General features: G+C 38.9%; 1 protein-coding gene, 2 long non-coding RNA genes and 1 pseudogene across 3 annotated transcripts; 2 read left to right on the top strand and 2 right to left on the bottom strand.

Moving 5' to 3' along the window:
- Window positions 1-190,534: 190,534 nt before the first annotated feature.
- CDH8 (cadherin 8) lies at window positions 190,535-502,623 on the top strand. The gene is made up of 12 exons (XM_006211078.4): window positions 190,535-191,285; window positions 206,496-206,946; window positions 299,396-299,690; window positions 338,271-338,390; window positions 362,857-363,024; window positions 366,521-366,708; window positions 369,862-370,115; window positions 390,203-390,339; window positions 437,580-437,701; window positions 450,337-450,454; window positions 498,929-499,180; window positions 500,593-502,623. The coding sequence occupies exons 2-12, from the start codon at window positions 206,695-206,697 to the stop codon at window positions 501,084-501,086; spliced, it is 2,400 nt and encodes a 799-aa protein (XP_006211140.1). The 5' UTR covers window positions 190,535-191,285; window positions 206,496-206,694; the 3' UTR covers window positions 501,087-502,623.
- On the bottom strand, window positions 199,940-200,677 carry LOC140698482 (uncharacterized). The gene is made up of 2 exons (XR_012076280.1): window positions 200,184-200,677; window positions 199,940-200,080 (listed from the first exon to the last, which is right to left on the bottom strand). It is a non-coding gene; the product is annotated as an uncharacterized lncRNA (long non-coding RNA).
- On the top strand, window positions 407,704-407,842 carry LOC116281973 (small nucleolar RNA SNORA18; annotated as a pseudogene).
- LOC140698141 (uncharacterized) lies at window positions 408,516-414,996 on the bottom strand. Its single transcript, XR_012075672.1, has 4 exons — window positions 414,937-414,996; window positions 414,428-414,522; window positions 413,340-413,593; window positions 408,516-408,698 (listed from the first exon to the last, which is right to left on the bottom strand). It is a non-coding gene; the product is annotated as an uncharacterized lncRNA (long non-coding RNA).
- Window positions 502,624-576,716: the final 74,093 nt, after the last annotated feature.

Below are 576,716 nucleotides of genomic sequence, written 5' to 3'. Positions count from 1 at the left end.
AAACAGACAAGCTGTTTTGCCATCTCCCTGTTTGTTAGACAGAATTTTCCCCCAAATTTCACCAAGTGAAATGATTGAAAGTTCTCAACACTGTAAATGGACTTCGTTACAATTTCTTCAAACTTCCTGGTCCAGGACTTTGTTACCTTTGCTGCCACTTTCTCCTCCCCCTGTCTTCCTCCCCCCACCCCTCCTCTCTCTTCTTCTTCTCCTCCTCCTTTTATTCCTTCTCCTCATCCTCCTCTCCCTCCTTCTCCTTCTCCTTCTTTCTCTTCTTCTTCTGATAGCCTACTCCCTCCAAGGGCAGCCACAATGCTAATTCATATGCTGAATGTTATTTCATCTCTGCTTCTTACCTCCTAAAGATTTATTTTGTTATTGAACTCAGATATGTATTCACATTTTTTATTCTTGCTATATATCATCCATCTAAGGATTTATTTCTGGAGGGATTTAGGTTAGCTTAGTCTGCCATATTCCTTCGCTATTCGTCATATTATTTTTCATTTAATCCTCTCTAAAAACTTATGAGATAGGTAAATTGTTCCCACTTGAATCCTGAGTTTTTCAATCTACAAATAAATGTGGTAATTTCTCTAAGTTTCACAACTAGAAAGTGGTGATTTTGAGATTGGGGCTCTAATTCACCAGAGCAGAGTGTTCAGGCTTTTACTCATGTGTCAACATGCCTCCCACTGGAATGGACCAGAATCTTAGGCATAGATAATTAGGTTATAAACCTGGTAATCTCTAAAGACCTTTCCAGGGTTATGTGATACAAATGAGGACACTGATACCTAGTAAGGAGAAATTCTCTGCCCCATGTCCAAAATCTATTAATTTTAGAACTCAGAATTGAATGGATTTCTTTTTACTTGAAGTGCTGTGATTTCCCCCTCTCCACTTCTTTGGTGCACGTGCACGCACACACATGCACGCACACATGCACACATCTTATTTGCAACTGACAATGTACGAAGTTTGCCCTGAAATACAACTTAGGTGCTAGAGATGAGTCTCATGAGAAGGATTGAAAGGCATCGTCACAACCACCCTAAGTGCACGTTTCTGCTCTCAGATGTCAACACTTGAAGCTTCCAACAGACAACAAAGGGGAAATTATAGGTGAGAGATGTCTCTTCTTGGAAAGAATGCATTCTGTGTCATTCCTGAAGTCCTTTAAAAATTCCTATGGGTGCAGTTGGAAATATCAGTAAAAGAGACTGGCAGCATAGAAATTGAAAATAATAGTGTATGCACAATGTACAACCTCAAAGTGTGTGGCTCATGCTTTTCTGAGAAAAACAAATGTATTTTTACATCCCTATGTGTGGGCCTGTTATTCATGGTGGACACAGAGACCCTTAGTAATAGTTTATGAACAAAGAGTGAACAGTGTCTAAACTAGAATGCTAAAGCTTTGGGAAAAATGCAGATAGAGTGTTTCTTAATAACACTTATATTGATAATGACTTTTATAAAAATCTCATTTATTTCATTAATATTTTACTGGAACAGAAATTTAAAAGTTATAACTATGTCACTTAATCTCTAAAATGATCCACTCACAGGGCAAAGCATAGATTTATATCTTTATTTGTCAGATGAGGGGACTGAAGTTTATAGAAGTTAGTGTAATCTCATATAGATCAGTGATCGAGCCCAGCCTGGAATCCAGGACTTTTAACTACCTTGTGCACAAACTAATTCCGAATTCATAGCTGCTGTGTTCCAACAGGCCCACAAGAACTGTCACCTGTATCTGCTAGACTACACATACACCATTCATTCATTCATTCATTCGGTATTTTCTTCACTCAACAAACGATTGTTGAATGCAGACAGTCAGTAAATATTTTGTAAATGATTGAATGGATAAATTCATTACATTCAAACCAAATTTTAATTTTTTTTTACATCTTTGGTGAATTGCTAATAGATTTGGTGGTCGTAAGTAAATTACATTTTATCTTCATTCACAAAATGAGGTTTTTAAAGAGATGGTTTCTAATACTGTGTACAGTTTTAACTTTTTCATCTCCCTATTGTCTTAGATTTCTATGCTTCAGCAATATTAGCTCTCTCATGTTCTCCATATGCAAAGCTCTATCTCATCACAGAGTTTCCTTTGCCTGAATGTCCTTCTGCCTTTTAGAACCCATTTTGATTAGCTTCTTTCTGTGGCTGTAACAAATTAGCACAAACCTGTTGACTTAGAACTACCGATATTTTTTATCTTACAGTTCTGGAGATCAGAAATCCTAAGAGTCAGTTTATTGGCAGGGCATTTCTTCTGGTGCCTGCAGAGAAGAGTCCCTTTCCTTGCTTTTTCCAGCTTCTAGAGTCTACCTGCAGTGCTTGGCTTCTGGTGCTCTTCCCTCGCCAGAGCCAGCGATGTCACCACTGAGCTTCCATCAGTCTTCACATCGCCTTGTCTGCCTCTGCTTCTGTCATCACATGGCCTTCTCTCTCTCTGCTTCCATGGTCACATTTTCTCTTCTGACTCCAGCCCTTCTGTCCCTTACGAGAACCCTTCTGACTACATTGGAACCACCCTGATAATCCAGGAATATCTCCCAGTCTCGAGATCTTTAACTTAATCCCATTGACAGAGTCTTCTTCCAGGAATTAATGTGGGATGACCTATGGGGCCATTATTGAGTGCACCACACTCATCCTTAACTACTTCCCTTCTTCATGTTCATTCCTGCTCAATTTGCACATCTCAGCCAAGGGGTCACACACATGAAGGTGCTTTCCCCTACTCCTGGTGTCAAAGAGATATTGTCATATGTTCTTACAAAACTACCTTTCTCTCATGTATAGCACTGCTTGGTTTTTTATACATTGATATGTGTAAATACTTGACCAAATGTCTTTCCCTCTTTGTAGTATAAGCTTCAGGGGATCAAGGAATGTATTTAGTTTTACTCACTGCAAATTCCATGCACAGTACCTGGAACATGATATGTACTCAGTAAATATTCCTTCTTTGAATGAGTGAGCCATGAACAACTGTGCTCTAACATTTAGGAGGGCCTTATTCCCACTCCCTTATCCCAGAAGTGAGAGGTCAGGTTTCAGTGGCACCAAAGAACCATCCATAAACCCTTATCAAATTGTATACAAGCACACCTTGCTTTATTGTGTCTCAAGATGCATTTTTTTTAATAAATTGAAGGTTTGTGACAACCTTGCATCAAGCAAGTCTGTTGGTGCAATTTTTCCAACAGCATTTGCTCATTTTGTGTCTCTGTGTCACATTTTGGTAATTCTCATAATATTTCAAATGTTTTCATTATTATATTTGTTATGGTGATCTGTGATCCGTGATCTTTGATGTTACTATTGCAAAAAGGTTACCACTCACTGAAGTCTTAGGTGATAGCATTTTTTTTAGCAATGGAGTATTTTTAAATTATGGTATGTACTTTTTTTAGACATAATGCACACTTAATAGGCTGTAGTATATTTTAAATATAACTTTTATAAGCACTGGGAAACCAAAAAAAATTTCATGTGACTCGCTTTATTACAATATTCACTTTACTGTGGTAATCTGGAACCAAACCCACGATATCTCCATGGGATGACTGTATAAGAGCTTACTTGGATCAGCTCGTTTTGTTAAGATATGTAGTTGTTCCACCCCACATTTGCATAAAATATATATTAACTAAGAACCCATTACGTTATTCTTTTAAAACTTCAACTTGCCCTCTATATAGACATGAATTAAGTGAGTTAAATGAAATAAATACAACCTCTAGCTACGGTTTGTAAGTCTACAACATTAAAAATGCACATTATTCTATCTTAGCTTTTAAAAAACATGTAGCTGCTTTTTACTTCTAGTTGCCCTTCTCTTTTTCCTTGTATGTGATGATGGCTGCAGCAAGTTGGGAAACAGATTCCTGTAAGCATTATGCATTATTTATTGTGAATTTACATACTGTTCTGTTTTAAGTGCTTTACAAGTGTCCTATAAATACAGGGAGTTATTTGACTGTCTAGGCAGAGAGGAAAAGCAAGTTTGGAAAAAGAATTTGCAGGAAGATACAGGCTCCATTTCTAAAATGCAATATTTCTTCCCTTGTTCTCTGATAATTACAAATTCTGTTATTTGTATGTTGATTTGAACATCCTAAATGTATGAAAATTATGCATTACACACCCATTTTATAAATATTCACGGTGTTTTGTGTCACTATTTGTTTATATTGAGCTATTTCATAAAAGATTGTAGATCGTCAACTCCCTCTCTAATCTATGTGTTTAATATTTGTGTTCATGTTAAATAATATAAGAAAATATTTTACATGGAAATTATCTTTCAAAAGTAGCCTACAGAAAGGCCAAAGTAGGTAAGCATTAAAATTCTTTTCATGTGGGATAAATGCATTAGAGTGAAATGATGTTGGATTTCCGAGGGCTTGAAATGCCACCCATAAAGTGATTGTCTATTTTCTAAAGAAAATAACGTTGTATTGAGCAGTCTCTAGATGGCAAAAGAAGAGTTGAGCTTTTGGAAAGAAAAACAGCATTGGCGGCTGAGAGGAAACATTGAATTAAAGAAAAGAGGTCATTACAAGCATCCAAGCTGGGCATAGTAAGACCTTGATCTAATTAGTGGCAGTAGGATGGAGAAGAGCAAATGTTTTGGGTGGAAAACATTTGATTTTAAGTAAAAGAAAACTTATTACCACTTCAAGTCAATGGAATCAAATTTTAAGAATTTATCAAGTTAGAATCAATTACCTGGAACAGTTGATTCTAAAGATGATGAAACTATATCTAGAAAATCAGTTTTTAGTATGAAGTCAAATTTTAAAAAGAATATTAATACATATAGAAAGTAAAATATTTCTGGTATTTGGCAGTGAAGACAATATCTTGCCACCTTATTCAAGGTAGAAAATGATACCTAGGTCCAAACCCTTCCCTTTTTTTGATGCCCTAAAAGTGACATTGTTCTATCCACGGCTGAACATAAATAAAAGCTAATTAGTGCCTGCTTCACGTAATGGGAAATGGCATTCTCTTCTCATTATGTCCCAAGAGATCTTCAGTTCTATGTCTAATTCTTTAAAGCAAACATTTTATGAAATGAACTTTAAAGTCTAAAGGAAAATTCAAATTTTACTCTCACAAATTCTTAAAAGGAAAAATAAAAGAATATTTCCCTATTCCTCCCATGTATCTTTAGATAACTAAAATTTATCACTTTAGAATGACTTTCTATGTGTCATGTTGGTTTTTAATTTCTTAATTCAAAAATCCCTTGATGGAATTGCTATGATGGTAGATGCCATAAAGATAGAAGAATAGTGACTGCAAATGTAATAAAGGACCACGTTTCCAAGTTCACATCATATATAGCATCAGTTGCAGAATTTTCCTAGCACGCCAAGATGGCCAGTAATGAAGGTGCAACGTGGGGTTATCTCCTGGGTCAATGAGAATGGGAAGAAAATCTTTCTCCAGACCCACTGCCATCTTTAGGATTCTCCAAGAGCTTGGGCAGTAAGAAGTTTTAGGCACTTAAAGGAACAATTTAATGTACTGGTTTTTCATTTGGTCAAAAAAACAAATAAAAAATGCACAATGGAGACCATCTTGAGCACACCCTGAAGAGGATAGAGGATATATTGTTTTCTTTTTCAGCAGGAAAAGCATCTCCCAGGTGGTCAAGAATTTCATAGGTGCAGACCGTATTAGTCTGGGAAGCAGACTTAGGATCACAACTATTAAGAATAGAGAAATGTCAACACGCATAGCAACAGCAGTAGCAAGAGGCATCAGTCATGACTGACTTGGCATATAAAGCAACAGTCAAGCCAGAGGAGAGCAGAATCTCACCCTTACTTCCAGAGATTAGAATAATAACACAGGAACCTAATGCTGCCAGTTTGTATATGACACGCTTGGAGCTTCCTGAAATCAGCTAGCAGCCATTTCAGGAGGCAGAGAGTTTCCACAATTTTGTGGGGTAACCAGAAATGAAAAGGACCTTATGATAAATTTTGTAAACCTATCAGATGCTCCGTTACTAAGGAAATGTAGCACCACATTTTTTCGATTTACCCCACTTCAGTCGTTTGCACACTGAAATGACTCAGAGAGGAGGCTGATAATAGGACTTTGCGGGGAGAACCATTCTCAAATAAAACAGCTCTCTTTGAGGGCATCATTTTTGCGTTTTATTCAACTCTGGAACTCAAGGCTTAGCTCAGACCCTGTCAAAAGCCAGACCCAGAAGTACGTACACTGGCCGTCTGAAAGTGATGTGTGCTAGAAGGACGGGAAGTAATCCCTCCCTCACCTTGGCTCCATGGCATTGTATCTGCAATTCTAAAAGGAGCCATTTAGGTTCCTTTCTAGAATCCAACCATCGTTTTATCCATCATTTTATCCCACCATTTTATCCTTAATCTGTTTGCCACAGAGTATGCACCTACGAAATTTGTTCACTAATCCATTCAGTGAATAAATAGTTGAATTAAGTGGTCTTGAATATTAAGTACATTTTTATCATAGAATGCTTAGCACTTAATCAAATAAATGTTGCTGGGAAATATAAATTTCTGTAAGGACATGGGCTGCAACAAACCACTTTGGTCCACCTTCATTATCTCATACAGTGGCCACCCAAATGATTGCTGGAGAGAATCGAACCCAGCTGAGTTGAGTGGAAGGGTTGGTAGACGGTAGGAATGATCTGAACTGCTGGTAGCAGTCTTGCTGGTGTGTATTACTGGTGTTGCTGGGTGTGTAAAATTTAGATAGCAATGGAAATAGTCTAGGAGGCCCTAAGGAGATGTGTGCTTTGGTTTAAAGCCCCCTGGGTTTCTAAGTGAATAGATCTGTTTGGGTAATTGTGAGAGAGGATTTTCTTGTAAACACTAGGGACTGTTCGGTTTAATTGTGTTGCATCTGGTGCTAATTCTTGTGTTTTTTTTCCCAAAATACTTTTCTCTTTTGTGTGCCTTGGGTATAAGACCACAGGATTCATTGTTGTTTTTCATCTTTCATCATGTAGGCTATGTTCCCTTTATAACTCCAATATCTATTTGTTTTCAACTACAATGATTTTAATAGGTTTTGATTATATGCTAGGTTTATTTAACCCTCATACTGAACTCCAGTGAGGTCAGAATCATTATAATTTCCATAATACGTAATTGTAAACTGAGACTTAGGTTAAGTGACTTGCCCAGTGTCATACAATTAGCCAATGATGATGTTAAGTCTTAAATTCCAAAGTCATATTCTTTATCTATTAAAACTAACTTTTCTCAGCCTTCATCACCTCTTTACCTGTTCGTTGTATTTGCCATATTTACTAACCATGTATTATATCATTTATCTAAATTATTTAATAGATTTGTTTTAAATTAAAGTTAATTGAATTATTTCCTTTTTATAAAGTTATTTCAATTTATATCTGTGTTACTAGTATGGACGTAAAACCAGTAGTATTTGCCAGAAACAGAAAGATACCCGAAATATTAACACAATAAAAGGAAAATAATGTGATTATACTCTAATGGGATATTGATGCCTATGGGAAGGTTCTGAACTTGACACCTGTTATCAAAGTATAAGCTTGTATAAATGTAGTTTAGAAAATGTTAGACACATGTTATCATCGTTGACATGATCTCCTAATCGAGAGTAAAATATAATTAAAATGGGAGTAATTAACTGTATGACTTAATATCACTTAATGCTACATTTATAAGCCAAAGGCTCTTTCATCTAAATCACGACCTCTGGCGGCACACTTTAGAAAACATGGGAGTTTTACATCTCACTTTCAAGTAAAGCTCCTTAGGGGAGCCAGGGATTGGTTGGTTCAGAGAGAGAATAGACAATGAAACCATCGCTTAGGGAAAAAAAAAATCACCAATTCTGCCATCCAAATTGCTGATGTTTTTGTACCAATTTCTGGACATAGCATCCAGTGAAACTAACAGCAAATGAAATAGGCAAGGCAATGTATGAACACTGATGCAGTTCAACCAGGTCGTGAAGAAGTTGCAAGAGTCATAATTTCTCGTCTACTCGCATTTCTTGTAAGTGTCAGATGTATTTTCCTTGGCAAGACTTACTTTTTTCTCTCTAGTAAGTTTGATTCCCTTGCATATTCCAACAGTCTGCGTTACAGCCTACAGTTTCAGTTGTTATCTGATAAATATGAAAATATTTTCTTAATTAGTTCAAAATAACATTTTACAGAGAAAGTTCCCCAAACCTACCAATGTTTTAATCCTCAAATTTTGATAGTCTTTGAGTAGACAGCTCTGGATTCATCATTTTTCTACCACCATTTTTATACCAACCCTACACATTTCTTCCATCGGAGACATTAAAACTGCAATCACCTGACTGTGTAGCTTTTGATTAATGCTTCTCTGCTAATAGATTGCAAACCCATACAAGCTGGACCAGGATTTTTAGTCTACTACTACTTCCCTAGTGCCAGGCACAGTGGCTGGTGCATAGTAGATGCTCATTGGGTGGTTAGTAGATGAAAATGAAATCACACATGGATGTATAAATGAATGGATGGGTGGATGCCTCTTTGGGGATCCATAGTTAGGGAGGAAAGAGCATTTTCCGGAAAACCATAACGGCTTTCCTATCTAACACATCAGACATTCAATAAAGCACAGTTAAAAGTGGCATATCTGGGGACAAGTGGGTGAGATACAGGCAACTGTGTTGAAGCTGCAGTTTCCTTTTGTACTGCTCTTGTAGGGTAGCACCTGTGAACTGTTCATGCTAATTAGCATCACCTGGAGGTGATTGCCTAAGGAGAGTCTATGAATTAAGATCTTGATTGGATGATTGTTCAAGATCTTTTTTCAAACATTTTCTTTTTCTTTTGTAAATAATCTGTGATTTTTTTTCATTCTCTCATTTGTGGAACTTAATGATCTGCTTGATGTATTTCCTTTGAATCCGCACTAAAGATGCTGTCAGTCAAAATCATTTGGCAAAACACGATGTTGGCCATGGGACAGCAAGAAAGGTTTCAAGGTGAAGGCAGTCATGGGGTCTCCAGACCCCAGTGCCTGTCATTACTGTGCCCTTCACCCTCTCTGCCACTCCTGCTCCACGCCCCTCCCCTTCCCAGTTTGCAGCTTGCTCACCGGCTTATCTCAGATACCCATGTGTTTTGGACATGAGGTGAGGAGGTGGAGGAGGGGGAATGGGAGTGTAACAGCAGTTTGGGAGTGCAGGGGAATTGCAAAGCAAGAAAATAGATGAGAGCAGCAGGAGGCAGTGGGAAGGCCTGCTGAGAGTGGAGACAGGCAGCATTTATATCCCAACCTTATGTCTCCCAGGCCAGTTTTGGCTCTGTGTTCTTCCTTACCGTGCTGGTGTTCCCTCTGTCTGGAATGTCCTTGTCGTTTGGAATACTCATACTGCCTTCCAGGGCCCAGCCGAAACATCACCTGAGAACCCCACATTAATCAGTCCTGCCCCTGTGTGCCATTTTGTTTTCACATCAATTTTAATATGTGTGTTTGCATGTCTCATTCCTAGTAGGTTGTGAGTACCTAAGAAGTAAGGGTTTTGGCTTATTCACATACATATTCTAGGAAAGTGCCTGAATTAAGATGGATGCTAAATAAATATATGTAGGAAGAAAGGGAAGGAGGGAGGGAGGGAGAAGATTATTTATTATGTATTAAAACAAAAAACAAAGAAGAAAAACACAAGCCGGGTACAACATTGGGCAGTAGAAACTAGCTGGGTTTTGGAGTCAGACAAAAGTCCCAAATCCTCTCTAATTACCTTAGGTTTTATGAAACTTATGTAAATATCTGAGTCTTACATAGTCCATGTATAAAGTACCTCATGTAATGTGTAGGGCATATTTAGGATTCATCACCTCCTATTTCTACCCTTTTTCTCACAAGCATACGGACGTGAAATAATATATAACCCATTGTTTATGACTCAGGTGATAGAAAGTATATTTTTCAAGGCTTTTGTCTTTTTTCCCCTAAATAACACCTGCCCTAAGTGGTTGCACAATTTGCCATTGAAATAAAAGCTATCCATACAAATAGGCATTCAAATTGGTAGTTTATCTTGAGGATTTTGCAAGTCCCTTCCGAATTCAGCTCAAGTTGGGAAGATAACACGGAGGTAGGTATCCTCTAAAATCTGAGATTTAGGTGAGGTTCTTCACCCAGTAGTCAACAGGTTCTGTATTCTTTGCCTAAAAATTCCCGAACCACCCAGTTTCTTCCACTGATACGGAGTACTGCTAACAATTCTCAGCTTCCTCATTGCCACTGAGCTTCAGAAATGGAAGAATGGAAACTGGTCCCAGTGCCAGCGTGAATGAGGAGTTTTCTCTGTGTAGTCTCTGACCTCCCCTTCTACTCTTAGGCTAGTGATCCATAATGCCATCCTGAGCCCCACTTTCACAATCACTGTAATTGGGATAAAAATAATACCCTTGCCTACTTATAATAAGAAATAAGTACTCAAAATGTAAGTCACAAGTCCTGGAACACAGTAGATACTCAGTAGATCAAGAGTTCTCTGATCTGACCTCTGATAACCTCTGCTCTGAGCCTTGCCCCCATCATGTGGTCATAATCCATCTCTTCCTGTCCTTCAGCCCTTTGGAAATCATCTTCCCATGCACATTTAAAGAGACTAGGTGATTTTTTTTGATAAATATTAGAAAGAAAACACACACTTATTCAGGGTAGGAAGAGTCTGAGAATGGTGATAATAAAGCTGCTTATTCCTGACTTCATAAAGAACCCCAAATAATTCCTGCTCTTAAGGCCACCTATGGGGCTGCTATGGAAAAATGCTGTTTTGTTTTGTTTTCAAAATCACATAAAGATCAAGATAACAAAAGAAAACAGCAGCGCTCCTAAAAGATGACAAGGATAATTCTGACAATAAAACAAGCGTTACTTGTTAAATATTACCTGTAAAATGGAATATCTCAGTCTCAAAGGGAAATAGCCTTTCCACCTATTATGTGTGTGAGACAGAGAAGAACTACAATTTATTGATGGAGCCCTATCCCAGGCATTCAGTTAAATGTTCTGATACACTAATTTATTTAATTCTTATGCAAACTTTGTAAGATATATATGATTATCCACACTTTAATAATTAAGAAACATAGATAAGTTAAATAATATGTTCAAATACAAAAGTAATAGGATGTGGTATCACCAATATGTGAACTCAATTTTTTGTTTCTTTATAGTGTACACTCTGACCAAATATGCAAAATGTTGGGCTGCAATAAGCTCCAAATATATCCACCTAATAGGTGAATAATTTGAATTTTTGAAGAAAATGTTTTACTAAACATGGAAAAAGACCAGTGCATTCTCAGATGAAATACCAGACAGTGGTCATTTCTTGAAAATCCTCTCTCTCTCCACCTGACAGACTATTTGCAAAGTGGAGAGCCCTTTTATATGAAACTTCCCAACTCCAACCCATCCCAGATTGACTTAATCTATCCCATCCTATATTCTCATAGTATATTTTACTCTTATAATATGTATTACCATCTAAATATTAATAATCTATCTATAAATGCTACTGTCAATTTCATTAAATTTTCAGCTCTTGGAGGGTTGATTTAGGATGAATTATATGAATCTGACATTTTTAGGTCAAAATTATAAAATAAAATTTCAATATTTCATATTTACTTATCCTACTTAATTTTATATCTATCACAGACTCTAGAATGGCATGCAGTTTTAAAAGATCTCTTTAATTAATGCATATTCTGTGTCAGGAAATCCACCTGACATTTTAAACAATATGCCATTTATCATGAATAAATAACCTGGTGTTTTATTGTAACAGTGTTATAGAAAATAACTGTGTAACTCACAATATTTAAGTAAAACATACAAACTTTTAGATACTTATTAAAAGTCTATCAGCTTTTGTCTTATTTTCAAATTTATTCTATTTCCACCATTGCAGCTTGCTAGAAATATCCTCGTTGAATGAAACCAAACATTATCAAGGTGAAGCAAAAGTGGAAATTATTTTGTGAATTTCAGAATGCCATTTTTACGCATTTCTGTTGAGATCTGAGTAACAAGTGTCGATTCATACAAAATGTAGTTTCCAATATCCGAGTATCAGATAAAACCTGTCATTGTTTCTTATCCTTTAAGATAGGAAATCTTGTTTTAACATTGCTTAATCTTAATTTTACTCATATAGGACCTCAACTGCATGTTAATACACGCCTGTTTGATCAAATTTTAATCAGAATGGGTAGCATAATTTTGCCTTCTGGTCCCACAATGAAATGTTGTTTATTATTCAAGGGACATGGCCATTGCCTCACACATCTATTGCAACTGTCGGAGCACATGTCCCAGAAGTCTGTTTCAAGGGTTAGAGGAAGGTTTCTGGTGAAAGAATGATCTAGATAAAGACATAACCTACTCTCCCTTCCCATTGCTGCACCACACACAAAATACGACCTTCTCAGCCGATCTTCCTGTCATTTCTTTTAAAATGTACATGCTGAATAGAAACAATTGAGAGAGTGGGAGAGGGAGAGAAGTAAGAGAGAGGATGACTTTTAAAGATGAGGAGTATTGGGACTGATAAACCATCCAGTTGCCTTTACACTCCACATCCCTCATCCTAACCTAATGGTGAGCGTTCAGACTACAAGACAGTAACCAGCTATGTAAAAATAATATATGACCAAAGAACTATCAAAATACATGAATACTAAAAATGTGCAGACTGAACATTTTCAGCTCTAATTATGCGGGTATACAAATCAGCAAAAGCAGTTATTTTGGGGATTGCATTTCATTGACTTCAGATTAGCAGAGATTTGAAAAGGCATTCATCAGCTGTGACATTGCGCCTGTCTTTTTCATCCCTGAAAGATCGTTCTGTGAGACACTGTTATGATTCAAATGTCATTCACACTGGTGTACCAGGAACAAAGCAGAATTTCCATTAGAAGAAGATCTAATTAAGAGAATAATATTTGCTTATTGTCAGTGCCTAATTAGTTTCCCCTGCATTCATGTTTATAAAGGTGGCTCTGTTATAATTACAGTTCAACAAGAAGCAGTTATGTAATGGGTCCCATTGTGAAAAAAAAAATATAGCTGAGACGCTTGAAGGTCTTCTCCATTCTTCCTTTACACTTACCAACACACACACAATAGAGATATCAAATGGTTATGTTTCACTCATTACTTTTTTATTCACAGTGTAAGACACACACTAATAAGTTCAGTGAAGGTAAAAAAAGTACTATTATTTTACTACTTAATGAATCCAACTTCTGCAGCATAAGTGTGTGAATTTGAGGGGTTATTAGAAGTTCACTGTATGTTTTCTTGCATTTTAAAAATGATACTTCTCTCTTGCTTCCTATCACATGTGTACTTTCTGCAAAAGGATAGTAGAAATATACTAAGATGAAATGACACAGATATGGTGGCAAATGCATCTGAAAAGGCCCCAATTATAATGATGCTTTGTGTTAATGGGGAAGCTAAATGGGGATCAAAGACAATCAAGTGATTTTATGTGCTTACATATCAAAAGATACATTTGATCATGCCAATTTACTACTAGTTGTCTTTAAGGAAATTTGTTAAATTCAATCAAGAACATACCAGACCCTCTACTATCTCTGACCCCTGCAAATTCTCAATTCCTCTCTCATGCATTTCTTTAATACCCTAACCTAAAACTGTTTTGGTGCTGTTACAGATAAGTCATAAAATTTCAATGGCTTAACAAAAAAGTTTTTTTTTCTATTCATAAAACTGTAGAATGAGGATATTCCTGATCACCAAATGATTTATCTCCACATGGTGATTCAGGACCCAGGCTGATTCTAGGCCCTAGGCTCTCAGATTTCTCTTCTAACCTAGATAGAAACAACGGATAAAAAAACCACACTTCTTAAAATTCTGGCCCAGAAGTGACATACATCACTTAAGCTCACTTTCCATGGGTAAGAATGAAGTCGCAAGACTTATGTCTAGGAACTATAGTTTGTTGCTGGGCAACCTCCTCCCAAAGACAATTTCAGATTATGAAAAAGGAAGCACAAATTCTATTGCAAAGCCAACTGTCTTTTCTACATCGTTCCGATGGAGCATGCTGCTTCATTACTCTTTGCCATTTCATTTGGTGAATTCTCACTCAACCTTCAAAGTATGTTCAAGCATAATTTCTCTTTACAGTCATCTATGATCTGCCCAGACAAGAAAAGAAATCGCCTCTTCCTTACAGCTATAGCATCTGTAAATATTTCTAGTAGAGTAGGTAAAATATTTGTGTATAACTATTTAATTTTCTGTCTCTTATGGTCATTTCTAGTATCATTTCTACTCACTTCCCACTTACTCTCCGTGAGTTGTTTCATCCTCCTTCATTGCTCTTCAATTATTATTTATGTTTTGATGAATTTTACATCTGTATTTCTAGCATAATGATTTCTCTAGATTGTAAGGCTCATAAAGCATGTTAGTCAGGGTTTCCAGAGAAACAGAATAGGAGAGAAACGTACATACAAAAATGAAACCTGAAGATGTGGGAGAGCTGCCTGCAGGTGATACTCTGAGAGCCAGAAAGCCAGTGTTCTGTATTCCAGTCTGGGTCTTAAGGCCTGAGAACCAGGAACATCAAGGAACATCAGAAGAAGACTGAAATCCCAGCTCTTGCAGACAGGCAGAGAACAAACGTAGCCTCCTCTACCTTTTTGTTCTATCAGGCCCTCAATTCACTGACTAATGTCCACCCACATTAGGGAGAAACATCTGCTTTACTCAGTCCACCAACTCAAGTGTCTTTTTCAGAAACGTTCTCATAGACATATCCCAGAATGATATTTAACCAGCTCTCCAGGCATCCCAGCCTTATCCACTTGGCCCAGTCAAGTGGATCTATGCAATTCACCATCACATCTAGCAATACCTACTCGGAGATATTTAATGTAAACACACTGTCATCGGTTGCTGCATTTCAAACCGTCCCACAAAGTTAGTAGCATGAAACAACTATTTTAAGGTGTTTATCATTTTAGAGTTCAGGAACCATCTGTGCTCCACAGGGAGTGGGGTCATTAATTAAGAGTGACTTACATTTCTAGAGTGGCTTGGTTTAATCTGGGTCTTTATGTTTGGGCCCTCCATTCTGACTGTCAGCTGGGTTACTTGATTCTTCCTGTTATTTTTGCTGTTTTTAGAATAGCCAAGTTGACTTCTTCACTTACATAGCCTGTAATACACTCACCAGGATGCCTGGAATACTCTCTCAACCACATGATTTGACTTTGTGGATCTTTTTCTGGAGATAGAAAGAAGTTTCATTTTATAGCCAAGTAAGTCCTTACTCCTTTATGAGTCTTCTAAATTATCCTCAAAACTCGATAGTTCCTTCTTTAGTTCAATTTTCTCCTGTCATATTTTAACATTGTAGGCTTGAAGAAGCTAATTGTCTTTGTGTGTGTGTGTGTGTGTGTGTGTGTGTGTATTTTGCCTACACATTTCCCAGTTAGACCCAGAAGTCAGTAAGGTGTCCTTTCTCTTTTCCACATGTCCTCATGCAGCAGTGTTGCCAAATATTGTGCCCCTACATAACAAATGTGTCCTTCTCTCTAGTCTCCAGTAACATTTCGCTCATGGTTTTCAGGACCTCCTCAACAGTCTTAAGGAACACCTACTAGCTTCCACCCACCACTTCAAAGTCAATGCCACATGCTTGAAATTTTTATTATGGTGGCGTATCACTTCCAGATAACACATTTTGTTATGGTTGGCTACTGCTGTGTTATAAAGTACCCCAAGATTTAGTGCATAATGCAACAGCAGTTTTGATATGCTGACCATTCTGTTGTAGTTGGAAATTTAGGTAAAGCACAATGGCAAAAGATTTCCTCTGCTTTGCCATTACTTGGACCCTCAGCAGGGGTAACTCAGTTAGCTGGAGATAGTTGAGACAACTTGATAAGAGCCCCAAGCCTTCAACCGTATGACTTCAGTTCACCCTTTGGTCTCAATTTATATTGTCTCTAACTAGGTAAAGATCCCCTCACACCTCACTGTACACTTGTTTTCCCCTAGTATCCTACTTCCTTTTTATAGCATTACTCATTTTACTGGAAAAAAATGCCTTTTGACTTGATTCCTTATCCTATGAAACTGAAATCTATGTGAAGAGAGAGATCACATCACTCTTACTCACCATTATGTGTCTCCCACTAATAGATTGCCTGTTACATGGCAGGTATTCACTAGACGTTTAATAAATTTGGAAGCCATCTATTGCTTTTTAGTTCCCACTGGCAAACAGAGAATGATCTCAGTGGCAGTTCATCTCAGTGACATAAATGTGTATTTGTCTAGATCTAAACATACAGAGAATTTATTGAAGATATATTGACTGGTTAGCCAGAGGGAAACTGAAGTCATAATTGAGAGTGAAAAGACAAAGGTTTTAACCATTGAGACAGTACTCAGAATATAATCTAAAAGCACTGTAAAACCAGAGAGAATAAACCATAATATCAAAAGGTGGGATGAAATTGACATTGCCCAAAAATGAAAACAGACAGAACACTGGAGCAAAAAGTTCAGTACTACGGCTTTAGATAGATTCACTGTGCCAGCTGTTTTTGCTTGGGGAGAGGACCTTCATAGATATGACAACTTAAAGGAGTCTTTTAGGCTATCCTAAATTAATTACAGACTCAGTGAGCAGCCTATCATTTCCAGTATCATCTCTATCACACAAATATCTCTATAAGTAAGAAACCAGGAAGGGATTCACTTGTCTTTGTGTGAGTTCACTAGAATTCTTCTGGGCTTTAAACTGGTAGTGTGATGTAGTTGGAAATGGACAGGAGTAAGTAAGTTGAAAAGAAGTCAAAGAAAGTGAGGAAGAATAATGGATAACAATATTTAGATAAAGTCTCAGTCATTGATGTTTTTCTAAAATTATTGAAAGGCAGTTATGTTATGTTTATTAATTCAGTAATAAATTTGAAGGAAAGGGCAACCTGATAATTATAGAGTTGGACATAGTTCTGGTGGACATAGGAAATTCCTTTCTCAGCTTAAATAAGAAGTAATCTGAAACCCGTATCTTAAATGGTTTCTCAGTGTTGGATTTTGTGTCTTTTGCTCAAGTATATTAACATACATTCTAATGAATCAGGTAACTTTAAACCTGAGTCCTTACATAGAAAGGCCTCCCTGATTCACCTTTGGCTTGTATGCTCAGTTGAAGACCTGTGTTGAGACTTCAGTCAGTGGCCAATCTCTATACCAAGACTGAGATGGACTTATTTCCCTAGGCATAGACTAAGTTCTTAAATCCACATATATTATTTTATGATTATGTTACATACCCAGAAATTACATTCTAATCGTCACTGTCCTAGCTCATCATTGTGTTGTGTGTGGTAAAAAAAAAAAAAGAAAGAAAAAGAAAGAAAGAATAAATGAAATAAAGGACTTACTGGAAACTGTAGGATAACAGAGTCTTCCTAAATCAGAATCTCTTCATAGTTCCTCCAAAAACTATACCAGTCAATAAGGAGAGCAAATAAAAATAACCCTTCACCTACACCTGCCATGTAACTATAACACAGAGAATTCTATAATCTTCAAGTTATAAGAAGTAAGGAAATGCACCAGCAGACCCAGCTCCAGAACACACACTGACACAGCGTGAGATGGAGACTGTAAAAATAGGAGAGAGCAGCCAGTATCTACCACGATCGAATGCAGGTTGAAAAAAAAAAAAAAACACCTCAAGAAACAACAGGCACACAGTAACAGTTCCACATTCATAGGGGAAATAATAAGAGCATATCTGAGATCTAGTGCTCATGGCACTGGAGGCTGAAATTGAAGGAGTGTAGCTAGAATGTGTGTGAGAACAGAAGAAAACAGTGTTCAGAAGACAGAGCTCTTTGGTAGGAAGAAGAAGGCTTGGAAGAGGGAGGCATATTTTCAGACTTGGTGGTGAGGAGAGAGAAAGAGAGAAAAAGCAGAAGTGCGGGAGAGAAGCATCACAAAATCAGAAGATACGGTGACCCCTCCTGCAAAGAGTATCATTTCTTACTCGTCTGTACTTCACTGTGCCAAAAGAAAGAGGCACTCTTACACTAAGGAACCTAGTAAGTCTTCCAAGCTCTTTACTATGTTAATATAAAATCACCTGTTACTATTTGTCCAGGACACTATAAAACATTTAAAATTTGACAAAAGTTTTCTATTCAGATATACTACATACATTTAGTATAAGAAGAAAATTAGATACTAGAAAATATTTCAGTTGATAAAAAATTTTCTTCCCCCAAATAATCAACCTCAAAGCAGAAGCAAATTATAATATGTCAACTTGAATGAAATATCTTTCAAAAAGTCCTTAAATTAGAAAGTGAAACACCTTGAGTCATAGATTTATAGATTCAGAAGAGAAATGTCCAAAAAAAGAGAAAGATGAAAAATTAAAAAAAATTTTGATCAAACTTAGGGAAAAAAATTAAGACAGTAGAAAAAAGAGGGAAAAATATAAAGAAGAATCACAGACAAGCCCATTTTCCAATAGAATCAATTGAAAATATCATAAAAGAAATGAGAGAGAGAGGTGAAATTAGCATGAAGCAATGAGACAGTTATGAATATAAAAGATTTCTGAGGATGATTCATTCTTGAAAAAGAGAAACAAAACTGTAGATGAGAACTATTTTAAATATTATTTTATAATAATTGAATATAATTTAAAATATCATTAAAATAGAATTCAAGAAAAATCAAGGGCTATAAAAGCAGATCTGAATATAAATTTTTTAAAATGTACTGTGTATGTGGAAAAACTGATCTGGAATTATCAACTCTGAGACATAATCTAGCAAAAATATTAGATTTAAGGAATTCTGAGTAGCTGAGATAATGTTGATCATAAAATATAACCTCATCCTAAAACCCCTCATTGTAAACTTTGCAAAGTATGACACCACAGTCTAACCCTTAATTGTAAAAGAAGAACAAAAAATGTGAAAATGGAAGATCTGGCAAGACACCAGCTTAACCATGTGATTTCATAAAACCAGTAATGAGAAAATTTGACAACATCATCTACGTCTTTGGCAGTAAGAGCTCTTGCCAAACTTTTGAGGTCTGTTATGAATGGCTTGTTTTACAAGTGATAAAACCAGCTCAGAAGTTTCAAGAACAAATAAAGCAAAAGTCTCATTTGAGATGTGGGAAACAAACTGGAGCCTCTCTCGTTACAAAGCTGTTACGCGATGGCCAGGCCAATCTGAAGGTTCTGTCGGGGCCTCCAGGAGGTCAGCCGTCTGCTGCTCATCCTCACACTGTCTCCCAGGGGCCGTAACTCACATACTTGAGGATCTTAGAGAACACAATTCCTAATTAGTCTAAATAGCATAAAATGCTGTCCAGGAAGAGGGGGTTTACAAGAAAATATGACATAGCTGGTAATTACTCCTAGTGGGTTGCCCTTGTCTCCCCTCTTAAATTCTGAGCTCCAAGAGGACAGAGGTACTGGCTTTCTTATCCACCCTTTACCATGACTGAGTAGAGTTCCTGTCACTGTTTGATTCAATCACTGGTAATATGAATTGAATTCTATTATAGATCCCTCACCCCCAAAAGAGTTAGGAGATACTAAGCACAGTGTATAGAAATAGGTAACCTATTTCTTCTCCCAGCAACTTTTTTTTTTTTACACTTTATCTTTTCCAAGTTACTTCAGTGTCAATTTTTCAGGCTTCTAGCTCAAAACAGAACTAATATATGAAGCCAGTTGGATCATGACAACCTCTATTCAACTTTTTTTTCTATAGTAACTGTAGATATTTACAATATAAATGTTTCAATTTTTATCCTTAACAAAATTTTGTTGAAGAGAAAATGTTCATTTTCCTATAGTATCTAACAATGCTGTGCATAACAGTATGCGCCCTTGAAATCTCTGGGTCTTACATGTAACTCCTATTTAAGGGTCTAAATCTTAATGATCAAATTATAGAGGTAGTTAGCTCTGATCTTAGAAGCCAGGAAAGGAAAACAGAGAAAAAAAAAAAGAGAACACATTGGAAGCCAATGTTCTACAGATGTTTTACATAGTCATAGCACCTCAGTGAAGTGGGTGCCCCAACTCTAAAATCCTAGATAAATCAACAGCCATTGTGAATGCTTTAGTCATTCACTCTTGATCACTTAAGAGTTACTGAAAAATTTAAGTTCTATTTCTGACACAGTCCTTCGTTTTTTATTTTTACCATCCCACATGTTGGTAAGACAGCTATTGTGAACTTGGGATCATCCTCTAGCTCTGATGGAGTGCTTTTTCTGTAGCCTGGCACTCACACAGTTATAACTACATTTTGAAATACATATGTGTGTGTGTGTGTGTTGCTATTTATTAATAAATGAAATGCCTGGGGCCCATAAACATTCTACTGCTCTTAAACCATAGGATTATGTACTGTGCTGGACGCTATTTCAAGTATTTTCTGCTGCAAAAAGTTCTAGGCCACATTCTGCAGCAGATGACCCTGCTTTCTCATCCTCAGCTGGGAGGACAACTGTGCTCTCTCAGTAATCACTCTCCTTCAAATTGTTGTAATCTCACATTTGCAACCGCATCTCTAAATGTCTGGGTCACATTGAGAAGTAGCTGATACAGATAAATTACGAGGATAACCTTTTGCTGAGGTTGTTAACATGATTGATAGGAGTCATTACATAAGTTAGAGATCATTATATTTTATTGGTAAAATGGGATTTTCCCAACAAGCCACACCAACGAGTCTCTAACTGAGAGGGAGAGAAGGTCTCCTTGGAGACAGTGGGTCATCCTGTGTCTGGACTTCTGAGAGCTTCAGTGTGTCGTCCGAAAGTGAAGGAATCATGGGCCGGAGCCAAGAGAGAAAGCTGTAGAGCTGTGTTCTCAGACTTGAGCATAATCAGAATCACCTGGAGGCTTCTTCAATCCGATTGCTGGGCCTGTTAGAACTTCTGCCTCAGCAGATCGGCTGTTGGGCCTGAGAATGTGCATTTCTTACAAATCCCCAGAGAATGCTGACACTGGTGCTTCTGGGATGACAGTTCACTACTCGAGAATAATGCTTGATGCCGTCTCTAGAGTCACACCACCTGGGACTAAGAACCTCTCTCTTTCCCTTAAGGCTTCACATAAGTTTACTGACCACTTTGAGCCCCAGTTTCTTCATCTGCTAACTACGAATAAAAATAGGACAAGCTACGGCAAGCACATAGCGCAACGCCTGACCCGTGTGAAGAGTTCAGCAAGCAGCAGTTATTCCTCTTACCTCCTCCAGCAAGCCTAGATGCCTCATGTTTCCCGCTCTCAGAAATGCGGTCAGATCCCTCTGAAAATCCGTACAGTCTCTCCCCGTGGCCTTGCCCGAAAGGATACCTGCAGGGAGCGCTTAGCAGTAAAATCACCAGAACTCTGAACCTTTATTTTCCAGTCTTAATTTCTGTGGTGGGGAAACTGAAGCCCAGAAAAGAAAGCTCACAGCATAACCACGTTGGTCCTCAGACGTTTCCCCCACACAGAGTTGCTTGCTTTGGTGGTCCAGTTGGACATGTGCGAATGTGACAGGTTGGTTATAGGTCCAGAAAAATGATTTATTTTCCTCTTGTGAAATTAATTTGATGAATCTTCTCTTTCCAACACTTTGGCTGCAGAGGAGAGCAGTACTTCAACTCGTACTATCTTGGTGGTCACAGAAGACAGCTTGTGGTCCTTTCTGCTTAAGGAACATACAACTTATCCTTAGGGAAGAGTAATAAATTCTGCAAATACAGTGAATCACTGCCAAAGTTAAGTGTTCACAGTTTTTCAAGTCATTTCATTGGGCCTTTCTAAGCTGGTGCATATAAACCTGATGCTTGCTTTTTAATCACTCCTTTGTTTCTGTGTGTAAGGTCTTCTCCTGCAAAGAGTATCCAACCTTCTACAGCCCTTTACAAAGCACCAGGTGAAAACTGTGAGAGAGAAACTCTGGGAAATTACAGGCTTTCCCTGAGATTGAAAACATTTTCTCTTTGTGGAAAAGGAAAACTATGTAATTAATCATTTCCAGTTTCACTTGGGCTGCCAGGAACATCAGAACCAAATTAGTATCTCAATTACAGCAGTTTCATAAGGCATTGTGATTTGTTTGTGTCTTATTCTATCATCTAACTTGACTTCTAATCTCTCTTCTAACTTGTCATTTTGCCAGGCTTCAGATTTTGCTTAAAACTTACAACACGCATTTCATATGAGCTTCCTACCCAAAATCTGTTGTGGAATCCAGTTAGCTTAGACTTAAAAAAAATTATTTTTCTGTTATATATGCAAAACTCAGTTAAAAATTCATAAAGAAATTGCCGAGTCAAGTTCTTAAGATTTCCTGAAGTTCAATTCCATTGGAAAACTTAAGGAAAGCTGAAGAGACTCAGTGTATAAAATCCACATACTCCAATGAGATGTTTATACAAGTTCCACAGAGGCTGGTTTCCTTAAAATTATGAATATTCAAGTGCTGGTCTGTGTGTGTGTGTGTGTGTGTGTGTGTGTGTGTGTGTGTGTGTTTCAGCTGTACAGGAGAGAGCTGAACTGCCAGGTGTCAGCAGAGCAGTTGATTAAAGCAACAAGCCGAAAAATGAAAATAACAGCCAAGCCTCTAATTAAAGAAGCTAAACTGGGCACAGAGGCAGCTCCTCTCCTGTGCTCTTCCCCGCTCTCCCCGTGGAACAGCACGCCAGTAGAGGGTCTTGAGTCAGCATAGGCCTGAGAGTTGTCTCCTTACTGAGAGAGACCCAGACAAAAAGCTTCAGTAGTTTTGTGGCCTCGGGCCAGGGAGAGGTGAAGGAAGAAGTTCTAAGACTGGAAAAATACTGAGTGCAAGTGGGGAGAAGGGTCTTCAAGTTTCCCCCATAAGGAAGCATCAGCAGAGGTGCCTGAATTATACCCCAGCCAAAGGCACCAGATAAAGAGACCTAGGAAAGAAGGCGCCTGGGCTAGGAATGCATGTATGTGTGAGGGCTTGGCTGACCTAAGGGTCTGAGTCCTTGACTCCAGCTCGTCTCAGAGACTGTAATGCACTGGCTCTGCACCAAGCGTGAATAGGAAGGGAAACCTTCTCCTATAAGAACTGGCAGGTAAACCTCTGTAATTGAGAATACATAAGTTCTCAACCAGGAGTTCTTTGTGTGTGTGCATGCACGCCAAAATATCTATAACATGTTTTACTTATAATAAAGGGAAATTTAGGAACAGACTGAGGAACCAAGAGTGTTTTCTGATTAAAAAAATAATTGAGACCAGTTTTAGAATTCTCTGAAAGATGATCTGAATTCATTAATTCATTTGTTCATCCTATGGGCATTTACTGAGTACCTGCCAAGTACTGGGTTAGTATCAAGCAGTGAGGATACCAAGAGGAAACAGATAAACTCCCATCCCTGAGAAGTTTGAAGTAATGGGAATTCACACTGGTTCTGAATTGCTGAAAGTGCCTCGGAAGTTGGCGTTAAAAGAAAACTCACAGATAATGGTCATATGTTAGAGATGTTCTCATGATGCACTTTGTACTGTATGTGTAGAAGGAGTCATGCGCTATCGTGGCAGGGATAGGGAGAGGTGCATGTTACTGGCTTTTTACTGTGTTAGTCTACTCAGACTACTGTAACAAAATACCGTAGACTGGGTGACTTAAACATCAGACATTTATTTCTCACCGTTCTGGAGGCTGAGAAGTTCAAGATCAAGGTGACAGCTAATTCAGATCCTAATGATGGCTCTCTTCCTGGCTTGTGGAAGACCATCTTCTTGCTTTGTCCTCAGACAGCATTTCCTTCGTGCTTGCACAGGGAGAGAGAACAAGAGATGAGACAGAGACAGAGAATCTCTTCCTCATTTTATATGGCTATTAATTCTATCATGAGGGCCCTACCTTTATGACCTAATCTAATCCTAATGACCTCCCAAAGCTCTGTCTCCAAATACCATCACATTGCTGGTTAGGGTTTCAACATGAATTCTAGGGAGCCAAAACAGTCAGCCCATAGTGTGTGTGTGTGTGTGTGTGTGTGTGTGTGTATGTAGATATATAATTATATAATTTTATAATTTTATTGTTTTATTATATATTTTATATAGCATTGTGTTCTTTTAGTCTTTGAGACTCCTATTACCTGAGAGGATTCTCTTTCTATAATCTACAGAGGAAGGAATACCCAAAATATATTGAATGCCTTTTCTGAGCTGAACACTTTACATTCATTATATTATGTAATCTCAATTTAATTATTATAAAGACCTTAGGAATTAATAACTGCTATTCTCATTTTATAGAAAAGGAAACTTGGACTTAGAGAGGCTAAGTTGTTCAGGTTTAGCCATACAGTAAAAGTGAGTGCGAGAATTTAAACACAAAATTCTGATGCCAAAAGTTCACTCCATTACTTTCCACTGTCATACTGATTAATACTTGATAAACTTTTGAGTGATGGCTGAAAGACTGCAGTGACTTCCTAGAGAAATACATCATTCAAATTTGGATAGAAATCTATTTCTCTGAAAATATAATTTGATTTCTTGGGTAGGTCAAGTATTGTGTGCCTAATTATTCATCCTTTCATCTCATTGAGCTTGCTTCTAGCTTTCATTTTTGAGAAGCAAACATCAGGAGATAAGCCTTGTTCTTTGTCCTGGGAAATCTTTGTCTTGTAGATAGTCCTGTGGCCCAGTAGTCTCCATGTGGGCAAGGCCAGTGTCCATCACATGCCCAGTAGGGCTTGATACCTCCCACCTCTTTAAACAGCTTCTGGCATGCATGTGTAAAGACAAGCAGTCATTGGCCTCTATTGAAGTTTCAGAAATTCCCCCACCATGAGAGTGTCCAATGCGGATAGATACTTCTCCATTGCCTTGCCAGTCTAAGGATGATTTGTCTTTCAACGTGCTTTTGACTGGTCTACGGTAGGAATGTTGTTTTCTCCATAATAATGCAGTGTCACCTTATCACGTGAAAAATAATAATGTTCATCTTATGCGTATGCATCAAAATGTGTATAACATGTTTTACTTATAATAAAGTGTCTTTTGTACCAGGCCAATATTACAAAATTATTTTCTTCATTGCCAGAATAAATGTTGTCATGCCAATGTTGTTCCTTAACATTACATTTTAGACCTAATATATAGAAGGAATGAGGAACAAGTTTTCAGATTCGGTGTCAAGGAGTGGGGAAAAGTAGAAGGCAAAATTTTAAGAAATAAATAATTTGGGTAAAGACACATGCCATGGCACTGCTATCATATGGGTAGAAAAATGTTAAAGCCAGCAGAGATGAGTACACACACACACACACACACACACACACACACACACACGCCTTTATGTTGCAGATAGAATGAGATCTGAGATACTAAGTGACTTATCTTTAGCAGCATTGTTACAAAGAAGCAGATTTGGTGACCTGGCTCCCAATCAATCTTCTTCCATGAACACTGAACTTCTTTATAATATCTAATGAGTCTCTTTCATTCCTCAATTGTCCTCCCCATATTGATGCCACACCCATTCATATTACATAAGTGGCTTTATATAACTTTAAGCAGTCCTTCCCATTCATATTCAGAGAAGATCAGAATAGATTCTGCCACTAGGTGTGTGTCTATACATATACACACTTACGCTAGTTGAATTTGTTTAGCGATTGGTGACTTGCTGATTGTGCTACTGATATAAAAGAGTTTTAAACTTTTTGATATGTACTATTTCACTCCTAGCTAGTGAGTGGGAGGTTTGGACTAAAGTTGAGGAACAAGCTCCTGGGGCAGATAAAACAGAAAATAAATTAGTAACAGATTTCCTTAGTTTTCGCCAGGCATTGAGTTGTTCCAGGAGAATATACTAAAAAGGGAACAAAATGAATACAAAAAGCTTCATTTGCCTTCACCATGATGAGGATATCAGCCTTGTGTGGAAACATTTGTGGTTTACATTAATATAACTCTTTTCCCTTGGAGCATCACAATATATTTTATAGATATATCGGGAAGAAAATATTACTAGCATTTTTTTTGATTGAAGAAAGCTGTGCCACATAATCTAGGGGAAGCTGTACACTTAATTTCTCAAAGTGGCATAGCCAGGTGAGACCAAGAGAATGTTGACTGCTCTGGGGATATTTTTTTGGCCATGCCACACGACCCAACATCTAGCCTCCCTCTTGTTTTAAAAGGAGAGTGTGATAACTATCTAGGTGAAATCTGCCTACGTGTGATATTTTAAACTCAAATTTCTTGTTCACTGGCTGTAGTTGATGTCCCTTATTTATGCCTGTCCGGGAACCTTGCCCACTTGTGAGAGCCACCCACACCCACTCTTGTAATCTGACTGATGAATCTGTCCGGCTGCAGAGATGGCCATGTGACTTAGGCCAGTATGATCAGAGCATTGCATTCCTTGTTTACAGTTATCACTTAAGGAATCATCCAGTCACAGCTAAGCAGAAGTCATTAAAGTTAACCCCAGGACTCTTTCTGGAGCTATAATGAAAAGTCAATTTTTTTCATGCCAAAGCTAGAAGGATCTAAGCACTGCTCTCAAGGGGGTGATGGTGAGGAATCATTTTGGTAAATTATTCTTAATTTCATGAGAATGAAGCCTGAAAAGAAGGAAGCATAGTGGTTGTGAAGGAAAGAGACATAAAAGGGTTTTGATGTAATGAATGATCCAAGCCTATTTCAACTTTAATAAATACATTTTGTAAGTGAAGAAAATAAATTTAATTGAAAATAGAAAGTAAAAATTTATCTTTCTGCTTCCCGTAATTGAAAAAATATTGACTAATATATAGCTATATTCCTTAAACAAGTTAATTAGAAAATTCTTCAGTGTCAGTTTTGCTTGGCATCACATTAAAAACTGAAATTAGTGTCCCATTGCAGTAAAAGTTGTTTCAAAAAGAAATGCTTTATTTATTCATTTGGCTAATGTTATTTGCCATTTAGTTCATTTTGGAAGACATAATTGTATGATATTCTTGCTTTTATATTTTCTTCTTTGTTCGTGAAACATTTTCTCTCAATTAATCAAACTGCAACATTATCAAAATTTTCACATACAGAATGGGAAATTTCCACACATCTCAATAACTATTTTGGACACTTGCAGTTAAACACATTAAGATGCTTATTAGTGGAGAGTTGTGGAAAGAGCCTCAATTAGTGAATTAGACTGTATTCATTACACTTCACCAAATGCTCATTAACAGATTGTTTGACATTTTTTTCCTGCCCATGCTAGGGGGAAAAAAAAAAAGGATGGGCGGGGGAGCTAGTTTGCCTTAGCAGCAATATGGAAATGCAATCACATGACAGTTTTTGGCTTACAGCTAGCTGCCTGGAGTAAAGAATGCTTATAGCCTTTATCAGTGAGACTGTATGGAGTGAGGGATTAGAAGGAAGGATTACTTCTTCTGTGCCACTAGAGACCATTTGGTGTATTTCTTTATAAAAAAAAAAGCCTTTTATTAAAAAAAAAAGTAAGTCTATACAAAGGCAGGTCCATTTCTGGGAAAAAAACAGAACTCATCTGACAGCTCATTTTGGCTGAAGTATATATACTCTGATGACCTTGCCAAATCTTTTTTAGAATGCACAACACTCTAGGATGCTTCCATCCAAATTTCCTTAGCTTTCTTCCTCACTTGATGACAGAATTTTATGGTAGTCTGATGGCTCTCGGAGCCTTACCAATCCCATTCTCATTTTGTCTCACGTAAGTCTGTCCTCTAAAATATTTGCACGTTTAATTACATCTTGGTGTCTGCTTCTTGGAAGATGTAGACTAACAATAAGTAAATTAGTTTATCATAGAAATACCCTAGAAAATCTCTGGAATAACAAACACATGTTACCTTTGAAAGTCTGAAGGCGGAAATGAAAGATGAGGCCAAAACAGGAGGGAAGTGTTACGGAGCTAATAGATCTCCATGTCCCCTCTGCTCACCCATACAGCCAAGCAGGCACATTGCCCCAACCCCAGCAAAAGGCCTGAAGCATACCTGGGTATCAAAGCATAGCTGAGGATGGGAGTAAATTGTTCTAGTAAAAAAAATAGGAAGATAAAGGGGAAGTCTACCTAATGACGAAAGAGATTCTCAAACCCCTTCTCCTACTAGACTTCCCAGTTGGAGGTTTCTTCTCTTGGGAAAATAACCTGTAAAAGAAAAATAACTGTAGATTCAGAGAATTCAAATTCCCACTCTTTGAAAGACCAGTTGCGTTCTTTAAACACCCTAATGCATGACAGCTTTACCCTGACCTCTGTAAAGCTCCATCTTTGTACCAACTTTCTAGTGCCTCACTTTCAAGAGAACTGAACTGCAAATCGTCATTGGACATTTGAGAAAAAACTTTAAGATTAAAGTCACCAATGTAAACGAAAAAAAAATTTTAAAAAAGAAATAAAGAGAAAATAGGAAACAGCATATGAAATTACATGGTGAAAGTAGAAAATATTGAGAAAATAGAAAAATGAGAATAAGAGAAAATCCTTTAAAAATCACAAACTGATAGCCTCAAAATGGGAAGAGTATTGGAAGATAAAAGTGAACCAGTGTTTCAGAAAGTAGAACAAAAAGAAGTAATGAATGTTGTAACATAAGATTTGCTGTATTTTCTATTCATTAAAATTCTCCAGCCAATAGGGATAACTATAAAACAGCAGATAAAACAGGTGAGTGACTTACTGGGGAAATAATAGAAAAATATTTACCATAACTGACTAACATGAGATTCAAGATAAAAGGAACTTATGAGTGCCAAAATAATTAAAAATAAAAAGAAAAGAAAAAAATTAATGTAACTAGTTCTGAGATCATTCCATAAAGAAACAGTTTACATGCAAACTTTGAAGTTTCAGTTAGTATCAGATTTGACAACTGCAATGGAATAATGCCTCCAAACTGATGTGTAAAAATGATGTCCAACTGAATCTCCGTATCCAACAAAATTAAATCTCTATTGTGATGTTAGTTTTCATATTTTAGAATTTTCCCCAGAAATTTTAGCATTTGTTGAAAATAAATACCAGAAAAGGGTATTTCTGTAAAAAAAAATCCATAAAAATATAAGAAATATTTGATATGACCTTATTAGGGATTATGTGAATTGAAATCAGCATTTAAAGTAGAATTTCTCAGGCCCGATGATTAAGCACATTCTATAACTTTGGGGACAGTGATGGCAATGAGGATGAGAAGAGTCACACAGGTTTCATCTTGCCCTTTCTGGGGCACTTGGGTTTGTGAATCTGCACTTGCTGGGAGGGAGGTCAAAAAGGACTCCAGTTAGAGCTGGACACTGAAAAGTCACAGATCACTTAGTTTTTGTTCTTTTAATTTTTTTTCTGTGTAATAACGCAAAACTCCTTCCAAGAATAAACAACAAAACAATATGTCCTTTTAGAAAGTTTAGCTTTGGATAAGAATTGTTCTGACTGTATAACTGTAAAGCACTTCAGTCATATCAAATAAATATATACATTTTATTAAATACTATAAATATTGAAGTGATGGCTTTGTTAATTTCTGTTAGTTAAGAATTACATTATTTTTGTTTGCTCATATTTATTATTATATAACTAAATGTTAGCATTTTTATGTGAGTATCATATTTAATGTCATAGAAATATAGAAATCCTATAGAAGAGATTCTAAAAAAAGAAAACACATAGACTATAACAATAATATACTGTAAAAGTAACAGTATAATGTGATATGTAAAATATACATAATTGTGTTAAATGTATAAAATATGCATAATTGGAACCCAATACAATTATAATTGCCTGATTATTATAATTAATTAACCTTTTAAGAATACAAAATAATGAGAATAATAAGTGAATTAATAGATCTATACAGAGATACCCAGTGTTAAATTTCACAGACAATCCTATGGTCTATTTTATGTAAACTTTCATATTTACCATTGTAACATAATGCACATAAAATTTGATATCCTGGTTATATGAGTGAAAAATATGAAAGTATCTTTATTAGGAATAATTTTTAATCATTTTAACTTCCACTAATAGTTATGTATCAGTCATTACTTAACAAAAGCCTCTGGATCTATTTCTGGTGAATGCCCATCCACACTTCCTTCTGTATCATACAGCCCCCCCCCTCCAGGGGGACCTATAATAAAAACCAGACTGGGGCAGGGGCACCTTCACTGGATGAAAAGAAGCATAAGGCACAGGCTGGTGTAAAACATTTGAACCCCAAATAAACTGGCCTGATCAGCTTGTTCCTCTCAGAAACTTGAATTAAGAGACATGGAAGGAAGTTGACAGCTGTAGAAACTGAATGTCAGCAGTCCTGTTGACGTGGGCAGGGTGCACATTACCGTCTACGGGCAAGGTGAATTTATGGAAATTCTAAGCAGAACAGCAGCAGCAGAGAAAGTATAGCGGCAGCTGTGGTAGCAACAACAGTCATAACAGCAGAGAACAGCAGAGATAACCGTACACTTATCTCCAAAAGTAGCCCTGCCAAGTTTCAACAAGATTCCAGTTCCGTGTTGCATCAGAGCCGTGGCTTTCAGGCTTCCGCGGTGCACAGACCCTCCCAGTGAAGTCTGCACGGCCATCCCTGGCAGCCTTATAGATAAGGAGGGACTCTAATTTGGGATCCCTGTGTCTCTTAAGTAAGTTTAACTGTCTTAATGTTTCTGGAAAAAAGAAAAGCCCTAAACAGAATGCTAGCTAGATGAACTTTATCAAGCTGTTTATCCTGCCGGCTCATCTCCAAGACAGGGATAGTAAAACCCACCTCACGTTCTTGTCCTAAGTTTGAATGTGATTAAGCGTATGAAATTATCTCTGTATGGAAAAAATGGTGATTCCTTTCCCTTCTCTGTACCACAGAATTTCTTTAGGATAGATTCTAATTTAGTTACTCCCTTATCTTAGAAGATTCTAAGAAGCAAAGTTGCAGAATTACTTTCCTAAAGCCCCACCTTAGTACTTTACGTATTAATTGGTGGCACATGCTGGCTAAATTGTACCATTTGATTTTTATTCCCCTCTCTTCCCCTCCACCAAAACATCCATTTTAAAAGATTCAACATCGCTCCCAACCACACCCTTCAAAGGAGAAGGGGAAATAAAAGAAGAAGAAAATTCTGTTACTAACAATTGTCACTTTCTCTCAAAGAAGTTATGAGTTTCCTCAAACTATAAACTCACAGGAGAGGCCATGATTCCAATATAATTTTCTCCATTGTTCTTGAGTTGGGCATCTAAACACTTTGATGTTTTTCTGTCTTTGCTGTGTGATTTGTTTTGTGTTGTTTTGAAGTTATTGCTCATAGAACCAAGAGGAGTGATGGGATCAGATCTGTTTCCCCAACAGCCATGTAATAACAGTACTGATGTACTGTTACTGTAGAGTGACCTGTAAGATTTAAGTACACATCATCTTTGTATTTTGAATTTTACTGTCATATAAATAAAGGCCGGTTGGAACAGTAGGGAAATCTAAGAATATAGTCTCATTACATGCTTGCTGTTTCAGATAATTAGAATAGCCATCACTGTTGTTGTTACTACTACTGTGTGTTTTGTTTTCCACATACTGAGACCTATCCTAGGACCCTTATGTATCTTGTCTCTAACACTTATAGCCATTACACAGGAATAAAATATCCATCCCCATTATAGAGATGAAGACATTAAGGCATAGAGAGGACAGGGAATTTTCAGTTAAGCCAGAATTTGAAAACTTGCTGTAGTTCTTTCAGTTCACATAAATATTAATTTACCCCCCCCACAAGTTGCAGACATTCTAGGGAATGAAAAAAAATTAAAATATTGTCTGGTTCTCATATTCTTATAATCTTAATGCAGGAAAGAGTCGTGTCCTTAACTGACTGAAGACTTTAACAATGCAAGGTATATGAGAAGGACTGATTGAATTTTCCTGGTGGAAAAAGAGAAGGCTTCATTATAACAGTGGTAATTAGAGTGTCGTTCAGAGGGAGAGGAGACTTTCATTGGACCAAGTTTGATTTCTGGGTGAGGAAACAGCATTAGCGAAGGTCTGTTATTATAAAATTGTAAGTATCAGGTAAAGTAGAACTTAAACTTTTCAAAAATGCAAACTGAAAGCAACGTTGCATAATGTAAGCAAAGTAGTATCAAGAAGACAGAACAAACAAATATTTATGATTCCAGCACGGAGCCTAGAAAGATATAAAGCAGAAACAAAACAGAACAGAAAACCCCTGCTGGAATGGAAGCAGACAAGTCCACCATCATAATGGGGGATTTGTGTATTCCTCTATCAGATATTGATCAAGTAGAGAATTACAAGGTTTCATATCTGGAGAAAAGTAGTAATAACTTATCCTTCCGTGGCTATGGTGTATAGAGCTTGGAATGGATGAAGCACAAAAGAAAACTAGATAAATAAGATTTGATACTATGCTAATATTCTAAACTTATTATTCACAGAACCAAAAGGAGTGATGTGATCCGATCTATTGTTTTTTTTAAATCACAGGGGTAATAAAAGGGGAAAAGTAACTATCAGATATAGTAAAACCAGAGACATATTAAAAAGAAAACAAATAAATGAGTCCAGTTGAAAAACGATGGGGGCTCAAATAGAGAAATGGAAATGGTGACTGAGAAAAGGCGATATATACAAGACATATGGTACACTAACAATGAAGCATCAGAAAAGGAAAGTAAAGAAACAATCCCTTTTAAAATTGCATCCAAAAAAATAAAATACTTAGGAATAGAACAAGACATATGGGTTTTATCAGTAGGATGTAGGGTGAGGAAAAAGAAAGTTAAATATTACTTTGCAATTCGAAGACTTAGGGCATAGAACAGTGTTTCCTAAACCTCACGAATGCTGAGAATCACCTGGAGCGAAAACTCAGTTTTCTGGGCCTCCAAACATAGACCTAGTGAATTGAGATTTTAGGGGAGTGCCAGGTAATCTGATTATTGAATAAGCACTTCAGGTGATTCCCTTCTATGGGTGAATTTGAGAGAAAATGACAAAAAGAAAGATGATGCCATGAGCGAGTGAGAAACCAGGAAGAACCTACCTGATACTGTTTTCGACAGGTTTACTTACGATGTCATTGAGGAATCTGTGGAGAGATGGCAGGGGTATACATGCAAAGGCGTGTTTTGAACCTGGGATGCTTGCTGTTCAGAGCTAGAAATGTGGGTTTGAAAGTTATCCTCATGGAGGTGAACATTGAGGTTGCACAGCTAGAGGTTTATAAAGAAAAGGAGGTACAGACCAATGTGTACGATTCTACAGCTAAATCTCAGGAAGAATATAGACATCAGAGAGAATTAAACTAGGATTATAGATGTGAGTGGAAGCCCAGCCATGCAATATTACAGAACAAAAAGATAAAAAGACTTTCAAAATAAGCATAGCAGTTACTGTTGTTACTGGTGGTAGCAGTTACCAAATTGAGGTGACTGAATTAGGCAATTAGGGTGTCTTTGGGGCTCTTAAATTGGCAGCATATGGGGAAATTTTTCACATTCTGAGTTCAGGAGGCTGTTTACAAGAAGTGGACATGGGAGAAGAGACAATTTTTTTTTAAATTGAAATACAGTCAGTTACAATGTGTCAATTTCTGGTGTACAACACAATGTCCCAGTCATGCATATACATACATTTATTTGTTTTCATGTTCTTTTTCATTAAAGGTTATTACTACATATTGAATATAGTTCCCTGTGCTATACAGAAGAAACTTGTTTTCTTAAATCGATTTTTATCTATAGTGGCTAACATTTGCAAATCTCAAACTCCCAAATTTATCCCTTCCCTCCCCTTTTCCCCCGGTAACCATAAGGCTGTTTACTATGTCTGCAAGTCTGTTTCTGTTTTGTAGATGAGTTCATAGTGTGTCCTTTTTTTCTTTTCTTTTCTTTTTTCTTTTTTTAGATTCCACATATGAGTGATATCATATGGTATTTTTCTTTCTTTTTCTGGCTTACTTCACTTAGAATGACGATCACTACTCATGAGATGGTTTTTCACACATCACATACCACTAATATCAAACAGAACTGATACCATTAAAACCTGTTCTTGAGGAAAAAAATACTATAGCAAACATTTATTGAGTGTTTACTATTAGACATTGAGTCAGTATTTTATATGAATTTTCTCATGTCATTTTCACAACTCTATCATTATCCCTGTTTTATAAATAAGGTAAGTAGGACTAAGAGAACTTAAATAACTTGCCCAAGGTAGGAAAGGTAGTATAGAGGCTGATACTCAACACCAGACAGTCCAACTCCAGATTCTGCCTTCTGTTCATTGGTATCTCCAAAATGGTCCAGCCCACATTACCTTTACTTTCTACCAAAAAAGAAATTTACTTGTTTGCCAGAATTTATCTTAACCAACAACTCCTCTATGAAACTGTCTTTAAGTGTCCAAGGAAAATGTCAACCCTCTTTTCTCTGTGTTCCATTTATGCCTGCTCATATCTATTATAATTACCACAGTTCCATTGCCTGAGTGCTTATCTACCCAATAGATCAGCATTAGCCAAAGTAGGTTTCATAGAGGTCTAGTTTCAAGGTATTTTTTAAGATAAAATAAAATTAAACTGCATAAAACAGAATAGAGTAAAACGAAAGATAAAATGGAATAAAACAAGAGTACAATGGAACAAAATACAACAAAACACAATATTTGCTTGAATGAATACCTAATAAGGGATATACTTTCCAGGACACAGATCATAATCATGAGCATTGAGGGTAACCACTTTTAATGAACTGATGGTCTAGTACACACATGCCAAATTGTTTACCCATCTCTTTAACTCAATACCTGCAAGGTCACGATGCTCTATTCCTCATTCAAGTATTCAAAACACCTTGCAATAAAGTTATGTTGATTGGAATTAATTCCCAGAGATTTGCAATTTTTAAAAATATCTTGAAGAACTCTTTTGTCTTCTCATCCTTACACCTGTGGATAAACTAGATTTTTGAGGAGAGGATTTCATTAACAGAAGTCCCATGGATCTGGAAATTCCACTTCAGAATAGCATTAATTAAATTTCCTTAATCCTACTGACGCTTTCAGCTGTGCAGCGCAGCTCTTTCACATGAAATCTGTAAGTGTGCTATTTAAATGTCATGTTTCTTTATTATTATTTACTTATGTGTATCTAATTTATTAGCTGGATGCATCTCTGTAGCCTTGGGGTATGAGTATCTTTAAGTTTAATTAAGAAACCCATTCTGAGTATTCTCACTCCCAATCAAACATAGGAAACAAAAACATAAACACAGATACAATGAGGTATCACCTCACACCAGTCAGAATGGCCGTCATTCAAAAATCCACAAATGACAAATGCTGGAGAGGCTGTGGAGAAAGGGGAACCCTCCTACACTGCTGGTGGGAATGCAGTTTGGTGCAGCCACTATGGAAAACAGTGTGGAGATTCCTCAAAAGACTAGGAATAGACTTACCATATGACCCAGGAATCCCACTCCTGGGCTTGTATCCAGAAGGAAATCTACTTCAGGATGACACCTGCACCCCAATGTTCATAGCAGCACTATTTACAATAGCCAAAACATGGAAACAGCCTAAATGTCCATCAACAGGTGACTGGATAAAGAAGAGGTGGTATATTTATACAATGGAATACTACTCAGCCATAAAAACCAACAACATAACGCCATTTGCAGCAACATGGATGCTCCTAGAGAATGTCATTCTAAGTGAAGTAAGCCAGAAAGAGAAAGAAAAATACCATATGAGATCGCTCCTATGTGGAATCTAAAAAACAAAAACAAAAACAAACAAACAAACAAAAACAAAGCATAAATACAGGACAGAAATAGACTCACGGACAGAGAATACAGACTTGTGGTTGCCAGGGGGGTGGAGGGTGGGAAGAGATAGACTGGGATTTCAAAATTGTAGAATAGATAAACAAGATTATACTGTATAGCACAGGGAAATATAGACAAAATGTTATGATAAATCACAGAGAAAAAAATGTGACAATGAGTGTGTATATGTCCATGAATGACTGAAAAATTGTGCTGAACACTGGAATTTGACACAACATTGTAAAATGATTATAAATCAATAAAAAATGTTAAAAAAATAAAAAAAACCATAAACACAGAAAAGACACAACACACAAAAGATGTGCACTCTCAGGAGATAATAGATCCAACCCAGCAATAAGTGTACAAATTCAAAGGAACTGGGAAAAGACACATGACAGGAGACATCTAATTAGAGACTAAAGCTTTTAAAGTTTAAATTTATTTTAAATTGTAAAGTAGAATCACATGGCAGATAAACTCCACTGTATAACACTATTTATGCATACGCATGCAGATTCTTCTGCAGGCCATATTGGAATCCCCACAGCAACAAAAACTTAACTCCCCTTCTCACACACCATGTGAGATATTTCCCTCTATAGGAATCAGCTCTGGCAGTAAACCAAATCCTCTTGTCCAAGCATTGGAAAGAAAAAAGTAATCCTAAAATTGAGCAGAACAGATGACTCTTCTTTCAAGTATGCTGAAACAAAATTAAATTAATAATGTAGTTGACCCAGGGACAGCACAGGTTTGAACTGCACTGGTTGCCCTATAACACACATTTTTTTCAGTGGTAAATACTACAGTCCTGCATGATCTGCGTTGGTTGAATCCTCATATGAGGAACCACAGATACAGAGGAACCGTGGATATGGAGCAAACTTGCATATGGTGGGTGGACTATAAGATACACACAGAGGGTCAGGGCCTCTAACTTCCAAGTTGTTCAAGGGTCAGCTCTATTAAGTGGTCATTGTCAAGCAAAGCAAGGCCCATTTCTTAATGCATATCCAGTTTGAGGTTTCATTTCATTAAAAGTAATAATAATAACCACATTATCATCAGCAGCATCACCACCATTATCATCACTGACTTCATTGATTTATATCACATGTTATGGTTTAAAAGATCTTGAATATTTATAATCCCACTTGGCAATAATATTAGGTTTATATATATTAAAATGTACTTTTTAAGTTGAGATGCAGGAACATGATATGTGTGCATAGTTTGAATTTATAAGCTACATTTAAATACGTAGGCTAATGTGAAGAGCACTTCAATTTTTTAAAAATTGTCTTTAACTCCTTTTTTTTGGTCTCTCATTAAATTGCATTATTCCTCACTGGAAAATATACTAAGTTTTACTTAAACAGCTTTAATAGAGAAGTAAGATGGGTACAGGTCTGATCTTGTAGTGGGCACAGTATTTTTTCCTAAATTCATCATCAATTCATGTTTGACTTTTAAATCCATCAATTCATGTTTCTGTTTTTGACTTCTTGCTAAACTCTGACCCATTAAGAGCCTCCACAGCTTTTTCTTTTTGGGGAAATGGAGATGAGACAGAATATATACCAACACATGTATTTTTACATTTTATTCATAGTCAGTCTTCAGTTTTCTTCCTATCAGGGGTGACAACAACAAAGTGCCAATAGACCAAAAAAAAAAAAAAAAGAGTATCTGTTTCATGTGTTTTCCGCCATGAGGCCATTTAAAGTGAGATTCTTTTTCTAAAAGATCAGCACTAAAAATCCTTCAGATGACAGACTGTGCCTACTTCCAGATCATGTGGCAGTAGAACACTATTACATAGCTCATCACACCCAGGATGAAGCGTCGACTGCGAAACATTATGATTTATGTGTATATTCAACATTTGTTTCTGGAGCCAAACCGACTCCTCTCTTAATTTGTTGCGACTAAAATGATCTCTACCTAATTCTCTGCACTTAGGAAGCCTTAATTCCATCTAATAATGCACTTATGCACAAAGCATTTGCCACACCTTGTTTTTCTGCAAAAATTCTCATCAGTGCCTTTAATTACCTAGTGATATCACTGTGTTGTGGTTGTGGACTTTTTACACGTTACTGTGTACAGCACGACTCATAAAGCCTAATGAGAAGAAGTTCATTAAATTAATCCCAATAATTAACAAACGTGCTGCCTGAGTTTCAGATGTCTAATTTGTGACACAGACTTGGCAGACGTTTTCAACTGTAGAAGCAGAATTGAATCCAAAAAGCCCATTTCAGAGAATTTGAAATTCATCTTTATTTGAATTTCTTCATCAAATACACAATCTGCGGGTGATACATGTTAAGGAAGAGACATCCGCAATGAAAATAAAAACAAAATAATATAAAATGTTGACCAAATGAGAGAAGGTTCATGATGGTGATTTTTTTCCCTCATGGCATGTTCCTAAAGAGGAAAGAGAATAAATTATTTTGTTTTTATATCTCAGTAATTACACTTTTATGTGAAAGGACTTAATGCTTTCTATTCCCAGCTACCACCTATTCCCTAAACTGTTGGTTCAAACACTGCTAAAATGCTCTATTTACCCAAGGCATTCATTGATAGGAGCACAGTATATACAAACAGGTCATTAGTAGACAATGACTTCATAAATTGACAGTCAAATTCATGCCCCCCGTGACCCTAAAGTTGTATGATGTGTAATATCCATCTCTCACCCAAATCTAAAACTCAAATAAAAGGGTAGAATAAAATTTAACCCTTTGCATGCTTCACTCTTGTGTCTTATTTTAGATCCCTGGGATGTAGAACAGGTTCTGGCATTTAGTAGGTGACCAGCCAAGATGGTTGAATAAATTACAAGGTAAACCAATAATATTTTTAAACGACTTTATTGTAACTACTCTGTTTTTAATAGGTGATTTTTTTTTCTTTACAAAAATATCTCAAATGTTTTACCGCTTCCTGGCAATATGCTATCTAAAGACTCACTAAGCTGAAAGTGAAAAGTATTCAGATCTCTCCTGCACGGTTTCTCCTTAAGAGCCCTCCTCTGAACCATTCCTCTTTGGGTCATAATTGAAATTGTGTTCATGGACAGTCCTCTGGAACCTATTCCTCTTCTTTTTGTTCCTTATTATTTTCCTTTTCACACCCAGCAGGGATGTATATCAGACTTGCTCACTTTAAGGAATGCTTCCTGGGGCTTTGACTCAGCAAAAAGCCCTGTGATACAAATAAATGAGAACTACCAAATGCTAAAGCAAAATAGAGACTTCCATGACAACGTCATATCTATTTAACCCCCCTTTAAAGATAAAGTTATTGCTTTTGTTTACTTATTTGTATCTGGAAATGTGGTTTTGCATGACTGTTAGGAATTTGAATTTCCCCCAGTGGTCTTTATCTTTGGGGACTGACCTTGTATAAAAATTAATATAGGTGTTTAAAATATAAGTTTTGCCATCAAACTGATTTAGGTTTGCATCTGGCTCCTACATGCAAGCTATGTGACTTTTATACAATTCCCTACATCTCAGATTGTGCAGCAATGAGGGTACTAAGGGTGCTTACCTCATGAAGTACTTTGAAAGTTATGATAATGAATTTCTTTAATTGAAGTATAGTTGATTTACAATGTTTCAGGTGTACAGCAAAGTGATTCAGTTATACATATATTTATTTATATGTAGACACAATTCTTTTTCAGATATTTTTCCATTATAGGTTATCACAAGATTTTGAATACATTTCCTTGTGGTATACAACAGGTCCTTGTTGTTTATCTATTTTATGTATAGTAGTGTGTCTCTTTTAATCCCAGATTTGCCCCCCTTTTCCCTTTTGTAACTGTAAGTTTGTTTTCTATGTCTGTGAGTCTGTTTCTGTTCTGTCAGTAAGTTCATGGATATGAAGTTATGATAATGAGTATTTACATGATTGTGCAAAATAAATTGTGGCCGTTTGTAACATGAAAGTGACTGTTAAACAGTGAATTCTGAGCTGTCTTAAAAGAATGAGCCTGAGAAACTCAAGTTGTGGAGGTAGTCTAACACTGTGAGTCACCTGTATCTGAAAAGGAAAGAGAAAGGGTATGTAGATGAACATGCACATCACGATGCCCACATCCTGGGTTTATGGTGAGCAGGAAATCCCCAACTGAACCTCACACTTGCAAAGCGTGAGTACTTTATTAAACACAATTTAGACAAAAAGTAGAAACATTTAAATATAAGGTTTGAGAAAACTGGTGAGAAAAAGAATTCATTCATGAAATGTAGCATCTGTGAAACAAGGAATATAGTGTACCTGCATGCAGCGTGGTCTTTGGAGCTCCTGCAACCTGGATTAATATTCCAGATTGGCACTTACAAGTCCATGGTCTTGGGAGAGCTATTTGACATCTCAGTGCCCTGGGTGTCACTTCCAGAGTATAGGGGTAGAATATGCCCATTCCACTGAAGTATCTGAAAGCAGCAAAAATGTCTTCAAATAGAAGGAAAACTTGTATTTGGTAAAAGAGATTCATAGTTTATTTCCAAATAAAAATGAAATCACAGCTAATTCCCAAAGTTTGAAAAAAGCTTTGTGAGCAAAGTGTTTCTAAATACCTTCCCTAACTTTATTCTCACAAAACTCTTTGAACTGGCATAGTGACTCTCCAGTGAGGAAAAGTTTGCCCCACTAGGGACATCTAACAACTTCTAGAGAGATTTTTGGCTGTCACACCACAGGGTATCCTAACATCTTGTGAGTAGAAGCCAGGGATGCTGCTAAATATCCTACAGTGAACAGGACAGCTCCCTGCAACAAAGAATTATCCAGTCCAAATGTCAATATTGCTGAGGTTAGAAGTATAGGACTCTTCTAAATAATGGTCCATTTTCAGTAAAAATAAGTTGACCTCTTTTATTGTTATCTTGTGTTGTTGGGCTGTTATCAACCTAGCAGTGAAACATAATAATACTTATTTCTTTGGGTCACCTGTCTGAACTAATTCCATCACTTATGTGGGTTATTTTTTCTGATGGACTACTACTTGTCCATGAAGAATAACTAGAAAGGTAGATGATCTAAATTTTCATCATCATAGAATATTCATAGTCAAGGGCTATAGGTTAGCATCCTTCAGAATATTAACTGTTAAAATAACTATTTTTGTACCTATTAAGTTTCAGAAACTATCCTCTTCATCTATTTAATCCCAGCATCAATGTTTAAGCAGATCATGGCCAGAAAAAAAAAAAGAGTGGTAGAGGGTTGGAAGATGAAAATTTCAAATGCTTTAATATGCAAAAGACTATTCTGTGAGTATTCTGGACAACCAGGCTACTATCTCCTGGAGTACTGCCTTGATGTGGGCATTTTTACCTCTTGTCTGGTCTGATGGGTATATCTTGTCCCTTTCTTTTGCTCTCAGTGTGTCATCTGTTTGAGTATGCCATCACTTCCCCAACATCTTTGTCAACTCTGTGTCCGTGAGGTGTTTTCTAACTTTGCCTGAAACTGAGGCTCACAGTTTACTTCCACCCTGCAGTGCTTGTCCACAGTAGGAATGTAACTGGAACTTGCTGGACCCAGGCTCCAGCCCCTGAGGCTGGGTTGTAACCTCTTTTTAATATCCTCCACCTCATGACACGCTGCTTGCTCTCTAGACTGAGTCTGTACACCAAATTGTAGCACAGATGGTTATCGTAAGACTCATACACCTTCATCCTTTTTCTGAATTTTATTCAGTTGGAGGAATGTTGGAACGTTATAGAATCATGACACACAGGTGATTCTGATTTGTGAGATGGCAGAGGGAAGTTATGAACTCTCTCAGGAGAGGCCGAGATGAAGAGGGTAAGAAGTGGCTCTCCGGGTGGGTCGTGGCAGAGGAAGTAGCACGTGTGCAAATGGACACAACTTAAAAAACAAAAAAGCACAAGCAGGTTGGCAAAATATTCAGTATGGTGAAAGGGCAACAGGTGTGTCATCCAGTCCAGAAAAAAACAAGACTGGAAATAAAGGAAGGAGAACCAGTTCTGAATGGCCCCAGGAACTGGGTTTCATTCTGAAGGGGCAATCATGGCAACAGGTTTTAAAGGAGAGTTTATGGCATGAGATAGCATTTTAGAAAAATCTGTGTGATATTTATTTGAAGTAGGATGGATAAAGGAGGGTAAAAATCGATGCCGAAAGACTAGTTAGTAAGAGAAAAACAAAAAGAAAAATGTGAAGTTTTAGTAGAGGGTTCATGGCAGGAAAAAAAATTTAAAATAAATAGGAGATACATTAATTTAAAATAAATAAATCATTGAATATTCCTACTTTCTTAGTGCATCTGAGGAGCTGAACTTGGCCTTAGATTTTTTTTTTAATTTTAGTAATATCTCTTGATGTTGTTATCAGATCTCTAACCACATTTCCCAAATATTCTGCCTTTGTTTTAAAACCATGAACAGACCTTACTCACAAAGATACCTGAGACTCACCAGGCCTACTCTTCACAGATGGTCAGTGATACTGGGGGTACCATAGAAAGGAGAAAATATGATGATGAATCTGTATTTTTGGCAAAGAAAGACAACATTGATTAAATTCTTGCAGTTAAACAGAATATTAACAAAGAGTCTATGGCTCGTTCGGAGAGGACAGAATTAATTCACTCAGGAGAGGGTAGCTATAGGCAAGATTCCATGGACAAAGAGAGAGACAAAACGCAGATTATGGTTTTAAAAAATTAACTAGCGAATGAGATGTTAACCTCCAACTGGGGAAGTAATTGTATTATAATGGTGATGGGAAAACTATCAACCAAAGAAATGAGCCTGAACCGAAACGTTTCTAAATGGCAAGTAACTTTGGTTACCGTTTTGGTTTGTGTGTGCTTCATTTTGTACATTGCTCTAAAAATCTCAGCAGAGACTAGCAATTCTGCAGGATTTTGGCTTTGACACCTCATAAAGCTTTGTCTCCAAACAACTCACTTACATAAGCTCAAACCAGGATTCCACCAGAAGCACAATTCCTGCCTTCCATGGAGGTTTCAGACCTGAGTACCCTGCTTGATGGATTCAAAGATCAACAGAGATAACTTTGAAAGAAATACCTTGTATGTTGTCTGGCACATTGCCAGTTTGTTCAAAGTCTGACTCTTTTCCGCCACTCTGAGCTAGTGCAAGATTACCTTCAGTAATGAATCCGAGCGGCATAGGGAAACCTTGGACACTAAGTCAGTTGAGGAAACTTGTGGGCTCTGAAGCTCAGTGACTCCACAGCAGTAGTGATAAGAAATAAGAAGAGACAGAACTCCATCTCACGGGTTTTTGTCATGACTAAGGTACAGGAAAAACTGAGTGGCAGGGCTGCCTGAAAAACATGCCTATGAGTAGGAAAGGTTCCCAGGTCTTGAGAGGCAGGGTGATATACTGAAACTGCAAATTACATTTTGAGTATAAATGTATTTATATGTTCTTTCTTAATACACAAAGACAGCTATGCCCTTGTGTCCTCTTGCCCAACAGGATTTGTGTTTCAGGATTTAAAGTAGAAGACACTTTCAAACAAGACTATATTTCTCACTTAAGGTTTTATTTTGAGAAAATTATGCTGCTGTATCTCATGTAAAGTAAAAGAGGTAACTTGTTTGGGGTTTTTTTTTTTTTACTTTATTTTTTAATTTTTAAATTTTCAAAAATTTTTGAGTATTTTTTATTATTTATTTTTTTAATAAAAGTATAGTTGACATGCAATATTATGTTAGTTTCAGGTGTACAACATAGTGATCTGACAATCAGATGCATTATAAAATGATCACCATTGCAAGTCCAGTAACCATCTGTCACCATACAAAACTACTGCAGTATCATTGACTATACTCCTGATGCTATGTGTTACATCCCCACAACCTATTTATTTTATAACTGTTTGTATCTCTTAATCCCCTTTATGTATAAATGGACTTTATCTTTTGAGTGGCTTTAGGTTCACAGCAAAATTGAATGTACAGTTTCCATTAGGTCCTGGCCCTACACAGGCATAGCCTCCTCAACTGCCAGCATCCTGTGTCATAACAGTACATTAGTTACAATCAATGAACCAACATGATATGTCATTATTGTTTTTTAAAAAAATTAGAATTTTTATTAACTATTTCCTTTGTATTAACTATAGCTCTATGAATTTTAACATATGCCCACGGATTCTTGTAATCACCATCGAAATCCAGATACAAGATAGTTCCCAAAGAACCCCTTATGCTACCCCTTTATAGCCACAGCCTCCCCTCATCCCCAGCCTCCCGACATCCACTGATTTGTTCTCTCCCACTATAGTTTTGTCTTTTCAAGAGTGTCACGTAAATGGAATCGTAACGTATGGAACCTTTTGAGACTGGCATCTTTCACTCATCATAATGCCTTTGAGATTCATAGAAGTTTTTGTGTTCCATTTTCATTTGTTCCATTTTATTGCAGAGTGGTATTCCGTTGTATATGCATGCATGCCACAGTTTATCTGTTCTTCCATCACAGAACATTTGAGTTGTTTCCAGATTTGGTCAAATGTGAATACAGCTACTATAAGCATGGGTTTACAAGTTTCTGTGTGAATATGTTTTTTCCTCTCTATGGTAAGTACTCTGGAGTAAATCTGCTAGGTCATACAGTAAGTGTATATTTAACTTTTTAAGAAACTGCTAACTATTTTTCACAGTGGCTATCCTATTTTGCATTCCTGACAGCCACAAATAAGAATTCCAGTTGCTCTACACCCTCACTAGGACTTAGTATTTTCAGATTTTTCTTGGTTTGCTTGTATATGTGCAGTCAAATTATAACAATTCTACCTAATAAAACTGAAAAATGAAAAATGAAAAAAGATGTGTTCCTTCCTGAGGTGTCTATTCAATTTTTTATCCATCTTTATTTTGTCTTCTTGGTGAATTGACGCATTTGTCCTTCTGTAATGTCCCTCTCTATCTCTCCAACCATTCTCTGACTTTTGATTGGAGTATTAGACCATTTGCATTTGATTATTAATATGTTTAGATTTAGGTTTACTGCTTTATTATTGTTTTTTATCTGTTACTACTGTTTTTCTTTTCTTGTCTTCTTCTAGGTTTCTCCTTGTTCATGATAGGGATAGTAGTTTGGGGTTCAGCAAACTGAGAGGACTCACGACCTCCCACTTACCTCTAGGAAAGTAAAGATTTTAGAGAGGAATGGTTTTGGGTGCATTTTGAGAGGCTGAATTTTAGGTCATTGGACTTACGAAATCCATGTGATACCTGTTATTTAAGGTAGCAAAATCTGAGGAAACCTCCACTGTCAGAAAATATGCTTTCTTATATTACGCGCATATATCAGTAGTGACTGGTGTGGACTAGGGACTGAGATATTTCCTGAATATTCTGTTTAAGACTTGCTGACCCTTCAAATGACCCAGGAAGACACACAATGACTGGGACTTAATTTTCTGCCAACCAGACACATTTCTGGCACAACTGAGTATAGGTTAAAATCCATATCCACTATCCTTGCCTGGTAAAAAGAAAAAATGGATATGACCAAAGCTTTTAATGAGAATTGTGTTGTTTTGTCTCTTATTTGCCTAGATATAGTCATTCAGACAATATATTATATCCTTGGAATGTGACTATTTGTTGAGGGATAGTATTGTTCTTTAAAAGTGGTAGACATGAATATGACATTTCTATGCTTTTATAGTATTTACCAACTGAGAAACATATTCATCCATTGTATTGTTTTATTATCACATGGAACAGGAAGTTCTGACCATCTAAAACGAGCTTAGGAAAAAGTGAAGTCATGGCTCACAGTCAGGGAAAACTTTAAGACTTGACTGTGTTTCATTTGACTGTCCTTTGTGATTGGGTTACTGCATTCTGTTGATTCTTTTTTTTTTCAGTTTTCAGTTTTATTAGGTAGAATTGTTACAATTTGACTGCACATATACAATATATTGCATATAAATACATATATACAGTATACTGAACACATTTTTTATTTTACATAAATGTACCAATCATTGTTTCTAAGACAAGTTTAGAGCTTTAGCTTTTAAGCTTACATAGTTATCAAAAGAATAAAACCAACCACAAAATAAGAATCAACAGAATGTGGTAATCCAATCATAAAGGACAGTCAAATGTGCTTACACATATTTAAGAAACTAATCTCCTGAGTTATAAATAATAAGTAGTTCATTTGTGTCTTTTTTTTTTTTTAGATTCCATGTATAAGTGGTATCATATGGCATTTTTCTTTCTCTTTCTGGCCACTTCACTTAGAATGACAATCCCTAGGTCCATCCATGTTGCTGCAAATGGCATTATTTTATTTTTTTTATGGCTGAATAGTATTTAATTGCGTATATATACCACATCTTCTTTATCCAGTCATCTGTTGATGGACATTTAGGTTGTTTCAATGTCTTGGCCGTTGTAAATAGTGCTACTGTGAACATTGGGGTGAGTGTGTCCTTCTAAATTTTATTTTTCTCTGGGTGTATGCCCAGGAGTGGGATTGCTATATCACAAGTCTATTTTTGGTTTTTTAAGGAACCTCCATACTGTCCTCCATAGTGGCTGCACCAATTTACACTCCCGCCAACAGTGTAGGAGGGTTCCCTTTTCTCCACACCCTCTCCAGCATCTATCATTTGTAGACATTTTAATGATGGCCATTCTGGCTGGTGTGAGGTGATACCTCATTGTAGTTTTGATCTGCATTTCTCAATTAGCGATGATGCTGAGGATTTTTTCATGTGCCTGTTGGCCGTTTGTATGTCTTCATTGGAGAAGTCTTCTGCCCATTTTGGATTGGGTTGCTTATTTTTTTGCTATTAAGGTGTATGGGCTGTTTCTATATTTTTGAAGTTAGTATTTTGTCAGTCGCATCATTTTCAAATATTTTATCCCATTCTGTACATTGTCTTTTTGTTTTGTTGATGGTATACTTAGCTGTGCAAAAGCTTTTGAGTTTAATTAGATCCCATTTGTTTATTTTTGTTTTTATTTCCATTACTCCAGGAGCTGGTTCAAAAAATATATTGCTGTGATTTATGTCGAAGAGTGTTCTGCCTATGTTTTCTTCTAGGACTTTTATAGTATCTGGTCTTACATTTAAGTCTTTAATCCATTTTGAGTTTATTTTTGTATATGGTGTTAGGGAATGTTATAATGATTCTTAAAAATAAAGAAAAAAGACTTGACTGTGCTTAACATACTAGTGCTTTAGGTGGAACTAACGAGGTCATAGCTCTTTGCTTCCCCATTTCTTGATGCTCTTTTTCTCTGTGGTGCCTCATTCTCAAACATGCTTCCCTCCCCTTGGGAAGAATTACAGTCGATGGCAGCTTTAGCATCACATGGTACTTGAAATGGTACCTAATAAAAAAAGAGAGCATTTCCCAAAAGATACTAAGAAGACTCAACTTAACCTGCATTAGCTCAGATCACTATCTCTGGAATTAGAGGAAAGTGAATGAAAAAGGCATGTTTCCCCAATGAAAGAAATGCTTGTCATCAGCTAGTAAAAACAAAATACTTCACAGCTTTATTCTAAAGATTTGAGGGCATCATGGCCATGGTCATGAATAATCCTATACACATTTCTAGGAGAAGTCCCACCTATATATAATAATATCACCAAAGAAAGGAGCTTAGATTATTTCCCAATAATGTGCCCAAATGATTACTACTTCCAGGGATTACAATTCTATTATTTTCTTCAATTTCATGATACGGCCAAAACTGTCCTTACCATGTAAGCTCTATGTTCTGTTCCAACATCCTAAACTATAAGATACATCTGCACTTAGTGATAATGATAAGCACCAGTAGTCATACTTCAAAGTTATTGCTTTGCCTTGTTTATCTGACATTTTTTAAAACAATCTGAACCAGAGAAATTTACTTAGGAACATGATTATACTGAAAATCAGATCAGAGCAGTAACACTGATTCACCAGGTGCTATAAATTACTCCCAGAAGAACTATCTTTCAAATGTGAGTTTGTATTACAAGGGGCAGTAGTGAATCATATGTGAATGGCAAAGGGAAGTGATTTTTTTTTAACATGTGAGGGGTGGACTGGATTAATGCATTGTACTATGTGAAGACCAGGGCCATTGCTTACCAGACTAATGGTATTGTCATGTGATGATCTTTATTTTGTATAGTTAATATATGAGCTTTTATATGGGGTGTGTAAAATATTCAGAAACTGAGCTTTTTTATATGATACTAATTGGATATGTAAAAAGACTAGCACTTATTTACACACATCCTATGGAACACGGGACAAGCACACACACACACACACACACACACACATGCAATTGTAACCAGAAGAGAGTGAGAATATAGGAGAAAAAAGGCATCCAATAAGTGAATTGTTTAAACTCTGTAAAAAGTCAAGGGGATAAAAGGAAACAAATGACCTTTCCTGTTATGAAATAGAGGCATAAAGGTAATTAATGGTCAGTTGTCAAATATTATCTTACTATCAACACAATATGTATAAAATACACTTATAAACTAAGAAATTAACCTCTGATCCCAAAAGTATGGCCAGTAGAGAAGCTGGAGGGAAGGCATAGATCAAAGTTGATGATAGTTGTCCATATGACAAGGAGTCATTTTTATTTGGCATTATTTTACGATTTTAAAGTTTAGCTTATAATATTTGACTCAAGCATTAAGCTGTGTATTCACTTTTGTTTATTTGTGAATATTTAAGCACCTCTTACCAGCCAGGAGCTGTACTCATGGTAGAAAACAAACAAAGACTCAACCAAAACAAGAGAGTCTTGCTCTCATGGGACTTACTACACAGTGCACACATTATCTCTGCAATTTTATTTTATTTTATTTTATTTTATTTTATTTTATTTTATTTTATTTTATTTGTTGAGAGGGTTAGGTTTTTATTTTTTTTTTATTTTAATGGAAGTGCTGGAAATTGAACCTAGGACCTTGTGCGTGCTAAGCATGTGCTCTGCCACTGACCTATACCCTCCCCACTGTCTCTGCAGTTTTGAAGAATACTGTGTGTTTTGTTTTTGTAGCAAAAGAAGATGAAGGTTTCAGAACCTATCCTTAATATGTGTTACTCATTCTATACCTGAAGCCAGTGGAACATGAAGTCTCCTAACTAGTCACTATTAATTATCTAATGTCAGTTAATGGGTTTTGATATATCATCCTGGGGAAGCATTCAAACGTCTCCCCAAAGCTTCTCATATGCCTTAAACCTCTGGTGAAAGGACGGCTGCATCATATTCTTGCTTGGTGCTCGTTCACTACTGACTGCATCTCTGTGCCCTGAGCATCCCAGCCTGCACACTGTTATTGCACTTGCTTTTTTCTATTGTATCGATGTTTGAATATATTTCTAAAGCTCTTGTGCTTTGTTAAATTCCACAAGGAAACAAGTTAGTTCTAACTTGAGTAGAAAGCCTTGATATATCTTTAAAATATATATCACTATAAATAGTAGTATATCTTTTCTCTCTCTTCTATTTATGTGTGTTTATGAAGAAAGAAAGAGACTTGTGTTTTCACCAGATGCTTTACGTGTAGCAGTTAATTTTCATCTACTTATATCCGCAAAGCCATTAAGTTTTGTACTGTTTCTTTGAGCATGAAATGGCATTCAAAATTTCGCCCAGGTCCACTTGGCTGGAGAGTCGTGGAGCGGGAATTGAACTGCAGCTCTGACTTAGCATGACGGTCTGTGATTTTCCTGCTGTACCACTCTGAGACATTTTGAATAAAGCAATTTAAGTGGAAAGATTTACCATAAGCCCTAGGAACTAGACACCCATATGACAAACATTATGTCCCAGAGTAGACCAATCCCTGCTCATGCTGCGCCTCTGTTGGTCGAGATTCTATTTTTTTTTTCTGCTGAGATATGACATAAGCATATGATATTTTCTCTTCTTCACCAATAACCTTAGACTGTTATGTTGAAGTGTGATATTTATGTAAGACAGTGTATCTGTCAGACATCTACAGATTGATAAATCTTCATAAACTTAACACACTTGTGTATCCAACACCCAGTCCAAGGAACAAAACATTACTAGTCCTCTGTAAAACTTCCCCAAGCTCTTGTCTGTCACTTTCGCCACCCCCCAGAGCAAGCATTTTCTGACTTCTGTCATGATACATTAGTTTTGCCAGCTTTGGTACTTCATGTAATTGGAATCATGTAGTGTCTGGCCTTTTTTGCTTATCATTATATTTCCAATAATTATTCATTCTGTCATGCAATTGTACAATATTTTTACTCGTTGTGTTGTATTCAATTAAACATATATATCAGTTTATTTATCTGGTATTAAAATGATGAACATTTTGATAATTTCCAACTTTTAGCTATTGTGAAAAGTTGTTAAAAGCATTCTAGAACATACTTTTAAATAAATATATCTTCACATTTTCACTGGGTGTACACCAAGGAGTGGAATTGCTATATCACAAAGTGAGCTATGTTAAATTTTAGTAGATACTGTAAATAACTTTCTTTGGAATTGATCTGTGTTGTGTAAAGACTGGACATATTTTCCAGTCCTTCCTGCTTTGAATGTTATGCCTTATTTTCCCTAACATACTGCCTTTTCAGTAGTATGCAATTCATTTCCTGCTTGGCCAAGTTCATAGTTTTAGTCTTTTAGAAAGATTTCATTCTCATTTCATCCCACACCGTTGAGTATCCTGCTGTACTGCTTTGGTTTTATGTGTGCATAAAGAATGTGTCCTCTCTCCCAACAATAGGATGTGTATGGAAGGCATTATATGGCTGAACAAGAAGAATATAACTACAAAAAAATTGTTTTTTGAATTACACTTGTTTGGTTTTAAAATAATATCCATTTATTTCCCAGAATACCTTGCACATTTATTCTTTGCTGGTAGGCAGCGACTAAGCCTCAGAGGGAGTACAGCTTGCTAGGTAAACTGCAAAATTGCATACTGGGTTGTGTCCCTACTGACTGGGAAAAACTGTGTAAATATCAGCTACTTGAGTCATCCTGCAGTTGAACTTGAAAAAGGTGCTTGAAAACATGCAGTGAGGGGCAGCTGGTTGAAAGTCACCTTTCATCGTATTCAAGGAAAGGCTATATCACGGCAGGCAGGTAAAAGCATTGCAGAGTAAATTTTAAACCAGTAAATTGCAAATATGTCATATATTGTACCTCACAGTCCTTCTAATCCCTGTTTCCTTCTACTCATATCCTAAGAAGTGAAAGCAAATACAATTATATAGCAATATTAATTATAAAGTAAGTAAACTTGGCCAATTAATACAAAGCTACACTTTATCTTATAAATAGACTAACGTTTCTTATTCAATTAAATGCATTTTTGAGGAAGTTGGAGACTAATGACATCTATTCTGTGCCCTCCCATAATTTATAATCTAGCTCTGGTAAGTCAAAATTCTAGTGTCTGTATAACAAGGACTGCTCAAATTAAAGGTGGGACAAAATAGATGATAGAGGTTAAAATAATGTGTTGTAAGTGAGACATTCTTTCCATATAATTTCCAAAACCTTTTATTTGAAAGAGCTAAAAAAAAAACTTTTGTGTTCAATAAACAGTGCCATTTCATTCGAGAGGCATTACATGGATACTTTGGGTTCTTATGTCAACTATTTGGGTTCTAAGTTCAGTTCCTTTCATTGATTCACCCCTCTAATCTCAGTTTCCTCATCTGTAAACTGGGGATATAATAACCTGTCTATTAGATGACTGTATTAAATAAGGTAATACATGTAGGCAGTTCAGCATTGTTGTCTTGTGTATACTATTACCAAAGCTATTAGCAACAAGAGCAATGATGATAATAATGACTGTCAAAGTATGGGGATATGCAGGTGAGGGCTTTTTTTTTCTTTTGAGAAGTGGGGCCCGGCACAGAGTAAGCGCTATAGAAGAGTGTGGCGTATTGTTTATAGTATTTGTTTTGATGTTTTGTCATCATTATTATTTCTGTTACAATTTTTGAAGCACAGAAATTACAGCTGGTAAAAGGAAGCTCTTTCTTAGGCTTTGGGGATTGTCTTCCTTTGTAGGAGGGAGCCAGGGAAACAGCATTCATAGCCTGAAGTTTTATACTATTCCTTCTTTCCGTAACTAGGACTCTGGCAATTAGGCCATTGGGATGACTTTGATCCGAGCTATATTCCTTTTTCTCACCGCTGTTGTCTAGAATACTCTTTAATCAAAGGGCCTCATAGTCAAATTATAATAATAATAGTGCAGAAGGGTTTGAGCCACTTCCATAAGCTGAATTTAATACAAGGTATTTTACATTAAATACTCCAGCTCTCAACATGAACTTCCAATATTGGCATTATCTTCAGTTCTCAGATAAGAAGTCTGAGGTTCACAAAGACTCGTCAGACACTTGAGATTAATCTGCATTGGTGCATACATTAATGATTTGTTTACTCAGTATTATTCCATTCTATGTACTGGAGTCAGTTTCTATATCCACCAGTTGACATTTGGGTTGATTCCAGCTTTTTGGCAATTATGAGTAATTGCTGTAAAAATTCAAATACAGGTTTTTGTGTGAACATGAGTTTTCATTTTTCTTGATTATGCATTTTAATAAGTGAAAGAAGCCAAACTCAAAAGGCTACATGTGATTTAATTTAAGTGACATTTTGGAAAAGGAAAATCTGCGGAGATGGATGGAAAGCAGATCGCTGGTTGCCGGGGTGCGGGAGCAGCACTGACTACGGAGGAGGAAGCACCGTATTTTGGGGTGGTGGGGCTTTCATACATCTTGACTGGATTGTGGTAGACGGTAAACCACGGTAGGTATTTCTCAGAACTCATAGATCTGAACACCCAAAAGAGTGAATTTTACTGTATATAAATCTAAAAATCATTGAATAAATAAATAAAAACCTTGCCAAAAGACACACCGATAGGAAATGGCAGAGGCAGAAAGCAAACTCAGGCTGATCTGCCACTGTAACCCATGCTCATTCTGCTGCTAATACAGTCCTGTCAAAGGTATGTTGCCTTATCAGGAACCATTAGCAAATGACTTATTACTAGAAGGTTTGTCTATACGTGTTATAACTTCTAAAAGGGAATATATTGTCTTATACATCATCAGGTAGAATTTGTCTTAATGAAAACACCGTATCCCTATTCCCATTGGATAAGTCCAGTTTAATGGGCATCTGCAGAGCTATGTGTTTTCAGTAGGGAATTGAATAGGTTAATGCTTTGGATTGGTTAGATTTTTTTTTTTTTTAGAATCAGAACTTTTTTAACATTTAAAAATATTAATCGAATCTATTCCAGTATTCCCATCTGTTCCCTAAATCAGAGTTGCTTTAAGATAGCAATCATGACTTTAATTCTATAATGTGTTTTTCTTCAGGAATACAGGTTGATGCATGTACCATCTCTTCTTCTCATCAATTAATCAGTCAGCATGCATGGGCACTTAAAATAATAGTGATGCGCAGTCCCATTAATACTCAAAAAGTTAATGGTCCTTCCATCAAGTGCTGTTTAATCAGGAAATTATTACCTCCTAAAATTGATAACTATTGTTATAATTCCTTAGAGACTTCCTGACATTATCAGGTTGAAATCCCTCTGTGATATTGAACAGCAATTTAGAAATCTAAATGATAAAAATATGGAATCATATTGTAGCAATATTTTCTATCAAAAATTATTTAGCAGATGAACATGCAGATTATTCCAGGCTCACATTGCTTACTTGGATATTTAGAACCACTTAGAAATTCAGTACTTACAAATTATCTATAAATACATTAAACTCTCAAAAGAACTTGCAATATTAATTGTTGACTGGGGATTTCATTGGGCAAACAAATTATTCAGACAGAATAATGTGTGTCCTTGTTTGCTGTATTTCCCCAGGAGGTAAAATAATAAATTCCAAACCTTTAAGTCACCAAATTTATTTATTTCCTATAATATGTACTTTTTTTTGCTTCTGTAGTGAACCCAAATGAACTCTGAAAAAGTAAAGTGCATTGCAATTCACTGTTTTAAACAAGAGAAAATTCTTTTCTAACTAGAGTTTTAATACTATGGTTCAAAGATATTGAAAGGGTCTTTTTAATCAATGACTTATGTATAGATGCCAAAGTATTGGAGCATGAACATGCCAGAATGAGTTTTAAAATGTGCTCATCTTTTGAAGACCTGCTGTAAAAAATATTATGACTTTGTAATCATTTATTTATTCTTTCTAAAGATGTTAACTGAGCATACTGTATGCAGGATACATTAAAGCGAGTCACGATTCACTGAGACAATACAGGATAGAAGATGCCAGAAGAGATCTCCAAATACCTGGGTCTCAAAGATAGTTAACGTCCAAATCAAGAGTAGAACACATTTTTTTCAGCCCTTTCCCAAGAATTTTCCCATAGTACCTTGCTGCCGCAAATGGATTAAATTACTTTCTTTCATTAAATGGCAGGTTTCGTTAGATTTACTGTATCTACTGATAATTTGTTAAGTACTGTATTTTCAAGCAGTTTTAAATATCCAAGCAGGCAGTATCAGGCTGGTCCATACTAGGGAACCGTTAAATCCAAGGGGAAGGGGTTGACTATTTTAAAGGAACACAATTTACAAAAGACCTCCTGAAGGACACTCCCATGCTGTCTGGCAGCTTAGGCAGTGTTGTGCTGTGGAAAGTGATAAGGCATTTGAATCAGAGAAATCCTGAATTTGAATCCAAGCAGTGGGATTTTATAGATCTGTGACTTGGAGCAAATTATTTAATGCATATGCTTCTGTTTTTTCATCTGTGAAATGGGATGGACACTGTAAAAGTTCAGAAAATGTTGGCTATTTTTACATATTAGCCACTATTAAAAGCACCTAATATGCAATTTCTTCATCTTCCTCTGAGGTAGAAGCTATTACTACTTTCTTGCCTTTCTGTTGCATTTTTCCTTTATTGACCTTGCTATCCTTTTTACCTCACGCATTTTTGTTGTCCTTGCTGTTGTCATTCTTCAAGCTGGGACTTAGTGACATCTCAAGATGATGTAAGTGATGGTGGTAAGACTGGAACCTGGCTAGACTGGAGCCGCAGTGTGTGCTGTAGACCACTGTCCTGCACTGCAGAGCAGAGAGTAAATGGGGTAATGGATGCGACCACCAAGTACCACTCTGGCATAGAGAGGACATGCACTCAGTTGTATGATACAGTTAACAATGAAGGTAATAAGCTGTGTGAGGGATGGATAAGAAAGTTTAAAAAAAAAAAGTTTTAGAAAGCGTCATTTTGGTGTAACACTGGCCTGAATGTTTAGGGCCACGATGGATCCCTCTTGTCGTCTATGTTAGTGGTTCTCAGCTGAGATCAATTTTGCCTTCCCTTTCCAGGGACATTCGGCAATGTCCAGAGATACTTTTGACTGTCGTAAAACCAAAGGGGGATGCTATTAATCTCTAATGGGCAGAGGCCCAGGATATTGTAAATCATCCTACAATGCATATGCATCAACCCTCGTGGCAAAAAAAGACTGCCCAGTCCGAAATATCAGTAGTGCCATTGTTGAGAAACTCTGATCTGTGTCATCTTACAATTTTAATTTGTCATACTAGGTTAGACGTTGACCCTGTTTAAGGGGATTTTAACAGTGTCTCAAAATTTTAACAATGCAGAAATCCATTAGGGTTTTTGATTTTAAAGATTTGAGTACATCCTAGAAATCTACATTTTCAACAACTCTCACCTTCAGGTAATTCTGATGTAGGTGGTTTTATAGGCCCTGTTGTAGACAGAAAACCTCCAGCTATAACTCTGCTTTATCTGATACTGTGGGTTAGAAAGTGCAGAGGTTCAAGTCAACTTCACAGTAGCTCTTGCCATGAACATTTACTCTGCCTATGTCTTATCACTCCTCTTATTCTCAGCTGGCTTCCACGTTAGACTAGCACCCTGTAGTTGAGGAGCAGAGACACATTATAGGCAAGAAAGTGTGAGCTACGGTCTGACAAGGAGGTGCTAATAACTCTGCTGAAACTCAGAATTATTCCCTTCTCCCTCTGCTCAATGGAGAGGGGCAGGAGTGGAAACAGGTGTTAAAAGAATTCAGTGTGAAGCCAGAGTCTGTAGGAAAGCCAAGACAATTTGTGCTTGGGAAAGAAGGGGCAGCAACTGGCACAGTGAAAAGAATATGGAGTTAGAATTATAAAGAGTTTTACGAAGTGGCAAGTTTAGAGAAGGATTCCAGTTCCATACCTTGAATAGCATTCGGCAGGTTTCTTAAGCTCCGTAAGGCAGTCGTCCTCTATGCTGGCTGTAAGTTGGAATCCCCTGGGAAGCTTTAAAATAAATACCAGTATCTGGGCCCCACCACAGACCCATTAAATCATAATCTCTGGGGATGGCTGCAGCATATCAATATACTTTTTAAGATCCCATATGGTAATTTTAATGTGCAGGCTGTGAGAACCACTGTTTTAAATGTTGTTTCTGTTCTTATGGGGAAACAGCTCAACACTTAGACAATGCATGTGCAGATTTCAGCATGAGACCTGGGGCGTGGAAGCTTACCAGATACGAGCTGTTGTCGCCATTAGTGTTGCTGCTGCTGTTAATGTTATTGTTATCCTAATGCTGTTTCTTGCCTTAACATCTCGAGTACCTTCTTCATGTCTGTTTCCTCATCTGTAAAATGAGAATGGTAAGAGTTACAACCTAAAGTTGCTATAAAAACATTGTGACACGTTATGACATTATGAGGGGTTTTTGATATACAATTCTCATCAATATTAGTTTTTTTCCTAGAAAACTCTGCATTAACTCTCATTAAAGGGGAATTTGAAAGTCTCCCTAATAAAGATGATATTCTGGTGCCAACTTCTCAATGACATTCTATTAAAGTAACAGGAACTATTTTATAAAATAAACTGCTACTATTATGATTACTATTATTATTATTATCTGTACAAGGAACTGTGTGTGTTTGTGTTTATCTTACTTATAATCCCAAACAATCTTATGAGATATTATGTTGCCATTTAATAGATGAAGAGAATTGTTCACACAATAAGTAGCAGGAGCAGAATTTAAACATGGGACCTTCATGCTAAATTGTTACCATCACCAGTATCTTAGTACTAAGGAGAATAATGGCTTATAAGACAGGGTTGGGCAGGCAACTAAATGCATTATCATCCTCCTTAAATGGCTTGGTTTAGAGGCAGGCAGTCCCACCGACTGAGATGGAGTTCTGGGGGTTTGACTGAAGCGTCCCTTCCTGGTGTCCGGGGTGCACATGGGCATCAGGAAATGGCTGGGAACAATGCACTGAGGTCTCAGAGAGCATAGGATCTAAACAAAAGCAGATCATCTGGAGAAATTCCCATGGCTTTGTGTAGGTCCATTTGGCAACCTTTTGTTGCTGACAGGGCTGCATATGCCAAATTGGACTAATGAAATAGGAAAAAAAACAGATGATAGAATTTAGCCAGCTTTATTTTTCTCAAACATGACATGTCTGCTTTTTGTATGTCATAGTCACTGGCATGGCCCTTGGTTAATGGATTATATCAGATTCAGAGAAATTCTGAGTCTTATCTAAGACCTTTCAGTGAGCTGGCACTCCAGAAACCCAGCGTGACCCTCTTTTCACTCTGACAAGTGAGGTCCCAGCTCTTTCAGTCTTATCCTTGCACTTAACTATAAAATGTTATTTTTGACAGCTGGACAATATGCTATGCATTATATCCATTACTAATACTAACTTTATTTTAACTTGATTGGGATGGGAGTGGGTATCCCTACTGCTCTTTTTAAAAGGAAATTGCAGTCTTGGCTGTCAAATATTCAGAGTATGGTCACCCAGATCCATAGAGATTTAAGAAAAATTGAGAATAGATAGCAGACTTCTAACACTGTAATATTGCTGGGGTCTAGAATATTACTATCATATATATAATACCTCTTTCATCAAAAAGTGCTTTGATCCTTGAAATTACTCTTGGAGACCATAATCCCCATTTTGCAGATGAAGAAAATTGAGGTTCCAAGAGGCTAAGTGACTTATTTGAGGTTATTGAACTTAATTACAGGAAAGATACAGTAGAAACAGTAGTGTTTACTTTGTGCCTGGGAGCTTATCATGAAATCATATCAGCAAGTGATAAATAGCAACCCTTTCTCTGTTACATAACAAGGTTTTGTGCATTATCTGATAAAATGCTAAGTACTGATAGCCAAATTTTTTTTCTATTTACCAGGAAGGCTAGGGAGGTTGCCTAGTTATATGTATATCAATTATTCATGAATTCTTGCTTTTCTTCAAAAGGAAGGATGGCACATTAACCAGAATAAATAACAGCATGGTACCCAAAGGTGAGAAAGAGATTTTAAGATATGATCGCTGCTATTTTGGAATTTTTCTGTCTGTTCCCGTGTTTTACCTGCCCTTCATTGGTGCACAGATGCTTGCATTTTTAATCTTCTATCTTTTGAAAATGTTAGAATGCGATAGCTATTTTTAAACTGCCATAAGCAGTCCTTTAAAAATATATATCAAATCTGATTCTTTCATCTCTCAGACTAGTCCCAAGAAGCAGTTACATGCTTAATGGTGTCGATTTGCAAGGATGATAAATGGGCCCATCTGTCCAGACCAATTGGTTCACAGAATTAAAGAGGGGAGCAGGAAAAATAGAGGGAACACAAGAGGCAATTGTTTCTGCTCTTCCAACTTGGCAGACATTTTCAAGGGGGGCCTTTAATACAGCACAGTCTGACCCCTATTGAGTGTAAGATGAATGTTCCATCGTTTGTGTGAGCACCACAGCGCCAACTCCAGCATCTGAGAGAGCTTTCAGAGTACTTTAGGTGTGTTATCTCTCTCAGCCCTCACAGTAAACTTCGAAGGCTGTTGGTGTTATTGTCCCCAGTTTACAAAGGCATTTTGTACTTGAAGTCCAGCGCAGTCGGTAGCCTCCACCATTTCTAATATAAGTGGACTTTGACCCTCAGCAGACATCAACGGCTTACATGCTTCCTGTTAGTATTTTCCACATATTTTATTTTACTTTTTGATCTTGTTCATAATTTTTTATTTCTCCCACATAGCTTCCTGAAGATACATGTCTTAGGTGTGTTGGAGGATCATACCTTGTTTCAAAGATATTTTGAAAAGACAGAAGCTTTTGAAGATGAGTCTTTTATGAGTCTGTCCACCATAAAATACTCATTGAATGTTCTTTACATGCTAATCACTAGGTTAAAGTGTGGTAAAAACTGACCAGATATAGTTTCCAATGCCCCACTTTTAGCAATCATCTGTGTGTAAAACATGGTAATTTAAGGAAGTCATTTATTTATTTAGTCCACAAACTTTTAATGAGCACTTCATAGGTGAAAGTTATAAGCCTAGGCTCATTGGTTATTCAGGGTAATCGGGTATATTTCCTTCCCCCTGAGGAGCTGGAAATAAATTTTATAGTGTGTGTGTTGAGATAGGGATTGAGATGTTCATAGGTGAAACATTACGTTGCGCTATTGTTTTTGGGTACTTGGACCCAATTCCTGCATGTGTGTGGGTGGAGCTTCCCCACACACCATCAAGCAGTTCTTACTCATCAACAAGGTGCCTGAGAATTGAACTCAATCTGATCCCTCCCCACTTTAAATGCCAGTCACAAGCTCAGGCTTTTACCTGTACTTCTGACCCACTGGCTATAAATCAGAGGTTTCCGCAGCTTCCTCCTCAGGTTCAAATGATGTGCTCCAGTGGCTAACAGAACTCAGAGGAACATTTTACTTACTGGATTACAGGTTTGTTATAAAAGGGTATAACCCAAGAACAGCCAGAAGGAAGACAAGTATAAGGCAAGGTGTGGGAAAAGGTCAGGAGCTTCCATGCCCTCTCCGGGTGCACCACTCTCCCCACATCTCCATGTGTTTATCCAATGCAGAAGCTTTCTGAATCCATCCTTTTGGATTTTTATGGAGGCTTCATTGCATAGGCATGATTGATTAAATCATTGGCCACTGATGATTGAACTCAAATTCAAGCCCCTCTCCCCTCCCCAGAGATTGGGGGATAGGACTGAAAGTTCCAACCCTCTAATCACACAGTTAGCTCCACTGGTGACCAGCCCCCATCCTTAGAAGCTTTCTGAAAGTCACCTCATTAACAAAACAAACTTATTCCAAGGGTTTTGAGACCTCTGTGCCAGAAACAAAGACAGAATATACACTTCTTGTTATAAATCACAACGTTACAACTATAATCACCTATTTCTTTAAAAAGTGGTGCAGAATTTTGGAAAGGGCATTTCAAGCAAATCAAACAGAGAGGAAAAGTAGAGGTACAAGGACACTGAGGGACACAGGAGGCCTTGGTGGGGGACAGTAATTTCTGAACTGAGTCTTGGAATTCAAGTGAAATGGATCTCAAAGTGTGGAACATGGACCAGCAGTGTCAGGATCAGCTGGGGACTCATTAGAAATTCTAAGTCTCAGCTTCCAACCCAGACCTATTGACTGAGAAACTTCTGGGGATGGGGACAGTAATCTGTGCACTAACATGTTCTCCAGAGGCTGACATAGGTTAAAGTTTGACAGTCACTGATACACTGTCAGGGGGTTGGTTACAGGAACCTCAGTGAATACCAAAATCCTAGGATGTTCAAGTTCCTTATATAACATATCGTAGTATTTGCATATAACATATGCACATCCTCCTGTATACTTTCTGTCACTTCTAGGTTACTTGTAATACCTAATACAATATGAATGCTATGTAAATTGTTGCCCGAGTGTGGCAAATTCAAGCTTTGCTTTTTGGAACTTTTTGGAACTTTTAAAAAAATAATTTCAATCCAAGTCTGGTTGAATCTGTAAATGGAGAACTCATGGATACAAAGGGTTGACTGTAGTGGTTGTCCCAAAGACGAGTTTAAAAGACTGTGAATTGTGTCTTCTCATGTTCTCATCTGCAAAGTAATGCCACCTCATTTGGCATTTGTGAGAATCCAAGTTGATACTGTAAACATAATTCCTTGATTCAGACCTCTCTAAATGACCAATTCCATATATGATATGATATATTTCATATATATCATATTATATATAGCATACATATTGTGTTTTATGATATAGAGAAATTCACCCAGGAAAGTGTAACTATAGATGAATGAGTATAAGTTCATATACATATGTAGATTACAAAATAATCGTTCAAATGAATATTGCTCCTTCAAAGAATAAACATAGATACATCTACTTTCCTATATAATTCTGTTGTCATATATATATATATATATATGTGTGTGTGTGTGTATGTGTGTGTGTATATATATGTATATGTCTAGATACCTAGACAACTGTTTGTGCAGGTAGAGATATTAAATAGGTAAAGAAAAGCACATATAATACAGTATTAAGAACTTTTGAATTTAGTTCATGGGCTATGGGAGTTTAATTTTCCATCCTTTATTTCTGTATAATTTTCATAGTAAAATTTTAGATAGAAAAGTACCTGTTGGTTTCCTCTTTGGATACTATCTCTAGTGCATATTTCTGTGATATAAAAATCAGATTCACTGCCTCAGTTTTCAAACTTCATTTTGTCATCAATACCAAAATGCTTTTGGCTATTTTCAAGTAGCAAAATATCCACACAAGTCAAACATTCCAACTATGAAGGACTTCCAAAGGATACCTTATGAACTGCTTAGAAAGTAGTGATTCTCAAACTTGACTTCACATTAAACCACCAATATCAAAATTTGCTGATGTTCAAATTCTACCCACAGAGACCTTAATGTATTCAGTCTGATGTGGAACCCAGGCATTGCTTCTTTTAACCTTCCCCAGTTATTCCAGAGTGTGCTCACTGTTGCAAAACGTTGCCCTAAACACTATCCAGTGGCCATTAAACTATGAAAAACAGGAAGACTCAAATACTAGATTCTTGAGGTAAATACTTCAAAGTGAGTGTTAGTGTAGGTGCTGCTTGGGAGTGGGGTAGGTGGCCAAGTGGAATGAGGGAGGGAGGGAATTTGTTCATTCAAGAAATATTGTTATTCACATTTAAAACAATGCCCACATAATGTTGTAGTTCCCCCTCTTCTGTATGAAACATTAAGTACAACAAAAAAAAATGGCTCTAAAGGAAATCACTATAGCATAAGCTTAAGAAAGCATTATCAGATCCTCTTCTTGGAATCAAGTTCACTAACTAGAGGAGCAAAGAAAAGTAATTGTTTAACACAGTGTCAATTTATTTATTTTTTTTATTTTACTTTTGGGGAAAACTCTATAGGTTGTGTTGCCTCTATATAATCAACTCTAAACATTTCTAGAGAAGGGGCTGCCCCTTCATTCAAATAGGGATGGACAATTCAATTCAATAAGTGAACAATTTTAATGCAATATACAAATATTTTAGTGGAAAGTTGTTAAGGATTGGTTAAGATTCAAGACCTAGTTTTATATGGAAATAGGTCTTTATGTTACCAAGAACTGATTGTTTTCTTTTTGTACTGTTTTCCTAATAGATGTGTGCTCAGTTAACGTTGTGTATTTTCTATATGTCAGGTTCTGTGGGGGCCATTAAGTCTGTGTTTATGAACTTATAGGAGATATTTTGTACCTTGTTATCTTGTTAATTTGGTTTTGAGCAACAGCAGAACAACTAGAGAAAAAACGTGTATAGGCTACACTCAACTTTATGACCTATGTTGTTGTTCTTAGCTATCCGTAGCAAAATTTTCTGAAATACATTTCTACAAATATTTCAAAGTTCAAAGTATATAAAACTATATATAAAGAAGGCCATAAATATATTCTGAAACTTACTCTTCAGAAATCTAAATGTTCTCAAATTCCACCAAATTTGGCTTTTTGATTAATCAAATAAATCCATATTTGAAATTATTTGTATATAATTAGAAATAAAAAGGGAGGATGGGAATGAGGGAGGGAGTAAACAAAGACAGGCAAAGAGTAGGCCAAGTGTGAAAGCAGCTTATGTGGGTCCCATGGACAACTAACCATATGTTTTGAAATGTCGATTGTAGCCAAGCATACTGTGATGGTTAATTTTATGTGTCAACATGAATGGAACATGAGATGCCCAGACATTTGGTCAAACATAATTCTGTGTGAGTCTATGAGGATGTTTCTGGATGAGGTTAACATTTGAATCAGTAGGCTGAGTAAAGCAGATTGCTTTTCCTAATGGTGGGCCCCATCCAATCAGTTGAAGGCCTGAATAGAACAAAAAGGTTGACCTTCCTGTGTATAAGACAGAACTCCTCCTGCCTGGTTGCCTTGAGCTTGGACATTTTTTTTTTCTCTTACTTCTGAACTTGAACTAAAACATTTCTCTCTTCTTGAATCTCAGCCTGTAGGCCTTTGAATTGAAATGACATCATTGGTTCTCCTGAGTCTCCAGCTTGCTGACTGAAGTACCTGGGATTTATCAGCCTCCTAAATCACATCAACCAATTCCTTTTAATAAATGTATTCCTTATAATAAATTAATTAATTACACACATACACAGATGTACACATATATCTGTATCTCTATATATAGATATAAATATATAAATATATGCATACACACACATATTTTTTCCTATTAGTCTGGTTTTCCTGGAGAATCTTTATATAAATACCTATTTAATTCTGTATTATATTATTAATTATAGTTGTATAATACATCAGCATTGACAACACAGACAGATGAAAATAAATGTGTGAACATCATGATTTTATAACCATTGCTCCACTTTAAAGACCAAAGAAAAGATGCTCACAATCTCAAGCTCTCTTTCCTTCTCCCTCACTTTCTCTCTCTCCTGTCTTTCACTCACACTTACACACTCTCACACCTTCTTTCATACACATACTCACACACACACTCACATACATCCCAACCCACTGCACACACACAAACATCAAAAAACATATATAATTTTAAAATATTTTATTTATTCTTTCATATACTAGTTTTGGCTAAATCCTCACCCTCATATGTATTTTTTTTAACATGGAAAGATTGTTCTTTCACAGTTTTGATTTAGAATTTTTTGAAGCAAGGATCTCATTTATTAGTTCTCCTGGTCCAAAAATATTAACAGTATGTACTTTTGGACACATATATGATTTTAATTAATTGCTTAACATATAAGTTGTTGCTAGTTGTACACATGCAATTTTCATTCTCCTTATGTTTTTTCTAATGTCGTTATTTCCCATGAATCAGAAGATCCTGAGCAATAATTCAGCTGAAACATATTAGTTTATTATGTACTAATAATAAAACATATTAGTACTTGTGCATATTTTACGGAAATTATTATCTTTCATTTAAAATTATTGAAAAGGTACAGCTTTAGGTAGTATTACACCAGCTACTCACACATTATGCTGAAGCATCACACTCTTACAAGTTTTGTTGACACTAAAGATACTCAGTCATGTTTAAACTACTTCCAGTAACATGAAAAAGTGTAAGAACCTTTAAAAAAGACTAAGGAGATCAATTCAGGAAATATGACCATAGGGAGCAATTCTGAGCAATGCTTTCAGCAATATGAGGAGAAGCATAATTTGGAAAATTAAGAGTAGAGGGGAGAGGAGAACGAGGTGTAGATGAAGGAAGGGCAAGCATCAAGGTTTCAAGATGCCTCAGAAAAGTTTCATCCGTTTATTCATTAATTCATTCAAGGCAATGGAGGACCAATGGATCACCAGACGTTAAACTAGATTGTCTGAAAAAGGTTGCCAATCATGAGCCTGATATCAGCCACAGGACACATTCTATTTGTAAATATTTACTGAGCACCTACTGTGTAGTAGGCACAAGAGGTAGACAATATCAAACCTGTACATATCTTCGCTTTGATTAAGTATGCTCTGGGCCACCCCAAATTTTAAAGATGTTTTCAAAATAACAATGTAACATAAAATTCTGAAATTAGCTATTTCCCAACCACAGGGAGGACTAGATATGTCAGAAATGATCCCAGAAAAGTATTGATTAACTACACTACTAATGATCTCAAGGAAGAAGATGGCTTAAATGGTTCAGTTACCTCAGGGATAGTTTATTTACTTTCCTTTTTTCTAACTTCTTTCCACTGTCTTGATGTTCTTGCCTCTGTAAAATATCTATTTTTAATCTCAGCATTCAGAAGGTAAAAGAGGCAATAAGAAATACGAGACTACATCTAGGGTAATTTTGTCTCTTGGAAGAATTTTAATACCAAACTTTCCATCTTGATTCACTAAGGAAATATTTAATTATAATAATAGCTAACACTTAATGTGTAGCTACTAAGTGTCACATGGTTTACATGCTATATTAGTTTTCTATTGCTGTGTAAAAAGTTTCCATAAACTTAGTGGCTTAAAGAACATGTATATCAGCTCATAGTTCTGTAGGTCAGAACTCTCTGCTTTTTAGGAGCTCATGTAAATAGATTAGACCCTTCCCCCAATAATCTTCCTGTTTTGAGAACAACTCATTAGTGATCTTAATGGCATCTGCAAAATCCCTTTGCCACTTAAGGTAACATAATCAACGGGGTAATAACAGAGGGTAAAAGCTGTACAGATAACTGCCTGTTTTACACATATTTTCACTCTAATTTTCATCACTACACTATTAAATTAGATAATGCTCTTCCCAGTTTTCCAAAAATTCAAGATCCAAGGTCACACAATTACAACGTGTTAGAGCGATGATTTGAACACAGATCTTTTGAACCCTAAAGTTGCTTTTTCCCCACAGTTGCACAATCAACAAAACCTTTATGAGCATCTAGTCTGTACTATAAACCAGGGCTAACGAGGTGAATAATGTTTTTGCTTGCTCTTCAAGAGCAAAAAATTTAACAGGTTCCTCTTTATCCCATCAACTAATAATTGAATAATCCCTAATGCTTACTATGTGCCTTTTAAGGAATTTTCATATGTTAATTCATTTAATCCTCACAATAACCTTAGGAGATCACTGCTATTGTAATCCCCAAGGTCATCCCACCTGTACCTGGCAAAGTTCAAATTCTTTCACAGGCACTTCAGCGCCAGAGTTCATGGTTTTAACCACAGCATGTATTGCCTTTAAACCATCCACATGTAAATTCTACATTTAGGTGTCAGATCAGAGAATGCCAACAGATGTTTCACACGCCATACTCAATTTTGTTCGCAATTCAAAAATCTGTTTTATGTTGTATTTCAATGTAAAAGTTCCTTATTCTCAATGTGGACTTAGATTTGAGAATCTCCTGTAACATCTGAAGCTCTGAGGACACTGAGGTCACTTTCGTTCACAGCAACAATCCATCTGAACTGAATAGTGTTCTCCCCACCTGCCCTTAGATAGAAATCCTAATAGTCCACAATCCCTGCCACTTTCTATTGTTTCCTATATATTAAAAAAAAAAAAGTCTGTAACCATTAAATACCCCACTAACATTGTTGTGTTTTTCTATAGTAGAGAATTTTTTTTTTTTCTGAGCTTATCAGAAGTGGGAAATCAGAAAGCAAACGTCAACTGTAGACATTAGGTCCTCCTTCCTTCATTTTGTCAATTTGCTGGTGGTCTTAGACATTTACATTGGTTGGTAACCTTTCACTTTACCTAAAGGCCATTGTTTAATTGGATTTAAGAGCTCTGTACTATCTTCAAGTCATAGAAAATACTGGAATGAATTCTGTAATTGTGGGGTTTGAGTGAGACAAAGGAGGTTTTTTTAGTCTTATATCTAACCACCAGGAGGAGGAAACACACTTTCCAAATGTAATTGTGTTGTTACAAATAAATTTAAACTTAACTTTACACTGTAAATGTTACATGTAAATAGACGAGTACTTACCTCATTTGAGTCTGTGACGGTATTTGTCGTTTGTCTCTGCACTGTTTCTCTTGTGAATTGTCAATCGCCCTACACATCTCCTTTATTTCTAACACTTACGTTTGATAATCTTTGCATTGCTTTCCAGAAAGCATTTTGCCCATGAAGTTTGAGCCACATTCAGGGAAAGCAGAGCTAGTAACCCAGTGGCAAAATCAGTAGGCTTTATGCCTAAGAAGCCCACGCGTTTGTGTTAGATAAATGTCTCCCCACCTGGCTTTTGTTCAGCCCATCCACCGATATAAAACCTCACAGCAGCCACATCTGTATTCAGCCACAACTCTTTGTGAAAGGGACAGCTTGAGAACCTATTAAAAATACATTGTTACTATGAGTATTTTGTTCCTCTTTGCTATATAATAAGCTGAAAACTACAGTAGGTGAGCAGTCTACGGGGAAGACTGCTGTTCCTTTTATTGACTTTATAGCCACACAAACTAATAGAAAATGCATTTTATATCACACAGGTGAACTCAATCATGCTGAACTCAACAGGACAGAATATTTTCCCTACATTTAAGTTGTAAATGGCAGGTTGGTTTACAATAAATATCTAGGACAATAAAATGTCACTTCTTTATAGAGTTGTACTATGAAAAATACCTATGTTATACATAATATTTAGAATTTGGACTATGAAGCTAATGCTCATTATAGAAGACTCAAGCATTCTTAAGAAATCAATATACAGAAAATTTGAATTTACTTTTTCATATGAACTTTGCAGAGGCAAAGGTATTTATATCATTACTATTTTTCAATAATTTTCACTTCTTATAAAGTTAAGATTTAAGGACTTACTAGTGTAAATTCATTCAATAATTTTCCTATTGAGGAAAGACATTTAAAGTCTCAGACATTTAAAGTTACTGTTGATTATCCCAGTATATTCCCTTTCTTCTATCTCTCTCTCCCATTCTCTCTCCTTTCCTCTCATTTTTCTACCTTTCATTTTATTCCTTTTGGAAAATACTCACTGTGATTTCTATAGTTCCCCAGGAAATTCCTAGTGTGCTACTTGATTTTGTTCTCTCAGTTGAAATTCTCGATACAGAGTTATTTATCCAGGCTGTTTTTATGTTGTTTTTGTATCTTATTAACAATGGTAGTATTGCCATTTGTAAATTGATCATTTAAACCATTTCAAAGGAAAAATGATCATTCCAAAGACACATCTTAAAATGAAGAAAACAACTGTGAACTGAAGTTTTCTTCTGAATTAAATTTCTATACATGTCTTTACATATGTCGTCCTCTTATTTACGGCTTTAATATTTACCTAAGTATTCATGTATATACTTTTCTTGCATCATAGTTTTAGAGTCTATATCAAATATTTAAAAAAAAATAAGATAGTTTAGCTAGGGTGATTACATAATTTATAGTCTAGAAATTTGGGAGTGAAAACAGACACTATCATTAATTGCACTAGGAAAATAGACATAAATCAGAAGAATCTCAGGCACACTACGAAGAATGCTTACCTTAACGCTTGCCTATAAATCCATATCATGGCCTTTGCTTTCTGATGTTTCTACCTTTCAATGTGAGAAAGCAAATAATTGAAAAAACAGAAAGTACCTTTTGGGATACCCATTTACCCATTTCATTTTCAAACAACACAGTCACCATATTTGTTCATGAAAAGGATGACTTTTAAGAAGGGGATGATTTACAAAGGTTTTGATTTGAGTACAGCAGCCATTGTCAACTTTATTATTGTCTAACATTTCAAGATAAGTTGGAGAGGAAAGGGGAGAAATTATAGCTAGAAAACAACAAAATGTGAATAACCTAATATCTACTATAATATTTATCCCATTTAAAAATATATCATTATATGTTCCTAGAAGTGAGTCAAACATAAAAGACATTATATAGTGGGTGTGTTACCAGGGTAAAGGAGATACTGTTAGGAACATTGGCATAGAATAGATAAAAATCTAAATTCAGTGGCTTATATCTGAAGTCCGTAATTCTCCAGCCCTATCTATGTTTCCAAATTGGTCTCTCATTTCTTCAAACATGAGGCCCAAATTATGTATACACTTGTCTGCTTCTCTTTTTAATACCTACTTCCCCTTTATGTTTTTGCCAAAACCCAAGTTTTGGATGACAATCACCTTCTCAGTGGAATTTTCCCCAGTTTCTTAAATCTTTTTACTGCATCCCTTGCCTCCCCCTCCTTGACACACATACGAACCATATTAGAGACCCAAGATCCATTGTTCAGACCCTACTGTAATTTCCAGGAGAGACAAGTGATGACACATTCACACAATAAAATCCTATAAAAAAAATTATTCTACTGTTGAAATTTAGGTTCTTTATGTTTGCTTATTTTTTACTTTTTTTTTTTACTTTTTTTAATTGAGTTATAGTCAGTTTACAATGTTGTGTCAATTTCCAGTGTAGAGCACAATTTTTCAGTTATACATGAACATACATGTATTCATCGTTACATTCTTTTTCACTGTGAGCTACCACAAGCCCTTGTATATATTTCCCTGTGCTATGCAGTGTAATCTTGTTTATCTATTCTACATATGCCTGTCAGTATCTACAAATTTCGAACTCCCAGTCTGTCCCTTCCCACTCCCCTCCCCTCTGGCAACCACAAGTTTGTATTCTATGTCTATGAGTCTGTTTCTGTTTTGTATTTATGTTCTTTTTTTTTTTAGATTCCACATATGAGCAATCTCATATGATATTATTCTTTCTCTTTCTGGCTTACTTCACTTAGAATGACATTGTCCAGGGACATCCATGTTGCTGCAAATGGCGTTATGTTGTCGTTTTTATGGCTGAATAGTATTCCATTATATAAATATACCACATCCAGTCATCTGTCAATGGACATTCAGGCTGTTTCCATGTCTTGGCTATTGTAAATAGTGCTGCTATGAACACTGGAGTGCAGGTGTCTTTTTGAAGTAGGGTTCCTTCTGGATATATCCCAGGAGTGGGATTCCTGGGTTATATGGTAAGTCTGTTCCTAGTCTTTTGAGGACTCTACATACTGTTTTCCACAGTGGCTACTATGTTTGTTTATACTACAAAACATTTCTTAATGAATAGAATGGAAATTCCTAGGTGATAACAAAGGGAAAACTATAAAATGTCTTTCTTTCATAAAAAAGTGAGATATTATCTATAGTTTAGGCAGAATTGCTTCAAAGTCCTGGCATTGGTTTATAGTCATATCATCCATTGATTTAAAGTGACCCTTTATGTCTTTTTTTGCTGTTAGCAATAAACATATTCTGATAGGGCCCTAGAACCAGATGCACAATTCCTAACGTTTTAGAGCTGGAATTAACACTTTGATTTCAAAGATGCTAACTTTCGTGAAACGGTGTTTTGGGGCTGCTGTTTCACGTTACTGTAATTAAGAAGATATGACCCCAGAAAAGATGAACTACAAAAGCTTCCCACACACCAACTCCATCTCCATAGATTTGTCATAATTTTTCTAATTGGGAAGAAAAAATTAAAAAATGGGTGACTACTACTATTATTGCTATGAATTATCGTTATATAAAAACTGATATTTTCCCAAACTTGTTAATTATATTTTTTATCTTTTTTAAGGATATGTTCATTGATACATTAAATAGTCATTAGTACTGTTAGCTTCATTCTAGAATTGTTACTTTTTCATACAGAAGTTCTCTACCTTATTCTTGGGGTCATGAATTTGATTCATTCATCAATTAGCCAGCTTAAATAGTCAATTATTTGCTGCTTTGTTAGTTTATTTTTTCTGAAAAGTACATATTGGTTGAGTTTTCTGAGTTATTGAATGGTTAGAAACAGTTTGTAATGCCATTGTATGTGAATGAAAACTTAGATTATGAAGAGAACTTAAAGTTTTTAATTTTTGCATGACACTAATCAAAAAAGTTACTCCTTTATACTATGGCAGATGAATATAATGCAGATGAAAAGTCTGAGGCAAGATTTTGTTTTCTTTTTTAACATGTAATATTTTCTGAAATAAGTTGGTGTCTGATTATTTCTTCTACCATGATTTGGAAATTTTCGTTAAGAGATATGCATTTGATTGTCTTGATTCAGCAGTGTTGCTGGACATCCTCTGTGATCTTTTAGTCTGTAGATTAAAGTTTTTCTGTAGCAAAAGAACAATATTCTATGTAATATTGACTGGCCATTAGCCACCCTTCCAATCAATGAGTTTTACTGAATAAATAAGATAAACTTAGAATTTTCTTTATATTTTTGTTTCATTTTCACTCAATCCGAGATATTTCCTCAAACTGTTTTCCATATTCTTATATCAATTATGTGCAGAATTTGTGCTATGTGTAAATATTATACATATAGTACATATGATAATCAATTCCTCAGTGCTTTTTAAATTCTGTACACCTCTCCTTCAGTTTTTTTCACCTCTAAGACCATATCATGCTGTATATTGTTCCTCAGTTCAATTAACCTGTTTCCTTTATATTTTATGGAATAAATAAAACAGATATAGCTTAAATACATTTCTGTTCCCTGCAGACTGTATTATGTCTATATTCTCCTTTCACATCTTGAGCTCCACACTCATATTTATACTAAAAATGTTTTTTCCCCTTCTTTACAAGGAAGTGAATCTTAGATCTTAGGTAATCTAGCTATTCGTGATTTAGAAGGGTTAAAAATAAAGAAATACAGTCTGTTTTTAATCATTCCATCTCCCTTATATGCTGCTGGAACATGTTGGAGGATACTCTTAATTCTCAGAATAAAGATCTTGGAGGAGGAAGATGCAATGGCTCTGAGAAACCTCACCTGGCTTATTTGCATTTGTTTTCTTTGTTTCTTTTTGTTTATCTGTTCATCATCATTAATATTATTATTATATTGTCTGTGAATGGTTGAACTGCAACCAGAAATAACTAACGTGCACCTAGAATGAATTGTAGTTATTGATATTCCTTCAAAAATATCTTTTTTATCTTCGGTGTTGCTGGTCTCCTTCCCCACCACAACACAGTGTTCCTGTGATTTCTTCGTGTCGGTGCCAAGTAATGTGGCCAATCATCTTTCCTAGTATTAGGATAGAACTGCTCTTTTGGGTAATTTTTACAACATTTAAATTTTAAAAATAGTTCTATAACTTCACAATGTTTCTTCTAAAACCATTGCTACCATGGCAACCATGTCAGCTTTAGTGGCAACCATGTCTCTTGGAAAAACCACTTTTCAGGAGCCTTCGTCACCAGTGGCCTTCTGTTCTAAGTGGCAATACACACCGCAGCGTTTCCTGGCATGGCTCACTCAGGCAGCCACTGCTCGGGTGTCTCATGTTCCCATAAGCCATCCAGAGCAGGTGACGCAGTGTCCTAGCTCATTATGATCACCTGAGATTCCAGTGATCCGTGATGACCAGAGGAAATTCAGATAAACTTTGTCAATGCTGAATCCTATCCCAGCCTCTGGTCCTCAGCCACCCACGGCTGGGTGCTCACAGGTTACGGAGACTTCCATTCACTTTCAGTTGTCCAGTATTCTCTTTTGAGGAGAGTAATTTCCAAGTTGGTTTATAACGGACTTGTTCAATCTGAATTCTGCTGAACCGCAAATAGAGGAATAACCCTTATGAGTTAGAATTAGTAACTAGAAAGGAGAGCAAATAAACCTTTAGTGATTTAGAGAAATTTTGTAATTTGCTACTGTGTTTGTGTGTATATGTGTGTCTGTGAATATTTGTATGTTCCTTCTGTTAGTTTGAAAATTTTCTCAGGCTACTGTATATTTCTCGAGGTATTCTATGCTGATTATATTTTCTTTGTTGTTCTGGCTTCCAGGAGATTAAAAGTCAAAATTGAATCTTACTATAATATATTGTGACATGTATTCTTGAAATTTGATATCCCTGGGGATTTGCATTTTGTTCTGATTTTTATATTCCCTGTTTATGACTTTTTAATTTACTCTATATGTATTTGAAATTGACTGTATATATTCTTAGATATCTTCAAATCACTTAGGAAAAGTGGGTCATAATTAAATAAATTAATATTACAAATAACTTGAAGCCTACCTTTATTAAAAGAATAATCAGTTCCTTTGATTCATAGATTGCCCCAAAAGAAGAGTCCTTAAGCATTTCTTTCAGTTTCAACGTAGATACCTATTAAACAAATCAGAAACCTGAAGCCCAAAGAAGAGAAATACTTCCTGCATGTCTCCTAACTTATAAATTGAAACACATCAAGTTTTGTCACTAATTATTGTTTTTATACCTGACATTAAAATTACCATAAGAATCACAAGAGCTGAATAAACTCTTGTGATAATAAAATAAATAAAATAGTAAATATTTTATATTAACAAATAGTATATATTACTGAAATATGTATGGTCATTAATAAGGGATCAATAAACTCATATATAAATCAAATGGGTCGCTATACAGATAAAAATTGATACCATAGCTAGTTATACCCTGATAATTTACAACCCATATTGTGGGTCATACATGTACAAAGTGTAAAATAGTGCATTAGTGAGACCACACTTTTGAGAATAATATGTCCTTCACACACACACACACACACACACACACACACACAGATAAATTCCAAGAGATTTTTTATCAATTATGTTGCTAATTCTTTAGGGTAGTATTAAAGAGAAAACAATTTAGTATGTTTTATTATTTAATTGTTTTTATGGTCTTCTTCCTTTCTAGAACATCCCCAGGGGTTGTCTTTCTTAGTTATTCCTGAATCACCAATGTTTGCATTTGGTAGTATTTCAGTAATTATTTGCACTCAGTTGATGTTAATCGATTGGAAATAAAGTGTATATTTGAGGACTCTGGCTGCATGTGCACTAGATTATCCTATTTTGCAATTTCAGGTTAGAGTTTATAATGAGCCTCATTTTGAAAGGGAACATTAGGTTTTGAATAAAAAAGTCATCTGTAATGTGTGTGGAGAGAGATAACTTATAGGGAAGTTGTGCACATCTCCGTATTTTTACAGTTTTTAAGAAAAGAGAAAAAAAAAAGAAGCAGGTGGGCTTAGTTATTTTATGTTTTATGTCATAAGCCATGCATTGGATTTACCCTGGAGCCATCAGTTTAAATTGATGAGTCCATATAACTACTGGTTTTGTATGTAGCAGGAGAAAACTCAATTTCCCTTCAATTGTGGCATCTTGTGCTGTAGTGGGTAATGTAAGGACCAGTCAAACACCGCTGACGACGGAAGATCATGAAAAGTACCAGCTTGGCTTTCTCAGGGAGCATGTGTGTATACGCATTCTTTTTATTCTTATATTCCGTTATGTCCTGATAGCTGAACTGAGACCATCAAAATAGAAAATGAGAGAAAAAAAATCTCAATTATAATGTTGGAACCAAATCTCTAGTCTCTTTTTGTTTTGAATCCCATTTAAAGCTGCCAAATACAAGTAATTATTTCACTGTCTCGATATTCCACAGTGATCTTTTTCTGTTATTATATCAGCCTTTTCTGTAATTTCCATTGCTGTGTATGTTTCCCTCGTGTTTTACAGCAATTTTTATCTGTTGGGTACCACAGATTTTATGATCAGAAAACACTGACAGTTACACTGAACATTTACTGAAATATCAGATTATATATGTTATTTCTCATTTTTTAAATTGTGTTTTATCTTTACTGATCTTTGTACTAAAATGTATCTTTCAATATAATCCCTCCTATTTTTATAGAGTTTTACAGATTGTAAAGCATTTTCTTATATGGCATCAAATTTAATTTTCAAAAACTGTGTGCTTAATTAATCAGTACTATTGTTAAATTAATGAGGTTCTAAGAACTCAGAGTATGACTTGATGAAAATTATTCAACCTATATAAGGCAAAACTGGGGCCAGCATCTTGTGTTTTTCAGTAATTAATAACATCCAATGTTTATGGAGTACTTAACAGTTTACAGAGTTCTTGGCAAAGGTCATTTCACTTAGTTAAAAAACTTCCCTCTGAGGAAGGAATTATTAGTATTCTAATTTTACAGTAACTGAGGCTCAAGTACGTTGCCTGTGATCACAGCTATAATAATTGAAGGTGCCAATGTTCAAACCCAAGCAACCTGTATTGAGGGCCCACTCTGCGTGAACACTGAACTGTCTTAATCTTGTGCACTTTTTACTATTCAATGGTTACTATTAGTTTAAATAAATAAATACATATACATGTGATGGGATTCCACTCTGATTATATCATCACTTAAACAGTAAACCAGTTCGTAAAGTGAAGTATAAATACAGGAAAGAGCAAAAATCTTTAATGTGTACCTTGGAGAATTTTCACAAAGGGAGAACAAGTATGTAAATAGCACCCTGATTAAAAAAAAAAAAATCAGACAATTATCATGCTCTACATCTCTCCCCGCCCCCAGTCATTACCAGCTTTCTTTAAGTACAGCTACCTTTCTGACTCAACACCATAGATAATTTTGGCTTGATGTTAAACTTGATATCCATGGACTTATAAATACATAATCTTTTGGCTTTGGCTTCTTCTCTTCAACTCTGTAGTAGAGATTCACTCATACTGTTGCAGAAAGCAAAGGTTTTTTCATTCTCTTTCTTGTATAGTATATCAGTATGTGAACGTTCTACAATTTATATGTGTTCTTTTGCTGATGGGCATTCAAGAAGGTTTCAATTTGCGGCTATTATAAATGGCATTGTTATATAAATTTTCTAATTTTGTTGCACATACGTGCATATTTATGTTGGTTATATTCCTAGGAGTGGAACAGCTGGGTCATAGAGGATTCATATGTTCAACCTGAGTGAATATTTGAAATAGTTTTCTGGAGTAGTTGTACCAATTTATACTCCTGCCTGTATTGTATGAGTTTTCTGCCTTTTCACAAGGTCACCAACACTTGATATTCTATAGGTATTTAAAATTTTTATTACTTTAGCCATTCTTGTTGGCATGTTGTGTTGTATCATTGATGTTAATGTTGAGATGTTTTCAAATATTTATAGTTTTTGGAAACTCTTTGTGGGAAATTGTTCACTGAAGTCATTTACCAAGTTTTTTTAAACTGAACTATCTCCTTTCTTTTATTGAAATGCAGTTGTTTATTATGGATATGAGAAGAATGTAAGGTGTGTGAGTGTGTATGTGTATCATACTCTTTGTGTTGTCTTTTTACACTCTTGTTGGTGTCTTTTTATGAAATGGTGCTCTTAATGTAAATATTGTACAATTTACCAGTCTTTGGGTTAGCTCTTCTCATGTCTTATTTAGGAAGTATTAGCCTACGTTGAGGTCATAAACATTACATTCTATATTTTTTCAAAAAGTTGTTCCTTTTTATTATATGTAGCTCTGCATCAGTTGGAATCACTTTCTGTTTATGGGGTGAAGTAACAATTAACCCTTTTAATATGTATATCCAGTCGGCAAGCACCATTTATTATGAAGTCTATTTTTTTCCTCACTGAATGGAAATGGTATGAATGTCATAAATCTGTTAATCATGTATTCTTGGGAGTTCTTCTGCTCTCTGTTGTGTAATATTGATCCATTTGCCTATTCTTCTGATAATACTATAGTGAATTAATTAAATCAGATTTATAGTAGGGTGGCTACCTGGGAATGTGAGGTCCCTGGCTTTATTCTTAGATATTCATTTGGATCCTTTACATATTCTCAGTTCCACCTAAACTTACGAACAACTTGTAATAAACCTGATCAGTTTTTAATAAAACTGTACTGAAAAAAAGAGATACTTTGGATCAATCCCACAATTTTGAGAGTTTCCATTTTTAATTTCCTCACACATTCCTTCCCTCAGAGTTCCTCACACTGACCCTTATTTTCTTAGAGTTCCTAACTCTTTTCTTCCTTCAGAGTTCCCACAAGATCCTCTCCTTTCTCTTCAGAGTTCCCTCACAATCTCTTTCCCTCAGTTTCCTCACATATTGTTTTTGTCAGAGTTCCTCATACCCACCTCCCTTCAGAGTTCTTCACAGCCTTTTTCACTACAAATTCTTCCTTAATCTCCTCATTCAGAGTTTCCTCACAGCCTAGAGAATATAAATCTCAAAATTTTAATCCCACTGTTTTAGATTTTCAATCCAGGAATGTGGTCTATCTGGTCTATCTTTTTATTATTTGGATATTCTTTTTTATCTCGGTTAAGCTCCAGAGTGTTAAGAATTTTGCATGTTACATTGCATTTGGCCCTACATATTTTTATTCTATTTTCAATGCTAAATTTTACATTTTACCTTATGCTTTTTCAATCTCTTAGAGGAGTATTAATTTTCATATCAAGCTTGCTTTCACTAACTTTTAAATTCTGGTAATTGCATAGATTTGGGGGAGAGGGGGTTCTTCATACTCAGTCAAGTCTTTGTGAATGATACGTTCATTTCTTCTTTTCTAATTCTTTTATTTTAAATTTTTTTCTCTTCTTAATTCATTCATTCATTTTTGCCTTCTTGCACTGACTACAAATTTGAAAAACTGTTTAAAGATTGTGGTAGCATCTTTTTCTAGTTAGCAAATTTGAGGCAGAGGAATTCTTTGAACATACTACTATTTACTATAAAAAGTGCTGTTAATTTTTTTTAATATTTTTATAGATAAAATATATTCATTGTATTCCTAGTTCCTGAAATTTCTTTTTTGTACAAGTGGTTGTTAAATTATATGAGGCATTTTTTTTTCTGTGTGTACTTGTATCATCATGTAATTTTTATCTTCTATCATATACTCTGAAGAAGTGTATTCCCTGATACTCAGATATCATACTACCCTTGTGTTCCTGAAATAATTCCCTTTGGTTATGATACACTATAATTTTACATGTCATTAGGTTTTCTCTGTTAATATTTGTGTTTAAATAATTAAACACAAGAAATATTGGCCTGTGATTTCCATTTCTTATAATGTTCTCTTTTTGGTAATAAACATACATTGCCCTCATATATCATGATGAGAAATGTTACCTGAGTTACTCTTCACTGAAAGTGTTTTGTAAGTTTTTTTTTGCTATTTTTTCTTAAATGTTTGGATGAATTAGCAGAATCATTTAGATAGTTTTATTTTTTAGAAAATATTTGACTTAGATTATATTTTTAAATGCCTAATATACAATATATTTATGAAACTTAATAGATTTTTATTTCTTCTCAGCTTTGGTAAGGTATGTCTTAAAAGAAATTTATCGGTTTCATCCAATGTAGAATAAACTATTAAATGTATTGTCAAATTTATTAGAAGTTTAAGTAAAATATCATCTTTTCAATATATGTATAATCTCTATTGATGTGTTTTATTTTGTTTCCAAAATTTATTTTATTGCTCCTTCCTATTGTATATGCATTTTCTATTCTATTGATTTCTACACTTTCTTTAAGTTTTTGAATCTTTGTCTTTTTTTTTCCCCCTAGTTTCTTGATATGGATGCTTAAATCAGTGATATCCAGCCCTCTTCTTTTTTAATATAGGCATCCAGGCTTCATATTTTCCTGTACGGTCTACTTGCATCACATAACTTTTAATATGCCATATTATATTATTGTTCAATTCAACATATATTCTAATTTCCTTTTTAGGTCAACTCCTTTGACCCTGGAGTTCCCTCAGATGCTTTTTATTCTTTTATTCTCTCCTTTCTTGCCCTCTGATTAATAAATGATCTTTTAATTAAACCATTTCCTTTTATTTTAGCCTTTTAGTTGAAGCATTTTACAATTTTTACATTGCTTTCGCTACGTGCACCTTGACTTATTCGAGACTAGTAAATATCAACACTTCTGTCATTTCCAATATAATGCTAAGGTTTTCTAACATTGTAACTCCACAGAAACCTTTCTTAGCTTTTTATGTTATTGATGTCATGCGATGAAGCCCTAAACTCCATAAAATTACCCTAATAATTGTCGTTATTATTTTTATATCCAATATTCCTGTAGGTTTTACTGCATATTTACTTCTGTCTCTCTCTACTCTTCCTGCATTTCCACACATTCACCGCTTCTGACTGGAGGACTCCCCAGAGTGTTTCTTTCAGTCTGTTTTCTGGCAACAAATTCTGTGCTTTTATGTTGAGAAAATATGTTAAGTTTGAATGACATTTTCTCTGTGTATACAAGTCTGGTTTGCCAGTTATTTTCCTTCAGCATTTAAAATACAGCCTCCCATTGAGTTGTGGCTTCCATCTCTTCTCCTTAGAAGTCAGACGTCAATCTTACCGCTGTATAGATTTCTCTTACCCCTTCCTGGACTGCTTTTAAGATTTCCTTTTTGTCTTTGGCACAGAGCAGTGCGACTGTGGTATAATGTTGAGTGGTTATTCTCACCTTTATCTTGATTAGATTCTCTGAGTTTTTTTAATCAGTAAGCTAATTAATTTTTAAGCTGTAAGCTAATCTCTTTTATCTGTTTTATAAAATATCTTGGCATTTACTTCCTTGAATAAAGTTCCTCTCTCATTTTTTCATCCTCTTTATGTGGGTATAGGCCTCCAATATGACAATATGTATAAGAACTTTTCACCATGTACCATGGCTACCTTACACATTTCTGGATTTTTTTTTTTCCTACTCTGCCATTTTTTTTTTCTCTTGGTGAGCTGTAGTCTGCATATATTCTACTGCTTTTCTTCTAGTTGATTAATTCTCTCTTCACGTAGAACCACTATGCTGTTTAATTGATATTTGTGGTGATGGTGGTAGTGGTTCTTAATATCAATTACCATTTGTTTTAGTTCTAGAAATTTAATTTGAGTCTTTGTTTTTTAAAGATAAAAAAACTCTGATTAATTTCTTCATTTTTATCCTTTCCTTTATATTCTATATATATATATATATGTGTGTGTGTGTGTGTGTGTGTATATGTGTGTATATATATATATATATATATATATTCTTATATTAATTAATCTTGCTTTAAAATTCTTATTAAAAATTCACTATCTGGATCACCCAATCCATGTATACTCACATAATTTCTTATCTTGATTCTGTTTTTTAAGCCTCATAAGTTTTGAGTTAATGTCACACATTATGTTTAAAATGTTGTAGAGGTTTTGAATGGTGTTGCCTTACTACAAGAGGATTTTATTGTCTTCTGACTATCCTCTGGCAAGTAGTTAAGAAGCAAATTGATGTAGTCTAAAGAGGGACTTCGCTGACTTAAGGCAGAATTTCAGGCCTGAAAACAGAGCACATCCATCAACCACTGGTTTGCTCTCATTCCTAGTATATTTATCTAGATCCCTCTTCATTGAAGATGCTAAACTCCAGTGACTGTCCCAGCATACTGATGCCAGGAATGTTCCACTATACACTTCAGCTGCTCTTGGCTTGGTTCCTTACATTTTGCTTAGTTCAGCTAAAGGACAAGCAAACATCTCCAGATTAAACCTGGGGCAGAATGAATGACAGAAATGTGACTGTCATCTCTGTGAGCCTCCCTTCTCTCTTAGATCTTCACCCCTCACATCTTGGGGGTAGCCAACATCTTCAGACAGTTTTTGGGTTTTTTGAACCTGGTCTGTTTTTTCACTGATAAACAGTGTGATCTGCCACCAGGTATTACAGAAGAACCAAATAAGAGAAGTCTATGGTATATACTTCATTGCAAATGCTGTGCAATTATTGTATTTTATGTCATATAATAAATGGGATATCTATTACAAATGCAGAAGTGACTATTGCATTGTCTACCAGTTTATGTTTATATTATTTTCAATACTAAAAGTAAATTTGATGCAAATTTTGGTGTTTTTTTTTTTTAATGTAAGAGCTTATGATCTGGGAACTATTGTTTGGGGGTGGGGGAGAAAGACCTATTAAGTTCCAAAAGAGGGCTAAATTGGGAACTTTTGAATGCTACTAACTTTGGTTATGTTCTAAAACACTGCCACTCTGTGGTCACTGGGAGACATAGCAGCATCGTCTAGATTTCTAGAGACAAAGATCCCCCAGCAAGTTACTTCTAAGTTCTCTTTCAGTGTTAACTCAGGAAGCTGAGATGTCCCGATTCAGTGAAACAGATACTCCATACCTCGCCTCATGCACCTCTTCCCCAGTCCAGTTTTCCAAGTCTAAAGTCTAACCATTGCTTTCTTCTCTTTGATGAAACTTGAGTCCATGGCAAAGGGCTAAGGTTCCCGAGTCACATGAGCTCCCATTGAGGCTCTGACACTTATGAGTGGCGTGGTCTTAGGTTCATTACTTATCTTTTCTCAGCATCAGTTTTGTCCTCTAAACAAAATATGAATTTTACCAGGCATACTCACTTGGTGAAAATTCATTGAGCTATATACACTTTTTCTGAATGTGTGTTATATTTTAGTAGAATTAATTTTTAAAAGAACTAAATATATATTTGCACCTCTAATAATAAAAAATACATCTTTTAAACAATTGGTCTTGACACTTAAATGCATAATGTCCCCTTTTCAATGAAGCCAATACTGATCTTTCTATTGGAAATCCTAATCTTCCCCCTCCACTTCCATCCACACATATCCACACTACTGTCTTCTTTACTCTGTTTTGATTTCTATTTTTTCTACAGCACTTTGATCATATAAATGGTCCATAATCAGCATGTTGCATATTTTCTCACTTCCTTTTATGAAATGTAGCTTCCCACAGGCAGAGATGTTTATTCGGTTGGTTTACAAGTGCCTAGAACAGTTCCTTGCATGTAACAGGTGCTCAGAGCATTTGCTGAATGCATGAACAGGAAGTAAGCATAGCTTTCGGGACATAACTATAGCTCACGTTTAAAGAACTTTTTTTTTTTATGATCAGGGCTTCTGTGGGAGACTTTTGTTCTCAAATCTTTAGTATGGCTTGTGGATGAGAAAGGGGCTGATAAGTAAGTGTTACACAGCTTCAGATATTGCCAGGAAAGGACAAATAAAACTACTGAGTTGTACACTTCAAAAGCGTCTGTTTTGTGGTTTATAAATTATATCTCAATAAAGCTGTTATTTTTTAAGTAAATGATTAGCTCTTCAGATGAAGAAAAATGTGTAGTTCCTAGTTCTGACACTAACTCATATTTTGATCTTGTACAGGACGTTTCTCTCTAGTTCTTAGTCTTCCATATACAAATTGAATACATCTGTTAGCTGAAATTCTGAAATCCACCACCCCCAGTTCTCATATCCTACCTTTAAAAAAAAATAGGCATGCTTTGTGGCATCGCATTGCTCTGCAGCCAGGAGCACCTCATTGGAAAGCATTGAGGTTAGAGGGTGAGCTCCTCTTCATCGATTTAAATGTCATACAGTCACACAAATATATGTATCCCCATGTGCGTGCAAATACCTACCCACCTAATTTTGTTGAACAGAAAACAAGACAGTGAGCATCATGTCTTGGTTTCCAAAAGACTTTCCCAGGAACTGTTTTTCCAGCCCCCGGAAAGTGGATCACAGATCCCAAAGGCACTGAGTCCTCTGCCTGTGTAGCAGAGTGTACCTTAGGGGCCATCTGGGATCTCAGCGCGTAACCAAATTAGCACGGTTTAATTTGAGTGAGTTAGAAAACTCTGTTATCGCAATGAGAAAATGTTCCTTTTCCCCAGTTAACAGGGCTTATTAGGAGAGTGGTGACTGCCGAAGCCCGTTGAACACCCATCCAGTATGGGCATATGAAGCATAGATCAAACAGGTCTCTTTGTAATTATGTTAATAGTTACTCTTTCTGTTTTCCCTCATTTTCATCTAAGCCCAACGCAAAACACATTTTCCGATTTTTTAGCAGAATGTCAAGTAATGGGCGCTATAAATGGATGTGAGGTATCAAGGCCACCATTTACCGGACTTGTGTTTTCTGCCCAGTGGCTGACCCCTCTTGCCACCTCCCCGAATGCCCTTCTGTGTGCCTCACCAGAGACACCACAGGTCATCTGCTGTATTGCTGTGGCCTTTCCTTTGCCACATGGCTGTGCTGCACCCAACGCATCATGGTAATACGCCCCTTTGATATACCGTCAGCGCAAAAACCTTTGCTAAATAGGAAAGTACAGCATGTATAATTTCTTCATTAAATCAATAGACAAGGTCACTCTGTGTTAAATGGAATAAGAAGTGCATTCCCACACGTTACGTACGTGGATGCACTGACATTTCGAAATCATCCAGAAGTCACTCCTTTAGCCATTCTGACCGAAGGAGTAAATGCATGCATTTTAAATTTTGCCCTCATATATATATTTAAGGACTCTGCATTCATTCAGGGTCCTTCAATCTGGGGATAAAGTGGTATCAAAAGAGGCACAGACCCTTGATTTTGCACACAAAGAGACAGCCCCTTCCTAATCCCTGATCTCACGGTGCTACTTATAAATAGAAAGCATTTAATAGACACAGTTACGTTCTCACCTCTTGCTAGGTAGTGCGCAAAGTGATATGCATGCTCTGACAAACCAGGAAGTCAATATTCTCCTTTTTTCTAATTTAAAAGTGAGATGACTGAGTCAGAGAGAGCAGGAAATTGATCTCAAGTCAGACTCACTTTTTAGGCCTCTCAGCATCTTACAATCTAAGATTCAACTTTGTGCCAGGCATGCGGTAGAGAGTCAATGAATTTTTTTTTCAATGAATATCTGTGTAACACTTTTACATAGGTTAATCATTTATTCAGAATGTTGACTTAAATAAATATCCGATGAAGTCTGAGGATGGGAAATTCTAATAGCTGAGGGGAAGATGAGCTTATAATGTAGGTTTGCAATTAGAAAACAAATCTTCCTGCCCAATGAGGACATGAATGAGCTGTCAGGCAACTGAAAGGAGGCACAGAAAACAAGTCTTGCACAGTCCCTTGGGGCCATTGCTGCATACAGTGAAGAGAGAGAGGCAGAGAAAGAAAGCGAGGCACATTGATTGATTCTTATCTGTACAATTCAGATCCAAATTCTCTCTCCTGAAATATCCAAAACTGGGGGAGAGGGAGGAAAGAAGTTCTGCTTTTACTTGCAGTATATAAAATGCATTTTCACATCTCCAGAAAATAGGATCCAAAAGGAGATTTAAAAAAAAAATTAAAGTTGGTGTTTCAATTTGAAAATCACGACGTTAAATGCCAAATCTATATGTATGAGTCTGACTTGATCTGAGGACTCCTCTCTCACCCCTTCCTCCATCCTGATCCTCACCAGGGGCCAACAGACGTCCTGAAGTCACCTTACTACTGAAGCAGCTTAAATGTGAGCAGCTGTCATGAGACTCTATTTTTATGATCAATTCAATAGTAGCCATCAGCCCTATCTTAAATCAAGCCGTCCATGCGACTCAAGTCTTCTTTTTCATTTGTTGTTAGCATATATTCCAATTACAGGAGGCATATGGTGTAAGAAGAAATTTAGGACCACAATTTGTCATTAAGTGTCATCTAATTACAAAGTAGCATCACTTGGCATGCCTCTTGAGAAGAGGAAATCTACATTTTTTGAAAACTAAATAGCCTAACATCTATTAGTACTTTTATCTTTTTAAAAAAAATCTGTATAAGGAGACTAAGCATGAGAGGTGAGAACTTTTGGATATCAAGATAGTTCCTACAGGGCAGGCGTTACTGCCTCGTACAGCCACTGTCACATGTGCACGCCACTAGTCCAGTGGTCACTGTTCCCTTTGTAATCTACAGAATTACATATTTATTACAACTGTCTTATGACAGATGATTGAAAATAATCTCGAGGGAGAGTATTTGTTGTTTTTTTGTTTTGTATTGTTTTGTTTTACAAATTCCCAGGAAGAAGGTTCGTTTACCACCAGAATTATTCTAAGCCATAATTTTCTTGCCAAAATGGAGTACCTGGATTATTTTTCTGCAATCCATATCACTCCTCTTGTAGAATTTCTCACACTTTGCTGTAATTATTTGCTTAAGGATGTATCTCTTGGGGGCCTGCTTATCATCAAAGACTACATCAGATTCATCTCTGAATCTCCAGTTCCTACCTCTGATGGATACTGTTAAATGTTGAGTGACTGGATAGGTGGTAATAAATTAATTCACCTTGAAATTTACTTGAAATAGGTAGAAAATCACCAAACAATTGCTTTACAAAGAGAAATGAGTTATAAGAAAATATAAATTAAAATAACAAAGTAAGCCTTTAATGGTTCACAACCCATATCTCAGCAAAACTCCTATCCTCTGACTAGGCAGCAATCAAGTATTTCTCTCATCAAAATTCTGTAGCTTAAGGATATGATGGCTTATCGCACACCAGCTTGAGATGACTCGTACCCTTCAAAATGTAGGTAGGAAGGGCAATGCTATGGTATTTATTTTAAATTATTTACACCTATTTTGGGAATAGATAAATTTAGATGGTTCAAAATCTGAAAGGTACCAAAAGACATACTGTAGAAGTCACCTGTCCACATCTGTGTCCCGCCATTCAATGCTTGTTCCATAAAAAGCAATGTTTCCAATGTATTTTGCATATTTATAGAGGTAGTCCATGCAAATAAACGCAACTGTGCTGCTAGAGCAAATAACAAAGTTAAAACAACACATATTTATCACCTTCTGATTCTGTAGGTGAAGAGTCTCGCCTGGGGCTTACTGCACTGACACAAAGTTGTCTGCAGGACGGTGTTCCTTTCTAGGGGATCGAGGGCAGTATTCATTTCATTGCCTCTTGCAACTATTAGAAGCCTCTCACATTCCTAGTCGTGGCTTCCTTCTGTCTTCAAAGCCAGCAGTGGTGGACTGGATTTTTCTCACGCTGCCACTTCTCTGGTTCTATGACTGTAGCCAAGAAAGTTTTTCCCTTTTAAATATTTATGTGACTAGATTGGGCACAAGTGTATAATCTAAGAAAATCTCTCCATCTCAAGGCCCTTAACTTACAACATCTAAAAGCTTGTTTTGCTGTATAAGGAAATATATGCTTAGGTTTCAAGAATTAGACTATGGACAACTTTGGGGGCTGTTATTCTGCTTACCACGTTTCATGAACGTACAAAGACCCACGCAGACACACACACACACACACATACAGAGTTTTGTTTTTATAATGAAATGGCACACTATAATGTTTTTCTGCACTTTTTTTTTCATCTAGTACTGGATATTTGGGATATTTTCCTGTATCATCATATAAAGAAATTTCTCATTCTTTTTCACAGCTGCATCGTTTTTTTTTTTAGTTTGTTTGTTTTACTGAAGGAATACATCATAGTTTAACTAGCCACATGTTTAATCTTTCTGTATTTGATGAAAGTTCATGTTTCTTTAAAGAGGCTTTCCTGGCTAGACAGGCACATTTGAGCCATGAATGTGCTGCCTACGACCATTTCAGTTATTAGAAATGTCATCCTGATAAGTGTCTAAATGAATTTATTAATTACCAATAATTTCTCTTAAACTCCTAATGCCCTATAATGTAGCCCTTTGAAAGGATACCACCCATCTTTTTCTATTTCTTTCAGATCTTCATTGCTTTGCATTGCTGGTCCCCTTTACCGCACGGTCTTACCAGGTTTAAGGAGGTGTGGCGGGAACTTTTTCCTTTCTCTTCCTGTCATTCCAATTCCATTGGCCCCATGACGCCTGTAAGGCTATTTGCTTGATCATTTTTCTCCTTTCTCACAGGCTGTCATGCAAGCGTAGTGTATTCAATATCACTTCCTGAAATACTGGGCATTGCTCAGCTACTTAATTTTAACTTTTTCTGGTGTGTTGGGATCAAGGCTGCTGATCAGTACCCACTAAAATAATATGATTGACTTCCTATCAATTAATATAATTTTTCTTTGTTAAAACTTTAAACTGTATTCAAACACAAAGCAAATTCATCCTGTTGTGTAAGAAAGCTTGGTCATCATTTGCTAAGTTCAGTTACCTGATAAAATATTATCATTTGGAATTCTTAGGCATTTTCCAAAAAATTTTTTTAAAGCTCCTTGATCTTTGGTAGATTTGACCTTTGATTATCATTTATGAGATTTATCTTTTCTGCTGCTGTTTTTTTTTCTTCTCAGTCATTTGTTCTTTACATAAGACTACTTAAAAAGAAGTTATATGTTGTTTGTCTCTTTTAATGATGAAATAAAAATTACACCCTCTCTGAGTAAACAATTATAATAGGAATGGGGGTGGAGAATAGAGGGAAAAGAGAGAGAGGCTGACAAGTTTCAGAAGAAAAAATAGGATATTCAATTATTTCAGAAGTCATTTGTAAATCACTTGTTTGATATGGGTAGGGTAAAGGGATACCAAAAAAAGTTTGTATTCATTTTCATACACGATTATACACTTATGTCCAAAGCATATCCAAAGTCTGTTTTCTTTTACTTGAAATTACATTTCAGAAACATGTTGTATATTGAACAAATACTGTGAATTAAAGAAGACACACGTTTGCTCTGAAGAAGAAAAATAGCATTCAACTTGAATATTAGCTGCTCTTTAGGACACTGAGGTGCAACTGGAATGAGGGAATTTGTCTAAAACCCAACAACTGAACAAACAGCTAGAGTACCTCTTTGCCATAGATGAAGGGCTCGTATTGTTTTCTCTTAGCCATGTTTGTTTTTAAACTGCATGAGGTCTGAATAGACCCAGTCTTCAAATCCAATACACATATTTCTATAAACATTGCTTCAGTTTGATCATATTTTGTTACCAGCAGGAAAAAAAGCTTCCATTTCCATGTGCAGCAAAACAGTACCACAGGGGATGGCAGAATACAATTAAGGATGCTAGTGTCAGTTAAAACCAAAAGCTGAGATGTCTGCCTCACCAGATAGCTGGACGGGGATTTACATTATGTGCAGGAAAATGCAGGCTTTCTGCTGGGACAGTATCCCTCCTCACGATTCTGCGTCCACGTCACCTTGCACTTTCATAAAGGCACCGTGGTGGGGGATGCAAGAGGGCATTTTTGAATAAGGAAATGACAACTTTCTGTCTTTGAAGTAATCAGCTCAGCTTGCAAATATTTTTGGAGTCTGGTTCAACTAAGTATGAAACAGCCCAAATTAAGGTGATGGTCTGTGGGTTGTGTGCAGTTGCTGCCTTCAGCATTTGAAAACCGTTTTCTGCTAAAAGTCTGACTACTTAGAATTCAAGCCCTATGCAACTAAGAAACTCCAAAAGAGGTAATGAACCATAAATTATTGCCGTTAGATATTTAATACTCAATCAGTATTTGCTCTCTCAAGCATATCCCACCGGCATTGCATTCATTCTGACAGTGTGGTACGGGTTCAATTACTTTGCTCATTTACAATAAAAGATTAATGAAAAGAGGTATATTTTAGTTCACAGAGATTAATTGCGTCCCTTACTTTCCCTACACTAGAAATATTCAACCCATAATCCTGACAGCTTTTGCATCAACAAGTACATGGAAAATTAATAGACTTTCTTGGGCTGGAAATCTCAGAGGGTTTTCAGATAGAAATACCTGAGGAAAACAAGATTGAAAGTTGGCTTTGGGCTGGAAATGAATTAATTTACCTGCTTCTTTAAATTTACTCTTATGACATTTTGAATTAGCCAATATAAAGATGTGTGTACTGTAAGTATTTTATATCTGCACATTTTCTGTCAAGTATTTGCAAAGCCGATTCCCTTTTGAGATCTAATTCTACCAAATAGAGCCAGGTATGTCTATGCTTCTTGGAAGATGTTCCAACATTTGGAGAGATGTTGATTGTTAACATTTCACAGTTTTTTTTTTTCCAGAGAAAATAGATGCCAAGTGTACTAGTACATTTATTTTGACTCATTTTTTGACATAAAGTTATTTACCACTGGGAAATCTAGGTTTAAAATTTCAAAGTGTCTTCCTAGTAAATAATTCTTAAGTTTCCACAAACTCTGTGAGTATGGTGGTGTATTTTCCAGTCCACTGAAGATAATGAACAAACATCTCTGTGGTGTATAGCTGCAATAGAAAAAACTTACTAAGCCTTATGTATTTTATACCAAGATTGTTTTCCAATCTTATGTAATCCTTAAAACAATTTGGCTATATTAATGACTCCATTACTCAAAGAAGAAACTGAGGCTCAAACAAGTGAAGTGACTTGTCTACAGTTGCACAATTAGCAAGTGGCTAAACCTGGAGTCAGGCCATTGTCTTTCTGTCTCCAAAGTCCATTACATGTTCTATAAACCAAATTAAAAAAAAAAAATAACTCTTTGTGGCCAGGAGTCAGCTCTTCTCTAAGCCTGCTTTTGTTTGTCTGTCGAATAGTGACCATAACATTTACCTGACACAGCATGTTTTGATGATGGAATAAGACAACCAATATGAATGAAAACCAGGAAAGCAGAACTACTCTATATGCAGATGGAAATAAAATATAGATGGATTGGGATTTAACTGTGCAAACCTGATCCTTCAATCCTGGTGAAATTAGTCCCCTTGGCATTGCCAGATGGAATGTGCCTGGTATTCTTCCCCTAGTCTGAACAGACAGTTTAAGGGCTTCCCTCTTCTTTGCAATACGGTTTCTTAATCCATTTCTGAATCAGAGCTATTCAGAAAACTTTCAGTTGCAGAAATATCTGTCCTGTGTTTTTTTGCAGATTGTTACCCTATTGTTCCAAGAGAGATGTACCCCGTCCTACATATACGTAAGTCGCTTTCTACAGAGAGAAGTTAGCCAGGTTTCTGCTCCCCAACCCCATGTACTTCCCAGAAGCCCTTTTCCCAAGCTTAGTGATGTCAACCCCTGAAAACTATAAACTTTTTAGTAAACATTCCAATTTTTCAGTGTTTTTTAAGGAGGAAATCAGTGGATCAGACAAATCGAGTACTTCTGAAAATATATATCCGTCATAAATGTCAAAGATGAGCAAGGCTGAATCAAATCAGAGTGAAATCCAACCTCTTTGTCATAAAGAAAATACTACTTTGTAGTACCAATCAACCCATTGTTTGTGATTTATTTCGCTGAATTTATTGTATTTCTTGGCAGTGGTTATATTGTGTCAAAAAGAACAGAGCTCATCGTTGTATTTCAATGAAGTAACATATTTTGTAGCAATTTGAAACTAGATTTATTTTGTGATTTCCTAGTGAGCTCATTGGGAAAGATACATTTCATTTTAAGAAGATAGTCTAGAAACAGTGACCACAGAACAGGTGTTTCAATGTTTGTTTTCATACTTAATGGGAGTTTCAGATGAGAAAGAACTGGTTGCTTTCCAATGGTTTTGTTGCTTGCTTTGCAAATGATGATTCTACTTTTATTCCACATAGAAGCGTTTGAAATTCCTTGCATGTTTTGCACCTGTGCAAATAATTTATCTTACTACAGACCTTGTATGTTGTCTTTCAGAACTTTCTATTTAACAGCTATTAGATATAGTAACCCACCTGTGTAACCTGAGCAAGTCTTTTAATCCCCTTAGGTCTTAATTTCTTCACTTATGACAATGGAATCTGGGGAGAGGATGAGCCAATAAACACTATACATCTGTTAGGATGTAGTCCCAAAGGCCAGGAGCTTCGTACTTGATAAAATACAGGCTGTGCCTCCAATAAGCTCACCATGCAGTGGGTCACCATGCAGGGGGAAACAGAGGCAAGCCAAGAAGCAAGCACTAGGGAGCCATCAGTACCACACTAGAGACACACGCAGGGTCTGTCAGAACAGGATGGGCGTGGCCAACATTAGGGGGGGTGACAGGTGTGAAAAGTCAGGAAATGCATCACCAGAAAAGGGAATACTTGAGCTACATCTTGATGAATGAGTAGCAAATTGTGGGCAGATGTGAGGAGATGGAAAGTCTAGAAAAGGAAAGAAAAAACAGTGAAGAAATGGGTTATTTAAAAAAAAAAAATCTGTGGAGAGCAGCTGTGTAGAAGTTAGAGACTCCAGCACAGGCCAAATCCTGTATTGCTGCGTAGGCTTACGGGGACTCCCGAGCTTTACCTCAAAAGTAACAGGAAACCATTGATGAATATTAAGCAGCATTAGATATCACAATTGAGTAAACTCTAAGGATTTCTTTGACCGCATGTCTATAAAATACCAAATAAAAATGAAAGACAGTTAAAAGCAAGAAAAAAGTAAGGTAAACATCCTTCAAATTTAAGGTTGCACTCTGTGTCAAACTTCGCTTTGATGTATGGTGACCGTAAACCTTCTGAAACCTGCATAATGAATTTTTATAGGTTTCACTTGTAACAAGTCTCTCAGCTGATGCTTGATGAAAACATTATAAATTATGTATATTTGGTCTGAGATCTTCTAAATCCTTGTGATAGTACACAAAGGATTATTTATTTATGTAATGTGTGTAGTTGTGTAAGTTGTGTCTTGTTATAATCACTAGACACTAAATTAGCTTAAGATAAGTGAACTAAAATTTCCCGGGTTATCTTGTAACTTCAAACCCTTGGGGAGTCTTCTTTTCTTCTTTTTGCCTTCAGAGGAGCATGACTTACCTTCTCCATTCTCAAAAACTTACTTGGCTTCAGGATCTGATTGGCTCCTTGGCCAGTAGAGAGTTGAACGTTTTCCTATTTACAGTAGTAATATCTCAAATTATATGTGTCATTTAGTACCATGAAATTACTGTTCCAACCGTTCTTTTGGCATTTCAACCCACTTTTGAATCCTCAAAATCTTTCCATTCTGATATTCAACATGTCTCTCCTTTACATATCCATGCTTGTCTTCCCTCTCTGATTCTCAGGAACGTCACCATGGTTTTTATTTACCTAATCTGGTACCTAATAGGAACAACTAAATACACATATCTGCACACAGTAGACATGACCTTTTCCCTTTAATTTCCAGGAGGAGTTTAAAATGAGATTTTGCTCTCCAGCCTTCATTCAGGGCACTCATTACAATTTACACAGTTACTTTCAGTTAAAAGGAAATGCAATCCCCTCTGCTTGTTAGAAATAGATTGGGCAAATTGATTTAAAAATGTATACAATTCCTATGGTAAACTAAATGGAGACCACAGGATACTGAGTATTAAGTGCTGACATCAAGAAATGCCAGTTATCTTAGGGGGAGGTTGTAAGGTCATGGAAAGAGCCTGGAAGATCAACCTTGATTCTTTCAATTCTAGTGACTGTGTGACCTTGGGAAATGCAAATAATGTTCTAACAGAAGTATTACTATCTATAAAATTTATAGATAAGTAAATGGAAATTTTGAGAGACTATTTTTTAAAGATTGGAATAATTTACAAAGCACCTGGAACCAAGTGCCTGACACGTACTAGATGCTTGATAATGGGAAGTAGTTATCACTAGTCTTCACTCATCAGTTAAGTACTGATAGACACTCTTACCTCTATAAAAAGAGCAAGGATATTTTTACCTGATCACATCCTCAATTTGGAAAGTAAAAAGCAGGTAGAAAATTGAGGATTAGAATAAGAGAAATTCTCTTTTTAAAATGTTTAATGGTTCTCTGGTTCATAAAAGGAAAAGAACAGTCCATCTAGACTTCCACTTGTTAAGCTCTTTTTAAAACTCTCTGAAATCTTACTATAAATAAGCAGGGAAAAAAGAAAACTCAAAAGTTTGATAACTTGAAAACATTGTCTGCCCACTCCAATGTTGCTCCCATGACAAGTTCAAATACGCTACTCAGTGCTTCCTAAGCTCAGCTCTGACATTTGTCTTTTAATCCTCCTCTGATTGTTCTTATGTGGTGTAACAGAGAGTCCAAGTCTGAGTTATGGTTAATAACAATATTTTAATGTCACTCAGCATTTTAGTATGCTATGGTCTCTAGAAGAAAATGAACCTTCATTATAATATAAATGTCGTTTATATACAGTCTCAACCAGATTCTTGACTACTATTTCAATACATGTATTTCAAGCATAATCAAATTCTGAGAAAATTGGTTGGTATAGTGAGAAGTGGCTGAGTTATCCATCCTGCTGAATTTTAATTCATTGTCCTAAATAAACCTGAAATTGGTGATATGATTAGAGTGTAAAGTCAACCGCTGAAATGAACATGTATAATTTGAAATTATTTCTATCACACTGTCTCCCTAAGTATGTTGGACAAAGCAGTTACCAAAGGATTTTACTTTTAGAAGCTTAGAAGTGTTCAAAGGACTATTCCATGCAGCTAATGTGAGTTTCCATGTCAGGGCATTGATCTGGTTATTCATTTTTATTGTAAAAGGAAATTAATAAGAATTTTTAAACAGAAAGAAAAATACCATATGATATCACTTATATGTGGAATCTTAAAAAAAAAATAAGACAAATGAAGTTATTTACAAAACAGAAACAGACTCACAGACATAGAAAACAAACTTATGGTTACCGGGGGGAAGCGGCTGGGAAGGAATAAATTGGGAGTTAGAGATTTGCAGATACTAACTAATATATATATAATAGATAAACAACAGGTTCATACTGTATAGCGCAGGGATCTATATTCAATATCTTGTAGTAACTTATGGTGAAAAAGAATATGAAAATGAATATATGTATGTTCACGTATGACTGAAGCATTATGCTGTGCACCAGAAATTGACACAGCATTGTAAATTGACTATATGTCAATAAAAATGTATATAAAAGGACCAAAAAATTAATATTATTTCATTGTTGGTATCAGTATGGCAATAATTTCTTGTGCTTAATTATACACAATATACTTGCAAATACATTTTACCATTATAGAAATCCATGGGGTAAACTAAGCAAACATGCTTATCTCCATTCTATAAACAAGGAAACAGGTACAGGGTATTGATGATTATCTAACTTCTCAAACGGGATTATTCAACTGGGTGAAGTATGCCCCCAGGGGGGAGCCAACACGAGCATTCTTGTAGGAAGCACTTGGACCAATCACTCTGATTTGCTGAGACATTACTTCAAAGAGTGATTATTTGCAAGTAAAATAGGGATAATAGGACCTGCCTTCAAGAGTAGTTATGAAGATTAAATGAGACTATTCAAACATAATTCTTAGCATAGAATCTGGCAAATAATAACAAACGTTTGAAGTGCTTCGCATGGACTGACTCGTTTAATACTCTGAAGTTCCTTGAATGAGACTAACACGAGAAACCCTGTATTTTACCATTACCAGACTGCCATCTATTACTTAAACAGCACTGGCCAAGTTACTTAACCACCCTCTGCCTTCCTTGTCTCATTTGTGAGATGTAGATAATACTACTATCCATCTCTGAAATGAAGTGCTGCTTGTGAAGAGTTTAGGAGCCTGCCTAGAAAACATGAGCACTCAATTAATTTTATCTATTATTTCTATTAGCTATTCACTTAACAATGTTAAAAAGAATTCATTTCACAAAAAAACAATTACCTATCCTCTTCCACAATCCTGTTTATGTATCACTTTCTCCTCATCGTAATAATTATATATGTATCTATATAATAGAGAATATTGTCCAAAAATGGAAAAACATGACCGCTTACTGAGTTCCCACTGTCTGATAGGCACTGGGTGTGTATTAACTGATGCGATATTCCACCACAATCATTGCAGTCAGTGTTACCATCTCTACTGACAAACATATCAGCTGGCTCTCAGGGAGGTGAGACATCTCGACCAAAATGCATCAAAAAACTGTCGTCCCATCAAGGTTTGGATTTATGATGTCAGAATACCTAGACCTTTTTCACTACACCTATAAAAATGAGATTTATCCACAATGGCAACTTGAGAGACATGTCTTTTCAAATCATCAAATTTGGTTCATGTTAGTGTGAAACCACTTTCTAATAGGAACAAGCAAGAGGTGCTGTGATCAGAATGTGTACACGTCTATTACGATCCGTCACCTGCTTCTCCTGGTGAAATCGTCTTGTTAAAGTAAGTCACAATTCTAAGTATGTCTGTCGCCACCAATGAAGGTAGGCAAAGAAATAACAAGCTATGGTGACCCAGGAGGAGATAAGAAACAAAAATACACTCGTAGAAAGATGGGGAACGTGTATCCATTCTTCTATTTTTGATATATCCATTTGGTTTAAAAAAATCGTTCCAACCAATAATTGTCAGGAAAAGGTATGCACTTTCCTCATACTAAAAATGTATTTGTGAATGGATGTTTTATTCACAAATACATTTTTATTAAGGAGAAGAATATTTCTAGTTTCTCTTCAGAGGTATAATTTAAGTACCCTAAAGTTAATTTGTGGCAAGTATCACTGAAGTGCAGGGGATCTTTAGATCTGTGCAACCGTGGTAACACCCCAGTTTTAGAGTAGTTCTGTCACCCCACGAGTTTCCCATGCCTCTTTTCTGTCTATAGCTATTACGTCACCCAGCCTCAGATAAACACTGATATACTTTCTGGACATTTTTATACATTGAATCATACAATGTGTATTATTTTATTGTTTAGCTTTTTCACTTAGCATGTTTTTGGACTTCTTCCCTGTTGTGGAATGTATCAGTAGTTTATTCATGTGGACCGCCAAGTTGTATTCCCTTGTGTGAATATACCACATGTCGTGTATCCAGTCTTTATTTAGGGGACATGTGGATTGTTTCCACTTTTTGGCTGCTATTAATGCTGCTGCTGCTATGCATTCTTGCATCAGGTCTTTGTGTGGACATATTTTTTATTTCTCTTGGTTATATCCTAAGGTTGAAATTGTTAAATCTTACAGTAAATTTATTTTTAACTTTTGGGGAAACTCCTAAACTATTTTTCAAAGAGGCTGCACCATATTACATTCTCGACAGCGATGCATGAAGGTTCTTGCGTCTCCACATCCTCACCAACACTTGCTATTGTTTGCATGTGTCTGTTGACGATTTTTACAACCATGCCAATGGAGATATTATAGATTAGTTGTGATGGTTTTGTCTGAATTTGGCATCAGAGTCATACTGGCGTCACAGAGTCAGTAGGGGAAATGTTATTTCCTAAAAGACTGAGTGAAGGGTTATTAGTATTTATTCTTTAAATGTTTGGAAGAACTTACCCCTGAAGCCATCTGGCCTGAGCTTTTCTCCGTGAGTAGATATTCCATTGCTGACTCAGTTTGTTATTTGCTTTAAGTCTATTCAGAAGTTGTAGAGTAGAAGTTTTTGAGTGAGGAGGCATGAGAAGTTGAAGAGGGGCTTTCAAAATCAGGGTGCAGGCATGTGACATGTTGAGAGGCAAGGAAGTGCTTTTCCTGGATTTAGTACTCCAGGTGGCTGGATAGCCCAGAAAAGGGAGAAAAAACTCAAAAGCTGTGAATATAGCACAGTCAGAATAAAATTAACCCCCTTTTTTTTCATATTTCCTAAGTTAAAGACATCAATAGAACATACTCAGTTATTTCAACTAGGCAAATGTGTCACCTATTTTTAAGAAAATTTATAAGTAGACAATAGTATCTGAAAATTCAAACACGGATTAAGACTAAATTAACGACTCACTATGCTTTTGATGATATTTTTGTAATGGGAATATTTAAAGCTGAAAAGATGAATGGTAACCCAAAACATTAATATTTTTAAAACTGCAGTAGGCAAAATAATGGCCCACAAAAGATGTCCATAATCCTAAAGACTGTAAAAATGTTACCTTATGTAGCAACATAAGGGGTTTACAGATGTGATTAAAGTTAAAAGCCTTGAGGTGGAAAGAATATTATGGTTTATACAAATGGGCACAATATAATCAAATAGATTTTTTCTTTTTTTAAAGAGATTAGATGCTTTGGGAGTCTGGGTCAGACTCTTAAGCCGTCAAGGTGACTCACAGCATAGATGTCAGCTTAGGTTTTGAACTTTATCTGCTTTGACTTTCAGGTCCTTTTCTTTTACTTTTTTTTTTTTTTGAGTTATAGTCATTTTACAATGTTATATCAAATGGATTTTTAAAATCAAAGACCTTTTCCAGCTTTGGTCAGAGGGAGTTGTGATACAGAAACAGTCAGTGATATGCAAATCTTCTGACCTTGAAGATGCACAAAGGGGACTGAGAGACAAGGAATGTGGGAAGCCTCTAGGAGGTGGAAAAACAAGCAAACAGATTCTTCCCTAGAACCTCCAGAAAGGAATACAGCCCCCTGCAAGTCACCTTGATTTTATCCCACCGAGATCTGTGTCAATTTTTTGACCTTCCAAACTGTAAGATAATACATTTGCATTGTTTTAAGTAACTAAGTTTGAGGTAATTTGTTACAGTGTGAATGGAAAACTAATACAGTAACTTTTCTAAAATGTATAAAAATTAGTGGAGATGCTTTTAGAGTTATTGCTGAAAGTGATGTCAAATACAGTTAAAACCTGTGCTTACTCAAAATACCAAACACCGTCAGCACAGTGTGTATGACTCAGTCACATGAAGTGAGGTCCCCATTGGCCAGCTTCTGCCAAGAAGTTCCAGCAGCAAAATTATGAGCACATACATTTCTTTGTATATATCCAGTCTCTTCTACTCTGAGCAACGTTTTAAATCACTCATCTCAAAGACTTTCCTTCCTAATACTTTGCTTTTCAGAAAAGACCCCTTTCTCCCTCCATCCCTAGCTTGAGTCCCAGAGTGGGTTGTTCGTCTCTGACCTGATTCTGAAAATGTCTTTTATGGGCAGGTGTTGGATATACATCCTCTCACTCCAGTATTTCTTAATTTTAACTATAAGCTGAAGCTTCTTTGGGAAAATTGTGAGATATTGCTAAATCCTTCCATTCTTTTCCTAATTTTAAATCTCTCTACTGATTTCTCACGCCCCCTTCTGGTCTTTTTTTTTTATATACAAAAAAACTTCATCTTGTTTTTTTTCTTTCATGCTCCACCTTGACCCTACTATAGTCAACCTTAGCCTTTAATCATTTACCTTTGCATCCCATCTGGTGAAATCACCCAAAATGCATACTTGTTTTCTAATTTTGCTGTATGTTTCTATTTTTTAAGATGAGAAATAGGATATACCATTCAAGCAGCCTACCAATTTATAGCTTATAACTCACATGTCAAATGAGAATCTGAAGACTTCCAAATATTTTCTGAATCCCCATCAAATACCAAACGCTTGGCATTGTTTTTGCCCTCACTTCCCCCACCTCATAGGCCCATGTCAGGTATTGTTATCAGATCAACAATACCTTGGTTCAGTTTCCTCAGACTATAATAACAATTGCTACAAATTGTGTAGCGGTAAACAATAGAAATGTATTCTATCACATAGTTCTGGAGACTAGAAGTCAGAAATCAAGGTGTCAGCAGGGCATACTTCCTCAGAAGGCTTTAGGCTTTAGCTTTTGTTTTGCCAACTCTTCTCAGTATTCTTTTGCTCAACAGCTCCAACACTCCAAACTCTGTAGTCATATGGCCTTCTTCCCTGTGTCTTCTCTGTGTCTTGAAGTCTCTCTCTTATAAGGACATTTATCATTGGATTTGTGGTCCACCTTCATCCAGTATCACCTCATCTTGACTTTTTCACACCTGCCAAGACTCTTCTTCCAAATAAGATCACATTCAGATAGGTACTGGGGATTAGGATTTTAATATCTCTTTTGAGGAGACACAATTTGACCTACAGTAGCCCTACAGAGAGCTTTAGAATACTCAGTAAACTATTCTAAACAGCCACTTGCAATCAGTAAGAGATGGAATAGAGAATCAAATGTATTTGGGAAGGTAACATTTGAGAAGTGTTTAAAGCATGGATTCTGAATGAGATAGCACTGTGGCCCCAATTTAAATACTTTCTTAGTGTTAAAAATATCTGACAGCTTAAGAAAGAGAAAACTGGTATGTTTTTAAACCTAAGTTAAAAATATGACATAAAACTGAATGACTACTTAGGGACAAAGTAGTACTTAAGTACAGTTGAGGTAACAGAAGCAGTGACTAATTCTGGAAGCTTTGCACAGCAAATAAAGATCACATTTCACATATAATAAGCAGTTAGGCCAAAGTTGAGCTCTTAATAAAATTTCTTTACATATAGGTTTTAAAATTGTGAATCCATACATTTGTTTCCATGTAGTACCGGCTGTGATATATTAGTAAATGAATAATGCTGATTTCATTTGCTGTTACATTAAATCAACTTGCCTTTGTCCTCCCAGGTTGTATTACTAGGTCCTGCCTTCGTAGTGCCCTGTGGGTAGCCCGAGAGCAGATAAGAGACAGAAAAGTTTGCAAATTCCCTGTTCTTCCCCAATTTTACATTACTTAAACAATTTCTTCAGAAACGAAAAAGTCGTTGATACTCATTTATTACTACCAAATAAAATGTGACGACACGCACAAGACACTTGATGCATAGAGGGGATCCTTCCTCTTTACCTTTCTTGCTCCAGTTTATACTTCCTTCCTGTACTACACGGCCAGCTTTGGACCTTAAAGGACGTCAGCATAAGGAATAGACATGTTATATTTAGATGTAGATTATTAAATGCATTAACCTGTTGACTTAAACTTCTGAGGTGGATCTGTCTTTTAAAGAGTCAGTGACACTTTTCCTCTGGGATGGAGATGGAGAGTTATTTTTATGTTTCTCTTTAACAGAAGCACACTATCTAAAAGCAGCTGAACAACTCTTATCACCTGTTCCAGGTATTTAAATTTATGTTGCTTATTTTTTTCCCATGCATAATGTATATTTATCCACCTCAGTTGAAAACAACATCAGAGGGAAGGAAAAAACACCAAACCAAATTAAACCAGCAGGATTAAGCCAAAATTTAGTTGCAGCCAGCTTGATCAGTGATGTTTTATTCATCAATCACCTGCACTTACATCAAATTGTTTACGCACAGATTTCAAGCATAAATAGCAAACGCACCATTTCATTTTACTTGTGTAATATCATGGATTAATGTGGTGCCCGTTAGTCTGTTAGATCCCCTCAGATGCTCAGGTGCTGCATAAAATGACTTCCCATTAGTTGTATTAAACTTATTTTTCAAATGGAATGAAAAGAATTTTCAGGTGTTTTAAGACATAATGAGACAGATTATTTAAATACTTAGGCCACTTTAGGAAAGTAAGTTAAGCATGACTGGAAGAGGTGTTAATGCATTTATGTCACAGAACAAATTACTGATGCAATTTGTGTATTTTTTTTCAAAGCTCATGTCTTTTATAACCCAGGTATTTTCCAGTCTTTCTCTAATGTTTATTATAGAGGCAATGGAAAGTTACAGGGAAAGCGGAAATTTAGTGAGAGGCCTGCTTCAGAAAGGTTGGTGTGGGAAGACCTCCATGAAGAGGGATAATTTAAGTAGAAATCTGCAAAGGAGTCAAGACCGCAAAAGTCATAGGGAGGAGCATTTCAAATAGAGCCAAAATCCAGCACGAATTCCCCGAGGTGGGGACAAGCTTGGCCTGTTCCCGGAAGAGGGAGCATGCTGGAGTACCCTTTAGGACATTCAGTTCTGCCATACTCCAAAACCGTGCTCTTTACACGACATCACACTGACTGAAAACCAAAAACCAAACCAAAACAAACATGGAGAAAGTCTAAGGGTGTTCTTTATCCTGAGCGATTCATTACTCTTTCCTTAAATTAAATCTCCACTGATTACAGACAGTCCATTTGATTACAGACTTACAATGGTTCGACTTGCGATTTTTCAACTTCACGATGATAGGAGAGTGATAACACGTTCAGCAGAAACTGTACTTCAAATTTTGAACTTCGACGTTTTCCGGGGTGAGCTCTCTGCAGTACAACACTCTCTCATAATGCCGGGCAGGGGCAGCGAGCCACAGCTCCCCGTCAGCCACGCGATCATGGGGTGAGCAGTAGGAACACTGACAGCTACCCTGTTCCCCAGAGACCACCACTCTGTGTTGCACTTTCTGTATAGTATTCAGTACACTATACTCAGCACTTCATTATAAACTAAACTTTGTGTTGGATGATTTTGCCAAATGCAGGCTAACGTAAGCGTTCTGAGCACGTTTAAGGTAGCCTAGGCTAAGAGATGGTGTTTGGTAGGTTAGGTGTATTGAAAGCATTTTCAACTGTTTCAGCATATGATGGGTTTATTGGAACGTAACTCCGTTATAAGTCGGGAAGATCTATATGCTTTCTTTTGTCCTGAGGCCCTCGCTCAACAAATGATAACTGTTTTCCAGCCTGACATGTGTGTTGCTAAAATATTTAAAGAAGTACCACACCCAATTTACAGGTTTTATGGAAATTTCATTTGCAAGAAAACAGATAGATAGATAGATGATAGACAGATAGATTTTTTTTTACCCTTTCCAGAAAATCCAGGAAATTTACACATGTTCTTGAGCACTTTTGAGCCACTTAAATTCACTGAGACTTCATATTATACATTTTTATGCAATATTCATTTCTTTATTACTGACTAATATCCATCATTGGTTCTGATAAATTGAGTCTATGAAACCTTTTTCCTTTTTATTACTATTATTTGCATATTCAATTATTTGATTCAAGAAAGGTACTATTCTTACCATTGTGTTTTATAAAAATATATAAAATTCAGTGAAATATACAAATAATAGCATAAGTCAAATTTGTTGTCAAAAAAACAGTAAAACTTTAGAAAATAAATGGTTGGAAGTTGCTTGATTATGAGATAACTTGACATATACAATGGATAGCTTATGTAAAAAGTCTAAAGACATAAAAAGCATTGAATGGTGACAAAACATTCAGAAGAGTGATTTTACAAAAGACCTCTGATTTTCCTTTTGTACTGTGTTTCTTATCACTCTAAATAATTTAAGCTATCTTTATAAGATGTATATGTCTCTTTATAAGCTTTCAAACTATGCTTGTTGGTTTAAAGAGAATTAAATAAAATAACAGAATTGTGCTACACTTTGAACCTACAGTATTAAGACTGCAGTAAATTCTAGTACAGAAAGGAGTCATAAATGAAACAAATGCTTTTTATGTTGAAAGTACACCAAACTAAAGAGAGAGAAGTAACTCTTGGATCAAAAGATCCATGCTATATTCCAGAACAAGGAGAATCCAGTGTCGCTCATGGTGTAGGTTTCATCTTTGCTCACCATACGTGATAGGTTTTGTTCCTATTCATGTAATTCTGAGATGGAAAAAAGAGCATCCCTGTTTCTTATGAATGCTCTTGCTCATTCCAGACATCAGTTTCTAACTTAGGAAACTGAGCAATGTAAGTGGGTGACCTCTGAGGTCCTTTCAATGTTGGCATCCGCTGATTCTATATCAAGACAGACTCTCGGAAAAACTGAGCCCAAAATGAAGACAGTGTTTTGCTATTAGCTATTAATAGTTTGTCTTTTTTTTCTTAAAATATAACCTTCAGAAGTGTGTCATAGTGCAAAATGGCTTGGAATAGGTGTTGGGACACAAAGGTTCTCATTCCAGCTCTGCCATCAGCAAGCTTGGTGTTGTGAGATATCTCACTTAATTCTGCCAATCTTCATTTGAAAACTGAAATGATTTCAAATTGTCTTTCTCATGATAAATTATAAATTTCAGTGAGAGATGAGTAAGTTGCTCTTAAAATGAATCTTAACAATAATTATAGCCAACACACAGTAAAAACATTCTCAGCAAACAAAAGGCTCTGTAAAGTCTTCAAATCTTGATTTGTTTTTTCCTTTTTGAAATCTGGAGTGAGTTATGATGGCCACTTGGCCTACTTGAAGCCCTTCAAATTGTCAGTTCTTCGCTCTTTCCAAAGCTCTGGAGATCTGTTTTCTCTGAAATGTTTGTTTCTCTCAATTTGTAGCTCTCTGTAGGGTCCCACACTCAGAGCATAAAATAAAAAATACAAAGAAAAGTGAATAATCTTACCCCAAATTTATTACAAATAACAATTTAGAAGACTCATTATCACAGTATGAGACATAAAAAAAGAAGGATCATGATCAAAGAATGTGAAAAATGTAGAAAATATGTGGGAATGTATCTGTCTTGCTATTTCAATAACATCTGAATGCATGATGTTGTGCTGTTCATGCGTGAATCAACAAATACATTTCTGTACTCATTTAAAAATGTGTTATTGAAATTAGACTATAGTTATAAATACTAATTAGAATTATTAGAAATGATGTGTGCTCAGCATCTTCTACCAATCTACTGAAAATGAAGGTGCTCAAATTGGTTGAAACTCATCAATTTTTGCTTCATACTTTTATCAGCGTTTTATAAGACAAAAGTATGGGAGGGGGCAGTCCCCAGGCTTCAAGAGACTATAAAATCTCATTGAAGTTGATTTCCTGCAAGCCAAATGAAAAGAGAAAAAAAGCCCCTTGGTACACACGCACTGCTGAGTTGGTCAAATTGAGCCAATTCTAATTTTTCAGGTTGTTGAACTCATCAGGGTGGACCTGAGCAGACAGATGAAGTACAGAGTGCACTCTGTGCTTTAGCTTCAGCAGAATCCAAGTCATTTCTCAGCCTGTACTTCCGAACTCCTGCGGCCTGGGCCCGAGTGCTCTTTGACACTCTTCAGTTAGTACTTGTGGTGCCTCACTCAGGCAGCCCTGCATCCTTGATAATATAATGTGAGACTCCAGCCCTCTCTAGCCCCGAGCTACAGAATCTCAGGCCAGAGCAAGGCTGACTTTTGATTGCTTCTTCTCCGAGGAAAACAGGAAGCTTTGTAGTTCAGTAACTCCGTGGAAGACTTCAGTCTGTTCCAGGGTGGAAGCAGCCACACGAGGAAGCTAGAGAGCTGGGGGAAGCAGGGAGGAGAGACTGAGGAGAGATCCACGTTGAAGACTCGGGAGACAGAGTGTTGCTGGGGAAGGTTCACCAGGTTATGCACGGGTTGTTCAGCCTTGGCACTACTGACATTTGGGGTCAGGTGATTCTCTTGTGTTGGTATGCAGTGTTGTTGTGGGTGTGTGTTCATACTGTGGGACATTTAGCAGCATCCCTGGCCTCTACCCACTAGGTGCCACTAGCACTCCTCCCAAGTTGCACAAATCAAAAAAAAAAAAAAAAGTTTCCAGGCATTGCCAAATGTCCCATGCTGTGGGGTGAGGGGGAGGCAGGGAGGGTGGCAAAACCTCTCCTGATTTAGAAGTCTCCTGGGGTTCATCGCCCACCTCCATGGTTTGGCTTACCTTCTTTCTACTTTACTTTTTAATAATCTTGTCTCTTCAGAAGGCTCCCCGTACTGTCTCTGAGATTTAGATACCCCTCTGCATGCTTTGTTTATACCCTATTCTCATTTCATTCAACAAAACTGCATTAGACACCTACTATGCACTGTGTATGTCCTAGAGATATGGTACTAAATAAAATTGACATGGTTCCTATCCTTGGGCAACTTTTCTGTTTGAAGAGGAAACAGACGATAAAGTGTGTAATCATCAAGGAGCAAGAAATGTGTGGCTGCTAGGAAGGAATTAAACAAAGCGATGTGAAGGGACTACTGCTTAGGAATTCAGGAAATAGTTTACCTTGAGTGGGCGTGGAAGCTGACAACTGAACAGAAACATGTGAAAGGAGGGAGTTCTAACAGCCGGGCGGAGGAAGCAGCCAGGGCGAGAGCCCTGATGAGGGAGCACGCTGGGCTTATTTAAAGAACTGCAGGAAGGCTGGTGGCTACAGTGTTGTGAGCCACGGGAAAGGCAGATATCTGAGATGAGCTGGAAGAGGTAGCTACAGGCCAGCTGATACGGAGCCTAGAAAACCATGATAAAGCCTTCTTTTATTTCAGTGCTCCATCATGGCTCTTAGTATATTGTCTCTACTTGTCCAGCAGCATAGGCTCTCCCCCTGTCATTCACGTGGCCTTAAGCAATTCATTCTGTTAAAAAGTAAAAAGCTGTAAGATGGGTAACCACATACACCTCAAATAGTGTTGTGAGGATCAAGTGAAGCGCTGTGATATTACTGGTTGGTTAATGACATTGTAGTCGCGGCATACGTGCATTCTGCCTCTGAATCCACTCAACAGTAGGCTTAGTTCCACTAGGAAATGGAGAGAAGACACTTGTACTCAGTGTTGAAGGCAGAGTGAGAGATTGTTGGTGCGAAACGCGGTGGGGAAAATAAGTCACGCCAGGAACTGGGAACGATATGTGCAAAGTGCAGTTATCAGCAATCCTGGAGTTAAGGGTGACAGTGAGCATTTGGGTGTGTATGGCTGGAGTTTAAGGTGCAGGGAGCAGGAGGAGAAAAACCTGGAGGAATAGATTCTTAACTTACTTGGATTATTCAGTCTTGCTAAAAGTACCTTTACTTCTTCAAACGTCAGTTTCCTCATGTATGAAAAGTAGCCATAACATTTCTTTCATAGCATTATTGTAAAAGATGCTTTTGCACAGAGTAAGTGTTTTTTTTAAAGTAAGTACGTAGCCAAACATCCGAAGAATGCTTATTAGGGCACCAGCACCCTTCTCAGCTCCTTTCCAGTTGTAAGTACTCCATTCTAAATCTTTCGCATTCTACATTTTGATGAATGACTTGAATGAGAACACAGATCAGATTTTTTAGATTACCAAAGTTAGAGTGGGTAGTTAATACACCACGTGACAAAAATCATATCTTGATAGGCTGAAGTGATTAAATTTAACACAGATAAATGTATAGTCCTTAACTCACATTCAGAAAAACTAATAAGTATTTGAGATGAGACAGATGTGGGTAAACAGCCATTCACATGAAAATCAAAGGGTGTTTCTGTGTGAATGCACACTCAATATGAGATAAGACTATGATATATTTTCCAAGAATGCAGATGCAGTGGTATTTTAGTGGCATTCATAGAGGTATGTGTCTGATTAAGAAAGTAATTATCTCACTTCAGTAAAACCAAAGAAACCGCACTGACGGAAAACGGTTGATGTGCATTGATTGTTGGCATGATTGCATCTTTGAAACTAATGACTAAAGTGGTCAGTATATTAATGCCACAAATCCATCTCGAGTCAGTGTCCATTTAGAACGAAAGGGATGAAAGATTCCCTGAAAGATGTGAACAGCAGTGCCTGAAAGGAAATGGAGCTCACAATATTGACCTTCGTCTTCTCTTCTGATTCCTGTAATTCCACTAGTGTTAAGGAGGCCAGTAGACCAGTTGGCAGATCTTTTCAAGGAAGTTGACCCTGAATAGTTTGCTTTTGACATATGGCCAATGGAAAAGTCAGACTGTAATTTATCTGGGGAGTCTGGTTGAAATGTGTAATGATGGACATGACATGTACTCAGCAAGAGGGGCACGAACCCATACAAGGGAATTGGAATGCCTACAAAGAGGACCCTTCAAGAAGAGGATGCAGAGAAAAGCACAGCCTTCATTCGAAATACACGATTCGTGAAATTCAAGAGACTGGAACGTGTTTTAAGGAAATCTGGGCTTGCTTTCAAAAACGGGATCCATTTATAGTCTGAAGGGAAAGCCACAGGAGGCTAAGGGATGCTGGCTGAGATGTTCTTTGAATTCCTTGATTTTTCCAAATTTGAAGCTCAAAGTCAAATTCAGGCCCTGCCAACTACTTGAACCATGACAAGAATTAAAAGATTTTTACAAGTCCTTGAAGAATGGAACTACGGCTTGGCGACTTTAATTCTCCAACATCAGTAATGGTGGCTGGGTTGGGTAATCCCTGCGATACTATCCGGTTTCACTCCCTGGTACTAGCTCTTCACGTGTTCCTTGTTTTGGAAAAGTATTACTCATAGAAGAAAAACGGTAAAGTGATTTATGTAAGATGATTCTCTTGAAGCCATAACAGTCATGACATGCTTTGCATTCTTGGGGTGGATTTGACCCTCTGCAGTCACGACATTTTGTAAGAGCACTGAAAACTCTTTTAAGAAGCAAGTGAACACAGGATTATGGACAGAGGATTCTATGGGAAGGTGGTCAGTACAGATTAAGGGCAGGTGCACCACTGGCAGTACCATATCTGGACTCAAGAGATAGACAGACAGACAGACAGACAGACAGATAGATGGATAGATAGGGAGAGTCATTCAGTCTTTTAAACCTTAGAGTGATTTTACCCAGCAGGCCCTCTTTACTGTGGAGTCCTCTCTGTCATCACTCATCATTCACTCTCAGCAAATTGGCTCTTGCTGTCCGTTTCAGAAAGACTGCTTCCAACTAAACTGGTCTTACAAAAAAAAATTACTTTCTCAGCTCTATTCACCATGCTAATCACCTTGCCACGTTTACTTTTACCCTCTTGTAACATTCCCTGTAATAACCTGTATAGTCTAAGTTATGCTCTAACAACCTCCAAATCTTATTTGCACAACACAGTAAAATGTCTGTCCCACTCACTCAGAATGTTCCATGAATTGCCAGCATGGGGCTGTGCTTAACACTGGTACCAAGGGCTCCTGGCTGACAGAGGCAATGCCTTGTTACAGTTGTACCGTCTGTGACTCTGGCCCCTTCTCAATAACTAAGGAAGGGGAAGAAAAAGAGTAGAGGCTTGTGCGAAGGCCGATCACAACCTCTCTCTAGAAGTGATATGAATCAATTACATTCACCTTTCGTGGCTTTAAATCCACCCACAGTCATGCTCTCGTGGAGCCATTGTTAAAAATCTCATCTGCGATGAACTGAGATGTGATCCCAGTGGCAAGGAAGTACGAGCAACAACAGTTACCCAGGCAATTGGAAAAGTCTGGGGGGAGTGATGGCGATAAGGACCTTAGGGCTGTTGTTCGGAAAGTGATGCTCTCGATAAGACAATGATAGGCTGAGGGTGAGTAATCGGCAATCGAAGACTAAGTGTGAAAGCCAGTGGATTAGGAAAATAACAGTTTTTCCCCTCCTGCGTCTCTCTCCCTTCCTCTTACACCACTACCACACTCACAACACTTCTGACAGCAGATGTGTGGAGGTTTTGCCCCACAACAAGCAACTCTTTGCTATTCCAGCAAGGTGTCCTACAATTTAATTCAATTCTGACACTAGGCAGTGTCAGAGATAATGTCAGATTCCCCAGGTTAAGGGCTCAGTCTTGTGAGACTGTCCCCTATTTCAGATGCCAAAAGCAAGTAGTTGGCCCCCAGGTTACCCACAATTTCTGTCCAGTTTGGCTACAGATAAGAGGTCCCCATGACCTCCCCCCACTTAGATGTGGCTATTTGCTGGAACAGCTCACAGAACTCAGGGAAACATTTAAGTTTGCCAGTTTATTAAAGGATATAATAAAGGATACAGGTGGACAGCCAGGTAAAGAAATACATAGGGTGAGGTTTGAAAGTGTCCTGACCATGTGACTGTGAGCTTCTGTCTTTGTGGAGTTGGAGTGTATTACCCTCCTGTACATGGATGTGTTCACAGACCTAGAAACTCTCCAAGAATGAAACAGAAATAATTACTGAAATACAGCTTGGAGATGGCCCCTGCGTGTGTGGGAAAACATCCATCAGGACACAGCACACACCGTGAATCAGTGGCCATTCTATTTTCCAGTACACCTGACAGATGCGAATAATGAGTGTGAGAAACATGGCTGAAAGTCATAGTAACCACACGTATCACCACTGCTAGTGATCCTTTTGGGGAGTTTGTTCTTCCAACATTGCAACTCTTAACTCTATAAGTTTAGAAGTCCTGATCCTTTGCCAGAGGACACAGACACAGTCTCACTCAACTTTCAACTATAGCTTGCCATCTGGTTACTTCAGGAAACATGTGCCAAGAAATCAGCAGTCATAAGAGGAGTCACCAGCCTGACTACAGTAATGGGCTCTGAGGATCAGGAGGAGACAGGGCTGTTATCAGACCATTGGGTAGAAAAGAATATGTCTGGTATCCAAGAGATCCACAGTCACATTTCTTGATACCCACTTGCCCAAATTTAACAGAAAATTGACAAACAAAGCAGCTGTGACCTGAGAAGGGCAGGATGACCAGCAGGTAAGACTCCCTCGATATGAGGATTTGGGTAACCTGACAATGCAAGCTACCTAAAACCAACTGAGGTGCTAGCCAAGACTGAGTGGAATCTAAAATGTGTAGTAGATGATGGGAGGAGATGATGGGTAGCCACTGTGGCCTCGGATTAGCAGGAAAGTAAACCAACCACAATCCTGGCAGAGCTGCTTCCAGAACTCATCATATGACAAAAGTAGATCTAACTGTGCAAGGTGTGCCAGCCAGGTGTGTCTCCACCCCCCACTCCCCACTTTCCGCTTTCAGGCCTGAGTCACTCAGTCTTGACGCTGCCGAGATTATCGGTAGCTGAAAGCTCTCAGGTGAATCATTCTCCAGGAGTTTCCGTCAAAAGAAGAGAGCTGGCTTACCCAAACACGTAACCTATTCCTGGGACATGCCACTTAGAGTCACTGGTCAAGGGGGAGGTGTCTCAAAAGAACAATTATGAAGACTCATCCACCTCCGGTGATACCCTTGGATTGTAATGACCGTGTTTGTAATTCAACGTTTCTCGTTGTTCACTCCTGCCTGTTTCACTCGCCCACGGATTTTGACCCAAAGCATATTCCCCAATATACTTCTTATACACAAATCTCCATCTCAGAGTCCACTGGAGGGAAAACCTGACTTAAGACACCTACATCTGCAGTAAAAGCCATGAAGAAGAGCAGGTTCTGTGAAAGTGTAGAATCTAAGACTAGGTTTAAATAGGAGGCTACAGAGACATCTGTGTGCAAGCGATGATTAGGCTCTTATCTGGAGGGTGTACATAAACGTGGCACCTGTTGAACAGGCTGTGGTGAAGGGCAGGGGAAAGAAGAGTGCTCCATCCAGAAGGAAGAGCGTGTGTAACAGCGTGAAAACACAGTGACAGGGGAAGCAGGACAGGAGGGGCTAAAAATCGGACCGGAGTAGCTGAACCACAGTAGGGAAACAAGGACTGGAGAGGCAGAGTCTCATCCAGATCATGTGACGATGTTGATTCTGACGTCAGTGAGGCAGCTGGTGACTTTTGTTGGTGCAGCTGTACAGATCGGAGGCAGAGGTGACAGATGGTCAGTCAGATCCCCATTGCGAACAGTCCTTTCCGCCTTCAGTACAGAAGCAAGAGAAGGTGCGTACTGAGAATGGGGAGACTGGGTACACAACTGTGGGGGTACAGTTGGGAATCTGAGGGGAAACGAGGAGGGGTCTCTAACCCCAAAGTAGTAGAAGACGCAAGCAGACAGAGTGGGAGAACACATCAAATTGGAGGTTGTCAGGCAGAGGAGAGAGAAAGGGATTTTGTATCAGAAAATGTGTGCAAGCCTCTGTCCAAGAGAGGCTGCCTTATCACCAGCCTTGTAACTTGATAGTTACGTATAGCTGGGGGCAGGAACCCCTGAGCTGGAGAGCTAAGAGGCCGTTTCCTGAATGAAGGTCCAGGGCAGAGGTTTAGGCTCTACACTGACAATAAAGTGGAACTGTTGCACAGTGTAAAGCAGCGGAGTGACATGGTCATAATTCCACTTTAGAAAGATCTCACTGACACAGTGGGAGAACTGAACCAGCACGGCAAGGTTCTAAAATAGGTAGGAGCAGTGGGTTACTTTTTTAGAGTTTCAAATCAAGGAAGATGATTCTGTCAGTAGTATATAAGGAAGATTTCTAGTGGAGCAGGATGTGGAGACTGGTGACCAGAGGCAGGGAAAGATAACACAAAGATATTTGTATAGGTCATCAAAAGATAAAGACTTCGACACCCACAATGGTAGAATGTCCGTGAAACCCTTGCCCCACTTGTGGATGAAATTTGCAGACTAAAACAAGTGTGTCACTAGGTGAACAACAGTGCTGGCTGGCCTGATACTCTGTTTGGCCACTGAAAGCCCCACATCCAGGGAAAACCCCCAGTCCCAGCAAATGGTTACTCTAAGAGGTGAATTGCAACTTGGATAAAGTTTCTTACGTCAGGCTGCAGGTAATGCACTTTCTGAGAAGATCCGCGTGCGGTGAATTTATTGGCAGGTTGTTTTGGGGATGAACAAAAGTGAGGGAGTGAAGGCAGCAGGAAGAGGGAATGTGACCTGGGACACAGTCCCAACACCGGCCTCAGCTGGTCCAGAAAAGAGCTCTGGAGCTGGGCTGGCCCTCAGGGATTGTCCCAGATTGAGGCACGCTGGCTGGGTGTTTGTACTGCTGTGCAGATCACTGTTTGGCTCTCAAGTTGTCCCCAGAGAGGAAGCATACATTTGGGCGTGGTCAAGGTTCATTCCCGGCCAGGGTCTCCGCTGTGAGCCATCAGCCGCCTGCACTCCAGTTCTGAGCGTCTCGGGGAATGAGTGCTTCGGCCCTTCACGGGGAACTGAGCCAAGTACAAGAGCCTCTATTAAAGTCTTTCTACAAATAATCCCTGGGAAGCTCCCTTCAGCCCTGCATGGGTTCCTGTTGCTGCTTGACTTTCTACGAGGGCTCACTGAGCGTGCAGCACGTCGGATTCCTCTCCCGTATTCCTTCGACTTTGTTTTGGAGGCTATAACTCAGCTGCTTATGCACATTTTAGTAAACACATTTCCAGCTCCTAGAAAGAGAAGCCCATGTTAGGTATTGAATGGGTGTGCTGTTCCCTTTTTTATCTTGACCTGGAAATTGAAGCCACCCCTTTATTCCCCTGTACTTTTCCTTCTGCCTCTCCCACTAAGGAAACTTTTGCCAACATCAAAAAGCAGTCGAACAGAAGAGAGCTGACTTACCCATAGATTTCTCATTGCTGTGATACATGTGACCTTTTCCTTTTGCCATCGCTTAATTCTGCCCCCCGGACTTGCCTCTACGGTGCAGAGAGAGAACCAGCTCTCTGCACTTCAAGAATGCCTTTCTTCTCAAACTATCACTTGAACAGACAGAATGATCCCTCACAACCCCCTTTCAGTTACCCAGTGGGCTTCCAAATACTAGAGAAGCACAAGACGTGCATTCCCAGGTTTCTGGCACCTCTATGACTAGAAGGAAAATGCAAATAATCAGTGATAATTAAAGACATCTGGGAAATGAGTTGAGGTGTATTATCACTGATTTTATAGTTTCATAAATATTTTATCTTTAGAGCCATTTTATTGAATGTTGATTAAAAGTCTCAGCTTTGGAATCAGATCGTTGTGACCTCCTATTTGACCTCCTCCAGCTCCCACCTGTGTTATTTTGAGCAGATTAGTTAAATACAGTGAAGCTTAATACAGCATTTGTATTTGTGCAAGGGGGCACATAACAGGTTGCACGTAGTATGCGTTCTGCCCAGCCCCGTCTTCTCTGACAGTGAACCCACCCCCTTCTGCAGGTGTTGACTGCTCCTAGCCCGTACCTGCACCTTTTGTTAAAGGCTTTCCCTTGACTGGTGAGGTTCACCTGAAGGGGCTGGGCAACTACTCACCCTCAGCTCAGGCAAGTAGTTGATTCCGAGGTGGGCCTATGTCCCAGCGCTGACCAGAGAATTATCAAAAGCATTCTACTGGGAAATTTTTCCTCATTAGGAAGACACAATCTTTTTCATCCTCTGTATGTTGCTGTGGTTCTGTGTACTTCATTAAACATCTGTAGTTAACAAACTATACTGAATATTAAACAAACATTGAAGTTGTCAGAGCAGACAGGGAAAAAAAACCTAAGATTTTTGATTACATAGGTGAGTCACTAAATCAAATGTTCTGGAGAATTTTATTTTCCACTAGAAAGAATGGAATTCCTAGTTTGTTTTATTTCCTGAGGGGGGTAATTTATTTATTTGTTTGTTTGTTTACTTTTAGAGGAGGTACTGGGGATTGAACCCAGGACCTTGTGCCTGCTGAGCATGCACTCTACTACTTGAGCCACACTCTCTCCATCCTCCATTTTGTTAGTTAACACATGTCATCATCGGTTACTGAGTTGATACAAGGTCCTCTTCCTTGCAAGCCAAAGTAGGCTAACAGATACACAAGAGGGGTGTGTGTGTGTGTGTGTGTGTGTGTGTGTGTGTGTGTGTGTGTGTGTGTGTGTATGCAAGACAGAGTCAGAGCAAGACAGAGAGAGAGGAGAGAATATATGTATCCTGGCATCCACTTTGACTCCCTAGTCTTGGTCCCTGAGGAAGTCCTACAATATTCCTCAAAACATTGCCCAGATTTCTTTTTCTTGAGCTAGATTGAATTGGGTTTCACTAAAGGGGACCTGAAAAACTAGTATTGATTAATTTCCATTCAAAGTGCTTGGAATAGCTGCAGTACAACAAGCACTCAATGACCATTACCTATCTATAGCATTCTTAGTTACTAAGATAATCATTATGTTCTTTCATCTTATCACTCCTTATGAAGCCAGAGTGGTGGTTCTTAAAGCTAGTTTCACATTAGTATCACCTATAAAACTTTAAAAAAATTAATGCAGCCCAAATCTTCTACTTCCACTGTAATGGGATCCCTGATTCAGGTCTTCAAGGTAAATAACAAGGACATAATACCTAACAAGGACATAATACATAAAACACTTTGTGTCAGTGTGATGAATATATGTTTGGTCCTGTGCTTGGTTCCTGGCACACAGCTCCTAAAACCTGTTATTTTAGGGAACCTCTAGTAGTTCCTTTAGATTGGATGCGCAAGGGAGACATTGTCAAAAGGTAAGGATAGAATCTGAGCTCTTTTTCCCTCAAAATAAACATCTAATTTCCTTTTGAATTAATGTTTCTTTAATGATCAAATATGTTTCCTTTTAATTTATTATCTGCCATCTCTTACCCACAATTACAAACAGGTCTCGTTGTCTTATTCATCAATTTGACATGTGGGAAACAATGTATTATAACTTTTCAGTGGATGGTGAATCCATCCTAGTTAGCACTGAAATGATTATTAATAAAAAAAATGCTGCCTGACGATTTTTATTTTATGAAATGCTGTGGGGAAGACATGGGCATAAATTAGAAATGGAATGAAGCAGAATATTTGGAATTTAGACAACTAACAGTTTCTAATATAGCAAACACTGCATGCTTTTCATAAAATAAAAATTCTGACATCTTTACCTTTCATGAGTTGGTTAAAAATGACACATGATAAATGATGAAATATTTTAAACCAGGATAAATATTCTGTTTCATTCCATTCCCAGTTTGCACCAATATCTCTCCCTTTGTATCTCTCAAAATGAAAATTCAAGTGTACCAACCTGTGGAGAAAATTTTATAACAGTACCGTTAAAAGGAAGGAAAGAAAGTATTAACCATTTAGATCCGTGACTTACGGGAGTACGCATGACCCTGAAAGAATTTGCTTTTAATTGTTTTTTAAGTCAAAATACTAGTATGCAAATGAAATTAATATTCAGAATAAAATCTTGCTTTGCCATGCTTGCAAAAACTCCTCATTCATAGGGATACCTTAAAAGTTTTATATTTGGAAATCTTAGAACATGTTATAATTGTAGGCTGCTGACATTTTTTTTTCTAATCAGATGATTTATATAATATGCCTTCAGGATAGTTAGCTGGGGGAGCAGGTCACTGCAGTGATGAAGAGCTTGGTTTCTGGTCTCCTTCATCTTCAAAGCCAATAATAATACGTCAGACCCTTCTCATGCCTTAGAGCTCTCTTATCTCCCTTTTAGTTGCATTTCTTCTGCCTTCCTCTTCTGCTTTTAAGGATTTAGGTGATTACATTGGTCTCATCCACATAATCCAGGATAATCTCCCTATTTTAAAGCTAGCTGGACTTCCGGGCAAGATGGCGGAGTAGAAGGACGCTTGTAAGTCACCCTCTCCCACAAATACACCAAGACCCACATCTACAGACCCACTCAGCCAACCAGAGCACCTGCGGAACTCCAACAGATCATCGCCCTCTTCAAAAGATAAAGACGCCAAAAATCTGGTAGGAGAAAAGGAAAAAAGAAAGAACAAAAGGCAAAGCAGCGCGGGACGGGTCCCGCGGGGAGGGAGCGGCAAAGGAGGACTGGCGCTTGCTCGCTGGGTCTCCCCTCTCCAACTGAGAGGCCAGCGGGACGGAGGGGGAGCCTCCGAGGCTCGGATCTGTACAGAGCAGCCCTTGTCTGACAGAACTAAGTTAAACGGGCACAGAGCGTCCCCCTGACACCCAACCTGAGACACGGGCCGGCAGCAGCGGGCAGGGCCAGGCTGCATAATCTGGGCGGAGGACGGGGGCTGCTGCACGGAGGAAACTCCGGGGGACTGCAAGGGGCTGGGCGCCGGGGCTGTGGGTGTACAGGACAGAACAACCTGGGCCCTCCATAAAACAGCAAGGTTGATGTGCTCTTGGGGGAAGGGTGCATACCCCCATCTCCGAAAACCCGGAGAAACTTTTCAGGGGAAGAGGGGCGGGGCCCAGGCACAGCCGCCATATTCTCCGGCGCTGAGCACCCAGGCGGGGGCAGAGGCGAAACCTGCGTCCGCACCGAAGGGCTTAGCAGCCTCAAGGGCCAGACTGAGACGGGCCTACAGCCCTGGGCAGATAGGATCCTTCCATTCTGGTCCCCCAGAGAACTTGCTCCACAAAGACAAACAAGCAGCTGGGTCTTGGCTCGGAGCAGGGACGAGGGTGCCCCTCGGTCTTCCCCGAGCCCACCCGCGGAGCGCGACCAGGGCGGAGCGCCGAACGGGGCGGAGCGCGACCAGGGCGGAGCACCAGCACAGAGCGCGCAGCCACACAGAGCAGCGGAGCTACCAGCGGCGCAGGCGCGGGGGGGGGGGGGGGGGGGTGGAGAGAGTGGTCCCCTGCCTGTCGGGCAGGAACACAACCCCTGACCGAGGTGCTGGGAGAGGGCACGACCCGCCCTCCTGCCTGGCCAGTCTGCAACATCTGACTGCAGCATCCGGAGGGGCAGTGACCCGCCCGCCCGCAGCAGAGGAGAGCTGCATGTGACCCCGTGTTAGGAGGAGGCGCGATCTGCTTGCCGACAGGTGCTGGGAGCAGCACAGAAGAGGGCGCCAACGGAGGGCCTCTGAAAACAAGCTGAGCTTCCAAAACAGGACGAAGACAGAAGGACATCACATTAAAAGCACACAGACTCCAGGAGAACACCGACAAACCCCCTTTTTTTTTTTTTCTTTTTTTTGGTTTTTGTTTTGCTTTGTTTTGGTTTTTTGTTTTCTGTTTTTGTTTTTGTTTTGTTTTGTTTTAATCTGTTTTTACCTGTTCTATTTTCAATTACTCTTTTAATTTTTACTTCTTAATTCATTTCTATTTCTCTTGGGTTTTGATGTCCTGTTATTGATTAGACACAGGCTTCAAACACATATATTCATCTCCCCACCCCCTTTTTTTTTTTAAGGGTTTTAAAAGGACGTCTCCACCCGATTAATACTCTGCTTCAACCTGCTCTTCTATTATTCATTATACATTGTTTTCAAACCCTCTTTCTCCCTTCTTTTAAAAATCTTTCTCTCTCTCTCTTATTCTTTTCTCTTTTTTCTTTTTTCTTTTTTTTTCCTAAGTTCTATTCCTAAATAGGCATTAGATAGATAAAATCCTTAAGATCCAAAATAGACAACTGATACTCCATAAACCACAGTGCCAGAGAGGTATGAGGAAGATGAAGAAGCAGAGAAACCTTTCCCAATTAAAAGAATAAGAGGAATCCCCTGAAAGAAAGCTCAATGAAATAGACATCGATAGCCTACTAGATCAAGATTTCAAAAAAGGAGTGATCAAATTGCTGAAGGAATTAAAAGAGATAATGCTTAGAGAAATAAAATATGTCAAAAATGAAATTGAAGCTACAAAGAAGAGCCAAGCAAAATGGGAAAACTCAATGACAGAGATGAGGAATGATCTAACAGCTGTGCAAAACCGACTAGTTAATGCAGAGGAACGAATTAGTGATCTAGAAGACAGGGCAACAGAAAGCACCCATTCAGAAGAACTACAAGATAAGCAAATAAAAAATAATGATAATAGCATAAGGGACCTATGGGATAATATAAAGCGTCCCAATCTTCGCATAATAGGGGTCCCAGAAGGGGAAGAAGGATCAAAGGGAATTGAAAAGGTTTTTGAAGAAATCATGACTGAAAACTTTCCAAACTTAAAGAAGGAATCAGATATCCAAGTACAGGAAGCTCAGAGGGTCCCAAACAGGAAGAACCCAAATAGACCCACACCAAGACATATCATAATCAAGATGGCCAGAGTCAAGGATAAAGAAATGATTCTAAAGGCAGCAAGAGAAAAGCAAAGAGTGAACTACAAGGGAACCCCCATAAGGCTCTCAGCTGATTTCTCTACACAAACACTACAGGCCAGAAGGGAGTGGCAAGATATATTCAAAGCCCTGAATGAAAAAAAGATGCAGCCTAGGATACTTTATCCAGCAAGGCTATCCTTTAGGATAGAAGGAGAAATAAAGAGTTTCACAGACAAAAAAAAGCTGCAGGAGTTTAGCAACACTAAACCCATGCTAAAAGAAATATTGAAAGGGCTATTCTAAATAGAAAAGCAGCAGGATGCTACAGAAATGAGAAACGTACAACTGGAAAGGTGATAACTCATGAATTACAAATAAAGAAAACATGAAATTATAAAAGAAGATGTACAAATCACTGAGAGTGGGAGAGGGAGGCAGGGAAATATAGAATTTTTTTCTTTCTTTTTTAAATTTTTTTAACAGTAGGATGGGTTTGAGATCATGTTATTATCAGTTTATTGAAAACGGGTATAGGTTAATAGATTTACAAAAAAGGGTAACCACAAGTCAAAAATTTACAAGGGAGTCACAAAAATTAAATAAAATCCATGATAATACAAAGGAAAATTACCAAACCACAAAAGGAAGAAGAAAGGAACAAAGAGGATATACCAATTCAACTGCAAAGATAAGTTCAAAATGGCAATAAACACACATCTATCATTAATTACTGTAAATGTTAATGGACTAAATGCTCCAGTCAAAAGACATAGAGTGGCAGACTGGATAATAAAGCAAGAACCTTCAATATGCTGCATACAAGAGACCCACTTTAGGGAGAAGGACACATATAGATTGAGAGTGAAAGGATGGAAAAGGATATTCCATGCAAATGGAAAAGCCAAAAAAGCAGGTGTTGCAGTACTGATTTCAGACAAAATAGACTTTAAAACAAAGGCCATAAAGAAAGATAAAGAAGGACATTTTATAATGATTAAAGGAGTGATACAAGATGAAGATATTACACTCGTTAATATATATGCACCCAATATAGGAGCACCTAAGTACATACAAGAATTACTAACAGAGATAAAGGGGGATATTGATGGGAATACAATCATAGTTGGAGATTTTAACACTGCATTAACATCACTAGACAGATCTTCCAGACAGAAAATAAAGAAGGCAACAGAGAAATTAAATACTACAATAGAAAAACTAGATTTGGTGGATATTTTCAGAGCTTTACACCCCCCAAAAATAGAATATACATTCTTTTCAAGTGCACATGGAACATTTTCCAGGATCGATCATGTACTTGGACACAAAAGAAACCTCAACAAATTTAAGAAGATAGAAATTATCTCAATCATCTTTACTGACCACAATGCCATGAAACTGGAAATCAATAACAGAGAAACAAAGGAGAAAAAAAGAAAAGCATGGAGATTAAACAATATGTTATTGAAAAAACAATGGATCAATGAGGAAATCAAAGCTGAAATTAAAAAATATCTTGAGACAAATGATAATGAAAGCACAACCACTCAAAACCTATGGGACACAGCAAAGGCAGTGCTAAGAGGGAAGTTTATAGCGATACAGGCCTTCCTCAAAAAAGAAGAACAATCTCAAATAAACAAGTTAACCCACCACCTAAATCAATTAGAAAAAGAAGAACAAAAAGCCCCAAAAAGCAGCAGAAGGAAGGAAATAATAAAGATCAGAGAGGAATTAAATACAATAGAGATTAACAAGACCATAGAAAAAATCAACCAAACCAAAAGCTGGTTTTTTGAAAAAGTAAATAAAATCGACAAACCTCTGGCCAAACTGACAAAGAAGAAAAAAGAGAGAGCACAAATTAGCAAAATAAGAAAGGAAAATGGAGAAATTACAACAAACAAAATAGAAATACAGAATATCATACGAGAATATTATGAAAAACTATATGGAACCAAACTGGATAACCTAGAGGAGATGGACAAGTTTCTGGAAACATGCTGTCCACCAAAACTGAATCAAGAAGAAACTGAACACTTGAACAATCCGATCACTAGAAAGGAAATAGAAATAGCAATTAAAAACCTCCCTACAAATAAAAGTCCAGGACCGGACGGCTTCACCCTGGAATTCTTCGAAACATACAAAGAACTCATACCAGTCCTTCTCAAACTCTTCCAGACGATTGAAAAGGAGGGAATACTCCCAAACTCATTCTATGAAGCCACCATGACCCTGATACCAAAACCAGGCAAAGACACTACAAAAAAAGAGAATTATAGGCCAGTATCACTGATGAACATAGACGCCAAAATCCTCACCAAAATTTTAGCAAATAGACTCCAACAACACATAAAAAAGATTATACATCATGACCAAGTGGGGTTCATCCCAGGGACACAAGGCTGGTTCAACATACGCAAATCAATCAATGTAATACATCACATCAACAAGAGAAAGGACAAAAACCACATGATCATCTCAATCGATGCAGAAAAAGCATTTGATAAAATTCAACACCCATTTATGATAAAAACTCTCGCCAAAGTGGGTATAGAGGGAACATATCTCAACATAATAAAAGCTATATATGACAAACCTATAGCCAGCATAGTTCTCAACGGTGAAAAACTCAAAAGCTTCCCACTAAAATCTGGGACAAGACAAGGATGCCCACTATCACCACTCCTATTCAATATAGTCCTGGAAGTCCTAGCCACAGCAATCAGGCAAGAGAAAGAAATAATAGGGATCCAAATTGGAAAAGAAGAGGTAAAAGTGTCGTTATATGCTGACGACATGTTATTATATATAGAAAACCCTAAAAGGTCCACAAAAAAGCTACTAGAGCTGATCGAAGAAGTCAGCAAGGTAGCAGGTTACAAAATTAATGTTCAAAAATCAGTTGCCTTTCTTTACACTAACGATAAATCAACAGAAAAAGAAAGTAAAGAAACAATCCCCTTTAAAATAGCACCCAAAGTAATAAAATATCTGGGAATAAATCTAACCAAGGAGGCGAAAGAATTATACACAGAAAACTATAAACCATTGATGAAGGAAATTAAAGAAGACTTTAAAAAATGGAAAGATATTCCATGCTCTTGGATTGGAAGAATCAATATTGTTAAAATGGTCACACTGCCCAAGGCAATCTACAGATTTAATGCAATCCCTATCCAATTACCCAGGACATATTTCACAGAACTAGAACAAATCATAATAAAATTTATATGGAACCATCAAAGACCTAGAATTGCTAAAGCATTACTGAAGAGAAAGAAAGAGGCTGGAGGAATAACTCTCCCAGACTTCAGACAATACTATAGAGCTACAGTCATCAAGACAGCATGGTATTGGTACCAAAACAGACATATAGACCAATGGAACAGAATAGAGAGCCCAGAAATGAACCCACAAACTTCTGGTCAACTCATCTTCGACAAAGGAGGCAAGAATATACAATGGAATAAAGACAGTCTCTTCAGTAAATGGTGTTGGGAAAACTGGACAGCAGCATGTAAAACAATGAAGCTAGAACACACCCTTACACCATATACAAAAATCAACTCAAAATGGATTAAAGACTTAAACATAAGACAAGATACAATAAACCTCCTAGAGGAAAACATAGGCAAAACATTATCTGACATACATTTCAAAAATTTTCTCCTAGAAGAAATAAAAGCAAGAATAAACAAATGGGACCTAATGAAACTTACAAGCTTCTGCAGAGCAAAGGAAACCAGAAATAAAACAAGAAGAAAACCTACGGAATGGGAGAAAATTTTTGCAAGTGAAACCGACAAAGGCTTGATCTCCAAAATATATAAGCAGCTCATATGACTCAATAAGAAAAAAATAAACAACCCAATCCAAAAATGGGCAGAAGACCTAAACAAGCAATTCTCCAAGGAAGACATACAAATGATCAAAAAACACATGAAAAAATGTTCAATATCACTAATTATCAGAGAAATGCAAATCAAAACTACAATGAGGTATCACCTCACACCAGTCAGAATGGCCGTCATTCAAAAATCCAAAAATGACAAATGCTGGAGAGGCTGTGGAGAAAGGGGAACCCTCCTACACTGCTGGTGGGAATGCAGTTTGGTGCAGCCACTATGGAAAACAGTGTGGCGATTCCTCAAAAGACTAGGAATAGACTTACCATGTGACCCAGGAATCCCACTCCTGGGCTTGTATCCAGAAGGAAATCTACTTCAGGATGACACCTGCACCCCAATGTTCATAGCAGCACTATTTACAATAGCCAAAACATGGAAACAACCTAAATGTCCATCAACAGGTGACTGGATAAAGAAGAGGTGGTATATTTATACAATGGAATACTACTCAGCCATAAAAACCGACAACATAATGCCATTTGCAGCAACATGGATGCTCCTAGAGAATGTCATTCTAAGTGAAGTAAGCCAGAAAGAGAAAGAAAAATACCATATGAGATCGCTCATATGTGGAATCTAAAAAACAAAAACAAACAAACAAACAAAAACAAAGCATAAATACAGGACAGAAATAGACTCATGGACAGAGAATACAGACTTGTGGTTACCGGGGGGGGGGGGGGCGGGGTAGAGGGTGGGAAGGGATAGACTGGGATTTCAAAATTGTAGAACAGATAAACAAGATTACACTGTATAGCACAGGGAAATATACACAAAATGTTATTATAAATCACAGAGAAAAAAATGTGACAATGAGTGTGTATATGTCCATGTATGACTGAAAAATTGTACTGAACACTGGAATTTGACACAACACTGTAAAATGATTATGAATCAATAAAAATGTAAAAAAAAAAAAGCTAGCTGACTAGTAACCTTAATTCTATCTACAATTAGTAACCTTAATTCTATTTACAAAGTCCCTTTACAGCAGTAGCAAGATGAGTGTTGAAGAATGTGTTTTTCAGAGTGAAGCACATGGAATCTTTAGATTCTCCTACCACACTGTCTCACAGGGTTCTTTTGGAAATTAAATGAAATACTACACATAAAATGTTTTGTGTAGTGCCTGACACATAGTAAAATCTCCATAAATCATAGCTGGTGTCACTGCTCATTAATCAGTAGCAAGTGTGATGTTTGGGTACATCTGCCTCATTCAGTCATTCCTATGAAGACTCAACAATGGGAATTCAAATTTTGAAGGCATGTGAGCAGATCAAAATTATTGGGATGATTAGAGTTGTTAATTCGTATCAAAAAAAATTGAGTAAAGCTCTTATTTTAGACTTTTAAGTTTAAATATGTCACTTAAAAAATGTTTCAATAAACAGGGAGAGCTGCAGACCTAGGCTGCATTTATCTGTCGCGTGACCCAACACGATTTACATCGCTCATCTCAGCCTTCAGAGTTTTCAGCTGTGAAATGGGCATAATAGTACCTTCTGACTTTAGAGGGAAAAAAAGGATAAGAAAAGTATTATGATATTTTCCAAATAATACGTGCTTAGTGAATGTGAGTTTCCTCTCACATTTCAGACACGGTTTTCTAAATCAAGGCAAAGAAGTGTTATTTTTGGTTGAGTCCGCTTTCATTTTCTTCGTCTGTAAAAGGTGATGATAATTCTTACCTCATAGGGGCACTGGTAAATTAAATTAGAAAACTCCATGATTTAGTGCTCAGTGACTTTCCCCTTTTAAAAAGTGAAGAATTTTAAAGCATTGCAAAAACCTTTTGAGTGACACATTTCCATCTCTCAGGTCACCTACTGTATAATACTAGTGTTCCAATTACTGTAATAAGAATGGTTGTAAAACACGATTCTGTTTGGAAAATGTGCAGCTAGCTAAATGCGTTTCCAGTAGCTGAGTCTTTACCACTGTGGATTCACCTCTGGTGCTTTTGTTGGCAGCCTTTAGTAAGCCTTTCTGAAAAGGCAGCGGCTTGCCCCTACTACTTATTAATATGTGTTATCTATATTTTAAAAGGAACACTCTCTATCTGTGTACTTTGTGATTGCTAACAATCTGGTAAGCAAGGTCATGAAAGATTAGCTGGGGTTTAAAGTAATTTGATGTTTGACAATGATAATGAAATGTGTACTGTATTGGAACTTTGCTTGTTAAAAAAGGATGGTTTTTAATCAGGAAAGATTCATTCAAAAAATAATTATGACACCAAACCCCAAAACAGCACATTGAAAGAGAAAAAAAAATGGTGACTTCATCTATTGAAACATTTTACAACTTTGGATAATATGTATGTTCTCTCAATGGGCCTAACCACCAACGTGTGTGTGTGTATAATGATATATGTAAATTATTAGTAAATGTATGTATACATTGTATACCTCTAAGGAATACCATATATACATACATGCATATGATTAGTAATGATATGTGTATAAATGATCTAGTATATGTAAGTTATATGAAGGAAATGACATACAAAATATAAATAGAATGTCATGATATGTGTAAATTATACGTAAGTTATATATAACACTTATGTGTGTGTGCTTAATAAATGGTTGCCATTACTATAAGATAATGACTTTTTTACATGTTATTTCTAAGACTGAAAGTTCCTTCAGGGAAGAGACTATAGGAAAAATGTGTGTGTATATAATATATAATCATATATATAGTCCCATATATAATCATATATACAATTATATGTATTATGTTATTATTAATATATGATTATTTCAATTCAGGGGGAAATGTTGAGCATCTTGACATGGCCAATAAACTGCTCTCAGATAGACAATAAGCTGCCCTTTAGGAAGGTAAGACAAAAGGGGCATAGAAACACATTTAGACTCTAACAAAACATGTGCTAGATAGTATAGTAGGTGCTTTCAAATGAAATTACATGTATCTCCTCACTTAATAACCCTGCCAAAACTATGGGATGAATACTATCTGTTTGATTATACTAGTAATTTCCATACTTTGTTTACTGGGTCAAAATGTATGAACATTTCTATGGTTCTTGCATGCAGTCATTTAATTTCAGTAACTCTCATAAAGAAAACACCGAAGAGGTATTTGTAGTGTGGGTTAGGTTATCCACTGCTCTTCATTTCAAACTTTTATTTCCTATGAAATCCTGTCGGGTAATATTGATTCACTTTTAGATAGCAGGCAGTCTTTTTCCAAAACATCTGATTTAAAAAAAAAAAAGGTACTAGTCATTCTGCTTTTACTAGTAGATGTCAAAGTAATTGGGTTTTATTGTACTTGAAGGTACCTGTGGGTGATGGTTAGGATAGTATACTTTACAGAGATTAGCAGGCCATAAGCTGGCTTCTGCCTGGGCCTTCGAACCAAGGGCATCCCTGTTTGATGTAACAGCCTGCTGTGTAGAAACTGTTTCCTGAGGTATTCTCACTTAACACATGGCATCCAAGAAATGTCTTTTTGAAAAACAGCACGGTTGTGTTTTTCTAAAATACCTCTGCCTGAAATCCCTCTCACAAGAGATGTGAATGTCAATAAATGAAAGTATCATAAGAAAAAAAAAAAGAGGTCTTATTTTAGAAAAAAAAATTCATGTATTCAAAAAGCACATCCTAAACCAGTGCTGATACCAGGGTTACAGGAATGAAGAGATGAAGCAAATGTGGTCCTTTCCCTCAAGGAACTTCAAGTCTTAGGAAAAAATAGCATGTAAATGAGCCCATATCTTCCAGTGTTTACATTTATCACAGTGATCTGTGGTGTTTGGTAATCACAATAAAAAGAGCAATCATTTATTAAGCACGTCATCTGTGCCACACACTGAATTCAGTATTTACAAATACAGTCTCATCAGATGCTCACAATAGCCTAATGTGGTAGGTGTACTATGATCATTCTCGTCTTCCTGAGGGTTATCTGGGATTCGAGAGTTTGACCTGCCTGCCTAAAATAATGAGGAGAAGTGGCTCTGTCAGAAGCTGAGCTGTCTGACTACAGTCAGGGTACCTCATCATGATGCTGTGTGGCTCACAGAAGGGTGGGATTATCTGTTTTATTTGGGTGGGCTGTGGAGGTTAGTGGTGATTGGCAGGGGATGACATTCAAGGATTCATAAAAGAGTAAGATATTACACAAGCTGATTAAATATATATGTTTGTGTGTTTTCCAAGAAGATCTGAACATGGGGAAATCCAGGGCAAGGATGCAGCATGTGCAGGTGGAGGTGCCTGAGGAATCATGGCTGGAAGAAGATAGACAATCCACATGGCTGGAAGTGAGCTGCAAAAGGAGTAAGTGGCTTATATGATTCTGGAAAGGTAGTGACGTGACATACTAAAGCTTTTAGAGTGTAAGTTGTTGTTGGGCTCCACGGAAAAGGTTCGAGCAAAAGAGTTATATGGCTGACTTAGGTTTCAGGAAGATACCTCGTCAGAGGGCTGGTGGGATTAGAGGGACAAAAATCTGAAAATGGCTATCCCAAGAAAAAGGCTATTGAAAATGTCCAGGAGAGACATGATGGACTAAGGCAGTGGTGACGGGGCGGAACGGTCAGGCGAGATGGCGGAATACTTGATTGGATGCGGGTTGCTGAGGAGGACGGAGGATTGAGGAGGGGACTGGATGAGAGAGGGGCTCCAGTGCTGGTGCAGCGTCACTGGAAAGCAGGGAGAAGAAGAAGAAGGGTGGGGCCCTTTTGCCTTCATCTGACATTTTGTTGTATCAAATTATGGGGTTACTTGGCCAGGATGAAAAAGAAAACCTTTTAACCCATTTTATTTCCAAAGTAACAGTGGCTGAAGTCAGCATAGTAGCTTAGCATCCCACACATTTTTGAACTATGACTGATGAAGCACGTTTTATCTAAGTCCTGTCTTCTGCTCAGTAGGTTGAAGAGCTACATCTAAATCTATAAGCTTGTCTACCACGTTGGATGCTCAGGGGAGACAGCAAACAACAGCAAGAGCAGATACCCTGGGAATACATTTTCGCCTTTCCCGAGCATTTGGACCTTACTGGCGAATGACTTTCCTTTCTCACTGTGACCTCTGTTGCTGAGAAAACTCCCTGTCCATTCCTCGTAGCCTTCTCTTAGCTGCTGTAATTCTGTTCCTTGCTCCTATCCATGGCGATTCACCTGATAGCATTCTCCCTGCCACCAAACACTTCTTACACAACAATTTTCTGAAGTTTATTAGGCATTAGTCTGTACACTGGCAGACATTCTATTTACTGGTTGACATATTAGCTACTTAAAATATTTATTACTTTTTTTCCATCTGAAAAACTTTTGCCGAGAAGCTTTGAGAGTAGAAAACACAGACTTTTTGAGGATTTGAAGATAAAGGTGAGGGATATGAGTTACTGAGAATCCACTGTAAGCCGGGTATGGGGATCTCCATAAGCATTTTCTCTCCTAACCCACACTGTGAGATTGGTATTAGTAGCCACGTTTCTAACAAGGAGGTTATAATATTTAATACCTGCTAAACTTGCCACTGCTCGCCAGGGTTGAATTCAGTCTTGTGAGGAGACAAAACTCTGCAGCCTTCAGTTGCTTCCCTCTGGGAAGATGCTTAACAATGCCTGGAAGTGTTTCTGCCCCCTGCTTTTAGTCACACTGCGGCATCTTCCAGATGTTACGTCTCAGCAGACTGAAGAGCTGCCTGAGATGCAATAGTCACTTCAGGGCAAACCCTACTTGTGTTGATCGCTTTATTAATACATTTTAAAGTGCTCATTTCTCTTGCCATGGAAAATATAAGGGTGTTCACACTGTCCATTTCCAATGGCTCCTCAGTGAAATTCCAAATGTTTGCAGAAGAGGTGTAAAGAGGACTTAGAAATGCTTGAAATCTTTTCCTCTCTCGTGTCTTAAGGGAGAATGACCCTTCCATCAGGTATCGACTACCTTTGTCCTTTTTGATTGTATAAAATTTGGATATCGATGTACACATGGAAGCAAGAAAGTTGAAATAAACAGAGCAACTCAAGTCATCCACATAATAAAATGATGAGCCAGAAAGGGAAGGGAGAGACAAGAACTCCGCGGGTTGGAGTTAGCCACATTTTAAGTGTTTGGCGTAAGGGAAGGGAAAGGTTTCAGTGTGAGGGAAGTACTGGGGGGAGATGGGAAAGGCAAATTTTCAGTAAGTTTTTAGAGTCAGAGATTACCGAGTGTCATTCAATTGTCTTATGTCTTATAACTATTTTCCATGCTGGATTAATATGTCTTGGATTGGCATCTATGGAGAGGTGTGTACATATTTAGGGGGTTGTAGTAACTATATTCGTACAAGATAGATCTAAAGGCAAAACTTGAATTTTAATTCGGGTTCTGCCCCGCTTTCTTTATGCGATATTAGAGAAGATACCTTAACCTCAGGGCCTTCATTTTCATCCACACAAAAAAGAGAGAAGAGTAGTGTCTTTCTTCTACATCCCGAAGGCCAGCGGGGTGAGAAATCCTGGCAAGGCGGGGCGGTGGGATGTTCATCAATTCAGCTAAGTAATGCAGGGATTTGCCAACCTTGTAAAGAATGCTTTTCTAAAAATGCAGCCAAAATTCAGAACTGCAAATTGTAAATATTAGACTTGCAAACTATTATGGTAATTCTATGTTCAGAGAACTCAAGAATGATCTTATATCACTGATTTTACCTTTTATTTCAGATGCAATTTTCAATAACATAATATGAGCTTTTCTTATAATTTTCTTAACTTCGTTCTTTCATTTCAAAATCAAACACGGATAGCTGGCCTAAGCTCAGCGATTGTCCAGCTAACCCTAGACATGCACTGCTTTTGATGCCAGTTTAATACTGCCGATCCTGTTTTTAATTTCATTACACTTTTGGACACTCCACTTTTTTGCTGTTAGAGGCACTTTTCACTGTCGTCCATGGTTTTTATAAATCAGACAGATTCAACAAACACTCAAGTAATTGCACAAACTGGTGTGCTACTGATGTGGAAGGTGACAGCAGGCAGACGTGCTATGTGGGAAGTGAAATACCAGTTCATCAGCTGATGAGCAAAAGCCAAAATCCGGAAGAGGAGTTCTGGATTGTGAAACACGCACATGGCAAGTGTTTTGAACATGAAGGCTATACAAATTAAAGATGAGACTGTATTCATGTGTGCAGAGAGAATCAAAATCCAGAGAAGAGATGAAGACCCTTCATGATGGTGTTTCTAACAGGAGAAGCAAGTAGGGTCAGGAAAGCTTTCCAGAACAAAGAGAATATACAGAATAACTTCAGAGTTTCAGAAGCTCAGAGTTGGAGCAGTTTCGACATGAGGGAGATGTGACAGAAAGCTTTGATACACATTTCAAGAAGTTTTGCTATGTATCTGGGTAAAATGTCATTTGAGAGAAACAAGGATATGTATGGGAATAATAGAAGCCCAGGTGTGACATGCAGAAAACTAAGACAGGAGACATTGCCCAGGGCCAGGCGAGGAGGGTCTCCTCGCCCGTGGGACAGTCTCCCTTCCCTTTTCATTCAGTTCCTTGTCGTCCCTAAGTTTCTTACAGGAACAAACTTTGAATTACTTTTCAATACGTGAATATTCTAGTATCTCTGGGATCAAAAAGCAATGAGTTGATTCTAAGAATCAACCAAAAAGGGAGGGGGAAAAAACACTCTTTATTCAAGCAGATTTTGGATAGTGCCCTTCATAATAGCTATAGACTCTCACCTTTGAACTTCAGACTTGCTCCCTCCCACCACCACTCCACCCCTGTCAGTTCTGGCTGACGGTTTGATGATTGGCTCAATCATTACAGAGGCTCACTTTTCCTCTTTCCCAAACTAGTGATGTGAAAAAGAAATTCTGAGTCTCAGGTTGCCTGTAAGAAAAAGTGATATAGCCAGTTTCAACCATTTTTTTTAAATCATGAGAATATCAGTGTCTTATTGTTACAGAGGGAATAAAAAAAAGAGGCACAAAAATGAAAATTCTTCTCTCTGTGTTCAATTTTGAGACAACTGAACATAGGCACAGTGGGAAATGTAATAAAAAATTATATAAACTCTTTGAGCCTCGAAAGATTAAATTTTTCAATAGATCATCATTTGAACATTGTCTATGAACTCCCTATTGTATTTTTTTTTCCAAATTGGAAGTGTATTGTTTTTCTGTTTGCATTTCTTTTTCATCTTTGGGTGGTGAGCCAAAGGGAAAGCTCATTGGAAGGAAAATCAGTAAAATTCAGTGATGATTTTGGACCATCCAAACGAATCCTGAGATTTTAAGCATACCACTCAAATTCTTTGATCATCAGTTTTCAGATTTATAATTTAAAAATTGAACAAAATAGTTGTATATCATTGAAAGTGGGAAGGTAATCTTACACACCTTTACTTAGTTAAATATAGAAATAAAAAGATGTTTATTCCTCTGCTAGTTTTATCCACTTGTAGTGAAATTCCCACATAGACCTCTCTGCAGTGTCTTGAGGAATCTCACCCTTCCCAGACCAAAGGTTTAGATTATTGTGGAATTTTCTCTGTCAGCTCACGGACAGGTAGTGTGTCCAAGCAGGCTGTGTTCACGAATCTGGCACAGGGAGGTGATTAGATACAGGGGGTCCAGTGTATGCTGCCCTAGCCTTTCTCTCTGGTACACAGTAAAGGTGCCTTTCTGCTTCTCCCCGCCTCAACCCAGGAGCTGAGGGCCTCTGTTCAATTATCTTGAGTCAACAATGCCGATGTGCATCTGTTAACTGTACTTATTTCTATCAGGACTTCGCCTGACTCCTTTCAACTCAAGGACAGCTACCCTGTCCCCTCCTCCCAGGAAGGGGCCTTTTGAGCAAGCCCACTAGTCATTGTCAACAGGAGAATCTATGAGATGGAATGAAACTTTGCTTGCCAAGTAAGCGCTTGGTGGAGGAGACAGGCATTCATTAAGGATGGTATGCGGTGGGTGAAGAGACTGGAGGGGGAATTCTCCTGTCTCAAGAAGGCCAGAGACTGGCAGTTATTTTGTCTTTATTAACCAAGCATTGCTGAGTGATACACATACAAGCAAATCATCTAGCTAAGGTCTGACATAGTAGGGCAGCAGCTACATCTTCCATTGTTTATGCCTTGCTAGGAGCTGGCTTCCACTGAAAAGCTGACTAATATTTGGTGTAAATAGCTCCATCTTTCTCACTTAGAATGGTTATGAAAGCTACTTTTGTAGACTATTTTGAAATTGCAAGATTGACTCAATGAGCATAAGCTCCCAGAAAAATCTATACAACTTTATGGCTCCCTAGAATGTTGTAATAGTCTGAGATCTTCAGAACAGAGAGCCAAGGTGTCTGAAGCATTAAAGTATCATCAGAGACAATGATCTCATTTGCTATTGTGGAGAATTAATACAAGTCTGAGATTCTGAGATCTAGCTCCTTCTTTTCACCATGATTTCTTGAAACCTCATAAACTCAAGGCAGCTTGTAAACAATTATTTTGGAGAATTCTGCTTTGACATGTTGAACAATATTACAGTTTCTGCTATAGAAGTGATCCTACGAAGCCCTAAAGACCACCTGATCCTCTTTAAACTCCGTCTATGAATTCAGTCATCGCTGTTAGGATCAAGGCAACTAACACATAGGCAGGGCTAAGATAAAACATGGGTACCTCCTAATAATTTTTTTCTGACAAATTGAGTTTTATTCCAGGAATAGAAAGATGACCCTTAGGAAACATGTTAATATAGTAATATATGTGACCGTTTTTTTTTCCTACTGAAAACTACACAATGTTGATGAAAGAAATCAAAGACCTTAATAAGTGAAGAGACAAACTGTGTTCATTGCTAAAAAGACACACATTGTAAAAATGTCATTCTTCCTAAATTTATATGCAGATATAACACAATCCATATAAAAATCCTAGCAATTTTTTGTGGATATAGACAAGATTTTTCTAAAATTTATGTGAGAAAGGCAAGAGATTTAGAAGAGCTAAGACAATTTTTAAAAGGAAGAACAAAGTAAAAGGACATCAGTCTACCCAGTTCCAAGAATTATTATATAGCTACATTAGTCAAGACTGTGGAAATGGTGCAGGAATTGATGGAGGATTAGACAAAGACATTAGTAGAACAGAATTTTAAAAACCCAGAAATAGAGACATACTCTTTTAATAATTTGGATTAAAAGAAAAATGCCCCTGAATCAGTCAGATGATGGTGAATTTTTGGAAGAAGAAAGTCTGGAACAGGACAGCCATATGCTTCTTATTTAAGCAGAGGAAGCCAGAGTCATAGAAATTGGAAAAGAGGATAGATCAGAGACAGTGGGGGATTAGGAGCAAGAGACAGAGAAAGGGGCAGAAGGAGGGAGGAAGAAAGGCAATGATTGACTTTGAGTTGCTGTACCTTTCAGCTGCTTCTGGAGATTCCTCATTCTTTCCAATTAACCCATTTTATCTTTGAGCTAATTAGAAAGGATGTCTCACTGTTGTTGCTGTTGTCCCAGGCCACCAGCAGCCACTTACAAAGACAGATATACAACTTAGAAATAATTCAGCAAACTAAACAGTTTAGGGATGACAGTGCCCTGAGGTTTCCTGAGAATTTCAGGTTTCCAGGGCAGGCCTTCATGCTTCAGTGCAGAGAGTGATAGCCACCTCCCAGGCACTCACAGGAGACGGAGGTACATGACTTTCAGATTTAGGATAAAATTTAGAATTCTGAGATGGCATATACGAGGCCATAAAAACCAGTGCCTTATGGACATCAGCAAAACGGGGAGCTTCGTGTGCATGAGTCTCACTGACGAGAACTGGACACCAGCTCTTAAGGCTAAATCATCCAGGACAAGTCACTTAGCCTCTTCAACCTTTAGTTAGTTAAATGGAGAGAATAAAGACAGCTATTCCAGAGGAGAGCTGTAATGATTAACTTACAGCATAGCTCTAAATGATACGCTGAATATTCAAAAGTGTTTTAGTGGTGTTAACGTGATTGTCTTTTAATTTTGTTATGTGTCATTTGCAAAGGTTTTAGAAAAGGTCTGTAGCTGAAGACATTAAAGTGCCATTTGTTAAAATTTTACAAATGTATAAGATTTTCTTTGTCACTTGAGACCTTTGAAGTCACACGAACTTGGGGGAGAAAAAAAAAAAGCCCAAGTTCAAGATTCCACACGTTCGTGTTTGAACTGTTTCAGTGATTTGTTCAATGCCAACTTTTCAAAATATGAATGTATTAATGTATAAAAAGAAAGTGATGATTCTGCCCTCAGAAGTGGATCACTGGGATGAACAGATAAAATGCACATTAAATGATTTACAAAGTTTTAAATGCTGTAATACATATGTATGATTATTATTCATAATTTTTGGTTCCCTAAGGTACTGGAAAGAGTTTGAAGTTCCATTCTGACAATCTGATACCTTTCTTCTACATTTGCTTGCAAAATATGATTTCTCAGCATTTGTTTAGTTTATGACATACAATCTGCAATAGCAGAAATAAGGACACAAATTAGTTATGTTTATTGAATAGCTGTTTGCTAATCAGACTAAGAAAACTTATGGGATTTAAGAGTTTGAGGTAAGCGACCAAAATGCACTGGCCCACTTTAAAGCATATAATTGTTTTAAAGGTAAAATAACTGGTAGGTATTCTGTTTAAACGTTAGACAGATAGATAAATGTAACTGATTGAGAAATAGTTAATTAAATTAAGCATCACCATTTGACTCATCTACCATGAGGCCCAAAATTGTGATGCAATTGAAATCGAGGTTTCCATTTGTTACAGTTCACTGCTGTGAGCATTCTTGCAATCCCTGCCAAACAAAATGAGATGAATAGAGGTTACATATTCAAGGTTCCTAGCTTTTATTCCTTAAAGCTCATCAATATGTAAAGCCCTGGGGAGTAGCTTTCTCAGTTTGTACACCAGGCCTTCGCTCATGCGAGGACCACAGGTCAGTGACTTATGTAAAAGATCCTTGCCGTCACTCTCCACCCTCCCCTCCCTTAAGAGAGGGTAACCTGAAAAAATGTTTAGGATATAAATGGGGGGGGAGAAATAGCAGGAGCAATAAGCAGTGCAAAAAGCTTAAAGTGTGGCAGAGAGAGAGATGTACATATAAACAGATGCATCTGATATGTCTAATATACTGGAATATAGGTTGGGGATATTTTATGTTGTAAATGAAATTCTACACCTTGGAAAACAGATAGCACCTTGGACTAAAACTGACATGGGGAGAGCGAACTTCGAAAAGATTTTATATAAAATTCTAAATTGCAATAATTTTCCAATCTCTTCTCACTGATTCAAGCCACTTCCCAAACATTTACTGAAATTGTTACCAACCCAAACTGGAGTCCACTTACCTGTGCACAGTAAAGCCAGTCTACGGACACTGGGTTGCGGTAAAGGGAAGTGCAGCGTTTATTAGAGGTGCCAAGCAAGGAATGCTGGGCAACCAGTGCCCAAAAAACCTGAAATCCGTGATGGATTTCAGGCGAGCATTTTTAAGGGCGAGTTGCGGGAGGGGAGTCACAGGGGCTGTGATCAGCTGGTGCACAGTTCTCTGACTGGTTGACAGTGAAATAACAGGGTGGTGTCACAGGGGTTAACATTATCAGTCCTCGCTCCAGTAGGTCTAGGGGGTAGTGCTCACGGTCATCACGTATTTAACTTCTTCCATTCGGTGGGGGTGTTAGCACCTGTAAAACAACTCAGGACATGTGCAGCAGATACTTTGTGTACTGAGGGAGGAACTAGAGATTCTGTGACTGCCCTATGGCTGATTCACTGTTTAAATTGTTACCAATTCTCCTGACCCAACTGCTATTTATTTCACTACACATTCACATCCTTTCAATCACTAATTCTTAAAACAGGCTTTTGTGTCTCAGGGGAGGCTGGGAGATTACAGCTTTTCTACAAACAAGAGACAGGCAGAGGACATGGGAGGGGATGTGGTCTGTCCTGGAAAGGCTTGATAGGGTCCTGCTTGGTCACATAATTAATCATCCAAGTCCTCATCTTGGATCATGTGTCAACTCCTCCAGTACCCCCCACCCTATCCTGATGCTCTTCACATCAATAGCCATTGCTGGTCTAGTTTGCTTCTATGTTTATAACATGTAGAGAGGGTGGCATCCTCAGACGTTAACTTACCCATGTGCCGATGTCCAGCGTTTATTAAAGGGTTTGGTATTTTATAGATGCTCAATAAAGACTGAAATAAGTGACCAGATCAACAAATTAATGGATGATACATAAATAGATGGGTTGATAAATGAGCATATGGATGGATAGATGGATGGATGGATAGACAGATGAATAAGCAAATGGTTGTCTGAGTTTTGATCAAACTGAACTATTCTATTGTCATAAAAATCAAAGCACAAAAGCATTAGAAATAAATACCAGCACTCTCATTTTATTAAAGGCTTCTTCATAATCTACTTTATTATTCTTCAAATTCAGGATATTAGGGCAAATCGTCTTTCTCCTTCAAATTATCAAAGAAGAAATTTGGGGGAAAACATTTTTTTTTAAGTCAAGAAATATTGAACAGCCTACAAAGCCCCTACACAAAGAAAGAAGAGATCAATTGATGCTATCATCAGTGCACTTAAACATAGCTTCTAAAAATGAGACACTGATGAAAAGGCATTTAAAAGCTGTTCCCTTTACACCATTCTAAAACAGTTGATGTTATTTCATTTTTTCTCCTCTGAGCTTTCAAAATACTCATGCTGAGATACTGAGATTGTATTCAGTTTGTGAAATTAGTGACATAAAGCTTCTCCAGCCACCCCTATTATCTAGCACAAAGACGCTAAAGCAGAATTGAAATCCTATTATATATATTGCATTAAATTGGCTCCCAGCGGGGCATCTTAATTAAGATGTGCTTATTACCTGGGTCCAGATTAAGTGGCATGGACTGTATCACAGTCTTTATAATCAGACAGAAAGCAGGGTTAGCCCAGGACCTGATTTGCTAATGAAGGCTAATGGCCCGTTGCCTTCATGGTACAGTTGTGGTGGGGGACTTTTTAATACCACACCAGTCATTGCTTTAATTTAACGCTAAGAATGCACATAACCCTATTGCCCTTTCTTAAGTAAATACTTGTCGGTTTTAGAGCATTATTCTCCTAATGAGAGATTTGCATCAGACCCTCACTTTATGCTGTGTGAGAATAATACGGTTCTTCTGTAGAACCTGGGGAAATTGGAATTTTTTTTTCTATTTTGATTCCTCTTCTCTCATTTCTATCATACACCGACTCAAACACCCATGACATCACATCTACCCTACCCAACATATACCCTCTTCGGGTAAGACTTCACCTCCTCTCTCAATCTTTCCAGAATCTCCAGAGCATCAAATCTATGATAAACCAAGAAGGTATTTATGATGTTCTGGCACAAGTCAGGGTTCATTCTCCAAGGTCCAAGGTGGCTAAGACATTTTTGTATGGCCTTTGTGATATCAGAGAAAGAGATTTCCATCCTGACCATCCATAGAACCATCTAGTTTTTGCATTGTCTCCTTGTTTTCTTTCACTTTACAAAAACAAACAAAAAAAGAGTCCTATCTTTTTATTTTGATATGTACCTGGATGCAAAGCAAGGGAGGAGCTATCCCAGTTGATTATAGAAAGCAGGAAAACCAGCTGATCAAAGTAGCAGAAGGCTTTCTCGTCCAGGTAGGCACACCCTGGTTCATCCTCATCAACCTGTGAGTAAAATCTTACTGAGTGCCCAGTTTTCCTCATTTCTGAGTTCCTAGGAAACCCACCTATGAATTAAATACTCAGCTGGGTAGCACAGATCCTATGAAACAGTCCATCAAACACCTTTAAAATCTGAATTGTTGGAAAAGCCAACGTTGTGACATAAATATTTGATGAAGGGGACTCAGTTATGGGGGCTGCAATAATTACACAAATTGTAATGGTAATCCTCACTGTCAGTGACACCTTTAGAGGAAACGGCATTAGATACCTCGCTCGGGGAGAATAATAATGATATTAACATGGTGCTGACACTTGGCAAGCCAGTGTCTCCCAAGCTGGGCTCACTTGGCAATCAGGACAGCAAGGAAGCTTAGCAAACACATATTTTTTTGGCTGTCGTTCAGTTACTGGAGTGGCAGAGAATATTTGGCGTTTAATGCTATGCAAAGTGTTGTTCCCGTTTGATTGTTGTATACTATATAAGCCTTGGAGCATGACGTGAAGTAATTTAACAACTGGAATAACAGGCATTTGGGACAAAACTAATTTCATAGGAAGGCTGATCACAGACACTCAACTTGTTCATAAAAATGTTACCTCGCCATATAATGCAAAGTTGAAGATCAAGCTACGGAGGGGAAAAAGAGCCAGATACGTCCCTTGAGCCTTCTGACACCAAGTCCGTTTTTCATAATGTTATCATAGCTCTAAACACCAAGATGTGCTTTGGTCTCTCCTTCTGTGTCTCTCTCCAGTTTCCGAGAAATGGGCAATCGAGTTAGTAAGTTTGTGTGGGTTTTGATGAGCCCTGCTACAGGCTCTAATATCATAGGGACAGCTCTTCACTTCTGTCTGGCCTCCTGTGAAAGGTGCCGAAAGACCTCGTCGGTGTATCAGACGTGATGCAAAGACACAGGAGAACACAAGGAACAAGGCAGAGTCTGAACCACTGCTGATGATTGACGAGTGTTTTCTTTTCCTGGATGACTTATACGGGGTGCATGTTCTGGAGTCAGTCTCCCTGTCATTCCCACATTGCTAAAGTCACCACACTTCAGTATCTCTTGGAGGAGAGGAGGCTTCATCTGATGGTCTCCCAGATTCACCCACTCTGCAGCTGCTCTTCAGCATCCTGCCTGCTGTCCACCAACTGTGATGCTTGTCACCGTCAGTGACTCTTCACCATGGATAGAACCGCAACGTTGATTCCTGCGTCTTCTGCCAAGAGTCCAGCAGAGGACTGAGTGTGAGAAAAAGCTACACTTTTCTCTACTGTCTTATCTTTCTTCTTCTTCTTCTTAAAAGCCCTGCCTGGCATTTTAGAATGCAGTGAATTCTTGACTATGAGACCTGCAAGTTCCAACTTCCAAAAAATATTCTCTGTGTACCCACGGCTCACTAGCCTCACTCACAACAACCTAATTCATGCCGCCATCATGTTTCACTGGATGATTGTGATTAGCTTCCTCTTGGACTTCCTGCTTCTCTGGTTGCCTCTCTACTCTTAATAATCCACCCAACAGCCAACACGATCTTTAAAAAAAAAAATCAAATATCTTCAAAACATTAGCCTATATAGAATAAAATAAATGCACATTTAAAATAAAACAAACCAATAATACATAATGTATAGCTGATAGAGGATGTTTCTGTCTCTCCCAATGCAATGTACAATGAAGAGAGAAAAACAAGGGTCTTGGTGTACTTTATTCATTTTTATGATCATGAGTAACTAGACCAGTTCCTAGCATATTGTAGAACTGAATTTATATCTGCTGAATTAATTAATTATGGGGCATTCAACATCTCTGTCTCTGTTCTTTGGCTTCATAGAAAGTCCCACATATTATCCTCAGGATTTGGTCTTGCCCCATATCTTTCATCGTAATGATGCTTCTCCCCAGTGTGAGGTGAATTCAGCCCCTAAAACAGAGCAAAATAAAAGCAAAAGGAAAGTAAAAACGTAAGAGGATCCCTCTTCTGGGCAATTCGCTCTGAGTTTTAGCAATGCATGCCCCTTAGAAAGCAGCACGTGGGTGTGAACACCCTAGATATCCAACTTTCCAATGGGCAGTTGAATTGCACACAAATACACTCATGCACACTCAGTCTCACATACGAATCATGTACCTGAAAAGAATACATTTTAACAATCTCAGTCTATTAAAAGAGAAGTGCCTAACTTCCCCAATCATTTGGGAAGCCACTTGTCTACAACAGTTACTGCTTTATGCTGCCTTCCTGTGCTTGCCTTGGGTCTGCAGAGAATCAGAAACACATGCAAAGCTGAGCACATGCAGCACTCTTTCATTGCTTTTCCCTTAGGTACAAAACGCTCTGACACTGTGGCTTGTAAGAACTCTGTTACTTATTTAACCAAGGGCCATCTTCTTTCACAAATTCAGTTAGGGAAAGAAGATATTTCTTTCAATGCCAATTAGAATATCAGTATCAATGTTCTACTGTCCATCTTGTCATGTTTTAAGAGAGGCACTGTGCTTAAATTATTGGAAAGAAATGGTTCTCTTGGGGGGCAGGAGTTATTAACTGCGTTTTGCTGAATTCTATATATCTTATGTTGTTTTGATCTCTCTCCTTGGGCCACACAGACCCAGGAAGAGGCTGCCCATCCAAGAGCTTGCTAATTCCTGGGGGAGGTGGAAGCTTGCCTGGAATATGCTTTGCATGTGCAGGATGCCCCCACTGGCCTTCTTATCTACCTCTCATACAGCAAGCCAACGCTTTCCCTGCTCCACATCACCCCGGGGCCAGGGACCAGACAACTATGTCCTAAAGCCCCCCGGAATTATTCAGACTGGCCAGTGCTGAACTGTTCACCCTGCCCTGTTCTGCCTTGCCTTTCCTGCAGAAAACCCAGTAAAGCTTCTGGCCTTGGCTTTCCCCTTGTTCCTGCTTCTGCCAAAACTGGTCAGTCATAAATTTTTCTTTCAAAGACATTGACCTCTCTGTGTTGGCACTCAGTCGCCTCCATACTTTAAAATCCCATGGGTGTAATTTTAATACAGGGGTCATTCTGGATTGTAGTGCCCAGTTCAGAGCACACTTGAAGGGGTTCTTTTTGAATTAGATCATATATATACAAGACTTGTCCATGACTTGACCAGGAAATTAAAACCGAGTTGCTCTGGTTGAAGTGACTTCTATGGGTTGTATGGTCCTTCTGCTGTGACCAGTGAGAAAAGCCACTTTTCAAGTGAGGAAATAAGCACGTGATATTCATGTGTAATTAATAAGACTGCTTCCCAGGAGTCTCTTTTTCCACATGCATCAAAGTCAATCTAGCCACTGTGCCTTTAACAGGTGCGTCAAGAGCAAATTCCTCGTCTCTGGATCATGAACTTCATTGCCTAGATCTGCTTTTTTTTTTTCTCTTAGTAGCACCTTTCTGTGGCCCATTAATTCCACTTTTGACACTTTAAAATAAGATAGGGAAAAAAATCAAGAACTTAGTTCTCCTGCCTAGTCATCGAGTCTTTCAGATGATTGATGGAAGGACAGAACTGTTCACATGTGCCTGGCAGAAATCAGGTTTGTGCTCCAAGAATCAGAAGATTGAAAGTCAGGAGGGGCCCTGTGATTCATGACAGAGGGTGGTAGGTGCTTGGATGTGAGATGAAAACGTGGGAATACATGGTGGCAGGGGCTGGGGGTGGAGGGGACTGTAAAAGCTTTAACGACCCACCACTTACAAAAATATTAAATACATTTTTAAAAGTCATCGTAAATAAAACTTACCCCTAATATTACAGGACTTCTGTCAATGAAAATATTATTCCTTGTTCATTCATAACTTAGGAAAAGAAGAATTTAATTAGACAGGAGGAGCCACGTCTGGACAGCACTAAGCATTTTCTTATATTGCTGATGCTCCCTATTAGCTTTTTAAAAGATGGCATGGCAATCTCGCTTGACAGATGGGCTAACAGAGATGAATGTGGCATTGCATTCCAGGTTTTGTTATGGTTGCTGTTTTGGACGAACACAAACTCAGTTCTGTGTGACTGATAGCCTAAACTTTTCGTGTTCAGTGATTCAGAGTGTTTCATAGGAAGATAGACTCAATTTTATTTAAAACTTTCAGGCAGTTTGTCTTACTCTTTTTATCCTGAATACGTGGTACAGAGATTTCAGGTGAAACATAGCCTTCTTGACAATGGACGAGACGAGGCAAAGTGAAGACTCAGCCAAGAAGACCTGAGAGAGGGTAGATTCCATAAGCCTGGGGCTGGAATCCCTGAGCAACTTGAATCCATCCCCTGGGAAGAGGCTGTGTGATGGAGAGAAGGTTTGTGGAGAATGGTCTCAGGAGGTCACACCTGTGAGAAAGTGATGGAGGCAGAATTGAGTGGCGAGAGAAGCTGACCAACAGCCAAGCTGCAAACTGAAGCCTTAGAAGATCCCCCAGGGAGCTCTGCATCTGGACTGGCCCTTTGGAGTTGTCCCACGTTGAGTCAAGGGGGCTGGGCCTGTGCACCTGTGAATCAGCCGAGCGTTACCTGTGACTGAGACAGGGCCACGTGAGAAACAACTGTGAGCTGTTGGCAGCCAATAGTGCCAGAGGACAGGCAATGAATGCTTCAGCCCTGAAGAGGGATCTGGGCAAAGCACCGTAGTATCTACCATACTCAGCCTGGATCTGGACATTTAAGGAGCAAAGGGAGTGGGGGAAATACATATGGAGAGATTAGTTTCAAATGTGTGCATGTAAACTTCTGAATGAGTGATGAAGCCTAGAGAGACCTCCAGCGGGGAGAGTGAAAAGCCAAGTTTTCAAAATAAGGGAGATGGTCCTGATGAGATCTGCATCAGGGTGAAGGGGGGTGATTTACAGAGGGTGAGAGGCTGATTGTAAGACTTCTAAGTAGAAATTTCCTGAAGTTGTTTTATTGGGCAAACAGGGGATGCTGGTTTAATGAAACAAAGCCAGGGTTAAAAAAAAAAAAAAAAGGATGTTTCATTCCTAAAGCAATGAAGCTTGATTTCATTAATGGTGACACCAAAAAGTTAAAGGATTTTTTCTTCTTCACAAATAAATATCCCCATCTTGAAATGGAAATGTTTAAAAGAGAAAAGTGGATGGAGATCAACTTTATCAAGGGAGCGCAAAACCTTCTAGGGCATGAAAGACGCACTTTCAGGGTTTACGTCAAGGTTCTTCCAGAGCAACACTGCTGCCGTTTGGGGCCAGACAGTTATTTCTTGGGGGACTTGTGCTGTGCACTGTAGGATGTTTAGCAGAATCCCTGGCTTCTACCTCATGGATGTCAGTAGCTCCTCCCCACAAGTCGTGGCAATCAGGAATGTCTCTAGACATTGTTGAATATCCATCTGGGGCAGTGTGCGTGTGGAGGAGGGAAATGTGGCAAAACTGCTTCAGTTGAGAACCACTGATCTAAATAATCCTCTTTCGTTTCGGTTAGAGTTACTGTCTATCCCAGTTTGCCCAGAGCTGAGGGGTTTCTCTGGAGGTGAGAATTTCAGTGTTAAAACTAGACAAGTCCCAGGCAGACAATTCAAGTGGGTCACACTATTTGGGCTCTGTTTCGAAGTGCAGTGTGTTGGACCAGAAGAAATACATTGTTATACCAATTTAAATGACATGCAGCAGAATTACCTAGCAAGAATTGTCTTTTGCACTTAAATGAGCTTCTAATTTCTTCAGGACAATGTTGGGGTGACACGTTTCGATTAACAAAAGTGAGTTCCATGTAATTTTACCTGATCTGGTAAAAGATAATTCACTAAAACTTGATCGTATGTAAAAATGAATAATATTTGTTTTATTGACAATGAAACTGAGTTCCAAGTAAAGTGTCATTATATTTAAAATGTCTTAAGAGAAAATGGTTTTTACAAAGAAGTTTTAACATTCAAAATCCAACTATTTAAGTAAAAATGCAGCCCAGTGATTTATAATTGAGTTTTCAGCAGAGGTTTCTCCAATAAATCACATTATTTATCCACTCCTTCATTTGCCCCAGTAAATTGAAGAAGTTGAAGAGAAAATGATTTACTCACAGGCACTCAACTAGCATTATGCTCTCAATATGTAAGCCTTCTTAATATGGTAATGCAAACTAATTGAAGATGTACTAATGAGAGTGAAACTGGTTAAATATTGTTCCTGTTGCTGAAAACATACTGTTTAATCATTAAACAAATACTTATTGAAATCCTATTGTTTGCTCGTTAAGTGTTGAGGAGAGAAAAAAATCAATAGTACTTTCCCCACAAGATCGCAAACTTGATGGGCACCAATAGATCGCCAATTGCTGTATATTGGGATATGAATAAAGGTGAATATTAATAACAATAACTCTGATTGACCACTGTGTGTCAGGCATTAAGTTCAGTACATTTGTGTATTTTTATTAATAATCACAGCAAGCTTATAAAGTAAGTATGAGTAACATTCAGATTTTGAATTTTCAGTTCTGTATATATACTGACCCTAAGATCTGGTATGCAGTTTGTCCAAGGTCACATGGTTTGCAAATGGTGGAGCCTTGAGTTGGACTCTAACTCTGAAAACTTTGCTTATAACTGCAACTTTGATCTTTGGCAAAATGCATTACCTCTATGATTATATTTCTTCATTAATTATAATCTGTTGATATTTTTAGTGGATAACTATGTAATTATTGTTCACTAATATTGTAACAGTGGGAATGAAGTATGTATATGTAACAATCTTACTTAGATTTTCCGAAATAGCCTTAATTTCAAGTACTTTGCATTGTTCTAAGACTGTATTTCTTTCTTTATGATACAAATAATATGGGCACTATGGGAAGCATTGTTATTACTATTTATTTGTTAATGAAAAGGATCAGAGAAATGACTTGCCCAGGGTCTTAGAGCTGGTGACTGGGAAAGCTGGAATTAGAACCAGTCCATCTGACTCCAAAGTCCGCTTTATTAAGTCCTCTGCCTCCTAAAGTTGTAAGATAAAAGGGGAAACAGAGTTTAAATAGAGAGATTTGAGCTCACATTTGCATGCAACGTTTCTTCTATGGTTTTATTACAAGCTAAAGATGTTTCTTATACGGTCAATGGAAATGATGTTGGGCAGGAAGCAAAGAAAATCTTCCATGGGCACTAAAATCCCTCTACTCTCTCATTCCTTAAGGGAAAGACATGTCCAGGGTCTAAAAGTATGAAAGCCTTTCCACGAGCTCCCTTCCTTCTTTGTTACTCTCACTACTGAATATCAAGACCCTGTATTTAAAACCCTACTTGTTGCTTGGATTTCGTGTTACATTTGAATGCAGATATTGTCTTGAATATCTTTGAAGGTGAGCAGAATTCTCTTTGGCTTCTCTCAACTCCTCAACTAGTTCTTCATAAAAGAGGGAGGGAAATGAATCCTCTTTTATGGTTCATGACTTTGTGGTTCACAAAACATCTCTTCAGAATAGATTATTGGATGTAGAGGCAAATGAGACACTTTATTGTGTTTAACCACCTTTTGACCCAGCAGCTCACTGCTGTATGGAGAGCAGAAATCCTGTTGTCAAACATTTGCTGGTTTTTCAAAATTTTATTTTGGCTATGGTACACTTTTAAAGTCAACTGATGTTAACAGTTAAATTTCTAGAAGGTGTAATTATAAGGTAAGAACACCTGTTGCTTAGAAAAGGCACTCGGATGAGAGCGGAAGTTTAACTTAATCACTGTGTCCTGAAGCCCAGCAAAGTGACTGTCGCATGGTGAGAGTTTGGCCAACATCAACTGTATTGAATTGAAATCCATTGCCTGTATCACAAGAGGATCAAATGAATTATATATATAACTACTGTATAACTACTTGTAGTTATCACTGCTATAGTTATAACTACTAGTAGTTAATAATGTAGTTGGAACTATATATGTCATTAAACTATGCGTAAGTGTATGGTTTATATATATATGTATATACCTACATGTAGTATAGCTGTAGATATGTGCATTTACATACGTAGGACAATGTTTATAATACTATAATGCAGCTCAGACACCCATCAGAGGAATTTCACATCTCTCTAGGAAGGCATGTCCCTTTTAATGGGTGGCAGTGATGTAGAACAGAACAGACAGAGACATGAGTTTCAGTCCAAGTTCTGACATTTACTAGGTAAGTGAACATGGTCAAGCTTTTTGCCCATCTGTGCTTCAGATTCCATGCTTGTAAAATTTACCAGCTGAAATTCTTTCCACCTCTGAGTCCTAGTATTATCTGGTCACAAGCTAATCCACACTCATTTCGATTTATAATGAGAAAACAATCAGAAGGTTTTTGATGTCGGAGCTTTCAAGAAAAAACTTTAAGCTCTTTGTTTTGAGCACGTTGTCGATGTTAAAAAAAAAAAAAAGTCACCTTCACATTTTCCCCAAATTCTCAGCACTATTCTGTAGTTGGCACCCGGTGTTCTGTTTAGTCAAGATGTTTTTGTTCAAATGCAAAGTACTAATTACTATTTGGGATCTTAAAAGATAAATATAAAAGCAGGGTTTTTTTATTTTAAAAATATTAGAAAAAGGAATATTGACATCTATACCTAAAAATATAGAAAGGAAAAGGATGGAAAGAAAACAACTTCTCATTATGCACATATCCCACTGGATTTTTTCCGCTCCTTCTCAGGCATCCCAGCCCTTCTGTCAACTTCCGTTGAAGTGGCTGTCCCTGTCAGTTGTCTGTCACTGCTTCATGTCATTCTCAAAAAGATGAGCAAACTTCCTGAGTGACATTGTAACTTCAATCAGTTTGCATTTCTGCCACAGTGGGAATTATTTCTGAAAACGTATGCATCCTTCCTAGGTGCTTTGAGGCCTTAATTGCCTAGAACGTCACTTGATCTGTAAACTTTCTGCAAGTGGTTCTGTCTGAAAGGAGGTCTGTGTGAGCTTAAGGAACATCTCCTTTCGTAAGACATTTTTAATAAGTTCTAAAATCGTGCCTGGCGCACATTGTTATGAGCTATTGAGACGACCTATCGCCGTGGTCTGTAGAATTACTTGTTAGCATTCCAGACGTGGCAGAGGCAGCACAGAACCCTGATGGTCACAACTCAGACTTTGAAGTCAAACTGCTTTCCAGTCTGGATTTTCCTTTGACCAAGCCTCTGACCTCAGGTGTTTTGCATCAACTCTGTCCTACCTGGGTTCACTTTGTAAAACTGCAGGTTGAAAGTGCCTAACTCAAAAGGTTACTGTGTTGATTAAGCACAATTGTGCTTCATGCTTGGAACATTGTGTGGCCACTTTCCTTCCTCTGAAGGCTGTCTCTGGGAGCAGTCTAAGGAGCTCAAAACATGAAACTCAGTCTAAGTCAGGGTGTGGTGATGGAAAATCCTGGCAGTTGCTACCAGGTCCTGATTTAAAAGATTCTGTTGTCTCTACATAATATGCACCCTTGCCAGACTACATACGCTGCTTTCTGTCTTTGTCTCTTTCTCTCTCCACCACTCCCTCCCTCCCTCCCTTCTCCTATTTCTTCCGTCCTGTCTTTCATGTACATGCTTCAGAAAATTGGTGCCAGGAAGGGGCATAAGGCAATGGGTGGATTGATGTTTACATTTTGCAGATGAAAAAATGGAGATGCAGAAAGATTCAGGAACTTACCCAAGTTCACCCAGCTAGAAAATGGCAGATCTGGGCGTGTCGGGTCTGTCTGGTCTTCCTCCTGCACCACGCTGCTCCGGTGCAGCGTGTCAGGGCCATCCTGTTAGTTTCTCTGATCGAATGGCACTAACCCTGCACTTTCTTCTCTCTCAGGGAAGGGCTGATTCCAGGCCTAATAGCTGCTATTAACATTCTCACGCTAGGTTCTTTTAAAATGTGGGAATAGCTTTCAGATTAATTTCTGTTGAAGCAAACTTAAACTAGCTTTTCTGTTGATGCTGTGAAGAGGAAAATAGTCTTGTCCAAGGTCGATAAAGAATTGGAAAGTGAGGTTAATAATAAAAGCAGAATTAGAAGCAGTTTCAGTGGCAATATGTCATGGGCAAGCCTATAAAATAAATAGCAATTATTACGTTGGAAAAATGAGTCTCTCGGAATGGGAGCTGTTTCTGACAACTCTATGTACCACTCTCTTCTGCCTTGCTCACTTTCTGTCTCTTATTGACTGAATCAATGCAGGGCACTCCCCACCCCAGTGCTTAAGATGAAAGCTGTTTTGTTCCATGAAAACTCAATACCTAGAGACAAAACCATGCCTTTCCAAAAAAGTACCCCCACACATACTGGGTTAATGTATTAGCAAATACTGTCTGTGTTACATTTCACTTGTGTTTGAAACAAAGATTACTTGCTTGTGCATAGTGTGTCTATAACGTATAACAATAAATCCTTAATAAATGGTATCAGATATCATGTACAGTGTAACACATGCTAAGTGCTTATTTTGCGTTATCTCTCTGAATCCTACAGCAGTCCAGTTTTAGTTATTATTATTGCCATTTACAGACCAGAAATAAGAGTTCAGAGAGGGGTAATGGCGTGTTCTGGTTTATGATGCTGTAAGTGGCAGAGATAGGATTTAAACTCAGTTTTGTTGGGATATCTGGTCTTAATCTTAAGTGTATATCACCTCTAAATTTATTATTTGGAATATCCACATATACATGATATGCTGGTCACTACCAGTGATAGAAAGTCACAATGAGTTTTTTTCTAAATCTTAAGGACATTACTTCTGAAATGTTAGTTAAGTTAGATAAGTAAAAACATCTCCGTGTAACTTGCGTTCATTCCTAAGTCATCTCCATCAGGCACAAAGCCTTCCCTGGGCGCCCTTTGTGACGGACCTGTTTGTTTGTTTCCGCGATTGCCTGCAGTGCCAGCTTCGTATCTGCAGGAGAACTTCAGTCCCCCACGTAGAGCAAGCTTCCTGCTGGGGAAAGGCCTCCACCTGAGCTCTTTCTCCACTGGATGCCTTAGCGTCCTCATTTCCACCACAGACACACCTCTGTGAGTATCGTCCATAAAAACAAAGGCAGTCATTGTAGTGAATAATGTGACTCCCGCAACGTCTCAAGGACAGAGGAGCTCTACCTCACCAGCCAAGACAAAATGGTCTTCCAGTGCTCAAACCCAAGCAGTTTGCTTTCAGTTAGCCCCAAATGTATTTGCTTCAGTGAATTCTCCCTACAGAACAGCTCTTCTCTGGCAGCTGGGTAAGAGGAGGGGCAGTGAAAGGAAAGGTTGGCCGCCTGGCACAGTAGTGGAGGCAGTAGGTTGGGATCATCATAGGCCCTGAGGCTACCCGGGACTATTTGGGAGTCACTGGAACCATCACACCTTGGACACAGTTACCTGGTGGGCCAAGAAGCATTTCAGGTAATGCTGAGGCTCATGAAATTGTAAGAACTAAGCTAAGCGCAGTGCTGCTTAAATATGGTTGCATTTGATTTAGCAGTAATGACAATTAAATGAAGATATCTGGGGATAGAGCCTAAGCATTTATTTGTTGTGTTGCTGTTTGTCTGAGACCTTCTAAACCTCTCTCAGCCACCACCCTCTCTTTTAAATACCTGGTATGTTTCAGACATGGAATAATTGTTTAGCACCCCTGTCACACCTTTATGACATAGACAGTCACCCTGTGTTGCAGATGAGGGAACTGAGGCACCAGTACATGAATTAACTTTCTCAAAGTCACTCACTGAGTAAATAACCAAGATCTGAACCCTGGCATCTCAGCCTCAGAGCCTGCATGCTGACCCGCCAGTTGGCATCAGTCTAGACGCACAGCAGTTCCCAAACACAGACCAGTTCTCTTCTTCTCTGCCGACACGTCAAGACACGTGTCTCTTCCTACTTTGTTACATGTTCTTTAGTAGAAAAACCTTGAGCTGATGGATTTTCTTTGTAGAAGCTAATGACTTTTCTCCCCCCCCCCCAAAAAAAGAGATGAGAAATTCTTTTAAGAGAGAAAGGAGGGAGCAGAAGGGGGAATGTGATTTCATGAAAGACCTTAGGGTTCCTGGATTTCAAATGTTAAGTGAAATTTTAAAAAACTCTGATAGTATTCTGCTCATTATGTACTACCCTACCCTGTAATCTTTTCCAGTTTTTTTTCCCTTTCCCACTAAACTATTTTTTAATGGAATATGACTATCATAATTTGCAGCTGAGAAACAGCTTTAGTATAAGCAGAAAACATTACTCTATTTGAAAATGACATTTCTTTTTTGGTAAAAAATTTTAACTAAGAAATTGGCAGCAGTGATAACATCACAGGGAACAGGATGATGTTTCTATCCTTGTCCTGCCGCAAACATATTTTACCAGTAGCTTACAGATGGCTGTTAGTACTCTTGTCACTGAAGGGTTAGGGCTGGGCTCAATAGAATTAGTCTGTGAGTCTGGTCTAAGAGAGCAGTGTAAGAAAGAGGCAGAAAAATACTTTATCCTAGAAAAAAGTGAAATTTATTCAGTGTTTGCAGTGTGTCATGGACTGTTCTCTGCACCTGGCACATAGACTCCAATCTGATCCCCCTGAAAAGCTAGGAGGAATAGCTATTGTTATTCCCATTCTAAAGAAAGTTAAATCACTTCCCCAAGGTCATTCAGGAAGTGACAGAGGTGGAAGTTAAACCAAGGAGTTTGCTTTCAGAAACCAGACTCTTATCCTCTGTATTGCATAGTCTTCTTAAATATTGTTTCTAGAAAACTCTGTGTTGCTCCTAATCTTCTCCTTCATTTTACTAACAACAGTTTTTGCACGTGTGTCCTGTGCGAGAGTCTGCTGAAGGTGCCGGGGATGCAGGGGGAATTCACGGTGATCCACAGCTTGGAGGGGCCCGCAACATTTCATTTAATATACTGAAATGTGTCCTCCTCGGCCACACTGCAAATAAACTGTAAGTTATAGATGATGCTCAGAACACATTTTTTCCCATGAATTCATGGACAGATGAATACATGAAGCCAACTTGGGAGTGATGGGCATATAAACATACTGCGAACACATATGCCACTGTTTTCAGCACAGGCTATTATTTGTCCCCCAAAATTTATTATTCTCATCTTTCTTAGTAAAGCAACTCCTGATAGGTACCCAGGCTAGTGGAAGCCAGGTCTTCAAGCACAGGCTATTATTTGTTCTCCCAAATGTATTCTTCTCCTCCTTAGTAAAGCAACCCTTGATACGTGCCAAGGCTAGTGGAAACCAAGAATTTACTTGCATTTCCTACTGCTCTGGGCAGTGAGGTGTGGCCATATAACAACTTTTAGTTAAATACAATAAATACAGTTTTACATGCCATTTCCAAGAACTGTCCTTATGGAAAGGAGACCTACTCTTCTTTATCTTTCCCATCTTACTGATTCCTGGAAGGCAGATATGATGCTGGAGCTTGAGGGGCCATATTGGAATATCAGGTGATACATTAAGAATTGCACAGCAGCAAACTATAAGGATGCAGATCCCAGTGGTCATGAAGCCCTCTGTTCTCCTTCACGTGAGATTATGTGAGAGAAATAAATTCCCATTTTGTTCAAGCCATGGTTATTTGCCTTTTCTGGCATAAGCATTTAGTCCTAACCTTAGTGATTCAGTGCTAAGATACAAATCTGCATAGAGTTACAGGAAGGCAGATTAGGGAGCATCTAACTTAAAACATGGCTGGGAATTAGGAAAGATTCCCAAGACGTGAGGGTAGAAACTTGAAGAATGAGTAAGAATTTACCAGCATCCAAGGTGAGGATATTCTTTCAGGAACCAAAATCATATTTCTAGGATTCAGTGGTTTTCTCTCTGTCTCTCAAAGCCACTTCTCAGTGGTGATTTTAGATGCATGATATCCATTAACAATTCATTCATTAAATATTTATTGAAAACCCATTGAAGCAGACATAGATGCTGTGCTCAGTAGAAGCTCATAGTCTTTCACAAACTGGGACCAGTCTACCTCTCTAGTCCCAGGACCTGCTACCAAGCCGACAAGCACTTCACAAGTATTTAATGTGTGAGGAGAGTGCCTTGTAATACACCATGCTTGTTTGGCCTCCATGCTGTAAGAGTTATCCAGAACCCTCTTTTCCAGTTGCAAATTCTGTCAAAACTCTTTGCCTCTTTTTCCTCTTCCCCTTATTCTTTCCTTCTCTTCTCTTCCCAGGCAAGTCAGGTCAGACTGAGAAAGATAGGTGTCTGTGGCATGTCCAAGGTAGCTGTGTGATCCAGAGCAGTTTGCCAGAGTCCAGGCAAGTGGAGAAAGGCATACAAAACTGAGCCAGGAGCTTCTGGTTATACCAGAAAGTAAAGAGGTAGCAACAGTGTTGGGCATTTCAAAAGAAGACAGAAGCATCATTGAAGGGACTGTCACTGAGTGACTAATCTATACTTGTATACAAATGAGTGACTATATTGAAAGTTTTGTGAGAGTTGAATTATATATATAGTAGTTCCCTGTAAGATTGATATTAATTGAAGTGAACACATGTGTTTCCTATTGCACACACATCTTAACTGCATCTGAGGACACTTTTAAAATAGCAGTGTATAGGAGGAAATACCTTGTTTATTTTCACTCAGGCAATCTTTCAGTGCATGTTAATTGACAAGTCTACAGATCTTTGTATCTTCTTTATGGGCATGAAAAAGACAGATATTTTACAAATCTGTCCTGTAATTTCCTGGCCCTATCGGGTGTTAGAAATCCACATATCACAAAACCCTGTGACAGAAGAAAGAGACATATAAGCCTAGAGACTAAGATTTCTGTCTGTTTTTCATCATCATGCTCATAAGCAGTGTAACAGGATGCTAACAGGGATTTCCTTGTCAGCTCAGAGTATCAGGTGAAGCCTAAACTTGAAAGAATTGAATAACAAGTACCCCGAATTATGAAAAGAATCATTAAACCATCAATGCAGGAACCCTAAGGAGTGACTTAGTCTGGTTCTTTGCTACCAGCTCAATGCCAGGCTCCAGGTTATAGGAAAGAAGAGCCCAGAGAACTAGTGGCATGCATCAGGAATGTCTTCCTTAGAGTACGGTGTTTTGTGTTTCTAGATATATCCAGTTAAGGCAAGAGAGGTGAACTTAAAGAGAGCAATTTCTGTTGGAGAGTGGAGTGGATGTCTGGACTAGAAACTAGAAACTAATCTGTGATATTGTGATTTATAATAAGAAATATATACGTTTGGTCTTTGTTCTGTTTCTGGCAGCAAGCTCCTAAAACCTGAGGACTTTCCAAAGAGAGGAGAGTAATGAATGTGTCTTTCTGTCATGTTAGTGAGCTGGCTTCTGAGAACCCACCTAAGGATGGGCGCTGGTTGTCAGGAGGACCAACTGGCTGATTAGAAGCTTGGGACTTTTAGTCCCACCCCGACCTCTATGGAGGAGAGAGGGCTAAAAGCTGAATCAGTTGCCCATGACCAGAGATTTAAGGAATCATGTCTATGTAATGAAGTCTCCATAAAAACGCAGAAGGATAGGGCTCAGAGAGCTTCTAGGTTGGTGAGCACATGCAGATGTGGGAGAGTGGTGCGCCTGGAGAGGGCATGGAAGCTCCTCGCCGTACCTCCCCCTATGCATCTCTTCCTTCTGGCTGCTTCTGAGTTATATCCTTCTATAATAAACCTGTGATCTAGTAAGTGAAATTTTTTTGAGTTCTATGAACCACCCTACCAAAGAAATTTAACCCAAAGAAAGTGGTTAGGAACTCTGATTTATAGCCAGTGAGTCAAAAGTACAGGTAACAACCTGGACTTGCTACCGGTAGCTTAAGTCCAAGGATGGAGTCATTGGAACCTCCAATTTATAGCTGTTCATTCAGAAGCACAAGTGATAACCTGGACTTAAATGATTGGCATCTGAAGTGGGGAGGAGGCAGCCTTGCAGGACTGAGCTCTCAAGCTGTGGAGCCTGATGCTGTCTCCAAGTAGGTAGTGTCAGAGTTGAATTGTAAGACACCCAATTGGTGTCCAGAAAATTGTCAGGTGTGTGTGGGGAATCCCCCTCACCCATGAAAAAATGAGAACTGAGCTTCAAGAACTCACGGGACCTTCCTGAACAGTTCTTGAAGGAGAAGGAGTTGTACCTCACTAACATTACAGAATGAGTCAAATAGGCACCACAGAAGGACTCCCCAGCTGGGGTTGAAAAGATTCCACCCAAGAGAACCACTGGAGCAGAAGCTGAAGGGCAGTTGCAAAAGGCCCACAGGAAAGGGCAGCACCAAGCTCAGGTGGTGATGAGAGACCCTAGAGGGAGGAGGGACTAACTTGGGGAGCTTCTGGAGGTACATTCAACAACCAAGAGAATGGTGGCCTCTACGCAGAATCATCTCCCCACACTTTTCCTTTCCATCCGTCCCCTTTGTCCTGACCCAGGAGGAGCCAGATAAGTCATTAAGTAGGAGAGGAGCAGAAAGAGGAGTAGAAGAACATTTCAGATATACCAACAAAAAATTGGCTTAAAGAATTATAGAAGAATGGCCACCATCAAAAAGTCTACAAACCATAAATCCTAGAGGGGGTGTGGAGAAAAGGGGACCCTCACACACTGTTGGTAAGAATGTAAACTGGTGCAGCCAGTGGAGAAAAGTATGGAGGTTCCTTAAAACACTAAAAATACAGTTCTCATAAGACCCAGCAATCCCACTTCTGGACATGTATCTGGAGAAAAGACACCTGCACCTCAGTGTTCATTGCAGCACTATTCACCATAGCCAAGTCATGGAAGCAACCGAAGTGTCCATCAACAGATGGACTGGATAAAGAAGATGTGACACTGTAATATTACTCAGCCATAAAAAAGAATGAAGTACTGTCACTTGCAGCAACATAGATGGACCTAGAGATTATCACATGAGGTGAAGTAAGTCAGAGAAAGACAAATATCTGTGATATCACTTACCTGTGGGATCTTAAAAAATGACATAAATGAGCTTATTTCCAAAACATAAACAGACTCACATACATAGAAAGCAAACTTACGATTATCAAAGGGGAGGGGGTAAGAGGGATAAATTAGGAGGGAGAGAAGGGAATGATAGAAACTGAGATGAGTTGGGGGAGCAAAAATACGTTCAACCGGTGAAAGACTGAAGTGTTTATATTTTACTGACTTGGCCCTGTAACTGTCTATGAATGAGACTGTGTTAACACCAAAAAGTGGCAGGAAAAACAATGGAAACTGCTTTATTCAGTGTCCATGATTGAGTGAGCTAGACAGAAGAGCTGGTTGGAAAAACTAAAGTGAAAAAGAATAAATCTGTTTCTGTCTTGTATCCACGCTCTGCCACTTACTCTTCTGATTTAGCTGTATTGTGTATTAGTTTGCTAGGGCTGCCATAGCAAGATAGCACAGGCTGGGTGACTTAAACAACAGAAATGTATTTGCTTGGAGGTGTGGGGGCTACAAGGCCAAATTCAAGGCCGGACCTCCTCTTAGGACCCTCCCTTTGCCTTGCAGGTGGCTTCTCAGTGTCCGCACATGGCCTTTGCCTTCTCAGTGTCCGCACATGACCTTTCCTCTGTGCACACGCACTCCGAGCGTCTCGTTGTGTGTCCAAGTTTCCTCTTCATATAAGGGCACCAGAGATGCTGGATTATGGTCCATTCTGAAGGCCCTTCGATTTTAACTTACTCCCCTCTTTAAAGGCTCTATATCCAAATACCGTCACATTCTGAAATTCTTAAGTTAGGACTTCAACACAGGAATTTTGTGTGGACACAATTCAGTCCTTCATATCCTATTATTAAGTCCTTTCTTCATACCATAGAGTTGGCTCAGTACTTTCCTAATAATAACAGAGTGCCTGAAGTGGGGAGGGTATAGCTCAGGTGGTAGAGCACATGCTTAGCAGGCATGAGGTCCTGGGTTCAATCCCTAGGACCTCCTCTAAGAGTGAGCAAATAAATAAACCTGAGTACCTACCCCCACCAAAAAATAAAGAAACAAAAAGACAGAGTGCCCGGCACCTATGATATTTTCAGTGAAATTTAGCCAAGTACTCTACATGCATTATGTCATTTAAATCCTACTTAAATCAACCATTACCCCTTTCTATAGAGCAGAAAACAGCCTCAAAGAAGTCAAGTAAATTTTCCAAGACCTCGCTGTTAAGAAACAATTCAGCTACAATTCTAGCAAAGATAGTCATGTAGAAGCCAGCTCTCCTACAATTTGTGGTCTCGTTCATCACTGCACGTCTGTGTAACTGCATGATAATTTATCTCTGTACCTGGCTATATAAATACTTCATTGATGAGAGGTTTCTAGTTAATGTCATGTGTTTGTAACTCTAGTCTTCTTGTATTTGATAAGAAAATGCACAGAAGTCCTTGAGAATAAATTGCATATAGTCATATGAATATAAAATTACAAATGCATATGTCTTTAAACATATGGTGATATAATATACTTATATGCATATATTTACACATAAGAGTTAGCTGTTTTGTAAAAATGACTGAATTCTTTTCTCTGTGTGAAACTTGTTCTTTTTGGTGAATCTTACTTGCTTTTTCGTTAAAGAAATTCAAGAACAACTGTAATTATTATTAAAAAAAAGACTTTCTAACATTTATTGAGGGTTTCTTATGTGTCAGGATCTTTAAACATTCATTTGGTTCCATCCTCCCTGAAAGCCTTAGGGGATCAGCACCTTACAGATAAGAAAGCGGATTCCTGGAGAAGTTAAGTCACAGGTGTCTGCATCAAGGGACTTTGTTATTTGCAGTCTCTCCCAGGAGACATGAAGTAGGGAGATTAAGGAAGTTGGTTCCTACCAGATGTTGACTGAAAAAAAAAATGCACAGCCTCAAAGTTGAGAGTTATGTTTTTATTCAGTGACCTTACTGAGAACTATAGTCTGGGACTCAGACTTTCAGATGGCTCTGAGGAACTGCTCCAAAGGGGGTGAGGGAGGAGCCAGGATGTATAGGAGGTTTTGCTCAAAACAAAACAAAACAAAACAACACATAGTCAACCATCAAACAATCACTGCTCATCACAAAAGTCAGACATCTCAAGTTAATGATTTTAGTGCTTTTTACCAAACTTTGTGGTACATATGCCTCAGCTAAGATGATGCTTATTGAAAAATATTTGTCCCTGAGCTCCCGTCTGAGAAATTCTGATTCAGTGTGCTTTGCCAGTGTCCAGGAATTGATGTACTTTGTGAATTTCCCACTAGAGTGGTTAGCCCCATTCTAGTTCCTATTGCCAATATACTACATTTTGAGATACATTTGTTGATATTAGTGGCTCTTCACCCTCTCTTCCTGTAAGAATCAACTGAGGAGTTTTGTTTTTGTTTTTCATTGTCATTGCTGTAACTCACACCCAGAGGTTCTCAGTTGATTGGTCTGGGGTGGGGCTTAGGAAGCTGACTATTTTAAAATTCCCCACGTGTTTCTAATGAGTATGGACAGAGGAGAAGCTGAGAATGATCTTTCAGATACAACATAATGGAGTCAGGAAGATCTCAAAAACAAAACTCATCCTCCCAAAGGCATCCCAGTTAAAATGCTGCCACTAGAGAATATTTCCTTCCGGGCAAGTGTTGTTTTCTCCACTAATGGTATAACACCTCCAGAATATATTGCTGTTTTTCTTAAAAATATCCGTTTAAAATTCTTATGATGCAAAAACATTACAGAAATAAAGATAGTTTTTACTAAAAGGGAATTTGCAGAAAAGAAGCTTCAGGAAAAGTGAAACTGTCCAGAGGAGATTAAAAAAAAAAGTCAAAGAAAAAGAGACACATTTGGAGGAGACCGTGGCTGTGACACTTGGAGGGCTCTTGTGTTGTGCCTGGTACTCTGCTAAACCATTAGTGTGCATCATATTATGTAACATATACAGTAACACTATGACAGGCACTCAGTTATTGAATACACTTTACTGCTAAGAAAACTTTGCAGTTCACAGAGAGTGTAACATAGGGACTAGAACTTAAGGCTTCTGGCACCAGGTCAACAGCCTTCCTATTAGAAGACACTATTATTGCACACTTTTCCCAGTAAATATGTGGGACTCTTCCATAGAAGGAAGAGAGCTGGGGTCAAGGATTCCAGGTATAATGAAGAAATTCTTAGGGATCAAAGTGAAAGAAAAGAACTGATGATGGAGATTTGAAGACCATGAACCAATCCCAAATGGCAAGTTCACATCCTCCACCCCCACCTCCTGGAAGAGCTAATCCCATTGGAATCCAGATTCCAGCAAAAAAAAAAAAAAAAAAAAAAAGCACAACATGAGAGTTGTAAGTTAAGTTTTATTTGGGGCAAAATGAGGAGTATTGCCCAGGACACAGCCTTTCAGATAGCTAATGAGGAACGGCTCCAGAGAGGTAGTGGGGAAGGTCAGTATATATGTGATTTTAGTGAAGAGAGTTACGTGCAATCAAGCACATGTTTTGGTGGAAGGTTGCTGCTAGTCACGAGGTGCAGATGTCTCCATTAATGATTTTAGTGCTTTTCTAGCTATGAGAAAGAATTTGGGCTCATAAAATCTTCTCCTGAACATATCTGACTATCTCAAGGTCTGTTCTGCCAGTTTTTCCCAGAGCACAGAGCGCCTCATTCCTGATCTCCACCCTGAGCTCCTTTCAGGGTGCGTTGAAGGTCAGCGACTGCAGGGGCTGCGACTTCATCCTTGTAGGGGCAGATGGCAAGTGATGATGTTTAGCTGGCTGTAGATTTCCTGACTCTTGATCTTCGCTCTAGACTCACCTGCTCACAAGTTGCTTTGTCACAGCTGAACGGTGTACCAAGCACTGTACTCAGTATTGAGAGCATGCAGTGCAGTCGTGACCATTATGTCATCTGCATAATCAAGAGAGACTGTCAAATACATCAAAGCGATGGACTATTTAGGTTAAGCGTCATGAGTAAAATGATTTTTGTGTTGGAGGGGTGACAAAACAGGGTGGAAGGAAAAATAATGAAAGAAGCTAAGAGTAAAATATGTGGATTTTCAGAAACACAAGAGAGCTATGTGGGGAAAAACCTGAAAAGCAAAAATAGGTCCTTGAAACGTTGTCGTTCCCACAGAGAACTCACCCTCCCCCACTCCCTGTTGACTTTGTCCTGAAAAGATAAGAGAGCCAATAGCTTCTTAAACCGTGTTGATGACAATCTAGTGAACCTTCACTTCTCCACGTACCCACTTAATCCTTCGAAAAATTCCCAGTGGGTCGGGGGTGCTTTGTACTCCACCTCTTTCCCTCTGAGTGCCATCATGATGAGCCAGTTTCTTTGAAAGTGTTTCCTAAAAAATATTACCTGCTGACTAATGAGGAGCTGTCCATCAATAGCAGAAATCCTGTGACAACCATTTACCATGTGTGCTTGTTTTTCTCTTCTGGTCTGAATGTTATTTTTTTGGGAGATAACAAAATGTATTGATAGAGACTTTTTTTTTCAGGTCAGTTGAGTAGATTTATGCTTTTATTTCAGGAAAAGTTTGTACTGGTTATTCCTATTGGGCAGGGCTATTGAAAGAGAGACAAGTAGAAATTCTCTGCTGTAATCCATCCCAAGGCCATGGGGCACAAAATCGTGAAGTATTTGCTGTTCAGCTGTGCAGGGTTCAGAAGAGCTACCCAGAAGTCATGCATCTGTTTATACGTCTTCTATTTCACTGTGTTTTCATTCTGATTGACTTTTTTTCCCTGAACTTCGTAACTTGGAGATAAAACATGCTTGGCACTGACCACTTGATTTTTTTAAAAATGCACTGAACACTTACTCTTAAGAGAAAATTGGATCTGTGATGCGACTATTTCTACTTAATGTTAGGTAGTCACAACTTGTTAAGACCTGCTTTCCTTAAGGCTCTGAAATTGCGCTTACAATGAAAATTCATTTTCAGTCTTTGCTGTATGTGTATAGCATTCTTCATATGTAAATTCCCTGCAATTTTCTTTTATGAGGCTAGTCCCTAATATAAAATCCTAATCCTATAATATGGTTTACTTGAATTTACAGCAATAAAAATTTATAAAAAAAATTAGCAGTAACTGAATGCTGTGTGTAGTCTAGTTAATAGTATCAACCAATGTCAACTTTCTGGCTTTGATATTAATAACTTATATCACTTGTGACCATTGAGGAAGGTGAAGGAAGGCCACATGGGACTTTGTGTACTACTATTTATGCAAATTTCTGTGAATTTATAGTAACTTTGTAATAAAAATGGAAAATAATTAACAATAAAAGGAAGAAACAGAGAGCACTGCAGAGTAAGAAATACAGGCTTTAGAACAAGACAGTTTGGGTTCCTGGCTCCATCATTTAAGAGCTGACTTTGGGAGAATTATTTGATCTCTCAAAGCCTCATTTTATTCATTTCTAAAGTGGTAGTAAGAGTCTGAGTTGTGTAAGAAAATTTTTCCAATGAATCCTGCCTGGAGAAATGACTAAAAATGTGGTGAACCATAAGTGACACAGATAAAACCAACAACTACAAAATCTGTGTTGAATTTCTTATATTTATATATTTATCTATACCATACACTGCACTTCAGACAAAAGATGGATTTTTAAGGTAACCTGACCTTTAAGTCCTCCCAAGCCTCTAAATTCCCTGCCCATTTATATTTCTGTCCAATGGCTTTGAGGTGATTGGAGGATAAATGACTAATACCAGGAGGAGGAATTTAATCTTTCTCAGCTCCCTCTTCCCCATCACAACACTTTCCTACTGATCACAGGGTCAAGACCTAGACATGTTGGCTGAATAGAGTACCACTCCAAGGCCCTTTAATATTGCAGAAAACAATCCTTGGAATGCTCTATTTTACAATTAAAGCAGCTAATCTGTTGCCATTAAATAAGCAATTGATTGGGTATCATCTTTTGAAATGAAAGCAAGCACTGTAACATCACCATTCTGAAGAATCAAGAGGTCAGAATTTTTTCCCCTGTAATGGCAGAACCTGGCACCATAAGACACCATTTGGAAAAGGACATTGAACCTTCCCAATTTTTTTTTCATTTGTTTCTTATCTAATATTGAGTATGCTAGTACATTCCTAACGAATAACATCATTATAGACAGATTTCTCTGGAAATTGCTTCTGAAGCTGTATTGCATGCTAACAAGGACTACCAGCTACAATAAACTCTCTGACATCTACCCTATAAATTACATTTTTTAAAAGGTCATGGACTCATGTAAACATGCATAGCGTATTTAATTTCCTTATTAAAGAAGCCATCCCTCCCAGAAGAATAAATCGCTGATCATCACAGTCATAATAGAATGTGGTTCCTCTGTGTGGAATTTCCACGTCATGGTTTTCATCTTATCAAATCCTCAGTGAAGTGTTCACCATCAACTCTGGACCAGTAGTTGAAAGTTGAAATTGATGTGGCTGTAAGATGCCTGTGTTCTTGTCAGTTACATGGAGATCAATTCTAAATGCATATCTTTGGCCTGATTTCCCTAAGTATTCTTCACACTCTGACAATCATCTCCAAAAGTTTTAACTGCAAGGATGTTAACTACAAGCTCCCATATGAACAGAAGAATGCTGATGGCACTTAATGGACAACCTGATGAACATTTATGATCTTATCAGAGAACTAGTAGAAAGGCTGAGACTTCTGGATATAAGACTCTCAGGCAGTCTTATACAGTGATAAAGGAAAAGTAAATCTTTTCTGGTAAGTAACACCTTTTACAATATAACAAAATCACATTTGCAAAATTGTGGATAACTTTGACTTATTTTGAATGAAACAGACCAAGGTACAGAGATGTTGAAACCTATGCAAAACCTAAATCTACACTTTCCCACCTTTTTTCCTGAGTGATCTCAAGTAAGTTAGCACCTAAGTCCATAATTTCTTCTGTGAAATGAGAAAAATTAAAAAAAAAAAAACTTTGGCAAATTGGTGTGGATGAAATGATGCCATGCTTCCACATTACTTATACGACAAGTTAAACTACAATACTTTTCCCCCCTAAATTATATTAAAGTTGGTTACCTGCCGAATTAGTAAGAATATGGTTTCAGTGTCCTACCTCTCCCATCCCATCTTTGTCCTTAGAGTCTAAGGATCACATGAGAAACCTAAGGGGCTTAAACATAACTCAGGCTTCTATCTAAAACCGTGTGGGTGGAGAGAGGGAGGTTTTGGGCCCACCAACAAGTTTCTGCTGATGTCCTTGCTCCTCCAGGCCACAAGGGGAGCTCTTGTATATGGTCTTTGATCTTTTATATGGTCTTCCACTAGTCAATCACTGTGGCTTGTCTAAGCTAGGTTGAAGTCTCTATAACCCAGATCCTGGGAAAATGTCTTAAAAGATGTGGGAATTTGTTCTACAGATAATTTTCTTTCATCAGTGCTTTGTTTAAATTAGCATGCCTCTCACTTTACACAGTTGTAACCTCCTTCAAGCCCTTCTCTCCCAGCCTAGTAGTTTTATGTCCAGACAAGCAAGGAAATCTGACCTGGGTGAACAGCATAATCAATATCCATATTTCTAGTTCCAAGGAGTTCTCCTCCAGACAGCAGCTTATATTTTACTTACTGTTTTTATCTCTGGAAACAAAAATATTTGCACTTCTTTCGGGGTCTGGAACTCAGAAACACAAAACCATACTTGAATTGTAACAATCACAACTGTGACTTAATTTAAGAGGGCAAGCTTAAGCATCTTCCTGAAAAATAGTTTTATTGTCTCTAAAGTGACCTCATTTTCAGTTAAAAGAATGTTTAAAATACCAACCACCACCATCTTGCCTTCCTTTCTCTTGGTGACTGATCATAAATTCATGGAAAACATCAGGAGGTGTGATGGATGATTTTCATGTGTCAGCTTGGCTCAATCACAGTGCCTAGATATATTGTCAAACATTATTCTGGATGTTTCTGCAAGGCTTCTTTTTGGATGAGGTTAACATTTACATCAGTGGACTTTGAGTAAAGCAGAGTGCTCTCCATAATGTGAGTGGGCCTCATCCAATCAGTTGAAGGCCTTAATAGAACAAAGACTGACCTCCCCTGAAAAAGAAGGAATTCTGCCAGCATACTGCCTTCAGACACAGACCACAATTCTTCCCTGAGTTTCCAGCTTGCCAGCCTCCCCTGCAGATTTTGATTCACGAAGCCTTCATAATTATGTGAGCTTATTCCTTAAAATCAATCAATCTCTCTTGGCAGATAGATAGATAGATAGATAGATAGATAGATAGATAGATAGATAGATAGATAGAGATACAGATCTGAATATATACTGCTGAGAACCTATCCAAACTGAACTGAAGTTCACAAAAGAAGCCCGTCTTCATGACTTTCTCCGTTCTTTCACAAATCCATTTTTCTTTTCTTTCGTGTCCCAGTTTAACCCAATCTTTGAGTCTAAAGTAAAGCACTTGTTGAGTGAAAATTAGGTCTCCCACCTCCTCAGGATTAAAGTAAATTGGTCTATTCTAATTGGCCCTGGTTCTATATTAAACAAAGAGTGACTAAAGTGACTATAGAGATCTAGGAAAATGGGCCTTTGACAGCATTACATTTTACATGAAAAATACAAAAAGCAGTGAGTTTACTGATTTTATTTCATAGTACATTTATTTGCAGACATCAGCTTCCTCTACTCCTATTGATGCAGATCATAGGTTAGCAAAGCTTTCCTTCAGAAAATAATTATGCCACATAAGAATTGAATGGGTAATGCTAAATTTGTATGATGCATCAGTAATTCAGTATTTTCCTTATTTTTATATTATTTTTAACACTAGATTATTTAAACTATTTTAACCATAGTTTAGGTGAACAGTAGTATTAAATTCTTGATTGTTTCCAAAGCTCCTATTTCATTATAAATACTTATTTCTTCACATTTGATTTTCACCTATTAGCTTTTGTTAGGACTAAAGTATTGGCTGAAACTTTCTGTAAGAAAATAAGAATCTTACAAGTGCTTCACGAGGCCATTCAATAGAGCATTTTATTTCTAAAATGACTTTTGTGCTGTGGAAATAACTAGGTATCAATGTTTATCTGTGGAGCAATTCGTATGCTGTTTCTCAAAGGAGGGCTGAGGATGGGAGAGACTGGTTTCTCAAGGCCAAAATACGTAAAGGATTAGATTGTGTATTTATTGTATTGAAAATTCAAGTGAGTAATTGCCTTTGTACACATGGAAAATATCCATGGGTTAAAATGTATCCATGGTTTAATGTACGACTGAAGGTGATGATTAAACCCTTTCTCATACATCAGTATGACATATAGCTTCTGGGATGGGCAAAGGTATCAACTCTTGTGTAAGACCCCTGACATTAGGGACTATGAAGTGAAACAGTTTTTTTCAGGTAGTCATTCCGTGTGTTCACAAATGTATTTTCTTTGTTTCCTTGGATAAAAATAATAATAAACAGCTAGAACTATTGGTATTATTGTCTTCATCATTTTGGCAGAAGACAGAAGTTAAGGCAGCCAAATTTCTTGAAACATATGTAACATTGTAATGTTCATTGAGTATTAATTGTGTATAATTGTGTGCTTTGTAGGATAGGTCTTCTCCAGTGATACTTGTTGATACTTTATCTGTATAAGAACTCTGCAAGAGATAGCACTTATTGAAAGGGACAACTTTCATAGAAGCATCATAATTGACCATCATTGAGTAACTAACTACTCTCTCCTTGGAAATGCTTTGCTTTATTTATTAAAAATTTATACCTGGCAGGTATAGAGCAATAGGATATTTTATAAATCAGTAAATCAAGGCCCAGAGAAATTTAAAAAAACATTATGCATTCACATTTTCATTTAAAGCTATTATTGAAATACTGTAATAGCTTTGTATGGGGACAGATGGTTACTAGACTTACTGTGGTGATCATTTCATAATGTACACATATGTCAAATCACTATGTAGTACGTCTGAAACTAACATAATATTGTCAATTAACTATACTTTCATTTTTTAATTTAACTGTAAAAATATTATTGAGTAACCAGTTTTGGGGGAGTCTGGTAGTACCAGGCTTTATTTTACAAAGATGGAACAGAAAGAAAAATGTGGAGACTTTGTGATATTTAGAGTCAAGTGAGGGAAACAGGGGTTGATCAAATGTCCCCATAATAAATGAAAATTGAAGAGTTGATAAACTTGCTCTAAAGGAAAGGAATGCCATTCTGTGAGTGCACATAGTAGTGAAACTTGGTCAATTCTCTCCAAAGTATTATCATTGACACGAGATGTAAAAAAATTCCAAACCAAGGCTGAGAGCCCAAAAAAGGTAGACTGGTTAGAGCAATGCCAAAAGTTTGCTATATGACATGAGGGAATTATCTTACGATTTTAGAAAACAAAATAAACAAATGAGAACCAACAACGGCGACAAATAGCAGACCTCTACAATTCACATCTGTTCTAATAGAGACTGCACATGTTTTAGACAGAGAAACCAAAATCCTGACATTGCAAAGGTTAAAGACCCAGATTCCTTTCTCAACATATGAAAGAATGGACAGAGTCCCCTCACCCCTCCTAGTTAAGACCCCTGAGCAGAGACAACTGCCATCAATTTCAACACTGCACTTTTTTCATTTTTACTCATGTATTCTTTTTTGGCCACTGAGAACCTTGTAGCCCATCTCATTCTTGGTAAGTAAATATCTGGCACTTCATCCCCAAGTCTGGAACAAAAGAGATGCTTGTTGACATTTTGATGCTGGTCAGTAGTTTTACAAAAGAAGTCAAGATGTCTCCTCAAAACACTCTTTGCCCTAAGTATCCCTTAGATGTAAATGCCAGTTGAATCATTTCATTCTTTCTAAGCAAAACTATTCAAAAGGTGCAGGCCATCAGAATGGATTACCTGAGACTTAGCTGTGAAAAGACAGCAGGAAATATAAGAGGTCAGAAAGAATAAAAGCAAGGTATTCACCATTGCCATAACCATCAACATGCCCCCCTGCACTAACCTTTCCTGAGGTTCTGACCCCACTCTGCCCAGAGAGAGTTCCTGTTAAATGAAAGATAGCTCTGATCCTGGTGTAGCAATAGAGATATGTCTCTGGGTAAGATCCAGGAGGTAGTGAAATAAGGAATCATAAATTCCACGGGTGCTTATGCCTGCTAACAGAGAAAAATACGGGGGCTTCTGAGTGTTGCTACTGTTTCCATCTGTTCTCTTTATGTGTAACTGATGTAAGAAATTAGTGACTGCCAGAAGTCACTAGGTTTGCAATTACAGTGTTTAATGATATTAGTATAAACTAGGAAAATGAGCTACCCTATTCTAGAATGGAAAGCACAAATGAAGGTGAAATCAACTTTTGAGATACTGTATCACTTATGACATCCTTTATCATTACCTAAAGCAAAGGAAGAGTCTCGCTTTACTGCAAAGCAGATGGAAAATCCCTAAGACCTGCTGATACAGGGTGAAGAAAACTTTCACCAAAAAAGCTTCTGAATTCTCATGACCAATCATAGGAGTGGCTTTATTTATCTCCCGTGGGTCAAATGGCTAAGTGTGATAGAGATTAAAAATCGCAAAGCTGGTCCTGTTACAGGTTAAACTTTGACCCCCTGGTGCTTGTTTTGTTCCAAAATGAGGTGCTGTAATACTCATCCTTGTTTTCAGTCTGACCCCGGTGGGTAGCACATTTTGAGTTCTGGCTTTCGCTGAGCACCCCCAACCAGCAGTTCAACCTTCACAGTAAGCAGTGCAACCCTGGGTAAGCCAATTCGGTAAAATAAGAGTCAGAAAAATCATCTGTGGAATGGGTTTATTAATTTCTTCCCTGAATAATACACAGAATTATGGTATCGTCAGAAGGCATGGAGACTGAGGATAGTCTTAATAAATCAAACACTTGCAAGTATGAACGGTCAAAAAACAAAGAGTGAGTCTCCTTAAGTACAAGTGCAATATAGAGTTCTCTTTACAGAATATCTGTTACTCAGCAATGGAAGAAAAAGAAAAACTCACAAGACAACCATTTTAAATAATTATTTTTGTCTGTGGGTGGCAGTAGATTTTAGTAGAAAATGGATGCATCACCAAGAAAGATGGGTATGGGTTGGAGTGCCCAATCCTAGCGGTATGACCTACATAAATTCCATACTTTCTCAAAGTCTAAAACTTTCCATTGTAAAACAGAAATAATTCCAACTATCTCATTATACCACAGTGAAAATTTATATGAATTAAAGAATGTGAAGGCTTGGCATGCAATAGGTGATTAATAAATACCAATCCATCTCTTTGAACCGTCCAAACCCTAAATATACTTCAAGTAGGACTTACCGTTTGTCAGGTCAATGGAAATATGATGAAAATTTTCTTATAAAAATTGTAGACAGATACAACTCGCGATATATTTCTGAAGGTTCACAGATGACTTGTAATCTATCAATAGATTCATGCATTATCCATGGATTCCCGCACGAAGAAGGTGAAAAGGAAGGAGAGTGTTCAGGGTATTCTGAAAATTCTTCAGACAATTTGAGCAGAAATTCATGAACTATCTTCTATTAAAATCCTCGGAGTCTTGTACAGCCACTGTCACTTCCTTTCTGAAATGAACTAGTGCAATGTAAGCTCGTAACAAAGAAACCAGATGTGCCAATTTGCAACAAAACATCTTGTTCTGCTGCACTTAGGTTAGTGTTATCAAAGTTATGATTATTGGCTTGCATTCTCAAATTTAACAAACCTCCTGCTTCTGAATGCACAAAGCATCTGGAAGTGGTAGAGAACTTTGGGACCACAAATTCAGACACTTGGGGAAATTATTACTCTTGAACTAATATGTGGTGTTTTGTCAGTTTCTTTAGACATACTCTCCTCTGAAGCCTCTAGACATGAAAAACACATTTTATTACATATTATTCCTTATCTGGGGCATGTAGTGATGTCAAAATCCCTTCAGTCAGTGTTTTCTTTTGAGTTATTGTGAAAACAACTATTGGGGGGAAATAAGCTCATCTTTATTTACAATCTAGTTTCACATTTATTATAATGTATGGTTAAATTATTAATAGCCACAATTAGTTTTTTTTTTGCAAAAAATACTAACTTGGGAATTTGCATGGGATTATGTATAACTATTCTTTTGAATAGAATGTTTGCAACTAAATATTTATCTGAAAGTATTAAAATGATTCTTTCAGAGTTTGTTTCTAACAAAGCCTTGGTACTCCTGAAAATCTCATGGACTTTGGCGTACAGGCACGCCTCGTTCATTGCTCTTCACTTTATTATGCTTCCTAGATAATTGTGGTATGTCTTTTTGTTCGTTTGTTTGTTTGTTGTCTGTTTGTTTTTACAAATTGAAGGTTTGCAGTAAACCTGTGTAGAGCAACTCTCCTGGCACCATTTTCCCAACAGTGTTTGCTCACTTCGTGTCCCTGTGTCCCATTTTCGTGATTCTCTCAATATTTGCAACTTTTCCATCATTACATTTCTTATGGTGATCTGTGATCAGTGATCTTTGGCGTTACTACTACAGCTTGCTGAAGGCTCAGAGCGATGATGGTTGGCATATTTTAGCAGTAAAGTGCTTTTTAACTAAGACGTGTACATAGACATGTACATTGCTTTTTTTTAGACATAATGTTTTTGCACATTTAGTAGACTACAGGATAATGGAAACACAACTTTTAGACGCACTGGGAAACCAAACAATTCGTGTGGCTTGCTTCACTGCAGTGATCTGGAACTGAACTTGCAATGTCTCTGACGTACTGTACATGTTTATACATGTCTTTAGTAAACGGTGAACAAAAAACCACCACAAGAAAAGTCCTTGGAAAAGAAAGGCATGATTAGTTTTAGGTTAGTTAAACTGGGGTTGTGCATATTAAGTGTAGGAAAGAGATATTTAATACAAATCAATATAATGAAACACTCTTTGTCATTACTTGGAAGCATAATATAAAAGTTGAAATAGTTTTGCTATCAGTGTCTCATTTATTTGGTCAGGTTGGTTACAGAAGCTAAGATGGGCATGGTTCTGTTGTATCATTAAGAGCTGGTAGCATACAGAGGTTAGTTGCGTATACAGTGGCGTTTGGAGCCCACAGTCACTTTGGCAAAGAGGTCTTTGGAGCACAGTGCTCCTACAGTGCTGAAGATGTCAGGCTGCAGAGGATCACGGAATGAAGAAAGCCAGTCCTCGTTGGAACACCCAGTTTTCCATTGAGAAATAAAACCTGTCACTACATCTCTTGTCGCCCTTGCTGGGTATGGCAGATTTTGTTCTGTGTTGAACTTTTAGATTACAGATTTAACTTAAATTGGTGTGTGTGGAGGGGGCTGCAGGACCATTTGTAGATGGGAGCTGAGCATTCCTTCTGAGGGCATGTGTATACTTTCCAGCAGGCATGGTAGCAGACAGCAGGTTTTAAAAGCAATACAAAAACCCAGCTGTGGTGTGCCACCCTCTCCTGCATCCCTGAAAGTGTTCTGGAGAATTTGATGCCTCAGAATATTTCAGATGTGGAATTGAAAAGACAAGGGCTCCGGTTGCTGTGTCCACCACCCCTTTTTTCCTGCAGCTTCCCTGCATTCTTCATCCGTTCACTTTTATGTCTGCCCATGATGTGTATATTGAACATCTATTATATGTCAGGCCCTTTGCTAAGAACCACAGATTCAGCGATAAATAAGAGAAAACTGCTGCCCATGAGAAATTTACAGGCTGGTACTTGAGGACTTGCAGACAGATTATCAGAGACCAGGACAGTAACAGCTCTGAAGGAGGTGGGGAAATTGCAATGTGAACTCAAGAAAGGGGCTGAATAACTCAGCCAGGGAGAGAATAGGGTTTTGGAAGGTTTCTCAGTGGAAGTGAATTTTTAAATGCCAGCTGTTCCCTGGAGACTCCCCTGGAAGAACCAGCTAACCATTTCTACTCTGGAAAAATTTATCTCCACTGTCTCTCCACCACCACTCTATAAGCAACTCTAATGGCACAATAAATACTCTAAGTGCCAAGTTGATGGTAGCCTCTCCAGTGACCAGAGCACAGCAAATAATATGGAACTTCCCAGGGAAATCAGGGGAGGTTAGGGAGAGCATCTTGGAAGAGGTTACACCTGAGTTAAACATTGAAGAATGGGAGTTGGCCAGACAAGGAGAAAGGGAGGTTCATTCCAGAAAGAGACTTGCGAGAACTAGGCACATTCATATCTCTTTGGTTCCAGAAAGTGTGGCCAAAGATCTGTTTCTCTATAGAGCAACATTGATTCTGATTTGGCAGGGTTTGCTAAGGTTCAAGACTGGGAAATGTCTCAAAGGAAATAGTAAAATATTTTGTGGTTTTGTTTGTTTGTTTTAAGAGATACAACAGGAAAAACTGAATTGGTTAAAGATGATGATACCTTCCTTGGGGAAAAGAGGAAGTAAGATAGGATTCCTGTGTGTACCACGAGGGCAAAATAAGTTTCTATAACTCACAGGGTTTTCAAGAGAAATGAATGAGATAAACTTCCCATCTTCATTCCTGATAACTAGCCAGCACTTAATAAAAATATTTCCTTCTCTCCTTCACTCCTCTCCCAAGCACCCTTTTTCAGGGAATAGGGTCTGAAGACCTTATTTATATGTCTGTAAATATCCTTAAAAAACATAGATACTCGGTCAGAAGAAAGATACTGAATGGAAATAAAAAAAAGATGTTGCTTGGCATAATATATTAGTGTCATTTTACTCATGGGCCTAAAATCTGACTTACAACAGGCAAGAAAACAAATAGATTTCTTCACTCTTGCTTAACTTTCATGTACATGATACATAAATAATGTAAAAAGGTGACTTCTGTGTTGGCTTCCTCTCTCTTTCATTCATTTCCCTGTACCTTTTCAGAATTCTAAGATCCCTGTCATTGCATTATGAAAAAACCACCACATTAATTGCATTTTCAAGTTAGGTAAAAGCTAATCTGTGATGCCAGCTAGAACGCACATGGTACTTACTGTAACAGGACACTATTCTAAGGTATGGATTTACTCTCCATTACAAGATGATGGGCTAAGTTCTGTATTATTCCCATCTTAAAGAGGATTCACAACAGATAAGCTGTGCAAGTCCATACATCAAGAAAGCATGCGGTCTGAACTTGAACCCGGGAAATGATGGGCTTCTAACCGCTGTTCTAAAGAAACACACGATAGAGGAATCAAGAGTGATTTTTTTTTTAAAGCCTCTCTTCTTCCCTCCAAACTCAGATGATCAAGGTTGGGTTTGATTAAAAGCTCTTTAACACTCCCCGGGTACACCCTATAGAAAAGAGCGCTGTGTGTGTGAGCATGCATGCACGTGTTCGTGTGTAAGTATGAAAAGATCCCTGCCTGTGCACCAGAGATGCAGGGCCACTGAAGGTAAAAACAAAGCCTGGCCAGCATTACATCCATTACCTTCTTTGATACCCACAGCACATCTACAATGTACATCTCATCGTTCCTACTCTGCCAGGAAAGAAATGCACTCAGAGTGGCTAGGTGACTTCTCCCAGGTGACAGGATTGTATGTGGCAGAGCCAGGATTTGAGTGCAAATGTCAACACAAAAGAAAAGTATCGTGAGAGCCTTTCACAGAAATCATTGCATTTGCTGGAAATGGGAATAGATTCAGGAAAGGCTTTCCCGAAAAAATTAAAAGCACTTCAACTGAAATCTGAAGAATGAGTAAAATTAACTCAGAATGGAGGGAGCAGTGCTCTAGGCAGAGAGAAGGATGTGAGCAAAACAGAGCCCGGCTTGCACGGGCAGCAGAGAGAAGGCCAGTCTTCTCCAGTGTAGAGAAGAAGCAGATATTCAGGATCCTGTAGGATGAAGACAAGGAGGCTAATCTGTATACTAGGGGGGAAGGGCAGCCAAAGCAAGGTTCTGCGGAGCACCTGAGGGGAGAGCGAGAAGGCTGGGAGGAACAGCTCTGCAATTAACACGAGGGGATTTGCATTTCTGGAAGTTGCCTGTATAGGTAGAAGGTAGAGTATCCAGCACAGCAGATTCACGTAGACCAGTTAGGGCGCTCTTGTAACAGTGCAGCCGGATAATGGATAGTCAGAACAGAGCAATGGCCGTGATGCAAATGGATATATCGGAAAATATGTAAAAATCAGCTGAATGTACTGAGAGATAAGTGGGTGGTTAGAGAGACTGGGAGGTCCAAGCTCGACTTCTGGCTTGGTGGACCTCCGCATCACTCACTAAGAAGAGAAGCTTGGGTGAGAACCCCCCACTTGGCAGGAAATGTGGAACGGGGGACTCCGCAAGGGTTCTGAGCCATATGCGTTTATTCATACCCAGACATTTTCATGCACTCACCGATGGGCATTCAAGGAGTGGAAAACATCACGAAAATCTGGTGACCTACGCCCACTGAAATCATACAGTGGAATCGAACAAAAGAGAAATGTTCGGCTTCTAGACTCCAATCAGCTGATTCACTAACTGCCCTGAAACTAAGGTTTAGATAAACACTATTTCTCTTAATTCCTCTATCCTCTAAGAGGTTAGAATTTCATTTTTTCCTCTCAAACTTTACTTGCTTTTCTTGAGGCAGAACACGTTAGAGATGCCACAACTAGACTCAGCACAAGAAATCATTTCTTCATCTTACAGATGAGAAAACTGAGGCTTAGGGAGCAGATAACACATACCCAAGGCCACGTAGCATCGTTCTGTGTTGTAATTCCACCTAACTGCCAGGGGTCACGCAACTCAATGACAGGATGTGTGGAGAATGTTCTTTATGTTTTCCTTTCATTCATTCCAGGGCCAAGGCACCGCTGTGGATCAAATACAGCACACTCAAACACTGACATGCACATGAGACACTTTTCTGAATGCCTTTTTGTTTCCTTACTGAGATTTTGGTAAATTCAGTAATGCCAGGGATGTGAGCCAATGCCAAGTCCAATATCCCATAACTTAACTTACACAAAAACATTATATTCTGTTCTCTAAACTATAATTTTTTAGACTTCTTCTGGTTCATTTTTATTATAAATTACAGCTATTGTATTTTGCTTAAAGTCAAGACTCACGACAAAAGAAAGATTTGCTTATTCATCTGTATGTTTGTGTGGTATGTGCCTGTATCTGTTTCACTTTAGGAAGCTGAAACATTTTTGCATGCTTGGGAATAGAAACTAGCATAGATCATGGATGCTGGATGATCTAGGAGTTGCCTCACACACAGAACTTGATATAGGTTGTCATCTTGCTTGCACACTAATCTTGAAGAATCTGTGAAATTAAAAAATAAAAACTATGCATCAGAAAAATGACACACTATGACACCATGCAGCTTTAGGGTTTCCCTCAAAGTGTTGGAAGGACAAAAACTTGGATTCTTAGATGAAAAGACCTACTCTACATCCTCGCAAAGAGAGTTTGGTATGTGGCCGGGCCCTGGGCCAGGCTCGGAATAACAGTCAGACTGCCTAGATTCTAACCCTGGTTATTTACGCCCAAGCTGTGCGGCTTAGCATAAAAATGCTTAACGCCCTTGAACTTAAGTTTCGTTATCCATAAAAGGGGAGAATAATAATTGTACCCACTTCGTAGTGGTATTGTGAGGATTAAATGAATAAGTGTAGTGAAGAGTTCAGTGTTGTTCTTGGCATAAATGTTAGCTATGCTGAGACTGATGATGGATATGTGTGATAAAAAGTTGGGAAATACTGGAAGGACTAGTAAATATGCCACAGATAGAGATAACTTGTGACCATGCTATTGGAAAATAAGATTTCTTCATATGTGTGGACCCAGGAAAACCAGGTTTGTAATGGTATCTTGAATAATACTTAGACCACTTATGCAAAGAATACACAGTTCCTGTTTGGGCAGACAATGTCTTCCGTATGTCTCTCCCTTTAGTTCTAGTGTACTATTCAATTGATTAGCCTCAGGAAAAAAATATAATGAAATACATGTGATTCATTCACATGAATGTATTATGTGTGTATGTATTTAAACCTTTTCATTTGGATCATGAACATTAGGGGATGTTCATTAACATTAGGAAAATTAGCATAAGAGGACTCGTTTTATACTGGGATCTACAAGACACTACTTGGAATTTTTAGGTAGCAGAATGGTCTGGTGGAAATAATGTGGGCTTTCTAACTGAAAAAGGGCCAAGCCAAATTCCAGGATTTGTTCTGCTTCCTGGTGCAAGTTATTTAACCCCTGTAACCTTCTGTTACCTCATCTTAAAAACTGGGGTCCTATAACCTCTTACAGTTTTTGAAATAGATGATAAATGTATAGCAAATGCCAGATATTCAGGAGGAGCTTAAACAGTGCTGATATCCAATTCATTGAAGTAAATACATAACATACGTGTTGCAAAAACCACTTGTCTTTTCAGTGAACTAATTAGCAGATCAATTTTAGAACGTACATAAAATGAAAGATCTCCAAACTGGGATTCAGGTGCCCTGGATTTTGGCTGTGAGCCTTCGTGGTTCCAAGCAACTCTCAACCTCGTTGTGTAGAAAGCACATGGCATGAAACTTCCGTGCCAAGGCCCAGCTAGAACCAATATTTTCAAACTCCCCACGTGACCCTAAGCAAGTCCTATGAACAACTCAGCTCTCCGCTTGCCTGTCTATAAAATAAATCAGTGACCTGAATTATCTTTAAGTGCCCTTCCAGCTCTGAAATGGTGTAATTACTGACAGTTAATGTTTTAAAATATTAAAAAATGGACCTCGCCTTACTTTTTCCCCATTGAACGTTGATTTTAAAATGGTATATCCTGAGGGCAGTTGGGAGGAAGTAAGAGGGAAGGCAGCGCCACTGGTTTCAGCTGGCACTTGAATCCCAAGTCAGAGGCAGATTTTCAGTTACGTTAACAGGCAAGGGCTTGTGGTAGTTGTGCATCTTTTTAGAGCAGATTTTTTTTTTTTCTGTCCTCAATGAAAAGAAACGTCTGTATGTCCAGTCAATGGCGGCCAGCCACTGTCAGGAGGTCTGTTCATGGCTCACTTAATACATGGCCCTTATACATTTTCAGCATCATGCATTTTAACTAGGAGCGCTTACAACTTGGGTGCCCTCTCTCCCTGCCACCTAGAAATGAATGTTAGCCTGGTTCAGAAGATAGTTGTCCTGGTTCAGAAGAACCAAACAGATCTCAGGAAATGGACTGATGTTCACAGAATGAGTTAAAAGCCCAGGGGATTACAGATGAACCATCCACGTTTCACGGAGCCACCCCCATGTCAGTGGCTCGTTTCCCGATGCAGTACCGATAAAAGCTTTCAGTGGAGCCGGGTAAGCGGCCTCCAAGGTGCCAGTTACACTGCGCATGTGTTATTTTACAGACATAGACATTCACATTTGGAGAAGTAAAGATATTTTACCTAAGAAATGCTGATTAAACCCCAAGTGCTCCTGTAACTTGGTTTGATGAAGTTTCCTCTCCAACGAAACTGCACTTGCTCTTTGGGTGGCCACATCATCTACATGAGGAGGAAAACCTCTCTGAACAAAAAGGGAAAAATTAAAGAATGGTGAAAAAAAAAAAGAACCCAAAGAAAACCAGTCTTGTCAACATAGGTGAAAAGAAAGAAGGAGGGAAGGAAGGAAATAAAGAAAGATGAAAAGAAGAACAAAAAGAAAGGAAGAATAGAAAACAGAAGCCTCCCAGCAAAAGTAAATTGCAAAAGAGCTGTGAGGCAAAAGGGAAGTCCCAGGGCTGGGGCTGTTGTGTGACGGCGCAGAAGAGGAAAGAGGAAACAAGGGAATTTGCTTGTGTGCAGCTAAAACTCTAACTGCTTCCCTTAAGGAGTATGTATTACTGTCTCTTTTGATCAGTAAGTCAATGTTTTAACTGTGTTATCACTGCCTTCCTTGTGGCTTTTAATAATTGTTCTTGAAATAGAAGTGTCTTTGCAGGCATACTGGGAGATGCTCTTCTCACTTGACTGACCATTTAATCCACCTTCAGCTGTCTGTCTGTCTGTCTGTAGGACAAGGTATTCATTCAGACCGAAAGCGAAGAAAGCTCAGAATGGTGCTGACATCTTGGAGCAAATTAACTTACATAATGGCCCTGTCAGTACACCCTCCCCTCAAATCCCGTGTTGTTGTTTTATACTAAACTTGATCAGTCTCTCATTGGGTTTGTGTTCTTTCTCAAGCACCTGTCGATTATTCCAGCTTTCCTGACCTCCTACTAAATGCTAAGCAAAGATGAATGCCATGAGAGAGCTAAGAAACATCTCCACCACCCACAAGACGCATACAAATCTTATGGACTGGATGTTTGTGTCCCACCAATATTCATATGTTGAAGCTCTGATTCCCAGAGTGATGGTGTTTGGAGATGGGACCTTTGGGAGAGTAGGGATGAGGTGTGAGGATGGTGCCCTTCATGATGAGATTGTCCTTATACCAAGAGGAAGAGACATGAGAGCTAGCCCTCTCTTTTTCTCTCTCCCTCCCTGCCCTCCCTATCTCTCCCTGTCCACATGCCTGCATCCAGAAAAGGCCACGTGAGCGCACAGTGAGGTAGGGGCCATCTGCAAGCCGAGAAAGAGCTCCCACCAAGAACTGAAACTTCCAGCGCCTTGATCTTGGGCTTCGCATCCTCTCGAACTATGATAAATAAATATCTACTTTTTAAGCCCACCCAGCTCATGATATTTTGCTACAGTGGCTCAAGCTAGGACAACAAGTGACATTAGGCAAAAAGGTAGCAGTGAATACAATAGCCAGGGAGCCAGGCTGCAAACAGTAAAGATTTTCCAAGTGCCGTAGACCTGTGCTGCTTTAGGACAGAGGCGGTGATTCCCCTTGAGTTGGAGAAATCAAAGATCTCCATAGAGGAAGTGATCTGGCAGCAACTGGAAAGATAAACCTGACGAAACAGGCCATCTCCAGCCGAAGGAAGCACGTAAGCTTATTTGGCAAAGGGATGTAATCGAATTGCCCAATACTGAATGCTTTTTCATGTCTGGCTTAAGTGCAGTCCTGAGATAAATCTTAAAAATGAGTCCATGCTCAGCCGTGATCAATTCAATGTGTCCGCCACGGTTACAGGATTGAAGAGGGATCTTTGTTAACTGCCATATTTGAAGAATTCAGAGAATCTAGTGAGCGTAGGCACTAATTTGGAGTCGGGTAGAGAGTAGTTTTACACAGAGGGTAGAAGAGATTGGTTAGTGAAGGGAATTGGGGGCAGATGTGAAAGGCGGTGGATGTTAGGGTGAGGAAGTCACCTGCTGTGAGAAAACTGTACACTTTTATATTTGATACTCACTATAGTACGTGTGAAAATCTAGAGGAACAAACTTCATCTGACGTAAGCTCATAGCGATTCCATCCATACAGTTTAGACACTGCCAGTCATTTGTCATTTCCCAAATATTAACAGTTCTTCAGTATGTTTTGTTTTCTCTACTGCAGTTGTTGTGGGGTGTAGCCCGCACTTAGTTAAATAATGTGTGCCTGATTTCCCAGAGTTTTTAGTAGCTGTGATAGCACAGACACCAGATATCTCTGAGATGTTGCAATGTGCTCTAAGTACAATAGTCACAGTCAAGAGATGGTGGAGGGGTAGAGATAGCAAAGGCTTTGTACAAGAGCTGCTTTGTCATCTAGCTGGATCCTGGAGATCAGGCAAGATTTCTGTGTGTATAAACTGCAAGGAAGAGGGAAGAGGAAATTCTAGGTGAAAGAAGTGAGCGATTATTTGGAGAAAGGAAAGACAACGGTGCCACTGTGTGCCTGCCTGACACTGTTCAGTCACATGTTATGGCTGAATTGTCCATGGAACCCACGGATGCCTCTGAGCCCATCCCTGTGGTGCATTTGGCAACCTGTTATAAGTACCTGCTATTTGCTAAGCACTGAAGTAGGACCCATTAAAACATAGTGAAAATAATCATTTATAGAATTCAGAGCATCTGTCCTGGAGCCTTTAGCTCCGAAAAAGAAGCTAATTATAAGTAGGCAGAGAGGTAGCAAGTCCAAAATGTACAGTCAAATAAAGAGCATATTTTCACAATGTTTCACCTGCTTCAGGACCTCCAGTTTTCTTCCCTGGACCATTATGGTGTAACAGAGGCTAAGGGTAGGCTCTCTGAAGCCACACTAGCTGTGTGGTCATGGGCAAGTTACTTCCCTTCTCTGTTCCTCACACTTCTGATCCATGAACTAGGAATAACAAGATTATCTAGATCATAGGGGGTTGGTTTATTTGTTAAGTCTTATTTAATTTAACTATAGTTGATTTACAATATTGTGTTGGTTTCAGGTGTACAGCTTCAGATTCTCTTCCATTAGAGGTCATTACAAGATACTGAATTTCGTTCCTTGTGCTATACAATAAATCCTTGTTGTTTATCTATTTTATATATAGTGGTGTGTATTCGCTAATCCCATACTCCTAATTTATCCCTCCCTCCCTCTTTCCCCTTTGATAACCATAAGTTTGTTTTCTTTTGTGAGTTTGTTTCTGTTCTGTAAATAGATTCATTATTTTTTAGATTCCACATATACATGATATCATACAATATTTGTCTTTTTCGTCTCATTTGCTTCACTTAGTCTGATAATCTCTGTTGGACCTCGAGGAGTTAAAAGCATTTAGAAGAGTGCTATTTTTTTGCTGTTGTTTAATATTGCAATTCCTTCTTTTTTTTTAATTGAAGTACAGTTAGTTACAATGTGTCCATTTCTGGCATACAGCACAATGTCCCAGTCATGCATATATATACATATATTTATTTTCATGTTCTTTTTCATGCAATTACTTCTTAACTGGTATTCCTGCCTCCCATTGCCTGCTATCCAGTCTATATCCACTCAACTTCCAGGGCTCTGTTCACACAGGGCTGTCATAGAAGTGACTTACCTACACCCACCAGGTATTTTTCAGCATGAGATAGACTTGGCAGATTCATGTCCGAGTTTCTCAGTCTAATAGATAAGGCCCTGTGAACTGGTCAATTTAGCTTTCTAGGCTCAGGACTCACCACTCTCCCCTTATATTCTCCCAGGTAGTCCGCACTCCAGCCACGCCTGACTGCTCATCAGCGAGGTTAAGCGACTCCCAAGGTCAGAAGGTTAGAAGGACATTCAGAGAGGTTAAGTGACATTTCCAAGGATGCTCTCTGACTCCTAAGCCCTCACTCTTTCCATCAATCCATTCTGCCACAGCTCTTGAGAGCTGTCATTGTACCAAGCGCCTGTTCTCACATTGTCTCTGCCACTTGACTGAGCTGTTGAGGACGTCTTGTCTCATTCGTCTCCGAATGATCTGCACCTGGTACTACGTAGGGTAACAACATGAGAATTATTTCACGCTTGATGAAACAGGGTAGTCATGCACGCACTTGTTCCTACATTAATAAGACTCCGACTTCTAGTGGGTTAATCAAACTAAGTACTGTCCATGCTGAGCACTCACATAATGCCTTAGCTCTTAATGAGAAACTCCCACAGTGGAATTTTTAAAGGAAATGGCAGGTCAGACGAGGATGTCTGCTGATCAGGGAGATTCTAGCCCCCACACATAGAGCGTGGACTCTCTAGAAAATGACAGATAACATGTGAGAGTCAAACTTTCGGCAAAATAGGAGCAGTTCTATTGCTTTGTTTCTTGCTTTTGGTCTCATATATTAGCATAAAAGACCATAACACTGTGTGATGCGACTATACGCGTATGCAGGTAACAGTTTTGTCACGGATATTTCGTATTATTAGCTTTTTACTGCAACCCAATGAGAAAGATTTCTCATTATTTGGGAGTTATTTTTCCCAAATTACTGATAAGGAGCCCGAGGTTCAGGGAGGTGGAAAAGGCGTGGTGCAGGGGTTAAGTGCAGAAGAAGAAAAAAAGAGGCGAAAGCTCCGTATGGATACCAAAGTGACCCTGACAGAAGACCACTAGAATAGATTAGCATTCCCATCTTGACTGACTCAGGCTGCAGGGACAAATTCACAGGGCAGGTAGAAAAGAGAATGGAGAGGATCATGTTACAACTTATCAAGTATCGGCTACCAAAACCTCATTTTTAAAAGGACAAACACATCAAAACAACAACAGAGCAATCCAGGCATGCCTGAGAGTTACTGTGAATTCGGTTCCAGACCACCCCGATAGAGTGAACATCACAATAAAACAAGCCGCACAAATTTTTCTTTTATTTCCCCGTCTGTATAAAAGTTATATGTACACCATACTGTAGTCTGTTAGGTGTGTGATCGCATTATGTTTAAATAAAAATACAATGTACATACTTTAATTTAAAAATACTTTATTGCCCAAAAGAAACAATACAGAGTGGATACAAACCTTCAATTTTTAAAAAACACAGTATCTGCAAAGCACAGAAAGCCAAGTACCATAAAACGAGGTGTGCCTGTCTCTGTTTCACTTTTTAAAAGTCCTGCACCTACCTCGTAATAAGACCTAGAATATGTCCAAGATTTTCTGACTCCAAACTTGGGAAATCCCAAAATGATTTTTAGGTTGTACACCTCGCAGTCTGGCCCTGAAAAGACCTCGTGTGTGTGTGGCTTAAATATCTTGCTAGGTATTCCCCAAACTCCAAGGACTTGGCCACACTCTGCAAACCCGGGAATCAAAGGGGACCAGACAGTGTTTAGCATTTGTTTTATTTTCTAGTTTTCCAATCCTTCTCTCCTTTTGTCTCTCCACTTTGCTTTGTAAAAAATAAATTTTTTGCCTTCCTCACATAGTAGAGTGCTAGTCAGTAGTTCAAACAAAAGGAAAACATAAATGGTATTTCAGTACTAAGTCCTGGGGGACCTGAGTGATTTATAGTCTCTTTCTTCAGCAATATTTGCTATAAAGCTACAGAAGGTAATATTTAGAGGAAGTGGATATTTTGCCACAATTTCACCTCTTAATCCTTAGAGCATTTCCTTGATATCTATCAGCAGTTCATAAAGACTTTAAGACTTTATGAGCAATATGTTGACTTCCCTTTACAATGGCAAGGAAAAAAAAATAAAAATGAACTCTCACTGAAGAGGTCGGTAGTGTCTCCCCAAATGAAATTGGGTGATAAACCATATAAAATAGGCACCAAAAAATGGAAGTAGGCTTTAGTTTGTTCTCACACACTCTGCTCCAAATCTGTATGCTGGGAAGATTGATTTGATTTGTTTAGTTGAGTCTTTCTTGAAGAAAAGTGCAATTTCCGTCAACTCGTGTCAAGGATGTTAACTGAAGACGATGATTTTTGTTTGGAAATGTTAGCAGGGAGGCAGGGAGAGATATAATAGTATAATACTGCTTGTAGCTGAAGACTGAAACCATTTCTGCACAGGCCACTGGAACAGGTTATATCATTTCAGTTCTTTGTAACTCCAGAGCTGACATTTATATTTTTAAGAGGTGATTTGATAGGAAATCAAAGTAGAGACATCTGGAACATTTGATATTGAATAAAAAACGTTAAGCTCAGGAACAGTACTTTAGATGTATACACTTCCACGTTTAAGGGGACTTGATGATAGTACTTTGAAAGGATGCTGATTTAATACATACTTTTTCACCCCAAGCTGCAGCCATTTATGTAGTTCTGTGTTGGGTTTTGTTTTTTTTTTTAATGTCTCTGCACCATCTGTGTGGTATTATTTTTTAATCAACTCACTTCTTAAACAATGTAAACATTTGCTTTAAAAGGGAATTTTACATCCACACCTAAAAATAAGGGAATTCTTTTCACTTGCTGTAAATACACGGTAAACTTAGAAATAAAATGAATGAATGCAAAACAATGTTCTTAGATTCTAACAAGGCACTTGGAGCCTGCTTAAGGCTCTGAGCCTGAGGCCAGCATTCTGCTTGTTAGAGAGATCGTCACTGGCAGGGAACTGAAATGTTCTCTTCTGACAACAATCAGAGGAGTGAAAGAGAATTGGAAAGCAAGTAGCTTTGCCACCGTGTGATTCAGTGGTGTTTATCCTTCGTGTCTGTGTTTCCCATCACAAGATCACCGCAGAGATGCACCACCTGCGGTCTGACAAGTGCAGGGGTCTCCTAACAGGCATGAGCCGGACAGCCAAAGGTGGGACGCCTTTCGGAGTCTCACATCCTTTAACTGAAGAATGCATCTCTGCGTCACCCGCACCTCTGAACGGTTTTACGTTCTGTAAAACCACCAGTGCCTACTGGTTGCTCAGTTAATTCTAGTTACCATTAACCCTCAATGATTGTTGTCCTTTCATTCTATCTAGTGTACAAACATTGAAGGCTCCGTCTATTCCAAATCCCTGTCCTCACTCTTCACAAATCCTTCCTTCATACAGAAATCTTCTTTAACCTGTGTAGTTCACCCCTCATTTTTGCTAGAACACTCTCAGGCTTTCTGAGGAAATCACATCCAATATTCTGACAGATTCCATAAGTGTATCTGCCTGTTCTATTGAAAGCTACCCTGGCAAAATAAATAGATACATGAAAAAATTACTAATGACACAATAAAATACAGATTAACCACATCTGGGTAGGGGAAAGTGGAAAGGTTTTGAAAGCAGTAAGATTCTGTTCATAAATGAGAATTTGAAATCATATCATTTGAGTGTAAGATCATGGGGAGAAAATAAGTTCCTCTTCTTATGGCAAAAACAACTTTAAAGTCCCATTAGGTTCTTTAAAAGGCTTCTTGAACATCAAATATCTTTTCCAAACACTTCATTGATTTAAGTGTAAATTAATCAGAAATGCATGGATTCCATCTCCCTTAGAATACACATGGATTTGTACATCCAGATGCAAAATGCCTTTCCTGTTTTCCATCACTTCAGAATTTGAAAGGGTACTTGAGACTGACTCAGAAGTGCTATGCCTTGCCCTTGATTCTTCCAAAGCATGAGACGCGGTGACGTTTCTTTGGTCCTCTCTGTGAATACTAAAGGAACATTTTTTCCTAGAATTCCTAATGGAGAAGATGTCATTAATAAGCCGTAGGACCTTGGTAGTCTCTCTGTTGTAGCATGGAGCAGCAGAAAAAGCCAAATGTGTTCATAGAGCTCAGGCTGGTTTCCCGGATTCAGCTCTGACTAGATGTTTCCGGTTTCCTCATCTGAAAAATGGGGGTTCTGGACGGGACTAATTCATCTTGCTGCTTGCTGTGGGGTAGATATGAGATGATAAATCAACAAAAATTTATGAAGCATCACTTCTGTGCTACTGGGGATTCAAAGATAAATGAACAGAGTACTTCCCTCTGGTCTTCAAGGAAATGCCTAGCTCTGGAGGAAGAAAGCACTCTGGGAGTCTATTTTAGAGCTCTGTCCTTGAGATGGGGTGACGTGGTGTGTGTGTGTGTGTGTGTGTGTGTGTGTGAGAGAGAGAGAGAGAGAGAGAGAGAGAGAGAGTGTCCAAAGACTACAGAGTCAGTGCGCTCTGCCTGAGGGGTCCTTTTCTCCCTGAATGGGAACTCGCTTTGTAGACACTCAGGTACTAAATTATGAAGCACTAAGGAGCAGATGGATTCTTATTGATACTTGGTGTCATTATAATTATTGTTACTACTAGTATTAACTACTACTATTATGCAAATCACCATTTGGGATCTGAATTGTTTTCTAATGTTCATTCTTAATTGTGTCAGTTCGATGAATTTTTAATTTTTTTTTTCAATTGTTCAGCCTTTTAATCTGTCTTCAGTGTTCTATTTCTGCCCTAGGAGATTGAGCTTCCTGGTTTTGTTTCTTTTCACTTTGTTTTGCGATCCTCTTTCTCCCCGTCTCTTTTTCAGGGAAAGCTGTTATCCTCATCGAGCTCCCCACACCAATCTGTTGGACCATCTGATTTTTCTAAGCCCAAATCTGGGACTATTTCTAGCCAACTGTTGACAAAAATCTCGTAGTTATCTTTGCAGTCATATTCATTTATTATCTTAAATAATACAATTGCTGAATGTTGCCTGTGCATCAGGCCTTGGGCTAGGTTGAGGATACACAGAGATGGATAATATAATCTCTGCTTTCAAGGAGCTCAGAATCAGTGTAGTGAGGGCGCCAGGCAAACACACATGAAATGACAGGACGGTCTGCTCAGCCTCATGCTGCAAACGTGTGCAAGGAGCAGCAGAGGTATGTCAGTGGGGACTTCAGTGAAGGCCTGAGTATGAGTGATACCTGTGATCCATCTTGAAAGGTAAGATGGCCATTATTCACGGAGAGGTATCCTGAGAGAGGAAGAATGTCATTTCTCTCTGCTCGGGATCAGTTCAGCAAGCTGGTGCTCATTGCATCCTCAGAGTACAGAGCCAAGCTCAGTGGCATTTCCAAGAAGTGTCTCCAAGGGGCTTAAGCTCCTCTATAATTACCAGCAGCACCATAACAATGCATCTCCAAATAGACATACAATATGTATATACTCAAGAAAGCCAGGATTCTTGCTGTGCAAATTCAGGTTCTAGGCAAGTCCCCAGAGAAGCCAGACTCTCTTATTCAGTTGCAACCCAATTCAGTCCCATTTCTGTCCAGATTTCTTCCTGACACCTTCCCATTTTTAAGGTTGGTCAAGCTCTTGTCTCCAAGGTCCATGGCGTGCAGATAAGTGGATAAATGAAAAACCCCATGCAGAGTTCATCAATAGGAAAATGACCATGGAGCTGACCCGCTGTAGGGTCATGGAGGGTGCTTCTCCTCTGAAGCCATCAACTAACCAAGGATTCCCCTACCCAGTGCTCCCAGCATTAGTATGGAGCCTAGTGGTCAGTCCTTTTACCTGTCTGTAAATTCTAGCACCCTCTGATTGAAAACTGACACCAGCGCCCTTTTCACCACTGAAGGAAGAGAGCTTGTCTTCCATTAGGACTTTGACCCTAACGTTTTCCTTTCTCTTGCTTATGCCTTAAGATCCTATTATTCCTCTTTCAGGTCATTAAATGCAAAATATACATCCATATTTTTTTCACCCAATCCTGAGACTGAAGCAGGCCTCCTTCTCACCTTAGCTGCTAACTAATAAGACATTAGTCTCTTATTAATGAAGGTGGGTTGGGGAGAGGGACAAAATAAGAAAAAAACACAATTTTAATTCTCAAGAAGAAATGCATTTGTGTGTGCAGGGTATAAACTTTAGAAAATGATGCTTTGGAGAAAAATGAAGGCTTGTTTGCCTGGAGCTCAGATGTTTTGGAAAACAGTGGATGATACCATTTAAAGGGCTGATTGGGGTCTGAATCAATGCCCTGGGTAGCCGGGAGACAGATTTACACGATGAAGAGGACTAGCCTAGCTGTAGGGATCTCGGAGAACTCTGTTTCCTGGTCATCTGCTTTTTGTAGGTAGGTATCAATGGGCTCACTTGAGAGGAAACTAGCATGTACGCCAAAAACTAGACATTTTTTTTCCTTTCATTTTATCCTTTAATGCAACAGCCCTGTGAGCTAAACATTCCATAAAGCATACAGTACCTGATACACAAAGGCAATGAATGAGACTTGGAGAGGTTATCAAGCTGGTTAACCAGTTAGCCGTCTAATTTACAAGCCAGTACTGTGACTGTTGACTACTGACCGGATCCTCATGACTGCAGAGACATCTGTATGTCTTGCAGGAGTCCCATCTCCTACCCCCACCCCACCGCCCCTAAGTAAGGGGGTCCACATTTTCAAAGGACCAAGAGAAGTTTAGTTTGGCTGAGTGCACACAGGACACATAGAGTGTGCTGTGAAACGATGGTCGAAGATGGTAGCAGAAGCCTAATTGGGATTTAGAGAAAGAAAATACATTTCCCTTGACAGTCTCTTCATCTGAAAAGTTAGGAGGTTATGGTAAAGAATAAATGAGATAACATGTGCCAGCCAGTCCCTAGAGTGCCTAGCGAGACACCGATAATACCAGGTGTGAGTGCTTCTGTCATTCATCGTCACTTTTTATTCCAGAAAAATGATGATATGCCTTATGTAATGGGGGAGGGGGAAGGGAGCAACCTAGTGAAAAATAAACTGTTCTCTGCTCAGGCACAATGAGATCATTTGGCAGAAGAAAGCCAGAATATCCTTATGCCAAAAAAAAAAAAAAGAAAGAAAGAAAGAAAGAAAAAATTCAGCAGGCTCCATGCATTGGTTTTTCTCTGCTTTCAGAGCAGAAGTCAGTCTTACATAGCTTTGTTTGAAATGGGTGGCTTCTGTTTGGGCTTTGGACTGGAAGGTATCAGAGAAAGTTTTAGGGTGCATCAGAATACATGAGAGCACAATCATTTTTTTTTCCCTTGTGCTGTTATCTTCCTCTGATTCCCCAATAACTCTCACTCCAAAAGTCTGCAGCACACAAGATCTGCTTTGAAGGAGCCTCTGGGGCTACATTAGTGAGCCAAACTCCAGGGTACTGAAATAATTCAACCAAGACAAGACATATTATTAGGCTGAGCGGATGCTGGGTGAAGGGAGTAAATGTAATCTCACCAGAAAATGTAAGTAGACTTTTTCTAGACCATGTTATTTGAGTCTAAACTATGTTTTTCGTTTTATTTGTTTGTTTTCCCCAGACTTCTGATTTCATATTCTGAAGCCCAATCAGGTTTTTAGCTTAATGACTCCTCCCACCTCCTGCACCCCGGCCATATTTTCAGGAACAAGTGACAACCTGATATATTCTTTAAAGACCAATGACCTGGGATCTGGGTCTTGGTTATTTTTCCAAGAGCTGGTTAAAGAGCTGGTTATTTTAGTCTCAGGAGTCAAAAACCTTACCCATTTTTTTCCCCATAAAATGAAGAGGTTGAACGAGACAATCTCTAAGGGCCCCTATTGGTTCTAAAAGCTTGTAACTGTATAAAACCGAGAAGAGAATATACCTTCTCACCTCACAAGGTTATTGCAAGGATCAAGTAAGAGAGCCGATACGCTTGGAAGTACACAAAGGGCTGCACAGAGCTAAGTGGTCATAGCGGAAGCACGCCTTGGCCTTGCACGCCGGTACTGAGAAGCTCAGGAGACCTTGGACTCCATGTGGCTTCATTATTCTCAAATGGCCTCCGGAATGGTGTTGGCTATGCTGAATCAGAGTCACCTGGTTTGCTTTCTAAAGGTATACATTCTCCTTGGAGAGTTGGATTTAGCAGGTTAACTGTGGAACCTGGGATCTGTATTTCCAAAATCACCAAAATCAGTTAAGGATCCTGGTTCTGTTTGGGAACACATACTGCTTAGTTCATCTTGCTTGCAGTGTGTGAGTCCCTTCTATAGATAGGGAGGTGACACATTGTTCTAAAAGTAGGTTATAACAAACAGTTACTTACTAGTATTTCAATATGGAAAGGTAGTGCTCGATTATATTTAACGTTGGAGACCCTGGGTTCGAATTGCACTTTTAAACTTACTAACTGTGTAGCCTTGAGCAGATCACCTTCTCTGAGCCTCAGCTTTCTTATGCTTTAAAGGGCACCAACAATATCCTTTCCACTCACAGTGCCTTAATAATTAAAGAGATACTGTATGTAAAAAAAAAAACCCAAAAAACAAAACACAAGCTAATGGAATGTGTTAAAATGTTAGCTCACCTCCCTCTTTACCTACCCTGTAAATATCATAGCTATAGGGATATTGGTAAAACACAATGCTCATAATAATCATACTATTAGTAAATAAATCTCTTGAGTTGCATAACAGGTGTTTAGACATCCTACCATCTGAACAGATGCCAGTACACAAGTTTGTTTACATGTGTCTGCTGCTTTCTTGGAGACTAAGTGTTTACTGGGTGGTGTTTGGGTGAGTAAACCTACCTTCTGTTATTGTTAGCTCTTTTTAAAAATTTAGGGAGAGATGCCCAAATGTATACCATGTAGGAATTTCACCTTACTATTTAGCTCTGTTTATTCACAGTGTTTGCAAAAGCTACATTTTTCTTCTCCAAATATTCTTCCCCATATCCTACCATTCTAAGTCTCTTGAGCAAAGCCACTATTTACAATAGAGTTGTTTTAACGACATGTTTATGAAAATACAGATCCCCGATCACAGTTTCCCTCCGGACTACCAAAGAGAATTTGAAACCCTGTTAGTAGATACAAGATGAAAGGCGGGTTCAACTGTATATCAAATTGTATCTGAGGAATTGAAATTGTTTTATAAACCTCAATTAGGCCTCATACCACCCCCCTGAAGCAGGAAAGAAGTATTATGCACTTTTATGGAGACACAAACTGAAAACCCATGGAGAGGTTAATCAATTTGCATCAAATGTCTTAAAGCTGGGCTGCAGTGAGTTAGGAACAAAATGGAATTTCTTCCTAGGGAGCAACTTACCTTCTTTTATTTGCCTGATTACTAGAGTGTATGAAACTTCTGGAAAATTATGATGAATGTTCAAAAGAAACCCCTGAGAAAGGATTAGCATTTGTTTCCCAGTTTAGTAAATGAGTGATTTGTTTTTCATGCAAAAGCAAAGCACCTCTTTTGTTTTGCCAAACACTTCTGTGGAAATGACCCCTTTGAGGAAGGAGAGAAAGCAAAGCAAAGCAATTCAGGAATTAGGACAGCGATTGGTAGAGGATTTCTTTTGCTTTCTTCTCTCCACCTCCTTCTACATAGCAACCTATGCAGATACCGCACGCTAGAGGGCGCTTGAGGTGGAAGAAAAAAAGCCTCCACTTGCCTTCCGACGGGACCAGTGCCCGTGCAGACAGGAGACGGCAATGCGCCCTGTTTTCCCGCGCGGCAGCGTAACTTTAATAAACGAACGAACAAACAAAAAAATCTTTAGACAGCGTTATGCAGCTTTAACTAAGAAAGAAATTGTGTTCATATTCTCAGCAATGTCTTTTTCTTTCAACTTAGAACATTGGTGGGATGCATATGTAGTAGTTTCCTGTCGAGTAACCGACGTGGTAACAACGATTCAAAATTATAAACTCCGTTCTAGGCATAATAAGAGACTCTGATGGTCCCCGCCTCCATCCCGTGTGCGTTTGTGTTCTTTTATACATTTGTAATGATACACAGTATAAGTGGGCAAATTTCAAAAGATGGTAATCTGCTAAACTAGACTTAAGATCAGTTCAGTTTAATTATTGTATTTTAATACTGAATGCAATTTGATATCCCAAGCTGGTAGTAGAGGGGAGAGTGGGGTGGGGGCCAGGAAGGTCCCCTCTGTTTCTCTTTTCTTTTTCCTCTTTTTTAAAGCACAATCTGAACTTTTTTTCCCTTCTTTTTTCCCCCTTCATGGCTACCGTGTTAAACAAGAGGGGTCTGGAATCCTATTCTCCTTCAGGAAAACCAAAAAACAAAACCCATAACCAAACAACAAATGAAAATATGTGTAGTCCACAAAACCTGGGCTGGCTTATTTGATAGCTTTGTACCAGTCCCCTTAAAGCTATCTGCTTCTCCCCTCCCCACCCCGCTCAGTTTCTGTTTAGAAGCTGAATTGGGGCTTATCTCTTTTCTAGCACCTGGGAAGATGAGAGATAATGCCATTTTGAAAACCTTCTCCAAAATGCTCTGAGCACAGATGTGGTTTTCAGAGAGTGTTTACACCTCCATTTACTGAAAATATAATGGCAGGCTCAAGATTAGTAATTGCAGTCAATATTAACAGATCCAGGTCTAATTTCAGGGACAGCTAAAACCAGCAGCCCAGAAATGTAGAGCATCACAACTTTGAACAGAGAGTTCAGTGATGATTTTATCCCAAGAATCCTTAACCACTTCTAAAGAAATCAGTCTAGTTTTTCAAATCCTGTAATAAATATTGGTGAAGTTAAGTGCATGATAAATTTAGTGTGCATACACTTATCTTTGTATTTTACTTTATTTTTAAAAGGTAGTATTCTGTTAGAATATTCCAGGACAAAAACAAGTGTTACTGCACCACTTTATTTTTAATTCTTCTCTTTGTTATCTATACATCACTGAAGAAAAGAGCAGCCTGAGGCAGTGGTTCTCAAACCTTTGCAAGCCACAAAAGCTCCTGGAGTGTTTGTTAAACCCCAGATTGCTGAGCCCCACCCAGATTCAGGGCAGGGGACTTTGCATTGCTAACAAATTCCCTGGGGGTGGGAAGGCAGTACCCAGTCCAGAGATCACAGTTTGAGAACTTCCTTCCATAATTGCTCCCATTAACTTCACTTGAGCACCATCATATCTTTTCATGAGTTTAGTGAAGAGGCTGGTTTGAAAAAAAAAAAAACTTCAGAAACACCTTTTCTAAATTTATTTAAACATGTACAAGCTTCTTAAAACAGCTTTCTTAATTTCTCCATCCTTATGACTTAGGCTTCAATATTGGAATTCAAAATAAAATTTTGAAGTCTCTTGCCTAATGCCACACTAATTATATATTTTATATAAAAATATAAAAAATATTTTATATAAATATATATACCCCCCTCAAAAAAAAAAAGACATAGTGGTTTTCAGATTGCTTTATTGGGATTCTATGAAATGTGGGGGAAGGTCTCTGAATCCCCAGAAAATAATACATACTAATTGGAGTTATATTTGTTTTTTTCCTTCTTCATGTTTCACATTCCTCAAGTTTTTATTTTAAATCTTATTTTGAAATGCCACTGGAAGGTACCACATTATAAAATCCTCTCATTCATGGAATCCGTACTACTCAGCCTTTCCTTTAGGAGGTGTTCTGTGAATGAAGTCATTAATTAGTTAATCTAAATGTAAAAGCAACCCAGTAAGTCTGAACGTTCTCAGCAATCCAATCATGGTAAACACATTTATTTTTCAGTTAGTGAATTTAGGTTTTTATTGTGTGCTGAAGAAAGAAGAGAAGCTTGGATTTTCATGCAGCAGGTAATAGCTGTATTCCATTCTGCCATCTCCTGCTCCAGCTGGAGAAGTTGGAGGCTTCCTAGCCCTCCCACCCCCTTTTGGGACCCTGCTTCCCATAAGCCGTCGGACTCCTCACCCTCTAAGTAACCAGTCGCTTGGTTTACTGTCTTCCTTAGTGAAAATTGGAACCAAAGTCCCAACCCTAGTGAACAAGACAAGTGTCTTTCACTATGTGGAGTCTCTCTCCACCTCATTCAACTGCAGAGACTCCTCTGCAAAACTGTCTGCCTGTCACCGAAATGCAGGCTGGAGACGTCCTGCCTCATCCCACTCTGGGCATCAGTCAGCCAAGGTTATTCTGAATGCAGTCCTCCCGCTCACCGTCCCCTGACCCCCACGCCGCCTCCAGCTGTTCTCCTGCCCTACCAGATACCTGCTCACCCGTCCTCCCCTGCAGTACTCCACAACACATGCAATCTTAGTAGCCATCCTAAAAAGCCTGTGTAACAGTCCTCTTCCTGCTGGAAGGCTGTAACCCTGGAGAGGATGTTGAAAGAAAACAGTATGTTGAGTTAGGCTCTCACCGTTGTGACATTACACTGCATCCTATTAAGAGTAGGTGGAATCGTTAAAGAGGCAAATGCCTTGTCTTTCAGCAACCCTGATTATTTTAGAAATATCCTTATAGGGCTTTTTAAACATTATCCTAATCCTCTTTCACACTGCTTAATCATCCAGGCCTCTCCTAAGAATTAGGAGAAAATTAGTATGAAATTCCTACTGCAGCATTTTGAGCAGAGATTAGCCATGCAGAGAGACAGGGCTACCTTGAATTCTGGTTGGCCGAAATTCAGCGAAGACAGTGTATGTAACTGCTCTGAGAATAAATGTGGGCGAGGTGAGTCAAAACAAACTTACTGTAACCCAAGGTAAGTAAAGCCATTGGATTCTGTCTCTCTTCAGTTTGTCATCAAAATAGTTTTATTTTTCCTTTAAGAAAATGTGATTTGAGGATTTTGTCTATCCCTACCATTCTGGCGCTTTCTTTTGAGGTGAGTTTGTTGCTTGTGACAATTCCCAGTCTTCAGTAACACATAACCTTTTCTTCAGTTCTCATAGATGTGACAAGGTACCCAAAGGAAAGGTTGGGAGGAGCATTTGCTCAAAGTGAAAATGAACGTCTGAAAATTAAGCATAGCCCAAGATGTGATCTATTTCTCAGTCCACTTGGGACTGCCTGGTCTAGCAGCAGTTATAATTTGATTGCGGTGTGACTGCTGTTCCTTTTTCCAAGACAGAATTAGCAAATTCCTGAATGCCCTGTAAGCAGACAAAGTCTGAGAACAGTTGCTTAGTGACTGCCTGGTGGGAAAACACCTACTCCTTCTCTTCACCTTGCCCTCTCTAAAATAATTCACTAAGTTTCTTGCCCACATATTAGCTAGAATGTGAAACAGACGGATATTAGACCTGTAGTCAATGTTCTTTCAGCATTTCACAATAGGATGCTAGATGCAGCAGACACAAAAAAGTCAAATTTGCATAAATACTATAAGCATATTGTGTCTGCCTTCTCATTCTGTTCACTCTGTCTCGTTAATCTGAGCCAGACAGTGCAAGCTCTGCGGACCTTGTCTGGTCCTCGCACCCGTTCTTGTGTGGGTTCTGTCCCCAGGTGGTAAAACCCTTCCTCGGAGTTCATCTTTAGTGCACAGAGAACGGACTAAATGCCTTGCAGAGGGGAGTTAAACAAAAAAAGTAAGGCTTAGCTCATAGTATTTTTCACTAATTTTATTTTAAAAATGATCATAGTGGCTGCGTATTTCTACGTGTTTGCCTCACTGATGGGAAGGAAAGAAATCTGGACCTCTTGATTCATGATTCCTCTTCTTGCGCTGGCTTCACCGCAGGGTGGGCGATTCTCAAGGTCTGAGTGGGGACTCTCAGAGGGCTTGAGGGGGCATCTTACAGTGAAGGCAGAAGAGCTGCAAGAATGGTGCCTGGGAGGAGATCTGGAGGCTAGGGCACGTTGAGAAGACCTAGCAGTCCCTCCCTTTATTTCCCAAACAAGTTCTACTCTTTTCACACCTACTTACTGCGCGCCCCTCGCGCCTGCCCCTCTGCGCTACCTCTTCCCATTTCTCTAACGGAGTAGAAGCCTGGGCTATGAGGAATGCACTCCACCCAGAGGATCACGACACATCGCCTCTAAACCATAGCTTCTGAGAAGTAGGCAGCGGTCTTACAAACACCCTACTCTGTCCGCAAGAGGTTCTCGGCATCACGAGGAGGTAAGCTGCCCACGCGCACCCCTTTGCCCTGTCGCGTCCTCTTCCTCCCCAGAAAAACAGCCGTGGATCACTAGGACGCTTTTCAAGATCACGCTAGCTCCAGAGCTCAGGGAAGACTCAGAGAGAAAGCACGCGGATACCTCCTCCGCATCCTTTAATCGTCTGCCAGCCCTCTTATTCGGGAGCCTGGCCTTCCGCTGGCTGCGCACGCTGCGCGGAAGGGCGCATCTTCACCGGTAGCTCCGGCGGCGGAGACGCGCGGGGCGTGCTCGGGAGCGAGGAGCGAAAAGTTGTGCGCCCACTTGGCAGGGGGAGAGAGCGAAGGAGCGAGCGCGCCGGAGCGCGGCGGGGAGACGGGGAGGGGGCGGGGAGGGGGCCCGCTTACATGAATTTCCAAGTGGCAGACCAGCCTCTGCGCTCTGCCCAATGAGATCCGTCAGGGGAGGCACCCGGCTCACTTTTCCACATCACTTCACAGTTACATTTGGCAGGCAAGCGGGCTCGCACGCTGGAGCGCTCAGCCCAGAACTAGTGGATCTATTTGGAATCTCCCTGCCTCCTCGAAGCTCATCCGCTGTCGCTGGTTTCTGCACAGACGGTCGCGTCCACCCAGCAAAGCTGCACTTTCGGCTGCAGACACCCAGATCCCGGCGCGCCTGCCCCGTGTCTCCGCACCAAGCCCCGCAGCTCTGAGAGGCATGAACGCGATCCGGAGGCGGCTGCCCAGCGCGCGGGGATCGCTTGGTACTTGCCGCTATCGGGAGTCGACCCCGAGCCCCTCCAGCCATTTGTGAACTAAGAGGCTTGAAATTCGCCAGCGCAGAGCCCCACAAGAGTAAGTGGTCCCCTTCCCGCACCCCCCTCCCCCGGTTTAATCTATGCGCCGAGGACTTAAAGGGGACCGTTTCTTTTAGGAATCCCCTTGCCCCTTCGGACTCCTTGCGTGCCTCCTTCCCTGCAGGGTTGAGCTGAGTCTTCTTTCCTGCAGTGCACAGCTCATGGGGACTCTTCAGGGTTTTACCTGACGATTTTGGCAACCTAATCTGACAGTAGATCCTGGGGAGTAGCAAGCAGGCTGTGCTCCTCCAGTTTTCCTGCCGGGCTCCCTCCTTGCGGTCGCCTGACGATTTCGCCGCCTCGCGACACAGGCAGGCGCCGCCGCAGCCGCGCGCCTTCACTGCGGGGTCTGTGCGGTGAATGGGAAGCACCCGCCGCTGGATGAGCCCCAGTTGAAAGGAGGCGTAGGGGGTTGAGGGTGCCCTCTGGCTGGTTTGCTGCACCACCCCACCCCCGAGGAGAGGGAGGGCGACCCTCGCGGTGGGGCTGCGGGCCACGACACAGCAGCGCAAGCCCCGGCGCGAGGCTTTCCCACAAGTGGCTGCTCCAGCCCGGGAGGCGCAGTGCCCACCGCAAACTTGCCGGGCTCCCCAGCCGCACCGCGGCTCTGCGGTCGCTAAGATGCTGCCCCGCATCCAGGCAGGACCCCCAGACAGGGTCGTCCCCGAACCAGCGAGACTGCACTCACAGAGGCCCCCCAAGCGGAGGCGGGGACTCCTCGTCTCTTAGCGCCCGCGGAGCCCCGAGCTGCGCTTTCTGACATCTCACTCCTCCCCATCCACGAACCCTTGGGGGGCGGGTCGCGCCCCTCGCAGGACCCGAGGAAAAGCGGGCTCTCGCCTGGGTTCTGCCAACGCGTAACAGGTTCATAAGGAATCTGCTCCCGTTCTCCCAGGCTCCAGCCAACCCTGGAGACGGAGAAAACCAGCCACCGCCAACGATGATGCCAACAGGTATCCGCAATTCCCTGTGCCTTTTCTTTCCCCAAGACCAAAGCCTTCCTCACCCAATCTGGCAAAATCCTCAAAGTTTCGTTATCGTGGACCCTTCCCCGCAGGCACAGAGCCAGCGGCACGTCCAGGACTAGCCAGTTTGCCTCCGCGAGCCGAGATAGCAGCTGTTTGCTTGGCTTGCTAAATGTACGAAATCAGACATTAATTGTTTATTGTTGTAAACGCACATTAGTCGGTGGTGGAAAATCAAGCTGGCAGCTGCTCACTTCAGCTCCAATTAAAGAATAGAGCTTATAACCAAGCAAGCGAGAAAAGATCCTTTCAACTTTACCACCCTTTCCTGAAGATTCCACAAGAGTTTCCTCTTTAAGAGGCATGATCCGATCATCCCTTAGCGCGCCGGAGCTGCTAATCAGATCAGCCGGCTGCTTTCTTTCGCCGGCTTCACTGTGTTTGTGGGCTGACAATGGGAACGGGGACGCTGGAGAAGGTATGCGAGCACTGCCCTCTGGAATGGGGTACCGCCGCGAAGCAGATGAGAGGGACTGGGGAGGGTTGGGGCCCTTCGGAAGCGCCTGCCCTCTTTACAGCACTCCTGACAGCCATCTCAATGGTTAACAACCCTCCCTAGGCTGTCACCCCAGGCTTCATTATGGGAGCTTTTCAACTGGAAAACTATGTGTGGGAGAGAGATATTTATGTAAGATTCAGGAGCAGGATTTTCCGTCCATTCAACCTGGCCGCTGTACCTCACTGCATGCAAAATGAGCCCTGTTGTTCATGGCAAGCACAGATGAAATTTCTGCCTGGCTTTTGCTTTTCATCAGCTGTGTCCAGCTTTGCAGGGGTTCTATCTGGAGAGAGGGAGAGAGAGAGAGTGTGTGTGTGTGTAAGAGAGAAAGAGAAGATTCTTTCACGGAGAGGCCTGATACCTTTGAAGGGTGTCCTCTGAGGGTTACAGTTTTTTTTTTTTTAATCCCTCAAAGAGAGTTCCTCATAATCATCATGTCCAGACATGTTTTTCCACTTCCCTGAGCTCTGTGGCTGAAAGAAATTCTAGGGCTATCCCTCTTATTAAATAATAATAGTAATAATAATATTCTGTAATTCTGCTTTAGCAGATTTGAAGCTCCCCATCACATAGTCATTTCATGCTGGAGCAGTCGCAGGATTTTAAATCACCTTCAATGTATATTTTTTCCTGGACTCTGAAGAGGGCTTGGAGTTGAGAAAATCTGTTCCGAAAACAGAGAGAAGAGCCTTCTCAGCAATTCTGTGGATTGCTTCATTCAGGGCTGTTCAGTGACAGTTCATCTTCCTCATTCTGTTCCCCAGGACACACAAAGGGGCATCAGGGTATCCCATGACCATTGCAAACAGACCAAATATTTTAAAGGGACTGCTAATGTTCTCTGAAATTTATGCTGCAATGCTGTCATTCAAACTTTTTAATCGTTCTCCCCTGCAACCTGGATCTTGTATTTCCAATTATTATTATTATTAAAAATCAATTATTCTGCCTTAGAAGCTATAGTCTCCTACAACTCTAAAGACTCCAGGAGGGTAAATATCTCTACTCAAGACTCAACATGTTTTAACTGCATTTTGGGTGTCCAGGATGCATTTCTTGAGCTTTTGAAGGTGTTACGAGTTTAGCTGAAGAACAATTTTATAGCAGCCCTCACTGGAATAGCAGCTCCATTTGCCTGCTATACATATACCAGCTCGAAAGGGAAGGAAGTCTTTAGCCTGTAAAATAACTTTATTTGGGTATTAAGTAGAACTCTGGTTAAGATAGTAGTCTTCTAAAGCAACCCCTTAGTTTAGTACGGAACACAGTGTAAGTAGCCAATGGCAGTACACTAAACAACCCATAAAACACGCGCAGCAGGATGTAATAGACCACTTGAGAAGGCATTTGTAAAGGCTGTTATATAAATATACTCATGATGCAACATTGCCTTGCAAACTCTGCACAGATTTAAGGTCTGATACTCCTGGTTAGCAGGGAGCACCCGATTGTTGGAGCAAAGCAAGGGAACTCCAAAGAATGAGGGTATAATGATCCTGTTCAAGAAACTGTGTACCGCATGGCTTTCCCTTCCAGGGTCCTTTCACTGTTTATTGGAAAGGAAACAGGAACAAGCACATACAGAAAGTTAGAATCCGCACATCATCAACTGTTCAGGAAACCTCATCATTAGAAGGAAATGAACGCTTCGAAGAAAAAATAATAATCCTCATCATTTTCTACTCAAGGTGGCACACCTTAACGACTTTATCAGCATTCCAGTCTGAGCAAATTTTCCATGTACTACCAAAAGCTTTTCATGGTCCAGATGACATTCAGTTTATATTTCCAACCATTCTTTTCTATCCCATCAGCAAAGTTTTAGACAAATCAGGGAACAAGCATAATCAGAAAGGCCGTTGTAGATGCAGTCTACGGCCCCAAGACTTCCTTTTGAAAACATTTGCTCAGTGATGCTGCTGATCCTGGTTTTGGTCATTTTATATTTCTTACAGTGTTATTCGGAGAAGCATGAAAAATGATGCAGTTTTCTCTCTGTTTTCAGCACGGTTGGCATGTACAGCTGAAATGGACTAACTTTGCTTTTTAGTTTAGGAAAAGGCTTCTAACTTTGGTGTGTTACACACCTACAGAGTGTAGAATTAAACCAAGGCTGATTCTTGTTGCTCTGTATTCTGTGTTGTACACGCACACACACACACACACACTGCTTACTTTTAGAAAACCTGAAAACGTGCCCAGATAACTAACTTACTTATTGGTTCAAGTAGGAGATTTTGGTCATATTCCCTTTGTCATTTCATCTGCCTTAGATTATTTCATTTGCACTCCTGGTTCCTTAGATTTGTATGTTGACTGGTCTTTTAAAGCAGATATATCTGTTTGTAGTGGGGGACAGTTTTTTTCCAGACTCTCATAAATGTGTATTTGTGAAATAGAATAATGTTTTGATGGTTGAAGGCCGTCAGCTGATGTCGTGGGGCTTCATTATCCAAAGAGCTGTTGGCCTGAGCTCGTTTCGTTCCCCTAGAAAGTTGTGATGATGTGATGTGTGCAATATATCTCTGCTGAACTGTTGGTTCTTGCCTCTGGAACCCGCTTCAGATAGAACCAGAAGGAGAAAATTAGTTGAACTTGGCAACTTCAAGAGGTCAGAAAAGAAATAATTTCAAGGGATGCCATTTAGTTGCTTCTCCCATATGTTGCCGTGAACTAAATCGCCGACGCATCTTCACGGCAAAGCACCGGGGCCAATGCTATTTCCTTTTGCTATCATGTCCCGAGTTTTTATTTCCTGAGTTTTAAATGTCATGTGCTATTCTGTATTACCAGTATCTACCTTCTTGCCTTTAGAAGTTGTTGTTGTTGTTGTTTTTTTAATAAAGGTCTATTAGTAAGTAGAAATAGATGTGATTTTCTGTATCTTTTTGGACATCCTAAAAGAATAACCTTTTTATTTAGGACCTTCACACAGTCTCCTTCCTCACCCTTCTTGCCAAAGACAACTGCAAATGCTAGAAGGGTGATGGCTGAGGGCTAAGCATAGAGTTAGTGTTCAGTAAGCATTGATTTAATGCATTAATGATTAGCAAACACTATGCCTTTTTTCCTTTTCCTGGGGGATTCTCAGTAAAGGAGAGGGAGGGGTGCAGTTATAACCAAAGTCCAATAGTGTGACAATCTACCTCAGTTTTCTCTACAGGAATTTCATAAATTGCCCCAAGTTTATTCTTAGACACAGCTTTTCTCTTTTTGAAAAAAAATCCATTTTATTTATGCTTCACAAAGCATATATTTCTCCCTCGAAATCATTTTTCAAATGATATGGGCATATAAAAATGACATAATTCAGCTTTGTAAAACTGAGAATGCCTCCAAGACTAAACTTGCATCAAAAAGGCTATTAAACTATATGTGATGCAAAGTTGTGTTTTACTGTTCTTTTTTTTTACTGTTTACTGCTCTAATTATGGAAGCATTGTATGGCCCTTTCCCTTGCAGGGGACGTATTAAGAAATACCTGAGGAAGAACTTACTTCTTCTTTCCTTCCTTTGCTCCCTCCCTCCCTCTCTTCTTTCTCTCTTTAACACATTTTGTATTTGGATGGAACAGTTCACGTCAACCTGATGTGAAGTGCAAGTCTAAGTCTTAGAAGACAACTGTTTACTCCTCTATACTGATTTTAATCAGCAGGATACCTGGCCCTCAATGCACACAGGAAAAAAAAACGTTCCATGGTAAGGTGCATTGTGGATATATTTACTGATATTTTAAGCGAATGGAATATACTCCACAGGAATATTAAATGGAATCTTAATTCTTCCTATGTATATCATTAAGTGAAAATGTTATTATGCTATATATATTCAATCCTATTAACAGTAAGAACCATATTTTCCATGCATTGTTTCTAGATGGATTAGTGCATAACACATGATTATTTGATTCCTGATGTGACACAAATAACATAAAATAAGTAGACGGGGGAGTGCTAGAGATGATCATAAGGGAATGCTTTTCCTTCTTATCTATGCAACCTCATCTCCAAAATCTGATGTAAAAATTAAGGTCACATTGCACGCTGTGTTTTACCCTATTGCTGTTTCAGCTTGGCAGACAGAATTTAACTTTTCTGTTGTCTAAGTATTTCTATCTTTAAAATGGTGGTCTCAGAAATATGAAAAAAAATGAATTCATACCTATTTCAACAAGGATAGTAAAACATACTTGTCTTTGAGTTTTACTAAAATGTAGTAGCTGAAGATAGTACACTTAGAATCTGAATAAGCAGTTTTATTTTCGTGGACCATACATTCCATGTGGTATCTCAGTATTGTTTTTGTCCAGTGAGTGCTTGCTGTCTGTCTACCTACCTGTCCATCATCTGTGTCCATACATAGTTCATGGCAACAGTGCCAGTGGGTGGTTTTTAAGCTATAAGGTCTTTGAAACATGAAATAATGACAGAAAGGTGTACTTACAAGGGTGGTTATTACACACTATAATCTAATTTGCAGCATCTTCATTTATTATGCTGGGACACTTGGCTGCATTTCAGTTTCAGTGTTCCCAACTCAGTAGCCCTGGTTGTGTGATATAACTGATTCTAACCATTTCCACATTTCTCAGACAAGAAGGGAGAGCTCCTAATTTCTAACCGTCATCAGTAGTGCTAAAATTCCTTGAAATACACAGAAAAAAGCTGTGAAATATTTTGGGAAGCAGACACTACCTAAACCCAATCTCTAGTTAGCATTGTCTTCTCGAAACTCCTGTCTGAGAAGTGTTTAGATATCACTTTGTTCTCGTCTTTGAGTTAGTAGGGACTAAAGGAATTTTTCTTGTAGAAGAGAAGTCCTGGGTTTTTCAATGGGTAGTTAACAATTTGATTGTAAGTGAGTAGTTCTGGTGTAGATGTGTGCTGCTTCCACTTTGCTCTTTCAGGAGAAAATGGTGATGGACAATGCCATGTCTTCTGTGGAAAAGAGAGACATAGGTGACCCCAGGGTGGGGGGAGGTTAAAAATACTGCCCTTTAGAGGCCTCATAAAACTCTTTGAAGTCATTAATTGTATGTTAGCTGTGGGTAGGGAAAGCTATTTATGAAATGCTGTTCCATTTATGTCCAGCTTGGTTCATGCCATTTCAAAACAAAAGAAAACAAGAGTTGGAAGGTTATTTTATTCCTTACATATTTACGTAGAGCAATGGAATTTTCCCCACTGATGTAAGCAAGAAATTGAAGCAAAATAATTTTTTCAAAAAATCAGTCAAGATTCTTTGTTAAGCAGGTGAAACATTCAATAAAGAGTAACTATCATTGCTACACTGACAAAGAGTTTTACAAAGCTTATCTCATCTAATTTTTTTCACCATCCTCCATGTCACTTTCCTCATCTGCCACAATTGAGATGAATTTGCTCCAGTCACTTATTGTAGGAATGATAGAACTGTGATTCAGACGACTTCTGTCTGACTCCAGGGTCAATGCTCTTTCAACCCTTGTGCCCCCACAGTTTAGCTGTGTTACAAGATTGTTAAGAGTAAGATTGATTCCTAGTAGTTGCTCTGATTTAAAGGGTATTGGTTTGCAACCTTGGGATTTGGGGCCGTGAAATTCAAAGCCGGCGCTCGTACATAGAGGGCCAGGAGAGACTGACCAAGAAGTCAGACCACTCCAGACTGGGAGGAGTTTAATGAGCAAGGGAACTGACATAGGAGACTTGTCTTGGACAGCCACAAGATCTCTGCACCTGCCTGCCAGAATCTTTAAAAAGTTTATATAGAGGCCTTAATGGGGTTTAGGCACAGACACCGTCCGGATTGTCTCAGTAACACATTACTCTCTCAAGGCTACATCTTTGAACTGCTTCTCCTGCAGGACGAGTGGGTGCAACATGCATTCCCAGGACAGGGAGGGGTAAGGAGCCCCTGACTGCCGGGGCCCAGCTCATGGGTGAACCCATCTTCTCCATGACCTCCTCCAGCAAAGGGCCAGCACAAATTGTTTTCACTCATTAGTTCTTCGGCTATTAAATTTTGAGTGGTTGTTTTAAAGACAGCAAAGGATGTGGCTTTTAAATGGAGAAGGAGGGGTTTAGTTTACACTTGAGAAATGACTTCCTAATGCTGCTCTATCTAATCCGCAAGCGAAGGGTGGGGCTTAGAGTTACCTTTTAGGTGGTTTCAATACAGTTCTGCCTTAAGAAGATCGAACAGAATCGATTCACCTTCAGTAACCTTATAATTCTAAGAAAGTTTATTAAATAAAGCTCTGAGTCAGTAAACACTAGAAAAGGGACCTTGACCTTCCTGTGTTTGTCACATACTTAGACACCCCATTCTGAAATGTCTATAGCAGGAAAGCTTCTGTGTGAAGACAAAGTTCTGACTCCATCTTGGGGAAGGATGAGAAGGCATCTATCTATCTATCTATCCATCTATCTATCTACCTACCTAACAATCATGCATCTGTCTCTACTTGTGCCATGGTAACCAGTAATCATAGAACTTAAGGAAAACTAAAGATTACAGTAGAAAAATGCAGTATTTTTTTGTTTGTTTTTGTTTTTTTAAATGCAGTGTTTTTGTATTGACACATACATTAACAGCAAAAAGGATTTGGCAAGTTTTATTCTGGGTGGCAAAACGGTATGCTTTTGAGAGGCAGCTGGATAAGTTTATGACCTGATGCCCAAGAAAGATGTCCAGAAAGGTTATGGTTGAGGGGAGAGAAGAGTGTGTATGTGTGTGTGTGTATGTGTGTAAATTAAAAACAAAAATTAGACTTCCAGTCTGCCAAGGGAGCTTGGTCAGGGAGTTCTGAAGGCTTTAGGAAAGGTGATTCTCTTGAATATTTGTATTTGGACACAAGCAGATATTGTTTCTCTCTAGTCACCCAGGGCTTGGTGTGAATAGCACCAGGCCGCACGCTGAACCATATACCCTGTGTTCCTGAAATGCCACTTTGAATTCAATGTGCATTTACCTGTTTTGAAGCAGCCTGCTAATGGCTCTAAATTCAAGGTCAGAAACATTTTCAATAGAAACTCTCTAGTCCTGTGTGTCATTTTTGCTTCCATGAAATATTGCGGCCACTAAGCCCAGTGGATAATAAAAGCATAATTTCCTGTCAACCACAATAATCTGCAGGATTGAATTCTAAAGTGTCGGTAAAAGGCCGTTTTTATTTTAGACTTTAGAGTGTGGCTCATCGTTGGGAACTTCAATCTACGTTGTTTACCAAATCGATGGCGCAGTATGTTTTTGCATAATGACTTAACATGTCTGAGAGTTGGCTGAGTTCACCTTAAAAAAAAAGTTGGGGTCAGCAGAGTCAAGATCTGGGCTGTAATTAAAAGTATCTATAAAATGTAAGTGTGACGGCAAAGGTGCAGTGTCAGTATCTTACCTAAAACAAGATACCGTCTTATGGGGAATTCTGAAGCCTTCCTTATTTGTAAGAATTCCAGAGACTGTAAAATCTCTTCATCTCACTCTCCGGGTGTAAATCAATGCAGCAGCATTATAATAAAGTGAATTGCTTGGCCAGATATACATTCTGTGGTTAGAAAATCTAAAACTAAATTGATTTTTTTACCCAAGCTTTACAACTTCGCTCAGTTTCTTCTTCCTTGCATAGAGTTAAGCGATTTGTGTATGCAGCTCCTATTGCAATGTTTACTAATTCTGATAGCAGTGATGTCACATTCGGTAGTATCTCAGGAATTCCTACAAAGCTATTCTCTGACCATCAGCGAGGACAGCACTGGCTCTGCCTGTGGCCGAAGTGCAGCGTGTAAGTTGTGTCCTTCCAGTTGTCACAGCAGAATCCCATTTCCCTCCAAGTGACAGACTTTGCCGAAGTGAAGACCAGGTCTCACCACCCCCCATAGCGTGCATGGGAACACACCACCTGCTGGGGCCATTTTCCCAGTGTCGCTCATCAAGTAGGGATGGAGTGGCTTAAGCACATTATGACATCATAGAAGATCCTGTATGTTCATACACCCCAGTGCCAAGGTTCCCTAAGTCTGTGTGTACCGTGGTAGTAAGTAGTTTGTGGGCATGACGTTAAATGACACTGAGGAGACGGTGACTTTCTCACCACACCTTTGAATCTCTCAAGTCATTTGAGGGAGGAGGTCTTAGTTGGGAGGTGATTTTATTCTCTCGAATCCCAGGCTTCTCAAACTGAGTTCCTCTAATCAGTAACATCTGTAGCACAAGTGAGAGTGTTAGGTAGTTTAAATAGAAATGAGCACTGGGTAGGGGGAGAGAGAGGGGAAAAGAACAACCCAGAAAATGGTAGTGTGTCTGCATACAGGAAAAGGGACTCCAGAAATTTTTGCTTTTTCTACATGAGGGCCAGTAAAAGAAGCCAGTTAAGATCAAAGTGCTGCAGCTGCGCATGGGAGGGGGACCTGGTATACCCTGACCCGATGAACCTACCCAAAAGGGGATGGGCGTGCCAGAGCGCCGGGAATCCGAGCTGTCAATCAATCAATCACGAAACCAGGATATAAAAACCAGGACAAAGGAACGGCGCCATTTTTCCTCTCTTGGAGGATTGGCCCACTCCCAATTCTCAGGAGCGTACTATCTTTTACTTTTTTTTCTTCAGTAATAAAATTCTTTGAGTATATCATGCTTTCTCTCGTCAAAAATCTTTTTTTCGGGTGACTAAGAACCGAGGTAACTCTTATTTCCCTTTTCCCGGGAACAAGATTATTAGAAATGCAAAGTTGCAGGCTCCACCCTAGATTTACCGGATCAGAATCCGCATTTTAGAAAGACTTCCAGGTGATTTGTATGCATATGAATGTTTGAGAATTACCCACCTAGGGGTTTCCTGGAGGTGGCTCTTACTGGGCTTAACCAGAACTGAGTGTTAAATTTTCTTGAACTGCCAGAGCTGGTTAGTGGTCACACTGAGAGCATGAAACTGGTCACAGTGGAAGTATTTATATCATGGGAATCAGAAATCAGGGATTCTGTTTCTGGAGAGCTACTTGCTAAATATTTAACGGCACACCCTTGCCTCTAACTGGTGCTGGTCTTTCTTTCAGCCAAGAGAGAGATGACCTCAGGCTCTGACAGTATGTAGTTAAGTGAAAATTAAGTATGATTTAAAATACCAATCTCATTGCGCTTCAGTTTGCTTACCTTTAAAATGAGAATGATGGTAATAAAGTAATAATACTTACTGGGTTACTTTGAAGAGCAGATATGTATCTGAACATACAAGGTATGTCTATACATAATTGCATATGCTTTTTCTTGGTGATACTGTGTGTATGTCCTGGATGCCCTTCTTTGTGATTTAATACCCAAATACTTTCTAAGTGTTCACTATTAATCTTTTTTGTTTAATAACATTGGCTTTCCATTTTTAAATAAATATTTTAAAACTGAGCTTGTTTCAGTGAAATATAAAGTGATAGCACACATGATTCAAGGATTCGGCAACATTTGAGGAGGGGGTACATGGGTGTTTCTGGTCCAGAAGCTCTGTATGAGGGGTTACTGGGAATGAGAGCTCTGCCACCTAATTCAGGGCATCGGTCAATCACTCCATCCTTCTCCAAAAAATGAGGAGATGGACGGGAATAGCACTTACCCGTCTCCCACACCCTCTCCATGGGATGACACTTACTTTTATTCCTCAAAGCTTTGCAGAAATCAAGCATGCTCTTCTCTTCACAAAGGACTGGCAGAGAAGAGGACTCCCTATTTGACATGTACTCCGTAGAGACCATGATTAGGGTGAATTTGATGGGTAGGAAGACGGTACCATGGCCATGGACTGGGTGATGTAACAGGAAGTGATTTGAAAACTATGCTAGGTGCTGATTCATTCACAGATCCTGGTTAGATGGTAGTAGCTGGTTTGATTGACTTAAATGTCCTTTTTACAACCACCATCCCACCTCCTTTCTGGTCCCCAGTTGGGCAATTCCTTCTCAACATTTAGATGACACTTCCTCCGGGAAGCCTTCTTTAAGGTGGTGAAGATGAGGGACATACCATCACCCTAACCCCTCTCAGACTATATTCCACTAAACACTGTTAACTACCTATTTCTTAGTCTCACCCATTAGACTCTTGGCTTCCTGAAGATGATCTGTTTGCTTTTCTCTCCTTCGTGCCTGACCCACAGTGTACGCTCATCAAATATTCATATAATGAGAGAGGGCATTGTGACAAGAAAGAATTTTGATATTAGATTACCTAGATTCAAACAATGGTTTGCTCTTTACTGGAGGTGTTCTTCGGGCAAGTCATTTAATTATTCTGCACCTCTGTTTTACACAAAACAGTACAAGGCATGGTAAGCTTTTATCTAACTGTAAGATACTGTGTTAATGGATGCTTTGTGCATGTATTCCTTTATTAATCTGTTCATTCTAACTAGTGAAGCTATGTCACTGTATAAAATTGTTTCAAGGTCCATTATTACTTTTTAGCTGATTCTAGCAAGTTCAGGTAGGGTACCAACTGTGTCACGTTCCGTCCTGCATAGCTTGGTGGCGTTCTGTCCTCTTGGTGGCTTCCGTCAAGGAGGTATCTTAGAAAGTATCTTAGAAGTAACTCAGGATTAAACTTCCTTATCCCAGAATCATTAACAGCAGAGCAGATGCCAGAGAATACTTGCAGAATATTTGACACAGTTTAAAAATAACTGTACAGTCTTACCTTTCTTAATTGCTATGCCAAGACTATGTATTTTAAGCCTCACAATAAACCAGTTAAGTACTTATTATTATAGTAATTTTTCTTGTTAATTGACCCCCTCCCCCCTAGCTATGCAACTGGTAAGGGTAGTTCTTTAACTCGAATTCAAACCCCAGGCTGGCTGGCACTAGAGGAAGCTCTCATAACCACCTCATGGTTATGCTTCTGTAGCACTCAGGCCATTGGAGAGTGGCCGGCAGGGCTCTGGAGCATTCAGGTCTGGCCCATCCCGGAGCAGGGTATGTTTGGAGGCAAGAAGTCTCTTTTCCCTGAGAAGCATTTAGGCTGATGCTCCATGTTTAGAACGAGCATCGCCTTCTGTGTAACATGGCCCAGCCCTTCTATCAGCAGCATGACCGTCACCCTCCCACACTCCACCTGGGGGAAGATGTTTACTGCCGTTACCTGACTCTCCTACCTGGACTGCCCCTACTGCAGAGGTCACACAGCTTAACTCTTTGCTCATTCATCTGCCTCTGAAGGACAAGGGACCCTGTCAGTACCCGCCCCCTAGTCTGGCTCAGGAAAACCCCAGGCACCGCAGCTTAGTGGGCACTTCCCATGTAGTGGCTGCTTTACATGAGTCCAGTTTCTGAATCACCCTCCTGCCTGGAAAGTAGGGATTATCATTGCCATTTTGCAGAAGAGAAAAACGGAAGCTCAGAGAACTTCAGTGTTTCGTCCCTTGTTACAGAGAAAGCAAGTGCGGGGCGCTGGGATTCGAGCCCAGGCTTCTCTGCCTGTAGAACAGACGCTCTGCCCAATGGCAGAATCATCCCACAGCACTGTCCCCGCCGTGTGTCTGTGAGAGAGCATGGTGTGTGATGGGTGTGCTGGAATGCTGTTTCAGTATTTTAAGTGTGAATGCTCTTTAACTGGATTGGCAATTCAACAAGATATTAATTAGTTTGGGATTTCTTATCAAGACCTTTTGAAATGTGTTTTGTTTCAAGTGTAAAGCCTGCAAAGGTGTGCTCTCACGCTGGGATGAGAGAAGGCCTTACTGGAAATCTGCTTTAAAGGAAGGCCGATTTCCCTGCACGGGGCTGCAATTCTAGCGAAAGTCGAGGACATCGTTCTGGACTCTGTTTGCTCTGAATTGGTTCCCTGTTGAAAGCTTTTCTCCCCTTCAGTTTCCAAAACAGCTGCTGCTTGCAGTGTCTCCCCTGTGCACTCACCAGGGTGGGGCCTCTTTTGAGGTACAGAGAGAGTCCCAGTGATTGAGTGGAGCCCAGGCAAAGAGCGACAATGACAAGCAGGGCGACTCCACTGACCATCTTGTTAGATCAGCTCTGCCTGCCTTTGCAGCAGAATCTGGGTCTGCCCTTTTCAGCTGGCTTCACTAAGGCCACTCACTAGCCCCGCCAATGTTAATGGCTTTCCTGCTTTCCCATTCTGAGCCAGAATGGAACCAGGGACCCGCAGGGGAAAGGTTCCCTACCCCATTATGAATTCCCTGAGCCGAACTGTTCCCGATGGTGTCCTAAGGAATTATTTTCCCATTTAATCTAATTCAGCAAGGCTTTTCTCTGGGATCTGCAGTGAACATTATTTCTTTAAAAATAATTTTTCTGAGAGGGAAGAAACACGTTTTGCCACGCTGAAGGTAAGCAAAAAATGTATTTGACACCTCAGGTAATGGGGATTTTTTTTTTCTTTTTTGCCCATTCCTTTCTGAATCGCCTCAATTGAAAATTGCATTTTTACCATATTTCATTCCCAAAGGAGCTTTTCATAATTTAATTCTCCTGTTCAACTGTACATCTGGAATGGGAGCCTTGGCACTGTCCTGACTGTGACATACATGCTGGACATTACAGAATTTCTCTCTAGGAGCATTCTAATTTTATTCACTCATTATTAGCATCCCGGCAGAGAATTGCATTCTGCACCCTGAACTGGATGATCCTTTCTGATGGGTTGTGGCAGCTAAGACTGTAAAAAATGGGGGATATTTCCCTTCTCATTTGTAATTTTTTAAAAAAATTTACCCATTGAAAGCTAGTTTATTCACATAGTTCAGCCTAAAGTGAATTAGAACTTATCTTTAAAGTAGGGCATTGTGGGGAGAGAAGGAAGTAAGGAAGGAAGGAGTTTGTAATCTCTACAAGAGAACAAGAGGGCTCCACTGTCATACACTCAAACCTGCATTACAACCAAAAAGACTTAAGAAAAGCGAGAGTGGGAGGAATGGAGAGAGAGAAGGAAGGAAGGGAAGGAAGAAGGAAGGAAGAAAAAGAGGAAAGAAATTTCAGTTACTTGAAGCAGTTTTTTTTTTCTACTTAATTTTAACATTTTTATTGATTTATAATCATTTTACAATGATGTGGCAAATTCCAGTGTAGAGCACAATTTTTCAGTCATACATGAACATATATATATTCATTGTCACATTTTTTTCTCTGTGAGCTCCCATAAGATCTTGTGTATATCTCCCTGTGCTATACAGTATAATCCTGTTTATCTATTCTACAATTTTGAAATCCCGTCTATCCCTTCCCACCCTCCGCCCTAGATTTCTACTTTAAAACTCACTAATTCTCTCTTCCATGTTGTCTTTCTAATGCATTTTTCATCTTGTTCATTGAGTTCTTCTGACCCAGGATTTCTGTTTGGTTCTTTTTCAGAGTTTTAATCACTTTGGTAAAGTATTGCTTCTGTTCGTTAATTTTATTCATTGAACTGCCTTTCTGAGTTTTCTTGTAGTTTGGCTGAGTTTCTTCACGACAGCAATTTGGGATTCTCTATCAACTTGAAGCAGTTTTTGATAAGAAACATAAATAAAAAAATTAATATGCAAGTCTAAATAAAGCTTAAAGCATAAAAAGACCTATTAGCCTATTTGTTCTAATCCCTCAGATCCACTTTCTTAACTCAGGGCTTGGGAAAAATCCACTGTTGTTCACTTACATGCTTTTGACAAGCAGTACTTTTGTTTGGAAACCTGTTGCAGTGGACCTTTATCTTTCTTCCTCCTTGTGTTTTGCAGGAAATTTCAATGAGAAGGAAAGCCAATGGATCGTGGTCTTAGAAAAACTGCTTAGATGATGTCTGTTTCCTGTGCTATAAACACGTGGCAGAGCTGTAAGTAAATGCTCGGCACTGCATGATGAATTGGATGGCTGCAGACCGGAGGCAAAAAAAATAATTGTCTCATTTTCGTGGTGATTTGCTTAACTGGTGGGACCATGCCAGGACGGCTAGTGGACACGCTCTTGGATCTCTGGACTCCATTAATAATAATATGGATTAGTCTTCCCCCTTGCATTTACATGGCTCCGATGAATCCGTCTCCAGCTTTAATGAGTGGATCCCCTTTGGAACTAAGCAGGCTGAGTGAAGAACAGCGGATTTTGAACCGCTCCAAAAGAGGCTGGGTTTGGAATCAAATGTTTGTCCTGGAAGAGTTTTCTGGACCTGAACCGATCCTTGTTGGCCGGGTAAGCCTTGTTTTTAAGACCCCAGTTTCAGGGTCTGTGGCTGGTCTCTAGATCTTTACCATGAGGCTTGTCGCTGTTGCCACCTAACACTTAGCTGTATGCACTTTAGGCCAGATGGTTAGTTAGTTTACCTCTGGTTTCTTTCGGAATATGAATAATCCCACGGTAACGGTTTTAAGTGTAGACAAACTGTGCCTCTTGGGAAGGCTCATCCTCTCCCCGCCTCTCCCTCCTCATCATAGATATGATAACTCTTGTGTAATACTGCAAAAATAAGCTTTATCTTTCTTATTTCATACAAGAAATCTGCACACCAAACCTTTTCTGGTAGCTTAAAGCGCTTGCTCGGTTTGACTTTCTACCACCTTGATTCCTAAGATGTTATTTTGTTTCATTTTATTTTGAGGCCATGTATCTCCAGTTGCAGGTAGATTTTCGTCCTTTTTGTTTGTTTGTTTTTGTTGTTTGTTTGTTGTTTCAATCATTAACCTAGGAAGCAGAAAGGGAAATTCTTGGAGTGGATACTTAGCACTGCTTTGTACTGTTAATTCAGGAAACTCTGCAGTAGGAAACTAGTTCATTCATTGTCAGGTGGAATCATATGTATAGAATCAAAATTTTGGTTTAGTAAGGTGTGCGTGTGTGTGTGTGCACATGCATATATGTGTTAAACTGGATTTACATTTGTTTTGCTGTTGTTGGCAGGTGAGACAATATGTTCCTTGGGTAGATGCATGCTGCTTGCTTTTCAAAATCTCACTGAGGGTTATTGAAGACCATACATGTTTATTCCTCAGAATCGCTCATAAGCTTCTGTTACTTTTGATGCACACCATCATTGTAGGGAGAATTCCAATTATGAGGCTGCCAATGACTGATTTTCCTGATAAGTCAAATTCAGAAGTGAATCATGTCAATATAATTCATTTCCCAAATGCAGTGATTTTTTTTTTAAAGGAGAATTGAGTATTGATCTTCAAGACTTGAGTTAACACTTCGTGTTTCACTAGGAACTTCTGATTGCATTCCTGCTTCTACCTCATTGTCCTGCAAAGCAAATTGAGCCTCCCCAAGCAAGGGTTATGTTTTCTCATTTCATATAGTTCTACTTGGACAAGGGAAATCTGGATGAGGCGATATCATGAATCATTCAAAGAATATTTATTGAGCTATTTCTATGTGCCAAACACTTTTTCTGGCACATGGGGGCCTGTCAGTGAACAAAACAATGATCCGTGCCTTCAGGAAATTCACGTTCTGGCCAATATTGTTATGTGTTGAGCACTATTATAAAAGCTCTTTGTGGGCACAATTCTATTTGACTCTAACAATAGCTCCCTCCCGCTCTTGTGATATATATGTGTAGGAATATTCATACATATATACACATATACAAACAATATGTGTATAAAAGAGGTCTATACTCCTTTATTTGTCCAAGTCGAAAACTTCAAAAAAAAATCTCTGACAGATTTTTTGGTACGCTTGCTACAAACTCAGGCAGCAGAACTGACTGGGGGCTGTTTATAGTCATGATGCATCCCATTACTGTGACTGTTCACGTATTTCTCAGCAGAAATGTTAATGTGTTTGATTACAGGGTGCTGCCACCACTCTGCTGAGGGTTTCACTTCCTATAGTTTATCTACCTTCATGCATTTCTAAACGTGAGAACTTCTCAGTGCCAAAACACATCTGGCCTCTGGAGTTTGAATAGGAGCTTCTTGACCACATTATCTTTTTCTTTCTTTCTTTCTTTTTTTTTTTTTTCGGTACATGCAGAAATTGAGACTCAGATGGATTAATAAAGCAAACAAAGATCACAGAGCTAGAAAATGACCTGAATCTGAATCAGGTTAGGGATTCCCAAGGCCGTATTTTTACCCACCGTATCCTGTTACATCATAGTGACTAGCTACCATGTATTTAAACTATAATTTGCACTTAAGAATTATTGAATATAGAATGCAGAGTCCTTAAATTGTTACTTTCTGGATATTCAGAACTTCTTTAGCCAGCCCTGAGGCAAGGCGTTTTTATACCGTATGAAATTTGGGGCATACAATACGTGCATACATACATAATTGATGGATATTTTCTCTCTGTTTCTGTTAGTTAACTCTAAGGAGGCATATCGCACTGATGGTGTCTTGTGTAATATAAACAAACTTGCTATGCCCAGAAGAACTTTCCATTTTTATCTAAACAGAAAAAGTAATTAAATTGGGGTTTGTTTTAGGCTCAGAATCTAATGACTAATTTTACCTCCATTCTTTAAATGTAGCAACAGAGAGAGAGGCAAACCACGAGGCATTTATCATCCTTCTGCAACTTAGGAATACTTGAGAAATTCATGCTTTTGTGAATGACAGAAGTGTTGCTAGTGAACCTTCGGATTCTGAAATGGCCAAAATGCTCCTGATTCTTTATGACTGTTTTTCTGAATTAGCTGTTTCCCCTCTGTCTGCCATGGCCAATTCCCAAACGATCGTTAAATCTCAGTTAGGCTTATTTTCTGAAGGACTTTTTCCGCAAACATTTCCAATCATATATATTTACCTTTAAAGAAAATTGGTCCTGAATTATTACAGCTTAGCCTTTGAGGATCTTGGGTTGTAGCAAGCTCAGAATGCATTTCAGGTGACTGCTTCAGATTAGGAGTCAGACCGAGTGTGGGGATGACCCGTATCGGGGTGCCCACCGGTGCTTTACAGTGTTTTATCTCTGTGCACGCTCTTCCACATCTGACACTAAACCACTTCATCGCTGAGCTTCTCCCCAGGAACTGGCTGAGAAGCATTAGTTACTTATGAGCTTACCTGCTCTTTAAAAGGCCCTCCTGCGAGTCACCATGGTGGGAGCCTCGGGCCTGGCAGACCGAGTTCAAGCTCTGGGGCAGAGCCAGTTTTTGAGTGATGGGCTCTTCAGAGCTTCACATATACTCTTACATCCTCCATTGTCTGTTTTTACTATTTTTGGTAGGCAGCTGGATGCAGAGAAAGAACTAAGCCTCGAAAGATGGCCTCTGCAGTGGTTTGAATACTGGCTTTGCCACTTTCTGAATGTTAACCCTGGGAAAGTTACTAAAGCTCTTCAAGGGTTATCCAAGAAAGATAAATACAAGTAGATAAGAATAAATAAAATAATGTATCCATAGTGCCTGCACATGGCAATTGTAGCCATGATTGTATCCTTAACTCTGTGTATGTGCGCGTGCACGTGCAGTTGGAGTGATGGACAAATTGACAGTTACATAGGTGGGCGCAGAAATCTGGGAGCCTAAAAAAGGTCCTTTCAATCAGCCCAGGTTGCTTAGGATGGAGGTGATGTTTGACATTTCGGTGTGTCTTGCAGGGTACCTGTCACTTAGCCTGGTGGCGTGGGGTGGGATGGGATGGGATGTCAGGTGGCCCTGCTGGAAAGAAAGGCTTATGCCTTTGGGGATAGGGTGGGATGACTGAGGGCCCCCTCGATCAGAAGCAGCATAAGCCTGTGTATTTCCCATTGAATTCAAACAAAGTTGAAATTTGTGTTCTTAGCCTTCTCTGCCTCATTCTGTCTAAAATATAACTGCCCCCCTCTGAGACTTCATAGCCTTTGACTATGCTTTATTTCCCTCCTTCCTCATGATCTCTATCTCACATACTCCGTGCTGTATCTTGTTTATGATTTGTCTCCTACTAGAATGTAAGTTCTACAAAGAAAAGGATTTTGTCTCCTCTGTTCTTCACCGCATGATTCCTCAGGACCTAGAACACTGCCTGCACAGAGGAAGAGCTAGTAAATATTTTGCATGAATAAATGAATGACTAATTCACCTAAATAATGCAGGAATTTATAAAATAAAATAAACCCAATCAGCTTTAATACAAATGGCATTTTTCAGTCAAGGGGACAATACATGGTTGTCATGTTCTCCCTTTCTGTTGGTGTTTTAGAGACCAGCTGGGTAGTTTAAACAGTTTCTATATATTGATTTTAAAAGTCGTTTTTTTTTTTTTTGTGGTTTCAATAGTGACAATTTAATTTATTTTTATTTTTATTTTTATTTTTTATATGTACAGATATCCTTGACTCCATGTTTGCCTTAAGTTTTGTAGCATAAAAATTTCTGGTAGCTTATACATAAGCTTAGTGGGCTAACGTATTAAAAAGTGGTTTCTTAAAAAGTTAAAGAGAAGTAATAGACCTTCGTTCAACTGTAAATGCTTAAATAAATAAAGTCCCAGAGACTAGCTCCAGGAACTCATTCCCACTCCCGTCTCCTCCCTCCAATACCCCCTCCACCCCCCAATTCTGTAGATACTGAAATCACAAAAATCCAGGATGCTCAAGTACCTTATATAAAACGACACAGCATCTTAGGCCCACCTGTGGTGGGCGGGGCGGGGCGGAACCTCCCCTGTGCCTTTGCTTCTGCCAGATTGTGCTCCCTGCACTCGCCTCCGGAGCGTCTCCCACCGAGGTAGGCGTGGGCCGCACCCCTTGGCTCCCACCTCCCCGTTCCTCTAGGAGGTGTGAGCGCTGCCCCTCGGAGGTCTTCCGCTCCCCCCCCCCCGGGGCGCGGACGCTGCCTCCTCCGCCGCCGCGGGACGGGCAGCTCGCGTTTGGCCACGGGCCCTGGGCCCTCGGCCTGGGAGCAGGGGCGGCTGCCCCGCCGCAGCTGGGCCCCGAGGGCTCGCAGTGAGCGCTCAGTGACTGACCCGGCAAGTAAAACAGCAAACAAACAAGCAAGCAAACAAACAAACAAACGCGGAACCTCCCGCGGGAAGTGGAACCAGCTGGAGGAGGGCTGGCTGTACCTCACAATGTAAGTCCTTAACCAAAGAGATAACCAAACTCAAGTGCAAGTTATTAGGTGATACGGAGCTTTGTAATCCTTTCTCCTCTGAATTCAGTTTGTTTATTCAGGACCGACTCTGTGCCAAGCACTGCGCCCAGTCCTTGAGATACAAGGATGGATAAGTCACTGTCCGTCTTTCAAAGAGTTTTCAGTTTTTTGATGGAGATGACTCTCTTCTCATATTGTAGTTCAAGCATTCCCACTCCCACATCCTGGCTCTATTTCTTCCTTCCTTTTTTTTTTTTTTTAACTCTTTTTTAAAATTTTAATTTCTGTTTTTTAATTGAAGACTAGTCACTTACGATGTGTCGATTTCTGGTGTGCAGCATACTGTTTCAGTAACATATAGATACATATATTTATTTTCATATTCCTTTTCATTATAGGTTCCTACAAAATACTAAATATAGTTCCTTGTGCTATATAGAAGAATTTTTTTTATCTGTTTTATATAAAGTAGTTAATATTTGCAATTCTCAAACTTCCAGTTTATTCCTTCCCACTCCCTTTCCCCTGGTAACTCTAAGTTTGTTTACTATGTCTGTGAGTCTGTTTCTGTTTTGTAGTTCATTAGTGTCTTTTTTCTTTTTCTTTTTTTTCTTTCTTTTTTAAAGATTCCACATATGAGTGATATCACATGTTATTTTTCTTTCTCTTTCTGGCTTGCTTCACTTAGAAAGACTATCTCTGGGTCCATCCGTGTTGTTGCAAATGGTATTATTTATTATTTTATATGGCTGAATAGTATTCCGTTGTATAAATATACCACAACTTCTTTACAGTAATCTGTCAGTGGACATTTAGGTTGTTTTTGTGTCTTGGCTATTGTATATAGTGCTGCTATGAACATTGGGGTGCATGTATCTTTTCAAATTTGAGTTCCCTCTGGGTGCATACCCAGGAGTGGGATTTCTGGATCATATGGTTAGTCTGTTTTTAGTTTCCACTCAGTCTTCCATAAGGGCTGCACCAGACTGCATTCCCACCATGTAGGAGGGCTCCCTTTCTCCACAGCCTCTCCAGCATTTATTGTTTGTGGACTTTTTAATGATGGCCATTCTGACTGGTGTGAAGTGATACCTTTTTGTGGTCTCGACTTGGCAGTTCTCTGATAATTAGTGACATTGAGCATTTTTTCGTGTGCCTGTTGGCCACATGTCTTTGTTGGAGAATTGCTTCTTTAGGTCTTCTGCCCATTTTTGAATTGGGTTGTTTGTTGATGAAGGCTACAGAGTCCTGTCTGTGGAGGCTGTCCTCCTTTCCGGTGGCATGAAGCATTCCTGGGTGGGGATCCCATTATCTTCCAATGCATCTGCAAACTTTTGTTTGTGCTTCTGTTACAAACTGGACCAAAAAAGTCTTTCTGAAAAACACATACCAACCAACCAGACTCCTCTCCTGCCTCTAGTTCTCTGTGGAACAAAGTGGTTCCAAATCTGTTCATAAACACGTAAGTACTTAACATTCCACATTATCCAGGACCTCCAGTGTTGACTTTCTCTGCCAATTCGGGAAGAGAATAAGATGGTACATGGAACTTTCACTCTATATGTTTATTTGTTCTGGTCTTAGAAAGAGAAGGAAAACTCATGGTGGTCTTCATACATGAATCTAAAACTGAGACAGAAATCTTGTCCTTGGGATGAAATGTGCATGGACTCTCTAGGGTGGACTGCTTCATGCCATCATGAGAGCCCTTGGCTGGGAGTCAGGAGGGTGATTAGTTAAGTCACTCCATAAATATTTATTGAGCACCTACTACCTGCTAAATGTGGTTATCAATGGATCCTCAGCTCTGAGCAAACACAGATCCATGCCCTCTGTCATAATGGGCTAATAGGGGGAGACAGATGTTATAAAAATACTGACCAGAACACCTGTCATGTTAAAACTGAGATAAGCACTCTGAAGTGAAGGAATATGGTTCTTTGGAAACACCTACAGAGGAAGCTAGTCTCTGGCGGGATGATGTATCTTCTCTAAAGAAATCACTTTGTGAGCTGAGGTGCTGTACCACATGAACTAGCGCACAGGGATGGAAAGAGGCAGCATTCCCAGAAGAGGTCATAGCATTATGCACATGGCCATTTAAGAAGCTGAGAGAGGGTCAGGGTAATTGGAAGACAGAGAACTAGGGTTGGGATCTTCTGAATCAGGTAGAAGGATGGGCAAGGATCTCTTGGAGATTTGATTCCTTCTTTTTGCCTCTGCTATAAAGTAGCTGAAAGAGAAAGTTACACAGCCTCTCCGGGGTGCAGTTTCCTCACTTATAATTGTATAGTGGATTATGAAATTATATTTAAGATACAGATCCCTGTGGAACAGGAAAGGAAAGCAATATAAAAAAATGTGTGCAACATCTATCAATTTTTGGCCTGAGTTCCTTTAGCTCTTGTTCTGTGGTTCTGTGGTCCGCTGTTCCTCACACTGCTTTATTTTGGGAAAAAACGGTTTGCTTTCCAGGTGGTCAGAGATCTATACTAAATCCTCTTTCTTACATAAACTCCTCTGCTCTCTTTCCTCCCTTTTCCCCTCCTACCTGGGTTTCTGAGCAGTTCCTTATTTGGATATATCTCTCTCGATGGTGATGCCACATCTATTTATAATTCTCTCCCTCCAAGGCACTGACTCATTTTCTTTCTTTAAATTTGACCTTCTGACCTTCCCTCTTCCCTGTAACTTGGAAATGGTTTGGGTGGTGCTTAGTATGAAGGACACGGGATGCCAGATAATGACTCTGTATTGCAGTTTACGGTGTCAGCGGCTGGTGAGAAAATTGCACTTGACATGCCATTATTTTTGCTGGCCGTTTGCATGTTAAGAGCACTGGGCTACGCAGGCACAGCCAAATTGTATCTTCGGCCTTGCAAGAACAATTCACTGTCAATTTTCTGAGGCTTCTGCCTACTCAGACAGAGCCTATGCACCAATAATTCGGCAGGAATGCAAGTCAGCATCGCATGTCTCAATCTGGCTGAACAACAAGGGTTGCCTGCCTCTTGCCCAGTGTCCCAACTGTTAGAAATCTTTTGATGCTGACATAAAGAAATGGAGTAATATTAGCCATATAGGTCAGCAGAAGCTCTCAACATACACACACACGCACACACACTCACATGCGCACAGTCTATTAGCTGACTTTGTACATGAGTAAAATCCTGAGTCATCTCCTAATTCTTTCTGTTGGTGGCCCCAAGACTCTCACTCAGTTTCTTTCCACCTCTACTACGAAGGTAGCTGGAGGAAAAAGTCATACAGCCTCTCTTGGGCGCGGGCAAATTGTATCTCCGTTCCTTACCAAGAGGCCAGGTGAGAGTGTGGATAATCTATTTATCTCTTTAGATTCCTGGAAAAATTCCTGCAGACTTCTTACAAGAAAAGCCCTGTGCACTTTGTCAGTCCTTTGTAAGGGTCATCTCATCGAAGCAGGTACTTCTCCCACTCGAAGCAAAATGATAGTAGTCAAGTGTTTGTGGGTGAAAAGCCAGATTATGTAACCTACTTTATGAATAAAACAAACAAACAGAGAATTGATTCCTGTCACAAATACGAAGCCAAAGCTCAGAGGGAAGAATTAGGCAAACAGAGAGCCTGCACGACGAGGAAGGCTTTCCCTACTCACAGAGTAGTATGAATCATCAGAAAGTGATCAAGATTTAGAACATGGGAACATGATCACAACTGAATAAATGCCGGAAGCAAGATATAAAATGTGTATAGAATACAATGTAAAAATACATGTGTGATATGAACAGAGTACCTGGCACATACCTGTTAAGATACGTTTGTGTACATAAAAAAATACATGTAGTAAAACGTTAACAAAAGGATGACCAGCCTTATTCAGCAATTTCACATTCTGCTTTTACTCCCCCTCGTCCCGCACCCCCACCCACAGAGTCAATACTCTTGATTTTAAAAATTAATATAAGGAGGATCCTAATTATATATATAACCACTATATGGATTTTGATATAAAGATTTCCCCAATTGAAAACAACAGAAGTTATAAAAGCCCCAAATATATGATTCTATCTAATGAATAAATGATAACCATGTAACCTGCATTAAAAACAAAATAGTTAATTCCTGGCATTAATTCATACTAATAACTACCACAAATCAGAAAAGGGGAAAAATACCAATATATTCAAATTTTTTTCTAATACATGTGATTGGATTATTTTTTCCTGTTTTATAATTTTCTGCATTTAATTTTCTAGGCTATGCTTTTATTACATTATAAAACATAATAGAGTGAGAGAAAAATAAATGACAATGTTATATTCAATTTTTAAAAAAAACCAGGACCAGGTATTCCTAGCAAATTCTTGGGAATCATTCAATGTGAAACTCATTTAGTAAATAGAATCTTTTTTTTTTTTCAAACCACACCTGTGTTAAAGCTTTGGAAGACCCATCTCATCAGTCAGTAAATTAAAGTACCAGCATTATTTAATCATTTCTATGAAACTATGAAGAGAGGAAGAACAGCCATAGCCTTGCTGTACTGCTAAATGCGCGTTAAATGACTTTCACTGCCATGGAATAGACGACAGATTATCCAGAAAGGAAGATTTTGTATTTGGCCTTGAAATGGGAGACAACTATCTTTGGAGTCTTCAAGTAATGCAGTCAGCCTGCATGTTGCTTGCAACCATGCAATAAGTAAGAATAGCCTGCAGAAGTTTTTTAAGGTATGATGTTGTTTAAGATAGATGAAGGTGTTGCAGCATTTACAGGATGTCATTTGGCCTGGCCAGACATATTTTCTACGTAGCAGTTCCTTCAGTATTTCAGCATTTTTCATCTGTACATATTATTTCTGTGATAGTTAAATTCACCCCCCTAAACACACACACACACTCTCACCCCTTGGCATAATTTAGTTATGTGTATAGTCCTGTTCCTAACGAAGTCTTTAAATATTTTGATGTATAGTAAAAACAACGTTGTCAGTATTCAAAGATCTGAATATTTCACTAGAATGTGTGCATATTTTCTTATCAGCACCAGCTACCCCACCTCACATTTCAAAACTTGTTAGATGTTATATCTAAAAAGAGAAGTAAAATACACTTCATTCTTATTAATCAAAGCGGGATTCTGCAGACCACTGGCGGCAGCGTTACCTGAGAGCTAGTTAGAAACGCAGAATTTCATTCTTGCTGAATCAGAATCTGCATTTTCACAATACCCCCAGGCAATTCCTGTACACATTAAAGCATTAAAATAAAAACCCATGTTTTTAAAAAAAATCAGTCCATCCCAGGATTGTGCGAATCAGGCTTTTGGCTTTCTGTATCTAGTCTGAGTAACTTTTGAGTACCACTCAGTTAAACAAAAGGGTCCTGGGGCTGGTGTTTGGAAGAGCCTCAGGCAAGGTTTTTGGTGGAAGCTGCTGCTTATCTCATTTGACCTCCACGGGGCAGGTGCTGGACACAGGAGGCTGCCACACGAGTTTGCAGATTGGACCCCCTTGTACTGCAGGTGATGGCAGGGGGAGGCAGCTGTCTGTGGGCCCCCCAAGCTCGATTAGCTAACAGGAACTGCTTCCTGCTCAGATCCACAGACTGCTCTTTTTTTCCTGTATGTATTTACCACAACGTGGCAGATGTGCTCTGAAATCTGCAGAGCATCAAATGTCACTGGGCTTCCGCGGGAGACAATAGCGGAATCCAAATGAGCCTGGTCAGAAGGGCTGAGGAATATTGTGGGAACAGCGGGGAATAAAACACTGGATGCATATTTCTATTTCTCTCTAATCCTAAAAAAAATAACCCAACTGTGTTGCCTAGGTTTTTTTTTTTTTTTTTGCTATGAATATATATTGGAGACTGTGAACTTGGTGGCATTGGCCAGAGACATTAAAGTGGAGAAGAAAAGGAGGTTTAAAGTAACCAAAATAAACTGAGAATATCTATTAAATGTTTACTATATGGTAGACACTTTATAAAGCTTCCTTGTTCAATCCTCATGGTAATCCCTTGATGAAGGTACCAGCACCCCCATTGCCAGACCTGGAGACAGTCACTGAAGGGAAAAGTTACTTGCATTAGAGTTTCCAAGGTTAGACAAATAGTGAGTAAGTGATCAAGCCAGGAGTCAAACCTGGGTCTGGTGCTCTCAGAACTTGTTCCTGTCATCTTGGCAATGCATGATCACAGGTGAACCCATTGTGGGAGGAGGTCAGTGCTCTGGGCTGCCACCCCAATTTGCAGATGAGAAAAGTGAGGCTCACTGAAGTCAACCAAGGTGTGGTCTCATGACTAGATGTAAAAGTTTTAGTAAGATGTGAGTAAACATTTAGAGGTGTCTGTCTCATTGCAAAGCCACTACACCTTTTTCTTTGCATATATCTCTCTATGCTTTGCTAGTCAGAGACAGAGGTGGATATGAACCCCTTGAGAGAAGGAAAAATGTCCTTGAGGTTTATACATGTGGTAACTCTGTTTTATTTCCTTTACGGGGAGATGAAACTGCCACAGCCTGGGCCTGGGCAGGACTTGTACCGTGTACAAAGTGATTTGTGGGTTATTCTCCAAATGTCGCAGCTAGCCCCATATCTGTCTTTTTGTCTCTTATCATTTACAAATATACATTTAAGATGATGATGATGATAGAGTTAAGAGAAAAGTGATGAAGGAATAGTAGGCAGAGAGGAATATTTTATTGAGCATCTCAGGCATCTTGCTCTGTGCGTTAAATCTATTTGTAGATGTTACTGTCTCCATTTTGCAGGTAAGAAAATTGAGGCAGTGGGACTAAAGTGACTTCTCATTGGTTAGGTGACGACAGTGAAATGATTCTAGCTTTTTCCTGAGTTGGGCAGTGTTCTTAATGACTCCAGAGCTATTGCATTAAGTTCCGTGGAAGCTTTGGCCACAACTGGGCAATTTTGTGAGTTTCTTTTAAACTGAGAATGGCCAGAACAGTAGTATGAAGAGCAGAATGTTTGAATGGAATGGAAAAGAAAATCTTGTACACATAGACAGGAGCGAAAAGAAGACAAAAAGCTTGTACCCTGCAGTTTCTTGAACTAATTGTGTTAATGCTGAATAATTTAGTAACAACTCCCTGTACACTTGGAAACTGAGCTGGTGGACAATATTGCAGAGGCTCCAGAGGTGGGATCTGTAATTTACTTAGCTGTCTTCAGTGACTTCCCCGGTGCCTTTTGCAACGCCAAGAATCTTTTTTCCAAATGGATATGTGCTTCTCTGTTTCGTCTCTTCCTTGCCAGCTTTTATCATGGTGACCTTCCTCTGGACAGATCCGGTCACGTCCTTTGCTACTGGCGCACGCTGACCACTGAGAATAACCCCCTCATGCCTTGAGCAGATTCTATGAGGAAAAGTAATTTGGTGAAAGAGCAAACGTGGCTATTAAAAATGACCAAATCCTGTAACTCCTCGAAGCAAGCCAGGCTCCCTAGCCACTCAAAGGCTTTATTTAGAATGTGGCAGGTTTATTTATAGTAGAGTTTTCTTTGCTTTTATTTTTTATGTGCTTCTGGGAACCCAAAAGTATAAATGAATTTCTCATTGCAGTTTGCCTTTCGTCACACTTGTGTGTGTGTGCTTGCATGTTGTGAGTGTGTATGTGCGCGTGCGTGGGCCTGTGTTCTATTATTTTTCACTTCGAGCAGCGTTGCTCTGGCAGAGCTCATCCTCTGAATATGACCCTGACTTTGTAGGGACATTTGTAATCAGCCTTGGGAGGTGTTTTCAGGAATCATTAGACATTGTCGATGGTTGGTCCTATTGATCACAGCCACTGCTCCTCTCATCTTCTCTTCTGCTTTTCCTGCCATTAGACTCAGGCTGTAAAAGTCTCAGGTTTTTTTTATAGCTGAAACCAAATTCCACATCCAAACTAAACTATGAGGAATGCATTTCAATGTTCCCAGTTACTCCTCCATCCCACCTGGGAAGAAAGGTGCGAGTTGAAGCTGAAAGACCAAACAAGAAACGTGGAGACACAGCCAGCCCAACACACAAGTACCCAAACACAGAAGGAGGTGATGAGACAGGGTCAAAGAGACAGCAGGCCTAGGGCCAAGCAGCAGGTGGACAGCAGGACAGGAATCCTCAGGTACCGGAACTCGCGTTGCTATCACGACACAAGGGAGAAAACGTATAGAAAGTGAGTGGCTTTCACAGAAACGCAGAATTTAAGTAACAGAGAATCAGAAACAGAAAAAAAAGTGAAGTTGGGCGAAGGTGAGAAGTGAGACGGGGGGAAGTAGGGCAGGTGAGACAGAGGGAGAGAGAGCACACGTGTGGAGAGAAGCCACATGGGGAGGATTCGGGGTCCACTCAGTGACCTTCACCAGGCCCCAACTGGTTTCTTTTCGCCCCTGCGCAGATCGGCTTGTGCATACTTGTATGGCATTTCTGGTCACACAGGACTGTTTTTTGTTGTTGTTGTTATTTTGTTTTTTTTAAGACGTGATTTCGATTCTGACACGTGGCGTTTGCTGAGTAGCTGTGGCTGATGGGACTGGGCAGGAAGTCAGAACGAGCTGAGTGAACCAACGAACATCATGATCTTTCTTCTGAACTTCTCCAGAGACACAATTTTGGCTTTTAAAGGTATATACTCTCTAGCAATTGATGATAGAAACTAAATCACGGCCATTTAACCTCAAGTCAGTTATGGAGCGTAAGAATTCAATAATGAGTACCGGAGTGAAATCATCACATCATTCCTACTTGAAGATCAGGGCGCTAGTTTACAAAAGTAGTGGGAAAGGATTATGGATAAGCCTCTGGACCACTGATGTCTTCTAAAACTCTCTGAGAATATGGAATGGGCTTTTGAAACATTGAAATAAAAAAAAAACCCCAACATTTTATTAGAGTGTGTATTTCTAGTATAGAAACAATTTAACTTTTGCAGCTAATTTTGAATAATCTAAAATGGCCATAGAGGCTAAGGTGGTTTTGTACTTTTGCACTTTTACCAATGTATTTGAATAAATATATGTTTTAATGGCTTAAGAAAGGGTAGGCAAGTTGGCAGTTGAAAGATATGCATGGTAGGACCAGGGGGAAATAACACTTCCCAAGTGCCTAGTGCCTTCCAGGGTGTACAGAATCGTACACAGCTGTCATGTGAACCCTGTGAAACAGGGCTGTTACCATCACCACCTTCATGCCCGCTTAGTTGAAGAAGAAACAGGTTCGGAGATACTGGATGGCCAAAGAAAATGGGGAATGGGGAACAGAACGCAGAACCAGCTGGTTCAGAAACCTAGGCTTCTTTCTGCCTCCGTCGCGCTGCTCCCTCTCTGTCACTTTATTTGGTTCTTCCCTGTTTCCTTGCACATGGATATGTTCTTACGGAGTATGGGGAAAGTTCTGACCTCTACACAACACAATTTGTTCTTCTGAGTATTTCTCTTGATCATCCCAGTAACCCAACCTATTAGGGCAACTGGGATGGTGTTTCTAATGATCACACTGGCTGCGCAAGGTCCTTTGAGAGGTCTGTGCTGTGGTCATTCCTCTCCATAAGGACGTGTGTTGAGATGACCACTGCGGTTCCACATTGTGCCACAGAGCACATCTCTTAAGACTCAGACTCTTAAATCTTACAGCATGCCACGGCTGGGAGCTGGCAAAGGCCTGGATGAAGTTACCCTGTCAGTTCACCGTCCAGTCACGTGGCTCATGTGGTCTCTCTTAAATCCAAGGACTACAGTACTTCCCTGCATACAGTGCCAAATGCAGACTAAGAATTTGGATTCCTAATAGTCATCCTCCCAGGGGATGTTACTGAATGAGGCTTGCAGAGGAATGCTTAGCTTCACATTATTTAAGATTGGGTTCCTCAGTGCAGACTAGCACCCCAAGTTCTAGAGGATGCGTAGTCCAGGCTAGGAAGCCACAAATCCAAGAATGTTAGAGGATTCTTTTGTTAATGTTTGAGGAAGGCTGTTGCAGTCGAATCTTTAGGAATAGATTCACCAGGCCTGTCTCACTTGGCACTTCAAGCTTTAGGGTACAATTTCATCCCGTGACCTGGCAGAGAAGCTTTGTTAAATTTACAAGGAAAGTCAGTGTGCCTGGCAACTGTTCCCCAAGAGGCGGTAAGGAAGGAGAAGTCTGTGTCTGAAGTCTCCTCTCTCCTGAGAGATCTTTTGAGGTAGCTTAAGAAAGGATTCCCACTTTGGAATTGGACACTTCGGAGGGTTTTTGCAAATGCAAAATCCTCTGATTCTGCTACTCTCTAAGCACCACACGTTTCTGGCTTTTTCCTTTGAATTTAATAAAAGTGTCCGCACAAGGAAAACTTTTCTAACCCGTCAGGTCAGGTCAGAGGTTGAGTTAAGTTTTCATTCCGCCTCCCCTGAAAGCTAAACATTAATGTGGCTGGATGCAGAGTTTCATTTGAACCTTCTTCCTCCTAAAGGACTTGTGTTTTCTGTTTTACAGCTTATGATTGCAGGCATGTTGTTTTACCCAAACCAGCTTTTTAGGATTTGGATTTGCGGCTCTCGGAGGGAAACTACCTCGTATGAACATAGAGACGCATTTAACACAAAATTAGGAGCTGATGTTTAGTACACATTTCTGAAACCATTAAGAAATTTTCAACACAATTTCTGTCTTCTGTTGTTATAACCACAGTGGCTAGCCTATTTTTTCTCCTCTGTTTATCCCCTGAGATGAAGAGTTTGTACCGTTCACCTTACCCTTCTTCACCTCCATTGACCTCTGTTGGTCAAAACTACAGGCTCGTTTAAATGAGAACCATGGTAGCTCGGAGTCCTGTGGTAAGGAGTTCCTCTCTCATGTCAGACCAAGCTGAGTTTCACATCCTGTCTTGACAGCCACACAGCTTGGTGACCTTGTGTGTCCTTTGATCTTGTTAAGCTTCAGTTTCTTCATCTAGAAAATTAACTTGTAAGATTTCTTTTCCCTTAGGATTCCCCAGGCAGTGTGATAGCTTTATTCACTAGAGGAGACTAAATAGAATGGTATTTATGACTATTTTAAGCATCCACACCTTGACCTTTTTTTTTTGGTCATTAATTAAAGCCTTTTCTGATTGTCACTACCTAGAAGTTGTGAGGTCCCCACATTCCTTGGCCATACGTCCCTCATCCAGGCTTCTAGGGCCCTCTGAGCTCCAACATTCTGTTTCTCAGTAATTCTGGGTCATCTAAATGGATGTAACACCGAGCTTGAGGAAGGAATAAATCTCATGGAGTAGAAGGGGCAGTGCTTCTGTAACACGAGCGCTTTGTCTTCTGAAGGCAGAGATGAAAGTATATGCTTCACTGGAACTTCCAATGTTCAGGGAGAAGAAAAGTCAGAGCGAAATGATGGAGGTCCTTATGGATAGGCAGACATTTCCAATGCGTCAAGATGTTACAGAACAAACAAAATAATTACTTTGAAGATAAAGTGAGGATGGGCTTGGAGATGTTTACCGGCTTTCAACTTCCACCACTCAGGGACCCATCTAATTAGGGAGGGATGGGGAGCATGGTGGTGCTGAGTTCCGCCTTGCTGCAGACCCTTGGTGAATGCTGGTCAAGGGGACTGTTTTCTTTTGAGCTGTGTGGGAGTAAAAATGATTCCCTGAAAAAAAAAATACAGTCAGGCATTACAAAGTGTTCTTGGCATACAAGTATAGAATTGCCATCATCATAATGTGAACTATGATGAAATATCAAATCTATGGCACCTGGTACGGAGATTGCATAAAAAGAACAGCATTATTAGAACATACTTGATAAAAGCTATTACATTGCAATGACAGTGCTATTCAGTGGCTGTTTTTTTGCATGTGCAAATTTTCAAAAAAACCTTGATCTTCAAACTCTTGAACAGGCAAAAAACGTTCTATCATTTTAGTATCTGGAATTCATTAAAATAGAAGCTAACCTTCAGTGGTACATTTTACAAATACTGAAGAGAAGGAACCTTTCGATTCATGATTACTTAAGCCTTTCACACCCCTTCCACACAAGTGTACCAGCAAATCCCACACCTACACAAACAATTACACTAACTTTCTTAGTAGTGGATAATTATTATGCTAAACATTTCTGATAAATGTGTTTTTAGATAGAGTGATGGTTAAATCTATTATCTAAGGTGAGCTGTATTATCCCATAAATTCACCTCAGGTTTGGACTTTGTTTTTATAAAAATGAGGTGTTTTACAAGAAGTTCATCTCTAGACCAGACTGTCTAGGAATTACAATTTCCATTCTATACTGCTTTCTTAAGGAAAATAGGAAATCTCATTGCTGTTAATAATAATGCCAATGACTGACATCTTAGACACTTTCTGCTAGCACTGGCATAAACACTACGGCGTATCTCATTTAATACTCACCAAATCCATACGCGGTACCTACTGTAATACCTTTCAGTTTGTAGACATAATCAGATCTAATGAGGCTGTACAATTTGTGTAAGGTCAGCCAGCTGAAAGTTACTGAATCAAATCTTAAACAAAAATGTATTTGCCGTCCGATTTTGCCCTTTGAAACTTTTCTCATATATAACCTCCCATACAATAGTTGAAATTCTTCGGTAAATTGTTCACATTCTGTTATTTCATCAAACATACACACATGCTCAGGACCCACGAAATGAGTCAGTGACGTGGAACATGGTGGTGCTGAGTTACGCCTTGCTGCAGACCCTCAGGTGAACGCTGGTCAGGGGCACGACCTTTTGAGCTGTGTGGGAGTAAAAATGACTCCCTGTGACACATACACAAACACAGAATTTAGAAACTAATGTGGTGGTCCACAGATTTATTTACTTTTTATTTTCCAAATCAAATCAATTGATTAACGTGTTATTCTGAAGTACTGACAAGTTATTGGGCAAAAGTAGAGTAATGTATTTATTCAGTGGTATTTACTGTGCCAGAGCCCTTACTGAGGTGATTCAGACGGCGGCAGGGACTCTGGATTGTTGTCAAACCCAAATTTGTGTGCACGACGTGCAGTGAGGCCAGATACACCGTAATGTCAGAGTCTGGAGCAGAGAAGGTTTATTGCAAGGGTGCATGCAGCATGGAAAACACGTGGTCTGTGTTCAAGAGATCTGAACTCCCTAGTGGCAATCAGGCAAGGGTTTTTTAAAGACAGCGTTAGGGCAGAAGGTCATAGGATGACCACTTAGACGGTCCACGTGATCAGCTCATGGACCTTCTGATTGGTTGGTGGTGAGGTAACGGGGTGTGTTTCCTGAATCTCAGCCTTCTAGTTCCAACCAGTCTACTGCTTGTGGTCAGCATGTAGTGGCCACCCTCCATCTGGGTGAAGGTCTTAGTTTTTGTAGAGCAGCTCAAAGATGTGCATCAGATTGTTAGATGCATCCCTTCGGGGAACTAGATTTCCTATGACTCTGTTGTCCTAATCATTAATTGCTTGTGCCTGCTCTTTGGAACTTGGGGAAGGCCCGGGAAATGAAAGTCTTTTTTCTGCAAACAAGAAACGGGACATGGAAAGGCTTTTGTTCCCGGGACGGCCCAACAGGGTCCTGTGCGGTCTCAGGATGACATCAGCTTTCACTCTGAAGAAACGAGGTAGAAATATTCAACAGTGGGCTATACACACTTTAAAATAACTTAACTGATTTTTTTCCTATAATATCCACTCATCTTAGCAACAATGTTGTTACCAGCTCACATGCGTTATCCAGATTTCACATCACCCCTGGAAAAGAATGAACAATCAACCAGCTTGAAATGGAAGGATTTCTCTCCTCTTGACTCTGTAACAGAACACATAGCTTGAAGCTAGTGCAACTTTCTAGGCAGGAAGAGAGAGGATCACTATGTTAATCATTACTGCTGACAAGTTAAGCCTCCAGTCAAAAGCAGAATGTATAGTTTGTGTATTTACCTCAGGCTATTTGTCTCCATGGGGTAACTTTGAAAGGAAGTACTTACAGCAGGCTGATAGCCATATATATCCACACAAACACACACACACACACACACACACACAAAATTATGCTCATGTCGCAGTGGATTAACCGAATTCCACGGCTTAAATTATCCCCCTGGACTCTGATAATCCATCTCTCCATCCTAACCCAGAAATCCCAAGTAAATCAGATGAAGTGAAGATTCCATCCAAAATGAGTTGCTGTTTGATGAACTTTAACTGTACTTATTAAGCACAGGGTGGGAGGTGGGAAATGACCTGAATGCGTTTCTCTAGACCTTTCTCCACAGGGTTGGGAGTGTTTGTCAAAACGGCTGTTCCAGTCTAAGTCTCTGTTTCATCTGACTCTTTTTTTGTTTTTCAGTTTTAGAGCTGGATATATCATCCCCCTGCCCGTAAAATTTCTGTGTTTCTCCATTACCTGTGTAGCTGAGTCCTGAATCCCTCCCTAGTCTCAGTCATCAGCAGTTACCATTAAGTGACCTGAGGGGATCATTCAACCTTTACTATTGAAAACATTAAATGAGTTGGTAGGACGTAGGCAGCACTGCTGTATAATTATTAACTGTAACAAGAAGAATGAGAATAATTATTATTGTTCACCAACAAATAACTGTTACTACTTGTATCACTACCGCTGCTGCTAAGACCGCCAAGGAATTTGTGTCTACAGATACTAAGAAAAATAGTTAACTTTGATCGGCAACCTTGTGAGAAACAGAGGTCAGAGAAGTGAGAGAGGAGTTCAGTTAAGATGTCACCTAGAGGCTGTGTCTCTTCTCTGTACTGTGACGTCTGCTGTGACCTCCTTCCATTCAGTGTTTGGTGGATTGGGGTACACAGTACATGTTTGCTAATCGAGGTATCTTTCTACCATTTTCGTTGTAACTTTAAAACCATCTTACCCAAGTGGGTGCTCAATAAATACACTTTTTTTTCCTTCTCGCTTGCTCTCACGACATTTCGAAAACCAGTGTACTCTGAAGAAGTGTAGCATGTGCTCTCTTAAGCCATGTGTTTCCAAGCTGAGGAAGGAATTTATTTATAACTTTTTTTTCTGAAGGAACATCTCAGTCTTGTTCTTACAGTATCCCAGTGAGCACAATATGAGTATCTGAAATACATTCAGAGTTGAGTGTCTGTATATTACTTTTTCCAGGATTCTTTAAAATCATAATCACTACCTGGCACTTTACACACATTATCTCATTTAATTCTCGTAATAAACCTAAAAGTTGGGTCTTATTATCTCAGTTGCATAGTGAGAAACCAACGTACTTCAGGAGGAAAGGCAAGTTTTCTAATGGAGGGAAGACAGATCTACCCCTACTGAAAGTTGTCTATCCCTCCACTCCTCATGCTGCCTATTTTAGAAGTAGCCTGTAACTTCTGTGACTTCCATAATCCTTTTACTCAGAGTTTCTGCCTCCAGATCTCCATCACTCCAGTCTCCAGAAGATAAGATAAGCTGGTAAAACTGTAGTGGAGTTGTGTTTCAGACCACATATATGTGACCATGAGGAAGTGCGACCTCTCTGAGCTCTGTTTTTCAGCTGTAAAATATTTGGTCAGTGTATGTTTCCGATTAAATGAGAGAGCACGTGGGAAGTCCCTAACAGCATCAGTCATACGATAGGCTACTCTTTTTATTGTTCGTACTCTTCTGATTAGTGTTAACAATCAGATCATGTGGAAGCACCATGAATCATTAAGATTTTCATCCTTCTAAGGCGGTGTATTCATTCTGTTTGCTAATGAGACTCTTGTGCTTAACTAAACCTGTCTGCCCACTGTCTTAGTTTTAGCTTCCATGTAATATTTATCCCCCTTATTTCTTAGAAGTGAATTTCTCCCCCCTCCCCCGTTTATTGATTTCATTAAATCTCTTGGCACAACAAGTCATTAGAATAAAAGATCTGGTCTTAAGAGAAAACAGTCTTTGGAACCAGAAATGTAGTTTCATTCCTAAGATCAAATAGGTGCCTGAAGGAAGCAGAGACTTGAATGTCTTTTTCAGGTGACAGATACCTTCTTTATGGTGGCAACATTGTGACCCACCCCAGAATCTCTTGGATTCATGAGCCAAGATTGAGTATCTCAGGATTCTCAGTGATGGCAGATGATGGGCGTGATTCATTTATTTACAAAATAAGAACTTGAGTACAATTTAGAAGATGAAGCAAGAAAGGGCTGCACTGAAGTTCTTATCTGCTTCCTCTGTGTCTAGGCATGAGGGGGCCTGGTTGAAGACAACATGGTAGATTGGGAAGTCTTAAATTTTAGACAGTTCTGGGTTAAAATTCCGACTCTGCCATTGTGTTAGTCAGGGTTATCTGGGAAAACAGAGCCCATAGAATATATAGAGATATATGGAAAGAGATTCATTCTGAGGGATTAGCTCATGCATTTATAGAGGCTGAGAAGTCTCATGAGCTGCCAGCTACAAGGCTGGGGTCCAGGAAAGCCAGTGATGCAGTTCCAGAACTAGGGGAGTCACTGGTGTAAGTCTCAATCTGAGTCCGCAGGTCGGAGAACTAGGAATGCCAGTGCCCGAGGGCAGAAGATGGATGTCCCAGTTTCAACTCGGAGCAGTCGCAGCCTCCCTCCACCTTTGTGTTCTGTTCCAGCCCTCAGTGGATTGGATGATGCCACCCACGTTGGTCTTCTTTACTCAGGTTACTAATTCACATGCTAATCTCTTCCAGAAACATCCTCACAGGCACACCCAGAAACAATATTTTACCATCTATCTGGACGTCTCTTAGCCCAGTCGGATTAATGCATAAAATTAACTATCATAGCCACCATATGTACTTATGCAAATAACTAACCTGATCTCTTTGAACCTCAGTTTATTCACCTGTCAAATGAAGCAAGTATCTCGTAAAAATCTGATGAACAGCTTTAGTTATTATTCGCCGCAGCAGGCCACATTTTATTGTGGTTTAATTTCAACTTGATGGAAAAGTTGGAAGATTTATACAAGGATCTCCCTGTATTCACGAGTTGTTTATGTTTTAATCCATTTGTTTCATCATCTGCTATGTATCTACCTATGCATGTTATATTTTTCTTCTGAATCACTTGGGAGCAAGTTGGGGACATTTGTCCATGGCTTCAAGGTACTTCAGTGTATTTTCTAACCACAGGATAATTATCATAATCAATAAATGGGACAATACTGTTATGCTATGTGTGACTGTAAAATTTCGTCAGTTGTTTCAACAATGCTCTTTATAGATGTTTGTCTTCGTTGGTCCACGTCATGATGGCGTATACCTGCTTTTAGTTGTCATATCTTGCTAGTTTCCTTTGGTCTGAAACAAATTTTCAGTCTTTCTTGAAATTTATATTTTGCGAGATGAAAGGCCAGCTATTTTGTAGCATGTTCTTCAATTTGTGCATCTGATAGTCCCTTGTGATTATATACATGTTACGCATTGTTGGATGAAAAACTTGTAAAAGTGATGTGGCGTTCCCCTCAGTGCATTGTTTCATGAGATGTGTGATACTAATTTGTCTCAATATTGGTGATGCTAATTTTGCTGACCGTGTTAAGTGTCTGTTAAGTCTCTCCTCTGTAAAGCTAGTATTTTCCCTTTCATCATTAACAAGTAATTTGTGGGGAGATATTGTGTAAAAATTATATCCCTCATCAGACTTTGATCTAACAGTTTTAGCATCAGTTGGTGATTTTGCATGTCCGTTTTTCCTTCCATATTTATTAATTGGCATTCTTTTTTAAGGAAGTCCATGATCATTTGACAACTGTTCTCTGTTAGAAGGAAAACATAGTAGAAGCAAGAGAAAATATTGGGCTATAATGATCAGTGCACAGTCTGTAAGTGCCTAGAAAAATAACCAGTATATGGGAACCTGACCAGTCATTTTGACGTCATGTGCAACGCGGTACAGGTGCCGCCTCAAAGAAGTTTGCGTTATGTTCTCATTCCAAATAGGATGTCACAGTTTTAACTTCAGACAGTACACCATAATGCAGGATGTGGAGTAATGGGGGAATCCCTGGTAATCAGCAGTCAGCTCCAGGAAACTCTAGGCTGGGAGAGTTGTGTTTAATGTAAGAATTATGAACTGTTTTTAGAAAATCTAGATCCTGAGAACAGACACTAGAAAACCAGAGAGGGATTATTCTAAAAAAAAAAAAAAAACCTCTGTGGTCGTGAAATATTCTTTGAAGAGTATTAACCTCATTTATGGAAGAAAGCAAAGTTAGATAGATTAAGCTACCTAGCATTTCAAGATTGTTTAAACTGTAGACCCCATTAGGGATCTAAGAAACTACCTTGTTGCTGTTATGTAATGCAGTTTGTCTGTTGAAAATTCTTTCATAAATTAAATTACCACCGTGAGTTTCAGTTAAAAGTCTCCCTACTTGGCAGCCATCTTCATCTAGAGCTGTGTTTGTGGGAAGCTTTTGGACTTGAGAATGAAAGCTGATACAACTGTAGGGAATATTACATAACTTCATATATCCCCAAGGAAAGCCTGTTGTAGCTGAGCATTCTTAAATGTGCTATGTTACGTCCCCAAGGAATGCACTGATGCTCTTTTAAGAAAGGAAGATGCTAAGGCAAGCCTTTGCCTCACCTGGGTGCAGGTTGACAAGAGTCTTTAAGTGCATGCATCCTGTGACAGGGGCCAGACTCGCCCCGCTGTGTGGTGTTTGCCACTTCCCACCATGGCAGTGAGAGAGCAGTGTTGTTCAATTAGGAGACATGATTCTTCCATCGTGGGCTCACCCTCAGTCCCGATGCAGTTATTTTTATCTCTGCTTCTGGGGATTGGGGTGGGTGATCTGTCAGATCCCTTCTAGCTCAGATATTCTCAACTAAGAAACAGAGAACACGCTAGTGAACATTTCCACAGGCCTTGAGTTTTGATGAATTTATCTGCAAGGATGGATTAGGTTTATTTTTCCTTGTCTCCAGGGGAAAGAGACATATGTCTTTAAAGCTGCTAGCTGGACTGTCTTTTCAGCATGATTTAAGAACACAGGAAACTTTCACACAGGATTAGAATCAGTATGAGCCGTCTAAAGTTTCCGTAAATTCTTTTTGGAGGATAAGTTGATGAGACAATCAAGGGTGGATGGATTATATCTACTGAGTTGCACAGGTAAGATGAGAATTTGTGAGATTGAAGGCATCTTTTTTTCTCCATTTGGAAAATGCATCTGTTAATTTTGATTGAACAATAATGAGAAAACATATTATCAAATACAGCTATAGGCAGTCAAGTCTGCCTAGCAGAAGCTGTTCTGGTCCAGTTGATCTGAATGAAGAAGGAGACATGCAGAAGGTAACAGGAAAATCAGACGTGCCACCTCCCAGCACAAGCTCATCTTTGTCCTTGGAATCTGAGAATTAGACGATTTTTGTGGGAAAACAGGAATTGCTTCCAATAACCTCTAACATTATTTGTTTTGTCTAGTTTTCTTGTTCTGTGTTTCCTTTTTTATTATAGCTTTAGGTAGGTTCAATCCTGGGACATTATCTCATTCATAATCATCTATCAACCAGAAACGCTTCCTGTGTTTCACAGAGCAGAATGTTTTCTTTGTATGTATACCAGGCCTATTCCCTCTTTAATAAACCTTTACCCACAAGGGCCTTGGCGAGGAACAAAAGAGCCAGCATGATTTCATACAAGTAATCACCTTTGCTGAAACTTGGTTCATTTTTCTTAACCTCCCTGGGACCTTGAGTTAACTTTCAGTCAGGTCTGTTTGCTGAAAGTAAGCACTGTGGGACACAATTAGAACTTCAATAAGATCGTAGAAGGAACTAGAAATGGGGGTGGTGGTATCCTGCTGCTTTTCCCAGTGAGGGGTTCCAATATGGGGAGCAAAACTGACTGCAGGAGGATAGATGTTTGGAAAAAGGAGTTGAGAAACGTGCTCCACCACAGTGGTTCTGAAGGTTCCATGAGCATCAGAATCACAGAAAGGGCTCTTTAGAGCTGGATGGGGGGGCCCCACCCTGAAAGTTTCTGATTCAGCACCTCTGAGATGGGGGTACCAGTACTCTTAATACACCCCTAAAATGGATTCATTTCAGTAGCTTTTGTCTGTAGTGAAGAGAGTATTGGATTGGAGTCATAAAGCTTTTTACATTCAGTCAGTCATCTGATGAATTTTTCTTGGCCTGTAATAGGTAAATTATGTGCTATGCCCTGTCAGTATAGAGATTAATAAGTCACAGTCTTGTATTCCAGGAAATTAATAGTCAACTAGGGGAGGCACTCAAGGAAATCCACAGCCTCAATACAGTATAATAAAAATCTAGTGAATGTGAGTGTGGGTTTGCTATGGAGAAGTATAGGAGCCCTGCCTGGCTCAATTTGCACCTGGGGCCTTGAGTCAGGGCAAACTTCTTGGTAGTAGAAATTGAAAATGAGTTCTGAACACCATCTAGAATTTATTAGAGGGTTGATATTGCAAGCAGAAGGGATAAAGGTTAAAGACACAAAGGACTGAAATGACAGTGCAATTTTAAAACAGTAAACAGCTCAGTGGAAGTTGAACATGAGATACTACTGAGGAACTTGCCTCCTCCATAGCTTAATCACTATTCACTTCCCAGTTGTGAGTTTTGCCTGGTATTCTTAGGAGTTTGCATTTTATTATGTGTGTGATAAGGATGGTAGAGTCAGAAATGAAATTTTAAGCAGAGGAGTAATGAGATTAGATTTCCGTTATGAATGCCTGAATACTTTATGATACATACATCTATTCTGTGGAATACTATACAACTGCGAAAAGGATGAGGTAACACTATATTTGCTGTGGATTGGTCTCTAAAACAAGATGCAGAGTAGTGTTCATAAAATGCTTTCATTTGAGTACAAAGAAGGATGAAAAGGGTATCTGCATTAGCATATGCTTATGTCTGATTGGAATATTTCTTTGCATAGGAACACCGTACATGCACAAGCATGTGAAATATAACTTGATAGCAGTAGTTGCCTCTGGACCTAGGTGTTGGAGGACAGAGGTCAGTAATGGGAAGGATATTTTATGATTTGCATGCTGTTATGTACTATTTGACATGATTTTAACATGCACATATTTTATTTTTGTTATCACATTTACTACTACTCCAACCATTAACAAATCATTTTAGAGAAAAAAATATAACCATTATAAATATTTAAAAAAGAGATTTCAGGAGGAAAAGCTAAAGGGAGCAAGGTCAGTTGTCTCTTCTTTCAGTTACGTTTTGAGTAGTATTTGAAGTTAGAAATACAATGGTGACAGATTAGATGGAAAGGAGGACGTTGTTCTGAGAGAGTTACACATCCCGGGTGTTTTCTGAAGTCACTGTGTACATCCAAGAGTTTATCTTTGCATCCTGTGTATGTACATTAAAAACAAAACTCTGTCTTCTTTACCAGAAGGTAAACTAACTGAGGGCAGGGGGTCTATTTTTCTTGTTTACGTCGTCACCACTTCCTAGGTAAGGGCTCACTAAATATTATTAGATGAATAAATTACAGGGCTGTAATTTCTTGCCTCTGTTGAAGTTTTATTCATTGAATCACATATTAAAGCTATATATACTCACCTGAGTGTAGAGCCCAGAACGGAATATATTCTTTTCTATCGCAGAGGGGTATATTCCCTTACATTTTATTTCCTGTACAGATGACCACCACCCACCCCTCCCCCAACAAAAAGGCTTAGCACATACTCTGCTGGAAGCAGGTGGTTGCAGGGATATATTCAATATATTGACTGGCCAACAGTTTAGAAAAGCAAAGCATAGATACCCCAGTGTCTCTTAAGAGCAGCTTGCCTCTCCAAAGCAGTAGATGCATTTTGGGGTTGCCAGTTTCAGGAATCAGATTAGACAAGAGAGAGAAATCTTGGCTAACTCCCAGGTTTTCGGATTCAGCTATTAAAAGGGCTTGAACATCAGCCTCATCCCTAACTTGCGTTGTTGTGAGCAAGCCTCATTCTCTCAGAAATTCTCTCCTGCTCACCTGTAAAATAGATGACGGTGTAGTCTCCATCTGCTTCCAAATGTTAAGTGCCATGTGAAGTGAAATACAGGAAAGCATTTTGTAAGCGTCTCCAGTGCTGCAGAAACTTAAAGCCGTGTTATTGCCTGCCTACCTGGGATCTTTCCGCGTTTGCTTTCGGTGTTAAGAACAACTAGAAGGTTATGATCACTTAACAATCCTTCGCTTTTGGGTTTCTGCGGGGAGATGAGAGCAGAAGTTTACAAAAAGGAAAATCTATAGTACAGACGGCGTGCTCAAAAGTGCCTCACCCTCCGCCTGGCAGATGGTTGTACCTTAATAGATGTGTTCCTTTCCTTCCGCCCCTGCTTGCCTAAAATGACTTAGAGATGCTAACTCTGCTGGTTTGGAGAAGATTGGATTCCTGAATTTGCCAAGTTGGTTTAGGGTATGCACATATGATTCTTATCTGTGTATTGTTAGGGAAGACATATTGCTAGTGAAGTCACAGAGGCAAGGAGTCCCTTCCTCACTATTTTAAAGATGATTCTGTGCGCTTTTATACTTGACTCTGTTTTTCTTATCTGTGAAATGGGGGTACTTTTCACTTTATCAGGATGATAAGCAGATTTGAACTAAAGTGTGTGAACTACTTGTTAAAGTATCTAGCTAATAATAGGTAAGCTGTTAAACAGAATACACGGTATTAACTAACATAAACTGGGTTAGTAGCCCTTTCCCTAGTCTATCATAATAATAGTTAGCAATAACACCTGCTCTGCAACAACATGATGATTACTGCTATACTGTGCCAAACTCTGTGTTAACAGTCCATTTCTGTTTTCCTATCTCAAAAATGGGAAATCAACAGTACAGATGACTTAATCTTTTAATATAGAGATTATGTACCTGCTTATAGTCAAATATCCAGTAATTTGAGGTGTAGGGAGTGGACTTATTCTTGCCCATCGCTGGACCTTTGATTGACTTCTAACTACCATGTGATACTTGCTTTTTGAAAGGCACTAGAAGAAAAACGCAGAAGCCTGCATTACGGGTTCTCCCAAAGATAAAATTATATAATATCATAGGCCCCTAAGTTTAATGCGAACAGCAAAATCTCAACAGATGATGAGAAGGACTTAATTAATGTTTACAGAGTATGTTCTTGAAAAGGAATACAAAAGAAAGAATAGAAACAACCGCATGTTTTGCGTTTCCTGGGCTCTAATGCAGTTCAGTACAGTTTATTTATTTCATCACTTCCCTGATCAATCATAGGAGCCAAGGATGGCGGTCTGAACACACTGATTTGTAACTGTGGTGACTGGGGCTTTTGGCTACACAAGCACATTGCTGAAAAAGATGTTCCAGGAGATTAGAGATGGGGCTCTTGGAGCTGCCTTTTTCTTTGGATGTGTCTGTTGCTCTCCTAGGGTCAAGATGCTCTGCTTTCTTAAGGGATTGAGTTGAAGTTGCTGTGAATCTCAATCTGCCCACATCTTGGGAGTTTACCATTCCATCAAAGCTGGCTGCCCATACCCTTACGATCAACAATTTGCCACTAACCTGCCGCCCTGTGTGGGCAAGCCCTTTTCAGTCAGTCCTGGTATGGATCTATCTAGAATACCACTCTCTTTGTCTAGAAGTAATAATGCATCGATAGCATGTAGCCACCCTTGCCAAAAGAGTACGGACGTGTGAAATTACAGTTTGAGCATCCCTTTTAGTTTTCTTCTATCTGTTTTATCTTTCTCCATCTGACTTTAGGTGTTAGAACCTGTCTTTAAGCCAATTCACTTCGGAGGCTTTGCAGAAGTCTCCAGTTACTTTCAGGTCTGACAGAATCAAAGGAACTCTGTCTATGAGCCTAAATACAGACCAAAGGAAAATTGCTGGAATGTTTTTAGGAGCTGTGTCCAAGTCTGATCTGTACTCTGACTCTTTTATTCTTTTTCTTGCCAAAAAAGCCAATTCCTTTTGCAGTGAAATTATATCAACGCAGTGATCTCATGTGTGAATATTCCTGGCCTCAGCAGCGTTCTTTATGTTGCTACTCGGTCTAACATTGGGATTTCTGAATAACACTTCACGTTCGGAAGGGGTTTGAGCCACAGAGTTAAACATTGCCAACAAATATTTGGCTGGCAACATTTATTACTTATTTGGATTAATAACAGAACATCATCTAGAGAAATTCCCATCCAACTGTGTTACCACAAATGCAGTATGCATGTTCTCACCTGCTATTCGGTCTGTTTTGTTCATGTAATAGAGGAGGCTCTATCATCTGAACATGCTGAATTTTTTTTTTTTTTTGGTAGCTCAGGAGATGAGCTACAAATTCAGACCAGAGGAAATAGCTACATTGTCAGTAAGTGCTGTGTGCTATCAGGAGTAGTTTTATACTGTTATTACAAAAATATTTACAATTAAAATGCAGGGCTTGGTTTAAAGAGCCTCTGTTTAATCGAGGATAGAAAGCCATATTTTGTATATGCCACTAGGTGAATGCTGCCTTGCGTATCAATTCTGTCCCTGACTACGGCTCTGTTCTTTTAGTGTTTTCTCTCTTCAGGAGATAATTCTTTGTTGAACCACTGCTTACAATTTTAGGAAAGTTTAGTTAGTTTTTTTTTTTCTAGGGGAGAGGTGGTTTTGTTTAATGTAGCTTTTTAAAGTTTCCCTTTGCCTTTAAAAATAACTTCCTACGGGAAGTTTGGTGCAAATCTTACCTGGCAGAACGAGAAGCAGGTTAACAGCAGCGTCCTGAACCTGCTGAGTGTTGTGATGATGGGATGCTTTTGTTAACTGAATTGCCTTACCCTCTAAGCATTAACGTAGAGCTGACTAATCTCAGCCTGGGCTCTTAACGCTCTGAAGTTTGAGAAGCGTGGGCCACGTGCTAGTAATGTAAATTCAGGAAATTTACTAAGTTAGCTTTTCCCTACTTGGAGAGTTATGAAAATGGTATTTCATCCCTCATAAGGTTATTGAGAAAATTAAATGAGGCAATTCATACGAAGTGCCTGAAATGAGGTTATCACTTAGTAAATGCTAACCCATTAGTATTAACATTAATATCCAAGGAAAATCTATATAAGGATGAACAGTTTTCGAAGACCGAGTATCTTTGTCAGTCTAAAACTCCAGACTGTTGAGAATTTGAGTAATGGGAAGATTCATGTGTGTGACATCATATTGCAATGAAAGAAGCATGAGGCCACAAAATCAGCCTGATATATATTTGAATCTCAGCTCCATTACTTATTAGCTAAGCTTCAGTTTTCTCCCCTGCCAAATAGAGGTAATAATCCTTATCTCCAAGGGCTATTGTTAGGATTAAGTGATGCTATCTCCAAACCGTATTGACCCAGAGAGAAAACCCAATACATTTCAGCCCTTTACGCATTTTCCTTTAAACTCTTCATTATGAATTAGTACCAGAGAGTGAATTAATACAATAGAAACACTTTCTCCCTCCTGTGTAACATAGTTTAATTTAACTCCCCGGGAGTCAGAAGCAGGAGATATTTGTTTGAAAGCCCAATCTTGGGTCATCATTCCTCATTACTTTTCCATTATTCTTGTGAATGATAGGCAGGCCAGCCTACCTTAGATTTGTTTCTAAAGAATCCATAAAATAGGAGTTAGAAAAATCATATTAAGATGCCAAGACAAATTCCCAGTATTCCATATCCTGATGCCTCTTCTTGATGCATTTAATTATAAACGGCCTTCCTAGGCAAAAGCATCCAAGGTGTGCTTGAAAGCTCTTCCACAGCCAGTGGCCCATAGTGACCGAGTTTGCAGTCCTTCTGTTTTATCTGTTCTGACTCTCTAATCTACCTTCACACAGTCCTGGACTCCCTGCCTCCAGCCCACATAGATCCTTCACTTCTGCCCTATATAATCTAACCTGCAAACCATGTTACTATGTTGACTCACTTTGGACATACATCTCTAGTCTTTTCTCAGATTCAGTTCTCATAATTTCAGGGTTGGGTCAGACAGTAGTTTTATTAACCCCCTCTTAAAGAGTAAAGTTCAACAGAATAAGATTTAAGAATCTTACTGGCTCTATTTGGTAGTCACGAATTGGGAGCATCCACTCAACCAGTGGTTCAATTCAAGAGGGCTTCATAGTGACCAAAGTGAGCAACAACAAGGAAGTTATACTGGGCATCAACTGATTGATTAAAGCAGGGTTAATTCCCTTACATGGAGGAAAGGGAAGGCTTGGAGCCAGTCAGGTAGCTTGTACTGAGCTGGCAAGTGCTGATTGGTTGATTCAGGCCTTCTTTTTTCTGGAAAATAGAAATTTGGTCAAGTTTTTGTTTGCTGATGTGGGGTTTGGTGTCAGTAACTCCATCTTGGGCCTAATCTGGTTACTTTAACACCTCAAATAGCACGCACTCTTCCTTTCCATTATTACCTATAGGCATATAGTAGACCTTATTGCCTTTCACAGCTGTTGCAAGACAAATAGAGAGTGTGAGAAGGGAATGAGTGTCTTATCACCAGCCAGGTGCCAGCAGAGATCTCTCATCCTGCAAGTTATCCAGGGACTCAAATACCAAAAAGGTGGAAAGGAGTGAGAAAGTCCCATAGAGGGACAATGAGGTCCAACCTACTCTTGAGACTGTTGGCATATTTCTGCTCAGTACACTTTTATTTTTCAGCTGTTCATCCAGTGGGATGAGGATAGTTACGTCCATCAACAAAGACATGACATGTAGAAATTTTCGAAGAAATCTGAATGTAGTTGATTAAAAAAAAATTGAAAACCAGAAGACCTTTTTTGGGTTTATTGCTTCCATATTTTCTTCAAAGTGAATAAACCAACTTCCTTTGATGGTTCTGTGCTGAGGATCTAAAACAGCACCATCTCATAAAACTTTCTGTGATGATGGAAATGTACTACATCTGTGTTTTCCAGAATGGTCACACTGACCACTTGTGGTTATTGAACACTTGAAACGTAGATAGTGCACCTGAATAGCTGAATATTTAATTGTGTTTAATTTCAATTATCGTAAGTTTACTTGGCCACGTGTGTCTAGTGGCCCTAGTATTGGTCACTGGAGGTCTAGAATGTATCATGGCTTTGCCAGAAAGGGATTTCAGGCTTTTCATTCACAGGGGATAGAAGAGGGATCATTAAGAGCCTCCACATTTGGAAAGACAATCATTCTTGAAGAAAAACAAGATGTGGGTGGTTTCACTAACATATGTCAAGCCTCATTGGAAAAGGAATATACATTGTAGTACTGGCTTGGTGATAGCCAAGTAGACTGTAGCCTGGATTAAAGGACCCAGGAAGAGACTGTGCAAACACCAAAACTTGATATCCAGCAGAAACAGCATTACAAGTCAATGGTGAAAGATGGACTAGAGGATACATAGCTCAGGGACAATTAATTATCTATAAGAAAAAAATGGATTTCTATTTTATATCATTGCTATTAATTTTAGATGAGTGAAGGCCTTAAGTATGAAGGGTCCAAATTTTGGAAGGCATGTGGGAGAATATCTTTTATTTCCTTTTGGATGGGGAAACATTTATTAAGCAACAGACAAACAATGGAAACCTTAAAGAGAAAAATTAATCATTTTTACTGCATTAAAATTAAGAACTTTGGTTTAGACATCATAAAGCTGGAAAAAAGTGAATGGGAAAAAGAAAAGGTATTTGCCACTTATAACTGGCAAAATATTTTATCAGAATATATAAGTAAAAGTGAATAAAAGAAATAAAAATGAGTAAAATTATGCAAGAAAGAAACAGGTATTACTCTTAAACATATTTTAAAAATTACTCAGCTCACTAATGGTCATGCAAATTAAAAATTTGCAATTCAGTAGCATTGTGTACCGGACACAACACAGAAATTAAATGTTGAACAGTATCAAGTCATGAAGATGTAGAGCAAGGTGAATTCTCATAGCTGATGGGTATTGTATGAGCTTATAAAATTGTTTCATAAAACAAGGTGATACTATCTTGGAAGCTAGGAAAATTGAAACTATGGATTTATCTATTACCTAACAATTTTCCTCTGAGGTAGATGGCCTAGAAACTGTCTTAGAGATGGGTACTAGAGTTCAAGTGAAAGTCATAAATCAGCATTGTAATGTTAAACACGAGGTAAATAACCCAAATTTTCATCTAACGTAAAATGGATAGATTTGGAATTGTCTTAAGATAATTTGGTGGAAATGAATGAACTAAACCTGAGAGCAACACCATGGGTGAATTTCAAAAGCAGAGTTGAGCAGAAAGTAAGCCACAGAAATATATATGAGGCTGAACTCTAAAGAAAAAAAAAAAAGGCCAGTGAAATATGGAATTCAGACAACTGGGTACCTTTATTGGTGAGGGGGGATGCTGTCACATAGGGTCATATTTGAGACTTCACGTACATTAGGATGAGTGTTATTTTAGTATTATTCTTTAACCTTGCTTTTATAGTCATATATGTATTTTGCATGTAGATAATTTATTTCATGATAAAAGTGAATTTAAAAAAAAACAGGAAAAACTTCCATGGCAGCATATAAATTGCTTCATAAAAATGTACTTTACCAACTACAGAGACCCTCTGGGCTCACGCCTAAGCTAAGGGATAGGCTGGTTTAGTCTCCACCCCTATGCCCCCACTCTGGGCTCAGACTCAGGGTTCCTGGGGACTCAAATTTCCATCATAATAAATTGATCAATTCATGTACGTTACACAACTTTAGTACCACAGAAAGCTGAAATTGCTAGTGTTATATCTAGAAATAAGAATGGCTCGTGTCCATTGAGCGGTCACTATGGACATGGCACTTTTTAAATAGCTCAGCACACATTAATTTATTGAATCTTTACCACAATTCAAAGAAGAGAGCATTATTATTATTCATATCCTTACTGCTGGTAAGGAAGCTAAAACTAAGGAGGTCTAAACGACTTGCCCAGTTTCCCACAACGAGGGACTAGAGAAGACCCTTTCTCACACAGATCGTGGGACTTCAGAGGGAGTGCTTCAGCCACTACATTGTAAGGATTTGCTGTCACTAATCACAGCTTATGATTTTTATATAAGAACTGAATTTGACAATTTATTTGTTTGGTAAGTAGTATTAAGTGTTTATCACATACCAGTCATTATTCTAGCAGATGAGGGGCACAGTGACAAGAAATAAGCAAAAATAAGATAATACATGTTTTTCCTGAAAGCCAGCAGCATGGTCAGAGGAAAGGAGGGGCAGAAAGAGAGAGAGAGGTGGAGTGAAGGAGAGAAGAGGAAAACAAAAGGGATTATGAAGAAATTTTATGTTTTTGTTACCAACAGAGTCTTGTCAGTCCTATTAAGGTTGGCTTTTATTTTCTAGTTCCAGATTATTCCACAACCTGAGAGTCTTAATCTACCATATATGTTGCTTCTCAATTCCTGAGTCAGAATTCTTCATGCGGTCACTTCTGCCTGGAATAGTTCTCTCACTCCCCTTTCTGCTCCCAACACACCACAGCCACCACCACCCCAAACATCCTGTGGTTCAGCTCACTATTTATGTACTTCTGAAGATTTTCTTGACCCCCATTAATCTCTGAGAAGAGTAGATGAATTATTCTGTGTAGGTTTGCACAGCTAGATGGATACATAGGTAGGCAGACTGACTCCATGCATTATTCTACAGGCTCTTTCTCCGTATCCTCTAATCGATGATGAGTTTAGAAACCTCATGTCCAATGTTAGATTCCCACAGACCCCTGAAGTAGAAGCGGTGGATCTAAGAAATATGTCTTCTTGAGAAATTTAGGTTGAGGAAAGCAATAATGAATAAGTTTGTTAGAGTTATAAGAAAATGATGAAGCAGTTTAATAAGTATAAGCAGTATCATTGATAGTTATCGCATCTTAAAATAGTGGATAAGGTACTACTGGTTATCATTTGCATTCCTCAGACAATTTTTCCAGATTTCTTTATTTCACTGTTTAAATCCTTGTAAATCTGTTTGGTTCTGTCGCCCACTGGCATAAACCATAACAGCTAATACTTCCTTAGTGTGTTCCGTGTGCCAGACACACTACTAAATATTTGGGAAACACTCTCTTGTTTTATCTTTGGCATGGTGATATTGCCATCCCTCCTTACTGTGTAGATGAGGAGCTGAGCCACAGGAAGATGAAGTGACATGTTCAAGGTCACCCTGCTGGTTAACTGCAGAACTTGGTTTCAAAACCAGATCTAGCCTTTTTGTTCTTTGGAGCATTTTATGTCTGAGAGGAGAGTCCGTCTGCACTGTGTAACAGTTTTCTGGTATTGTGTTTTTAATAAAAACGCACGTGATCTTGGCAGTGTTCTGAGCTAGGAGTTTAGGGATTGGCCAACTCTTCTAGAAAGGGTTAGATGGTAAATATCATGGATGATGCAGGCTCTGTTGTAACTACTGAGCTCTGCCCCTGGAGCAGGAAGACCACCTTAGCTGTAAGGCACATAAATGAGAGTGTCTGTCCCAACAAATCTTTATTTACAAAAACAGGATTAGCCTGAGGGCTGTAGATTGTGGACTCTGGTTTTAAGGGCTTTATAATTACCACCATAATCCTTCAAAGAAACAAGCAAACAAATGAACCCCAAAAAAGAGGTATTACTATTACAATGGTAACAATTTAACATATCAAGAAACTGGGGTGAATACTGTTGAAATCAATTGCCCAGATTTACATGGTTGGTAAATAAGAAAAGAAGGGTGTGAGGTCTTTAGGGCTGTGTTCCTCACTATGTACATGTTATTCCTGCATCTGATGCAGTAGAAGTCCCATATTATAATCTCTGAATTGGTGACATTCCTGTTCTGCCTGCCGAAGGGTCCCAGGGCACATCCTTTGTTCTCTGTATGAAATCCCTGTGCCAGGGTACATGCTGTGAGCCCTTCTAAACATACATCCTTGCCCTCCTCCGGGCTTCCCTGGAGATCCATGTGCTTTCTCTCATGTTTCTATAAGGTTTCACTGTCTTATTACACAATCCTGAGTATTTTCTGCTTACCTTCTTAGTCTCCTCTTTCTACTTCTGTTCTTTAGTTTCTATGTTTGGATTGTCTCTAGATGGAGTGCATCAATTCTACACACACTCTAAGTAAAATCCTTATGTAAGGGCTTAAAAGGAGAAGAGGAGCATATTTCTGCATGCTAGAATTTCAGCAAGGGAAAAAATAGGGAAACGAGTATGTGTATGTATAAGCAAGACTGGGACATTGTGCTGTACACCAGAAATTGACACATTGTAATTGACTGTACTTCAGTTAAAAAAAAAAAAGAATTTCAACATGGGGGTTTACAAATTGGGTAAATTATTCTTTCTTGAGAGTGGAACCAAACAAGATTCATTGTGATTTCTCGAGGAGGTGCCACAGTATCTAGGATGAAATTGGTGCTTAAAGAATGTTTGTGGAATAAATTAGTAGCTGAATGGCACCTCTTATTTGATAGTCCTAAAGCATTTCTGAAATTATGGGAGGATTCACTGATTGGAAGGGTGACTAACGGTGAGTACCTGAAATTCAGCATGTAGATGCCCTTAAAAAAGTCCTTTCTTCAGTTTCCACATTCTGCTTATCAGAATGTTTTAAAAATTTTAACAGAGTTATTGAGGTATAATTGATATACAAAAACTGCACATATTTAATATTTATAATTTGATGCATTTGGACATATGGACATATGTATATGCCCATGAAACCATCACCATAATCAAGGTAATAAGCACCTCCATCACCTCCAAAAAAAGAACAGTGGCTGATACTACAGGAAACAAAACAAAACAAACAAACAAACAAAAATACTGAGGGTTAATTTAAATAAAAACAAAATTTAAAAACCCATAGTCATCCATATTCCCTGTCTTCTGTGTTTGGGTTGGCACAAAGGTGTGTTCCTTTGTGTCCATTCCAGCTGATTGATAGAGGCTGGTTGGAATGTTGTGTTCATAAAAATGCTTAGGCTAATCTTGGTCCAGTGAGAACAAGTGCCTTGATCGATCAGTGATGTTTGCCATGGGTGCATGATGGTAGAATTGAGGCACACATGCAAAGTATCTGCTGATGTTTATCTAGAACTTATGTTGCTCTGTAAATAAAGGTTATTTTACTAATTAATGAGAAGATCTTTAATTTAATGACAAAGGCTGTCTGGAACTTGGCCTTGCTAATGTTTCTCAAGTTCACTTTTCATTCTACTTACGTCCCTTTATCCATAAGGGGAGAGGGAACCCTTTTACCCCAATTTTAAATGTCCTATATAATATCTCATCTTTAATATCTGAAATGTGTGTTGTCAGTAGCTAAGATTTATTGCAGTGCCTACCTTACTGAAGACACTTTTACTTTGGGCTCATCTTTCCTGGCTCTGGCTCTGGGCTGGAATTCTTTATTTCTCTTTGCTTTTTTTTTTTTTTTTTTTTTTTTTTAGTCCAGAAGCAAATTGCTTTTCAAAAGTTTGAGGAGAAACTAGAGCAGTTTTGGATGGGTTAGAAATGGGGAAAATGGCTCATTTCATGAATAAATATTTGCCTGCGGTTCTCCACTTTGCAGGCTCAAACAGGGATTAAAAGGTAAAGATTAGCAGGAGGGAGGTGAGGAGGCTTTTAGGCAGAAAGCAGCATGGGTGTTACGGCTCCACACACAGAGAATGCAATTTTCCCTTTGTTATAAGTAGAATCAGCTAGAAGTAGCCCTTTGTAGCTGCCATTACAGTGGGTCAGTCCAGTGGAAAAACCACAGGCTTTGAGTCAAAAATATCTGAATTTGGATCATTTGCAGGAGGTGGGAGCTTGTGCAGGTGGCTTAAGGTTAAAGAATGTCAGTTTCCTCATCTGCGATATGAGGGACAGTACATGTAATCAACATACAGAGCCTGACATGTGGTAGGTGATCATCAGTACATCTTTGTTCTCTTTGGTTTACCATGAAGAAAAATTAGAAATTGATAGTGTATGACTAATTATAAGCCAATCAGAATTCTTCAACTTCCAAACGCTAGTTTGAAGCAAACGTCTTGGAGCATTTTATTTGTATAAACGTGTTTGCCATACCAAAGCGTTACACCACCAGTGCCACCAGCAGAAGGAGCGGTAGTGGCAACAGTGGCAGTCAGTGGGTGACTTCCCTCAGTGTCTGTCACCAGGGAGGCAGTTCTAGCCTTCTGACTAAATGGGCTGAGGAAAGCATGGATTGTACAGAGAGAAATACACACACACACACACACACACACACACACACACACACACACAGATGCACAGTGAGGACTTGTGCTGCAGAACTGCTGGGCCAACGTGCTCACTAAGATGCTGGCATACCTTCTGAAGTTGTATAAAGATTTTAATACAAGAGCAGAAGAAAATTTCAAAGCATCCAAAGATAGTAGGGCTTCCTTGCCAAAAGAGGAAAAAATTACAAATCTTTAGATTCTGGACTTAAACTGAATACGGATGGAGGGGGAAAAGGCTGTTTAATGCAGGGACACATTTTACATGATTCTGTGCTGTAATAACAATGAAACCACCACAAATGTAAGGATGAAAATAACAGACAACCATTAAAGCTAATAAGTGCTGAGTGCTTGCTGGTTCCGGCCATGTGACAAGCTCTTTAATAAGCCTGCAAGAATCTATGTATTGTGGTTATGAAGAAGAAAAACTTGAATTACTAAATACAATGTGTCCATGAACATACAGTTCAGACGTGGTGAATTCAGTATCGGAAGCTTAGAGTTCAGATGTCCTACATCAGTGTCAGGCAAGCAAGATCTTAAAGGTCGTTCTTCACTTCCACACCCTTAAGTACGTAAGAAGAAACTTTCCTGATCCATTCACTGCACCTCCCAGGGATTCTGGGGTATTTTTCCCCCAAGCTGTATTATTCAGTTTCAGACTTCAGAATGCTTCATAGGTATCCCATTTGCAGTGGTTTCCGGTACCCTTAACGTCAAACTCATCTTGTCCATAGGAAAGAATTTGTCATATTGACAGTTGAGTCATCATGTTTTTAAAGACACAGGTTTTGGAGAGGAGGCACTTTTCTATGAACATACTGTGAAGAAGTCTCTGAGGTAAATGGTCTTAGAGAAATACAGAATAGTAGTACCTCCATATTACGGTATTTTTTTTAACCAATGATTTTTAAGATTTGTCCTCCCCAACTTCCTGCCTCTTGCTTCCCTTTGTTACTTATACAGACATGGTTGCACATTTACTATACTCTAGACACTCCCTGGGGCTGGAGAATCACAGGCAAATACTGGTCTGTCTGCCGGTAAGAGCCGCCGTCCCAGCGTCTCTCAGAAGGTTAACTACTGTGTAAGTGGGAGAAGGTAGGGAAATCTCTGAGGAGAATTTAAGTGACTTATCTTAACTCCACAGCAGTGAGAGTTCACCCTTTTTTAAACAAGTATTGCCCAAATTCCATGGCTGTGTGCTCTTTTTTCACATTTCTGGCTTTTTATATCATGCAGTTTGAGCCCGTTGATTTCCTGTGCTATTAGGTATTCTGGAAACTGGCATTTATACTGGATGTCTGCATTCCAGACTAGTTTTCTCAAATGGATTAGTGTGCATTTTTTAGATGTGTTTGAATTGTTTGCTAAGTGAATCCCCCCGAAGATAAGAGCAAGTTACCACCAGCTTGAATAACAAGGGATTGTGCTTCAGAACCATTTAGCTGCTCACACTCTTCCCACTTTGGTTTGCAGTTAAGGTCTCTATCAGTGTCCACTGTGCCATAGTTATATGTGTGCAGTTGTGTTCTCAGTGGAACTCTCACCAAATGATGAACTCTCATTCCCAGTACTGTTTCTATCCTGGAATTTTGGTTGATAACAAAATAAAATCCTTTCTGTTGGCTTATGCAGAAATAATGGCAGAATATCAAGAAGACCACAAGTCAGTGAGAAATCCGTTGGACCCACCTCAGAGAGCACATTCAGCTCCTGAAAAGGAGATAGCTTGCTGACAGCCCTCGTGCTGCCCCCTCCAACGCTCATTCCTGGAAGTCGGAATCCCCGTTCAGATTCACAAGTGATGATGTATTTCCAAGATATCACGAGAAGAGTCTCAATATCATGTGTAGCCTGAGAGAGAGAGAGAAAGAGAGAGAGAGAAGGAAAGAGAGAGGGAAAGGAGAACACATGCACTACGCAATCAACCTGGGCTGTTCCCCACATGAGCTCTGCAGCGCTGAAATACAGCAGTGGCGCACAGAGGGCCTATTATGTATGCGAACTACAGAAATACTTGCAGAATGATTTTCATTCCTGCAGCCTTAGGAAGCAGCTCAGGAAAAGGAGCGCTTTTGTCAGGCACCGGAGTGGACTGGCTCTCCTGTCAGCCAGTGATGTTAATATTAGTTCTGACCTGCTTTCATCAAAAGAAACCTGCAGCCTTTTGAACCCAAATCTTTGGCCCTTTGTAGCCCCAGTAGTTCCTGTCCCGTTACCTTCATGCAGTCTTTGGGGCTGGCTAGGCACGTGGACTTGATGGGAGACGTTCTAATTTTTTCATTTCCTACCTTTGTGACCTTCAGGAAATCAGTCTTCAGAGCTTTATCATTTCTCCTTAAAAGCAGAAATAATACCCTTACAAAGGAAGCTTCATAAGTGCATGGCTAGATCTAACTTTTCTGTCAATGATGAACATTGTGTGAATGGATGAATAAATGAATGAATGAATGTTTAATCCACTCATTCATTCAGTTATTTATAATATCACTACGGAATGCATTAGACGTGTTTTTAAAACGTTAAAGCATCAAACAAATGACAAATACTGTTTCCATGGTGTTGGAGTCATGCTATTTGGTCATTTTCCTTATTTTTATCTCTCATTATTTTCACCATCAGTGCTCCTTACAAAGGACTGCCAGTCGCTATGCTTGGTCTGTTGCGTACACTGGCCCTGCTAAGGAAGAGGGTCGTTACTATCATTTGACAAACGGAAACACAAGAGCAGAGAGTTCACTTACCTAATTACTAGGCGGAGCTAGAATTTCAGCCCACTTTCTGTGTTCAGGGCCAATTTTTCCCCCTACTCCACCGTTCTATGTCTGACAACAAATGCCACAACAGTATGAATTTTCTACTTTGAATTTCCACCGTCAAAATGCTGAGCAGCCTTTTTTTTTTTTTTTTGGCAGGAGGTGCTCACATTTGTTTCTCTTTTCTTCCTCTTTTCTTTTTTTATGTCAGTGACATCTTCTGCCCAACCTCATAGACCATCACAGAGCCTTCATGATCTAAAGGGAGACAAAGAGATGTATGTCTTCTTCAGATTGTCTCCTGCTTCTCTGAGAGTAAAATGAAATTCTTTGTACCACACTTCAATATACTTGACATCTTTTATTATTTTCAGGTCGTACACATCTTTCTTCCTATAAAGAGAGTCATCCTACAAGCATTCATTCATTACTCTCAAGGTCATGTCAGAAAGAATCATAGACTTATTGTCAACACACTCAGTGTAAAAATACAAAACCTTTTTTCCCCTCTCAAACCTTCCATATGTTCTTATCAGGAAATCAATGTGTTGATGGGGCACTGAGAACTGGGAGACTTGGAGAAACTCAGTGTACTTTGCCATCTGCCCAAGCAGATGGAGTTCGGATTGAGCGCTCTCACTCTGATCTCAGATCTGCTGGGTATCATCATCCAGGATGTCATAACTCCTACAACTACTGCCCATGAGAAAGGTACCACTTAAGACACTGAAACAAAAAAAAATGTGCAGAGCACACGTTGCTGTGACATAGCTGCTATATTTTCTAAACTATTTAATGTATTATGTGCTTTGGAAGTTTGAAAAAAAACCTTGAGAATATCTAAAATTTTCTTTCTTTTGAGTCTGCTCTCAGACTTCTTAGAGGCTGTGATATCAACAGTAAGAGTTCCACGTAATGTTCTGAGTGGTTCGGAACTTTCAGAACTGGGTGTCTTGGATTTCATGGTACTTACTGCACCTTTTCCCACATTAGTTCTTGATTTATGTGAGCCAGGTGGACCCTGCGTTGCCAGGTGTAATAGAATGAAGCAGATGCTGTTCTGTGTGCGGACTCCTTACCTCTGACACAGGTTTAACTGTACCCCCATCCTCACACTAACACCAGCCTGGTTCAGAGATGGATGTCTGCATCCACTTAGTAAAGCATTCCATTATCAAATGGGTGTCTGTGGTAAACTGAATATATGCCTTCATCATTTTCCAAAACTCTCTTTTATTGAAAGTCAAATATGTTTTCTTATTTCAAGGAATGCATTTCTTTGTATGGTTCTGCTGTTCATAGCCTCTTAAATTATTATGTAGAAGTGTCACTTAGACTCATTACTAGATTCATTGGTCAAGTTACTCACTCTCTCTAAACCTCAGGCTGTTTAATTCAAAATAGGACTAATTATACCTACACTGTAAAACTCTTGTGACGGTTAATGCATGCAAATTGCTTACTGTATTTTCAGCCCTGGGTTAGTGACTCACAAATGATGAGTCTGAGAATTAGGCAAACCTGACAGATAAGACTAAAGGGAGTCATGGGAACTCATGTTTATTTCAAATATTTGAGATGAGGGCATTGGGATATGTGGGGTTTTTAATGCACTAACAAGAGGAAAAATTAAGTGTAGAATTATTGGGTATCAGTTTACAAATTATAAATCTGAGGGAAATTTAATCTATAACTGGAGACTGAGAAGTTGTGGGTCTTTTTTTTTCAGATCATCATTTAGGAATTTATGTCTCTGGGTTTATTTAGTTTTCATAACATCATTTTCATGAACTGCACTCTAGGTTTCTTAGCAACCTGTGAACGATTCCTCTGTATGTCTGTGCATGTGGCTTTATTGGACCATGGGCTCTGTGGTATGAAGGAGAGATTAAAAAACCTCCAGGGAATCACATACACATTATTCAGATCTCTAAATAATTATATAGTCACCTTTTTGGCTTAAGCTGGTGTGAGCGGGTTCTGAATCCATATCCACCTGTATTTGTACAGGCTCGTTCGATCTTAACTCTGTCTCTTTCTCCATGTCTCATTTCTGCCTTCCTGTCTGAGTGGAAATCCTTATGGAGACTGCTTCTGCTAAGCACCTGGGTAAGAGGGTTGTTGACACCTAGAGGCTTGACTCTTCCTTCAAGCTCAAAAGACAGGAGGAAGAGTGAGGTCCATGATCATCTAGCACTCTCATGTTACTCTTTGGAAAGGTTCTGGTTGGTCTTGATTGGGTGGTATTTCTGCTCACAGTTCGATCATCTTATCACGGAGAGGGATAGTCTGAACATTATAGGAGGCAGGCCCAATTTAAAAATGAAATTAAACACACACTCACACTCACACACATACACAAAGTGTTCTCAAAGACGTTTTTTCTCGTGGACAGAGTGGAGGAGGCCCATACGCTCTACCATGCAGTCCACCTTGGCCTTAATCTCTTCACCTTTTCACCAGCCCTCCCACTGCCTTCAGGAATAATACATGATGCTTATACTGTACCATCCAAAACCAAACCAACAACAAAAATAGAAGCTTCCTTCATAACGCTCCTCAGGGGGTTGAAAAACTTTTGTTCATTTCCTTCTTACTTTGATGAACTCCGTTCCTCTTGTTTCTTTCTTGGTTTTGGAGATTCCCCTTTTATCCAATTGTAGCTGCTTTGTTTCTCATTTTTCAGTGCCTTTGATAACCTCTTTTCAACTTCCACTTTGGAAAAGAGACATTCTCCAATATTTTCTGCTTGAATTTCTATTCTTATCCTTCCCTTGAGTTTGGATTTTGCTTAGATCATGATGACACACAAATAGGCATCTCTAAACCAGGTCTCTCTTTTAAGTTTCTAAACCACATGGCTAATGGCTCCACGTAGACATCCACGTCAGCACATTAAGCTCACATTATCTTGTCAATTAAAAGTGCATGGATTATGTAGCATCTTATGAACCTGGGTAGAAGTTCAGCATCCTACATTTAGTAAAGAGGTGACCTTGTAGGAAATAATGTACATTGTGTTGCATGTTTAATATGCAGATAATAATACATGCCTTTAAGAAATGTTTTGAAGATCAGAGATACTACATGTAAAATCGTGAGCAAATGGTCTGATCCATAGCATTAAAAAACGTTCTATTAACATTAGGCCTCGAACTAAAAGAATGGCTTTCTTATCCTTTTGGCACCCACATATCTGTCCTAGGGAAGCACCTTAATTTTCCAGTTGAATCAAATTCCTGTCTCTGGGTTAAAAAAAAAAAGTGTTGTCTAGAAATAGACCCATGCCTGATTCATGTTCTTCCAAGCTGGGAAGGTGCTTTCATATAGTAGATTTATATTCATGCCATTGCACTTAAAGAGACTGCAACATATAGTAATGGGATCAGAGATGACATTATATACATTTTTCCCCACGAGTTGTTCTGTACATAGTGAATCTATTAGGTGCTCAGTAAATCTTTTATTAATTAACAAGTGCATTGGGAAACAATTATATATATGTTATGTATTTTTTAATATGTATACATATAATCATAATTGAGTTAGTATCTGACGCTCACAGAATTACAGTCTCTTAGAGCTGGGAGAGACATCAGAGGTTATTCGGTACATTTGGCAGATAAACCCCTGTGGGACCTCTCTGCACTCTGGATATTCTCTGACGATTTCAAAATAAAATGTAGACCACATCTAAGAGACCCGCTAGATGTTAAGACAGACAATAGCCCCATTACCAGAAACATGCTATGATTGCATGAATCATTTAGCAGTGACTCAGGGCGGTAGGTGACGGAACAAAAGCACTCAAGTAGCGAGTATCAGACTCCGGATTCAAGCCTGTGCATCTGTGATTTTAATAAGGGGGCGCCTGGGCTGTGAAATCTCTTCTCCTGAGTCAGTTTGTTTTATCCTACCGTGTCCCACAGGTGGAAATCCATTTTAACATTTCAGGGCCTGTAGGGAAGATTCAGTCTACCCCCAAATCCGTTCAACGGTGGGTCTGCCCCTGGAGTTCACTTTTCGTAGTGATTTTCTCTGCATGTGCCCGGCCATGTTCCGTAAGTTCTGCGAACTCTTGTGTTAAACGCCAATCCTCACTTCATACCATTCACTCTGCCAAGAGGAAGTCTATGTATTTTGAGTCATTTGTGTCATTATTGCAACTTAAGGGCAAGAAATAAGGCTCTTAACACCTATCAACACAATCACCTCCGTTCCTCTTTTTCCTTAAGTATGTAACTGCCTGAGAAGGTTACTTCTGCTCCTTTTTGTGTGTATAAATCCAAACCCTACCTCAGTGTTTTTCAAGAATCTTGGACTCTCAACATCCTGCCGTGGTTCTTTGCCAAGAACAACAGTGTGTGGAGCAGGGCTTCACCTACTCACCCTTTTTTGGAGCAGTGGAGAGCTCGTTTTAGATGAGCAGCCTGCGCCCTGTCAGGCTTCCTGCCGCTTTCTCTAGTAGCTCTAGAGGAAATGAACTAAGGATAGCTGATGGTTGTGATGGGCAGACTCCCTCCTGCCGCTCAGAACTGGAATGTGAGTGAAAGCTGTGGGCGCCGGGGCCAGCCCTGACAGAAACAGGTTTTTAACAGCATGAATTTATGAATCCAGTCAATGCAAATGAGAGTTTATTATACTTGGAGTCTAAAAACGATGCCTCATTTATTAAATTAAGCTGCAGAAATTCTATTCAGATAATGTTAAATGAGAGTTTTTGCTCTCAAAGCTAAGCTTTTCTTTCAGTGATTTTGCTTCTTTGGTTGTGCTATTTTACACTCGACTTCAAATGGAAAGGAGAGGAAAGATTTACAGATGGAGGGTGCTGTGATTATAGCCAAATAAAACGGGGCTGGAATCGAAATTGTGCCCTCTACCTGCCCTAGGTCTCACCGCTTTTGAGATTACCTTTATCGTCTTTAAAATGGGCATAATTGCCTCAACTGAACATTGTAGTGAATGAGGTTTGGAAGGAAGACCATGACCTATGACTCAATGGTCCAGTATAAATAAAAAGAGGAAAGAAAACCTTCAGATACATCAAGATTTCACAGTAGTTTCTGGGCCACGTGCAACAAGTCCTATTCACTCCTAGGGTCTTGTCTTTTCTCTTCTCTTCTCTATTCTTTTTTCTTTTCTTTTCTTTTCTTTTCTTTTCTTTTCTTTTTTTCTATTCTTTTCTTTGATTTGTGTGTGTGTGTGTGTTTGTTTTTTTTGGAGCTGATCAGAGGAATCTGCCTCCAAGCAACCCTTATTCTAGTCAGAGAACCACTGGCCTTAAAGTCATGTGTGTATTTAAACCCAATTGTGATGTAAGTAATAGGAATATTTTGGCCCCAGCATGAGATTCTCACAAGGTTTCTAGTGATCAGTATTAACATGGGGGGAGGATTGTGGTGGCATTAAAGAGAGAAAACTGACACCTGTGCACTGTTTGAAGCCCCCATCTGTGGGATGTTGTGGCACGTCTGTCTTTGACTAACTGTATGACATGGACGAGTATTTCATGTTTTCCAAGACTTGACGTCCTCCTCTCTAAAGGGAAAATGCCCGGCTGTATTTGCATGATTGCTTTGGTTAGTAAATGAGATAATACACGTAGATCCCAGCACAGGGCTTTGAAAGTTGTGGTGTGTTTGGAGTGCCAGTCTTCTATCTGCGTCCTAAAGATCAATAGTTGCTCACTGTTTATTTCTGCATTTTGGAACATAATTGATGGACTTGGTGTGTAATGATTTGACTCGATGTATTCGTTAGTTTTCTTATTTAGACACATATTTTACGATGATGATAATTATATAGCTGAATGTTTAGTGTGTGTGTGTGTGTGTGTTTCTGAATGACCACCACACTCTATTTTTTTTTCTTTCATAACCAAATTATGTCAGTATACAAGTTGGTTTGCTCTTAAATTGCTACCACCTTGTGTCTGTGTGGAAGAAGCCTACGAAGTATGTAGACTGGAGAACTGCTTTATCCTCTTCTTTTCAAAGCCACAGTTTCAATGAAGAGGTTCAGCCTGATAAGGCCCTTTGTGATAAAACCAATGAACGTGCGTTTTAATTGATAATTCTTCCTGAATCTTGAAATTTTGGTTTTTCATTCCAAGAAGCCAATTGTACGAACCCTTTAATAGTGTCACATTTTTTGATCAAGGCAAGAGATGTTCCCACCACCATTAGCTGTTAGGATTCAGGTGGAAACAGAAGGATAATCCACACATATGCATCCTCCATACATGTTAGGCTAAAAAGCCACTGCAAATGAAAACAATTAACATACATTATGGGCCATTTCCTTGAAAAGCGCCTGCTTGCAAACAAGTGCCCCGAGGTGGAAATGTGCTCCCCAGCGTACACTAATGCCACCTCTACTCCTGTCAGCGTGTTGCGCCAGGAAAGCAGTCAGCTGCAAGACGGCCATCTATATAGAGTCCTTACTCTTGTTCTGTTGCTTTTCTTTTGCTTGGAGTTAAGTTTATTTGGTGGCAGGAGTCAGGAGTCCCTTCATGAGGCATCCACCTTATGTGGGCTCATTTTTGAACTCTTTTGTTTAGGTTTTTAAGAGCCAGGGCTTGTAGAAAATTGGGTAGCTAAGTACCATACCTAGGGTACTTGGCTGTTAAGAATTTTGGGTTGGAGACACTTACTAGACACGTGTGAAACCACCGTTGTGTGCCAGGCCTCGCGCCGGTGCTGGGGATTCCGCAGTTACCGTATTGAAGGGATTCTAGCCTTTAGGGAAAGATGGTTTGTTTTGGATCCTGCCTCCCCTAAGAGAATGTAAGCACATTAATAAATCAAGCATCAGAATGGGAAGTTGGCTGAGAATGAAACAAGCCGGGTCCTGACAGAAAATAGCAAATGGGTAGAGGGTGTCTAGTTTAGATGGTCTTAGGAAATGGTCTGAAATGAGCCACTTTTGATATTTAATTAGACTGTGATGCCCATTTGAGGGAATCTGAACATGTTGTTTATTACATTTTGAACACTCTTGCCCTAACCTCAACTCCAAAAACCGATTGGGGGTGGGGAGGTGGTTAGTGTTTTATGCATAAAGAACAGCATGCATCCAGGGCCTTGGGGCAGACAGATGTAGGAAAGAGCCAGATATATGCGAGGAACTAAAATACGACTGTGGTAGAGGCCAGGTGACGCAGGCCAAGAGGACTACTGTAGACCACTGTAAGGAATTTGGATTTTATTGCCACGTGCACAGGAAAGGTATTGGCGGATTTTAAGCAAAAAGGGATGCAAGTTACTTTACATATATTAAAAAAAAAATCCATCTTCTACTGAGCAGCAAAGTAGTATGGGAAGAGAAAGTTTACCAGTAAACCATCTGGAAGGTCAGTAGTTAACCTAGAAGAGAGTAAGGATGATAATTTATAGAGAAGGAAAGAGGCAGGTGGTAGATTCCCCGTAGAACTGGGGGCAGACTGAGGCCCTTGAAGAGGCAGTGATTTGCCCAAGGCCACAGACCCACTCAAGGGCTGAGCTAGAACTACAGCCGAGTCCGTTTTCCCCCCAAGCCTGTGCTCACATAAATAGGTGAGCTTTGAAGGACTTTCTAGAGAGAAATACCCAAGGGTTAAATTGTGTTGCCATTGGCTGCCTCTTGTCTCGTGGAGATAAGAAAGACAGAAAGGCTTTAAACAAGCCTTAAAGTGAGTTTCTAAGTATTCATTTACATTTGATTTCTTAGAAGATTCTCAATTAAAGAAAACAACAACAAAAAAATCAATTAACTTTTCTTGTATATTTGGTTCCTTGAATTTTCAGGAAGTCTGGGAGCTTGAGAAGGACTTTCGAAAGTGGGTAGTTGTTATTTCCCGAGTCACTCGCTCTTCCTGCGTCTTTCAGTCTATCACAATGGAGAAGGAAGTCTCAGCGTATTGTTCGTCTTTAGTTGAGTGTTAATAAGAGAGATTACCACCTCCCTGGGCCTGAGGGCCACCCCCCAACCTTTCTTAGAGGCTTTGGCGGGCTGCAGCATCTAGACGGGATTTAATCACATTGCTTCGTTTTCAATGAATTTATTTTCATGACTGCAGTTATTTATGGCATGTGTCATAGGTTTTCTGTTATAGTAGTGACATAAGTTTTCTTTTGAAATACGTTTGAGTAAAAAGTCAACTTAAAGGAAAAAGTAAAAGCGTTATAGATGGTATGAGTATGTACGTAACGAATAAAAAGCAGCATTTTATAGATAAACTAGTTTATGCTGTACAGCATAGGGAACCATATTCAATATCTTGCAGTAACCTACAGTGAAGAAGAATATGAGAACGCATGTATGTATGTTCCTGTGTGACTGAAGCCTTGTGCTGTACACCAGAAATTGATACAACATTGTAATCTGAACTTCAATAAAAATATATTTTAAAAAAAGCAGCATTCTAGATCCCTCCTGGCAGTCACCTCCCTGGTGGCCGCGCTGGCGCAGTAGGGACGTGGAGAGGTGTGCTTGGGGCCAGTTTCCTGTGTCTGCCCCCCCCCCCGCCCCAATTGCCCTCCTGCTCCCACTTTGATTTTCACTTGGGGAAGAATCAGTTTTCCACAGTAAGGTAGTGAGTATGAGATACAACACAGCCCCAATATTCAGAAACCAGCCTCATAATGAGAGTGAGGGTGGGGATGGGGAGAGAGAAAAGAGACAGAGGAATGTATTTTAAAAAATTTTGACACTTTTTAAGGTGAATTATGCTTTATATGTGTCATGAAATGGTATAAAGTCGTTAAATATACCAAGTTGATCTAGATACATTGTGGTAACTGATTTCTAAAATAGATTAAATGAAAGAAGGTCTAAAGATGTTGCAAATGTGTGCTTTATTTCTCCCATTTCTATGAAGAAAGTAAATGCTACATGCATGCTAACGTGGATGTAAATAGAAAACGTCTGGAAAAATGCACATGGGGAAGTCATCATTATTGCCTCAGGCAGGGTTGGGAGGTGGACGTGGAAAAAGGCTTACTTTTATTTCGCACAGTTGTTACCAGTGTTCCATTTTGTCGACTCATGCCATACGTTTCTCACAAAAACAGAAGGAATAGCACACATTTAGTGTTAGAAGAAAGGGGGTGAAGTACCAGTTTTAAATCAGGGCCCATTGAGTTCCACAGTATTAGAAGCAATGCTTTAGGACAGCAGCCCAAGACTGAACGGGCTTGTGGCAGACGTGCCCAGCACTGTCCTCAAACCGCAGAGCCACAGGGTTGCATGATGGTCACAGGAGCTGTGGAGGGGGTCACAGCCCTGGTGACATCCTCCTGCCTGCCCTTCCCCTACCCCACCTCCACTCCCCTGGAGACGCCCTTACTTAGTATTCGTAGTTTCCCCACTTGTAACAGCTTGCAAAAATGTTCACTGAGTTTCGCTCTTTGCTAGGCATTGTTCTGGGTACATAAGGATGCAGAAGTGAAGAAGACAGACGCACCAAACATTATTTTGGTGTGAAATAATCAGTTTACATTCGAAGGGAAAAGATCTAAACTTATTTAGTGCGATGTATCAGACAGGGTTAAAAGATTAAATAGTAATATAATTAGGGAATTCTCTTAGCCATCAGAGAGAGCTCTGACAATAGTTTTTAAAAAAATGTACTGCTCAGCTTGGCCACAGAATCCAGCCAGCCAGGACTGTGTTGGTGATGGATGATGAAGAAAGGAAAGACAAGATGGAAACAGGCAAGTGGACTGAATACAAAAGGGGGAACAGGTCTGAATTAGCAGAAATTCACCCCTTGTTTCTGTTGTTTTGCTGGGTTTCATTCAACATTAGAGTATTTTTCAGTACTAGGTTAAGGGTTCAGTATGCCATGTTGACTGTCCAGAAACATCTTCAATAAACGTGTATTTTTAATTGTTTTTTGCACTTTTTAATCGAAGTATAGTCAGTTTACAACATTGTGTCCATATGTAGTGTAGAGCATAATAGTTCAGTCATACATATATGTACGTATATTCGTTTTCATTGTAGGTTTCTACGAGATATTGAATATGGTTCCCTGTGCTGTACAGCGGGAGCTCGTTGCTTGTGATAAACATATATTGAGCGCTGCGCTGTCAGAGGCTCTGTGCTGAAGACAGAAAACACAGGTGGTGTGGCCGTTATGCCCTGAGAAGGCAGATTCTGGAGAGACGGGCTGCTTTCCTGGACATGAAACCTGTGGAGTCACACAGGTCTCTACTGCTCGGAAGGACCCCCAGGCCTGGATTAATTCCCTGCTCTCACTGTCTTGAAATTTCCTAGTTTTTGCATGTGACACCCAGTGAGAGAAAGGAACGTGCACACATGCACATAAGCGAACGAGATTTGTGTACAAGAGGAAGTATTTCATATTTTAGTACCTTTTCCCTGCATTCTCATTTCGTCCTGGGCATCACAAATTATGCAGCCGGCGTTGCAGCCAAACATGTGGGTTTTTAAGCCAGTAATCACAGTAGACCCTTGGCTTTGCCTAGGTGAGAAATACCTGTGGGCAGACGTAGAGTTAGAGGCACTGACGACTCACAGAGGTGGGAGATGGAGGAGGACAAAGAAGGATTTCAGGATCAAGTGAGAGTCCAGTTGGTCTTTGAAGGAAAATCAGGAGATGGACAAATAAGAGAAAGGACGTCAGGCAGAGCGAGCAAACCGCTTGTGTGAATGTGGGCCCTTATGAGGGGCTGCGCTTGGGGCGTTGTGGTTGTCACTGAGGCTTTCGTCTGGGGAATGGCCTGGGAGTTCTATCGACTGGAGACGGATCTGGAGAGAAACGTTCAGGCTCAGATCAGGGAGAGCCTTCCGTGTCACACTATTAGGTAGAGAAGCCAACTGTCTCTGAAACACCACTTTTAATAAATAGCCTCAGATGTGCAGGTAGCACTGAAGGTTTCAGAAGAGTGACAGTTGTTACTGTTGAAGACTATGGGGCACACCTTGTGCAGATCTTTTCACATGCGTCACCTCACTTCATACGGTTGTTTTGAAGATTCCTGTTAATTCCTGCCACAGACCATGGACGGAGATTGAGCCCATTGCTCTCCAAACGGGGCCTTAGAGAGGTAAAGTAGGACACTGAGATTCGTGTGAAGTATTTTGACTTAAGAGCCCAGGCTCTTGACTTGCACTCTTTGGGGCCTTCCCTGCGGAATGGTAGGTGAACGGCCGTGGTAGGAAAAGGCTTTGACAAACTGACAAGGCTTGACCTAAATTATAAGGATTGTAGAATTTTATTGTGTTGCTGTTATGGATGAATGTGACAATATTGCTTTCTTATATTGATGGAGCTCTGCTTTGTTTAGCTGTTTCCTCACATATCACCGCACTCATATAGATAGATTCAACTTCCGGATAGATCAGAGACCTCTCATAACTTCAGACCTGTGTACATGCTTTTTTCCTTTTGACTGGAGAGCAATTCCAAGCACTCCTTTATTTAGCTCAGTCTCTGGGGGCCCACCTAGGCGATCACCATCTTTCCTCTTGCAGACTGGCTTGGCTTCCCTTTCCCAAAGTTCCTTAATCCTCTGTGTTTCCTAATCTCTTAACCACGCATGTCATTCGCTCTGTGTACTTACCCTTATCTCCCACTAGCCGCTAGATTCTTGAGGACAGACACATGTTTTATTTCTGCATTTCTGCCCTATTTTATTCTGCATATACTTAGCCTCTAGAGCAATTTGAACATAGTTAATGCACAATTATGTTCTTACATGTGTTACCATCCATTATCCGAGTAGAATCCTACCTCTCTAGCGGAGTGCCTGACGTTAACAGAAAATTGTATTGAGTACCTGCCGTAAGGCAGACACTGTGCTGGGTCCTGGGGCGATAAAGGTGAAAGAAAAGGCATGATAAGGATGAGTGGGAAAGAGGAGAAGAAATGACTTTAAATACGGTGGTCAGCAGAGGTAGGGTTGTATGCAAGCTGTCACCTGAAGGGTGGGAAACCATCCATGTGAAGATTCACATGGAAAGTGTTTCATGCGTTGAGAACATACCATATGCAAAGGATCTGTGTTGCAAGAAAATGTGTCATGTGCAGAAAGCCTGTGTGGCTGGACCAGAGTAAATGAATGTGTGTGCCTGTGTGAGTGTTTCTCGTGTTTGTGTTCGTAAACCTATATATGGTTCTTCATACATTTGTCAGTTCTTTTATTTCCATCCTTAAATCCTACACTCTCCTTTTTTGTACCTGAGCTGAATGGCTACTTAAATAGTTTGAAGTCTCTTGAAGTCACATTAACTGGTGTTCTTTTTCACAGAAACGTTGAACCTGACAGATAGGGAGGGTTTCCGACGTGTTCTTTTGAAACTACACTTAGCTGCTGCTCCTGGCTCTTAAATCGACATTCTTTCTGGCTTCCTTGAAGGGAACAATCAGATAGACTGTAGGTGGTCTTGCTTAGACATTTGAAGCTTTATTCTTGGACAAATACTGCCAGGTTATGCTTTGATTCCTGAGAGCAGCTAGAACCTTTCATGGTGTGTGTGTGTGTGTGTGTGTGTGTGTGTGTGTATGTATCTGTATGTCTAAGGGGAAGAGAAAGGACTATTAACTTTGATCTCTTGAGTCTCTGATTGTGTAATTAAGAATCAATTGGCCAAAACCTAATTTTGAATATATAACCACTTCCACTAACTTGCTTCTGCTGAAATAATTTGCCAAGCATATTACATTAACACCTAATCTACTCTGAAAATCAGTTAGAAATACTCAATCACCCAGGTGCACCTAATGTTTTCAGTGGAGCGTCCACATTGTGTTAAGCACACGCATTGACTACTTCACACTTATTACCGTGATGACGGATCTAGAAACATGTACTGTGTTGACCACAAGGAGGATGAAAGTGGATTGGAGAGGCAATGCAGGTAATCATATAATGGTCAACTGGAAGGACCCTCCAAACCTCTCACAGGCTGGACCTTCTGCCTCAAGCATTTCAAGTTGGTCTCTGTGGGTGCAGGGTTGAAGGAAAGCAATACCAATGAAAACACCACTGAAATTGGAATAAATTGCATAGAATCGAGCATTTTACTTAGCATTTTATTCTTTTTTTTTTCCTGTTTTGTACTTGAGAAGTAAAATAACTTCTTGCCAAGGAACTACAAACTTGTTAAGCAGCATCATAAAAATACCGTTCAGGGACTTGGTATTTTTACTGTAAAAATAGATCCTGCTTTGTGCTTATGCAAAGTAGGCCTAATTTGCCTTCATAAAATAGAATCTGTATTATCTTGGGTCTGCTGTTTGGAAATTAGATAACATTAAAGAATATAATAAAACACAATGTAAATTTACCCTCTCCTTCCTTTTTCCAAGATGAATTTTATTGAAGTCTAGTGAATACTTGAGCCAATTCCAGATATTTTCTCTAAGTTTACTGTAAGATTTTACTGTGTGAGGTTTCGGCTTTTTCAAAGGCTATCTTGCCTGCTTTAAAAGAAAACAAACACTTCTGTTGTGCAATGACGACTTTCAAGAAATAGGATAAAATTAGATCTTTTGTTTTCTCTTTCAGTGTGTAGATATTTACAGTTAAAGGGCATGTGTGCATGTGTCTGTGAGTGTCTATGTGTGCACGTATACTTTTGGGGGCAGCTAATTTACAGAGTTGATACTGTTAGATTGTTAAACTGTTGTCCTGTTGTCATGGGTTCTTTCCCCTGGATGTTTCATAAGCTATTTCTTCTATCTTGAATTCCCCCCCATGCCACCCCAGCTCCACATTAACTCCTTATTTCATTTGAGAAGCCTTCCCTGACAGCCCTTTATGAAGCCAAATCTCTTAGTTCATTTTCACATGATATTCAATACTTATCTTTTATATACTACTTAGTGACACAGATACCAAAAATAACCACAAAACACAAACAAACCTGTCTATCCCCCAAGTCTGACTGTACATTGTTATTTTCTTGGTGTTCACCATTATAGTCTCATCACTTAACACAGTTAAGGAGCTCAGACTATATGTTTGAATTATTGAATGGAATTCTCTTGTATTCTCCAACTGTGGCACTGGTATTCTGTTTCTAGGTAATGAATTCATGCAGGAAATTAGAGTTTATGCCTTATTTTAACTCCTATTCATAATGAACATAATTTTCACAAATTTCAGAAAAGAATGTATCTCATCAGGCAATTATTAGACATCAGCTCTAAAGAATTCTACTTTGGAAGCTACACAGATGAATAGGAAGACATGGCTGCTGCCTTCGGGATGTCTAATAATCTTCAGTAACTGATTGAAGGTTTATTCTATTTCTCTCTACCTCAGAGGTTTCTACTAACTCATGCAATGAATGAATTCCAGCAAAGCTGGCAAATTCCCGTGAAGCAAATCCCATTTTCCCATCTACTTCCATCATTATATTGAAAATGCATTTTCTCTTGGTGATGGATCCTGCAGTATTCAATTGCTTAACCCAGTGGATCATAGGGAAACCATATCCCTTTCAATGAGTAAAGTGAAAAGAAGCAGCAATAGGTGAGATAGGAATGGTTGTTAACGTCCGAGAAAGGTGCTGCAGATAAAGGTTAATGATGGCTCAGGAATTATTTCTGGCTTTTAGCTTCAGAATAGTAAAACGTGAGACTCAGTGGTGAAGGTAAACAGAACCTTTTGATTTTGAATCCCAGTTTCTCCCCACTAGTGGAATGACCTAGGGCAAGTTACTTCTTTGAGTTCCATATTTCTCAAGTGTGAAAGTAAGATAATGTGACATCTTTCATAGGTGTATTGAGAGGATTAAACAAAGTATATGTGTATTGTTTAGCATAGTGTCTGGTACAAAGGATGCACTCATTCAAATATGTCTATGTTTTTATTATTATTATTATTATTATTATTATTATTATTATTATTATTATTATTATTATTATTAGCCAAAGACTGGAGTGTGGAGTGTTAGTGGCATAAAGACATAAAGAATTGGAATTAATAGTTGACCTGATGTTGGGGAGGAAAATAAAAATAAGTCTCACATCTAGAAGTTGTATTTCTTAATATTGTTATTTTTGGCACTAAGCCATTTGAATTAAAAGCAATAGGGGGAATAGACACCCAGTTGCACTCCCCATGGTGCTTTGCACTCATGTCATTTAATCTTTTCAACATTGATTCACTCAACAAACAAGTATTGAACTCCTATGCACATTTGCTAAATAGAGTAAAATCTAGTACCTGCCTGCAATATTTCCTTAAAGGTGTCTGTCTTATGAAGAGCTGCTTCTCAGCTAAAAATACCCTACTCTCTGTCTTATCTCTAGCACCTTCTCTCAACGCAGAAGTCAGAGGGGAAAAAAAAATCCATTTGGGATCAAAAGATCTCGCCTTCTGTATTACAACTCATACCACTTAGCAGGGAGTGTGCTGGGCTCATCCTTCACAGACAGAAAGTGCTTTATCAATAATTTTGTTGTACTGACTCATTTACAGGTCCCTGGCTATCTTGATTTTAGGATTATTCAGGCTATACATGCTGTAAAAAACCAGGGCACAGGAAGCACCAGGGTGATGCTGTGATTCATGGAGCTTAAGATGTCTTAAAACTCTAACATTTGCTCAAGTGCATCCTGTGAGGTATTAATGGATGGCACACAAAATAGCGGTTCCCAGTGATGACCACAAAAGCTGTGAGTTAATTATATTAACATGTTTCTCTGCTGCAGGAGTAATCAGAACTTTTAACATGTTGACCTACCTTGCATGTCTCCAAATTAGGGATATAGTATAAAGTCAACATAGCAGGTAACTTTCCCAAAATGTATTTGGTCATTTTGGATGCATAAGATTATTTTAAAAAATATTCACCCCCTCTGCTATTTCCTTCATGGGAGCTGTATACTTTCCTGCCCTACTTTCTGTCAAAAGCTTTGAGAGAGGAAAGGATAATTTTTTTTTTTTTATAAAAAGATGCTGTATTGAGCAACTAGAACATACTCTTACCTTTATCATATTCTTGAGAGGGATTAAAAGTATGCCTCTAATATCTATTGTTGGACTGCTGATGCTTTCAGTCAGCACTGGACAGGTTCTATGCCATTTGGAGCCCTGGTTGTATTCTGGTTACCTACCGGTAATATTCAGTGAATAATGAATGGTGTGTCTCCTATTTGAGAGACACTGTGCTAGATACTAAGTTTTGACTGTGTTCTAAGCCCCTTTTGTACATTTGTTCCAATTATGAACTTTTTAAACCTAAAATTATTTAATCAGAATCAAATCAGAAAAGCAAGAGATCAAAAATACTCAGAATCTATTTCTTACGGACAGGCTTAAATTGACCCTTTTGTATGTATCTTAATGTCTTTCTGTTTTGTTATGTTACTCTTTACAGTGTCAGCTCCGCCCAAACATGTTCTCAGATCTTTTCCCAACTCGCTAGTCACTTTGCCATTTGCTTTGTCGTTGAGCATGTTAAACTGAGAATTATCCAGTTGATTGGTTTTCTTATATTGCCATTATCAAAGAGCGGTTCTTAGTGGTTAGATGACCAGGACAGAAGTATGGAACGGGAAGATATACTGGAGACTGTTAACTGCATGTGGTCAGGAGTCCCCATGCTCTCAGCTGCATGGTATGCCTGCCTTACTGTAATATAAATTCCATCTGATGAACGTGTTCTTAGATTATTTTCATTTCCTGTGGCATCTATTATTTGAGAACAGAACCACAACAGCCTTGTAAGTTGACCAGTAGCAATTCCATGTTGAAATTTAAATACATTTCAACACTGTTTGACATTTATTTTAATATTAGACATAATTTACAATACTGTAGAGTAATGAATGAAACTTCTTTAAAAAGGAATTGAAACACATATTTAGATTGAGAGGGGGGAAAGGCATATCCATATATTAAGTCTGAAAAGGAGCGTGTTACTTCATTTAGAGGAAAAAATGTATTCTGCTTTCTCTCAGATTTGCACTAGCTGACACTCGAATTCTATTCCATTTTTATCTTCCATTGCCTCATATGTTCCAGGAGGAGAGAATTCAGCCTAGAATGAGAACTTCTTGAAGGCAGGGGCCATGTTTTATTCATCGTCTCAGTGCATAACTCCTCTGGAAAATAATAGGGACTCAGTATGCGTTTGTGTGACTCTGTGTGACTGAAAAGCAGCTGAGTCTATCCTTATGTGGTACAGTTACAGAAATATGTGATTGGGGAGCAATCAGCATTTTCCTTGACACATTTAATACAATTTTTATTCAAACTGTTTAAATATTTAAAAAAAAAAACTTGGTACCTTACAAAAAAGGCATATTTGCATTATTTCTCCTAATCATTGTAGTAATAGTACTCATACGCAAACCTACAGTGAAATATACGTCAGTTTAGAAGTAAGATCTATAGTAGCATTCGTGTATAGGAGGTGAATAATGGTTTGGAGTTGTTTTGATAATGCTTGTGATACTGCTTTTGAGCAGTCTTGAAATTCTTGGCCTTAAGAAATAAAGAGCTGTTTCAAACCCCTCAGCGAGAGAATTCTTGGTATAAACTAGTGGAAACACGGCTTCAATCACTATAGAATATTCTATCCAGGAAATAGGATAGTTGAGTGCTTACCTGGGAACTAGATAACCAGATTTGGTCAAGCTTAGTTACCTGCAGCCTGATTCCAGATTCCACCTAGATCCTCAGACACTTCTCCTCCCTGGATTGTTTACTTAAGATTGTTCTGCACCAGCCAAGAGGAGAAGCACTGTCATGCAGTTCAGCAAATATTTATTAAGAAGCCAAATTGTGGCGATGTAGAATCTGCCTCCTTGGACAAGTTACTCGGTGACATTGAGCTCCAAAATAATCCTTGTTCTTCCTAAATTCCAGCTTGTTCTTAGGATCAAGAGGGCTAACAGGTATGAGGGGAAAAGATGGAAGAAAACTAATATGTATTACACACTGACTTTCAAACCTCAGCTCCCTAACTTATTAAATAAGTGTGTTGATACCTACCTACCTGAAAGGAGAAAACAAGTTTAAGCAAGCATCAGCTGTTAGAGATTGAACTCAAGTCCTGACGTGCCTGGTTCTGAAATTTATATATTTTATTGTTTCCTACATTGCTTCTCCAGAAACACTGTAAATAAAAATACTGAAAGCAGTACTTTCTTTAGAATGCTGCTAAGCACCATGCAGCACACAATCTTCAGTTCTTATGGACTATACAGTTTCTTATAGACACACTTTCCAGTTAACAGAAATAAGAGTTCCCAGTCTTGTTCCAACTGTTTGTGGGGTCTTTAGTTATTCTTTTTTGGGGGGATAAATCTTAAGCTGAAGAAGCAAAAATACCGCTAATGAGAATCCCATGTAATCTTCAAAACAGTGGAGCAGGTATCAGTGCACAAGGACGATTCACCTTCCCTGTGTGTGTGTGTGTGTGTGTGTGTGGAGGGGGGATATAAGGGGTGCACAGTGGGTGGTAGAGGCTTCAAAGCAGGGAAGCGGACTGAAATTTTTGAGACTCCTTTGACAGGTACTGATACTAATGCTGAAATCCATTCTGCCTGTGACTTAGGAAAATGAAGGGAAATCACAAAGCGTCCTTTGATTCAGCCACGCTTCTTTTCACATTGTACGCCATTCAGTCTACAGTCTTCCAAAGGATTTAAAAGAAAAATAGGAGGAAATAATGAAACACACACACACACACAAAAAAACCCCAAAATCACCATGCTTGAGAAAGCTGTTACAAAGCCTAGTTCTCTATAAGCAGTTTGCACCACCACCTTTTAGCAACATATTTCTCTTGATTCACACCAGCTGGTCGTTTCTAATTTCTCCTCAGTGTCTTGGAATAGCTGTTTTCCTTGAAGCTAATCTCTCAGCCTTTGCCAATGAGTCCCTGAGTCTGGAATTCCTTTAGAAAGTGTTAGTCCTCTTCAACTTTCTGTTCTCTATTCCTCCTCCTCAAACTCTTAACTCTTAAATAAACTTAGTCTTCACAGCTGACCTTTGAGTAAGGACGCTCCCAGAGATTCATATTGCCTATGAGTTTAGGTGACCTTTAGGGGTAAGAATGATGACATATTGAGGTGGATAAACTTGAATCCCTGTCTTTTATCATGCATTTGGGCTCAAAGTGAAATTGGCTTTTTGACTGGACTGACTGAGGTCTGAGCATCCTGCCACCACCACCTCTCTCCGGGTGGTGACAACAGTCCTAGTGGAGAAACAGACTTGTTGACTATCTGGATATGAATTCTATTAACAAAGTTAGAGCACATTTCTCATGTACTATTGGAGTTAATCTTCACAAGGATCCTGACATGTGGGTATTTTCCTGTCTTCTTTTAAAAGAATTTAAAAGAGGCTCAGAGGGCTTAAGCAGTTGCTAATATCATGGAATATCTCATAGGAATAAAACCTCAGTTCAGACCCAGACTGTCAGACTCAAAATCCGTATTTTCTTCCTAATGGATGACAGTATCCAGTCTTCTGTTGCAGTAAATCTGATGAACTTGTTCTTCTTTGAATTTATTTTCTTAGTTTTTGGACCATATTTTCTTTTGTCTTTCTTTTAACATTGGTAGGGCTTGAATTGTGTGTGTGTGTGTGTGTATGTATTTATGTATACACACATGTATGTTAATATTTTACTTTTATTTCTGTTTGTATTATTGACAACTCCTTAAATTGGAGAAGACTTATCTAGGAAGTGAAGACATCAGACCCATGCCTGGAACATTGCGTCCGTAGATTTTTGAATATATAGAGAGATATATATCACTGTCTTTTAAACTGTAAGTGCTCTACATACATCTAATTCAGTCTTCAGAACAACTTAATACATTAGCCTACGCAATTCCTGCTTTACAAGGAGAAGGAGTGGAAACTTAAATAATTTGCAAAAGGTGACGCAGCCAACAGGACAATATTCAAACCGCTGCACGGGGTATCAGCGGGACAGCGGCACCTCGTCCAGCAGTGTTCAGGAGAGACAACTGAGAACCCTTAGAGCAGAGCTTTGTTTTTGTGTTAAGAGTACCTTAATCCAAAGCCAGCAAGTATTATAGATTCCATGCTAATGAACATTCAGTCTCTTTAACTCATTTCTTGTCACTCTATGCATTTCAATTGAGTGTTGCAAACACTTACGGGCCACTTGGGGGCTAGGGAATGTGGCATTACATGCCTCCCGTTGTCTCGTTTCGGCCTCACAGTGCTCCTCTGAGGTAATGAGTGATGCTCTCAAAGCCTTCATTGTTCTCATCTGCAGAAGTAGACAATAAGTAACTTCCTCAAAAGAGACTCACGTATATACAAGTATACATGTATGCGGTGAACCGGGAAGGCAGATTCAGTTCTGCCTGAGCTTAGAGCATCTTGACCACTGCGCTGTGCTGTGCATGTCCCGTGTCTGCCTCTCTCAGGGTTTCCCCCCACAGGCTTTGGTAACTCGCCTCTCCTCTTTAGTTGACACTATCCTTGATCCTATTTTTCTTGGTTGTCACTTATCTCTTTTCGCTGCTTTGAGAATCAGATGAGGCATTCACTCATACGAAAGAAATCTTCTCTGATGGTCAGCCTCTGGGCTCCATAATACCTTCTTATAATACAATTTTACTTTCCATGCTGTGATACTAATATTCTATGTATTGTTCTGCTACCCTTCATCAAACTACGAGATCTGAGAAAAGGGGCTGTCTCAGTCATATTTGTATTTTTCAAACTCAAACTATACATGGAACATAGAGTCAACAGTCATTCAGTGAACTTCTATTGAGTATCTTATGTATCTGAGTAAATCCAGTTCTCACCAGCATGTCATGAGGGATTATTTGTTATTCACGTGGACAACTAAGTTTTGATTGAGAATAGAATGGCCATTCTGTCAAAAACTGTACCGTCTAGACGTGTCGTTGAGCTGCAAACACCTATTCTGAATCCCAGGCTAATCTGAAGGACAGGAGGTATCTTGTGAATTTTGTCTTTCTCAAGTGTCTAGAATCTAGACGATGGAAACCCATTTTACTCCCACCGTGGGTGTCTCCATTCATTCGTTCTTTTATTCAGCAATCTGTTACACTTCGTATTGGTGAGACACTCTCCTCGCTGCCAAAGTTACAAACTGAGCCAGACAGAGAAGTCTCTACTCTCATGAAGCTCATGTTCTAGTATTTGAGGTTGGGGAGTAAGACAATAAACAAGATGAAACAGTGTGATGTAATATGGAGTGACTGGATGACTGGTTAGTCTGGAAAAATCTTTTCTGAGTTAGTGATTTCTTTTTTTAAGGCTAAGATGTGAATGACAAGTCAGCCTCGACGGAAAGAAAAGAGGAATTAATGCTTACCTTTTGAAAAGAACACGATGAACTTGTTAGAGGAACAGAAAGTAACGCAAGGTGGCTGAAGGGCGGTAAGCTAGGAGTAGCGTGTTACAAGCTGCAGTGTAAGACCAAGGTCAGACAATAGGTTCTCATGCAGTAAGACAAAGAGTTTAGCTTAACCTTCTAAATGTGGTGGGTGGGTATGGAAGAGTTTAAAACTAGGGGCAACAGCATGTTATGTAGATTTCAAAATAATCATTCAGGCAACAGTATGCAGAATGGGTATTAGGGAGATAAATGTGGAAGAGGGGAGAGCATTTCGGTGTCTTACGTGGTCCAATCAAGGGATGCTATTTCACTGGTCTGAGGATGTGGGTAACCATGGAGATGAGAAAACAGGACAGTTTAGGGATGTTGTTTAGAGGAGGAGGCAACCCTTCTGTTTGGATGTAGGACGAGAAGAGAGGCTCCAAGTAGGGCTTTTAGGCTTCAGCTTTAAACAGTTGGGTAGATGATACCGCTACTTCCCGAAATGAGGAGCAAGTTACAGATAAAGGAGCGCTCAAAGGATTAGGAGTTCTGCTTAGGTCATGTGAACACTGAGGTTTCTCGGGAGTATGCATGTGGGAATGCCAAACGCAATGCTGGGTTTATAAGTCTGGGGTCCAGAGGAAGGTATTTCACACAGCGTGCACATTTTTAGGTCATTGCCGTCAGGTCAGAAGATAGAATGAGATCACCTAAAAAGAGCGTGTTAATAGAGAGAGAGGAAGATTGAGGGCACTACTGTGGGAGGGAACTCCAGCCTTCTGAGTTCTGGAAAAAGGAGGTGCATCGGTGGAGGAGAGGGTGAGTGTAAGCCCGGACAGTGAACTGTTTTGGACATCGAGAAAAAGAAAGCGTTTCAAAGAGAAATTGACTCATTGTTTTACTTGCTGTTATCATTATTTTAATTAACATTATTTTGAGTCAAAGCAGGAGCTATTAGAAGAGGGCTTTGAAGAAATTTTAACTTTATAAAAAGAAAAAATAATCATAAGAAGTTATTGCCCATATTTCTAGGTCACCTCTGGAAATTTCACCATACAACTGAAACTGTCTTTTAAGGCTGCACGTGAGTAAAATAAGAACCAAAGATAAATGTAGTCAGCCTCCACTGCTTATTTTTCTTATGGATTATGTCATAACTCTTTGAAAACAGTGTTGCATTATTGTAAAATTGCTGTGTATTTTTCTTTGTCAAGTTCAACCCGATTGAGTTCTGCGTACCTTTGAAATGGTACAAGATGAATGTGCCCACTTGTGCCTCCCCTGTTTGTCAACATTTTCTCATTTTTAGTTTATCATTATTAATATTTTAATCATTATTATGCATGTGTTTCTCTTGTCCTTAAGATCTGAGACTCCTTAAAACCTGAATTTGTAACTCCTGAAAGATAGAAAAGACAGGGAAGGGAGCATCTCTTGGGGTACTCCATATGGCATCTTCTTGCCAAGAAGTTGCTGTTGAATCAGCCGTGGTTACATCAGACCCAAAGAGACTTTAGGGATTCCAGCAGCCTCTGTTCTGGGCCTCTTTTTTCCGAGATAAAACAGCCCATTAGTATAGCTCTGCCCAGCAAGGCTGTAAACTCTGGCCCTGGTGAGGAGCACGTGCATGCAGAAGCTAATTCGGGCCAGTAATGAGATCTTTAATGTGCAAGTAAATATTAGATGGGGCAAGGAGCACAGTGTGTTTCGATCCTGTGGTGACTCGTTTATGTTGATGTGCACCGTTTGACGTAAGAAAGATGGAAAAGGAGATAAGGGGTAGATGTATTATTTTTTAATATATTCTCCATTTACGTAAAAAAAAATCGATGAACTATCCAAGAAATACAATGCAAAGACTGACTTTTAGTTTCTCTTTGATATGTATTATTTGTGATGTGGTAAAATTGGTGAACTGATAAGGAGCTGTGCTAAGCAAGGGAAGGCACCTCTGTTGGGGGGGGATGGAAGAGAAGTGCTGGCAGGAGGAGGAGGTTTTGTGAGCCAGACATTTCTCATTTGAATCCGTGTCCCGTTGTTTAAAGTCAGTGTTCTCCTGTACAAGTTTCTTAAACTCTTGGAGTCTCGGCTTCTTAATTTTTGCAACGTGGTGACACTCATGTCCCTGGAAATGGCAGATCTTTACTCAGTGACAGTGACTTACAGTGTTGTTTCACTTCTTTCTCCAAATTGCTAAACCTTCAGCCTTTTTCTCTAACTTTATATGTAGCAGGAGAGGCAGATCTATTTGCATAGCCCGTCATTTTCAGATTATGGTAGGACCTGGTATTTAGCTTTTTGGTAGTAAAGTCAATTACCAATGATTTATTAGCTACTAGGAAGGTACAATATAAATAATAAACTTGAAGGTTATGGATAAATTATGTTTTTAATTAGAACACTAATAAATTATAATGTCATGTTATGAAGTAAGTAGCTGCATTCTTCAAACATCAGAGTAAAAGTCACCTGATGAAAATTTAGCAAAAAATGATGGCATAAGTTAAATTTAGCTGTCAGAATAAAATCTGCAAAGGAGGAAACTCATACTTCCCCATCTCCAAATATAGTTTGTTTGAATTTAGAATAATTTCTACAGATCTGTACCTTAATAAATATGGAAGATCCAGAAATCATTTTTTTCTGATTAGGTGGCAATAAACTTTTCCCCAGAAAACTTTTTTGTCCTTGAAATGGGAAAGCCATGTTTTGTTTGCACACATTCCCTGAATTGAAATCTGTGCCTTAATTCATATTGAAAATGAGTTGAATTGTTACAAGTGAAAGGATCTTTTCACACCTCTTCAACACCAATATCCATATTGAAGACAATTCTAAAGAGTGTTCAGTATTTGACAAATAGCATTGTGTCTAGGAATTGAGAAACTAAAGACTTGAAGAAGGGATTACTGCCTCATCCTACATGAAGTCTTTGTTGATTTCTTCGTTTTCCTTGGCTTTCTTTCTTCTGAGTGACAGACAGAAATGTTTATACAGTACAACTGCGTGTAACAGTGTAATGACTAGCAAGTATTAAATGCTTACTAAATAGCTGGCACAATGCTAAATATTCTTCATGTATCATTTCTTCCAGTCTTCACAAACAACCCCAGGAGATCTGAACTAGCATCATCCCAATTTCAGATGAGCAAATTGCTGAAGGTCATGCAGTATATAGATATTATTAGAGCTGAAAACACAAGCAATCTACTGCATGTTAACCTCAATTCAGTACTTCCTCCTTTCTGTGAAAACCCATTGGGAAGGAAAACCCCATGGAGATAATGGTCTTTGGACATTCGAGTGCTTTTGCTTACCAGTGATTTTCAAAAACAGGTTACGAGGTGGGCGTGTGCCATGTTTCTAATCCCAGCATAACTATTTGCTATTACTTTACATTTTAACATCACTCCTCGTACGTATGATTTACTAACACTAACATTTAGGAGATGGATGTGCATTTCACAGAGATGTGGCCAAAGCCCATGGCCTCTGGTTCTGTATTATGCAGAGGGAAACGGCAGGGGTACATCTCTCCTTCAGTCAGAGAGAAATGCCAACAGGAATAGCGGGCGGGATGGGGCGCCTCATTATATCTTAACTGCAAGGAATGATCACTTCTAATTTTATGGTCTTCTTCTCCTTGAATGAACTACTTTAGTTCTGAAATGACTAGTAAGAACATGGTAATCATGTATATTGTAAAATAAATGTCATTTGGGATAACTGAGTAATTAATTCACTCCTTGTCAATTCGTCTGTAGCCACTGATGTATTACATAGATCTGAGCTTCATTAGGATTTGGTGAAATAGACACCCAATGAAATCATTTTATATATGATTTGGGGAATTAAAAAAAAAAAAACTCCATTACTTTATCTTGATGACTCAACATGAGGTATTGTAATTTTCCAGGGCATCAGTGAAATACTGAATTGTGTCATTTGTCTCTTTTAAAGGAATTTAATTCCATTAAATTTAATAATATTTAGTACTTATAGAGTATCATCTCCTTTCAAATGGAAACATTAACTGCTGTAATTAATCCTCTCAGCACTTCTCCAGGCTAAAAATACAAACAGAAATAAAGAAAGCAATTAGGAACAGGTGTGCCCTTGATAAAAGAAGGAAACACAATTAGATGTTCAGCCTCTGACTCAGGACTCCTGGGTTCAGTTACTGCCCATAGAAGGTTTTTTTTTCTTTAGGGACGGGAGCAGTTCACTTCCTAGAAATTGCAGCTTATGCCTAAAGCTTGATTAGTTGGGAGAACATACCGAGATCCCTTTACAGATATCATGAATAAAGCTCTGTCATTAGTGAAAGTTTGAAAATTGAAAGTTGACACCGTGGGCTCCTCTCCACACAGAAATGCTGCAACTTTTTTTATTCTGTGGAGAACTTGACTATAATTTGTCTGCTGTTCTTTCTCCTCTGGCTTAGGCCAGTTTTTCAGGCTCCGAGAAAAGTGTGTGTTAGGGGACGGGGGATATGGAAGTGGCAGATAGTAAGCAGAAAGAATTTCTTTGGTCGCTGATGTTTGCTGTCAGACACGTCATCTCTCAGTTGAACTGTGTCCCTAATTCATCAGTTTGATTCTTTCTAAACATGCACCTGAGCACTCCCTAGTGTCCTTCAGTTGTTTCCATCTGTCCTCAAGATCAAATCCACGTTCCTTTCCGTGGCACCAGACATGTCATCATAAGCAGCCTCTTCCTGTTCTTCATCTCCCAGTCTTTGAGGACCGTAAGTCCAGAACCATGTTTTACCATTTCACGTGTGTATGTGTGCTGGTTGAAAAATCCAACTGTATGGAAAACCACCCATTAATTACGCTTGGAAAAGCAATGTTCCACACAGGAGAAGCATTGCAGTGGCTTTCAGTCCAAGTAAACATTTAAATCATCTGGAGGCTGTGAAATATACCGATTCCTGGGTCCCACCACAATCTACTACTTCAGAATTGAAGCAAATGGGACCTGGGCATGGGTATTTTACAAAATTCCCCCAGAGATAGGTGATTTCTGTTTGCATCCAAATTTTAAAACCATTTCAAGATAATATGAGATAATACGATAATGTAATAAAAGATAATATTACCTAGCAGTAAAAATAAGGGCTAGGACATCAGACAACTCTGAAGTTCCTAATGTGTTCTTAAGTGAATTTTTAATTCAGTATTTATTTAAGAGGCAGAGCAGGACATTGAAAATGATCAGAAAAGTAGGACCCCTGGTGGCAGCCTTCAGGTTTGTCTCTTGCTCTGAGCAATTAAGCCCTGGACCTCCACACTTACATCCCATTCAGCAAGACCAAAGCCTTCTGAGTGACTGGACCAAGCTACCAAGGGAGAGCGATAATCCACGAACACTTGCACATGGCTCTTTGGGAGGGGGTCCCCTTTCCCACTTCAAGTGGCTCCTCCGTGGGAGTTACATTACTCCTTCCAGCCACATACGTCATCTCCCTGAAGGGACTGTGAGAAATCTAGTGTTTTCCATCTTGTTAGAAAGCCAGTGGTATTTTGGCAGTCTTTATCTGCTAGCCTTGGTTGTGAGGATTAAATTAAGCAGCAGGAATACAGCGTAGTGTTTGACAGTGTTAAATGTTCAATACATGCTGGCTGTTACTATTTTCACTTCCAGCACTCTATATCTGTATACCTGAATGCCTCATAACGATGTGGTTTTCTCATTATGCATTATTTCTGAAATGACATTTTCTTCTCCTTCCAGGGAGCTAACAACGTAAGAGCTAACATCCTTTAAGTAGTTACAGTGTAATGGGCACTGGTTTAAGTCCTTTATATGTATATTTAGCTCATTTAATTCTTACACCTATTGGTAGTTCTTACTATTGCCCCCATTGTAGAGATGAGAACATTGTGTCACAAAGAGGTTATGTAGCTTTCTGAAGGGTGCAGCTAGTATGTGGTGGGTCCAGAATTTGGACTCAGGACGTCTGATTCCAGAGCTTGTGCCATGAACCTTCACAACACCTACTGCCTCCCCCTCCTAAGATCTAGCTTTCATGTGGTATGACTGTGTGAATCCATCATAGGCACCTTCCTCCTCTAAAGAACATGATCCATTTTCTCCATCCTCTCTTTACAGACTAAAAATGTATGATGCTATATATGTGTTTATTTTTTCCTCAAGGAATACATAGTCCAGTGGACTATGTACGTCTTATTTATTTATGTGCCTTCAGTCCGCAGTGAAGTATCTGCTGTATACTAGCTGCTCAGCAAATATTAGCAGTAGAACCAGGGAGGAGGGTGTAGCCCAGTGATGGAGCGCATGCTTAGCATGCATGAGGTCCTGGGTTCAACCCCCAGCGCCTCCTCCAAGAATAAATAAATATACCTAATTACCTGCCCCCACCTAAAAAGATTAAAACAAACAAACAAATGAAAAACAATAGAGCCAAAGAGAAAAATGGGTAAGGAAGTCACAGGAAGAAAATTATTATCTGTGTCTAAGAAATAGGAGGTGACTTCCTTGCTCTCCCGTCCAAGGCATACAAGTATGCCTTCCAGGTCAGGATGGGAAAAGAGGGGAGGAGGTTTAAACGCACACTTCCGTTCCTCACGTTACGTTCGTGCAATCCAGGCTCAGTCCTAGATGCACGTTTTCAGTTATGTGTCACTGCCATTCATCACTTCTAAATCCCTCCGGTCAGAATTTGTCTCCGTAAAGCTGTATTTGGGCCTAATGGGAATTTAATACAAATGTGTAGGTTAGTTCATTTCATGTGAAATAATCTGAGGACTGTGTTTTCCCAGTTATGCGCTTATACATAAACGTCTTAAAGCTTTCTGATGCATTCAAAATGGGGTAGCCACATCCTGCTTGGACATTTATCGTCTTTGTTTAAAGCATACAGACTGCAACTCTCTGCTTCTGACTCTTCCCAAGTTAGCCTGCAGAGCGTCGGTGCGTTGTCATCAATAATGCCGTCTCCTGCCCAGCGATGTCCTCTCCTCCCCACTGATATGAAGGGCCTGCCCGGTGGCCCTGGGCTTTAATGCGAAGATGACTGGATAGTTGGTATTCGTGTTAACAAATTCAGACTCGTCCCTGCAGACCGTCCTCTCGGCAGTTTCCTCTCTGGGCTGCGTACTTCAGGCTTGGCATGGGACCTTACTTAGGAGTCCTGTCCTGAGGTTGCAATTACTGCCCTGCAAGCTGAAGCTCACCTTTTTTTCATCCCTGAAAAGCTTCAGGTGACAATCAGACTTAAATTCTCTAGTGATGTTGGTGCTTGTGATCATCTGGTAATTCTCCGAGCATGTCTTGAATACCAACAGTAGCTAAGTCGTGTGCTCAGCGCCAGGGATTCAGAGATGAGTGGGATATGGGCAGGAGTTCAGGTCCACTTTGAGGGAGAGAGAGAGTCCTGGCATAATGACATAGGAATAGCTTCGGCTTCCCCTGAGTTGGTATGTACCAGACATTTTCCTCTCAGCGTTCTACTGTTTGACTTCATATTTGTCACCTGAGCAATTATGATAGAGAGAAGTAAGTGATGGTAACATTAAATAAATAGCATACGCACCAGATCACATGTAGGTGTTCTGCAACCCAGATTCTTAAATGATAAGATACAAAAAAGTGTCATGTTTTTCCTGAATTCTGCCATTAAGCTTTCCCTTGTTTTTATCTCTCGATACACAGTAACTAGTATCGCATCGCCATGTACTCAGCAGACCACGGAGGCCCTTTGCAGTAAGCTGGGAGTGAGGGCTGGAAGGATAGGTGGGAGTTCGTTCAGACTCCCAGATACATCCTGTATTTCCCTCCTAAACTCTCTTTCTGCTGTGTTGCTCCCCACCTCCACTGGTGTGCTTGGGGTATTCAGTAGGCAGGGCCTTAGTGTTCTAGGTGTTAGGAACACTAAACACAAAACCTCTTTGACTTTGGCTCGATCTGGGCACCACCCAGTGCTTCTGAAAGTGTGGGCTGAGGCAGCTTCCTTCATTCAGATGTGCTTTTCTTACTTTGTGCCGCATGCCAGCACCATCCACACACACCTCTGTCATTGATCCAGTTCACATACGGTAGATGATTTCTGCCTTGACTTAAGCAGTGTTATCTTTACAATCACAGGTTTTAATGTGTTAGTTGCCTTCTCCATTCAGAGAAAAATTAATCCATACGTTTTAAAATTGTTCTTTTTGTACCACTTTAAATAAATTTGCGTATCTCTGTTTGGGATGAACACAGAGCTACTACAAAAAATGCTAGACCATGTGAGACCTTAAAGGAGGAGAAAATGTCCTGGAGCTCTGTCCTTTTTGCGACGTGTGAAACTTGCAAAACAAAACAAAAACCCAGGCATTAAGAATTAATATCTCCACTGATACTTTATCCCAATAAATATTTCTTAAATTTTACCATGCCTTTTCACTTCTGCTGTTGCCACTCTAAGCCACATTTCCATTGTTGCTTGCCTGATTTATTTCACCATATATTTTTTTTTAAAACTTGATTTCTAAAAATTTCTTTCCTGACTTCAAGTTCACACTGTTTTCAATTCATTTCCCACATGGCAGTGTGAGTGATACTTTAAAAACTTGTATCTGGATGTATTATTGTCCTGCTGTAAATCCTTCATTAATTTCTCCAAGCCTCTTTGGGTAGAAGTCTAGTCTCCTTAACATAAGTGTGAGGGGCCCACGAGCCTAGTACCCCTGCCTGCGATTCCAGCCTGTTCTCCCGTCACTTTCCTCATCAGCCTCTGTTCTTGTCCCTCTCCTTATTATTCTCATTGTCCTCTCTACCCTTTGGATTTATTCTGATTTCTTGAAACTGTCCAACTAATATTGATCCTCTTAATTTGGTACAGAATGGAGTTGATTGCAAAGAGAAAGACTTTTGGACCTGGATTCAGATTTCTCTTTGGATTCAATTTCTCTTCGTCTCTCTTGCTGTTTATTTCAAATAGAAGCGAGGAAGCTTCACTCCCAGTATTACTATGAATAAGAAAGGAGACAACAACTGCCTTGGTAAATATAACTTCTTTCTTATAAAAGCAATTGCCCCTCATTTTCACCTTTCAAAGAATGGATTCCTGCCTTGCTGTTCATAGTGGCTCTTGTGGGCTCCCTAGATCACAGCAACGTCAGTGCCACCCGGGAGCTTCTTCCACATGCAGGGTCTCAGGCCCCAGGACAGATTTGCTGAGTCGACACCTGCATTTTAACAAGATTCCTCAGATAATATAGGCACACATGGGGATCTTATGGTAATATTTAACCGCTGTGTTTTCTTTTGTAGAATTCAAGTCAAGTCATCGTGTCCAATAGGATGTCTACCACTGAGGGCAGGACATACCTCTGACTTATTCATGGTTATGTCCTCAGAGTGTAGAACAACACGTTCAATGGCAGTTTAACAATTTAGTAGTGGGGCCCAGAAAATAAGATGGGACATGATTTTCACTACCCTGAACTTACTGTTAAATCCTCACCCTGACCACTCTAAGTCATAAGCATGGCATGGTGTTCAAGGACACTGTATGTATCAGAACTCAAATGACTCCAGATTACTTTTTCCCCAGGGGATAAAAAAATGGAGGTTATTTGGGGAAGCACATATATGTACCCCAAATATACTTCTGGATTTTATAAATCCAAACCTTTGCATTGCATTTTCGTCTTAATAATGCTTTACTATTAGCATTATCTCTAATAAATTCCAGAGTGCTCGCTTCTAAATTAATATTATGGTATGTCTTGGAGGTGTTTTGTACTTTTTCATTATATTTTATAACATATCATTTCAAATCCAGTTGTTGATTATGTGTGTGTGTGTGTGTGTGTGTGTGTTCAACACACATCCCAGGACCATGCCTTTAATACCACTGATTTTATAAAAGTATATCTTATAATTTGCAGGTTCCATTTTTATGCTGTTTCTGTTTCACATTTATCCCTAGTACAGTAAGCAAATCCCTCATGAACTTTCTGGTAGAAAGTTCAAATGACATTGACAATTGTGGTTCACAAATGACATTGTGGTTCACAGTTACTGACAGTGGAATGTGGGTGTTTGTAGCATCCAGAAAAAGTGGCACAGCAGTGTGACGAGAGACCAGGGCAGTTTACATTTCACTTAGCATGCCCTGAAGCCAGGTGATTACTAATGAATGTTAAATGAAGTTCTCGTTATTCCAGTGTGTTCATTTTAAGTGAGACGTTATTAATATATATATCTCTCTCTCACAGTTTTCAATTGGTATTATCAAAAACAGAGAAAATGCTGCAGTAACTACAGTCTTTGACATGAGGTACTGACAACTTTTGAATCCAAGAGTGTGGTTAGATGTGCACTGAGCTAGTTGGAGCCAACAAGTAGCAAGGCAGGCTCTTTTGAAAGCCTGCATTTTGTTTCTGGGGTGACTCAAGCCAAGTAATGTAGAGTAACATCAGAAATTTCATTGAGGGTGACATTTAAGGCCTTTTGTTTTGTTTGGTTTGGTTGCAGTCAAATACCTAGAGACCACTTTTCTTAACTAGACAAAACTGTAGCTAGAAAATCCTTAATGGTCCATGGAGAAAGGAATGATATAGTACAAACTTTTACTTTAGTTGTTATTTTAAATCTGGACATTATTTTTACCAGGATCATGAAAGAGTTTATGGCTTGTTTTTATGGAATAAAAGGTCCACACAGTTCCCAATGCTCATTCTAAGCCCAAAGCAAGTGTCTCCTAAGGTTTGTGAGTGATGAATCCAGAACTCCAAAGGTCAGTGCCGGATTGTAAACTTACATTCCTTTTGGCATAAAAGAAATAAGCTAGTCTCAAACCCTTTTCAAAGGTACATTGACAAATAGGCAATCTAATTGTGGTGTAAGCAGAAGTCAGTGACTTATTGTGCTAATTACAAAGAGTTTTTATCCTGTTCTTAAATTAAGGTGTGTTCTAGCAGCAGTTGGTTAGTTTGCATTTAAAGATTATATTCATTTGAATGTAATAAAATTATATTTTTCATTTAAAAATATATGTGGAAGATAAACAACAAGGTCCTACTATATATAGCACAGGGAACTATATTCAATATCTTATAATAACCTACAATGAAAAAGATATGAAAAGGAATATATATACATATATATGTATATGTATAATTGAATCACTGTACTGTACACCAGAAACTAACACAACATTGTAAATCAACTATACTTCAACAAAAGTATAAATGAATAAGAAATAAAAATATACGTGTATATGTGTGTGTGTGTTTTTCTCTAACGTTAGCTAATTTAAACAGGAATCTCCTGGGCAGTTACTCTGCATTAATAAGATTTTTACTTTTACTATTCATACTTTTTCCCCACTTTAAACATTTCTCTTTGCTCTTAGTTCTGCAGAGTACAAAGTTAAGTAAGCAGTTGTTTACTTTAATGATCACCCTTCTGTTTAAATACTATCCCTGGCATATATTTGTTATGGGACAGAATCATAGAAAAAAGGGGTTTGCAGGTATTAAACTGATCTGTAATTTGCATTTTGGCTTTTGGCTGAGTTATGTAACTGACACAGATTTTGTATGTATCAGTCTATTGATCGATTAACTGATTCTCTTCTCGTTTAAAAAAGAAGGCATTTTAAAAAAACTTTCCATTCATGAACTTATTAGAAATCGTTACTGGCAATCTCAGTACACTAGGATTCTTCCCAAGAATCTCCGATCCATGTGGATGAAGAACCAGCTCCTGGTGAGATAGTCAAGGGCAAAATCACCTAGCTCAGAAAACGTTTGTTGTGGTCACGTGGTTAAGAGCAGGAGTTCTGGAATCAGGGTGACTGGGTTGACGTCAAGGCAACTACATGTGTAGCTTTAGCCTCGTTGCACATGTTAGAAAACCAAGGCTCAGGAAGTTTATATGAGTTGTTTTTTTAATTGTATAGTCAGTTACAATGTGTCAGTTTCTGGTGTATAGCACAATGTCCCAGTCATGTGTACACATGCATATTCTTCTTCATTGAAGGTTATTACAAGATACTGACCATAGTGCTGTGTGCTATATAAGTTTTTACATGGAAAGTAGGTAGAACAGTACTGAACAAAAGGTAAAAATCTAAAGAAAAACCTGTAACCTCTATTAAGGAATTATTTTTGTATATAGTTCAACAAACTTTTCTGCTTCTTTATGGACATACTTTTCTAAATCTACCAGGGGCCGCCATAGCTCCCAATCTGTTGGCCCACTAGAAGATAGAGAAGGATTATTTTGGCAAAGTGGCTATTCAGCAGCACCTGCACCTTGAACACCATCAGAAAAAATCCTCAGATCACTCACTGTCAGTGTCTCTAAAATATAGTGCTGTTTCCATTTACTCACGTAAAAGGTTGCTAAACCTCTCCTACTGACTGTTATTATGTTAATATGGGGGTCACTGTGGGAATCATGGAGTGAGGCCCCTCACTGGCTGGGTGTGCTGTCTTTGTCTCCATTTAGGTGGAATGAGAGATAACAGGAAGTAAGGCAGGAGAGGTAGAGTGTAGGCACACAATAGATGTGGTTACCCAGAACAGGCAAGAGTCATAGTAAGCATGCTCTTTCTTATCAGTTTTAGAGTTACAAATAGAACATTTGTAATATGCAATTAGCATATGCATGCGTTGGGCAGGAATTTGAATATCTCAAAAGTTAAGTTTACCGTATTTATCTCAGCAGATTAAACCTTACCACAGATGAAAATACATATTTTAAAAAAATAAAGCCAAAATGTAACATACAGACAGTGACAGGACTATATAAACTAGACATAGTTGAAAACAAAGTTATGAAAATTGAAAACAAATAGGAGCAAAAGGGCACAGTTAATTTAGCTAGTATACGCAATGCATAGTAGAATTTCTGTAAGTTTGTTGTTGCGGAGGACAACACTTTGACTCTCAGTTTTGGCTCACAGAACTTACTACTAGTACAAATCAGAGGATCCATAAGATAAAATAAACTAAATCACCTTAAGATATTTTGTTACTATCTTAGTATTGGGAAGAGCTATTTTCCCCCCACAGTCTACTAGACAGGGTGCTGAGCAACATCCTGACTCTAGCCCTGTAAGATCACAGTGAGGTGTTTCACAGGGCTTTTAATTTCTAGCACTCCTTAATGTAGGTCACAAAATTGCAACTATTGCATGTAAAGTGCAATTCAGTGGAACTAACTCTACTAACTCTACTGAAAAGAAGGACTCGTTGTACAAATGGCACTGCAGCTGGAGCTCTCAAGTATTCCTGTGTCGTTTAGTCATAGGTATTAGAATATTCAGAGCAATGATTTTCAAATATTTTTAAACAGCCTAACCCTGTTGTCAAGCCGTGTCTTACGTAAAAAACACTTTAAGTTGATACATTCGAGACTTTAGCGTTATGCTGCGGCCCATGTAGGGCCCCTCGTGCTCTGTGTCCCGAGGCATCGCTGCAGATTCTGCCCCTGTCACAGAGTTGTGCCACATGTTTATGTATAAGTAATACCTATGAGTTAACATTTATATATGTATGTGTTTAATGAAAAATATATAGAAGTAGAAATAAAACAGTATTCGATGAATCAAGACCTATACCTACACCGTACACATCTATTGTCAGTTAACATACTTACCGTAAACCTCACACTGACTCTATGAGGCATTCTTATTCCTAGGGTGACATAGGAACTGAAGGGAAGGAAAGTAAAATGATTTGTTTAAAGTTCACGTGATGTTTAAATCACAAACCAATGTTGGGGGTGAGGACTCCGTGACTTCAAAATCCATATTCTTCCTGCTATAACATGGTATTGAATCACATGGCAAGACTCACCTGCGGAGCACTCAGGCCACAGGTGATGGCTCATGTAACGCCTATTGTTTTTCACTCTTTATCCTTGAAATTGTCATAAAAGGTATTAATGGCAGAGTTCAATAGCAGTAATTAGCCACATGAAATAAAAAGTGCATAACATCTTCAATGAGACCTTTTGTAGCCATTTTCCCTCCCAAACCTCACCATTAACTCAGCACACCCCAGATACCTGTCTCCAGTGTGTCTACACATAATTGCTGCTACTACTAATGAGACTTCTGTAGGCTCACAAAAGAAATAATGGAACCTGTTGAATCAAAATTATGAATCCTGTAATGGTTCTTCCTTGTGAATGAGCACACTGTATCTTGGCGATTCCTTTTGCATAGCCAACAATTGTCTGAGTGCTGGGTCATTCGTGGGCATACGCTCCATCTGTCAGGTGTCACAGAAACCAAAGGACATAAAAAGTCCTTCTGCCACCTAATGCTTTTCATCTGTTTGGTGAATTCAAGAGTTGACCCTTTGGAAGAAATAGCTAACAAGGACATAGATCAAGGCGTTAATTTGGAAGGTGTCACAAAGAGAGGAAGCAAAACTGTCTATAAATAAGTCAGAAGACTTTGGGAAGGAATGTGAGGTATTAGAAATTAATGGGCTGCTGTCAGGCATACTTGGGTTCAAATATCTGTTCTCCTGTTTGTTGTCGTGTTATGGAAAAATCTGTCAAAGGATCGATATTCAGCAAGCCTTCCTTCTATTTCCTTCTCCCCATATTTAGAGCATAGATTTTTATTTCCCTTTCCAAGGAGGCACCAACAGAATTCAAAGAAAAAAAAATAAGAATAACTATTTATTTGGAATGGAGAAAGAGAATGGCTGTATACGAACGTGTTTCCACACAAGCACACACAGGAGCACATGCTCTTGGAATCTAAGACCAAACTCCATGGTTCTGCTTCTTATTAGCGTGTGTGTTCTGGAGCAGGTTACTTAACTACTCTGTCTCAGAGTTTTCACCTATAAAATGAGAATAATGAAAACAATCTGCGTTTGAGGACCAAATAATGCCTTTTAGTCCATTAGAACGGTGCATGGCACGTGCTAGATTCTATGTATTTCCTCTTTTCTTTCTCTTTTTTACTTAACTTATCTTGCCACCTCCTGACCTGACCCTGGTAAGACTCGTCTTTGAAATAATAATGTTAGAGGTTTTCTTTTGCTTTGTTCTCTGTCCCCCACCCTCCCGCAACCACGGGCTAAGAACAGTACTTCAGAAGTCAAATCATTTAGGGGTGAGCAGTTATTTCCTGTGAATCTTGATTTTAACATTTGATAATATGCACTTCCTCTAAGGAACGGTATATTGTACTTTTGCAGAAAAAAATGACCCTACTTTAAATTCCTCTTAACATTCATATTGCATGAAGCTTTTGAAATGCATGTGGGGTGGTGCCTTTATAATTACACATCTTGCATTCATTATTTCCTAATGAGCTCAAATAAAAATAGCACAAAAGTAATATAATATGAAATTATTTTCTTCCCCTAACTAAAACCATTAAACAAGGAGACATAGGTATTCTCCCCCATATGGTGGCTTGGTTTGGTGGAAGATGGACGTTGTGATTTCAGGCGATTCAGCATTGCTCACTACAATGCATTATTCCGTGGAGATCGCATCTTGACTGGGATAAGGAAGAGCAGTGAGTACCCTGATTTCTGTTAGCTTCTGGATGTTTTATTTAAAACACCAACAGGAACAACAAAAGACTTCTTTGCTCTTTTTATTGCATTTTGTCTTGTTATCTAATCAGCCTGGCCATGTCTGATAGGCATTTGACAGTGTTGCTACCCTCTGGTCTCACATGCTTTAATTGGACAGTGGCAGTTTTCAATTAGTGGAAGCGCGGCTCCTTGGGCCATGCCTGCAATTTCTCTCACACATGTATTGTAATTATGTGTGTACCTCAAAGTGTGAGACTATAAACATAAGCTATATATTTGAATAAGAGGGCTGTCAACACTTTATTTCAGAAGTGTATTAATTATGACTGAATAGTAATGTGGATCCTAACGCAGAGCAGCATCCTGTGCCTGGCTGATACTTACATTACCAGATGCATCTCGTCCTTGGGATGAATTTTAAAGTAAGGGACAATTAGCAACTGTATGGAAATTGTGTGTTAAGAGTGTCTTACAAATAATCCTCCTCAAGACAACTAACAGCTCTTTATTCTAAATTGTTCCTTTTGCCAAAACAGGCAGAGGTGTTTAAAAATAGAAAGCTGAATTTTAGTTTGAGTCATAGCAACTAAACATGACTACATGCCTGGATAAGAAGATTTTTAAGTGTTTCTAGCTCTTCCCCCCGCCCCAGAGGCTAATATTCATTTATCTTGATTATATTGCTCCATCAGTCACCAAGAGCCTGCGTATTTATGAGTGCAGGCTTTGAGCTTGACGCTCTTTAACCTTCACATGAGCACACACTGATGATGCCTGGGAAGGTGATTATTTTCAGCAACTTTCAGTAGAGAGGGCAGAAGTCGGGGGTGGGAAGGAGACTTTGTTATTAAATATTCCAGGTACCTGTGGGTCGGGATGAGCAGGTAAATTTGGCCTGATAGTTAACTCTGTGAAAGAACAGTGTGATTCTCTTATGTCTTCTAACAATAGGATGGGATGAGAAGCTGTGTGCTGGGCACGCAGTAGAAGCTCTATAAATGTTGTCGACTATATTTGACAATAGACTATATAGACAAATATGGCAACTAGATTTCTATGTAATTTAAGTGTTTTAGTGTTCAGGACACGAATGCTCGAATGTCCCTAAAAATGTTTGGAACCTAAAATTGATTATTTCTTAAGAAGCAACTTGGACTGTTTATTAAAAATGGCATTTGCCATTATCAAATAAAACAATTCCACTTAGAATAATTCAGGATTTTTTTTTTAATAATAGGAAGAAAAAGGACTTTTTGATCTCTAAGTCAGTGGTCCTCAAAGTACAGTGCCTGGACCAGTAATAGTAGCATCACTTGGGAGTTTCCTAGAAATGGAGTCGCTTGGATGGCACCCCAGAATTGCTGGGTAGGGTACAGAAATCTATTTGTGATTCTGATATTCACTGAAGTTTACACTGCTCTAAGCATACATATGGAAAAGCGTTCATTCCTATTTTCTGCAGCCATCCAGATTGATTGCCAGGGCTTCATAATAACCTGAGATAATATTCACCTGTGATTTGAGATGAGTGTCCAGCTTCTCAGAAGAATTGCTTTGATGTGCAAATTATTGTTAAGTTTGCTTCAAAGAAGAATATTTTAGGCAAGGAACTTGAATGTGCAGCTTTGTGCTATATGTTTAATGTATAGTATTTTATTTAATAGTCACAAAGTTTTAGGGAGGGAGGGGTTCATTTCCCCATTTGTGAAACTTGGCTTTAAATCGAAACAAGGTGAGTTCTTTCCTGTGGTCATTGGAACTTCCAAACCTAGGCTTTGTGATATTAACCCCATAATTTTTTTATTCCAGACCAGCAGCCTATGTTTATAATATTAAATTACATTAGTTTGAAAAGATAACTTTATTAAGGTACAGTTGCATTAAATTTAGATAAGTGTTTCTTGAACTTTTCTGGTCACAAGAAACTACCTTTATACTCTTAAAACTTAACGGGGATTCCACAAAGTTTGGTAGAAGTGAATAATATTTACTATATTTGCCATATTAGAAATACAAACTGAGAAATTTTAATGTTGTCATTTAAAATAAAAAACGTGTAACATGTAATATAAATAATATTATTTCAATGGAAATTATTCTTTAAGGCAAAAATAGTGAGAAGAGTGGTATTGTTTTATGTTTTTAAAAGTCTTTAATTTCTGGCTTGGAAGAAGACTGCTGAATTCTCTTGTCTACTTCTGCATCCAATATGTTGCAATATGTTTTTTTCATTGAGATACATGAAGAAAATCCAGTCTCGGAGAAATAAATAGTTGAAAAAGTCATAGATATTTTAATAACCTTTCCAGATTACTGTGTATATTTTTCTTTGATATCACATCAAAATCTCCACAAGTGATAATTTCTTAAAAGCTAGTTTCAATGTGGAATCTGAAACCATATCAATAAATTTTTATACTCTGTTCCATTAAATCCATTGGTTTTTCTTATATTTGAATAGATCTTTTGCCAATTCATAATTTTCTAGCATCATGCATTTAGAAAATGTTTTTTTACTGAGCCATACAGATCTTCCAAATCTCATTATAAAATAATCCAAAAATTCATATCAAGTAGTTTTATCAGATCATCAGTCTCACAAAAAGCCTTTAACTATCTTGAAGCTTCAGTCTCATAAAGGCAGATATAAATTTCCTTAAGTTCTAGAAAGTGCAACTTTTTTCATGGACAGTAAATACTGTTGTTTATCTTTGAAGAAGTAAGTTAATTTTATTAATAAAATAATTGTTCTGTTTTCTAAATTACAAATTTTGGCTAAAATGTCTGGTAAGTATTCAAGTCAGAATAGTCATAGTTTGTCTATCATTTGTTCTTTCCCTTTTCCATTTTATGGTAAATGAGGTTCCATAAAAAACGTGGCTTATTCAGCTTGTCACAGAACCAATCACAGGTTACATTCCTTGAATCAACAGTCGTACTTCACTGTGGAGCAGAAGTGGTTTATGTGTACTGCCTGTTTCATTACACAGAAGATTGAAAAAATATGTGTACTCAAGGAGGGAGGGTATGGCTCAAGTGGTAGAGTGCATGCTTAGCATGCACGAGGTCGTGGGTTCAATCCTCAGTACCTCCTCTAAAAGTAAGCAAATCTAATTACCCCTGACCAAAATAGGATAATTAAATAATACAATAATAAGTAAATAAAATACTAAAAAAAAAAAAGAATATGTGTACTCAGGGCTGGGATTTAATAAAATGAATAATTTGCACTGCCTTGTCAGAGACATCTTAAGTGAAACTGGCTTTTTAAAATTCTTCTTTTATTATTATTATTTTTTTTTAATCATGAGAACACATGGTAGTGAGGAGTACCGTGACTCGTAGTATAGTTTGGTGCCACCGCCTTGAGGGGTGGGAACGTGGCAGCATTTTTGTCCTCCCTTACATTTGCACTATCAATGCACATGTCAGCACAGTGGGAAAGGCAGGCAACTTTGATCTCCTGGATGCCCTGCAGGGTGCTGCGAGATTCCCAGAGGTCTGTGAATTCATATGCCGGGAACTGCTGCTCCAGACCCTCCTGTTTCTTCCAGTGCTCAGAGTCCTGATGGAGGTTGTTCCTGCTGAGATAGGAGAAGCCCTGCAGCTCTGCTGTTTGCCAGAATTTTTCTCTTGCCCTGATAACAAAGACTGGCCATTTTTAAACTTAACTATAGGAGATTAAATTTAGCTACCAGGACTATGGAAACATTCAGTCCAATCTCCAGTCTTCCCCCATTGCTCCAGAACTGCCAGGTTTTACACACACACACACACACACACACACACACGCACTAATAGGTCAACAATTTGTGCAATGCTGAACTGCAGTGAGCCTTTACCTCAGTACATGGTCACTTTCAAAGACCCTTCAGCCTCACATTCAATTCACTTTTTTAATATAGTCACTCCATCATATGCCAAACTGAAGTCTACATTTTTATTTTTAAACAAAACCTCTTAGAAACCTGATTCTCCTCTTGTATGTCTGAAAGTCTTTCACATTAGTGGTAAGTGTCTCCGGGTTTCTTCTTTCTCCTCAAACACATCAAAATTGAAAGTATATAAACAATATGCAAAAAAGCAAATCTAATCTGCCATGCACACTCTGTTGCTTTTATTTCCTCTTTCTACATCTATTACTTTCTGTATCACTAGCTCTTGAACTTGTCATTGCAGATAAACTAGCAGATCTGGTTAATAGGAAGAAGGTTAAAAGGACCATGCAATCTATTTTTACTGGCCTGAGAGTCCACCAGACCAGACAAAACTTTTCTCATGATCAGAATGGATGAAAAATGGTGGGAGCACATCTCCACTACAGCTTCTTACCACAAATGTATAGAATACTGGGAGGTAGGGTAGAGCTTTTTTCTCAATTCATAATGTAATTCATAATTATATATTGTGCATCCAGTATGCACCTAATCAGTGTTGCCGTATTACTAGTGTTGATGAGAGTGCAAAGGAAAGTTGCATTGGTTCATTTTTTTAGGGAAGGGTCAAATATATGACTATTTGAGTAGATATTTCCCGTTGGTCGATTCTGATTTGCAAAGCGTATCTAATAATTCTCTAGCTTTACATTGTTGTGTGCAAATCCCCCGTCTCACCTCCCTACCTCTGCCTCCTAGGCTTGCTAGATTTCCCTAAAGCCTTTTCTGCTAGCAAGGGCAAGTTTCCTCCTTTCCTGCCCCCTTTGCCTTCCCCCACCCCGGGGAGGTTTCTATCATTAGACTCCTCCCCACAGGGGAGTTTGGGGACCTAGGACTCTGAGGTGTTAATTGGGTGTTAAGGTTTCCAGAGGTCATTAGATCCAGAACTCTGTTTCCTCCCATGTGCCATGGGGATGAGGACGCTCTCCTTGACCTGAATTCTCACAAGTCTCCTATTAAGCAAACAGGTCGTATATGAAATATACATTGAAAAAAAAATCACTAAACTGGTTGTAGTTTTGTGAACAGTGAAGTCTTTAGTTTCAGGGGCTTCTGTTTTTCTTCCCCCATGTTTGATTCTGGCATGAAACGCTAAGACAATAAAATGAACATGAGCTTGGGAAGCAGATTGACTTGGTTTCGAATCCTTTCTTTGATTCACTTGCTATGTAAGGTATTGAGAAATTGTTTACAATTCTAATCTTTGTTCCTTAATCTATAAACTAAAGAGTCTAGTATGTAGCTCATAGGGTGGTTGTGATACTTAAATGAAATAGAAAATAAACGTATCTAGGATAAGGAAGCTCTCAGTGTTCATGGGGAAATGGCTGAATAAGCAAATAACTGGGTCCTTCCCCGTGCCTGGACAGCTGGGGTGACCATGTGTTTGCTGAGGGAGTGCCCATGGTAGCCTACTGAACAAATAAAGTAACTTTGCAAAGGGGAAGGATGCGGCTAAATGATCACAGGCTGTCTGAGCTATAGAGCATCTGAAAAGCAGTTTCATACCCTTTATTTTATAAGGGAAGGAAGATATAATTAGGAAGGATATAAGGTTTACCTACAATCACTAGCTACCTGATATGTAAACTTACCAACATCTCGACAGTTCTAAAATTGCACTGATTGAGAGTATTATATTCCTTTTCTGTTGTTCCTGTGACAAATTATCACAAACATAGTGGCTTAACACAACATGAATGTATTATCTTACAATTCTGTAGGTCAGAAGCCCAACACAGGTCTCACTGGACGAAGATAAGGGTGCCTGACTGTGTCCCTTTCTGGAGCTTCCAGGGGAGGATCTGTTTCCTTGCCTTTTCAATCTTCTTAGAGGCCACCCACATTTCTTGGCTAGTGGCCCCTTTCCTGCATTTTCAAAGTCAGCGAGCTTGAATGTCTCTGACCATTATTCTGCAGTCATGCCTCCCTCTGGCCACAAACAGAAAAGGCTCTTCTTTTTTAAGGATACATATAATTAGGTTGGCTTCACCTGGATAATCCAGAATAATCTACCCATTTCAGGGTCTTTACGTTAGTCATGTCTGCAAAGGCCCTTTTGACAGGTAACGTGTTTGTAGGTTCTGGGAGCTAGGACATGGATGTTTTGGAGGGCTGTTTTTCTGTCTACAGCACCTAGACGTAACCTATCAGTAGCCTCACTGCAAATTGCAACCGCAGTTTTGAATCTATAAGATATTTATAGGTAAATATCTGATACGTCATTATTGAGGGAAACGAGGCAGCTCCTAACAGGAGTCTTGGAAGGATTATTTTTGTTTCTGTTTAGAAACAAAAAATACAATTGTCTTTCATCATAAAAGATTATCATTAATGCAGGAGATTAATGATTTTATAGTGTGAAAAGTAACAGCATCTTGGGGTTTTAGGATTTCCTTGCAGTTTCCTTGTTGTTGCTGTTCGGTGTTTTTTCAGCTTCTAAACTTTGCTGTCAGAACAGAGATGGAGTGGTGAAACACACACACACTTAAACAGACACCTGTTTATAGCATTGCAGTCTGTATTTTTAGCATCTACTCCTGGTAAGTTGATAGTACATTAGATTCCGTTTCCAAATCTTCACTATAGGAATGATACTTGGGAGAGGAGAAGTTAAAAAGAAAAAAAAACAAAATTGAAAAATGACTTTCACATACATGCTGTCCTAACAACATAATGGTGCTAATAGCCTTGTCAGTATCTTTTTAACTAAAGAAGCTAAAAAAGGGAAGTTTTAAGTGACTTACTGAAAATCATATTCACTAAAATCAAACCAGGTCTTGGATTATCATTTATCTAAAAGAAAAGGTGTCTTTGAATCTGTTTAGTTAGCCGTCTTCTTGTCCACTCTTTTGTGCACCCATTCGTTTTCCAACAATATCATTTACCTAACCACCCTCTTCCTCTTAATTCTTCTGTCAACACATTTATCCATCCATCAGTCCTTTCATCCACTCTTTGAGTAGTCAAACTTGAAAATGTGATTATTTCTGTAAAATCTGAGCTTTGGTCATGACCCTCTACTTTCTTAGCAAGATTCTGTGTGAGACAGCTTATAATGCTCAGGGGGTAGGACTGGGCAACACAGCTATGTTATTTCAGGCTTTTTGATCACAGGAAAAAAATGAATTGCCAATGTCACACCCTATTCTATGGCCTTCTCAATCCCAGGTTTATGTATTTCATTTCAAACTTCAACTGTAATGTTCTTCCAAGTTCATGGCATTTTGGTTACTGCACAGTCCTTTTATAAATATAGAATTTCAGAAAGAGTAGGTGACTGTCATTTGGTTATGCACTGTGTTCTTTCCTACTGTGCTCTTGTCAATTTTTGGATAACAAGATACATCCTGTTTAGTAAGTAATTGTGATCACCACATCAGAAATCTATCTCGTATTTTCAACTCCTGTTAGTATTCTGATTAATCAAGTTCTTTTCAGACATGAAGAACATTGATGCAGCATTCCTAAATGCTTTTCCTTTTTCCCACAGTAAAACTGAATTCTTCACTGTAAATTGATCTTTGAATAATATCCTGAATATCTATTTTATATATCCGTATCTGTTTAAAATCTACTTCTTTTGTTTGGTGTCTTTTTTTATTCCGTCCTATTCACATTGCTTATGTTGCATATTACTACCTTGTCTACTTATGTGGCACAAAAATTTCCCCTCATGTATCTTTATCTATGTATCTGTATCTCTCTCTCTCTCTCTCTCTCTCTCTCTCTCTCTCTCTCTCTCTCTCTATATATATATATATATATATATATATATATTAAGAGAGAGATTGTTTTCAAGAAATTTGTGAAGAGTGTTCGTTTAGTTGAAAATTAAATATGCACCAAAGATCTTCATTTAAGAAATACTGTGTAAGTACTGTGTCTCTTTTAGTGGAAGACAAAGAATAGAGCTCTGAGACAGAGTCATTTGTTATGTTTTCCCCAAATCGATCTTTTAGTGAAACTCTGTGGTCCTTCCAGCCCACCCACTCACCAGTACATCCATGTGTTCATTCATATATTGGTTCATAGTGTTTAATGTGCATTGGAACCTGAATGGAAAAGCAGCCGAGACTCTCACTCAACCGGCCATCCCTCCGTCCATTACTTTTTGCGCATACATTCCCCAATAAAACCACGTATCTAACCATTTTCCTTCTCAGTTCTGTTTTCAGTCAGTTTATCCATCCAACTGTCCATCCACCCATCCACTCCTTGATCCATTCACCTAAATTTCTTTTTAGTAATAGGTTCACAGTTACTATTCACCTACACTCTTGCACATACAAGCATTCACTCGATGACCCAATGCATGTAGACCAGCCTCCTTCTGCTTTTGGCTTACTGTTGCTGTGTAACAAGAAATGAAAACCAAGTACCCTTGAAATACCTGACAGCTTTTTGTCAATTACACATCACTAAAGCTGAAAAAAAGGTAAAAACTTCTAGATACATCTACTGGCATTACTTACTGAGTGAGTGAATAAATACCAAATATGTGATTATGTGCCTAATACAAGTGCTCAGTGTAAGAGTTTAAGCCGCTTTTCCCAAGATGATTTAACTCAAGAAGTGACATTCTTAGATTTTACTACAAAGCAATGTTGCATGTTAAATTCTGACCCAGAATATGCTGTTAGACGTATTTTTCTTGGAAAGCAGTTCCAGGTTTGGCAGAACCTATCAGTATAATTCCAAAATTCAGTCTCCACAGGAACCCACCCTATATGCAGTTTATTTAAATGTTTTAGTCCCTAGAAGATACCATGCCTTTGTCTCTTGTCTTTGTCACATTTTAATCATGACCAAAACCCTATAGATAGCATTGTTAAAACTGTTATTAAAACATTTTTACAAATAAGGACACCATTTGAGGGAGGTTAAGTAAATCCTTCAGTATCTTACAGTTTGTCCTATTTCTTATCAGGCTCTCATTTTGGTTCCTATAATCTGAACTACTGCTCTATAAATCTTTGGTTCCCTTAGAGAAGCATATTGACTACCAAGCCTGGAAGATTTAATGTATTAACCAGGCTGTTATCAACATACGTAAGCAAAGATGTGTCCAATCGAGAGGACTCCATTGTCTTTTTTTCTTTTGTCATATGATTGCTTACTTAAAAAGTCTCTATCTCAGTACTTAAAGGAAAAGAGAAAATCTGAGAATACAGAATTTAACCATTCTCAGAACATTTTTAAGACCGTTTTTGTAGAAGGGGCATTCTTAAGCTATTTTTTCCTGTGGCATCATTATGGAGTTAATCCATCTAATGCTCCGTTCTCTAAATCTTATCAACAAGGATGCTTTGGCTTCACTTTTGTGTGTGGGTCTTTATATAAAGGGAAATTTTGTTCGTCATGATAGCTTGAATACTTGAAATGCTGTTTATCATCGATACATTGCCTTTTTAAAAAAAAATTGGACTTGGAAACTTTCTTTATTGGAGTCTGGCTAAGAGAGATGGGTTTGCTATAAGGCTGACACGTCATGTTTCCAAATCTATAAAGCTGTGGTCCAGACTGAAGATAGTAGCAAACTTGCCAAGGTCATGAATGTTAGCTTGGGAAGTCTCTTGGTAAACAGCCTGCCAGCCTCTTCTTGTCAATATTTTCTGTTTGCATTCCTATTAGTTGAGCATACTGCCTTTCTATTTCTATGTCAATTCTATTTCAGACTTTTATAGGATAAACTAGTTCACAAAATGTGCCTGTGCTGTATGATCTCATACAAATGGCTTCTATATTTGTGTGTGTGTGTGTGTGTGTATTATATATATATATATATATAATCTTTTATATATATATAGTAAATCTTGACTGCCATTTAGGGACAAAACAGAGAGCCTTCTCCATTCTGCCTCCTTCTCATCTACTGAACGGGGAGGCTCCCAGACTAACTAGTTATATTTTCCTGGGAGTCTCTGTTGAATTAAGCTAAAACGTGTATGCTCTGAAATCTGATTTACTGAGTTACACCTGGTTCTGTTATTTGTGAATTGTACGAGCTTGAGAAAGTCAATATATTTACTGAACCCGTGCCCCTCATCCTTGTAAACTCACCGACAAGGTGCAGGATGTTAAGATAGGCTCTGTGCAAACAAAACAGTTAGACTTTAATGAGCATTTACTGTGTACTCTGTGCAATGCCTGCTGTTGGGGAGATAGTTGAATAACTTACCTAGAGTGTAGCTAGAGGCCTGGGAAACTCACTGTTTAAAAGGGTAGCACGAGTAATGCATTCCTAATTCTGACTATGTTCAGGTTCCCACCGCCAAACACAGCAATTCACTCAGACTTGCTTCCAATTTTCTGTTTCTTTGGGCTCCAGCCCCCTTGGCCAGGTCAAGCTATTGAACGCTCACACCACCAGCTGACACAGGAGGCAGAGAACACACATCGGAGGCTATCAGAGTGCTAGATGTTTGCCTGCTGTAAACCATTGGAATTTTTTTATTTTTTTTTTTGAAGCAGAATTCACTTCCAGTGCAGGACGCTCTTCTGTTCTTTTAATCAGGGATTACATCTTCTTTAGCCTTTTGCCCCATAAGACAAATTTGAGGGGAACTTGGTTTATAAGATAATTACTTTGAAGGCTGTTGTTATTTCACTGAATTACTTCCTCAGAGTGTGTAATCACAAGAGTAAATGGTATATTCCCAACTTGATTTACTAATATGCTGGGGTGTTTTTAGTCTATTTCCTAGCTTTAGTTTTCTGATCTAGTTTGTTTCTGCACCTTGTTAAGAATGGAGTGACTGGATGAAAGAGTTATTTAGACTTGCTGAAGCGGTACGCCATTTCAGCTTACAAGTTGTGGAGTCCATCGTGACATCCTCACTCCACCTACTCCATCTCCCACTGTGGCTGAGCATCAAGAACAAGAGGTTGTCTAGTTCTGCCTGAATACAACGATGAAAGCAGACTCTTTCCTGAATGGTCCATTTCGAGTTTGCTGAGCATCTTTGGTGAGGTGTTCTGCAGTACACAAGAAGGCTAAAACTACAAGTTAAAATAAGTAGATTTCAAATCAAACTCCTGGTCTTTGTTTGCGGAGAGCAATTCAGAAACATGAAAACTACTCTTTTCTTACACCCTCTTTCTCTTTCGCTTTACTTGCCCTTTCACGCTCCTAAAAGCCTGAATGTGCTTGATCAAGAGTGAAGTCCTGCATTCTGATCGTTTAGGTCAAAACCTCATATTGTGTCAAGTCTCTTGTCCCATATTTGATATTAACTGGTTATGACTTAACAATTAGATTTTCCATCCATTCGCTGATTGATAGCCACTACATAATATCTCCCTGAAAGGCAGATACTAGATACTGAGAATATAGTGTAAGATTTAATTTTTTTTAGGTGTGCTAAGCTTGCTATTCTCTCCGAGGAAAGGCGATTCGTGAAAACAGGAATCAGTAAGTAATAGAGATTCATGTTGTAGTGATCTCTGTTAACCCCTTTGGGTTCCAAGAGGTGCTGGTTCTCTCCCAGTAACTTTGATGATTCTCTAGAGGAAGACAGAGAGAAACTCTCCTAGGATTTTGGATAGAATGGAACTTCAGAGTTAAGTTCGGATGTCAGAGCTACCTGACTTTAGTTCACTTAATCCCGTTCCTCATCACTTACTCTTCAGGAGAAGGTGGACAGCATGGTAGTGAATTCGTTCTTTGGTGTTATAATAGGCACTCAGAGGAAAATTTATCTTGTCTAAGCTCTGCTGCCCTAGGAGTATTTTAGTGTCCTCGGGGATCCTGTAGGAGAAGGTGGAAAAGCAGTTTGTACCTTTTTTTTTTTGACAAATATGTGGGTGACACTGACGGTTGGGTTCAGGTGGGCTTATATTCTGCGAACAGTGAAGTGTGAATATCAGACACTTGTCATCAGCCATCCATCTATTATTCATCCATTACCCATCCATCTGTCCGTTCATTCACCCATCTTCCACCGATGTTTCCTTTACTATGTCTCAGTTGTTATACCTGGAGCTAAATTTGGATGCATATCTGAGGGAACTCAAGGGCTCGGCACATAGAGTGAATACGATTTTAGCTCACTGGGCCTGACATTTCTAGGTTCCTTTGCTCTCTTCTTTAAATCACTCTTTCGAAAAGAAAATGAGAAAATGTTGTTTCCTTCCCTTCCTTCCCATTCACCTTACTCCACACATATTGTTTTCAGCTCCAATAACATGACAGACACCTCACTAGGTGGTGGGAATATGAAGGAAAGTAAAGAGGCAGATGCTTTATCTCCATAACTTTTAGAGTTTAAACTTGTATTTTAATCAGAGGGTAACATGCCAATATATGAAAGATAGTGAGAGTGTAATTCTGTTCATACTCACAATTCAGCTCAGTTATGTAGTGGTCCTGTTTTGATCCTTGAAATCTATGACTTAATGTGAACTCTGCATGCCCGACTTCTCCAACCAGCCTGTTGTGAGTGACCAGAGGGATTCATCTGGTTTTTGATGAGACAGACCATTGATGCTGGGCTGAGCTTGGGAACCAAGCACAGAAATGCAATACTGTGTTTCAAGATTACCATTAGCCCAGGGCTCTGGATTTTACTGAGATTGGCTAAAAAAGGAATTTCCAAAAGAGAGAGGAAGCACACAGTGTTTACTAAGAGTTTCCCCACCCACCTTGTTTTTTCTCACGATGGCGTCTTAGGAACTTGTTTTCACTAACCTTACAACTACGCTTTATTACAAGCGCCTTCAGATGGTTGTGTGTGGTTGAGGATGGTATGTGATAATAACGGTTTTAGTTATTGCACACTTAATATGTCAACTTCCACTTCTCTCTATTTTTCAAATAGATCATTTCAGATTTTAAAATCAATTCTGCCAAATAGATGTTTTATCTCCATATTAGAGACAAAGTAACTGAAGCTGAAATGAATGGATTAATTTCATCAGTTCGTATGGTTAGAGACCTAAGTCTTAGCTTTGTGTTTTTCAAAAACCTATGCTATTCCCTTCTCCCTCAGTTATTTCTAAACACAAAGGAACATCAAAACCTAAGAATATGATCTGATTTACTAATCAGAGCTATTGATAAATATCAGGAAAATATGGTACAAATAAATTCTAACATAACAATAATAACACCATTTTGAATGGCTTGATTTTTGATACCAGAAATGTTAAGGGCAAGAGTGACACATACCAATACCTTCTATGTCTCAGGAATGCCTTGTATTTGAATGAAAATGTCCGTGAATCATTTATTATTCAAATTTTTTCTTTTTTAATAAAAATGCTAATGGAAATGTTAAAATGCACATAAATTAAAATGATCATAAATTAGGATTAATATCACATTAATGAATTATAATCCCACATTCATTAAGATAAAGTGGCATTTCAATATTTGCTCTTGTCAGTGACTTTAATACAATAAATGAAAGGGATACATTTTGCGATTCAATAAATATTTGATGTAATCTTATGCTTTAACTTTTTAAAATAGTCAAAAGAAAAATAGATGTAGATATATTTGGATGCTTTGTTGCTATTTTGTGTCTTTTTTATAATCTTTTCTTTTCGTTTATTGAGGCGCTAAATACAATTTAACTTGGCAAAGAAAGCAACAGAGCCTGTTCTGAATAAAAGTGATCCCAAGAGAACTCAATGAGTCTTTGCAGTTTCTAGGAGTTTCTTTCCATGAGACATCTTTTTTCTCCCAGTATTTTTTTTAAAGGAAAAATTATTTGAAATCTCATGGTGCAAGAACTGTAACTGTATTGGCATTTAAACACCTGAGTTAAACTGAAAATATGTGCATTTAAGCAGTATTTTGCAACTGTAATGAGTTTTTGTTTTAAAAATGCAAACTAAAATATATATATATTCTTATTTTATTTTAGTCTTTTAACAGGAGTCAACATAGTATAAAGGAAAAGCACCAACCCGCCTGTCTCCCTCTTGCAAGAAAACTAAAAATTTGAAAGCCAGGGATTCTGTTTTCCCCAGTTCCTACCAAAATGTTTTGGGCAGAGTAGGTGTTCAGTAAATATTTGTTGCCATGATCTGAGATGGATTTGGGTTCCTGCTGCAAAGTTTTCATTTTTCAAAGAAGTCCCATTTCTGGAAAATGTGCTCCCATCTTCTGGCCTCAGTTGTCTTCTTTATAAAATGGGCATAATGTTCCTGGACCAAAAGAATTGGACAGATCAAATTTTTTAAAAAAACCTCACACACACATAAGATCTGACTATGTCAGATTATTATAATTATTTCTGTTTTTATAAATATAGAAGGCAGATCTGAGTTGAATTTTGGTGACTACACTTGATTCTATCAAATGTAAACCTTATGATGTGCCTTCTCAAACTTTCCTTTTCTCATGGTTCATATGAAATATTCTAACTCACTGAGTTTTAGAAGAGATCAAGGGAATTATCATATGAGAACTGATTCTTGTAGTTCTTGGCACAAAGGTAGTAATCCATAAAAGGTAGCTGACAATAATAACTTCTTACAGGAAATCCCTGTTAATAAATATATTAACAAATTGAAAAGAACACATACAGTTTTGTATTTTCTCCTTGATCTTTTTATTATTCTAAGTGCATATCAGTTTATACTGAACAGTAAATGTATTAATAAATTGAAAAGAATGCATGTATTTTTGTATTTTCTCCTTGATCTTTTTTTAATCATTTCAAATGCATGTCAGTTTATACTGAACAGGTCAGCATTTTTTTTTAAGTGTTCTAACTTATTTGTCTGAATTTCATTATATTTTACTTGATATGTAGACAGTTGCGTAAACTCTTTGTACAGCTACTGTTAGGCAGAACTTGATGAAGTGACAATTAGTGTGGAAAGAAACAATCTTACATTCAAGTATGCAGTAGTTAAAACATACTTTGCAAATCACTCCATCACTAACCAATGTCACTTTTCATTTTAGCTACACACGGACCTGGATCCTGGGAGCAAAAAAATCAAATACATCCTATCAGGCGATGGAGCTGGGACCATCTTTCAAATAAATGACATAACAGGAGATATCCATGCTATAAAAAGACTTGACCGAGAGGAAAAGGCTGAGTACACCCTCACAGCTCAGGCAGTGGACTGGGAGACAAATAAGCCTCTCGAGCCTCCTTCTGAATTTATTATTAAAGTTCAAGACATCAATGACAACGCACCAGAGTTTCTCAATGGCCCCTACCATGCGACGGTGCCAGAGATGTCCATTTTGGGTAAGTATGCTTCCAATTTCATAGTACGATTAAGAGTCATCTTTAAAATAGTTCCTGGCATCAAGGGCAGCGTGTGGCTGAATAAAAGGCATTTATTACCGTCTTATCTCTCATTTGCATTTCCAAATCCCCGTTTTTGGCCTCAGCTCCACAGCTCAATAGCTTTAGTCGCTTAGTAATAGGAACCGCCAAAGCAGTTTTTATTAAACGCTCTCTCCTTACACGACAGTACTTCAATAGGCTGCATTTGTATTCCTCTCATAGACGTGTGGTTCGAGTATTGTTACTGAGGCGGATTTATCAAGATTTGTTCCAACATGCCAGGCTAATCCTATTGATGCTTGCTTGATGTTTAATTATGTGTTTGTGTGTATTCACATGCAGATGCTGCACACAGGGAAGTAGGAAGCGGTCTAGGTCTGCAGTCGGCCAGATAGTGGGCTGAGCTGGTGGGGCGAGTGGAGAGTGGATCAGGAAACTGCAGTTACCTGAGGCTTCTGTGCTGTGACCATCTTCCTTTAACGGAGCTTGTTAAAGAAACGTTGCTATCGCCAGTGGCTCACTCCCACTTTTTCTGAGCCATTATACTTTACAGAACAGTATATATTTCAAAACATGATTTTTTTTTACCTTTTTTCCTCCCTTTTTTTGAATTTGCTTATCTATCCCCAGACTCTGGCTTTGATACAGGAAATCCCTGATCCCAGACTTTATACCATAATAAGACGGATTTTAGGGCTCCTTCTTGTCTGGCAAAAATAGTAGGTAGGATCCAACAAGCCAAAGTATAGAAGTCACTCTTTTGTATGTAGTGTATTGTACTCTGGTTTGTTTCAAATTGCACTTAAGACAGCCTACAAGGGTACATGCTACGCAGCAAATTCACATAAGTTACAAGCAGGTGAACATGATGTGATACATTTAAAAAAAAAACACACACACAAGTAGGGATATAAATTGAAGGCCAGAATTAGATAAATAATTTGGCTTCATTTGCTCTCTTCTTTTTCAGCCTGCAGTATAGCTTTGGTTGCAAAACAATACATCATTGCAACGGCAAATCAGAATTGATTTCAAGTCTTCACATCTTACTCATGTTATTTCTCCTGCCAGGACTCCACTTTGTCTATCTCTTCTGCAAGGAATCCTACTCTTATTTATTTTTTCCTTCCTGTCAAAATCAAATCACTCCTCTGTGGCTGGCTGAAGTGACGCTTTCTCTAGGGAACCTTTTATGGCTTTCCAGCAGGAAGTTATCTCTCTACCGTCACTGTCACCGTCACTGTCACCGTAGAAAGAAACCCACAAACAAGCAAAAACACCTTCATGTTCATGCTTCTTTTAAATTCTGACATGTAAACAGGAACTGCGAAATACTATGTATTTTTTTTTCTTTCTTTTTATTTTCTTCTTATTTGATCAACTTATTTAGGACAGAAAACTTGCCTAATCCATCTTTTCATTCAGATCAGTGTACGATGACTTTAAAGGACTAGTACCACTTACAATAAATATAGAACGCTTAATCTTAATTGCTAACAAACGATGAACAGGGAAGCTGCTATTTCTGTCTCATTTTTATGATTTCTGCATCTTAATGGCCAAGTCCATATCTGTTTATTGTCAATGTGTCAGAGGCTTCCATTCCTGTACGTATGAGTCATGTGCCTGATAAATATGTTGAGAAGGAAAACCCCCCAAACTTCTGCAAACATCTAAGTCAACTGCAGCTAAGAAAAGGATTTTTAAAGATATTATTAGGTACATAATGCACTGTGTATGTGCACTTGTAAATACATATGCATGTTTTCCTCTACCTAAAGTGTTTTTCTTGATAAGAACACTCTTATCTTTAGCAGCTGAAATAAATCATCTATCCTAACATACACAGTTTTTCTTTTTCTTAATGCTCAGCTTGTGACATCTCTTCCAAAAACCACACGGACTATGCTGCATTTCAAAGTGTGGGTTTTGAAGTTAGATATATGAAATTTTGAATCCTGGTTTTATCCCTTATTGTCTGGTTGACTTTGAAGTTCAGGGAGGTTAAACTATTGCATATTTTCCTTAGCGACAAGGCAAAGATAACAATTTCCATTTTGCTTTCATTGTTTGAGAATTGAGTGATAAAATACAAGGAAATGGGATGCCATAAAGTAAATAAGTGTTCAATAATTGGTTGTTGTGGCGATTTTTAAAATTATTTTTATTAATCTATTTCCCACTTTGCATTTGGACGTTTCCTTTATATCGATTTTAGGCCCTGGGTGTCTGGTTTCTGTTTGACTCCAGCCTCTCTGGTTAAAGGAAGCAGAGGCAGCTGCACTATTTTATTGTCAAGTGTGAATTATTCCCTTTATTTCTCATGAAGGTGAATACCAGGATGAAGGTCAGCTGCTATCTCCTTTCTCTCCCCATTACCACTGTTCTCTCCCAGCCTGTCTCTTCCCTCCCCGTCTTCCTTCTTTCATTTTTCTTCCTTTGCTACTGCAGAAATGCCAGCATCTGCACCTGTGCACCCTAAAGAATGCCGGCAAGGGCTGGGGAATTTCACTGTACAGAAAGTGAAAAGTAAGATTCTAATTGAGAAATTTACCAATATTACATTGAAATGAATGTGATGTTCAAGAACTGTCTGCCAGTTGACAAGCCGTCAAGACAAAACACACATATATATTTGCCCAAATGGCAGCCAAATTATTTTAGAAATACCTTATTTGGAAGCTGGAGACTGAGCTCTTTTATATTTTACTGTGAATTTCAAAACTTGATGAGAATTCACTTTTATAGCAATGCCGCGTAAAGAGAGACGTGCGAGCTTGCCTGATTTTTACTGTGAATCCCAAACCAGCGTTGTTGAAGTTGGTTTTTCAATGAAAATTTGCCTACATTTATCAAGTTCCAGACACTTTAGATTTTTTTTTTATGCTTTTGGATATTGGAATAAGGGACATTTAACCCTGATTGGATGTGCACACCTGGGTTCAGGTATAATGAACTTTGTATTTGGCTTGGAAATAGAGTCTCAGATTATTTGGCTGCAAATTTGTTTTCTAGTTGTGTTAGTGATATAACCCATCTAAACCTGTCTTTCCCTGTTTCTGTGGTGTGTGCAGTAATCGCTACTTTAAAAATGTATTTCAGAAAATGCAATGATTTTATTTAAAGTGCTGGTCTAGTAGCATAGAGTTTGTACCTAATAGATATTAGTTCTTTACAACTATCCGTTTTTGAGCTACTTCTACTAGATATGTTTCCAAAAATTGCCTACAAGATATGAATGCCTTGGCCAATAAAAAATTTTTTGACAAGCCTTAACTTTATGTTTCACAAATGTACATATTGGAATGAACCCTATTTTATTTAAAAGGGCTTATTAATGAAGACGGAGATAAAGGGATGAGAAAGCCAAGTAGGGCTTAAGCTGGTAGGCATGATTGCAGTGTTGAGTAGACGTATGAAACGTGACACTGAAGGTTTTCTTAGTCTTCTTTGAGATTGAGGCTCCTTTAATGATGATTAATATGTATTAAAAAGTTGCTATATGCCTAAAGCTGTGTTAAATGCTTGCAATATCCACAACAATCCTACAACCTTAGTAGTGATAATAACTTCTCTACTTCTCATTATATAATTAGTCAGAAAAATGGGGGAAATAATACCTAATCCAAATCTAGATAATCAAGTGGAGGAGCTGGATTTAAATCCAGACATCTGGCTCTACCTACCATGGGTTTAGCCAATATGCTGCACTAATCTTTGATAATATCTCTATTTTGTTTACGTACGCGCTATGATTCTGCTGCCTGTTTATCGTAGTTACTGTCTTTCCAAGGTGGAAGAGCTCTTGAGGTCAGCATACTTTGCAAATTAAATTGAGGAACTGAGACAGAAGTTGGACAGGGGAACTTTGGGTGAAGTATTATGTATTTTTTAAAGATAGGAATATTAGTGGGGAGGGTATAGCTCAAGTGGTAGAGTGCATGTTTAGCATGCACAGGGTCCTGGGTTCAATCCCCTGTACCTCCTCTAAAAGTAAATAAGTAAACTTAATTACCTCCTTCCTCCAAAATATATATGTATAAATAGGAATATAAGCACTTAAAAATGTGAGAACAATACATCAGTTAAAAATTCAAATCACAGTGGAATTAACTGAGAGCTACGTGGTAAATGACTGGGGCTGAAGTGCTGTTAACATATTAAAGGTGAAAACTAAAGAGAGTAACTGGGATTGACTCTGGTTTTCTTGGTGGTGGATGCAAAAAAAAAGAATGCACTCTCCATCAAAAAATATTAATTGACAAATCAGAAGAAGGTCAAGAAATGTTTGGAAAGGCAGATCTCACTGCTTTCCAAAGACTCGTAACAGAAGAGGTTATGGATGTCGGTGCACTATATGCAAGTGAACTTAACTCTCTTTGAAACAGTAACTCAGCCGAAAGGAAAATGTTAAAATTTGAAGATAGTTTCAGTCTTTTTCCTTCTGCGTGTTATTCTCATTCTCTTGTCTTCTCCTACCATTAATAGTATGCCTTTTGTCTGTAAATTTGTTCTTTTCTGGTTAAAAATCTTCAAATCCTCCTTTGGAGGAAGGCCCACATAAAACACATTCTATTTCTTTTGTGCCGTTCATTATTTTTCATTTGGAATAAATTTAATTTTAGAGAAAAGTTGCCATGGTAGTCCAAATGTATTTTTCCTGAACTATAAGAGATGCCCCATAACTAGGAGATACCTCAATCAGATGCCTTTCCCACCTGGATGTCTTTCTGCGCAAGCACAATACTACCATCAAAATTAGGGAATTAACATCGGTATACCGTCGCTATTGAATGCACAGTCAAGTGTCTCCAATTGTCTTAATAATGTCTTTTGTCTAGTAGCGGAAGGGTCAGAGCCAGGATGGCGCGTGCGTTAACCATGAGGTCACCTCCATACCTCCAGTTCTAAAGCAGCACCACAGGGTTCATTCTGACTGCTTTCCTTTCTCCAGCAGTGAAAACCCTGTTTCTTTTTGGTGTTTGGATCACCACTGTAGTAAGTGATCTCCATTGGCTCCCTCTGCCTATCCCCTGACTCCCCGGCATAAATGTTCATCTGCTCTTCCACTCTCCCTCCTCCTTCCTGCCCTGGCCTGGATCCCTACCTTGGCCAGCCATACCTAGTGGACTTTCGAATGAACTGTTCAGGTGGCAGGCAGGCAGGAGGCTATGTAATACTTTTATTTTTATTTTCCTATGTATCTCAGTTGTTTGTATAATACAATAGGCCAATGGCAACAGCTTCCAGTCTGTACTCAGAGTAGATATACTGAAGAAATAAAATCAGATTTAATCAATAAACACTAAATTAAAGAAAACAAAATACTTAACCATACTTCAGAGTCTTTAAAGTATTCATATATTATAATTTGATAAATTCATATTATATGCCCTTTTGGAAATTCAGACATTTATATGATCCCAGAAAGTATATTTAAAAAGCGTCTTGCAGGACTACATTATATAAGAGCTAGATAAACACGTGTCTAATGAGAAGAGATTTTTGAATCCACGTTAGGTCATGTGTTAATTTAGCATGCAGCTAAATAGAGAAATTTGCAGTTTCTAAAGAGTGCACTGAAGATTGTGATGATCAGAAAAAAACATTATGATGACTGTAACTTACACAGATTAGCTTGCTATTCGTGTCACTGCCCAGTGCATGTTTTCATCCTGTATGAAGAAGATCCCCTCAAGTAATAATGAAAGAGATTCATTTTTATATTCTTTTTTTATTATTAAAGAAACAGTTTATGTCACAGAAGCTTAAAAGATCAAAGAATGTTCATACTGACGAACTGTCTTAAACCTAACATACGTCTTTTTCATAATTTAGAGGTTGTGGCTTTCCTGTTCTCTCTCGGCTAGATTTTAAAAGGATTTGGCAGCAGTTCCCTATTTTACAGGAGAGAAGCAAAGGGAGAAAGGGAAAAACACATCTTGATGGATTTGATTATCTTTTTTTGGTCTGACTTGATTCAGAATGATGAACCAAATTGAAATTCTTTAGGAAAACATGGCCGGGGAATCATGAGGATTGAAATAAACACTTTTGAAAGAAATCCAGCTGCTCTACCTGGTATGAACGCCTGTAACAGCTGTGGTTCCAAACGTCTCAGATGGGGTGAGGGTTGTGTAGTTTCTATTCTGTGTTAAGAAGGTAAACCTCCGTTAGGACTCCATAGACAGTTGGTATGACAGCTGAATCTTTTCTTGTATCTTATGATGAGAGTGAAGCAGTGGTTTCTGATACGTGGATTTTGATGGGTCCAAAAGGTCTCCCTAAACCATCTGTGGCTTAGAAATTACTGGAGTATCAAATGGGAAAATTACTGGCCATTAACTGTGAGAAGTACCTAAAATGAATTAGTCTACCAAGAGGCATTATGCTATTTTTACACTGTGGCTGGGAACAAGTTTGGTGTATAATGATGGGAATATAAACAAGGTTCATTTGGATGCCTTCTGTGATGAGGAAACTCCTTCCATCAAACTTTGCTTTAATGCTTACTCTTCTGTACTCTCCACGTTATACGATGATATTTTATTAGTCAATCAATTGATAACACAATAATATAATTAATCAATTGTACTGTCCCTTATGGGATTCTTAATATTTTTAGGACCTTATGTTGGTCAACTCGTATCCCTGATACCTTTAATTTTAAGGTTCTTTAGGCTTAAACATCAACCCCTAAAAATATACTAATGCAGATAGAATAGCTTAGGGAAGTTTATTATAAATCCAGCTTTCAGTCATGTTGAAAATAATTAAAATTCTAGAACTATTCATTCTAGGGCTGGCTTAGGAGCCTCAGACCCACCCCTGTTCTGGGGTTTCATTATCAACATAAACTAGGTGTTTTCAATAGTCTGTGTATATTTGATCTAAAGACTAAGGAATTTGAAGTAAAAAGCAGAAATCTTTGAATTCTCTCTAGAAGATGAATTTCAACCACTAGCCAATAAAAATTCTTCAGAGTGATATAAATAACAGAATGTGATAAAATATCTTATTTGATTTTTTAATTGATACTAATGTCACTTGTTCTATATAACAACAAAAACTGAAATAAAAATATATTTCAATAAGTTACATGAATGCTTGAAATTTGAACCTCTTGGAAACTAATTTAACACTCTGCCCCAGCTCCCTCCCCACCACCCCCCCACCCCAAGTGAACAGAGTCACTCCTGTGGAATGGGATCTGTTGCCCTGATTTAATTTAGAAATCTCTATATCTCTTTCATGGTTATCTCATAATTTGAATTGGAGACTAAAATTGAAGCATTGACTCAGCATTAACAATATCTAAGTGAAGAGGCAACATTGATTGTGTATCTCATCCTGTGCCTTTGCACCAGGTCAGTCCATCAATATAACAATTAAACAGTGGTTTCCAGGCCTATTCATAGCAGTCGCTAAGGCTAAAGTTCTGTTTCTTTCCTTTTTATTTTTTTCCTCCATTGTATCCCTGTGTTTATTAGAATTAAACTCAACTTAATTGAGTAAGAATTTGATTATCAAATTAAACTCAGTTTGAATAGCCTGGTGTTCTCTCTTTAAGTTCTTAGAAATACATCTTCTAGTCACTCACATTTTGACTCTTCCTATTTCTATGGATACACTGGGCAACCTCTCTGAAAATTACACCCACTTACCTGTTGTCAGAGAAATTTCCTATGGTGAACAGTCTTTTATCCAGGTCTACCCTGAACTCTTCTGAAAAAATAAAACATCTACTGCTTTGTATTCAAGTAATCTTCTGGTACTTGAAATACTGAAGAGTATTCTCATATCAGTAAACCTGCACTTATAAGGAAAATCAAAACACTCAAGAAAAACTTTGTATTCCAGATGGAAAGTTGAGAGACAGAGGTGGAATTCCACCCAGACAATACCATGATCCTGTTGTCTTTCTCTCTCTATGTCCTCATATAAGAATTAATATTTGAGGATTCGATACGTTTATTGATTTTAGAGGCAAAAGGGCAAATCATTCTTAAGGTATTCAAGCATGCTTGTGTGCTCTGTAAATTAGCATCAATCCCCACATTGTAAGAAGGTTTTGTTACGTAGCCATTTCAGGAAATCATGAATTAAAAGGGCCTGGAGAGAAAAACACACAGAGTTCAGCCTTTGCCCACATGAATCAACTGCATGTCAGGGCAGCTCCAAAACATGCATTTGTGAAATTCTGAAGTCTTGGCCGAAAATGAATATGGGCCACCTTTGTCAATATGTTTTTGGTACGTGTCATGCCGTCCTTGCCTCTCAGAGCTGGTGGGGATTCCTAGAATCTTTATACAGGTACTAATATTGGTTTTTCACCTTTGATATTGTGCATAGACTTAGTAATTGTACTTCTTGGATTCACTGGACTTTGAAAATTGCCATTGGATTTTTAGACCCAAAGTGCTTTTCTTCTTTGGCTGATTAGCAGTCACAGTTTTATGAGGTATGTGCCCTTTTTTCCCTTTTCTCCTTACCAATAATTTTACATAGAGAAAAATATGATGAAGTCTGTATGGCAGCATAGCTGCTTGCACACAGATCAACGCAGGCATGCCTCAGATCCTGCTAGTTAGGTTCCAGACCACCGCAATAAAACAAGTCACACAAATGTTTCGGTTTCCCAAGTGCGTGTAAAAGTTATGTTTATGCTATACTGTAGTCTCTTAAGTGTGCAAAAGCAGCATGTCTTAAAAATGTACAAACCTTAATTTTAAAGTATTGCTATCAAATGCTAACCACCCGACACTCAATGGTTGCCACAAATCTTCAACTTATGTGAAAAGCAATACAGTGAAGAAGAATAAAAGGAAGTATGCCTGTAGATAAAAAGCGGTAGGGAAGCTATGCAAGCTACTAAAAGAACTGAGGATGATGATAAGACTGCAGATCTATGGAGAAAAGAAATGTGTGTGTGTACATTTGATATATAATTAGATATACTAAAAAAAGAAAAATAATTACATTATGAGGCTGTAGATGAGAACATATGGATTGTCTCAGATACAGCTCTCACATTAAGGGAACAAGGTTTTATTCCTTGTGTCTGTACTAGAAGAGCTTAAAGTCAGTATAACCATATTTGTGCCACTGTTGAAGATGATTATATTCATCTTCTTTTTGTCAGGGTGCATGACACCAAGGAGTCTTCTTTTTATAACCATGTCAGACTTTTTGGATTTCATCACTATCTACCAATTAAGAATCTTTGCAAGCCACAAGGGTGGTTTGAGTTCAGGAAATAACAGTGGGGGCCAGAGAGGGGGAATTCATCAAATAAAGGTCTTTGAAATAGGTGTTGAAATGTCTATACATGTTTCTTCTGAAATCTAAAGCAATGCTGTTCGCTTAAGGTTAGCATAATGAATAATTGCTTTGTGACGACATAGAGATTAATATTTAAATATTTAAGTTTAACTATTCAAAATTAAGATATACATTTAAATAAGTAAAAATCAAATATACGTATTTTAAAACTCTGTCAAACACAGTGTGCATGTACATTCATTTAGTCCTAACAACCTTATGAAGTGAGTTTTATTACTCTTATTTTTAAAAATAGAAAACTGAAGCACACGATCTTAAAATATATTCAAGATCTTATCAAAAAAAATGGAAATAAGAGCTCCCCGTCGGACATGCAGAACCACTAATAGTCCACAGAGTAAGGGAGGAGTTATTAGAGCGTTTAGACCGTGTGGAGTTAGCGAGCTGGTAGGAGAGCTTTCTCTCTGCATCGGGTGATGGGATACAAAGCTGGAAGTGAGGCTGTGCTTCACAGGTTGGCTTACTGAGCCCCTGGTTCTAGAAGCATACTAAGTGTCAGACAGTTCCCATCTCTGCCTACTCCCATTGGTCCACATGTGACAGCTCCAGCAGGGTAGGGAGGCATACAGTGGTTCTTAAAAATGTCCTAAGAAACATAAAAGTGTCTGCTGGATGCTGTGGGTGCCAGTGAAAAGGAGTTACTCAAAGAAATGCTGGTCTATTAGAGGGTAGATACAGAAGTGTCTTTCTTCTGGACTATGTAAACAGTGCAATAAGATAATGAATCTTTATGCCCACTCACATTGTTTGCGATTTTCTTACTATATGAGCCTAGAGAACAGACTCAGTCCTGGGTCTTCTTTGTGAAACATCTCGGCTCTTCAGGGCAAGGTGTGGTATGGGTATTAGTGACATGTAGTGCATATCTTCGTAATATAAGAAGTTTTTTTTTTCTTTTTCTGCCATTGACTACTGCCCATACAAAAGCAATGAACTGAAATTTAAATCCTTGGGAAAGTCAAAGCTGGAGTGGAAGATGGGATATCCCTTCTGCCAGGCTTGTAGAAAGATCATGCATCTCCCTGAACTGGGAGCGAGAGACAATGAGAGGAGGGATGTTCTCAGTTCAGTCTGAGAAGACTCTTCATGCTGAGTGCAGTGTCACTCTTCTATCCATTTATATTCACAGATCCGATTAATGGATGTGAGATAACCTACAGTCTTCTGTGCTTTGTTCTTTTTAAAATTACTATTAAAGAAAAACTAGATGATCAAGACGGAAAACAAAGGGCAAAATTCATTCCTGAGCATGTCTTTGTTGTCCTTTTTCTCACCTTGACAGAATCATCTGAATAATGATAATCACCCCAGGATTTTTTTTTTGTATCGCTATTCCTGTGTGATTATTAGGGCTGCTGATACCATTAAGTGACAATGAAATAGTATCAAACACTCCCCACACATGTATGTACATGTAACAAGTTACAATGTCACAATTAAATGAAAGGAGAAGCACCTCGTATCCATCTTAGAAGCTGCTCTTACAGTGTCTTACAGCTCCAAAAAGCATGACCTAAGTGCACCGGGAGGGTCTTTTCCGGGACCGCACAGCAAAGAAAGTGAGACCTTGGGATGTGAATCGGTGTTACCTCCACAGCTTGATTGAGTGCTGACGGTATTGCTCAGTTAGACTTCCATAAGCATAGACAGCGGTTCTTACTTATGTTCAGGCTTTTCTTTTCTTCACTTTGGCCTTTTCTTGGGCCCCATGCATATTTTTAAATTAGGCATTGAAGTGTAATATCCACACAGTAGAATGTGTGTATCCTAAGAGCACACGCTCACGTCCTGAACAGGCTTGCGTAGGCAGCGCCCGGGAGAAAGATGAGAAGAGCCGCAGCACTGCCTCCTGGCTGCCGCTGTCCCCGCAGGGGAGCCAGTGTCCTAACCTCTAAAAGCGCAGCTGAGTTTTGCCTGCTTTGTTCTTATGCAGGTGGACTCACACGCTACTTTGGCTTCTGAGTCTGCTTTCTTTCCCTCCACAGCTAAGCCTGAAACCAGGTCTACCAAGTTTACAAGACTGGGGGATAAATCAGTGAATATATTGGTTTTTATATTTACTTATCCTATTGATTCCTCTCCCCGCTTCCCCCTTTTCCCCTTTTTTTATTCCGGTGCTGGAAGGTGACTTTAATATTAGATATGTTATTTTGGGTAGGCTTTTATTATGTGCCTAGCTCAAGGCAGCCAAGGGAGAACTTCCATGTCAAAGCCAGGGTTAGTTCTGCCGGCGGTTAATCTGCTCCTGTGGGATGTTTAAGACGTATCTCATCTGCCGGAAACAAATCTCACCTAATTCCTAATGGAAACTCACTTATTAAAACTACATGGATTCCAAAGAAAACTACTGTTCTGCCTCTCCCGCTTTTATTTCATTTTTTGGTCCCAACCGCTATTTCTCTATTTTCTCCAGCGTTATCATCAAATACATTTTACAGGCATGTAGTGAGCACCTGCATTTAGAGGCAGTGAGGTCACAGAGATAAAAGCTGTATTTGCAGATAGAACGCCCTAGTGGTTAAGAGTGCATACTCCGGAGTCAGCAGGCCTTGTTGCAAATTCCCACTAGTTTCCAAACCCCTTTGGCCCTTTGAGATTTATCTCCAGGATTATTGTCCAGTGTCAAATATGCCGTTAGCCTGCATGGAACTGTCCTGTCAGAGAAAATTATTATAATTGTATTTATTTACATTGTCTTTAAAAAAAAATTATCCTGCCACCTGTAACACTTGTCATAAATAGAAGATAAATGTCAGAGAAATATTAGATAAATATAGTGAAATATATACATAATATTAGATAAATATACTGTGAAATATGTGCAAATATATAAAAGCCATTAACTTTTGTATAGACACTGTTGTCTGCCGAAGTCTCTTATCCCCAGCATGCTTATTCTTTGCTATATAAAGGGATTTTGGCAAATATTAGAAATGTGTTGAACGCATACTAGCATAAAACTGAAATAATGTCTTCAGTATAATCATGATGATTAAAAGGAGAATGAAATGGATACATCTGCCACTACAGATTTGAAATAAATTGATGTGATTCCCTGTATACCTAGAGTGCCCTGCTGGGGTGCTTCTCATGTTTTGGAAAGCAACATGTTATGCAAAATGTTAAGTTCATGTTTTGGTGAATGCCAAACTAAGACACGCACAGTGAATATTCTCTTTTAACCACACCTGCCTTCAAGGGACACATAGTCTATCAGGACGGATAACCTGCTTTCTTGAGGTTTGTCAGAAATGTGGAAAAACTAGCAGGAACCATGATTACCTAGGGACCCAGGGACATGGCAGGGTATCAGTTACAATTTCATGTTTTCTCATGACTCAGAAGACCTGCCACCATTTCTTAAGATCTTTGGAACTGATGAGAACTAGGCACATGGTATCACCTGCTCCGAAGTCAAATCACATGAGCAGAGCAGAGGCGGTGTTAGCAGGAAGGACTGTGTGGGCTCTGCTTAATAGCTCAAAGACTGATTCCTGCCGAATGGAAAATAGTTCAGCATCCTCTCTCCATTCCTAGGTCTAAGGAATCCAGGGTAGATAAGCAGTTAGCGTTGTATTCAAATGAGCAAGCAGGTGGATGTATTTAAGGGTGTGGGATGTTTTAAATATTGGTTGAGAGCTTTTTACATTATGTCCATCAAGTAAAATGCATTTGATCTAAAAATGTTTCACGATGTCGTGATTAAAGTGAGTGATGGCTGTGCTATCAGCAGTGGTGAGAAAGGCCACTTTGAAGCTCCCCTGCCCCCAGACCCAGGGACAGGGGCCATGTTGGACTTTGAAGGGATATTCTAACACGTTAGACTTTGCATTTGCATAGACAGAAATGACACTCCTGATTAACTCTAAGATTTGCCTGACTTTTTAGATGTATCTGTAGCTCTTTAAGTTCTGCGGAGCTTCCAATACTGTCGACGCCAGTTTGAAGAGGGAGGATGCTTAGAATGTGGGATCCAAGGTTAGGCTTAGGACCGTGTAAAGAATATAAAAATGGGCTTCCTTGTGTCTGATTTAATGCTTTCTTGAAATGCTCAGAGATAAAAGCTCAGGCTTTGAAGCCAGACTGTTTGAATTGTGGATCTTCTCCTATCTACTGGATGACCATGAGAAGGGAATTTACTTCTCTGAATCTGAGTTTCTTCTTTAAAAAGAGATTTGAAAAGGAAAATTATGTGAAAGAAGAAAACACTCTGCCTGACATACAATATTTCAATAAATGTCAGTTTTGTCTAGGCTTTGAGGCGTAGCTCTGCGTTCTGAAGTTTACCCGACTTCCCGTCTCAGTCAGGATGCTGCTTCTGAATTCTCTGAGTGCCAATGGGCATAAAGTTGGGTCTTTCTCTCTGACATTTCTGTTTATGATACATTTTCAGAATTAAGCTAGTCTGTTCGAAACAAATAATGTATTATTTCATCACCTTTACTTCAGGGACATCCTTACCCTTTGTTTCTGTGACCTCACTTTCTCTCTTTTATTACTTTTTAAATTCATCCTCCAAAATTAACATCTTATTTCTGACCTTTCCCTTGAGTTCCAGGCCTACAACTGCCCACGTGACATGTAAATGTGAGACTGAGGCGCCTTCGTTAACAGCCAACACATTCAAAACTGTATACATCTGTTATTTGTTGCTGTGTAATGTTACCATAAACTTCATGGCATCTAACAACACACAACACACATTTATTATATCGTAGTTCCTGTGGGTCAGGAGCTGTTCAGGAAACTGGTAGGCCCTCTTGCTTTAGACTCTCACAAGGCTGCAATCAAAGCTTAAGCCAGGACTGAGGTTTCATCTGGCGGTTTGTAGGCAAGAATCCAGTTTCAGGGTCTTATGGTCGTTGGCAGCATTCAGATCTTTGCTGCCTGGGTCTGGTGGCCACCCTCCATTCCTTGCTACATGGATTTTCCAAGTGGCATGTTAGAACGTGGCAACTTGCTTCTTCACAGCCACCAGGAGAGGGTCTCAGCATGGTAGATATTATAATCTCTGATAACATGATCACATCCATGCCACCACATACACCTGATCACCTTTGCTGTATTTTCATTGGTTAGAAGTAAGTTCCAGGATCTCCTCTCTGATTCTACAGTAGCAAGAATGATGTTTCCAAAATGGCTTGAGCATGGCGATCCCTTACCACACATATTTGAATGTTTTCCCCATTGCTCTGAGAAATAAACGTCGGTGGATTCAATTCATTTTACAATAAATAAGGGTCACCTTCTGCTTTTCAACCACTGAGTCTTCCCTTACCATCCTACTTCCGGAGACCATGATTCACTTGGATCTCGGCCTAGCCTCCATACTGCTTGTCTAGATTTACGACTGTCCTGTTCTAATGCCTTTTTTTTCTAACTGAAGTACAATCAGTTACAACTTGTCGATCTCTGGTGTACAGCACAATGTCTCAGCCATACATACACATACATGTATTCGTTTTCATAAAAGGTTATCATAAAGATATTGAGTGTAGCTCCTGTGCTATACAGAAGAAATTTGTTTTTTATCTATTTTTATATATAGTAGTTAATATTTGCAAATCTCTAACTCCCAAACTTATCTCTTCCCACCCTCTTTCCCCCAGTTAACTGTGACTGTTTGCTATGTCTGTGGGTTTGTTTCTGTTTTGTAGATGAGTTCATTAGTCTCTTCTGTTTTCTTTTTTTAGATTACGTATATAAGTGATATCATATGGTATTTTTCTTTCTCTTTCTGGCTTACTTCACTTAGAATGACATTCTCCGGATCCATCCATGTAGCTCCAAATGGCATTATTTTATATTCTTTTATGGCTGAGTAGTATTCTATTGTATAAATATGCCACAATTTCTTTATCCAATCCTCTGTTGATGGACATTTAGGTTGTTTCCATGTCTTAGCTGTTGTATATAGTGCTGCTATGAACATTGGGGTGCAGGTATCTGTTTGAATTAAGGTTCCCTCTGGATAGATGTCCAGGAGTGGGATTGCTAGATCATATGGTAAGTCTGTTTTTAGTTTTTTGAGGAATCTCCATACTGTTTTTCATAATGTTTGCACCAAACTATATTCGCCTCTAACAGTGCAGGAGGGTTCCCTTTTCTCCACACCCTCCCCAGCACTTACTGTTTGTGGACTTTTTAATGAAGGCCATACTGACTGGTATGAGCTAATACTTCATTGTAGTTTTGAGTTGCATTTGTCTGATAATTAGTGATCCTGACCACTTTTTCATGTGCCTATCGGCCATCTGTATGTCTTCATTGAAGGATTTCTTGTTTAGATCTTCTGCTCACTTTAGGATTGAGTTGGTTGGTTGTTTTTTGTTAAGTTGCATGAGCTGTTTATATATTCTGGAAATTAAACCTTTGTCAGCTGCATCATTTGCAAATACTTTCTCCCATTTTGTAGGTTGTTTTGTTTTGTTTATGGTTTCCTTTGCTGTGCAAAAGCTTGTAAGTTTAATTAGGTCCTATTTGTTTATTTTTGCTTTTCTTTCTATTGTCTGGGTAGACTGCCGAAGGGGAACATTGCTGTGATTTATGTCAGAGAAGGTTTTGCCTGTGGTTTCTTCTAGGACGTTTAGAGTGTCTTGTCTTATATTTAAGTCTTTAAGCCTAATGCACACTTTAATTATGACAGGTTCCTCCTTACTGAACTGAAGTGTTTCTCCATTGCTTTTTTTACAGTTCAAAATTTATAAGATGGGTGACAGTATTCTGCACAATGTATCCATGCCAATACCCCCGTATTTCCTAGCTGTGTACTCTACCTCACACACCTGCTTTTTGTCCCTCAGGTGTGAAGGCGTCAGAGTCTCCATACATGCCATTGGTTTTGGCCAGAAGACTCTTAACTCTTACCCATCCTTCCAGTCTCAGATGATCATCACTTCCTCTAGTCTGTTAAAGACTTCATATCTTTCTGCCTTGTCCTTGATGCAAATTATAATTGATTAATTAATTATTCGTGGACTTTTCTGTGCTTGGTGGTAATAAGCTCCCTGAAGGTGGAGCCTGTGCTTCTAAAGTTCACTGTCATCTTCCAGTGCCTGTCACAGGACCAGACACAGCCGGTATCTCAGAAAATATGTATCAAACAAAGAAAAAGGACAAATAATGCTCAGTGTTCCCTCAGAAGACGTAAATGACAGGGAAACCGACAAAAGACTTCTCTGCAATGAGGTGAGGGTGGTAGAGAGTTGCTTTCTCACGGCTGCGCTCCTGAAGGATGCAGTGGAACAGCCCGGGAGGTTCAGCCACGACCAAGGCGCGGGACGATTTGTGAGAACCACGGCAAGTAGCTGGTGCGGCTGAAGGCGCGCGCGGGGCGGGGCGGGGCGGGGCGGCCAACCTCAGCGGCCGGTGGCAGCGCGAAGCCCGGCGGCGCTGGGAGGTTAGCGCGCTCTGTGTCGCCTCCCCGAGGGGCGCGGCAGCTGATCCCGAAGCGTGACAAAGAGGGAGTTTCTTTTGGATGGTGTTGTGTCTTCACTCTTCCTCCACGAACCAAACTGACGTAGAAATGAGGAACGTGCTATCTGCTTACGGGAGAAAATGCTCATGGCCGCCCTCTTTTTTTTTTTTTTCAGTTTTGCTGCTCAAGTTTCTCCCTTGTATTTAGAGTGGATTGATCCTAAAACAGTAACATCCTTTCCCTTGATGAGTCAATATAAATGCAGTTTACTTATTCATTATTATCTTTTAATTTTTGGTCATCAGAGGCAAGGGAATCTTGGGAAGCCGGGGAATAACAACTCAGCAGCCTCCTTCGCTTTTGAGGAAACTCATTTGTGTAGGATTTAGACAATGGAATATGAGATTCACTGTACCGTCTTTTATTTCTCAGTGGCTTTAGAAACTTACGCAGGACATGTGGGTGAATACGTTAATCTCATTCAGACAGAAGGGATCAGAATCTTCAGACAGTAACTGAGGTAGTCTCTTATAACATAGGATTGAATGTGTAACATGAGGTACTCAGTGTAGACTGACATGGTTCAGCCTGGAACACGAAGAGTCTGCGGAATGAATTGTGGATTGTGGAGGCCACTCATTAAACATGCAAATTTGGATATGTTGTGTCTCTCCCTGGCACATCCAACTTATTTTAGAAATGTTATTCTTTTACCATTATTTAGGGAGCCGTGAGGTACTTAGACAGTTGGTTTGATGTACCTGCAGCAATGACACTTAGTAAGCATTCAATACCTATTGATTAAGAAATAAAAATAATACCACATACAAAATACCTGGGCTGCTGTCTTGCACACAGTAGATGCTGGACAAATCTACACCATTAGCATCATCATTATCAACATCATTATCAGTGCTGCTATCCTGGACCAACACTGTGCTGTGCAATTTCATCTAACTTGATAATCACACAAATCTGTCAGGCGGGGTTTTTGTTTGTTTTGTTTTTTGTCTGTTTGTTTATTGTTTGTATAAAGAAAATGAAATAAAGCAATTGGCTTAGAGTCTTAGGACAAGCGTGCAGTGAGGCTGGGACTGGACTCCTCCCAGGCTTACCCACAAACACTTTAACTAAAACGTGATTCAGTACCTGCAGATGGAGCACCGCATTGTGTGTTTGATATCTATACACTGTAATCAAAATCACAACTGCTTTTAAGGTGTGGCTTTTCTCACTCCCTATTATCCCCAGGCTAAAGCCTTTGTAGTGATGTTGAAATACCTTAAACCAGGGGAAGAAGACGGAAGCCCTTCTCCACCTTAGACATCACTTATTCAAGGTGCTCCTTAACCATGTTCTTCAAGATATCTTCTCTGGGGAGAGAAAATGGAATTCATTTCTCAGTCTTCCGTCGGTCACTGATAAACGTAGAATAAGTATTCAAAGAGAAGTTCAAATTCATCTAACACCTGAATAGATGGTCAGCTCTATGAAGGCAGGACCATTGCTCACACATGGTTGGCACGGTGTTTGCATGAGTGATTTGCACACAGCAAGGGCTGATGCATGTTTTTGTTTGCATGCTAGTTTTTCAACCCTGACCAAAAACAAACAAACAAACAAACAAAAAACTGGCGAGAGTATGATTCTGTTCCTTTTTCTACTTAGTCTGTGAACAGTAAGTTATGTAACTTACTGTTCATAATGGCAGGTTAATGCCATTTCCAAAAAATAGTCCTCTTAATCCTTGAAGGGAACAAAATTCTTTAATATCTTATTTCTCTTGCACAAATTTATTCCCTCTCTCTCTCACACACACACACACCCACTCTCTTTAAATTACCTCTTATTTCTACATGTTGCAGTGTATGTGTGTTCATGTGTGGATTTGTGTGACATATACTGTCTGAGTTGGAGAGAAAACGTTGTTTTCTTTCCAAATCAAGGAGAAAAATGTGTAGAGTCTGGAACGACAATAAAAATAGCCGGCCTGACTCACAGTCTCTCTACTCTGAAATATAAATTCTATTCTGAAGGGAATTCTCATTTCTGCCTAGAGTAGGCTTCTCTCCATACACACCCAGGTAGTGGAATAGGTGCCAGTTCTAAAGTCTTCAGAGAGACACATGAGATCATTAATTTTGTATTATCTTGGCAAAAATCGGGCTGAGAAATTGTTTATATTGTGGGCTCTGATACGAGGCAATTCAAGTTCCAAAGGATAGAGTTTCAGCAAATGCCTAGGTAGCCTCTTTTTTTTTTTTTTTTAAGAATTCCACATTCCCCCATTTCCTTCCTTACAAGTTTGCCAGTTCCAGCCATAATGTACAGCGTCAGGTAGCCTTGTGCTAAGAAGACGATGCAGTTATTTTCTCATGATGGTGCTTAAAGTAATTGCATCTGATTTCAATAGGCTTCATAGATGTAGTGGTGTCTGAAAAAGAACCTCACGCTGGTGACAGAGATAGAAGTTAAAATGTAAGGGAACCGATACCTAATGTGTAAACAGACTTACCACAGTTATCTTTATAGATGTCTTAATGTTTGTATGAGATTCGCATATGTTGTTAAATAGTGTTGTAGATCTTTGTTACCCCGTTGCTTTTCCCTGATAGTGCAGTAACATGGGTGAAGCAGATAAGTAAATTAGACTCAGAGATTTAGTGACTTGCTCTAAGTCTGTCTGTTCCAGCTCTTATTATCTGTAAGCCCCACATATACTGATCCCTGTGCCAAATGTGCTTTCCATGTGCTTTCCACTAAATCTGCGATAATGCTTAGATTAGAATTAAAAGGGAAGGGGACAGGCACAAATGGAAAGTTGAAATTAACTTGTTCTTGGCTGATCGGTAGATAGTCCTTTAACAAAGAGCAAGCAGAACATCTCTACTGTAAGAATGTACATCTAAGAGGATTCTTTTTCATGATTCATGTCTCATAATCCTCGCTTCTTCTGTACCATAAACAAACATGTAGAGAGAAACAAGCTAAGCCTAGTAAGCAGAGGCCATTTCCCTGATAATGGAGCGTAAAGCATTCTTCGACTTGATTTTGAAGGTTATTTGATAGCTCTCATGCAAGCAAAATGTCCAGGGTTCATGGTCGTTCCAAAGTCTTGAAGTGTGTGGGTTCTTTGTAGCGTGAATGGGGACCGTAATGGAGTCGGCGATTCTGATGTAGAAGATAAGGAAGTAGCAATTGCCAGCTATTAAGGGATTTGTGAAATTATGTGCCTGGAAATTTATGCTTATTTAATTCTTGTTCAAAGTTTCACAAAGGATGTAATTTTAATGACTATACTTAGATGTGTCACAATATATTAATTTTGGAGAAATAAAAAGTGTGATTAGTATGAAAACTATACTGCACCCCCCCCCCTTTTTTTTCCCATCCCATTTTTCTTAATTTACCATCCTAAAGAAAAATGAGCTGTTCTGGTCATGACACCCTGCCATTTGGTGGTAAGACACCATCATTACTGCAAAGCATTGGGTCAAAACAGGGAAATTGATTATGAGTTATATCCTTACTAACGGTAAACTGAAAATGTGACCCACGTTGAAAGGTTACAAAGCACACCAAGTGTATTCCCAGCATCCTCAGTGTTGGTACTTTCTGTACAGCCTTTGAACATAGAGAGGTTAAGGCAATTTTTCAGTCTGCTTTTCTATAAAATTAGAAACTTCCTAATTGTCTCACCTTACTAGGAAGGTTGTAAAGTTATAAAAAGAACCTAACACATTATCTTAGTAGCTTTTTTTTTTTTTTTAGGTCTAAGATATGTACATTGATTTGGTATAAAAGTACTTGCTGCTCACTTAATACACTGGTTCCCTAATTTGAGTAGGCATCAATCAGCAGGACCTGGAGGACTGGTTCAATTATATTTTTTTCAGCCTCATTCACAGAGTTCATGATTAAGTAGGTCTGGAGTGGAGCTGAAAATTTACACGTCTAACAAGTTCTTGGAGGAGACGGATACTGCTGGAACTTTGAGAACTGCTTGCTCAGTGGGTGACCACAGTGCAGTATTTCCATACTTGGAGTCCGCTCCCGTTGGCATCTCTACCTGGCGGGATGCCAAGGGATTCTGAAAACAAAATGAAAAAGGCGCGACGCATCTTTCTGAGGTGTTATGGGAAACTTTGTAAAGCTATTTCGTATTTTAAAGAAATTGGATATATTAGAGAATGAAATACAAGAACTGCATGATATATTTTGAGAAAAACGCAAGACTTCGAAGTAATTCCAGGTTTATAATCGTCTGCTTCTACCTATGAAAGCTGCCACCTACTACGGCTGCCTAACTTACTAGAGCTTTTCAGACATGACCATCCAAATATTCTACAATTCGAGGCTCACAAGGGCAAGTGTTTTGTCTGTTTACCGAACCCCAAATCCCCACATTCTCAGTTCATGTCTGAGCAATCTCAAGTTTTGAGTCTCAGCAATCTGTGGTCTTAGACAAGATTTCTTCTGCTTTAACCTCTCGGTGTCTAGTTGCTGCTTTAAAAGTAGCAATGATAGAACCACTTCGCTGGTGGGATAATAGTCTATGTTGGGCCTTTCATATGGATTCAAGACAATATTTGAAAGTCTTTACTAAATATGGTAAATATTGTGACCGTTTGCTGTGAACTGGACAACTATTTAATTATGGCGAGTAGACAAGTTGATGTACACCGTTCTGCATGATCAGAATTTCACGTGGAACCAGCTCAGTGCGCTTCGTCATTAAGTGGCCTGTGTGGTTTACAACTCAAAGCACTGCTGCAGAGGTTGTTTTTTTCTTCCTTTCAGGGACTATGCCAGCCTGGGGGAGTAATTCGGCCGACTTCAGGCTCATGTATGTACGTGAAGAGTCTACTGGAGACTCGTGCTTGTCTAAATAGCTAATCTTTTAAGTTATGTATATAATATTGGCCACTGTCTGCATCATTCATTCCCACTGATAAAGACACATTCATACCAGCCGCACCCTAAATGCAGAGCGCACGTTAGAAGTGTCCTAAGGCATTAGCACTACAGAAAAATGACAACATACAGGTTTAAATACTTACAAAAGTGGGGTTGAAGCTGTTATATCTTGCAATTCTCCAGGCTCTCCTGGATGTTTTTCACAGTTTGACCCCCCATCTGTCCCAAATTGTACTTGACAGCTCCTTAGAATTCAGGTGCTAATTAACTTCTTCACACTTCTTTGCACTGTCCTATAAGCCCAGCCTTCTCACTTCTGGGCCTTCTCAGGTGTCTCTTTGACTAAAAAGAGGTGTGTTTCCCACAGTGAGTATGTATTACCTTTGTAATTAAAAACTTGAAATAACATACAGCTTTTTAAAGCGTGTAAGTACCCCTTCTTCTTTCTGACACAGTAGCACTTTTCCAGGGGCCGGTGTGTGATGAAGTGGAGTCCTTGCCCCCTCCTCTGAGATTCTGAATTGGTTTCCCAAGGGGTAGGACCTGGGGGGGTCTTTTTGCATTTTTTAAAATTCATTCATTCATTCCTACCTCAGGTTTGTCTGTACAGACAGCACAGGAGGACAGAGCCCCCCTGCAGACAGCAGCCCAGGGGTCAAAGCAGTCTTTCTGTCCTCACTCTGGAGCCTTTGTGGGGGCCTCTGGGCACCTCTGGGGGGCTGAGTCTGAGCTGGAGCTGGAGCCGCAGCTGCAGCCTTGGCCTTGGGTTGAGCCTTGGCTTTGACCTTTGGCCAACAGAGCCGGGACCTTGGTGATGTGCACAGGAGCACGTCTCCCAAGCTTGGGGTGAGCAGTGTGGGCAGGGAGACGGGCTGTGGTGGCCGCCTTTTGGGCTCTTGGGCTTCGCGGGAGCCTTGAGAGCCTCACCACGAGCACTTGTGCCCTTGGCGTTGTTGGCCTGCATTGTCTTCAGACTCTGCTGTGCTTCTTGGCAAAGCTCACGTTCTTCAGGAACTTGGGGTCCACCTCTTTCAGAGATTCACATCGTTGTGAGTGGGGCTCTTTTAATGTTATTTCTGTGCCATTTTCAGACCTGGTTGTGCGTGGTGTGGTTCTTGGACATGGCCGTGTCTGCACCGGGGCCCACAGATCCCGGAGCACCTGGGACTAGAAAAGAAAGAGTCCATTTCCTTTTAAACATAGCTTCTCAGGGGATTCTGGCCCGGAGCCGGGGAGTGGGGGTGCGAATCATCCACTCAGAGCGGAGTTCTTTTCACATTGGACACACTGTTCTGTTTTCTGACATATGGTGCTTTGTTCGATAGTTTCAAAATACGCCCTGTGAGCGTCTCCACATCCTGATTCTTATCCTGAGTTCTGTTTCTTTAAGTCATATAGAAGCAGTATAGCTTAGCACAGAGCACAGAGCACAGATCGCCTGGCATAGTACAATATTGCATAGTGCGTGCAGCCTGCTATTGGTCAGAACCGGCTTCTGATTACAAGTCTCACATCTGTCAGCTATGGGAGCTCAAGTAAGGGACCTAAACATTGTAGTGTTTCTTTTTTTTTCTTTTTTTTTTTAGCAGTCAGTATTTTCTCTTATTTTTCTTCGGTGGTTTTATTTTGCGTTTCCTATTTTACCTTTTTTTTTTTTTTACTGTTTTAATATTTACTGTTGATGAAACTGTTACTAATAATATTCTAAATGTTTTAAAATAAATACTTACTTGTTCAATCAGAATGTAGCAAAAAAAAAAAGTTTGCTCATATTTTGAATTCTTTCTTTAGGATAACTTCCAAGAAGTGGAATTAATAAGTCAAATCTTTTGAGTATGTCTGTATCTTTATCTATCTATCTATCTATCTATCTGTTTTGTTTTCCTGGTTATACAAACTACTGGAGTGCTTGCTATTATAATTATGCTAAAATATCCATATGGAAAACTCATCTGTAAGTGAGTAGATGAATGAGTTAAAAACAAGCATTTATTGGGTACCTATGTATTCCCATCCTATTTTAGAAATCTAAAAGTGATTTAAATCTAATTTTTCGGGTTTATGAAAGATCTGAATAAGGTAATTAAGTCAAGTAAATGCTTGGGCCAGAAACATAGTGGTTCTTCTATATTTGATGGTAGTTATCAGTATCTGATTAAAAGGAAAGATTAATATTTGAAAATAAAACAGGCGATTGACAATGGATTTTTTTTTTTTAAGGAAGCTAAAGGGATGTGGAACTCCCTAGAAACCTTGGATTTTCTCCTTTATGCTTCTCCTTTGAAGGAACATCATGTGTAAAGTTTGTATTTAAAGATCATCTAGTTATTTTCTTTGGAAATCTGGAGAGCTACTAAAGGTAGCTTCACTTCCTGTATGAAATACTGTTTTGAAAATACTGTTTGGAGAATTTAAAAACTAGAAAAACCCAGATTCCACTGTTTTTAGACGTATCCCAGTGCTCCTCATTTCACACATTTATACTCAAACATTTACAGAATCTTTGCTGCCACATTTTTCTTTCTGCCTGGAGAACAGCTGTAAAGATATTAACTGTGCTTCAATTATAAATGGATTCTGCCAAAAGGGACAGAGCGGGTTGTGTATCTCATCAGCATGCCCTGTCTGGTATAAATAAGGAGACAGCAACTTGGTAAATTGGAAATTTGTGATAAAAACGAGATGTGATATTATGAAGTCCCACCAGTTCCTTCTGGGTGCATTGATTTTTAAGGCATTCTGCAAGACTACCAAATCAATGATTGTCTGTCACAAAATGTTGGTTAAAAGGGCTCTGTTACTGAGGTCAACTACAAATTAGCCAAGGGTAAACACAAAGGTAGCATAAATGTTAAAAAGAAAAAAGTCACAGATGTTGTAAAATATAGCTGGAAAGGCACAGCTGTTGAAAAACATGTGTAGTCCTTTCTCCTGTTCCACCTAAGAGTCTTCAGTGCGATAGCTTGGAAGAAGTGAAATGAGTAGCAATACAGTTGAATTGAACTTTATTTTATCATTGCAGTTATTTTTAAAATGAAGTTGGGATTTTCTCTGATGTTTCTCCAAATTCTCTCTGTGTGTCTTCCAAATCTGCTGATTTTTACTTTTACCTTTTGTTAAAACTTAGCAGATTTACTTTTTCCAGCATGGTGCCATGAGTAAAATTTAAACAAATCTAAGAAAATGTTGATATTTCCAAAGGTGTTGTGTAAATAAGTTGATGTACAGTAAGTTGTTTTCTAGATAAAACCCCAGTTTGGAAGAGATCTTGCCTTAATGTGATCAAAATTTAGGAATGGATTAAAAAAAAAACAGCTTACACACCTCTCACACAGACATATACTGTTCATTTCTGATGGCAAAGTCAATATTCTGAAATCACAGAATACCCTTGAAGTTGAGGTACCTGCCCTGACTCGTCATCAGGGAAGGTTTTGCTGACCTCCAGCCTGTGCTCCATCTTTTCCTTACTTACTTTTCAGCAATAAGACTTGGAGTCAGTCTCCTCTGTACAGTCACCTTGAACGTACCCTAAGTTACAGCCTACGCAGTGACGTTTCTTTCCACGCCTCTCCCCCTGTTAGGCTGTGAACCCCCCAAAGTTCAGGAAGGACCCATATTCCTTTTTGATACCCCAAGGCCAACCACGGTTTGATGGTGTACAGCCATCAGTAAACACCTGTAGAAGGAAAAGAAGGGACTAAGGAAAGGACAGTAAAGAGAAAGATGGATGCAAAGAGAAACAAAAGAAAAGATGGAGATGAAATATTAATTCTGTTTTCCTGTTAAGCTACTTAAAGGTCTAGTCCACGTCAGATTCGTCAGTACATCTTCAGGGCTAAAAGCATAATCAGTCTTATTCTCTCTACCTCATCCTCGCTCTCTCTTTGTCAGTTTCCATGCTCCTAGTTTGAAAAAAATCCCTCGAGCTGTTGGCAGATCCTCGATCGTTTTTTGTAAGCCTAATGCCTAGGCTTTCATGTCTTCTTTTGGTTTTTCCAAGATTTTAAATCAGGCAGGTGGCGTTTCCAACATATATTTTTTCCCATCTCTCTCAAAGCAAGCAGGTGCCAAGATCTCACCATATTCTTCTAGTACTTTTGTTCCATGCTCTGCTTGTTCTGTATGGCCACATTTGACTTCTTCCTATACAGCTGTAGAGGTCCCTTTCCTCTCCCTCATCTTTCAGGATGAACCGGAGAAAGAAAGCAGGCTAGTAACTGGCATCCAGGAATCTCTGTACTCAGAAATGAGTGGATAGCACCAGCGGTGCTAAAGATGGGGTTGGAAATTGATGTGGATTGACTTGATTTTTAAATCCAATGATCAGTTTTATTTGAGGTGAGGTCTCTTTACCAAGGCTGATTTTCTAAGAATAGTCCTCATGTTGTTAGTTATTTGTAAGGATTATATAGGTGTGAATTCCTTAGTTACACGGTTAAGTTTCAGGCATGTGGCTATTTACGGTAAGATGCTGGAACTCCAGAGTTGAACTCTTGAGAGAAAAATGAAACAGAATAGTATTTCTCTACTTATTGAGTATATGTCTTAATACATTTATTTAGGTTCTTTGAGCTTGTTTTCCCATCTAAAATGGAGACAACAGTTGCAGCTTCATAGGTATATTTGGAGTATTAGAATGAGTAACAGAAGATAAAGGACCTTGCATAGTATGACACAGTTGGAAATAATTAATGGTATCAGTGTCCCTGTCCCAACCAGAACTGGGATTAGGACCAAGTGATATTTCTCTCTTTCCAGACTGAAAGACCCTGCTTTTATGATAAGTAAGATTTACTTTAAAATATACAAATACCAAAATACAAATACTGTATGCCTCTTTTTTTTTCCTTTTGAATAGAGTAATGTTGGCTTTGGATCAGATGGAGTTGGACTTGAATGCCAGCTTCTTAAATGATAACACAGACCTCGGTAGTAAAAGATGGTGGCGGTCCATGTCTTAGTCAGTTCAGACTGCTATGAAAGATTGCAATAGACTGGGTGGCTGAAACACCAAACGTTTATTTCTCATAATTCTGGAGGCTGGGAAATCCAAGATCAAGATGCTGGCAGGTCTGGTGTCTGGTGAGAACCTGCTTCCTGTTTTGCAGAAGCCTGTCTTCCTGCTGTGTCCTCACGAAGTAGGGAGCAGAGAGAGAAGCAGCACGCTGTCTCTTTCCTCTTCTTATAAAGGCACTAATCCCACTGTGATGGTTTTACCCTCATGAACTAATTACCTCCGAAAGATCCCATCTCCCAATACTATCTCATTAAGGGTTAGAAATGCAACATATGAATTGGGGCAGGGGGCACAAAAAAATAGTCCACGGTACCCTGCTTGTGATTTTTTTTATAGGGATTAAGGAGCTTCCCTATGTGATGTTAATGGAACATCTAGCAAGGAGTGGGTCAGGTTCAGGAACACGTATCTTCACTTATTTTCTCCAATTTAAGTAGAATTTCCTTAAGCACAGACTAGCAAGATAGGCAGAAAGTACTTATTCTTCTGAATCAGAAAAATCCAGAGGGATTTACTGATGACATAAAAAAGTCCACTAGACTTCAAGCTCTACCAGCAGGGAAGGAGAGTCCAGCTCCTCTGCACCCACCATCACCAACCCATCCCTGGCCATTGCTACCACCCTTTCCTGTCAATTGATTTTGTTGACATGTGCTCTCTTGGACTCTCCTAGTCCTAGCTGTGCTCTGCTAGATCTGTGTTTGCCCTGGGTGGAAGGTAGTCTTGTGTCTGTCCATTTGCTCCATGATAAGTTTGGCTCTGACATCTAATTTACAGACTTGGGCTCTTACTGATCAGCCTTCATGGATGTGACTGCAGCCATCCTTAGTGCAGGCTTGCCTAGCCTAGACAGGCTCAAACCTATCCCCATGGAACCTACCATCTTTGTCTTTCTTCCTAGTCCCTGGGAGGTCCTTAACTCCTGGTGAAGACACTTTCCACCTTCTCAGCCCCACCAAATAATGTCTTCAGTCCATCACTTCTTCTGTACCTTGTAGGGTGGTTTGATATCATACTAGCTTTTGTTTACAGCCAGAAAAGCAGACCTCTCTTTAGGAAGACAGGATCATAACTATACTTTTAAAAGGAACAGAAATCCCTACTGTTTCTTCTCTAAGAATTTGAAATATGAAAATAAGACAAAACAATTGAAATAACACATAATTAAAAGTATCAATGGATCAGCTTGCTGTTATTAATTTCTGAATTAAGTCTTCCTAAAGAAAATAATCATTGATTCAGTCATTCATTCATTTACTTACTTGACACTTATTTAAATGCAAGGCACTTTCTGGGATCCCAGAGGGAAAAAATAAAAATGTTGGGCCATGTTCTCTTCACTTAAAGATGTAAAGTTCAGAAACAGTATCGTGTTTGTGTGGTAGTTAAGAGGGCCAGTTTGGAAACCTCTGTAATTGGTTTTGAATACAGGGTTTATCCCTTACTATTTGAAAGGAGATAATCGTCACAGATGCTTGAAGCCTTGTTGCAAAGATTAAATGAATAAATATTTTATACCAGGCGTTGTTCTTAGCATTTGTACAACTGGAACAATAAAGAGCTATGCTTATGATATGAACAAAGGAATGAAACCATGTTAGGGAGGAAAGGGTTAATTCTGGAGAGGAAGATTAGAGGGGAAAGTTGAGCAAATACGAAAGAATATTGTTTTCAGGAGGCTCTCAATCTGAAAGGAAAAAGCTGTATGTGCTGTGATTTATATATAAAAGCAAAAGGTGCCCCGAGAGAGAGTCAAAGTATTTTTAGAGTTCAGAAGAGGGAATGATTCAGCTTACAAATCAACTAAGTCTTGGATCTGGGTCTGAGCAATTTAGGTGGGTGTGTTAGGGTATCATAGGAATGTACTTGCTAGATCAAGAGTGTAAGGGGGGGAAAGAAAGTTGCGAAAATTAGAGAACTCTCGATGACTGGTGTGAAAGAGGTGTTCAAGACCCATTTCTAACTTTCCATTTTCCTAAGATAAGCTCCAACCTGATTAACCTCTTTCATGGGGGTTCTTCCTGATTTGCATCCCTACCTCTGAACAGTGACTCAAGGTCATCCTTTTTCTCAAAACTAATCTCAATATCAATGTCCCCTCCTCCCAGAAACCTTGCTTTAGCTGTTTAGCTGCCCCTCCTATATTATTCAGTACTTTTCTTTTACCTACGGCACTTTATCGCATCATTTGCTGTTAGTTATTTAATTTCTGCCTTCCCACTAGTCTGCTCTTCAAGAAAGCAGGAATCTCCTAACTATGAAGTTCCTTAGGCACCTAAAACTAGGCGTGACCCATCATAGGATCTCAATAAAAATATGTTGAACAACCTAAATGTCCATCAACAGATGACTGGATAAAGAAGTTGTGGTATATTTATGCAATGGAATACTACTCAGCCATAAAAATGATAAAATAATCCCATTTGCAGCAACATGGATGGCCCTGGAGAATGTTATTCTAAGTGAAGTAACCAGAAAGAGAAAGAAAAATACCATATGATATCATTCATGTGGAATCTGAAAAAAAAAAAAGACAAATGAACTTATATAAAACAGAAACAGACTCACAGACATAGAATACAGACTTGTGGTTGCCAGGGGGGAAGTGGGGTGGGAAGAGATAAACTGGAAGTTCGAGATTTGCAGATACTGACTGGTATATATATAGATAAACAAATTTATACTGTATAGCACAGGGAAATATATTCAATGTCTTGTAGAAGCTTATTGTGAAAAAGAATATGAAAATGAATATATGTATGTTCATGTATGACTGAAGAGTTGAGCTGTACACCAGAAATTGACACGACATTGTAAACTGACTATACTTCAAAAAAAAATGTTGAAATAATAAAGAGTCCAAATAAGAGATAAGCCCGATTCACCTCCATTTCATCTACATCGTGGACGGTGGCACTTACAGGTTGGCATATTTGGGGTGAGCTTAGGGAGTACTTAGTTTTATAAATCTCTTTGAAACCATAGCTCTAATGATTGCCTAATTAAGCCTGTTTTGTCTAGAACTTTCCCTTCCCAAAAAGCATAATGGCTCAGTGGCTTTTCACGTTGCCAGGTTTGCAGTTTGATCGGAGAGCTACTCATTTTGTATTTCACATTTAGGGGAGAAGAAAAAGTAACTATGTGATGTGATGGATGTGTTCATTAACTTGATTGTGGTAATCATTTCACAATGTGTATGTATACCCCATCATCACACTGTACACCACTTTAAATATATTGCATTTTTGGGTCAATTATACCTCAATAAAGCTGGAGGGGAGGGAAGAGAGAACACAGAAAGAAATGGCAGCAGCCACAACCATCCAACTGCAATTTTTGGAAGTCCTGGCTTTTAGCTAGAAAATTAAGCTTATTCTAAAAGAATAAAAATGAACAGCCACTGTAATGGTTATGTGTTTTTTTCTCATGCATCTTGGCCCCCAAATTCTCACTTGGTCAAATGTAAATAAGGTAGTGGCATGCCCTGGAGAGCCCGAGGGACAGGGGACAGCTCTGTGCCATGTCCCCTCACCCAGGGAGCACTTACTGGTACTGTAGGACCCTGATGGAGCCTTAGAATAAGAATACAAAGTGGCTGGTGTCATTCCCATTTATTAGATTAGGAAAGTCAGCCTTAAAGGTGTGAAAAGATGCTCTTGTTGTGTGAGAATGTCAAGTCATTGACGTACAATATGATCTCAGTGCCTCTCAGTATAATCAGATCACGTGAAGAAAGTCTTCTGACATTGTAATTGCAGTATATACATGTTTTCCGCTGCATCATGCTACCGCCTTCTGGAAATAAACTTCACAATGATTTGCAGAGTTTTCTTCATACTGTGGAAGCATTGCTGCAATGAACTTCCAATACTGTTGGGACAAGAAACTCTGACTCTGCTGCACGTTCTTATACCTCCTCATCTAACTCTGAGCTTGGCACACAGGAGACACTATACAAATAGCCTTTGTGTCAGTGAATGAACGAATTCATACAATAAAATAGAATAAACGAAGCTTTGCTCTACTGCGGTCCTGACACACTGCACGAGACACCTGCAGTGCTACTGGTAGCACGATTTTGCAAGGTCAGGGTGGAAACAGCTGTCAGTCTAAAGCATAAAGGATGCTGGTTTACTTCTGAAGCACTTACAGGATTTCGTTCCATACGTAACAGAACAGCAAAGATGTGATTGCTAGGAGTAGGCAGCCCAAGAAAAGAAAACACATTCCTCCCCCACCCCTTGTATTATAAAAGAGTCATTCCGATTCTGAAAGGGTTTATTTATGCGCGTGAAACTGTAAAACAGACAGCTTATTGGTTTTCATAACCAGGCCTCCAGTTGTCCTCAGCATCTGTTTGCGAGAGCAGTGGGTAGGCCACCGTCCTGGCGTCGGTTGCATGGACCGCAGAAGGTACTTTTCTCCTGTGCACAGTAAACATGGCTGAGGTTTCACAGTTACACATTGTCATACAGTGCTCTTCATTTCTCTCCCCCGACGCACATTACAGATGTTTGCTGGAATGACGTATGGGTGGATGGAAGACATCTGCATGCTCCAGTGCATTTTCTGGAGTGTTTTTAATTGTTCCAGAAACTTTCAGGCTCATTTTAAAAACACAATGTTAAGTGGGTATGGATGTTTCATTAAGTTACAAAACTGTTTATACCTCGAAATGCACCAGAATGAAATATGGGAACGGAATTTTATTTCCCCAGTTTATGTCCCAAAAACATAGAGCCAGAGAAATGACAGGGTCCATTTCGGTGCTGTCCGTCCGCCAGACTGCAGTTAAGGATCTGTCCCTGTTCCCATAATAAATTCAATTTGGAGCACGTAGAATCTGGCAGCGACATTTCGCCACAGGCTGAGAGTTGGCACAGGCGAAGAACACCCAGTGAGCAACGGTTAGGCCTTTGCAAAAGAAGATGGATCAGGAAGTGGCTGTTTAGGGTCGCATTGTGTGGTGTGTGTCTTCAGAGAGAAGGCTTCTGGAGCGAAATGGACAATGGGTGCTGCCTCGGCCTCCTATTCAGTTGCAAGTCTGTCAACAAAAGAGAAAGGATAGATCTTCTAGTAGCCCTGACGTGACTCCCAGTTAACCAGCAGTGGTTCGGAGCGCAAGTTTCTAGAAGGAAGTGGAAACCTGTCTTCCAGCTTCCAGGTGAGCAATCGGATGGCACAGCTCACTGTTTATTTCCCCGAGAACTTGATTGGGGAAGAATTCTCCATACATAAGGTAAAAAATCAAGCTGTAATTTTTACTGATCCATATTTAATCCTTCTCCTCCTCCAAAGACCCCCTAAGGCGTCCGTCCCTTGGAGGTTTGGATATTTGGCATGTGTCTTCTATAATTAAATAGCAAAAAGGGGAAAAAAAAAACCCAAACCTGGTAGGATTGAGGCCATCTTTCCCAGTAGGGGAATTTGCTTGAGGCCGTTCCGGAGAAATGAATGTTGAAGCCTGTGGTATCAGAGAGACGTGAAGAAAAATGCAGTGGCTGCTTGCATTTATTTCTCAGATTTTTCCTTAAGCACACTAGGCCTGCGCTGTGCTGTAACTGGGCCAGGGGGTGGACACAGCAAACCAACCAACCAACAAACAACCTCTAAAAGTATATGCCGGTCATGTACAGAGGCATCCCAGAGCATGGTTTGATAAAACTGGAAAAAATAAAAATGGATTTGATGCAACACATTTAAAATGTCTAGGGCCAGATGTTTCAGATTCTAGTAAGCGATAATTTAAATGTCAACAAGTTATGTAGGTATTATGAAACTATTGCCCTGCTATTCAACAACAACCAAAAAAGGTTGTCATAGCAACACCTGGGCCCCGTTACCTCTTGTGTTGCCTGCTGCTTGCAGGAATTAATAAGGAGGATGAGGGAACATGGGTTGAGGGTTTGGTTTTATTAAAATAATGGAGGAATCACATTGGTTGCTGTGACCTGCTAGATCTATGATCTTTGGAAAGTGTGAATGTTTAGGTAACATATTTTCAGTTGATAAATGCCAGACATTCCGTCTGGGAATTCTACTTAACTGAACTTGGAGCAGAGTAGACAGAAGGTCAAATCAAAAGTTGGACAATGATCGTAGAAATACAGGAATGCATACCTTTGTGTATTTCAGCTCTTGCAAAGTTCTGCTGCTTTATTTTCCCACCTGCTATTGAAATGCTTATTCTCTAAAAATGTATTGCAAATGACTCTTTGCAAATGGGGTTTGTGTTCTTCTCATCATAAGAGTTTCAGCATTTCCAGCGTGCACATTTTCACGCCGCACCAAACCTTTGTTTTTCTGCTCAGGGTGTCAGCACCAGCATTTTTCTTTCTGAATAATGTGCAGAATTGGTGTGCTGACTTGCTCATAAAAAAAAGTAGAGCCCGGCTAACAGAGCTGCACCACCCAAACCCCAACATCTTATTTTCCCGAAGGCCTTTCATCTTAGTTTGTCAGCAAACTGGAACCTCTAACCTGATGGTTAATTTTGCTTGTAGTGTTTGTTGTCATTATACGGGGGAGATGTGTAGGTTCTGCTGCTAATGGGAAACTTTCAGGTGTGGCAAGAGGCGAATGATACTGGGAGCCCTCGGTTAATCAAAACCCAAGCAGCACTTTGGCAAATCGCGCTTTACCAAGAAGCTAAATGGAGAAAAATGGGTTTATTAAAAGCAGAATTCACCTTGGAATTGACGTGTGCACACTTGACTTGATACTAGCAGGATGAATTGTGGTGACAGGGATCATTTTTGTTGACAACAGCTGGAAATACAACAGCTATATTATTATAATTAGGATCAGCATCAAGTTGGATCATAATAGGGGCTTTCTTGGAGAAATGGCACGGTGTCAAATTTATAGTCTCTAGCTAAATGAGTCTCTTGTATCCTCGACAAAGGGACAAAAACGGCTCCAAATGAAAACACAGACAGAGAATCCTGTTGTTATATTTCCTGGGTATTACTCAGGGTCCTATTTATCACATACCAACACTTGCCGCTTTGAAGAAACATTATCCTGCAAGGTTTACGCTTTTCAATTTGCCTCCGTGGTCTGCATTCTGCATGCATTTCCATGGAGAAGCCTACACCACAGCTTGACTAGAAATCTTTTCTGCTGCAAGATTAACCTCAAAGCATTCATTTTCCCCCTCCTGTGGGTAATCACTTGACAGATGCATCCACAGAACCTTCGCACACATCTATTCCAGCGTTCAGGTGCATCAACAGTCTTGAATCACTATTAGGAGAAATATCATTCTCGATGGAAAGTAGTGCTGCCTTTTCATTTCCAGGTGTCTGAAGCTGAAGGATGCGGATTTCCTGGGAAGCCAGATATCAGGCAGAAATATCCTGGATGAGGATGTGGGTGAAAGCTTGTCTTAGCTTTGTTACAGCCCCCAGCCCAGTGGTTCATCTTGGCAGGCGTGGGGGACTTGTGTGGACTGGGAGAGATGTCATGCAAATATGAGAGCCGTTCATTCTAATAACATTGAGAAACTTGTACCGAGGATGTGCCCAGTGCCTAGTTTTGTGCTTGCTACATCAAAACACTATTGTGTTTTTGAGCCCACAGCAATTTTATACCACGGAGGAAACCGACATGAAATGGATTGGATGAGCAGAATGTGAGATTGTGTGTGTGATTTCTTTTGTCAGTCACTTTCTTGTTAAGGACGTGAACATATTGTTACATTTGGGGATGCCGTTTGGTGTTTCCTCTTCCAAATTGAAGGAAATAAGCTACTATTAAAACGACTAGGCAAAACTACGCCCAATTATAAGTTATAACATCCACCACCACTTAAAATTGTAAAAGACTAGTTTATTATTCAGCCTCTCACATACATATATATATATACACATATATATATATACATATATATACATATATATGTATATATATATGTATACATGCATGATGTACATATAACAATAGTGACAATAAACTCTCAGAAGTATTATCTAAATAACTCTTTTATACTCTTTGCATAAATTATATTTAATTATCTCAACAAGCCTAGGATATCACAATTACTATCACCTTCCTTTTTTTACAGATTAAGGAACCAAAGCTGTGAAAAATTTTGTTACTTGGCCAGGGACACAGAACTAGTAAACGCTGGGGATGGAATATAAAACAAGTGTTCTGGTTTCATTCAGTTTGACTCCAAGTTCATCTTCTCAGCCACTATTCTATATTGAATATTATCTCATTGGATCCTCACACAAAACTTTGAGGTCTGAAGAATAAAAAGTACTGATTTTGCATATGGAAAAACTGAATCAAAGAGCACGTAAATGATAGAAAGCACAGGTCCCTCCTCTTACCTCAGTGCTTGGCAATGTCATGGGAGTCCTCTCATAATAATTTTCTCAACTTACACCAACCCATGACAGTCGATATGATCGCCCGTCTTGTAACAGTACGTTCCGAAGGAACCGTCCCCAACTGCTAGTTAACGAGGGATGGTCTCCATGTCTGTTTATCTAGCAGGAAGGATTTTAAAATGTCTTCATTTTGATGGACAAACCTGAGCAAGGGTTATTCAAAGCAATGAAGATAGAAATGAATGATTCTATGGAGAAGAGTGAAGTTAAATGAAAAAAGAAAAAAAAAAGTCTGGCGCCCGTTACAGATGTTCTGAACGGTGGCTTTACATCAGAACTGGCTGAGGAGATTTTTAAAAGTCATGCACCCTCATCCCTGTCTTGCCATCCCGCAGATCTGAAAGGGACCCCAGGGATCTAAATATTTTTCAAAGCTAGATTCTAATACACGAGCAGAGGTTTAGCATGCGCCTACGTGTATTATTCTGTTTGACCCTCACAGTGACACAGTAATATTCACTGTGGACTTGACATCCGAGGCTAAGTTAAATGATTTGTTCAAAGAGACAGTGGTACTTGTTTCAGAACAGCCCACGTGGAGCTATTCCACCTGGGAAACTATTAACCCCACACGACGCTGCCCAAGTACATACACTCCGCTAATGTACACAGGGCTCCTGTCGTCGTCCAGGTACTGTCTAGATTTATTTATTTATTTACTCTATGAAGACATTTCTTAACTTAAGAATCTGCCACTAGAAGGTAATTTTGTTGAAGACAGAAATTTTTGACTCTGTTCACTTTTTTTTTTTTTTCCAGCCTAACCAGAGACTAATACTGAATGCTCACCCTCATTAACTTAGCATGGTACAGAGTATAGATCTTGACTTTATTTTTCTGATGGTTTTGTTATTTCATAATGTGTGAAAAGATTTCTCCAAAAAAAAAAAAATCAAAGGAAATACATAACACAACAAAATAAAGGAAAACACAAAGTTGCTACATGGTCTTCTTCAGGGCAGAGTTCACCCTGTCCGATCAGTCTCTGAACTCTGTTAGTCCTCTCAGTAGCTCTTGGGTCTTTTTCTTGCAATTCATTTTTTTATGTCTTCTGAACTAATGTTAGACTTAGAAAAAAGTGGCAGAAGTAGTTCCTGTACCCCTCTCATTCAGCTTACCCTCAGCTGAACATTTTATATAGAGTTAGTACGAGGACCAAAAGTAGAAAATCAGCATTGAGAAACCATATTCATTTTCATTGCCCAGTGTCAATATTTTGGCACCTCTTAACTGGACTGTTGCTGTAAATGTCGTAACTAGTCTGATCTCTTAATTTTCTGTGTCTCTGCCTCCAGATGAATCTGGGGGCACTAATGGAGGGACCCCCAACATAGGGTTGGTCTCTCACTGAAATAGCTTCTCTTTCTTACAGGATGAAGTCAACGCTCCTCATCTTGACATTCAAATGCCTCTTCTGTTTTGTTCTCAGCTTTATCTTTAGCCTCAGCTTTAATAACTGGCTTCTCTAGACATTTCTCCTCCTGAAAAAAAAAAGTCTAGTCACTTTTAACTTACTGTCCTCCTCTCACCTGGAATGTTTTTCCTACAATTCTTCTCCATCCCACACAGTGTTCAAATGACTACAAATATTGTGCTTTCGTGTGCTCATTTCACCATCTAGTTGATGAGTTACTTGCGAAAGTGAGTCTTAATTTATTTATTTTTTTGATATTTTTCCCAGTGTCTGGTGGAATGTATTACACAACCGACATTCAGAGCATTTTTTTAGTTCTAACTGTAGATTTTCGTGGAACCTCTGAATCATCATTCTGAGTAAAAATTCAGATTTTATGGGATGATCAACTGCTTGACAGATATTATTGTTACATTGCCCTGTGCAGTGACCATAATTCAAAACACTTCAAAAAGATTTTGATTGGCAAGATCTTACAAAGCTCTACCTTGTTTCAGCAACAGAGGGATATAATGCTCATATCCATCCTCAAATTTTTTTTCAGCTACTGGTGATGGTTTTTGACAGCTCAGGGCTGATGGTCCTTCAGTGGAAGAGAGCTGCCTGGTCCAAGGCCAAGCCTCCCATCTCAGGGGATTCCCACAGCCAGTCACTGGTCATTACTGGACTATAAAGTCCTAGGTGGGCTTCCTCAGTGACCATCCCAGCTCTGAAGAGCAGTCTTCTGAGGTCTTCGTTGTAGCTGACTCATAGCCCAAGTGCTCCTTCTGCCCTAACTTGTCCTTTCTCTCAGATATTAATCAAAGAGACTTCTCAGTAAAAATTCAAGAAATCTTCACCTTTGAATCTACTTCTAGGAAACTCATTTGTGATACCTACTTACCATTCCTCATTAAATCACCAGATAATTTATTCATTTGTCCATTCATTCTATTATCAAATATGTGTTTGATAATCCTTATACATCCAGCACTGACTGGGTGAGGAAGACACTGAAACTGCCCTCATAGAACGTGATTCTTGTTACCACACCAGACTTCTCCAGTTTCTCCCCACTTCCAGCAGTTCCCAGAATTTCCCACAGTCTCTTGGACTATTTGGCTTTTTTGCTTAGAATTTTTATTTTATTTTTGCTTAGAATTCCATCCCTGCCCTTCTTCTCCTGGTTAAACTCCACCTGTCTTTCATAATTTCACTCAAATGCAATGTCTCTCAGAAAGCTGTCACTGACCATATCTGGTTTCTCTTGGACTGAGTGGGGGTTCCAAAGACGCAGGGCAATTGCATTCAGTTGAATTTCTAGGTTTATTTGTCTCTCTCCTCCTTTCCCTTCCCACCAAACTGTAAGCTTCTTGAGTGTAGATTTTGTCTTAGGATATATAATTTGTAGTAAGCAAGCTATATGTGCTCAATTGCTAAATGAATGAGTGAGTAAAAATAGAAAATTAATCTGGGGGAAAATAAAGGTTTTGAGTCTATTATCCACAGGCCCAGCTACCTAAACTGCTGATTAATTGGTAGTTCCAGTATAATTTTATATTCTGAGGAATTAAATAAAGTGGGATAAAGCACTCCTTTGATATTTCTGTACAGCTTTTTTCAGCAGCTGATTTTAACGGATATATTCAGTTGTGCTTTTGCAAAACTTAAATGCTGCATGTTGTATCTATCATATTGTTAACCTTATGTTTCATATTTCTTTGATATGTTCCCTTTTCATATTTTCTAAGCCCACATGATAGGTATCTTAGAAAACAGAAACTACAAAGCCATCTTCAATAAAACTGATTCTAAAGGGGCTGTCTTTATATAGTACCCCAACCTAGCAGTGTTCTTTCTTTTAAAAGGCTTGTGTATTGTTGAAGTTATGATAGTGTATCTCCTACTTTTTAAAGAGATTTCTTTTCCTCCTTATTCTAGCACATGGATTTCTGTATAATATGCTTGACAAATTTTAGCTCTTGGCAAAGGATAATGTGTTAATTATTATTTTCTCTCTTTCTCTCTCTCTCTCTCTTTTTTTTTTATTTAGGTACGTCTGTCACTAACGTAACAGCTACCGACGCTGATGACCCAGTTTATGGAAACAGTGCAAAGTTGGTTTATAGTATCTTGGAAGGTCAACCTTATTTTTCCATTGAGCCCGAAACAGGTTTGTGGCCTAAATTTTGGATTCTATTTAGCATGTCATTGCTTCAGGGAGACACTTTTCCTGGGATTTGGGTTATGAAATGCTATGGTTAAGTACTCTGATGCCTGCGTCAGTAATATTTGAGTGTGTTATTCCGGTGCAGTGTGGGGGACACGGCAAGCCCAGCAGTCATTCTGATACATATGAAAATGAATGGCAGCACCTTTACAGAATATCACCTGTTTAACAGATGGCCTGGCATCCTTGTTCATCCCTGCGGGGGGGGAAATGCGCTTACACATGAGGCCACCTTAAATAGATTTAAGAATAAATACAGTTACTTATTGGCTGTGTGATGCTTGACAAGGAACGTTTATAAATCTTTCCGAGGTTCAAGTCCTACATCTATAAAGTGGGTGAGGAACCCTCCTCGTAGCCTTATGATGATCCTTAGATGAAGCAATAAATATTAAACATATAGAACACGACATATTCCATGTATGGATGTTGCTTCATTTGGTATTAATCCCCTTATTTGTAAAACAGGAAGCTGACGTCTACCCACTAGGGCTCTTATGAACACATTATTATTTTTGCCAATATTAAACCGAGCCAGTATCCTGAGCCCAGTGTTATAGATTTTAGCAAACAAAAAATAAGTTATTTAAAAAATAAAACCAACAAAGTTCCTTTTTTTTTTTTTTACTGATTTGGAAAATAACTTTATAAAGTAATAGTTTTTATAAATGAAGACATATCTTTTATTGTTTATTCTTAACAATAGTTAAGAGAGGAAAGCCATTTTGTTAGACTTTTTATAATCCTGTGGGGGTTTTTTGTAGCACATTTAAAAATTTCTATAAATAATGTCATCTTTTCTGTGTATTTTTCTTCTGCATCTGGTGGTTTTGTCTGCAAATTTTCAAGTAGAAAAATTCAGTATGTGGGGATATACACATATCATTTCTTTGATTCATGAGTTTTCAGCATTATTGAGATAAATTCCCATGTCTTACCATTAAGTCAATTATTAATTAAATTAAAAATTTAAACCTTCTCTTTGCTTTATTTTAATTCAAAGCGTAAAACCCTCATGCATTTAAAAGTGAAAAAAAGTACATTTATACATAAATAGGTCATGGCTTAAAATTGAATTTAGATTTGGCAACAGGAAAGAACTCTTGTAAAATACATTAATTAGGGACATAATTACATATTCTTCAGTTAAGAAGGAAGTCTGTCATAAACTTCATCTAATTTGCAGTCTTTGATGACCCTGGGGAAGTGGCAGAGAAAGCAGTGAGCTCTGAACTTCAATAGAAAAGAAAGTCTAGAAATGTCCCATTCCTTGGCCACAGTCACAGTGTCAGAGTTGGGACGAGAGCTGGGACTCACACCCAAGTCCTTGATTTCAAAGCCACTGTCACATTTCCTTGAGCTTCACTTTTCATGGGCTATAGTCACGGTACAGTGACCTCTGGAAAACAGAAATGTATTAATTGCTTAAGTGGGGTTAAAGAGTTTCCTCGTTTGCTCCTTGACTATTTGTTACTTGAATCTTCTGGTTCACTATTCATAGTGTAATATGTTGAGATATATGTGACACATAACATATTAGTTTCAGGTATAAAACATAAAGATTAAATATATATATACAGATATATATATGTATATATATAGAGAGAGAAGTGATTATCACGATAAGTCCAGTTAACATCCAATACCACACATAGTTACATTTTTCTTTATAAAGAGAACTTTTTTTAAAATTTTTTATTGATTCATAATCATTTTACAGTGTTGTGTCAAATTCCAGTGTTCACAATTTTTCAGTCATTCATGGACATATACACACTCATTGTCACATTATAAACAGAACTTTTATGATCTACTCTGTTGGCAATTTTCAAATATACAACACAGTATTATTAATGATGGTCACCAGACTGAACATTATATCCTCAGGACTTACTTATTTTGTAATTATCAGTTTGTACCTTTGGACCAGCAATGGATATTAATCCAGCAGATATCCATTCGGCATTCACTATGTGCCAGGTACTAAATTAAATATAAGGAGACAAATTCACAAAGGCTAATCTCAGCCTACAAGTATCTCACAATCCATTTTGGAAGACAGACTTTTTTTTTTTTCAATGTAAGTACAAGAAACCATGATGTGCCATTTAAATAATTTATATCTTAAGAATAACTTACCACAAAGTACAGTAGGGCTAATAAAAGTCCTACTAAGTCAGAGGGTTTGTGAGATTCTAAATCTCATTGATATATATCACCATTTGTTTAATTAAATGTCGTCAGCAGTATTTAATATTTACATTTTTACTCAGCATGGATGTTTATCTCGACATCTATTCATTTTAACCTTATCATTTCCAACTTGGCAGATACAAAAATATTTGATTTATATTTTAGAAAGTTTATTCTGGTACTATGGTGGAAAATCTAACAGAGAGAAATGATACTTGAAGAATGTGCATAGTAGTTGCTGAAAAAATATTGGTTGAGGGAAGTTGAGGTTTTTAACTAAGGCAGACACGATGGGAAAGGAAACGGAGGCAAAGTTTAATTATCAGTGAAGAGGCAGCCTAAGTTCTTTAGCTGAAACATCAGTGTGTGTGAGTGAAATGTGAACAGACTGTGTCAGTGCCTGCGTAACCACACCTGAGTGTGTTCAAATGAAGGCAGAGTGCTTGTGGTTTCCAAAGAATCTAAATTTGTGTATCTCTGAGGTCTTTTTTCTCTCTTAAAGAAAAAAATTGGGACTGATATGAATCTATGTGTGTGTGTGTGTGCAAGTGGAGGAGGATATAAATGCAGGAACAGATTAAGAATACTTTTAAATATTTTATATTAGAAAAATAAAGAAAAATGTATAAAGGATATTGAATATTTGCATTTTTTTATTTTGTAAGCAAATGGAAAGAAAATAACCCTTTCTGGTGATCAAAAGATGTGCTAATTAGTTGACTTTTGGACTGCCTCTAAGGAAGATGGCTGGTTGCCAGGGGAAATACCCTTGTGACTAAAAGGTTGGAACTTTTAGTCCCACTCTCTGATCTCTGGGTGGGGAGGGCTGGAGTTTGACTCATTTGCCAGTGGCCAATTATTTCATCAATCCTGCCCTTGTAAAGAAGCCTCCATGAAACCTCCAAAGGATGGGGTTCAGAAAGCTTCTGAATTGGTGAACACATGGCGATTTGGGCAGAGTGACACCTGGAGAAAGCATGGAACCTCCGTGCCCTTTCCCCATACTCTGCCCCACGTCTCTCTTCCACCTGCCCATTCCTGAGTCGTATCTTTTTACAGTAAGCCAGTAATTTAGCAAGTAAAATGTGTCTCTGAGTTGTTAACCACTCTAGCAAATTAATTAAACTCAAAGAAGGGGTCTTGGGAACATCTGATTTATAGCCAGTTGGTCAGAAGAACAGGTAACAACCTAGACTTGCAACTGGAATCTGAAGTCCAAGAAGGGAGTCAAGGGAACCTCTGATCTTTAGTCAGTCAGTCAGTCAGTCAGTCGGTCAACACAGGTGACAACCTGGGCTTGCTACTAGCCTGACACCTTAAGTGTGGGGGGGGGGACAGTCTTGTAAGACTGAACCTTTAACCCGCGGAACCTGGTGCCGTCTCCGGGTAGACAGTGTCAGAACAGAGTTGAACTGTAGGACACCAAGCTGGTGTCTGGAGAATGATTTGGTGGGATGATCTTTATAAAGAAGATTGCCCATTGACCAGGGTCAGCAAGTCCTTCATGCTGTTATGTTTTCAATAAGGAAAAGGAAACCGGAGCACAAGAGACAAGAATACATTGATGTGTCTTGTTTTCTCCTCATAAGAATGCTAAGAACAGAACTCTGGATTTTGGAACTGATAAGTTCTGCTGCCCCCTCGGTTGCTACTTTCCAACTTTATGGGATTATTTCCTGTTGTCATAACACATCAAGCTCTCTGTCTCGGGGAGAGGGCACCCTTTTGTTTGAGGTATAAGCTTAAGGCTGAGGAAAGGTTTTCCCTTTGTTCTGTTTATTATCTTCGAGCTTCTCATCGTCAGTAATGATCTTGTATATTGACTTGTCTTTATTCTTGTCAGTTTTCATGCTAGAATGTATAGTTCATGAAAGAACGGGGCTCATCTGATTTCTTCATTTTGCATCCCGTTGCCTAGCAGAGTGTTTGGCATCTAAAGCCACTCAGTACATAGTTTAGACAGAAAGGCAAGGGGTGGTGGGGACAAAAGGAATATAGAAGGGAGAAATGGGTGAATAAAGAGAAAGAGAAAAGCTTGCCACAGCTCGTGGAGAAGATGTGTGATGACCCAGGCAGGGAAGCCAGCTAGGTTTCCAGCCTGTGTTCCTTCTGTCTACGTCTGTGGTGGGAAGAACACTCGAACCTCAGATGTGATTTTTGTTGTTGTTGGTGGTGGTGGTGGTGGTATTGAGAGTCACTTAAGACTAAAGTTAATGCCATTTCCAAGTCTCATACTTTGTCTTAAGTGTGTAACCAACACAGTGCTATTGTGACACCTGCAGAAATGAGCCTTGAGGCTGTGATAACCTCTTGCCCAGATTTAGTTCTAGATTAGATGCTGAGATAGAAAGGTTCAGGGCCCACTGCACAAAGAAGGAATGGCCGTTAGCAGGTCTATTCCCAAGCTCATTGTGCTTGTGATAATAATAAGGAGAACAGCAATAACAAAAGGAAAATGTCGCTGTGTTTCTACAGTCCTGTAGGTTTGACAGAGCACTAAACCATAGTGTAGAGAATTTCTGTCTCCATTTTGCAATTGCCAGAGCTATGTTTTGGGGGAAACATAGCTTCCCCACCTTTAAATCAAATTCTCTGACAAGTTATAAACAGGAAGAAGAAAAGCAACAAGAATATAGACAACAGCCACCTCATTTACTGAACATGTATTATGTTCTAACCAGTGTGCTAATTGGGTTTGCATGCATTATCAAATTTAATGTAATTATTCCGCACAATATTTCGAGATAGGTACTAATGTCATCTCATTGTTACTGATGAGACAGAGGAGGATCAGAATTGATACATTTATTACACAAGGTATTTGAAGCAAGATTCAAAGTGAGTCTCTCTGATTTCAAGCTCTAAATTTTCAGTGTTCTCCTGTACCCCCACTTGATTTCCACGCATTGTAGCTCGTGCCTGGGGCTGCCATTGGTTTAGAAAACGACCTATAAAACTTGGAAGCAAGCCCGTTTCCTTTATACATAGACGTAAGAGGCAGTTTGGTGTCAGATAGGAAGTGAGGCAGTAATAATGGTAAAATGAATTGTCATTTTTGTGAATAGCTTCAAAAGGCTGAAAATAGCTTATTTGTATTCTATAAATGTTTTCTCTCTCTCTCTCTCTTTTTTTTTTTTTTTTGTTTTCCCCTCCCTGCCACTTCTAATACCATATGTTTGCCTGTAACATTTTGGGCACAGACAGGGAGAAATGTGGCATTTATTTAAAAAGCTACTAATTTGAGGATAGATAAGAAAACAGTTACAGTCCATCCTAAGTGATTGAAGATGAAAAGTCTAAATAAAATGCAAGATGAGTGAATAATAAATACTTAATTATCTAAAGAAATCAGAGTAAAATTGCAGGACAGTCTAAACTTTGCTCCAGGCAAGCGAGAGTATGAAAAATGACCTGCTTAAAAATAAACTAACTTAATTCATTGACCTTTTTCTGAGATTCAGACCATCTTTCTTCATTGTATACAAATAACATTTGTCTCAGTGGAACCTGTAAAAATGAGCTAAGGAAAAAAAATATTCCTTGGGGAAAAAAAATCCATGTAATGAATGGTTCTCTTTTATAAAAATCAAGATAATACATGAAGTCTTCATGTAATGCCTTTATGGAATCGAGTCATTATTATGCCTTCTGAACCAAAGTGATAAATTGCAAACACACAAGGTCTCTTTTTTAATCAGGATAGCGGAGATTATCATTTTCACTGTCAGGAGGGCTGGCTTTTTTTTTTTTTTTTTTTTTTTTTAGTGTAGACCTTGGAGAAGAAATATTCAGATAAAGGCAGGCTGACCAACAATGCTAGGATATGCACCGACGGGTGAGAATGTCTTTGTAATTCACATGAATTGATATTTAGTCAACATTTACACTCTGATAAGTCATACCCTAGGCCCTGAGGGTGCAATGTTGTGTACGGCAAATCCCAAAAAGAGATATATGTGGGCAAAATGCTGTGATAAAGTGGGACACAGGCCAGAATTGATGCTACGGGGATGGAGAGGAGCACCAGCTTAGCCAGCTAGTAGGGAAAGAGGAGAAGAAAGAAGCCTTCTTAAAGGTAGTGATACCAAAGGCTGTGTCCTGAACACCTGTGTCCTCTAACGCGTGACTGGTGTGGGGGAGGGGAAACTGTTAAATAAGGCCTTTTAGCAAGAAGAAAGCAAAGGGATATGTGGTTAGGGGACAAATGAGGGTGATAATAAAAATTAAGTAGTTTTCACTTCTTCAATGGTATCAGGAGATTTTTACTTTAAGAGACTCTTCTATATAAGATAAACTTAGGCTGTAATTTAGGAATCCAAACTCCTATTAATTTTCTGCATGACTTTGGATGAGTGCCATGACCTCTTAGGACAAAGTATCCAGTTTTTTAAAATACTGATTATAGTGCTGTTTCCAGTCATTCATGAAATTGGAGGAAAAAAGCATATACTCCATATTTTGCTTTTTATTTTCAAAATTAAGGCTACCTTGAATATTACTCATTTTTATAGTTTAATTTTTATTGAGTATAACAGAACATGTTATTTCTTGATAGGACATTTCCATTTACAACAACCCAAAGCTTTTGCATTAATGGTAGGTAGAAAGGTACTTCAGCATTGTTCAGTACAAGACAATGAAGAGCCCTGGATTTGGAGATGAAAGTTTGACTGAAAAGCAGGAGTGACATGGAGAGAGGAGGAAGCTGGCTTGACCAGTTGCCTGGGACAGTTTCATCACAGAAGATAAAGAACCTCTTTCTAAATGCTGACCAAGAGCTGAGGGATCGCCACACAGATGACTCACTTTGAAAACTGCACAGCACCCCAGATCAGGCCCTCGCGTGGCGTGGGTGGCCAGTGGTGGGGGAGAGGCAGGTATGGCTTCTTCTGTAGCATGTGGAGTCTTTCCTGAGTCTCCTGGAAGAAGAGCAGTGGTTCTCTTTGGAGAAGTCATGCACGGAGCCAATAGACAGGAGGATTTGGGAGGGAGGCAAAGAGTGCGTTTCTCACCTGGAGGCATGTCCTCCTAATGCTCTCTTCATCCAGTTTATATTTTCTTTACACAGCATAAATTTTGGCATAACTTTTGAGGGAAGAATACAAGCAGAGAGACCCCTTTCAAACATAACACACACACGCGCGTGCGCGCACACACACACAGGCAGACCCGTGTTCAGAGCAACTACAGATGGGGGAAGGTATTAGTTTGTGAATCTCTGCTTGTTTTAGGCCAAAAGAGCAAATAGAGAAAGGCAGTTGCCTTTCTCATATTCCTTGCATTTCAGGTGGAAGAACCACTGTGGATGCTGAATAAAATCATAGGCAGCAATGGGCTACGTGGCAGTGTCTTTGCAGTCTTGTTTAAACTCTATACCATATGAAGTATTTAAAAACATTTTATTAAAGATGAAGATTATGAAGCTCCTTGAGGTTTAATACGGCCAAAGTCAGGCAAATGACAAGTGTTTGGTATGTTTAGCTCAAATCAAGACTTGTTGGAGAAAAATGAATGGATGGATGAATTAATGAGAGAGTGAGAATCCAAAGTGTGTAATGGCACCTGGACCTATATTTAAACCTCACTGCGTTGTTTAGTCCCAATTAAATTATGATATGCTGATGACAAAATTAGATTTTAAGTCTCTAATACGTTAATATTCTAATCTGCTTAGTATTTATAGATAATGTTCCCAATAAGTGCTGTCCCTCCCTAGTCTTGCTCTTGATTAAATCTTCATATCCCAGTGAGTGTATTAACTGGCTGCTTGCACACAGTGACTTAACAATCATTTATCTCCCTCCTTGGAATCTCTTGTGGAAGATAAAGTAGGTTGAGAAAGTGTTGTGGTCACATTAATTGTTTTATGATTCCTAAAAATACCCCACACACACACATACAGATCAATTATATATACTTGGATAAGCTGAAAGTAGTGTGACTGTCATGTTAGTTATATCTTTGAAGAAACTAGTTTTAAGCCCAGAGGGAGCTGTCCAGTACTGACCAGAGCTAGAGTCAAAGGGATGTATTTTTAGAGAAACCAAAGTTTTGGAGGTGCATGGTGAGCAGAAAGATTGCGAACTACACAGACTCCTCACCATGTAACAGCTGCTGTCACATTGGGGTGCTTTGGGATGGGTTTAGGTGGAAGCAGAAGCAAATACTTACTCCCCCGTGACACCTATCCAACCTGAGTAGACAAGCTAGGATCAGGAATTTTTCCCAGCTTACTATGTTTTGTGTCCCTGCAGAATTAAAATGTAATTTCTGTTTTTACAGGGATTTTCTTTCCTTTGAAATACAGCTTTGGGTTTCACTTGGATTAATTCAAAATGACTTGGTCTAGAAGGACAAAGATGTGTTTTCATTGATTTTGTAAATAAGCATGGTTTATCTAAGAATATCAAAGATTAACCTTATATATTCAAAAATACACAATCATACACACACACATACACACACACACACACACACACATCCTTTGTGTTTTTATTTAAAGATAGCAGGTTTTATTTGTGTAGTTCCAGTCTTCCCCCACCCCCACCACCTTCCATCCTTATGGGCTAACTCTGCACTCCTAGCCCTAAGACAATATAGAACACATCACTGGTGTTCAGTAATTGTTTTTAAATATTGTGCCAAATGCGACTTCAAATACAGCTCCCCAAAGAAGGCTTATCTAGCATTCAGTTGTTCTAGTTTGGAAAACAGAATTTAACATCACAAAATATTATCTGTAATTATGTATATATGATTATCAGCAGCTCAGAGAAGAGGGTTAATTCATACTGGACACTACACTTCTTAAGACAAAAGGAGTCTCTTAAATCAGTCTAGTGCACAAATATAGGAATCCTCTGAGAGGCTGGGTTAGAAGGAATGTACAAACACTTCATCTGTTTCCTTATAAGTCAAATTCGGGAAGCATTCCTGTGAGATAAATTCCTCTGAGCTTACGCATAAAAGACCATAATTTCTCTTTTCAAGAAAGATTAACCAAAAAAGTAAAAGGGTTTCGACCCTAACTGCAGGAATCCTGTCCAGTTCTCACCAGGTGCCCTAGTGCCTAGCACTGTGTCCACTTTGTGATAGTTGTTCAAGAAACATGTTGTAAGTGAAGCAATGAACGTAGACAGTTAACTCCAAGATGCGCGCAGTTAGAAAATGGGCTTCCTCAGAAGGACTGAGATGCTGTCAATTTCAGATCCTGGGGAACTTTGGGTTTGAAAAATGGATGCTTCTAGAGATTAGAATGTATCTTTGTGTTCTCTTCTTATATTCAGTATATATTTGCACTTGATTATCTGATTATGTGGAATCATTTGGTATGACTTTGCTCATGACAGACCAGGGACACAAGGGTGTGCCCACAGATGCTGTATAAGACTAGCCCATGACACCAGTGTATCCATTTGCGGGTCCCTCTCCAGAAGCAGAGGTCTCTCATGGCAGTGGCGTGGAACTCTGTGCATTATGTTTGGTTTATAAAATCAAAGGGAAGGGAGGTACCACTTCTCGTTCGTCTACTATGTGTGATTTCTTATAATATTCTTAGTGACCATGGGAAGTGGGCGCTCTGATCCTCACTTCACAGAAAGGAAGTAGAAGCTCTGGGCAAAGTGATTTCTGGAAGCTATCCAGGTAGTAGAAGTCAGAGCGGGTTTCCCAGTCACATCTGTCTGATGTTAAGCTCTGCTGCATTAGGCTTTTTATTTTTATGTCCTAAAAGAGGAGATGGGGGTGGGGGGAAGTAGTGAAAAGTCATTGAGTCCAGAAAATAAGAAGAAAAAGAAGAGAGAGGCTCTAAACATTTTAATGCCCTCTTTTATATTAATGTTTATTTTCAATTAAGTAAATAGATATCTTGTTGATCACCTCCAGTCTCAGGGACAAAGTGATGAATGGGGTAGACATGGCCCTGACTGCCTGGAGCGTACAGAACAACTAGAGAGATTTCAACAGAAATAATTATGTTAAAATACATCAATTGGATATTTTCTTCTTCATTGACCAAGGTGCCATGAAGAAAAGATGCAAGGGAATGAGATCGTTTATTTATTATTGTTGTCGTTGTTGTTGTTGTTGGAAAGATTGGATTGAGTTTCATGAAAAGAAAGTAGAAAAAATAACATTCTTGAATAATGAGAATAATTGGTTCAGATAAATACCAATATGGATGATTCAGGAATATTGGGTGAGGGAGTCTACCATAGAGCTACTTGCAGAGAACAATCTTTCTCAAGAGAATCAGTTCTTCATTTCTGAAATACTGGAGAGACTTTCCTCTTGGGGTGAAACCCTGATTCAGGAAAAAAGTTGTAAGTACTAGTCTGTAGGCTTATATTTATTCCCTTAGTGAGACAATTTTATGGTTATAATATGGAAATAAGTGGTTACTTCTACCCATACTGGTTTAATCGATATTTATAGACTAAATTTAGTTTTCAGACTCTTATATGCCTGATACTGTACATAGAGTAAGTGAAAAAGACACGGGTTTTGCATTCTCATAGGCAGGACTATGGAGCATGTCGGTTTATAAAGAAAGCAAAAAAAAATTTCTAATGTTTCAAGAATTATACTAGAGTCACCTTATAATTTGTGATTATGTGTAATTTCCCATTCAAAATCTTCAGTGTGATTATTTTATTACAAGCGAGGCTGTTTTATATGACCATGAGGAGCAGAAATATGGAACGGTAAATTAGTGATTTTAGTATCCATAAGGTGAACAGGATTGAACTGGTTAGTAAATGTAAGCATAGCCATAATTAGATAAGATTTTTTTTAATATCTGGAGAGTTTCTTTAAAAGTCGTTTCCATGTGTGGTAAAATTTTATTGTGTGTGACAGAGTACTATTGAAACTTTCCTTTCCATCCCATTAACTTTAATAACGTTGCAGTGGTATTATCTATCTTAAAAGCTACCTTTGCACTCTGACACCTGTGGATCTCTTAAAGACGGGAATTGAGATCGCCTAATTGTGCTGTTTAATAGCAAACACATTCATGAGCTATAAATGAAAAAAAAAAAAGATTATATTTACATGATGAAACAAAATGCAGATTTGAGTCCCTGGCTCTCATTCTCAGCAGAGTATAATTAACAACCCAGACACAAATAGCCACAATAGAAAGCATTTACTACGTACTAGGCCTTGGGCAATAAAGTCTAAAACATTTAGCAGTTTCAAAGAACTGGGACCAGACCTCCCTGGTCCTCAGTCCACTTCTGCACACTGGGTCAAGGAAAGATGGAGCCCCTTAATATTCTCATGGCATTAACTTTGCTCTATGACTTGAGTCAGGTCACTTGAGTTTAGATAGCTCGCTATCAAAGTAGCATTCTTAACAATCATGTTCTACTAACTTCACAAAGTCATATTTTTAAAAAGCTTTCCCTTGTGAGTCAACTGTTTGAACAAGGATTAATTAATTAATATTAACTAATAATTAATATCAATTAAGTGATAATTGGGTATCGAGAGAATATGTGTAAGTGTGGCACTGGTTGCGTTATTTTTCTCACTCCGTGTATCTGTATCTGTAGTTATTCTTCAATAGCTGAAAGGAAATAACCCCAGCCTCCGACCGTGCTCCATTTTCTGTCCCCCAGGTCTACCGAATTACAGCCACAAAATATTAGAATTGTCATAATGGCGTCTATTCTGAAATGACATCACTTTCTATCACGTTTGAAAGCGGTTATGGGGAAAAACACGTTTAACCACAGCATGTGTCTTATTTACATTTCGTATGAACTCTAAAGTAATGTGCCTCCTACACTGTAGAAAACAGTTACTGAAGACTGTCATCTAAAGCAGCTGAAAAATATGCTGTAAGAAAGCAAAAAAACCAAACAAAGCTCTGTGTTACGTGTCAACACTTACGACAAAGCTAAGCCTCTGAATGGTCACTGTGTTTCTGAGAGAAAGACAGATTCAAGGTGGTGCCAGTGTGGCTCGGGATTTCAGAGGAGACAATGTGGTATGGGAAGTCCTGGGTGGGAACGCTGGAATCCACGTTAGGTTCAGCTTCCCAAGTTGATGACCGTTCCCTGTCCTAAGGCCTTATTCTTTATGTGTTAAGGATGGATAATCATAGCTACTTTTAGAGTTCTTACAAGGTTAAGGTTGTGATAACATTTTTAGAGTGTCCAGCACATAATTTCCACTCAACTTCTTGAGCTCCCTTACCTGCCAAGGTTAGAACTCTCCCTGAAGGACATTCACTCAAATATAACCCCCTTGAGTGAAAATTGTTGGTAACATAAGTCATTGTCTTGAAAATGCATTTGGGTGGAAAATTGAGGTTTGCTTACATTTGATACATATCAAAAACCCTGCTTTCATTATCTTAGTGGGGCATCCCAGGAATGTGGAACCAGAATGGCCACCTGTGTGTTCACATCCTGAGCAACTGAGTGGGAAGTATTTTCAGAGCCAGCCCCCACCCCGCCCACAGTAGGTCCTGGTTTCTGCGTATTTGCTTCACTATTCCTGGTTGTCACATTGACAAAGGACTGTCTTCCCCTGTGCCGATTGCCAACACCTGTCTCTGAGTCAATTTGTCTCAGTTTTTCTTCCATGCAACTATTTCAATAAATGTCAAAGTGCTGAATTTTTACATGTGCAATATTTGTGTAAGAGTGAGAATTAGCACAACAGTAACTTGATGGTATTCAGGATGTTTCACAGGCATAAATTAAGTACCCCACGCAGCTCCCTGTTAAGTAGCACAGTGCTGCTCTGGCTCTTGAGCATCCTGTGGCCAGAACTTGCCACTACAGAGGTGAAGAAGTGGGGAAAGTCAGCTCTAATTGACCTCCACGCATCTTAGGAAGAGGTCTGCAGAGAGTCATTCACTTTTATGTGGGATTCCCCACAAGTTCACATGGGAAAAAAGACATTCATTCATGCATTGAGTCATTGAAAAACGTTAAAATGCACTGGGAGGCAACAATGTGTCTTCTAGAGGCTGGGTAAACATCAGTAAACCAGGAAAGTCCATTTGTTTATTGTCTGTCTGCTCCCACTTGAATGCATGTAGGCAGGGACGTTGATTGCCAGGTAACCAGCCCAGAGTGGTTTGTAAAGGCTGGTCAGGGGAGTCTCACTAAGAATTTGACATTTGAGTAGCAGTATCACAACGCTGTTTTTACAAATGAAGAAAGGATCATTAGATACAGTGACGTGCTCATGGTCACACTATGCTGTGCCCCTGGAATACAGCGGGTGTTGAGATTCTGAGTATGAGACTGTCCTGTTACAGCAAGGCACGGTGGAAATCACTTCTGTCTGGTCTTACAGTATTTATGAAAGTGTTGAGGGACTCAGCAGGGGCTTAGTCATATATTTGTGGAGTGGAAAAGATTGGAGCAGGAATATTTTTATAGAAAAGAGGATGCTTAAAGCCTTAGAGTATAAATTTGACAGAGAGGGACGGACCAATTTGTTGCTAAACTAAGAAGAAAAGCTTATCTAGAAAACACATTGGGTGTGATAAGTGTTGTAACAGAGTGTGATGCAAAAAATGATACAAAGTTCAAAATAGGAGGGGTGCGTCTGTATCTCAGCAGGCAGTTGCTCACGCCTGCCTCACCTTTCAGATTGTGCACTACTCCAGACCGGAGAGTGGCACCTCATTTATCTTCGTATCTCCAGCCCTTAGTGCAGTGCTTGTTCTATTAGAGGTGCTCTCCACGGCCACTGATTTGAATGAATTATCCAAGCTTTTGCAAAGCTGAGGAGATAAAGAGGGTGGGAGACGGTAACATGGCTTCTCTTCTCTTTCCCCGCTGCAGGTGTGCTGAGAAATGAGAGGTATCTGGGGACAGTTAGCACAGGTATAAGGAAGGAAGAATGAAGGGTTGGTTTTGTTTCTCATCTTCCTATTTCCCTCACATGAGATTTCTTTGGGTATTAAGTTTATTCACACCAAAAATTAACCCCTAGTATTTGCTCATAATAACAGATTGTTTGCCTACATGAAGGTAGTGAGGCTTCTGTAATTTGATTTGCTTCTAAATATATAAAACATCCAAAAGAATGAATTTACACTTTGAAATTGATCGGCCAAATAGCTACTGAAAGAATGCCGACAAGTTCAGAAAAAAGCAAAAGCATCCCCACATCTTTGAAGCCCTTTGGGGCCATTACTTGGCAACAATTGCTAGAAAAACACGAAAGAAAAAAATTACAGATCTTGGTAATCATCAGTACAATATGCCTCTAGCTATGACACAATATATTTGATGTGTTTTATAGGTGTTCAGGAAATGTATGTTTTTAACAAGGATGGGTTAAAAAACACACCATTACTTAGATACGTTCGTGCTTATGGTGAGAAGTACTGGAATTAGAGTTTGAAAATTCTGGATTCCAGCATCATTTACTAGCAGCGTGACCTTGAGTAAGTCGTTTATTACATTGTACTTTGAAAGAGTAGGAAAAGCATGTCTTCCAGGCTGCCTCACACACATTTCTTTGATTTAATCTCTTCCTTATCTTAGAAACAAAGTGTTAGTGGTCTTCGTTTAATACAGGGAAATCATGCTGAGAGAGGGTAGGTGGCTTATTCAAAGTCACCCAAAACAGAACTGTCAGAGTTAAAAGACAAATGTGTTCCTTAGTCCTCGTCCAGAAATATTTGCTGTGTCACATGATTTCCCTTAATCTTGCTGCGCTCATGTGCACGCGCAGGTGTTCCTCCTAGGGGTGGCGTTTTATTCCGCATCACGCTGCATCCGGTGCCGTGTGCAGGGGGAGACTGCGGGTTTGTACTGGGAGCGTCCTTTGTCCTGTGAGCAGCTCGACAATGTATAAACACATAAACCTCAGGTTCTGCAATTCCCGGGAGCAACTGAGAGTTTGAAGGAGCCAGTCTTTCACTTGCCGTGGGTGGGTATCTCTTCTGCAGAGACTCATACACAGGCCCTTCAACCATGCCTAAGGCTCAGCAAATAGGACATAATTAGTGTCCAGTGAATGAATGTAAGGGGGCAAACTTTGAGAGAAGATGAAGTTTTAATATTCATTAATTCACAGTTCACACACCAGTTGTGTCTTCCACAATATGTATCTTCACTTAGATTTTTTGGAATGAAGGCATTAAAGAGAAGACTACACAGCAGGCAGAGGAGGGGAGATGGGCCATGAGAAGAGGTTGACAAGAATCAGGAAGAGAAAGAGAAGGAGGAGTCGTATAACTTTTTTTTAAAAAAAAATCCAGAGCAGAGAAAAGAAGAGGTACTTATTTGTTACAGTTTTTAATTTTAATATAGAGAATAAAAATCCTAAGCCGCTTAATGTATTTGAAGAAACAGAGCTCTGATGTATTTTGACAACTGTCACTAAGGGAACAATAGATCCATAAAAATCTGCTCTTACTAACCCTCTGTATGGTGACTCTCTCTTAACTAGAACATCTACCTCCCTTTCCATTCTGACTGATTTTGCCTCCGGCTTACCTTCCAGGAAGGTCAGACAGCTCCTTGTTTATACACGTCTAATTATCTCTGTCCTGGAGGGACGTGGAGCTCCGTTCCCTTATGCTTACCTCTCTATCATGGGGCATAATCATGCCTGGATTTCAGTGTTCACAGAAACGTCTGGGGCTAATTATAGTTAAATGTGTCCTATGTAAATGAGAACCACGGATAACGAATAGCCCCTGCAGGTGACATATGTCTGTCTCACTTTTTCCTTGCAAGGTCTTTCACTCTCCCAGCTTTACAAAGGAAGTACTGGAGCCCAGCCAGCCAGTGAATTGTGAGCCCGGTTGCCCCATTCGTGCAGCTTTGCACGTTGCAAGCCACCCCCCACCCCCCTGCTTTTATATGTAACATGTAAAGACTGTGAAGTTAGCCTCCTTGCCTGCCTTCTCACTGTAACCTTAGTACCTGAAACAGTGTTCAGTGCCGAGTAGTCCTTGACAGACATTTGTGAAACCACAGATTGATTCCTGTCAGTTACGTAGCCCTGCTGCTTCTTCCCCTTATTCTGTACAGAATGGAGCCCAGGGCACTTTGTGCCACTTGCCCTCTTAGGTCCACGGATGGGACTGAAAGGCATTGATTGCAAAAGTACAAGTAATTTTTAGTGTGGGGAAAAAAGTCCTTAAAAACGTAAAAGAATAAAACAAACTGAAGCCCATGATATTAAGCAAGAGCGAGGAGGAGGGACGGCTGCTGGGCCAGGGGAAGGAAGCTGAGGATGCGTCTTGCGCAGACACAGTCTGGGTAAGGGGGATCACACAGCACCATTGTCTGAGAAGAGACGTGAGGGGAGGAGGGGGAGGAGAATTCTATTTTGAGAGAGAATGTGAAGGAAAGGAGAGAAGTCACTCTGCTAGGAAGAAAGAGAACCCGCAGCCCCAGAGAAGAGTGTAGGAGGATTTCAAAAACAGAAGGTGGGGGATGTGACAAAGGGGTCAGGGAGGGTATTGAATTGAATGGCACAAAGGGGTGGTAAGGAGATTATCCAAGGTTAGTTAGTTGTGAGATTGGTGCCCCTTAAATTACTATAAACGAATCAAGTTGTCAGATTGTCAAGTGATTTTATTACATGACTCCTCTCAGTACTTGAACATTTTTTTTTTACTTTTGTCCATGTCAATATTTTATTAAGGTCTTTGGCTGCTAATAAAAAGCAGTAGAAGCGTAACAGTGGTAGAAAACCCTAGAATATTTCTTTTGAGCCCAGTCAGGGTCCTGATTCCTGCTTTGAAGGGAGTTGGGGTAACTCCTCAGCACATGTTTGATTGATGCCCACGCTGGCAGACCCTCCCCTTCCCGGCCAGAGCCCTCTCATGGAAGTAGGCGTACCCCTCTCTCCTGTGTTAACAGCGATGAAAGCAAACCAGTACTCCGTGTTTCTGAAGTCTTGTGTTATGATTTTATGAATGGGAGCCTCATTCATTTACATGCAGAAATCATGCAGTGATCATCTGTTGCTGAATATCCAGTGACCATGGGGCAAAACCAGGATTTATTAGCCAGACATTTCTCTAAAAATTTGAGGTTGAGGACTTGGTTAACTTGGAAAATTTTATTAGCAAACGCAATCTCTCCACCAATGGTGTTTCTTTATACATTTTATGGATAATTCAAGTCAGGGCTGCTGAGTCATTGGAAGTTCCCTGAGGGAGGTCTCAGAGTGGGTTGAGTGCCTCTGGGTTAGAGATGACTAGAAGAGGAAGAGCAATGACTATTACAGTGGCTGTTATTTGAGGAATAGGCAGAGCATCCCAAGCCAGTGGTGAGTGATCATCTGGACCCTCCAAAGTATAGGCGAGAGAAATTGGTGTCACAGAAAGTACAGAAAGGGGCATGAGATCCATTCCTGCTCCAACCGTGTTCAAGCTCATGGAATATAGAGAATTAAGATCGGGCCACAAAGGCTCACGTGTCTTCATCTTTTAGCGGGAACTGTAACAGTTACCTAGTTGATGGTTGCAGAAAATAAAGATGAGGTAACGGTGATGATAGTTGTAACAGCTATACAGGTGAGTGGCTACTCCCTGCCAGCCATCGCACCGAGTGCCTTGTGTACACGTAGACTTTGTACCTGTGTAGGGCCTGGCGCAAAGGAGACCCAATAAAATATGGAGTTTTGTTATTTTTACTGAGACTAATCTTCACTATCACTGCGCAATAATGTCGGGTTAGAGTTAGTTATTTCCATACTAGTGGTAGAAGTAGTGATCAACTAATTGCTATCTTACTATTGGTTAAATATTTTAGATGCATTATCTTCCTTAAAAATCAATTTAGGGGGAAAAACACCTATGGTTAAGTTCCATCTCTCTGTAATGAAGGAGAAAGCAGGGGCTCAAAAATGTTAAAAACCACCCAGCTTAGTTATAACACTTGGAATTGGAAGGGTCAGACATCAACTCTGATTGTCCGATATCAAATCCTGAGCTCTTAAAACACCGTGTTCCACTTGTCCATATTGGCAGCCTGTGATCAATACGACATGCTGGGTCTGATCGAAATCTGGGTTTGGAAAGTTCCCCTGAGGCATTAGCGGGATCAGGGACACTTTAGCATTTGGGGATGATACCAGTTCCATTCAGATGTGTTCTGAATTCCTGTTACGCTCTGTGAGCAATGCCAGGTGCTACTTCCTATCCTCTCAGGTGGGCGTGACCATCTCTGTTGTACAGATGACGAGACCGAGGTTCTAAGAGTTGGCAGTAGTTGCTTGACTTATTTAGACTGAGGTCTCAGTCCCAGCTCCATTTCTTGGTAGGGCGATGGCAGAACCTCTGCTGTGTCTGCCCTGCAACCCCGCCAGTCCCGTCTACTTAAGTTCGGAATTGCTAAGAGAAAGCATCCGATTTTTTTTAGCGACTTCCACTCTGCTTTCTTAAACTACCCATACTTATTACACGTGTAACTAGTGACTGGAATTATGGCTTAAGGAAAGAATAGTGCCATCGTGTTCTTCACAGAAATAATTCCACTTGATTGAGGAGTCCCTGGAAGTGTTTTCATTTAGGGGAAAAGAAATTTCACCTTAATCCTGAGTAGGAATAATTGCAAGGACTTCAGGGTAACTCAAAATGGGCAACTGAAATAGCACCGGTCATCGGTCAGCTGGCGTGCTGACGCTGTGAGCGGTGGCTGATGCAGACCTGTTTAATAGGGGAGTCCACGCGCTACCAAGGTGGCAGTCCATGTGCTAAGCTCACTGCGTGCTTTGTATCTGGAGGTGTAGAGATGGGGTATCGTTGCTAATTCACTCACGACTCTTCATATGTTACTCCATCTGGGTACGGAGATAGACATGGCTGTGATCCACCCGACGGGAAAATTTAAAAGTTGTAGTTATTTAGTAAGAGAATATGCTTCATTATAAGACAGGAAATTCTTATGTAAGGGAGCAATTTGTGCTCATTGAGACACCGGGACAATTTTCAGTGGTCTGATTTAAAGCTTTCAAGCCTGCTGTTCTCTAGAACGGTTTTCAAACACAAATGGGGAAGGTTGTGTAGAGGTTAATATATAAAATCTATATAAAAAGAGTCATGTCTGTCAAACAGACTCATGTTAAGACACTGATGGCGTAGGAGGAGACTGTTGGACAAGTACCTTACTTACTAGCACTATGCGGAGGTTTTTGGGTTTTTGTTTGTGCCAATGGAGTGTGTATTGTTTTTTCATTAATAATAATTCATCACTGAGATTCTGGAGACCCAGATTTGGATCCTTACTCAGCCACAGTCTGTGTGAGCTTGCCCAAGACCTTTCTCTTTGCTGGACCACATCCCAAATCCCTAATATTCATATAATACATTTTCAGTTCTGACAAATGAACCAGGTTTTCCTATGGATTGCTGTAGGAAAAGTTGGCTGTCATAGCTATGTATTTGCCAAGAGAAGTAAATAATAATGGAACTTCAAAAATAGAAAAACCAAAGCATCATTGATAAAGGATATAGATCAAAAGGATTTTTTCATGAATTCATCCTTAATTAATTCAATCCATGAAGTGTTACTAGTACACGTAGCTTATCAGCATCACTTTCTTTTTGAGTAATCCTGAGAATATCCGAAGTATTAGAATAATGCAACACAAACTTATACTGAGACACTGAATAAATAACTCAAATGTGGATCATGAAATGGGTAAGGTAGCTAGAGAAACAATGAAACCCCTTGGCTTCTTTAATCTGCAAAAAACACACCCACCTCACTGGCATTTGCGAAATGCTACACCCTTCTTCTGGCAAAGCGGCAGGACCTTAAGAAGTGACTCCTGCGATGCAAAGAGTAGCCCTTGAGCCTCCCTTGAGCCTTGAAGGCAGCAAGACTTGGATTTGAATCTTCACATCCTCTTCCCGGATTTAGTGGCTCTGTTACCTTATAAACAAATGTAAATGTCTCCATTCCCCAGATACATGACAATCATTAATATTTATTAAGTGCCTGCAGACTCCAGGGCTGAATCCCTGAAGTGGCCAGAGAAAAACTGTGATCGTCATTTTTTCTGTCTCTTTCTTTGTCCCCCTTCACTCCCTCCTGCCTTCCTTCTTCCCCTTTGTGCTACTTTCTTCCCTCCTACATTTGTTGATACCTAGTATGTACCAGAGATTGTTCAGTTCTGGGCACTCAGGAATGAAAGAGACATGGGTCCTGTCCTCAGTAATTTACTGTCAGGACTGATTGACAAAATAGGGCAAGTGGTGAAATGGAGAAGAAATAGAAAAGTAAGTGCCATGAGGAAATTACTAGGAAAGGTGGGTAGGGCCCAAAGGAAGAGAATAATTCATTCTACCTGGGAGGGCTTCTTGGCTTCTGAAACATCAGAGCTGAAAGGATGAAGGGAGTTTGAAGAGATCCATGAAGGGCAAGTGTGGACTAGGCTGCACCACCCACACCAGTTATGGAGGCACCGAATGTGGGAAGTCTGAAGAAAGGTACCTGGGGAACCAAAGGCATATGCTGTGTAGAATGTTGTAGTCAGGATGAATTTGAGTACAAATCATATAGAGATTTGGATGCAAAAAATGTAATTTTTGTTTGTTACCTGGAAGTCGCTGGAGGCGTCACCATTTTGAGATTGGTAAGAGAGATTCTTGTAGCATCACTAAATAAAATCTTTGTTTCTAATCTTTAAAATAACACAGGTTTACTTTGTTTATCGTTACCACTGAATTAATGTCTAAATCTTATTTACATATATGTATTAACGTGTATACATTTATGGAATGTAAATACAAAATTTGGGTATATATACATATATACACTCAGAAATATACACCTTTCTGAGTGTGTATATGTATATATATATGTTTATGTATATATTTATAAAAATAAATACCAAAATATGGATATATTTATATATATCTTGTGTGTTATATCTGTATCTAATGTATAAAGTAAAGCATGTGGCTTTTTATCTCATGTGTAATAATAGCAACCTGAACTCTTATTTGGCAGTTAATAACATTTTACACATGAGATTGAAAGCTTCAGGGAGTTTCAATGACTTGCCCAAGATCACATGGCTGGTAATACTCCTATCAAAATAAATTCTCATCTGTATAATCCCAGAGCCCATTCTAACCAATACAGTCCTATACTTTCCATTAAGGAGTGCTGGGAAATTTGGGGGGTAATAACTTCTAATTCCTTCATAAAACGCATCAAGTTATCTTCCTTTATATTCTTTACCAAATTGTTATAAGCACTTGTATAAGCATAAAAATAATCATGGCATACCTTATTTTTAAAATTAGAATTTTAAATTGTTATAAGCACTTTATATTGCTACAGACCTTTTATAATATCTGCTTAGTATTGTATGCACTTGATCTCTATAAACTTAACCACTAATTTAATATTTCCCATTGTTACATATTTAAATTGCTTGCCTTTTACAAAATATCATACACAAAAAAGCAAACACTTTAGTGTAAAATTTTGAGGGGTTAGTAAGAGAAAGGAAATGTACAATTTCCTGGGAATACGTTCTTAGTTTAAAAATACCAGGTCAAAGTATCTAAGCAAGTTTTTGATTCCTGAGACCTTGAGCCCATTAGCTTTCCAGTTATGTTATATTTTGTAAAACCATCAGAAATGTGTGAGAAATCTAGTTTCTCCAAATGCAGCCCATTCCATCTATCTACCTACCCATCTATCCATCACCTATGTAATTCATCAGTTCTTGGTCACAAAAAAAGGTAAATGCAGGTTTTTCTGAGCCTCGTGGAGGCTGACCAGTTTTCTAATGTTCTGCTTTCTCCTTTGTGATATATTTGTGCAAGTTTGGCATTATTGAAGTTATTATATTGAAGCTATTATTTAGTGCTAAGGTGGTCATGTATTGAAGCATCTCTGGTCGTATACCCTTCACCCCCCATAACTCGCAGCATGCAGTACAAATTCCATAGGTGGCAGGACGTCTGGGGTGCGGTAGATGACCCCCCAAAAGAATGTATCCCTGGTGAATTTGTACCACTTAACCTCATAATTGAAAGACCCTTTTTTCACAGATAGTAAGGTGATAATTGCATGTTCTATTGGTAAGAGTTTGGGGGAATAACAGAGCTAGTGGGTTCATAACTAGGATAATGTGTTCAACAAGTCTTATTCAAATAGGAGTTTAGCACAGCATTTTATATCAACTGCAATCTTTGAACAGCACAATCTGGGAGACCCGCAAAGAGTGAATTACAGTAATCAGCCTTCAAAATGACAAAGGAGTTAATCAGCATCTCCTTGCCTTTCTCGTGAAGCCTCTCAATCTGGTGATATCACAGAAATTATAAAAGGAAGTCTTCGTGACGGGCACAAAATGCTTCTCAAATGATAACACCAAAGACAATGGGAAAACAACAAAAAAAAAGACCCAAGTTTTAGATTTTTGAGATGACTGAATTCTAATCAGAAGTACTCCCTGAATGATGAGGCATAAGGAACAGCTGTTTAGTACTCAGGAAGAACTTAGGCCAGGCTAGGATTTAAATTCCTAAACTTCTGCACTAGGAAAATCTCCATTTGATTGCATACAGTTGAGGTGAAACAATGTCGTTTAAATACAGGAGAATCAAGCACGTCCGTCTGTTCACAGTGGGGGCGTGGATGCCAGTGTCAGAGCAGGGAGGTTCCCTCTTTCCCTTGTCAGCCCTCCTGCCAGGGCTCACCGCTCACCTCAAACCTTCTCAACCCCACTGTCAGTGCCAGGCTCAAACCTCCACTGAATTCAGTTCACAGAGGATGGACTCTTTTCGTTAATTGAATTTTCTGATTAGATTAGGTTTTCAAAGTGGAGTTCTAGGAAACACTTCTGGAATGTAATAGTTCACATTCCGATTTCCGAGTCTACTTTGCAGTGAATGTGGTTGGGAATCCAGCAGGACAAGCTCATTCTTTGGGACACCAGTTGTGTGTTAAGGTCTGTGATTTTCCAGGGGTAATTCATTAAGGCGTCTTAAGTCCAAATTCTGGAATCATTCCTGAGTTGGATATTTATTCTGGGCTAGTCATGGGCACTTTTATTATGAGCTTCTAGCAATATGAGTTGGGGGGAGAATCTCATGACATATAGTTAAGTAAAAATGCAGGACTCAGAAAAATACAGTATCATCATAATAAGATACTAGATAGTTGTTTTAAGTGGGAAAATACAGGGGTGCTGGAGTTACCCGCAGTACGTCCATTCACTGAGCGATTACGCAGCTACAGGAAGTGATGAGTTGGGTGTCTGTGTCTTGAATGGTCTCAAAGATATCTACTGTGTGAAAAAAGAAAATCCAGAACAATGACTATGCCATGATCACATATGTATCCATATACAAATCAAAATGTTAGCAGTATCTATGTATGAAAAGAAGTATGAGGGTAGGAAAAGGGTTAATGATCTAAGTTTTTTTCAGAATAACTTCAGAAATATCCACACATATTTTGAGTCTTTAACAAGAATATTAAACTACTGGTGAAACACACAAAGAGGCAGAAAGATAAAACCCTGAAAATGGGTCAGGAAAAAAAAACTTAACATTTTAGCACTGATAATGTGTTATTTTATATGATTCTATGTCTACCCCCTTTTCTCTTTTACATATCTTCTAATTTCTCTAAAATACTTTTTACTTTCACAAGAGAGACGCTATAACTAAACAATTAAAATATAAACGTAGTTGAACAACACCTTAAGATTTAGACACTTACCTGTAGTCATTCTGATTGGCGTTTTATTCATCTGAGTTGATTCTAATAATGCATTTATTTCTTTCATCTCTCTGATGCATTTGTGAGCTTCAGAATAATTTATCTCTGACCTCAGAGCCTTCAAGCTATTTGTGTATTTACTTCTCTTGCAGGGGAATTGGAGTCTGTGATAAATTGTAGGATTCTTTCACTTCCAGGGGTTTCCTGGGTAGAAGAAGCTATGTTATGATTTATACTTTAATTCGGTAGGCAAGGATATGCCATTCAGCTTACTTTCTCAAGTATATTTTTTGCAAGTTCTTTTTTTATACATTATAAAGTGTATTTTTGCAAGTTATCTGCTAATGTCTATGACTGGAGTTTTTCTCATTGCTAACATCAGAGATGCACACAGATAAATGTTAAAATTATTCGCGTGGGGACCTTTCTGTGTGTGTGTATGTGTGTGTGTGTGTGTGTGTGTGTGATTCACACATTCATTTCTGAATGAGCTGTCCACCTGAAAGTCATTCTCCCATTTTTTTCATCCTCAGCAATTATAAAAACTGCCCTTCCCAACATGGACAGAGAAGCCAAGGAAGAGTACCTGGTCGTTATCCAAGCCAAAGATATGGGTGGACATTCCGGTGGCCTGTCTGGGACCACAACACTTACAGTGACACTTACTGATGTTAATGACAATCCTCCAAAATTTGCCCAAAGTAAGTGAATTCCCTGCCCTGGGTGAGCATCTAAGTATGATGTTTCCATTTGAATTTATATTCTAATTTTCAGTGACATTTATAAAACCGACAGCAATCATTGAGTGCTTATTATGTGCAAGGTATGGTAATTCATATATATGAAACCACCAACTCTTCTATCATCTTGGTACTAAATGATCCCCGCTGTGCAGATTTCAAAGAATTTGAGAAAATTTCTAAATATCAAGCATAAAGTAAGTAGTGGAGCTGAGAATTAGAACCAGTAGGTCTGGCTGCAAGATTTGTGCTTATTTCTCTATTCCATGGTACTTCCCATTAAGAAAACTTGAGAGAATGATTGAAACGCACCTCAGATACTGCTCTATCAATAGTTCCACTTGTTGTATAAAATAAACTAAATCTCACGAGCCTGAGGTGGAGAAGGCAGATATATGGTACACTTGCTGCAAAATATACACTCCTCCCTCCAGTGGCTGGCGGGCCATCGGTGATCACTGACTCGGCTCGTGCCTGCTAAAGCTGTGCTCTGCCTCTGAAACCTCCCGGCAACAGTCCCTGCAGCCACCATCGATGAATCAGGGGGACAATCATTATTTGCCCACATGCTTGTACCCTTATAGACCCTTCTCCTTCTGTGCACTTATCCACGTCATCTGACATGAGAGAGATGACTTGGGAAGGCCTTTCTGACATGGAGAGTCTTGAATTGAGAGAAATGAATGAGGAATAGGGATGAGCTGGAACAAGATGAAACCAGGGGAGGGAAGATGGGCGTAGCAGCTGGAAGAAGAGGATGTCCAAAAGCCCTGTGGAGGGAGGGCGTATGGCCTGGGATGAGAACTGAAAAAAAAAAACACAGCACAGCTGGAGCACAGGGGCTGGAGAGCTAGGTTAGACAGGAGCTAGCCATCCTTGGATTTGCAGGCCATTTAAAGTACCATGATCTTTATCCTAAGATCACTGGGAAGCCACTGAAATATTTTAAGTTGTAGGTTGAATAATAGGATCAATTCTAGGAAAAGGAGAGAAAATGAAATCTGGCCTCCTTCCAGTGTCTTTTCCACACTGCAGCCAGGTAAATGGTGTTTGTAATCATTCATGTAAAAGGTGATAGTAGCCCCAGCCAGCAAGGGGGAGGGGGAGCAGAGAAAAGTGTATAGATGTGATAGACATTTAAGAGTTAATGGTAACAACAAATCTAAGGATAGACTGCATTTTCAGTTGAGGAGGTGAGTTATCCTATCTCTGACACGAGAGATTAGATGCAGGCTGGTGCTGTTTCTGGGATACGAAATACCTTAGGAGAACCAGCTTTGGAATAGAGAGGGAAGAGAGGGATGGGAGAGAGATCGAGGTGGGGTTTGAAAATGACACACTTGAAGTACCTTGGAGAATTTATCTGCAAAAATCCCAAAGTAGAAAGAACAGAAAAGACACATTGCATTAAGAGTTTTAGAATGTTCACATCTGGCCGTTCATGAATCAGACAACAATGCAACCCTTTTAAGCCCAATTATTGAAATAAAGAACACTTCTTGTACCCTTCCTCTGACTCATATTTCCTTTTCAGTTGCCATTTAGTTAATGCGCTAATATGCAACTGTTCTTTCTCAGAAAAGTCATTGTTTCAGTTCAGCAGTGGCAGATGAGTTTCAAAAACGTTGCCTTTCTTAGCAGTAGTAGCTGTTCACTGTGATTGTGCTGCTGGAGATGAAGGATAGGACAGGATAAAGAAATGCGCCGTTTGCTTGGTTTCCCAGGGCTCCCTGAGGCAGCACTGGCAGCAAGGTGAAGCCCCTTACTGTCTTATTTACTTAATTAGCACACCGAAAGGAATCATCTCAAAACCTTACCTGAAATATCAAGCTTGAAGGAAATGGAATCATTACGCCAATTGTGAGAGGACTGGGAGACCTTCGCTCCACATGGCGATTGCTGCTGCCTAGCTTATGGCAAAGCTATTTGGAAAATATTTTTGTTCCCAACCTCAAAATATGATGATTTTTAGAGGCGTTTTTTTTATTTCATCATTAAATGAAATTGTGTTAGTGCTAGAAGAGAACCTTCCCCATCGTCTGAAGTAATCTTGTTATATGGGGTAAAATGAGCCGCAGTGAATTCAAAGGAACTCAGTGATTGAGTTCAAACTAGAATTAGGCAGTGTTCTCCAGATTTAATTTGTCCTTTTGGGTTTATGGTTCATTGAATGTTTATTTTTCCCTTGTTCTCATTGCGGTGGGACTAAATCTTCCTAGTTGTCTGAGTTTGGGTTCCCCAGAAACAGACACTGAGACAAGAATTTGATTATAGCTAGTTTATCTTGGAGAGGATCCCAAGAAACGCCAGTGGGGAAGTGAGAATGTAGGAGAGAGGAGGATAGAAAGCCAATAATGTGCGTTATCAAACCAGCTACCACTGCGGGCGACCGGAGCTCCCTCCCACTGGGGAAAGGCTGGAACACAAAATAAACAAAAGGGAAGAACTAGCTCCGTGTTACCCTACCGGAGGCGGAGAGGGAGGGACCTGAGGTTTTATATTCTAAGTTGTGTGAGTCTTCGAGGATTGCTTCTCTGAGGGTATTAGTTTTGTGGCAGTTCTGGTCTGCCGGGCAGTGGGGAAAATGGGTTCCGAAGGCCAGAGGAAACCCTCAGGCAAAGAAATGCAAGAGTTGGCAGTTCGCTGTAGGGCAGGTGTGACCGAAGTGGTGATGGCCAGAGGTTATGGGAATGGGTACCAGCAACTTCCCCTACCCCAGTGCAAGTGAGCAACACCAGGACAACAGCAATAGTGATTTGAATAAAAATACCACTGTCGCTCCTGTCACTAATTAGCCACGTTTTCGCGCCCAGAGGAGAAGGAACATACATTGTAACTGTATTTTGCCCAGAGAGGTTTGAAGGTAGGACTTTTGGTCTTCAGAGCAAGGAGGGCTTTAGTAACAAGAGGAGTGTTTCATGTGTCTGAACAGCTTGCTGCAGGGCACAGCAGAAGCCTGGTAATTGGATTTTATCAAAAATGGTCTACAAGTCTGTAAATATAAAGGTAACTTCAAAAGTGACTTTCGATGGTGTTACACATTGCATCTGTCTGTGCTGAAATTAGCTTAATATTTTATGCTGGGCAACAATGAATATCCCCAAGGGCAGCCAATGTGATTATACAGCAAATTGGAAAGAACATTCACATAGAGTCACTAATACCCTGATATAGCTCTGCTCCAAATATAAACTTGGTAAACATATGGTTGAATAAGGCCCATAACTCAGAAGAATTTCAAAGAAAGAGCAGTATTTCTGGGAACCATTTGTCTCGCACTCATTTAAACGGTTATACATTCTACAGAAAAAAGGATGCTTTCGTTGTTCCCATCACCGTCCTGGTAGCGTCTATACAGGAGTACCCAGCACAAAGGGCGTGCCCGATTCATATTTGCTAAGTGAATGAATCAATGAATGGTTCTGTGCAGTGCTCAGTGTTTCTCCCCTTTTCTAAGGTCTGTACCACTTCTCAGTCCCGGAAGATGTGGTCCTTGGCACTGCAATAGGGAGGGTGAAGGCCAATGACCAGGACATTGGTGAAAATGCACAGTCGTCCTATGACATCATCGACGGAGACGGAACGGCGCTCTTTGAAATCACTTCTGATGCTCAGGCTCAGGACGGCATTATAAGACTAAGAAAGGTAAGTGCACAAAGGTTTTGTTTGTTTCCAAAATACCTCTTTAAAACTTGATTTTGAAGTTTGTGGGGATTGGGTGGACTTCCTGGCGTAATCTTAGAGTTAATGGTTTGCTGTCTTAGCTGTGAAAAAGCAGAGTCCTTTTTGCACATCCTGTCTCTCGGTGCCACTTCATACTCCAGCTGGTGAACGGTGACCAGGGTGGTGCCAGCCTCCCGTCTCACCCGTTACTCCTCTCCTGTCTACGCCTCTGGGTTTTTCCATGAGCTGCGGGAACTTGCTCCGCTCTTATACAGAGCATCCAGCTTTGCAGGAGAGTCAACACTCTGAAGGCAGCCTTCAAGCAATGAGGGGCAAAGATTGGTGGACAGTCTCTGTTCTTTGAAGAAATTATTCTGAGGCATGTTATCCTTGGTTCCTCAGAGGATTCTCAGTGGAAAGTATCCTCATTAACCCACAGAGGTGGCAAGTTCGGTGGCTTTGAATCCTTTTTCTATGGAACTCTGCCCATTTCTGCAGTCTTGCTTTCTGAAATATCTCTGCAGAATGCATTCAAGGTGCCTAAGTCCTCATTGCAGGCTCTGCTTTTAGGGAAACTCAGAGACAGACAAAGTACTCAGCTTCAGTTATTCTGGCGAGTTCCGGCACCGGCAGGACAGGGCTCACTCTGCTACCATTATCTAACTACTCCAAACCGTACTCAGATGTCCGAGCATCGTGGTAAATGAAGTTCATCTTGGCTTTGTTCCCACGTGGGGGGGGGCTTCCATTGGAGAAAAGAACGTCTCCATAAATAGTACAAATAATATATGGCAATCCGTGACTGCTTTTGTTAGCAACCATTTGTGTGTGCACGTGTGTGTGTGGTGAATATGAAAAGTTCTGTACATTCTCCATATTTCTCATCATGACAGTGACACTCATGGAAAAAATGTGTAGAGCACAGGTCAGTATTTTATGGACGCGGGCATTTGCAAAGAAAAACACCCTTTTGTCCTCATCATGAGTGTTTTGTTCAGCATCGTTCTTCATGTTGGTCATGAAGTGTAGCACAAATTCATTTTGAAGTGGATTTGCTGACTCATGAGCAGGAAGATCACGCTGTTGGGAGCCAGTGAGTTTGCCCTCTGTCTTGATCAGCGCTACGCTGCCATGACTCCAAGCTCACTCTCTGACTCTGCCGTGTCACGCAGGGACCTGCTTCCAACGGTCATGCTCTTAAAATCCCCCCCCGGGGAGGTATTGACAGTGAGGACCTGGGACTTTCTGGATATACTTTTATATGCAAAATCAATTTGAAAAATCAATTTTGAGGGGAAAAAAATAGCTGCATCTGTTCTGCCTCTGCTAAGCGACACTACCTTTAAACCTGGACGGAGCTGAGTCCTCAGAGTTGCAAAGTATGTAGAAACTCGCGTTTGAAATAGACCACAGTGTAATTGTACTTGAGTCAATTATTGAATAACCCGGAGCCACATCCTTCCCTTGGTTAACGATTCCTAATGTCGTTTTTATTGGTATTATTAACTGCTATTCTGTTATTACCATAAGGTGCTTTTATAAACTGAAGCCATTAGCCGTTTGCTGTATTTGTATTCACCGTTATTCATAAACGTGGAAGCATATACTACACATCCTGACACCAGGAGACACATGGAGAACAGTGTGAATGGAGCCATTTCCCCACAATTCACAGGTCCCCTTTTTTGTCTGATAAGACCCCAAGGACACCAGGATGGGTTCGGGTGCACTGTCATTAAGCTGAGCTAAGAGTGAAGCAGAACGTAATCTGTTATACTTACCAGTGTTTGTGAAGTATTTGAAATTACAGAACTTTTACAGTCGGGGTGATTGGCCACTTGGCAAAATTCTGATGTTCAGTCACCTATTCACGGGCACGCGTGTCCAGGAAGCTCAGAATAGACAGGGAATTGAGTGCCTGCCTTGTTTACCAGAGTGTATTTCAAAATAAATAAGTCCATTCCCACTAGAATGAAATTCCAATATAAAAATCAACAACGTTTTGCAATAAGAACACATATTTAAGCTTGTATAGGAGTTCTGAAAGAGTTCACTTATGCCGGCTTGTGTCCCAGCTTCTTTTTTTAAAAATTTGCATTGCAGATGTAAAGTTCTATTTCTTACAAGAAATTGCAGTGCAGACCTAAATTGTCTCTTTGAACCTTGACTGAAGTACATCCTTGACATCTGAAGCATTGTGCGTTGCCGAGAGAATTGGACTGTAAGGGTTCTGGCGCAGAAGGGCTTCTGGTCATTTAAGGGGACTGTGTTCTCTCGCCCACCTCTGTTTACCTGGGTGATGGGTTAGGTCTCTGAGGCTTTTAAGGAAGGAGGTAGTAGGAGGTCAGAAATATTTTCAGCAGTGGTACAGGGAGGTAATTTCACATTGTTTTTAAATGGTGAGAGACACAGCCAGACCTAGTTATCTGTTGCTATATACCGTTCTCCTAAATAGAAACACGGGTAGGTATGCATCTGCGTACCTATCTTTATATGCTCACCTGTGTCATAGCCCAGAACTCATGACAGAGACCTAAGAATGCCCTCAAAAATAAGAATCCTCATTTTAGCCACATGATCAGTAAAGCAGTGATGCTTTGGAAGTGAAATAAGAAAACGCTCTTTTATTGGGATTAGTGCTAAGTTATGCTTTTTAATGTCTCTGCGGACTAAACAGTGATTATTTCTAGTTCTTTACATTTCACACGCTGTTGCAGAAATGATAAAATATTCTTCCCAGATAGGGATTGTGTTCGAGGCTGCCTTATCTCCTACCAGCAGAGGCCCGATTAACTGGCTGATTGGTATGCGGGTCATGCCATCACTAGTAAAATTTTATTATAAGTCTGAAGTGAAATTTTGATGGCACAATTCATGACTGTGAATATTTTGTGAATTCCAAGTGAAATGAGCAAAACAAAACAAAACAGTGGGAGATTAGAGTCACTGAGCTTGAATAATAGGCGGACATCAGTAAATGCCTGTACAGTTTACAGGCTGAATCTGGGGGAATGGAGAGTGAGGCTCACGAAGGGGCTTAAATGCACAGAACGATCATCCATCAGCATTACACTCATTTGTTCTTGCTGCTGTGGTCATTAGTGAGAAACATTCATCTTTGTCATTTCTTAACAGCCTCTGGATTTTGAGACCAAAAAATCCTATACGCTGAAGGTGGAAGCAGCCAACGTCCACATTGACCCGCGTTTCAGCGGCAGGGGGCCCTTCAAAGATACGGCGACGGTCAAAATTGTCGTCGAAGATGCCGACGAGCCTCCCGTCTTCTCTTCGCCAACTTACCTCCTGGAAGTTCATGAAAATGCAGCTCTGAACTCCGTGATTGGGCAGGTGACCGCTCGTGACCCTGACATCACTTCCAGTCCTATAAGGTATTTCTCTTTTCAAAGGAGTACTGGCCACAGTGAATGACAAAGCAGAACGAAGCGTGATTATGTGTAGTCCGTGTGGCTGCCTCTGAGACTGTGACCGGGGAATTGGTCCACACGTCCTGCGAGTGTGTGTGTGCGTGTTGCACACACAGGTGCCCACACACCAAAGAAGAGGTACATACAATGCTCAGAGCCAGGAATATCAAGATGAAGAAGCTACTTGGCTTTCAGAGAGCTCAATGAAAAAGCAAGATCACATATATCTTGCAGTGCGTTTGGGTGGATCTTTTATATTACATTGTTTTTGCTTCTTTGTGCCTTTGTGGGGTTTTTTCCCTAGCATTAGAAAAGTATTGCTGTTTTGTCTTTCTCCTTTGACAGCTGCAGTGGGTTACGTGTAAGAATTTAGAGGCATGAGAGCACTATCTCAATGCATTAAGAGGCCTCTACCTTATTTCTGTGTTTGGTGTTTGGCTTCAAAATTATCTTCTTATCATTTTATGGGCATTTCTGATAGGTCAACATCTCTGGATCAGTGCCTTTTAGACAGAATTTTCTCTGCCAAATACCTTTTGTTTATACTTTCCCTGTTCAAAAATTTTTCCCTAGATGAGAAATAGGATCTTTTATTTAAGTTTTTCTTTCTTTTTTTAGAAATGAAGCTTAGTTCTGTTTTTTTTTCTGTCAAAATATGTACATCTTTTCTCTTTTGTCACCATGCTCCCCCCAAATGACAGTACAGGTGCTCAAGCTAAATAGCTTTTTTCTGAAAGAATGCTGAAAATCTGTCATTTGTCCACTGGTCTCCAAGGGTGAAGTGTCGGTTATTGATGTGTTTGAGTGTGGCTTTCAAATATTGTCTTAGAAGCATTTGTTGAAGAGAGAGGAAGAGAGAGGGAGGGAGAGAGGGAGGGATGGGGGAGAGAGAGAGAGAAAGAGGGAAAACTAGACGGAAGAGTACCATTTTAAAGAACTGTCTGGTTAAGGTCTGAGTTCGATGTCAGCTTGTACCCAAGTCACTCAATTTCCAAGTCACAGGGACAGAGGGCATCTATCTTCTAATTACTTTATTCAGGGAAATGCTAGACAAGTGAGCTTTCCGAAAACTTTTTTTATTCACTTCTTGTTTATGTGTTAAATTCCCAGTTCTCACAAGGGTGCTGAAACTATGAGGCTGGAGGTGAAACCCGGCAGAGCAGTCAGTGACCCAAAGAATTTGAGTTTGGGCAAAAAAGAATTCCTTTCAGATCTGGAAAAGTTGTTTTTAACACACACTGTTTCTAAATTCAGGATAAGAGAGTGTATCTCATAAGGATACAAAAAATACTTTCCTCAAAAGAGTGCAACCTTTAAGAAGGTAAAGCTCCACCTGAGGATGTGAGGAATGATCAGCTGTCCATTTCTCTGTTCTGAAGAAATTTAACAGGCGACAGACAAACAGAATATTCCCTATTTGGCTAAGAGAATTGTATCTCTCAAGCGACCAGCTATTGACTGCCAGGGCAAGAAGTATCCAGAAAAATCAGTTTCCATGGGCTTCCATTTTCTGAGTAAATAGTGAAGTTGCGAAACGGCTTTATGCTGAAATTCTATTGTAAACAGAGGCAATGACACTTGTTGAATGAATGGACCTGCCCCGTTTTCCTGTTACTTCATTTCTTCAAAAGACCCCAGAACAGGGTAATCACCGCTTTGTTCACATCTTCAGGCGCAGGAGACAGAACGTGAAGGGAGTAATAAAGAGTGGTCCAACCGAGAGACCCATCGTGGGGCCAGTTTAGCACCTGATTTGAACCTACAGGGGGCTCAGGAGTCAGCCAAGCTAAGGACCCTCGGGGGAAGTCGGGGTTCTGATATCAGGCAATACGGTGCACACTCCAAACGTGGAGGCCATGGTACCAGTGGGGACAGACTTCCCGCTGACACACGTACTTCATCAGCTGGAAATGAGGTTTGAGGAGGAGCTTTTGGTGCCAAAGTGACACTAACCTCCAATTAGCAGCACTGGGTAAAAGTCCAGATTCATAGCCCCCCTCCCCACACACACACACATGGTTTTGCACATTTTATAATCTATCCATTTACTCATGTAAAGATGGAGATTTACTGATAATTATTCCAGATCACAGAATCAAGTGAGGATGATCATTGTAGTTGGTTATATATATAGTGATAATAATATATATATATTTATTGTCATTGGCATAAAAGGCAGGTGTGGATGAAGTTTGAGGGTGCTTAGCAGCAACTGCCCAGCTTGGAAGCATTTTGTTTCCAGGCAAACTGAAGGGGATTTGGGATGTATTACTGGGAAGAGATGGACAGGTAAAGTACCATCTGGTGACAGGGCCATGTCTGCATTGCTGATAGGTATCAGGCAAGTGCTAGTTCCTTGGCGTGAATGGTCCCACCCAGAAAAGGGTGATTACTGTTTCAAAGCATTTACCACAGTGTTTGATGTGTTATTGAGAAAGTGAGCCCTGCTGACTGAAGGTGCACTGGCTCTGTGGGATAAGAATGTAAGAATCACCAACTGCGTTTTTCAGCTTCTGTTCTGCATTTTTCCAGTTGCCCCCCACCCCCACCCCTACTTGGGTGATGGAGAGCAGCTTCCCTCTCTCTATACACAATTGGTTAATTTGAGTAGAAAATTAAATTTCCTGACTAGCCAGAGCAGTGCATGTTTCCTTCTAAGTCTAGCAGACAGATTTAGAGCCTTTTAACCTTTTTAAACAGAACTAGAGGACACAGAGATTCAGGGAAATACTGAGTAACAAATAGCAAAGCATTATCCTCTCTGGAGGACTGTTGTTATTTTATACGCGAGCAAGAATGTATCCATCTTTTAGAAGAATGTTTATTTTGCCATCCAGCAAGAAATAGGCATTTATTGTGGCATCTGCCATGTTCAAACATGCAGTCATTAGCTGGTTGCTCAACTTCCCGTAGACTCAACTTCTTTGAGAGCACATTGTCAAGCTGGAAATAATCAAGTATTTAAAAATTCGTACACCTAAACCTCTATCTATGTCTGCAAACCTAGCTGTATCTATACCCTGGTCTTATATAATCCCATCCAGGGGCAAATAGACAGTGACACAGAGGCTGAATTCACAATCTTATTATCTCCCTTAACATTAATTAAGCATATGCTACTTTCTTCAGTACCGTATGCCTCTCAGGGATATAGAATACAGTTGTGTAAATTATTTAAAACATGCCGCATCCTGAACCTACACATACAACATTTCAAATCCTGCCTCTGCTGCTTCCCATTCAGACAACTGGTCTCTGAAATTCTCTGAGACTGTTTCCTCGTGTATTTTGGGATAATATCATCTTCCTCAGAAGGTTACTAAGATAATTACATTATTAAATAAAGTGAGTGGTAGCTACTAGCATCATTGGCTAATAGAGCCTCCATAAATTCCATTATCTTAGTGCAAACTGAAAGCCTCGTACTGATTTTAGCAGAGATTCTTCTACTAAAGGTTGCTGACCATGTACAAAACTGTGGGCTTTTTATTTAATGGTTACATGCTGAACCGTCTAATCAGCCTCACCAGTCTGCTCGGCCCCCACCCCTGTGGGGGACACTGTTACTAGTGAGTGCTTAATATGGTGTGGGGGTGTGCTCGGTGCGTTCACTTCCACTCCCTAAGCCCTCCAAGAGATACTATGTGTACTTGTTGTCCCCATTTAACAGATGAGCAAACCGGAGAGGAAAAGAAAGGCTGACTGGCCCAGGATCACACAAATAGTCAAGAACGGAGCTGTGGTGCATACCAGTTTTTTTCTCTCTCTGTGTCACACGGTCACACTGCTTCTTTCCTGTGATCTCCATGACTCCGGCTGTGTCTCTAGATGTTGGGAGGCTTAGCAGGAGCAGGTTTTTTCCCTTCAAATTGTATTTTATTTATTTGTTTACTTTTAATTATATAAGCTTCAGGTTTATAGTTCAACATCTGCATACACTGCAGAGGGATCACCACTGCAAGGCTAGTTCCCACCTGTCACCTGCAGTAGACCCCTGCACCCATTTCACCCACCTCCCAGCCCTCTTCCCTCTGGTAGCTACTAATCTGTTCTCTGTATCTATGCATTTGTATTTGTTTTGTTTTGTTTTGTATTAGATGATATAGATATCATTAGATTATATATATATATATATATAATTATATATAATTATATATATATATATATATGTAAAATCATATGGTATCTGTCTCTCTCTGTATGACCTATTTCACATAGCATAATACCTTCAAGATCTGTCCATGTTTTCACAAATGTCAGGATTTCATTCTTTTTTATGGCTGAGTAGTATTCCTGTGTGCATGCGTGTGTGCGTGTGTGTATGTGTGTGTCATCCTCTTTATCCATTCTCCATCGATGGATACTTTGGTTGTTTTTGTATCTTGGCTGTTGTGAACAATGGTGCATTGAATTAGCAGGACCAATTAAACTGAAATAATAAATTGTTCATTCTCTAAATGGTCTCATTCAATCTAAGATGCATGCCAAGAAAGAAGAAGAATATACCAGGTCTGTGGAATTAACCAGAGTTAATTCCAGGCTGGAGTGTTCCCTGATCAGCAGTCTAGCTCCTTTGTATGGCTATGAACCAAATTGTGTTTAGGGAGGTAAAGGGAGAAACAGTGTTGTTATTTGATGAATCAGACATTGTGCTAAGTTTCTAGTCTCTTTTATTTCACTTAAGTCTCACTAAAGACACTACCGAGTAGTCAGTGTGATTCCAGTTTTGTGGAGAAGGAAACTGAGGCTCTGAAAGAATGAGTTTCCTGTGCATGTTAATACAGCAGGGGGTGCCAGGCCAGGGTTTAAACCCAGATTTCTTCTTACAATTGCCCGCTATGTCTGTGCATGCTTTGCTAGGTTCTGGCATTTTGCATGAGGTGTAGGACGATGATAGCTAATATTTACTGAGCCAGTACTTTGTGACAGACTCTCAGAAATGGCATTCTAGACAACTCATTGTCTATACTTAAGGCAAGACTTCCTGGTGCAGAAGAGGTGTTAAATATAAGGCAGTGCTTTCATGTAAACCTTCTATGGTTCACTTATTCCTCTCAGTAAATTAATTTCAAGTGTGTATTTGATGTCACTGTGGCTTCAAGATGGCATGTGACTTTTTTTTTTTTTGATAGCTGCTTCCTATTTCTTTCAAAAGACTGTATGAGCTGCTTAAATGAAAAGTGGCCATTCAGCAGGCAGAGCAGGTTGACATATGACCGTGGCAGCCACAGCGCTCTGCTGTCCTAGTTCCTCTCTTGAATGTAAGTGCCCTCTCAACAGAAGACATTCCTTTTTTTTTTTTTCCTCCTGCTTGTTATTCTGGCATTTTTATAATTCACCTCAGTTACGAGGCTTGCTATTAATGAGCTCTTTTCCTGAAAACGCTTCCTGTCCTGATGTCCAATGATGCTTAAAGTGGAAATATTTCATGCCGCAGAGAACCTGACAATTATTTGAGAATAGGCTGTGTATCGATTGACTTTCTCCTCAGTCTTGTGATAACTCCCATCTTTGTGAAGGATTTAGTCTTTTTTGGTTGTTTTTAATTGTGAGAAGAGCACTTTACATGAGATCTACCCTTTTAACAGACTTTGAAGTGTACAATCCAGCACTGGTAACTATAGGAACAGTGTTGTAAAGCACATCCCTAGAACTTATTTATCTTGTGTAGCTGCAACTTTATATCCATTGATTAGTAACTTCTCATTCCCCACCTTCCCCCAGCTCTTGGCAACACCATTCTGTGCTTCTATGGCGTCAAGCATTTTAGGGACCTCGTGTAAGGGGAATCATGTGATATTCATCCTTCTGCGACTGGCTTGTTTTACTTAGCATAGTGTCCTCTGGGTTCATCTATGTTGTCACATATTATAGAACTGTCTTCTTTTTAAGGCCGAATAATATTCCATTCTATCTATATACCACATTTTCTTTATTCATTCATTTGTTGATGGGCATTTAGGCTGTTCCCACACCTTGGCCATTGTAAAGAGTGTGGCAGTGAACATAGGAGTGCTCGTATGATTTCAGTTTCTTTGAATACATGGCCAGAAGTGAGACTGCAGAATCATACGGTAGTTCTATTTAAATTTTTTAAGGAACTCCCAGACTGTTTTCCATAGTTTCTGCACCATTTTGCATTCCTACCAACAGTGTACAAGGGTCTGGTACAAGGTCTAAGTCTTTCAAAAACAATTAAAACTTGATCATTTAGTTCCTGGACACTCTTAGCCAGTTGAAATTTGATTGTCTCCCAGTGCAAAAGTACCAACTCTTCCAAGTCATTGTACCAAACAACTCCCTGCATCTACTAATTCAGCTAAAAGTAGTTAATTTATTAAGTCACATGTTGATTTTGTCACCTATCCATCTATTCATTCCTTCCCATTACTACGTATATAGTATTTATGGTATATAGTATATATGGCGTATATACCATAGATGGTCAGTCACGTATGATGTGTGTGTATCTGTGTCCATCTCTGCGGTGTCCCAAGGAATTTCTATGAAGACCAAGCCTCTGCTTGGAGCACGGATCTCGTTTTATAGTGAGGAGGCTGGTTAATAGTCATGTAAACTTGAAGTCCTTCACATTTATCTGACTAGCCTTTATTATGTGCTATCTGAAAGTGATAAACAGAACTAGATTATGGAACTTTAGGGTCACATGGAGGAAGAGGTTTCCTAGTTTTCTGATGAATTGGAACAGAAGCAGCCACAGATTATCCACGGACGCTGCAGAGGACATGACTCACACTCTAGAGAACCTGGTAACAATTCGGACGGTGGACTGTGTTGTTTATAATTTTCTTTCATTTTCTATTCCCTCCTTCCCTTCCTCCATCCCTCCTTTTTCTCTCTCCCTCTCATGATAAAGAAATGCTTTGGGTAGAAAAAGTCTCCTCTTTCTCCTTAAAGGAATAATAAATAATGTGTGATGCATGGACTTTAGAATTCCGAGACCAGCAGAACTCAGATAATATTATTTATTAAAGCAGTTAGAGCAACCAGTAGAGCAATTAGGGGCGAAGAGCCGAAAACGTGTGGATGGAATTTTTGATACTCAAAGTGCACGCAAGAAAATGTTAAAATGGTTTCTTTAGGCATAACAACAAAAGCTACAATGAAATTAAACAGTGAGAAAGAAACAGTTGCAGTTCAGTGAAACATAGTAACCGATTCATAACTAGGGGGCTGGTTTCATTATTAGTGGCTCCAAGCAGCACCCTTACTTGCAGATGGATCAGAATTGTATCCCCCTGTAAATTCTCCATTCAGAGGCTGCAGACCAATGTTTAACAAAACATTTTTGTAATATAAAAGTGCATTTATGGCTGTTAAATGTGAAAACCAGATACACACTGCCTTCCTCCCAGAGCAGCATCTCCCTCACTGAGCCTGAGAAACATTACTGGGACCAAGGACAGTGTGGCCAGATCAGCTGGAACTCAAGTTTCTTTGCACTCGGATTTGACAGCTTAGCTAGCTGGCTCAGGTGCTTTGCCCTCTCTAAGAAGGGGAGACTTACTCTCTGGACTTTCTGTAGTTTCGCAGAGAACCTGAAGCGTATGATGTAAAGGAGGGTGTGTGGTGTCTGTGCCGGTCTCTGCTCTAGATCCTAATGCATCAAGCGTTGCAAATATCGTGACACTTATTCCTGTGTGTGTAAAATGACATGTATGTCCTTATATTACCATAGAAGAGGGCCCTTTTTTCCTTTCTGTAGCACCTGCTTAAAGGAGGACCCATGACTGGTGAATACTTTGACTCTGTCTATCACCTTGGGCCAGGAGTCAGCCAACTACAGCCTGTGCACCAAATCCAGCCTCCCACGGTTCTTAAAAATAACGTTTTCTTGGAGCACAGCCACCTTCATTTGTTACGCCCTAACTGCAGAGCGGAGTAGCCGTGACAGAGACATTCTGACCTGCAAAACCTAAAATATTTACTTTACAAAAATGTCTGTCATCTCCTATGACAGACCGATAAGGACTGGGGTTTTCATCAATAATTTGAATAGTTGGCTCTCATGGAATTCCAGGATCCTATTCTGTCTCAGAATGTCTCTAAATGTAAGATTTAAAAAAATATTTTTTTAAACCTCTAGTAGTCAAAGAATGTCTTTGTATGAGAATCCAGCACTGTGTGATGGGACTGGCATCCGCCATGCTTGCTTCAGGACCCTGGGGACAGTAGCCCTCATGGGGCCCAGGATAGTGTGCAACTCATGTTTAGTCTGCCAGAAAAACTTGGCTTTGTTTAGTGCAGCTTTGAGGAAAATCACCATAACTACCATCAGACTGTGAAAGGACATCCTAAAAAAGGCTGAGATGCTTACCCGCTCGGAGTGGGGAATTTTTTTTTTGTTTCTTGCACGAATTAATTACAATAGCCTATTTTTCTACCTGCCCCATCCATTCTCCAGACCTCAGTGATGACAACAATACAGGATTTTTAGAATCGAGGCTGGTGATTGCCTTAGTCAAACCCTGGTCTCTGCATTTCAATGTCTTGGCAAAATCTCGGACTCCAGCAGCATTTCTCTATCTGAAAGCATGAGGTGGCATGAAATAGAATTTCACTTGGAACAGACGTGCTGGAGTTTGTTCTAACGTGTATTCTCCAGTATGAGAGCAGAGATTTGATGAGAGCTACTGGAAACCTCCTGTGGATCTTGATTCATGCCTGTTTAATGTTTTAGATCAGTGCCCTTCACATATAGCTCATCTACACTTCGTTACATTAACTCTACGAATTACTCATATTCTTATTCCCATTAAACATAGAGGTTACAGGTTGTCTTCCCTGGAAATAAGTAGGGTTTGCAGTACAAGCTGTGTGTTAGAGATCGGCACCTGTAAATGGAAGGGGATGGGCAGGGGGAGAGAGCAAAGGGCAGTGCGGCCCCAGCCAAGCCTTTGCCCCACCAGTGGGCCTCCCTGCCGTGGGTACTGACCATCAGAGGGCCTGTGTCCTGCCAGAATGGACGGGCCTTTATCACTCTGCTTACTCATCTCCAGATGACCTCTGGAGAGGACACGTTCTGCAAACGACGTGGAGTCCAAGGAGCGGATACTTAGAGGCCATCTCCTGACCGCTCCCTGTCCAGCTCGGGTCCTTCCTTGAAGGGAGAGCTGCCCCGCGAGTCTCCATGTCACTCATGGATAAGCGCACAGAACTTCTCTGCTGGTGCAGTCATGTCACTGACTCCACACTGCTAGCCATCCAGCTCCCAAGCCTGCATGTTACCACCGCATGACAATGTCTTCCCTTAGGCAGATATCTATTTGTTCTACATTTTGAGATGCAAATGCTAAAGCAGCAATTGATTTAAAACAAGTGATCTAAGGTGGTAAAAATAGCATAAGAATTTGAAAGAGGATAAACAAAAATTGGAAAGTGCTGATCTGGGGTTTAAAAAGTTTTTCTCTTTTTTTCCTGATGGCTGAAGTCTGTTGCCTCTAGGGAAGAAAACTTAATAATAATGTTTATAATCTGAGAGAAAGAAAGATGCTTGTATAGGCTGAGCAGAGTTATCTAACATTATTAGACTTATAAAGAAAAATAAATCCCATTTTGCATCCCAACAAAGGGAGACTGACACTCTTATCTGATGTTCAGATATTTATGGGAGCCGTTTCAACCATGCCTTTATTTTTCCTGGTATTTCTACATTCTGATTTGACACAATGTATTATACAACCTTGCTTTTGATAAAGGACAATCAGGTTTGACTTAGTGTTGCAGAGGAAAACATAATATTGCATATTTAAAGAGAGCCTGTTAAAAATGGAGAAACGCCATTTCCATCCAGCTATTAGATGTCAGTTAGCGCTCTCCTGTGTCTGAAGTTGGTTTGCTGGGCCGTGGAATAGGCTTGGCTGAAGCGCCTTTCCAATGGGCCTCCGGATACACGTCAGGTTTGGGGTGGTCAGCTGAGGTGTGCAGCGTCGCGGTAAATAAGATTTACGGAAGGCCCTGAGAAGGGTCAGAGGTATATTTAATGGTGTGAATGACAGCAAAAGACCTGAGCATCCTTTAAAACCAAAGATCTGGAATTGGACAGAACAGGCATGCAAGGGGAGCCAGGCGCGGAGCACGGTGAGGGAGGCGTCTCGTCCCTGGCAGAAAGGAGAGCGTGTCTGGGTCATTCACTAAGCATCAAGCGCATGATACTGGGTTTTGCACTTGCTTAAATGTACGAGACCAGGTTAGACCACACGGGCAGGCGTTCTGTGTAGGGATGAGTATTTCTGGCATAAAATACTTTTGTTCCCCCTAGAAAAATTACACCCGGTTGAATGCTGGAATGGTGTGCTTATGTGATTTCTGTTGTGTGTCAGACAAGTAAACAAGCTATCGCAGTACAAATGTATTTCCAGCCCTTCAGAGTTAACCGGCCACGGACCATCCACCTGTTAGTTCCCAGCTCTTCCTGAGCCTGAATGTCCAATTAAAATTTCAAAATGTGTAGAACTTTATGACATTTTCCAAAAAACCTGCTTTGATAAAGCTATGCATCACTCCTATTACTTCTTATGTGTGCATGTTTTCCAGAAGTACTTATTTTTCTATATAATAAATGATTTTGACAAAAACTGGACAAACTTATAGAATCAAATAGCACCATTCTGATACCTATTCAGCATTTACTAAGAGCTGATTAGGTGTCCGATGCTGTGGTCGGGACATGGTACCTATAACTTTATGACTAGGGGAACCTGCATGTTTGCTTCATTTTACAACTACAGACATTGAGAGGGCAATTTATATGAGCCACACAAGTAATCTCTAGGGAGGAGTAAATGAGAAATTAATGTACAGGGCTTAGCAGAGAGGCTGAAATTTAAGAAGGCCACAATAAATACATTAAACATATGATTAAATCTTCATTCTGGGTCTGGCCCTGTGGCCCAGACCGCTGCATAATGAGGTGTTTTTCCATCTCACACCATCTCTGTTTTATTGTCCATGCTGCATTTATCAACTTTGAATTTGGTTTCGTAGAGAGAAAAGCCATCCTTGGGATGGTTGACAGCCCGGTCTTTAATGTGTTCCAGGATGCTCTTCACTACTCGGTTTCCCCTGACACCCTCAGGTCACTGTGAGCCAGTGGAGACTCATGGGAATTGCTTGGGACTCTTGTGACCCGTGGGTGAACAGTGAGGATCAAGGTCATCATGGGGGCTTCAGTGTAAACCAGTTTATCCTCACAACTGCTCATCGCCCATCACAGAAAAGCACACACCGGAGATGAATATCACAGAGCAGTGCCAGATTCCATGTATTTCTGGAAAGATTGAATTATATTTTGCTAATATTTAAGTGATTTTTTTTTACCAGTTTAGTGTATTTGGTGAATAATTAGGTGAATATGGCTAAAAGGAGACGAAAGAGAGAAACTCATCAAATTTGAAAGCAACGTAAACTGATAGAAGAGGTTACGAGCCTTCCATAGGGCATTGCCTCAAGATTCCTTAATCTCCTTTATTTCCCACATCCCAACAGTCACTATGTCCTATTTATTTTAGTTTCTAAGCTCAAACACCATCATCTCTAATGTGACCCGTTATCATGGCCCCATTTTCCTGTCTCCTGCCCTCTGATGCACATGCAGCTGCTGAAGTGATCTCTGACTCAGTTTAGATCTGTGCTGTCCAGTACAGTAGCCATTCATCACAGGTGGCTCTTTGAATTGAAATAAAATTAATTTAAATTCAATACAGTAACAATTTCAATTCCTCAATCACACTAGCTATGTTCAAGGGCTGACTAGCCACACAGCTAGTGGTTACCGTATTGGACAGCACGGAGCATATTTCTCCATCACAAAAGTTCGGTGGCGTCCAGCTGTGGCGTAGGCATATATCACTCTCTTGCTACATTTTTTCAAGTGGCTCCCCATCTTCCACAAGTGAAACAAATTAATTCTTCAGCACAGTTTCCAGAGTCCTTCCTGATCTGCTCCTTGAGGCCCTACCCCTCACTGAGCCCTGAGCTCCAGCAACACCTTTGTTAAAGGCTTTGAACACACTGAACATCTTCCTAACTCAGAATGTTCACATTGGCTGTTTCTTTTGATAGGAATATTTTAATAATATTTTATACATCTCAGACCTTTTTTTTTAAAATATCACTGTAAACCTTCAGAAAACCTTATTTACTTTTATTGTCTTTCTCCACATACAGACTCAGTTACGTGAGAGCAAGGCCACGTTTGTTTGGCGACTAACAAGATGCCTTCCTTGTACATGAGAGTCAGTAAAGAGCAGAGGGAGTAGAGGCAGGGAGGGAGGGAGGGAGGAAATGGTAGGATGCTCATCTGCCGGACTTTAGCTCTCACCACCACACCTAGTCTGGTCCTTTAGTTATACAGTTTCCTAAAGAAACCCAGACTCCCAGGATTTTCTCCACGGATTCCTTTCTGGCTGAGGATGCCCTCCCTTCCTGCAGTCCACCTGAAAAAAATCTTCCTGACCCAGAACAGGTGCCGCACCCTCAGGGTGTCACCTCTGTCCTCACCTTCCCCTCCCAGGCGCACCTGGAGGCCCTCACCACCGCAGGGTGCGTTGCTTTATTCACTGGCCGCTTTCCATCGTAGGTAATGAGAAAGTCACAACTACTGTGTCTAAGAGAAGAGGCTCTGTTCAAACGTTTAGCATCACACGTGACCCAAAGAAACACTTACGTTATTGTTAAATAAAAAATAAAAATTTTACATTTAATCCCTTCACTGCACTCCATTTTCCCCGTACAGTTGCCATATTTAGAATTTCCAGTTATGACTGATTATTTTGATGACTCAGGGAGAACATTAGAGTTTCTCTGAAGATATTATAGAAATATTAAAGAATTAATCATGAATCAAATTTTATCTGGGATTATTCACTGAAAAAAAATCTATGTTGGGTTTTGTTGGCAGCAGAAATTTACCTACGAGATTGTGGCTTCACGAAGTTATCTTTTCAAGGTGTGAATGGAACAAACTGTGAAACAAAACACATATTCAGAACATGGGAACGGTTCACCATTTGAACCGATACGTTTAGAATGTGAGCTTTCTATACTTGACCATAAATAAATGAAGGTAGCTGAGGATGATTTGGGTGCATGGTAGCTGAGGATGATTTGGGTGCATGAATCTGTTTCACCTTTTGGGTGAAAGCAGCAAGTTGAAATATGACAACAACCAAATACCAGAGTCTTCTGAATATTTTGTTGTTCTTGTTTAAAAATACCCAGATATTTGTCAGAGTGTCTTCTAGAAATAATGATAAATACTCAGTGTACAAACACTTTTGAAAAGCAAAAGGGGATTTACAATGCATTATCTAATTGGGGATTTACTTTAAACTTTAAATGAAGGCAGTCTTGTTTTCATTTTTCAGATGAAACTAAGAATAGATCTATAAATTGGCTTAGCAGAGACGTGAGGAATAAAAGGGTCATTCTCTGGAAAAATTGTCAGGTGTTTCACAAATACTGTATTAGGAAGAATGTAGTTCAGAATAACTTTTGAAAGAAATGTGTCATTTATCTTTATCTGATTTTTAAGATGATCATTGTAGCTGCTTGTGGACACTCCAGACTTTAATACGCACCCCTTCGGGGTGGCACTGAAGTCACTGGGAGTGAAACAGATGACTCCTCAACACTGGGAACTTGGTTCTGAAAATCCATAAAATGTTCTTGATATTGTCACAGACTGATGATCTCTATTGCAAACAAGAAACAGTAGTTCAGCAGGAGACAGCGGGTGAGGCTGGGAAGAGGAAGTAGGGGATGCTGTAAATGAATGAATAAATGAAGGAATGTATATATACGTGGATTATTTGTGTGTTGACAACAGAATCTGTCTTAAACACACACACGTATACACAAAGTGGGGTTTTGTGCCAACGTTGGTATGAAATGCAAATAGTTGGGCTGTGTTAATTGAGTAAACATACTGCTCAGGTTAAAGTTGTAACTTAATATAAACAGTAACAGCAATGCAGAAAGGGTGCTATTTTCCAACACAGTAATATCCAGTTGTCCATTTTGACCTATTCTCAACCACCACACCAGTGGTAGCTTCTTATATTAACTTCTGACCTCTGCTAACTCTTCTGGATTGAGTGAGCTGGTGACCAAGGCTGTGTTCCTGGTCAGAGTGCAGTAGGTTAAATTAGATCTCCAGGCAAGACGCTGAGCATCTAGGTAGGAATTTCCTTGCATGTATGGCCCTGACTTCACAAAGTAAGATGATGGTGTCATTAGCAGTTATTCCTAACACATACTGCTGTATTGAAGCAAACCAGGATATTTGTTGGTATAAAATGGGAAAGCTTACAATAGGGCTTCTGTGAACATTGGTTATCAAGGTTTATGCCGTTTCTAAAACATATCTATTATTTTAGAATGAGAGTGTTTATTTCCAAAACTTCCATCCATGAAATTGATGTTAATATGACCCAAGGAGCCTGTTTTCTCACATGCCACACTCCCCACTGTGTTATGTTTCTTCTTATTGTGGCAGGAAGGTGACTCTCCAAAGTATATTTTGCTTTTCTCAAATGAGGTCTTTGGTCTAATGTATCTTAAGTAAATCTGCGAAGAAATAGCAAATCCAATAGATGCATATTTTTAAGAAGTTGGAATGGAAACTCTAATATTGGAGATACAAATCCTATGACTTTCAAGATATAAATTAGAAGACATTGAACTTTTCAGTAGATACAGTAGAAACCAGTCATTATTTCTTATTTTTCTTCCTTTCTTATCCCATATACTCCTTTTTCTAATATTTCTTTACCACCATGTTTCCCACATAACAATGCATGCTCAGTGAATGTTTGTACATCCTTCCTGTAATCAGTTATTGAAAAACTGGAGTGCAGAATTCCAACCAATGTGATGTTATGATATATGAATCAAATAACCTCTCCTTGTCTTTAATGAGCAAAAGGCCAGTGAATGTTTAACTGTAGAATAATAAGAGGAACGCCCTTAAGGAAGGCAAGGTCAGTAAAGAGTTGGACCAGGTTCAGAAGGCTCCCTGTGGGTGAGCGGTGAGCAAGGAGGAAACCCAGTGGAGCCTCTCATCTTCCCAACTCAGAGTCTGCACTCTGTGAAGATATTCATGGGAGCGGATAGTTTGAAAAGGGTGATGATGGGTGTAGGCAAACACAACAGAGTTCTGGAGTATTTTTCTAGTGTCAGTTGGGAAACAACTGAAGAATGTGAATGATAGTTTTTATTTCTATCTTTCCATTTCTAGTTTTTCATTTTCACAGTCACTCTGGGCTTGAAGAGATCTCTTACAGATTGAAGACTCAACTATTAATTAATCAATTGATTTATTGTATCTGAGTCATGTATCAACTCATTTACTGCAAAGCACCCCTTTGGGAAGTGTCTCCTGTTCATGGATGAGCCTAAGAGATGATGGCTAGTTACATTGTTTCAGTGATAGCCCACGGCTGAGATTCCAGGAAAGGTTTACTGGTTTCTCTGTTTCTTCCACTTCGTCTGCTGCCATTCACATAGACACCGAGAGTCCTAGAAAACAGAGTAACGTGAGGGTCTACTTCTGAGAGATCTATCCAAAATCACAACGTCTGGCCAACTTGCTTAGTATACTGGATTCTAAAACTTAGGTTGTTTCGTGTTTGCTGTATTCAACCCATTCAGTTTTTCTTTGAAGCTATTCTCTGTTAATTGGCTTAAGGAAAGAGCCTGTATCTGAGTCTTGTAATGGAGTATTGCCTTTGTCACTCTGATGCAGCTCTATCACAGAGTGGAATGAGTAGGAAGTGAGGGGAGAAACTGAGAAAATGGGGTGGGTGGTGGCGGCTTAGAGGACCAGAGGAAAGTAAGCTGCATCTTTGCAGCTAGTGATGGAGTGGTGTAGCCACGGGTGGGGAGCAAGCATCTTCTGAGAACTTTACTAAAAATGGCAGGTGGGGTGCAGGTTTTTTTCAAATGTGAATATCTCTAACTATGTAATTCATTTTAAACAAGTAAAAATGTAATTAATTTTAACTATGATACAAAACAAATGCTCATGCAGTAGTCAAAAGGAATTCAAAAGTGAATGTGTCCAATAAAGCTTTGAATTTGGAATGGTCGGTTCATGGGACGGAGATTTTGGTCAGAAAAGTTAGTGGAAAAATGAACACCTAAAGTGGTGCTGGGGGTGCAGGCCTCAGCCTCCCCACTCCCTTTTTCTCCTTGGCTTTATCACTTAAAGTGACATCTTCTACATGTTTGCTTCCACTGACCTGAGAGCCCCGATGAACTTGCTCAGGGACAGAGAAGCAAGGGGTGAGCAGGAGTGCTGCTTGGACCTGAGGAGGGGCCTGGGAATCAGCAGTAGAAGCCTATTGTTTCCAGATAAGTGATGCCAGCGTTAAAGATTTTCAATAGCTATTTACTGAGCACTTACTATGTGCCACGTGCTGCAGTGGTGCCTCATGGGTGCTGCCTCGGTAAATCTCACAAGACCTTACTATAATTCCCATTTTACAGATTAGGTAGCAAAGGCATACAGAAGTTACTAACATGAGTAAATCACACCTATGTAAGGATGATTTTTCTTTTATTCATTCTATTAAAAAAAAAACAAGGAAAGAAACACGAAAGAAAAAGGCATCTGGCACGGTGCTTGGTACACATTTGGTGTTTAATGCATGCTTGTTGACTGTGTTGAGTCTGGGTTTTTGAATTGTTTAGTAATTCTTGGAAGCCTTCATTGTATAGTCTACGAGGCAGTAAAATGCATAAAATGTCTACAAAAGGAGCAAAAGGCTTCTTGAAATAGTTGAGGTCGACTTTAAACTGAATTTTAAACTAAGTCATTTTTTCCCCTCATCGAGTTCCTCCCGTTGTGTAATCTCGTAATATTATGACATTCTTACCTCTGATCTTACTAAAGGGCTGTATTTATAGCCTATTTTATAAATTCTTATGACTCACCTCATAAAGTCTGTCATGAACTGGATCTTTAAAAAATGAGAAAAATATCCCTGCCTCTGTCAGAGTGATGGGAGTTAAATAACACCCAGATGTTTTTCTAGTTTTACACTATTTATAAACTGTTAAGAAAGGGGCCTTCTCAACCCCCTTCCAAGTAGGGGAGTTTATTAACATTTAATAAACTTTATGGGACATGCTGATTATGGTGATCTCAGGCTGATGGACCTGTCTCCAGCACACAAGTACCAGAGACGGTTTATGCTTCGTATTTAATCTTCACAACCACATCTGGGGTCTGAGTCTTCAGTTGACCAGTGAAGAAACTGAAGCTCAATAAACTTATTAATTATCCTAGAATCAGCAATACATACATAACAGAGATATAATTCCTTCCAAAGTTGAGGTCTGCATGATACGGATTTAAATAAGGGATTAAACAAATAACATTTTTTAAATGCCAGCTTCCAAAACCCTGTCACTGTTCCCAGTGCTTCTTCCAGGCCACAAGTTCTAGGCAATTACTGGTCAGCAATCAAATCGCCATGGAATATATTTCAGATTTGGGATCCATGAATATCAATGATGAGACTGATTGTCCTTTACGGTGGCTTCTGGGAAATCAGTTGATGCATGAATGTGTGAACTATCAGCAGTGAGATAATAAAAGCACTAGAACCCAGCAATGCCTGCAAATTTTATTTATGAATATGTTGCAGAAAGTGATAATTAATCCTCTGGACATTTCTTAGCTCATTTAAAAGTCCAAGTGTTCATGGTATCTGGAGTAAAACACATGTCTGTTCAGTTATTTTACAGTTAAACTTGGAATCTCATTGGTCTAATCAGCAATCATTGTTCCCCAGGAAAACGGCTTTTAATCTTCTTTCTGTAATACAACAGATTCAAATGTTTTGCAGTGAACACTTACTTCCTCATGCTCAGGATTATTTTGTGAGCACTGTTAATTCAGATACGCCTCTGGGTTCTTAGATCCTTTCTGAATTTCTCTCATCCTCCTGGAGGTTGGGGTGTGGGGTTGGTTTGTAAATTCCTGGTGTAGATACAAGTCAGTGTCTTACTTTTCTTTGTAGCTAAGGCTTTACTAAACCAGTAGTTACAATTTCATGGTGCATGTTTTTATCGAGGAATTTAGCAGTAAACTATTGTCAGTAAAATTAAGTACTTTTTAATATTATTCCAAAGTGTTTAATGGTGCTTGTCTTTGGTAGGGAAGATTTACAGAAATGCCTTTTTTTTTTTGTATGTGTGTCTGGTATACAGTATATGAATGCAAATTCTAATGAAAAAGAAGTAGCTAAAAGGAGTGAGGAGTCATCCACTTCCCTGTACATCTGTTTCTCTATCCATCCGTCTATCCATTTATCCTTCCTTCTTCAGAGGTAGATATAGATACAAGTAAGTAGATACACATGAAGAAGTAGATATACATAAAATACGTAAGTATGTGTTTGCAATGAAATCCACTAAGATACAAACAATACAAAACTGCAGACCGAAAATTACGGGAAAATTATTTTTTTCTCACTTTCTTATAATGTAGTCTAATTCTTGACGATACAATAAATGTTCATAAAAAACATGAAACATGTTAAAAAAAAGAAAAAAAGAAGAAGAAGAAGACATGCTCGGCTCCAAATAGCCATGGACCATGTTTCATACTTTGGGTTAATGAGTCCCACTTAATAGAGAGATTTTATGCACTTCTAGGTCATCTCAACCATGAAGGTTTTCTTCAGTTCTTCCTCCTAGAATGGGATTGTACGTGACCTTTGACTTAGTTTGCACTTCTGTAGATAAGGAATACCATAGATTGGGTGGGTGAAGCCCCATTTATGTCTCACAGTCCTAGAGGCTGGGAAGTCCAGGGTCAAGGCACCAGCTGATCCAGCATCTGGTGAGGGCACCCTTTCTGGTCTGCAGACCTTTGTCTTGTATCCTCAGTGGCGAGAGTAGAGGGAGAGCCTGTGGCTCCTTTTTTTAAATAGGGGTATTAATTCCATCAGGAGAGCCCCACCTTCATGACCTAATCTAACCCTGATTACCTCCTACAGGCTTTCCTTCCAAATGCTATCAGAACTTTAACATATAAATTTTAGGGGGGACACAGTCAGTGTACAACACCCTTCTTTGGACCTCCGTTCCATCCTGTTTTAGTTCATTTCACTGCTTATTTATAGGTCAGTTTTTCTAATTATGTGTCTTGTGTTCCTTAAGACATAGAGCTTACTGTATGTGGCATTCCATTGCTGAAGTTCAGATCTTGATGTATAAAAGGATATTAATAAATGTTATGGGAAAAATCGTGTATGATCTCGATATTCAATGTTCCCAAGAGGCACTTAGCTCTAGACACAAAGCCTCTTAATGCTATCTTATCTGCAAGAGCTTTCTCGATAGAGGAACCACTAACCTGTCCATTTCAAACTTTAGATTTCATGAAATCTTGTGTTGTAAATCTGCTAAAATATCTACTGCAGCTTTTAGAAATTGTTTACTAGAGACTCAGAAGCCATCTGATCTCAATGGACAGAGACAACTTTCATTTTAAGTAAAGTATGTATTTAGTTTTCCTACTTAAAATGAAAACAAAACAAACCAGCAGCAACAATAACGAAAACACATACATGCTGTGTAGTCAAATGTGAGTTTAACACAGACATTTTTTTGAACTGCCGTAAATAACTTGCTGCCTAGCACCATCCTGCCTTGGGTTTGAGTTCATTGTTTTATATGGTATTTTGTGGCAACTGCTAATTATCATAAGCTGTCCAATAAATGTGATGGATTGTCCAATTAACTCTTCATCAGCATCCATTTTTGAAGGTGTTACCTATTGAAACTGATGGCAGTTTACGACCTCCGTGTTACATATGTAGCTAATTACTCCTTGGATAATAATTATTAAGTTTCTTGTGCCCCATTCAGTCATTTTGTTTTACAAATTATGATGCCATTGAGTCTCCCCATTCATTTGACTTCACAACTGTGGCTCTCCCAGGATCACTAAAGGTCTGCTGTGGAATGTATGGATCACATAAACATTGAAGAAGATCACAGATGTATCTGTTTTGCAGGTTTTCCATTGACCGGCACACTGACCTGGAGAGACAATTCAACATTAATGCAGATGACGGGAAGATAACGCTGGCAACGCCTCTTGACAGAGAATTAAGCGTGTGGCACAACATAACGATCATTGCTACCGAAATTAGTAAGTGCCTGGGTTTGTTCATTTCTTCCTTGTGTGGCTGGGTTCAGTTTTTATGCCTGGTAATCATAGGAGTGGTCCCAGTGTCAATTAGCTATTTTGGCATTGGAACTTGTCTCATTGTTCCCAAGGAACCTTTGAATGCACCATCTCAACGTGAAATAACTCACAATGTGGTGAACTACCAAAAGGTTGCAATATATGTGGAAATGAAACATTCTTAGAGCCAAATATTCTTACATCTTATATCCATTATTCAGCCATTAAAAGCAATGTTTTGCATATTTAAATATACAGAAAGATTTAGCATAAAAAAATAGAATTCAAGAGCTATACACCATAACTTAAATAAGTGGACACTAACATATATTATATACAATATAGAAATTATCACTCACATATTTAAACTATGCATACACATGCAGAAAATATAGGAGGTAAATTTACACTATCAGTATGTATCATTTTGGGGAGATGAGATTATAGATGATTTTGTTTTCTTTTTTGGAGTTAATGTATTTTACACAGTAACCACAAACCATTTGAAATTATATTTTTAATAGAAAATTTCTCAGAAGTTGCATGTGAAAATGTAAGCACTTCTTCAGAGGAGGCACCAGAGTTGTTAAAATAACACATGCTAGTCTTTCTGCCAGTTTTTAATGAGCATAGAGCTTCTCTGATTGCACTTAATGACACAGCGATTGAGTCTCCACACAACAGCGTCAAGGTGAGATTTAGTGCCATGCTGTCTACGAGAACTTGCACTCTGCCTCCCTCACCAATTTCCTATTATACAGAAGCATGCAGAAGGGCTGTGATGTTCATTTTATTTCCAAGCACAAGGTATTTTGTATATTACTTAAATATCTTTCTTCCATGAAGGAGCTGATGAGGGCTTCACAGTTTACACAAGTTCAAGGGAGGCAATAAACTCTTGAGGAAATTGGGGTAGAGGGAATCGGAACAAGGAAATAAAAACCCACGTTAGGGAAGATTCCTGGGCATACATACAGTATAAAGACGCAGGACCTAAAATCTGCCCTGGTACAACTGATGTGAAAACGGGGAAACACCTCCAAGACACATGATTCATTTGTTGGTAAGAAGAAGAGTCGTCTAGACCTTCGGGAGGGGCATGGCTTTTCCTTGTTTTGAGATGTGGGGTGATGTCTTTCATGGAGACTTATTCAAAACAAAACAAAAAACAACCACTGTGTGGAAAAGTGATGAGTCATGAGTGAAGAATGTTTCTGTTGGCAACTCTAGGGCAGGCAGAGAACTCGAAGTCAAATGGCTATGGAGGGAAAAAGACTCCGGAAACTTAGATGCTCATCCTGTATTAGAAGCAGTATTTTCTTCCCCCGAGTGCTACTCTGGGGGCAGTTTTCCCCTGTAACATTAAGGGGGAAGTCACACAAAGCGTCCCATTTGGTGGCTTTGGTTTATGAGAAGTGTTAGCCCTACCTAGAGTGGCAGGTATGAAATTTTTATAATTTATAATGTATATCATCTTGAGCCTCTGAGAAAAACTATATATATTTAATTGATTGTAGGCTATATAAAAATGCTCTAAAGGACCATGGTTTTCTTTAAAGTATGTAGGCGATAACTATTTCTAAAAGAATTTTCTCATATATTGACTGTAATAACCTTAGCCTTAACCTATGACACTTTTTTTTTTTTTTATGAGACGGATACCTTCACTTAAATACTCACCCAGGAAGTCCTCATTATAAGGATCCAGGTACTTCATTCTAAGGAGTAAAAGGAAATGAATACACAGAACAGGCGGTTAAGAAACATTTCAGAAGGGGCAATCCAGAAACAAAGAACGTGTTTGCAAGAAACCCCAGACAAGTAAGGCAGACAGACCCCAGAGCAGATGCTCCAGGGTAATGAACTGCTAACTCCACGGTGACAGGGGCGCCAAACCCAATCAGGGGAGACATTCATTTGTTCATTCACTCAGTAATTATTTATTGAGTCCTTGGTACTTGCCAAGCACTGTTCTAGTGGCTGGAGACAAAGCAGTGAGCGAAACAGGCAAAACCCCTGGTCTTCTTGGAGTTTCCCTTCTAGTGGCACCGGGAGGCCCCTGCATCTGAAAGGGTGAGTTGGAGTCTGCTGATCTATCCACAGAGAATGACCCAGAGGTAAGGAAGGAGGTGATGAGTGTTGGGAATTACAAGCAGTTCCGTGCTGAGGGTATGAAAAAGGTGTGACAACGAACCTCCTTCAGTGAATGTCTGGTTGATTAAAAATGCTGCAATATAGACCAGATACAGTTTTCTTCATGGCTTGAGAGAAATCACTCAAATATGTTCCAGATTCAAGTGTACAATTAGCTCCATATAGAGACCAAGTAGGAAATGATTCTGTCCACATGGCAAACCTCAGCTTTTCTCTGAACCATGTAGAATTAAAAATACAGGAGTCGAGGGTATAGCTCAGTGGTAGAGTGCATGCCAGCATACCTGAGGTCTTGGGTACAACCCACAGTACCTTTATTGTTTATAAATAAACAAATAACCTAATTATCCCCCAAATAAATAGATAGATAATAAATAAAATAAATAAATAAAATATATGACAAACTGACATTCTGTTAAAATCAATGGGGGTTATCTCATCTTTTATTACACCTTTTTTGGCCTTTTTTTTTTTTCATTCAGATTGAAACCTGAACATTGGTTTTGAATTTTTGCATGTAACTTTCTTAGAACCAAAAAGAATGGGAGTACAAAAGAGAATGCTCATTTTTAGCTGTAAAATGTAACCTGAAGTGGGCATAAATCTAAAAACTTTAAGTGTACAATTAGGTTATCTGTTTTCCAAATCTTGAAAGGACATTGAAATAATAATATCACAGAGAACTTAAGAAAAATTGGAATTACTATCAAAATGGCTTAGAAATTTGTTTTGACTTGGTTGTATTTTGGAGCCCATCAGGTAATGTTTATCTTCCAAAGCTGCAGACTATGTCTTGGAAAAAAAAAATTTAAAGGGAGATTTACTGTATTTGGATGAGGTGAATATTTAAAACCACTCAAGACAATAAAACCCCATGGGGGTGGTTCTAATAAAGAAATATTCATTCCAGGGAGAACAGTGTAAAATTACTCTCAGAACACCATCTCATCAGACAAAAGATTTAAGCAAATGAAATTAAGCTAAAAAATGGGTTTTAGGAAAGTCCATCTGTTATCCCTTAATGAGGATGGAGATGTCATCCTTTATCCTTTTGTGTCACAGTCACTTAAGCAAGGCTGAGATGCTTCACTGTGTGTATTTCCCAAGTAGTTCCATGGTAATAGAGCTAACTTGCCGTCATAATCAACAGGCACCTCTCATTACAGGAGCCGGCAGTTAGACGCCCACGTGCTAACAGGGGATCAGGCTCGGGGAGCGCGTCTCCGCTCAGTAGCTTTGCTAGAAGCAGCCACGTCCCTTGCAACTACTGTGCATGGCTGCTGGGCGCCATGGTGGTGAAGGCTTAAGGTAAATTTAGCTAATTAAAAGAAACACCGAAAAGTATTATGTAATCCCTGCGATGTATTTAATTCTCACGTCACTCTTTGGAAGTAGGTATGATTATTATATGCATTTTTCAGTCAAAGAAACTCACACACAGGTTAAGTAACTCTCCTGGAGTGTCAGAGAGAGCAGGGGCTGGAGGCAGGTTTGGTACCCACGCTGTTTAGCTGTGACTTACATGTTCTTAGATGCCTTCTTTGGGAGGAACCCTCTCCTTTATCTTCTTTCTTTTCACCTTCTTACTTAAATTGAGCTTCTGACACTGCCACACCGTTTCCTGAAGCAGGTGAATGAAGTGGTTGTTCTGTGCAAAGCATGAGGCTGGTGCTGGAACAAGAGTGCAGTGGAGGAAGGAGCCAACCTGCACTCAGTCAGGGCCTCCTGTTCTAACGTTTATAACCCAGGGTAGGAATACTGCCTAATGGACAAAGCCAGGCATTGGAACTGTTCAGACGGGAACTGGATTCCCTTTTTTTTTCAGGATCAGGAAACTGAGGAACAGAGACTAGAAAGCACAGAATAGTGTATTGTAGGAGACAGCATTTTTCTATGGAGTTCACAGAGAACTTGACATGCCCAGCTGATCACAGTCACCTGGGTTATTGTTTAAACCAAACAAGAAGACTTCTGGCCGTCACCAAGGGCCTACTGAAGCTGAATCCCAAGGGAGCCACTCAGAACTCTACTTTCCACAAGTTCTCCCACCACCTCTCCATACGCCCTACCAGTTAGATCTTTAAAATTAATTATATTATAATCAACATAATTATATATGATAAGTATAATTATAATATTGTGAAGGAAGGCAGAGAAAGCTGAGGTGTTCTTCTGTTTGTGTGCTTTTGTCTTTATTTTTTGGTTGTTCTTGTGGTGGTAGGTGGTACCCTCTGAGCTGAGATTTGCGCTAAGGCTCACCAGATGATGCTCAGGACTCCTTTAGGCTGGGCCGGGTGGTCAGACCTGCCGAAGACAGCAGCAGGAGTTAACAAGCACGGCTGTCGGAGAGGTAAAGGGATACTGGGAGGCAGTCAGGGGAAAGGTCTGCTTAGAATGGAGTGTCTGCAGAGGAATTTCAGAGGTACTGAATGCCAGTTTTAGAGTGTCCCTCCCAGAGAAATGGGTGGTGTGGGATGGAAGGTGAGGAGGGTTCCGACACTGTACCTGAGAGCAGGCAGTTGGCATTTACAGAAAGCATACCACTGTTGGTTACCTGAAAGTATTGTAACGCAGGAAGCATATAATTGCCCATTAAATTAATTTCTTTGAGTTAGTGATAATGCATTGCTCTGGCCCACTACAGTGGGCTGCACACAATATTGCAAATGAAGCTTTTCGCTAATGATGGTTAAATCTCCCAGGGAAAGTGCTAGTTTGATGGCACTTAAAGGATGTGTCTTCCTGGCATAGGGCCCACTTGCCAGAATAATTGCTTTGTCCAACCCAGGCTACTTAGGAAAAATATATCTTTATGGGGGCTCATCGTTTGGAGGGATTTTAAGTTCCGGAGTCGGGTGGAGTTGGCCACATCTTAGCCGTATAACCTTGGGCATCTTACTTTCCCTCTCTTGCTCTCAGTTTTTTCTGTCTATAAAATGGGAATCATAACTGTTCCTTAAAATTTAGAATACAGTAAAAATTGAATTAAAAGTGATAGTACCATACCCTTAGCTCAAAATCCATCTATAACCTTTAGAAATTGATGAGTACATTACATATATTCTTGTTAATACAGCCCTTTGAATAACAGCTTAACTTCAGATTATTTATTTGGTTTATACAGTCGTTTAACCCTTTCTCCTCCCCATGGTGGCAAAATTGGTGACTGTGACCTGTGTGTTACTGCTTGGCGCAGTTAAGTTTCCTCACTGCACAGCCAGTATGCTTGTTCACTGACCTTCCTTTGGCCCTGCTTCTGGCATGGTAGATTGACCCGTGGCTACAGAAAGGCCCTCAAAATGAGGCAGGCATATTCTTAGAGAGCCCAATTGAACTAAGAACTTCAGGTTTTATATCCGGAGCTCGTTCAGATTATATAATGCCTCTGTCTGTTGCCTGTGGCACAATCGGGACTAGAGCTTCTGTAAGACCAGCATCGCCCCTTGTGTAGAACTGCGTGGCAGCAGACGGAAAGAAGCCGTTGTGCAGTTAGATAACTAACTCTCACAGACGGGAGAGAGTGACAGGAGCCAGGGGTAGATGGTGAAATGCAGGGGCAGGAGTGGGTCAGGGCTCCCAAATGCCAGGGCAGCTGTTGCGCCACGAGTGATGTGACCGTATAGCTATACAATCGCACGGCAAATCCCCATCAAGACTCTCCCGCCTCAGACAAGCCTGTGGGTGCTGCAAGGTAGAGACCAGTATTCTTAACAGTAAAGGGAATAATGCAGGGAAGTGGAAAGTAAAATATGGGAAATGGGAGGAGAAGCTACAGGTTCCTGGGAAAGAGATCTGCACCCAAAATAAGAGTCCCCACAGGGAAGAACTGGAGTCAGTCATTCCAAGTTCAAGGGGGGAGGCCCGAGGCAGGCCCCAAATGAACGCCGTCCTGTGGGTGGCCCGTACTGGCTTTATTTCAGCCCCCACAGCGCCCACTTCACGTGCAACCGCTCCAGTTCTCTGGGTACTGAGCTGGGAATCCCTCCCTCGTTTCCTCCGTTCTGCATCCGTTCTGATATCCTCTCACCTCTCCATCTCTTTCATCTCTGCTCCTCTTCTGTTCTAATCCACTTAGAGAAAGCCTGCAGATTGAGAGTGGAGATGCAGATTTTAACTAGGAACTCCTTTGGGATGTCACTGTGACTAACAGCTCCTAAGTCCTAACCTAGAAAAAGACAGAAGGTAGGAGGCGTCTATCCCTGTGCCTTGCCCTGGGCTCTCTTTATAAGCCACCGTCCCCGGACCCTCAGCCGTAACTCGTACCTGTAGACAGCTGCAGATAAAGGATAGGAGGTACGCAGCAAACAGTGATTCAGACTTTCCAGGTGCAAGTTGTAGCAAAATGAGCAGTCACAGCAAACGGTCATCTCCAGGTTTAAGGGTACCAGATGAAGGGGGGTGGGGAGGAGAGTTCCTCGATACGGGACAGATTATAAAGACTGGATAATATTTGGTTGATTTATCCCCAGTTGTGTCTTCTCTGGGGACAGAGGAAGCACACGGACTTGGGAAGGAGTGCAGATATGAGTCTGAAAGTCAAAGAGGAAATACAGGAGTTTAGTGAGCAAGCTTATAATGGGTGTGCTTGGATGGGATCATTACTCTTTCATTGATCCACACTCACTCCACTGGTACGTTATTTAACTTCTCTCTGTGGCTTAGTTTCGCGATGGACAAAGTGTGGGCTGTCACACACCTTTAGAGGTGCGCAACAAGGAGTGAATGTGTTTACATGCTAACATCTGTCCTCAGCTAGAATAAACTTTTTGTAATAATGCTACTATTAATTATAACTAATTAAAATGATTAATTTTATCATTTTATATAATTAAAGAGGATATGCCTAAAAGTAGCCTTTTTGTCATCAAATAAAAAATCACCCAGCTTTATTTGGACGTTATACCGGATTGTGAGTTTCTGAGGAAGTATCATCCTGAGATGACTGGGGAGGCATAATTCTCCGCAAACATGTGTATCCAGTGGGAGGGGCTTCTTCCTGCTGTCAGTCCCGGCCGGGCTGCCTCAGAAGCCTCCTTCTTACCTGAAACCAAGGTCACAGTTACTCTTATCACCACTTTCTCAGAAAGCAGTAGTAGTTACTAATTTAAAACTAGTGAAGCTAGACTTGCGTAGCCAAAACATATGCTCTGTGTGTGACTTGAGTAAGTCATATAACCTCCTCAAGCCTCAGTTGCCATGTGTGAAGTTCACTTCTGAGAGTTGAATGAGTTAACAGAGGCAAAATGCATACAACAGAGCCTGGCACATAGGAGGGGCTCAGTAACGTTTTTTCTTTCCCCTCTCTCGTGCTCCTCCCCGCCTGCCTCATCCTCCTCTCGGTCCTTCTCCAGACTAAACCTGGGGCCTTCTCTTCCTTCCACACACACAAACTATTAGTCCTTTATCTGAACGTTCTATTTGTCATTCAGGCCTGGTCTCCATTCCCACCCCACCCCCACCCCCAGCCACTTGGGCGTAGGAATAACGAAACCAAAATAGTCCTGTCGGTTCACTTCTGTTGCAGAATAAACCGTATCTCAGCTTAGTGACTGAAAGCAATAAAGATGTATTTCTCCTGGTTCTGTGGAGCAGCTGGGAAGTTCTTTTCTTTTGGTTCTGAAATGGTTCTACTGGTCCATCTGGTCACCTGGTAGCTTTGTCTGGGGCTGGACGGTCTGTATTAGCCTCAGGCGTACATACGGCGGGCTGGTTAGGCCAAGGTGCCACAGTGGGCACCCCTTGTCTGTCCTGTGTGGCCTCTCGTCCTCCAGTAGGTTAGCTCCGCTTCTTCGGTGGTTCTCCCAGGCTTCCACGGAGCAGCAGAAGACCAGGGAGCAAGTACTTTCCAAGTCTCTGCATCAAGTTTGTCAATCCCACTGGTCACAGCAAGTAGCATTACCAAGAGCAGGTTTAGGGAGTGGAGAAATAAATGTCACACCGTGAAGCAAGGAGTTGGAATTTCAAAATATTGTGGGCATTTAAAAATTTTATTTCAGACTGGAATGCCTAATCTCAGTCTGCATGACCAAGAAGTGGTACGGACTTCCTGGTTGGCACTTCCCTTCCGGATCCCTCTTCTCATAATAGCACATGTACATCCGAATTTCTCTGCTCCAACATCTTACTTTTTCGAGAAAAAGCACTGGACACAGTATTTCTAACAGCTGCCAACTGTTTAACTATGGATTCTTTAGAATTTCAGCTTAAATAGCAATTTGTGTTATTCTTAAATCTGTTAGTGTATCTAGTGCTAGTGTGAGCTTCAGCTGGTGTTTTTACTGTTTCTTGATATCCAGGCTGGGTTCAGTTCCTTTGCTGTAAGTTCTCACAGATCCATGCTTTTTGCCTTCAGGTGACTGGCTGAGACTTATAATATCCATTGATTTGCTTGAGGTTTTACAAATACATTTCTAAGGGGAGAAACAGGTAACGTCCTTGCTCTGATGAAACATTTTGTTGTTGCTTTATTATTGATCACTGCTATATCCTGGGAGCCTAGCACAGTGCTTTGGGGGGGGGGGGTCCCGATAAATGTTTACTGAGGTGATGAATGAATAAAGGAAGTAAAAATTCACACCACACAAGATTAACTGGATGAGTTCTGACTCTAAACAGACGCTATTAATTAATTGGTGGAGAGGCTCTCCGCTTTAATATGCCCCACTCAGCTGTTTGTTAGAAGTCTCAGGCAGACAGGCACAGTAGCTTCCTGGATTTTCTAAAGTCATTCTCTCCTGAGTGACTGAAGCTGGGACATAAAGGGCAGAAGCGACTATGCTCTCCTTGTATGAAAATTCTGGGGCAATGGCTGTGCGCACAGGGAAGGATTCCCATAGAATATTAACCAACCTGAAGAGTCAGAGACAGAGACAATGAGAAAGGTGCTGGCAGAGAGGAGCCTCAGGTCCCCTCGCTCTTTCCCCGAGGAGCCATGCTTCTGATCTAAGAACCTTTATGTCTCTTCCTTCTGAGAGCCTGAGGCAAGCCCTGAATTATGCCAGCCCACACTTCATTACCCAACAAGCCCGTTTATCGTTTAATCTGATCTGTATTGAACAAGTGGAAGCAGGTTACAAAGCAGCAAAGCCTAAGGAATGAAAATGCAGCACGTTTTCTGATTACAGGAATCCCTAATCCAAGGCTTAGAAACCAGGGCTAAAAATAGACACCAATTCCATCTTTTATCCACGGTTACCCAGCTAGCATTTCAGTGCCAGGTCAGGCGGCCCTTTAGCCAGATGGTAGAAAGTTGAACAATGATAACTTGCTTCCATCTAATTTGAGGTGGCAGGGCATTTGTTACTCGACACCCTCACTTACAATACTGATATTTTCTTGTTCCCAAAGTATCTATAGGACAGGGGTCCATACGACATGTAGCCGAAGGTCAGGGGTTATGCTGTTTGTCACAAAGAAGCAACAAAGTAGACTATAAAGAAACTGTCGCTAAGGCATTGTAACTCTATCATTTGCTTAAAAAGCACGTAATTTGCAGTAGGCTGGGATCTCTCCCTTGGGTGGAAGAGGCAGTCTTCTCTGGGAAGAGTCTGTGGAAGGTATATTTTCATCAGGATCATGAAGTAACAGCAGGCTTTTGTTAGAGATGTATTTCCAAATTAACAAATGTCTTGATCAAGAGAAGAGCTTAGAAGATGAGGGAAATCAGGAGAGAAAAGAAGATATGGTTGGAAAGTTAAGTACAGCAGATTATGATTGCCTTCGGATGTCAGGTGCAGGATATGGTCTTATTCTCTGTGTCAGGGAGTCCCATCAAATACATAGAAATACCAAAATAAGGGAAATGTAGGGCTCAGAATATTAGCATTCCAAATTTAGGAGGCAAATAGCTTATGGATGGAACAGAGCCTAAGACGTGGAGAATGAGAAGGGAGAACACGGCTACGATGGTGGATCAGAATCACCTGGAGAGCTCGTTAAAACAGATTCCTGGGCCAAAGAGTTTGTGTTTCTAACAAGTTCCCATGTGAGACTGATGCTGCCAGCCCAGAGACCATACTTTGGGAACCATTCCTATAACCTCTGCAGTTCTAATTCAGTATAAAACTAAAGCTGCACCAGAGATGGGAGTTTGAAACAACACAAACTGGCATCTGGTTACAACTAATGAGCAAAGAGGAGATGCAAATATTGCCAGAGATTGCAAGCCTTGGGGAGGAGGATGAAAATGAGACAGTTAAAAGAGCTGCCACTTACTGCAAGGTGGGCAGCTTGCTAGCCCTTTATCCATTTCATCCTCACAATCGTTCCATAAATTGGTACCACCAGTTCTCTCCTCTAATAAAGCCAAGATACCAAACTTCAAGCGCTCTCGATTTAGGTGGCTGAGTTTGGATTTGGTCCTGGGTTTGTCTGACTCTTCAGCCGAATCTCTGACTACTGAGCCCCCGTCCTCTCCTAGTGAGAGCCTGGCTGCTGCTGAGACGTGTCATGATTCACGCCAACAAGGCAGAGAACAGGAAAGACGGGCCATCGCTCCAGGCCTTCCTTTGACGATCTTTGTAAAACAGGTTAGAACACAATGGGATGTTATTAATAAATAGCAACCCCCCACACACACTGAAAAGGATGGGAAGAGGTTCAGTTGGGGATAATGAATTTAAAATCTGCATCTTTGAACTGTCTGTTCCAGGGAGTTTGGATTTTTAGGAACCCCCAGTTCTGAAATTTAAAACAAACCAAAGGGGCTCCTTATGTTGAAGTTTGAATGCTCCCGCAACCCACTGTGTTAAGCCTGGAATGATGCTGAAGTCTGCTCCACACTGACAATGAATGCTTATTAATAAGTGGAAGAAGGGAGACATGGAGTGAAACCGTAGATGGCAAATGTGGAAGGGAAAATCTTCAACTATGCAGCCAAATATAAATTCCAGCCTAGGTTTCCTTAACAATTACCGGCTTGAACATCAACAATTTCCTTGACCAATGTAATGAACTTGTTTATTGGTTAAACATAAACTGAAACAATAGGGAAGTAAAAGTCACTTGGTTGATAGAGATTATAAATGTATATATAACTGTTATCATCATATTTTAATATAACCATATTATATCTATTATGTATAGTTCGATACACTATCATATAAATATATTCTCTATATCCGTTTTTAGCAACGGTTATAATGATAAAAGCCTGATCAGTTGTTCTTTCAGATGGCCTGTTGTGAGCTTATGTTTGAGACACTGACTTTTTAGAACCTTCTCTTTCTTGATTTTATTTAACTGTTTTGTTTAGCAAAACAAATAATTCTAATGGACTGTGAAGAAAATCCGTGCTTGTAAAAAATGTTCTCTTTGAGCACACACACACACACACACACACACACACAGACATATACATATATATTGCTGGCTTTTAAATAAGGCTTGTCATTAGATTGTGTGTTAGGCACAGTATCTAAATCTCTTTGCCAGTTAATATTTGAGTATCTCTGGATATAAAAATACCCACACTGAGCCAGCGTTTGATTTCCTGCTGAACTGTTTTTCACATTTCCAATATAAAATTATGTTGCAGTTACAAAGAAACAAAGGCTGAACTCCACAGACTACCACAGAAACCCACATTGGTTTATTTAAGAAAAGATATAAAAAGCACCTAAGACAAAAACTGCTGTGTTGGCTGACTTCTCAGGGAAACTGATACATAAAGTAAATCTGAAAATATCTGGATATTTATCAGAAGCGATAGATGAGGCGTGGACTTAAAAAGGCATTTAGATGTTCTACAAATGGCCTCTGGTATATAAATAGGAGACCTTAGTGAAAATGGGAAATACTAAATTAGAGAATTAGGTACCTTTATTTTGCCTTTGGTCTCTGAATGATGATTGATAGATTTTGTCCCTTGTAGTGTCCATCTTAATAAGGAGAGTTAAGTTCCGATAAATTAGTCACTAAATGTACCAAATAATTGTTGACTGAATACACAAAACCTTAGTGAGGCAAACACATGTAGGCAATTCCAAAGACTAGGGTCACAGGCTGTTAAGACCTGGTTCCCAGTCTGGAGGCTACAGGAGGGAGGGCTGCTGGGCTGCAGCCAAGTGTCTGATGGAAGCGGACAGAACGCACCCCAACACCACGTAGGGGGAAGGCAGTTCTCTGTGATGCCTTCTCCAGTGCCCTTCAGAGTCAAGCTCAGTGCTACACTGGGACAGGTGGAGAGGGAAGGCAAGAATATTACAGGCAGAAGGAGTAGCATGAATGCATCCAGGATGTTTCGGGAATTTTGTGATGAAAGGGAGAGACTGGTCGATCTTGGCTTGTTTCATTCCTCCTGGTTATGGTAGCTCCACTGTTTGCTTCACTTACCTCCATGCAGACGTTTCTGTTGTGCTTTTTAGACAACAGAAAAATAAAAATGAATGTCCAAGGTATATTTTCCGGTTGTAGAAAGGTCTTTGGACATCATAAGAATCGTGATTTAAGAAAGCGGCATGGATGCATGCAGGGCAACTCTTATGATCGCTGTTGACTCTGGGTCTGTTAAGCTGAAAAATATCTGGGTGGGGCAGCCACGGAGAGAAGGTAAACTACAGTTTGAGATGCTGCCTGATTCCAGGCAGAATGATAGTCACCACTGTGTGCGAGCACTTCTACCATTTACTCCTTGTTACAGTGTTGAGGTGGCCAGAACCTGAACGTTGTTTTAGACATGTATGAAGTGACGTCTAAGGAAGGCAGGGAATGTACATGAGGTCACACATCTCATACTGTGAAGTTCAGTCCACCAGGTTTAACGTCAAAGCCTGAACCCTCTGCTCTTCGGTGGTGCTAAGTGTGACAGATGGGCAGAGAGGGCAAACATCCTCAAAAGATACTAATCTTTGTACAAATGTGCCATTAGATGCATTTGGAAACAAAACATCAGGGAATTAAATTGCTGATAGTCTACCTGTGATAAAAATCATAAGAATAAATAATAGTCATATAAGGTAGTATGTTGACTTTATTCAGTGTAGTTTGGCCAAGATACGTGGCTCATCAGCACCTTCACATGAATACTTTGCTCCTTCTTCTTAATGTACACATACTATAATGATTGTTTCTTCAACAGGGACATCTAATTTTAAGCGGCAAGGTGTTGGGCATGATAAAGCCACTCAGGAAACATAGGTTCCTTTCTTGGTCCTATTGTGCTACCTCTGGACTCCAGAGTTCTCTTTAGTATGTGGGTAAACTGAGCCCGCTACTGAGTTCTCACTCATTTCTGCTGACGGGTCTTCAGTGGCTGCAGCATAGCAAGATAATGAAGAGCACGGGTTCAGGGACAGAAAGATAGGGATTGTAAACTAACCACCATCCCTGTGAGTCATGTGATGTTAGGAAAAGTACTCACATCGTTTCTAAGCCTCAGTTTCACCATTTGTGGATAAAAGGTGTGGCTAAAAATGTCTTTTTTACATTGCTGTGTGCATCACCTGCCTTAGCCCCTGGTCTTAAAGACATCATAGAATGGTTGAAATATACAGGGGAAATGCTATAATCCTTTACAACAGCACATGCAAAGTATGGACTTGAGTGAATTAAAGTCCTGAAGACACTTTTAGGGGCTTCATGAGGTCAAAAAATGTGTTTATCACAACACTCAGACACTATTGCCTTAGCCTCATGCTCTCCCAGGAGAGTGGAATTTGCCAGAGGCTACAGGACGTGTACCGATACTGTTGCTCAGTGGCTAATGGAAAATGTGTGCCTGTGTATTATTCTGTTATAAAAAATTAGTTGGAATTTCTCATTGGCAAATACTGAGAAATATAACCCAGTAGCATGTTTTTCTAAATAAAAGCTTTTTGATTTCTTCAATAATTGTTAAATGCACAAAGAGGCCCTGAGACCAAATTGTTTAGGAACTGTCACCATAGGAAGGCACGCATCTTCTCCAGTAGTTGTTTGAGATACAGTAAAACAAACAACAAAAAGCATCGCCCTGTCTTAGATATCATGTTGATAAAATAATTATTTATCATCGGCAACATGTAGGTTGGCTGTTGAAAGAAGTGGCGCCTGTAACAGCTGCAGGAGGCTCCGTGGTAGAGCATACACAGTAGGAACTCAGTAAGTGGTGGTCACTGTTTGTTAGGAGCAGAATGAAAGTGAAGTTCGGCCCGATGGTAATAGGCTGATAGTATAATTGACATTTCTAGGGTCTCATCAGATAAGGTTGCCTCCTCAGCAGACGGCATTCTTTCATGACACATCAAGGCCTGCCCTCTGCTAAGTGCCTGGTGGTGTTACCCTTTCAGAGAGGCATACGAGCAGGCACAGGGACTTGCGAGTGTCACAGAGACAAAGGCTGGGGGGAACCCCTCCTGGCACTTCCAGAGAGTGATGCCCTGGTCTAAGGACCACGCCCGATGTGCTCTTCCAGGACCAGCCCTGCCCCCAGATTAACAGAGCGTAAGGCCGCCAATATTTAAACTGCATATCTAACTCCCACTGCTCTCAAGCCATGTTTTTTCAAGGCATTTTTCTGTGTGTGTGATTATTTTATTCAGTTTTAGGGATTCTGCAGCAAGATATGCTGACCTAAATGGCGATGAGGACAAGAAGAAGAACCATTCCATCATTTCTTGAGCTTACTTTCCTCAGTACGTGATACAGGCATTCTGAGTAGAGTTGCCCAGGGACTTTGCAAAACTTCCCTACGTGCTTGGAAATCAAATTCTTAGCATTGTGCGAATGAGAAAACTGGGCAGCTAGAGTGTGTGTCTGAGCGTCAGAGACTTCACAGTACTACTTGGTGAGGCCAAACTTTGAGCCTACGTCCGTCTGACCCCAGAAGCTCGGCCCCAGCCCGCGCGCCGGCCCGCGAGGCCTCTGGCAGGCGTTTCACCGGCCCTCGTGCGTTAACGCATCAGTGCTCTTGTTCGGCAGGGGTCCTCCGTGGGCTTGGCTAGTGCATGTCTGTGCTGAAGCATCGCTCACTTCAGGAAAGTGCTGACAATCAAGTTTCTGTTTCTACAGAGCTGAGGACAAAACCCTAAATCTCAGCAAATCTAGCAAGGTGAATGAGTATTTTGGAAAATGTACTCAGAAGAGGCTCTTGCCAGATAAGAATAACTTTGGCCTCTAGATCTCACGTCTGCTAGTAACAGGAATGCCTTACCTTTCTGCTTTTATTTTATGTACTTTGTAAACTGATCCTTTATTCTTGACTACACTGACGCCTCGAAACAACTCTGTGAAAATAAGCCGGGGCTGATGGTATTGTCCTGCATTTTAGGTGATACAGCCGAACGTTAGAAAGCTTGTTTTCTCAAGATCGTTCCACTAGACAGCGCAAAGTCATTCTGTAACCCTAAGATTTTTCACGAATCTGTAATTAGCATGTGCTTCACTAATACTCATTTTGCAAGACCAGGTATACAGCAGTTCGCTCTGGCAATACAGATGTGACAGTGCTAACCAACAAGGGTAGCACCCGTTGGTCACGCGGTGCATTACCACCAATTTTATGGAGCAGTGATGTTACCTAGGAGCTCTATGAACAGTGTCACCCAACTACAAATCAGGCAGAAATCACCTTGGGGAACAGCCTGAAGTGTGTTAGCCCATCGGGAGACGTAGAATTGACCATGTGCGTGTTTCCATGCTCTTCAAGGGAGCAAGACGCCTGCTGGCCTGCCCCTTACACAGTGCCTGGCCTCTCCACACGCTGCAGATGATGGTCGTCCCCAAAACGCCACAGATGCATCCCTGGAGTGGTGTATGCTGGAGGCTCAAAAGTTTGACCTTCTATTTAAGGTGCCAGGATAATCTTGGCCTGAAGCGCCTCTTCATAGCGTACGTAACTTGCAGAGACAAAGAACTAAAAGACTACTAACTTTAAGTACAATAAATAATACTGAGCTAAGAGACTGTTGAATAAATAGGTTACATTATCCCCATTTTATAATATTGAGATGTTGGTTTGGGGAGTCTTCAAGGCCACTGAGCTAGAGCTTTCTGGAAGTAAAATGTCCACTGTGTCTGTCTGTATCAATCAGTAGACTGTACCCAAGTTAGTATCACATGGGCTTCTGGCCAATATCTAGAGCTATTCTGGATGTATTCTGGATACATCTAACTCCTTTCCTCCCATGGAATCAGCCTTGGGTTTCTCAAAGGAAAGCAACTAATTTACAAATTTTATATTAGTCTGCAGTACTGGGTCAAGGTAGATGTGAATGTCAGATCCTGTTTTATAGTTGAAAATAATAAAGTTCCTTCCTTTCTTACAGTTAAAGCCTAGAAGGCAGAAAACAGCAGACATCTGAGAGCATTTTTGAACAATTAGACTCCTAGAACTATCTGATGCCAACACCTCAGGCAGCAGAAATGAAAAATTAAATCAAATGACATTTACCCATCCACAGCCAAGCAACAGATGTGAGGGAAGGGCTGGATGAGTATCTCAACTAATTTTGATGAATTCCAGGAGAAATAAACCCTAATTGTGCGTTTAGTGAGCCTCTGGAACCGTGGATCTAATGCTGGTAATTTCATCTGAGGGTGCGGTGCCCAAGTGAGGTGTCGGCCGGCAGCATTTGCAGCTCATCCCTTTCTTGGTTTCCGAACTCTCATTCTTTTTTTCCTGAAAAATGGTTTAGTTTCTCAGATCTATTTGAGATTTAGGCATTCAATTTAAGCGCCTGATTGAAATAACAAAAACCTCTTTAAAAATCACAGTACTCCTGCACTCTTACACCTGCCTTATTCACAAAGGTGGGTAGGGCCATAGTTCCACTGGAAATTTTATTTGAAGAATCCAGTAGAATAATGGTGATGATCTCTTAATTTTTCCAGCTTACAGCTCTTTACACATATTTCATTAATCTCAGCAGCATCTCTCTGAGGTATGTAAAGGGCACGTATTATTAGACCCATTTTTCAAGTGTAGAACATACGAAAAATGAGCTAGAAAGTCATTCTCCTAGGGCGGCAGTAAGAGCCCTGACCAAACCGCCCTACATTTGCGGTTGTGCTGTTGCTTTGAAAACATGACAAGTATTAGCTAATGAATTCACACGGAAATTATTTCATACACGTGTACCACGGTGAGACATTTGTGTGCACATGCACATACACTTTAGCTCTGGATCTGGATCTGTATTCATGTTCTGCAGGGCAGAGGCAAGGGGATTATTTCTACACATTAAAACAAGCATTGGAGTTGAGGTCTGTCCTGATGGGACTTTTTCTGTCGACCTACATCAATCATTGGAAATGCCTCACAGAGTAACTGGGTGGCTTCCTTTATTCAGAGAGAGAATGACACATGAGATCTGTGGGTAAGAACTACAAGACAGAGCTGTTAAATGAACTATAAGAAACCTAATAATTAATAAACTTGTTTACCTTAGGTATTGGCATAGCCCAACTATCTATGCTGTTCTAGGGTGTGATGTGATAGGAGTGAGTGTGTTTTGAACTGTGTGCATGTTTAGAGGGTGTGTAAAATTAAGAGCCAGGCAGCGCCATCTCCTCTGACCCTAAACATGGCCTTAAATTTCTTGAGGAATTTGGATCCCAGAGATTACAAGTGGAGAATTTTTGTAAGTGTGTCCATATTCCATTAGAGATCAGAGAAGCCCAGCTAAAAAAATTGTAGACTGACTGATGTGACAACTGTGGGTTGAGCAAAAATTCTTTGTGGAAGGGCTGTCTTGAAGATGATTATGACCAAACATTGGAGGAACTAAGGTGATGGGCAGTGGAAGGAATCAGAACGTGTGAAATGCCCTAAAAATTTGTTGACTTTAAATAATTTTGCCTATGTTACACGTAACAACAACAAAAACCCTTGAAACTTTTTGTAAAAAATAAATTAAAAAATAAAATAAACATTGGAGCACTGAGAACTAACTTAAGTGAGTCAGTCTCTTGGTCTGTGTCATGCTGCCCATGAACTTCTCCCTAAGTGTGTCCGTTTCCTCTGCTTTTGCCCCCCAAGCCCATGACACAACAGACCGTGAAGACAGAACCTTTGGTATAGACTTCATCCAGCACTGAGACAGAAGGAAATGCAGAGCAGCGTTAGTCTGACACGTTAGTCTGACAGGTTCTTATGCTGCGTCGGTAATTGGACGTGAATGGTTAGCGATTCGTGGAGACGGCAGTCATGAGTGTTACTTTTCCAAACATAAACCGAACACATTTGGAGCCACCTGTGGAGAAACACAGGCAGCTCTGAAGTTGGATGGCACTCCTTGATTTGAATCTAAAACCCAATCCTTTTTCAGCTGACTGCTCCTGGCCTCCTCTCCCACCCTTTCTCATTTCTGTCATCAAAGAAAGGAGTGTGGGGCAAATAGCCTTTTGTTTGAACTCCATCTGGCCGCAGATGGGTTGTATGGCTATGGGAAAAATCTCCTCGTGTTTCTGAGCTTCAGTTTCCTTCTCTGTGAAATGCGAATGATTGATTGATATCAATATCACAGGAATGTTGAATAATCTGAAGTAGAAAAGTAGAGAAGGCACCTGTTTGTTTAGCACCTGGCATCAGGCCTGGCAGGCTGAGATTGACAGTTGTTAGTTATCGTAGATGGATTAATTCATTTGATTGTTACACCCTAAAGTTCATCTTTGAATTCCCAGGGGCTAGCAGAAGCTAGACTCTGCTGCCCAGTGATATCAGTTGGTATTAGTAAGTAGTATTAATGAGGGTCTACCTTGCCCCGTTGTCCGTTTGCTTTGCTGTTACAAATATAACTTTGTTTATTATTTCACTTCTGAGGATCCTACGAAATACACAGAATCCTCATCTAGTCAGTAACAGCTTTGAAGCATTTTCTAGCTGTGCCTCCCTGCTTATTTAGCGAAAGGATTAAAAACTGCCCCTCCCCCTGAAATCAATGTGAATTTTGCTATTTTCTTGAAGTTAAACCCTAGACATAAAAATGGTAAATGATTTTTTATGCTGTCAGTTGTGCACTCAGATAATACTTGGTTCTGCCAGCACACTTCCACAGAATTGAAGTTCAGAAGATAAATAGGCAGAAAATCCAGTCAGGGACAATCAGAGATTTCCCTTTCAACTCCAGCTCCCAACAGTATTATCTTCCAGCTAACGTGCACTCTGTCGACTTGGAGTCTGTGCCCTAGGACCACATGGAAGGATGGATGGGGGACCTTGGGGGAGAGGAGGCGGCGGAGAGCATGCAGACTGTCTGCAGTCCTGAAGCCAGAACTTCCTGGGGGGTGAATCTGAGGCCCCAGTTATGAGCTTAGTGTCCAGGGAGTAACAAGATCAGAGCTGCCTGAGTGAATTACACCCTCTATTCTGCCCCTGGCGTGTGTGTATGCAGCTCATGACACTCCCTGCTGTGCGCAGCTGGAAACCAGAACTGGCCCACGGGAGCTGGCCTAACAGATGAAGAGAGACTGGACGATTCCGCATCGTGCTTGCGAACGTGGGCTCTGGAGGGAGTCCAGCCAGAAGGAGCGTATCTGTTGTCCCTTTCTGTGCCATGTCAGCGCAAGTCTTAGGTGGGCTCCTTACGAGATCTGTCTTCTAGGGCACCGTGTTTCACATCCCTGCCCCAGCGGGAAGCTGGTGCCTGAATGTTCTCACTCTCACTGGAAACAAAGCTGCATTCTGACGGAACGCGTGAAATAGTTATTCAGAAATACGACAAGACTCCATTTCTTAAGCTTTTACTTTGCCTCGGAGTTCACTGGAGGTCTTGTAAAAATGGAGATTTGGATTCTCTAAGTCTGGAGCAGAGAGTCTGCATTTCCAATAAGCTTCCAGATGATGCTGACGTTACTGGTCCATGGACTACATCTGAGTAGCGAGGTTCTAGTTGTTAGCATATATCTGATGGTTGTCACAAAACGGAACTCTAGACTAGTGTTTCTCAGAGTTCACCACTCATCACAGTCACCTGGAGGGTTTACTGAAGCACAGATTACATGGCCCCACCTTTAGAGTTTCAGCTTCATTGGGCCTGAATTAGAGCCTAAGAATTTGCATATTTAATAAGCTTCCGAGTGACAGTTATACTGCAGTGTGGACCACAAACTGAATAACAGTGACCTAGGCCAGTTTCTCCCCCTATCTGAAAACGTCTGCTAATAGAATCATCAGTTCTTAATGTTGAAGACAGAAAAGCAGAAATCTTGGAAATGCATTTTGAGTACACCCTTAGATCCCAGATCTTCAGTTTGTTCAAGCTGAATCAAACAGCGGGATCGTCCACACTGTAAGGATGGGTTCCAGCTGTAACTTGGACCAATTTTTTTTCTGTCTTTTTGTTTGTTTTTATATTCATGCACCATGAGTGTTTAGAACACTGATGCTGGCAATTATTCCTTCCATGGACATGTATACTTCCCTTTTACTGATCAGACTTTATCTAAGCCATATCAGAAAGATTGGTAATTTTTTTGAAAATTACTATAATTTATTTAGTACATATATATGTACATGTATATTATATTAAATGCTATGTGAAAATAAGTTTTATGTGAATGTGTGTGTGTGTGTGTGTGTGTGTGTGTATGCCACATAATACTGATTTTACTCAGGAAAAGAACTGTGGGTAAATTATGGATTTGTAATTAAGACTTTTTTTCATGAAAACTTTCATTCTTTCCATCTTTCTTCTCCATCTTCTTCCTCTTCTTGAAGATAAACCTTATGAATAAAATGTTGTTTCTTCAATTAATATTAACACACATCTTAAGTGGCTTTTGTTTTTATTTAACATTAAGATGTCAGGCGCTTTGCCAGACGTTTCTTTCTTATGCTCCCTTAGATAATTATGTTTCCATGACTCGTGACTGCTACGACAAGTAGTCAGTGTTACCTACTCTGATAACTAAAATAGAAAGAGATCCTGTTAAATATATTTAAAAGTTCCAAATTCAGAAGGGGTGCTGTTAAAACTCTCTTCCGAAGATATGTTACCGCATAACAAATTATCTCCAAATTTAGTGGCTTAACACGAGAGCAAGCAATTAATTTGTTCACAAATCTGTCATCTGGGCAAGGCAAAGTGAGGATAGCGCACTTCTGATCTCCACAGTGTCAGCGGAGGTGGCTTGACTGGGGCTGGAAGAGCCACACAGTCCACTCAAATAGCTGGAAACTGATGTTTGCTTTGGCTCATCTCTATGCAGGGTTCTTCAGAGAGTGGCTTGATGTCTGGGTTCCATGGTTTGCAAGAGCCATCATAGCAGGAGCAATAGAAAGTGAAATCTACCAGTTTCTTTTGGCCTTGGCTATCTCCAATGCCGACAAAGCTTTATGTCTGTCATCCTCTATTGCTTAAGCAGTAACAGAGCTCAGATTCCAGGGAAGGGGCTCCATGAGAGGAATTTTGAATAACTGTATATCATATTTTAAAACAATCGCAAACAACTTCTGGCCAGAAATTATTAAATTCCTACTAAAATATTCCAAGATTTTGACTCATTGTAGCATCAGCCTCAGGCTTGAAGTCAAGGATCCTCTCATCAAATTATATATAGGTGTGCTTCTTTGAATCAAACTCCTAGCATATGGCTCTTTTCTATTGGAAGATCCGTGAGACAAACAGAGAAGTTGCCTGGCTTCCACATACTTGGAATATAAGGGTGGGACATGCTGAGGATAACTTCCATAGATCCCATTATTTAAAAAGGGAGAAGATGGAAGTTATGAGAAGCCACTGGTAAATAGCAATTCCAGAATTCAGTTGACACGTATCACAGGTGTCTTGTACCCAGTACTTCTCTGAAGAACTAATTCTCCTAGACTCTGGGCTCTACACTACATCTCTTGGTTCTGCCCCTGAAATCATTTTTCTTTTTTCAGTAGGCTATCTGTGTTTGTAGCTGAGATGTCTTCTCACTCTGCCTCCAGCCTATAAACATTTGAGCGACCCATGGCCTCTTTTTGTTGTCGATTGTCTCTTTCAGTCAAAACCAGTGGATTTCCTTTAAAGACTTTGTAAGTTTCTAACAAATCAGTCTCTAATCCGCTTCATTAAAAAAGAGTTACACTCTCAAATCTTTTCAAGATGAGCCCTTCTTGACCTTGGGAATCTGGTGAAACTGCTGTGGTCAGTAACACTTTTAACAGTGAGTATCTAGGAGGCATGTGCTGCCCTCAAAAGCTTCTCAGGGACTTCTATGTCTCTGAACAGGCCCATAAGGAACCTCATCTTTCCAAGATACTAGCATCAAAGGAGCATATTGTCCCAATCTGCATTTGATCTGTGGGCTGAGACATTTCTTAATTTGAGATTGTTTGTCTCTGGAGAAGCTGCAAATGAAAACTAGTTTTATTTTCAAACCCAACTAGTCTTGGTGGAGGAGCTCTTTCTTCAGCTGATTTCTCCGTTCACATTTTATGTAGGCAACGAGTAGAAGTGATCTAGCATTTAAACAATTCTGCCTCTGCCTGGAATATCTTAATGAGATCATCAAGTTCACCAAGTACATGTCCTTTTCTTCTGCATGACCTGTCAGCAAAATGGTCAAAAATCAAGCCACTACATACAAGGGTCTCCATTCTCCGAATTTCAATCATACTCTCCCTGTTTTTACTATAAGGCCTTGTCAACAGCCTCCTCCTATCCTTCCAACAGTGTCCCCAGGGTCCTTTGAGCTTTCCCTAACAGTCTTCCCAATTTATCTAGCTCCTGTCTGCCACCTGGTCCCAAAGCCAACGTCACATGTTTTAAGTATTCGTTATTTTAGCACCTTATGTCCAGGCACTAAAATCTATTCTGATTATCTAACATAACAAACTACCCTAGAACTTAATGGCATAAACAACAAGTAGTTAATGGCTTAAAATAACAAATAGGTATTTTACTCACAAATCTGGCTGTGAGCAGTGCTTGTCGGGGTCAGCTTGTCTCTGCAGAACTTGGTACTAGCCGGAGCAGCCTCAGTGTGGCTGACCATCCCACTCCAAAGTGGCTCACTCGCATGGCTGGCACATTGGTGCTGGCTGTTTCCTGCCTTTCCAAGAGGCAGCCTGGGCCTCTTCGTTGCCTGGTGTCTGTGTTCCAGCAGTGAGTGGCCCAGCAAGGCTGGGAAGTGGAAGCTGCTAGCTTTGTAAGCCTTGAGCCTAGAATTTGGCATAGTGTCAACTTTCTTCATACGCTACTGATTAGTAACAGAAAATACATTCACAGGATGGGAATATATACCCCACCCGCAACGGGAGGCATGTCAAACAATTTTGGGGCCATGTTTTAAAATTTAAAACGCTAAGTTAGTTCCCACAAAAGCATTGTGTTACAAAAGACAAATAGTGTCAAACTACTTTTAAAATCTTCGATACTACTATAAAAGTTATTAATAATAAATATTAAATGTTAAATACTTGTTAAATACTCTTATAACTCTTAGGTCTTAAAACTTTAGAACATTTTAAAAGCTGGGAATATTCATGTAGTTTCCTTGTCCCTTCATCAATCCTGTTAGATATGTTTGTTGCTCTGCTTTATCTTTGGATTTAAGAAATCCTTGTTTTAAGGTTGGTCTTTGCAGTCTAACCAGATTTGTGACCTTGGGACTTTCTCCTTATATCCACTAAACCATTTTTTAAATTCTCCTATAGACAAAGAATATTAATAACATTTGTCCTGCTTAACCAGAGGGCTCTGTGATGGTTGGCAGGACAGTATGTTGGAAAGGAAAAAAATGAAAATGGACAGTAATGCAGGGTCTACATTTCCTAATTGCAATGGCATTCTAACTCAGAACTCTGGGTCTGTAATACGGAAGCCTGAAGTAGTGATGTGCAGGGAAGTGCAGGGCTCCAATTATTCCAAATAAGGTTGGGCGAGGACTTTTTCAAGATAAGATGAATCTGTGTGCACAGCAACGTGGAGCTGGGTTTGTCAAACTTCCAGGAGACTAAGAATCCCATTTCCCAAGGCCAGAAATTCTTACTCACTGGGACCTTTGCTGGGTTCAATGTTATATGCTTTTTGCAAACACTTCAAATAATTTCAATACGAATGAGATGTGGAGCACGCTTCGGGAAACATCCTGGAGGGAGAACAAGGAATAGAAACTAGAGATTCAGATGAAATATAATCTCCATTTAATCTGAAGCTGTAGGACATTCTGTTAAATATGACATGACCATATAATTGATATCTTTAGATAATAATCTTGATTTGATATTATGTATGTAAAACGAAATTGGAATAATTTGGCACTGGGTAATTATACATTGCAATTAGTGTGTGTGTGTGTGTGTGTGTGTGTGTGTGTGTGTGTTTCTGTCGCCTCCTGAAGTCAAAAAGGAAACTAGCCTCTCAGATTCATACTTTGGAACTTCGCTTACTTTTCTAGTAAACTTCTAGTAAGGTCTTAATGTTGGGAATTGATTGTAAGTTTTCACTGGCTATGAAAAGGATGTGTGCAAGTGGACAGAATGATAGATGGATTCAGATTTACCTTAAATACCTGGCAATAGAAAAATCTTGCTGATTATCAGGAACGGAGAAAAGAGGCAACTAGGATACAAAAAGTATGAGAAAATCTTGCTGAAACAATGTATTTTATGGACAAAAAATGTACAAAATGTCCTTATTTTTAGAGATTTGAATTTACTTGGGTAAAAAAACTCAATAAAAATAAAATTCAGTTATTTTTTCTTAATTATCTATTATCCATGCATCACAGTTTATAATATAAATATAATTTATAATATAAAAGATATAGAAGAGAAAATCACAACCTGGGGACAACCACTGTTAACAGTACATTCTCAGTATTTGTGTGTGTGTGTGTGTGTGTGTGTATGTGTATATATATAAATTTATTGAAGTATAGTCAGTTTACAATGTTGTATCAGTTTCTAGTGTACAGCACAATGCTTCAGTCATACATGGACATAGATATATTCGTTTTCATATTCTTTTTCACCATAAGTTACTACAAGATTTCGAATATCATTTCCTGTGCTGTACAGTATGAACTTGTTGTTTATCTATTTTATATACATTAGTATCTGCAAATCTCGAACTTCCAAGTTGTTCCTTCCCACTCTCATACCCCCGGTAACCATAAGTTTGTTTTCTATATCTGTGAGTCTGTTTCTGTTTTGTAAGTAATTTTTTTTTCTGGTTCCACATATGAGTGATATCATATGGTATTTTTCTTTTCCTTTCTGGCTTACTTACTTCACTTAGAATGACAAACTACAGGTCCATCTGTGTTGCTGCAAGTGGCATTTTATCATTTTTATGGCTGAGTAGTATTCCATTGTGTAAATATACCACAGCTTCTTTATCCAGTCATCTGTTGAAGGACATTTAGGTTGTTTCCATGTCTAACTATTGTAAATAGTGCTGCTGTGATCATTAGTTAGGGTGCATGTATCTTTTTGAATTAAGGATCCCTCTGGATAGATGTCCTGGAGTCGGATTGCTGGATCAAATGTAAGTCTATTTTTAGTCTTTTGAGGAATCTCCATACTGTTTTCCATAATGGCTGCACCAAACTATATTCCTATCCTTTTCTCCACAGCTTTGCCAGCATGTATCGTGTATGGACTTTAGAATGATGGCCATTCTGAGAGGAAGAAAGGGAGGGAGGGAAGGAAGGAAAAGTAAAGAAGGAAGGAAGGAATTTGACTGCTGCTTCCAGCTGAGAAGGAGCAACAGAGATCAGATGTGGCTCCCCCAGCTGAAACAGCTAGTTTCCAAGCTACAATGCAGGTTGAGGCAGCAACAACCCAGCTGACTCCCTGAGTGGGGAGATAAAACTGAGTGTGGGGAAACTAAGGTAGCTAGAGAGAGGCAATAGCTCAGTGGTAGAGCGTAGGCCTAGCATTCAGGAGGTCATAGGTTCGAATATGTAGAGGAGAGGCAGGAGAGGCAGGAGAGGCAGGAGAGGCAGGAGAGGCAGGAGAGGCAGGAGAGGCAGGAGAGGCAGGAGAGGCAGGAGAGGCAGGAGAGGCAGGAGAGGCAGGAGAGGCAGGAGAGGCAGGAGAGGCAGGAGAGGCAGGAGAGGCAGGAGAGGCAGGAGAGGCAGGAGAGGCAGGAGAGGCAGGAGAGGCAGGAGAGGCAGGAGAGGCAGGAGAGGCAGGAGAGGCAGGAGAGGCAGGAGAGGCAGGAGAGGCAGGAGAGGCAGGAGAGGCAGGAGAGGCAGGAGAGGCAGGAGAGGCAGGAGAGGCAGGAGAGGCAGGAGAGGCAGGAGAGGCAGGAGAGGCAGGAGAGGCAGGAGAGGCAGGAGAGGCAGGAGAGGCAGGAGAGGCAGGAGAGGCAGGAGAGGCAGGAGAGGCAGGAGAGGCAGGAGAGGCAGGAGAGGCAGGAGAGGCAGGAGAGGCAGGAGAGGCAGGAGAGGCAGGAGAGGCAGGAGAGGCAGGAGAGGCAGGAGAGGCAGGAGAGGCAGGAGAGGCAGGAGAGGCAGGAGAGGCAGGAGAGGCAGGAGAGGCAGGAGAGGCAGGAGAGGCAGGAGAGGCAGGAGAGGCAGGAGAGGCAGGAGAGGCAGGAGAGGCAGGAGAGGCAGGAGAGGCAGGAGAGGCAGGAGAGGCAGGAGAGGCAGGAGAGGCAGGAGAGGCAGGAGAGGCAGGAGAGGCAGGAGAGGCAGGAGAGGCAGGAGAGGCAGGAGAGGCAGGAGAGGCAGGAGAGGCAGGAGAGGCAGGAGAGGCAGGAGAGGCAGGAGAGGCAGGAGAGGCAGGAGAGGCAGGAGAGGCAGGAGAGGCAGGAGAGGCAGGAGAGGCAGGAGAGGCAGGAGAGGCAGGAGAGGCAGGAGAGGCAGGAGAGGCAGGAGAGGCAGGAGAGGCAGGAGAGGCAGGAGAGGCAGGAGAGGCAGGAGAGGCAGGAGAGGCAGGGGCTTTTATTCTGTTTTCTTTCTGAAAATCCTGTCATTTCTTTGTATTTCCCATTACTACTTTTCCTGCAAGGCTCAAGTCAAATGTTACCTTCTTTTAGAAGCTATATATTTTCCTGAAACTAAATGGGAGCTCAGAGAAGGCGGTGATGATCTAATTTATAATTACAGTTATTTGTGTCTGTTCATCTGTTCCCTCCCAGACTAATGTCACCAGGAGCAGAGACTACATTTTACACTTGTCTGTAATCCTCATTGCTTGTGACATACATACCATCACATTATAAAATAAACAACTGGCAAATATTCATTCCATGAGCAAGTAACCTGAATGGTTACTTTTTGGATACAGTTACAGGGTTTTTAAGCACATGCTTATAAGCACATGCTTATAATATGCTAAATACTATTCAGACAAGAGAAAAAAAAAATACCAGCCTGTTGAGATATGGGGAAAGAAAAGGGCGCTGAATTCTTGCAAACATCCTGAGGTCGTGACATATCAGAAGAGAGGTTTCCTACGATAATAAAGATCCTCCCAGAACACAGCAGTTGGTTGTGTGCTTTAAAGTCAATAATCCAAGCCCAATTCTGTGTTAAAACCTAGAGTAGTTTTGTCTTACTTTATTTCAATTTCAGTAATCAAGAAAAGGATGTTACTTAATTCTCTTTGCAGTCTGTCACTGTTATGTGCAAGTCTCTTACCACCCCTAAGAAAATACTCTTGTTTGCTAACCATGCAGAAATCTGTGATTGAATACTTTCCGACATTAGCCTTGCTCTTCCCTTACAATCTCTGCAGTAACTGTTTCCTCTGCCTGGAATATGCCTCCTCTTGCTGCGGTCATGATTAACTCCCATCTTTAAGTCTTTGCTCAAAACAGCCTGACCCTTAACCACCACCAGGACCAGATCTTCCTTTTCCTGCTTTGTTCGCTTTTATTAGCATTTAATCCTTTCTTACATACCACATAATTTAGTTATCCTGTATATTCTGTATGAATTCTTCTCCATGGGTAAAATTTCTTATTCTGTAAATTGCTATTTCCTCAACAGCTACATAGTGTCTGATAATAGTAATTCTTTAGTTAGTATTTGCAGAATGAATGAATGATGGGAGAACATGCAAACAAAGACAACTGTTAACATTTATCTTGGCTTACAGAGCAGTGCCTAATCCCTAACTCCACTGGATAACGAACTCGTAGTATAGCAGCGTGCTTCGCTTTCCTAGATCTTCAAACAGTTTGACTGGGAAGTTGAACACAACTCAACGTAATATACTTACCTTTTTGTTTTCATAAAGCGTAGTGTGAACCACAGAGAGAGGAAATACGTTTCTTGCTATATGCAGACAATTAAACAACGTGTTCATTAAGCCGAGGCTGACCCTGCGCTCTCGTCCAGAGTCCCTGTCACCACACTCTTTATGCAGCTACCCTGTGAGCCCACGTTTCCCTCTTACTCACTGTGTAAAGCATTATGTCCGTTTGGACCTTTTAGTATATCAAGATGGCTCAATATATGATTGAACAGTCTTTTATCTGAGAGATATAAGTATCACGTTTCCTTTAAGCCATTCTTTAAAATCTCTCAGACTTTTGTTTTTGTTTAGTTTGCTTTTAATGGAGAGTAGGCAGAGGGTATCTGTGGCAAATTAGTTTACCCCAGATACACGTCTAGAGGAAGATTCTCTCTGCTAGCGTACGGTTTTGTAACTTCACCTCTGTGGTGTCCAAATAAGCTACAATTTAAGGCAAATATTGTATAACTGCAAGACATCTGGATGTGCTTTAGAATGACACAAACATTAAATTCAAATCCTGTATTGAAGTTTTCTGTGTTCAAGAAGCGAGACTTCACACCTTTGTTCTGCCATCCGTATAGTGGATACTAAAACAGACTGCATAATAAATACTAAACTGAACATCTATCATTAATAGCTTCCCATTTTTCCTTCCCTTCCTTTGCCTTTAGTTTCCACGTTACCCTGAGACTATATTCATTGTTATTCACATGATGAAATGATTTGTTTAAATGCCTTAATTTAATACATTAGGCAATTAATTCTTTTTAATGCTGAGCAAATTCCAACAATTTCCTGAGACAAAATTATAAAGAAAGTTTATGTGCAAGAAATTGAAAGTCATAGAATCTTTTTAGTCTCACATAGTTATGAAAAAATCACTTGGAGAGCAATATTTGAAATTATAAAATTTGCAATTGCTCTCATGCACTTAATTAGAAGTAAACATGGATGTTGGGATGAGAAACTACATAGTGGAACTCAGCAGAGTGTTGGTTTTTTCCCTGTAGAGATTTCTGAGAGCACTGTCATCAACAGTCATATAAAAAGAAGTTAGTGGGGAAAATCCTGAAATTGTATATAAATAAATCAGTCAACTTGCTTACAGGGAAAACAGTACTTTGTAGTGCTGTGAATGCATGACCTGTAATTCAATGTAGGAACCAGATGAGATGCAAAATTGTAAAATTCCTAATTCAGTTTCACTCAGTCAACTCTGGATGTAACATCTCCCACATAAATTTGGTAGCTAAATATAAGTCAGAATAAAAAGCAATGTTTGTTTTAAATTAATGATTAGAGCGGGTATTAAAACCTACCCCACATCCACCATCTGGTCCTCCACTTGCCTCTGCCCCAGCCTTACTCTCTGATTGCATACTTGCAGTGGTCAGAGACTCTTACCTTGGGAGACCGATTCATTTTTCTTTTTAGCAGCTGTGTGAGAAAGCACGTTAATCGTAGAGTGAACCAAAATATGCCTCAAGGTGTAAACAAGTCTTTTTCCTTCCCCTTTAGCCTAGTAAAATACAAAGTGTCTTGAAAAAAATTGTTTATATGCCATAGTTTCAGTGCCCTGGAATAATGGCTAAGGAGAAAACTGTGTTTGTAGAAGCTGGCATGGAGGTGACCAGACCTCAGAGGAGGCTGAGTCAGGAAGGAGGTAACTAGAAAGTTTGGAGCAAAATACAACATGGGACACAAACAAGACTGGACCCTTTAAAAAATTCTGCAGTTTGCTTGGTGTTTTCATGTCTGATTCCATTCAATCCTCTCGATGACCCTCGGATAGATATGACCTGCCGTGTACCAGGTACTGTTCCACGTGCTGAACACAACAGTGAACAAAAAATTCCTAAAACTGCTACCTGAGTAGAATTTACATTCAATTAATGCTAACCAGGGTTTGTCAAACCATACTTCCTGCTTACCAGTTGGCTTACCATCTAAATTTCTATTGCCAGAGAGAATGCTAGGACAGGTACTTTCTAGAATCAAAGCTCCACACAGACTGTATAAAAACACAGCAGGCATTAATGCGGTCTTCCATACCCTCACAAGATTCATGGTATGGACTGAGGAAGATTTTTCAATGAAGAAGGGATTTTCTCACTATGGTTCTTATCAAATTTAACCTGCTCAAAGCTCTGGAGTCTTTTTTTTTTTTTCCCTGATAAAAGTTTCTGGGCTCCAAACCAGACCCACTGAGTCAAATTTTACATAATGTTCCAAAATCCACAAGATTTGAGGGAAAAACTGCCTAAATTTTTATTGTAGTTGCTTCAGGTGAAGGGGATTTACTCTTCTGTTCTCTCGCAGTATTGTAGGTTTTGGCTTGAATATCCAGAACTCAGTAAAAATCATGTTGGTTCCTCCATAAAAGGGAATTCCATAAAAGATCCCTCCATAAAAGGAGAGGAGGGGGAAGAATGGAATAATTAATTCCCCTGCTCACAGAATCAGCTGACAGATGTACAGGAGGACATATTCGATCTTGGAGCTTTGGAAACCACTGCTCGGTGATCATCACTGGTGGCCAGCAGGCCTCTGCTGAGAGGAGCTGTCCTTTTCCAGCAATCATCAAGACAAAGGAGCCAGTCCCATTTCATTTCCATATAAGGGATGAATGCTCAGGGTCAAATTATTAGAGTTTTTCTTAGGGAAAGGAGGGACTTGATTGTTGAGATAAGAAAACAGAGAAAGGAGGTCAACACACCTGTAACGATACTGCAGCCACAGCCATGTATACATCGTTTATAAGCATTGAGCGAAAAGTTGGTTTCCCGCATTTGTCTCTTTTACTTCCCTTGGTTTTATTTTTCTGCGTACATTTCATCTATACCTGAGAGTCCCTACTCCTACCCTGAGTTATGTGCGAATGTAATAGAAAATGTTCTTGGTATCTCTTGTCCTAGAAGAGTATCTGGCACCCAGTAAGTATAAGGTCAGTATTTGTTGATTAAATGGAAGTTTAAAATTGCAGTCATATGTTAAATGCTTCTGTGAGAGAATAATCATATCGTCTTAGTCATAGGGTTATATAAAAATGAAAGCATGGTGCCTGAGAGAAAATGGTCAATAAAGACTTGTACAAAGCATACCCAAAGCTTGGACCCCAAGGATACAATCTTCTGTATCACCTGGTGGAGCTCAGAAGAAGTCAGCTAGAGTGGGTTCACTCTCCTCTGATGATTCCAGTACCTTCATGGAGAAAACTGAGCTCAAAATGATGAATGTTCTAGAGGACTGTACTCATATATGTGGATGAGTTAGGTTACTTTTTACCCAAGTGATTGTATATAAAGATCTGCCCCAATCATGCCAGGCCGTGCCAGGGACAGATCACCACAAACTAGTGGATTATCTGCAACAGCAGAAAGGCAGATGCCGACAACAGAACTTAGCATTTTGCTGGCAGTGCTTTTCTCTCACTTTTTTTTTTTCCCCCTGGTGTGTTAGAAAAAAATCACTTTTCATTTTTGTCTTTGACCTGATTTTGTAGAAATTAAAGCATTTCTGGTAGCATGCAGGGCTTTTTGCCATTCTCCATAAATTCAGTTTAAAAAAAAAAAAAAAACCTCCAGCAGTTTTTCTGTTTCAGCGTTATTTGTAATTATTTTACTAACAACATCGAAGACTACGATATTGGCCTGTGTTTTCTCATAATGTTTTGAAGTAAGCTTGACACTTGAGCTCCCTGTCAGCATCTCAGTTGCTGTATGTTGCAAATTTGCATGATACGTTTACTGGGCCCTTGAAGACTTTATTAAGCTTTTTTTAATAGGGTAGGTAATTTAAAAGTTTTATACAGCTAGCATCTATTTTTTTTTAATCTATAACCAAAGAAAGAGAGAATGAGAGAGAGTAGTTTACAGACACTCCGAGCTGCACAACATCATTATATACAGGTGCTCTGCACTGCCTCTCCAAATACAATCATAAAAATAAACATAGTGCTTCCTATTACTTACAGATTTGCACCTTTCACCTAGTAGATCTTTTTAAGTTTTATTGAAAGAATGCATGATATTGTGTCTACTTACCTTTCTAATATACACTGATAGATGGCTTTGCGGCTCCAAACGCAGTTGGAGGAAGTAGTGATGTATGGATGTAACTACGTTTCCATTCACATATATTCTAACCATTTAATATTAACGTCTGGGAATCCATCAGCATCATCCATTTTATTATCTTGTACTTGACCCTGCAGTGGTGGGATGCACTGCAGGCATTTCAACCACCTCTGCTAATCATTTATCGTGAATTATGTTTTTGCTTTTTTAATTCAGTATGATATCTATCTATCTATCTATCTTGGTCCAGTGTCACAATAAATGTGTAATTTATTGTGGCCAAAGCATAGACTAAGGGAAGAAATCTCAAGAGACTGGTCTGGCTTTGGAATCAGAGCATTAACTAAAGATAACACAGTTTTAATTATCATATGTGAATTCTGCTGGGCACTAACTCACAGAGAAGTAGGGTCATTTTATAGTAATGTTTTCTGTCCATTGTTCGGAAAATAAAGGGTGACTTACAGTTTAATTTTCTTGGGGAAATAATGAACATATTACACCACAATGGGATGGGGAAAATTAAGTATTTTTCTTACGTTTATAATGGTGGTTTATATCTAACTAACTCCCTCACTGAGAGTTAAGTACAAAGTTAGAGGAAAAAATGGTATTTGAAGGCAGCCATTACTTAGGAAGCCAAGATACCAGAGAGAAAGGAAACAGACTGAAATGACTCCTAAATTGAGCACTGCTGTTCCCTTCAGGCTTTAACTGATTCAACCTACAGGGCATAGAAACCAAGCAGAAGTCAGTGACCCGGAGTGTAGGACTGTCTCGTGGGACTGGGGAGTCAGAAGTCGTAGTACTGCGCTACCAAGGTGTCCAGAAATTGAGAGGCTAACTCTACAGCGAGGAGGTAACTAAAAAGAAGATATCATCAGAAATTAACACAGCCTTGTAAACTGACTATCCTTCAATGTAAGAAAAAAAAGAGAGAAAAGAAAAGAAGATATCAGAACGTTATGGGGGCTTTTTCCCATGACACATTTACCAAACCTTAACGTGCGCAGAAGAGGATGTGAAACCTCTCAGAGAGCGTGCGCCAAGAGGCTGAAAAGCTAAAAACATATTTTAGCAATTCAGCAGAAAAGAATGGGATCAAGAAGTAAGGGAAAGCAACAGATTAGATCAGTCTTCATAAATTCTGGAATCCAGCCTTAAGAGTATCGAGGTAATCTAACTATATAGACCTTCCCGTGAGGGAAAGATCAAACTCTGTCTGAAGGAAGACAACACTTGTTCATACCTAATTTCCAGAATTAGAACCCAGATACAGGAAAGGTGTAACAAAACAGCATAAACAATGAACACAGTATAAATGTCCTTGCATTGTACCGAAAATGTTTGAAGTATTACTTTAAGGTAGATTCTAATAAGTCAGTCATATATATATATATTTAAGATATCATGTATATATATTATATTTAAGATATCACTAAAATAGTATTAATAAAAGACTGTAACTAATAAGCTAATCAAGAAAATTGAATAATTAACCCTTATTATTCCAAAAAAAAGACAGAAAAGAGAAAAATGAGAACTGATTAAGAAAAATGTAAAAGTACAATTAGAAATTAAAACCCAGATATATAAACAATCACACTAATTGTAAATAAACTACATACTTCAATTAACAGATACTGGTAGACTAGGAAAAAAGCAATCAATTTCCAAATCATGTTTTTTTATCAGAAATTAATCTCAAATATAAGGACTGAAGTGAATATATAGACTGAAAAATATAAAGACTGAAGTGAATGAAAACAGATCTATGCAAATTAAACCAAAATAGTTCAGCTATAGGCTAAGAAGAATTCTTGCCAAAGACAAAGAAAATTTTCATAATGATAAATGATTAGATTCAGCAGGAAGATATAAAACTCCTAAATTTGTCTGTACCTAATAATATGCTTGCCACGTACACACAGCAAAAAATTGACAGAAGCAAAGAGAGAAATAGACAAGTCAACAGTTGTAGATGAAGATTTTAACCGAACTGTCTATTAATCAAACAAGTAGACAGAAAAAAATTAATAAGGATATAAAGTGTTTGAATATCATGATTAGTCACCTTATCTAATTGAAATGTGTAAAACGTTGCACTCCAAAATTACAAAAATATCATTACTGCTGAACACACTTGAAACATTTACCCAGTGTGGCCAAAATTGGGCTGTAAACCAAGTCTCAGTACATGGCAGGTTATGCTTTATTAACACAGTGGAGATAAACTAAAAATAAGTAACAAAAAAGACCCTGGAATTATCCCCATATATTGGAAATTAAACCATGCATCTCTAAATGATCCATGGAAAACAGAATAAAGGCACAAAGGGAATTAGTACATTTTAAAAATGAATGATAACAAAATAATGACATGACAAAACTTGTGGTATACAGCTAACACAATGCTCAGAGAGAAGTTAGCCTTAAATGTTTCTATTAGAAAAGAAGAAATGCTAAAAATCAATTATCTAGGCATCCACTTCAAACAGGCTGAAAGTGAACAGAAAATTAAAAACTAGTAGCAAGGTGAAAATAAATATGGGATAGAGTATAATGAAATTGAGCACAAATATACAGTCCTAAAATTCAGCAAACCCAAAATCCATTTGTTTAAATCGATAAGTAACCTGATAAAATGTTGCAAGAAAAAATAGAAAAGTTACAAGTTGCCAATATCAGAAATAACAAAGAGGACATCACTACAGATTCTATAGATGCTAAAAGATAATAACTGGACATTATTAGCATATTTATGACAATAAGGATTAAAATATATATGAGATAGACTGATAAGTTGAAAAATGCAGTCTGTGCAAACTGGCATAAATAAGAAAAAGAAAAAAAATATGTCTATCATTTTCTTTATTGAATAAATTTAATCCATAATTACTAACTCTTAACACACAAATTGTCATGCCCAAATGAACCTGACACAAACTTTACCAGAAGTAGAAGAGCGTTTTCCACCTTATGTCATGAAGCCAGCTTAATCTTAATGCTAAAACCTGACAAGAATATTGTAAGAAAGGAGAATTAACAGCCTGCTTCTCATGCACAAAAGTCCCAGGTAACATGTTAGCAAATCAAAACTGCTAACATAAAAATATAATATTACACTCAGGGAATACACAGACAGATGATTACATTTGAAAATCTATTACTGTAAATTAAAATATTGAGGAAAGAAAATAGAGAAAGCATATGATCATTCAACAGATGCAGAAAATGTTACATATTTATTTCTTGTTCATGAAAAAGCTCTCCGCACACTAGAAATAGAAAAGAATTTAATCTGATAAAGGACAGCTACCAAAAAAAAAAAAAAACAAAAGCAAATACCAGACCCAATGGTAAAATACTGAAAGCTTTCTCCCTGAGATTGGAAATGAGATAAGGTTGTCTACTATTGCTACTTTTATGCAATAATACTGAAGGTTTTGGCTAGTATAATAAGATACAGGTAAGAAATTAAAGTATAAATATTGGAAAGGAAGAAACAAAGTTGTCACTGTTCACAGACAACATGATTGACTACATAAAAATGAAAAAAAAAACTACAGTTAAACTATTATTTCTAACACTCAGAAAATAAAATATACTACTTATACTAGTAAAAAGACTTCAGTTAAATAGTGACAGTCTAATGAATGACGTACAATACTTCTAAAAAGAAAACTACCAAACGTTACTGAGAGAAATTACAGAAGATCTGAAGAAATGAAGGAGATATTCATAGGCGTCATGAGTTGGAGATTCAAATGTAAAAGATGTCAGTTCTCTTTGAATTTATCTGTAGATTCTGCACTATCAATCAAAATTGTTACAGCTGTGCATGCGTGTGTGTGTGTGTGTGTGTGTGTGTGTGTGTGTATACGCACAGTTTGACAAGTAATACCAAAATGTGTATATAAACTTAAAGGGAAAAATAAGAAAATATTTTAAAAAAAAAACAAATTGTTGAGCTTATCATACCCATAATAACAATATAGAAGATTTATTATAAAGAGTAATTAAGAGAGGATTGTATGAGCATAAGACAGAATAGGCCAACGGAACAGAAAATTCCACAAATAAGCCTCTACAAAAATACTTGACCGATTCATAACAAAAATACCATAGGTAGACTTAACAGTAATGTTGCCTGTGAAATGGATATCCATGAGTGGAGGAAACTCAACCCTGACCTCAAAACTCAGACTGCCAATATTAGTTAGTAATTGTCAGAGAGATCAGAGATGTAAGTGTGAAAAAAATAATATATCTTCCTAAAAATAACAGAATTTTGAAAATCTGGGTTGTGCAAACAATTAACAAATATGTTGCAAAATGTGTTAAAGTTAATAAGAGCAAAGACTGATGAATTCAACTTTATTAAATTAAGAATTTGTGTTCATCAGAAGATACTATTAAGAGAGTGAAAAACTAAGCTACAGAATGGGAGAAGGTATTGTGATATCTAGCAAAGGACATATATCCTTAATATCTAATATGCATATCTATTAGGAAAACATAGACAATGCAATTAAAGTGTGGCAAAAACTTAAATATTTCACAAAAGAAGATACCCAACTGGCCAGTAAGCATAATATGTCCTTAGCATCAGATCAAGATATTGAAAATAAGATTGAACTGAAATACAACTACACACCTCTACAGTGGCTAAAATTGAAATTAAATAATAAATAATTGGCTTTACCAAGTGTGGTTGAAGACATGCAGCAACTTAAACTTTTCTATGTTGCTGGTCATAGTGTAAATTGGTACATCCACATTAGAAACATATTTGGAAGTGTACAATAAAACCGAAAGGAGGCATATTCTACAATATTTCATTCTTTCCCTAAGTATGTAACGTACCGAAATTCAGGTATTTGTGTACAAACAGAAATACACTAAATATTTATAGTAGCACTTTTCAGAACAGCATAAAATTGAAACATGCAAAATGTCCACCAGTAAGAGAATAAAAAAATTAATTGTGGTCTATGTATACAATGAAATTCTTTTCCAAACAGTGGAAAAGACTGAACTACAGCTGCCTGCAGCCATATGAATGATTTTACAAATAGTATATTGAGCTAAAGAAGCCAGATATAAAGTGTGTACTTTATATTATTTCAATTTTCAGAAAGTTCTGAAGAAAGCAAATGAATTTAGTGTTAAGAAACAGAGCAGAGGTTACCTTGAGAGGCATGACGACTGCAAAGGGCAGTACATGGGAAGGTTTTGGGATGCCAGTTACGCTGCACATCTTGATCTGGGTGATGGTTACGTGGGTATGTTCACTTTACAAAAACAAACTGAAATAAAAACCTTAAGATTTATGCATTTTACTGTTTGAATGGCTTACTTCAACAACAAAAGCTGACCTCACACAAAAAATGTAAAGGAACCATCCCAAGAATTTTTAAAAAGCTGACTATAATGTTTCTAAACATAAAGTCACTAATAAAATGCTTCATGTTAATGGAGTCATCAAACCTTTCTTTTGAGGTTATTAGGTTATTACAATGTTATTTTGTTTGGGAAGTGATCTATCTTCAAGCTCGGATATTTTAACGTTATGTTTTACAAGTGCTATGCGAAAGAGAGCCTGTGGGGAAGAATCAGTTTTGCTTGTTCCTGTGTGGTTTTTAACTTGTGGTCAGGCTGCCCTGGATTCGTATTTCAGGTTTACCACTTCCCGGCTTTGAGTAAATACAAACAAGCTGACTAGAGTCCATGCAGTTTTTAGGCTCACTGGATGTTGGTAAATTGATACTTCTTCACCACCTACTATGATAGGTAGCCCAGATAAGTTGATTTCAGTCCTTACAGACACTGACATCATAATTCCATTTAAGAAAATAATGTCTTTGCAGTAACCCAACAAACCTCAAAGAGATAGTACATAACAAATTGTGCAATACGTGCTGGGTACTTACAATATCAGTTTTCTTTCATGATAATCAAGGGGGGGTGCGCATGTATGTGTGCATGCATGCACGCCCTGGGGGCACAATTCTTATTGTAAGCTGGTGCTAAATGAGCATTTAAACTGATTATTAGATAAATCTTTATCACACTGAAAGTGTGAGTCTCCCTAATTAAGATTCTAATATATAAGGGATTTAAACTGAATTGCATTATAAAGAGTAATCTCAGGAAATTCAGTTCCAATAATTTTGAATCAACCCTACTTGAAATAATTAGGGGGGAAAAAAAACACTGAAGATTTAGTAATAAAAGCATGATGCAATTTTGCTAGCAGAGTATAATTAGAGATTTTGCAAAGAAGACTTAGATTATGAAAAGGGACATACGAAGAAATAAACTTACAGAATTTTGTTTCCTTGCCTCTTATAATATGGACAAAGATAAGATGCATAAAAAGAATATAAACGTGCACTTAGGGCTGCAAAAGGAGGGGGCCAATATTTTTCAGACACTAGTTCCGCAAGAATAATACACAGCAGAAAAGAGAAGTGTACCTAAGACAGAACAAAAACAGGCAAACACGGAAAAACCACATATGCATTCACACATACACACAACAACAAAACAAAAAAGAATATAGACAACAAAGGAAAACAAATTTGTTAACATACACATAGAACTAAACGTATCTTGGCAAGCATTCAGTTCACACAGAAGTCGAACTATAACGTTGTACACATGAAACATATAATGTTGTAGACCAATGTTACCTCAACTGAAAAAGAACCCCTAGAAATCATAAACCACAAATGACTGGTTTATGTATGTTTAACTCTGAACTCTAGAAGCAGACCTATCCTCAGTGAAACAAAGGTCTTGGAATAAAGTTTGGCAAATAATAAATTCATATTTATAAATTTAAGTTAAAATATTTAGTATATGAAAATAAAATAAAATGAAGCAAAACTAGTAACTGCTTAATTAAAAAAAGAATCGAAAGTAGATGATGTTATGTAGCATATCAATAGAAAATGGAAAATGGAATAGTTCCGTTCCCATTCGTGCTAGTTTTTCATTTATAAACTGCCATTAATGTTGCCTTTAGAGTGTGACTGTGAAAGAGCTACATTTAATAAATACACAGTATCTAAGAGGCTCATAACATCGGTTCTTACCTCAGTGGCTCGAAGATTTTTTCCCATAGGATTGAAATTTTACAACCATAAATGTGACTATTTTATCCTTTAGGACCTCCACTCTTGTGATCTGGAGAAAGGGTACCTCAGGGCTCACTGATCGATGTGTAGGAAAAGGTGGAGTGAGGGCTTGACAAGCCATTATAAAGGATTTCACTACTTCCATGTTCCCTTAAGATGAATGCAATACACTAGAGACCTACACCTTTTCTCCCCATTTACAGAGCATTTGAAAATGGTGGAGCTGCGCAGAATGCATTTTTTTAGTCAGTAGGGAAAACAGGGGTCAGTGAGGACTTGAACTAAAGTCACCATTTAAGAGTCATTCTCTCCAGAGAGTTTAAGACATTTTCAAATATGTCTAAGTCCACAACTGTCACAATGAGAGAAACCATTTCTCTCCATCTCCTGAGAGAGCTACTTGGTTAATAGAAAAGCTCTGCCTTACAAGCTTTGTTCACTTGATACTGAAGTTCCCATCTGATTAAAGTTCTCATTTAATTTTAAACTAATCTGCAAATACAACTGAGATTTTAAGGAGTAAAACAGAATTACTCCTTTTTTATAGTCTAGCTTGCTGGAATTTTCACAGTCCTATAATCATGAATTATTAAAATTCTGGTGGTCAACTGCTCCCTCAGTGTTGACATTTCTTGGTACGTATTTGAGGAAGTCAATCGACTGTATTTGAACCACAGCATCAATACAGTTGCTGTGATAGTGAAAGGGTAATGCATAAAAAATAATGCTATAAAGAGAAAAATCTGTCACCAGAGATATCCCCAACAGCATTTCTGCCCTGCTAGTGCCCACAGGGTAATTATATTCTACCTTGTTTCTATGCTACCTAATAATCTATGGATTAATAAATCATCACTAATGATTTATAAATTATCATACCTTTTTTGGCCAAAATGTACATCATGAAGTTTTATCTTTGGTCACTAGAGAGCCTAAATCCACTAATGAAATTATTTTCCGAGACCTTCTTTCTAGTTCCCATCAGTTTTATTCTAAATGTCCTAAATTGCTATCTTTTCTATCATATATTCAGTTTGAATCTTCCTATTTTATACACTTCCACAGTTCCTCTCACCCCTGTTCAATTATAAATTCTCTTATTTTCCATTTCCCCTGTTGAGTGTAATTTACTGCTCAGGGCTTCCATCCTTCTACTTGTAGAAGGCTCAAGAATTATTTATTGAGTCCATCAGTATACCTACATTTGTCAAATCATTTTTTCTCTCGCATAGCCTGAAAAGGAGAGGCTGTTTATTTCAATCGATGCCTGCAAAAACAGCAGCTCGTGGAAACTAGTTGAAGCAAATTCCCAAGTAACGTAGACTTGGCAGTGTTCCATTACCTTTGATTATAAAAGGGCAAAATTAATGGGCAATTCATGAGTCCATGTGACAGAGAGGTGACAGAAAGTCACTACGATTCAAATGGTAGAAGTAAGGAGTTGTCTATACTAGGTGCCATTTCAGCCTTTTTTCGTCATTCTCTGAAAACAGTCTGACTTTTGTGACCAACTGAAACGGGCTTTTCCTTCCAGACCACTTTGTCGCATCTCCTGTGTTTAGAAAATTAATCTTTAATGAATGCTAATCAAGTTTCTAATTATAATATCTTTATATTTAATATTTGTGTATCAGATGAAAGGCAAACATTTTGGGGCCAGTCACAAAGGACATGAATAATTTCCTTAGAAGCTTATCTAATTAATTTTATTGCTCTGTAATATCTTTAGAATTTGAACTCCCATCATTTCATTAACTTAGACAAAAGTGAATCTTCAGCACTTACATATGACACTTGTGTTGAAAATTATGATAAGCTGAAGTAATTTCAATCGTTCATGTTCATCTAATACAGATAATGATAACATGTTTTGGGATTATTTGGGGGATATGTGGCACTAGTTGCTTGTTTTGTTTTATTGTTTTTCTCTTTGTTTTAGCAATTTTAAGAAATTTTCAAAGTATATTTCTGACACATTCATACACATAATAAAACAAAACATACACAAAATAAAACAAGCCATAACTTCTCTTATCAGTAAGCTTTATGCTAACTTTTAACATTGTAAATCTCATCAAGAATTATTTCAACGGCTCACCAACGATCATATGATACAGCCTTTGCCCATCAGCCTGTAACAGAAGACTTTCCCTGGTTTGGCTTCAACGTTCTGTCCTGACATCACCAACAGCCACTCTTCTGGTGGCTCCCATCGTTGGAGCTGCTGATTTTTAGCTGATGGCATGGTCTCTGGGCTCCTGAGCCTTTTCACATGTGGCTGACTCTTATCTGAAAGATTTGCCCACCGTCTCTTTACCTAGGGTACTTCTACTCATTACTTAAAACTAATTCAAAGCTCTTTTAAATCTTTCCTGTGACTACAGGAAAGTGTCCCTCCTTCCTATGTTCTTCCACATTTGGTAAAGGAACAACATGCAGGATACTTGAGAGTATAAACAAACCATTACAATGTGGAATCGCCGTGAATACTGTGGATTCCGGGATTATAGGAGCTTTGTCTTAGTAAACTGGAAAAACAGATACAAGTATTGATTGAATAACTAAAGAGAAGAATGAGGAAAGATATGTTCATGAATGATAAAAGGGTGTTAACAAAATTCTTAGGACAGAGTTACTAGTTACTTAACCTTCTTGAATTTGCATTTCGAAGAATGAATTCAAAAGAAGCATGTACAACCAAATTAATTTCACACATCTTTGTTTTCTAGAAAAAGACCAAGTTTACGATTGTAACATTCTATTCAGTCATAAATGTCCTAGATTTTGGGAAGAGGGAATGTAGTGGGTTGAACAGTGCCCCCCTCCCCACACACACCAATATGTTTAGGTCCTAAACCCAGGATCCTGTGAATGTGACATTTGGAAAAAGGGTATTTGCATATGTAATTAAGTTAAAGATCTTATGATGAGATCATCTTAGATTACCTGGGTTGGGCCCTACATCCAATAACAAGTGTTCTTATAAGAGACGGAAGAGTAGGAGACAGGAAAAGAGCAGATGACCCTGTGAAGATGGAGGCAGAGATTGGAGTTTTGCAGCCACAGCCAAGCACTGTCTTGGCTCCTCCCAGCTGAGACTTTGCCTGATTCTCTCCATCAACCAGCTGGTCTACAGTTTAGCCTATATTTTCACTGAAAGGACCAAATCTCCCAATCTTTTCCCATTTGCTTTTCACAACAACCTCTACCAGTTTGAAACCACCATTGGACTTAAAATTCACATTCCTTTGCAAATGAAGTCAGTTCTTTTGTTAACGAGATTCAGGGTGCTCAGCTTTATGCTCCCTACCCGCCACACATCCGCAGACAACACCTCTGAACCAAGACTGCTCCAGGGCATCTTTCTAAGTGATGCTCCACTTAAGGAACTGATTATCCTGTGGAGGGGGTCTGGGGGAAATGGTAGCCTCAAGTCTTCTTGGCTTACCTCTCTCAGAGCGAAATGACCCTTATGAGCCATGCAAGGATGAGCAGGACCCAGGGTTCTCAGTGACACTTCAACCAGTGTAGAATCTCTGTACCCTAAGCAGGAGGCAACCCCCACCTGCAGTTGCCCAGAACTTAGCCTGAGCAACAAGTATCTGGGTAGGATGAGAAGTGCTAACATCCTGCTCCCCGCCGACCCCACTAACAAGAGCCCTCCACTGTCAGTTTGGGGCAGAGGCAGCCCTGTGTTGTCGGAGTATATTTCCTATCTTGCTGAGCTGTGAGGGTGGAGGGAGCGAGCAGATCTTTATCAGATACCACGGACTTCCTTACTAAATTTTACTGGATTTTTAAAAATAAATGTGGGGAGTTTCAGGGGGTTTTTGTTTGTTTTTTGTTTTGCTGTATGCCATCAGTACCTTTTCCAGGGGCTTTTGTGTTTAATAATTTTTATCACTTTTTCTGGGAATCGAGTCTGTGGGGTTTTTCATGCTGTCATGTTGTAAGTCTATAAAAAGAAGAAAAAGACTGAATTGTGTATTCAAAGTGCTTTTTGGAAAAGATGTGGCCTAGGCTGAATCATAAAGGGTAAAAAGGAATTCAGCAGTTACAAAGAGGAGGGATTACAGTATCCCTGGTTAGGGTTAACTGTCCAGGATGTTTTACACAATCACTAAGGTACAGACATTCTAACCATTTTGCCGTACTCCACGAGCATCTCACTCTTCATTGCCAGGCTACACAGCTTAGGTTTTCTTTCTTTTAATATTTTTTAATGAGGTAGACTACACACTAGTAAATTAAAAGGAAACACCTAGAAATGTATCGAATTCAACTATATAAGACGTTAATTTAGTAAATTCAGCCAATTGTTAAATAAGAGTAAAGAAACACATTGAACTTGGGGTAAACATAATAAATAAAGTGCACACCATGAGATTCTTCACCACTATGAGGTGGACTCCAAACTTAGTTCTGAGTCTTCTTATATAGTTGAATTCTAAAGAAGGAAATACAATCATTTACAAAAAGCCTGTTTTCTATTATATTAAAACAAAACGCTTGTAGAGCCACTGAGACAAATTAAATGATCATAATCAGAGGAATATTCTTTATCATTCATGACCTTCTAATGGTAGTAAGTGATAGCTCCCAAACCTACATTATTTCTAACAACAAAATAATTAGATGGTATGATTCTAGGATCTGGGCCCCTGGAGAGTTAAATACCATCCTTTCCCCAGACACTACAGTAAGAGAAAAACGTACATTATTTAAATGTTGAAAGTTATCCCCAAAAGAAGCTCATGGAGATTCTCCATCTTCTCTGCTTGAATTTTACCTGCTGGCCGTCTAGATCTAAGAGATAATTGCAATTTATTGGAACAGTGAGATTAAGAAAAGAGGAGAAAGAAATTAAGAACATATGCCTTGATGTAATTATCCTTTTGCCAAAGTGTGAGAATGAAATCTGTATGTGTATGCATGTTTGCCTGTTGGGTGTGTGTGTGCGCGCACGTGCACGTATGCACACACGTGTACATGTGTGCAGACAGCGCAAGAGGAAAGACAAAGAATATCATATTTAGTTGACCCGGCACAATCACCCACTGTCAGTGAATCTAAGTAGAGCAACATCGCCCCATAGCTTTTTCTTGTACCTGCAGATTTCTAAGACAGTGTACCTATTATTCACTATCTATTCAAGTCTGTGTTGATCTTTGGCTGTTTATTCATTAAATGGTTAGAGAGATTAAAGACAGAAACATAACAGAAGTTTTCTCTAATCATTTATATAGACAAGAATTGGTCTAAGGTGTGGAATGGAAGGAAAGAATGCTAGATAAATAAATAAGCAATCAATAGTTCTCACAGTTGAAATACAGAGAATTGCAAGATAAAATTAACCAGTTAAAGGGACTCTGGGTGAAACAGTAGCACAAGCAATAATACGTGATTTAAATTGTTCATTCTCTCGGAGGCATGCAGATTATCAGTGCAATTCTGAGACTATTGGTGGTGGTGTAGCCCATTAGATTCCTCCAGCTTGATAGCTGATATTTGTAGTCAAATTTCAAATAGTGGTTAAACTTGAGATAAATATTTATAATAAGCCTATAAGCATTCTTGAGGGAATGGCAGTGACTAGTTACCTACACAAACAAACTACATTTTGTTTTAAAATTCATCACTATTGTACTGTGAAAATGGCTCCTGCTTGGAAGGCCAAAACTACATCTTGGAGTCTTGGAGTTAAGTTTTAATTGCATCATCTTGGTAAAGGCAACATAGTTCTCTGAGTGTCAGCCTCCACATCAGTAATCCACAAGCATGGGGGGTTACAGTACCTCCTTCATAGCTCTGTAGTGAGGACTGAACAAGATTTGATTCTGTGGAACATCTTGCGCTGTACGTAGTGCACACTCAGGATGCTCAGTGCTGGTGTTTACAGTTTTAAAAGGCAGAAGCTAAGATACCTTAACTATGTGCCCAATATGATCTGAGCACCTGTAATTTTTTCTCATAATATTTATAACAGTTCTGTAAAAAAGGTGTCAAGGTCTTGAGCTTCACTTTCCTCAGGAATACAATGAGGTTAAATCAGATTCAGAATCTCACAGGTAGTGGGAGGCAAAGACAGGGCTCTAAGTGCCTGTTTCCTGCGAACGCTAGATTCCCTTGTCCTCTTCAGCAGCTGCTATCAGCTCGGGTCAGACTAGAAAAGAAATGTCAGTCTTCACGGATATAATCATACCTTATCTCAGACACCTTATAACTCATTTATTTACCCAATTCAAGTAGAAAAAGGCTAAAATGTGAGTTTCTTGTCTTAGGGTTATGTATTATACCTTTTTTTAGATTTTCCTCTCCATTGAAACTAGGGAGCTGCTGCTGCTCTGAATGAAAATGAATTAATTCATTATACATAGGACAGTAAAAAGATAAAGAATCTATCAGGTGAGACATTTAAGGCCACTGGTGTGGTTTTGGTGAAGTGAGATTACGTTCCATTACTGAAGTGGTTGGAATTCCAAAGGATAGTATTCATCCATCCAGAGTTAATCAAATTAGAATGTTGGAGAACAGCCATGATAGTTAACTCAATTCAAATCTCGTAGCATTGCCTGTGGGGCTAACCAACTATAAATTTGTAACATGGCTCTGATTATTTGGCATGTGCTTTAAAGTGCTTTTATATTTAATGAAAAAATTGAGTATTTGAAGGTTCAGAGGTCTGAATTTAATCAATTGTCAAAAAGAAGATTTTGATATATCAAATACAAGTCTGTTTCTTCATATTCAAAGGCCAAAGATTTTTCTTCCCCTCTTGACTTGCTTATAAATGATCAGTGCCACAGAAACACAAATAAATAATTGGCCATTTTTGATGCACTCTGTATAATTTACAAGCGATCAAAAGATTATTACATGGTGCAAACAGTACTGTATGAAAAATCATCCTGTGGTCCAAGTCAGCAGTGTATTAATGGACCAGATTTTTGTGCATGCATCTGTGTGTGTGTGTGTGTGTGTGTGTGTTTGTGTATTACGTATATATAACTTTTTAAATTTAAGGACTCAAGGATTAAGGCTTACGTATTAAGTTCTATGCTACTGGAATTGACCTGGAAAGATTAAAAGATTATTATCTGTTAACAGATAATAATAGAAGGTGAAAATCTTCATGAAAATGACAAAATTAAAAATGACTTGGACTTATCCAAAAAGATCCCAAGGTCAATTTTTAATAAAAAATAAAATTCATAAATGATTCCCTATCTTTAAGAGTATCCCTTTTATCACTGTTAAGGATACCCTCTCAACAGTTGATTTGGTTCTGGCCTTTTTTTGTGGTGTTTGATGTTCTTCTTTAATATATAATCAGTCAAACAAGTAATAGTGCAAAAATGGGCTGTGTTCACCCAAAACAGAGAGATCAGTCTTTTTTGCATACAGCATTTTCTCTTTTGTACAATGTGCTTTATCAATAAAATTTCTTTATCAATAAAATTTCTTCATCTAGGAAACCTCTTTTAATTTATTCAGAGATTGTCTTTATCAAGCTAAGCTCCAGCAAATGGTGTTTGGAATAATAATTTATACTTTTTAAAAGCAGCCAAGCACTCGCTGTGTTTTCCTTACTGAATGGTCAGATTCCATAATCACCATGTGGAAAACACCCTCATTAAGGGAAGTTGAACCAGACACACAATGCTGTCAAGGAGAAGGTTGAGTTGCACGTTACAATGCAATATCCTCAATGCTGATGTTATTTTTTCCTTCCCATAGGGAACCACAGTCAGATATCCCGAGTACCTGTTGCTATTAAAGTGCTGGATGTCAATGACAACGCCCCTGAATTCGCATCCGAATATGAGGCATTTTTATGTGAAAATGGAAAACCCGGCCAAGTAAATATCTCCATGTTGTTAATACTGAATATGTTTGTATACAGCTGTCTCATATTTGATTAACCTGCATTATAGTGTGCATCTGCATCATTTATAATCTGCAAAATCATAGGCAAGACACATCCAAATGGGAACAGAGAGGGAGTATTTTTCTTTTGGAGATGTTAATTCTCTTTCTGCTTAAGACCAAATTGGCTCCTGTAATGGAACAACTTGCTGTGCCCAGAACCCAGAGCCAAAACACTATCTTGAAATATTTCGGGATATGGATGATTGCAGGGGAGGTCTTAGAGTGACGGGGCCAAATTTTTAGCCTTCAAGTGACAGGAGGTGAGGGTGAAGCCCATAGGGAAGGCTTGTTTGTTTGTATCAAACGTAGGAGTAACACATAATAATGGAACCCCAGGAAGAAAGAGCTGTTGTAGGAAGTGAGTTTTTAAGTCTGTAAAAATGTAGATGTATTTAAATAGACATAAGACCAATAGCATGTTTTAGACATGGAAGTAAAGCATCTGATAATTGTGTACTGATGTGTATTGGTGGAACTGTTTTAAAAATCTGTCTAATACAGCATAAATAGGACAATGAGACAGAGAGAAAGAGGAAGGAAGGGAGGAAGGAAGGATTGAGGAAAGGAAGAAGGGCGGGTGGGAGGGAGGGAAGGAGGTGGGGGTGGGAGGGAGGGAAGGAGAATTAAGAAAGAACAAAAACAAAAACCAAACCTGCTATACTCTGAATGTCAAAATGGAAATAGTCTATGTAAAGTTCGAAAAAACCACAAATGTAATAGATTTATTTTAACAAGGTGCCAAAGTACTGTATGTTTAAGAAACTTATCGTTTTTCAACTTCCTAATTTATTTCTGGATGGTGACATTTTAATTTAAATAAACAGCAGCTGACAGCATGACACTGGAGTTGTTAATCCAACTATTCTTGTGCCTCATGTGGGTGTTAGGAATTAAACTTACTATCTGCCAAGCAGTTTACCTGACAAAAGTCAGAATTTTTCCACCTAAGAAAGGAACAGCACTGTGGTGCTGTAGTTTTATGTAATTATTACAAAAGATGAAGTTGTTACCGCCTATAAAACAGCGGACACCTCCCCCTAGACTATTCTCATACATCGGAAAGATTAGCATTGTTTCCATCTACCAAAATAAGACACACATACCTGTGCACGCACACACAAAGTAAAAGCTAAAATTCTAATAATAAAATTAATTCTAAACACCTAGACATCATATTGTTATAATCAAAATATTCGCCTTCAGCAGTGATATGCTAAAGGTTATATCTTTTTAAAAATAACATTTGAACATTAGTTTCAGTATTTCTTCATTCCACCATGTCCAGTTGCCCTCTATCAGTCTTATCTTTTGAGCGCTTTTATTTATGACTCTTTGAGGATGGAGTGTATATATACTTGGCAGTAAATATCATTTTGCTAAGTTGGTGAATGGGTTTAATGGTGAGAGTCTGATCAAAATATATGCAGGTCAGTTTCAAGGATATGGTTGTATGGGCCAGACTGTTGCTAGGGTAATATAGCCAGTCACAGAGTTATAAGCCAGACATTTTTGATCATACAGCAACTGTCAAATGCTTTAGAATTTAAATAAAACTCCATTGTTCATGCAAAACTCATCACACAGGTTCAGAGAGTCAGTGGCATTGATATTTCAAAAATTCCACATTGGCTTCACTTATGATATTGACATGCATGCCTTTGGACCTCCTGGAATCTGGAGGTTTACCCTGTGGATTTTGACTGTTTCCAAGGTTTTAATGATTCCTCAGCAGTTTTTATCCTCAGAAAAAAATGCGTTGTTTCATCATCTTCCTATGCGAGATCAAAATAAAAAACGAAAGTTGATTCTTTGTTTTATGATTTTTGCAAATCAAAATGAATGACTCATTCTGTGAAGAAATGTTTATGTTGTGTGTGTCCTCTGCACGATCTTATCCTCAAATGAATTTGTTTAGGCATGTTTATTAGAGTCCATATTTACATGAAGAAATCAGATCTTTGTTCAGCATAATTTTTGAACATATGGCTGACTGGTTGATATACAGGCAGTTGTTCAAATAACTCCTGAATTCCTTGTGGCAGTCAGAACTCATGTTTGATTCATTGCATCATTCCTAGGTCACTTTTAATGGCTCAAGTATCTCATTTTTGATGTCTCCAAAATCATATTTGTAATCCACACTTAATAGTGTTCACGTTCAGCTCAGATATACTTTCGATCATGTCTCGTAATACCACAAAAATGGATGACTCACTTTGAAATTAGAATATTCATTATCACACTCTCATGAAAAACAAATGTCAAAAAGTGAATTAGCACTAAATTCACAGTCATCTCAGTATTTTTCAACAATTAATGTCTGCTGTATAATGGCCTCAGAGAAAGGAGTACAAGTGATTTTGAAATATCTGGTTTTCTTGGAAGATACGGATTTAAGGCTAACCTCAAAGGGGATCAGCTGCCTGGGAGATGATGCAGCTGGAGATCTTTAGCAATAATCAAGCAAAAGCCATTTTTAAAAAAACCCAATCCGTAAAAACCTTCTGGACTGAGCAAGCTGCTGTAAGCAGGTTTTTAAATCATCTCACAAAATGAAAACCAGTATCGACATGAACATAGGAAACTCTACTGTGCTTGACTCTTTTCCACTGAATCGGACTCATTTAAACAAAGAGTCAAAAGAGAAAGAAAGAAGGGAGGCCACTTTCCTTTTCTCTAAACACAGACCTCTCGTTCATGATACATATGTGCTGAAACCAGCATAGGTTCACTTTGAAAGTAGGGTGAGAAATCCTGTCTGTCCCTGCCACCTTCTTATGATTCTGAAGTGGAAGATGCCATTTCCTTGAATTGGTTCCCTTAAGGGAGTAACAATCACCCATGATGGAGAGAAAGAGTTCATAGTCCATATCAGAAAAAGTCAACGTGAATCCCTTTTGATTAGAATCCTGTTAAATACTCTCTCCATTTCAAGATTACATGTTAATGTGGTATTTTCTGATGGCTAGTTACTCTTATTTAAAACATTTTCCCCACTAGTTATAGGTAAATTAGGTTAAAAGTTATAAGATGATGTATACCTTTAGTCCAGTAACGGCATGATACAGTCATCTACAGATTACTTGGCCCTCAGTTTAACAGGATAAGTACAAAGATTCTCTCTACTTACTCCTCCTTAGTGGTCAAAGCAAATTTAAGTGTATGGGCTGAGGATTTCACAATTAGAGAGCAAGATAAATGACTGAAAGTTCATGTGTCTAATAGGATGGTGGTTTTGGTCACTCAGTAAGTATTTATTGAACACAAACTACGTGCCAGGACTTGGCTAGGTACCAGGGATTCAGTGACAAACACCACCCTAAACATCAGTCTTCTTCCCTGGTAGACTTTTCTCTCTGGCAAACATATCATACAATTAGAGATGACAGAATTGCAAGAAAATATGTCAAATCCTCTGGGCAGAAAGGCTGAAGAGATGAGGGGAAATGAACTATCTTAATGAAAAGACTTCTTGAGCTAGGACACATTCCATCAGAGATAGGAAACATCTATCAAATGCTGAGAAGGAGTCAGCTTGGGATAAACCAGATTCTGTCTGAAGAGAATGGAAATCTGGCTGGACGGGTGGAGGAACAGGTAACAGCTCTTCCAGGAGAAACCAGTATCTTCCTTCACTACGCATGATACCACCACACTCAGAAGCAAACACAGAAGAGAAATAGAGAACGTCAGTGACCAGTGTTGGCCAGCGGGCCTTCCATAACTCTGTTCTACATCTTACCTCCTTAATAGGGTCTCCAGGATTTTATTTCAGATGCTTAACTCTTGCTTACCATACATATGGAATTAGGGCAATATAATACGGAATTAGGCAGTTCATTGACGCAGGACTGTACTGAAAATACTGCGTTTCTAGGTGTAAGTCAAGGTCTCCTGTTTAGTCTCAGAATACTTATTGTTTGAGAATTATTTAGGCAACAGACCACTTCAGCTCTTTTTCCTTGAGGAAGGAGCTTTCCCTGTCACTATAAATAAATCTAGTGGAGTATAATTTAAGCTTCATCACTATCTATAGAAGTTGAGATGTGCTATTTAGCATCAACTTAATTACGTCTGGGTTAAAAGCATACTTTGCTTTATCTCTCTTAATCCCTTCTCTCTGACCAAGACTGCAGCAGTATAAAGTCTGCTTATCACGGGAATATCACAGATCAGAAAAAACAGGTAATAGCCTCTATTTATAGATATGTATCTAGCCAATGTTTGGCATGTAATGGATGTTCACAAAATTTTAGAATCATGGTTTAATTTATTCCATTCAGCAGTGACAAATATTCCAATAATTAGTTTTTCAGATATTACCATGGAAACACTTTTTTTTCACAGACACACAGTGCACAAGTGAACCTCTTTAAATGAAAAATCATTTATTTATTGAACAATATTTATTGTGCATCTACAAGATGCTGAATATTATAATATGACCTAGGGAAACAATGTGAAAAGAACAAAAAAAGTGTTCTTTCCAATGGAACTGAATGAGGAAGAGGGGTAATAAAAAATGTAGGATGAATAAATAACATAATTTAAACTTTGAAAACAGCGTTGAAGGAAACATTAACACAGCTAGACAGAAGGGAACAAAGAAAAAGCAGAGATCTACTTTCTATAGTGTTGTTAGAGAACGGTACTTTTTAAATGGGTATCACTTAAGCTGAAACTGAAAAAAAATGAGAAAGGGTAGTCACACAAGAAATGGAATCAAGAGCCTTCTAGCCAACAGAATAAGCTTGTGCAAAGACCCTGAAGGGAGATAAACCTTGGTTTGTTTGAAAAATTGAAGACATCTATGGCTGAGAATAATAAGTGTAATAAGCAAGAATGAAATTGGAGTTTTATGTTTGAATAAAATCTAAACACACACAGACGCACGCACGCACAATTAAGCAGGAAGAGCACTGAGAAGGCTATAATTGCGAAAGATAATGGTAGCCTGACCTAAGGTGCTGGCAGTAGAGATGGAGAGAAGTGACTGGGGAGGCCGCACGCTTCCGTGAATGAAATAATGTATGCAGACATCTAACGTGCAATCAGCATCATTGTTCTGGGAGTTTGGTGTCGCAACATTTTATCGATATGGGAGCTGAGGTTGAAAAAGAGTAAGGGTCTTACCTAAGGGCATGAAAAGTGGGAAAGATGGGTTTCAAAGTCTGTTCTTGAAGGTACCCAAGTCCTTGAACTTTCTAGGAATTCACAATGCTTCCCAAGAAGCAGACTTTGACATTCCATTGCCTCTATGACACACTTTTCAGAAAAATAGTAATGATAATAAGATTCTGATCAAGAGTGAGCACTTTTGTAAAAAAAAAAAAATCAACTCCTGTGACCAATAAAATATTCTATTCAAAAGCATTCCATGGAAATTAAAGTGAAAGGAAACAAAGCTTAAAAAGAAAAGTAAAAATAATTATCGCTTGATAAACACCAGCAATGAATGGGTTTGCCACTGTATTTACATACTTTTTAGTTTCTGTTGGTCTTTTTCTAATACATGTGAAACAATGAAATGAAATTACAGCATTTTATAACATTCATGAAACAATAAATACAGAAGACTTAATCTTAACTTTTCTGCCAGAGGACATCTCTCAGGATGCACACACAAGAGAGAGACAGGAGTGGTTTTAGAACAGATGAAACTGATGGCCTCAACAAAATGTATAAAATGTGATTTTCATTTTACTTTGGGTGGAGTAAGGATATGGGAAATTAGTGGAATGCAAAAAACAGTATTTGAAGAAGTCATATGTAACAAAAACTTATTTCAAGAGAGTCATTCATAGAAGTATAACTTTTAGAGTACAATTTTGACAGAAGGGAAAAGCATAAGCGAAAAAATACAGTGGAAGGGTTTGAAACCAGCAGAATCTAAGTGTGAGTCACAGCCCCGGCATTTATGAGTTTTGTGACCTGGGGCTTTAACTTACGTGAAACTCTCATATTTTAGGAATATCTAGCTCAATAGCAAGTGCTCAATAAATAACTAATGATTAGTACTATATATTTTAACTGGTCTCATAGTTTGGAAAGCAAAATATACTTTAATAGTATTGTTTTGTTGTTTTTATTGCTGTGATTGTTACATGTTTATGAATTTTGATTTGGAGCAAAACACTATAAATAATCCCTAAACAGGTCAATATGAAAGAGGACAATCTATTCCCCTGTACTGGAGTAACGCCTCCTCTGATACTTTACAAGGGTTCTATTTGTCAAAGGTGAAGGAAGGGCTCGTACTTTATTCTTCCCCATGTGAATTTTTGGGCTAATAGACTTATTTCTTTCAAATACACAGGAATCAACTTACAGGAACTCACACAATCTAAATCTTTTTTGAAGTCATGCTTGCAGCCTCTTGTGTGATTCCAAATCCACACATTTTATGCTGGCCCCTCAACTAAATAGGATTGATAATCCTCAGAGAAAATGGCATAAAGGATTGTTTATGAATCTTGAGCTGTTACTGACTGATGAATCCTCTTCGTTTTGTTTTCAACCTACAAGTTAGTGAGTCAGAACTTAGGATGGAAGCATGGTGGGTACACGTGCATGCTTGTTTTCATTTGTTCGTAGAAGCCATGATGATGAGCATGTCTTTTTGAGAAAAGTAAAACTGAGACTAGACATTAGGAGGTTTTAGTTCTAAGCTTTGAGTTAGTGACGTAAATTGGGTAAGATCTGGTACCAAGAAGAGCTGATGAATTACTGAAAGGGCAGAGAAGGAAAAGGAATTAGTGCTAGAACCACCAAGCTATGCCAAGCTATGTAGACATAACGTGTTCAAAAGGAGGCTGAAGAAGTCTCCAAGCCTTTAAGACACATAGAGGGTTTTAGAGGATAGCATTTCTTAAAGTAAGTGCTGGAGAAACACTTTTAGGGGATAGCATGTCAATATACGCTATGGTTTGTGGTGTGTCCGTGTGTGTGTGCATGTTTTACCTGGTAAGGTGGGGAGCCACTGTATTAAACAGAGGTAAACAACATTATCTCTGTTGGTTTTGTTTAACCAAAAGATCCCCTTGCATTTATAAATACATACAAATCCCGAAAAGGCTGTATGGTCTTCACCATTTACCAAACATAGTTGATCAAAAAATCTTAAAAATTTCCTTCAGAGAAAACTATAAAACTAGTGGTACATGAAACCCAGCTGGAAAAATCTTGCTCCAGAAGTATAAACAATAGGATAGATATATTTTCAGCCCAGGAAATAATGCTTATATGATACGAAGAGGGCGTCAGGAGATATTCCTGTGAAGTTATAAACAGTGGAAAATGGAGAGGAGTTAAGATTAAAAAGGAAGTTGAGGCTTCTAAATTCTGTTAAAAACTGTGTATTTTTACCTTACCAGTGAGGTTTTCAAAGCAAAGCAGGTGATGGGAGTAATTTTTTAAAATACATTGATCATTTCAGAGGTACACAAAATACACGTGAAATATGCAGAGTCCAGCAAAAGAAAAGGGAAAATTCAGACACTTTATAAATACATCCTTCAAGAGTCCTTGCTTTGTACCATTTTATCTCAGCTTAGTTTCAGGAAAGGAAAGGGGAGTGAAAAAGAATGAAACCGAGGAATGCGCCCGAAGTTCTGTAGTGGGTCTAGGAAGGCGCACCCCCAGATGTCCACCCAGAGGCCTGAGGACTTCACTTACTGCCTGACAGAGCCATATGCAGTCTAATCTGCATCCTCTTGTTGTATTTTCAGTAGTTCAGACCTCTAAATATATGCTCTGAATAGCCACCTAATTCTTCTTTAAAACAAGGATATATTCATGCAGAGAAATGTGACGTGGGGAAACACTTTGGGCAGGAAAAGAAAAAGCCTGATTGCCATGCAAATTACACAAAAGTACCTAGGAACTGACCATTAAGTGGACACGAACAGTGCTTATTTTGAACTATATTATACAGTTTTAAAATCATTGCGTTATCGTGTGGGGTTTAATATAATTTATCAAATTCCCATATTTCCTCTTTTTTCAATCAGTCATCGTTGGTATAACCATCTCTCTGGTAGGCATAATTTCTGTTTTCAAAGACCGCTCTTTTAGGGAATGACTCTTGCCTATTTTGTTGCATTCTCTTCCGCTATGACACCGTTGATCTGATAAAAGCTATGGATTTTCCTCTCAGATAGGTGCATATATAACTAATGTCATACAGTTTTACTTTCATGTATCACCCTTTCCTTCCTCAAGGTGAACCTACTGCTCTAAGAAACAGAAGGAGGTATTTCAGAAACGTTAACCCTACTAACCAGAAATAAACTAGCAGTAATAGGCAAAAAAATGGAGAGGGAGACAAAAATGATGCTGTCCCTTCTGTAATGCCTTTGACATCCCCTCTTCTCATTTACTCCCTTTCCACCACCTTCAAAATCAAAAGGGAACCTTAATACTCATAAAGCAAAGTACACGGGTGGCAGGAGTAGACAAGGTCATCCTTAGGCACTCTCAAAATACTGGCGGTCTAAGACCCAGTTTAATCCAAGTACATGTGCAGAAGGTATGAATGTCAGTAAGACTTGGGGGCAACCTGACACAGCAGGGCAGGAGGATGCAGGGAGTTTGTTAACCAGTTCACCTGGGGTCAGATGTTAGATATAATGTCTTTGATGTGCTGGCGTTCGGTCTGATAAGTCTCTTAATACCTTCCTCTCAAGGTTATGTAAGATACTGGTGATGATACTAAAACATGCCTGACATGATTTATTTATTCATCCATTTATTCATTTAGACAAATACTTACTAAATAGCTACCATGTGCTAGACACTGTTCTAACAGTAGTGAGAGGGGGAAAAAAACCCCAACTCATCACCTAAGAACAAATCAATGAGTAATGCCTGCAGGAACTCATAGGGGATGTTCTAATAGAGTCCGTGAGAGTTTTAAGGTTGTTAACAGATCAGATAATCAGAAATGTGCGTGTTTGCTGGCTGCTCGCCTTTTAAAAAGTTGATAATGACAGTGAAACCCTGCTGCTATTAAATATTTTTGAGTTAGTATAAAAGTATAAAATAAAGTTTAATAAACTATTCTAAGAAAAACAATCTAACTTAGCTTTAGTGTTATTGATAAACTGAGTGGTTTGTCTAAAAACAGAGTCAAAATGATGATATGGCTCATAATTCTCAAAAAACTTTTTTTTTTCATGTGATGCTTTAGAAATGTCATTTGATTTCAAATCAGTAATTTCAAAAAATAGATCAGAGTCCACTCCCACTGAAATCCAAACATGTCCCCAAGATCATTTCCTTATGCCAACACCCCAGATATACTTTGTTTTTCTGATAGAGATGCATTTTAGCTTTCATTCCCATAAAATTAAGGACAGTAAATTACCAAACATTTGATTTTTCAGTAGCAACCTACCATCATTGGTAAAAAGGTCAATATTTAAACTACTAAACTATACATGTATTCCTAAAAATCTGTGTCCTCTCCAGAAATTTTTATATCATTTTCAAGAAACATTTGTCCAATTACTTAAAAATTAACTGATGTCAGAGTAGCTCGCAGTGGGGAATATGTGCAGTTTTCATTTGCCATCAACTCGGTTGTGAGTTGAAATAAAATCTGCTTGTGTGCAGGAGCACTTCCTTCAATAATTCTCTTCTTTGTCTTCTATTGTTTAAAGCCAAATGTGCTCGGATGTTACTACATCAATGGACATTTCAGCCTTTTTAATATGGGTAACTTTGTACATTTTAATAGCATAAAATCCTTCAAGTGATCTGCCAGGCATTTTAAGGTAAAAATGACCAGACAGTGGCCATCTGCATTAAAATGAAATGAAGTGTCAAAAATGGTTTAAACCAAAGTCTTAACCATAGCCAGTTCATGGGACATTTGGAAATTAATTTAGAAATTCACCATTTCATCACTTTTTCTCCCCCCAACACATCATGCACTGAGTTTGATGTCAGCTTGGCAATACAGACCCCCCTGGTGAATAATAACAAGGTACCTATGAACACCAGTTTTGTCCCTTGGTTCAAAAAAGTGGATTTCAGACTTAAGCGCGTGCATCAGAATCACTTAGACGATTGTTTAAAATGCAGATTTCTAGGCCCTGCCCCAAGCCTTTTTGTTTCAGTAGGCTCAAGAAGTTGCATGTCTAACAGAGTTCCTGGCCTAAATACATGGTGGGAAAAAATACTCATTGCAGGTGTAATGTTTAGGCTGTACTTCTGAGATGTGGTATGACAGGGAATTATACTCCTTGACTTCAGGTAAGCTACCTGATTGCATCTTTCGTTTTGGTTGTCGTGGCTTAACTTAACATGCAGGTGCATTCACCAGCATGTGTTGAGTCTTTTTCACGCAGATTACTTAGAAACAGTAGGAGCGGCGTTACTCACAGGGGTTCGAGCCCTTAAATACGCTTTGAGAATGCATTTTGTTACGAATGATTTCCTCCCTAGAACATCAGGAAATCCTCTCTCCATTTGCTCTTGCTCACACACTTCAGGAACTACTTCTTCAACAGGTACAGGTGGGAATAGAAGTCTTTTAAAACAAAATTGGGTAAAGGGAGAAGGGGATGCTCCGTGTGCTCACAAGTAACTGTTTCCCCCTCTGTTCATAACTGCCTGAAAGAAGGCTCTCGTCAACTTCGTCTGTTAAATATCTGTACATACAGGCTGACTGTGAGTCATCTGTGTTTCACGCTTTGCCCCTTGTACTTTAATACTTTTTTAATAAAACTGGAAGCCTAGGGACATCTCTGCACTTCAGTGTCAAGGCAAATACGCTGTTTAGATATAGTGAATACAACTGCATTCCCGACGAGTCTGATGGAGAAGAGGCCCTGTTTGCATAACATTAAAGTTGTTATGTTTATTAAGGTGCTATGTCATGAATACATGGTAGTGACCTTAATAAAAAAATAATGCATAGTGGTGAGAACTAATACTCACTGAACGTTTACTAGGAACCAGACACTGTATTAAGAGACTGACGTGGATTTACATTAAGAATGAAAATGACCCTACGAGAAAAGTATTATTTTTATTTAAAACTTAGGAATACGAGTAAACTGAGTTTCCGAAAGAGTACATGAAGTCCCTCCATGTCCTGCAGTGAGCAAAGGATGCGACTGTGACTTTTATGGAGGCAGCTTTATTTCAGAGTCCAGCACCTTAATGACTATCTCACTGTCTTAACCATGAGTTCTATTTTGTGCTATTTTTTGTTATACTGTTACTCAAGCAAAAGTACCACGATAGGACGTTTCACAAGGTCCCAAACCTACAAAGGAAGGATATGTTCCATTTAAAAAATGGAGAAATAGACATTGAGAGACATTATTTCATTTATGCCTCAAATAACCTTGATGCACTGCTTACCTTAGAGCATGTGCATCTGATACAGCACAAAACTTCACAGCTATTGACAATGTCCTTAAATTGTGGTTCTCCTCTTGTTTAGGTGATAAGTTACAAGGCAATGACACCCCTTTCTCAAAAAGAAGTAATTCATTTTTTCCTCCTTAGTGATATTGGCAAAGTTGAATGGGACATAATTGTTCAAACAGATAGAACCTAGAGGTATCATAATTACATTCTCTAAACTTCACAAAGCTGAGAGGATTTCCCTGTTAATTTTTTTATGGTACATCTGATATCATCTTGACTGTCATGCTTCATAGGCATTTTTTGGTAGAAATTCTGTTGTAGCTATTTACAGTAGTGGGGTAAGCTATAATTTTTTACTACATTAGCTGTTGCCCAGTGTTTCATATTGCAGTGATTAATATCAAAGAATCGTAAACATGAATTATTAAGCTAATTCTTTGACGTCCTAAGAAACATCTTAGCGCTAAGTTAATGCAGCTTTGCAAGTGAAATAAGCACATTCAACTGGCACCAATTCCAAGTATGTGTATCTATTCAAACAGTTCCCTGCACAGTGGTAGCTCTTCTCATCCCTGTAATTTATTCATCTCAGGATACACTCCAAAGCGTTGTTTGCATGTGTTATCCACTAGCTTTAAAAACAGTATTCATTACTGGGAGGGAACAGATGCAACTCTTCAGAAAGATTTGCTGCAGTGATGTTTGTGCCGAGGAACATTCTATTTGGCAAACGTTTGTAACCTAATGAGTGAAATGAGAGGAGCTGTGAGGATTCCAGAGTCAAGGCCTTTACCTCTAAGATCCTCCCAAGAGCCACACTGCAATCACTGTAACAATTCCAGGTTTCATTCCAGAAGCCCATAGATACTCAAATTGGAAAGAAACCTGCAATTGCCCAGTGGAATCTTCAAATACCCTTAAATTTACTATTTCAAGCCACAGATACCAAATGGGCACAAAAGTAACGACCTTAATTTTCATCAACAACTTTATCAAAGCTGAGGTTTTTAAAGTGATGAATGTTTCTCCTTATTCCTGGCACAAACCATCCATAAGAATTTAGAAAACTGAAAAAGATTCCTTGGACTGAAGTGTTGGTCCACTAAAGGAATGTCACTCAGCTTTTAAAGGCAGTGGGAGCCCTCTGATGTCATCAGAAATGCTGACGTCAAGTTTTATGTTACAGGTCATTCAAACAGTGAGTGCCATGGACAAAGATGACCCCAAAAACGGACATTATTTCTTATACAGTCTTCTTCCAGAAATGGTCAACAATCCGAATTTTACCATCAGGAAAAATGAAGGTAAATATGTTAGCACTGTAAAACAGAGTAGGCTATAAATTGGAAAATAGGATGTGATTTCATAATTTGACTGAAAACATCAGTAAAATAATTTTTTTTCACCCATGAGGCATTGAAACTTAGCTTTATCAGCCTAATGGCATGGTAATTACATCACTTCCTCTTTCCAATATTGAAACAATAGACAAGGAAATTGTGAATGTGGGCGTTAATTTTATCCCAGGGAATACCTCAGTCACCTTACTTAAAAAAACAAAAATGAACAGTAAGATTTAACCCCTGTGAAAGTTCCAGTAATTTTGAGATACTGAGACATCTGACAGAGGAGGAGTTGGCTTCTGCTTTGCAGCTGTTAAGTTTTAACTGAATGTTTACCAAGTCTGTAGGGAAAGTCTATTCTAATTTTGCCTGGTTTGTGGGTACACATTAGGGGTGTTTGTTTTAAGCCTGTACCAAACTTTGACGATAGCAATTAGATCAGAAAATCCTTCTTGAAGGACAAATATTTTGGAGCTAACATGAACTGATTTTCTTGTTAAGTCTTTTACTCATGGAGAGTATTTAATATATTTCATTATTTCTTGAGAACCAAGTTCGGATTAACCATCTTGCTTAACTATTGTCTATTACATATGAAGGTCATAGATCATTTTAAAAAGTCTATCATGTGTACATTTTTCTTTCATAAGCTGCTGTGTATTTAACAAGGATTTTTAGCTGTTTATTTGGGCTCAGATGTATTTAAGTCTTAGTTTCAGCTGTTTCAGAATGATGAGCAAAGTAAATGTATTGTCTGGGGCTGTCCTCTGGCTTTCCTATAGGCATTTGTTTAGATTTCTGAATGTTCTGTATAGAAGCCACACTCAGAAGAGTAAAATTTGGTTCATGACAACTGTTTGGATCATTTGCTCTGTTCCATTTCAGGGAGGTAGTAGATTTTGATAAAACTTGCTTTGTGAAGTAAAACAACATTTTATGGCTCTTGCTAAATATATTCTGGCCTCACCTCTAAACTTAATGCTAGTTAGCTCTTTGGGGATGCCTTGATAAAAATAGGTGCATCACGGAAAAGGAAAAGAGAAAGTTATACAGATATTACTCATTTAGTTGGCTTCCACTATTATAAAAACTAAGGAGACAAAATCTTGATCTTTCGCCTCAATAATGGAGGGACATGTGTTAGCCTCTCTAAATTAGGAGCTCTAATTCAGGTACATTGTTTTTTGGTTAATGCTGCCAAGATTTCTTTTTAGTGAAAGTCACATGACTATGTCTAAGATGAGAGCCCCGTTGGAAATCCCAAACTCAACTGGAAGTCTGCAGAAGTGTGGCCCATGCTTACTTTGATTATCAGCTGATAGGTATCAGTCATTATTTTTGCGTATCAAATGCCCTACATTTAAAAATTCTCTGTGAAGAAATGTTTTCCCATCCCGAAGGTTCTGAGCTCCTTGGTGCTTTCTGTGCGTTCTGCAGTTTTCAAGATATGCCTGTTGCAGGTACGGCCCATCAAAGGCACTGCAAAGACACGTGTTGGGTGAATGAGAGGTTGTTACGGGGCACCTACGAAAGTGTAGTTTTGTACTATATTTATTATGCACTAAATCCTTTAAAGACAAGATTTTAGTCCTGCAGTAAATGAATTTCAAGTGTTTTCTCTAATTTTTAGAATTTTACTTTGTAAAATAATAAGTTTATATACTGAGGAAACCTCTTTTTGCCTCATCACACATTTCAACAAAGCCTGTAATAGAGTATTTATAGGCATGTGGGTTATTTTGAAACTAGAAAATAGAAGTTTTGACTTACCTCACAGGTGTAGGGGGGTGTGTGTGTGTGTGTGTAATAACTGAGAAAAAAAGATGCCAGGCATTGCAAAATTACTTGAGACAGAGCACTCTCTGGGCCACAATTGTTTATTTAAAATTATGTATTGATTTATTTTGCAAAAGTACCATATAATTTATTATTCCAACTGGGACATTTTTTTTTTAAAGTGAAAGGGGTTGCTATTTATATTTATGCCTGGAAAAACCATAAACCAGGACTGTCTTGTGGAAACCAGGACATATGTTGACTATGATTTTGGATTTAGGATCCAAATATTCAACATCTCCATAGAATAAATCATGAACTCACAGGTCTTTAGAGTAGCTATGTCAAGTTTATAATCTGTTTCCCTCTTCCTAGGTCAGAAATTCATGAGTTTTATTCCATAGACCACTGCTTTTGTTGGCATCTGGGTAGTTTCTGTAAAAACAGGAAAAAAAAAAAAACGCCCAATTTTTCTTTTCTTAACGTGTAGAAACAAAGTACTGGAAAGAAGTAGTCAGATTTAAAATATTGGAGACATGTTGGTGAAGTAGGTAGATAAATAGAAAATGTGTGAGCCTGTTCGTTCCTTGTTAATGATGAGAGAAAACAAAACCACCAGAAAGTTTTCAAATACTAGATGTTATGTATTTTAAAACGATGGTATATTTTATATTTGAAACATGGAGAGAATCAAATGGTATAGTCCTATTTAGATGGAATTTGAAACGGTCAATAGCTGGTGTTTCTCCAACGAGTGCATCACGATTTGCAAGTCTCAGCCCATCAGATGAAGGTTAAGATTTTGAGAGAGTCAATGTATTCAAATCCGTAATTGAGGGACAGACGATCCGCCTTTTTAGTTGGCTCTTTGAGGGAGACGGTTTCCATGTTTGGCATTGTCTAAGGAACTTGCAGCGTGTCTTTGAACCCAGAATTACTGTGATCTTTCTCCTCTCTCATACAGATTGGTCCTTCTGCAGTTTTCAGCTGACTAATTCATAACCAAAAACAAAATGAAATAGAAATTAACTGTCCCTTGTCTCCTACACAGCTGAGTGATTTCACAAATAATTCTCTTTCTGAATATATGAGAATAATATTTCTGCCAGAATAGGAAAGCCACCTTCAATACAGATAAAGGTGAAAGCAAAGGTCAACAATGTGACGTCATTCTCATCACATGCACACACTGAACCACCAGAGCACCTTGAGTCTTCTCAATTACACAGCCCAGATATCGGTTTCTCCATCTTCCTGTTGGGTGAATTTATAAACAAAAGGAATTTGACTGACCATATTTTAGGAAGCTACTCAACAATTAAATATAACAAGTCAAGGAAGATAAATGGACCTTTTCCAGATACAGAAATATCTTGCATGCAGGAAACTTAAGGTCTGCAGAAACCTGGTCTTCTCTATCCTGCACACCATAGTTAAAAGGCTTAATTGCAATTGCCAGAAAGCAGGCTGGAGAAATGGGAGTCTTCCTGTTTTACACTGAACTATTTGAATCACATGTGTAGAGAAATGAGAATAAACATAAAACTTCGCTCCCTAAAGAGGGCTTGTGGGAAGGAAACAAGTAGACAGGAGAGCTGGCCTCATTTACAGCTTGATTAGGTGTAAGCAATGACAGCAGGGGAACACGAGTACCTGACGACCTGTTTTTTTTCTCTTCCTGCTGACTTTTTTTTTTTTTTTTACACAAAAGTCTATTGGTAAGAACCTCACTCTAAAGGCATGCTTGTGATAATGAGTGATAATTATTATTATTGTGATCATTTGAATCTTGTAGATGCTGACTAGGGCTTTGACATAAGTGTGCCTTGGGTTATCTCAGTGTCCATGATGCGGTTACCTGTTTAGAGTATAATTCATGTTTGGTGTTGTGGGGTTTCCATCTCAGCTGAATGGCCAACTTCAATCACTGTGTGTTTCACGTCTTTTTATCCTCTAGAAGCATCCCTTGTGAGAACACTGACTACAGGAAGTTATTTTAAGCCTCAGTTTCCTCATCTGTAATACTAGGACGACACTAGCGGTCCACCCCGTAGGTGTGCTGTGATGGGTGTGAGCAACCGAGGGCTCAGACAGCTCTTAGCACGATGTCTGGCACATAGGAAAAAACTCATCAGTAGGGGAACAAGATCCTATTTATGTGAATCCATCAATTCCTACATTTCCATGCCGTGTTCTCTCTCTTCTGGCTTATTGTTCTCAACCAGGTCTCTCTACAGCTTTAACTCTGCTGATTTTTGAACTTTGTACAGTAATTCTGAAAGTGGCCTCAGTAGTCGTGAAAACCCTGACCCTCACTAGTAGGCAAAGCAGTGTACTGCAGCCTAAAGGGTGTTACCACAGAGACAGAAAAGGGATAGATTTAGAGGAGGAGAAGATAGGGGAATAATAATATTTACCAGCCACAAAATAAAATAGTTGGGATTCCTGATCTGGTTTTAAATATGCAGACTGTCTTTTCTTTCTCCTTTGCCAAAATGAAACGCAGCTTTCTCCACACAGAAGGAGATGACTCTGTGTCCAATGGACATTGTTGACATGACCCTCCATTCTGGCGTATCAAGTTGTTTTAAATCACCCACAACCTCCCAGCACACACTCTGGGAATCATTTTGCATAAGTTGGAAAATTAAAGACAGCCTTCCTTCGCTCTTCTGAATGTCAGCTTATCTCAGACTCCCCTTGTCACAAAACTAAAATTCACTGTTTGACAGTGGAAGTGGATTTCCCTCATTCTGAGTCAGCCAGAGCTGACCCTCTGTCTTCCATCGTTTCTCCAGCTGAATCCTCATGCACGCCCTGCCTGTATTCAGAATACAGGTTTTGAGGCAAACAGAGTCCTTCTCTCCTCCACCTTAGAACAGCTCTGCCTGATCTGGGCTGAAGTGGGCATGAAACCCCTTCCTGTTAATCCACACAGCAAAGAGGACCACCTTGGTAGGCCCATTGTCCTCTTTCTGGCCACAGTGAGCCTCTATAAGTTCTTCCATTATACCAAGCTGCTTTGAAACAGAGGACTTGTCTGAATAGCATCTCTTTCCTCAAGCGGCCTTTACAAAAGCCGCCATCCCTCAGCTGCAGCAGCTTCATGATGGCTGGGTTTCTCTGGCAACCAGACCTAAGCAGCGAGTGACAACTGTGTGCTTGCGTGAGTGCGATAATGAATACTTGCACCTGTGTGTCTCCACTATGGCAACCCTGCCTACCCTGCCCACACAGTGGGCTCCTGCACAGCCCCAACCATCGACAAGAGGTCTTTTTCATATATAAGGTGTTCGCTTTTACCCATACGAAGCATGGTGTTTTTCCTCAGTGTTGAATCATGAAAGGTAGTGCTCAATTTGCATGAAACAGAAGGGCCAACTGGGATTCCGAATCTGCAGAATAGCATTATGCATACATGATCCAAAAAGGCTTCTGCTTCAGTAATTCATAATTTATTGTTTATGCTTCCAGCAATGTTTCGTTGATAAAAAGCCATTTATGTTTCATTTTGTCGTCTAAACTGTAATTAAGGACGATGTACAAGCTAAGAAAAATAGATAACAGATCTGTACTTGCACTTTCCAAGTTAAGTGTAACTATATAGTTTGGTTCAGAAAACTTGGTTTTCTCTGCTTAAGTAGTTTTCAGAAAATTCTTCTTTTTTGTATAGTCTCTGTATCATTTTTGCATGTTTGTTTTTCTTTTTAAAATCAAAATACAGGAATACCTTCAAAAGTTAAGAATTCCCTTTGCAAAAATTAAAAATCCTAAAAATATTGCTCTGGTCAGATATAGCATGGCACAGTATCTTTTCAGTGTATATTTTGGAAGACAATTTAGTTCTGAGATTACTGACTCCTGCAGATATAATTTAGACACGTTGCACATGCTTGTATGTGTAGCTGTCCATATGCTATTCAAAGTTATGAACAGAGCTTTGCTATCAATTTGCTAGCAATCACTTCTGATCCTTATAGAGAATTCTAATTCTGAAGATTTTTGAAAGAGAAAAACCAAGAGATAAATTGGCACATGGTTAGTTATCTTGAAGTTATCTTAGTTATCTTATAGGCAGGCATAGAAACTTTTTTTTTTTGAGAATTTTGCTTTCTGAGATGTTTATTTCAAAAGAAAAATAAAACAATAAAAGGATCACTTGAACATCAGGGGGATTATAAACAACTACTCAGGGAAATGTTTTTTCTTTATCAAATCTCGTTTGGACCACTTTGTTGTGTGTGCCATTAAAGAATAATGTTATTTACTGATTTATCATCTATTTGCAAACATCAAAATAGGCCTTGGGATTTTGTGGGTGCCAAATAAACATGAGTGCCCTTTGGTAAGCACAACCAGATATTAAAATTGAATGTGGAAACAAAACGAGCTGTCAGTCTATGCAAATTCTCCTTTTCTACAAAAGTATTACATGTAGTTGACAGTCATTTCATCTCCTTCAGCACAGAAGTTTGCATTTTGAATTAATTTGAGCACTTTATAGACACAGCATTGGGCATATGTGACATTCCATCGAGGGATGTGACCCGAATAACACACACCATGGGCTTTGGATCCTTCAGTTTGTTCAAGTGTATAGAGAAGGCAGAGAAATAATTTGGACACAGTAGAAGGGACACACGCATAGATAAACATTTAAAAAGTTGACTTGGGATGAATTAGAATGAATGATAAAAGAGAGCCCCTGTGGAATATGGAATAGCATAGACTTCCTGGTTAAGAACATTTCGTTTTGAACCCTAGCTCTTCTGAATACGAACTGGGAGAACTTGCATGAATCACTGAACACCCTTAAGCCTTTATCTATAAAATGAAAATAATTACCCCTATGTTGTTTTGAATAAAAAAATATTACTTTAAGTAAAATACAATTAGAATGTGGTAAGTTTAGTGTCTGGTAAACAGGAGGCATTCATTAAATATTAGTTTCCTTCCCCTCTTTCTCTCCTCCTTCTACAGATTTCTGAGCCCCCTGAATCTCTTTCATTCACCCAGTGCAACAAAGATTATTAAAAAGGAACCCAAAGTAAGGACTTGGGTGATAACTAATGATATCTTGTTTAGCTGCTCCATACCTGAAAGGCCAATGATTGAATGTATCAGTGAACACTGGCCATGAGTAAAACAGGGGGGAAGGAGAAATGAGAAGAGTATTCGGGTAACTTAAGTTCTTTGAAGATAACCCTCATTATCATAATACAATCCATGGATAACTCTAAAAAGGACCTAAAAGTTGTAGGTTTCCACAGGACTGGGTCTTCTGTCTCTTGATCCAGTTGCGTTCAGCTCTCCATGTTCAGGCAGATGGGATATTTGAGGGTTGATGGAATGATAGAATTTTTGAACTAGGAGCACCGTGGTAAACAGCCAGATTATGAAGACAGTAGATTCTAGATACACAGACTCCAAATGTATTTTTTAAAAGCCAGTGGCAGTGTGCTTTAAAAAAGGCAATGATGATAGATGTCTATCTCCCCAACTTCATCTTCCGTCACTCCCTCCCTTCTACATTGTTCTGATTTGATACATCCTTTAGGCTGAACATGCAGAACCAATGATGCCCTTCATATCAACTCTCCTTTGCTTCTGTCTGGAATATATGCCTTCTGCTCCCTCTAGTTTCCATCTAGCTAATTTCTAGTCTTTCATAAAATCCCATGTTCCTCTCATCTGTGGACAGAGCCCGGGAGTACTTGACAGTGGCTGTGGAGTTTGCTTTGCTTTTCTCTGCAAGACGGTGTGGTAACCACTAAGGCAGACACGAGCACCCGTCTTGAGTCAAGGGGTTTCTCCTCCACAGTCCTCTGAGGTAATTAGTAACGGAGCATATCTTCATTCACACACATATTCATTCAACACCTATCTATGTAATGTTTGCTACGTGCCAGGCACTACCCTGGGAATTGGAAATAAAGCAGTGAATAAAATAGACACTGTTTTTGTCCTCCTTTACAGAGCAGTTTCGTTCTCCTTAGGACTCAGTCTTAAACTAATTTGAATTCTCAGAGAGGAAGGCTATAATTTAACATGGCTTTTTGTCATATGGTGGAGAAATTCACAGGCTAGCCTGCAAAATGCTGTGTTTTGTGGAGGAATGATCACACATTCTAACTTCTATAGTGTCCTAAATAAAGTTCCCTCTTAAATCTTACCCAACTTGCAAAACGTATTCTACATAAAGAGTTAGGTTTCCTTGTATTCCATCTCTCCCATCTTTAAAAGCATTTGGCTGATCAGGGCGGTGACAGACATCTGTAGTCATGAACAGACAACACTCCCTGTGAGTTTCAGATTGCTGTCCTCATGATTCCTGAGCTTAGACGAACGATGCTGAGCCACACTCTTCAGTACGTTTCTGCTTGCAGAGTCAAATCATGTTGGTGAGCTCCTTCCAAATTCATAGTGATCCAAAGACATCACTGCGGTTGTGCTGCAGCACTGTGAGCCGGGGCTGGTGATTCTATTTTTGCAGGTTTATTAGACTCCATTCTAGTTTTGATCCAAGTCTCATTATAAATAGTTCATGTCTTTTCCCGTTCCTTTGCACAGTTGGTTTAGATACGTGTCAGTTAACAAGTTTTAGCTAACTTCCAATGTGGTATAATGTTTCCTGAGGGCCCCTGGCAACTAGAGGATGGTGGTGTCCTGATTTCTGGACGGGATGTCGGTTCCTGTGCTATCTGTTCCCTAAGCTGCCACCAGGATGAATGGGCTCACGCACTCTGTAGAGGAAGTTGTCCTTGGACCTCTTTGGGTTACACATTGCCTTTGCTTTCACCCTAGTAGACTGCCTACTAGAATTTCCTCCCTCTGTTGCTTGGGTATATTATTCTCAGCCTTTTGAACGCAGATTATCTTAAAGCAGTCTGAAATAGGGTGATGCTGTACCTGGTGTGCTGAGCACATTCATCCTTCTCTGAGTTTCATGCTTTCATTTGGCCAGTCATTGCTAGTTTCATCAAGGTCACACTGTGATGTACTTTTCCCTGGACTTCCGTTTCTTCTTGCACAAAATGAATAGGTTAGTGCTGGGAGCTAAGAACTCACCTATTCTAACATACTGAATGGGCAAAGATGTGGTGTTAGGAGAAATATCCACCAACTTTGAAATCAGACAAGTCTCACATCCACCAATTAATGAAAATGTGACTTTGGACACATTCTGTAACTTTCTGTAACAGACCGTGTTTGTCAGTGTTAAAACAAAACTGCTGTGATGAACAAATGAAAGAATGGAGGATAAATGCCAAGGGTAGTACCTGAACTTATGTGATACTCTGGGTATTTTGTCTTCTTTATCAACCTTCAAAAGAAATAACTCAAGTGGAAGTGATCCTTACACTAGAAATTATTGCACCAAATCTCGTCCACATTAAAATACTGAATAATATTATCAAAAGATGTGCTTCTACAATATTGTAGGTTCTCTCAGTATGTTGAGCAGGTTTCTGGATATATCAAAGAATTAAATTAATCCAATACACCAAAAGAACTCAATGAACATATGATACATGGTTCTAATAGTTTAGAATTTGGTAAGCCTTGCTTATCTTCTAAGCCTGCAGACAAGGAAAGTTGAGAGTTTTATGAAGATATTTAATTATCAGATTCAGTTTTGACTGATCAGAAAGAGCTCTCAAAAAGGAAGAGCTTGAATGAACTTTTACAGAGAGAAGAGCAAACAGTTATGGGCAGAGGTGTCTGTCCCAGTCAAGGAAGAATGCTCAGATATACGAGTAGTTTACATAAAGGAGAAATAGGGAACGACCAAAAAGGCAGTGAAATATTCTGTGGAGACCCACAAACTGTATGATCATAAGACTTTGCTTCATTCACAAAAGAAAATTAATGAAGTAGTTCTTAGTATTTAGAGTATATCTGCATCTATTCTTGATGTTTTTCACAGGATAAAAAATGTGTCTCACACATTGAGGCAGTTTTTCTTCACACACACATACACACAGTTTACTAATGGGTCTGGAAAGTAGACTGATATAAACACATATTATGTATACCAATATTCAGCATACACATGTCTATGTACGTATGCATATATGAATGTTTTCTCAGCGCATGGTTTCAAATCTTAAAAATAAAAAATAACTTTGGCCAAGTTCTGAAACATATTGTGAGTTGATATGAAACTTGCCTTTGTTATAAATGTTGGCAGACTAAAGTTCAATAATGAAAGCTTTAGAATGGTTAAGAGACAATTACCTACAATTCATTATCTTTTTTTCCCAAAGAAAGAAAACTAAAATGTACCCTGGTAATTATATAAGGTTCACATTTTGACTGGGTAGAGAGGAAACAAAATGAAAACCTATACCCCTATATTAATCCTGTTATAACTTTTCTGTCTTTCTAAAATATTTCTTCTAAAAAATTTTGCAAGAACTTTTTTTTTTCCCCAAGAAATAATCTAACATTACAATGCCATGGAAATATAACTGCTTGCAAAACCACTTTCATTGAGAAATATAAAAAAGGATTATAAAAATTAGAAAGTATGCTTACATCTCTGCTTAGGATATTACTGAGAATTCCTGTGGTTATTTTTAAGATAAATCTGTACTTTCTTACTCTGGATGTGTTATATATCAAATTGCAAAAAAAGAAAAAGAAAAAAAGCTAAAATTTATTGAGCACCTATTATTTCAGGTAATTTACACTAACAGCTATCTATTACCATACATACTCAGGGAGAGTATTATTACTGCCATTTTGCAGATGAGGAAAACAAAGCTCCGACATGTTTTCTGACCTGCCAGGCACACAACGCAGCTACCCAGCTGCTAAAGCTGCTTCCTCACCAGCAGCACATACTGCCTCCCAAAGCCTGACGTTGCACTTCTACAACACTGCTCAGCACAACTGGTGATATTTTATTTACAGTTTTCAAACACTTGTGCTTTCTTTTTTCAAACGACAGAAGGTCAGAAACTAATCGCTAAGCATTAGAGAGGACCATCTCAGTATGAGTTGAATAAAACCTGGCAACATCAAAAAAGAAGGCAAAAACAGTCAAATGGTTTAGTGTAGATGAGGCAGGGCTGAAAGAGAGCGTTGCTACGCCTGCTGCCTTGTGAGCAGCTACTACACGTCAAGTGTGGTTCTAGGCTGCACATGTCTGATCCTCATAATGGTCCTTGCAGTTCATTACGATAGCGAGTTATTAACAGTCACAGTAAAGCATTAGTTTCCCATGCTTAGGAAGAAAACTGAGACTCCTGTCCTGGGCTAACAGACCTGATTCAGTCTAGCACAACTTTCAACTCTAAATTTAGTGATGATATAGAAAGATACAGATGTAAAAAGTGATATAGAGGATATAGAAAAAATGAAACTCACAAAAACTGACTGATGGTCCACATTTTGCCAAAATCTGGAAGCGATGTCTAATTAAAAAGCTGAAATGTCTAGATTAAAAACACTAGTAGCAGCAACACCAAGATAATCAAGTCTATCAGAAATGGAGGAAAGATGCTTTCCAGAAACTTGGTTGGAAGCCCTGGTGTGGCCCCTTGATGAAGAAACAAAGTATACACCAATCATACAAATTGGGTAATCAACCCTATAGGGGTGTTTCCTTGGCTTTTCCCACATCTTCTAATAATTAAAACTCACAGAAATCAATTGGACAGAAGGTATCCAGTGAATTGTAATAGAAAATTGCAAACCATTTAATCCTGATTACTCATACCTTATTCATGCTGCATTATCCTATTTTAATGAACATACATAATCACTCAAATATATACACAACGCATCAGGACAAGGGAACACAGATAAATCAGTTAAACTTTTTTAAATATAAAGAGTCTAAAATGCATTAAATGGCGGTGGGGGGAAGCACTTAGCATTCACTATTATTTTGGAAATGGGACTTTTGTAGTACTGTGATTCCACATAATACATACTTTTTATTAGTATGATGTGATATTTATGAGATCTAAGTTAGAGACACATAAATACTTGACCCCTGACCGAGATCAGTATCTTTTTTTCCTTGGATGTTTCTAGGGTTTTTATATTCATATAGAACGAAGTAGGGACTTAAACTAGGGCATCATACCTGTACCTCAGTGTGGTCTAGTGAGCCTCTGTGACTGAGATAGGTCAATCATAGTGGCCTGAAACCAGATCAGGCCAACATGTTATCTTTGCTTTTTTCTGAACAGAAGCCCAACTGCTAATCTGATGCCTTAAACCTTCGGTATCACCAAGTGTAAGATACTGCTAATGAGATACAGCATTCATTTATGTCCAACTAAGAAAAATAATGTTCTACTACAAAGCTGACAGTTAAATACAATGGGCCCTCAACTATAATACACAGCCTTGTTTCTCAGATATTAAAACATGAAAAATATATGCATATACCTTAGAACAAATGAAATACAGTATTCCTATTAATAAACCTGCAGAAGAGCACTGTGGCTTACAAACGGAACTGGAGGGAAAGAACGAGAACCTAAGTACAAAAATCATGCTGAGTATCCAGATCACGCCCTGGAGACCAGCACTCCACTGAGGCTGGAGTACAGGCAAACTGTGAGAGCTTCACAGAAGCACATTTCCAAAGACCTCGTTTCTGTTATATTACTCACTTGCTTAATCCCTTAATACAGTGTCTTTCAAAATAAGCAAAGCACCATTAACAAGGAATCACTTATTCATTTCTCTCAAAAGCACAATTTTCAATGTTGAAGTTGCAAAGTGAGAGTTTAAAATCCAAATCTTGGCTATGCACGATTCTCTGGGAAATGCATCATTGGGGTTTGTGTTTGGTCTTGTTTATAAGTACAGAACACGGAGATTTAGCATCATAGCATTTCTCTCTTCAGGGCCTTTCCTCCTCAGAAGGGCGATGACACTGTGCCAGTGGCGGAGAACAGAAAGGCAGCAGGGGTTTTAGTATCATAATTCAGGTGGACCAAGTAGCAAAGTTGGTGGCAACTTATAAGAGGAAAGAAGGAGGCTGGCATCAGGTAGGAATGGAATTTCAAGGGATTAAACCACCTGTATAAAACCTTCCCTGAAATGTAACCTGGATCTCAACATGCTGACCCTAAAGAAGGATAAGGAGGGCTCAATGAGGGAGGGTGATATTGCAGCAGGAATTTCCAAAAAGTAAGAAACTCACTCCTAGGGACGTAGATGTTCCCACCTGTGACTCTCCTCCCTGAGAGGAGCGCTCAGCCGTGGTGCTGCTTACCCGGGCTGCCCGCGGCTCCTGGGGAGCCAGGGCCAAGATGAAAGGAAGGCAGCAGTTCCATTAGGAGATCCAGGGAACCTTAGGAAACCAAGGCATAAACCAGGCTCTGGAGACTAAGCAGATAGAGAATTTACTAGCGAGTGCCTGGGCCCCTGTGAACTCTTCTTTTTAAAGTCCATTGGATTTCGCTTTATGGACAGAAGACCATTCGCATCACAGTGGGTCTGAGCCTCTTGCCAGACAGCGCGCATTAGTTTGTTTTCTTAGAAGGCGCAGAAGGAAAAAAGTTGCAATGCAGAGAAAATTGGAAGAAAGAGGGAGAGCATGGACTGTTCCAGCTGTGATTCTATTACCCTTAACCCCACACAATTCATGACTTCCTCCGGCTTCTAACACATAAAACAGTCTCAGAGGCAACGGTGATGAAAGTGAGCAGCGACAGAGCCTGTCACACAGGTGCGGAGGCCGCCGCCTGCAGGCTGGTTCTGTCTGTGGGCTGCATCGCTTGCTAGCTGATCTTTGCTAAGTATTGCATTTCTCGGACCGAGTCTCCTCTTAAGCTGGGAGCATCCACGTGTTACTTAGCAGCATTGCATGGCGTTTAAAAAACAAATTATGTGACCTTAGAGTATAATTCATGGGCTCAAAGGAAAGATCGATAAACGGTGGCTGTGTTTAAAGAAGGTAAGCGACTGATGAATGAATGCACGCACTTAATGTAGCTTCATACAGAAGACCTTGTGGAGAGCGTCCCCTTCTCCTAAACAGAAAAAAAAAAACTAGATGGAGCAAGTACATCTGTTCATTAAAACTCATGTGTTTATAAGTGACGGAAAACTCCACTCACAATTACCTGAACTATAAAGGTAAATCCATCCAAGTAACAGGAAGTCCAGCGTTTAAACGGCTCCTCGCACGACCGGATCCAGGGGCCCCCAGGGTGCAGAAGGGCCCTGACTCTCCCCCCAGCACTAGGCCTCTACTTTCTTTCTCTTTTCTCTCTCGCCTTCCCTGTATATTCTCTCCAAAGAGTGGGAAAGAAAGCTTGCAGGGAAGGCCGGCCTATTCAGATCTCATGTGCTGCTGTTTTGGGGTGATAGATCCTCTCTTTCCCAGATTCCATATAAATTCCTGGTTTAAAAAGGGGGGGATGGTTCGTGTTTGACCTAGGAGATGAGTCTGTGACTCAGCTGAGCCCTTCTCTGTATTTATGGAGGTGAAATACTCACAGGGCCGCTGTGCACAGTTGTGTGAGCTGTTCCCTGTGCAAGGCTCCTCGCCCCGGGAGGAGTGGCAACTGAAAACCAGCACACACTCCCCTTGAGAAGCTATGACCCCAGTGAGGTCTCCTTTGTCTCATTGTTAGAAAGGTACCATCTCATCACCAAGGCCTTGAACCCACTGAGGCTGCAGTCACAAAAAGATGAATACATCTTTTAATTCACACAAATGCAACCTTAAAGGGCCAGCAGCAGCCCTGAGACCCCTGCTGGGAGAGCCTGGGTAAATCCCCACCTTCCACTGGAGGCAAGCCGCTCTATTATCACAATCAGAAGACATGAAGGGGGGTCCATTTTAAAAGGAAAGCAGGTTAGAGAAATAAAGAGTACAGACAGGATGAGAAGGTAAGTCACAAACAGTCCAGTAGCCTCAGTGCTGTGAGTGACCTCAGCAGAGGGATTCCTTCCCTTCCCTTGGGAAGCTTCTCTGTAAAGAATGACTCTCCCTGCTCAGAACGTTATGAATTGCAGTTGTCTGTTATGTGACTTACATTGCATTACACTGCAATATGTCATCGTGAGATGTGACATAATATAATGTAAGTGACAGGCAGCTAAAATTTTACAGCAAGAAAACTTTTTTTTTTACATCCAGGATCTGCTATCAAATTTGATAGCAGCTATCAATCCATTTTTTTTCTGCAGATAGATCAAAAATTTGATGTTCATGAAAAGCAGGTCATTTTGAAACATCCACAAACACTTCAGTGCCTGCACAACTCAGTTACCGTAAATCCGGTGAAAAACAAAACCAAACCCTTTAAAAGCTGCATCAGCCTTGACTCACGTTTTGCTCTCCACGATGAGTGTGGTATTGTTTGGGATTATGAGTTTAGTTTTCTTTTGGATATTGCTAAAAAGCGATGATCAGATAAATGATTTGACACTAGATCAGGCTACTAGTTCAGACTGGAGGGTGGTTTTGCAGCCTAGGAGACAGCTGGCAATGTCGGGAGATTTCACAACGGAGGATGGGGTGGGGTGTTACTGGCATCGAGTGGGTAAAGGTCAGAGATGCTGCTAAATGTTCTCTGATGCACAGGACAGTGCCCACAAGGTCATTCTGTCTAATGTCTTGGTAGCGCCCCTGATCCCAGAGGTCACTGTTTAAGGGAATTGGCCTGAATATGGTCATGACCTGGTCCAAAGGGGTCCTAAGTAAAATTTCGATGAATCTAGCTAGAATTGGTTTTATCCATTCACCCCATCCACAAGACAGGCCGTGGCAACGCATTGTTTAAATATTCAGCTAATTCTTTTGGGCTTAAGGGGCACTTAACAGAATCTGTGCACATCAAAACTGACTGGGAATTTCACACACTAACAGCCTCACAGCAGGTCCTATAAGGAGAAGAGAGCAGAATTTCTGAGGTCTAGTTCTGCCTCCACCACAAGCTTATCTTTGAGGGCCTTTGGAAAATGGTTTCCCCTCTTAGGCCCCGGTGGTCTCATCTACACTATGGGAAACTGAATAAAACAGAATCACTGACTTTGCTTGTTTTTTTACGAGAGGAATCCTTATATTAAGCTATATTTTTCAAGCTGCCCTAACTACACAGAATACATAGATGTGAAGCCCTATGACTGAAACAGGTGAGAGACAGGACCAGGGACCCTGTCCATTCTCCATCACCCCATCACTCCCAATACAAAAGACCCCAAGAGATAATCTGAAAACCGATGATGCAAGAGGCCCCTTCCAGGGGTAAATTCATTTGATGTTATGAATCATGCCAGGAAAAGACACTGGAAAGTCAACACTGCTTTTGGTAGGACTCACTAAGGAGTGTAGACAGCTTCTTCAGCCTTCCCCTTTGCTTCCAGAAAAGCACTTCTGAGAACAAAGCTGGAAATACAATCCATTATCAGTGTTTGTATGTCCCTGACAAAGAACTCTCACTGTCTAGGATTTCCATCTGTTGAGATACAGAGTAGCACCGGTTAAAAAGGAAGCCGGCTTTAGATTATGGCAGCTCCCAGCAGGAATCCCTGCGTTGCCTTTACGCACTCGGTGTGTTTGGGTTCATTATTTGAGGTCTGGGTGCGTTCGTTGCTTTCATTGTGAGGCTGGGCTAATAATGCCTATCGTAGAAGTGATTTTAAGGATTAAATGTGATAAAAATGTAAAGCATTTACCACAGAGTGTGATGCATAATAATGGCTATCATTTATTGACTGCTTTGTACAATAATTGAAAGAATTAGAGATAATGTGTGTAAAGTGCGTGACACGTAGAAGAGGCCCATATGCAGCAGTAACCGTTGTTACTCGGCTGGAACACACGGCCGGAAGGAGCTCTGGGAAACGTTTATAAAATGGAGGTGGCTTAATTTCACTTTTTTTGCATCCTGCCTCATTTACCTCTTTTTCTTCTTTGTGGCAGAGAATCCCCACGTTGCCCCTGGGATCTCAGGGTCCAACTAGGACACTCAGTAAAGGCTAATGTACACATACCTCATAACAATGGCAACAGCGTCTGAGTATCTGGCATTTCTTAGGAAAAGTGCCTCCATTTGGCAGACAGGCAGACGGAGGTTAAGCACCCTAGCCAAAGTCAATTAAACACGAATCAGTGAATCCGGGATGCAGGTTAAGACAGTCTGCTCCTGAACTCTGTGTGTGAATCACATAACTGAGTGTTGGCAAGTTGAATGCCTCCTAGGAGTGGGACCCTGTGATGGCGCAGAGCGGCAACCCTTTAACTGAGTCACAATGCTGTGCATCAGCCAGCGTGCCGCTCTGCTTACCTTCATATTTCTTCTAGTCTGACTCAGGCTCAGCTCTTCTCACCTCGGTTCACTCGCCTGCCTGGGGTGTTGGCTGGGATAGCCTGGACCTCATTCCATGTGGCTTCTCCTCTTCTAGAAGGCTAACCTGGACTCAAGGGGTACATAGGTTCCCAGATTGGGAGCAGATTCTTCAGGCTCTTTCGATTCCTGGGTTTGGAACTTGTACACGGTCACTTTAAACATGTTCTTTTGGCCAAAACAAGTCACAGGGCTAACCCACATTAGGGGAAAGGCACGAGAGACTCCACTGTCTGATAGGAAAGGGGACATACATTCTGTGGGCTTTTCTGTGGTCTACTACGGCTTACCTTCTGTCCCTAAATCCTTCATATTCTTCTCACGTTCAATATATGCCCTCTCCTATCCCAGGACTCCCCAAACCCTCTTACAATTATACATCAGCTAATCATGCTCTGTAACAGGTCTGAATGCAAATGAGATTCCTGTTTCACCTTCTTTCAATCAACAAACTATGAACTGAAAAGACATATTATCTGTACCCCATATACCTAACATATATGGTGAAATTCTGAAAGGATGACTGGACTAGAGGTCCTAGTTAGATCAGGGAGGAATGTGAGATGGACAGAAGTCACTGGTCCATAGCTACTCTGACATCCACCTGGTTACCTGTCGCCAGATCGTCTTCTCCAGAGGTGGGGAATGAGCCAGGTTCTCCTCTCTGGTCTTGGTGCCTGGTTCATTATTCACGACTGCTCTTGACTTCGCCTCTGGGTTCTTGGATCACCCCCTGAGACAGCCTTTATTTTCCACAAGAAATACTGCCTGTTCTCAGCTAAGCATCCTTCTCATCTGCCAGGTATCTGAGGCTTCTTTTTTAATGACAGCTGTTGAGTTTAGTCTATGTTGATGATGCTTTCAGCTATAATATTGTCTTTTAACACTTTGTAGGTGTCCTGTGAGTCTAGTTCAGATCCAGTCTGTGTCTCCAAAAACCGTATCTACTATTCTTTTTGAGAATTTTTTTTTTTAACTTCAGTGTGTCAGTCCACTTTAAGACACTGCCCTGAAGTTTTCTTTTAAATTCTAGTCAGGGAGCTCTATGAGGTGCCCTCTTAAATCTTTCAGATGTCTTAACAGAGGGCAGTCTCACCCTTTATTTGATCTTTACCCCATGAGAGGGGTTGGCAAACTTTTTCTATAAAGGGATAGAAAAGGCTTTGTGGGTCTTATGCCCTCTGTCACATCTCCTTGATTCTGCCTTTCTAGTGAGAAACCAGCAAACAAACAATATATAAACCATGGGCATGGCTCTGTCCAATAAAACTATTTACAAAATCAGGTGGCAGGCTGGCTTTGGTCCATGGGTCAGAGCTCGCTGACTTCTACTCTAGGCCACTTTATACTGTGAGACTCTTCTACTATTTGAGAGACAGGAATTGAGAAACAGTTTTACTTTCCAACCCAGTAAGCTTTATATCCAAAAGTCTAGTAAATAATGCTTATAAACATTCTTTTTGTTATGATTGTTTTGTTTGAGCTCATCCCTCTTTTCCTGTACTGTATCATACGTCACTAAAAGATGCCAACTGACACTTTCAACACTTTGCCTGGAAAATTTCTTGCCGAGGCCCACAAATTTATTAGGGGATTAAAAAAAAACACCTTTTATGTTACTATGGACATTTTACAGATTTTTGTCTACTATATAATTTGACTGACTAATATATAAGAATCTGTGCACATCAAAATGTGCACAGATTGAATGCTTGCTATAGCAATTTCCTTACCACCTGAACAGATTCCACTAAGAATCTAATAGTTTCCTTATTGCTTTTCCAGCATTTGTTAAGTTTTCTGACCTCTTTTACAGCCTCTGCACCTACCTGGTGCCAAAGCCAATGCCACATGTTTTAGATTTTTCTTACAACAACCTCTTTTTAAGGTACCTATTTCTTTATCAATTGGTTTTTTTCATGTAACAAACTAACCCACAACTTAGCAGCTTAAAACAATAAACTTTTAAAATTTCTTATGATTCTAAATCATCTGGGTGATTCTTCTTATCTAGGCTGGCTCAGCTGGGACTGGATGATAAAACATGGCTTCCTAACATGGGTGATGATTGGACCAGTGTTAGCTGGGCAGAAGGGATGACTTAACAGTGTGTGTCTCATCATCCAGAAGGCCAGTCCATGCCTGTTCACATGGTGTTGGTTACAGGATACCCAAGGGTAGGAAAAAAGGGCAAGCACCAAATAATGGGCCACATTTTCTATTGCCCCATTTGCCAAAATAAGACACGTGGTAAATTTCAGATTCAGTGTAACAGAGGACTGTCTAGGAGCACACTGATGGAGAGAAGAATTACTGCCAAAAAAAAAAATCTATAATCAACATACACATTATTCAGCACCAGTTTTCTCCAGATTAAAAAAAAAAAGTCTACAGAGCAATAGGATTCTTTATTTCTTCTATGTATTTTTTTAGGGGGAGGGTGGCTTCTAAAGACTTTTTGTTACAATTGTTTAGCCTGTGACTATGGTAAATCTCAGGGAAAGCAGGACCTATTCTCCTTCCATCAAGAAAGAACAGTTGTTTTTCCTCTTAGCTGGCAATAGTATAGAGCTCAACACACATGTGCTACACACACACACTGTCCCAAACAAACCCTTTTTTTTTTGAGAAGGGAATTCCACCACAGTCAACAAGGTATGTGCATACTCTACTTTTTCCATAATCTCATAAAAGAGAAATGCAGAAGAGCAAGGCAAAGTAGACATTCTTTTATTCAGATAGGTCTGCAGGAAGGAATCTATTAAACTGCAGTAACAATGTAAAGAGGGAGTGAGTGACTTAAGAGAAATATCTAATGGTCAGGTTCAGAGGCAACCTCAGACACTCAGATAAAAAAACCTCTGATGGGAGGACCTTCATAGCACTGGTCATCACATTTGCCTGTGGACACTGAAGTTCATGTGAGCAGAGGGCCAGTCATAAGAACATTGCCTTTTCTCTCTAGACAGTGTAAGCTTTCATGACAGTTTGCCTAGTTAATTCCAGTTGTTCCAGTATCATAGTTGTGAATAACGACCTCTTTTGTTACCAAAGTATTTTGTTGATAAATTATATGATCACCTAACCTCTAGGCTCCATCTGCATCCTCATTATAAAACTCACTGATTTTGCTACAGGTTAATAATTTTCAAGTGAATAACAGTGTGCTTCCCCTGAACACCATTTTACCATTACCTATGTAGCAAAAATATTTAGGAACTGTCAGTGTCTGGCAAGGCAGTCAAGAAAGTGATCAAGGTGATCATGAAATGTTGATTGAACCATTAAATGCATACAAGTTGTGCACTTTTATTCAGCAAGTTTTCAAAGAGTGCTATGGCCAAGAGCTATCTTTCATACATTTTTTCTTTTATTCATCCATTCATGTGCATTTGTCATATGTTGACTAAGATCTTGTGGCTTATTGGGGATAGGTAAACATGAGGGCTGTGGGGATCAATGTCATGATCCACATCCTTAACGATGCTACCGAAGTCCGTGATCTAGCCTTGCTCTAACCGGTGTCTTGTTAGAGCTTGTCTTAAGTCTGAGGTTTTCAGAAGGCAAACAAGACCAGAGACAAAGGGATCTCAGTAAGACTGGGGTGGGGGAGGGGGACAGTTAGGATTTCTAGGAGAAAGAGACACCTGAGCTGAGTCTTAGAGGGATTACCAGACGGAGAAAGTAAAGACTTAGTGGTGCTTCAATCCAAGGGAGCAAAATTGGGAAAGAACAGATTATGTAGACGTATAATGTATATATGGCCAACTACAGTGTCTCAAAACGCAGATAAGGAAGTTCAATTCAGCAATGGCCCAGGCATCCCCAAAATGAATACAGCCCTTTGCCTTGTTAGAGGTTTTGAGAGTAGAAAACAAATAACCAAAGTAATGAGAGGGACAAACACAGGCTGTGACTAGAATGCAGAGAAGGAGAGCCAATACTCAACATTCAAAGCGATAAATCTGGGCTGATTCTTCAAGGTCAGTGTACTTACAAAAGGTGCATGACTTACCCAGGTGACTGAAAGTGCGGATCAGCCAAGACAACGGAACAGCTTGGTTAGATAGCCATATAAATATCACACACACACACACACACACGGAACTATAATCTCATTGGCAGTACTAGACTATATTTTGAGGGTGCATGTAGGCATTAATGACTAACAATGATGCTGCAGAGAGACCCAGGGAGATTTTGATAAACTACCGATGAAGGCTGTAACATTAGAAGAAGATAATTCTTACAATGATTCTACATACAACAATTAACCTTATAGGAGGAGTCACTCACATATAATAAACTGTTAGAAAAAAAATCCCAGCGATTCCAAATATGAGTTATGTAGATATATCCAGTCTACCTCTGCATTTTCTTAGATTAGACAATGATCTTAGAATAAACATACGGTCCTGTTAATGAACATGTTACTTGGCACAGGAAAAAAATAAACTGAATGAAAAGACCAGAAAGCTGAGAGATTTATTTCAAACGTTTAATCGATAGCAACTGTAAAGGTGCGTGTGCTTATCGAAGGTGCATGAATATTTCACAATTCCCATTCCTGCAAGCACTGACCAAACTCTGAAGATTGTATCATGCATATTGATGAAAATGGTGTTCTTTCAAACCTCGTTTTGCTCACGTGTAATAGGAGAGCTTTTATAGATGAGAGAGACCATTTTAGGATGATCTGTATGTGTGAGAAAACTCATTTCGTGAGGGCGAGGGGGGTTAGAACTTGCCACCACTGTGCCAAGTTATTCCAAGGTTTCAGAAAGCCAGTAGGGACAGAATTGCAACAAGGATCAATAAAGAATGCAGCGTTCAAGACAAGAGGGAGAAGCAGTATTAACCTTTAGAATCTGTCTTTATGCCTCCTTCTCAATAATGCCTCCAAGAGTTAGATAGCTACTTCAGAGACCCACCCGACCCAGGTAACGTGATCATCTTCAGAATATGGGCACTGTACCACCACAACGCCAATGTAAATCCCCTATGACCCATTATGCAACATACATCCAGCATACTTCCTTGATCGTATACATCCTGAAGGTGTCAACTCTAGTGGAATGGCATTAAGAATGCAGACATAGACAGCTATAGTTTTACTGGATAACTAATATGAAATTCAGATTCCTAGGAAGTGGAAGGCAGTCTAGATTAGTGGCTTTTAGGACACAGTTAGATTGTTATATCTCAGATGTAACATGTTAGTGATGTGACTGCGGGCAAGTTAGTTATACTCTCTAAAACTGTCTTTTTCTGGAAAAAAAAAACATGTTAGTTGAATTGTCTTCACAGAATTGTTGATATATGTTTATAAAAATCTTCAGGAGCACTCAATGTTTCCTCTGTATCAGATTCCTGGCTATTATTATTACAATTAAAGCCAAAAAAATCTTACAGTCATAATAAAAACATAGTAATTATTGCTTCTTGGCTTATAGAACAGTGGTTTCACTCTCCTTGCCTTGTCTGTCCCCCAACAAAGGTCCATGTGGAGATACTGTTATCCTCATTTTTGAGCTGTAGTATATAAGGCTCAGTAAGGCTGAGATTAAGTAATTGCCCTAAATCACAAAGCTAATAAGTGGTAATTAAATGCTGTAAGAATTCCAAGTCTGTGTGCTGGGGTTAGGGGGGCATTCAAGGAAGAAAATGGGGCTTGGGGTAGAGTTTAGCTAGCATTAATTGTGTGCCTCTTTTGGACCAGAAACTTTATACATTTTATCTCATTTTAGTTTTATGACAATACCTAAAAAAGAGGTATTCCTTTCTCCATTTTACACATGTAGAAACTGAAGTTGAGTGATGTGAAGGGGCTTTTTAAAGGTTACAGAAAAGATAAGATTCAAATCCCAAAAACTGATTCTAAAGCCCTTTGTGTCTCATTGTGGAATCTTGTTTTGGGAACAGAGAGGATGCCGGTTTCTTAAACTGTCAAATGAAGTAGTCAAATGAAGTAGAGGATCTCACCTCTACATTTTGGAACAATCTGCCAATCTATGTTCCAATGAAGCTCCCTCTATCCTGCCACGCCACCCCCCTACCCCACACTTATGTTTTTCACCCCTTGGGTTCTATACTCAGGCTGCTAAAAACTGCAGACATTCGAAGTGCATGACTTGTAGTTGAAAGAGGCAGGCGATACTTGGAATTAAAAGTAAACATAAGCTCACAGAAAGTAGTCCTCCTGTCCAGTCAACATGCCCCTGCTTCCACGACCATCAGTCCTAAACCCACTGTAGGGCTTTGGCTGAATAATATTTAGGGATAGAACAGGTTGGGATTTTTTATGCTTTTGAAAACTTCACTTTGAAGATGATAAGGACCATCTGAATTGATGTTAAGGGTGGCCCATCCACAAAAAAAGGCAGAAAGAGAAAAAAATGCTCTTTTTAAATGGGTTGCATTTTTCTGTCTGTCAATCAACCTGAGGTCCCTCAGTACACAGTATTCCCTAGCTGGGGAGAGAGCGGAGGGGAATTCACGCTGTTCAAATCTTCACATCCCCACTGTCATCTCAGCGGGATCATTCTGCAGAAACCCAAACCGCAAGGGGGTACTAACAGTTACCTTCAGAGCTCAGGATCGCTGCGTTTGGGAGTATCCCAGACAGCAAGCGCATTTCATTTCCTCCAACGGCTCAGTGGCCCACCACCGTGAAAAAGGAAGCGCTCGAAAAAGGAGCAAAACTCTTCCTTTGTAAACTCTTTTGAAAACAAACTGCTTTGCAGACAAATCTGAGCCCAGCAGGAGGTTAGAGGCTTAGAGAGAATAGCTGCCCATACCTGCCTTGAGTCCTTATATTCACAGGTAGAGAAAGCTGGGGTCTTTCGTCAGAGTTTCCAGGGGCACACATGCAGTAATTACATCCTTGGCTTGCATCTGATCTGAATGAACGGGTATGGATTAGCTGCTCTGGCAGAGGGGTTGGAATGACAGTGGTAACACTGGCACGTGACATGATGAAAGGAGTAAGACAACATGAAGAGGTCGGGCCCCTCCCCACTTCTTGCTCTACTGGCCCGGAATAATTTGAAAGTTCCTTCCGAGAAGAGATTTCAAAGTATTTAGAATACGAGTTCTGGGGACAGAGAGATGCAGATAGGAGGCCCTCTTCTCTACGCCAGTTTTATGGGATGAGTTATTTCTCTATCTTCACCCTCGGAATTCTCATTTGCCAAAGAGGCTGATGATTTTCCTCACTGTAAGAGATGGGAGCCAACTGAAACAGTATATGATAAAAATGAATATGATAATAGCTAAATGAGATGAAGCTTAGAAAGACTCACCACAGTTCCTAGCTTATCAATTATACAAATTCAATAAAACTCATTAGAATTCACTTAGGCTAGTACTGTTATTTTCTCCATTTTGCAGATGATAAAACTGAAACACACAGGGGTTAAGCAACTTGCCCAAGGCACTTAATTAATAAATGCAAGGCCAGAGTTAAACCCAAGCAGTCTGACTCCAGAATGCACAAGCAAAAACACTGTGTTAGTAAGTGTTTCTTAAAGAGTAAGATTAGGATAGTAACTCCTGGTGGGAAGGTTTGTGTGAGAGCTAAAGAAGTTCTAAGCGTGAAATCATCTTGAAGGGTGTTTAAATTTATAGTATCCTCTTTGTGACAATCATCAAGACCTTCATAATGTCCCTTAAACTCACGAGAACAGACTTTCGTGTCAGGAATCCCAGATGCTCAGAGCTGCTGCCGAAGAACAGAATGATTTGTAGAAAGTTACTTAGACTGAGCCTCGGAGTCCTGATCTATACAATGGGTGCATCATACCTTCACTTCTAGTGAAGACTGTTGAATAAAATCTGTATATGTACGGTGCATGTTAAATGCGGAGATGATATTTATGAACTCTATGGAATTTATGACAACTTTTTGGCTTCAAAATGGGGGGAGGACTGAGAATCCCCAAATTTCATTCACAATCACATCTCATCCCCTTTCCATTGCAGCGTGACAGGAAGAGGGAAAAGAAGTCAGACTAAAATTAATCCATTGTAAACTAGGTATAGTGTTCAATGATTCATCTGATCTATCAGAACATTTAGGGAAAGAATTGCAATACCATTTCAAAGTGTACTGTACTGAGGGAAAAGACATTATGTAATTTGCATACAACTTATGGGTAGGAAGCTGGGGAGCTGGTCTGCTGGACCCCTCATAAAAACCGACTGTTGCTGCTCTCTTCAAAGCTGCCTGGCCCCTGTTAAGAAACGTTTTATTCCTTCGTTTCAGAAGCTACTTGGTTAAGCATAGATTCTGCTTTTAAACCTCAGAAGGACACCTACAAGATGCAGACGTGTCCTTGTAATTTCCAAACACATGCTGCCTAAACTAAAATACATTAACTCCAATAAATAAAAAGAAACACAAAACCCCAACCCTGCCAAGGTTTCCAGCTGCAAGACTTCCAATTAAAAATTTCCCTTTTCTTCACTCAAGTAACATTTCCAGCGTAGATAACAATTTTACCGCGACATCTTTAATACCATTAATGATTCGATCTTTCTGCAGAGAGCTTAAAAGCCTGTAGAAGACGGTGGCGGACCCGAGGTAGGTAGGTGGAAGGTTACACAGCAGGAATAGCTACTGATCTGAGCATATTAAGGCGCGTGGACCAGAATTAAAGGAACCAGATGAGGGGCATTTACAAAGTAATACTTGAACACAAACCAACTGCTGATGTTTTAAATAAGGACTTTGGAATGAGAAAGTGGATTTTCAGTATCTCTTTGGCTTTATTTTCGCAGGCAAAATCAAATGAATAATTGAGGCAATCAGTACTGGGAACGGTGCCTTGTACAGAGTAGGTGACTAATAAATTTGGAAAATGATTAATTCAGGCAAAAAAAATCCTGCTATCATGAAAATGGAGTAAGAAGAATGGAAGCATTCTTGCATAAATAGTGATCATTATTAGAATAATTGTCTAAACATTCAGATTGTTTTTGTTTATAGATGTGGCTTTACTTTGGTTTTAAGAAATCAGATTCACTGACCTAGAAATATCCCAACATGAATAAGGCTTTTTTCTTCAGTTATGTATGAGTGAAGGCTGGCAACTTCACATTTAATTATTTTCCCCAAAGGAGATAGATAACCTGGGTGGTTGAGAACCTTCATTTTTCATTCCACAAACATTAAGGCTTTCCTATAGTCTCCGTGCTAGATTCTTCAGATATAAAGTCATGGAAAACACAACCTCTGCCCTCAAAGGAATTGACCATTTACCTCTGATGAACACAGTAGTAATCCATTAAGTTAGTCTCATTCTCAGGTGAGAGAGCAAGTTCTGCTTTGATTCAGAGCCACTGACTCTGCCCTAAAAGTCAACAATCCTCCTCCAAGGGCAGTATGTGTGAAGTGAGGCAAACTCAGCACCGAGGGAAGAGAAAACCCAAAAAAGGCAGTGATGATGATGATGATAATTTAAAAATTGACATCATTATTATGTGTCTGGTCTGCGTTAAGCACTTTGTCTACTCTATATCGTGACATCCTCACTATTAGCCTGAGAAGTAAATATTATTGTCCCCATTTCATATAAAAGGAAACTGAATTTCAGTGTTTTAAAGTCTTAGAGCAACTCTGTAGAAGTAAACATAAAATCCCTTCTTTATCTCTTTGATTTCTTCTCCTTTTACTCCAGCCTTGATCCACTTCTCTGCAGGTACCGCCCTGCCCCGCCCTGCCCCGCCCTGCCCCGCCCTGCCCCGCCCTGCCCCCGGGCGGGCACAACAGCTCCCTTCCTGTTGAACTCATTGAACTCATCATAGGCATCCTCCCCTCAGGGCCTCTGAACTTAACTATTCCCTCTCTTGACACTCTCCTTTCCCCACACCACACCAAATATCTGAAGGACGGACTCATTCACCATCTGCCTCAAATCTGCTCAAATGTCACAAGAGAGTCAGGCCTTCCCTGAGCATGTTTTTCTCTCCTGTCCTCCTCAGTTCCCCTAACCTGCTTTATTTTTCTCCATAGCAATTTTCCCCTTTCTCTGATACCTCACAGGCCAAGCTCTCACACCCAGTTCTTCTGCAATCCAAACTAAGTTGGACGTAAGTTGTAGTTTTTTTTTTTCTCCAGATAGTTTCCTATAGAGAAAACAAATTCTTTGCTTTCAAATTCTCTCTGCTGTCAATTCAAAACATTGTATTGACTAAGGACCTACTAAAGCAAAAGAAACCACTCTGAGTATGTAAAACAGGAAATTTAATGCAAGGCAGTGGTTACAAAGATAATGGAAGATGCTGAGAAACCAAATGGGGCACAGGGAGGCAACCTAAAGAAGTTTTTACCGCCCCTAAGCAAAGAGAGAAAAGGGAAGATGCAGAATTACTGGAGCCGATAATCGGTCTGGAGTTTGCTAGAAAAGTCAGAATCACAAGAGGCCAAATGACAGGAGGTGGGGGCTGAAGCCACTGAGGAAGTTCAGCTGCTACAGAAATGCCCCCTGAGGTAGAGAAGAAGGGAGATGAATAACGTAACTTTTCCTTTTCTCCAGTCCTCTATCTCTGGCTAGTGTGTCCCATTAGCTGCATCCAGCAAATGCTGGATGACACAGGAGCTGTTAGGTCAGCACCTCCCACAGTGCAGAGCCGAGCACTGGACCATCAGGAGACGGACCTGCGTGCCAGCAGTCAAATAATTAGCGCAGTCTCAGTGATGCGTTAGGCTCTGGGGTGGCTTTACGGCCCCTTGATAGAGACCCTCAATGCTACCTGGCTTCCTTCTTACACAGCACATGCACAAAATATAGTTAATGAGGAGGAATGGTACAGCTCAAGTGGTAGACTGCATGCTTAGCATGCATGAGGTCCCAGATTCAATCCCCAGTACCTCCATCAAATAAATCATTAAGTGAACCTAATTACCCCCCAATATAGTTAGTGAAATACGTGTGTGATCTCTACATTTGTTATGATTGTTGTTTACCTATGCCTCCCACTAGATTATAAACTCCATGAAAGCATCTGAACCTTTTTATTACCGTATCTATGGCTAGTCTATAGAAAAACTTTTGCCGAGTTCTTCTCAACACCTGGTGAACGGCTGAATGAGAGCGCGTAACTGGAGCTTCAGCAACAGAGTGATTTCTACGCACTCTATCATCGCATTGTGACAATTATTTCCTTACTGCTTTTAGTTCTATTTCCTAACCTAGTCTTCTAACCCAGGAAAGACAAGAAGGTATAACTGATCTCAAGTTTTGAAGAAAGTATGACTGCCTAATATCCCAGTATCATCACTCATGCCATATCTGTTAAACCCCATGTATTTGTGGGAAAGTGAGAGAGAAAGACAATAAAAAAAGAAGCCATCTCTGCTGAACACCATGGGTGGTGAGCTAATTCTGGAGGGAAGGTATTCTCAAAGAGCTCTTTGTTCTGTGTTCCACTTTCTAGAATTACCAAATACAGGGCCTGCCTTTTCTCACAGCTGATGAGAATGATTAAAATAATGCCTTTTAGAGGGAAATTGCAGCTGAGCAGCAAGAAGCTCAAATGGATTTCAGAATCTTTCCATCTATAAGGCCCTTAATGGGAGGACAGTGAGAAATCTGGGACGGTGAACTCTACAAAGGTAACAGTGAACACAACAAACGAGGAAATGAGTATCTAGTCCCAGCACCTCTAGATGAGTACTTAATGATACTCCAGTGTCCTTAATACTTTTAGAGAGCCCAGATAATGTACTTGTAAGGGCCTCTTTTATATGCTTGTCAGACAATCCTTGATTGTGACTGGTTAGAATATGCCAGGGTGCTGGGAATTCAAATGTATACTTCAATGACTACTATGAGCATGACACTGTATTTGGGGAATCTACATATATTGTGTCATCAAATTCTCATTTAAAAGTATAAATGCCTCCTTCTAAAGGTCCATGAATTAAATCATGCCTACCATTTACTGACTTTAGAGTTCGTACTGTGCTATAGTTTTCACATGTATAGTACTACCTCTAATCTTTCTAATACTTTCCCAGGTTGTGTCTTATTCCGGCATTATTCAGTTACAGAATAGAGATCCGAGGAGGTAGGACGTCTTGCCCAAGTCCACAAAGCTACTTAAAAGCAAAGATGGAATTAGAAAATGACTATTAGGTTATTATTCTTTTTAACATTTCCTATGGAAAATGTCAGAAGTATATAAAAGTAGACAAAACATCGTATTGAACTCCACATACCCGTATCTGAAATTTCAAAAATTGCCAGCTTTTGCCAATCTTATTTCATGTACTTCCTCACCACGTTCCCCAGCTTAACACTTCTCTGAAGCAAGTCCCAGATATGGTATCATTCATCTATCAATATTTTAGTATATTCTATCTAGGCACTTTTTTAATGGAACAACTTTGTGTAGATATAGATGAAACAGTTTAATGTAGAACTAGTTATTACTGGGAAATGTTAAAACCTACCACTCACCTTCACTTTGAATTGCCACTGGCAAACCATCCTTTTCAGTCTGTACACGGATGGTCAATCATTGTTCCAAAATTTAAACAGGATCATTCCAGGTGTTCCACTGGCTTATTGGACAGGAACAAGAATTTACAAGTGCTGTGTTTTTTTTTTCAAAAATGTCTTCGCCTTTAATATAAGGGATATGGGGCAGGGAGAAGAGTAATTGAGGAAAAACACCATGACTGTCATAAACTGGAGGATGTAACTGGATACATAGTAAGAAGAATTTTTTTAAAAACTGGAAAACATTCAATTGCATAAAACATGGTAACAAAAGTAACACAAGAATTTAAAGCATTACTTCCGTATACTGCTGTGGGTATTGAGATCTTGGCAAATGAGTGCTTAAACGTAAGAATGCAGAGCAATTAGCAGAAAATCCACATATTACATCTCTTGGGAATCTTTTTGGACCAGTTTCATTTCTCCTTAGATTTTTAATATTTTCTATCTCAAATTAAAAAAAATAAAATTACTATTTTTCCTAATAAACTCGCATTGCTTCTGATCACTAAAAATTAATGAGCTGTTAAATGTCCACAGAAATTGTTTTTAGTCTTAAATGGCTTCTTATAAAAGGAAAATGTTGTAACTCTTCAGAAGATTGGCTCAGATTTCACTTTCCACACACACAAAAGATTGAATAAGCTCTTTTCCGTTATAGAAAGGCAAGTTAAACAGCAGGATCTACTTACTGAGTAGTGTGAATATCTATTTTTCAAAATGTGGACTATCTTCAGAAGCTTATCCTTCTTTACTTGGAGAGATTATTTTTCAGAGACTCAATGAAGGTTTCTAGCTTTTGCAAAGCATTATACATACTGTTTGGATCATCCAGATTACCATATGTGACTTTCCTAATTTTAGGAGCCAAATTTTGTCAGCTGTCAATCCATGCACAGTATTGCTCAAAGGAACATTCAGTGCTTTGGCCTGAAGGTCATGATGCTGGATTTGCAACTACTCTTCCAATCTTTAAAGGGTACACAGCTCTCCCATATGAATACCAACATAAATGTGACAATATTATTTTTACTTTTCAAAGTTGTAAATAGCTTTCTGAGAAATAAATTACATTTCATAAAACTCACTTATTTCATGGTATAATTTAATGGTATTTAGTAAATTTACAATGTTGTGCCAGCATCACCACCACAAACATTTTAGAATAATTCTATCAACTCAAAATAATGACTATATGTGCTGATACTGAGGCTAAAATTTCATCTCAACTACATTTCTAGAGCCAATTAAACTTCTAATCTGCCAGGATTGGGGGTTATTTTCATTTATTTACTGATATGTGTTGCCACTTTGTAATTTGTATACTGTAGCATCTGAATGTGGGATCATCTTTAAAAAAGAAAAAGAAAAAAAACAGCCCTAGAAAGACTGAGGGACCCGAAAAGATATACCTAAGAGCTGAGCTGGAGATTTTTAGGGACAAAAATTTTGCATCCAATGAGCTGAAGCTGGAGGTTGCCAATGGGATAGTGAAGAACACATGAAAAATCCCAGTAAGTAAGCATACTAGCCCTTTGTATCTCCTTCTCGTAAGGCATCAGTGACAGGTTGTAGCTATCTTACATGCAAGATCACACCCTTTTCTTTGATTTGTGGATTCTCTGGGACAGGTCATGGGGAGGACAGAATTAGGTATAGGAGATTTCTGACTGAAACAGGAAGCAAGATAGAGAGAGAAGACAATTTATAACCTACTTTTGGAAGGCTGCCTTCCGAGCCTGACGTAAAACCAAGCCTCGGGAAGGCAGATGTTTTTAATTAAATATTAGGAGATTTGAAAAGTCATTTTTATTGATGTATAATTGACCTAACATAAACACTCTTTTTAAGTGCAGAGGTCCAAAAGTTAGACAGATGTATACAGCCATGTCACTACCATCACATTTTCATCACCTCACACAGTTCCCTCATCTCTCTTTACAGACAATCCCTTGCACACATGTGGCACTAGGCAATAAAGGAACTTTAATCTTTCTTCTAGGTTCTTAAGGTGGAAGTTTAGATCACTGATTTTAAGCTTTTCTTTGTGTCTAATATAAGCACTTAACGCTCCAGTTTTCTCTTACTTAGTTCTTTAGCTCCATCCCGCAAATTTTAATGGGTCGTGTTTACATTCTCATTCAGTTCCAAATATATCCTAGTTTTCTTTGTGACTTCTTTTTTGGCCCACAGATTCATTTTATTTCTAGCTATTTGGTGATCTAATGCATGTATTTTTGTTACTGCATTCTAATTTAATTATTTTGTATCAGGGAACATGTCTGTATATTTCAATTCTTTTGCACTGAGACTTCGTTATAGCCCAGAATATAGTCTCTCTTGGTGAATATTCCCTGTACATTTGAAAATAATATTTTTTACTGTTGTTGGATAGAGTTTTCCATAACAATTAAATGGAATCAGTCAATAGACTGTAACTATCAGGTTCCAATATTCTGTGGCCTTACCGGTTCCTCATTTTTGTTCTATCGATGACTGAGAGAAGAGTGTTGAAATCTCTGAGTATTGTGAAATTGTTATTGCTCCTTGCAATTTCATCACTTTTCATTTTATGGATTTTGAAGTTATATTATTTGATCATACATATTTAGGAATATTATATCTACTTGTTGAATTGATATTTTCATTATTAAGAAATAGTCCTCCATATCACTGATAGTTTTATTGGTCTAAGTTTTACTTTTTTATACCTAATATAACTGCTGTACTTTCCTTGTAATATTCATATGGCCACCCCAACTCTCTTATATAAGAATTTTCATTATATATATATTTTTTCATTTCTTTTCTCCATCTTTTTACTTGTAAACACCTGTGTGTCTATAACTTTAAAATTCAGATGAGGTTGGATTTTTTTTTTTTTTTTGGTTAGCACATCATTCAGTCTTTTAATCCAGTCTTACAATGTCTGCCTTTTTACTTTGAGGATTTAATCTTTTTAACTTTTAAAAATTTACTTTTTTTTTTTTTAAATTTTGTTGTGGGGGGTAGGTAATCGGGCTTACTTTTTTATTTTTCACTGGAGGTACTGGGGATTGAACCCAGGACCTCTTGCATGCTAGGCATGTACACTCTACCACTGAACTATATCCTCCCCACTAGTCTATGTAATTTTAATGTAATATTTGCCAATATTAGGTTTAATTCTACCATCGTATAACAATCTGTATTTATTGGTTCACTTGTTTCATTCTCTCTTTCCCTTAAAATTCCTTCTTTAGGGTTATGGACTATTTTTGAGCTCCATTTTATGTCCTCTGTTGATCTATTAAAAATAGATTTATTATTGATATGATTGCTACTATGATTTTAGTCATTCATCTAAGATTTACAATATTTGTCTTTATCAAAGTCTATCTTCAAGTAATAGTAGACTACTTCACATGTATGATTAAAAACTGACAAAACCATATTTCTGTCTTCTCCTGAGTCATCCTTTGTGCTACCATTATCTTACATTTTATTTTACATGTTATAAAGCCACAATCTGTAGTTATTTTTGACTTAGTCTACTTTCATTTAAAGAAATTAAAAAAAAATTTTTTTTAGTTATCCACATTTTACCATTTTTGTTATTCACATCTTACCACATTTTTTCAGTCAGTCACATTTTGTCATTTCTGGCACTTTTTGTTTCTGTGTCTAGATTTATGTTTCTAAGTGGAATAATTCTGCTTCAAGCTGAGTAAGTTCCTTTAACATACCATGCAGTGCAAGTCTCCTGGTGAAAAAAATTCTCATTTTAACCATTCTTCCTTTATTTTTCTCTGCCTCGCTCTCTTTTCCTTCTGGGTCTTTGATTATACCTATATTACACCACTTGATATTGTCCCACTGGTCACCGAAAGTTGCTTTTTTTTGGTGGAGGAGGCAGCCTTTTTTATGTTTCTGCTGTAGTTTGGATAGTGGCTGTTGCAGTGCCAAGTTCACAGATCTTTGTTTCTCTAATACATAATTTGCTGTTAAGCCTAGGAACCAAAACTGATTTTAGATCTTACATTTTTAAGCTATGTAATATCCTTGTATGCATTTTTAAAAAATATATTCTTCTATTTCTCTTATTTTTATGTTTTTTCTTTAAATACTTGAACATACTTATAATAGCTTTTATAATTTTTGAGTGGTTTGTCAGCAACTCTGTCATTTTTATGTTGGTTGCTATGAACTGATATTTTTTCTCTTATCAGTCGTATATTTCTGTTTCTTTACATGTCTTGTAATTTTGTTGGGGTGCTGGACTCCGTGGCTAATTATTGTTAGGTCTCCAGATTCTGATAGTTCTCATTATATCTTGAGTTTTGTTTGGCAGATATTTATTGAATTTCAGACTAACATGATTTGTTTGAGGCTTAGTTAAAATAAACAAACCAACCAACCTAGAGTATACTAGAGTAGCCACTGTCATATAATTAGTTTATCCCTATTCTTACGAGTACCCTTTCTGATTTGTCCACTGAGTGACTTATGTATTTAGTGATGTCTCTCCACTCTGAATAGTTAGCAGTCAAACATTTCCAAGCCTCGTGGTGGCTACGGTAGTTGTTTGGTTAACAGCTCCACAGTAAGTGTTCTGTCTCCAGGTCTTTGGGGTCTCAGTCTATGCATATGTACCTTGATTTTCAACCTAAGGATCAAAAAGGACCTCACCCATATTTTTCAAGCTCTTTTTCTGCATAAAGTCCTCCTCTCTGGAACTTGCTCCTGAAAATTCCAGCCATCCCTGTCTCTTAAGCTCAGCAAGACAGTCATCCTCTGCTTGGGTGTTGGGAGTTTTCAAATTACACTGAATGGTACTTTTTAAATATTAAAATGAGATGAGTCTTTTCATTGAAACTTACTGACAGAGTAGTATAATGTGCCCAAAATGTCTTGCAAGGACAATAAACAATCCAATGAGTGATGTTAAGTATTCCTTGACAAGAAAGAGTAAATTTGTTGTATGAATGAATTATACTTGTCCTAGTTGTTTAATAGGATGTTCAGTGCAACAACAACAGCAGCAAAATAGCACTGTAAGGGTAGAGCCATGAATCAAATAAATATTCAAAATAAATATCATTCAGTTTGGAAGAGGGCATGTTGTATACTCTTGTTAGAACAATCTTGATTCATAGTTGGAGAAAGAAGAATTGACATCAACCAGATCATTTTAAGGAAAGAAGTGAGCCCTCTACTTATGAGTGCAATGCACCCTAAAGTGACATAAATAAAGTTGCCTAGATAATTCTCAGATGTTCCCCTTAATTGTTGGAATATTTGTGTTTGCAGTTAGTAGAGACACATATACCTGAAAATTCTGTAAGGTAGGAAGAAGAGGCCTTAAGAGAAAAATAAAGAAATAGAAATCTATCAAATGATACCAATGATCTTGAGCAAAAAGGTTTAAGCTTTAAGATAAAGGAAAAATACTACGCAATTTAACATCACCTACTGGGTACCCAAGCTTATACTAGACACTGGGGATGTAAAGAAATGTAGACAGTTCATCTTGTAGGCTTCTCTCGAGGAGTCATCGTCTATGAAGAATTTCTGAACCTAGTTCAGAACTGCAGCACTTTCCTAGCAGTTCTGAGCTCTTTCTTTGATGACATTCGCATGTGTGAGTTCACATGGGCTTGCCTTTGATTAAGATACTGTTTTTAAACCAAGATCTAGATTTCTAAAACCATACACTGATTTAGGCGGAATATTTCCTTGGAAACCACTTCATATTGCATCTGGATACCGTAAGATCCTCTTTAACATTCTGGAAACCTTTTCTCAATGTGTATCTTGCAGAGTCTTACTCTACACTTCCTAACACATATTTTCCTAGTTTTTCACTTTGTATTTCACTTTCTAGTTTAGTTTGTATTTCATCTTTGAAGCTTTCAAATAGAAATTCATTGTGAAGTATGAATATATGAAATCCAAAGATTGCAACTCTTTGCTTTATTTCAAAGCTAAAGTAACTGATAACCTTACATGTATTAATAACAAGTATTATTAAACACTTTGCATATGACAGACCCTGAAAATACACTTTAGGTAGAAAGACACATTTACTCCTCAAAGACTTCTGGACCCTCAGTTCCTTAATTAGTAATTTGGGCACAATCAGAGTACCTGCTGTGAGCTTGGGGAAGTTACTTAAAAATGCAAGTATGTAAGTAATGAAATTGGGATGCAAACACAATTAGGAATGATTCCAGAGCCTGAACATTATCTAATATGATATTCAGAAGCAGTCTGAAATACACATCCTAAAGAAATTACACCTAGTATAACCTATTCAGGAATTAGAATGTCTAAAAGGGAACAAGACACTTAAACTTCTCTTTATTTGCTAAGCATATCTCTCGTAACTCCAAAATGTGCAGAATCCCGTTTTAGGGATCTTTGTATCAGTGCCCAGTGCCAGGAAATACCACACATTCATTGTCAATGGTGGACGGTAAGCTTGGAAAATCAAGTATCATCTTAAGAATATTTTAAAAAGACTCATCAAAAAATCCCTTTTATTTTAGAAGAAAGTATTAAAATGAAATCAAGCATGACTTCAAAATGTATGCAGATTTCTCTATAGTGTATAACAATAGGGAATTTTATCAGATTACATTTTCAATAAAAAGAGTTTGAATGAGTTTGATGTGATTTCTATTTGAATCATAAGGGTGACCTACACAGGTATCTTCTTCTTCGATCATTTTATTTCTGCTCTCTCCATCTGTATTTTAACCTGTTAATATGTGGGTGAATTTGAGGAAAAGCAGATCAGTTTGACCTTTAATGTAAAGTCATTTTTGTATGATCAAAACAGTACTATTTCCAAAACTATAAAGAATGTGGATTTTAAGATTCAGAAGCACGTGCCATTCTCAGCAACCTGGGAGGAATGATAATGGGACCACTGCTTGAATGATAATTTTATCTACATAACTGCCTTCCATCCTCTTGCCTTCACTGTATGTTAAGACTTCTGCCCAAAGATATATGTTTAGCCAAGCTGCTTCAATGTAACATATTAAACTTTAAAATGATTCAAGGACAAACACTGGACTTCAGCTCACTGTAGGATGCCACATTTTCTTCAGTCATTTCCCTTATTTTTTTAGCAGCTTTTTACCACTAAACCAGAGAGAAGGAATTATGCAGGAAAATTGCTATCAGCCGCTACCCCCGCTGGATTACAGAACCCCGAGCATAATAGTTTCCCCAGTGGCGCCTCTGAGGGCTTGGGCCAAGCCATTAACCACTGCTAACGCCCAAGGGAAGAAGCAGAATAGAATAGAATGGCTCTCAGGCATCCCAGAAGATTTTTATGCAAACAAAATTTATTTGAAATGCAGATGTCCAGGGCCTAGCCTCAGAAATTCTTCCTCAGTTGATTCAGAGTAAAATCCAAGAATATGCATTTTTAACTTGCTCAGATATTTGTATCTGAATTACTGCCTGAATTTTTAAGTTGGCTTCTGTTTATGGGAATATTTGCTCAGACACAGGTGATCATCAAAAAGCCTTGAAAATTAGAGTGCCACGGTCTATCAAATATATCAGAGCCTAGCATGTAATGGGCACTTGCTAAAATTCATGTAATAATAAACATAACAGTGAGGATGATTCTCGCACTGCATTCTATGTATGTAACGTTGGATACATTTTGGACTTCTCAAGGTACCAGTTTGCCTTCTGAGTCTCTTGTTACACACTGACTTACTCATATTCACTGATGACTATTATGTATTTATTCAACAAGCTAATTAAAACTATTATATTTACTTTATAATCAAATCTCCATTACATCTCTGGATGAGATATTCCAGAGTCCTTAGGAGTTTGTTCCTGTTGTCTCCATTATAAAGGAAGCAGTAACTTTTCAGCTGATTACAGGATGACAGAATTTCCCTACATTGAAAAGGAAGAGGTGAGGCTAGTGGATAAAAGGGGAGGGATGCACAGAATCATGTGGCAGGAAAGAGAATGTGAGAAATGGGACCAAGAAAGAGATTTTGGGAAATGGAGAATAGGCGTTAATTATGATTAGTATCATTACTGAAAGGTTGAATTTGTGGTACTGAACGTCCAGGTGGACATACGCAGTAGGTAAGTGGAAAAGGCACGGGGCTAAGATTTTAGGGAAAAAAAATTTGTCTGGTATCTGAAATAAGATAAGTGAATCAGATTCAAACAGATCTTAAAGAGGTTAGGGAAAAAAGGCTGAGGACAGAATGCTATGGATCAGAAACATGGGAGTCGTAGGGAGAAAAAGGGATGCCATTCTCTGTATTTCCCCTGCTTAACAAACCAGTCCTGTTCTCTAAAGTCAACCCACATGCCACTCTGTCCTTAAAGCCTCTCTCATCTGTATCTAACAAAATGATGATTTCCAGGGGTACCTGACCTCCTTCGAATCAAAGCAGGTTATTTAGAATACAAACTACTTTTCGTACTTCTTTTCTTTTATATCCTCAGCTCTCCATTCATTATGTTTAATGATTTCAGTATCTTATACACAACGTATGCTTCACTTTAACTGCTGTTTTAAAACAATCTTACTTCCTGGTCCAACTACCCTATATATCAAGTATGTTAATGACCACAAATCTATCAACTCCAGTGTAAAATTAATCTCTCTGTTTCTTAAATACTTGGAGATGTCTATTCAGTCAATAGAGATGTGATGAAAAAAGTCACTCTCCTGACAAAGCTAGCTTTCCAATGTCCAGATTTTTCACCACTATTAGGTTGTTGTCTGAAATGTTCACAACTCCACTAAGGGCCTTGGTATTGCTTTGTTTTATTTTTGTTTGTTTTTCCCTAAGTAGCTGTGTATTTAAAAAAAATCAATGCATTTTTCAGTTTTGCACAAATCCATATAGATAGAAATATTATTTTCCAGATCTATCGATATTTGTAAAAACTTTAAAGTTTTCCATTCAAACAAAATAGAAATTGGCCCTTGGTATAGTTTTCATTTTTGCGGGTTAGTTAATGCAGGTATTTCTCAGATAAAATGAAGGTAATATTAATCTTCATTTCTCATTCCCTGGTGCCTGGAGTGAGATAAATCTGCCTCTCCTTTGAGCGCTAAAGGATCTGCATAAGGTACGTGGAGCATTGTGAGTCAGAGCAAATGTGCAAATTAAGTGCAGGAGAAAAATAATCAAACTCAGAAGACCTTGGGCAGTGTGATTATATCTAACATGGAGCTTGGACTTTGCTCTGCTCGAGTTCCTCTCCGGCACCAAAACTGATTACTTCTTGATAATTAATTCAAGGTTATGTTATGCAATACTACGTTATGTTGACTCTCAAGATATGGGACTTAGATCTATAGAGCGTTGCACTGAAAACCTTTTGATGTCTCCACAGTTCTATATTCTTGCTTACCAATAGCCTCAACCACTTAATTTTTACTTTGTCTCTGATAAAGGTGGCGTGGCATGGAAACACCTCCCGCCACACACTTTTGCTTTTTCATCTTATCTGTGACTGTTAATATAACCCTCTTAGAGCCCATACACCCTTGCTTTCTGAGGTGATCTTTGTTAAGATGACAGAGAAAATGTAGGAACATGTTGGACTTGCTTGTAGCTCTTAACTGTCAGCTGAGGGACCTTGAGTAAGTCATTTTATCTTTCAAAAAACATGTGTCTCATATGTAAAATGGCCATAAGAATGCCTGCTTTGCCTCTGGAAATAATATTTAATCAGATTTACCAACTGTATTAGTTTCCCAGGGCGGTCATAACAAATTACCACAAACTGGGAAGCTTGAGATAACAGAAACTTATTCTCTCACAGTCTGGAGGCCAGAAGTCTGAAATCAAGGTGTTGGCAGGGCTACACTCCCTCTAGACACTCTGGAAGAAAACTCATTCTTCGCCTTGTGCAGCTTCTATTGGCTGTAGGCGTTCTGTGGCTGTGGCCACATCATGCCAGCATCTGCCTCTGTGGTCACATTCTAGCTTCGTCTCTGTGTCAAATCTCCCTCTGACTTTACTCTTATGAAGACTCGTTACTGGACTTTCTTACAAAGATACATACGATTGGACTTAGGGTCCACCAGCTAATCCCAGATGAATGCTTCATCTCAAGATTTTTAACTTGATTACATCTACAAAGACCCTTTTCCAAGTAAAGTAACATTCACAGGTTTCAAGAAGGACATGGACGTGTCTTTTTGGAAGTCATCATTCAGACCACTACACTGAACGCTATCTTCATATGATCTCAGAAAATATTTCTTTTTATATTTACCATTTAAGAAAACTATATGTAGCCTAAAAGAATTTAAAGAATTTTAGAAGCCGCTTAAGTTTCACAGATTACTTAATGAGTCCTAACTTTTGTAAAGTGAAAATCATAGCCCATCCTCTGTACCCTTCCTCTGCAAAATGCCAACCATGAAGATATTTATAGAATTGTAGTGCTGCATGGTTATAGTGGAATGAGTCTTTGTTTTCTCTTAAAAAATTGCTTATTTATTCTATGTGTACTTGTAAAATGTTGAATAAACATTAATTTTGGTATTAGTCTAGGGACTTCTAAAGGAAAAGTGATGGTTTTTCTAAAGCCAAACTCAAACTTGGTCAATATTTTACAGTTAGGTAGATATACATACCTTATCATTAAATATTAGGAAATTTGGTAATGAGTCACCATTCATATAAACGTTGAGATTATTGACATTAGGTCGCATGCTGCACTATCTAATAAGGAAAAAAGATAAAAGAATGACAAATGATCTAATTAGGTGGCTCAGAACATCCAGCTGCATGTTGCAGATTTAGTACGTTGGTATACTTCCAGTGAATTAGGTAGGAAATTATAACGGTACTGGAGATACAAAGGAGACTGGCTTCACAGAGTCTTAGTTTTTGTTTGTTACAGCCTGATTGTTTCCAACAAGACTTAGTATTTAGAGGAAAAATACAAAAATGAAGTGTAGGTGTCATGATCTTTGCTTCTTACTCCAAGATATTAGAAACTGTATATACATGCATCCAGTACGCTGAAATCTCATGGATTGGGTATCTTTATTGCTTTGGTAGGTTTTTAGAAATAAATAACAGACACCACACAATGAAAGAACTTAATTAAGTCTCTTGTCCATACCTACTGAGCAGAGTGCCATTTTCCCTTTGTTTTGGCCCTTTTGCCATTTTCATCCCATTTGACTCAACCAAGAAAATCTGAATTAAATTTGCAAGTCAAATGACAAGAGATATTTCTCAAAAAGGCATAATATCTACTGATCTTCTCTTCATCTATTCTTTTGTCATAAATATTTGTCTGGCAAGTGCCTTCGTTAACTCTGGCTCCTTTTCTTGCTTCCATCTGACAGGATAAACAAAAGCCGTAGCTCTGTGATTTCAAACAAATAGGACCTAGACCAAAGTAAAATTTCTGCATCAGGGCAACGACAACAGATGAAACACTGAAACAAATAGAGAATTTAGATTCACTTGCTTTATTCTACCCGAAAACAACACCACATAATGTGGAAAGAACATGGCATATTTAAATAGTAACAGCAAAAATAATGGTGACTATTGTTTTATTAAAACACAAAGAAAATAAATGGAAGGAACGAAAGAACTTATGACTGTGGGAAAAATCACACAAAGTTGAAGAATTATTCAGGCAGGCAGTCTGTCTCTTTGGCTAGGCTTTTTGTTTTTTCATGGGGTATCCATATAGAGTTAACACATGACTATAGTGCTATCTTAGTGCGCTGAGGCTGCTATAATGCAATATTTCAGACTGGTTGCCTTCAACAACACAAATTTATTTCTCACAGTTCTCAAGCTTAGGAAGTCCAAGATCAAAGTGTAGGCAAGACATGCTTCATTTTGAAAACTTTTTTTGACTGCCTGTAGGTGGCCACCATCTGGCTGTGTGCTCACGTGACCTCTTTGTGCAGCCGCAGGTGGAGAAAGAGTGAGCTCTCTGGTGTCTCTGTATTCCACAGACGGCAATTCTACAGGATCAGGGAACCACCCTTATAAACTCATTTAACCTTAATTACTTCCTTAGGAGGCTCCCTTGGCAAATATAGCTACCCTCGGGGTGAGGACTGCAACATATGAATTTGGGGCCTACACAAACATTCAGTCTATAATAAATACTTATTGACTAATTTACTAAAGGAAACTTGTCTTATAAGAATTAATTAATATTGTGTAAAAGACAGTCCTTTGATTTCTGATTCCAAGACTATCAATAATCAAGAATCAAAGAGAAAGATACCTCCTAGGCTAACCATAGGAGATACTTATTTAGACTGTGAGCCCCTCTCTGAATGTAGGACAAGTCATCCAATTTCAGCTCAGTGAAAGAGAACTCTGGTGTGTACCCCTATTAATGATGGTATTTCAGATATTTTAGAGCAATTTTTCTTCCTCTCTGAGTGTTCTCTATTTGAATGTATGCATCCTCAGTTTATTGCTCATGTTACATGATATAAGGCATGTCTAGAGAAAGACTTGGAAACCATCAATATTTCTCTTAAACTTCCATATAAGACCCCAGGCTATACATGTACCCTTTCCAATAGCCTGAAATTGAACTTTCTCACTAACTTATTTGGAACCACATATACTCCCCTATGACAAAATAACATGAATGGAAATAAATATGAGCCCTGCAAAATATGGCTAATGATTACTTAGTTATTCATTTATTCAGCAAATATTTGCTGAGTATTCGTTATGCATCTTCAGTTGGTTATTTGTTACTTGGAAGTTCCCTAGCTGGTTTCTGTGTCCCCAGTGTCGATCATATCCCCATTATGATACCACTTCTTTGCAAGAAATGTTTTAATGAAAATAAAAAGGTTTATGGAAGATTACATAACTAATTTATCTAGGGAAATTGGGGGCAACTAGTAAAGGAAGTTATCCCCGAAGAAGTGATATTTAAGCACAAACAAAAATAATTCATAAATATTAATAACTCAAATGAAAGCTAAGGAGATGTGGAGAGACTATCACACAGAAGAAAGAGCAAATGTGAAAACCCTGAAAACAGAAGTCCCCTGACTCGGAAAAGACCAGGACTACTAGAACACAGAAAGCAGAGCGGGGAGACATGAAATCATTCCAATTAAAAGTAGGTTAAACAATGTGACGAGTGTTGTTATGAGAATCTTTGTCCTGTGCCAAGTCCTGCGCTAGAGACTGGGAACAGAGTAAGGCTAGTCTCCCTCGAGGGGCTTAGAATCTAGTGAGACAATGCACATATTTTATTGAACATTATCTATTTGTCTCTATAATGTTGGAACTACTGCATAAAATAGTCTAAGAATTTAATTTTAAGATGGCCACCTTTGTTACAGCCTCTAAAAATTTCCAGTAAAATTCCAACAAATGCTCTGGAAAAACAGAACAACAAAAACTAAAGATATGAGTAACTATTTTTATTCAGAATTAATCTGTTGTCAGAATCTGAAAGAAATTTCACACATAATGGCATAACTGTAATGTGCTACCTGAAACCAAGCAAACCTATGCACCTACTGTTTACCTGGTCCCTTCTTTACTATTTATTTGGTATATACCTTGTGTTACTCAGCCAAGAAGTAAGGAATCCAACTATACCACTATTTTAGGAATATTGTCACTCAAAGTATGCCTGGTACTATAAGTCCATTTTAACTCCCCTTCCTGATCTTTCCTTCAACAGTGATAAACAGAGATAAACAGAGATAAACTGGTGGGGAGTATGAAGCAAGGTTCTGAAGATGGAAGTCACTCATCAACTTGGTGTAAGGCTCATAAGCAAAACATTCCAAGGGGGGTTGGAAAACGAGAACATCCCTAACTGAGAGAAATAATAGGGAAGACACATATCTGCATAGGTGAGAGTATCAGAGAACTAGGTGATAAGGGTAAGATGTATTTCTATCTCAGTGCAACACAACTGCACTAGGTGGGCAGCGATTGGCCATTATACATCCAACTGGATATTAGTCTACCCTAGAGAACCTCAAATGCTTTTGGTCTACCCTCTTCTTAAATGGATCCTGACACATCTTTCTATCTGTCTTGAAACTCTGTTGTTATATACTCAGCTTTAAGAGATTTGATTTTTAAAAAAACTCACAAGACATGTGTCTATGAGATTTCAATGATCATTTCATCTTTGTGTTTCATTTTTTAGAAAATGTCTGTGTTTTCTCTAATAAATCATTATCAAGGTATCACCTTCTGTTTGCTATGCTCAAAAAAATGCAATAAATATAACAAGTAAGAGAAGAAACCATAAAGGTAGAACAGTTTAAGTTGCAGAGACAACAAGATGGTATAACATGGAAATGCATGCAAAGGACTGAAACGAAGGTTTTAAAATACTGCAATAATACAACTGAAGCCAGCTAAGTTACTGTCCTTGATGTGACTGTCTTTTCCCTTTGCATCATTGTCAAACAAATAAGAAGAAAGAAAAAAAATTTAAAATGAGAGTGCATGTAAACAAATAAACAGTTACAAAAAGTATCTTCAAATAAACACCACTGATCATCTTACTTAACTTGAAAGCCAAAAGTTGTTCTTTTAATATCAAGAGTAAGATACAGGTGTCTACAATAACTGCTTTTTAAAATAATTTAATTTTTATTTTGTAATGGAGGTACTGGGGATTGAACCCAGGACCTCATGCATGCTAAGCATATTCTCTGCCACTGAGCTATACCCACCCCTCCCCTCTGCCTACCGTAAATTCTTATGCTCAGAATTGTATTTGAGTTTCTTGTTAGTAAGATAAGAAAAAAATTAATACAGGTATTTAAAGCTATAAGTATCCCTTCAAGAACCTCTATAGCTGTATCCCTTACATTTTGATTGGCTGCAATTTCATTTACATTGTCTCACAACAGTTTCTGATTTTCCTTTTGATCTCTTCATTGAATCTTTGGTTACTGAGGAATGCACTGTTTAATTTCCACATATTTTTTTCCCCCAATTTTTTCTATTATTGATATCTAATTCTGTTCCATTATGGTCAGATACTGCACTTTGTATTATTTATATCCTTACGGAGGTTTATTTTATCGCCTAGCCTAATGCCTGCATTGCAGAATGTTCCATGTGTACTTGACAAGAATATTTATTCTCCTGTTTTTGGATGGAGTATTCTACAGATATGTTAGGTACAGTGGCTACTTACTGTTGTTCAAATCTTCTATTTCTTGACTTATTTCCATTTAGTTTTTTTTTTAATCCATTACTGAAAGTAGGATATTGAAATACCAAACTATTACTTTTGAATTTCTAGATATTACATGCTCAACAATGTATTACGTATGCACTGTTTTACACCACTGCTTTATAAAAGTTAAGAAAATAAAAGAAAAACTATGCATTTATACTGTCTTTTATAACTACATAATTACTTTTCCTGATGCTCTTTGTTTTTAATGTAGAGTTGAATTACCATCTGGGGTTATATGCTTTCAGTCTGAAGAACTTTCTTTACTGTTTCTTTCAAGGCATGTCTGCTGGTGACAAATTCCCTCAGTTTTTTGTTTACCTGGGAATGTCTCTATTTCATTTTTTTCTTGAAAGATAGCTTTGCTGAATATATGACTCTTGGTTGAAAGTTTTTGCTTTGAGCACTTTGAATGCGCCATCCCTCTTCCTTCTGGTGTCCATTGTTTCTATAAAAATTCAGTTGTTAATCTTATTAGGGTTCCCTTGGAAACGATGACTCAATTTTCACTTGCTTTCAGGATATTCTTCTTGTCTCTGACTCTCAGCATTTTTTACTATATGTCTCTTTGTGACTTTCTTTGTGTTTACCTTCTTGACGTTTGTTGAACATTCTGAATGTGTAGACTAGTGTTTTCAAAAAGTTTTGAGGTTTTCAGCCATAATTTTTCTTTTCTTGTCTCCTAGTATTTTCATTGCAGGTATGTTGGTGCACTTAATGGTGTCCCACATTTTTTATGAGGCTCTATTCATTTTTTTTCTTTTTTTTCCCTCTCTATTCTTCAGCTTGCGTATTTTCTATTGATCTGTCTCCAAGTTCACTAATGTTTTTGCCAATTCAAATTTACAGTTTAGCTATTGTAAATTTTCATTTTAGTTATTGTACTTTTCAACTCCATATTTTCCAATGCATTCTTTAAAAAAAAAATTTCTGTCTCTTTATTGATAGTCTCTATTTTATGTGACATTGTCATCATACTTTCCTTTCCTTCTGTATGGTTTACTGCAGTTCATTGAACACATTTATAATGACTCTTTAGAAGTCTTACTTTAATCTGACATCTGTTTGCTCTCATGGACACTTTCTTTTTCCTGCCTCTTTTTTTTTTTTTCCGCCTAGTTTATGGTCATGCTTTCTTATTTCTCTGTATTTATTGTAATAATTGTTTGTTGAAAACTGGACATTTTTAGAGACTAACAAATCTTGACCCTCCACTTAAGGCTTGTTATTTCTAATTTGCTTGTTTATTTGTTTAATGACTGGCTAGACTGACTGCATTGAGATTAAAACTTTAATAAAATGAAAAGGTGTCATATGTTTCAAAGAAGGAAGCCAGAATTTTGTTAAAGATAACTGGCAACGTGTAGATTAAAAAATGTATTTCAAATACATGAATTCAAAGTGTGTGGAACTGCTAATATTCAATGTTTTTATGGGTAAACTAATGACAATTCAAGTTGGCCTAATAAAATAACTCAACTAAATAATTAATAATTGCAAGCACCAATCAAAATATGGTAAAAAATAATAATAGGCAAATAGGGAATTGACTTTGCCTGGAGGTAAGAGGTAAATTTCAGCAAAAATGACTCATAGACTTCCTTTACTCAGTCAATTATTTTCTTTATATAGAAGAGGAGCAACATATGCAGGTGCCAAGAGTGGTGAAAAATAGGAGTTTGGTGTTAGACCCACCAGTGCCTTTCTAAGTAATAAAGGAGACAGCTTTGTTCTGCAATGAGTAATATTCTTGTTGCAGTTCCTAAATTATCATTATAGATTGTTTTAAAGAAAGAATGTGTATGCAAAGATAGTTTCTCATATAAATAGCGTTAACCACAAAAAGATAAAAGCCTCATTGTAATTTTATTAATTGCATCTTGAAGAACAATTCCCATCTTCTGTTTTGAACTATGGTATATGAAATCATCCACAAATGTTCCTTGTACTAATGAACTGCACTCAAACTTGTCACACAGTTTCTGGAAATATAACACAGCTATATATTCTGTATCTGTTTTGAGATAATGTTCTCCTGCTTTTAACTTAGTGATACTTCCTTCTATGTTATGGGAATAAAGACTACTAGATCATTTGGAATATCACTGCTTACCTCCATTAGAAATCTCTTTTCATTCTTCAAATTACTAAATAATGAGGCACCACCAGAAGAAATTTAGGAAAAAAAATTGTTAACTCAAAGTTTTTGTTTGTCTGTTTCACTGCTTACTAGCAAGGCATTGTAGGTCCACTTATATCTTAAACAAAGCAAAGCCAAATATAATTTATATATCTGTTTTAGGGAATGTCTGCCACTTTTTTGAATTCTGCTATAATACTGTATGGTACAGAAGATTTAACACATTTACTTAAAATCATTTGAGTGGAATATCTAAGCATTTGAGTATTCTGGAAACAACAGGACACTGATGACCAGGAATTGGACAGCAGTGGTGTGGAGTGCCTGCTCTAATATGCAACCATGAGGCAGCCAAGTGTTCTGGGGTCTGCAAATTTGCCAGTATTTGAAAAAATCCCAACTGAAATAATCATTTTTCCCAAATTATAATGCACATATTAACCAAAGATATGTTTAGTTGCTTTTGGCTAAAATATCAGTGTGAAATTATCAGTGTTACTATGTTGAGCAGACATGTCTTTCATTAATCAAAATGAGAAAATAGATATATAATTTATATATATACACATACATACATATACAAATACATACATATATATATACACACGTGTACACACACACATATGTGACTATAGTTCATGAGATAGGGATGAATGACAACAGAAAGTTCATTTTGGGGGTGAAATTTTGAAATCACAGGGCTAACATGGGACTAATCACTTCTCACTGACCAGTTCTACTTTGAACTGAAGCATGCGCTGAAGTATTGCTTGAATGCCCTTAAGTGTTGCTCCAGAACCAATATGCATTTCCATACAACTAATTAATACATGAAAAATGAATCACTTGCTGTGAATTCTCATTTAATTCTTATTTGTGTAACCACTATAAGTCTTCTCTACAGAATTTAAAAATAGGTGGCATATCTCCTCCAATTGACAGTAAATGGAACTTTTGTTATATCTTAGTATAAATGCTCTAGAGCATGAATAACTTTTTCTAGGTACCGGTGGGAGTCAAAATGAATTGTTTTGCATGCTATATTTTCTAACACTCTATCTTTTAACACAAAGCTTGTCAAACATGACTTTCAAATGTGGTGAAATTCTACCCAGTCAATCTTGTATTATCAGGATAAATGAGAAAATTAAACTTATTTATGGGGATGTGGGGTAATGTGTGTCTAAAAGGACACCTGAAGATTATTTTTGTAAAAGAAGTCCTTTGCATTTACAAGGGGATGGTAAAACGCCATTAGCCTACCCTGAGGCCCTATTCATTAAACCCTTTAGGGTGTGGATGTTTTGGTCCATATGCCAGTTGGGAAAGTGGGAAGAGGGGAGGCGGAGAGAGCTCGAGCGGTTCAGCGGAGTTGGGACTGTCCTGAGGTTTGCAGAGGATTTATGAACTAGAAAAGCAAGTGTTGTTCGGGCAGCTGTTTTGAAATGATGCCAACTATTGTAATTTTCATTTTTTCCAGATAATTCCCTCAGCATTTTGGCAAAGCATAATGGATTCAACCGCCAGAAGCAAGAAGTCTATCTGTTACCAATTGTAATCAGTGATAGTGGGAATCCTCCTCTGAGCAGCACCAGCACCCTGACCATCCGGGTCTGCGGCTGCAGCAGTGACGGTGTTGTCCAGTCCTGTAATGTTGAAGCCTATGTACTTCCGATTGGACTCAGTATGGGCGCCTTAATTGCCATATTAGCATGCATCATTTTGCTGTTAGGTATGTATTTTCCTCATAGCCTAATGGTTACCCTTTCTCTGGTTCATAAATGACTGTAAATAAGGAGGAAACCCTAACCCAGCCAGGTATCAGCATTCTTTGGAGAAGTAACTCTTTTGCACTTCTCCAAGCTTTGAGGTCATTAAGAGGAAGGGAAGAAGAAGAAGAAAAAGAAGAAAAAAAAAAGGATTGTGATAGTCATGTCCAATTGGAGAGAATAGATTCAGTGCTTTTTTTTTCAATCCTATCACCAGTGAAAAGATAGACTAAACATAATGGTAGAAGTGGGGATGGACCTTTATGTGGTTACAACAGCAACTTATTATATAAGAAAGTATCCAGATTGTCTGATAGACACCAGTTTACTTCAACAGGGCGCTGTCATGTGTCTAAAATATTCTTTTATCTGAACAATATATAGATCAGGTTGCTAAGTCCATTCAATCACAAAATTTGGTGAGATAAAAAGGAAACAAGCAAAAAATATAGTTTTAAAATTGCATTGTTTCTCAAATATTTTTCCTGATATTAAAATCAAATTACAATAAAGATTGCAAATTAAGGAAAGGTTTTTGTAACATTTTCACTAAAAAGATCCAGTTATAAAAATGAGATTAGACAGTAGGAAGATATAGAAGAGGAGAGTCACATTTTATCCTGCCCTTAGATAAAGGTTTTATCAGCTACTACCTTCCAGGTTACATCTGTCCTGCTCCCCCAGCACCCTGGATTGAACATCATTTCCTGCCATGTTTTCCACCACTAGCCCAAGTTTGGTTTGGCTGATCTGGCTACTTCTTTATGTGTTCCTCTCCCTTTCCCCACTTTTAGGCCTACCTTACCAGATAGAGGAGTTCTAGTCTTCATACAAGACAAGAAGTTTCACATGCAAAGTTGACATTCATCTTAATATATCACTTCATCTGTGAATGAACATTATTTGATTGGAAAGAGTCTTGAAGAACTGATAAAAAACACAAAATATACTAGATATGATCTGTTCAGCTCCTTTTTCTTTACAGAACAGGGGCATGGAGGCAAAAAATATTGAATGACCTGCCCAAGATACACAGCAAGTTAGTTATGCTATCTGTGCTGTTTTCCATTTTGTGCCATTCACTCTAGAGCTCCTGAAAGTGTTCAATGCAGCTTTCTTCACGAATAGATTGCAAGCTTGTTCTTTTAACCCAGCTTCATCACCGTTTAATAAAAAGAAGCAACCTAGTGATATCCACTCAAAATTCAATGCTCATCCTTCAGAAAGGTGTTTAACTTAATTCCCAAGTGAATGTTATTAAAGCTATATGCTCCTAAGTTTTTAAATAATGCCCCTCTCTCTTAACATACACGATGTATTGCTTGCGAAATTATATGCGAGGCTAGCTAATTGTCACTTCGCGTTTTTCCTACAGTCATCGTCGTGCTGTTTGTAACTCTGCGGCGACATAAAAATGAGCCATTAATTATCAAAGATGACGAAGACGTGCGAGAAAACATCATTCGCTACGATGATGAAGGAGGAGGGGAAGAAGACACGGAGGCTTTTGACATTGCAACTTTACAAAACCCAGATGGAATTAATGGATTTTTACCCCGTAAAGATATTAAGCCAGATTTGCAGTTTATGCCAAGGCAAGGGCTGGCTCCAGTGCCGAACGGCGTTGATGTCGACGAATTTATTAACGTGCGGCTACACGAGGCAGATAACGACCCCACCGCCCCGCCGTATGACTCCATTCAGATTTACGGCTACGAAGGCCGAGGGTCCGTGGCTGGCTCCCTCAGCTCCTTGGAGTCCACCACCTCAGACTCAGACCAGAATTTTGACTACCTCAGTGACTGGGGTCCCCGCTTTAAGAGACTGGGCGAACTCTACTCTGTTGGCGAAAGTGACAAAGAAACTTGACAGCGGATGATAAATAAATCAGTGGGAACTGAGCATTCTGTAATATTCTAGGGTCACTCCCCTTAGATACAACCAACGTGGCTATTTGTTTTAGAGGCAAGTTTAGCACCGATCATCTATAAACTCAACTACATTTTAATGTCGAACCAAAAAAGTTAATAATAAAAAGTAAAAAGTATATGTTAGGAGGTTATAAATCTTGTGGAGTGTGAATTACAGTATGTGGAGTGTCTAGAAGTCTTTGGATATTTGATATTTACCTGACCACCACAGACAAAGATTGGGATCCTGGCTAATCCTTAGAGAAATGGTTTGAAAAGAGGAAAAAAAATCAAATTTAAAAGGTGCTTTCTTAGAAAAATGGACCTGCAAGAAATGTGCTGCTGATAAGTGTCTTCTGCAAGGATTTTTATAAATGCGAATGGTTTTTTTCCCCTTCACCAGTAAGGATCCCGCCACAAATGAAAAAGCAATACTTGGTCTGCTGTACATTCTGACTTTCTGGAGTTTTGGGAGGCCTCCTAGATTATATGGTACGGTGACCACACATTGTACATAACTGTTGGCCCCACTCATCAGAGACTAAATAGCATCTTTAAATATTGTGTCGAGCCTTAAAATATTCACATTGTTCATAATCCATTCCAGGGTGGGGACTGCCAACTCAGTGGTGGGAGGAGAGAAATCCCATTCAAACAGGCTTGTGTTCTGGAAGCAGGATTACTCATTCCCTCCACTTCATCTTCCTCCACAAGGACACAAAGATAAACTGTATCACACAGCGGACTACATAAGAGACAGATGGTTTTATTGCTAGCGCGTGAATTTATTTGTTTAATCCTCGAAATAAATATTTTATTGATGTCCATTAATGCTTTTATTTATTAAGGTTGATAATCTATAGATTAAGGGACTATATGAAGAAAAAACTAAATTATATCCATTAATAATCCTTTAGATCGTTTTATATAAATACATATACAATGAATGTTTAATACATGTACATTTTGATGAGATGAGTATGGCAGGCAATATTATCAAAAGGGAAGCTAATAGTCTCCTTAGAGTAGAAAGTGTTATTGTGACTGTGATGGCAGGAACAGCATTTTCCCAGAGAAACTTTTGGACTGTTTTCTATTTTGTTCGTAATCCTAGTATTTGGTGTTTTTACTACAAGCACAAACATCTGAAAGTATATCAACTCATGTGAATATTTAAACTCTAGACTTTTCGATACCTACGTAATGCCCTGCCCAATAAACACGCTTCAAGTTGCCCCCCCCACCCCCGTTTTAGAGCAGAAACTGGTTTGTACATAATTTTACTGCTTCTGTTTTTAGCCTTTCTCTCCCCGATCTTCATGGTGATGCACAGAATGTCTTATAGACTCCAAATGAGAACAGCACTAGAAGATGTGAGCATATTCGATTTTTACTGCACACCTGCCATTTAGAGGTAGAATATGTAAGACAAGACTCAAGTACTACATGCAGATCATTTTAATTTTCTACTTTGCTTTAAGGCAATATTGTTTATTTACTCCATGTATTGTATTCAGAGAAACTCCTGTATTGTTTCCTACTTTGTGAAATATATTTTTATAAATACCTTTGTTGTCATCACTTTCTTTTTTCCCCAATCAGATGAAGACCTATTAACGGAGTCATCACCTCTTACAAGAATTCTAAAACGTTCAACTAAATCATCCCAAGAGTCACTTTTATTTGTAAGAGTCTTTATTATAAAGAACCAGAGGGGGACAGTATAGCTCAAGTGGTAGAGTGCATGCTTAGCATACACAAGGTCCTGGGTTCAATCCCCAGCACCTCCTCTAAAAATAATACAAATAAGTAAATCTAATTACCACCCCTCAAAAAAAAAAATAAAGAACCAGAGATGAGAAATGGCTGAACCATGATCGCATAGCAAGATACTGACGGAGACATGAAGGGAACATGGTGGACTAACAGCTAGTCCCGCTGCATCAGCTGGGTCCTCCAGGAAGCAAACGCTAACGCAGAGTTACAAGTGAAAGATAAGAAAAGGAGGAAACAGGACGGAGGAGGGAAAGCTTTCAGACAGGGATGCAGATGTTAAAACTTGTAAAAGTAAAGAGATTAGGAAGGAGGATTTGGTAGACAGCCTTAGACGGCAACGCAGACCTGACAATCCTTTGCCAGACAATTAGAGGGTCCTACGGAAAGAAAGCCTATTAGAGGAGTCTCTTACTGTGCAAAACTAGTCAGGCCCCAGTTCCCCTGGCACCTCAGCCATTGGCTTGGGGCTACCTGAGAAAATCATGGCTTTGGCTAGAAAACTGAAGGCACCGGCTTTTGGAGGCTGACTCCACTGTGATTTAAAACAAATGTTTGAATATGATACTTGGAATTTATAGCTATTCAGTGCCCATAGACTTGGTTGATCCCACGTTGAGTGTCCCTTGCCTGAGACTAGTTCCTCCTGTAAGCTTATCACTACGGCTACGGAACACTTGTCTCTGAGGTCAACATGATGGCCCAAAGTGACTTGAAAATACAGTGGCTAAAACAAATACTTGGTGAAGGCAGACTATTAATAGTAGTTGTTGTAGTAATCAACAGTAATATTCTGACTATCCTACATATTCTAAACCAAGGTGAGATTATTACTTCACTTATCTCTTGTGTTACCAGACTCATTTCTCGTGCACTCTTCAGTGAAGTGGCATAGACTACAGACATATAAACGTGTCTGGCAAAAATTACACCATTTTTCAGGAGTATGAAAATCCATATTCTCCAGTCTTGGCAATCAATAAGATAATCTTCATATGATGATTTTCGTGAGCAGGAGATAATGTCTGATACACCAGTTGCCCACATCTTACCTCAAAATTTACTTTGCCCGGGAAGAGAGAATAAGTGTGGTTTCCGTGTTGATTTTCTTTGCCACCATCATGCTGGCAACTTGTGCTTAAAAGCCCATTTAAGATTTTATAATACAGAATCAAGTAAATAGCACAGTGTTCACAGGGGGCTGAACTACACTTTTAGAGTACCCTGAATTTAAATAAGATCTGAGGGACACACACACGCTCACACACACACACAAGCACTAACTCTGACCTTGACTTAAGTGCTTTTTACTCTAGCAGGAGCGTTTCTAAGACTTCCTCGACCAAAAGAGGTTGATGGGGTCCCCAAACTTTTAGGGTCTGAGTATGCCATAATCAACTCTTTCAATAATACATTTTTAAACTTTATCATAAAGTGACTATTTTTGTCTCTGTGCGTTGTTTTCTGTTGCAGCAATACTGACCTATGTCTTCCATATACATGTATGGCTATTCTTCAGATGAAATGCTTATTCAGTCCATAGGAAGTTTAATGTGTCTGTAGATCTTTGTGTCTCAAGCATTCGTCTTTTTCGAAACTTATCCCTGCCCAAGGGTTCTCTGCCTAATGGTGAAGAAGCACTGAGTTGGAGCCAAGTGAGACAAAATTATCTCCCTCTGCCTAGTTCACAATTCAAAGTTCCCGCTTGGGGAACTGATGCATCCCCAGGTGACCGGACACCATATGGGATTGATCAACTCATCCGCGATCCTGTTCACTATTTGATCAAATCAAGTTACAGAATGTCTCTGAAACATCCATATATGTGTACTAAAGAATGTTTAGAGGCCATTCTTTACAATAATCTTTTATGAGTACAGTTATAAGATTAAAAACAGTTTGTAATAGGATGATTAAAATAGGACAGAAATTAAATACAAGTGTTAACCATGCCATGCAGAACTGTGATTTCTAGAATAAGAACTTCATAGCGGAAGTGTTTCAGAGAAACGTGTGTTTGTATACAGATAATATAAAAGACTTACTGGCATCACCAGTGAAATAAGAGTGCTTAGAAAGAACCAAATGTGTCTTTGGGAGAGTTTGCCTAATCAGATGCTTAACATAAGACAAGTCTCTGCATGAGACTTGGAAATCTCCTAAGAGCAGCCAGGTTCCACACTGAGACTCAGCAGAGCTCTGGGCTATGCTGTATTCTGGAGAAGGAAAAGCAGGTGCTGAGAGCTAAGTAGCCAATTACTCTTTATAGCCACATAAGGACTGGAGGCAAGTAGGCCTTTCCAACAAGTTGTATTATGCGATCACTGGCTTTGCAGGGAATCTCACGAATGTATAACCTTCTGATTGCCTTTTTGATTGAAAGTTCCATTTGAGATCAGGGCAGTGCAACCAGTAATAAGATTTCAAAAAATCCCATCACTGGCACTGTTGGAAAGGCTGAGCATGACTGAAATCCCATCTTTGTCAGTCGAAAAATACGGTAACAGTGCCCATCACTATAAAAGTTATATAAAAGCACATTTTAAACATGAACATCAACATTGAAGAGACTATATATACACATATATATTTATATTTATAAACACACACACTCAACTTTTTAGAGATCAATTTATATTTGTAAATTTTTATCTCACAATCACACACTACCAAAAACCTGAAATGGTGGCTTTTTGTTTTTCTGAATCTAACTTTGAATTTGAAAGAAATTGGATTGAAGGTAAAGGGTCTTAAATGGGAGTATTTATTTAAGAGCAAAATAATGGCTCACAATACCTGAAATTAGAATGAAATGCATCACGTTGTGAAGCTGGATTAGGTTTTTTTATATTGAATTGTGCTTTTGTGGAAACAATAAATGTAGAATGCATTTTGCAAGGAATATAGTTTTCAACATATTTTTATTTTCCTCCATTCCGATGCTTTTTTTATTTTAATATACACAGCTTCTTTGTAAAGTTACTCAGCTGGCCAAGCAGTGTTGCATATATTGTTGTCACTGCAGCTCCTACTCTTTATGATGATTGTACAAGATAGAAATTCTATCATTAAAGTAGATATTTATTTTCATTATTTTCCTTTTAGTCAACACACATTTATGTATCACCTGGTACACTTTTGCTGTTGTTTACATGATATACTCTTGACAGTAAAGATCTCCTAGTCCTCGTATTCTCTACCTAATCCTAGTATTATAGAGTTCAAGACATTTTAAATCTCCCTGACTTGATAGTCTATCTAAAAGGAAAGATAATGTGTCTCCTGCAAATACTGAGCACCACCCTGCTCAAGAGTCAGGCTACACAGTTGACTATAATCTCCAAACATATCTCCTTAGGTATGAAATTGAGCAAATGGATCTCATTTAAGCTAACTGTTGAAGCATTCTTTCTCTATGGCCTTGTAAGTCTAGGTTTAAACTTAGCCCATGACTTTCAACTAAACAACACTCTCTGTAATTATAATGTGAAGCTTGTAATGATAAGAAATAAAAGCTAAGTTATACACAGTGATGTGGAAGAACTGAGGAGGAAGAAAGTGACTCTAAATGTTAAGACTCAAGAAGTCTTTACAGAGAACTTTTCAGGGAAGATGAGAACTTCTTTAATGGGTGCAACAGTAATCATAGCTTTTCAAACACAAAACTAAGAGGGGGAAATTATAAAAAGATCACACTGACGGGTTAATAGCACCTTTATGGACATTCAGAAAGATCTAGAAAGTGAGTGCTCATAGCATATTTCAGCTTTGCCTAAATTTTGGCATGTTTTGAGAAAAATGAGGTTCAAAGATGTCTCAAGGAATTTTTCAGGATTAACTTACTCATCTAATAAATGAGAGACAGGAATCAAACTCTGGTCTTTTAGCTCATTACTGAGACTGTGAAGTTGTAAATATTTCTTGAGTTACCTGCCATAATCTGACACACATGTCGAGTATAAGTATTATCTCCTGCAGGTATCTTTATTAATAGATCATAGATACCTCCGTTATTATCCACAGATGACAGAAAGAGTTGTTAGAAGGAATAGCACAGGGTGCTATCTGGGGAGAAAAATCAGAAAACAAAAGCTTCAATGAACCTAGAGACCACACGATAAGAGAAAATGAAAGGTCACTGAAGGTAAATTTTCATTCCTTCAGCTCTCCCCTGTACATGCAAGGATACCCAGGGCCATCCTGTGACTCCTCCTATGTATGGCCTAGAGTTCAACAACTGTGTTCTAACTGAACACAACAGTATGGGTACTGAGAGCCTTCTCTCTCCCTAATATGCGCATTCCCTCATTACCAATTCACCTATGTTTTTTCTAGGTTCTCTTTAATTTCAACCTCTAAAATTTGAGAATTATTTCATATTTGTCAAGTCTAATTGTTGCACGAGTGAATGAATTATCTAAATTAAAGGTTAGAGCTACAAATACTTAAAAAAAAACTTATTAAATTTCTTTCCTACAAAATATATGCTAGATTCTATAATCATAAAGTCCTGCCTTTCTAAGACATAGAGTCTAACTGGATAAATTATAGAAACAAAAAAATAATAAAACATTAGGTTTGTCTATGCTGTGGAAAAGGTGAACAGACAGTTCTGTGAAAGTTCAGAGAAGTAACATCTAACTCTGCCAAGCGGCAGTACCCTGCTGGGATCCCCGTTACAGTGAGTTTTGGGCGGAGCAGATCTGCAGCCTGGGAGCATCGATAAGTGAGTTCAGTCCAGACGCTTGAAAATGAATTGTGCTGCTGGGATAAATCTCTCAATGGACTTTACTGCTAATGCTCCTTAAATATGAAATTCTCTACATGACAAAATTTCTAATACCTCATTTCTTTTACAAATTTGTGCTTAGAATGTTCCACTGATCTGAGTGGTGAGAACAGCAGTGATAGAGTGTGCAGGAGGGTCTGTTTCTTCAAAGACTTGGTGGTGCAGGAGAAAGGTAGGTGAGTAGAAATAAGAAGATACAATAGAACACAACATGGATGGGACACTAAATGTCGTGGACAGAGTGATATCTGAGTTGCCACGTGAAGCTGCCATGATAAGAGCAAACCACAGTAAAGTCTTCAGAAAAATCTGTGTTAGTGGTTCCGCTGCACTAAACCAAAGGACATATACAAGGAATGAAAATGACACCTAGATCATAGTAGATGGGGGGGAAAGTGACACAATATGATGTGGAGAGTCAGGCAGAGACTATATAATACAAGTCCTTGCCAACCAAGATAAGGAGCTCAGATTTACTTTAAATCAAAAAGGAAGCAACTGAAGGGATCTAAAGGCAAAGAATGACAAGATCTGGCTTATATTTTAGAAAAGATCACTCTGGTTCCTACATGGAAATGGGATTATAGGACACACGAATGAAAGCAGGAAACCCAGACAGGAGATTGTTGCAGTAGCCCAAGCAAGAGAAAGTCATGACTTAGACTACTGAGGTGGTCACTGGAAAGAAACGGAAAAAAATAGATAGATCCAGAAATATTTTGGATATAGAACTGATAGTACTGGCAATTGCACTGGATATGCAAGCCAAAGAAAAGATGGTACTTAAGGTGATTGACCCCTAAAGTTTTTGACTTGAATAGCTAGGTCATTGGGCGGGGCCATTTACAGAGATTAGGATGATTTGGAGATGATTTGGTTATCAAAACAGACATCATGACTCCTGTAATCAGCCACACCAGAAGGGATAACAGAATTTGGAGTCCTGTAGAAATCTCTACATGAGGTATGTAAAGGACCTTCTAGAAAATATTACTATACTTTGATTCTTCTATGTATCAACACCTGAGTCAACACCTTAGTCTCAGACAGAAAAAGTTCAGCTTGTTTATTTTATTTTTTTAGCTTTCTAGAAATGAAAAAAAGGGGGAAAAAAAATAAAGGCTCCATATTGGTGAGTTCACTCTTGGCTTGAGTCTGATGGATACATTTATTGGAAATGTTTCTTAATGGAACTAAGGAGTTAAATCTGAAATATTTATCTATGATTATCTTAAAGCAGGGAAAAGGGCTTTATATTACAAACATAATACGTTGTTCAGGAAGCATTCCTGAGGTGTGTCCTTTTCTTTGAAGTGTATGCTAATTCTCAAGGGCAGAAACATTTTGGTCTTTGTGGTTTAGCTATGATAAAAAATATCAGGAAAAAACACAAACCTTTTGTTTTGTTTTGTTTATTGCCACTTACTGATAAGTTCCTCTGGTTCTCTGGAAGTTGAGGAGCTTGGCACTTAATACTGGGTGCATAGAAATGAAGTCATATCAGTCTGGAGAAAAACATCTCATACTATATAAGTGTAAGACATTCTTATATAATAAGCTATTTTAAAAGGATGCTGCACCTTGTTTGTTATGCATTGTTATTCTCTAAGCCTTATACTGGATGCCATGGGGGTTGGCCAAAGATAGTAGGATTCAATCCCTTTCCTTGAGAGCATCCAGTCATCTGCTGTAGCATAAAGTCAAAAAAAAAAAAATCATAGCATTGTGATTTGATATAAGTTTTAGTATTTTCAAATTGCTATAAGAACACTGAGTCAAATTAATTAATGCTTCATGAGTTTGGGGAAAGGTACAGAAATATTTATTGAGCTATGTCACATAGAAAAAGTTAGTTATTCACTTAGTTGATGTGGTGAGAGAGGGGATATACAGGCAAAAATAATATCACAAGTGAAAAACAGGAAGGCATGACAGACCCAAAGAGCCTCGAGAAGACACAGTATGTATCTTCAAACTTGGCAAGGATAAACCAAGAACTGACAGTTACAGACTCATTTATTTTTCCCATAAAACCATCAGTAGAATCTAATAGTGCATTAATAAGTAATGCCTCTTATTTTAATATAGTTCATCCTAAGAATATAGAGATAATTTAGTATTACATCTAATTGACTATCAAAGACAAAAATACCACTGAATATTTCAATAGATGCATTAGGAAAAAAAAGTCTGAGAGAATTCATGATCTACTTCATGTTTAAAAAAGAAAAAAAAAACCCAGAAAACTAATAAGCATAGATGGGAACTTCTTTAAGTTAATAAAAGGTAATCTACCCCAATTCTATAGCAAATAAAATAGTTAATAGAGTGGTAAGGTACATCTCCTCAACATGGAGATAAGAAAAGAACGGCAGCGCTAACTGCTTTGGTTCAGTGTAATATTGGAGGGCCTGGTGACCACCGTTATACAAGGAAAAACAGAAACAAAGATGAAAGATTTATCCAAAAGGGTCATTGTTTGCATTATCATATACACAGAAAAGTTAACAGAATAAATAGACAAACTATTATACTAAGCAGAGTTCAGCAGCAGAGCTGCATCTGAGTGATACATCATTGATAAAAGGACTTAAAATGTTAAAGATGTCGATTATTCTAAAAATCAATCTATAATTTTCATTCCACTGCAATCAAAATTATAGCAGAATTCTGTGACCTACTGAACACCCTTTTTTTTTTCAAATTAGATTTTAGTACTTATTAAGCTCCATTCTTCAATATAAAATTCAGTAAGACTAGCAGAGACTTGAGGAGGGAACAGCATTCCTCACAATGACAGATAAGAAAGACTTACTACTCAGATGTAAAAATAAAATAAGAAAACAACAACAACAAAGGCGATAAAAAATAAGCCTATGGCATTCCAGTTACAGGTACAGAAGCATACTCAAGTGTATGAACTTATAAACTAAGTATAGTCAGAAAAAATGGAAATGTGAAAACAAGCTATTCTTGTTAACTCATGAGACAGATCCAAAAAACTACTGTGGATACAGCCTAGTATTGATAAAAATACAGGTGGGGAGAGATAAATTGGGAGTTTGGGATTTGCAGACACTATTATATATAAAATAGATAAACAGCAATGTTCTACTGTGCAGCACATTAATACCTTGTAATAGCCTATAATGAAAAAGAATATGAAAAAGATTACTGATATAACTGAATCTCTACGTTGTACACCAGAAACTAACACAACACTGTAAACCAACTATACTTCAATAAAAAAAAAAAATTAAAAACGAGAAGCTTCATATAGTACATCTACTTTATGACCCAGCAATGCCATATCAAGGTATAAATCCCAGAGAAATACTTGAAAAGATTCACAGTGAATATACCTAATATTATTCATCATATATATATTTTAAAACAAGATGCTGGAGGCACTGTATTCATTAACACAAAGAGAATGGATATTAAGGGCTACTATGGAGCAATTAGAAGTAATAAAATAAATGCACAGAGGCCAACATATATTCATTTTCAAAACATTTTTAAGTAAAAAAAAACATAAAATACAGAATGATCTTTTTTTTTTTACATTTTTATTGATTCATAATCATTTTACAGTGTTGTGTCAAATTCCAGTGTTCAGTACAATTTTTCAGTCATACATGGACATATACACACTCATTGTCACATTTTTTTCTCTGTGATTTATCATAACATTTTGTGTATATTTCCCTGTGCTATACAGTGTAATCTTGTTTATCTGTTCTACAATTTTGAAATCCCAGTCTATCCCTTCCCACCCTCTACCCCGCCCCCCCCCCCCCGGTAACCACAAGTCTGTATTCTCTGTCCATGAGTCCATTTCTGTCCTGTATTTATGCTTTGTTTTTGTTTGTTTGTTTGTTTTTGTTTTTTAGATTCCACATATGAGCGATCTCATATGGTATTTTTCTTTCTCTTTCTGGCTTACTTCACTTAGAATGACATTCTCTAGGAGCATCCATGTTGCTGCAAATGGCATTATGTTGTCGGTTTTTATGGCTGAGTAGTATTCCATTGTATAAATATACCACCTCTTCTTTATCCAGTCACCTGTTGATGGACATTTAGGTTGTTTCCATGTTTTGGCTATTGTAAATAGTGCTGCTATGAACATTGGGGTGCAGGTGTCATCCTGAAGTAGATTTCCTTCTGGATACAAGCCCAGGAGTGGGATTCCTGGGTCATATGGTAAGTCTATTCCTAGTCTTTTGAGGAATCTCCACACTGTTTTCCATAGTGGCTGCACCAAACTGCATTCCCACCAGCAGTGTAGGAGGGTTCCCCTTTCTCCACAGCCTCTCCAGCATTTGTCATTTTTGGATTTTTGAATGACGGCCATTCTGACTGGTGTGAGGTGATATCTCATTGTAGTTTTGATTTGTATTTCTCTGATAATTAGTGATATTGAACAGTTTTTCATGTGTTTTTTGATCATTTGTATGTCTTCCTTGGAGAATTGCTTGTTTAGGTCTTCTGCCCATTTTTGGATTGGGTTGTTTATTTTTTTCTTATTGAGTCGTATGAGCTGCTTATATATTTTGGAGATCAAGCCTTTGTCGGTTTCACTTGCAAAAATTTTCTCCCATTCCGTAAATACAGAATGATCTTTATGGCACACTAACAGCTATATGAATTAAAAATGCATCCACACAAATATATATCTTACAAAGGACACATGTCCAAGAATGCATATCATTGCTCACCTGAGAAAAAAGAATGACCCAGCTATTTGCACTTGCGTTTCAGTAAGGAAACTAATTCATAAATAAAAATAAAATGAATAATATAAGATGCTTATGTGTTTACTGTTTAGGGAAAACATAAGTAACACACGCCTCAGACTTAGTGTTCGGTAGAGAAGAAACATTAGAAAGGTGATCAGGGTGTTCTGATTACAAAAGTATATACGTGCTGAGTCTAGGCACAGATGGGAAACTCCAGCCTTCGGAGTTTGTTCTGCAGAACAACAGGAATTCCTATGATTTTGATAAGCATTCTGAGGAAAAGTTAAGTTTCAAATTTATTTCACATCAGGTAACTTGCCCAAACTGTCCATTCCCCTCTTAGAGACCACAATCAACATTGGCAAGCTAAAGACTCTTAGAAATCCCATTGCAATGAAAATGTTTAATTTGTTCATCCCAGAATTTCTCAAATATAATTAATTATAATTTTTTTAATGAAACATCAAATTCATCTTTCTAGATACGTGTATTTTGTGAAATAGAATTTCAGAATTACTACTGGAATCAACAGATAAACTTTGAGGATTTTTAAGAAATAAAAGGATATGATCAAACCTAATTTAATTCCCTTCTTCCTGATGGTGATATATTAAAGATACCATCATCTGTTTACTGAGCGTCAATACTGCACACAGATCTGAGGTAAATGTGATTAGGAATAAAGCAGTAGAAGAAATCATAGACCTTGTTCACACAGAGCTAATTAGAGAGAGAGATTTAACACACGGGGATAATTAGGGGATGTGACCTACTGCATATGACAGCGTCTCAGGAAGTGATAAAATGTGGGGAAGCTGTCAAGTCAACTGGCATTCCAAAAAGAAAAAGGTGAAGGAAGGTCAAAATGGCTAGAGAAAGCAATGTGCAATATGTTGACCTTGTCGGTTAGGTTTCCCTTCCCCATTTAGGAAGGGGGTTTGTGAACACGTATCTTTGATACAGGTTATTGCAATAGTCTACTGAACAGCCTCTCCATCTCTGACCTTCTCCCTCGTTGACTTTTAGAAATTTCTATTATCAAGTAAACTTCCTAAAACATCACATTTAGTCATTTTTCTACCACTAACCTAAAATGGCTCCCTAATCATTCTTTTATCTTTTTTCTTTTTTTTTTTAAACTGTTTTTTGGTTCAATATATACTTGTAGAACTTATTATGCACCAGGTTCCAGTAAAATATAGCCCCTGCCCAAAAGAAATTTGCAGCCTGGATTTTAGGTCATAATGGAGGCCACTTCCAGGTCAACAAATCCACTAAGCACGCTCATTTAAAGTCTTTTCCTTCTGCTTTGGTCAAGATAAGATTCTCCCTCTTGGTTGCCCTTGCTGACAACATCCTGAAATGCCCTTCCCACTGGTACTCAACCATATACCGATCTACTCTTGAGATTCCAGTCTCAGCATTGAGCATGTGGTCACAAGATCAGATTCGAACGGCCAGGAGTTAGGTAGATATGCTAATAATAATGAACGGGGTCAGAATGAATTATTTTTATAAATGAAGGAAACAGACCTAGAAGTTTCAAATGTTGGAGATGAAAAAGGCTTAAACTAGCTGAACATCTATCTGCATTATCTTTAGATAACAATGGTTATTTTGAAGGGGCTAATAGAACACTACTCTCAATCTGGACATGATTGAGAGCTGGGAGGAAAACAAAGATTTTTATGACACAGTGCTTATCTTAGATTATGTGCCCTTAAACATGCAATCGTCTCTCTTGAGTTCATTATCTTCCTCTATAAAGTGAAGGGAACGCACATCAGTTGCTTCCAAGCTGTACTCCAGAACCCTGTCCGGTGCTGCTAATGTTTGGGGATGAAGAGACAGATCAGTAAGCAGCGTCACAGACTTTCTACCATCACTAGCACCATCACTTGATTTTAACTCTCCAAAGACTATTGTTTTATATATTGAGGTGCCAAGCAAACTACACTGAAAGGAAACACCATTTATTTATTTATTTATGGCTGAAAAGTCTTTCTGGACAGTCTGCTCAACATTTTTCAAAAATCCCTTTCAATATTTTATATGCTTGTATGTTTCACTCAAAAACCTGCACGCTTATATATGGCCAAGAGAACTCCGCATGACAAAAAAGAAAGGCAGAAAAATCATTTTGAAGTTTTCTAAATAGGGTAAAGACAGTACCACAGTACTTATTCCCTAGTAAAAGGAACACAGAGCTTTTGTTCTGTAACGTTTTGTCTGTATCAGAGAGGTCGTTTATAGGAATGCAGGTATTTTGTATTAATTTGTCATGGCCACCATACAACTGATTTGAAAACCCACAAGAGTTAATTATCAATCCTAGCAATGTTTGCAGTGGGAAGAGGTGTTTCCATGTCATGGTACTTCCTACTTTCTGGAATTTTTCTGAAAGGCCCATGTAGAATCGTTGGAATACTAGTCTTTCATAGTCTATCATTCATATAAGTTAGATTCATATTATTTTTATATTTGTGCATGACAATATTGTGGGATTGCAGAATGTAGAAACCAATTTTTCTAGCTTTATTTATAACTCATAATGGTTTTGAAATCACACTGCAAAATGTTCACTGCCTTCTCTTTTACCCAATTCTGATAGTGTAGAAAGATGGCACATATCCAGCACCAAGATTCTCAGTGGGGAATTACAAACTTTTATAAACGTACTTGTAGGACAGTGATGAAGATGTCTTCAAGATTGTTCCTAAAATGAGTTGAATACTCCTTATCTAGACAGAGGTATATAAACAAGATCGTTTAACTAATTTTCTACTCTACACTCACCAACATACCCTTAAAATCAAACCATATGAAATCTTTCTGATCAATTAGGGAGAATGTGATGACTGATACAAAGTCAAAAAATTTGCAATTTTCTCTTCTAACCACACAGCTCACTTGTAAATGCTAATGTTGACTCTATGGCCACGCTCTAACATGGAGAGCCTTCTCCTGGCCCACAATGAAGAACCTGATAAAGGGCAATAACTTCCTGTGATCCCACTTTAAAATTGTCCCATGTCCACTTTTCCCGATTATTTTCTTTGTGACCTGTTTGTTGACTCACTCACTCATGGACCAATTTTTCCTGATGTCACGCTCTGACCCCTGCATTCTATTCTTCTCCCTACTCCAAGACTGGGTAGCCAACAAGGGTGTGGAGCAGCCCAAAGCTAATCACAGGAAATGGACACACCAACATTCTCAGTCCTGACTGGAACATCAGGCTAAATAGTTAACAGAATTTGGAGAGAGAGTTGAAGTTTTATTTGTAGTACAGGTGACAGGAACTATGGCAAAGAAAAGTAGTTGCCCCCTTTGACTTTGTGGAATCTCACTGCCTGTTAGGGATGAGTACATGAAGGATAAGGACGTGAAGAGAAGCAGACAGGAACAAAGCAAGTGGAGACTGCTGAGCTGTTCATGGATTAGGCATTACGGAATATTGTTTTCACAGGTTGGTAGGAGACATCAATACAATAAGTGCTGTTTTTATCACCATTCTACAGAGTAAGAAACTGAGACTCCTAAATGTGGAGCGACTAGACCAAAATCATATTCTCACCTGATTACAAAGCCTGACATTCATCACCCATGGGCAGTGAGTTGCCATCAGAGGACAGTTCGAGAAGGGGCGCAAAAAAAAAAAAAAAAAAACTCACTTATTTGCATCACTAGGGTTTCTGCAAGATTTTCAAACCATCTCCACTGTGGCAGTTTTACAAGGTTCTACTTTCAAATAGAATTAAAACATCCCCTGATTTTCATGAAATCCTTAGCCTGCTATTTTTCTCTCACTGCCAGCAAAATCAGGCTTTTATCCATTACTTACGAACAGTCTGGGAAACTGTCACTTTTTGCTGGGGCTTTCATTACATCCACCAGATAGCTATGTTTAGGACCAATATGTTCCAGCTTACCCTGTTTCCTGTGCACGCATCTGAAGAAATTCCTCTTTGTAACTATAAACTCAATCTGATTCAATCCAAATTCAATTCAATTAAATCCAGTGACTCAAGAATGTTTCAATGTATCTTACAGTCATGATGTAGGTAATAACTGATTATGACATCATAATTGCCAGAGACTGTGAGCCTAATGCTTGCCCCCAACTATTGGGAGAAGATGTTTCCTGAATACACTTCTGAAAAGGCATGTCCCTGTGCTAATAATACAACAAGATGAGACTATTCAGTTCCTATTCCTGGAAGGGAATTTAGCAGATATACATGTGAAATAATTTTCTCTTTACCTATTTGGTACTCAAAACCTTTGTATACCTATCCACTGTGCAAGAAAAAAGAAGAAAAAACTTTTTTATGTAGTTTCTTATTCAGCCAATGTTTATTGGGAGCCCTCATCTGCTAGAGACTAATCTAGCAGACTGTGTGTGCAAGCCACAGCTTAAACATACACACCATATATATATGTGCATATATATATGCCACGTGTTTATATATTGTGGAAAATGTTATCTAATTGGCAGTGGAAGGCGGCACAAGTGTGTCCTCCACAAAGTACCCAGGCAAAGGGGCACAAGTAGAGGCAGAAATCTAGCTTGACTACATAGCCAAGCCAAGTGTCATGGTGTGGGGCTGTGCCAGCTTGGAGGGAAGCATAATACTTGTTCACACAGAGAGGATGCCTTTTTGCAATCCATCACCCAGAAGAGGAGTACTTCTCTAAATTACACAGAGCCGCTATAAGAAATGGAGAGTTCTGAAGTACTATGAAGAAATATTTGGAGAATCCATAGAAGAAAATAACAGAATCCAATGGCACTGGGTCATCTGGGAAGTCATCAAATAGTTTTAGAAAATGATACATAAGAAAAAGGTAACCAGGTCAACAGAGAAATCTAGAGAGGTAAGGTAGATTACTGGATAGGAGATTCCCCAAGTTGAGAAGAGCTTAATGACTTGCAGAAATGCATGTGGCTAGCCTGTAATGGCAGAAAAGGAATTTAACATGAGATGAAGTGAGGGAGAGAAGCAGTGGACAGATCATATAAGATCTTGTAGGACACTGTGGTGAATATTTATTTTTACTGTTAGACTGTTGGGAAATCACATCTTAATGACAGAACACAAGTGCTGAATGCAAGGTGGATGGAAAGACAAGACTGGGGGACAAAAAAACTTTCCTCCAGGTGATGCAATTCTAGGCATAATCAGCATATGAAAGCTCCTTAGTAGTGAGATCACATAGTGATTAACAGAAGAAAAGAGAGCCCAGATAGTGCTGAAAAACAGGAGAAGAGAAGAGAAGAGAATAACAACTGGGGAATAAATGCAGAGCCACAGAAGAAAACTCAAGAGGAGGTGTTCTGGAGGACCAGGGAGGAGGGTTTCAAGAGTAATCTACTTAACTTAAAGAGCTGAGTGACCTAGTAAGATGTAGACTAAAATTGTCTACTGAATTTGGCCTTGGTGACACCTGCAAGCCCACAGTCAGGGCAGCAGAGTGGACTGAACCAAATATACTGGAAGAGAGAAGAAACGGGAGTTTAGGAAGTAGAGACAATAGATACCAAAAGAAAACTCCTCTGTTCTCTCTCTCCTCACTGAATACTGTTTCGTCATACTAAGCAATTCTTCAACTTGAAGGAATATAAAGCAAACTAACAAACTGACCTCCCTGATGAGAAAATGTTTGCTGCTTCATTCTTCACTGAGAATAACTTTAACTCAGAGGTTGTGTTCCAGGAAGAAGATAATAGGCTGATAATCTCAGAAGAATGGACAGAACCTCTAGAGTTCCTTCTGAAAATTCATGGAGGTTAAGAGGAATGCAGCCCCCTGTAAAATGCCCTGATTGTTATCACCTTTTCTGTTCCATTCAGTTTTGCTATAAGAGCTCAAGACCCCAACCCCAAGATGGGCTCACAGTCTTTAAGGTATTAGCCTGCAGTGACTCCCTTTGCTGGGCAAAGTATAAAGCTGCTCTTTTCTTTGCTTCCAAAACTCTGCCTCCGAGTTTGAATTCACTTTTTGGGGTGCAGAGGCTGATTTTTCAGTAACGAAGTCTCAGGCAGACACCAAATGGGTATCTTACAATCCAGTTCACTTCTGACATGAAATACCTGGAGATAACATCAGATCCCACAGCTTATACACTCAATTCAGCAAGACTATCCCCACTTCAGACGCCAGTCCAGTCACAAGTCTAGATTGTCACCTGTGCTTCTCACCTACTTGCCATAATTTGGAGGTTCCTACAAACCGCTCCTTGAGTTTGATCATTTGCTAGAACAGCACACAGAACTCAGAAAAACAATTTACTTACTATTGCCAACTCACTACAAAGAATACAAATGAACAGCCAGACTGAAGAGATGCCTACGGCAAGGTATGAGAGAAAGGGTACAGAGCTATCACATGCCCTCCAGGTGTACCACTCCCCCAGCATCTCCATGTGTTTAGCAACTTGAAAGCTCTCCAAACCCACCTCCTTCTCCCATACTTTTGGGGTTTTTATGGAAGTCTTATTACTTAGACATGATTGGTTAAATAATTGGCCACTGGTGATTGATTTGACCTTCACCCTCTCATATCCACGGAGATAGGGGGTAGGAGTGAAAATTCTAATCCTCTAATCACCTTGGCAACCAGCTCCCATCCTTTGGGGCTTTCTAAAAGTCACTTCTTTAACATAAACTCAGTTGTGATGAAAGGAGCTTATTATGAATAACAAAAAGCACTTTTATCACTTAGGAAATTCCGAGAGTTTTAGGACCTCAGGACCAGGAACAGTGAAGAAGACCAAATATATATCACATTATAAATCACAGTATCACAGTAGATATAAACAACTCTCTACTTACCTTCAGGGGCAAACTTCTTCAGAGAATTTATTTTAGGAGTACATGGAATTAGAGGAGGATATTTTAAATTTATATGTATTTTTTATTTAAAAATGGAAGACACTGGGTCCTATCTAATGTTTTAGTGATAAACCAGTGAATAAAAAGAGGATGATAACTGAGGATTGAGAGGGTATAATCAGCTATGGGATGAAATGCCTTGACAAGTGTAAAAAATTAATAAACCAAACCATCAATTAAATAGAGTTGGGAGACCAGAGGGGGAGCTCTGACACCCTGTGACCACAGGAGAGCCCAACAGAAAGAAGAAAGACTCCTTTTCTGGCAAGTACTCAGCCAGTGAAAAGCTGCTGACTTTTTGTTTACTAGAGCCCTCCCAACTTCCTTTTCCCCTGTATAAAACAGTTCTCCTTACCTTGCTGTGTAGGAGCATAAAAGTGGCTCACCCAAGTTGCAGATCCTGCAGTGCAACTTTTGGCTCATCCTGAATAAGCCTGGAGAAAGATCTGGAGGTCTATTTCAGGTCAACACAAGGTGGAAGCTGTAATGCAGAGATGTGGAGGAACTGGTTTTTGATAAGAAGGGCATTATTTTCTCTCTTGTAATAAGAAGGAACAATGAACGGTCTATGCATTCACACATTCTAAAAATAAAAATATTTCTTGAAATCTTATTATGTTTATAACTATTGTGCTAGATGTTGGATACACACAGGTCAGCAAGACCAATGTGTTCACTGCAACAAGGAATTTTCATTTAGTTGCCATGTCAGACAGATGAAGGAAATAATTTTCCACCCCAAAACATGCCTCTTTATCACAAGGATTATTTTAGGCTCATAATTTTTTAAAAACACAGCAGACATAGGAAAGGCTCTAAAAACTGAATAGAAGTTCCCTTTTGTAAGAGACATTTACTTTTATAAGGGAAATCTACATCTGTGAGGGTATTTTCCCCTCAGTACCAGGAAGAAGAGCTGACTACATTTCTAGAAACTCTTATTGCAGAAAGCAAGGAGTTAAATCTCATAACAACTTATTTACTGTGCTGTTTCTGGTAACCTCCCATAACTGTCCCCCTTCTCTACCCCCAACATCTTTCTTGGGTCTTTGGCTAGAGATGGTATTTAAGGTGATAGATTGGGCTATTTGCAGAGTTAGTTTTCCTGGGTCTATGTATTCAGAAGGTATACATTTTTTTTTGTTTGTTTGTTTTTTAATTGAAGTATTGTCAGTTTACAGTGTGTCAATTTCTGGTGTACAGTATAATGTTTCAGTCATATATATACATACATATATTCATTTTCATATTCTTTTTCATTGTAGGTTATTACAAGATATTAAATATAGTTCCCTGTGCTATACAGAAGAAACTCATTATCTATTTTATATATAGTAGTTAATACTTACAAATCTTGAACTCTCAAATTATCCCTTCCCACCAATTTTCTCTGAGGAGAAAGAACGTGAGGGGGATTGGGTCAAGATGGCAAAGTTGAAGGACACAAAGCTCATCCTCTCCCATGAATGCATCAAAAATTACAACTAATTCTTTTAGGAAATTGTGAGATTTCAAGTTCTAGTAACCATGAATTATGGAAATTAGAAAAAGTATATATATGTGTGTGTGTGTGTGTGTATATATATATATATAGGGAAAGTAGGCTCTAAAGGAAAGAAAGTATATTATAAGAGGGGATAGTTTGGCACGGAGCTTAAGTAGCTGGAGATAGAAAGAGCTGAATTAAACCCAATATCTATCACTTATTGGCTTTTACTTAAATTCTCCCACCATAGGTTTCTTCTTCATGTTTAAGTTAGGGCTCATGATAACCACTGCCCTGAGCTGCACCAATTTAAAGAGATAATTCTGTAAATTTTAAGTGTGCTGCCTGGTATATCATAAATACTCAATAAATGGTAGTTGCATATATATGTTACCAGCCAGATTCCTTGCCCTCCTTAATCAATAGAAATTGATAAGAGGCCAGAGAAAGATTTCAGGCAAAGCATTATTGGGACTCTGCTGCAGCACAAGGGAGTAAGAACAAGTAACAAGTGCCCTTGCTCGCTCCCTGAGTCTGGGTGAACTGGCTCCTTAAATGAGGTGAGGGAAAGGGCAGACCCAGGGGTCAGGCCAGAGAGGTCGGCCTACCCACTTGGTGGTGGTGTGTGTAAATACAACACTCTCTTTTGCTCCCAACACCTTAAAGGTGGCAGTTGGGGTTTTGGCCTTTTTGTAGCTTGTTCATAATTTGCCCCAAGGGAACATACGCACAGTTATTTTTAGTGCCTTGTAGTTTCTCTGTATCTGTTGCTTGAGGAAACGTTTGTTCAGGCGCAAGCCTTTCAGCAAAGGGTCCCAGGTACCGTCTCATGTGGAGAATAGGGAGGCAGGGTTTATGTAACAGGGCCTAGGAAGTGTACATATATACATATATTTTTTTTTTCCTTAAAGGTCTAAGGGAAGGTAAACTCATGGTTTAGAACTATACTCTTTGATATCCTCAAGAGAATATGGACTAGAAACATAAGTGAGGCTGAGAGACACAGGAGCTGGCTAAGGAAACAGTATTTCATGGCCCATAAAATCAGAAAGACATCATAATTTTGAATGGAAGACCAACCACAGTTAGAAAATAAATTCCCTCCTGGCATGCATATTATCCATAATAAAGCAAAAGGAAGTTACAAGCATTTCACTGAAATGCAGGGGAGGGAGATACTAAAATTCTTCTAGGTGTCCAGGGCTGGTTAAAGGGAGATTAATGTGTAATAGAAATTATTACTAATTTAGGACTTGCAAAATGCCTTCACAGGTTATACGAAGCCTTAACTCCCTAAATATTTCTCAGTCTCTCTCTCTCTCTCTCACCTCCCTCATACCTATGTTTTTGAATGTGACTACTCTTGCCTGAAAGGTTTGCAGGACAGTTCTTCTCACAATGGGAAGAGATCGGAGCTTTTTCTACATTTTGAAGCACTCAAAATATTAATTATCTCAGTTCCAGTTATTAAACCACCCAATCCTCATGACAAGCACTGTGGTAGTTAGGGCAGGGGCTGTTATTCCCATTTTTACATCTGGCAAATATTTGTCTTGGACTCACTGATTAAGATATATTCTCCTTCTCTCATCCAATTAAGCATAAAGGTCTCTCCATTCTACCAGACCATAAAAAAGGCAAAATACCTGAGCAATGAGGGTGGTCAATAACAATTCTCTGAGTGAATTTGTCTTTCTCTTATCCACTGCCTCAATTAAGAACACAGCAGCATTACAAAGAAAAGAAAATACCTTGACATTTTCCAAGTCTTGACAAAGCACAGAGACTTCAGTAACGAGACGTACATTCCCTCCTGTAATTCCGACTGCAGGGTCTATAAGTGTCCCGAGCAGATTGCTGTCAAGCAGGCCTGGGAGCAACGTCAGGAATAAAAGCTCCCTGGTGAAACCAGAAAAGGCACCCTCTGTCCTCTGCCTGCAGATCTGAAATGACCTCTGCTTGAAGCCTTTGCCTTCATTAGTGGAAGTCTTTGTTTCACATTTGGAGACAGGCGCTCAAGGGAGGCAGGATAATGTTCTCTAAATCGGGTTTAAGATTAGACCTCAGTCCTAATATCCTGCCATATTTGGAGTCTTAAAGATTCCTGATTTCCTCCAAAGGGAGCCTAATGTAATCTTTTTCAGGAGGGCCCTTGGAATTGTGTCCCATAGCATAGAGTCCTAGATCTCTTTCTCCACTCAATATCTTCACTTAAGGGGTGTCCAAATTGTCTTCCCCCCTGTGAATCAGTAGCCATGATTTGTGAGAAGATTTTACTTGGGCCTCATATGGCACCATGTCTGTTAAATACACAACCCAATAAAAAAATATGGATTAATTCCAGGGAGAACTATTCTAAACTCATCAGATAAGCCACTGTCTTGCTGAATCTCCTCCTGAGCTTCAGAAAACCAAAAGGTTTATATGGATAACAAGAGAATGTCCCTATCCAGCACTTAAATAGAGGAGAGGCTGATTCAAACATCAGTGGGCAATGGAGAATCAAGATTCACATGGAATTCAAATCAAATGATCTCATGATGAGGTAGTTTAGGAGCATTTTCGTTGGCTAGGCCCCCTTCCCTTCCTGTAGTAAAATATACATTGAAGGCTTTATAATTATTGAAACAAACTAATGTACATTTTAACATCTAAAAGTTGTCACTGTAGATTTTTCAACATAGTAATGGAGCAAAAAGGTTATGAGATTTCAATTATTGTTTCCTTTATCCATTCATCTATCCATTCATTCACTCCTTAAACCAATATATGTTGTCAGTTTGTTTTGGTAGGCACTGTTCTAGACAACTGGATAACATCACTGAACAAAAGAGCCATAACATCAGCTCTCTTAGGTACTTACAGTATTGTGAAGGAGCTAGACAATAAACAATAAACATAAAACATTCTGATGTGGAGACATGTGTAGTTGCATGTTCACTAAATGTTAATCTATTTTATTGTTAGGTCTTTATAAAAAATTTGTTTGTTTTTTAAATGAAACTTTCTGAATCCACTTATCCACAAAACCTTACCTCCTTATAGCACTTTTAATGTCAAATTGGCATGTGTGTGTATGTGTGTTTGTGTGTGGAGGGGCTAGGATGACAAAATTATAAGAAATTGTCTAAATTTAGCTATTAACTAATCTATGCATGAGGAAAGGATTTCAGCTGGTCTATCTAACCCTAAAGTCATCCTGACACTACTATGCTACACTACCTCTAAGAAATAATGCTGCAGAAATGAATGAATAAAAGCAGGATTTAAAAAAATAATTCTTTTTCTTTCTGTGAATTCCATGTATCCTGATTCAATCACCATTCCCATTCTTTCTCTCTCTCCTTTCTTTTTTCCATTTCTTTCCTGAAAAAAAAAAAAAACTCCCTCTTTACCACTTTCACTTTCTTCCTCCATTTCTTCAGTCTTTCTTCTCTCCAACCCGCCCTTCATTTCTCATTTCTTTTTTGTTTAAATAATAAAATATATTTTTTAAAAAAGGAAGCTTCAAGGCCCCTAAGAATATGTAGCTTAAAAGAATCAGGTAACAGATTTCTGATTGTGTTTATTGCTTATTTTGATTTTCCTGGATCTCCAGCTACCCCTCCCTTTATTTTTTACAAGAAAATAATTTGAATAATGTTCTGTTTTGTTTGTGGCTTTGGCTTTTCTCCCATCATTACCCTTCCCCTAAAAAATTCCTCAGGGGCTCCTCTCTTCTGCAAAGTAAAGTTCTTACCAAGTATTCTTGGACTTTAGCAATTGGACTCTAACTTACAATTATTTTCACACTAAAAAAAAATAAACATTTTCTGCTTTGCAATAAAGTTATAGTTCCTTTGATCTTAGAGATCTAACATAGTGTGAAAATCCATGTGCCATTTCCCTTCTCCATATTAGTATTATTTTTAATAATATGGCAACCTTTCCTTTTTATCTTCTCTTCAGAATTCCAGTCTAAGTATCTCTCCTGTCCTGTGTTGTCAGAGTGACTTGCTACCCACCCACAGTCTACAGCAAACTTACAGAGTTTTATAATTGTCTAATACTTGACTGAGACAGTAAAATCCAGTACTTAAGAGGTGGGAATGAGGGGCAAAATATGTGTGAGAAAGGTAACACACAAACACACACACACAAGTGTGTTTTTAGACCCGAGACAGTGTATCTGTTGGACAGCTCCTTCCCCACTCCATGTGTGGCAGAAGCCATATATTGTTAATGCTTCAAAAAATATTTGTTTTTGGCATGTTTTAGTGACCCTGTTGATCTTCCTTTAGTGGGAACCTATCATATAATAAATAATATTATCAGCACAAAGTAAGCCAATTATAAACAAAATAATTTTCATATGCAATATAACAGTCCTTGAAATTTTTTTGGTTTTTAGCTATTTCTGTTCCCTAGATTATTTACTAAAAGTATGTATATGGGAGGTAATAGCTTTAGCATGTAAATTAGGGGCCAGAAACTCCCACTGAATTCCCTAGAGATACCTCCATAATACCATTGCACTAACATTACTGTGACCTATGATGGGAAGACTCCTACTTTCTCTGCCTCTTTCCTTTCTTTCTCACTCTACCCATGTCACTCTGCTCTTTTTCTTCCATACCACCTGGAAACAATGAAAAAGACAAGTGAACACTGCAGAAGGTCAAGTGACCTGCCATATTTTCAAATTCCTGTGGAAATTCTCTGTAAGTGATGTGGACCTGAGGTTTCCTCAATAAAACTAATTCTCAAAAACTCTGTTTTACAGAAAATATAGGAAGACACTGTACTAGCCAAATTTACTACTTCAGTTCCATCCTTGAGACAACGAGCATCCGAGTAACCACCAGTTTTACATAAAGTCTATCAAGTCAAATCTCTATTTCCATCTTCTCAAAACTCACCTCTTTCCATTTGCCATGCCCCTTTTACTTGTACCCCTGTGCTTCTGCATCTATAGTTTCCTTCTACTTTGAATGCCCCAATTACATCTCCTCCTTGTAGATCTAGTAAATTCCAATTCTTGTTCACAGAACAATACTATTGTGAGGGCTTCCCTAAGTCCAAGGACATCACATCTTGAAGACAAAAGCAGAGATGGCTGCAACAGAAACACTATGGCAACACATTGCCTAACAAAGAGATAAATAGCATAACAAGATGGATATAATCAATTGTTTCTATGCCTGTCCACTATATCATTCACTTCTAGAGAAATTAGTCATCATCATTTCCTTGTAACCTAGCAGAGAACTTCACAAGTAGTAAAACAACAATGAATGTTGGCTCCATATGTGCAATACTGCTCTATATTTCTAATCTAACTTCAGGCCAGAAATTCATTGACAGCACAGTAACAAATCCTGGAGAGTAGGGCAAGGAATCTAGATTTCCACCTCTCATTATTTAAAATGTTCACTTTTCAACCACAACCAAAAATTAAGACATGCAATGAAACAAAAAAATTTGACCTACACACTAGAAAAAAAAAATCAGCCAATATAAAATGTCCTGAAAAGCCCAAGTTGTACTTACTAGACAAAGACTTATTTATTTTTAAAATTATAATCCACTTATAGTTATTATAAAGTATTGGCTATATTCCCTGTGATGTTCAGTATATTCTTGTAGCTTATTTTAAACCTAATAGTTGGTACCTCTTACTCCCCCACCATGTATAGCCCCTCCCCACTTCCCTCTTCCCTCTGGTAATTACTAGTGTGTTCTCTATACCTGTGAGTCTGCTTCATTCTTGTTATATTCAGTAGTCTGTTGTATTTTTTTAGATTCTACAATAATATCATAGTGTTTGTCTTTGTCTGACTTATTTCACTTAGCATAATGCCCTCCAAGTCCATTCACATTATTGCAAATGGCAGAATTTCATTCTTTTTTATGACTGAGTAGTATTCCATTGTATGTATGTATATATATGTGATGTATACCACATCTTTATCTATTCTTCTGTTGATGGACACTTAAGTTGCTTTCATGTCTTGAAAATTGTAAATAATGCTGTTATGAACATTGGGATGCATATATCTTTATGGATTAGGTTTTGCTTATTTTTCAGATATATACCTAGGAATGGAATTGCTCAGTCATATGGTAGTTCTACTTTTAGTTTTTTGAGAAACCTTTATACAGTTTTCCACAGTTTCTGCACCAATTTACATTCCCAACAACAATGCATGAGGGTTCTCTTTTCTATAAAAGACATATTTTAGATTCAAATATATAAATGTGAAGATAGACAAATAGAAAAAGACATAACATGCAAGCAGAAATCAAAAGAGAGATGGAATGGCTACAGTAATATCAGACAAAACAGACTTTGACACAAAAATGTTATCAGAGATGAAAAAGTATATTTTATTCTGAAAAAGGGTCAATCCAGTCTTAGGATTATACATGAATGCAACGAAGAACAAAATTACAATTATAAATGAATGTACCTAAGAACAGAGTGTCAAAATACATGAAACAAATGGATAGAGCTGAAGATAGAAATAGACAATTCAAAAGTTGTAGTTGGACGCTTTAATACTACTTTCAATAACATATAGAACAACCAGAGAGAAGTCAACAGAGATATAGAAGACTTAAACAGCACTATAAAACAACTAGGTATAACAGGTATTCAAAGACTATTCCACCAATGAAAGTAGAATATACATTCTTTACAAGTGCACAAAGAACATTATATAAGATAGAACATATACTAGGTCATAAAATAAGCATCAGTAAATTTTAAATGGTTGAATTCTTTGACTGAAAGGAAACAGAACTGCCATTATAAGAAGTAAATTTGGGAAATTCACAAACTTGTAGAAATTAAAAACCATACTCTTAAATAATCAATGGATCAAAGAAAAAATACTAAAATAAGTTAGAAAACATTTTGAGGTGAATGAATATGGCACATAACATACCAAAATTTATGGGATGCAGCTCAAGTGGTGATTAGAAATATATCTGTAAACATCTATATTAAAAAAATAAGGGTCTAAAATAAATAGCATAACCTACCCCCAAAGAAACTAGATAAAGAAAAGTAAAATAAACATAAACAAGCATAATAAAGGAAACAATAAAAATCAGTCCTGAAATCAATGAACTAGAGAATAGAAAAAAATAGAGAAAATCTACAAAACTAAGAGTTGGTTTTTTAAAAATGTTTAAAAAAACTGGAAAACTTTAGCTTGGCTGACCAAGAGCAAAAGAGAGGAGACTCAAATGACTAAAATCTAGAAAGAAAAGGGGAACAATATTATCAACCTTACACAAAAATAAAGGATTATAAGTGAATTATATTAAACAATTATGTGACAATAAAAAAAATCTAGATGAAAATGGACACAAACTACCAAAACTGACTCAAAAAGAAATTAGAGAATCTGAACAGACTTAAAACAAGTGAAGAGACAATTAGTAACTGAAGAAAAAAACCTCCCCACAAAGAAAAACCCAGGAACAGATGGTTTCACTGGTGAATTCAACCAAACTTAAAAAAAAATTAACATCAATTCCTCACAAACTCCTTCAAAAAACAGAAAAGGAGGAAATACTTCCCAACTCATTCTATCATGCCAGTGATCCTCTGGTTTAAAACCAGACAAAAATATCACTAGGAAACTACAGACAATAACCCATATGAATAAACATTTGATTGTACTCAAATGTTTATACAAGCATGATTTGTAAGAGCCAAAAAGTGGAAACAACCCAAATATTCATCAACCGATGAATGGATCAATAAATGTGGTATATCCATACGAGAGAATATTATTCAGCAGTCTACAGCCATATCACCCTGAACACACCCCATCTCGTCTGATCTCAGAAGCTAAGCAGGGTCGGGCCTGGTTAGTACTTGGATAGGAGAATATTATTCAGCCAAGAAAAAGAAGAATGTTTTGATACACACTACAACATGGATGAACTTGAAAAACATTGCTAAGTGAAAGAATTCAGACAAATAAGACTACATACTACGTCATTTCATGTATACAAAATGTCCAGGAAAAGCAAATCGATAGACACAGGAAGATTAGTTTTTGCAAGGAGTAGGTGGAGAAGGAAATGCATAATGACTGCTAATGTGTCTGAATTCTCTTTATGGGGTCATGGAAATATTCCAAAATCAGACAGTTGTCATGTACAAATTTGTGAGTTTAATAAAAGCTACTGAATTATACATTTTAGAAGTGTGAGTTTTATGGCAGACAAATTATTTCTCAATAAATGTCACTTTAAAAAGTAATGCAGCTTGCAGTTCACAATTATTTCTGTTATTATTTGATTACTCTGTCTTCTCCAATATGCTGAATCTCAAAAGGGCAGGAACTGGATTTTTACCTCCACTCCACATCACTGTTTTGAATCCACAGTATCTAACATGACTTCTAGCACTTGGTAGACATTGAAGAAACGTTTTTTAAAATGGGTACTGAATGAATATAATCTATGTCAAATTCAAATGCATGCTAGACCAAGTATACATTCTCATTTCTGAAACCTGAAATGAATAGAATTCCCTTGAATTAGCAGTTATGGTTCCAAATGATACGCATGGTCTATGTCACAGAGCAAAATGATGAAGCAGATACCTTTTCTAAATGCATTAGTCCTCTGTGTACTTATTCCATTTTGCTTTAAGTTGCTTAGATAACCCTTTCAACAATACTTAGGCAACAAAAATCAACTCTCAGTTACAGTTACTCACAAATTACTTAAAAAGAAAACTTAGAAAAATGAGTGCCTTTGGTTTGCCCTGCAAGAGGTTTTACTCTTAAATAGTGGCAATTATCTTCCGTGCTATTGCGGTCTATATATTATTTGACCAACAAGTATAAAAATAAAACCACTGGTTGGCAAAGACATGCTTTGCTTTCACAGTTTTCCTGGTAACTGATAATTGAAGCTGACCTCATAATTGCTCTCCAGTGACAGAGACATCTTAAGCTGGATATCCTTGCAGTTTAGGGCAGAATTTGACTGTAACTTCAGAGCCTCCATGTCTTAAAATTCTAGCCTATTTTCAGAACAACTTTTTGTTTCTCCTTTTGCCAAGGTTAAAAAGTACACATTTCAAAATATCATCCAGGACTCCAAAAATCAACAGAACATTTACTTGATAACTGAAAATCTGGAGTAGAGTAATAATCAATATTTTAAACTACCTACTGCACATAAAGTGCTTTACATACTTTAAAAACTACACTCCTGAATTACAGATGAACAAACTAATACGGTACCTCAAATTGTTGAGATAATTAATTAATTTTTGGGGGAGAACTTAATCCCATAGTGGTAGGAATTGGATTTAATTACAGTTGAGTTTGTTATTTCCTTTACACCACTGGTTCTCAGCTAGGGATGATTTTACCCTCAGGGGAATTTGACAGTGTCTGGAGACATTTTTGGCTGACCTTAGTGGGTTGGAGAGTACTACTGGCATTTAGCTATGTAGAGGCTAGGAATGCTACTATGCACCCTCCAATGAATAGGCTAGCCCCCAAGACAAGTCATATGCCCCAGATATCAATAATGCTAAGGCTGAAAAACTGCATTATGCCACTGGTTCCTAACTTTAAACATGTATGAGACTCACCCAGGGAACTTCAGAAATGCTTATGTGCTTTCTGGGGGAGATTCTGATTTAACTGCTCTGAAGTGTGATCATGATACTAGAATTTTTAAAACCCTGCCACTGAATCTCACGTGCAGTGAAATTTAAGAACCAGAAGAATACACAGTGTCCTGCACAAGCTGAGGTTACAAAGTCCACGAAGACTTCTTGGACTGTGAGGACAGGTTGGAGAAGGGTAGTGGTAAATGATCTTCTGTTTCACCATTTGACTCTATTTTGCCAAAAACAATTTCAAAGACTAATATGTTCACCAGACACCTTTCTGGGGGTGATGGCTCCATTTGTCCCACTCTAGGGTGCACAACACTAAGGATGTCTGTATATCCTGCAACCTGGCTGGCACTAGGAACATTCCAGGGTCCCCTCCGCTGTCTGTCCTGCCGCTTCCACAGTGCCTTCTAGCCCTCCATGCCTGAACCACCAGCTGTGACTACTGCACCTCCTGGCGCAGTGCATCAGGACTGCCAGCCAGACTGTGCAAGGCTGCCAGCAACAGCCAGATCAACCTGGAGCGCTACGCCTCCTATGTGTACCTGTCCCTTTGCCCGATATTTCCTGTACCTGTTGTGCGAGGAGAAGGAGCCCTCAGAGGAGTTGATGGGGCTGAAAAACCAGCCTGGAGGCCACATCTACGTCTGTGACATCTAGAAGCCGGACCACAAAGACTGGGAAACCAGCCTGAAGGCAATGGAGTGTGCTTTCCATCTGGAAGAGCATGAGCCAGAGCCTCCTGAATCAGCACCAACTGGCCACCAAGAAGAACACCCATGTATGTGGCTTCCTGGAGAGTCACTATTGGCTTGAGCAGGTCAAGCCCATCAAAGAGTTGGGTGGCCACCTCACCAACCTGCCTAAGATGGGGGCCCCAGAAACTGGAATGGCAGAGGCCATCTTTGACAAGCTCGTTCTGGGCAATGGCAATAAGAACTGAGCTTGGACTGCTTTCCTTACAGCCATGGGGTGACCTCCTCTGGTCACTATGTGAGGCATGCACATCTATATCTATATCTATACCTGTACCTATATCCATATAGCTATCTGAGACAGGGATGCCTTATAAAGAACTGGTTTATGTGCCTATGGAGGCTGAGAAGTCCCCAATCTGTTGTCTGTAAGCTGGAGGTCCAGGAAAGCAGATGGTACAGTTCCAGGTCAAGCGCAAAGGTCTGGGGACAAGGAGGAACATTTGGATGTGTCGTGTCTAAGTCTAAAGACTGGACAACCAGAAGTGTAAATCCTGGTCAGAGGACAGGAGAAAAACCAATCTCCCAGGTCAAATAGTCAAGAAGAGAGCTAATTCACTCTTCCTCTGCCTTTTCACCCTCTTCAGGCCCTCAATGGATTGGACGATGTCCAGGCAAATTGGGGAGAGCGATCTGCTTGATTCAGTCTATAATTCAAATGCTAATCTTTTCTACACACACCCTCCCAGACTCACCTAGAAATAATGTTTAACCAGCTATCTGGGCATCCGTTGGCCTAATCAACTATCACAGTTTCCAAACATAAAATCACACCCATGTTCTTTCTTAATTGTTCTCTACAGACATGCTAAAGGTACTCTTCTTCCTCTTCGTCCTGCTCGGGGCCATGGGGCAGGATCACTGCCGAGTGCACACACTTAGTTTCCCAGTCCTTGTTTCTCTCGCTTCTAAGCTGCAGTTCTGCAGTGGCTGCTTCCCAAGATGCTTTATCATCACTTATTTTGTAAACTGATCCTCCATTAAACTCTCTTTAAGCACCTCTTTTTAATGGGCCACATTTTCCCTGCTGAGAAGCTAACCAAAATAAGATCTAATAAAATAAAGTGCTTGTTTAAAAAAAAAACAAACCTCTTAGAGTGGCTTTTTAAAAAATTAAATGTAAACATCAAACTCATATTTTACCGTATACACTCCCAACAGCCCCATCAAGAAAGTTAAGATCTTAACCAAGCCCCTGGCACCTAGAAAATACTCATGGACAGCTAACAAAAGTGAGATGTACTTTCAGTTTAACTAAACTTCAGTTTTCTCATCTTTAAAACGGTGATCGATTGATCCATGCATCGATAATTCATGATGGCAATATCCAAACAGGTTTTCTGACTCTAGGGCTTTCATCCAAATCACTAAATATACCAAACTATCCATAGCATTTTTAGTTTATTAGATTTCCTCCACTGGCATTTTCCAGAGACATAAAGTTGGGAAAGGGAAGTAGTGGTTTGAGGCAGTTTAACCACTCAGGGTCGGTGGGAAAAGAATTTCAAAATAGGACATTTTCAAGAAAGTTTATCTACAGTGCATCATGTAAAAATAAGCCATAGAAATATACTTTCTGACTTTGCTCTCCTGCTGGGGGTCCAAAGGCCTATTATAACTAAAGGTAAAAGGACAGAGAAACTCTGGTACCCACACGTGATCCTTGTAGCATTAAGATAACCAGGAAAAGGGTAGGAGGCAGACCTGGAAGGAAAAGGCAAAGAGTTTGGCACATTGTTCGTTTTGTTACTGGCTACTCATTTCCGCATATTACTAAGCTTATGAAAAATGTTTTCATGTAAAGTATTTCATTAGATCATTAAATCTTTAGATAAAATATCTCAAATGTAGCATTTAGAAATTTTTTTTTTTTAGTGTTAAAATTGTCATTCATTGGCTGTTTTTTGCTTTTTTTTTAATATTGAGATAGCATTTGGAAATCTTGTGGAAGATCCATAAACTAATAGTTTATGTTTTGGAGAACAAAGTCCAAAGAATTATTGACCAATTACAATCTAATGAGTTTCCTAAAAATAATTTTTTTTAAATGTTTACATTTTTCTTTCTTTCTTTTTTCATTTATATATTCATTTATCCATACTTCTATATTAACAAAAATCCACTAGCACATTTATTGAGTAGCTACTAACATGTTAGAACCAGAGGATTCGATAAACATGGACATGATGGCTGCCATTTGCAAATTAATGGGAAACGATTAGCTTTGAAAAATGAAGCATGGCCTAGTGGGATATTTTTAAAATCTGTTAATCAAAAATTTGGCTAAATCCTAGGTAAACATCATTTTGTTCAAATTCTTCATTTTGCTGATTATAAAATAAATACATTTTATATAGCTTATAAAGCAGAGTCGAGAACTCAAAAGTTCCTGACCCAAGGTCACTCTTTTCCAAACTCAATTACTGACTCTAGAATGGATTTTACCGTTAAGAATTGATCATCCTCATCTGGTTCTTGCTCTTTTTCCTCCTTCTTTAAAAAAAAAAAAATCCCAGCCTTGACTTTTATGAAATGCATAAAATACTTCTTTCTCACAAGACCTGAAATATTATTTTTATGAGAAAAATCATGAGTAGAAGAAAATCCCTTACATTCTCACTACAATTAGCCAAATCACAGAATGCAGATAGTTCAATACAAGCAACTTATATTTTAAATCATCATATAAATGAACCTTAAAATTGTGAATCCTTTCAATGATCCAAGTTAATTCTTTAATAATTGTTCTGAACTCTATATTTTGTTCAGAACTATTTAGTCTAATTTAAATAAATAGCAAGTACCTAGAGAGACAGAGATTTCTTTTTTTTGAAGAATAAAATTATTTAATGATGCTCTGAGAGTGAAAAGGTCCATTATGCACTTTCTAAATAGTGAATTCTTCCATTCCATTACTGACGCTGCCTTCATTTTAATTAATAATCTGGAGATAGGAACAGGGACTTCAGAGTCTGTGTCTTAGTTTTGCATTTAAAAGTTGACCTGGGCATTGTTGTGTGGATGGGAAGAATTTTCTCCTACATAATGCATCAGAATATTAAATATATCAGAATATTAAATCAGACAACAGGTTAAGTCAGCCAAAAAATAAGTAACTATATTAAGAAACATTCCACATAAAATCTTAATCACTAGGAAGAAACCACTAGGACCAAGAGTGAGCGAAGAATGGCAAACAGGGGTTGCATATGATGCCTTCTCCCCCCTAGGCGCCTGGATAGCATTGTTTAATGCCTAAACAGGACCCACTAACATGAACACCTTTTCCACACTAACTCCTTCCACTCTTCCTTATACTCTCCAGGCACAAAGTTCTCTTCTCCTGGAATAGGCAAAACTTGTTCATGCCTCCAGGCCTTCAAACCTGTTGTTCCTTCTGTCTGGAATGTCCTTCCTCACAAGGCTGGCTACTCATCACTTCATAAACCATATCCTCAATGCTCTCCTTATTACTACCTTATGTAATTTTTTCCAATTGATTTTGTTTCATATTTTATCTTAAATTATTTCAGGTATTGGTTCACTTATTTATCCTTTTCTCTGACACTGGAACGTAAGCATTTGAGAACTGGATTTTTGAGTGGTTCATGGCTGCTACCCTGGTGCCAAGAACAGAGCCTGGCTCAAACCATGTGCTCAGGACGTACCTTATGAAAGACTGGATTATGCCACAACAGGCCGCCTGACGCAGTGAGCAACCCTAGAAAGCCTGGAGCCCGGTATCTCAGACTCAGAATCTCATTCTGCTATTTCCGAATTATGCAGCCTTGGGTGCCTCAGTCTCATCTCTAAAATGATAATAATAGCATCTACCTGACAAGTTGTTTTGAAAATTAAACAGGTTTATATGTGCGAAGTGCTCTGGATCATAAAAGGCATATAGAAAGTGTTAGACAGGTGGTGTTAAATGCCTGTAGGTGTACAGATATGTGTGTGTGTTCATTAATTTAAAAAATACTTGGACTTCTTAAGTGGTTACAATTTAAGAAAACTGAATGTTTCTTAGAGGTCATTACTCAGAATCCACTGACACGGATTTGATACTTTTGTAGTTTCAGATAGAGAAGTTTGGTTTCTAACATCTTTGCCGAGCCCTACACACCCCCACTCCTCCCCCCAGTGACAAACACTGACCCTCTGGATTCGTGTGTCCTATTTAGTTTGATCAGTGCTCCTGACTTCCCAAGCCCGTCACCAGCCTCCACCTCAAGGCGGTGGTGTCCACTTACATTTCCCCTGCTCTTTGATCCACCTGTCCTGTGAGAGCAATAGCCCCCCCTTCCTAGTGCATTCAAGCATTCAAGGGTCTTCCCTTTCATGCTACTGAGGTCTCCTTCAGCTGCATGCTTAGCTGTCAGAGTAAGTTCGTTTCCCTTAATTCTGTTCTCGAAATCCCACCTGGGGGGTTTAGATAAGTAGAAAACACAAAAGAACAATTTGTAAACACATGTTTCTATAGTTCTGAACACAATGTGAAGGAACAAAGGGGAGTCAGAACTCCCTGATCTAATCTTTGGAATTGTAAAGAAGTCATGACTATTTTGACTTATTTCATTTTGTGGAAATCACATTTGAGCCTAATGTGACTGAGGTTCTGGCTTCCATGTATTAATTGTTTTAACATTGTTTTTTCTTGTTTAATAAGCACAGCATAAGTGAGAGAAACAAAATTATTTCATATGTTTTCCAGATATTTTCCTTTTAATATGTGAAGTGAAATATCATTTAATTTGTAGAAAGGTGCACCAAAAAATGAGTCAGTGAAAAAGTCTAGTGAACAGAGCCTTGGGTAAGGACCTGGGATGTATGCTTTGTTTTGGTTTGTTTTTCCCACAAAATGCTATGTGTTTGGCAACATGTACTAAAAACTCTGCCCACTGTGGAGGTGATAGAGATTTTTAAAACATAATCTCTGCTTTCCAGGAACTCAATCTCCCAGGGAAACTATAAAAGGTACACAATAGTATGAGAGATGAAGTGAAAGATGATACAGAAAGAGATTCTTACAATAACATGAGACTGGAACAAACTGGTTTCAAGTTCCCACATTACAGTAAGGTAATGTGTGATCAAGTGAAATCCCATCCCAGTACCTTGATTAACGTTCTCAGAGTTGGATCTGAAAATGGAAGAACCTAAACAGAAAGGAAAAATCTTGAAATCCTGTTAAAGTAACATGCCAGAGTGAATTTTCTGCATAGGTTCTGTGTCATCATAGGTAATATGATTCTCTTGTTTGGGCCTCAGAAACTTCACTTAAAAATAATGGATTTGGGCAAGAAATGTCTGAGATATCTTTAAGATCTAACAGTCTATGTCTAAGATCTGCCTCCCAATGTGCCTTATTTTTTTCTAGAATATTTTATTAGGTTTGTTCACTTTCTACCTAATCTAAGGCATAAAAATACTTTTCTAGGCCTTAATGCTTACAAAGATATGTATGTGAAAAGACAAAGTGTTATTACAAAAGGGAGAAAATCAAATAAATTGAGAGAAACAACAGAGGAATACCTAATTCTCAGAGTTTTACATGAGTTGTTTTCGTCTAGGAAAGCATTATAAATCAACTGCATGGTGAGAGTATATAATTTACTTTTTGAAGCTGTTTTGTGAAAGTGGTGAAATAAATTAGCATGAGGTTGTAGAACAGGGAAGAAAAAAATGGTGAACAATAAAAGATACAGTGTTGTCTTGAGAACTAATTAACTTAACGTTTCTACTGAAGGGACCACTCCACTGAGAGCCTTCACTATGACACTTCTCCTATCTGGGTAACTGGTTCAAGTCCAGCACATGCTGCTAGTATTAAGAACCACATTAAAAAAAAAAACAAAACCAAATTTAGTAGATTATTCTCTCAATATTTGTGGAAACAAAGTTGATGGGCAAAATTCAATCTCTTAAGCCTGTCACCAACACATATAGTGATCTTGGGTTTAAGTCAATTCAGTCTTAAAATTTAACTTCTCTTTCTTCTAAATCATCAGTAAGTCAACTAACACTGATTGAGTACCCACACTATGTCAGGTCTTTAGTAACTGCTGGCTATAGCAGGTAATAAAATGGGTCTGCTTTTCCTTTTATACAGCTTACAATTTAAAAGGAAGGTGAATGATAAGTGAATTTGGTGGAAATCCTACTTGTCCATCATGATAGGATCTGGTTCTTGGTCAACAGATTGGTTTTGCTATTATCCACATCCATTGTCATTCATCCCTTTCTGCCTTGCTCTGAACTCTGGGAGGCTGAAAACTGGGACTGTATCATCCAGTCTCCTTTGGATACTAGTGGGATTTGGGCCAATGGGAGGCACCAGATAGAGACAGGAAAGCCAGAAGAAAGAGAAGCCAGGGTATTGCTTTCTCATCTGTTTTCTTGCATGACTGTGGATCTGGCAAGGGTCTGGAATCTGAATTCCTTTACCTACCAACACAGTTGCTATTAAGCCACTTCTCTCTCAAGGTTCCAGATCATGGCTAGCTCTAGTAACACCATTTCATTCTTCTCCATTTTAGGTCTGGAGGTGGGACTGTCATCTGGTTACCAGAAGCTAGATACTTCATTAGCTATTGTTAGTTTCCTTAAACTGGCTCATACCTCTGCAACAGTCCCTTCACTAAACTCTCATGAATTGAATAATCTTAGTGTTCCGTTGGTTGAACCTTGATGATATGGCCAGCACAACTAAGAACAAGGTTAAACTGGGAATCAAAATGAGTATTTAAAACTTAAACTAAAAAATTAATTTAAAAATATAAATTTACACTCAGTCATTCAATGAAGGAAATATACTTTCCTTGGAATATGTGTTTATCGATTAGAATTCAGACTTGCCTTTATTGCATGATTCTCACATATAATGCATCCTGTCCCATTTCCTATTTCAATTTCATCAAAGAGATATGAGAACTTAACTTGTAAAGTAAGTTCAGCATCTATTTGGAATCTCTCCCACTCTTTTATATTGCTTCTTGCTCATCTAAAGTAGGAACTTCTTTTTTCCGCTATGTTCTTCATTTTGTTCTCACAAAAATATCCCATTTTGTTTTCATAAATATGACAATTCTTCCTTTCTGCACTCTAATTAAATATTATGTTAACACAATGAAACACAATTAATAATTGAAGTGAAAAGTACAAGTGGAATAAATAGGGTTGGAAACAAACACAATGTATTTGAATAAGCAAACAACGCAAATGGTAGCAGCAAGCATCTTCGAGGAGCCTGTTGACTGTGTGTCTGTGTTTTTAGCCAAACAGTGTTGATTAAACCAATATTCTAGTTAATTTCAAGAGAATTTTAAGAGTTTTACTGTTATTATGAACATTTACAAATAAAATTACTAAGACAATGAAAGCATGAGGGGTTTGTACCTAACAGTCTGGGAGAAGGAAAGCCAGGAAGTGTTCTCGAAAGAAGTGATATGTAAATTAGTCAATACCTGAAGGATGACTAAGATTTATTAAAGCAAATAAGAAAGATTATCCCCCTAGGGAAAAAAAAATGACATGTGGATGACACTAATATTCAAAAGGAAGCATCAAACCTAGAGCAAGAGAGAAAATTCAATTGAGACGTAAAGTCAGGACTCACTATCTGATATTATACAACTTGGTCAGTGTTTTTACCTCTACAATTAAATATTAAAATCCACCTTCTGGTGCGAAGGAAAAGCCGGGCTGGGCTAACAAGATAACTCACAAGTCTAAGTATTGGAATACTGATCTGAGTTCTGCTGGACTAACTTGTAAATCTAAGTTAATTATTGCTGGTTTGCTGTTCATGGTTTTTTTTGCTAGCCAGCTGGATTTTCAAAGATATATATCTGGCTTTGGAATGTTGGTTTGCTGCCTCCCTGCCCCACTCTTGTGATAATGCTGCTGCTAAAGCTGTTCCATGCCTATTGGCCGAATACCCCAAGCTTGTACTTTACCCTATAAAACCTCATGCGCACATCTTGGAGGTGCTCAGAGCTTCGGAGCAGAAGCCCCTCTGAGCCCGCCAGCGTAATAAGTCTGAGTACTCCAACCCCCCGAGTGGTGCTTGTTTCTTGGCTGGCCTGTCGTTTCCGTAACACTGGGGATGAGTGAGAGTTAAGTGAGACGGCACACGGTCGTTCTCAGTAATGACTGTTTTACTCGGGAAGGTTAACCTAGTCTGCTGGTACCAAGGAGAAAAGGTTTGCCCCACACTGTTATTAAAGTTCCAAAAAAACACACTGTGTATGTTACTAAAATACGACCAGCCCCTATTTAAAATGTTGAAAATTCCAACTTTGTAATCAGGCTGCAGCTATTCATTATTTGTCATTATTTGTCATGAATTATTTATTTTAAAATATGAAAAAAGACTACAATGTTCTACAAATCTGTGGAAAATGTTAATATCCATACCATAATGATTATGAGAACTGCCAAAATGATGTCTATTCCTTTTCAGAACTGGATCAATTGTCCATAAATAGACAAAGAAGGCAGCAGATTCGCACTGTTGAGTGTGATTTGGGGTTGTCCTCTGCCTAAATCCGTTCTGTCATCAATAAAATCAGAGCTGAAAGCCGGATGTTCAGCCACTCTGGGTTTCCCTTCGCTGCCAGTCTCCCCACTGGCCCCTCCTCCTCATTCACTTTAATTCTTTAGCTGTGAGAAAGGCAATATCCTGTTCGTGATACTGGACTAAAGAAAATCTAACAAGCTTGAGAACTGAAGATTTGTTTTGTTTTGTTTTGAATTTTAAGGCAATATACCGTGGTTAATTTTTCACTTCTGAAAAATACTGCTATATAAATCCCTATAACTTAGTCTGAAAAAATGTTGCTGTGTAAATTCCTGGGTTCCTTTTCTTTGCAGCACTACAATTTGAATGCAAGACTTGGATAGTGATTTAAAGTTCTTTCAGGAGAAGCTGAAACAGCAAGTCCCATGGATACTGTGTTATTGGATGTCCTGTGTGTATGTAGGTGAGAGGAGAAAGTCACACCCACATCCCACCCTTGTCTTAAGGACAAGGCTAAGCTGTTTGGATCGAAATTCTGAGAGACTGAAATCTTACTGGGGGTGGGGGATGTTATCTCTTAGATACACAAACTGAAGAGCTTACAGCACTGATAGGATGTCCCGGATCTCCATTACAATAATTGATCAGGGTTTGGTACACAGATGAAATATTATTGGTCTTATTTTGTTAATTTCTGAACTCTATGGTAAGTACACTGGAATTCATTATGTTACTCTCCTGCCTTTATGTATATTCACAATTTTTCATAAGTTTTTGTTCGTTTGCTTATTTTTAAGTTCACCTAGTGTGGTTTTACCTGGAGCTGTCTCTCAGCCTGTGCTATCTCAGATCAGACACAGCCATCAAATCTCTAACTCATTTTGAGACAGGCTGGGACCTGGGACCTAGGCCCTCTGCTGCGATGCTTGCACTGGGGCTGAACAACAGAATGCAAAGACACTATAAAGGACTAAAAATAACTGTGTGCGTGTGCAGGTGGGGTGAGTTATGAATACTTAGATAGAAAAAGACCAAAAACCCAACTGCTACTTCTGAGATGTCAGGAGCAAAAGCAGGGTACCGGGAGCAGAAGCAAGACACTGCGGACGAGCCCCGCACACAGCACCACCAAGGGGGCAGACAGACCACCTGAGCCACCCCTCCAGCCCAACCCCTGGACCTGCCCCTCCCCTCAGGCCATTTAAGGGACCAGCTTGCCTCCGCCTCAGGGTGCCAGCAAGGGAACCTGTTATTTGTAATATTAAGAGAATGACACCATGCCTCCCATTAGTATATCTCTCCCCTGGGAATTTCAGAGACAGGAACAGTACCCGGATCAAGGCAAGATCTATACACTGGTCCCTTACCCTGACACAGACTTAATAACAACAAACTGAACCATAAACTCTAGTAGATCTTAAAAACATCACTTACAGGGTCTTGCCTTTATTTATCTTCATAAGGAGTACCACACAGGCACTCTAGCTATGTTTCTTAAAACTGAAATACAGTATTATGTTGACCTACAGTATTATGTAAGTTTCATGTGTTACTGCATAGTAATTTGACATTTTCATACATTGTAAAATGACCACCACAATAAGTCTAGTAACCATCTGCTCCCATGCAAAGTTACTGTAACATTATTAACCTTATTCCTTAAGCTATGCATTATATCCCTGTGGCTTATTTATTTTATAACTGAAGGCTTATACCTCAATCCCTTTCACATATTTCCCTTCTCCCTGGCACCCACCCATTTGTTCTATGAATCTCTTGAGTTTGTTTTTATTCTGTTTCGTTTGTTTTGTTTTCAGAGTCCACATATATAGGTGAGATCCTACGGTACTTGTCTATCTCAGTCTGACTTATTTCACTTGACATAATACTGTCTAGATCCACCAGTGTTGATGCACATGACAAGATTTTATGTATTTTTTTTCCTTTGGCAAGATTCCTTTTTATGGCTGGGTAAAGATTTTGGTTTTTATATATATAGAAAAATTATATATGGAAATGGCTATGGAAACATTTCCACGACCAAGAAGCCTTCTGAAAATCTGCGTATTCAGTACAGCGTTCTCCACTACCCGAGAAGCTCTTTCACACGGGACGCAAACTCTGCCAGATCTGGCACCTAAGTGCTTCTCTTAACTCCAGCCACAGCCTGTCCTCCTAATTTACTTTTTATTACTAATTAACTACACAACTTATCTTTTCATACCTCCACACCATTGTGCTTGCTCTTTCCTCTGAAATTTCTATCTTTACTAACCAGCTAATTCCACTTACCTTTTTAGGCTCAGCCCTGTCACCTTTTAAAGTTTCCCAGCATTTTTGTTCAAGCAGTGCTCTCTTGCAGAGATGCCATTCCATAACTCTCTTGCTGCCTAATAGTCACCACACTTTTTAAATGCAGCTTAGATAGGAAAAGAATATAAAATCCTTATCGGATGTGTTGGCACTAAAAAACTCACCCCTTCTATTTATTTACAGCAACTTTTATCAAGATTATATGCATATGCATATATTTTTTCTTTTACAATACATTTTTCGCAATAAGAAGGCTTTTCTTGGCATCAGCTTTGTGCCAGCCACTCTGCTAGATAGTTTCAATAATCTAATAATAGATTAGGAGGTAATCTATTATTATGCATGTAACAGACCTGAGCCTTATCCTGCACCTGGCTGGTGGCCATCCCTATTACAGGCAGGCCCATCTTTAGTTGCTGTTTTTCTTTCTAATTCCTGACCCTACCCTCTGTCAGTACGAAGAAAGATGGATAAAGAATAGCTCTACTAAGAGAACTACTCAACAAAGTACTTGCTTTCTCTCCTTTGAGTTGTGTGGAGGATTGCCAGGGAAGGGGAATGAGGCCCTCATCAAACAACAGAAAGTGACTGTGGGAAGTGGTATTTGGCACAAAGGATTCATCACCTGGGATGGATCTTTGGTGGTGAAATTTCCATTGATAAATATGAAACAGGCGCTAGAACAAGCTTGAGTCTTGCCTACATGAATAAGGAGAGTAGTGAGCGCAAACTTTACTGCCTTTCTGCTCTTGGCCTAATCTACTGCTTCATTCACCAGCAATCTCCTACTCCTGTGCCTGGCATGGACTGAGGTAGGGGGTTTTTAAAAGTCAACAAAACATACCCAGTCAAGACTTTGCCATCACAGAGCTTACTGACCAGCTGGAATACAGGTAATTACTCATGAATTCACTGAAGCTGACAAATGTTTGAAGAGAGGAAATACTGGGGACATGGGGGAATGCATAAGACAGGTTATTTCTTTTTTGTTGAGTCTATGCCACTGGCCCATAGGGACTGGCTTCAGAGCTAGAAAACTTGCTATAGAATATATAAAGTAATATACAAAGTTATTTTTATGGACATCTCATGTTTAGAACTGAAGTTAACACTTGCTTATATATGAAAATAAAGAAGACTATATTTGAAGACAAATAATAAATATTAGATCCAATTCTGCCACTTCACTGTGGAATAACCTTGAATAAATCACATCACCTCTCTGAACTTGAGTTTCTCTGCAAAACGTAAGCACTGATATCTAACTTGACAGATTCTAAGGGCTGTGAAAAAGGCTCAATTAGGACAATAAAGGGGGAAAATACTTTGTAAACCATCAAGATCTATGTGGATTTTGTTATTAGTACTGTTGCTATGTGAACCAGGCTGGGACTGAGCAGGTTAAGACGTAGTATTAATTTATATGACATAACAGATGGATGGTTCTGGTTGGCTAACTTTCAAAAGCTCCCTGCATTTCCACACCAAAGTTTCTCTTGTTTATATGGTTTGTTTTTTTCCTTTCTGAAAGGATGCATTTTAGAAGAAAACCAAAGTCATTATTGTTAGACTTTGTCTAACTCTTTGGTGTTGAAATTTCCACAGATCGACAGGAGACAGGCACTGAAGCAGGCTCGGGTCTGTTTCGGAGTCAGCAGGGAACACTGTCAGTGCTTTGCGCACATCCCTGCCTCCACTCTCACCCCCAAGCCTTCTCACCTGTTCTGTGCGTCTTCTGTCTTGTCCTTCAACCTTCTTACGGAACGGCCTTTGGCTACTGGAGCTGCTTTTGCCTGAAATCACAGAAATTAGAATTGTCTGGTTGTTTACAATTCCTCTGCCTCCAAACAGGGACAACTCAAAGTCAAGGATAGACTCGTTCAGGACCATAAAAGCCCAGCTTCATTTCCTAGAGCTCACCTACTTACTGAACCGAGGCTGGGACTGTCCCTAACATTTCACCTTTGTTAGGCTTCTTCCTCTTGCCAAATTTCCCCCACTTCCTCTTGTCCTGTTTCCCCCACTATTTTACCTGTTTTCCTTTGGAGCATTTAAAAAACAAAAACAAAAACAAAAAACGATCATCATTTCCCGGCCTGCTTGTAGGGAATCTGACCTACGGCAAATCCCCTCAGTTGTGAGAAGCTAGGACAGACGTAGTGGGAGCAGCTGGCTGAGCACCTCAGCACGGGCTTGTCTAAGTAAACGGGAGGAAAAGGACTGAGGGATGGAGACGATTATCCTGCCAACAAAAGAGGCATTATCCGCAAAGCTGTCCCTTTCGAGACCATATTGAATAAAGTCTAGTGTTAATAAACATATTTAGTAGTAACTGATTCACTCCTCTGCAATATTTACTGTAGCAGGCAGTGGGGACATATGATACATGATTTTTCAAAGTAGAGGAGGAGACATATTACTTGAAAATAGAAGAGACCGGAATTTCATATTGCATTTAAAAGTTAATACCCATTGTCCTTATAACTTATAAAGTGTGAAAAACCTTACATTTTTTGAGTATAGATTACGTTGTATACATTATTCTACTTACTTCTCATCACAATCCTGTGAAGCGATTATTCTCATTTGAAGATGAGGTGAAAAATGCAAGAGCAATGCAATAATTTATGCAAAAATACACAGAGCATGTGACTGATTTGCTGCAACTTAAATCAAGTGTACTTCAAACCCTGCGCTCATTGTACAATGCTGTAGAGTTTCCCTAAGTAGAACACAAGGCAAGAATCACTCAAAAACATGCAAATAGCAACAATCTTTTTCGAAGTGATTTAATAAGTTATTGGATGAGAGATTTATATCTTAGGTCCATTAAATTGGATGGTGCAACTTTTTTCACATGTACGTGTCCCGTACTTAAACACAGATGTGCACATGCCTTTCAGAATTCTCTTAGCATTTAGTGGTTTTCAGTGTCTGGAAATCTCATCCCCCTGTACTGCCCCTATTCTGAAGCAAAGACCCCAGCAGAATTGGCGTATAGACAATATGTTCAGTGACTATAAGACAGAGTTTCCGTCTTCAACCTAGGAAAGTGAAATGACGACTATCCTTACTCTGGATTAAGGTAGAATGAGGTCCAAATCTCACCTCTGACACCTGCTAGTTATGCGGTCTGGTGCGAGCATGTTGTGATTCTGAGATTTCATTATGGGTAAAATGGAGTTGATCAAACTTTCAGAAGTTATCACAGTTAAGAGAATACATAAATCTCAGCTATGTATTAATCAAGAGAAGTAAGAGAACATATATTAAGAGAAGAAGAAGAATGCGTACCAAGTAACGGAACAAAAATGCTTCCTATTAATTTCACCCTTACTTTTCTCATGAATCTCAGAAATGGGTATCAAGTCATAGTTCTTTGTGCTCTGGGTCAAGTAAAAGATGAGGGGTTCCTTGAGAGCTAAACAAAGTTGCGGGGAAGTTCAGAACAGGATAAAGCTACTCCTGCTGAAATCATTACCTCTTTGTGGGGGCAGGTTTTATATGAGATTTAGCTGAAGCTTAGCATTTAGACAATCTCTAAATGTGTGTCAGTTGAGAGCATCTTCTAACCCATCAGAGAGGTACCACACAGAAGACATGGCAAACAAACTGCCTGTTTTTTTGCTGGGGACTTGGGAGACTTTCCCCGTATTTTTAAGCAAATAAAACAGATACTTAAAATTTATAAATTCACAAAAACTGAAGTGGGTTTCTTTAGACATATTTTCAGAGATTCAAATTTTATAGAGGTGAAATCTACTACTTAACAACAACAAAACCTCTATTTCTTTGACTGTCCACTGAACAAAGACCAAATGCAACAAAGAGGCAAAAGACATTCTTTCAACTCCCTTGAAGTAAAAGGCTTTTGTATATGTTCTGGATTGTTTGGAAAAAACCAAAACCAAACGAAACAACGGACTCAAGACAAAGGATGAACATAGTTTGTTTACTCCATTGCCTGTGATGTCCTAGTGCCATTTCTCACTCAATAATCCATACAGAGAAACAGTTGCTTTTTGTTCTCTTGTTCTTCCCATCCAAGAGCCTCAGACCATGCCCTAAAAAGGAAGATTATCAGACCTTGTCTTTGATTCATTTGAAAGGCTGTAATTGGCAACTTCTCTCCCCAGTTAAAACCTTTCTGTAGTACTTGAAGGCCCACTTCTATACAAAGGTTTCTGTTAACTCTTTCCTAAGAGAGGGTCTCCTTACCACAACCTAATGACGGGCTGTCTACATTTGGGTGTCTGAGAAAACCCAGCATTAGGAACACTTTACAGCTTTGAAACTTACATCTATAATTTAATTTTCTTTGCAAAACACCACCAATGTAAGTCAGAGCAGGCATTTTGCTGCCTGTGTTTTATAAGATAAGTAAAATTTAAGAAATAATCTAGAATCAGGAGTCCTGTTTTTAAATCAAGGTTCTAACTTGCCCCATCCTTATTTCAATAGGTGTCCCACTCCCAAAACAAAATGAATAATAACCAAAGGCCTCACTAACCATGGAATTGGTCAAGGACAAATAAGTTGAATTTTTCCCTTATAATTCCTCCTTTCTTGATCAGAATGAAGAAAGGAACAGCGCTGTTCAGTCATCAGGTTCCTTCTGGCAGGATTCTCTATTCATTCACCTTTCTTCCCCCTCACATCCCTTCATCGTTCATTTTCTTAAATGCTTCCTCCCTCTCCCTTCATTTTAGCAGATAACAAAGGCTATCAATCACCCGAAGCTGCTCTGATGCTTTCTGGGCAGTTAGTAATTACATTTATTTACACTGGCTTCAAAAGAGTCCAATACACTTTTTCATAGGTCTTTCCCCAGAATCACTCTCTCTTTTTGTTTAGTAAACTGTGTTGTTCCTGGGCCCCCAACCTGCAAGACATAATTAACTCCTGTGTGTGTGTACTTTGTCAGAATGACTTGGATACAAGTCATGCAAACACAGACTGTAACAAGCCCGCCCCACTCCCAAACTACACACACCTACATAAAAGCCCCAATCTCATCAGAAACCTCCTTAGAGAAGCACCCCACGGGGAACACATGTCTGCTTCAGTTTTGATACATTTTTCAGATAACAGTAAGCATTGCTCATACCTCGAGGTCTTTAAAAAACGCTCAGGACAGCAGGGTTCAAGTGGCTGTCAGCCACAGATGCAGCTTTTTTTGGCAAGAGTATTAACTTGATAAGTTATTCATTCTAACTAGTATGTGAGGGAGCTTGTTCAGTTCAGCATGGTCACTGGATGTTTATTGGGACTGGGACAACTGGAAAATTAGCACCATTCAATTTTTAGAGTATTATAATGGAATTCATTGTGAATATATATAATTTTCAGTTCTCTTTCTAAAAAATACAACAACAAAATTTAATAAAGAAACAATAACTGAGCAAGTATCTAGGTAGGGTATTGAAAGATAAACCTTTTAAAGTAGAAGCTTCCAAAATACCATTAAACTGAATGTTAACATCTACCTATGACATAAGACATATGTCTTCAAAGCTAGTCACTGACATTCCCTTGTGCGTTAACTCTTCTTTTTTATTGAAGTATAGTTGATTTATAATATTATATTAGTTTCAGGTTCATGACAGTGATTCTATAGATTATACTCCATTTACAGTTATTATAAAATACTGGCTATATTCTCTGTGCTGTACAATATATCCTCATACCTTATTTATTTTGTATGTAGTACTTTGTACCTCTTAATCACCTACTCCTATCTTGCTCCCTCCAACCCTTTCTCCTCTCTACTGGTAACCACTAGTTTACTCTCTATCTGAAAGTCTGTTTCTATTTTATTATATTCACTGGTTTATTTTTTAGATTACACATTTAGTGATGACATGTGGTATTTGTCTTTCTCTGTCTGACTTACTTAACTAAGCATAATACCTTCCAAGTCCATCCATGTTGTTGCAAGTAGCAAAATTTCATTTTTCATAGCTAAGTAGTATTCCATTATATATAAATGCAAAATTTATACGTGTGTGTTTATATAAAAATATATATACTCAATCACATCTTCTGTACCCATTCATCTGGTGATAGACACTTTAGTCCCTTCCATAGCTTGGCTATGTAAATAATGCTGCTATGAACATAGGGATGCATGTATCTTTTCAAATCAGTGTTTTTATTTTCTCTGGATACATACACAGGAGTGGAATCATATAGTAGTTCTATTTTTAGTTTTTGGAGGAAACTCTATTGTGTTCCAGAGTAGCTGCACAATTTACATTCCCACCAACAGTGTACAAGGGTTCTCTTTCTCTACATCCTGATAATTACTCATGCATAATCCTGATATTTACTCATGCATAATCCTTTTTTTTTCCCCAAAAGTATTCAGGGTAGGCATCAAATTTAAACACTTAATTTTTTTCTGTCTCTTTCTCAATAATGAACTCAGGGATTCTTTGAGAAATGGGAGAATGTTTTATTTGCCTTATCTCCAGAATTAAGCACAAGTCCAGTCACATAGTAGATACTTGGTAAAGAGTTTCTGAAATAAATTAGAAAAGATAGAGAGGAATTAAGGAAGGCACTAAACACCCTACAATGCACAGGAGAGCCTCTGCAAACAAAATTCTAATAATGCAAAGAGAAACCATGAGAAACCTTGATTTAGATTAAGGCATAAAGAACTTACAGGAAATGTTTGAATAATTAATACTTGGTTTTTGATTAAGAGGGATTAGTGAAAACTTTTGCCATCCTTGGAAGAAACTGTCAAATTTTCCAAAAGAAAAGAATGAGAATAATTTTGTCCAGATTTTAAAATACTAGAGCTGTAAACTGATGAGTCCCAAGGATGTGAGAGCCGTTGGATTGGCACACACTTTGAGAAATGTGGCTGCCTACACCACTGCCTTCAGATATCATTTTCTGTAAATCAGCCAGTACAGAGAGGTTTCTATGCTCTGTGCAATTGCCCTGGTCAAGAAGATGTTTTAGAAGTAAAATCTTGTAGTGAGTCATGCTAGTGCTTACTTAGACTCCTGAGAGACGACCTTTTCAGTTCCCAAAAAAGCAGCCTTCATCTTAGGCAGCTTTCACTGTATTAATCCTTAAAAGAGAAGCGGACTATGAACACTCCACTGTCAATGAAGTTAACAAACAGAACACTTCTCGAAGAGTGGGTTACAGCTGGATCTCTAGGGCTACGTTAATTCAACCCGAAGCCTCTCTGCTATTATCCAGTATACACAGTATTGAAATCCTTAATGCTTTGGAGAGATACACAAATCTTCTACCCTTCTTTAGTCTTCTGTCTCTTGTAAAATGATCTGGATGACTTTGAACTTTCCTCCGGTAACTTTAACTTGCCTTCAACCATCCTGGTTACGCCTCTGGAAATTATTCCCCCATTCTGTACACCTCTTAACTGCTGAAAGTTCTAGGAACTGATTTTATATCTCTTATTACCAAAAAAATTAAAAGCAAGTCTTTCTAGACCTCGTTGTTCTGATACAGAGCCCATGATAAGTGATGTGATCTCCTTACAAATGTTACGACACTCAGTTCGATTTAGTGACAAGGATGCAAGCTGCAGTGTTTTGGAGAGAAGGAAATAAGGATTTGAATACTAGTTCTACAATCTATTGGCTATGGAGAGGGACTAAAATCTATGAATATCTGTGTATTCTATAAGATGGAAATAATTATTCTACCTACTAAGAGGGTTGTTCACTTCATAAAAAAAGTACTGAGTGACTTCTAAATCACATAGCCCTAGATTGTAAATGAGGATGCAAAGTAATATAGAACCATATCAGTCAGGGTTCTTCACAGAAATAGAACGAATAGGATGCAAATATATTTGAAAGAGATTTATTTTAAGGAATTGCAATTATGGAGACTGGCAAGTGCAAAATCTTCAGGTTGAACAGGTGGACTGGAGACCCAGAGCAGAGCAGATGCTGTAGTTCAAGTCTGAGGGCTGACTGCGACAGAACACCTTCTTGCTCTGGGGAGGTCAGTCTTTTGTTCTATGCAGGCCATCAAATAACTGGATGACAGCTATCCCCCATACATATTTTTTTTTCCCCATACATATGTTTTACCTGTTAATTTATTTTTAAAAAATGAATGAATTGTCTTGGCCAATTTCAAGAACTTTGGACTTGAACTTAAAGGGCCTTTATATGTAACCTGTGTTAAGTGCCCACTGTTTACTATGAGTACTAGATCATCTCATTAAGTCACCTACTTTTAACAAAAAAATTCAGGACAATTAGATTCCTTATCTGGAAAATGGTATAGTGATACTTCAAATGTTGAGTCTTGTTTAAGATCTATTAGCTAATAATTTAATGACCCAGGACATTTACCCAAATCTGTCTACACATTGATTCCAAAATATTTTTCTTTTAAGTTTCCCAAGAAAATGTTCTAAACTGGAACTACAGACACTTAGATTATGAACTTTCTTAGTTGGTCACACAGGTCAAAACAATCTCCCAAAATATTTTTTTCAAGACAAGACAAAAACATAGAAGATAAAGGTAGGTGTTGAACACTGGATGCCATGATCACCAGGACATTTCATTCTGAGACCTTGTAACAGAATCTTCAAAACACCTCCAACAGAAAATATTGGGGAAAGCAGCCTAAAAAGAAATGTATTGTTAACCCCGTATCATTGCTTATGTTATTTCTAAGATCAGTTTTACTAATATAGAATCTCATCAGTTGAATTCCTCAACTTCCCAAAATGGAGAAAGGGACAGTTAAACAATTTGCTTATGTAGTCATACACAAAGGGCCAAAGGAAGTAACCACACTGCTTGTTGCTCTGTAGTTTTGTTTGGGCAATGTTATGACATGTCTACTCACAACCTACACTAGTGCTTCAGAATAGAGTTGGAAATTCCGTATTCAAAGTTAGTACCATAAATTACCAACAAAACAGAGTCTCCCAAACAAGAGGGTCCTTCTTTATAGCAAATAACTATGGAGTATCCTCTGGATCAGACATCCATTTCCAATGACAGCAGGCAAATAAAGAGAACTTTGTGTGCTTCCACTCATAGCAAGGTGCTAAGAATTGACCTTGGTTGGAAGTGTCAGCAGAAGACTGAGGAACAAATTGTTGAAAGAGACTGGAAATCACAGTGAATCTTCTAGGCTTCCAGTCATGCCAGGTATCTCTGTCAAGATATTCTACAGAAAGCCATTAGTGGGGGAGATGGAAGTTAACAGCCAGGAAAAAGGGGTCATTCACCAGAGAAGAGAAGAGGACAAGTGAAAATTGCAGTTTTGACATTAGTGAGTGGGAACAAGCGGAGATGCTCTCAGAGTGGTATTTGTAAGAGGGAACAGGTAATTACATATCATAAATGCCCTGGAATTGTCATTCTTCCTGAGCTGCCGTACCTTTTCTCTTTTTCATTGCCTCCTTTGGAGATTTTGTGAGATTTGTTTTATTTTACTTCTTGTCCTTGCACTCTATATTGCTATTGAAGCCTCACATATAACAGAGTCACTCCTGGAAACCGGAGTTCCCCTTTCCCTGGCAGGAAGAGGCAAAACTCCTTTAGAATATATATTTCATTTCTTCTGTCTTTGCAATATAAATCCTCAGGCCATTTATTCAAACACACACTTTTGGGTCCCTTCGTCAGGTTCAGTGTAAACACAATCTTTCCTAGGGTTACCTGATGCCCAGTGGGGAAAACGGGAAAGAGAACAAAGACTTCTTAAAAACCCATCATACATCAGACACAGTACTAGACGCTTTTCATTGCATCATCTATTATCAATCATAACCAACAGGAAATTCCAAGACATAGAGTTTTGAATTAATGTAAAGACTAAAACATAAAGATTAAAAAAATTTGTTATTCTTCTGACTCTTGAGTTATGACTTACGTTATTTCACTTTTTGTTGGTTAAGAGACCAATAGCATCATTGAGGATATAGTTCTTTCAATTCTTTCATGACTGGCATACTCAATGTTGACTTGATTTTGGTTTGGCTGCCTATATGGTTTAAAGAAAGATGCAGCAATTCTAAATGTCACAACCAGACATGACAAACCCAAGAGGAAGAAAAACAGCATCATTTTGGATAAAATCCTTTCTCAGGAACCTCTGGCATCTTTTCTCATTGGGGAGAATTATGTCACAGCCATGTTGCTAAAACAATCATTAGCAGAACAAATAAGAACATCATAACTGATTTCAGCTAATAAAGGTTAATCTCCTTAGAGTACTGCTGGACTGCTTGGGGGAAGGGGAGATGCCTGGATGGAGAGGGGGGTGGTTATAAGAAAAAGGAAGGCAGAAATCAATGTAGTCCAGAATCAGCGATTCTTTTTTTTTTTTTTTTTTGACACTCATGACACAGATCATCTTGTCTGGGATCTGAAAACTTAAGAAGTAGAGATGGAAGTTGAACACATTTACTTTGGTCCCCTTATCCATTATGATACTCTCCCTAGTGGTTTTTCACTATTCCACATTATGGTTACAAGCAAGGGTTTGCGGGGGAGTGGACAGATGTGATTATGAAATTCTAAGTCACCACCTTGGCCCATTAAACATTCAAGAAATCTGCACATGAAACTGTCTTGCCTCTCAGGCTGTGTGGACTGACTTCAATGCTTTGTGGTCTGCTGGGAACAAATGTAACAAGTCCAAAGCTTGGTCACTGAAAATGAAAACTTTCTTGGATTCAACAAAAATGGAGACAGAACAACAAAAATACAATATGTGGTTAACCACAGACAAAGCAGTCTCTTCTGCTTAGCTCTGCCGACATCTGAAACTTCTTTCTTGGTCACTGCTGCCCTGATAGCTCTGGTCCAGTAGCCGATCATTTGAATGCACAGAATCAATGTGAGGCTAGCACATTTTTGATGAGTTTGCATAGAAATCGAGCATCGGGACTCTGTAACATCTTTATAATTGTGTTTCTTCCTTTGAGGAGGACAGATGGCTCAATTTTCTTATACACACCTTGAAGAATCAAAGTGTGCCATTCAAAACTCCCAGTCTGAACATGCACACAATCACTTGGGCAGCAGGAAGGGAGGTGGTAGAGTCAACTCCTAAGGCAAACGTAATTTAGCTGGGGTTTACCTCAGTTTGAATTAAGGACTTTAAGATCATATGAAATCCTTCCCATTTTGTAAATAAATAATCTGATTGAGAATTGGAGAGATTTGCCCAACTTTGATTATAGCTATAAAACAGTAATGCATTTAGCATGGCCTGTGTACTTTTGTTATCTGGGTGCAGTGACAAGAAATGACTGTGTTGTTTTCATAAGTTAAGTGTAGCAAGTGGAAAGTGCCAAATAAACTTGGGTTTAAATCCTGACTGTTTTATTTATTAATGGTTCTATGACCTGAGGACAGGACTATCTAACTTTGAAGACTGTTCAACAGATGATTAATAATGCAAGTGTGACTTTAATATAGTGGTAAGAGGTCGGGAGATCTAAAACTTCAAAGCGTATGTGAATAAACAGGGAGGATATAATTCAGTGTGCTAGTCTTGTGCCCGTTCATCCTCCTATCAATACCTTGTGCTCTCCTGCTCCCCTACACGCCGCAGGTGAACTTATCCCGACAGGCTGTCTCTTAGCTCCTCTATTAGCTGGTCTCTGCCTGATGTTCGTCTTTGGAAAACTCTATTAGAAGTGAAAGCAAAAGTATGTGAAAACTACACGGAACACGGTGTCCTCCATTGGATTCTGGAACAGGAAAAGGACACCAGTGGAGAGTTGGTGAGATCCAAATGAAGTCTGGAGATTGGTTAATAGTAACGTACCATGACTCTGTTTGTTAACATTAGGGGAAACCTGGCAAAGATTACATGTGAACCCTTTGTACCACTTTAAAAATATTTCTGTAAACCTAAAACTATAAAAAATGAAGACATTTATTTAAAAAACTTAGTAAATAAAAACCCAACATGCTTCTCTCCTCACTTCATCATGAAGCTTCTGCAGCAGAGTCTGAGCTCCCCCGGACCCAGTGCCCACGGAAGGGCACACCTGTCTGCAGTTTCCTCTGGAGTGAGTTAACACTGCCTCCAATTTTTTTTTTTTTAAACTTGGAATGGTGGATGCTTTCTTCTGTTGCTAATATCTGGCATGTCTTATGGTTCCCAATTTGGCTTCTGTAAGTTTTCATCAACTGAGTACATAGTTTCTTCCATTATTTCTCTCTGTTTTAGAAATTCAGAGTTGTGTTACTTTTCTTGATTGGATCCTGGCTAATACACCTAGGGAAAGTTCCCATAATTAAGGTTATATCCTTTCTGTACACAAAGTCTTTTCTGGGTTTTGAATACTATTGATCAAATGTGACACAAATCACAAGACACCAATGGATGGAAATACATTCAACAGTTTAATTTTCTCTATGTTCTCTACCCAAGATAATCCTCATACTACCCAGGCATTAGCATTGATCCTAATCTTTGTCTGGTAAACATCAGACTCCTCGGCGGTCTCAGTAGTTTGGATCCTCAGAATCTGTAAGGCTGTTTCTTTGGCTCTGGGTTGTGGGTCAGTCCTGTCCCCTTCTAGAGTGAAATCCCTACAAGAAACACAGGCCAACTCCTCCAGCAAATGGGAGAAGTGGACAGATAGGAGAAAACTGTCCCTAATTTATCTAGACAAACAAAATTTTATGCAGGGTTTCTAAAAGGGGCTTTTAAAAGGTTGTTACAGATGCTAGACAATATTTTCCCTCATTGAAGAGACGAGGCCTAGGTTATGAAAAGTGTATCACGAACTTGAGGTTAAGAATATCAGTCCCACCTATCAATATTATCTAGTTTTTTTTTAGAAGAAAAAATTATGAAATGCAATCACAGTGTTTCATGCCCAATTAAGAGATCTTCTAATTTCCAAGCCTTTTATGTGAACAGGATAAATAAGCAGGTGGTGCTCACTTCATATATGACTCCTTCTCCACATTTTTATTAATTTACATCCTGATCAACTTCTGTTTTACTGAAATATTTTATATATTCTAATTTATCCACTCATTGAACACCCAAATCTTGCATTCTGTTTCTTAGCAGCCTCGTGCTGGTAACTGTGCATAACTCAATCCATTCACAATTCCTTACTGGGCATTATACCCATTTGATAACAATTTTATGATATTTTGTTGTTATTCTGTGATTATTGCCGTTGCCTGTTTATATTGTGTTTCACCAAATAAAAGTGCCATAAATTTAAAAGAATAATATGTGTGCATAACTGAATCACTATGCTGTGCCCCAGAAACTAACACAACATTATAAATCTACCAAACTTCAATTTTAAAAAATGTCATAAAGCTATTCAAAGAACCAAGGTAGATAGCTGACATAGCTAGGTTCCCAGAGCTCCAGGATCAACATTCATCAGACCAGTCCTAATTATCCTTGTCATGGCCTCTTCCTACTCCTCCGGAGCCTCTAAACAATTTCCAGTGGCTGTCACACTAGCAACAGGGGGGGAAGTACAACGATTCAACCATCAGCACAACTCCCTGGTGTTCATGTCCTGTCCCAGCTAATGAGCAACCAGGTGTGCAAACAGCACAGGTTTGGAAATCAGAATGTCCTGGTTTTTCTGATATTAGAAGTAGGGCCTAGAGCAAGTCAGTTTGACCCCCTCCCCTCAGTTTCCTCATCTGTGACATGGGATGAGGTTTTATAGCTCTTAATGGATTAAACAGGGATAATGGATAGCATACAGTTTCTACAGTACTTGAGATATGGTAGATATTCAGTAATCATTAATTTCTGTCATCCAAATGTAGAATAATTCAGTGTTTCAACAACACCTTTTTCTTGGATTCAATAACAATACAGCAAATAAACATTTAAAAACTAACAAAATATTCCTCAAATAGTATTATAACTGGTTTCCCTAAATATCCCATAATTTCCCATCTTGACAACTTGTTACTGTATCTCTTATGTTTCAAGGACCCTGGTTTCTGTGCAGATGTCTGGTCTCAAACTTAAATTCAACTTATATCTGACAGAAGCTTTGGTTTTTTAATTGGGGATTTGGTAGGAAACGACTTGGCATAAATCAATATTATGGTGAAAAGGGATACAGAATCTGACAAACGTGGGTTTGCATTTTGCTTCTGTCAATTATTATCAGAGCAACTCTGGGGCAAGTTTTTTCTATCAGTCAAATGACAATAATAATGAATACTTCACAGGATATTTACGTGCATGAAGGAAATATGAGAAGAACTGAATGAATATAATCTTTGACTTAGTAAGATATAGCCTAATTTGATACTGGTAGACTCAACTGATAGTATTTTTGTTATTACTGAAGCCATTTTCTTGGTTCTTCATTTTGGAAACTCTTGGACTTATGTGGGGAGACAGTGAGATGTATCTTAGACATTCTGCATGGGATACTTGGTCTTCTAAAGCAAACTCCTGGTCTACCACCCCTTCCTCCTACATGATGTGTCCTCACCGTGCCATTCCCTTCTTAGCCGCCCACACTGTCACTCCCCTGGATCAGGAGACTATTAGTTCTTAATTTCACGCCTGGCTAAAACCTGAATCTACTATGCATGTGTTAATTATTTATTTATTTATTTATTTATTGTACTGTGATCCTACTTCCCTGATTCTTATTGATTTCTCTACCTTTACTCTACTTCCTCTATATTTACTTCCAAGCATGCCTTGCATTTGCTACCATGCAACTCTACTAAGAACCAACTGCTGGGAGACAATTCAGACAAGTTTGAGTCCCTAATTGGTCTAGGAATCTACTCTCTTGTTCCCACACAAAAGGATGAGTTTATGGTTTCACCCTGACTGCCTGTGTTACTTACTTCTTTCAGGAACTCTCTCTCTCTCTCACTTTATACTCCCAATTAAGCTACATATACTTTTATCAGTCATAGTTCTGTCACAGTCTTTGTTATCAAGAAATTTTACATCACAGAACTGGTTTGATGAGACTAAATGCATAGAAAGTATATTATATGGAGTTTCAAGGGCTAAGCTTCAAGCTACTTCACAATTCATTCCTTTATTCATTCATTCACATATATCTTTAACAAATATATTTGTTGAGAGGAGAAAGTGCAGGACCTGGAACGTGGGAGAGCTGAATTTATATCTTGCTTGGATCTTAGAAAACTGATCCAATCCCTTGTGTATCAGGTCCTTTGATTAAACAAGGAGAGCGATATTGTATTTAACATGTTTCATAGCATCTGATATGGTGCACATACTTAATAAATGCTGTTTCTCTATTTTTGTTGTTACTTTCTGGCTAATGGAAACATGTGGGCCATATTCAGAATGACTGAAAAGCTCTTCATTTTACCATTACTAAAATAATATTAAAATGCTATTCATTTTGTACTCTGTAATTATGATGATTAATTCCCTCTAAGCATTAACAAGGGACTATGGCTCCAAAGACCCCGACTAAGATGTGTCACAAGAGTTCTTTGCCCTTTCATCTGGCAGGTGTTTATCTGCATGTAATGGGATGATGGTGGGGTTGGTGAATATTATTTTTGAGAAAAACTGTAGGCATTTAGAAAAGAAACTGGAGTTGAAATTTGACAGATGAGTCACTTTTGAGACCACTGTGTTCACAGAGGAAGGATCAGACTGATGTAATGAGAAGACAAAACCTAAACAAATACCCCTCTCAACACCACAGAGAGTCAGAATCATGATAACAGTAGACAGATCCACGAAATAATTGTCTTGGCTTTTAAAAGACTCTATCACTGATCAAAAAACAAAGATAAGCAAAAGTGCTGACTCCTGAGGTCTCACCAGTCTGCCTACAGTCTATATTTTTTAAAATGTCCAATCTAAGGTATTACAATCAATGTAAAGACCTGACAATTTGAAGCAGTGTCAGGTATTTGCATACACTGTACCTACATTTGAAGACTCTGCACTGCAGTAGTACATATTGGTTTTCACTGTATGAAAGGAGAGGTTGTCAATGAACCATGCTACAGACTGAATGTTTGTGTCCCCTCAAAATCTGTGTGTTAAATTTTTATCCCCAGTGTGATGGTATTTGGGGATGGGGCCTTTGGGAGGTGGTTATGTCATGAGGATGAACCCTCTCATGAATGGGATTAGTGGTCTTATAAAAGAGGACTCAGAGAACTCCCTCCTTCTTCCACCACGTGAGGACACAGCAGGAAGACACATCTATAAGGAAGCAGGGAGCAGGCTCTTACCAGACATTCCATCTGCTGGTGCTTTGATCGTGGACTCCCCAGCCTCCAGGACTACATTTCTGTTGTTGATAAGCCACTCAGTGTATAATATTTTGTTACAGAGCCCAAATAAACAAAGACAGATGTACATACTTAAGAACTCCACCTTTGTGGTAATTCTCCTGGGTTCAAACAAAGAAGCATTTATAGTACCTTATTTTGGGGAAGGGAATTCCTGGAATTATGGTTCCCCAAATTTTGTTTTTCATAATCAATATGCGAAGCTTTACGAAAGCAACTAACACAGTCATGGGTAGAAGTCAAATTTTACTTTTGCTATTGATTATAGACTAAAAACTCTGAATGATTAAAGAAGTAAGGGCAGAATGAAAACATGACATGGAAAATATTCCAAGGACTTCCATCTTCTGCTTAGAATGTAGAAGCTGGAAAGAGGGTTTCTCTCATCCTAACAAAAGCTGAATAATATATAAAATAATAGCTGATCAGAGAACCGAGATCACGACGAAGCCAACTAACATGAAATCTAAGAAAAGTGCCTCCAAGGAGAGACAAGACAATTATTGCCTCACTTGGGGCCAATCATGGAAGGAAGATACGTGCATTCATACAGTTAGTAAAGAAGAACTCAGCTAACATATTTAATGAATTTGTAAATGCTAAGTATGTGATAGCTTCTGAACACAGAAGCCCTGAAAGTCACAGGGGGGAGTTCACAGGCACTCTCAGACTCTTCCATGAACTTTACCAGGTGACAGTGTGAAAGACTGGAGTCAGGACAAGAGTCTACAGAAAGCTTTCCTCATGGAGCCTGCCTGGAGAAGGGGAGTAGCTACAGCTTTGGAAAGGCAAGAAGCATGGGAGAGGGGCTTCAAATTGCCCAGACCTTTGGAGGACACTATTTCTGGAGGAGAGGCATACCCTTCTCCTCCTGAGAAAGCCCCACCTTCTAGCTCTATAGACACAGGGATTGCCTGAGACTTAGGCTGAACCAGGGAGATAGAAGAGAATACTAAGGGTGTAGACAAGCAACCACTGGATAAAGTGATTAGTATGGGTGTGAACCACAGAGCGAATCATCCATGCTAGCAGGAGTACTACCAGTTTGAACTGAAGGGGATGTAGAGGGGTCAAAATGAAGGAAAGCTGTCACACTTCTTAGGTCCTACAGGAAAGATCATAGAACTATTTGACTGTGAACACATGCTATTCTTCAAGACACCCTGAAGGTGATTCAGGGATCATCAGGGTTCCCTCTTTGGTTTCCAAGGGAAAAACTACACCCTCAGTTTCAACAGGCCAGATGATACTTGCCTAGGGGGCTTAGCTCCCACCAGGTAGAGCGAAGGAGGTAGGACTGGAAGGTGGATCACTGAATCCGAGGATTACACTAGCATTAAGATCTCATGATGTCTGCCTTGCTACAGTTTTGACTTGCTAGGGATTCATCATCCCTTTCTTCCTTCCCATTTCTCTCTTTTGGAATGAGAACAGTATTCCATGTAAGTTTTGCCATTATATTTTGGAAGAGCATAACCTATCCGGTTTCACAGATTCACAGCGAGAGAAAAAATAAAAAGGTCTCAGGATAAATTGTACCTGGGGGCCTAATCTATATTTGATTTAGGTAATATTCAGATGATAGTTTGAACTTTAGACTTTAGAGCTGATGTTAGAACAAGTTAAGACTTTTGGAGCTATTGAAATGGGATGAAATGCATTTTTCATGTCAGAAAAAAAAAATCTGGGGGACCAGTAGCAAATGTTATGAAATGAGTGTTTGTGTATCCTCAAAATTTGTATGTTGAAACCCTAACTTCCAATGTGATGGTATTTGGAGGTGAAGTCTTTAGGAGATAATTAGATTTAGATGAGCTCATGAGAGTGGCACCACCCTAATGATGAGATTAGTGTCCTTATCAGAAGAAAAAGAGGTCAGTGTTCTCTTTCTCTTCATCATGTGAAGATACAGTGAAAAGGTGGCCATCTGAAAGGAAGAGGGCTCTCACCTGAACCCAAATGTGCTGGCACCCTTATCTTGGAAATCCTACCCTCTGGAATTGTTAGAAGGAAGTTTCTGTTTTTAAACCACCCCATCTATGGTATTTTGTTATGGCAGCCCAAGCTGACTAAGACAGTGACCTTGAAGACAGGGCAATAGAAATCACTCACTGTGAAACACAAAGAGAAAAAGAGTGAACAAACAAATAGAATGGTATAATCAAGAAATATAGGAAAATACCAGTTGGATTAACATTTGTAACACTGGAATCCTAGAATATTTTAGGAAACAATGACTGACAATTTTCCAAAAACAAGGAACGATGTCAAATTACAGATTCAAGAAGATCAGAGAACAGCAGGTAGAATAACACAACACACATGGGTCCACACACACATAGACACATCATATTCAAAGCTGCTGAAAACTGAAGATCAAAAGAAAATCTTGAAGGAAGCAGACAGAGAAAGAGAAAACATATTGCACTTACACAAAGATAAGAAATACAACAGACTTCCTGTCATAAACTATGCAAACCAGGAGAAATGGAGTTATATTTGGATAGGGCTGTAAATAGGAAAAAACTCTGTCAATGTGGAATTCTATATCAAGTGAAGCTATCTTTCAAAAATGAAAGAGAAAAGGTTTTTTACATATAAATGAAAATACTAGCAGACCGACACTACAATAAACTTGAAAAAAATTCTTTAGGCAGAATAAACTACCTGACACAAACTTGAATTTATACAAAGAAACAATGTATTCTGGCAGATATTATTTGTCTATAATAACTATCTTACAGTTATAATGTATACTTTCTTCTTTTTTGCAATAGACAACTTAATACACATCTCACGATGTCCTCACCAAAGTTATTATTACTATGCTAAATCTTTACCTATTCTATTTCCTTACTAAATGTTCATATCATCCACTCAAGTCCTAAACCATCCTCCCTATCTTTCTCATTACCATCAAAAAAATTCAAAACTGGGATTCTATCTTTAAAGAGTTTAAATAACCTTACACTTTCCTATATTACTAAACACACTGGATAATTGATAGTGACAGTGAGGGCCTGTACTAGGAGAGACTATTGCCTATAGCTGATTTAGAGGGGTTTGTAGGATTTCAGACACTAAAAGAGAAACAGCTGTAGGCCTTTTAATTATATATAGATACTTGAGATTGTATCTAGATAGATAGATAGATAGATAGATAGATAGATAGATAGATAGATAGATAGGCAGACAGACAGACGCTTGTTCACATTAGTAATGAAAAAGCTGGAAAGCTCGATAGAGAACAGTGAGGAAACCCAGAGATTAGTAACATAGGGATGACACTACACTGTTAGAGCTGGGTGTTTAATAGGAGGAGGAGGTATGCTGGACCCCTTAATGCAGAATCATCCAAAAGAAGCTGGAACTCAGGCAGGAGCTTTTCGGTAAGAAAGGCAACCATGGAGGGAGGGGCTACCTGGTGAGAGCTGGATCAGATAAGTAAGGCGGCCTCCGTCAGATGCAACGTAGGAAGTTAAAGGAAAGGCAAAAAATACATCATTTCTCTCTCCCTTCCAAATTTCTACCAGGTGTCTTATTGAACAAAGAACATCAGAAGTCAGAGAAAAGGAGATTCTGGAAAACGTAGTTACCCTGAGTAAGAGACCAGAACAAGAGAAAGGCAGGTAACAGGTTGGAGAGCACACAGACAATTCACTGGCACACTGTAATCCATCCTACAGAAGGATCACATAGTCATCAGCATAACAATTAAATCTGATCCTGATATTATTCTGTCAAAATTTTAATGACTCTCCCTTTTCAAAGTTATTAAGCATTTTGCATGGCCTTATCTCTCATGTGTCTCCATTTGGCAAATTCTACTCCAGCATTACTCATACACTTGATTTTGTAATATTTTGCAACCATAATATATGCTGTTTACATCCTCAGGTGGACAAGATTCTCTAGAAGAAAGACTCTTCTAGCCTGACGTCTCTTTTCAAATAACTCGTTCTCTACATTTAATTTATATGTCAACACAGCCATCAAATAAAGGTATAAGGACACTTGTTAAAAAAAAAACAACCCATCTTGTGGGTTGTAACATTGCAAGGTCTATTTGTCCTACAGTGAGACTAATAACCTTAGGCAGCAACTGACTGTTTCATATCTGTACCTTCAGCACTTAGGAGTATATGTGACACGTGTTGGAAACTCAATACACATAGGTGGAAAGAATGACTAAATGTTCAAGTCAGAAATGCATAAATTCGAAAGTCCTCACAACGTTCTCTTCAAAAGCTCATAACTTGTCTTTTACTTCTCCAACCCCATGCTGCATGCTCTAATTATAATACAATATGTGAACCCTTGATGATTGATATTGAGAAGAAGAAAATGTGACAGTTCATCATCAAGATTCCAATGTAGCACTGGAAGTTTTCCCTTAAAAGCGTGCTAAACTGTTATATATCCACCTGACAGCTGTTACCTTTTGACTATATGAGGTTCTAAAATAGTAATTAAACAAGGGTGGTCAGTGCGGCAGTCCCGCTTTACATTACATTCGCATGAAAACCAATGCTACCTGGAAAACTGGGAGGCACATTTTCAGGTTTATGTCTCTACCTGGAATCTGTGTCAGAGTGTAGAATTCAATTTATGGTTAAATATCTGTAAAAAATAATATACTCAAGCAAACATTAGGAAGCAACTGAGATGATATTTAAGTCAATCACCTTATTAGCAACCAGTTTTTCACAATTGCATGATATTTTTAAGAAAAATACAAGTTGTTAGATTCAACATCAAATTTAATTGTCTTGGGGCCTTTGCCATCTGATAAAATTTCCCCTCAGGTGACAAATCAGTGTTTTGCCCTGGAAAATATTAAAGAAAGTAATGCTCATTGTTAGTTTGTGTATGTGTTTACATGTGTATCTTTTTCTTCCCCTTTTTCCTTTTGCCAGACTAACCTTTATAGGAAAATAAATCCTGGTAACATTGAAAGCAAATTTCTCTATAAGAATAAATAACCCATATAGATTTTGAAAACTGTACAATTAAAATTCATACATCTCCTTCATTTTAGTGAATGGTTAAAGATTTTTCACACTGTTTGCTAATTGTTTTTACTTGATTTTCCAATGTCATCATAAACGGAAATTGAAGTTTAGTACATAGCATGTCCAGTAAACATTTTATTCCCTTAATCTAAGTTATTTGAAAATAGGCTGTCTTAGTCCATTAGACTACTATAACAAAGTACCATAGGCTGAGTGGTTGGCAACTTAAATGTATTTCTCACAGTTTCAGAGGTTGGGAGGTCCAAGATAAAGGCAGACTCAGTGTTTGTTGAGGGCCTGCTCCCTCCTAGATGGCCATCTTTTTGCTGTAATCTCACATGACAGAAGAGGCAAGGAAGCTTTCTGGGGACCCTTTTATAAAGGCACTAATCCCATTCATGAGGGGTCCACCTCCTAGTAACATCGCCTTGGCGGCTAGGATTTCAGTATATAAACTCAGGGTGGGGGGCACATTCAATCTATGGCAGAGACATTCACTTTTCTCCCACATTCCCTTTTTCTCAGGAGAGAAAAAGAAGTGTCGAACAGAGGGATAATAATCAGGAGTCCCTTACTTAAAGTTTACTGTATCTTCTCTCATGCTTTTCATTGCTTTCAGAATTCAAGATTCTGAAATTCCAGACTGAAACTATATAAGCATAAAAGAATAAATTGACTACTGACTAATAAACAATGGAATTGTATCTACAAGACTTTGTCAGTGAAGGGGGAGAGGAATTCACTTGCTTGTTCCTTCTTTTTTCCTTCTCTCTCTCTCCTTCCTTCTCTTTCTTCTGTTATTATTTATGTTATATTTAGAAATTATTTCCAAATCTGTGAAGCATGTGTTGGCAAGGCTAGTGGCAACTTTCCGCAGTGGTGGGCAGTGGAATGCAGGAACTCTAATATAGATACGTGTGTGTGTGCGCGGGCGCATGTGTTGAGCCAGTTTTGAAGCACTGGGTAGAGGCCAGTCAGCTCCCTTTCTTGAGCAGCAGATTAAGTCAGTACCTCCAATGGTTCCTTTATTAAATTCTCACAGTCTGGGCCACTATACACCCACCCCAGTCACCCAGGGCCAGGTGTCAGACAACCAGCAACAATACCTACTGCCCAGAGCATGCTGAAATTATTAGGACTGACCAATTCTATACCCACTTGCCCTGCCTCACTCTTTTCTTCCCATGAAAACCACAGTAAAGGTTCTTGTCCCCAGTTTCCCTCTCATCTTCGGCTTCCTGACCAACCCCAGTGCTTCCCTTGAGTGACCCTGCAGGACACTCTGTGTTGTCTCCAGGAAACTGTGAGTACAACAAAACTGCAGACTGGTTTCTCTGTCTTGTCTCATCAAATCTCATCCAAGGCAATAAAGTTCAAACAGGGACCTGTACTTTTCACTTAAGTGACAGACATTACTATTGTGTAGATGGACACAAGTTAGTACAACTTGATGATAAGTATTTGAAATATCTAATTCTTTTAATTCCGTGGTCACCTAGCAATCGGCAGTTCATTTCCTTCTTTCTGTTCAATCATTCATTCAAGTGAATATTTATTCAATGACTGTCAAGTGCCAATCACAGTGCCTGGCACATTATGAGGAAAGAATGAGACCCACAAGACGGCAGGCTCCCTGAGGACAGAGACTCTATGTAGCATCTTAGCTGGTTAATAAAAGAGAATATACAATTCACCTGCAAGTTTTCTGGTCAATGGGACAGTAAGAGTCTTCACTGTAAACCAAGGAACTGGAATTCTAATAAATATGTCCCTTTTGAGTGAGAGCTTATCATGAGAAATGCGTAGTCATCCAAAAAATATTTCCTAAGTACCATAATATTTATTTTGGAGGACAGTAGGCATAGAAAGGGGTTGAGAGAGAGAGAGAGAAAAATGAAACAATTTGTACACTAATGGAGCATGAAGTATATGCTGTTTCATATTCTTTGATGAGAAGGATAAAAACAAGAAAACACACCAGCAGGACTGAATGAGGCATGAACCACAGAATCTTTCACTGGGGCTGGGAAACAATATTTACATTTTCCCAAACCCAAAGTTAAAATAATTTCTACCAAAATAACAGGGTTGTAGTAAACATATTATCTCAAAAGGAATAGAATATCTGATGTGTAATTTTATAACCCATGATTCAGATGCAAATAAAGAAAGGGAAGAAAAGTCAACTTGTTCAGTTGCTCAATCTTTTTTTACAGAGTGGTGACATATCTCCTTTACTTTGTGTTGAATGAATGAAATTGACCCAGTCTTCATCAGTAAAGGCCACCTGGATCTAAAGGCAAAAAATAATGTGATAACACCTATAGTTTCTTTTGAGAGACCAAATTGAAGTAATAATTAAGACTCTACAGCTTTAAACAGAATAACAAGCCTTGAAAAATATGAAGCATTCTCTCTTGGGCTATCAACAAGTAATTCACCTAATTTGTTCTCTATTAAGTCTAACTGACTCTATTACTTAACAGCCTTAGGGGAAGTGGGGTGGTGGTATAAGAGGAGCTAGGAAGTACTATTTTGGATTTTTTTTCTTTAAACATTTCATAGTTGAAGGTAGTGTTTTGGGCAGTCAAGGTCTCGGTGATTCTGACTAACTCTCTCACTCAGAAAACTAAACTTGGAGAAATGCCAAGTCAAAAAAAGTGAGGAATTAAGATTTTTTTTTTTAATTTCAAAAACTAAGAAATAAATTAAGAGTTAAAAAAAGGTGGAAGTTACTAGAGAAGTATCAATTCAGGAAAGTGAGGAATTGAGGGATAAGCTATCAGGTAGGACAAGAAGCTGTAAGAGCTGAAACTCGCATTTTGTACTGTGTTTCCACTGAGGCAGTGTCTTACAAGACATACCCCCCCTCCAACCCACCACCAACTTCAAACTCCAATTGCAAGCTCAGGTTATCATCTGTGCTTCTGGCCCACCAGCTATAGATCAGGGGTTCCAACGACACCTTCCTTGGGTTTGATTAATTTGCTAGAGCAACTCACAGAATTCAGAGAAACATTTTACTTAGTAGATTATACTAGGATATAACTCAGTTTAACAGCCAGGTGGAAGAGCTGCATAGGGCAAGGAATGGGGAAAGAGTGTGGAGCTTCCATGCTGCCTCTGAGTACACCAAATCTCTACATGTTCATCAACATGGAAGCTCTCTAAAAAAAAATCCTTTTGCTTTTTTTTTTTAATGGAGGCTTCATTACATTGTCATGATTTATTAAATCATTGGCTATTACCAGCTGATTCAATCTCCAGCCCCTCTCCCCTCCACAGAGGTTGGGGGGCAGTGGTAAAACTGAAAATTCTAATCTCATTGTTGGGTCTCCTAGCCACCAGCTCCTATCCTCAAGTTTACCTAGGTACTGTCCCAAACTCACATCATTAACATAATAATAGGTATCTTTATCACTCTCATCACTTGGGAAATTTCAATGGTTTTAGGAGCTCTGTCCATGCCACAAACCTGGACGAAGACCAAATATATATTTCTTATTATATATCACAATATCATAAGGTCCTAAATTGCAAAAAGTCAGGTACGTGTCCATGTGCTGCTCTACATATACAAAGGCAATAAATACACAATAACTCAAGAAATATTTGCAAGCAAGAATACTTTTTTCCTCAAATTTGTTCAATGAGATAGCCATCATATTGCAAACTTGTTTATAAGGGATTATGTCCTCTTGAATAGCAAGAAATCAAGCATCACTTTGAATTTTATACAAATGCTCTTACATAAAAAGATATACTGCATGTGTCTGTGTATAATAATTCATAAGGCTCTTCCACACAATATAGACTGAAGATTCCAAATGGACAATTTTGTAAATGTCCTCTTACATGAGAAGTATTAAAGGGTGAGTGGCATGTAGTCAGTCAGAGGAAGGACAGAAAGCTGCAGAGAACAGAAAAAATCTGGAATCAGTCATTAGAAGTGAGACAGACAGGATCTTTGTCCCCAGTACTTCACCCTTCTCTGTATCAATGCTCTTTGCTATATAATTTTGCCACCCCTTCCTCTGAAGGTAAAATGTGCTTCCCTGTTTCACTGTGAACTTGGCAATATGACATTATTTAGTAAATGAAATACTAGCAGACATAACCCAATGCAGGACTTGGAAAGTGCTTGTCCACACTAAACTTTGGGCTTCTTGAACTCTGTCACTGCCATGAGAAGAGCTTCTCTAGATTAGCTCTGTCCCTTCAGTCCGGGCCACAGAAAAAGCAAACTGGGCTTAGAGCTACCAGCTGGGCTCAGGCTGGATGAGCGTCTCCAGCCACGCCCAGAGACCCATGATAGTGCGTGATGGGTATTTTAAGTGACTGAGCTTTCAGGTGGATTTTTAAGCAATAATATTGTGATTTGCTTACTGACACGGAGATTGATTTGGTGTAACTTTTGTGAATCTACGTAATAATATGTTCTTATATGTGCATCATAAAACTTCTAAATTGTGGATTTCATTATAACCCATCAATTTTTCGTTGATACATGCAAGAAATCATGGCATTAATTGATTTGATAGATGAAGAAACTGAGTCTTAGATATTTGGCTGAGACCACTACCATAATGAGACAGAGCCAGATTCAAAGCCAAGCTGTCTGACTCTCAGCTTAATGCAATTTCCCATGCCTCTATGCTGCTTTTGCACAAAGATGAAGGCACAGGAGGAATAAAATGCAATGATCACATAATCTATTTACTCCACAACAAATTGCTTGAATATCCCTAAATTTTAGGGTAGATTTACTAACAGAGATCTAAAGACTAACTTTATTTTTACTTTTTTCATTCCCTGTGTTTCTATGACAAAAACCTAAGAAGAATTGAGTTAGGAAATAGGGATTGCAGACAAATGGAGACCAAGGAAAAAAACACAGTAGCTAGATAATCCATAAACGAAAACAATCAACCCTTAATTGAATGCACATGTGTAGACTGAGCTGTGTTCCTAATAGTGAGGCAGTAGGCAATGATTAATGACTGGAAGAAATCAGTAAAGAATTCTTCCTGAGCTCTGAATTGTGCTCTGAATATAAAAATCTGCTGTAACAGGTGACGTGTTGCCAAGGGTTCTGAGGAGCAGACAGAAGCAATTGCAGATCTGCCAACAATTTATTTCCAAAGACAGAGAGAAATGGTGACGTAGCAGTGTCACAAAATAAAGCAGAAAGCTTTTTAATTTTTTCTTCTGTCTGAAGAATGGTGAGCCAGACTATGGTTTTATTATCAGAGCTACAGAGAAAGACAAAATGCAATAATTAAGAAATCCAAAGACTGTCATAAAAGACAATATGAAGCAGGAAGTTGAACAATTAAGTGCTCAAAAAAGCTCAGCTCAGAACTTCACTGCTCTAAGTATTTTGGGGGAAATGAAGAGTTATCTTGGGAAGAGGGAAATGTTAAACTTCTAGATAAGTAAAATTGAGTACATGAGAATATTCATTCATCCATCAAATATATATTGAAACCCTACAATGCTCTCAAACGTAGATTTTCTAAGAAAAGAAACATTAAGATACTGTTCACTGGTCCAGTCCCGTCAACTACAACAGAGTCTATGACACAGAAGATGCCTAAAAAATGTCTAATTAAGTAACAAATCCAGGGATGACACGACCCTCACGGGGCTTACAAAGGAGTGAGAACGATGCTTGCTGAATTTCCAGATTTTTCTTGCAAGCTAGAGAATCACAGAGGAGAGGGACGTGCACACAGCAACAATGCAGCGTATGAACAGTTACTCTCATACTTGTAATAATACTAATGCCTACCTCTTTACCTCCATGAGTCTGATTTAATTTCTTTCAGTTGAGGCCTGGGCACTGGTATTTGAGAAGTTTCATGTGCAGCTAGGGTTGAGAAATACAAATATATAAAGGGAGAAATGACATAGTCCAGAAGTTCTGCGGGAAGAGGAAGGATCTAACCAAGGCAAGTGTAGCTTCTGTGGGGTGTAGCATCCCCGGCATAGGGACAGCCGTGGACAAAAACCCTGTGGCTAGAAGAGACATGGCATTATTGACACACTTTAAGGGCATCATAGCTTGTACACACAGGAAGGAGGCATGGGTTGAAGTTGAGAAGGTAGGCAGGGGCCAAATACACACATTTTTAAGTCTTTATCTTTAAAAACTTTAGTGGATTCTTATCATTCATAGGATAATGAAGGTAGGAAGTTGATAGAAAGAACTTTGCCTTTCGGAATCATCACTTTGTCATCAGGTTTAAAAAAATACATGGGAGGGGAAAATATTTGTGGAGAAGACAGGAGACGACTGCAGTTTTTTACATGAGAGCTAACGGCAGCTTAGACTAGACAGACAATGGAAGTGAGCAGTTTGCCTGCTATTAGTCCCAGGCAACAGGTGTTCTGAGTTTCAGGGTTTAGAGGGTCCTGCTCTAGACCCCCTCCAACTTCACTCTTTCTCACTGAGCCTTCAGCCTTGCTTCTAGAGCCTGTTCAGGCCTCCTGTTTCCATATGATTTCCCAAGGGAAGCACATACCACTGGTTCAAAGGTGTGCTGAGGGGTAGCCATTAGTAGTGGAGTGGTAGATAATGCAGTGTAAGCTGGGGTGATCACATACACGCGCAGTAACCTTTTGAGATGTGGGTCAGAGGTTGGGGTACAAGAGAAGTAGGCTGGGCTTAGGATCAGGCTCAGGCTTGAGGCCTGTAAGTTCTGTGATGATTTTGTCAGAGGCCCTGCATGTATTAGGGGAAGATCTGGCAGTGAGGAGAGAGAAAAACAGCAGACAAGTGCAGGGTGCATGATCTCAAAATTAACAGGTGGAAAGGACAATAATACACTATAAGCTTCATCCTTTGAAATAACTATATTTAAAAAACAATTCCAGCATTTGTAATTTCCCAAACTATTTTCCCCAATTGTTGTCTCAACAGTTCACTGAGTTGATCAAAACAGGTATGCTTTTTTCTATCTATAAATGAAAAAAACCGACATTTATATAGATTAGGGTATGGCAAATTGTTTTCTGTAAAGGACAAGATAGTAAACATTTCTGGGTTTGCTGGCTGTTCTTTGTCATCTCTGTCACTGTAGCGACTCATCTCTGACGTTGTAGCTCGCAAGGAGCCATACATGATGTGTAAATGAATGGTTGTGTCTTGTTCCAATAAAGCTTTATTTATAAAAAGAGGCAGAAGCCGGATTTGCCTCATGGGTATTAATCTGCAGACTCCTGATGAAGGTTGTTATTAGTTGACGGATAGTAGGCAGCATTTGTGGGACTAGAAGTCAGACCCTTTAGTTTCTGGTTCTATGCTGAGTACTTCAAAATGCTTAAGTGAGAGAAAATACTAGTTCAGTGTCCAAGGGACAGAGAAATCACCTTTTCTGAACTCATTCTACATATGAGAAAACTGAGGACTAGAGCATTCAAGTTATCAAGTTCCCAGAATTTTTACAGCCAGAACTGTGACCAGAATTCAGAGCTCTTTAATTTTGTCTTGTGTCCTATCTGTCAACCCACTGCAAAAGTCAACGACTACATGAACTGACCTGGACCAGCTCTGGATTTTCTATTGTGTTCTCTTGTTATAACGTCTCCTTAGAGGAGAGTGAGCCAGAACCTAGAGAAAATCATAGCAAAATAGGAACAGATAGAACAAAGTTGGGAAGAACTTTTTTGGTATCTTCCAGGTTCCTAAGGTAGTTAATTTTAGCTCTGAAATCCCTAATTCTGCTAGTCCTTTTTAATATTTTTAAACCAAATCACTCAGAAAATTACATTTCTATTTCATTTAACACCTGCATTTTCTACCAACTTACGTTAGCCTTGCTGTGGTTGTATTTGCTGTGGCTACTGTTGTGTTTGTGTGTTCACGTATGCTCTGACTGAATGAGACATGCACACATTTATGCAACCTCCCTGAAGCTGTAGACTACTTGATCCAAACTCAGAGCAGAGTCACAGTCTAGAAAATACAATCAGGAAGGCAGACATGGTTCCAAGTTAGCTCAAGTGTTTTATTCCATTTCTTGAGCATGATGTAGGGGGTCTTTTTAAAATTCACCATTTTCTCCTCATCACTTTCCTCCAACCTACAGCATCTCTTGTGTCTGTCTCTCTTCTCTAGCCATCACATTTCTTCTCTGCCTACCTCTCCTCTGTCTTCAGATTCTGCATCCAAGTACCGAGAAGAAAAAAACAGCAAAATACTTTGCAGAGGGTGGGGATGGAAATAAACAGAGTAGGAAGATAAAGCCAGAATCTTCTTCATAGAAGAGAGAGATAAAGGACAGGACTATTTAGATTCAAGTAATGTTTGTCCAGACACATTTAAAAATGTTACCCTTTTACTAAGAATACATCAACATTCATAGCTGCTTTTAATGAATGGACCAAAGGCCTCTTTTTGGAGACAAAGTGTCTGCTGCCTGACATATAGTATTTGATAATAAAACTTGAGCATATCAGACACAACTGATAGCCTTCCTTGACTCTTGTTAGAGTTGGAAACCAATTCAGAAGGTGTAATTTATTTAGGGTTTAGTAAACCATTCAGAAAAGTTCTGCTGGGAAATCTAATAAAGAAATTAGAAGCACTCTGTCTGGTTGAAACTACCTACGTCCATCTACATAAAACTGACTGACAGACAATAAAATAGGTAATTACCATCAGTACAACATCAAATGGGGGATAAGATTAAAGGATTAGATTAGAACAGCCACCTCTGAAGGAAGAATTTGGAATTTAAAATGCATTTGTAAGCTTGACAGGTAACCATTTAAGAAGCACTCTTATGTACTTTAATTGTATTAGGAAGTGAAGTACAGAGAAATATGAAGAAAATTTTTTCAAGTTCAAGGCTTTTCTTGAGAATAAAAAGGAAAAAGTAGTAGAACAGTGTCCACACAAAAATCTCTATGCAAATATTTATAACATCTTTATTAATAATTACCAGAAAAAAAATGAAAGCACCAGAGAAGTCTTTTATAAGTAAATGGATAGAACAAACTGTGACACATTCATACAAGAGAATACTATTCAGTGACAAGGAATGGGCTGTCATGCCTATTCAAAGACATGGATGAATCTTAAATACATAACATCTAGTGAAAGAAGCCAGTCTGAAAACACTACATACCAAATAATTCCATTTACATGGCGACACTATAGCGATGGTAAACCGATCAGAGGTTTCCAAGGATCAGGAGGAAGGGGAGGTAAAACAGGGGAAGCACAGAGGAATTTTTAGGGAGGTGCAACTACTCTATATGATGCTGTATTGGTGATACATGACACCATATTTGTAAAATCCGTAGAAATTTATAGAAAAGGAATGAAACCTAATGTTTGCAAATTAAAACAAAATATTATTTAGGAGGTTGGGGGATCCCAGAATGGAGTGAAAAATGTGACCAAGGAATCAAACTAGAGCACAAATGTAAATAAATCTACCCCATTGTAGAGATGGGGAAGAGGATGCTGACCTAAGTAACTCTGGAAGTGAGCGGAGTCTGTAAGATTAAAGACAAACAGCACGGTATTCTAGTTAATAAAATCCCCTCCCCCACAGTGGTATAGATTAATGTTTGTAAAAACACTATACATGTATACCGGAATTGAACAATTAAGTAAAAGGATGGTGGATGGTGGGATCCAGGTTCTGACTGTTAGAGTGAAAGGTTGCAAATAAGCAAGGGGAGCAAGCCGCAATAATCCACGTAAAAATGGGTTATAGTTGAAGACATCAGTCTAAACTAATGTTGAGTTTAATATAGATAGAGACATACCTATTGATATGTGTATATATGTCTAAGCATATACATACATACTCCTTTGCTTTGTCAGCTGAGAGATCCAAGAAGTAACAATATCCCAGTAGCAATGAGCACACCTAGTGTATAGAACTTTGTTTCTAATACTATTCTCCAAAAAAGAGGACCCAGATCTTCTTGGAAAAATGGCTGATTCTAAGACTAGAGTGGCATCTTATAGTTTCAGAAAGGAAGTGTTTGAAACATACAACACAAGGATGGAAGTATTAAAGGAACCAACAGAAAGAGCTCCCAACGGCAAAGGCAGAATAACTCGAACCACAAAATTAATAGAGTAGTATTGGATTATAATTCAAAGTATACAAAATAAGTATCCAAAAGTCCATACTGCTATAAATAAATGATAGAATAAAAAATAAATAGAAGAGTCTTCTATGTAGACGTACTCTAAAAAGTGAATGGTGATATTTCACCCTCAAGGAATTGGAGCATTAACTCCCACTATGTGTATTGCCTTCGTTCCAAAAGTACAGTATTAAGATGGAGGAAAATGGTAACTTTGAACTGGATAAACATGAACAGCACTACAGCAGCTGGTTTGGTCAGTGCTAATATCAACAATGAAAAGTTATGTAACAGTATGTGCACTTGATACCATACGCACTTTACCACTATGAACTTCCTCCCCCAAATCCAAACTCCAGTCCAGTAATGACAGACAAAAGAGAAATCCCAGATGAAGAGCATTCTGTAAAACACCTGATCAGTTCTTCTTAAAACTTTCAAGGCAATCAAAAAAAACTTAAAGTCTCAGAAACTGTTGCAGCCAAGAGGAGCCTAGGGAGATCTAATAACTAAATCTAATGCAGTATCTTGGATAGGATCCTGGAATGGAAAAGGAGCATTAGGTAAAAACTACTGACACCTAAAGAAATTATGCACTTTGGTTGATAATAATACATCAGTATTGGTTAATGAATTGTGACAAATATATCACAGTAATGTAAAATGTTAGTAATAGTGGAAAGAATATGAAGAATATGAAACTGTCTACCATGATCACAAGATTTCCATAAATTTAAAACTGTTATAAAACAAAAATTTCACTAAAAAGCAGTAGAAGAGTTTAGCTTAGGAATATTTTTATTTAATAAGCATAACCCAATGCCAGGCACTAACAGAATAATGCAATAGCCAGACCACAGGCTTTCTCTATAGTATTGGACAATTTGATTTTATGATCTCTCATATCCTCTCATCTCAGACATAAATTCCATGACAGTGCAATGTATCTTATTTAACTTGATATTCTCATAGTGTCTAGCACATTAGCTTGTAAATATAAGTGCTCAAAAGGTCTTGGCAGAATTGAAGTAACATATATTAACGGTTCCATAGAACTAGGTAATGAATAAATTTAGGACCAAAATGAATATGAGCATTTATAACTACTGCAAAAATTCAGATGCATCATTTATTGTAGAAGCATTCTGACCACACAACATGGCTTTAGTGGTCAGTAGATATAATATTCATTGCAGACTAAAGGGAGAAGATTAAATTTCAACTGGTACTTGAGGTTTGAGTCACAGAATGAGTAGTATTTGAATAGGCTCTCAAGAAGAACCTTGTCCCTGGATTCAACACTGCCAAATTCTTTGTTTTAGAATAAGTGTGCACTGTGTGTGTCAACTGTTTTCTAGTTTACTTCAGTGGATCTTAAGAAGCTTTGAAACATAGCAAAATTAAAATATACACAAAATAAATACTAAAAGCAGTGCAAAAGTGTATTCAATGAAAAAAAGTATATCCCAAAATAGAACCCCAGTATTTCTTTCTAGATACAAACACTATATTTTATATTCCTATTCTCTGTGTATAAAACTTGATTTTTTCATCTCCCTTTACACAAGATTTGTTTTTTTAAAGAAATGGAATATATTCTAATGTAACCATGCTCCTGGTGACGAAAATTTAACTTATTTTCAGTCTTATGCTTTTATCAACAACATGATAAAAATTTTCCTTTACTTACAAGTATGTATAAATGTATAGAACCCCTGTATATAGATCTGTAGAATAAGCTCAGAAGTGTTTTTGCTCACAAAACATACATGTGCATTTTTAATTTGTGAAAATGACCTTAAATGAGATTGTACAAATTTATTGTTCTGCCAGTAGAGTCTATTTTCCCACACACTTACTAAGTGAGTCTACCCTGTCAGCTCTATCCAAGGTTTAAAAGTAAGCTGCATAGATAGGCACAAGAAACAAGTAATACTTACTTGAAATTACTTGATACCTGTGTGTACTGGTCCTGGTCCTGGAAGAAACAGATGCTTTATTAAACTCTCTTCCATCATCTCTTTTTTAAAGAACCAGCTTTTTTTTTTTTTTTTTTGCCAGGGCCCTGATTTACTTACACATTTATCTGTTGTTTAATTAAGATTTGTTTCTTGTGTATTTCCACAATATCATATATTTAAACCTTGGCGAGAGAGCTGTCAGTCAGGAGTTGTGGCTTTGGGTAGAGAATGGTATTATCAAAGGGCAGCTCAGCAGAAAAGGAGGCTGTATTCATTCTTTTTCAGCACCCAATCTCCATAGGCCAAATACAATTGATATTCAAGGTCAAGGGAGCCCCGAAGATTTCTGAGTCACAGAGGAAGGTTAGAAAAGGTTACGAGTGGATTTTGAGGGGCATTTTTTAAAAAAATGTAGCATACTGTATACCCACAAACTTGCATGTTCAAGTTCTCATCTTGGTTCCACCAGGAATTTTAATGATCTACTATGAGAAGAATACAATGATGCAAATAGGTAAAGAAGTTTCATTTTGGAATATAGTGGAAGGCAGTATTGTTTTAAAAAAAAAAAAAGGATCATAGATTTCTTTGAACTTGAAATTCCCCCAGAGATAAACTTTTTAACCATTTCATTTTTAAAATGGAAAAATGTAGACCTAGAAAAATGACTTGTAAAAATGTGGACCTAGTTAGGGAAGGGGCTTGATTCTAAGCACAGGATGTTGATCTCCCCCAGGCCTCTGAGCTGTCTCTCCACCTATGCCATAGAAATGCCACAGAACTAACTGAGCTATTTGCACTTTGACAGAGAAGTGTTTCTTTTGTACTTAGTCCTTCAGCGTACCTCTGTCTGGGTAAGCTGTGGCCACTGTGAACAATATAGCAGCAGTACATACAGGAATGAGTGGGACTGTTTGCTCTCTTAGGCTACTGTCTTTCCAATGTTTCATTTCCTGTACGGAATATTGGGTTTCCACTCAAAAGCTCAATTAAGATGTTTTAACTTAAAAATAAATGCATCTATACGCACGTGTGCATACACGTGTGTATGTGTATATATATATGTATACACACACATAAACATGTATATATGTGTGTATGTTTTACTATAACTTAGTAAAAATAAACAGATCACACCATAAAGCAATATAAACTACATAAACTGTCTTTAAAAATAGGAATAAGCAAATAACATTTGACATAGATTTATTTCATCGCACCAGTATTGTTAACTGGAATATTAAAAACAAACTAAAGAATTCTTAGAGCTGGGAGATCACTTCCAAATACCCTCTGCCTACCACCATTTTACATATGAGAAAAT

The sequence above is a fragment of the Vicugna pacos genome, chromosome 9 (genome assembly GCF_048564905.1).
Source record: "Vicugna pacos chromosome 9, VicPac4, whole genome shotgun sequence".
NCBI lineage: Eukaryota > Metazoa > Chordata > Mammalia > Artiodactyla > Camelidae > Vicugna > Vicugna pacos.
This window is presented reverse-complemented; position numbering and strand designations above follow the sequence as displayed.

Coding starts and splice junctions, on each gene's coding strand:
- CDH8 (XM_006211078.4), top strand. CDS start 206,695: ATGCCAGGACGGCTAGTGGACACGCTCTTGGATCTCTGGACTCCATTA. Junction 338,391..362,856: donor TTCCATTGAGCCCGAAACAG/GTTTGTGGCCTA, acceptor TTTCATCCTCAG/CAATTATAAAAACTGCCCTT. Junction 390,340..437,579: donor GATCATTGCTACCGAAATTA/GTAAGTGCCTGG, acceptor TCCTTCCCATAG/GGAACCACAGTCAGATATCC.